This window comes from Hyperolius riggenbachi, chromosome 6, assembly GCF_040937935.1.
Source record: "Hyperolius riggenbachi isolate aHypRig1 chromosome 6, aHypRig1.pri, whole genome shotgun sequence".
Taxonomy (NCBI): Eukaryota; Metazoa; Chordata; class Amphibia; order Anura; family Hyperoliidae; genus Hyperolius; species Hyperolius riggenbachi.
In genome coordinates, this window is record NC_090651.1 from 308,280,536 (window position 1) to 308,857,251 (window position 576,716).

At 44.1% G+C, this 576,716-nt stretch overlaps 5 protein-coding genes across 12 annotated transcripts; 3 read left to right on the top strand and 2 right to left on the bottom strand.

The window, feature by feature from the left end:
* Positions 1-21,579: 21,579 nt before the first annotated feature.
* LMTK3 (lemur tyrosine kinase 3) lies at positions 21,580-174,781 on the bottom strand. 5 transcript variants are annotated; one of them, XM_068241288.1, is made up of 17 exons: positions 174,651-174,781; positions 173,530-174,548; positions 173,134-173,261; positions 103,664-103,794; positions 97,782-97,932; positions 96,456-96,526; positions 95,702-95,820; positions 56,176-56,263; positions 52,454-52,602; positions 50,949-51,033; positions 46,738-46,859; positions 43,659-43,808; positions 38,012-41,073; positions 32,176-32,528; positions 30,522-30,633; positions 25,036-25,281; positions 21,580-23,348 (listed from the first exon to the last, which is right to left on the bottom strand). In XM_068241288.1, exons 3-17 carry the CDS (start codon positions 173,219-173,221, stop codon positions 23,332-23,334), a joined length of 4,944 nt encoding a protein of 1,647 aa, XP_068097389.1. In that variant the 5' UTR covers positions 173,222-173,261; positions 173,530-174,548; positions 174,651-174,781; the 3' UTR covers positions 21,580-23,331. The 5 variants fall into 5 exon arrangements, 4 of the variants coding, with proteins under 4 accessions (XP_068097389.1, XP_068097391.1, XP_068097388.1 ...); XM_068241290.1 differs by having other exon boundaries at positions 56,176-56,260; positions 173,134-173,264; XM_068241287.1 differs by having other exon boundaries at positions 173,134-173,264.
* On the top strand, positions 122,916-137,447 carry LOC137521309 (uncharacterized; the record flags this gene model as incomplete). The annotated part of the gene is made up of 3 exons (XM_068240410.1): positions 122,916-124,424; positions 136,283-136,376; positions 137,293-137,447. Coding segments are annotated over 3 exons (1,758 nt in total), but the record flags the coding sequence as incomplete, so codon positions are not given.
* On the top strand, positions 158,309-310,841 carry LOC137521684 (G-protein coupled receptor family C group 5 member C-like). Of its 4 annotated transcripts, none has more exons than XM_068241298.1 (5): positions 158,309-158,433; positions 177,472-177,597; positions 286,492-287,554; positions 304,104-304,168; positions 310,550-310,841. In XM_068241298.1, the coding sequence occupies exons 2-5, from the start codon at positions 177,517-177,519 to the stop codon at positions 310,622-310,624; spliced, it is 1,284 nt and encodes a 427-aa protein (XP_068097399.1). In that variant the 5' UTR covers positions 158,309-158,433; positions 177,472-177,516; the 3' UTR covers positions 310,625-310,841. The 4 variants fall into 4 exon arrangements, with proteins under 4 accessions (XP_068097399.1, XP_068097402.1, XP_068097400.1 ...); XM_068241299.1 differs by lacking the exon at positions 158,309-158,433 and adding an exon at positions 214,484-214,588 and having other exon boundaries at positions 177,534-177,597; XM_068241301.1 differs by lacking the exon at positions 177,472-177,597.
* Positions 310,842-337,895: 27,054 nt separating this feature from the next.
* Positions 337,896-361,873, top strand: TSEN34 (tRNA splicing endonuclease subunit 34). Its single transcript, XM_068241303.1, has 5 exons — positions 337,896-338,022; positions 349,491-349,756; positions 353,822-354,029; positions 356,088-356,369; positions 359,469-361,873. The coding sequence occupies exons 1-5, from the start codon at positions 337,914-337,916 to the stop codon at positions 359,654-359,656; spliced, it is 1,053 nt and encodes a 350-aa protein (XP_068097404.1). The 5' UTR covers positions 337,896-337,913; the 3' UTR covers positions 359,657-361,873.
* Positions 361,763-392,913, bottom strand: GRWD1 (glutamate rich WD repeat containing 1). Its single transcript, XM_068241302.1, has 7 exons — positions 392,665-392,913; positions 389,418-389,535; positions 387,056-387,230; positions 382,023-382,236; positions 377,131-377,273; positions 374,159-374,356; positions 361,763-364,885 (listed from the first exon to the last, which is right to left on the bottom strand). The coding sequence occupies exons 1-7, from the start codon at positions 392,900-392,902 to the stop codon at positions 364,568-364,570; spliced, it is 1,404 nt and encodes a 467-aa protein (XP_068097403.1). The 5' UTR covers positions 392,903-392,913; the 3' UTR covers positions 361,763-364,567.
* Positions 392,914-576,716: the final 183,803 nt, after the last annotated feature.

Consider the following 576,716-nt stretch of genomic DNA (forward strand, 5'->3'; position numbering starts at 1 on the left):
TGATAGGAGAAAGCAGAACGTTGTATAAATCTGCTGGATTGGAGCCATGGGGATTACAGCTTGCAGCTCTGTGGCTATTGCAGAACTACATGTTCCAGAATGCCCTGGAATCATATATTACAGTTAAGCAATAGCTAGAGAGCACCAAGTTATATGTATATGAAAAAGAGTGGAGTTTCTGAACAGCCAAAAGTAGAGGTGAACTGAAAATTAGGTGTGAACAGTGGTGTAAAGTCTTTTGTAAGAACACCATGTATTTTCTTACTGTAGGTGTGTCAGAAAAGGGAAGGTGTGTTTTGAAGAGACGCTGAAATGTGGACTTATGAGAATGTAAATGTTCATTCTTTGTTTATTGTTACAGTACAGTATGGCCAATAAAAAAAGATGCCTGCTTGTTTGTATTGTTTTGCATTTTACCAAATTTTAGTGAATTTACCCCTTTGGCCTTTACTCAATTAACTTTTCACCTGAGATGTTTTTACACCATATTAGGAAAATATCATTAACGTGTACCTGAGATGAAGCTAGGGTGCAAAACCGTATACTTGCCTAAGAAAAGAGAAGCCTCTGGATCCTAATGAGACTTCCTTTGCTGTCCTCCGGTACCCCATTGCCACTCGTTGACCTTCCAAAAATTACCGACAAGAGGCCGAGCTCCTCTTCATGCACAAGTGCTGCCGCACCTGCGCATTACGTCGGAACCGCTCATGTACGAGTGGCTACTGCGCAGGCGCAGCCATGCTTGCTACCAATGTGTGGTATGATTATATTATTTCTAGATGGTAAACTTGGCTACAGAATTCAGATATCTAAAGGTGGCCACTAATGGTCCAATTTTCCAATGATTGACTGGCCAATTAATGTGATTGGTTGGAAACAATCAATTGGGTCCACTAACGGGGAGGAAATTAATCCAGTCCAATCAATGCCAGAAGAGGATCAGCTAAAAATCACCAGATCAGCTAAAAAGGTCAGCGAGTGGCAATGGGGGAACAGAGAGCATCATGGGAAGCCTCATAAGGATCCAGAGGTTTCCCTCTGCTTAGGTAAGTATGTGTTTCTAGGGTTCTCTTTAAGCCCGCAACAAATTAGAAAATACTCAACATAAGTTAGAGATTAGGGCCCATATGCAATTCACTTTTTCACCCAAGTTTTCTCCTTGGTGATATTTTCACAACTTGTAAATTAAATGTATTTTGAATCACCAACAAACAAGAAAATAGTTTTTCGACTACTTTTTAGTACTTTTTCAATTGCAAAATGCTGAAAAGTTAGTTTAAATACCAGATGAAAAATTATTTTTCTAGGACAAAACTCAGGAGAAAACGTGACTTGCATATGGCTCTAGAGGTGCATACACATGAAATTGCCGCGGGGACACTTGGGCGCAGGATACAGCCGGTATGGCTTATCCTGCTGCTGCACAAGTCCCGGCGACGTTAATTATTATTCCCCATCTAGGTCCATGTGGATAATGGGGAATTACAGTGTTTTAAAAGTAACTTCAGTTCCGTCTTCTGACGGCGCCGAAGTTACTCACTGAGCGCTGCTATAGCAGTAATTCCTATTACGGTCTATGGTGACGCTGGCTGCACCCAAATCTCCTGCGCTGTTATTACAGCGCTCCCCCGAGGTTTTTTTTTACCTACTTTGTAGTACTTTTTTAGCTGTGGAATGTTGAAAAGTTATTTGCAGGTAAGACCTAAGATTATCTCCTGGGAGAAAATGCAGGAGAAAAGTTAATTGAATAATGGCCTTCATCTGTTTATCTAATGAATTAGCTGGCCTTACAGTTGATGTGAAAAATAATTAAGGTAAGATAATTCAAAAGAAAAACTTTGTGAATAAACTCCCAGATGCAGAAAGTGCTGGTTTTCTGTAGTAGACCTGATTGCTTTAGGAATGAATATTCCCATTTTGGTAATATCTCAATCGTGACTGTCTCTCTAAAGATTTCCTTTGCCTCATATCTGCAGAACTGTTCACTAGGGATGATCAATGAGATGCAAATCGTTTCACCTCACATTCAAATTTCATGCTAACGTTATGCAGCTTGAACTTGGACCATTAAAAATTGCAAACGCTGAGAAACAAAAATTGCAAACTGGTTCCGGGATTGTGCTACTAAAACGCACTAAAACATAACTTTTATTGAGTTATTTAAAATATAGGGCAACGAAAAAAGATTTGTGACAAGACTCAAAGAAGTGTGTTATGGGTATACGAATCGGTAAGTGTACCGTTCAATACACCGGTCGGTGTGTCTTATTGTATATTTTACACCTAGACCAGTGTTCAAAACCATATATATTATGTATACCGCATACACAGCGGGACTCAAGATGTAACTCAAGTGAAAGTGTCGAGTGACGAGTCGTGCATGGATGGCAGCATTCACGAGAGTGCAGGCACTCCTAGATTCACCCCAAACCCACAAACATTCCTGTGACTTCACTTCAAAGGCTTCCTCAGCTCCCTCACACTCTGTGAGACACAACGAGCAGGCGGTACTGAGGATGTGTATCCCCCCCCCCCCCCCCCAAAACACACACCAAAAAACTCCAACATGTTTCACCCGAAGAGGGCTTTGTCAGGGGTACACATATTTACAGTGCAGGGTGCGGAACACCCAATAACCCCCTACTAAATAAATACAAAAACTGTCATCAAGTAGCCCAAGTCAGGGTTGAGCGCTGCTCAGCTCACATTAAAAATTGACAGGACATTATTCTGGTTGGTCCAATTCTAAACTGCCTGCATAGAATTGACATTACGTTTGAATGGTAGGGGAAATAATTTGCATCTCATTGATCATCCCTACTGTTCACTTATCTCTACTTTGGAGTGCAGAATATTCATGTTTGAAGCTGTTATGATATGTTTGTGTTGTCTACTATAAAATGTTTTTTCTGTAAAATGTGAGAGAGGAAAAGATGTTTATAACACAGCTAATAGGCTGTGGTGCATTTCTATATATTAACCAGACTATCTGTAGCCTGTATCCTTCCTCTAATGCAGATCAAATGTATACAAAATGAACCATTTCCTCTTAGGCAGTGTCCCAGGCACAATGTAATGCTTGGTTCCCATCTACATACATTGTGGCCAGCACAAGATTGTTGTCAATGATGTGATGGTGTCATTGGAAGGGTCTTCGTGATCGCACACCAGTGATTCTATCTATGTATAAGTGTTTTCTAAAATATGTATATTTTAGGTGAAGCGTATGATGCCAACAATTAATGCTGCAGTGCCTGTTACCTTTTTGTAACATTATGTAAGATTGTAACATACATTGTAGTATGTTGATGGACTTTTTTACTAATTCAGCAAATAGAAATTGCTTTAATCCAACGTGTGGTGTGATTATATTATTTCTGGATCATGAACTTGGCTACAGAATTCAGATCTCTAAAGGTGGCCACTAATGGTCCAATTTTCCGAATGAATGACTGGCCAATTTGATTGTGACTGGTCTGAAACAATCCATCGGGTCCACTTACTGGAAGGAACCACGTATCTAATCCATTCAATGGAATAGATCCAAAAAAATGGATCAGTTCAATCCCTTTCCCATTCACTCGACCCTATTGATCTTTCCAACCAATCACATTTATTGCTTTTTTTTCAGTCAGTTGTTCTCATAATTGGACCATTAGTGGCCACCTTAAAGCCTGATAAACATCCAATTTTGATTGGCCAATCACTGGCTAATTTTACCACCACCATGTAGTGTGAGGGGTTATCTACACAAATCTGCTCATAGTATTCAATATCTGTTGACTCTCGTACTACATGGAGATGCTAAAATTGGTCAGTGATTGGCCAATCATAATTTAAAGGGTATATCAGGCTTTAGGGTACCTATACACATTCAGTTTTGATTGGCCAATGATTTACCAATTTTACTACTTCCATGTGGTATGAGGGCTTACAGGTTTTGAATACTATGAACATAATGTGAAGGTAAACCCTCATACTACACGTTAGCCAATCAAGATCCCAAGATGTACCAAGATCTGAATATATGCATAATGTAAACCGCTCTTTGCAAAAAACTTTGGGATTTTATAATCTACAGTTCAGAATATCTTTAAATGTATAATTGTTCCTCAGTGTAAATTTGCAAAAAGTTTTGGAATTAAATCATGTACATTACATAATGGCTTCAATTCAGTAAGCATTACTACATTTGGTAATGCAGAAAACAGCTGCCGAACACCTTGCCAAAAATCAATTTACTTAGGATGTTTCTGCAAATTTACCAACTAGTAAGGTAAATTACTGACTTGTGCAGTAAATACTGTATTTTTTGGACTATAAGACTCACTTTTTGTTCCCCAAAAGTGGAGGAAAAAAGTTACTGCGTCTTATAATTCAAATGCAGGGAGTGCCTGACTTGTGAACGCCTGCCAATACTAACCTCCAACCCGCTGCAATGTCAGGGACTCCCTGTACTGTGCCCATGCAGAGGAGGACACAGGGGGACAAACGTAGAACACAGGGGGGGGACAAAGGGGCATAGAGGAGGACACAGGCCGACACATGGGGGACACAAGGGAGACAGAGGGGGACACAAAAGGTACAAGTGGGCATGAGGTAAAAGGGGGCATAATCCACAAGATGCCCCTTCACCCTGGATGCACCAAGTTTAGCATATATATTTTTTCCCATGGTTTTTGTCCTCTAAGCCTAGGTGCATCTTATGGTCAGGAGCGTCTTATAATCTGAAAAATACGGTACCTCAATTAATATCAATTTGCAAAGATTAGAGCAATTGGTAAAACAAGTAAAAATGTTCAGTATTTAAGACCAGCCTGGACCTTCTGGTAACTAGCAATTGGCACGCGGTAAACTGGACAGACAAAGGAGAGAAAGCAAATAGGAACAGCCAGCTGGTCCTGCTACTCACCCCATTTGATCTGATGCACTGTCGGATGGAACACCAAAAAAAAAAAAAAAAACAAGAGCAGGAAAAGGAGACATTCAAAGAGGTTTTTCTGAATACTTGTAGATGTGCAGATCTATATACTGATACACAGAAGAGGGCGCTCTAGTGGTATGCATGCACCTCTAAAGGGATGCAGGAAGCCTTTTACTCTAGTAAGTTGTCGCAAGACTGAATCAAAAAAATAAAAATCATATTCTATTTAACCATCTTCACTGTGGCACTGATCTGACTAACTACTAAGAAGACTAAAATGACTGCTGGACCTAAGATCTGCTGTTTAATATTCCCACGTGAGGCCATGACCGCGGCATCTTATTGGACAACTGCCACCAGCAGCTGATTGGGTGTAGCTACCTCCAGGGCATTATGGGATAGCCTGCTGAAGCTGTCAGATTGTTCCCATGAACTCACTGCTGTTCAGTTTAGATGCAGCTAAATTACTAGTTTGTAGTGAGGAATATGCCTTTTACCCAAATCTGAAAAGCAGATCCGCAGATATGACTCAGGCTATATTGCATAACCATTTAATAGCAGATTTTTTTTTTTTTAAATCCAGGCAGTTTTGCACTCGCTTACGATCTTAGGGAAAAGTAAATAAGGGCTCATAGGTACAGCCACCTGTGTTATCACCTCAAAGTTTACAGCACTGGGTGCTGGGAACCTAATAGCCCATTTCCATTATGGTGAATTTGCATGCATTAGCCGCATGCAAATGAAATGTATTTCAATGCTCCCGTTTCCATTACAGGGGAAATTCGCTGCTTCTGTAACAACTTTTCGCACGGTTTAGGCGTTTTCGCGTTCACACATGCGTTTCCCCGTGCGGATATCAATAGTAATGATTGGTGACAGGAAAATGTAAAAAAAAAAAAAAAAACCGCTTACGCATGCAAATTCCCATAAAAAAAATGTTCGCATCTGCAAGCGTTTTTTATGCGGATTTGCTTAGGTATAATGAAAACGGGCCCTAAGGGCTTTTACTCACTAAGCAATAATCATTCCTGATCAAAGAATGATTTGCACAAAATGATAATTTCCTTCATTGACAGCCAAGAATTCGTCTACTGTCAAAAACAGTTGTTCTCCTTGTTGGTTGGTCCAGATTTTTTGTTTTAGCAAATAGTCCTGCATGGATCCCAGTGTGTGTTGTGCAGGACTGACCAATCCTTAGAAGTGTGGGTGGCGGCATGCGGCTGCTGGTGTAGTTGGGCTGCTGATGTGTGGGCATAGCTTCATGGCCAAAGGAGTCCCTGTATGTCTAGCTTTGACTCTCACTGTTGCCCAACCCCCCAAACAACTGTTGCCCCACCCCCCAAACACCCGTCTGTCTACCTTTTGGGAGGACAAAAGAATGGATGCCACATCCATAGTACATGTCTGTACATTTGTTTTGTCACGCTTAATATAAGCTAAATTTAAAATGAATTTGTAACACAAGAAACAGTCCCTAGGGGAAGCCTCTGGATCCAAAGTGGCCTGCGCTTGCATAGCAGAGCGGGCCCGATTGGGCTTGGCTATTTCTGCCTGAACCCATCGGAAGGCCGTTACTGCACCTGCGCAGGAGTGCGCAAGGTAAATATTTACATGGCCACTGTTCGGTAGCTGCCAGTGCTGGATCTCGGGCCGAGAAGAGGACGCGGGAAGCTTCATTAGAATTCAGAGGCTTCCCCCGCCTGAGGTAAGTACTATTTTGTTTTTTTACAGATTCTCTTTACCTGAAATGTGAATGCAAGGATACATTATTTGCATCTCATTGATCATCCCTAACAAACACATTTACTCTGATGTGCTCAGCTATGCAAATGCAAATATAAGCAGGCAATCAGTATAAGATCTTATTTTATTGTTGTTATTTTTTTTCCCTTTTTGGCAAACATTGTTTTGGCGAACAAACACCATTTTGAATGAAAAATTCTGTTTTCAATTTGCACTTAAGAACAGCAAATGTATCTATTTACAGACAAAATTGTCAAAATACATCACATTTTAACCATGTAAAAATAATGTGAGTTTTTGAGAGATAATACTGCAGTCTTTATGGTTTTTATATATATATTTATACTCTTTTTAACCCATTTTGTACAGAATGGAAGGGGGGCAGTGATGCCTTAAGACTCTCCTCCTCTTAAAGGGAACTCATCTAAAATTAAATCCATTTTGGTTAAAAAAAAAAAGTTTTTAATTTTAGACAGTTTCCTTTGATTTCACATAAACCTTTATGGTTGCATCACATAAAGTCAATAAGAGTAACCGTGAATAAAGTCATGCTGTGTTTATGGACCCAGATGTCATCATGGGAGCGCTGAAGAATGACCTCATGTAGTTAATAATAATATTATTACTATATTACTAATAATACATCCCATTTAAAGGTGTACATGGCAGTTTGCTGCATGAATTCGGGGTGGTGTTAAATACTATTCCCCCTCTGAGTCATCGCAACTCGGAGGGAGAAGTAATTTGGGGTCCGGCAATCCCTGAATTACCATTTCCATGGGGCGGGGACTATAGCATTACTGTTGTAGCTGCGCCAAGCTTCGCCGCTATGCGCTAAAAAGCCCTGCTTTGATTTAAAGACTGTAAGAACTCTGGCATTGGAGTGTCTACCTAAGGAACACCAAAAATCCCTTGGAAGAGTTCCTTCATTCAGCCTCATTTGATTTTTTTTTTGCTTTTGCCAAGTAAGCAGAGTTTTTAGGTAAACCACGTGAAATCTATAGAAAAAAATGTACACTCACAAGAGAAAGTTGATCTTGAAGTGTTGCTCCTCCCCCCCAGGAGTGGCAGCGCCATGGAAGTGATCATTCTAAAGTGACTAATTGAACTCACTCTCTCTCCACTCATGACATTTCTCCCAGACAGCCGCCTCCATCCCAGTGAGTGTGCTTACAGCCTTAAGGTACCCATACACTATACAATTATTTTAATGGATTAGATGCCAGATTCAATAAAATAAATCTAAATAAAATTTATAATAGGCCCTCTCAATCAACATTCGATCGTTTTATGAATCAAAGACCATTTTTGATGTAGTTGCGTAGGCAGGAGTGTTGGGTGTCAATTTTAGACTGCGATTAATCCTTCCAGTGTCAGCTTCATATACTCTGCACCGATCACCGTGTGACAATTTTATGCAAGCCAGTGCTCTGCCTCCAATCTGGTGGCATCATACCACCTCAGATGGTCAGAAGGACCTGAACACGCCTTCGGGGTGTAGATTCCCCCCGTCGCCTCTCGTCAAAAACAGTAGTCTTGGTGGCACCTTGGCTCAGGATGACAGGTATACCTCGAAAAGCAAAGCGCCTCCACATAACCTAAAATTCCTCAAGTTTTATTCAGCCAAACATTTATTTAAAAGTTCTTATAGAACAACCAGCTTAACTCTTACCGCAGTACAGATGGGTCACAAAGGATTCCGGGTTGCCGTCCTGTATTAACCCACCACTGCCTTCCTAGATGCACCCCAAAGCAGGGTTCAGGTACTTAAGACCTTAAGAGTATCCACCAAATTGAGGGGCAGAGCACTGGCTTGTATAAAATTGTCACATGGTGATTGGTGCAAAGTATATGAAGCTGGCACAGGAAGGATTGATCACAATTTAAAATTGACATTTGGACTTAGCTGGCAATAACCCAGCAAAACAATCTCCTGGTCCTATGTACTTTCATTGTGCTTTTAATGCAAAACGTTTCTTGGGGGGGGGGGGGGGGGGTATCATTGGTATTTGACTTATAATAGGAGTGGTGTCATCCACTCAAATCAGCCTAGGGCACTACATATGACAACTGCTGGTTTCACTGTTAAAACTTAGTAGTTCCAGAATCTGGATTTACAAATCTGAAGTGCTCTTGGGGTATCATTGTTTTAATGACACAGATGGACATTCACATTTAAAAAAAGCCACCATTTTTTATTGTTGATTTATAAAGTGCCAAGATACATTGCTAGCTTTGTACTGCTAGATGCAGTATAAAGCTATGTGACTGCCCCTGCCTTTCCCAATAAACTTTTAATCAATAATTTGTTGAAAATCAGGCTAATGACATCCTAATTTTTAAGCAATTTTTGTACACTTAAATGTTACCTTTCAACTGGTCATCTAAATGATTTAATAAATGGGATATAGCGTAAGGCTTTAAGCACTTTTAGATAAGGTTCTTGCCTTTGTAAGTACAGGGGGAAGTTAAGTCACTGTAGGAGGAGACTGTGCTAGAGGAAAGCACGCCCCTTTCCTCTCTCAGTTCAGACAAGGATTTGGCAAGTAGAGCAGCGCTCTTCAATGAGTATACAAGCGAAGGTGTATTTCCCCCTAGACCCACCATGAAGAACTCACACGCCTAACTTCTTTATTTTCATCATGAACTCAGCTGAGATACTATAATCTCTTTAAACAACCTTCACAGTTTCTTGTAAGGTGTCAGCTTCATGCTCTGATCAAGACACATCTGGGTCAGCTTGACTTTAATCACAAGAACAATTTAAAGAAGCAGTACTAGGTATTCATATTTATTTCTGGGTTTATCATATAATTACTACTTTGCATGTCTGTAAACTGTAAGTATACATATACATGCATATATTATATATACACATATATACAGTATATATACATAGTATACAAACTTGAAAACAAAAAAAGCCTCAATACTTGAAACAAAATGAAGAAGTCTAAAAGATCTCCTGAAGGTCCCACACCTAGCCCTGAGGCCACCACCCAAGGCCACAAGTAAAAGACCGGTACCTTGGTGAGCCCATGGGAAACCAAAATTCACAGACACTGGACAGTCCTTTACATGCCTGCTCAGTGCCACTACAAAACCGCTCCTTCCCCACTGCAAGAAGTTTGGCACATAGGATGGAATGGATCATTGCTTTTCCATCAAAGATTGGTCTCACAAGAGATTCTTCATCAATCCCTGAGAGTGAGGTCATTGCAGTTCCCATAATCAAATGATTATCACTAGCAATGCTCTGGTTGTATCACAAGCTTGTGAAGCTCACTGACTGAAATCTGACCTTGTGATCTGCTGCCTGCAAGGAACGACATTGCATTGGTAGGCTGGCCATATTCTATGGCAGGCTTACCACCTGCAGATTAGTGCAGCTCGTAATGGGTAATTTTGCTTTCATCAATTTATATATAATTTTCACAATTACAATTCTCATCGAAATTGGTATTTAGGCATCTTTTCCACTAGGAAATGCGATCGCATTTCCTTCAATTACTGCTTCTGTGATTTTGCCCTGGTTGTGCTGTAGAGTGTCGGGCTTAGTAGCACAAGGGCACGAAAAATTGTGCAGGCTGGCGACTGTGATTCAAAACAAACCATGGTAGTGGAAAAACAGTACCGCTATTTACATGTTATTCGCGGTGCTATTGGGATTGGCAAAACGGCGCGGTCTGCCTTTTTTTGTAGCAGATCGCAACTAGAGGAAGCCATAATGGGGAATCTTGATTTTGCATAGTATTCTTGTAATTTTTGCAAGTTATGCATAACTACATTCAAGGAATGTGTGCATTGGGTAAACACTTTGGGCATGAGAAAACATTACTTCAATACATTCATGTGAAAATGTGAGTATGGGAACAGATTTTCGCAAAAAATGCATTGAAGTCGATAGGCATGAGAAAACACTTTTTCGCCAAATGCATTGAAGGCTATGAATATGGGAAAACAGATTAACACGTTTTCACACAAACACGTCTATGGACAAGAGAAATTTATATATTTTTTTTTTTTTGCAAAATTACAAGTGATTGCAAAATTAAGCATCATAATTATGACCATGTGCCACAATTAATTACCCTATAGTCTGAAATATCACATTACAATTTTGGATCGTAATTGTGAATTTTTAAGCAAAATTACCACTATACGAAACTTGAGCTCATCAGTACTGCTGAATAGGCCCTGGAAGAAAACACTATTGAACCAGCTCTATCAAGATGGAAGCAAAGAAAAGAAGAGCAAATCAAAATCATGAAATATCATTGGTTGTTGTGGGCAACATCTGCAGTTCGCTTTGCAAATGAGCCTGTCTTCAGAAATTGCATAAAAATTGAAGTATGGCCTACTGACTTTTTTTGAGGCTAAAGGTGCAGAAAGCAACAATAAATGGCCCTTATAAAGCTTTACTTTACATAAATATGACCTTGGAGAAGAAAATCACAAAGAGGCACTACAGCTCCCAGCATATTAACTTATCAGAATTTCGCCTGATAAAGCTTGCTGTGTCTGGTTAAACAGGTCATGCATAAAGGTTATTTACCTTTATCTTTGTATCTTGAATGAGATGGCAAGGGCCCGTTTCCACTTGTGCGGCGCAATTTTGATGGGAAAATCGCGGCAACGAATCCGCATGCGGTTGTGGTTTCGTTGCCGTTTCTATGCGGATTTGCACGCGGAATCGCTCGCGGTTTGTGCAACGTGATTTTAACCATATCAATGCCGTCAAGCATTGACATGGGTTTTTAAGAGGAAACGCCGGGAAAACCGCAAGACTAAAATGCTTATGGTTTTCCTATTTAGTTAGATTACAGACAAATGGCGTGCGAATTCTGATGGGTCTGCCATTCAGATTTTTTCTGCACAACAAACCGCACAGAATCCCGCACAAGTGGAAACAGTCCCATCCACTTGTGTTGTCTATGCGAATCTGCATGCAGGAAACGCATGAAGAATCGTTCTAGTGGAAACGGGCCCTAAGAACACCAACCTGGTCACTACACTCTAGTGCAGTGGTCCTCAAACTACGGCCCCCTGAAGCTTTTTCACCATACCCCAACTCTCAAAATGTATTACTTCTAGATGTGGCCCCCTGCATCTTTAAATATTGGCAGGCTGCCTATAGAATAGCAGTGCTGGCACCACCCATCCACACAGCAATCAGCAAGTGCAGATAGTATGTCCTAGTGATGAGCAAAAATGCCAATATTCTTTTTGCATGAATTTTCATGAAAAATAATGTTAAATTTGATTTCTGAGTGAAAATTCCAGCGAAAATATGTATTGTAACTTATCGCAGCAAAAATATCGATTTTTTTTGCGGTGAAAATTGTTGCGGTGAAAATATTTGCTGCATTGAAGTAGAAATATCCATTTTTTTGGGTGGGGGTTGGGCATTTTTGCGGTAAAAATACCAATTCTTTTCAGAAACCACAAAAATACAAGCCTTTTTTTCATGAAAATTTCTTGAAATTGAAAATTGCATTTTCGATGTGAAAATGACTTAATGGAAATTTGCAAGCAGCACTATTAACAGGTAATAGTTTATACTACCTAGGCTCCATGTAATGCTTTCTACATCATTTCATGTATACTCCGGCCCCCCAGCAGTCTGAAGTATGTTGACCCGGCCCTCGACCGTAAAAGTTTGGGGACCCTTGCTCTAGTGCAGCTCTTATCCCAGTAGTGTCTCCATTTTTGTATCAAATATGGACTCCTGTCCTGCAAACAGTTTGACCTCATACTAATAGTAAACACTGTCTCCCAAAAGCTGTTTGTGTTTCAAATAACACAGATTTAAGCCTCATACACATACTCAATGTCTCTCACCCACAGTGATCAGTAATTGTTAGAGGGCAGTTATGGGAACGAGTGCTCTACTGCTCAGCTACAGTTCTATATTGAGGGGAGGAGGGATAAAAGACGTGGGGGAGCTATACCTGTGCTAGGTTTTTGGCTAAGACAACGCCCAAAATGATTGTCTTGGACACGATGTATCTAGTATTTGTATGAGGCTGTGCAGCTGAGAGAAACATAGGGCACTATAGTATTGTAACGGACTTTTTATCTAGGTACCAAAAAAATTAAATTCTAAGCAACTATAAACAAATGTACACAGCATGAGAACAAACACTATGCACTACTATGCACACCTGAATCTTTATGATAAATGAGACTTTTAAGCTAATAAGCAGGAGCTACCCTACAAAATGTCACAAGATATGGGGTATTTAAGATGAACATTGAATTAATGTTGAGGAACTGCAACCACTGATGTATGAATAGGATGGTGTATGATTTATTTCCTAATTTGACTAACATGAGTTGATGGCAGTGCCCAAGTTCACTAGATGGCAGAAAGTTTTCAGCACTCCTTTGTTTTTGTTTTTCTGCATGTCGATACAGTATGTGTGTGGGCTTGTGTTAATTGGTTAATTGAGGTCGGAAGGATATCTCAAAGCAATATCCTAAAGCGGCAGGTAAAGGGGGCGGAATTACGGACGCACAGACGGGATGAAGAGCTGCCATTCCCTCCCCGCTCATATTCGATGTTCTGCTCAGTCGAAGATTACGACCGAGCAGAACGGGGGCCACAGGGGGCGCTGGAGGGGGAGGATAGTGGTAAAACACTATTAAAAGTTTAGGGGGGGGGGGGACCGGGTCAGGTCAGGGGTACTTCAAAGTGAACCAGAGATGGAGCACTCATGTATTTCACCATGTATATCAATGGGGACATTAGAGAAAACACCTACCCAGCTCTCTGTTTCATCCGTCACTGTTCAGCCTGCTTGTTATCAGCCCTGATAAAATCCCCGACTGAGCATTCAGTTTGGCTTTGCTCAGGAATCATTATAGCTGAGTCAATATAGCAGAGCCAGGGGACAGGCTTAGGCTTGAAAAGACATCACAGGGGACAGACTTAGCTATAATGATTCCTGAGCAAAGCCAGACTGAATACTCAGTCGGGGATTTTATCAGGGCTGATAAGAAGCAGGCTGAGCAGTGAAGAATGAAACAGAAAGCATGGTAGGCATTTTCTCTAATGTTCCCACTGATATATGGTAAAATTCATGAGGCTGCTTCGTCTCTGGTTCACTTTAAGGAGTTGTTACGGTGAAACACATACAACACATTTCTTAAAAGCGCACATAAATTCACCTACGGGTAACATAATGCAGCATATATACATCATACCTCAATAGTGCATGCAGTTATCATAATTTAAGAAAATAATCAGATTTCTGGATAACTCCAGTTAAAACTGGTCTTCTTATTGATGGAGGCAGGGATAGTAAAAAATTTTAAAGCCGTAATAAAGTAAAATAAAAAAGACCTGGGCAGGAGCTGACTACTTAAGCACTAGCCCATAACTCTTATCTACATTGACACAGAACCCGTTGTGATGCGCATGCTGCACATCGCAATGGTATAAAAAAGAGTGTCTTATGGTAACTGGCTTGTCACAGAACACGGTAGTACGTCAACAATGTGGGCATATTGCACGCGGTGTCTGGTAACGGACTGCTTCCATTCTTATGAGGAAATATGATGCACCACAATGGCGACGCATGAATTTACTGTAAAACCGCACATTGTTGGATCACTACATAATGTTGCTGTGTGATTATAACTTGCATAACATTAGTCTGTGTGAAGCTTGGAACACCAGAACAAGAAGCAGCACTTTGGTCCTATCTTTGAGTCCTATGGGAGAAAAGCGCTATAGAAATGTTATTGTATTGTATCTTAGTCTGTATCAACTGCTGGAAGGTTGAATATAAGGCCGCAGCACCTCTATATAAAAACACTGCACTGAGGGAGAGGAGGGGGGAATAAGAATTATGGGGTAGTGCAGAACTAGTTAGCACTATCCCAATGTTTTGGTTTTTTTTGGTTTTTAGTAGGGCTATACCTGACATGGATTTCTAAAAAAAAATATTTTCAATACATTTTCAATAATTCCTCCCATGCATCACCTTTTTCAAATAGACATCTTTTTTTTTTATATTTGCGACTTTCAACACTCTGATAAAACTTTATTTCATTAATTTATTGTATGGGCTACGCTAGCATAACGTTTGCCCTACCTAGTACTGCTTTTTTAAAGAGGAGAGAGCATACTGCTTAGTCATTGATTATATTCCTTGGGATTATGCATATTATTAAAAAAATAAAAATAAGAAATAAACATGGATGCTTATAAAACAAAATAGAAACCAACATACAAACACACATTCATGAAGCCTGGATTCCCATGATGCATTGTTAGAAGCCTCCCAAACTTGTTAAGAGTCCATCCGATACGATGCAGATATCGGCCTGGCCAGTGGGCAAGACCCAGGTACTGTAAAGTTCTATTTGTAGCCAACAGGGAGCGAAGACCATGTGGCATTGTCTTAGGAAAGCAGATAGCTGAATTAGAGTAGAAGCAAAAGTTCCAATATTGTCACTAGCTTTTTTTTTCCCCAAGAGTAAATCCAGCATGAAGTTAAAAAAAATCTTATAGTCGTGGTCATGAATTTCTTCAAAATGAGGCAAGGCTGTCTTATGATTCAGCATAGATTTTTTTTAATATTTTTTTCCAACCAGTTAGCGTTCTAGCCATTACAAAACAATCAACATATTTCCTTTTGTTTTAGTTAAAAAGAAAAAAATTCTTTCTGCTGCGCAAGCCATGTGGTGCTGTGAAATTGTAGACTTAATGGACCTCATCCAAACGAGTCCCCAACAGCTTTCCTTCATGTCTTGATGCCAGCAAATATAATCACTTAGGAAACAATGAAGTGATCCTAGTCCAGCCGTCATTGGCAGTCCATTGTGAATGGTGTCCAATCCCTATGGGACACCTTGCAGTACAAATGAATTCACAGTAATATACCATTTATACACCAGCCACTGGGGGTGTTTGCTGGGTATAATCATACTCCAACTAATGAATATATACGAAAAAAAACATACACTGGGTAGTTGCATTTTGTTCTTCCTTTGAAACTCCTTATACGTTAAGTAACAAAAAGCCACTCAATGCTTTAACCACTAAGGCGCCCGGTTGGATGAATTTTGGCACTGGGAGTAAACCACATCATTGCCAGCAGCAGGTTTACATTCCGAAGTTGTTTTGCAGAGGAAGAAAAATTGTTGGCGTTAAAAGGCAGAGAAGAAGCAATAACATGAATACAGACAAATTCTGGGAGCAGGACTTTATGACAAATGAAAACCAAAGCAAAACAAAAATAAAAGCAATAAAATTAAATTAAAAAAGGAACCCGATCTTCAAACAAAATCAGAAACAGTTAACTTCAGATAATTCAATAAATTTGGCCCCAGATTCCGAGTTCAAAACTCAGTTGATGCATAAAATTAATCATCAATATACAATGATATGTCACAGTTTTGTATATAGAATTTCGGAGCTCATTCACCACGCATGAAGTATAGAGTTAAAGTTGTTTGTTCATATGTCACACAGCAGCCTATAAAGGTGCGTACACACATCGGACTGTAACAAGCTACAGGTAGTCAGACCCGCCCGCGGGGCGGACGTTCTGACCACAGTTTCCGACTGTGTACACTCTGTCGTCAGGCTCCTGAGGCTGTTTTTGACCGATCCGCCGAGTGGATCAGTCAAAACCAAAACTCCAGCATTCTACAATGAACGGTTAAGGCAAACATCTGTTTGGCTGCTTTTGCCATATACTTTCCCTTTTAATTTATTCTATTATTAATTTGTTAAAAGGCAGCCAGTCAGTATGCACATCACATGAATAAACAGGTCATGGATAAACTAGGGATAGTCATATCTGCCAATTACCCAGGTAATGATATCGTAATATTTGATCATCTTATGCTACTCATACAACACTTCTAATTAAAGACAATATACTCTATTTTAAGGATACACTAAGAGCTCCGTGGGATGTGCAGTAGATAATATGGGATTTATTTACTAAGGTTAGAGAAGAGTGAAGAACACTGGACAACCTAAATAATTTGGCAAAACTGGACTGATTTATTGGACGAATTACTATTATGAGGGGTTTCAGTATGCTTAGCCCCTGACCCATTAGAAACAGTCTAGGAAAATGAAACGCTTGGTTAAGATGCATCAACATTTTATCAGTATGTATGCAAGGTTTTGTGGATATTAATGTTTAGCTTTTTTTTTCTCTTGGCACTATACTTAAAGCGAACCAGAGACGAAGCACCCTCATGTATTTTACCATATATATCAATGGGAACACGACAGTAAACACCTACCCTGCTCTTTTTTTCATTCTTCTCTGCTAAATCTGCCTGTTATCGGCCCAGATAAGAATTCCCGACTGAGCATTCAGTCTAGCTTTGCCCGGAATGATTATGTCATTGAGTCAGTCTTCTGTGATGTCTTTTCAAGCCCAAGTCTGCCCCCTTGTGGCTCTGCTTTCCTGCTATTTATCCTCAAAGCAGCAAAACAGAGCCACAAGGGGGCAGGCTTGGGCAAAGAGCAGAGTAGGTGTTTACTGTCATATTCCCATTGTTATATATGGTAAAATACATGAGGGTGCTTCGTCTCTGGTTCACTTTAAAGTTTTGTGTCACTTCGTAGGAAAAAAATCGATAAAACTGAAATCTTTGTTGTTATAAAAACAACACGTCTTTAACTGAAATTAATAGTGACATATTACAAACCGTAGGGGAGTTGGCACCCTGATACGTCATGGAAAATTTGGTCACTTGAATTTAATTGCAGTCAACAGATTTATGGAGATGAGCATGGCTCTTGAAGAACACGAGTCAGGATCAGAAAAATACCTGTAGCTGTTTTGAATGATCATCAAGCATTTGTCAATATTTAGCAAATATATCAACTTTGTCAATGAAAAGCATAGATACAATTTTTCATGTAGATCTTGCCATGGAAAACCCTGCCAAGATGTTTAAGTCATAAATGCTAGGGAGATATGGATGGTGACCTATCTTCAACATGGTGATACAATCACTGCCACATATTTTATTGGTCCGATTACAAAATAGAGCGAAGCTTTAAAAACTGAATAGTGTTTAAGAAAGTGTTATGTATCACCAAGCAAAGTGCTTGACCTCAAGTTGCCAATGCTGCTATTCTTGAAGCATTATTCGCACAGGTTGACCATCCACTGTAGTCCAAACTTAGACCCCATGTCTTCTACCTATTCCACAAACTGAAACCAAATCTACAGGGAAGTAGATTTAAGTGTATTTCTATGGTGACAGATGGGAGAAAGGCACGTTTACAGGGTAAGTGATAAAATCAGTATGCATTATAGTTCAGAGAAATAAAAATTGCTCAATTGGAATCCTGTGGTGTCTTTCTGTCAGGGCAGGACTGAAGCACCTTCATGGTGGCAAATTCTTGCAGCCCTCGCCTGGGTCATAGCAACCATAGTGAGGACTTCTAACAGGTTAGTGAATTAGAGTTTGTTCTGTTGCAGCTGTGTGTACAAACCCACAGCAAGAACCTCTTCTGAATTACTCCAGCACCGCCTGGATGTATGTGAAGGTAACTCATGAGGGCAATTGCACAAATACTAACTCCTCAACATCTCAGTAACTGTCACTATGTTCCAATATAATCAAGCTGAAGTTTGAAAACTTGCCATATGGCAACAAATCGCGTTTCTAGCAGTCCAGGTTTATCAGATCCCTCCGGTTTCCCAGCATTCTCCACTGTTCTCAGTTGTTGTTCACTGTCCTTTCTGTTTGCTCCCACGGAATGCACTTTGAGGAATACAGGAAGTTCAGAGACAGGAACCAGGCAGAAAACTTTCTACTAGGGACAATGACGGCAACAAAATATCACAGAGATCCCAACACCTCCCATCCCTTTTATGACTAAAAAAAATTGCTTTCTGTGTCTCTTACAATCAGTATAAGATTCATTAATGGGAACTGCTATTGCCGTTTGCTTGCTCAGCTATAATATAAAAATTGCCTATAAATATATATCATACAAACATTGCTGGAAAAACACATCTTCCCCCATTGCATCAGTTCTTTCAAAAGTGCATGGCTCACCAGCACTGTGAGTTGCTAAACACCCACGTTATGTTTCTCCTAAATACAGGTCTCCTGGGGTGCCCCCTGCTGGAGGAGCAGATATGACAATTTAAATTACCCACAATGTTTTTTTTTTAAATGGAAACAATCATATATTTTTCAGTAACAAATGTAAGAGTGGGAGCATGGCGAGGATCTGACTTACAAAGACTGGCGCAGTGGAGATATAGTAACTTCCCAAACCGCAAAACTTTCTTATGTTATGTAAAATATGTTGCTATGAGCAACAGCTCCACCTTTTCAATGCCCAATATGTCTAAAGGGGCAACAGTCCGGAGGTGACATCTAAATTTTCCAGTTCCATCCAGCTCCTGCAATGATTACACAGCTGAAGGGTGATGAGACATTGGGCTCTATTCACAAAACTTCTCATAAATGTCTTGTTTATCATCTAATTGAAAAAAATAACCTTTCAGTAAGTTGTCTTCATGTCAACATTACTGTTCTTACCTTAATATTATATTTTTGCTCTTTGGGAGCTTGAAAATGTAACATAGATAAGGTGAAAACCGAAGAAAACAGGTAAAAAAGCTTTGTGAATCATGCCCATTGTCGCGTTGGATTACCGTCTCATCACATCTGGGAATGCAGATAGGGTGCAAGTGAATGGAACAATAACAGGCATTGCGGTCATTCTCCACTGCACTCATCTTCATACATGAGAACATTTTTTGGCACATTAAAAATCAGGAAAGCATTTTTCTCATCACAGTTTCCACATTTAAGGCTTTACAACTATTAATGTGGAACTTGAGCCAAATCTCTAGTGACTACTCGGGAACAAGTTCAAATGTGTTCCCTAGAGAGAAAATAGGACAGGTCCATTCAGGCAAAAAGTTCTCCACTTCCAGGACAGCACATTGCAATTGTGGAATATATATACTGTATATATACTGTATATATAATATATACATATAAATCAAGTTAAGTATAAAGTTACAAGCACATTAATAACTGTGATGGTGCCTATAACAGTTCCCACTAGTATCGAGTAAAGAATTTAGATAATATGCAAATCTCCAGTCAGACAGAAAATGGCCGCTGCAGTGAGCTAATTACCGGCAGTGGCTGGCAATTAGTCAACAGAAATATCAGCTCATCTGCTAATTGTCCCGCCACAGCTTCCTCTTCCATGTGAGCAGAAATGTGCATATTAGGTGTAGTCTATGCATAACACTATCAACAAGGCTGGCAAACCGTGTTGGGTTGGCATACCGTAGAATTACAGCCTAGGCAAAGCAAGTTGGGTTTTTGGGATTACACGTTATCAGCATTGTATAAATGGGATGGTTTCTTTTTTTACCCTTGATGAAAAAAGCCATATTTTACAAACCCCACCTTGCTTTACTTAGGCCATAGTTCTACCTCAACAATATCCATATGGGATGGCACTTCTTGAGGACTTTATATAGTAAAACTCCATTGGGTGCATACAGTGCTCCCATGTGAGCAGTAATATGGTAGGTGTTTTTAAAGATGTTTTAAAAGATGTGAGCCATGGGACTGTTAGCCTCATCCTGGCTTCTCAACCTTGGTACTAAATATTTCTCATGAGTTGTAACTTCTTATCTTTTTCTTGCCCAGCATATATAATAGCTTTTCATGACAAGCAAAAAGCTAAGTTAATCAGGTGCAACTTAACAGTATTTATGAAAACCTTTTTTTTCTTGCTGGGTGCAGTAAAATTATTTTATATATAAGGTGAGAGAAATGTAGGGGTTCTGATCGAACAACAGATAGATCCCTCTTTGATCTAATCTGATCACAGAGGGATCTATTGGCTGCCCCCACACTGCAAACAGATTTGAATCGATTACAGCATGAAATCGATTCAAAACCTGTGAAGCCGCCAATGCCGCCTGCCTCACCGCCCCCGGTCACTCCTGCTCCCCCAGCCAGCAACAATGATATTACCTGTCTGCAGGCGTGAGTCCCCAGGATCCGTTCAGTAACACTTCTTTCGGCGTCCACCATGTCCCCTTCACTTCCAGTCTCGTCCTGTGGCAAGCGAAAGTTTAAACAGTAGAGGGCGCTCTACTGTTTGAACTTCGGCTTGTCACAGGACACGACAGGAAGTGAAGAGGACATGGAGAAGAAGCCCAGCCGGAAGAAGTGAGACTGAACGGATCTCGGGGACTCCCGTCGGCCAGACAGGTGATATTGCTGCCGCTATGCTGTGTCGGTCGTTGCAGCATTGAACACCGCTAGGGATGCGCTCCCAACCAGCGGGCGATCAAGTCAAATTTTGACAGTATGGTCTGTGCCTGCGCAGTACGCTCCTGGTGACATCAGCGGGAGCGAGGACACGGCAACGCAGGCGCAGTGGTTTTTGCAGACTTTAAAGTCTGAAATTCCAAAAGTGAACTGGAGGCAGGGCCGGAGCATCGGTGAGTGGCTGCGCGGGCACAGGATGTCTGCGGGGAACCCCCTGCAGTATTCCTTTAAGCTATCAGCGATGTAGAAAACACTCAGCATAATTTTGGCAGCACCTTTTCTCCTACATATGGTACTTTTTCACTTGCAGAGTGCTGAAAAGTTAGAAGATGATGAAAGTCAGAAGAAAAAGTGTCTCCTATGAGAAAAAGTGAATTGGATTGGGCCCTTTGCCACATAGTTGAAATTTAAATTAGATAGCACTGCCCACAACAGCGGGGTGGGTTAACCTACCTATGCCGCCACCTATAGCCGATGCCTTCCACTCATGGTCCACCTAATGCTACTACTTCCTCCTTCCGGGTTTGAAGGAGGAAGATGTGGAGTTATGTGGACCACAAGTGGAACGCTTCGGCTATAGGCGGCAGCATAGGTAGGTTAACCCACCACCACCACCAGCAGGCAATGCTATCTAATTTAAATTTAGATTACAAGTAGCTCGTAGCTAGCAATGCATCACTAGTCATATATTCCATATTTGTATCCCTCCAAGTTCATCTTAATACACCTAAACATGAACACATGAGATGTCCTAAAGAAAACCAATGCAAATAATGCTGAAGACCAGTAGAGTTCTTTTGTATGGATGAATGAGCATGTTACAAGTGCTCAATGCCTTATGCTCTGACCCAGGTCATCACAGGGGGGCAGCTATGATAAACACCTGTTCATTTTCAGGAACAGGACACATCCGAACTACAATGTACTGCAGTGCTCTTGTGCTGTTACTTGCACCACAGATAATGTAATGCAGTTTTCTTGACGCAAGGGCACCCTCTTATGGATTAGCGCAATATGTTGCAGCACTGATCTAAGATGAATGAGCAAGAACACTTGTGTTTACCATAGAATTGAATAGAGTCACCCAACAGTGTGATAATGCATCATGTTAGGTTGTGTCTCGTGTTTGATATGTTTATTTACCTGTGCATACAGGGCCTTGTAACCAATCACAGATCAGCTTTCATTAGTATAATTGCACTTGACCGCTAGATTCTGAAATTTGATTGGTTGTAAGTGATAACACCACCGCTCATTGCACTAACATCATTCAATTGTACAGCAGCAACCCAAAATAACTTTAACGTAGGATGCAGATTATTGTGCACCCACACTCTGTAACTCTGGTTTAAAGCCCAAGTCCAGGCAGAAAAAAAAACTAAAATATGAAATGTCCATCAATATTAAGGTTTTCTTTTGTTTTGTTTTTTTGTTTTGTTTTTTTACTTTTAAAGTCCAAAATAATAACTTCAACTAGGTTTCATCCCATCCACACCCCAAATCTGGTCCAGACCTCCAGACTTTTGAGTTCAGTAATTACCAGTTGCTAAATTAACTGCATCAGTGTCAGACTTATTTTTTTTACATTGTAAAGCGTGATGGGAGCAAGGTATTCGGAGACCAGTGGGTCAGTCCTTATAAACCAGAGCTCAGCAACTCCACTCAGAGATCATGGCCAATGCTGCAACTGACGGTATGCTCTGAAAACTCAGCCCCGTTCCCGGCCTGAAGCAGATGCAGGGGCTGCCTGTTGGCTGCACACATAGTGGTGAATGAAGAACAGGAGAGCTATGACCACGCGAGCCAATCAGTGATTGGTCTATACAAGTATGTGACTGCTTTATCACAAACCAAATGTGTGGAAATAGGTAACGGGACCTGCAAGGGTACATATAGATATTTTTCTCAATTGCCTGGACTTACGCTTTAGACAAAGGTGAAATACAAAACAATTGTGAATCCATAGAGTTAATAAACGATGCAGTCCGCATTACTGCATAGCACGACATACGGACATACAGACTATAAACCACTGCTGGAGCCAGGCATCAAATAAAATGGAGTCAGTTTGGCACGTTTCAGTATGGAGAAAAATCCTGTACAAAGGGGCTGATCATCCAGGTTATCTGATGCAAGTTCCTTTTGCTGGCATAAACACATAATCAACTACATAACAGCTAAAAAAGTTCTACAAGCACCACAGAGCAGAGCCCATAGTGCCTGGATAAGCCTGAATCGTCATGAACTAAAAGTATTTGGAGAAAATATCAACAGAGAAGGAAATTTAAGGGAGAAAGAAGTGTCCAGTGTCACCGACTACAGCAGAGCAACAGGATCTCGCTCCTGGCACAAAATGTCCATCTTCAATTCTCTATAGTGCCTGCAATGACAGTACAGAACATACATTAGCGTTTATCAACTGGACTGACACAAAAAATGTGGGGAAAGCATGTAAATAAAAAAATAATAATGTGTCTAAACCTATGTGGAAACCCCGAGCTCCATGGAAACTGTGACATGCATGGGCTGTCTCTGTGGAACTGGTAGCAGTATATTTCCTGACAAGAAAAGGTAGCGCAAAGCCAGTATAAAAACTACTGACTCTCTTAAGGGGACCATACACTGGTCGATTTCAGCCATCGATCGACAGCCAATTCAACCACTCTATTCGAATTGGCTAGAAAACGATGCAGCAGGAAGCATGATTGATCGGCCAATCGATCGATTTCCGGCTGATTTAAATCGATTTGTTTGTTCGGTCCAGGTGAAAAATTTAGGTTGATCGGCTGCTGGCAGCAGATTGATGGCCTGTAGAGTTGCATTGGATCGAATGGTGCAATAATGCATTTCGATCGATTTTCAATTTCATTCTGAAATCTATTGGAAACTGTTCCTAGTGTGTGGCACCCATCAGATAGATTCCTGTCATATTCTATCTGATGGTCGAATCTGCTGCAAATCTATAAGTGTATGGCCACTTTAAGAAGTCATTAAATGATGATTTATACAGACCCGAAAATAATCCTACTGGCAATCAAACCAGACAACATGCCTCGCACTAGGCACAAAGGGATTCAATTGTTACTGTAACCAAGACATACATAGCCTCCCAATGGAATAAATCTAGATTGTCATGTAAAGCCATAGTCCACTGAACAAATACTTTTTTATGCATTATATTATCAGACCTGAAAAGAGCAAAATCCAGAGCAGGCAGTGGGTTCATTGGAGGGCATGATACCTTCTCTCATTCTGAAAAACCAGGGATGATAAGGAACACGGCTAATCATAAACAGCAGGAGATGCAACTGAGATCTGTGACTTCATAAGGACAGTTTTAACTGGGGTCTGCCGAACACTTTTTAGGGCTGCAACAAACAACCGGCTAATTTAAGTGGGATTTTTGGTCCTCCTGTTACCAATGCCAGGCTGTAGCGTATTTCTCAAGACCCTGATTACTAAGCTATGGCTCTGGGGACTGTAAACTTCTTTTCTTTCTAACATACTGTATTTTTTGGACTACAAGACTCACTTTTTATCCCCCAAAGTGTGTGTGTGTGGGGGGGGGGGGAGTCACTGCGTCTTATAGTCCAAATGCAGGGAGTTCCTGAATTGTGAACACCTGCCAATACAAACCTCCAACTCACCACAATGTCAGGGACTCCCTGTACTGTGCCCATGCAGAGGATGACACGGGGACAAACGGAGGACACGGGGACACAGGATAACACATGGGGGACAGAGGAGGACACAGGGAGATACAAGGAGGCATAAGGTACAAAGGGGGCATAATCCACAACATGCCCCTTCACCATGGATGCACCAGGGTTAGTATGTATATTTTTCACCCTGTTTTTGTCCTCTAAACCTAGGTGCGTCTTCTGGTCCAAAAAATACGGTAGTTTTATGAGAATGTGTACAGGATTGCTACAGTGTTATATAAAACATTATTGAATTCTCAAAATGTATAATAAATAATGTTTACGGTAAGAGGAGATATCAAATTTAAAAAATAAAATTAATATCCAGACTTTCCAAAATGTACATGAATCACCTAGTGAACTAACCTGCAGGTGGTGCTACATCAGCTTCACACAGGGGAACGTGAGGGTCTACAGCTGGAGAGACGGTAAAGCGAGTGAATCGCAGTGAGTCCATTAAGCTTGCTTCCACACGTTTCCCTGGAAGTGCAGGAGGTGACGGCATGGTGGGACTTATCGGTGACTTCAAAGCTGCTCCTTCTGCCGCCAAGGGAAGAAATGTGGAGCTCTGGGTCATCAGTGGGAAGTCGTCATCCCATTCAAAACTTCCACCTGCAAAACAACATGATCTAGCATAAGAACCAAATATTTACATGGTGAATGTTTTTTTACAGTTCTGTTTATTATTCTTATAATTAATGTAGCACTGATGCTTTTTGCAGTTCCTTACAGAGTCCATCAGACTGGGTGATTTAGTAAAGCACAGTAATGGTGCGACCACCAAAAACAGGCAATTGCATATTTACATAGTAGAAGACAGGCAGGTTTAGCCTCCAATGGTGTGCAGGCATTCCGGTAATCTAGCCATCCAATGGGCTTAATTCAATAGTTTTTTCCCCAATTCACACTGTAAGTGCTGTAGGTCTGGTCTAATACATACCCCTTGTTTGTTTCTAGGAATAAGCACAGTGTGATGATGTCACTACCTTACCCCTCCTTCCAAATTCATTGCCTTTTGAGAAATTCATATCAGGGGCGTAGCAATAGCTGTAGCAGTCATATCAATGCTATGGGGCCCTAGAGATGAGGAGACCCAATCGATGCTTGATGTGTTCACTATTAACTTTCCTTTGTTTCTCTACTCTCTGACTTTATCTCAGTGCCCATGGACTATGCACAGTGTACATTGTATGGAAAAGGAAAATGCCCATTCCACTCATATCCATAGTGTAGGAGCAGGTGGTATTGCTCAAGAGGCGTACATGCAAAAAGGGCGTCGGGGAAAAAAGGGGCGCCCGGTGTAAACGTTAATCTGAAATATCGTTTATAAAAAATATATATTTTAATATTTTGTTTACAATAATGTTTTACAAATTCAAATCATTAAATAATGTATATGAAATGTTGTATTGGTAAAACGCTATTCTCTGTAATTATAGACGGAAACTTACAATAATGTTTGTATATTCACAATGATGATTGTAATTATTATGATTTAAAGCTGATTTTACATAAACGATGTTTAACCACTTCAGCCTACAGCTTCGAAAATCTTATGCATCCAAGCAATGTTCACCTCCCATTCATTCGCTAATAACTTTATCGCTACTTATCAAAATTAATTGATCTATATCTCGTTTTTTCCGCCACTAATTAGGCTTTCTTTAGGTAGTACATTTTGCTAAGAGCCACTTTACTGTAAATACATTTTAACAGGAAGATTAAGATAGAAATGGAAAAAAAACATTATTTCTCAGTTTTTAGCCATTATAGTTTAAAATTAATACATGCTACAGTAATTAAAACCCATGCATTTTATGTGCCCATTTGTCCCGCTTATTACACCATTTAAATTACGTCCCTATCACAATTTATGGCGCCGATATTTTATTTAGAAATAAAGGTGCATTTTTTCAATTTGCGTCGATCACTATTTACAAGCTTATAATTTTAAAAAATGTAATAAGATACTCTCTTGACATGTATATTTAAAAAGTTCAGACCCTTAGGTAACTATTTATGTAGTTTTTTTTTTTTTAATTGTAATTTTTTTTATTATTTTTTTTAATACAAAAATGTATTTGGGTAATTTTAGTTTGGGAGGTAAATAGCCAATTTTAGATGTAAAATCATGTATTTTTTATTCAATACAGGTATGTGGGTGCAGTTTACTATTTGGCCACAAGATGGCCACATTCAAAAAGTTCCTAGATGCGAACGATGTCGCATCTAGGAACTAAAATGAAGAGAAGTTGTTTCCTGGGGGCAGAAATACCACGCTCTCTGATGAGAAAGCGTCGGTATTTCTGCCGGGGACTTGGATCGGTGAATGGGAATTATATTCCCATTCACTGATCGGGGGGGCAGCGGGAGGTAGCGGGGGCGCGCGCGGGCGCGCGCCCGATCGCGCGCAACACACGGCTGCAGCACCACTGCCTATCTGGACGGATATATGCGTCCAGATATGGCGAAGTGGTTAAGTACTGTTTGTTAATATTTTTTTTAATGATTTAACCAGATCAGGATCCAAAAAACATATCTTTAAGTTTTATACTATATAAAGTTTCTAAAAGATATTTTGTAACAATTTTTATTATAAAATTGATAAACCTTTAAAAAGTAATTTAGTAAAGATTAAAACTTCATTCACATTTCAAAAAATCAAATCATTAAAAATGAAAGTACGTTCGTAATAACTAGTAAAATATTAGTAAATATTACTAACATTTTACTACAACTAAACCTAACCCTATTCTCACACAGAACCCTCCCTCTACCTATCCCTAACTCTTATATCCCCTAGTGGTGCCTAACCCTAAGGCCCCCCCTGGTGGTGCCTAACCCTAAAACTCCCCTGGTGGTGCCTAACCCTTGGTGGTGCCTAACCCTAAGACCCCCTGGTGGTGCCAAACCCTAAATCTCCCCTGGTGGTGCCTAACCCTAAGACCCAACTGGTGTTGCGACCCAACTGGTGGTGCCTAACCCTAAATCCCCCCTGGTGGTACTTAACCCTAAATCCCCCCTGGTGGTGCCTAACCCTAAATTCCCCCTTAGTGATCGCTGTGACTAAAAAATATATTACAATGTACTTACTGATCGCTCACATTTCAAAAAATCAAATCATTAAAAATAAAAGTAAGTTCGTAATAACTAGTAAAAGATTAGTAAATATTACTACCATTTTACTACAACTAAACCTAACCCTATTCTCACACAGAACCCTCCCTCTACCTATCCCTAACCCTTATACCCCCTAGTGGTGCCTAACCCTAAGGCCCAACTGGTGGTGCGACCCAACTGGTGGTGCCTAACCCTAAATCCCCCCTGGTGGTACCTAGCCCTAAATCCCCCCTTAATGATCGCTGTGACTGTAAAAAATATATTACAATGTACTTACTGATCGCTTTATTATGTGGATAATAATGTTTTACAAAGAGTAAGTGATAACATTTTAAATAACGTTTTAGTTAAATACGATAGATAGGTTTAGTATGTTTGTAAACATTATTCGTCAGATTTAGCTATTGCTCGGTTTATCAGATGGATAATAGTGTTTTATAGGTATTAAGTGTGAAAAACGATAATATATATATATATATATATATATATACATATATATATATGTACAGTACAGACCAAAAGTTTGGACACACCCTCTCATTCAAAGAGTTTTCTTTATTTTCATGACTATGAACATTGTAGATTCACACTGAAGGCATCCAAACTATGAATTAACACATGTGGAAGTATAGTACATAACCAAAAAGTGTGAATCAACTTAAAGGGACTCCGAGCAGTGCAGAAACTATGGAAAGATGCATATCATTTTAAAGCTCTCTTTCTACTCTTTCCAATGATATATAAACCACCACCCTACGTCTTTTAGTTTTCGCTATTTTCGCGATTGAAATTGCTGCGGATAGAGAAAACTAAAAGGCGTAGGGCAACGATTTAGGTGTCACCAGAAAGAGAAGAAAGAGAGCTTTAAAATGATATCCATCAAGCCATAGTTATATTGTATTACACAGGACGACACTTTCCCCAGTGTCAGCAGCTCCATTCTGCTAAATGCAGCTGCTGACTTTGACAAAAAGTCGCCCTGTGTAATACAATATAACTATGGAAAGATGGATATCATTTTAAAGCTCTCTTTCTCCTCTTTCTGACGACACCTAAATCGATGCCCTACGCCTTTTAGTTTTCTCTATTTTCGCGATCGAAATCGCGGCCGCGGCAATTTCAATCGCGAAAATAGCGAAAACTAAAAGGCGTAGGGTGGCGGTTTATATATCATTGGAAAGAGGAGAAAAAGAGCTTTAAAATGATGTGCATCTTTCCATAGTTTCTGCACTGCTCGGAGTCCCTTTAAAATATTTCATATTCTAGGTTCTTCAAAGTAGCCACCTTTTGCTCTGATTACTGCTTTGGACACTCTTGGCATTGTGAATCTTCAATGTTCATAGTCCTGAAAATAAAGAAAACTCTTTGAATGAGAATGTGTGACCAAACTTTTGGCCTGTAGTGTGTGTGTGTGTGTGTGTGTGTGTGTGTGTGTGTGTGTGTGTGTGTGTGTGTGTGTGTGTGTGTGTGTGTGTGTGTGTGTGTGTATGGTGTGTGTGTGTATGTGTGTGTGTGTGTGTGTGTGTGTGTGTATGGTGTGTGTGTGTGTGTGTGTGTGTGTGTATGGTGTGTGTGTGTGTATGGTGTGTGTGTGTGTGTGTGTGTGTGTGTGTGTGTATGGTGTGTGTATGTGTGTGTGTGTGTGTGTGTGTGTGTGTGTGTGTGTGTGTGTGTGTGTGTGTGTGTGTGTGTGTGTGTGTGTGTGTGTGTGTGTGTGTGTGTGTATTATGATTTTGTTGTTACGCAGTTTATTTGGTGGATAGTAATGCTTTACAAAGTGTTCATTTAAAAAAGTATATTATGATTTATTTGTTGTCGGCTTTATATGTTGAAAATAATGATTTATGAAAAGTTATTATATAAAAATTACATTACGATTTAGCTAAACACTATAAATGAGTATTATTTTATGTGTAAGCGTTACTGGTCGGCGGCGACGTTGGGAAACATAAATTATCACGGATGAAGGTTGAAAACGTAAATGATCACGGGCGCCCTTTTTTCCTATTCGGCGGCCGTCAATCGATATTTAATATGGGAGTCAATGGCGGTGCCCTTTTTGTCCACCTGCCTCATGCGCCCGAATTTCCTGTCACCGCTCAAGAGTGCCTAGATCTCAAGACTCCATGGGAGTTTTGCTATGGGGTCCCATGATCTCTAGCTACGCCACTGATTCATATTTATGTTTTCAAGGTAGTGGAAGCATGCTTTTTTTCTAAATTCTAACTACAGGTTGTGTCCAAGGGTTTATGTATATGAGTGTCAGGCGAATTTCAGTTGTGGTTGAACAGTGCTTGCATTGTTCTCTTCTGCTGTGCCTGGAAAATGCAGTTCAATTGCACCACGAAAGTAATGTATTCACATATTGGCCCCGTATGCAATTCCATTTTTCACCTGAGTTTTCTTCTTGGTGATATTTTGAAATTTGTCAACAAAATGACTTTTAAACCATCAGCAAACAAAAAAATGCTCAAAATAATTTTGATAGTGCTTTTAAACTACTTTTTGATACTTTTTCCATTTGCAAAGGGCTTAAATGTTATTTTAAATCAAAAAGAAATGTTTTTCGTAGGAGAAAACTGAAAAAGTGAATTGCATATGGCCCATTATGTTGTGGAACATTCACCTCACAGTTCATGTACACTAGCTCTATGCCTCATTTATTTGAATGTGTAATGCTAGATTTCAGCTTCAATAGATAGCTTTAGGTAGAATGGAACAAAATGTCTTACTGAAGCCATCGGATGTTGAAAATGCATCCAAACTTGACTCTAGGGAAGGGTTCTGGGAAACCTGATCATCTTCTGATGCATTTTGATTACTTAATTCATTTGTAGGAGTTTCCTGTAATAAATAATTAAAGACAGGCAGGATCAGAACAATATTTCCAACAAAAGTTATAAGTAAAATGTAGATGTCCAGTATAAAAATGAAAAGTACCAATTGCAATCGATCAAAGCTCCTCACTGATGACTGACTATTGCCTTCTCTCTCTTTCTACCCTCCCTGGCGGTTGGAACACAGCCCTCCACAAGTTAAACCTTGTGACGACCTTAAAGTGAATGGGAACCAGGGGTTAAAATAAAAAAACAGATACTTACCTAAGGAGAGGGAAGGCTCAGGGTCCTAATGAGTCTTCCCTCTACTCTCCCGGTGCCCTCGGTTCAGCGCTGTCCCCGGGAGCAGTATTTGACTAAATTGGTCAAATACTGCTCCTTCTGCCAGACGAAGGTGATGTCGGAAAGTCTTCGGGAGCTCGAGTGCTCCCGAAGACAGGCCACTCCATACTGCGCACGCACGAGCGCCCTCTCTCACGTGTGCGCAGTATGGAGCTGCCTGTCTTCGGGAGGACTTGGCTCCTGAAGACTTCCGAAGTCCCCCATGGTGGAGGATTTAAACGGAGGAGCTGCCGCCACAACGAGGGCATCGGGAGAGGAGAGGGAAGGCTCTATAGGACCCAGAGCCTTCCATCTCCTTAGGTAAGTATCTGTTTTTTTTTTTTTTTAGTTTCGATCCCATTAGCTTTAATCCTAAAAGCCTGTATGCAGGGGCGTAACTACAAATCATGGGGCCCCTCAGCAAAACTTTGATGGGGCCTCCCAATGTTCACACCCTTGGTGACCCTGACAGCATGGGAACTCAACTTACGAGGGTCATAAAACAAGTGTGGACATCATAATCTTCACACCCATAACAAATGTAGCCACAAGAACATCTGATCTGAAGGATGGACCCCTTTATCGCAGGTAATGAAGTAGTGGTTGGGGCCCCCTTTCAACTCGGGGTCCCCTGCTACTCCCTTGTAGTTACCCCCTGCATCTATGCCCTCACTAGTGATTTCAAGAGGCACCGTAGTGACAAATGTAGAATGTAGTACATTTTTCAGGATACCCACTTCGTTCTCATTGGACAAGCATGTATAATCCGGACTATTCCCAAAAATACTCCTATTTTTAAATGGTGTGAATGAAAACCACAATGTGTTATGCAATGTACTGTACTACCACTTAACACACAAAGGGGTTAACTCAGTAAATGTTTGCAAAGTTGCTGTGCACAAGCAACGCATGGCAATTTTACCACTACTGACACCACACATCGCGCAAAAAGTGCAACCACAAGTTGCACCTAGATAATGCAAGTATTGCTAGCATAACTGCTCAGTAGGGAAATACCGTAAAATATCACCTACCCTAATATTAGTGTATGTTTTGGGTAGAATGCTATGAGAATGCTCCTGCCTGCATTTCATTAAGAAATGAAATCCATGTGACTGGTCTGTCTGTCTTATTAGGTACCACCATGCAACAGAGTCTGCTGATATAGTACAGCTGTATTGTCTAGTTTCAATTCATCAGCCTAGCTTGGGTCATTTGAAATGAATACCTGGTCAAACAGATAAACAGTGACATCATCAAAGAAGGACACCATCTTCCTCTTCCGGTCAAAGTCATCATCCACATCATCAGCAGATTTTGGTGACTTCAGCAAACTACGCAGATTAAGACTATCATCACTTTCAGATACCACAATTGGGATTCCTGCCACCTCTGCTTCAGACTCTGAGCCTGTTCTTAGTGACTCAGGAATTCCAAACCCTTCATCTTCCTCTTCCTCCTCTTCCCTGAAGTGCGTGTCTCTCTTGTCCTCATTGTCCCAGAAAGACTTGCGCCCAGTAGAACTTTGGAATGCTTGAAGGTTTAAGGGTGGAAGAGACAAAGAAAGCCTGGCCACTTTTGCTATAAAATCAGGGGAAAAAAGGAAATTAGTTTGAAGTAATTGAGTAAATGCTTTTAATAAAATACAGTATTACATGATGTATAAAGTTATTACATACATCTCAAACTCTGGCCCATGGGCCAAATCTTGCACTCAGAGCCATTAAGTTTGGCCCCCAAGTGGTTTCTCGCTTTGCATTATGTTTGGCCCCACTGTAGACCACCAAAGATGCCATATTGGCGGTAAAGCCCTTGATCACCAGGGAAGCCATATGTGAGAGGGAGTGGGAAAGCACTAGACACCAGGGAATTGTATAGGGGGGAGGGGGGCACTAGACACCAGGGAACTGTAAGGCAGGGAGGGTGCCACTAGTCAACAGGGAACTGTATAGGGGAAGGATGACCACTAAACACCAGGGTACCGTATAGGGGAGGGAGGAGGGCCACTTGACACCAGGGAACTTTATAAGGGAGAGAGTTGACCACTAGTCATTGAGGTTGGCCCATGACTTGGTCTCAGTGTTAAATTTCGGCCCACTTTTGAATTTGACTTTGATAGCTCTGAGTTATTATGAAGAATATTCCCGTGACCACGCCCCATATATACTGCCAGGGTTATCAGCAAAGTAATTTATCCCTTCAGGCCACACAGAGTTAAGTAAGGAAAGCAATCACACTCCAAACCAGCTTTCCAGGAGTCTTAATTAAATTCAGAATACAGGTGCAAACCCAGTCAGTGCTGATCCTAGTCACAGGAAATTGTCTTTCCTGAGACGCAAAAAATCAAAAGTTTCCAGTTGAGAAACAGCACAACGGCAGATAACTTAAGTAGGACAAAGCCAGTACATTCTCAGAACTGGTGGCAACACACACACAGATGTTAACAATCAGAATACCACCAAACTATAGACACTAAAGTTGGCATAAGCCATGAGGTGATCTGATTGGTCTGTTTCAGGCCAGAATAAGCAATAATATATCTATGTTTTTGCCAGTACGGGATAAGCAGAGTGAGATGTGATTGATATCTGCAAACGCCAACTGAACCCCTCCACTCTGCCAACTGAACCCCTCTACTCTGCTGACTGTGCCCTCCACGCTGCCAGCTGAACCCCTCCACTCTGCCATCTGAACCCCTCCACTCTGCCAGCTGTAGATCTCCAATCTCCCAACTTCACCCCTCAACTCTGCCAACTGCACTTCTCCACTCTGCCAACAGTACCCTATACTCTGCCAAGGACATCCTGCACTCTGCCGACTGCACCTCTCCACTCCTTTTGCTCTCCTTCCATGTGAGGCAGCCGTCCTGCTATTTCTTGTGAAGCCCCCTCCATGTATAACATTCATGTACAGCAGCCCCCTCCCATTCCATGCACAGCCCCCTCTTCCATGTGTAATATCATGTACAGCCGCCTCCTTCAGTACTATACCCTGGGATTGCAGCTCCCCATTTCCGTGTTTTTCCTTATTTGCAACTTATTTACTATTCCATTTGCAGCCTCTTCTTCTATATGCAGCAATCTCTCTTCCCTGTCCTGCTGTCCCTACACCTGAGGCCGCCCAGGGACTGGGCCAATTTACTGTACTAATACTCCTTGATTTTTACTCTGCCGTTGGCACTGTTGATCACTCTCTGCTTCTCCAGACACTCTCGTCACTGGGTGTCAAGGGCCTAGCACATTCTTGGATTAGCTCTTACCTGGATGCTCTTTCACTGTCTTACATTCCAACACTAACTCCTCTCCACGCCCACTATCTGTTGGTGTACCACAAAGCTCCGTTCTAGGGCCTCTTCTCCATCTATGCTCATGGCCTGGAACAATTAATACGCTCTTTTGGTTTCCAATATAACCTCTACGCTGATGACACTCAAACCTATCTCTCAGCTCCTGACCTCTATACACTATTATATCAAGTCCCTGACTGTCTGTCTGCTGTTCCACATTCATGTCATCCCGTTTCCTCAAACTTAACATGAACAAAACAGAGATTGTGATATTTCCTCCATCTCTCTCTACTCTCCCACCTATAGTTACAACTAATGTAGAAAATACCCCAATAACCTCAACTCTTATTTAAAACTCGGTGTCTGGGGGTAACTCTGTACGCTGAGCTCTCATTTCAATCACATATTAACACATTAACGACCACCCGCTACCTCCATCTCAAAAATATCTCCTGAATTTGTTCCGTCATTACACAACTAAAACGCTTGTACATGCTTCAATCTTGTGTTGATTACTGTAAAACCCTATTCTGTGGCCTACCAAAAATACAGACTGGCACCTCTCCAGTCCCTACTGAACTCTGCTGCTCGTCTCATTCACATCTCCTCCTGCTCCTCTGAACCTGCCCCACTCCGCCAATCCCTCCAATCAATCTAAATGATCTTGTCAAAAATTATTATCTGCTAAAAATCTCACCGTTAATGGCCACCTTTAGATCAAACCTAAGTCAAGTGACCCCAAACTAAACTTGTACATGAGAGGCCAAAGTACATAATCAGAGATTTCCTACAGCAGTGAAAACTGTGTGACAGTGATGTTTCAGACATACAGTATTTCTGTTTCAAGAAATTGCCTATTGCTGCCAAGTGTCAGGAGTGAGTCCCCCAGTGTCAAGAAGAAGTCCCTCCCCTCACATTTTAGTTTCCCATATTGGTCCTTTAATGTAATATTAAGCTTCAGTGACCAACAGGGAGACTTGTGAGTTCATCTCTCTTTACTCTTGGCTCTACTTACATCAGCTCCATCTCCTGTAACTCGAAATACAGACATAAAATTCTCACTGTGAGGTATCCTCAGATAATGGAGCTTATTGCTGAGAGATACTTTAAACCAATCTTGTCCTAGCCTCCTAGTTCATTACTTTTGTTAATCTGACAATTCTGTAAGTGAGCAGCTAACACAAGGTGCCTTAAGGTACCACTGTCATGCTCCAGACAGATTCAAGGATTTCCATCACACGTTCTCCTAGATTCCAGTTGCAAAATGGACTCTGAATTCAAGTCTTAACCAGCCTCATTTTGTCATCCATACACCAGTGAGAACATTACCTGATCATAGCAAGAAGAGATGGAAGAAACCCTGACACTACATGTAACATGATGAAATTCTCAATCCTACCAGGGGCATAACTAAACGCCACTGGTTCCCTCTGTGAAATTTTGGGTGCGGCACTCCCCTTCCCAGACCAGTTTACCAGTATTAGGTAATTCGGTTTGATGTTGACTAGAGATGGCCCGAACGGTTCCAGGCGAACTTTGGGTGGTTCGCATTCGCAGTGAACCAGGAACTTTTTTCAAAAGTTTGGTTCGCCCATAGACTTCAATGCCCGCCGACTTTAGCGGTTAATAGCAAAGTCCCCTTATGTAGTAAAAACACCAAATTTGCAGGGTATGTAGAGGAAGGCAGTGACTACAAGAGGAAACATTTTTTTTCAAAAAGACCTTATAGTTTTTGAGAAAATCGATTTTAAAGTTTCAATGTAAAATCTCCTTTTGGCCATGGGAAAATATACCCCCGCCGACTTTAACGGTTAATAGCAAGGCCCCTTTAAAAGCAAGAAACACCAAAATTGCTGGGAATGTTAAGAAGAGCAGTGGGAACAAGAGGGAAAAATGTTTTTCAAAAAGACCTTATACTTTTGGAGAAAATCGATTTTAAAAAAAAGAGTCGATTTATTAAAAAAAGAACGATTCATTAAAAAGATCCGGCTCATTCATGAGCCGTTAGTATAGCAGAGAATGCGTCCTGAGCAGGACGTGAAGCTGCCGGCTCCCGCGGTATCTCCCCACCTGCCTGCACCTATCAACCCCCACCTAGGCTGGCACCCAGTGCACCAATGGGTGCACTGGGTGCCAGCCTAGGTGGGGGTTGATAGGTGCAGGCAGTCGGGTGGGGAGAGACAGCGGGAGTCAGCAGCTATGTGTCCCAAAGGACGCATTCTCTGCTATGTGGGGGGTGTCGGAGATCTTCAATCAACTTAATTGAAGATCGCAAGATAAGAGGATACATTATTCGTTGGATCGTTTACCGAGGATATTGGTGTGGGAATTTTTTTTAAAGGTACAGGTAAGTATTTCTGGTTAATTAAGAAAATTAAAGGACTTTTTTTTGGTTGTGTTTCTATTTCATTTAACCCTTTGTGGAAATGGGTAAGGGGTACCCCTATACTCATTTCTCCTGGGAGGGGGAAAAACATTTTTCCCTCTTGTTCCCACTGTTCTTCTTAACATTCCCAGCAATTCTGGTGTTTCTAGCTTTTAACGGGGCTTTGCTATTAACCGTTAAAGTAGGTGAGCGTTTAATTTTCCCACTGTCAGAAGGAGAATTTTAAAATCGATTTTCTCAAAAAACTATAATTTTTTTTTTAGATTTTTTTCCCCCTCTTGTAGTCACTGAAAAAACTTAGGTGTTAGACCCCTTGAAACATCTTTTCCATCACTTTTCTGGCCAGCATAAATGTTTCTAGTTTTCAAAGTTCGCCTCCCCATTGAAGTCTATTGCAGTTCGCAAAAGTTCCTGCGAACCGAACTTTCACTGTAGGGTCACGAACTGAAAATCAGAGGTTCGGGCCATCTCTAATGTTGACTCAAAATTATGGGCCTTGCTGGATGAAAGAGAAATTACATAGATTTCTCAAAAGTGGCTCTTGCAATACCTAAACAAAACCAGTATGGTAAGATCACAGAACTTGCATACCTTCTCAGATTCAGTCTTACCTAATTGTGATCTGTTGTTCTGTGGGACATATAGCATCAAATGCACCTAAGCAGTCATTAACAGGCTAAACCAGCATAACTGAGGCAGGACTTAAGCAAGGTAAAGAAAGCAGTGCAGCATATAGCAAATTCATTGTGACAGCAATTCTTCAAACCGTACTGTTTAATATGATGCGGTTTTCTAAAAACTGTTCACAAAAGTGCTGAGCAGCTCCTGGATTTTCATTTCACAGACTAGAGGGAGGAACACCATGTAAATATAATTACAATAAAAAACAATGGGGGGGGGGGGGTGCAATGACCACAACGCAGCACATCAAAGAGAGTTAATTCAACATTACACTAATATTGCAATAGCCATGATTCCAAACACTCCTATGGACAATACATTCAAAGGTGACTTTGCTATATGCTAGTCTGTTTCCCTTAATTAGCTTTATTACTTCTTTATATAAAAAATGCATTGCTTGACTGAGGATACAGAATAATGGAACTTAGTAATAGTCTGTGTTTTACTTACATGGAAAAAATGAAATGCAATTTTGGCAGTCTTTCAAGATCAAGAGTACTGGACAGTATGATATGAACTTCTAAATGATGACTGGTGGATAAAAAAGTTCCATTAGATACATGAATAAATGCATTATGATCTATTTTAGGATTACGTTCTGCAAATGTAACCAATGAATGCCTAGGCACAATATTCAAACCATGCCATGTATATATCTAACATCAGCATTAGACAAAAGAAAGCCTATACTGTACAGCATGTGCATCTTACCTTTTATGGCTTCACTGCCAGAATTTGGGGCTGAACCAAAGTCTAAAAAGAGTTTGGATGGTTGCGGCACTTGTCCATCTGTTTGTCCTACAGGATCCTCCTCTGTTTTTTTCTCACAGTCTTCCGTGGCTGGTTTTAATTGCAGTGGATCAGTTTCTTCTCTGGATTCATGTTTAGAGTCTTCTTTCTCATCGATGAATTCATCCTCCCCCTTTTGTGTCTCTTCCCTATTGTCTTCATGCTCATGTTTACTCTCATTAACATCCACCACATGAGATTCTTCTGTAGAAGTTATGTCTTTGCAGAGGTCACTTGCAGGAGAAGACTTGCTTTCAATAGTCTCTGGGTTTTCCAAAGATTCTTTATACAAAGGTTCAATGTTTATTTTTTCCTCAGTAACTGGGCTTACCGTAGGTTCCATCGACCACAATTTCAAAACAGCTTGGTCTTTTAAAACACAGGAATTTACAGTCCCTGATTCAAAAGTAGACAGTACATTCCTGGTGACATTTTCTCTCAAGGACACAAGAAGCTGCTCTTTGCAAACCTGAACTACGAACCCACCTTCGGACTCTTTTTTGAGCATATTTTCACTTGAGTTCTTCTGATCTATAATGGGAAAACACTCTTCCTGTTTTTCTTGTGGCTCCAAAGATGTAACTTCAGAGACAGTGAGACTTAAGTCTTCTTCTGAGGATGGGTTTATTCCACCGTTGCAATTCAAAATGTCTTCTCTAGCTTCTTTGGTGATATCCTCAAGGGATTCAGTTTTATGATGATTTTGTTGTTTATCCTTTAATTTTGAACATTCTTGAGACAACTCCTCTACTCCAACACAGTCCTTTTGTGGATTGATTTCTATTGATATTGATTCTTCAACTTCACAATTCTGATATGTTTCTTCTATTGATATTGCAACAGATATTTCATCAGAACATATTCCATTTGTATCACCACCATTAAGCACCTGACAAGATGCTCTACCATGCTTATCTGTTTCATTGTCATAGTCAGAAAAGTATGCCGAATCTCGATGTGGTGTTGCAAGGTTCAACATTCTAAGGGAGGAGTCATCCTCCATAGGAGTAGCTTGTGGTTCAGATAAATCTTCTGTTAGAGTCAAGTCACTAGTTGACTCTGATATAGGGGTTAAAGGTAATTTTAAATCATTAAGACCTGTACTTTCTCCCCTTTCCTCTTTGACATCTTTTAGGATGAACTCGGGAGAGAATGTATTTTCTGTATCATAGCCACTGTCTCCAAACTTTTGCCCAGGAGACGAAAAATGAGATGCTGGACTGCATACATCTGATGAGCTAGTATTGGAGGGAATGTCCAATGAATCAACAGAGTCTAATGTTGCCCTAGAATCTTGTTGTGTCTTTTCTGTGTTAAGTGCATTATGGTTCACCGGGAACCTTTTCAACACATCTGGAGCTATTTCTATTGTCTCCTCCTCTTCTATGCTTTCAGCAAGTGTAGACAGAGGTGGGATTTCAATAGGGACAATTACACTGCAATTGGCCATTGAGTTGGAAATTCCTATGAAAGGGGAAGGAGGGTGGTTGGAAATACTCTTTTGTAAGGATTCATAAGTCTTTAATTGACTTCGATTACGATAGTCTTGTATGTCATAGCTTTTCACTGCAGCTCCCATTAGAGGGTCATAAAACTCTTGATGTTCAGCAGCACAAAGACTGTCTCCAAAAGGCCCAGCATAGAGATCTCCGTCACCAAAAGTTCGAGCTGGTATGGAGCACTCAGACAAAGAACCTTGCTCAACTTTTAACGAAGAATCATCATCCAATCCATAATGATCTTGATGCATGGCAACATGTGTGGTCCAATCAATTACCACATCTCCCCGTAACATAGCACAAGAGCATCTCTGAAGGCTACCCATGACACCTCTACTACACAACGGACAAGAGGGCATGTTACGGTGGTTGCTGTTGTCCGTACTGCTACTGCTGCTATCTGTGCTCTGATCTTCCATAAGTGAGGGCTCACAATCCCAGGGTGAAGCACGATCATCCAAAAATTCTGCCAAGGACTCTGGATCCCCTGCAAGAGTTTCCCCAGCACCCCTTTCTTCAAGAGTATCTGAATCCCAGCTCCTTCTGTGATCTTCTATGTCTCTGTAAACATTCAGAATTGAGTCAGATGAAAATACATCAGGTAAAGAAGGCTCCATCAAAGAGGTTTCCTGTACCTGCCTTGATAATTCCCTATCCAATGGACCACGGAAAGGGTTTACATAACGAGGCAAATCTCTCCCTATAGTAATAAAAGGGTTACTGTTACTAGGTGTCCATCTGTCTATAAGTGTAGGAACCTCATGTAATATCAGGTGAGCTGGAGGGTCATCTGGACTGGTTCTACCACTCTCAAGAGGGTCCCAGTCTGAAGAGAAGAGAGGCTCAATAGGGGAAGATGGGCTTCCTAGGGACAAACGTTGATGAAGTGTCCTTTGCTCCTGCAAGTCATATTTTCTTTCATAGATTGGACTAGGAGCACAGACAGTACAGTCTACACCACTTCCTCTGTCTGTATGTTCCTCTAGGCGGATATAATATTCACTGCTTACTGATGGACTACGGGCACTGATAACTGGTACCACACTTGGGGTTTCCAAGCTCTGACGTGAATGTTGATGACTTGAATCGTAGAATGGATTAGCAGGCACAGTCAACCCTCCATTATTTGATGGGTAATCTTGGCATTGTGAGTTTGCTTTCCATCGTCCCAGTCTAGCTTTCTCCCACATGTACTCAAAGTTGAGCCCACGACTACTCTCTGTTACAGTCAAAATGTCGTCCATGTCCGCATGAAATCCATCTCCACCACTAAAGTTATCTAGCAGCGGAAAAGCAGAAATCTCATCTGAATGGCGCAGAGGACCCACTGAGGATTTGCTTGGCTTAAGTGCATTCCATCGCCATTCAAAGCTCTCCTCTGTCTGATTAGAGCATTCATTTAGCAAATACGTAAGTTGTAGGTGCAGTTCTTCCACTGTAGGTCTTTGTTCAACAGATAGCCAACAGGACTGCATCACCTCGTACCTAAAAGACGACAGAAACATATATTAAGGTATCATCAAATGTATTCCAGTTTGACAAAAATATAACAGCTAATATGAGAAATGTATATATCTTACTCAGAGTAGGATCATTCACAAGGTAACTTAGGCAAGTGCCTAGAGCCGAGTGGGTGTCAAGGGGCCCAAATGCTATCTTCTCTGACCTTTTTTCCACCTCAGATTACCAGAAGGACCACACAAGGTGAGAAAAGGATACTACCTGGCCAATTTAATTTTAATCCATTTTAGATCCCACTTGCCAATAACCACGATTTCATTCTTTTGTGAATATCAGAAAGGGGTAAGGCAGAACTCCATATCAGAATTATAGCCAGGGTGTGGATTAGAGATATTGGGGCTTTTTATTAAACTGGAAGGAAGGGATTTGGAGTATAACAAGGACACCGAAAGACATCCTTTAGTATCTACACTTATATTGCCCGATCCAATTTACGTTTTCTCCTAAGTTTTCTCCTAGGTGATATCTTCTTATTAGTAAAATTCCTTTTAAGCTTTTTAGCCCCCAGCCAGCAATAAAAAGCTCAGAATAATTTTGATAATACTTTTTCGCCTGCTTTTTGGTACTTTTCCTAAACCTAACATTTGCATAGCACTTTTCTCCTGTTGTACTCAAAGTGCTCAAGAGCTGCAGCCACTGAGGGCTCGCTTAAGAGGCCACCCTGCTGTGTTAGGAAGTCTTGCCCAAGGACTTACTACTGAATAGGTGCTGACCATAGCCAGGATTCAAACCCTGGTCTCTCATGTCAAAGGTAGCGCCCTTAACCAGTACACTATCCAGCCACTTGCAGAGTGCTGAAAAGTTATTTTAAACAGAAGGTGAAAAATTATCTCCTAGGAGTTAAATTTAGGAGAAAATGTGAATTGGATCGGGCCCATAGTGGCTCCAATCACCACAAATTATTAGATCAAAAGGCAATAAAGCTACATATGAGAAGCTGTATTGTCCCCAAACTGCCACCTTCTGCCACTCTTATTTGTGAAGAGACCTGAGCATGCCCCACCCTGTTCATGGAGTGTCCCCCCACGGGCAGTGAGAGAACACTAATGAATAATTGAGATTGCCAGGGAACACTGGGACAGGGGACAGAGCTAGGCAGGCAGACAGAGCCTAGAAGAAATGGCAAGTAAATATGCACTCATTAACCACTTCACTCCAAAGGCGTTTTTACCCTAACGGACAAGAGCGATTTTCACCTTTCAGGGCTCATCCATTTCATTTGCCAATAGCTTAATCACTACTAATCACAATGAAATGATCTATATCTTGTTTTTTTTTACCACGAATTCTGCTTTTTGGGGTTGATATTTGTTTTCAGTAATTATTTTCTATGCATTTTAAAGGGAAAAACAAGGAAAAAATAAAAAAATACACTATTTCTCCAATTTCATCCCCTATAGTTTTAAAGAGAGTCTGAAGCCAAATTAAAAATGGCTTTTAAGCTTATATTCAGCAGGGGCATGTTTGCCCCTGCTAAAACGCCGCTATCCCGGGGCATAACGAGGGGTCTTTACCCCCCAAATCCCCCCTGCTACCTCCGGGGAGCGCTTCCGTGTGAGGCAGGGCTATGAGCTGCAGCCCTGCCTCACACGCGTCTATCAGCGGCGGATCTCCGCCTCTCCCCCGCCCCTCTCAGTCTGCCTTCGCTGAGAGGGGCGGGGGAGAAGCGGAGATCCGCCGCTGACAGACGCGTGTGAGGCAGGGCTGCAGCTCATAGCCCTGCCTCACACGGAAGCGCACAGGGGCAGCAAAATCCATGACCAAGTTGGTCGTGGATTTTGTAGGGGGGATTTGGGGGGTAAAGACCCCTCGTTATGCCACGGGATAGCAGTGTTTTAGCAGGGGCAAAAATGCCCCTGCTGAATATAATATAAAAAGCCATTTTTAATTTGGCTTCAGACTCTCTTTAATATAAACACTGCTACTGTTCATAAAACCCACACATTTTATATGCCTATTTGTCCTGGTTATCACAACATCTTAATTATGTCCCTAATACAAAGTATGGCGACAATATAGTATTTGGAAATAAAGGTGTATTTTTTCTTTGGTGTTTTTTTTTCACTATTTTTACGCGCACAGCGGCAGCAGCACTGTTAGACTTAGATAAAAATGTCCTGGAGCCATTAAGAGGCTGTAGCAGGACATTTTTATAAGTCAGCTTGTCATAAGTGGTTAATAATAATACTAATATTTGTATAGTGCGTTTCTCCTGCCAGACTCAAAGCGCTCCAGAACTGCAACCACTAAGGGAATGCTTAATAGGCCACCGTTAGGGAGTCTTGCCCAAGGACTTCTTACTGGATAGGTACTGACTACAACCAGGATTCAAACCCTTGTCACCTATGTCAGAGGCGATGCCCTTAACCAGTACACCGTCCAGCCACTGATAATGTAAACAATGAAACCCCTCCTCCTTCCCCCGTAGGTACATACATTACTACTGTATGTAGTGTGATCGATCAGGTAAACAATCAATACCCAATGGATACTGACTGTTCACCTGGTTTTCTGGAACTACTTCTGGTGGATTGAGAAATGACCCTCACCAGTAATCAGAATGGGGCAGCTTGAGTCGAGGCTTGGCCAATTTCATTTGCTGTTCTTTGATGACAAAGGTCAGCACCTCCTCATCTGAAAGGTGTCGATATGGCTGACTTCCAAATTCAAAGAGCTCCCACATTGTTACTCCGAGGGACCTGGAAAAAAGCAATGCAAGATATATTGAAGCAATATACTGAGAAAATACATTCTGGTTTGTATAGTTAAATTTGGCAGTTTGTGTCACACTAAAAATTAGCAGTTATAGATTAGTAGATGCACTGATAAGTTATTATTTAGTTTAAAGTTCACCACAGTTAAGATGCCCATTAACGGTATGATTCTTCACTAAATACGATCGTTCGATGCGATTTGAATGATCGTAAGTAATCTGAAGGCAGTTATCGAATGTTCACATTTACTGAACAATTGTTTCTTCAAATTCGATCATATTTTCACTATCGATTGCCTTTATAAACGGCAACTTTTCTATACAATATGATCGTACAAATCGCATCGAAAGATCGCATTTGGTGAAAAAATTGTACCGTTAATGGGCAACCTTACCCACATTGCAGATTGTGCAGAGCGGTCACATTATTGACTCTACTTCTACTACAACTAGTACTGTAATTATTAGAATAAGAACATTTCATCTGGATAATGTGTGCGTACATATGTATATAAATAAAGACTTAAAAAAAAAATTATAATGCTGACACAAGTATGCTAAAAAAAAGCATTATGGACCTTATTCAATTCACTTTTTTTCCACACCCTATCAATAAAATACCATTTAAGCCACCAGCAAGCAAGAAAATACTGAAAACAATTTTGACAGTACCCTTTCAAATATTTTCTGGTACTTTTTTAATTGCAGAGTGCTGAAAAAAGTTAATTTAACTTCTTAGGGACCGACGCAGTACAAATCTACGTCGGGCGGGTGGCACTGCGGTTCTGACTGGACGTAAACTCTACGTCCCATTCACCGCGCGCCCCCACCCATCCCCGCCGCTCTGTCCCCACCACAATGTGCTGTCCTGCCGCCTCCATGACAGCAGAGCACTGGGAGCCGGGCAGGAGCCGTTTTCATTGGCTCCTGGCCCTGTCATTACTGTAAGCCAATCCCATTGGCTTACATTGAGTGACAGGGTCAGGAGCCAATGAAAGCGGCTCCTGACCGGTGCACAGTGCTCTGCCGTCATAGAGACGGAAGAGAGAGCAGCCTGCGGCGGGGACAGAACGACGTGACCAGCGGGAGCGGCGGATTATTGCGGCGATTCAGCCGTATGCAGCGTTTTAGCGTACCAGCAGCCTCTGGTCCTTAAGGGGGCAGAGGTTGCTGGTACCGAAGTGGTTAAACAGAAGATGAAAAATTATCTCCTAGGAGAAAACTTAGGAGAGAAAGGGGTTGATTCACTAACCTAATTAGCATGAGTAACCTCCTGTTATTCGCGCTATTACACTAGGGCCTTGCACGCTACGGCCGCTAGTGGCAGCATAGTGTGCGTAATTAAGCTTGGTCAGAGGAGAGCACGCTATGCTGTGGTAGCGCAGCACAGTGTGCGCTGGTAACTTACCCCCTTAACTGCCAATAATGAGCACTCCACTCGTCCCGCCCTGAGCCCCTTCGGGTCCAGTGGCTTTAAAGAATGTAATCCCTGCATTTTGATAGGCCCAACAGGCTGCCTGTCAAGTGACAGGGCGTCACTTAGCAGCTGTAAGTTACCAGCGCTCGCTATGCAGCATAGCGTGCGCTCCTCTGACCAAGCTTAATTATGCACACAATGCTGGCATGCAAGGACTTACAATTAAGGCACCCTAGTGTTATAGAGCAAGTAACAGTAGGTTTCTAGAGCTAATTAGGTTAGTGAATAAACCCCAAAGTGAATTGAATAAGGGCCTAGGGGCCTGATGCACTAAACCTCTCTAAAGTTGCCAAGCGTAAGGAGTGCACAGCAATTTTACCATTACTAACACAGGTGGAGTGGAGCACCAGCCGTTAACCCAATAGCAACACAAGCATTACCGGGTTAGCGTGTGCATTGCTATGGTAACGGGCGGGGTAAGGCATGTTACCATAGCACACTGTTACCGCGGTAATTCACACAGTGCTAAAGGGTTAAAGAAAACCTGTAATGAGAAAAACCTCTCCTGAGGGGTACTCACATTGGGTGGGGGAAGCCTCCGGATCCTATTGAGGCTTCCCCCATCCTCCGCGGTCCCACGGCGGCAGTGATAAAGCTCCCTGAACAGCAGGGATGTAAATAATTACCTTCCCGGCTCCAGCGCAGGCGCAGTATCGGCTCTCTACCTCGGAGTTAGGCGGAAATAGCCGATCGCTGTCGGCCCGCTCTACTGCACAGGCGCAAGTCTCCTGCGCAGTAGAGCGGACTCGACTGAGATCGGGTATTTTCGCCTATCTCCATGTGGAGAGCCGCAACAGCGCCCCCGCTAGAGCCAGGAAAGGTAAATAAATCAGCGCTTGTCTAGCTTGTCGAGGGAGGATTCCAGGACACTTCGGGGGAGCCAGCGCTGGATTGCCTGCAGTTACAGGGCAGGAGGAAGCCTTATTGGGACTCTGAAGCTTCCCCCTCCCAAGGTGAGTACCCCGCAGGGGAACTTTTTTTTTGTTACAGGTTCTCTTTAATGACTGGTGCTCCCCCTGTGTGAGTAGCGGTAAAATTCCCTTGCGCTCCCTGAGCATGGCAATCTTATCAGAATTTAGTACATCAGGCCCTGTATCTTTAAAAAGCCACCTTTATGCCATTAGTGTGATAAAAATAATATACCCAATCGCCTGTGAAGAAGTTAAAAACCGGAAAGCGCCCAGTTCTGCAGATTAAAGTCAGGCTTATTTTTCTTCTACTGCAGCAAGCTTGCTACTTCAGAAATCAGGACAGTTCTGGGCCAGCAAACACTGGGAAAAATAATAAATATGCACAGCGTGACGTGCCGTGTCTTAAATAATGCATTACATCCGTGCAGACGGCTCGTATATAAATAAACTGATCAGCTGTCTCTGGAGAAACACAACAAACAAATCTAATACAGGATGAAGGTGATGAAGAAGACATGGAAACTCACCAGACATTACTCTCCTTGCTCTGGTCTACCACCACTAAATTTCCATGAACTTCATCCAAAAGTTCTGGAGCAACCCAACGCAGCGGGATCCAGAGACGATCCGGAGTGATATAGTAATCCTCCTGAGTATTAAAATGCAATTGTTTATTATTCAGCCACTGAAATCAATATACATTCATTATAGTTTTGGGAAGGCCGTAGTAGTGGAAGAATTTAAAGCATTGCTAAGGGTTCCCCGATCCATCTTCCAATGAGTACAAACCTTAAAGAGAAACCGTGACCAAGAAGTGAACTTCATCCCAATCAGTAGCTGATACCCCCTTTCCCGTGAGAAACATTTTCCTTTTCACAAATGGATCATCCGGGGGCTCTGTATGGCTGATATTGTGGTGAAACCCCTCCCACAGTGTGATGTCAGGACCATCCAGTCTGTGAACCTCATTGCATTGTGGGAAATAACAGCTGCTTACAGCTGGGTCCAACTACCAAAAAAGCAAGCAGCATCTCCTTCCACTGACATCACCTGGCAGCAGTAAAAATGTCACCATGTGATAAATGTCAGAATGTAAATCAGGGAGAGGAAAGCTTTTACAATGGGCAAACACTGACTAAATCATTTATACATAATTATTGTAAAAATAAAGCACTTTTTTTTATTACATTATTATTTTCACTGGAGTTCCTCTTTAAGACTGCCCTAAAGAACTCCCATGTTCCAGATTCTTTAAGCAGAAATCCTTAGCACATTCCATTACTACCACAGAGATGGGTAAAGGCACTGCACTGAGCTGGTGGTGTCAAAGGGAAATCTAATCTGGGATGGGAAATTTGACCTCATTACAACCAGACATCTGGTCAATCTGTTGTCTCACGTCTGTAGGTATTTTAAAGTTCCGTACACAATTACTACCTTGGTCATTTGAAAACAGATGGGCTGCTTTGAACAAACGACGTTAGCGCAATTGAATTCAGCGACGGCAATCAGTGGTTATTGGACACATGTAAATGAGGACCCGGAAGTGTAAAATTTGCATCACATGAGTATTTTGAATGGATTAATTTTTTGCCAACATGCAATACAAACAAATAACAGTGATTATCATCCAATCCCATAGGATGGATCAGTCTACAGAGTGGGCCATTTATATGGGTATACCTTAATAAAATAGGAATGGTTGGTGATATTAACTTACTGTTTGTGGCACATTAGTATATGTGAGGGGGGAAATTTTCAAGATGTGTGGTGACCATGGTGGCCATTTTGAAGTCGGCCGTTTTGAATCCAACTTTTGTTTTTTCAATAGGAAGAGGGTGATGTGACACATCAGACTTATTGGGAATTTCACAAGAAAAACAATGATGTGCTTGGGTTTAATGTAACTTTATTCTTTCATGAGTTATTTATAAGTTTCTCTTTGTTTACAGCCATTGACATGACCCTCTTCCTATTGAAAAAACAAAAGTTGGATTCAAAATGGCAGACTACAAAATGGCCGCCATGGTCCCCACCCATCTTGAAAAGTTCCCCCCCTCACATATACTAATGTGCCACAAACAGGAAGTTAACCACTTCCCAACTGAGGGGTTTTACCCCCTGACCACCAGAGCAATTTTCACCTTTCAGCGCTCCTTCCATTCATTCGTCTATAATTTTATCATTACTTATCGCAATGAAATGAACTATATCTTGTTTTTTTCGCCACCAATTAGGCTTTCTTTAGGTGGGACATTATGCCAAGAATAATTTTATTCTAAATGTGTTTTAATGGGAAAATAGGAAAAAATGTGGGAAAAAAATTATTATTTTTCCGTTTTCGGCCTTTATAGTTTTTAAATAATGCATGCTACTGTAATTAAAACCCATTAAATGTATATGCCTATTTATCCCGGTTATAAAACCGTTTAAATTATGTCCCTATCACAATGTTTACCGCCAATATTTTAGTTGGAAATAAAGGTGCATTTTTTTCAGTTTTGCGTCCATCCCTAATTACAAGCCCATTGTTTATAAAGTAACAGTGTTATACTCTCTTGACATAAATATTTAAAAAGTTCAGTCCCTAAGGTAACTATTTATGTATTTTTTTTAAATTGTAAATTTTTTATTTTTTTTTTAATTACAAAAAAAAAAAATTGGGGAGTGTGGGAGGTAAGGAGTTAATTTTTTGTGTAAAACAAGTTTATTTGTGTGTAAAAAATGGTTAGGGTGTAGTTTACTATTTGGCCACAAGATGGCAACATTACCAATTTGTTTCATACGACCTGCAAGCGTCCTTCTGGACTCTTGCAGGAAGTAGAAAGAGGCTGGGACTTTGTTATTTTTTCACAATGATCGGGCTGCTCAGCCGAGCGGCAGCAGATCATTGCGGGGCTGAGATCAACGAACGGGAATGGATTTTCCCGTTCATTGATCTCCGGGCGAGCGGGCGGCGGCGTGTTTACTAGCGGCGGGCGGCGTGTTTACGAGCGGGAGCGCGGACAGCGGCGGGAGTGCGCAGAGTACGGATTTCTCCGTCCCTGGGGGTGAAAGGATGGAAAAAGGGGCGGAGAAATCCGTACGCGCGGGGGTAAAGTGGTTAATATCACCAACCATTCCCAATTTATTAAGGTGTACCCATATAAATGGCCCACCCTGGATATTGGGAATGCTGTAGATGTGATATACTTGGACTTTGCAAAGGCCTTCGACACTGTTCCCCACAAAAGTCTGGTGCAAAAGTTGAGGATGCAAGGACTGGGAAAGAGTCTGTGTGCATGGATAGGGAACTGGCTAATGGACAGAAAACAGAGAGTTGTGGTCAGTGGATAGTACTCAAAATGGGAGACTGTTAGCAGTGGGGTCCCACAGGGGTCTGTACTGGGTCCAGTGCTCTTCAATTTATTTATTAATGACCTAGTAGATGCAGTAGTGAGAAATGTTGCTATTGTTGCAGATGATACAAAATTGTGCAGAATCATCAACTCTCAGGAAGATAGTGTCATATTGCAACAGGATCTGGATAGGATGGCTATATGGGCACATAAATGGTAGATGAAATTCAATGTTGAAAAATGTAAAGTCATGCATTTTGGTCGTACCAATGGTCTAGCACCATACAAAATAAATGGGATACATTTGGGGACATCAAACTTGGAGAAGGACTTAGGAGTACTCATCGACAACAAGTTAAATAATCGTACTCAATGCCAAGCCGCTGCAGCTAAAGCTAACAAAATTTTGGGATGCATTAAAAGGGAAATAAAAACACGGCATGCTAGCAAAATATTGCCCCTGTTTAACTCTCTAGTAAGGCCACATCTGGAATATGGAATTCAGTTCTGGGCACCACATTACAAAAAAGATATTGCAGTTTTAGAGCAGGTGCAGAGACGAGCAACAAAATTGATACGTGGGATGGAAGGTCTCGCTTACCAAAAAAGGTTAGATAAACTGGGTTTATTTAGTCTAGAGAAAAGACGCCTTAGAGGAGATCTAATTAACATGTATAAATACATCAGAGGGCAATATAATAGCTTGGCGGATGAGCTTTTTGTCCCTAGGCCTTCTCAAAGGACTAGAGGACATGATCTGCGCATGGAGGAAAAACGTTTTAGCCATTTATTTAGGAAAGTGTTCTTTACAGTAAGAGTGATTAAGATGTGGAATGCATTGCCACAGGAAGTCATTATGGCAAACTCTATACCTGCATTTAATGGGGGCTTAGATGCTTTACTTGCGTTGAAAGACATCCATGGCTACAATTACTAGGTAATGCCTAATGATGTTGATCCAGGGATTTTATCTGATTGCCATCTGGAGTCGGGAAGGAATTTTTCCTTTTTGGGGCTAATTGGACCATGCCTTGTAAGGGTTTTTTCGCCTTCCTCTGGATCAACAGGGATATGTGAGGGAGCAGGCTGGAGTTGTACTTTGTACTGGTTGAACTCGATGGACGTATGTCTTTTTTCAACCAAAATAACTATGTAACTATGTAACCCTGTACATGTATGATAACTATTACATTTTACTGTTGGGACATTTTTACAATGATTATCGGCCGCCCCATTGTTTGTCGTTCGTTTCCAGCAACCACGGTCACATGTGTTTATGGAGCTTTAACCCTTGCATTGCATAAGTCATAACTTCAATTAAATACATATATTTTCAACTTTGAGCCTGTCTGGGCTCTAAATCAATGTTAATTGTTTAATGTTCAGCAGATTGCCCTTACCTTATAATTGTTGTGAGAAATGCCATAATCTCCTATTCGGACAGTCAGATCTGAGGTGAGAAGGCAGTTTCTGAGGGCAAGATCACTGGGCAAGAATAAAGAAGAGTGAATTCAGTACAGACCACACTAAACTGTACAGTTTACACTTTACAACAAAGATTTTTGGGGTTAAATCAAGTTTATGCGCTGCAGAAGTAACAGCACAAACAATACATTGCATGCAATCTGCGGATAAAGACTCAGTCCAGTTCACACTCATGGTTTTGATGTTAGCGTCAGGGAATGAAACACTGCCAGCTCCTCCATTATGGAAAACATCGGTAGAATAAATTGGTTATCTCTCATGTAGTATTTGGAGGTTCCAAGTGTATTAGTAGTACTGTGTAATACAACAATACGGTACAAAATCAAGAGTAGGGAGATTAGGAACTACTTTCTGGCAGAACAAGAACTGCAACAATTCTCCTGAGATAACTACTGACAGGGGGTGCCCAAAAACTATAAAATAATTATTAAAAACTATTTAAAAAGAAGGAAGGTGTTGGTGCACCTTCATGGATGACAACGGTTCAAATGTTTTCACAGTTTATTTAATAAGAATGGACAGACAATGCGTTTTGTAAAGAGCAGCGGCATGCTTGGAATGCCTTTTAGCCTTAAATGAACTCCAAGCATGCAGCAGCTGTTTATAGCCGTTCACGTAGAATGCAAATAATCCTTGCAAGGACATTAATGGCTCCCGGATCCTTATAGTAAATCCATCTCCAAAATTGCACTGGCAGTATGACCAACCGCTAAACCAACATAGGGATACACGACAAGCTTGTGGTTGGAAGTTAGGTAAATTTCAATGGACAAGCCAACATCATCAGGGAACACCATAGTCCAAAGGTATGACAAGCAGCCTTCATAAGAGCACGCCACTCCCAACGGTCCCGCTTCCCACCACCCGCAGGCCCACCAACCAGAAAACAGACACAATGATGGGCAGGAAGTGGGAGGCTATGGGTGATCATGGCCCTGCCCACAGCCAAAGCAACTGCCCACACTAATGGCAGCCTAGACGGAGGGTGGGGCAGGGGCATTAGATACATTAGCATAAGATTTGTTAGTGGAAGACACAATAGTAAGTACGAAAGATCTCAATGGCTACTGGAAAAGCAATGAAACAGAGGTTCTGACCTTTCCCTTTGGTGCAAAAAACCTGTTTTAATTGCTGTCTGCATCCCTGTTTTGGAGATCTCCGTGTACTCTTTGTTCATGACACCACATTGAAGGAAAATGTCTTACAAGGACATTGACAATAATAAAAACCTGACAAGTATTTTGAGAATAAAGCAACAATTACAAGACTGATGCATCAGGTTTCTTTTCCCCTCCTATTCCATGTTTCTGTGATGATTTCACTCTATCAATCAGCATCCTTAACCAATAGATTGTGCAGTTCTGACAAGTTGGTGTTTCATCAATAAAAAATGATAACATGAATAAAAATGGCAGCAAACCTGTGTATATAATTGTTTTTGTGCAGGTGCATTAGTCCAAGTGTTATCTCGTATGCCATTCTCTGCAGTGTTGTAAGATCACAGGTCAGTAGGTCTGGAGTCATGCCATCCGCCTTTCGCTGGGCTCTTAGATACCGCTTCAAGTCCCCCTAAAAAAGAAGAGAAAGTCATTGATATGTGGCAGTAGGAGACAGAAGAAAGGAATGAGGTTGGCCAAGTTTACTACCTCCATGTAGTATGAAGCCAACTGATTTTCAATACTATGCACAGATTGGCCAATCATAATTTGAAAGTGTGTACTAGGCTTTAGGCCTGGTATTCAAGGGTAGATTTGTGAACAACTTTGCAGGCAGTCAATCATTCTAATCAATGTTCACTAGTCAGGAATATAAAATCAAATGTATATACATTGTTCTTTCCTCCGATCTTTTGCTCCAGACCAGGTTCTTATTACATTGCTCTGACTTTGCACACATGTACACAGCTTGACATGTATAATAATTTCCTTTCAATGCTCATACAATCTGCTTATTTGCTTGGATCATTGATTGGACTAGAAGGAATTAATCCATGAGTATAAGGCCTTAATCCTGGAACACACTTACAATTATGATTGGCCAACTGATGACCAACTTTACCACCTCCATGTAGTATGAGGGTTTACCTACACAATCTGCTCGTAGTATTTAACATCTGTAGACCCTCATACTACATGGAGGTGGTAAAATTGGCCAGTGATTGGCTAATCATAATTGAAAGTGTGTACCAGGCTTTAGGTTGGTCTACGTGATCTCGTTACCTGCCTTACCTTGACCCAAATTAGGCAACTCATTTCAGCCAACAGCAGAGTGATAATAGTAACAAAGTCCATAGAAGCTTGGTGTGCTAGTTTAGCTGCAGTCATCATACAGACATGCTGAAATGTTCTCAGATCAGAAGGTCATCATTAGCAGAACTTAAAGAAAACCTGAACTGAAAATTAAAAGTCAAAATAAGCATACACAAGTCATACTTACCTTCCATGTAGTCTACTCCTCGGTGTCTTTCTCCTGTCCCGCGTCCTGTTTGTTCACTGTGAACAAGGGAATTCTCCGTCCTCCATTTTGAAAATGGCCATTACCCCATAACAGCTTTCTGGTCAGCACACTGTTAAACTGTAACATCGCCCACTTGAGCCATAGGGAAACATGGACATTATTTGGCACATCAGTTGCCCTCTCAGCTATAACTGACAGCAACTGATATTTTACTGACAGCAACTGATATATTTCAGATCTGACAAAATGTTGTCAGAACTGGAAGGGATTATTATCAGAAGAAAATGGTGAGCTTCTGAGAGGAACTGATGGCAAGGTAACTATGTAATGTTCATTTGAAGTTACCTCATGTGTTTATTTTAAATATTTTTACTCAGTACAGGTTCTCTTTAAATAGGGACATGAGCTGCATCACAGCAAGATTTAAATACACAAGTTACATATATCAATACATTTACAAAAAGGTGCTATTTATATAAGCCTGTCTCCTCGGCAAGATACATAAAAACAGTTCTGATCTGTTTCCCCCTTCATTATAATATTGGTCCTCTGTCCTGCTCTTGGGTCCATGTTTTGAATGGTTCTGTCCTAATGGTATGGCAGTTTCCAGTATCTTTCGATTCCAGAAAGTAAAGTCTGGTACATTCGATTATGATTGGCCAAACACTGACCAATGTTACCACATCCATGTAGTGTGAAGGTAAGCAGATATTGAATACTATGAGTCGATTGTGTAGAAAAACCCACATACTACATAGAAGTAGTAAAATTGGTCAGTGATTGGCCAGTCATAATTGAGTGTCTACCAGGCTTAAGATTCCACCACAGCTGCATCTTCTGGTATTAGACACAAGAGCTGGTCTATGGTTTGATAATAATTCCAGGTTTCATGTAAATTTATCGCACACTGTATACAGCTGCCAATCAAATTCAGCAGGAAGTTCTAATTCCAAACTGCACACAATTTTCATTCAATTTAAATGAAAACTGGAATTATTAGCATATCATTGACTATCTCTATTATACACCGAAGCCCAAAAAAGGGATGTTCAACAATGGATGTGGAAGATCTGGTTTTTGGACAATGAGGTGACTGGAAACTAAAGAGATATTCTGAGGGAGCAGACCAACACATGCATGGCATATAAACATGCCATGCAAACCAACATATACATTGCAATAAAATTGGATCCAGATCTATAAATGGAAACTGAAGAGAGAGGAATAAGGAGGATGCCATCTTCACTCTCTAATAAACAATACCAGTTGCCTGACTTCTATGCGGATGTTCTGCCTCGAACACAATAAATCACTGGCCCAGAATGAGCATTCAGACCAGACCTCCTTAGCGGTAATCCAGAGTCAGGCTCAGGACGGAAGTCCGCAGCTCAGAGAGGTAACCCCGAGCTGGATCCATGAGAGGTGTGTATTGTGCAGGGCTGCCACAGATCTATCTATCAGTATGATTTTTAGGGTCTAAATTGTGTGAAAAAATTGCACCGCTTTCCAACATTAAATCCAGAAATAATCATAAGGCCAGGAAGAGAGTCTGAAGCCTAATTGAAAATTAAAAAACAGATTCTTACCTAAGGAGAGTGAAGGTTCTGGGTCCTAATGCGCCTTCCCGTTCTCCTCCCAGTGTTTGCATTCCCCGCAGGCTCCCCAGTTAGCAGTCCACGACCAATTTGGCCATGGCTGCTATCTTCCGGGTTGGTACTCGGGCTTCCAAGGACGGGCCACCCCATACTGCGTGCGCACGAGCTCCCTCTCTCGCACACTCGCAGTACAAAGCCACCGGTCTTCAGAAGCCCGAATGCTCCTGAAGATTGCCAAAGTCTCCCCCGGCGGGAGATACAAACAGAGGAGCCTGTGGGGAAACGGGGACCAGGAGAGGAACAAGAAGGATCATTAGGACCAAGAGCCTTCCCTCTCCTTAGATAAGTATCTGTTTTTTATTTTCAATTAGGCTTCAGATTCACTTTAAGTGAACTGTTTATGAACCCTTGGCCTCTTTTCTGTGAGCAGCTGAATTCACCACTTGTCAGCTGCTACTGTTCACCAGCTGGGCGTTGCAGGCGGTGGACAGGCAGCCCCCCATGAAGTTGCATCTGAGCACCCAGCATGAGACTTTTTTTTTCCTTTTGCTGCTGCGTAACACCACCCTAAACATGACCCCCACAGTGTTACTGCCATTCAGATACATGCAATTACAGCCAAACAGTGATTATGGCCAGCAGACAACCAAGGAGCAGTTCAGCCATCCATGGAAAAGTGGCCATAAATAAGTTCTACCAATAAACAGCATATGGTCATTTTTGGGAGAGGAGTTTACATAAAAAATACATATTTACATTTGCATCCTTCAGCAAAATAGGCCAGAAAATCAAATCAGAACTGTATAGGGGTTTTACAAGCTGTTTAGTAATACAGAAGCTGACATTGTTAAGAAAAGAGCACTTTGCCTAGCTGCCAATCTGGTTGTAGAGAGCAGGTAGCTGATAGATGGTCTATGAACTGGTGCAGCAATCATTTCCTTTTTTTCAGCTTGTAATTTTGAAAAATTATCAGTATCCGTTTTTTGTTGTTTTTGCTACAAGACTTTTTATGTATAGTTCATTTTAAATAAGGTATATTAAATAAGTGAAAGATAGTCTGAGCTTGGACTGTAAACTCTTATGGCCTTACCAGCTGGCAGAACTCCATGATGAGAAGGAAGGGGATGGTCTCGGTGCACAGGCCAAGGCATTGTAGGATGTTTGGATGCTGGAGGCTTCTGAAAAACATGACCGTGCAACTGTTCATGGGGTAAACACAGCATGAAAACAATATAACATTTCTACGGCTTGCCTCTCAGGAGGACAGGACACCCTGAGGTCACCATAAACCTTCTATATAAGTTACAGATTGTAGCTGAAATGTGCAATGATCCCACACCTGCCAGATACATCTAGCTTTGAATGCCTAAATTATTATTATTAAAGCAGCAGGGATGTCCACACTATCCCAGGAAAAAAATACATATATATGTAGATAAATACTTGTTCTACTTACATAATATATGTATTGTACAGTGAATTGTATATAGTGAATAAAGAGAAAACAATTATAGGCATTTTCCATCATTACTGCCTCTAACTGTCAATCCTGATGTCATTTCCTTTCTTACTCTTTTTTTCTCTCTCCTAGGCACTGTCATATCTAGCTTGCTTTGTAAACACATGTGAGTGCAGCATAGATCGTAATTTAGCAGCTTCTACAGAAATAGGTTCCTCAGTCTGTCACACGGAACTGCCCTTAGCCAATCAGTGAGTAGCAGGAATGTGGGAGGGGAGATAACAAGCTTCCCTTTCCTCAGCAATGTACAAAATAGAGACAGGCTGACTGAGATAAGATTTATTACAGCAGAAACATTTAGGAATATATTGGAATGCTTGCAATGCAGGGTCAGGTTGTAGACTGCATAATAAACACAGAGCAGTAAATTGAATTTGATTTTATGATCAACAATCCCGCTTTAAATTACAATTTAATAATAATTACAATTATAATTATACAATGTAATAATAATTATTAATTTATGTAAGAATTAATTAAATTACAATGTAATTATAATTGTTAAAGCTGCAATTATAACATAACACTTACTACATAAAGGTGCAAAACTAAAACAAAACAAAACCCTGAAATCCTTATATGTAATATGTTCCAGTGTATGACTATTCCACAAAATGTGGGTTCTTTAGTACGAAACATGATAAATCCATCAATCAATCACACAAACATATAGGTTAACGTGAACCAGAGACGAAGCACCCTCATGTATTTTACCATATATATCAGTGGAAACATTAGAGAAAACACCTACCCTGCTCTCTGTTTCATTCTTCACTGCTCAGTCTGCTTGAAATCCCCGACTGAGCATTCAGTCTAGCTTTGCTCAGGAATCATTATAGCTGAGTCATTACAGCAGAGCCACAAGGGGGCAGGCTTGGGCTTGAAAAGACATCAGAGAAGACAGACTCAGCTATAATGATTCCTGAGCAAAGCCAGACTGAATGCTCAGTCGGGATTTTATCAGGGCTGCTAACAAGCAGGCTGAGCAGTGAAGAATGAAACAGAGAGCAGGGTAGATGTTTTCTTTAATTTTCCCACTGATATATATGGTAAAATACATGAGGGTGCTTCGTCTCTGGTTCACTTTAATCAGTATACATTTCCTTTAACAGGGGTGTTTTTTTTTTGATAATACAAATATTAGAGAGTATACATAATTGTAAAAGCCGAGCAGAACAGATAAAGCACAGAGTTATGTGAAGATGATATTTTAGCTTTGTGACAGGGTGAATAACATATGCATTTCGAATAGAGTAGACAGATGTACTAATTCAAATTCCTAATCCCAGCCAACAAGATGATGATGGTGTCCCCCTCTCATTGGATTCTACATAATAGAGATTAAAGTAATGCAGTTATTTAAACTGTAATTTAATAACAATTTAGCTATCTAGATTAAAGGAACAGTGCATTCATTATCAGAAGAGATGCAAACCAAAATTACCAAAATTATATATATATTTTTATTAGAATAACACATTTTTCACCTTTCCATTGTTTACTGGTCTTGAATCGGTTACAGGGAGGAAGGTTTAGGAAAGGGGACAGAAGGACAGTCTGGTGTTGCTAGAATAAATAGAGTTTTCCTAGTCTTAACTTGGTAGCAGTAAAACCACATTTTTCTTTTCTGTGGATATCTATTTGGTGGGGTTTTGTTCCCTGGCTTCCTCTTGTTTCTTTGCAGTATTACCTTTCTATGGGGCCATCACCTAAGCACTGTATTAAAGTGGACCTAATCCCAGAACTCTAAGGCTAGTTACACACCACGCCGTTGCGTTTGGGGGACGTTATAGGGCACATAACGTGCCCCTAACGCAACGCCTGGTGCTCTCTGGTGTGGACGTCGGAGTGAGCCGCATTGTGCAGCGCACTCTGGCGTCCGTGATGCCGTGATGCGTACTCTTGGACGCATGCGGCATCACGTGGTCCCGCCCGGCCAATCGCCGCACAGAGCAGCCACTCCAGGAAATAAACACTGCACGTCACTGAGTGCAGTGAATATTAATTAGCCATGTGCCTGGCCGCTCTCCGCTCCTCCCCAACATTACTGAGCATGTGCAAGCAGTCTAACGCGGCTTAGCCGCCTAGAACCCACAGCATGCAGCACTTTGCTGCGTTACAATGTAACGCAACGTGGGCAGTGTGAACAGCCCACTTGTGTTACATTGCTGTGCGTTGGGGGAGCGTTACAGGCTGCACTAACGTGCGCCTGTAACGTCCCTGTGTGCAAGAAGCCTAAAAGATACACAACAGCAAAATAACCTTTAACAAAATAAATTTCTTTGTTACAGCTTACAGAACTCCTACAATAAATCTACTGTGTGATTACTTCTTGGTTTTATGGGAGCACAGAAAGCGTTAACCTCCTGTGTTCACATATTAGCACAGAGACAGCACGCATTTAGGCCCAAATCAAACAGAGGTGACAGCTCAAATTGCACTTTGATTATATGTAGATAAGGGACTGATCTCTGTAAACACACACAGGGTGAATTTCTCGTGTACATCAAAAAAAGGCATCGGGAAAAAAGGGCGCGAAGTGTAAGCGATAAGCAGTAATACCGTGAAAACGTTAATCTTCCCTGTTTCAAAAGTGAAACTTATAGTTACGTTTGTTAAAAAAAACTATAATATATGTTTAATCGTTATAATGTATATTATTGTGAATAACCTTCATTTATCATTTCTTCTTATAATAAAATCTGAAAATATTGTTTATAACGATGATATAAATATAACTACATTCGAAATAAGTGTTGTAAAACATTAGTAAGTATTACTAAAATTTTACTAAAACTATACCTAACCCTACTCTCACACATAACCCTCCCTGTACCTATCCCTAACCCCTAGATCCCCCTGGTGGTGCCTAATCCTAAGACCCCCCTGGTGGTGCCTAACCTTAACCACCCCCCTGGTGGTGCCTAACCCTAACCACCCCCCTGGTGGCGCCTAACCCTAGCCACCCCCCTGGTGATGTATATTGTACTGTAACTATACCTAACCCTACTCTTACACAGAACCCTCCCTGGACCTATCCCTAACCCCTAGACTCCCCTGGTGGTGCCTAACCCTAAGACCCTCCTGGTGGTGTCTAACCCTAAGACCTGAATCCCTAGTGGTGCCTAACCCTAACCACCCCCCTGGTGGTGCCTAACCCTAACCACCCCCCTGGTGGTGCCTAACCCTAACCACCCCCCTGGTGGTGTATATTGTACTGTAACTATACCTAACCCTACTCTCACACAGAACTCTCCCTGTACCTATTCCTAACCCCTAGACCACCCCTGGTGGTGCCTAACCCTAAGACCCCCCTGGTGGTGCCTAACCCTACAATCCCCCTGGTGGTGCCTAACCCTAACCACCCCCCTGGTGGTGCCTAACCCTAACCACCCCCTTACTGATCGCTTTATTATGTGGATAATAATGTTTACAAATAGTGACTGTAAAAAATATATTGCAATATACGTTGTGTACTAATCACTTTATTTTGTGAATAATATTTTACAAACATTAACCACTTTAGCTCTCCGTCATTTTCACTTCATGCATCCAAGCAATGTTCACCTCCCATTCATTAGTCTATACCTTTATCACTACTTATTACAATGAATTGATCTATATCTTGTTTTTTCCACCACCAATTAGGCTTTCTTTGGGTGGTACATTTTGCTAAGAGCTACCTTACTGTAAGTGCATTTTAACAGTAAGAATAAGAAAAAAACTGAAAAAATGCATTATTTTTTCAGTTTTCGGCCATTATAGTTTTAAAATAATACATGCCTCCATAATTAAAACCCACATATTGTATTTGCCCATTTGTCCCGGGTATAACACCGTTTAAATTATGTCGCTATCACAATGTATGGCAACAATATTTTATTTGGAAATGAAAGAGCATTTTTTCTGTTTTGCCTCCATCACTATTTACAAGCTTATATAAAAAAAAAAATAGAAATATTTAATCTTTACATAGATATTTAAAAAGTTTAGACCCTTAGGTAAATATTTATGTGTTTTTTTTTTTTATTGTAATTTTTTTTTTAATTATTAAACATTTTATGTGGGTATTTTTGGGAGGGTGGGATGTAAATAGTATTTGTTTGGGGTAAATATATGTATTTTTTATAATTGTATTTTTTTTTACATTTAGATGTAGTTTTACTTTTTGGCCACAAGATGACAACCTTGAGTTTGTTTACATGACGTAACATGTACGCTTAGAGGGACATAGGAGTCAGAAAAAGCGAAGCTTCCGAGAGAAGCTGTCGCTTTTTCTGCGGGGGAGAGGAATCAGTGGTCAGGCACCATGGCCCAATTCATTGATTCCTGGGCTAACGATCCGTGGCCGGGAGCACGTGTGCACGCGCGCATTCGGCTGCGGGAGCGCACATGTCCTCCTTGACATAGAACTACGTCAAGGAGGACAAAGTGGTTAAGGAATAAAAATGTTAAGTAATTTTATTGTGTGGATAATAATGTTTTACAAATAGTGACTGTAAAAAATATATTGCAATTTACATTACATACTAATCACTTTATTTTGTGAATACAAACAGTAAGGAATAAAATTTTAAATAATGTTTTAGTTAAATATGATAACTATGTTTAGTATTTTTATAAACGTTATTCGTCACGGGCGCATTTTCTAAACTTAAATCATCACAAGCACAATTATAAAACATTAAAAATCTCCGGGCGTCGTTTGTAAAACGTTAATAATCTCCGGCGCCCTTTTTGTCCCGATATTTATTATGGGAGTGAATGGCAGCGCCCTTTTTGTCCACTAGCTGCCGGCGCCCTTTTTTCCTGTTACCGAATTTCTCTGTGTTTTAAGTGTCTCTTGCGCAAAAGTTTAGGTCCACTTTAATTGCCTTATATTTTCCAATATTTTATTTTCTGGGGTCAGTTTTGCACAACTAATGTAGTCGAATGAAACAAAATAAAAGCAAACCATGAACTAGGCTATACCATGGTAATCTTATGATAAGGGAAAAGACCCAAAACAGATGCAGTAGCTATAGTTCAATATCAGTGTTCAACAGAGATCTAAAACACACTGTAGGTTTAAATTCTCTCCTCGACAAATAGCTAGGGAATAACCAAGCAGGCTTTAAAGCTTGGTAAAGCTGGAGGAACAATGCCACAGTGGTAGGGATGATTGGAAATGCTATTTCCGCCTCCGTGGAAAATACGCTTTCCGCCATTGCTGATTACAGCTACCGATTCAGCTTTTCGCTACAGATTTCCGCATTCCCATGCAGATTTTTGTGGAAATTTCCGCCGACTTTAACATCGATATTATCAAAAACTACAAGGTTTTTCCTCTTGTTCCCACTCTTCTGCTTAACATACCCTGAAAATTTGGTGTTTCTAGCACCTAATGGGAGCTTAGCTGTTAACCTCTAAAGTCGGCGGCCATTAACTGTAAAGTAAAATGCAGAAAATCTGTATTACCGATATGCAATCATTTTATGACAATCAGTAGACTCAGAATGAATAAACCAGTCAGAGAATGGGGATTTAGGCAGAAATTTCCGAATTGAATTCTCTGATTGGCTTATTCATTCTGAATCTTCTGATTGGCTTAACCTTCCTATGCAGCGCAGGAGGATTTCTCAGGCCCTGCTGGGCCGATTAACTCCCTTTTTTGTTTGCAACATGCAGCTAGCACTTTGCTAGCTGCGTGTGCATTCCGATCGCCGCCGCCCCGCGCTCGATCGCCGCTGATCACTGCGCCGTAAGGGCCCCCCCCCAGACCCCGTGCGCTGCCTGGCCAATCAGTGCCAGGCAGCGCTGAAGGGGTGGATCGGGACTCCCTTAGACGTCACGACGTCCATGACGCCGGTGATGTCATCCTGCCCCGTCGCTGTGGCGACGGGGCAAGCCCTTCAGGAAATCCCGTTCTTTGAACGGGATTTTCTGATCAAAGATCAAGAGGCGATCGAAGCGGGCGGGGGGATGCCGCTGTACAGCGGCTATCATGTAGCGAGCCCTAGGCTCGCTACATGATTTAAAAAAAAAAATGAAATAGTGCTGCGCTGCCCCCTGGCGGTTTCTAATAGACCGCCAGGAGGGTTAAAATTACCGCATATCGGTAATGCGGATTTTCTGAATTTTACAATACAGTTAATGACCACCGACTTAACGCTTAATAGCAAAGCCCCTTGTAGGTGCTAGAATCACCAAATGTTCAGGGTATATTAAGCAGAAGAGTGGGAACAAGAGGAAAAAAAATCTTTCAAAACGACCTTGTAGTTTTTGAGAAAATCAATGTTAAAGTCGGTGGAAATTTCTGCGAAAATCCGCCTACCGCACTTGTATTATCGATTTCTGAAGCGGAAAAGCGGAAATTGCATTTCCGCGGAATCCAAACGAGCATCCCTACACAGCATCCCTACACAGCAGTCACTCATTTTAACGTATTCATACAGAAACAAAAAGTCATATACATGATATAAAGGCATATATATGATGGTGTGATAGAACGCGGAAAAGCCGCCGCGTGTACTGCCAGCAAGGCGGCTGATTCCACGTCCAGCGCGGCGGTTTGCACGCAACAGCATGCGTCTGGTGTGGCTGGGTCTGTTAGTTCACACAGGTTGAGGAATACGCGCGCGCGCTGAGAAGCAGAACCTTTATGACAAACGAGGAGGGATCAGCTGACCAGGTTAGTCAGCTGACCTCAAAGCAAGTGGCTATTGGTTGATCGCTGAGGGGTGGCACCGGAGGGCGCCGCTCTATATATAGTCACTGCTTTTCTGACGGGTTCTGTCCCTCACGGTCACCTCTTACGCACATACCAGGTAGTAAAAATTCTAAAGCAGACGCTCTATATATTTGGGTTTGAGCCTAAGACCATTCTACCTCAGATAAAACGGGCAGATGAGAGACGGTCTGTGAAGTGGAAGTTTTCACCAGGGGATTTGGTCTGGGTGTCCACACGACATTGGGCTCTAAAGCAACTGTCACCCAAACTAGGCCCTAGATTTGTGGGTCCTTTTCCAGTGACCAGAGAAATCAATTATGTCACTTATGCTGTTGAACTCCCTACCAGCATGCGAGGTGTGAGATCATTCCATGTGTCCTTACTCAAGCCGTGGATTCCCCCCCCCGCCCCCCCCCTGTGTTGATTGATGACCAACCTGAGTATGAGATTGAAAAGATTCTGGACTCACGGCTTGTACAGAACTCCGTGCAGTATCTGGTTCACTGGAAGGGATATGGCATAGAGGAGAGAACTTGGGTGCCAGACTGTCGTATGCACGCAGAGGAATTGAGGAAAGAATTCCATGACTTGCACCCTGGAAAGCCTGGTGGGAAATGTCCGGAGTCCACTCCTTGGGGGGGGGGTACTGTGATAGAACGCGGAAAAGCCGCCGCGTGTACTGCCAGCAAGGCGGCTGATTCCGCGTCCAGCGCGGCGGTTTGCACGCAGCAGCGTGCGTCTGGTGTGGCTGGGTCTGTTAGTTCACACAGGTTGAGGAATACGCGCGCGCGCGCTGAGAAGCAGAGCCTTTATGACAAACGAGGAGGGATCAGCTGACCAGGTTGGTCAGCTGACCTCAAAGCAAGTGGCTATTGGTTGATCGCTGAGGGGTGGGGCCGGAGAGTGCCGCTCTATATATAGTCACTGCTGGTCAGTCTCAAGTGGTCTGCCGTTGCGAACACTTACGTGGAAGCACTCAGACCTTAGTCAGATCCTACAGTGTGTTAGAACCAGGAGGACCTGGGAATTCACACTGAGCCAGATTACTTCTGTGTATTATTGTGTTATACTTCAGACTAGTTCCAGGGTGTTGAGACCACGGACCTCACACCCAAGATTAGGGACTCTGTGTTATCATTGTGTTATACTCCAGACTAGTTCCAGGGTGTCGAGACCACGGACCTCACACCCAAGTATAGGGATACTCTGTACCATCATATTATACTCCAGACTAGTTCCAGGGTGTCGAGACCACGGACCTCACACCCAAGACTAGGCATTGTTTTGATATCTGTTATGACCTATTGCATTCCTGACTATCCCTCTGCTTTCTGATTCGGTACCTACGCATATCTGATTATCTGTTGCCAAACCCTGCCTGCCTTTGGATACCGAATCAGCCTTCTGTCTCTGTACTTAGTCTGTCTGTGTGTTGCCGACCTGGCTTGCCCGACCTTGAGAGCCATCTCTCGCCTTAAGAGATAGTCTCCAGACCTGCTAGTGACATCCACCTTTCAGGTGTCACTCACTCACAGGTCCTTCCTACTTTCAGCCTGGGACTCCACCCCTTTGGAGGTCTCAGGCTGCTGGAAGGTTTTGCACTTCCCAAAAGGCGGTATCCTCCATACTGCCAAAGACCACCTGCGCCTCGGGTGGTCTTACTCAAAGTCATTACTGTTGCACCAAACACTCACACTATAAAGGTGTCCAGAGGTTAGCAATATACTGTATTTGTATTATCGGTGATTCTGCAGATCATCAATAATCGGGTATAATCTGTATTCTTGGTGGTACTGCAGATCACCAATAATCAGATTCTCTCTGTGTGCTGACACCGATCGTTACAGATGGTTTCCTGGTTCATGCTGTTAATAATAAGTGGAAAGATTCACATTGGGCACAAGTTTTATTGAAAAGGCTTTGCCAGCATATGTCAACCCTTCAACTATGATAAGCGTGAAATGTAAACATGTTAAGACTAGGATACTTATAAAAAGAAAAATACAAGAAATGGGATTACACATGGTTGCCCAATTTGTAGTTTACTGCCAAAACAGAAAAAAATGAAAACATACAGGGCATCCAAATTAGGCAAAAACAAATAAAAATAGCATATGTCATTAACATCAAGAAGTTTTGAATCAGGATGATACCATTTATTGGCTAACTTAAAAGATATATAAGACTAAGCTTTTGGCTTTTGAGCCTTCCTCAGTCTGATTCCTGTATGCTTACACGACAGCTTTATAGATGTAACATCAAAGGGGATACATGGATATTTAGGAAACATAAATACATGTCATTATGATGCCTTCATTGAAGCTGTGTCCATGGGAATAAAACTTTGCACACATGATTACATATACCAGTGGTTAGTGATAAGGGACCCATACACTGGTTAATTTCAGCCATCTATAGAATCGATCGATCGATCAGAAATAGATTCTTTCAAATCTATTGATCGATTTGTGGTAAATTTCGATCGATTTCAATGGATTTGATCTATCTGACAGGATGGAAAATCTAGGTCGGTCTGCTGCTGGCAGCAGATAGATGGCCCATAGAGTTTCATTGGTTATAATGGTCCAATAATGCATTTAGATAGATTTCCAATAGATTTCATTCTGAAAACTATTGGAAATCTGTACCTAGTGTGTGGCACACATCAGATAGATTCCTGTCAGATTCGACTTGACAGGCATATTACAGAAATATATCTGATGGTCGAATCTGCTGCAAATCTATAAGTGTATGGCCACCTATAATACCAAACCACTAATCTGGTATATCTGATCATGTGTGCAAAATGCCCCAAAGGAACGTACGTGGGAGAAACTGGACAGACTCTGAGAAAACATATGAAGGGACACAGGTGCACTATTAACGGTACAAAATCCAATCTCCCAGTCCCCACACACTTTTGTTCCCATGGTTACAGCTTAAATGATCTTCGGGTTACTGCCCTGCAGGGTGGCTTTACATTACAAAATGAGAGACTGATAGCAGAGACAAAATATATACATTGGTTCAAATCTGTTGATGAAGTATTGAACAGGGATGCCAATTTCTTAAATTGGTATGAGGTTGATGATGATATTTAATGTCATAATTCTTTTAAGCCCGGACTAACTGCATTTATTCTTCTTCCTGCTAATTGAACTAGGAATGTACGATGCCTGTGTGCCTGGCAGTGTCTCAGTTGTGTGAGCATTGATTAAACAAAGGGTCTTATCTGTTCATAACATATCACCTAACAACCTCTAACCCTCTTTGGATGTTTTGTTTCAATGAAGGCATCACAATCATATGTATTTATGTTTTCTAAAAAATCCATGTATCCTCTTTGTTGATGCATGTATAAAGCTGTCGTGTAAGCATACAGGATTCAGTCTGAGGAAGGCTCAAAAGCTGAAAGCTTAGTCTTATATATCTTTTACGTTAGCCAATAAATGGTATCATAATGATTCAAAACGTATTGCTTTTACTGATGGCTAACACAGTACAATATTCTACTGTCATTAACATCATATCACAAAAATTGATGCTTGTCACCCTAAACACATTTAGCTTGACTGGTAATTTTCAAATTCATATATTGGCAAAATGGATGTTTGCTGTATTTACCTAGATCCCTCAAACAAACCTACCAAATCAAACATATTTGATCTGCATTGACAAGATAATCATATTAAATATCTGTGAGTTGCTATAGTGAGGGGCGGAGGGACGACAGCACAGCGTTTGATGGAGTGGCTTCAGGAGGGGAGAATTAGGGAGGGGAACAATGCATTCAGGCTCAGCGATCGTTGTCATTTACAGATCCGGCGTATTGGATCTATAAGTGACCTCGAGGGAGACCTGTACACAGGCTGGATTCTCTGGCTAGATGGACAAGAAAGTCCTCCTCAGGCAAATTAATCTACCATGTGTATGCAGCTTAACCACTTTCCTACCACAGTGTATTTCCCCTTAAAAACCACAGCAATTTTCACATGTCATGCTACTCCCATTCAACCACAAATAACTTTATCGCTACTTATCACACCAAAATGCTCTTTTTTTTTTTTTTTACAAAACAAACTAGGCTTTCCTTGGGCGATATGTTTTACTAAGAATTATTTTATTTCCTATGCATTTTAAAGGAAATAAAAAGAAAATGGAAAAAATACACTACTTCTCAGTTTTCAGCCACTATAGTTTAAAAATTAAAAGTGGTGCTGTAGATAAAACTCTAACATTTTATTTGCCCATTTGTCCTGTTTATTACAACATTTAAATGATTCCCCTAGTACAATGTATGGTGACAATACTTTATTTAAAATAAGGTGTATTTTTTCCATTTTGTGTTTCTTATACTATGGACATAATTACAAGCCCTTATTTGCAAAAACAACAGTAATTATACCCTCATAACATACAAATTAAAAAAGCTGAGTCCCTAAGGTAACTATTTATGTATTCTTTTTAACTGCTGTCACTTGGTTTTTTCTTTACAAGTGCTTTATTTTGGTAACTATCGGGGAGAATTTGATTTATTTTATACATTATTTTACTTTTTGGCCACTAGATGTTCCCACACTGTATTTTGTGTACATAATAGTACATGTGTATATTTATTTCATTTTGTGAATGACCACAGACATTCACTACAGGACCTTTGATTGGCTTTGGGAACATATGTTCCCATTCACAAATCACAGGCTGGCAAGGACAAAGACGAGGGAACACGCGGGATCACTCTCAATCATGCGCAGCAAGCACAACAGACAGAGGCATATCCATGCCCTTAAACCACAAGCCAAGTTTTCAGGAATATGAAACTCCCTACCTCCAACCATTAGGGCAGCCCCCTCCTTCAACATCTTCAAGAAGGCCCTCAAAACTCACCTTTTCACTCTGGTCTACTACTCCTCACAAGTGCTCTAAACCCGCAGCTGAACTCTGGTCCCCTACCTTTCGTTTCCCTACCTCTCCCTCTAGATTGTAAGCCGTCAGGCAGGATCCTCCACCTTTTGTGTCCTGCCTGATCACGCACCTCCATTACTGTGCACCCATGCTATGCATCTGAGAGAACCTAACTTGCCTAATCTCCATGCTCCATCCAGTGACTGACTAAGCATTACCTTGTACTCATACTGTGCTGTGTGATCTGGTTTGCATGTATTCCTGTATTATCATATTGCTGTATGTCACCTCTAAATATTGTCTGTAACCTAAACTAATGTTCAGCGCTGCGTAATATGTTGGCGCTTTATAAATACAATAAATAAATACATAAATATGTATGGCAAGGAACCAGAACTGGTTAAGAATAACTTGAGTAAGAAATATATACTGTATATAGTATCTCACAAACGTGAGTACACCTCTCACATTTTTGTAAATACTTTATTAGATGTTTTCATGAAAAAACACTGATCATATGGCAATTTAATACAATGTAGTCAGCGTACAGCTTGTACAAAAAAGTGAGAGGTATATATTGACTTTTGTGAGATACTGTAGATAGGCATGCAAGTTGCATAAGGAAGGCAAATCAAATACAGTTTGTGATTTTTCAGTTACTTGTTTTATATCTTCCCTAATGGTGCCCATACAGGATACGCTTTTTTAATTTTTTTTGATCAGAAACATTCGATTGAGTATTCCGTTTGGTCGAATAGTTTTTAAAATGATTTTCTAGGTACTATACACAATACACAAACTATACACAAACTTTTCAAAAATCTGAGAAAAACGATCAAATATGAAGAAAAAGTTGGTTTCTCTAATAGTATTTTTAAAAGTGTAATTAATTTGCCAGCGGTTGTGTAGCGATTAGCGTTTTTAATTCTGATTGGTCCTTTCAATTAATTTTCATTTTGTTACAGTGTGCAGTAATGTAAAAACGCTAGCAGAATCGCTCTGTGCAGGTTTTGACGAGCGATTATACCAGCGTTTATATACTTTACATTGCAGAAACGCTTACACTCAAAAATGCTGCATGTCCTGAGTTTTGCGATTTAGTAATCGCAATCGCTCCAATGGAATTTGGCCCATCCATTAACATTTGCTGAGCGTTTAGGGAAATCGCTAGCGGTTTGAATCGATCCTTAAACACTCAGAAAATCGCTCTAGTAGGTTCCAGCCCTAACACTGGGATTATTAGATAACGTCCAGATCATTAAATCCACTAAAAGAAATATCCAGGAGATCTTATAAAAGTGAGTATTTTGAGTAATTTGCTGCACTGTACTACTTGTCATTACAGTGTCTCTTTAAAGGACAACGATCAAAGTTAACTGAAATTCTAAATGCTGCATATATTTCCAGTAATTACTAGCAAATAGCAATACAAAGGCTTTTTTTTTCATCTTTTCATGTTTTATGAGAACTACAGTAAATATGACATTTACAGAGACCAGTTTTCACTGTGGGCATTACTATGGAGGACTGTGTCCAGCACATCCAGCATACAGAAACAATCTTCACTGGCTGTAATACTGTAAGTAAAATGTGTTCAGAATGATAGAAAGCAGAAATATAGCTTCAAATGTGTGTAAATAATCATTAGCTGCAGCTCTGTGTGCCTCATCCTGTGTCCCTCTCTCTGCTTTGCAGTGTAAACAGTTTACAGCCAGGGAAATCGCATTGTGAATGGGAAGGGGGGGGGGGGGGGGACATCCAAGTAAGGAAAAAGTACAGGTCCTCCTCAGATCCTTCTCTGTATCTAAAAATCCCTTAGCTGTTCTCACATGATCTGTGAGAAAGCAGGCAGGGCAGACACAAACAGTAAATCATTCCTCTGTAAATAGTGACAGTGAAGTGTAACCTATGTACATGGTACAACTCTAGCCTCTGGCATCGACACCGACACAAACTGTTACAAACAGCTGGTAAACAAGGTATTTTTTTCATACAGGCTCTGATGAGAGACCTCTGAAAAGCTTTCTAATGTTGCTGGCTAAGAGCTCTACAGGTATGTGGGGTGTACAGAAGAACAGTTTATTTTATAGTTGTTTTTTAAGATACATGCAGAAAGTACAAACATGCCCTTGGCACAATGCTCAATGCTGCAGGAGGGAAGGAGGATTTGCTACACTTGTAGCTAGAGCTGAATGGAACCTGCATAACAACTTCCCTGCTGCCCGTCACCACCCCTATGCTTGGAGGAAGTAAGTAGGATTCTGGCAGGGGACATCTGGCTCCCCCCCTTAAATATGCCTTCCTCCATAATGACCATTATTAGCTTCTTTAAAAAAAAAAAAGCTTTTGCTTTATACTAAGGGCCGGTTTCCACTGCTGCAGAAATCGGTCCAGCTGCTGCAGAAATGCATTGCGCGACTTCCGGGATTCGGCTGTGTGCTCGCACAGGAAGGAAGTGCCGCTGCGCGTCTCGCAGGATGCACATCGGCTACTGCAAACGGGCCCTTAATGAGTTGGTAGAGGCTGAGTGGCATCAGATAGCGACCAGTGCAGAACAGAGATGGATTAAAGGTCAACTGTAGAAAGAGGGCTATGGAGGCTGCTACATTTGTTTCCTTTTAAATAATACCAGTTGCCTGGCTGTCCTGCTGATCCTCTTCCTCTAATACTTTTAGACATAGAACCTGAACAAGCATGCAGCAGATCAGGTGTTTGACAGTATTGTCAGATCGGACAAGATTAGCTGCATGCTTGTTCCTGGTGTTATTCAGACACTACTGCAGCCAAACAGATCAGCAGGATGCTAGGAAACTGGTATTGTTTAAAAGGAAATAAGTAAAGCAGCCTCCACTTCAGTTGTCTTTTAAGGTGAAAAGGCAAGTAGCAACTTTGGGCCCACCCTTGATGGTCAACTGCTGTTTTTTTGTAAGATTTGGTGAAGGCTAGTATCAATCAGGCCCCTAGACCCTCTCCAGGCCCTAGGCAATTGACTAAAATGCCTTGTGGATGATCCGGGCTATGGTGCCTAATATTATTGCACTGGCTTGCACATGAATCAAGCTTCTTGTAAAGTGTGGTATCCAGTAGTAATGTATCCTCCAGTAGTAATGTATGGTTAGGGTTCCACATGATTACTAAACCCCAGTGTACCGCACAATCATAATAGCCGGCACCATCTATTTAATAGCTCTTTTTATTGCTTAAAAAGACACATGATAAGGAAACAACAGCGACGTTTCAGAGTAAACCTCCTTTCTCAAGCTCTATCAGTGTCTAAATCATATACACATTTCACTTCCTTTTATATACAGCAAGATGGAGTAGTAGCCTATCACGCATCAGGGCCACAATGTGGCGACCAATCCCTGTCCGCCTTGTCTTGCGGACCTGATGGGGAACTTATTTTCTTTGCCTTCCTGACATGCGTACAAGTGGATATATCATCCTACGCAAGCGGGGCGTATTCTGTGCTACAGTAGCACAGATTTTTGTGCAATTTGTTACAATTACTTCTGTCATGCAACTATTTTTTGGTAGAAGATCAGTTTTATCTGCAGCTTAAAGGGACAGCGATGGGCTCGAACGTGGCCCCTACCTACGCTAATATTTTTATGAACGCATATGAAGAAACTTTTATATATACCAACACCATTTTTTGCAATATGCAATGTGTTGGATGCGTTATATTGACGACATTTTTTGTGTGTGGGCGGGGCCACGTTCGAGCCTTATTGAGTTTGTTACGCAAGTAGAAAAGCAGTGCCCCAGTATCAGACTAACTGTCCATGATGATGAGGCTGAGGTTAGCTATTTGGATGTACTGGTGGAACTAAGTAATGGTAGACTTGATACTGACTTATACATCAAGCCCACTGACGTCAATTCAACTTTAATATTTGACAGTTTCCATCCACCAAGTACTAAATCATCTATCCCCGGGAGCCAGTTTTGACGAGTTAAACGTATAGTCAGAGATGATGACACTTGTCAGGATAGACTTAATGAAATGCAGATAAAATTTCAAAAGAGACAATACCCAAGACCACTGTTGGAGAGGGCTAGACTACACACAGAGAGAGGTGACAGAGCTGACAGAACTAACCGTAGGAGGGGACAGAATAAAAGGATTCCATTTGTAAGCCAATTTAATGTGGCTAGTGATGATATAGCAAAAGCCATCCGGAGTAATTGGCATCTTTTGATGGACAATTTTCCTCAAGTTGATGAATTCCAGACCTTTCCTCTTATGTCATATAGGAGAGCACCAACATTAAAAGATAAATTAGTCCATGTAGACTTAGGTTCCAAAAAACGTATCCTCAGATCCACTAGACCCAATGGTACATATCCCTGTTTGGGATGTGTACACTGTAATAATGTCACCAAAGGTAGCTTTGTCACCCACCCATACAGTGGTAAAAAATTCCCTATCAAGGGGTGCTATGACTGTAATACTAGATACGCAGTATATGCTTTAAAGTGCCCTTGTGGCCTACTATACATTGGGCAGACTACACAGAGAGTGAAGGACAGGATATCAGCACATAAAAGTACTATTAGGAAACCAGCATTGGAATTATCAGTTCTTTCCCATTTTGAACAAGCAAGACACTCTGTTATTCAACTACGGTTCCAGATTTTAGAACAGGTTAAAGTGCCCAGACGGGGGGGAGACAGACTAAAAAAACTATTGTATTGTGAATCTATGTGGATATGACGACTAGATACTTTATGCCCTAGGGGACTAAATAGGGAGTATGACATGACACCACTCATCTAGGTAAGATGGACCTTTACTCTTAATATCATGTTTTAATAATCAGATTCTGCCTTGATTTTATAGCATATATTCACAAAATGTATGTTATTTGTATCCTTCCTACCATTTACATTGATGCTCTGCACTGTGATCAATATTGGATATGTGGGCTGCAACATTTGGCTTGCCCTGTTGCTACGCAGCGGGGCGGAAGGCGTGCCTAGTCTCCGATGTTTACATCAGCAACGCACGTGGTGGCTGACGTCCGCCCCCACGTGTGTTCTACGTCAGTCCAGTGGGCGGCCTTGGCATCGGCCACACGAGAGATAGTTCCCCATCCGGTCCGCCACTTAGTGGGCGTGACTGGTGGGTGATGTCAACTGCTGCCTCATCGCGACTGGTCGGTGTTCTGATGGTCTCGGCGGTGGGTTGCGCCTTCTCGCCCCGCTTGCGTAGGATGATATATTCACTTGTACGCATGTCAGGAAGGCAAAGAAAATAAGTTCCCCATCAGGTCCGCAAGACAAGGCGGACGGGGATTGGTCGCCACATTGTGGCCCTGATGCGTGATAGGCTACTACTCCATCTTGCTGTATATAAAAGGAAGTGAAATGTGTATATGATTTAGACACTGATAGAGCTTGAGAAAGGAAGTTTACTCCGAAACGTCGCTGTTGTTTCCTTATCATGTGTCTTTTTAAGCAATAAAAAGAGCTATTAAATAGATGGTGCCGGCTATTACGATTGTGCTGTACATTGGAACTGGAGTGCTCGTTTCCATTTAGCCAGGCACATCACAAGCGAGACTGCTGGAGTGCTGTCCATCTACAATTGATCGTAAACCCCAGTGTACCAACCCCATATTGCCGAAGGCTCACACAGCAAGAAATAAGAGATTCTCCTCAGGTCTACGCTTTGCCTAATTCTGTGCATGACTCCTACATTCCCTGCTGACATCATTTACCAGGTATCTGTGCACACAATGTGCTGCCGTAGAAGCCCAGCATGTTCAGTCACACTGAGTGGCACTTGTGCTTTTGAAGTACTTCTAATTGAACTGTATTTACCTGCTTAGTATCTATAAATCTAAGAGATCAAAAAAAAATTAAGCCTAATGTACAATCTCAATACTGCACCTGTTTTTTTTCCGTATGAGAGCTTTTGTAACAGAGTGTGTGTGTGTCAAGATAATAGCATTTATGGGGTTAAGCATACAAATTGTTCTTTTTAATATTGAAATTCTGAAAATAATTAATGGGAGATGGATTTTGTGAGTATAGCAAACCCAACCCAATACCCCGATACTACAGGCCAATAGGAATAACCGCTAAGCAGCACGGTGGCGTAGTGGTTAGCACTCTTGCCTTGCAGCGCTGGATCCCCAGTTCGAATCCCAGCCAGGTCAACATCTGCAAGGAGTTTGTATGTTCTCCCTGTGTCTGCGTGGGGTTTCCACCGGGCTCTCTGGTTTCCCCCCACATCCCAAAAACATACAGATAAGTTAATTGGCTTCCCCTTAAAATTGGCCCTAGACTATGATCCATTACACGATACACACATAGACATATGACTATGGTAGGGATTGGTAGGGATTAGATTGTGAGCCCCTCTGTCGGACAGTTAGTGACCAGACAATATACAATGCCAAGACAATATACAGTGCTGCGTAATATGTCGGCGCTATATAAATACTTAAATAAATAAAAATAAATAAATAAGCCAAGATAAGGGCCATTGAACAGAACAGTAGTACTATTAGCATGGCCGGACTTAAGGTAAGGCCACAAAGGCCATGGCCTAGGGCACCAGGAAGCCAGTGGCAGGCAGCAAACATAAACCGCAGTGGTCTATGGCTGCCCTGCTTTCACAGCCCCTCCCTTTCCTTTCCGGTGTCCTGGCATGCACTTCCAAACCTGTGCTCCCCCAGATCATTATGCGGAGGATCAGGAGCAGCAGTAACCATGCTTCTCTCATCTCGTAACGCTCACTTCTCGCTCTAGTGCCCAGAATCTCCATCTGCTCTTGTTGTGTGTAATCACCATACCAATGAGGATAGGCTGGGCACTAGTGCGAGAAGTGGGCGGTGAGAAGATTGACAGCGAACACCTGGAGGTGTACTGCTGCTCATAAACTCTGCTGTATTTACTGGGCTGGGAGGAGCACGGGGAAGGGGGGGGGGGGTTAGTAGAGCACAGGACAGGAGAGAGCACGGGATGGGAGGAGATGGGTCTAGCACACAGGATGGGAGGAGCGCTGGGAGAGGGGGCTTTGGTGACAGAGGGCCTTGGGGCTGCAATATGTTTAAATCCGACCCTGACTATTAGTATGCCATATGTAAGGGTACACATGTAGACGCATAATGATTGTGGTGATCCCATATCTGTGGCTGCATATGAGTAAAAGTTACATCATTCTTAGGAGGCAAAATATATCATATGGCAGTGGCGTAGCAATAGGGGACCGCACCGGGGCTCCTGGACTAGAGGGGCGCACTAGGGGCCCTCCTTTTTCCATCTTATTAGCTTTTTATTGGTGCTATGCTGATAATGAACACCTCTATATATGCATTGAATAGTGGTAATCCTTAAATGGATTCCTTACTCTGATTACACCTCTCTGACACTGCAGCTGTCCTTGGTTGGTTTTGGGATGCCATATCAATAAAGTGTTTGGGGCCCCATGAAAACCCGCACTGGATCTAAGCTCCTTTGTTACACCACTGTCATACAATTTAGATCATACATGTCAAACTCTGGCCCGCAGGCCAAATCTGGCCCTTAGAGACCTCAAATTTGGCCCTCAAGGGGTTTCCCCACTTAACATTATGTTTGGCCCACTCTAGACCACCAGGGAAGCTATATTGGAGGTGAAGCCCTAGAACACTAGGGAAGCCATATGGGGGAGATAGGCAAAATAACTAAACACTATGGAACTGTATAGGGGAGGGTAGGGGCCTCTACACACCAGAGAACTGTATAGGGGAGGTAGGACCACTAGACACCAGGGAACTGTATAGGGGAGGGAGGGAACCACAAAACACCAGGGAACTGTATAGGAGGAGCTGAAGGGGGGCCATTAGACCCCTGGGAACAATATTAGGGAGGAAGGTGGCCAGTAGACATTGAGGTTGGCCCCACGACTAGGCCCCACTACAATTTCGGCCCACGTTGTATTTGAGTTTGACACCCATGATTTAGATACGGTTTTCTGATTTGCCCATTTCCTTTGCCCTCTCCTCAAGCAAATGCCTGACTAAGTTCAATATTTATGCTTCCAGATTAAAAACTGCAGGTCAATAAGATCATGCCTGCATCATCAAATGTTCTCTAATGACTGCGGGCATCATAAATGATAATACACAAGAGCCCTATGCCAATGCGAACCCCCCTCCACAAAAGGAAGTTACCTATCTGTCTATTTGAAAAATAATACTGTTGCTAAGCTGTAAGGAGTACAGATAGGCTGCAAGAACATTTGTTGTTCTCAAAGCCCTCCCTGTGGGCCAATGAACTCTCTCAATCTCAGACCCACAACAAGCAAAGGTCTTCGAGTCACATAACTGGAGCTACAAGGCTAAGCTGCCTGCACACCAATGGGAATGCTGTTATTGACAGTTGAGTTGCACTCTGGCATTTATAAACAAGTGGTGCCTCTATTCACTAAAGCCCAAGATTGTGGGGGAACCTACAGAGGTTTACAGTATAGAAAGATATCTTGCAATATTTGAAACAAGAAAACAGGGACATACTATATACTAAAAGATGGAGAAGGCAATATAACACATCACAGCAATAACTGACCCTGGCTAAAAGCTTAAAGTGTTATGGATTGCATGTTACATTAGGAAGGATCCATGTACTCAAGCTCGTTGTCAGTATGTTATTTGTGAGCCTCCAGACACTTTGCCCACTGTGGTTATAGATAAGCCTTCAGATACTTTGCACCCCTGACTATACATCTTAGGAGCAGTGGCGGTGCTACACTGGGGCACTGCCCCTCCCCCCCCCCCCACCAGGAATCGCTGTACCCCTCTGAGTGCCCCCCCCCCCCCCCCCGCTCAGTAGCATGCAGTTAGCTGTTTTCAGGCTCCAGCAGCATACACTGAAGCGGATAGGGTCTGTAAAAAACTCCCCATGTCAGCCTATGTAGGCGTTAGGTAAACCAAAAGACTTCTCTATTTGCCATAAACACCTCACAATCCTACCAAGATCTCTTGTAATTAATGTACCTGGATGACACAAATATCTCTCTACCTCCTTCTGATTGTATGTTCTAACATTGTCGGTCAACAGGAGTAGAGTCTGAAGAATGCTTACTAGCTGAAAGCTTACTTTTTTTTGTTTGCTTGTTTGTTTTTTATATTAGCCATTAAATGGTATTATCCTGATTCAAAGCTTCCTGTCTGTAAAACACAAGCTGTAATCTGCAGCAATGCTTAGATTACTACTAAGATAAGGAATTACACACACAGTGTTTCTCTCCCTCCTGCCTCTTCTCCCTTGTTTCTCTCCCTCCTGCCTCTTCTCCCTTCCCTTGTTTGTAGAGTATTCAGACACAGGCTGGGAACAGCTTGCTAGCAATTAAGGATTAACCACTTGAGGACCGCGGTGTTAAACCTCCCTAAAGACCAGGCCATTTTTCATAAATTGGGCCACTGCATCTTTAAGTGCTAGCTGCAGGGCCGCACAACTCAGATTACAAGTGATTCCCCCTCCTTTTCTCCCCACCAACAGAGCTCTCTGGTCTGATCACTCCCCCAATGTTTTTTGTTTTTTTTTACAAATATTTTTCTTATTTATTTTTTAATAAAAACGCCTTATTTCTTTAATAATTTTCCCTCCCCCAGTCAGCCTATCACTGCGATCGGATGTGATAGGCATCAGCCTATCACCGCCGATCGCTTCTGTGTCCCGCAGGGGGACAGCCGTGTCACACGGCTGTCCCCAGTACAGCACTGCCTTAGATTGCAGCGCTGTACAGGTATATTAGACGGCAGAGCGTAGCTCCATCTTCCAAGTGGAGATGCGTGCGCATCAGTGCGCGAGCCCTCCTGCTAGCCCCATAGAAGGCCGTTCACATCAATCAGCGTGGAGCGGTCCTGGGGCTGCCGCCACGTTCACGCCAATTGGCGTGGAGCGGTGGGCAAGAAGTTAAAGCATGCCAGCCAACTAGCCAAATACATCTGGTATAATAGCACCATCATTTGGACAATCTGATCTGCTCAAAAGCCTCTTCTGACATTTGGATCTTATTATTGCTAAACTAGTTAGCCTTAATTTTATCACCTGAATTAGGCCAAAAATAGCTAAAGGTCGCCATGCAAACATCGATTTTGATCAGCCAAATGGGCGCGCCAGCCATTGTGCCCCCCTTTGTGCCCTGCCAAAAATGTGAAGCTGGAGCCGCCACTGCTATGGAGCCTTTCGGCACAGAAGTTCTGGCACCCTAAACTCCATCCTTTGCAGCTCCCAGCCCACCCATCCAGCTCTCTATATTCCAGAAGCTTTGACATCAGTACGGCTCCAGGATGGTGAGAAGGGGTTCACACACCCCTGACACAGCGACCTCTCAGCACACTGACGCTTCTAGGCTCATGCCTAAACTGCCTAATGCTAAATCTTGCCCTAATTTTACAGCAATTTTATAGCCTAGGAAACTACGATAAGTCTGCTACAACAAGGATCACAAACTGCAAAAGAAATGTGAAGAAACAACAGATAGGGCAGAAGGGAAAAATTAAGGGAAAAACTACTCCATTTCATTTCTTTATAGATGTTCCATAGTTAAACTGAATTCTGATCAGCTGCTGTAGATTGCTCTGCTTTGCAATTATCACTGCACTGTCTGAGCGAATAACCTGCTACAGTTACACGCTTTGGCACATAAAAGGTTATGCAGCTCTGCTGTAAGCCAGTAAATTAAATGATTTCCATTATTACATAAAGCTAATGTTATTTTTCCTGTTCCTTTCAACCTCTCATCTCCTCCTGAGCAAAACAAGTCTGCCAGGCAAAGATCTAGGTCACATTTCTATTATGGGTATGAACACCGCTGATTAGTGTTTGAGTTTGTGGACGGATTACCTTAAAAATTGGGTAAGATTTTATAAGAGCTTAGAGGAACTTTAAACTGGCACTAATACAGTTATTACTGCTTTAATGTACTCTGCTACGTAACAACACCCAAACCTGAACATTCCTGTTATCTCTACAGCCAATAAAGTTTAATGAAAAAAAAAAACAACAATCCATGCTACATATGAAGGCAAAAAAGGCACAATTGAGCAAGAGACCAATATGGTGTATTATGTTAAAGTGGTATAAAACCCAGCATTTCTTCTTTGCTCTAAAAGATTATTTACAACATATAATGTACTACCACAATTATTATTATTTTGTTAGCAGAACAGTAATCAAAGGGTTAAAGCACAGGGCTTACTTTTCCAAAAGCAAGCTCCTTGCAGGGATATCCGCATCCATCCGAACTGGAGATAACATTATCTTGTGTTTACTTAATTGTAGCAGAGAGGAATGCAAACATTCCCTGGCTGTGTGCAGAAACTTCTTCTAATGTGTCCAGAACTGATACACTGCTCAGAAATCATTACTGGGTACATTACAATATAAATGCCCCAGTTATGAATACGATGCAATGGCAGCTTTCAGAGCAAATAAAACTGTACTTTGTGAATGTGTAATTTCTAAATGAATTACAATACCCATGCACAAAAGCAAATATGATAACTGTATGAGATATAAAAAGTAGGAAAACACATTTTTATTGCATATCATGTCAGAATTTAATAACGCTTTAATGTACCAGGAACAGGAAGTAGAAGGTATGTCAAATGGAGTAATACTCACAAACAGGGGCAGCTCTAGGCTTGTGGTCGCCCTGGGCAAAGAAAGACTCAGTGGCCCCTTCTCCAGCCAATGTCAATACATTGCTCCCAACTGTCCCTTTTTTGGAGGGACAGTCCAAGAGGGATAGTCCCTCTTCGGGAGCCCTGTCCCTCTGTCCCTCTTTCCTCCTCATTTGTCCCTCTTTCAGGGCTTTGTCCCTCTTTCTATGTAAATATATATATTTCTCTACTAAAAAATGTGTTTAATTGACTCTAAACTTTATTCCCATCCTTTGAATTGATATATTACTCATTTTAATATGTTAATATGAAGGAAAATGAAAAAGGATAGATAGACCAGTGTGGTTTGAATGGTAAAACAACATATTTTTCTTATGAAATCTTTATGGTATGTGTGACTAGGGGTGTGTTGGGGGCGTGATCAGTGGTGGAGCAGGGGTGTAACAGGGGTGTGGCTTAAGTGTCCCTATTTCTCATCTCAAAAAGTTGGGAGATATGTCAATATGGTATCTCATGCATGGTTAATGGCCTTGTACGTTGCAGATTCTGCATAGCCGCCTTGTGCTTATGACACAAATGTTTAACTTTTGCTGAAATTTGCCACTGCATCTTGCCTCTGCCTCCACTGTCTTCAGCATGTGGTGTCCTTCTTTCAGGGCTGATGGGGAGAACCTTCTGGCGACTAGGCTGCAGACAGTGCCTTTACTAGTGACACACGCAGGTGCTAGCACAGCTCAAGGACACTGTGTCACTGTGACCTGCTGCGCTGCAATGAAGTGAGGCACTGGCAGTGATATGTGCAGCAATAGTGACCAGAGTCCTCCCTCTAGGTGAGAGAATGTGGTGCCGCTTCCCCCAGGAATAGTGGCCCTGTGCATGTGCATAGATGGCACATGCCTAAGGCCACCCCTGTCACAAGCCAGGGATACCACAAAGGCAGCCACTGTGAAGGCTGGTTGGGTGAACAAACCTGATCACACTCAAAAGAATTGAACTTACCGGGGGCTTCTAATGGTCCGCCACAAACGTCCTGTGCCTGAGCAGCCACTCACTGATGCTTCTGTCCCCGCCTCCGGTTCACTTCTGGAATTTCCGAAAAGTCGGAAAACCACTGCGCCTGCGCAGCCGTGCCCTCGCTTCCGCTGATGTCACCAGGAGTGTGTTGCACAGGCCCAGTATGGTCTGCACCTGCGCAGTACGCTACTGGTGACATCAGTGGGAACGAGGACATGGCAGCGCAGGTGCAGTGGTTTTCTGACTTTAAAGTCGGAAATTCCAGAAGTGAACTGGAGGCGGGGCCGGAGCATCGGTGAGTGGCTGCGCGGGCATAGGACGTCTGTGGGGGACCATCCTTCCATCAAGGGTGGATGAGAAGCAGATAAAAATCAATGTAACAGAGGTACCCGCAAGGGTAAAATACATTAAAAGCTGGTTAAAAGGGAGGTACTGTAGTAGTGGACTTACATCCAAAAAACAAACGTTCAATTTCACAAAAGGAACTTTTATTGAAAATCTGCATCACAGGGGGAGCAGTTACCATTAAATTAGGAACAGAAAGTAAATATGCGTTACATGTGGATGCAAGCAGGTGAGTGAGTGTATTGCTCCTGCTGCATGCATCCCCCCCTGCCGCTGTGCCCCGGGCAATGCCCCACCTTGCCCGCTCCTAGAAGCAGGCCTGGGCATAAACACTAAAACAGCATTAAGCAGAATAACTAGCATTAAGTCTAATCACATGTTGAGTAGAGCAGAATGCAGTATATTACATGCAATGCAATACACTCTACTTGACTTTACACACGTAATTCTGTTTAACGCAGTTTATTGCATACACACCATGGAGAGAACGTTTCTAGCAAGAGTCAAGAGCCAAACTGCGACAAAGTTCCAGAGCAAGAAGACTGCAGAATAAAATAGAACCCCCTGTATGGTTCATTGGAACGGATTCACTATTCACTAACTAGCCGTAATATTGCCGTGCAGAGACAGTGAACAGCAATGCTACTGCTACTACTACTGTAGCGGTGTAGCAAGAGTTACTCTATTAATGCAACCTGTGGTGCTCGAGTACCCCAATAGCAACCCATAATGTTTATGTATTCATATGTATCCTTCAATGAAATGAGTTATGGGAGGTGCCATCTTTATTGGCTTTTAAAGTAATGCCAACTTGCTGCCTTGCTGTCATGCTGATTCTTTTTTAGCATTATTAGGTTCGGAGCCTTTGATCTGGATTCTCAGCAATTCTCAGCAATGAATCAGCTCAACAACAAGGCAGATAGCGATTCTTTTTTTCTTTTCTTACAGGAAGCCATCAATATCATTATCCATGTTCCTTTCACAGATAACATTCATTCACTTTTAGTTCAAGGTCACACTTTGCAAACTTCAGACTTCTCCATACCACTCATGTGTTTGCATTATATTAACCGCTTGCCAACCACATAACGCCAATGGGCGTAACCGTGGTGGCAGCCCCAGGACCGCCTAACGCCAATTGACGTCAAGTCCAGGGGCGGGGTTTTGCAGGAGATCGCACGTGTTGATGCACGCGAATCTCCTCTTGAATGACGGAGCTCCACTCTGCCATCGGTCTTTTAGCGGTGACCGCTAGGAGGCTGTTAGACAGCGAAACCGACATCTGATGCCTATGACAGCCGATCGCATTGATTGGCTGGTGGGCAGAGGGAGGGCTAAGGTGAAAAATAATTTAAAAAAATTGACTATATTTATTTTAAAAAAACACAAATATTTATAAAAAAAATAAACATCCTGGGAGCAATCACAGCCCACCAACAGAAAGCGCTGTTGGTGGGCAGAAAAGGGCAGGGGATGACTTGTGTGCTGAGTTGTACGGCCCTGCAGCGAGCCCTTAAAGCTGCAGTGGCCTAAATTGTAAAAAATGGCCTGGTCACTAGGGGGGCTGTGGTCCTCAAGAGGTTAATAACTAGGCTGTGTTTCTTTTTTTCTGCCTCAAAGAGTTAGGCCCCTTTCACACTGGGATGTTTTCAATCCGTTGTGTTACCCCACATTACTGCACCGTAACGCTAAAGCAATAAAAGTGTATGGCACATTTCATACCTGCCGCGGTGTGATGCGATACGCCAGAAACATCGCATCTGACGTGAAAGCAACAGCGTGTTACCAGGCAACAGTCACTGTGAGGTGCGGTGACTGGAAGTCATGTAAGTCAATGGGGACACTGACTTTTTAGAATTTTTAGAATTTTTCGCGTTGCGGTACTCTTCCATGCAATTTTTTATTTTGGCCACAGGAAGTGAGCGCTAGAGAGCCACACTTATGGTTTGGCTTGCAGCCAACAGTGAGATTACCGAGAATTGCCGTGTTCATCTCCAAACCCTATTTTTAAAGTTGCATGTGATACGATCATCCGATCGCACCGCAACTATAACACTGGTTGCTGATGTGAAACCGACCTGAACCTTTATGCATGAAAGTGACTATAGCATAACCCTCACTGATAAGGAATGACAGCCATAAAATTCTTTCCAAACAGAGAAGAGCTTCTGACTGCAGCGTATAGATTAAAAAAAAAAAAAGATCAATAGTTCATGTATTTTAGCTCTGGGACACTAAAGAGACATTGAGAAGAGACAACAAAACATTAACTCTACTTTGTAAATGCTTAAAATTATCACTAAAAAAAGGTAATTTTTAGGAGTAGGAAGATAGATACAATTGTTTATCTCATCAGTTTCCCCATGGGTGAAATGTGTTTAGTACCCTTTTAGTTTTTCAGTGCGTTCCTACCCTGTGACTTTACATCTCAGTGTCCATGTTCTGTATGCACTGTATGTGAGTGTACACTGCCATGTCCACTCATGTCTTGGGTAGGTGAAGGTGCTTGAGTCTGGAGTTCCTATTAAAGTTTCCTATGGAGCCCTATGATTTCTAGCTACATTAGTGCATAGATATATTAGATTCTGACCTGTTGCTTTGTGTCCTTGTATAAAGCACATGCTGTAGTTATCTCATACAGCTGTTAACTAAAGACTACAGCTATCACAAGGTCACATGTGACTTCTTGGTATTTGAAGCCACTTGATAAGGCATTCTTATGAACCTCTACACATGAAAATTAGATGGAACACCAGAACAAGGCAAGGTAATATAAAAACTGCGTTTATGGTGCTCAAATGGACATACTGCCTACAAAGTCTGGGTTTATATGTCTGGTAGGTCACCCAAAGGTCTATACGACCTTTGAAAATGCTCCAGTGACAGCCCAGTTCTGGTGCCCATTATGGTTGCTGGACACATCAGCCCCTATATAACAGGTTTTACAATACATCCCATTTAAATGTATGCCAGAAGAGCACCTGTCACTAGCAATGTCACAATCATTGGAGGGAATAGCACTAGTTAAATAAAAATACATGGTTCTTGAGGCATACTGTAGTGAAAATAACAACATCATAAATAAAATGTGTACAATATTCATTCATAAATTATTGAATTATTATTATTTAAATTAATTATAAATTATTTAGTCAGATTAGATTACACTGTTCTGGCATAAAAATGTGAATCCTTCCCAAGATTCTCTGTTTTTTAGGATGCTCCCTACAGCGTTCAATAGGCAGGACATCCTCAAACTCTGCTCATACATTTTGAAATTCATTTGGCAAGGGAACACCACAGCATTATTTCCAAGTAACCCCTCCTCTGGAATTCCCTTCCACAGCACATACGCCACTCTCCAACCTTTGAAATGTTTAATTGCGCCATTAAAACTCCCTGTTTTCCAACAAGCATACGTTCTAACTTAGGCCATTCCCCCTTCAACCTCTGGCCAAGTTGCACTCCTGACTAGATAAACTAAAAACACACAGGGCCATATGCAATTCATCTTTTCTCCTGAGTTTTCTCCTACCTTGACAATAAAATGGCTTTTAAGCCACCTGCAAGCAAGAAAATACTCAGAATGTTTTTGAAGTACTTTTTTCACCTACTTTTGATACTTTTACAGTTGTACTGAAAATGCATTTTAAAGAGAAGATGAAAAATGATCACCTAGGAGAAAACTCAGGAGAAAAAGGGAATTGCATATGGGCCACGGTCTCTAGGTATTAATATTGTATTCTACCTCACCCCTTGTTTACCTCCTATTACTCTAGATCATAAGCTCGCAAGGGCAGGGCTCTCATCCTTTCGTGTCTTGGAATTTGTTATACATTTTATTAATGATGTTATTTTTATCACTGTCATTACAAATTCTGTATTTTCTACCAATTCTGTATTTTGTATATTGGTGTACACACCATTGTCTGTATTATTACAGGTATGTACCCCATGCTTGCTTACTTACTTTGTACAGAGCCACGGAATATGTTGGTGCTTTATAAATCAATAATAATGATTAGATCCAAATTGCAAGGGGACCTGGGTCTCCCCAATTTGATGGCTTACTATAAAAGCAGCCAGTGTGGTTCAGAACCTACAATGGCGGTCTGCTTTTCCCAGACCCAGATGGGTGGACTTTGAGGGACATCTTATATCCCCTCATGGAGTAAAAGTTGTCCTTGGAAGAGAATTCCACATAACTAAACAACCTAGACTAAGTATCCCAAGGAGGGCGGGGCTACATGCCAAAATATAGATATAGGAAGTGTTTATGATGCTGAAACCAGATAATTTCTGTAAAAGTGGGTATCCTGACTAGGGATGGCCCTGCTTAGAAGGACTCATGGAGAAGCATGTGATCAGTTTGATCCGCTGATAGATTTGTAAGGTTCTGATTTGCTGGTCCTGATCTTGTGTTAAACAAGGAAGTTGTCACAGCAAATCAGGACCTTACAAATCTATCAGCTGATCAAACTGATCACATGCTTCTCCATGAGTTCTCCTAATCAGGGCCATCCCTAATCCTGAATAATTAACTGCATTCTACTGAGGTACGGTCCACAGTAAACAGGCTGTAGAAAAGGTCTATTCATCATCAGTTAACCTGCTGAGCGGTCTGGACGAGCTCAGCTCGTCCAACACCGCCAGAGGCTGCCGCTCAGGCCCTGCTGGGCCGATTTTCGTCAAATAAAAAGCAGCACACGCAGCCGGCACTTTGCCAGCCGCGTGTGCTGCCTGATCGCCGCCGCTCTGTGGCGATCCGCCGCGAGCAGCGGCGAAAGAGGGTCCCCCCAGCCGCCTGAGCAGCTAAGGGCTGGATCGGAGGCGGCTGACGTCAGGACGTCGGCTGACGTCGATGACGTCACTCCGCTCGTCGCTATGGCGACGATGTAAGCAAAACAAGGAAGGCCGCACATTGCGGCCTTCCTTGTTTATTCTGGGCGCCGGAGGCGATCGGAAGAACGCCTCCGGAGCGCCCTCTAGTGGGCTTTCATGCAGCCAACTTTCAGTTGGCTGCATGAAATAGTTTTTTTTTAATTTAAAAAAAACCCTCCCGCAGCCACCCTGGCGATTTAATCAGAACGCCAGGGTGGTTAAGTAGTAGTGTGCCCAAAGGCAACACCCAATAAGAGAATATGAACATATAAGTATAGAAGTAGTACAAAAGGTGCTCTGTAACCATGGTATACAGTGGACCAACAATGCGTGTGAAACCTACAGAAACAGGCACATACGTCATGAAGTCATATCTGCTTGTTAATACATAACTGCTCCTACATGATGTATTTATTCTGGAATCATAAAGCAGTTCCTGACCTGTACATGATGTATGCATATTAGGTTTGCTATCTTCCAAGCAATGACACCATCAACATTCTTAAAGGAAATAAAAAAACGAGGTTCCACACAATGTCCTGTGGAAAATGCACCCAATAAATAAAATATACCCAAATTGAAAATTTGCATGAATAGTGAAAAGGGGAAACCGGGTCTATGACCCAAAAATAGTATACAGCAAAAACCACCAACAATAGTTCCCCCCTATGTACGTTTGTATATAAGTCATTATACTAAAACACTGCGCAACTGGACTGAAATCACTTTATTGACCTATCACAAATATATAAAATCAATTAAAAGCAAGGCATGATCACCCGGTTAGCCAATCTCCTGAATGAAAATAAACCTGCTCCCAAGGGTAATTCAAAGAGTAAGTCGATGCATTTATATAAACCAAAATATAAGAAATAATGTAGTGGTGGGAAACCCAAGAGATGCAATGTGGAATATCTGGTAAGTCCCTGAAGTAGCCTTGGCGAAACTAGTTGGAATGGTGTGGTGCACGCCAGCAAGAGCATTCTGGTGACTCCTTTCTCCCTTATATATAGATGTACATAGGGGGAACTCTTTTAGTTTTTGCTGTAGCCTACATACCCCTGTCACTACAGGGTTCCTAAAAAGCCCTAGTTCAAACTCCCCTTTTTTAATGTGTGTGATAGTGAATTTGCATTAGTTAGCAAGCAATGAATACGGGTTTGTACTTTTTTGCAATAAACATATTTCAAAATACTAGTTTCTGTAGAAACGACAATGTATTTTATTGGAGGGATGGCTATACAAAATCCCCCCTTTTCCCACCATGACCCTCATGAGTAGTCTGGGAGAGGGCAGTGGCCAGTTTCTGCCTGCGTGTACAGATCACTGGACCCTATCCACTTGCACCCTCTTTTTACAGTTTAACTCTTTGTGAACAGTACTGCAGCTCTACAGCTTATTGGAGTCTTATCTACTTAGGATACGATAGAAATGTTTGGTAAAAATGGCCGCAATTTGCAGCTAGTGGAAGTAGGCTCTTACAATTCTGCCCACTGTCAGTTTATGTCTTTCGGCACAGAGATGAACTGGGTGTAGTGAGGTGGTCTGCTTTATGCTGGGGAAGGAACTCTCACTCAGCTTCGAACAAAGAGCTAGAAGACAAAGATAAGAGCCAATAGTCGGGCATTTAAATTTATTACAAAAACTACATTATGAGGCTGAACTGGGGCTTGAAGGGAAAAAATGGCTACTTGAAAAGTCTATTATGAATTATATACTCAAACACTCAATACTTTCTACAAAATGATGTCACTATTTAGCCATACAGTTATATTTAGCCATTGAGTTCATGTATCTGGAGAGGCAGAAATGCTGTCTGTGTACCTGCACAAGTCTGCTAAAATAAAAGGGTTCATCCAGGTTACAATGAAGAAATGGCATGAACTGCATGAGCTGTCAATGACAAACATTGTCCATTGTCTCCATGGAAACCACAGAATCTGATGCTCAACTGCTCAAAAAGCCTACTGGAGGTTCCATCAATATCTAGACCCAAGGGAAGTGAAGCAGCCCTCACATCACAGAATAAATGACAGACACAGGTCAAGAGCAAGCGACACTATGAGATTTTCCACTGAGCTCATGGCTGACCTGAACACTGGCCAGGATACATATAGGAAGGCAGAAGCACACTTGAGGCACCCAACCCATTCCTCTGCACAGAAGCTGCTCCTGTCACTGTGTCAGTGTTCAGACATGGCAAATAACAATAACGTTTATCCTAAAGGTGGCGACCCTATATAAAACGGATTTGTTAGTTCCATGAAAATATTCAATACTGTGGACAAAAACAATCAATCATTAAGGGCCTGAGCTCACTAACGCAGTTGGAAATGCCTCTGTCCGCTTTCCAGCATCTGTAAGGGCTTGTTGCACACCAAGAGCGTTTCTGAGCGGTTTTTAAATGCTTGCGGGGGTAAAACTGCTGCGTACAAGAAAAAAACAGCGCCGGTAGACTTGGGCGCAGGACACAGCCGGTATATGGCTGATCCTGCTGCCGCACAAGTCCTGGCCGTGTTAATTACTATGCCCCCTCCAGGCCGCCATGGATGGTGGGGAATGAAATAATTTCTGGAAGCCGAATTATTGTTTTAAAAGCAACTTCAGCTCCGCCTTCTGATGGCGCTGAAGTTACTCCCTGTGCCTGTTATAGCCGTAGTTCCTATTACGACCTATGGTGGCGCCGGCTGCGCCCAAGTCTCCTGCGCTGCTGCACCCAAGTGTCCAGCGCTGGATTCAGCGTGTTCGAAAACTGCTTGGCTAATGTATTGGAATGAAATGGAGCACACCAGAGCAGTTTGTTTTTTCCCCAAACGCAAACTCGGGTCCTGCAGCATTTTTGCTGATTTCTGAGGCGATTCTGCCTCAATGTTAAGTACAGGAAAGTGGAAAACTGCTCTGAAAAACGCTAGATCAGAGCGTTTTTCCAAGCGTTTTTGTTACAGCAGCTGTTCAGTTCCAGCTCTACTGTAACAAAACATAAAAACGCTACACAAAAACGCTCCAAAAAACACTAGGCAGGTTTAGAAAATTGCTCTAACCATGCCTAGAATCGCTCTGAAAAACCGCTTCAAATACCGCTAGTGGTTTTTGTTGTGCACTGGCCCTCACATTGATGTGTAAGGTACCTGAAAAGTGGACACAACTGCATCAGTGGGCTCAGACTCTAATTAAATGGGTTTCCATTCTGAAAAGCGAAATGATTTTATTCCAGCTCTATATCTTGCAAGGGTAAGGCTGACCATCATTTCAAGGAAACCTAAATAACACCTGTGGCCAGTTTAACTTACCTAGGCTAGTTTAACTTCTATCTCCCTGCAGTCCTTCTGAGCTTTCACAGACATTCCATGCAGATCCATTCAGCAGCTTTGCTTCTCTAAAAGCAGGCCAAATGAGCCAGTCGCTGGCAACTGCGCATGCAAGGCCCCATCCATACACCTCCTTGGTCTCACTTCCATAGCCGGGAGCATTCTGTGCTTGTGCAGTTCATAAAAATTGCAACTATGCATGCAGCAAATGCTCCTGGTTACAGGTGCACATTCGAGGAGGCACACGGCCAGGGCTATGCGCAGGGACGGATCTAGACCAAGTTGCGCCTGGGGCAAGGTCAGGTTTTGGCACCTAAAGGTCAGGTTTTGGCTCCCAAACTGCCATTCCCCATCCAGTTTAGGCGCCTAAAGGTCAGGTTTTGGCGCCTAAACTGCCATTCCCCATCCAGCTTAGGCGCCTAAAGGTCAGGTTTTGGCGCCTAATCTGCCATTCCCCATCCAAATTTTGCCGCCTTTTTAAGAATTCAACAAACTGCACCTGGGGCAAGAGACCTGCCTGCCCCCCCCCCCCCCCCCAGATCCGTCCCTGGCTATGCGTGTGCAGTAGCCCGCGACTGGCTTAATCAGCCAGCTTTTGGAGGGGTGGAGCCTCATGAATGGATTGCCACAGAATGTTTGCAAAGGCTGGAAAAAGCCCTAGACAAGTTAACCTGGCAAGATTAGGTTTACTTTAGGTACCTTTTAAGCTTGCTTTTTTTTGTTTTTATGCTTTTATAGAGCGCTGTTATTTCACAGCAGGGGAGTTTTTAGGCATAGGCATTTGCAGCAGCAGAGGTGCTGTGGCCAAATCAGAAAAGGCCAAGGCACTAAGTGGATATAGGTCCTTACAGTCTGATGCAAAATCTGCTCTGTTGAGCTGTAAAACAAACGTAAGTAATGACCCTTTAAACTTGTAAGCACTAAAACCTTATCACCAGTCTTTTCTAAAGGTGCATACACACGCACTACCAGCGGCAACGACGGGTCCGACGGACCCTCCCACTGGGCGGATGTTCAGCCGACAGTAGTGCGTGTGTACGCGCTGTCGGCGAATTGATAAGGTCAGAAACAGCCTTATCAGTCCGCCGACAGCGCGTACACACGTGCTACTGTCGGCTAAAAGTCCGCCCAGCGGGAGGGTCTGACGGACCTGTCGTTGCCGCTGGTAGTGCGTGTGTACTCACTTTTAGGCAGACAAGGGGTTTGCCTTTTATTTACTTTTTGGAACAACAGAGTGAATTCCACAAGCTGTTAGACAAGTTCATTTGCATAGAGATAACAACTCTTAGTAGGACTAGTATTATTATCAATTGTATTTATAAAGACCCATACACACGTCCGTTTTTTGCGAACGGGTCGTTTGAACGACCCGTCGTTCAGTCGTTAGCCCGTCCGCCGGGCGGATCGCTCAAACTCACTCTTATCACGCGAAGGACAATCTGTACACACGCCCGATTTAGCGGTCGTTCGCAAAAAATGGACGTGTGTATGGGCCTTAGAGCTCCAACATATTAAGCAGTAGTTATGTTGATCTCATCATGTCACTTCAGCTACATTTTAACTAACATCATTATCTATTCACGCTTATGGTAAAAAAAACTAAATAGGAGTGAACAGCTGTGAAGTTATCTAAGTCCAACATTCAATAAAGTGCAGGGGAATTTTAAAAACAACAACAAGAACTTCTGTGCACAATTGGATGATTTGAAAGGAACACTTTGTTAATTTGTCATTATTGTGCGATGCCCTTTTCACTCTCACAAATAGACAAAACCTGAGTTACATTGTAAAATATCATGCACAGCAATCTATAGGGTATCAAACTGCTATATTAACTTATATTCTGGTTACACTGTAAGCTAATCAGCTACCTTGGACTTTAACTTTTCTCTTGAGTTTTCTTCCCAGGAGATAATTATTCATCTCACTTACAAGATTTTCAGCGCCAATCAATCACAACAGTACTAAAAGGTAGGTAAATAAAAAGTAATATCAAACTTAATTTGAGTAATTCTTTGCTTGATGAGGGCTTAAGGTATTTTATTTTTAAGGGTTGAAAAGATCTCTTGTCGGAAACCTCAAAAGAAAAGATAATTGAATAGGGCCCTCTCTGATTTTTCACCTATTCTATATAAAATATTTTAAGCACCCAACAAGCAAGAATTAGTAAATATAAAATGATAAAAGTAAAATCGAAGGTAAAATAATCAGGACTAAAGTTTTTGGATATGGTGTGATGACACGGAGATATGTTTTGTGAATCAACGCTAATATCTCCACTGACCGCTGCAATCAAATTCCAGCTAAAGTAAGGATAAGAAAGAAGACACCACTTGAAAGTAGCAACTCTGTAATGCTGGGAATACACGGCTCGATTCTGAGCCATTTAAATGGCTCGATAGATCAATCCCCAATCTCCCACCCGATCATTTCGCCGCTCGTTTTTGCATTGGAGACAATGCAAAAATATAAGAAAAACGAGCGGAAGATAAGAGAATCGCCTGCAGAATCGATGGAGCGGGAGACTCGAGCGGTGAAATCGAGCCGTGTATGCCCAGCATTAGTCACAACATGAAAAAAATAGACACCTGTTCTATGCCACTGTTAGGGGAATTGGGGGTCTATGAACACTTTAAAACAGAATTAGTCTGGCATAAGAAACCAGTAAAACCCACTCTATCCTACATGCTCCTACTGTTTGTCCCCTCCCCCTGCCACAGTCACCTATTACTGGAAGCAGCCGTTCTGCATAATAAAGTAATATTCAGCTCAATCTATAAGCAGAACACTGCAAACTGCACAGCTTTCTAACAGTGTAGCATGAACACAGAAGCTCTCTGCACTTGGTGATCAACACTTTCCTGGCAGCCACTTTCCAGGAGAGCTCAGTCCAGCAATTAATCTTTTCAGGCACTCTTTGTAACACAATAGTTCTTAGAATTTATAACTGTTTGGCTAATCTATTGGAGCAGAGGGAAAATGTTCACCTTAATTCCACTTTAAATTCAATAGTGAGAGAGTGCTGATCCAGCACTTCAATTGCAAGTTCCCCAGCTGTCATGCTGACCAGGGCAACACATTTATAACACCAATGAGGATCTGATACAGAGATTGCTGGCCTTTGTGTATGCCCATTGGAGCAGAGTCCTGGTTGCAGTCCCAATTTCTACAGCTCCTGTTTCTATGCCAGTGATGTTGATCCTCTAGTTTAAAGGACAACTGAAGTGAGAGGGATATGGAGGCAGTCATATTTATTTCCTTTTAAGCAATACCAGTTGCCTGGCTATCCTGCTGATCTTCTGCTTAGAATACTTTTAGCTATAGACCCTGAACAAGCATGCAGCACATCGGGTGTTTCTGACATTTTTATCAGATCTGATTGGAATAGCTGCATGCTTGTTTCTGGTGATATTCAGATACTACTGCAACTAAATAGATCAGCATGACTGCCTTGCAACTGGTATTGTTTAAAAGGAAATAAATACGGCAGCCTCCATATCCCTCTCACTTCAGTTGTCCTTTAAGAGAAATGCACCCTGTATGTCTAATTCCCACTCATCTGTGACTAATCACAACTGTAATTTGATCTCTCAGATGTGTCCGCTCAGGAATCTCGGCAGTCCTGGCAAAGGCGTAGCAATAGCTAGAGCAGCCATAGCAGCTGCTATGGGGCCCTGGAGCAGAGGGGGCACAGTGGGTAATTTATGTATTCACCATTAACTGGTTTGTGTTTCTCCGCCCCCTGACTTTGTCTCAGTCCCCATGAACTACATGCAATTTTGATTGCATAATAATGTAGAGTAAATTGCCCATTTAACTACTATCCATAAGGTAGGGGCAGTCGGGCAGGTGGCATTGCTTAGAGTGCCTCCATCTGAGGGCCCCATGAAAGTTTTGCTATGGGGCCCCATGATCTCTAGCTACGCCACTGCTGGCAGAGCAGCTAATTTGTAAAAAAAAAACAGGATGTTAACCCTATGTCTGCCTCTATGAAAGCAGGAAGTAGACACTGCAGAATTATTGCAGGATTTGTATCAGCTGTAGCAAAGAAATGTTTTTTCTTTAAAGGTTATTATGCTGTTGCGTATCTTTTAGAGCAGAGAGGAAGTTCTGAGATCAGGTCTGCTTTAAACAGAGTACTTTTCGAGTAACTAACCTAGAACAAATATGCAAATCATAAACTCTGATTTCCCTAGCTGTATTCTTGCTGACTGTTTATAATTCAGTGTTTTTAAGCAAAGGATCAACAGGAGAGCCAGGAAACTAGCATTGTTAAATTGGGGTGAGCAATGGCACAGTCAGGGTTCCTTCAACACGAAACCTGAGCGCAAACCTTGATGGTAATCTAACTTGTCTCATCCTCCGTAACAGTCATTTTCACAGCTAGAGCATGAGCCTAATTAAATACACAATACTGCCAATTATGTTATAGTCTTAAGCTACAGCCTCCTTTTATGCATTTGGAGAGGAGGTACCAATGTATTCAGTGTCTCAGAGGGACCGCTCTGCAGAAAGGCCCATGCAGTCAGCTGTGGCTCAGTAAAGCACAGCAAGCTTTCCCAATCACTGAAGTGGCCTTATAAGAGTTTCCTGCAGCAGGAGTTCATCATTGCCTATTTGACCTGAATTTGATTCAATCAAACTGGAACCACGATCCATAGAAGTCTCTGCAGAAATAATGTACTCTCTGTCAGAGGTTATTTTAAGTTTCACTCGTGTCAATGTGCATTCCATTGTCCTAGAGTGATTCTTAAAGGGAACCCGAGATTAGAGGGATATGGAGGCTGCCATATTTATTTCCTTTTAAACAAAAACAGTTGCCTGGCAGTCCTCCTGATACTGTGTCTCTAATACTTTCAGCCATAGACCCTGATCAAGCATGCAGCAGATCAGGTACTCTGACTCAACTAAGGACTCAAACCTACTAGAGCGATTTTCTGAGCGTTTAGGGAGCGATTCAAACCGCTACCGATTTCCCTAAACGCTCAGCTGATGTTAATGGATGGGCCAAATTCCACTGGAGCGATTGCGATTACCACATCACAGGACATGCAGCATTTTTTCGCGTTTAGCGTTAGCGATTAGTGTTAGCGTTTCTGCAATTTAAAGTATTTAAACACTGGTGTAATCGCTCATCAAAACCTGCACAGAGCGATTTTGCTAGCGTTTTGAAGTTACTGCACACTGTAACAAAATTAAAATTAATTGAAAGGTCCAATCAGAATTAAAACGCTAATCGCTAACTGCTACAAAACCGCTGGCAAATTGAATACACTTTTTAAAATCGCTCCTGAAAACGCTCATAAAATCGCTTGCAAACCGCTCATACAAAAAGCTAGCGATTGCGATTAGCGATAGCATTTTGTAGTGGATTCCAGGCCTCACTCAGGTTTTACTGGATTCGCCATATGTTTGTTCCAGGGTTTTGACTCAGACACTACTTACGGCAGAAGATCACCAGGGGCGTACGTTCATTCTCCCTGCCCGGTCACTGGCGCAGGGTGAGCCAAATTAAGTCTCGCCCTGCTGCCGCACAAACTTGGAGGGAGAAGTAATTTGTGGCCCGGCGATGGTCAGAAACCCCTTATTACCCTTGCGCAGCCATAGACATAATAACGTTATGTCTATGGCAACGCCCAGGTCAGGCACAGTGCAGGGAAGAGCATGTGCCGAAATGACCTGCTTCGCAGCAGGAAACTGGCATTGTTTACTAGGAAATAAATATGGCAGCGTCTATATCCTTCTCACCTCTCCCTCTCACCTCAGGTTCCCTTTCAAGAAGAACTCAAGCTACACTGTTTTTCTTAGTTTTTAAATAGAGTCAGAGGAGGTTAAAAACTCTTTCAGGTTTTTACTGGTGTCTGCCCATTTAATGAGGCATTTTCCACTCACATTCTGTCTCAAAGCCATAATCTCTGAAAAACTGGAGGCTGTGCTAAGGCTTTAAAGGATAACTGATCTGGTTAGTTAAGTCTGAGGGGAACTAGAGAAGCAAAAAAATGACATCCCAGCATGCCCTGCAACTTCCTTTTTGTGTACCAAATAAGAGTCAGGTAAACTGGGGAATGATAATTTATCAACAAGAAAAATAATAGTGATTTTAACTTTTGGATTGCCTGGTTAGCATCCTCATTACTTGTTTACCAGGTAAAAATAAAGAATTGATTTTTGATTTTATGACCGACAGTTACACTTTAACATGGAACCTGCTAGATAGAATCTGTCTGTGCAGATAAGACATTTTAATATGTTTCAATTCAGGTATGTGTACATGCAGTTAAGCTTCCATTACAATACAATAATGTATCTGCTACCTGTAAGGCTGGGCTTCTGACAGGAACTTTCGCTGCTCCAAAGGGCTGGCATTCACTCGGAGCTCTTTTACTACCACTTGTGCTGGAGTGTAGTCTGAAAATATTTCCCCCAGTATTACCTGTAAATGAGGATTGGAAAATAAGCAGTTTCCCACTTTACACAAATATCTGCAGCAAAAACTAATTTATATGGATTCAGACTTAAAGTGAACCTAAAGTTATGAGATAAACACTAATATAGTATCTTCTAAAAAAAAAATTTTTTAAGAAAACCCACAGTTTTATGTTTAAAAACATAAAAAAGTATGTAATTTTTTGTTTTGTCTCTGCTCAATGACAGTCTTTTTGTGTCCGAGAGACCTAAATATATGAACTATTGACCTTTTTTTTATCTTTACCCTGCCCTCAGGAGCTGTTCTCTGCAAAGAAAGAGTTCTTTTTCGCTGTAATACCTTTTTTGTTAGGGTTACAATATTCGGATTGGGACCTGACTGAAGAGAAACTGTAATTTGCATTGCTGAATGTTAACAGGCAGAAAAAGAAAAAAGGAACACAGACTAGTTAATTGTATGTTTGGCACTTTATATACCGTACACATGTCTATCTCATCTTGCCACTTTAGGTAATAGGTACACATTAAGATTATAGTTTCTTTTATAAAGACTGCTTTAAAAAGGCAGAAACATTTAATGTCATTAGGAGTAAGATTACAGAGGCAAGAAAGGAATTACTATTCATGTTATTGTAGACTTACCTTTCCAAACCAACCATTTCCAATCTCCTGAAGATAGCTCAAGTCCTGTCGGCTAAACCCAGTTTGTTTTACTGCGCAAAAGTAAAATTCAGTTAATAAGAACCATTACCATGAGCAAGATATTATCATATAACTGTTCTCTAATAAATCTACTAAATAAAGATGTGTATTAAAGTGTTAAGTTTAGTTATGTTTTGTCTATTCTATGGGGAGATATTCACACTGGTGTCTTCAACCTTACAAGCAATTGTACTGTATTGATTACTGCATATTCAGGGGCATTGCAGTTAAATTTGAAAGACAAGAAAGATGTCAACCAACAGTAGTGATATTTTAAAAAAGAGAACATTGTTGAAGCAAAATCTGACTCTGCCCAATTCAAATTGAATTAATACAATTTGAATAAAATGTTTCAAAGTCGAACTTCATTCAATTTTGAAGCTCATCTCTACTAACTCCCCCACAGCACTTCTCCCCACCAGACCTAACAACTCACAGACTTTGGGTTTTGGATTTGGGGTGCCAGGGCAGGAGCCTAACTACAGGGAAGCAGCTCCTGTGACCGCAGAGGGATTCAGAGCTGTGGGGGTCCCCTCCGCTAACCGTCCCTTTCTCTGGGACTGAGGTCCATCCTCCTAACTGGTTATGGATGTGAAGATCATGATGACCACCCAGGCTGTGAGGGTCACCAAGGGGAGGCAAGGGAAGAGGTGCGAACATTGAGGAAGGTGTACCAAAGTTTTTCAGGAAGGAGGGGGGGGGGTGAATTGTAGTTACACCACTGGGCATGGGGGGTAAGCTGTCCTGTGTCAGGTAATCAAAAAATATTTAGCTGCACATTCTATTTATCATTAAATGTGATAGGCTCTGTCTATTCCAGGTAGATGGAGGACTAAAGATCCCAAGAGTGGACTCCTATTATCCGGCTCTATCAATCTCATGATACTGTCTGTGGAGCTGCAGCTGCTAGGAAACTTCCAATCAAACATATGAAGTGTCCTTGCTAATTCCTGGGTGACCTGAGTACAGGACTGTCTGATTATAAATATACTTGCAGCTGATAACGTATGAAGGACATAGAATAAAAAAAGCAACAATCACAAATGTTATTCTTTTTCAAAGCCCAATCCAAATAGATTTTATGGTGTTCTTACGTAAGCAGCAGCATTACTTTTCAAAGTGATCTCAATAGTTATGCTTTGAAGAGGACATTTTCAACATAACTTCCCTTGATTTGTTTATACAGAGTTATTGTATGAACATCAGTAGATACTGTATATGCACTCCCTTTAATGAGGTTTTCATAAACTTAGCTTTGAAGGTTACCTGCTTTTGGTGCTTGTGTGTTGGGGACAGGAAGGGAGACCTCAGACAGAGGAAGGATATAGACATCAGGAATGGACTGAGAAGAAGAGGTCTCCTCAGCTGGCGGAGTGTACTCCCCCGAAAACTCTTCTCCATCAGGATTTTCAAACTCCTAGAAGACATGAATAATTGTTTAATCACGTCAGCACCACAGGGTTTTTTGCTTAAAAACCAGAGCAATTTTCACATTTCAGCGCTCCTCCCATTCATTCACCAATAACTTTATTGCTACTCATCAGATGTAAATGATCCATATCTTGTTTTTTTTGCCACAAATTATGCTTTGTGAGGGTGATATTTGCTTTTAGTAATTATGTTATTATCTGTGCATTTTAAAGGGAAAAATTAGAAAAAAAAGAAAAAATACACTATTTCTCCATTTCCATCCACTATAGTTTTCAAATAAACAATGTTACCATAGGTAAAACCCACACATTGTATTTGCTAATTTGTCCTGGTTATCTCAACATTTAAATAATGTTCCTAGTACAATGTATGGCGATAATATATTAGTTTTGGTTTGTGTTTTTGTTTTCTCATTGTACTCTATCAGTAATTAAAAGCCCTTATCTTCATGATTAACAGTAATACACTCTCATGGCATACATATTTTAAAAGCTAAGTCCCTAGGGTAACTATGTATTCTCTTTTCAATGCTGTCACTTTTGGTTTTTTTTTACAAGTATTTATTTAGGAGTATAGAGTACATGAAAATAACAGTTTTATTGCTTTTCATTCAGTTTTCCGGTAAAAAAAAATCACATGACTTATCCCTCAGTTGTCAAACACCACAAAATCTATTCTCTCACTTGTCACGGTTAAAATGATACCCTACATACATAATCAGATAGCTTATTGGGCATACAGCACACTGTTTACCACAAGTACGTATATCTACTCCCCTGAGCTTCAGATGAAGTTTTGTGGGGAGTAGATAAGCGTAGCAAGGGATTCAAAGTGGTTAAAAAAATGCCTTAAATATTTTTGGAAGGAGGGCAATTAAGACTACCAGCAGACAGCAAGCAGGGCTGGATCTAGACTTTTTGCCACCTGAAGCAATACATTGTGAGAACGCCCCCCCCCCCCATGTGTGCACAAAGCTGTACCAGGGAGGAGAGACACATTGGGCTGTGCATTGCAGGCACTGGCACTACGTTTACCTCCCAATGCTTCCTCCAAGACTGCATCTCTGATCCCCAGGATGCCGGGTATGTGCTGCACCAGCTCTCAGCAGATTAGCCATGGGATCACCAGCCACACATGAAATCCTGCTTCCTGACTACAGCAGCACCTCATGTGACCCAGCAGCACAGAACAGGTCACATGAGGCACCGCTGTAGCCATGGATACAGGACGCTGGATGGGCGGATGGAGGTCTGAGAGCAGGTGAGTGCAGCGGCACCACGCATCTAGAAAGGGGGAGACGAGGAGTGTGAGGATGGAGACATTTAGGGAGGGGGCTGCTTCTTTCCAGCCTCTTATTGTTGCTGCCCTGAAGCAAGTGATTCACGTTGCTTCATGAAAGAACTGCCCCTGACAACTAGGGATGCTCATTCGGATTCCGCGGAAATGCAATTTCCAAAATTCCGATCTGAAATTGCATTTCCGCATCGGAATGCGGAAATCGGTAATGCAAGTGCCGTAGGCGGATTTCCGCCGGAAATCGCGGAAATTTCCGCCGGAAATCACGGAAATTCCACCCGACTTTAACATCGATTTTCTCAAAAACTATAAGGTCTTTTTTTAAACTTTTTTTTTGCATCTGGTTCACAAGATTCGGTTTAATAAACCCTGGTGTTTCTAGGACTTAAGGGGGCTTTGCTATTAACCGCTAAAGTCGGCAGATTTTTACTGTAATGTAAAATGCAGAAAATCTGCATCTGCCTATTTCCTGCATTTTACATTACAGTAAAAATCCGTCGACTTTAGCGGTTAATAGCAAAGCCCCCGTAAGTCCTAGAAACACCAAATTTTTAGGGTTTATTAAACAGAAGCTTTTGAACAAGATGCAAAAAAAAGTTTTCAAAAAGACCTTATAGTTTTTGAGAAAATCGATGTTAAAGTCGGGCGGAATTTCCGCGATTTCCGGCGGAAATTCCGCATTGGAATGCGGAAATTGGTAGCGGAAAGCGGAATCGGTAATCAGTACATGACGGAATGCGGATTTACCGCGGAATCGGATATTGGCATTCCAACCATCCCTACTGACAACAAGAGAAATACCTAAATGGAAGTAATTTTATTAGATATCACCAAAAGGCGACAAAAGCCAATAGCCTTCCAATGACTTGGAACGATGGCATTGGCATTCATGAATATTGTTGGCAGATATGCCCAACCAATGATCTGTACATGCCGGCCAAATAAGGCATTTGCTTATATCCCCCAAATCAACAGAAATCAACCAACATTTTACTGTCAATAAGTTGTCTTCTACTGGAATAATTCACTCTCCATATAGAGTTTAAATGTCAACAACAGCATAGGAGTCTTCATATGGCAATTTGAATTTCCATGAATATACTGGTTCCTTCAGCTAATGAGAACTCCAGAGGCACCTGGTTCCTTTTTAGTTTCTACCGGAGTTAGATATATCATTGCTTTTCATGATCAGAACACATGAAATACACCGGCCTTGACAGAAAGCAAGAAACTTTCTTCCCTGTTAACAGGCTGCCAAGACAGTTTAACGCATTATTTATAAACTAGACATATCCTTCACTTTGCCAGAAGGCTCTGATAATTCTCATCATACTCACTGTCAGATAAGACAATCGCTATGCTTCACATGGCAAAGGGAGCACTGAGAATGCCAGTGCTGCAAAAAGCAGGTTACATTTTCTGAAATCCTTCTCCTGGTTTATGGATATTTACTCTGACAGGAACACGGAACGTATGCCCCTTAACTTTGGGAAAGTTGCCCATGCTGCCACAAAAATCTTAGAGTTAAAGCAGTTGTTTAGCAATCATAGGAGAACATCCAGTTTAGGTGCTCAAACTACTCTGATTCTTCTAGAGTAACAGCTTAGTCTTGATTGTCCCAGTCAGCTTGCTTAGACGGCACTAGGCCAATTTCTGGGCTTAGGCTGTCCAGGCAAAAGCCTGGGGTGCACTCTAGTCTATAACACTGCACCCTCCGTATTACAGAAATTCTGTTTTCAGGCAGTCCACAGTGGACTGCATGGTAAAATCCAACTTTTACGTCTTGTAGCCTTCTAGCGTCCCCTGTAGTCAGGTTCAGGTAAAGCAGCATGGGGGAACCTTCCACCTTGGCAAAGTCAGCCCCCAAGGCCCCGAGCTGACTGATGCCCCTTCCCTTTCCCTTCAGTGGCCTCCCTGACTGCTCCCTGCGGCTTCTAAACAATGGCCTCAATTCTGGTAGGGTTATCAAACAAATTACCTCTTGTGAGGTAATTTATCTCATGAGGTAATGACATTTAGCAATTCTGGTAGGTTTTAGTCATGTTTTGCCTCATGAGGTAAATTATGAAGTAATTTATGAGCTAATTTAATGAAAATAGCTATTCTCATGGAAATTAGGGGGCATGTTAGCACATCATTTACTGATCAGTTTAAGACCTGCCTGTACCTGAAGGTAGCCTGTACCTGAAGGTAAAGTCAATTTGTACGCATTTTGCAGTTTTTAGTGGAGTTCCTATTGCTGTTTTAGTGGAGTTCCTATTCAGGCTGTGTAATAGAAAAGAATACAGTTAGTCCCCGGTTAACGAACAAGATAGGGACTGTAGGTTCGTTTTTAACCTGAATCTGTTCTTAAGTCGGAACACTGTGCTATCTCTGTCCCCTGTACCTCCTGTGTGCCCCGCTGTGCCTCCAGTGTCCCCCTCTGTGTCACCTCTGTGACACAGAGGTGTGAGTTGTTCCCATGGAAACACAGAATCCATGCCGTTTGTATCGGCGGGTCATTCCTAAGTCGGGCGCTCGTAAGTCGGGGACTACCTGTAGTAAAAATAAAACTTCAAATATTTACTGGCTTTTTTTTATTTTTATTTTTTTATAAGGGATGCCTATAAATATACTTTTTATAGGTTGCTACATAATCAAATACACCTCGCCCCCTAAAAAAAAAATCTTCCAAAGACTATCCTAAACTTATGGAAGACAATTAAAGACTTCTATGATTTATTTACTGCATGCTTACCGCTGAAATACCTCATGTTTTACCTCACTTTGGCCTCGATTCATCAAGACTTATCGAATCAATTACCGACAGCTCGGTAAAATACTGAACTCGATAAGTTGATTTTAGGATTCATCAAAGTTATCTACAGCTGTTAGCGAGCATTCGGTAATCATTCGGTAATCATTTGTTAGTGATGCGGTAAAACCGGAAGAAAGTGCAATTCATGAAAATTAAAGTGGCCGTGGTTTAGCGTTAAATTTAGGATTATTTATCTCCTTCACTGCTCTGTCGTTATTCCTGTCATATCATTGCTGACAGAGAAGATAGAGCCATTTGAAGTGGTTATGTATCAGCTGAGAGTGATTCAAAGGCACTGAAGGGCAAGAATAAGGTCTAGAACTACATCAATTTATTTGCTATACCAGGACATCTGCCTTTTATTTGCTATACCAGGACATCTGCCTTTCTCTTGAATCATCTTGTAAGAGAACACAGGCAGTGCCAGGGTTAAATAAATTGCTAGCTGCACTACATTTTTTTCAGAAAAGGCTCCTATCAAGCCATAGCTGGCAAAATTGTGTGATTGTCCCAAACCACTTCCAGAATCCTGGTCCAGGTGTTAAGCCCTATTCGGAATGTTGCTATATGGTGTTCAAAGGACTGCCTTTTTACCCACAATTCCACAGGAATTTCATGGCCTTGTGTTAAATTACCGTTTCTGCGCTTCTGCACCTTTGAATCACTCTCAGCTGATACATAACCACTTCAAATGGCTCCATCTTCTCTGTCAGCAATGATCTGACAGGAATAACAACAGAGCAGTGAAGGAGATAACTAATCCTAAATTAATCGCTAAACCACACCCACTTTCATTTTCATGAATTGCATTTTCTTCTGTTTTATCGCATTACTGAATGATTACCGAATGCTCGCTAACAGCTGTAGATAACTTTGATGAATCCTGAAATCAACTTATCGAGTTCGGTATTTTACTGAGCTGTCTGTAATTGATTCGATAAGTCATGATGAATCAAGGCCTTTGTCTTCAGCCTCCCTGCCTGCCTCTTCTCCATGCGGCGTATGTTAAAGGGAAATAACCTGTGCTTGGTCATGGAGAAGAGGCAGGCAGCAGGGATGAAAACTGAGCACGGACAGAGCGCCTGCCGGGGCAGGTGAGTTATTACTATAACGCTACACAAGGGCTCCGAGGACTCAGGAGCAGTCGGGAGGAAACCACTTGGGGGTCCAGTGGTGTAGGGCAGGGGCCAGCAGAGGTAGGGGCTCCTTTGCCAATTGCCCCTTTGCCTATTGGCAGCTCCAACCCTGCCTGTAGTGTAGTCCTTGAATGATGATACCCCACTCATCCTCTCCCTTACCATAGAGAGTCATTTATTCCTCCCCCCCCCCCTTTATCCCTCCCCCCTCCACCCCCTAGATTCATGCTTTATAGAAAGCCATTCTTTTAGTACTCCTGCTAGTTTAGCTATACTAATAAATAATAAAAAGACGTTCTCTTTAAACAGTCAATTCAGGGAAGGAAATACACGTGAGATGTACACCTGCAGGGAGAAGAGCGCCACTAAACTGACAGCTCTTCTACACTAAGCTCAGAATGATGCAGCTGCTCGCTAATCCAAGCCTTGTCAACCCAACACAAATGTTTGTTTAGAGGATAAAACATGTTATTACTCAGCAGTCTCACCTTAAACCCAACATCTCCTCTCTTGCAGCAGAGGCAGGTGAGGAGCAGGAAGATGAAGGCTAGAAGTCCAGAACAGGAGATCAGAACCACCGCATACGGTGGAGCAAGAGGTGCTCTTTGAGAGGAGCCATCTGCAAGGAGATTTGGAGAGGAAGAAAAAACAAGGGAAGGTTTCATAATGGAAATAATGTTGACAACTGAATTAATTCACATCATGGATTTCCAACACTCCCCAGAGACAAGTCAAGCATTGGTATTGTTCAGCAGCCTGAAATCAGCATTTCAGCCTTTACAAGGCAGAATCAATTGTGGAATGTCATAAAGCACAAAGGAGCAATATTAACAATTTCCTAGCTGTATGGGAAAGACACACTTGCCATCTGTAGCATGGTACAGCAAAGCCATTCCAATTTAGAACTCTTTATTACTGAAATAATGCAAGAGATAGAGAAAGAAAGAAAGGTGTCATTGAGGAGCTAAAACTGTTAAAGGGAATCTTAAGTCAAAAAAAAAAAAAAAAAAAGCAGTTTAACCACTTCACACCCAGACCTTGTTTCCCACTTATGGACTAGAGCAGTTTTGACAGTTTAAGTATGTCCTTATTTAATCAGCAATAACTTTATCCCTACTTATGACACAGAAAATAAATATATATTGCTTTTTTTCAAGACAAACTAGGCTTCCATTGTATGCCATTTTTTCCCTCAAACAATTTTGGTTTCTATGAATTTTAATGGGAAAACAAGAAAAAAAAATAGAAAAAAACATTATTTCTCAGTATTACCAATTCCATTTTAAAAATAAAAAGTTTGATAAAAAAACACAAATTTTGTTTGGCTATTCCTACCGCTTATCACAAAACTTAGATTATGTTCCTGTCACAATTTATGGTGAAGATATTTGATTCTGAAATAATGCTACAGAGTGTATTTTTCACTATGAACTGAGAAACTATGAACTGCGCACGTGCAGTAGGGATTTTTCAGTGCTGCACATGCACAGAATGCTGCCGTACACGGGAGTGCAATAAGGTGGCGCATGGCCCGGGGCCACGCATACAGCTAATCGAGTACCGATACAGCTGATGAGAGGATTGCAGGCACAGAATGACTGCAGGGGGCCGCAAGAAGACCCAGGTAATCTAAAAAAAAAAATTTTTTAGGCTTAAGATTCCCTTATAGGGCCCAAATTAAATAGAAGGTCATCTTCTTTCATCTTCTCTTTAAGATAATTTTTGCACTTTGCAATTGAAAAAGTACCAAAAAGTAGGTGAAAAATGGGTCAAGGAGAGGTAGTTCATGAGAAAAAACACATTAAAATGCCATGAGATAAAACAGATAGGAACAGCTAAATAATAAATAATAAGTTTTTCTCTTGAGTTTTTTCTCTTTGGATATATTTTATTATCGTACCTACAAAATAACAAAGAACTAAAAAACAAAAACAAAAAACTAAAGAGTAGGAAGAAAAGTAATAATCAAAATTATTTGTAATATTTACTTGATTGCTCAGTACTAAAAATATTTTTATAGTGCTGTTTCCATGGGATTTTATATTAATGGGACCCCACTTGCTGTATCAACTTCATTAATGGAATACACTGTTTTTCATCCTGTTTAGTTTATTGGACAACACTCCATAACTAATGTGTTCATTGTATTGGTTCTTCAATAACCTACATTATTTTATGTGCTGACTTCTGAGTGGACCTTGATTTATGTGACAAACTACGTGATGTGTCAAATTATGTGAGGCCTGCATGGCTTCTTACTATCAGGGCCGGAGCTACCATAGGAAAAAATGGGCAATTGCCCCAGGGCCCCAGAGCCTGTAGGGGCCCCCAAGGTGTCCCTCCCCATCTTAACTGTTGCTCCCGAGGGACTCTGCAGAGTCTGTTAAGTTGGGAGGTGATTAGGGGAGGGTCAGCAGGCAGCTCAGGGGCCCAGGAGGGAGATTTGGCTGCAACAAATGGCCTCTAATGACGCTTTTTGGTTGGGGGTGTCTGTTGGGGGGCCCCCAGGCTAATCTTGTCCCAGGGCCCAAATGTTACTTGAACCGGCCCTGCTTACTATGTTAATTTCATTGACATTACCTGTTTATTCCTTACTAATAATTGTTGTGTTGTGTAAACAATTTTACTTTTACGAATAAACCTGTTAAAAAACAAAAAGATGTTTTATTGATAGGAAGTGAAAACATCTTCTGTGAAAAAAATTCAAGAGAAAAGATAATTGAATATGGGGCCCAAGGATAAAAAAAATCATGAGCTAAGACAGATAAAGGACCCTGGCCCTGGAGTTTTTTTCTAGGAGATAATTTTTCATCTTCTCTTTAAAAATATTTTTTTCTGCACTTTGCAATTGAAAAAGTACCAAAAAGGTTGGAGAAAAAAAACTATTAAAATTATTTTTTTGTGTGTTTTCTTATTTGCTGATTGTTTAAAGGCTATTTTATTGAAAAGGTGTGAAAATATCACCTAGAAGAAAAATGGAATTGCATTTGGGCATCTTAGTAAATCCACTTTTTCTCCTAAGTTTTCTCCAAAGAAATATTTTTTTCATCTTCTGTTCAAAAGAACATTTCAGTATTTTGCAACTGAAAAAGTACCAAAAAATAGGTGAAAGTATTTTGCCACCATTGCTGGTGACTTAAAAGGCATTTTATTGGTAAGGGACCTTATTCAATTAACGTTTTCCCCTGAGTTTTATCCTAGGAGATCATTTTCCATCTTCGCTTAAAAATACATTTTCAGCACTTTGCAATTGAAAATGTACCAAAAACTTGGAGAAAAGAGAATATTGTTGGGCTTGCATGGCAACCTGATAACAAAATACATTCAACAGTGTGACGCCACAGGACAAAGCTGTATGATGCAGATATAGTAATAAAGCACTTTAACTGACAGGGCCGGCGCTACCATTAAGGCAAGGGTGGTAAATGCCCCAAGGCCCCAGAGCCAGGGGGGCCCAAGCCTGTCCCATCTTCAACTTTTAAAAATGTAATTTGGCCGGCCGGCCGGGATGCCGGGTACCGCGACCGTTAGTTGGACAGGCAGCTGCATGCAGAAGGAGGAGGAAGAGTCTCCCCGAGTGTCCGTCCTTGCCTGCCCATATGCAGAGTGATGCGAGCGGAAGCACAACATTACAACACACCTGCCAGCGCTGCCGGGAACTTCTCCAAGTCTTCTTCCCATCACAGAGTTCTGTGTCTCCTCTCTGCTGCCCCCTAGTGGCGCCTTTACCTTTCATTACCGTGCTACTAGAGGAGCCAGAGAGGAGACACTGAACTGTACGACAAGGAGAAGACTTGCAAAAGTTCCTGACGGTGGCGCTGACAGGTGAGTGTTATTGTTGTTTCTGTTGGCATCACTCTGCAAATGGCGGGGGAAGGCAGGCCACCTAAAACGGGGGGCATCTGGCTTTCTATACTGGGGGAGACCACCTAATACTGGGGGGTACAGCTGTCGAATTATACTGGGGGGGGGGGGGGGGTGCTACAGAATCCTGGGGGCACACCTGGCTATCTTTACTGTGGGGAGGCTACCTAATGCATAGGGGCACATCTGAGTATATTTACTGGAGAGGGGGCTACATAATCCTTGGGGGCACATCCGGCTATACATCTTGGGGGGCTAAATAATCCTTGGGGCAAATCTGCCTATACTGGGGGGAGGCTCTCTAATCCTGGAATACACATCTGGATATCTATACGGGGGGGGGATTTACCTAAGGCAGCGCAGTGGTGGAAATGTTCAGGATGTCAAGGGGGCCCCCAAGTTACTTTTGCCCGGGAGTCCCACTGGAGCTAGCCCTGGTGACTGCGTGCATTAAGAAAGGATTGCACAAGATTATTTTATCAGCAATATTGCATACATATCAACTGGGCGAGCCAGTGCGTCATCTTATTCACAGGATACCTATTGACTAAAGGTGCCCATTAATGGTACAATTTTTATGAATTATTTTATATTTTGAACTAATAAATCAGATTGAATTGTATAAAAAAAATAGAATGAGCAGCTATAGATTAAAAATGATTATATTATCAATCACGTATAACTGGCTTGGCAATCTGCCAACTGGATTTTTATAATTGGATCTGTTCTGACCAAGTTGAACATTTTTTTCAAAATACATTTTTTTTAACAAAACTTTATTAGCTTCAATTCACTAAGCATTAACACATTTGGTAATGCAAAAAAACATCTTGTAAAATCTCAGGTTGTAACAGACTAGTGAGGTAAATACCTCAATAAATGCCAACTAAATGAGATTAGAGCATTTAGTAAAACAAGTGAGATGTTCTGTGTTTTATGACCGGTCTAGAACTGTTGGTAACTAACAATCAGCCATTTGGTAAAATGTACAGGCAAAGGAGACAGCCAATGGGAGGAGTCACACCGTCTATTACTCATCCCATATGTACCAATGTAGGAGGTACATCAGAAAGGAAAAAACAAAACAAAACATGAGATCCAGGAGCAGGGCACATTCATAGGGATTTCTCCGTAAACCTTTAGACATGCACATGTATAGACTAATACAGAGAATCACAGGGACTAGTAGAGTCATGCAGTCTTAAGGGATGCTAGGGATGCCTTTTACTATTGTAAGCTATAGGAAGCAGCAACTTGCAAATGAACGGCTCTGGGCAGACCACTTGTACCAAAAGAATCATCACAACTCTGGCCAGTACTGAGAGAACATCACTATCACTAGCTTTCTTTCATTTTCTATCATGCATTCTATAAATAGGAATTTGTTGACTATCTCAATGTCCTTGATGTTTTCATCAGGTTATATATATGAGTACCACAACAGTTTACAGATTAAAAGTAATTCTTGACAACACAGAATCCAGAAATAAAGTAACATAAGTATTTGAACACCCTGCGATTTCGCAAGTTCTCCCACTTAGAACTCATAGAGGGGTCTGAAACTCCCATTGTAGGTGCATTCCCACTGTGAGAGAGGAAATCACATTGTATGATTTTTAAAGAATGTATGATATTTGTATTGTACTGCTGCACATAAGTATTTGAACCCCTGAGAAAATCAGTGTTAATATTTGGTACAGAATCCCTTGTTTGCAATTACAGAGGTCAAACGTTTCCTGTATTTGCACACACTGCAACTGGGGTTTTGGCACACTTCTCCACACAGATCTCTTCTACATCTGCCAGGTTTCTGGGCTGTCCTGGAGCACCTTGTAGTTTCAGCCCCCTTTAAATATTTACTATAGGATTTAGGTCTGGAGACTGGTTAGGCCACTCCAGAACCTTGATATGCTTCTTACGGAGCTTCCTTGCAATGCATGATTTGAAACCATGACGGCGTAGTGTTCTACCAACAGTGACCTTTGAAACTGAGGTCCCAGCTCTCTTCATTTCATTGACCAGCTCTCCCTTGTAGTTCTGGGTTGATTCCTTACCATAAGTTATACCCCACAAGGTGAGATCTTGCATGGAGCCCCAGTCAGAGGGAGACTGCCAGTTGTCTTTAGCCTCTTCCATTTTCCAACAATTGCTCTAACAGTTGATCTATTTTCACCAAGCTGCTTGGCAATTGCCCAGTCGCCCTTTCCAGGCTTGTAGAGGTCCGAAATTTTGTCTCTGGTGTCTTTTGACAGCTCTTCGGTCTTGCCCATGGTAGTAGTTGGAGTCTGACTGACTGTGGGGTGGACAGGTGTCTTTAAAGAGCTCAGATGGGTGCTACTAATTTAGATTAATGAGTGAAGTAGAGGTGGACTTTTTAAAGGCAGAGTAACAGGTCCTTGAAAGCCAGAATTCTTGCTGATTGCCAGGTGTTCAAATACTTATGTGCAGCAGGGCAATACAAATACATTCTTTACAAATCATACAATGCGATTTCCTGATTATTTTTTGAAATGTTGTCTCTCACAGTGGGAAACACTTCCTATATCTATACAGGATATTGCTGTATATTGGTATGTAACCCCGCCCTCCAAGTGATGCTTAGCCTAGACTGCTTAGATATGTGGAATTCTCCTCCCAGAGCACTCTGGAAAATTAGGTATATTTTGTATTGGCTTTGGAACTCTCAGTAAACAAACATTCTGCTGGGCTCACCTGACAGGACTAAAGATGTTGCCACCTATGATTCCTTTCCTTTTAGAATGTAAAGCAGAGTGAGGAAAGATTTTTTTAATGGGAATACGCTGACTAAATAATTTATAATTTAATATTATAAAAAAATAAGCAATTTTACGCTATTTTTCCTTCAATTCCTCTTTAAGGCTTCCACGTAACGGACCTGAACTCAGAACTTCTTCTCCGCTCTAAAAAATAAGCAACAGCATAATAACCTTCACAGGAAAACATTGATTTGTTGCAGCTCACAGAACTCCTGTGTCTACTTCCCGCTTTTCATGAAGCAGACAAAGGGTTAACATCTTGTGTTTACAAATTAGCTAAGGCTGCTGAGATTCCTGTGCTGACACAGCTGCCGAGATTCCTGTGCTGACACAGCTAAGACCTCAAATTACAACTGTGATTACTTGCGGCTGATGGGGAATTAGACAGGCTCTTCCCTCTAAACACAAACAGGGTGGATTAATCTATGTTTTCCTTGTGTTCCGTGCATGAGTTCAGGTCTACTTGAAAGACTCTGAGTAAGCTGTTGCTGAGGCAACCACTGCTACACCTGTGAGGCAGGACCCGGCTTATCTGCCTTCCGGACTGTATACATGATACATCATCCAAGAATTCTGCCCATTATTCATGAACAGGCATCGATGTAATTCTCTGAGTCACACAAACACAAGAAGAATACATATGGAGGCTTCCCTTGTCCAAAATAAAACATCATCTGAGGAGTCAGTACAGCGAGTGGAGCCATACCAATCACTTCATTATGCTTCTATGAGACAGGACACACATCCACAGCTTCTGCTTTGTAGCACACTTATAGGGCTTCATCAGACAAACCACAAATTCTATGTAAATACATCTGTTTCAGGGTATTTGTCCACCACTAGTGTTAGGCTGCTTTCACAGTAAGATGTTACAGATGCACATTAGTGCAGCCTGTAACGCTCCCCAACGCACAGCAATGTAACTGCAATGGGCTGTTCACAGTGCCCACGTTGCGTTACATTGTAACGCTACACGTCAATCTTAGAGTGCAGCATGCTATAGCGTTAGAGTGGCTTTGCCGCGTTAGCCTGCTTGTACAGGCGCAGTGATTAGCCACATGGCTAATTAATATTCACTGCACTGTGCTGACGTCACTGGCGGGACCACGTGATGCGGAGTGTTCCGCTCACGTGGTCTCCACCAGCGCATGCGTACTATAGTACGCATCACAGACACATCAAAGAGACGCTTAACGCGGCTCTTTGTTAACGTCCTCTGCCACCACCACCATGCATTGCGTTAGGTGCACGTTATGCGACCTTAACGTAGCACCTAACGCAACGTCTTACTGTGTAAGTAGCCTAAGGCTTGGAATTGAATGATTCTATATGTGATGAGGCTTAAAAATGCAGTGATATAAAAACAGAAAAAGAAAATTTGGGTGCCCGCTAGTGGCGGAGGTTCGGGTGGCACCTTAGGCGCCCATATAAAGAGTGCCAATAGGGGGGAAATTTGGGCACAGGGGCTACACGCTATTTGTAACCGTATTTTGTATTGTGGACGGTGCTGGCTATATATCTGCAGATTTACAGGGGGGAGGGCGGTTAGGGTTAAGCATGTGAGAGGCGGTTAAAGAGAATCTGTATTGCTAAAATCGCACAAAAGTAAACATACCAGTGCGTTAGGGGACATCTCCTATTACCCTCTGTCACAATTTCGCCGCTCCTCGCCGCATTAAAAGTGGTTAAAAACAGTTTTTAACCACTTCGTCCACAGGTCAGTAGATATACGTCCTCTGGGACTTCATCTAAGCCACAGGTCAGTAGATATACGTCTTGTAGCAGAAGTAGTGCTTTGCAGGATTGGGCTTCCTCCTGTGCATATTTCTGGCACTATCTGATGCAGGACTAATTGGTGAATGGGAATATACGTTTCCTGAGCTAATGAGATTGATTTTTACTATTAAAAGTACTTTATTTTCTCATTTCATAGTGAAAAACACACTTTGTAGCACTATTTCAGAATCAAATATCTTCACCATAAATTGTGACAGGAACATAATCGAAGTTTTGTGATAAGCAGTAAGAATAGCCAAACAAAATGTGTGGTTTTTTTTCGACAGTAGCACTTTTTATTTTTAAACTGGAATTGGTAAAACTGAGAAATACATGTTTTTTCTATTTTTTTCTTTGTTTTCCCATTAAAATTCATAGAAAACAAAATTGTTTGAGGGAAAAAATGGCATACAATGAAAGCCTAGTTTGTCTTGAAAAAAACAATATATATTTCATTTCTGTGTCATAAGTAGGGATAAAGTTATTTCTGATTAAATAGGGACATAGCTAAACAGTCAAAACTGCTCTGGTCAATAAGTTGAAAACAAGGTCTGGATGCGAAGTGGTTAAAAGTTTGTTTATAAACAAACAAAATGGCCACCAAAACAGGAAGTAGATTGATGTACAGTATGTCCACACATAGAAAATACATCCATACACAAGCAGGCTGTTTACAGCCTTCCTTTTGAATCTCAAGAGACCATTTGTGTGTTTCTTTCCCCCTGCAGCTATCTTCCACTGAAGTGTCAGGCTATTTCTTCCTGCAGAGTGCAGACAGCTGTGCCTGTATGTAATTCCTCAGTATGTGAAAGCCCAGCCAGCTCAGAGGAGGATTTATCCAGCTTGTAAAAGATAATAGAACAGAGAGAAGCTGCACTAATCTAAATATCACACAGGCAGTGTGCAGAGAGGGGCCTGGATGGGGGAGTTCATAGCAGAACCACAACACTGAAGAACTTGGCAGCCTTCCAGACACAGGCCTGACAAGTCTGACAAGAGAGAGATAAGTTGATTTATTACAGAGATGGTGATAGTAGAACGTGCTGCAGTAAGCCAGAACACATTAGAATAGCTTTTGGAACTTGTAGGATGATAAAAAACAGGATGCAATTTTTGTTACGGAGTCTCTTTAAGGTTCAGCATCAGGGGGGGGGGGGGCAGTTAAGGTTAGGTGAGGGGGTTAAAGAGGAACTCCAGTGAAAATAATGTAGTAAAAAAAGTGCTTCATTTTTACCATAATTATGTATAAATGATTTAGTCAGTGTTTGCTCATTGTAAAATCTTTCCTCTCCCCGATTTACATTCTGACATTTATTACATGGTGACATTTTTACTGTGGGCAGGTTATGTAGCTGCTCCTAGCTGTTTTGGCTGTTACAGACAGCTGTAAACAGCTATTTCCTGTCTGTGAACCTTGTTACATTGTAACAAACTGCCAAAAGTACTGCGGTCCCAGAGCTTCTTGTGGGAGGGGTTTCAGCACAAAATCAGTCATACAGCGCCCCCTGATGGTCTGTTCGTGAAAAGCATTATATTTCTCATGTAAAAGGGGGTATCAGCTACTGATTGGGATAAAGTTCAATTCTAGGTTGGAGTTTCTCTTTAAGGTTAGGGACTGTTAGAGGGAGGGTTCAGTGTGAGAATAGGGTTAGCTTTAGCTGTAGTGAAATATTAGTATCTATTACCAATATTTTACTATCGTCATTAGCACTGCAACAGTACAATATTGGTAAATTTACTGATATTTATTTACCAATGCTGCATATAAATTGAAACACATTTGCATAAATCTAGGTAAAATAAGATAACAATACCTTAGTATTTTGTTAGAAACGTGTATCCAGAAGTAGTGAGACAACATAGAAAGGAATTATTTTACAATCAAGGTCTTGAAAGACCAATGTTCATAAAGCAGCTACAGTATATAGACATCTAACAAATCCCACAATGAAGACATGAAATAGAAGGAAAAACAAGCAACCCTTGTTATATCCCCTGGGAACTGAGAATGTGTGCTCATTTAAGTCTACAGAAACTGTGAGTATATATTAACTCATGTCTTTGAGAGGGTTTGGCCTCCATATGTGGGTCTTAGGCCTCCTCCCTCCACTTAAAGGGAACCCGAGGTGGAGTTGTAAATTAAACAACACAACAATGCTACCTGATCCGGGGGGCAGGGCAGATCAGTTAGCCGCAATCCCTGCCGCTCTGCATCACTCCTGTGGCCAGCAACACCTTACTTTCACTTTGCATGACCCCTGGGGTCACGACGCTGGAAGAAGCTGTTCTGTGTCTCACATACAGAGCAGCATGCAGGGAGGTGAGGCAGTGGCCGGGGAGAGAGCTGCAGCTGGGGAAGGCCTGCAAAACAGTCCCCTAGTGGACGTTTAAGCAGGGAATAACTCTCTCCTCCCTTATCCCCCAGTATAGCGACAATTGCTTGTTGCTAATTTCAGGGGTGATAGCATGGCGGTGGGAGGGCAGAGAGTGGGGGGGGGAGGGACTCAGAGGCATGTCCTGCAGGAGGGAAAATGCCTCTGTGTCCCATCTGCTCCTCCACCCCACCGCCCTGGGTACACTTTAAACCAGCTCTCCTTTAATGTTCACATTGACCCTTATTATTTCCCCAGCAATCCCAGCATAGATAGAACGAGAGATCAATAGACAATTCAGTGGGTTGAGTTATAGAAGGTTTCTAGATTAACATTAATATCTAATGCCGGAGCCCTTTTTTCATGTCTGCATATAAGGTACCCAGAGAAAGTATGAAGAACCAAAACAAAAAGGATTTTGAAGTGCTCACAACTCGCCACCATCAACAGGTGTCACACACAATAATGAGTACAGTGTTACTAAAACTCACGCTTCAAACAATATGTTGAATACAGTGATGCCGATACCCAATGTCCAAACATCGTGATAACTAGTGTTACTGAAACCCACTCTCCAACCACTATAATGAATACAGTGCTACTGAAACTCACTCTGCAACTAGTGTTGAGCGAACAGTGTTCGCCACTGTTCGGGTTCTGCAGAACATCACCCTGTTCGGGTGATGTTCGGGTTCGGCCGAACACCTGATGGTGTTCGGCCAAACTGTTCGGCCATATGGCCGAACTAAGAGCGCATGGCCGAACGTTACCCGAACGTTCGGCTAGCGCTGTGATTGGCCGAACGGGTCACGTGTAGTGTTGGGCGAACATCTAGATGTTCGGGTTAGGGCCGAACATGGCCGCGATGTTCGGGTGTTCGAGCCGAACTCCGAACATAATGGAAGTCAATGGGGACCCGAACTTTCGTGCTTTGTAAAGCCTCCTTATATGCTACATACCCCAAATTTACAGGGTATATGCACCTTGGGAGTGGGTACAAGAGGAAAAAAAAATTAGCAAAAAGAGCTTATAGTTTTTGAGAAAATCGATTTTAAAGTTTCAAAGGGAAAACTGTCTTTTAAATGCGGGAAAATGTCTGTTTTCTTTGCACAGGTAACATGCTTTTTGTCGGCATGCAGTCATAAATGTAATACATATAAGAGGTTCCAGGAAAAGGGACCGGTAACGCTAACCCAGCAGCAGCACACGTGATGGAACAGGAGGAGGGTGGTGCAGGAGGAGAAGGCCACGCTTTGAGACACAACAACCCAGGCCTTGCATGAGGACAAGAAGCGTGCGGATAGCAATTTGCGTTTTGTCGCCATGCAGTCATAAATTTAATACAGATGAGAGGTTCAATAAACAGGGACCGGAAACGCTAACCCATCACAGATGTTCATTGTTCATGTTACTTGGTTGGGGTCCGGGAGTGTTGCGTAGTCGTTTCCAATCCAGGATTGATTCATTTTAATTTGAGTCAGACGGTCTGCATTTTCTGTGGAGAGGCGGATACGCCGATCTGTGACAATGCCTCCGGCAGCACTGAAACAGCGTTCCGACATAACGCTGGCTGCCGGGCAAGCCAGCACCTCTATTGCATACATTGCCAGTTTGTGCCAGGTGTCTAGCTTCGATACCCAATAGTTGAAGGGTGCAGATGGATTGTTCAACACAGCTATGCCATCTGACATGTAGTCCTTGACCATCTTCTCCAGGCGATCGGTGTTGGAGGTGGATCTGCACGCTTGCTGTTCTGTGTGCTGCTGCATGGGTGTCAGAAAATGTTCCCACTCCAAGGACACTGCCGATACCATTCCCTTTTGGGCACTAGCTGCGGCTTGTGTTGTTTGCTGCCCTCCTGGTCGTCCTGGGTTTGCGGAAGTCAGTCTGTCGGCAAACAACTGGCTAGAGGAGGGGGAGGATGTCAATCTCCTCTTTAAAGTCTCCACAAGGGCCTGCTGGTATTCTTCCATTTTGACCTGTCGGACTCTTTCTTCAAGCAGTTTTGGAACATTGTGTTTGTACCGTGGATCCAGAAGGGTATAAACCCAGTAATTGGTGTTGTCCAGAATGCGCACAATGCGTGGGTCGCGTTCAATGCAGTCCTAGGCCGAAGAGGTCATAGCCTAGGGTCACAAAAACCTGTTTATTTGGGCTATTTCAATGGTAGTGATGGTGACGTACATAAATCTCAGCCATGGCCGTTAGCAACGTCTGAATTTCACGAAATGTCTCATGCAGGTAGAAGACATATTGTTAGACTTGGATTCCAAAGATGGGGTCCCTACATCTCTGCAAACCAGAGTTACAGGGGTCCAAAATTGGTAAAATCCCCCATAGGCTTTCATTGGGCCTCCTATTTACAGTTCCAAAATCTCACATCTTTTCAAAGGGCAATTGATCAGCAGTGGCAAATTTTCTAGCATTGTAGGGACCCTTAAGGGGGAACATGACTGGTGAGTTTCGGGCCCCTAGGCCAAAGAGGTCATAGCCTAGGGTCTCAAAAACCTGTTTATTTGGGTTATTTCAATCGTAGTAATGGTGACGTACATAAATCTCAGCCATGGCCGTTACCAACGTCTGAATTTCACGAAATGTCTCATGCAGGTAGAAGACATATTGTTAGACTTGGATTCCAAAGATGGGGTCCCTACATCTCTGCAAACCAGAGTTACAGGGGTCCAAAATTGGTAAAATCCCCCATAGACTTTCATTGCCTCCCTATTTCACTTTCCAAAATCTCACATCTTTTCAAAGGGCAATGGCTCAGCAGTACCAAATTTTCTAGCATTGTAGGGACCCTTAGGGGGAACATGACTGGTGAGTTTCGGGCCCCTAGGCCAAAGAGGTCATAGCCTAGGGTCACAAAAACCTGTTTATTTGGGTTATTTCAATGGTAGTGATGGTGACGTACATAAATCTCAGCTATGGCCGTTAGCAACGTCTGAATTTCACGAAATGTCTCATGCAGGTAGAAGACATATTGTTAGACTTGGATTCCAAAGATGGGGTCCCTACATCTCTGCAAACCAGAGTTACAGGGGTCCAAAATTGGTAAAATCCCCCATAGACTTTCATTGCCTCCCTATTTCACTTTCCAAAATCTCACATCTTTTCAAAGGGCAATGGCTCAGCAGTACCAAATTTTCTAGCATTGTAGGGACCCTTAGGGGGAACATGACTGGTGAGTTTCGGGCCCCTAGGCCAAAGAGGTCATAGCCTAGGGTCACAAAAACCTGTTTATTTGGGTTATTTCAATGGTAGTGATGGTGACGTACATAAATCTCAGCTATGGCCGTTAGCAACGTCTGAATTTCACGAACTGTCTCATGCAGGTAGAAGACATATTGTTAGACTTGGATTCCAAAGATGGGGTCCCTACATCTCTGCAAACCAGAGTTACAGGGGTCCAAAATTGGTAAAATCCCCCATAGACTTTCATTGCCTCCCTATTTCACTTTCCAAAATCTCACATCTTTTCAAAGGGCAATGGCTCAGCAGTACCAAATTTTCTAGCATTGTAGGGACCCTTAGGGGGATCATGACTGGTGAGTTTTGCCACTGCTGAGCCATTGCCCTTTGAAATGGTGTGAGATTTTGGAACGGTAAATAGTAGGCCCAATGAAAGCCTATGGGGGATTTTACCAATTTTGGACCCCTGTAACTCTGGTTTGCAGAGATGTAGGGACCCCATCTTTGGAATCCAAGTCTAACAATATGTCTTCTACCTGCATGAGACATTTCGTGAAATTCAGACGTTGCTAACGGCCATAGCTAAGATTTATGTACGTCACCATCACTACCATTGAAATAGCCCAAATAAACAGGTTTTTGTGACCCTAGGCTATGACCTCTTTGGCCTAGGGGCCCGAAACTCACCAGTCATGTCCCCCCTAAGGGTCCCTACAATGCTAGAAAATTTGGTACTGCTGAGCCATTGCCCTTTGAAAAGATGTGAGATTTTGGAAAGTGAAATAGGGAGGCAATGAAAGTCTATGGGGGATTTTACCAATTTTGGACCCCTGTAACTCTAGTTTGCAGAGATGTAGGGACCCCATCTTTGGAATCCAAGTCTAACAATATGTCTTCTACCTGCATGAGACATTTCGTGAAATTCAGACGTTGCTAACGGCCATAGCTGAGATTTATGTACGTCACCATCACTACCATTGAAATAGCCCAAATAAACAGGTTTTTGTGACCCTAGGCTATGACCTCTTTGGCCTAGGGGCCCGAAACTCACCAGTCATGTTCCCCCTAAGGGTCCCTACAATGCTAGAAAATTTGGTACTGCTGAGCCATTGCCCTTTGAAAAGATTTGAGATTTTGGAAAGTGAAATAGGGAGGCAATGAAAGTCTATGGGGGATTTTACCAATTTTGGACCCCTGTAACTCTAGTTTGCAGAGATGTAGGGACCCCATCTTTGGAATCCAAGTCTAACAATATGTCTTCTACCTGCATGAGACATTTCGTGAAATTCAGACGTTGCTAACGGCCATAGCTGAGATTTATGTACGTCACCATCACTACCATTGAAATAGCCCAAATAAACAGGTTTTTGTGACCCTAGGATATGACCTCTTTGGCCTAGGGGCCCGAAACTCACCAGTCATGTTCCCCCTAAGGGTCCCTACAATGCTAGAAAATTTGGTACTGCTGAGCCATTGCCCTTTGAAAAGATGTGAGATTTTGGAAAGTGAAATAGGGAGGCAATGAAAGTCTATGGGGGATTTTACCAATTTTGGACCCCTGTAACTCTGGTTTGCAGAGATGTAGGGACCCCATCTTTGGAATCCAAGTCTAACAATATGTCTTCTACCTGCATGAGACATTTCGTGAAATTCAGACGTTGCTAACGGCCATAGCTGAGATTTATGTACGTCACCATCACTACCATTGAAATAGCCCAAATAAACAGGTTTTTGTGACCCTAGGCTATGACCTCTTTGGCCTAGGGGCCCGAAACTCACCAGTCATGTTCCCCCTAAGGGTCCCTACAATGATAGAAAATTTGGTACTGCTGAGCCATTGCCCTTTGAAAAGATGTGAGATTTTGGAAAGTGAAATAGGGAGGCAATGAAAGCCTATGGGGGATTTTACCAATTTTGGACCCCTGTAACTCTGGTTTGCAGAGATGTAGGGACCCCATCTTTGGAATCCAAGTCTAACAATGTGTCTTCTACCTGCATGAGACATTTCGTGAAATTCAGACGTTGGTAACGGCCATGGCTGAGATTTATGTACGTCACCATCACTACCATTGAAATAACCCAAATAAACAGGTTTTTGAGACCCTAGGCTATGACCTCTTTGGCCTAGGGGCCCGTAACTCACCAGTCATGTTCCCCCTTAAGGGTCCCTACAATGCTAGAAAATTTGCCACTGCTGATCAATTGCCCTTTGAAAAGATGTGAGATTTTGGAACTGTAAATAGGAGGCCCAATGAAAGCCTATGGGGGATTTTACCAATTTTGGACCCCTGTAACTCTGGTTTGCAGAGATGTAGGGACCCCATCTTTGGAATCCAAGTCTAACAATATGTCTTCTACCTGCATGAGACATTTCGTGAAATTCAGACGTTGCTAACGGCCATGGCTGAGATTTATGTACGTCACCATCACTACCATTGAAATAGCCCAAATAAACAGGTTTTTGTGACCCTAGGCTATGACCTCTTCGGCCTAGGACTGCATTGAACGCGACCCACGCATTGTGCGCATTCTGGACAACACCAATTACTGGGTTTATACCCTTCTGGATCCACGGTACAAACACAATGTTCCAAAACTGCTTGAAGAAAGAGTCCGACAGGTCAAAATGGAAGAATACCAGCAGGCCCTTGTGGAGACTTTAAAGAGGAGATTGACATCCTCCCCCTCCTCTAGCCAGTTGTTTGCCGACAGACTGACTTCCGCAAACCCAGGACGACCAGGAGGGCAGCAAACAACACAAGCCGCAGCTAGTGCCCAAAAGGGAATGGTATCGGCAGTGTCCTTGGAGTGGGAACATTTTCTGACACCCATGCAGCAGCACACAGAACAGCAAGCGTGCAGATCCACCTCCAACACCGATCGCCTGGAGAAGATGGTCAAGGACTACATGTCAGATGGCATAGCTGTGTTGAACAATCCATCTGCACCCTTCAACTATTGGGTATCGAAGCTAGACACCTGGCACAAACTGGCAATGTACGCAATAGAGGTGCTGGCTTGCCCGGCAGCCAGCGTTATGTCGGAACGCTGTTTCAGTGCTGCCGGAGGCATTGTCACAGATCGGCGTATCCGCCTCTCCACAGAAAATGCAGACCGTCTGACTCAAATTAAAATGAATCAATCCTGGATTGGAAACGACTACGCAACACTCCCGGACCCCAACCAAGTAACATGAACAATGAACATCTGTGATGGGTTAGCGTTTCCGGTCCCTGTTTATTGAACCTCTCATCTGTATTAAATTTATGACTGCATGGCGACAAAACGCAAATTGCTATCCGCACGCTTCTTGTCCTCATGCAAGGCCTGGGTTGTTGTGTCTCAAAGCGTGGCCTTCTCCTCCTGTGCCACCCTCCTCCTGTTCCATCACGTGTGCTGCTGCTGGGTTAGCGTTACCGGTCCCTTTTCCTGGAACCTCTTATATGTACTACATTTATGACTGCATGCCGACAAAAAGCATGTTACCTGTGCAAAGAAAACAGACATTTCCCGCATTTAAAAGACAGTTTTCCCTTTGAAACTTTAAAATCGATTTTCTCAAAAACTATAAGCTCTTTTTGCTAATTTTTTTTTCCTCTTGTACCCACTCCCAAGGTGCACATACCCTGCAAATTTGGGGTATGTAGCATGTAAGGAAGCTTTACAAAGCACGAAAGTTCGGGTCCCCATTGACTTCCATTATGTTCGGAGTTCGGGTCGAACACCCGAACATCGCGGCGATGTTCGGCGAACGTTCGCGAACCCGAACATCTAGGTTTTCGCCCAACACTATCTGCAACCACCATAACAAATACAGTGTTGCTGAAACCCACTCTCCAACCACCATAATGAATACAGTGTTACTGAAACCCACTCTCCAACCACCATAATGGATACAGTGCTACTGAAACCCACTCTCCAACCACCATAACGAATACAGTGTTACTGAAACCCACTCTCCAACCACCATAATGAATACAGTGTTACTGAAACCCACTCTCCAACCACCATAACGAATATGGTGTTACTGAAACCCACTCTCCAACCACCATAATGAATACAGTGTTACTGAAACCCACTCTCCAACCACCATAATGAATACAGTGTTACTGAAACCCACTCTCCAACCACCATAATGAATACAGTGTTACTGAGTGTGAAGATATATTGGGGTGCTGATGCTGTTAAGGATAATACAGTAATATATTTTCATTTTCCCATTTTTATATCTGCTGTGGTATGTCAAAGGTGTAGAGATGCAGGCTAGATTCATGGACTGTTCATGTATTTGTGTGGGTGGGTCACTAGACCTACATTTGCATCTAAAGAGGTCTTCAGTGAATACGACCAGTCACCTTCAATAGGCAAGGAAGCAGCTCATTAAGCCCCTAGCAGTCACTTTTGATCTACTGTCCCAGGGGTGATTGTCTGCCTCTGTCTACAGGCAATCTTTTCATGTATGTGCTAATATACACTTTACCCAAGGAAATAATGTGGAGGAAGCTTTTTGGTGTCTGCAGAGTTCAATGGGTGAGATTGTGTCCTGCCAAACTTCAAGAAGCTAAAACAGGAACCCCCTTTGAAGTGCATATCACAAGAAGGATTATGACAAGCGTGATGTCACAAACGGGGAAACTGCATTAGTTCCTGGGGGCTGGACATTAAATGCCCCAGGGGACACTTCAGACTATTTAAGGTGGCCCAGGACTGCCACCGGTATCTTCTCTCGGAGGTAGCGAATAGCTAGGGAGGATCGCGACTCCTGGTCGAAACGGCGTCCTCCCGTCAAACAACGTTCTAACCTAAGCTGGTAACGTTCTTTTTTCCCCCGTTTATTTTTACGCAAATATCCGTGTGTGTTATCTTTGTAACCTCTTATTTTTGTAACTTTTATCTTGTAACATTTTGACTTTGTTTTTTGTAATCTTTTTGTATATATTAAGTTCTGCATTGTTCTATGTTTTTCTAGAATATTAAATTATTATTTAATAAGTTTGACTTCTGCCGTACTAAACTAACACTCATAGCCTAGAAGAGACTGAAGTGTAACCGTGTATAAGTTCATGCCTAATTGTACGCTTGAGCAACACTACCGTATGAAATTGTAATTGCATTGTGTGTGGGGGCGTTTGTCATACGTTGGCCTAAGCGCGCAGCTGACCCAACGTACGAACAACGCCAGTGCGAGTAGGGACAGCAGAGTGGCTAACAGTATCGTTCGGAACGACTGTTAGTGGGTCTTTGCTTCACGACAGTGTAAGATTGCAACTGTGTGCGTGTGTGGGTGCGTGGCGTTCCCGTATTTGGCCTAAGCGCGAAGCTGACCCAAATACGAAAACGCAGATTGCGTATTGAGCACTCAATAGCTGAGTGAACGTGTCTAGCAACGCTAGTGGTGGCAGTGGGAAGTGTTTGAGGGGTTCCAGCCTTGTTTGTAGCTTAAATAAGGCTGTTCCCCGCTTAATCTGGTCAAACCCGCAGTCGGGAACCGTATACGCAGGCGTGCCGCGGGCTGGTTCCTGACATAATTGGCTGGCAGTGGTGGCATCGTTTAGTACATTAGTACGCAGTTTAGCTCGCTATTCTGAGTACTAAAGGCTGGAAGCTTGCTAGAAGCAACTAGCCTACAGAAGTCTACTCAGTGCAGAACCTATATACGTTTTTTTTTTTTTGTTCAAAGATACACACTTGGTATTTGCTTTCCCTCCCCCCTTTTTTTTCTTTTTATTTTTTGCAACACGATGGCTCAGAAAGCATCCAGCTATGCAAGGCAAAACAAAGAGATACTACTCAACCTGTGTGAGCACAAAGGCATCGAGACGGTGAGCGGCCAGACTAAGGAGCAGCTAGTTCGTGCGCTCGAGGAGCATGATGAGGCAGAACGAGCCCGTGCTTCAACATCAGCGGATGCAGCTCACGACACGCCAGAGGAGGAATCGCTCCCGCCACAGGATGCAAGTGGAGACGATGTCCTGGATGATCCACCGAACACGGAGATGACATCTCTGGAAGCCGACCTACAGCTACTAGGTTCGGCTGAGCCCGAACTGCGCCTAAAGCTGATTCTGGAACATCGGCAAGCAGAGAGGGAAATACGACAGGCAGAGGAGGGAAGAGCTGAACGGCGACACCAGGCCGAGAGGGAAAGTGCTGAACGGAGACACCAGCTGGAGCTGGCTAAACTTCAGCAGCAGAACCGGTCTGCTGGACCCGCAGAACGCGAAGGTGAGCGAGTCCACAGAATCCCCCTGGATAAGTTCCCCGCTATGGACAAGGACTCTGACATAGACACTTTCCTACAGGGGTTTGAAAGGACTTGTCGGCAGTATGGGGTGCCCCGTGAGCAGTGGGCAAGATACCTCACACCAGGGCTGAGAGGCAAGGCCCTGGAGGCGTTTGTGAGTCTCCCCCAGGAGGAAGAAACAGACTTTGAGGCAATTAAGAAAGCCATCATTGCACGATACCACCTCACGCCAGAGGTGTATCGAAAACGTTTCAGGACAGTGCAGCGAGGTCCTAATGACAGCTACCTGGATCATGCTTGCAACCTGCGCACTGCCTTCCAGCAGTGGTTAAAAGGACTGTCGGTTGAAACCTTTGATGCCCTGCAGGAACTGATAATAAAAGACCAGTTCCTCCACACTTGTCCTGTTGAGGTCCGGCAGTTTGTACGGGACCGAGAGCCGAAGACCGTGGATGAGGCCGCAAAAGTTGCTGATGCCTACACGTCCAATCGAGCATCTGACTTTCGAAGGACTACGGCGCCCAGCTGGAAGGGAGAAAAGCCTGCGAGACCTTCTCCTCTGAGCACCCAGCGAAGCCAAGTCCCGCAGCCGCCTGGAGGTAGAACAGCCACCGTTGACACTCGGAGATGTTTTGCCTGTAACAAACCGGGTCACATCAGTGCTACGTGCCCAGAAAAGAAGAAGGAAGCCCCAAACTCTGGCGGGGCCCGGAATGCGTTGTGTGCCACCAGGAATGCAGGTAGCTATGCAGAGAATCTGCAACCTGTCACGGTTGGGGATACGGTTACCACCGGTCTAAGAGACACTGGAGCAGAGGTGACTCTAGTGCACCCCCAGCTTGTGAACCCTGAGGAGTACATTCCTGGCAAGACTATGGCTGTCAAAGGAGTTGGGGGTGTCACCCCCGCCATACCCACCGCCTTGGTCCACCTGGACTGGGGGGCCGGCAGCGGAATGAAAGAAGTGGGGGTAACGGATGCCATCCCCACGAACGTTTTGTTGGGTACTGACCTGGGACGGTTAGTGGCCCGGTATGAGCCTACTCCACACCCAATGGAGCCTGCATCCCCCGCAGAAGTTCAGGACTCTTGCAAGGTACTGTGTGATAATGCTGTGCAAGCGGGGAGTGCTGGTGAGGCCCCAGGGGCTACGGACTGTGTACTAGGAGCCAGCCCTAGTGAGTCTCCAGTGCTCAGGCCTGGAGGGGGACACGTTGTTACCATGAATGCAGATAATGTTGATGTCATATGTGTTGTGCTACAAAATGCGGGGTGTCATGTGGACACTCCGTCAGCTGCAGGAGTAACCAGCGGCGCTCGCTGGGCTGCAGCAGGTGGACTGTCCACTGAAGGGGCAGATGGCACTAGGCCAGATCCTTCCCCTTCAGATGGTTTCCAGACCAAAGGTGATGTGGTTTATGATACGTGTAATGTGGACGCTCCCTCCGCTGCAGTGGTAACCCGCAGCGCTAGCGAGTCTACAGCAGAGGGACTGTCCACTAAAGTGGCAAATGTTGCTGGGTCAGCAACATCCACTTCGGAACCTGGCTCTGAGGGCCCAGGAGCCTCTCCGTCTGCAGCCTTCCTAGAATGTGTGACAGGCAGCCCTGAGCTCTCTAGGGCTGTTCGATTTGACAGCCGCCTGGAACAGCTCAGGGGTCTGGCCAGCAGGTCACTAGCTGGGAGGGGCGGGCTGAGAGGGTTCTGGGAAGTTATTCCCTCGAAGCTGTCCGAAGGGGAAGAGGCAGACCGGCAGATAATCGTTCCCCAAAGGGACCGAGAGATAGCTCCTGCCACTATAGAGAAAGTGCGTGTAGCGACGGTTGGAACCCTCCCCCAGCGGCAGCACTGTCTCTATGGTCGCGAATTCACGGTCGTCACTGACCCACATTCCCCTGGTTGGTTACGTCAGGTTGCCAAGGGCAACGACACATTGCAGCAACCTGACCTAGCTTTCCAGTCGTGTAGCTTGGAGCTAACTGACAGGTGGGGAACCCTCCTGAGGATGCAAAAGGGTTACCCCACCCGGCCAGGCCGTCAATGTAGGCTTTGGCAGGATGATTCGTTAGAATCACCTGCCAGCGCTATCCGGAAGGGGAGCAATCATGGGAATGCTGATGGACTGTCCCGTCAAGCAGAACCAACAATGTAGGTGCTGGCAGGATAATCTGGGAAGATCATCTGCCTTGCACCAAGTTAACGGCGGAGGTGTGAAGATATATTGGGGTGCTGATGCTGTTAAGGATAATACAGTAATTTATTTTCATTTTCCCATTTTTATATCTGCTGTGGTATGTCAAAGGTGTAGAGATGCAGGCTAGATTCATGGACTGTTCATGTATTTGTGTGGGTGGGTCACTAGACCTACATTTGCATCTAAAGAGGTCTTCAGTGAATACGACCAGTCACCTTCAATAGGCAAGGAAGCAGCTCATTAAGCCCCTAGCAGTCACTTTTGATCTACTGTCCCAGGGGTGATTGTCTGCCTCTGTCTACAGGCAATCTTTTCATGTATGTGCTAATATACACTTTACCCAAGGAAATAATGTGGAGGAAGCTTTTTGGTGTCTGCAGAGTTCAATGGGTGAGATTGTGTCCTGCCAAACTTCAAGAAGCTAAAACAGGAACCCCCTTTGAAGTGCATATCACAAGAAGGATTATGACAAGCGTGATGTCACAAACGGGGAAACTGCATTAGTTCCTGGGGGCTGGACATTAAATGCCCCAGGGGACACTTCAGACTATTTAAGGTGGCCCAGGACAGCCACCGGTATCTTCTCTCGGAGGTAGCGAATAGCTAGGGAGGATCGCGACTCCTGGTCGAAACGGCGTCCTCCCGTCAAACAACGTTCTAACCTAAGCTGGTAACGTTCTTTTTTCCCCCGTTTATTTTTACGCAAATATCCGTGTGTGTTATCTTTGTAACCTCTTATTTTTGTAACTTTTATCTTGTAACATTTTTACTTTGTTTTTTGTAATCTTTTTGTATATATTAAGTTCTGCATTGTTCTATGTTTTTCTAGAATATTAAATTATTATTTAATAAGTTTGACTTCTGCCGTACTAAACTAACACTCATAGCCTAGAAGAGACTGAAGTGTAACCGTGTATAAGTTCATGCCTAATTGTACGCTTGAGCAACACTACCGTATGAAATTGTAATTGCATTGTGTGTGGGGGCGTTTGTCATACGTTGGCCTAAGCGCGCAGCTGACCCAACGTACGAACAACGCCAGTGCGAGTAGCGACAGCAGAGTGGCTAACAGTATCGTTCGGAACGACTGTTAGTGGGTCTTTGCTTCACGACAGTGTAAGATTGCAACTGTGTGTGTGTGTGGGTGCGTGGCGTTCCCGTATTTGGCCTAAGCGCGAAGCTGACCCAAATACGAAAACGCAGATTGCGTATTGAGCACTCAATAGCTGAGTGAACGTGTCTAGCAACGCTAGTGGTGGCAGTGGGAAGTGTTTGAGGGGTTCCAGCCTTGTTTGTAGCTTAAATAAGGCTGTTCCCCGCTTAATCTGGTCAAACCCGCAGTCGGGAACCGTATACGCAGGCGTGCCGCGGGCCGGTTCCTGACACTGAGGGCCCTTTTCCACTAGCAATCGCTAGCGTTCACGCTGAACGCTAGCGATTGCTGAATCGCAACCGCCGATTCCCCGACGTTCGCGGCCGCGATTTTGCTATGCTATGCACTGCATAGCAAAATCGCGGCAAAAGTCGCTCCGCGGCGCGACGATCGCGATCAAGTAAAAAACGAATCGCGGTAGTGGAAATTACCTACCGCGATTCCTATGTTAAAAAGCAAACCGTAGCGATTGTAAAATCGCTAGCGGTTTGCGTTTTTGCGATTCAGCCAGCGCAAACGCGCTGGTGGAAAAGGGCCCTGAAACCCACTCTCCAACCACCATAATGAATACAGTGTTACTGAAACCCACTCTCCAACCACCATAACGAATATGGTGTTACTGAAACCCACTCTCCAACCACCATAATGAATACAGTGTTACTGAAACCCACTCTCCAACCACCATAACGAATACAGTGTTACTGAAACCCACTCTGCAACCACCAGAATGAATACAGTGTTACTGAAACCCACTCTCCAAACACCATAATGAATACAGTGTTACTGAAACCCACTCTCCAACCACCATAACGAATATGGTGTTACTGAAACCCACTCTCCAACCACCATAATGAGTACAGTGTTGCTGAAACCCACTCTGCAACCACCATAATGAGTACAGTGTTGCTGAAACCCACTCTGCAACCACCATAATGAGTACAGTGTTGCTGAAATCCACTCTGCAACCACCATAATGAATACAGTGTTGCTAATACCCACTATGCAACCACCATAATGAATACAGTGTTGCTAATACCCACTATGCAACCACCACAATGGAAACAGTGTTATTGAAACCCACTCTGCAACCACCATAATGAGTACAGTGTTGCTGAAACCCACTCTGCAACCACCATAATGAGTACAGTGTTGCTGAAACCCACTCTGCAACCACCATAATGAGTACAGTGTTGCTGAAACCCACTCTGCAACCACCATAATGAGTACAGTGTTGCTGAAATCCACTCTGCAACCACCATAATGAATACAGTGTTGCTAATACCCACTATGCAACCACCATAATGAATACAGTGTTGCTAATTCCCACTATGCAACCACCACAATGGATACAGTGTTATTGAAACCCACTCTGCAACCACCATAATGAGTACAGTCAGGGCCGGGCCAAGGCAGAGGCGAGAGAGGCTCCAGCCTCAGGGCGCAGTGTAGGAAGGGCGCACAACTCACTCAGCAATCATTCCCCTATTGTGCTTTAAACAGACAGAAATAAGAAAAGGGGATACATGGCAGTGACTGCAGCCAGATAAGTAGAGATTAAGGTTTTGGGGGCCCTAGAGCACCTCTTAGTCTAATAGCAATCAGTGTGTGACGCTGGGGTGGGAGGGATGGAGGGGCGCACTTTGGTGTCACAGCCTTGGGAGCTGGAGGACCCTGTCCCAGCTCCGAGTACAGTGTTACTGAAACCCACTCTCTAACCACCATAACGAATACAGTGTTACTGAAACCCACTCTCCAACCACCATAACAAATACAGTGTTACTGAAACCCACTCTCCAACCACCATAACAAATACAGTGTTACTGAAACCCACTCTCCAACCACCATAACGAATACAGTGTTACTGAAACCCACTCTCCAACCACCATAACGAATACAGTGTTACTAAAACCCACTCTCCAACCACCATAACGAATACAGTGTTACTGAAACCCACTCTCCAACCACCATAATGAATACAGTGTTGCTGAAATCCACTCTCCAATCCAACCACCATCATAAATACAGTGTTACTGAAACTCTCTTTCTCCAAACATCATGATAAATACAGTGTTACTGAAACCCACTTTCCAAACATCATGATAAATACAGTGTTACTGAAACCCACTCTCCAACCACCATAATGAAGTGTTAAGTGAAGTAACCATACAGTGTTACTAAAACTCTGATGTGTACAAAGTGGAGTTCCACACAGTGGTCCAAAAATCGCAAGCCTTTATTAAATCAGTTAAAAATGCCAGAGCATGTTTGCTGGCATGTTTCGGACACACACTGGTCCATAGTCATAGCACAGGCTACGACAAAGGACCAGTGTGCGGAACCCCACTTTGTAGACATCTGCTGCTTAGGGATTGAGTTACCTGGTTCCTGCACTGATCCTATCAAGTGTAAGGTAAAGCAGACTTCACGTTGCACATTACCTTGGTTACTAAAACTCACTATACAAACCACATGATAGGGAGGATGCACAATGCACATTTGCCCTTTTCCTATACCAGTTTTGGTTTTACCCACAGCTCACCACTGGTGGATCACATTTTTCAGGTCTAACTAACTGTCACAGTTAACCCTGTATAGAGAGACAAGCTCGCTTTACAATGTGACTTTGTAAGTGCAACATATTCCTTTGTGTTCCACCCCTGTTTTGGTAAAGCTTTAAAGGTGGCCACACACCATACAATTGTTTCAATATCTATTCAATTCAAGAATAAAAATTAATTTTTCTGACTGATTGTAACAATTCAAAAATCTGACCAATGTACCACATACCTATGTTCAATTTTCTCCCAATCATGAATAAAATAATTAAAAGCTCAGAAAAAAAATTATAGGAACTGTACATCAAGTAATTGAAAATCCATCACACACCATACAATTCTTGATAAAGTTGGTCTAAAATTTTCAACATGTCCAATCTCCAAAAATCAAGAGCATTTCTTGAATGGCAGTTGCTAAGTCTAACTGTCAAAATAGTAAGATACCAGCCATCCTCCCTACTCGCTTGCACACTATTTTGGTAATTCTTTTGAAAACAAAGAAAACCCTGAGAATCCCTCTTGAGGAGAAAGACTAGTCCAAAACCTGTCAGTTCTGTCAGATTTTAAGTGCTTACTTTTTTTGCAGTAGCAGTCCTTTAAAACGTTTTATGCAAAAAGACACTTTTCAATCCCAGTTGCAAATAACAGATGTACATTTAATAGTTTTAGGTTTTTTTTGCTTGCTGGACCTGGACTTTAAAGCATCTGCAGGATCATTCTATTTATTTTTTATATAATCTGATATTAGCACCCTCATTAGGTTGATGGACAATAATGTATTATAGATCTTGCTTCTCAGATATAGGGCTGTATAACTGAATTTATTTTATTCTCTACCTGGTTTTCACGAATGTGTGGGTGGGAGAGCCAAGAGAAATCAACATTAATCACCTGTGTGTGCTTTCATTTGCATAACTCACTCTCCAAACGCCTACTCTCTCCTGCCTGTATTCCTGGGCAATCTTTATACACACATGAATCCAAGGAAAAGGTGCTAAATATACATTCCGACGTGCGTTTGCCTTTTCAGGGACATAAATTGCATATTCACTTGCTGAGCAGAGGCAATGCATCATGGGAATTCCCGTTTGCTCTTTTGCTACCATAAAGCTGAATCATTTTAAATATTTTCTATTTTAAGAATGTACATTTATATTTAGCATAGCCTTTTAGTAAAAAGACACTGAAGCGGAAAAAAAAAAATATGATATAATGAATTAGGAATTTCTTATCAGTGAGGGTCACACTGTAGTCACTTCCTGTCTGAGTCAGGACTGAGTCAGCCACTTACATACCTGATATTTAACTCTTTCAGACAGATAAATGAAAAAAGGAAGACAGCATAGTTATTTGTGTGCTAGGCACTGTACATACACATGTCTATCTCATCATGTCACATGTCACCTCGGGTATCCTTTAAAGCAGAGGTGCCCACACTTTTTCGGCTTGAGAGCTACTTTTAAAAATTAGCCAAAGTCAAAGTGATCTACCTATGTACAATTTTAGGAGCACACTTGTATATACAGAATGGAAAATATAGTGGGGTCGGGATCTACCATGAAGGCCTTTGCGATCTACCGGTAGATCGCGATCTACCTAATGGGCACCCCTGCTTTAAAGGGATCTTATAGATTTCACCAAATGTCACTTCCCCATTCAGAGTCTACACCACGAAGTGGAGACATACACCTTGTTCTTGCCATGGAGTGCATAGCAGTTTTTTTTTTTTATTAAAAATGTGAAAAAAAGTTCATCATCTTTGCTTCCATTAAAATGCACTCAAAACATGATTCACTGCATTACAGTTGACTTTCATTATGTCCAATTCTGACCCACTGGTCTGGAAAAATGCATGCAGCAGGACTTTTTATCACAATGAACCGCAACAATCAAACGGGCAAGGTCTAAATGGAAAAAACGTCAACTGCTCCATAGAAAATCACTGCAATTTTTGACCTGTTGAGTTCCCTGTCCAAATCTCTCAAAAGTCATGATAACAAACCAAGCCTGAATCTGGAAAGGAGTAAAGCCGAACTGAAGAATTTGCCATTTTGCAATCACAAGTAGAATTTCCCTTTAAATGGAACCTGAACCGAGTAAAATTATTTAAAATAAATACATGATGTACCTGCAAATGAATATAACATACATATATCACCGTTAGTTCCTCTCAGAAGCTCACCATTTTCTTCTTACAACAATTACTTCCAGTTCTGACAAGATTTTCTCAGAAGATTTTGTCAGAACTGAGATATATCAGTTGCTGTCAGTTATAACTGAAAGGACAACTGATGAGCAAGGTAATATCCATGTTTCCCTATGGCTCAAGTGGGAGATATTACAGTTTAACAGTGTGCTGACCAGGAAGCTGTTATGGGATGATGGCCATTTTCAAAATGGAGGACGAAGAATTCCATTGATCAAAGTGGGCAAACAGGATGTGGGAGAGGAGAAAGAGATTGATGATTAGACTAGACTTGAGGTAAGTATGACGTGTGTATGTCTACTTTGACTTTTAATTTTCAGTTCATGTTTACTCTAACCCCCTTGGAGTTCTGATTCTTTCCGGATTTCAGGATCTAAAAGCGGTTAAAGCAGTGCAATTTTTTTGGACCCTTTCAGTCCCTAAAACCTGGAAAAAATCATGCTGCCAGGGAGATCTGCAGAAGTTTTTCTATCACTCACCTCCCTGGCTCCAGCGCTGCTGTTAAGCCTCCACCCACCAGGCGGCGCTGCAACTCCAAAGTGAAATTGCTGGCTGTCATCATGAAAACAGCCGGCGATCTCACCAGCAGGAAGCCGCGATTTTTAAATTGAAATCGAATGAAATGTATTTGGTGTATAACAGATGTAAGTACTTTGCAGTACTGGTCGGAGTCTTAAAGGGACACTTAAGTCAAACAAAAAAAATGAGTTTTACTCACCTAGGGCTTCCAATAGCCCCCTGCAGCTGTCCGGTGCCCTCGCCGTCTCCCTCCGATCCTCCTGGCCCCGCCGGCAGCCACTTCCTGTTTCGGTGACAGGAGCTGACAGGCTGGGGACGCGAGTAATTCTTCGCGTTCCCAGACACATTAGCACCCTCTATGCTGCTATATGGTATATGATATATGCTATAGCAGCATAGATGGCGCTATTGTGGCCAGGAACGCGAAGAATCACTCGCGTCCCCAGCCTGTCAGCTCCTGTCACCGAAACAGGAAGTGGCTGCCGGCGGGGCCAGGAGGATCGGAGGGAGACGGCGAGGGCACCGGACAGATGCAGGGGGCTATTGGAAGCCCCAGGTGAGTAAAACTCATTTTTTTTGTTGGACTTAAGTGTCCCTTTAAAGGCATGCCCATGAGAGGTGCTCAGAGTCCCTTTAAAACTGAGCATATCTTTCCCATGACTAGTTCACAGCTGCAATTGCTCTTTTGTGTACTACCTGTTTTCAGTATGTTTGAAATGAAAAATAAATCAACTATTCAACTGCTATGAATGAACTAGATGGAAACAATCAGTAATGAAATAAACACATCTGACGTGCACCTATACAGGAGCGAAACGACTGAAAGAGGTGCTAAGGGCTAAATGAAAAGGAGGAATAAGGAACACACAAGCATCATTATGGCAAACAATCAGAGAGAGTCAGGAAGACTGAAACAGAGCTTGAATATGTTTCCTGTTTAATATTTAATACCTCTATTTGGCCTAAACTGCAGCAAGGGAATACTGAAACGATTGATGTAATAAAATGGACCTGCCATTCTCACATAACCACAGAATATACAGAATCAAGAAAATGATTAATCCCGTTTTAAACTAGGAGGTGTTAGTTGCGGAGAAAATCCCCCTCCCAAATATATATATATATATATATATATATATATATATATATATATATATATATGTATATATATATATATATATATATATATATATATATATATATATATATATATATATATATATAGTTTCCTCCCACATTCCAAAAACATACGGATAAGTTAATTGGCTTCCCCTAAAAATTGGCCCTAGACTACAGTACTTACACTACATAATATAGACATATGGCAATGGTAGGGATTAGATTGTGAGCTCCTTTGAGGGACAGTTAGTGACAAGATATATATATATATACACACACTGTACAGCGCTGCGTAATATGTCGGCGCTATATAAATACTAAATAATATATATATATATATATATATATATATATATATATATATATATATATATTCACACACACACATACACTTTTGTCATAAACATTGAGCTCCTTTGAGGGACATTAAAGAGGAACTTTAGCGAAAAGGGGAAAATAAATAAATTAATACTTTGCAAAGTGAGAAGTTAATAAATAGAAGAGAGATCAAGAAAAGATTGATATTCGCCATATGATTTACTCATGCTGTTTGATCCACAATCAGAAAGTAGTCGCCGGCACCATCTATTTATCAGCTCTTTTATTGGTTAAAAAGACACATGACAGTTAACAGCGACGTTTCGGAGAACCTCCTTTCTCAAGCTCTATCAGTGTCTGCAATAAACAACCTGTAATCACTTCCTTTTATATCTAGCTGGATGGAGAGCCAGCCAATCACATGTCACTGCCACCTTGTGGCGACCAATCCCCGTCCGTCTAACCATGCGGACTTGATGGGGAACTTGTTTTCAGAAAAGCGGACATGCGTACAAGCGGACGCGTCATCCCATGCAGCGGGGCGGGAGCAGGCCCGACGCCAAATTTAACGCCGACCAATGGGCGCGAGGCAGACGATGTCGCCACCCATCCGTCACGCCTACCATATGGCGGACCAGATGGGGAACTGCCTCACGGAAAGCCGCGAACGCGGCCGCCCACTGAGCAACCACGCGAGCATAGCTGTAACCACTCACGTGGGCTGTCAGCGCACACATCGGCATCCAGGAACGCCCCCCGCCCTGCCGCATGGCAACAGAGCACGCCATAGCCATGGCAACCCGCGGAAACCAACAGTTTAAATCACAAGCAGGGCCAACAGTATCCACACAAATATAAGTCATTCCAACCAAGTGTACTTGATACTATAAGAGTTGAGCAAAAATAGCCTACATAAGTGGTGTCATATCATATTCTCTATTCAGTCCCCTAGGGGACAAAGTGTCCAATAGTCGTATCCATTTGGACTCACAATATAGCAGTTTTTTTAGTCTGTCACCTCCCCGTCTAAGTGGTTTAATCTGTTCTAGAATTTGAAACCTCAGTTGATTAACAGAGTGTTTAGCCTGTGTAAAGTGTGACGGGACAGCTAGTTCTAATGCTGGCTTTCTAATTGTACTTTTGTGTGCTGAAATTCTGTCTTTCACTCTTTGTGTGGTCTGTCCAATATAGAGCAGACCACAAGGACATTAAGGCATATACTGCATATCTAGTGTTACAATCATAACAGCCATTGATAAAGAATTTTTTACCACTGTGGGGGTGGGTGACATAACTGCCTCTAAATTACACTATTGCAATGTACACATCCCAAACAGGGATACGTCCCACTAGGTCTGGTGGATCTATAAGTACATTTTTTAGAAGGGCCCAAATCTGCATGTACTAATTTATCTTTTAATGTAGGTGCTCTCCTATAGGACATAAGTGGGAAGGTCTGAAACTCATCAATATGAGGGAAATTGTCCCTCAATAGATGCCAATTATTACGTATTGCTTTTGCTATGTCTTCACTCGCTACATTAAATTGGCTAACAAATGGAATCCTTTTGTTTTGTCCTCTCCTCCGATTTGTCCTGTCTGTTCTGTCGTCCCTATCAATCTGCTGTCTTGCCCTCTCCAGTAATGGTCTCGGGTATCGTCTCTTAGTAAATTTAAGTTGCATCTCATCTAGCCTCTCATGGCATGTATTGACATCGTTAACTATACGTTTAACCCTCTGAAATTGGCTTCCCGGGATAGATAGCTTAGTACTCGGGGGATGGAAACTGTCATAGATCAAAGTTGAGTTCATGTCAGTTGGTTTTACATAAATGTCGGTATCAAGTTTACCCTCTCTGAGTCTCACCAACACATCCAAATAGCTAACTTCAAATACATCATCATGAACTGTCAATCTAATACTAGGACACTGTGTCTCCATCTGTGCCACAAATTCTAATAGACTCGAACGTGGCCCCACCCACACACAAAAAATGTCGTCAATATAACGCATCCAGCATTTTGCATGTTTCAAAAAAATTAAATTAGTATACACAAATGTTTCTTCATATGCGTTCATAAAAATATTTGCATAGGTTGGGGCCACGTTCGAGCCCATTGCTGTTCCTCTGAGCTGTAAATAAAACTGATCTTCTACCAAAAAGTAGTTACATGTCAACAGTAGCTGTAATAATCTGCATAAAAAATTTCTCTGTATCACAGAATAATCAGAAGCAATCATCAGGATGTGTTCAACCGCCTCTACACCTCCATCATGTGGGATGGAGGTGTAGAGGGATTCAACATCCATAGTCACCAACAGGGCCCCTTCCGGAATCTCAGACAACTTCCTAATTTCCTCCAAAAACATGTTTGTATCTCTAAGATACGATTTTCCTGCCAAGACGAATGGTCTTAAAACCTGATCTAAATATTTCGCCAAAGGAGAAAAGATCGAATTAATTCCAGCAACTATAGGGCGGCCAGGGGGATGAGTTCTATTTTTATGGATTTTTGGACAGAGATAAAAAACCGGAATAATCGGATGATCCTGTATAAGGTATTGACTTAATTTATCGTCTATAATCAAATCCTGATGGGCCTGGTATACTGCTTCCTTAATTTTCCCAAAGAATTCCATGGTTGGATGCATGGAAAACATCCCATACGTGGTAGAGTCTGATAATAAACGATCAATTTCACTTCTATAGTATGTACTGTCCATTATCACCACCGCTCCTCCTTTATCCGCCTGTTTTATTACGATGGTTTTGTCTTCACAGAGTTCCTTGAGTGCTTGGCATTGTTCCTGATCCAGGTTATGTCTAATGTGACAATTCGGACCCAGATTTTTGAAGATAATGTCCACTTCCTCAGTGACCTTCCTCATGAATTTATCTATAATCTGGCATGTTGGGGGGTTAAAGCTGCTCTTCACATACAACTTAGTATCTTTAAGCTTTAACTGATCTTCCTTACGATCCTGTTGTTGAAAAAACGGTCTCTCCTGAGGTTGACTGAAAAAATATTTTAATCGGACAGCTCTAAAAAATCTGTGTAGATCTATGTCGAGATTGACCCGGTTGGGCCAATTTGTTGGTGCAAATGAAAGTCCTTTTTCCAAAAGAGACTGCTGGGAAGGGGTCAGATGTTTCATAGATATATTCAACACTATGGTTTCCGCTGGGTCGCCCTCTGGCTGGTCGCTCTGGGCTGTCTGGGTCGTTGCCTCAGGCGTTCTTTTATGTTTCCACCTCCTGCCCCCTCGACGACGTCTTCGCTTGACACATTGTCTGATGACGTGGTCTGTGCCAAAAAATCAGTGGATTCACCTCTCTGTTCACCTTGACGATGTTCATATGGTTTAGATCTAGTTATTCTCCTCCTTTGTGATACAGGTCTTTGCCATTGATAGACATAGCCTGTGGTGTAGTCTAGGGCATCCCTCTGAAATTTCTCACGTTTGATATTCTGAATCTGTATTTTATGTGTTTTCATGGCATTGCCTAGATCTACCACATACTTAGCATACTCGTCAGTTGGTGTGTTGTCAGAGTCTCTGTTTGAGTTCACTGATTTGTTTATCCAATTTTGGTATTTCCAACATGATTCTGTCAATTGTTAGCGTCATCGAGTCAAATGAGGCTTTGTTCCAAATTAAGGACCATGTATGACAAAATCCTGTGTCGGTGGGAAACAAAAGTGGACTGACATGAGAACGTAAGCCCCTAGGGATTCTCTTGTTCCTGTGATACTCTGCCAATGTTGCAGCATGTAGTTCCAAGGAAACCTTCATCTTGGATAATTTTTCCAATTGTTTTTTCACAGATTTGTCATCCACCGTTGATAGATATGTCACCTCTGTTGTCACCTGGGCTATGATCCTAGCAGTGTCCTCAGGTGTATATGAGGAGATGAGCTCGTCCATCTGTAAGTTCTCCATCTTAAATGCTGGGTGCATGTCCTGTGCTGATGTAACTTGAACGACTGTATGTAGACAGCACCCCAGTAATCTTCACATTCGATGTGCCAAGGCTGCAATAAACAACCTGTAATCACTTCCTTTTATATCTAGCTGGATGGAGAGCCAGCCAATCACATGTCACTTGTGGCGACCAATCCCCGTCCGTCTAACCATGCGGACTTGATGGGGAACTTGTTTTCAGAAAAGCGGACATGCGTACAAGCGGACGCGTCATCCCATGCAGCGGGGCGGGAGCAGGCCCGACGCCAAATGTAACGCCGAGACCATTACTGGAGAGGGCAAGACAGCAGATTGATAGGGACGACAGAACAGACAGGACAAATCGGAGGAGAGGACAAAACAAAAGGATTCCATTTGTTAGCCAATTTAATGTAGCGAGTGAAGACATAGCAAAAGCAATACGTAATAATTGGCATCTATTGAGGGACAATTTCCCTCATATTGATGAGTTTCAGACCTTCCCACTTATGTCCTATAGGAGAGCACCTACATTAAAAGATAAATTAGTACATGCAGATTTGGGCCCTTCTAAAAAATGTACTTATAGATCCACCAGACCTAGTGGGACGTATCCCTGTTTGGGATGTGTACATTGCAATAGTGTAATTAGAGGCAGTTATGTCACCCACCCCCACAGTGGTAAAAAATTCTTTATCAATGGCTGTTATGATTGTAACACTAGATATGCAGTATATGCCTTAATGTCCTTGTGGTCTGCTCTATATTGGACAGACCACACAAAGAGTGAAAGACAGAATTTCAGCACACAAAAGTACAATTAAGGTGCCCATACACTCGTCAGATTGGCAGCAGATAGATAAGAAATGCATCTGATGATCTATCTGATGCGTTTTTAGAACATTTTTTACCAGGAAAGAATTCCAATAGATTTCATTTTGAAATCTATTGAAATTCGATCTGATGGCATTTTTTTGCCATCAGATTTCCATTAAGGCCAATGCAAACTGATAAGCAATCTCATCAGATCGACCTAAATTTTCCACCCTGCAAGTTCGATGGAAATCCATCGAAATCGATCGAAATCGGCCGTCGATCGGTCGATTGGCCAACCGATTTGCAATCGATTGATCGATCGATCGATCGGGATCGATCGGTCGGCCAGAAAATCGGCTGAGTGTATGGGCTGCTTTAGAAAGCCAGCATTAGAACTAGCTGTCCCGTCACACTTTACACAGGCTAAACACTCTGTTAATCAACTGAGGTTTCAAATTCTAGAACAGATTAAACCACTTAGACGGGGAGGTGACAGACTAAAAAAACTGCTATATTGTGAGTCCAAATGGATACGACTATTGGACACTTTGTCCCCTAGGGGACTGAATAGAGAATATGATATGACACCACTTATGTAGGCTATTTTTGCTCAACTCTTATAGTATCAAGTACACTTGGTTGGAATGACTTATATTTGTGTGGATACTGTTGGCCCTGCTTGTGATTTAAACTGTTGGTTTCCGCGGGTTGCCATGGCTATGGCGTGCTCTGTTGCCATGCGGCGGGGCGGGGGGCGTTCCTGGATGCCGATGTGTGCGCTGACAGCCCACGTGGTTGCTCAGTGGGCGGCCGCGTTCGCGGCTTTCCGTGAGGCAGTTCCCCATCTGGTCCGCCATATGGTAGGCGTGACGGATGGGTGGCGACATCGTCTGCCTCGCGCCCATTGGTCGGCGTTACATTTGGCGTCGGGCCTGCTCCCGCCCCGCTGCATGGGATGACGCGTCCGCTTGTACGCATGTCCGCTTTTCTGAAAACAAGTTCCCCATCAAGTCCGCATGGTTAGACGGACGGGGATTGGTCGCCACAAGGTGGCAGTGACATGTGATTGGCTGGCTCTCCATCCAGCTAGATATAAAAGGAAGTGATTACAGGTTGTTTATTGCAGACACTGATAGAGCTTGAGAAAGGAGGTTCTCCGAAACGTCGCTGTTAACTGTCATGTGTCTTTTTAACCAATAAAAGAGCTGATAAATAGATGGTGCCGGCGACTACTTTCTGATATGACTTTGGAGATGGAAGTGCTGGATCTCCACTAGCCTTGGCACATCGAATGTGAAGATTACTGGGGTGCTGTCTACATACAGTCGTTTGATCCACAATCAACATGGACGTCACCATCTTTCCTACTGACAGACATGGGAAAAAACTAGACAGCACCAACTGTCATTATCTATAACCACACCCCCTAACAATGCGATAGGTTGAAAGGTTGTTTTTTTTTTATATAGATATACATATGCACAGAGGGAAATTGGTTGCTTGGCAGTTGGGAAAAGCTGTTATTTCCCACAATGCAACAAGGTTCACAGACAGCAAGCTGTCAGGACCTAGGTTATGACATCACACTGTGGGATGGGTTTCACAATATTACCCATAAAGACCCCCCTGATGAACTATTCAAGAAAAGGTAAAGATTTCTCATGGGAAAGGGAGTATCAGCTACTGATTAGGATGAAGTTCAATCCAGGGCTACAGTCAGAGGCGGGACAAGGTCCTTCAGCACCCAAGGCTGAGACACCAAAGTACGCCCCTCCATCCCTCTCACCCCAGCCGTCACACACTGATTACTATTAGACTAAAAGGCGCCCCCCCCCCCTCACACACACACACACACACACACACACATACACACGCCTTAATCTCTAGTTTTCTGGCTCGCAGCCACTGCAATTTATCCCCTTTACCTATTTCTCTCTGTTTCAAACACAATACAGGAAATGATAGCTGAGTGAGTTGTGCGCCCCTCTCACTCTGAGGCTGGAGCCTCTCTTGCCTCTACCTCAGCCCGGCCTTGGTGGCATGACTATAGACTCTAAAGTGCTGAGGAGTATGTTAGCATTGTATAAATACACAGTAATAATAATAATATACTGTAATTATGGAGTGTGCCTACCACATTTTCCAAATGTAGTAGTTGTTTCCTGTTTGTATTGGTTTGTAAAAAAAAACTGTAAAGATCAGTAGAAAATAAAAAGAATAAAGATGAGCTTCAATTCTGACTTTTAATGCAAATTTACGCTGGCTTGAAAGAGAACCAATCCAGCCAAGTAGGTGTTGAATTATTATCTGGCAACTGCTTAATTAAAAGCAGCTACCAGGCTTGGTTAGACAGCCCATAGCTCAGTGCCCAGTAATGGGACACAACATTTCTACTGCTATCTAATTACTCCAATGATTGAGAAATCAGATAAGCACCCCTGGTCTGGTGTTGTGCACAGGGGGTACATGTGCTGTGTCCACTTATGGCAAATATGTAAGTGGTCTCTGCTTCATTATTTGGGTGATTAGATCCATAAACAATTGTCCCTTACTATTGGGCACCTCACTGTGCCAAGAGATGTCAGAAGAGCTCTGTGCACATTAGTAGTGGACACAGTGCTTTGTTAGGCAAGAGACTTTGCTGGCCCCCTTTGAAGCCAGAACTACTGCGCCTGCACAGTACAGTCCAGATGATGTCTGCTCGCGCATGTGGAGTGGGGATCTTGTACCGTAGGGGACCCCGGGCCACCATCGGTGAGCGGAGCTGAGCTGAGGGAACAGAACAGCTAGCAGGGGCTGGAGGAAGCCCCAGGTAAGTGGATTTTTTTTATTTTTTATAGTGCTCGCATGTGTCCTTAAAAATAAAATTTGTAAAATTAAGCAACAAATCAGATGTCTGTTAAAAGGGAACCTAAAGCGATGCCTTCATAGTTATTTACTTTTAAGCAATACCAGTTGCCTGGCTATCCAGCTGATCTCTTTGGCTGCAATAGTGGCTGAATCACACACCTGAAACAAGCATGTGGCTAGTCCAGTCAGACATCAGTCAGAGCACCAGATCTGCATGCTTGTTCAGTGTCTATGGCTAAAAGTATTAAAGGCAGAGGATCAGCAGGACAGCCAGGATGATACATTGTTTAAAAGGAAATAAATATGGCAGCCTCTATATCCCTCTTGCTTTAGGTTCCCTTTAACTGAGGTAATATCAATGCAATGTAATTTGTGACTGGCTGCCATGGATTACTGACCTGTGTTGCTACAAACAAGACAATAGGCTTGATTCACAAAGCAGTGCTAACAGTTAGCACCCTGGTGAAAAGCCCCTTATCACGCCTAAACTCAGTTTAGGCGTGATAAGTTTAGGCATGATAAGTTTAGGCGTGATAAGTTTAAGCACCCACTGGGTTAGCACCGCAGTGCACAGCTGATCAAAAGTTTTGCGCTAGCAAAGTCTGGTGCACTTTGCATAGAGTTTAATGGCGCTGCTTTGCGTGCGGGACTTTGTGCACGATCTAAACTTATCTAAACTTATCATGCCTAAACTTATCACGCCTAAACTGGCTTTTCACCAGCGTGGTGCAATGTTTATCACGCCTAAAGTCTCTAACTGGGTTAGCACCGCTTTGTGAATCGAGCCCTATGGCCTCAATTCACTAACCTTAAAGAGGAACTCCAGTGAAAATAATGTAGTAAAAAAAGTGCTTCATTTTTTACCATAATTATGTATAAATGATTTAGTCAGTGTTTGCTCATTGTAAAATCTTTCCTCTCCCAGATTAACATTCTGACATTTATTACATGGTGACATTGTTACTGTGGGCAGGTTATTTAGCTGTTTCTAGCTGCTCTGTCTGTTAGACAGCTAATAACAGCTATTTCCTGTCTCTGAACATTGTTACATTGTAGCAGTTTGCCAGCAGTACCGCGGTCTTCAGAGCCTCTTGTGGGAGGGGTTTCAGCACAAAATCAGTCACACAGCGCCCCCTGATGGTCTGTTTGTGAAAATCATTGTCTTTCTCATGTAAAATGGGGTATCAGCTACTGATTGGGAAAAAGTTCAATTCTTGGTTGGAGTTTCTCTTTAACTCCTGTCTTTAATAACTCTTCTGAGCTGTTTTACAGTTATCACCATGGTGATATAATTGTGATAACTGTAAAACAGCTCAGAAGAGTTATTAACCACTTGATGACCCACCCTTTACCCCCCCTTAAGGACCAGCGCTGTTTTTAGTGATCTGTGCTGGGTGGGCTCTGCAGCCCCCAGCACAGATCAGGTAGCAGGCAGAGAGATCAGATTGCCCCCCCTTTCCCCCCCCTATGGGGATGATGTGCAGGGGGGGTCTGATCTCTTCTGCCTGCCTGAGTGTTACGGGGGGGCACCTCAAAGCCCCCCTCCGCGGAGAAATTCCCCCCTCCCTCTCCTACCTGCTCCCCCCCCGGTGATCGGGGCTGCACAGGACGCTATCCGTCCTGTGCAGCCAGTGACAGGCTGTCCCCTGTCACATGGCGGCGATCGCCGATCTGCCTTACGGCGCTGCTGCGCAGCAGCGCCGTACAATGTAAACAAAGGAGACATGTGTCTCCTACGTTTACATTTAGTCTGCGAGCCGCAATCAGCGGCTCGCAGGCTATTCACGGAGACCCGCTCCGTGATCTGACAGGAAACAGCCGCTCGCGCGAGCGGCCTCTCCTGATTAATTAGGTAGGCACCTGGCGACGCAGAACTGCGTCGCTGGTCCTCCAGCTACCACTTTGCCGCTGCACGGTATGAGTGTGCGGTCGGCAAGTGGTTAAAGACAGCAGTTAAGCTTAGTGAACTGAGGCCATATGTCTTTGTCTTTGCTTACAAGAACACCCACTTCATGGACAACAAGTGAGCAAATGAAAGGACCATCCTTAGTGACCTGTTGACCATACACCATTTCTCTGCACTGCACAGGGATGTAGGTTCACCTGGGATACATTGAGTAACGTGACTGATAATATAACGGTAATGGTCAGAAGGTCATCAGTGTCCTCGCTCTACTACTTATGTTATTATCCAGCTTAGCAAACTCAGCAGAACATCGGAACACCGAGCCCAGCAATTGGCAATTGCACCGCAATGCAAAGCTTCTATCTACTGACTGCTTTATGATGCAGAGCCAGCCATTTGTACTGGAATGTCACCAGGAGACAGGCTATAGTTATGATAAACTTAGTTGTGTGAGTAACACATAGAACAATGTAAATAATTTCCACTAACAGAGATTTGGTTAACAAACAGACAATTTTTCATCTTTTGCAGAACATAAACCATAGTGTGCAGCTGCAATTTGACGGCACATACTGCCAGTTATTGTCTGTGATTTATCTGCTGGACAGGACCAGTCTTCCCATGCCTGCACTCTAACATAAATCATTCTCACATTTACATAACCAAGGAATACTCCAGTGATAAAAATGAATAATTCCCATGTTTTGCCAAACATATACACACCAAAGTTCAGTGTCAGTGGGGAGACAGGAAAGCAGTTACCTATTCTGTAAACCTGTGTACAGATTCTGTAAAATAACTTTATACAAGTAGCTGTCTTATAACCGCATCATGTCTGGCTTCACAGGTACTTTGCTCTGCTCTGGATTGTATAAGGAGGGAAGCTTTCGACAGGGCCAGCACTACCATAAGGGCAAATGGGGAAATTGCCACATCCATAAAACCCCCAAGTGTCCACCACCACCCCACTAAATGATGTGCCTCCTCCCCACGGCATTATGGGGGCAGTGGGGACAGGCACACACTCACCTCCTCCAAGTTCCATGCTGCAGGTCAATCTGTCCCCCTGAAGTGTGAAAAAGTGAAAAAACAAGTCCATTTTGGGTACTGATGTGCACCAAACCTAATACATCTCGTCCTTAGAAAGAAACATATAATTGCAGCCCAGGGCCTTATGTGTAGTAAGTATTTCTGCTTGTAGCAACCGGTCTTCTTACATTTGTAGAGCAACACTGTAAGGTCCTGGCTATATGATCTATTTGGTACTCCAAATGTAACAGAAAAGAAGAAGGTGATTTAGAAACAAACTATGAAATGCAATTGTGGTTCATCTGTGATTTAGTGGCTTTGTGCATGAACCCTGGTCATGAAAAAAATAAACTATACACCCCAAACGTTCATAGAAAAGTCAAACTGAAGGGAAATTGTCCCAGCCTGGAACTTGATGAAATCAAAAGTCCACCTCAGTGCTGTTCCATATCTGGAGGGGCAGATGGGTAGACAAAAGAGAAAGGAGGCAGAGCACTCCAATAGTGCAAAGCCAATATAAAGTGTACATGAGGTGACATGTGACATGATAAGATAAACATGTGTATGTATAAAACATATTCATAACCAGGTGGTTTCTCTTTTTAATTTTACTGCCTGAAAGAGTTAATTTTTAGGCATGAAAGTGACAGCTTCTCTCTTGTTGGTAGCTTATTGGGAATATAATACCCTCACTGATAAGCAAATTACAGCCATAAAAGTTTTCCCAGCAGAATAAAACCTCTGAGAGCAGGGGAGATAGAAAAAGGACAATAGATCATGTATTTTAACTCTGGAACACTTAATAAGCTGCCACTGAGCAGAGACAAAAAAAAAAACATTCAATCTACTTTGTAAATATTTAAATATAAAATGAACCCATGGTAGATCTATAAAAAAGTCATTTTTTGGAGTAGGAGGACAGATCTAATTCAATGCAGTTTATTTTCACCTCGGGTTCACTTTAATAGCTTCTCTTAAAAAGCGTCACTTTTCGGCGGTGCTTACGCCTTCGCCAGGTCACCTGACGAAGGTGGAAATGCTGCTGAAACATGTGAAGCTTGCTGGCAAATCTAAGTATAAAGTATCCTCTGTTCAGGCAAGCCTTGATATTACAGCAGTCTAGCGCTATGGCTAAGTGCAATCTGATTGCGTCGCTCTGCTGAGGACGCATCATCATTCCACTGTACAGATTACAAGCTAATTGTCTATGTGAATCTTCTAAGTGTAATTTTATCTTTTGTTAAGGCTATTAAATAGGTTTTACACTATTGGAGTGCTCTGCCTCCTTTCTCCTTGAACTTATAGTCATTCTTGCATACACTGAGAAAGCTAAACACATGGGAGATACATTTCTATGACCATGTGCACCAATTATAAGCCTCATCTACACGGGTAGATGAGGCTGCGATCCGGCGGCTCGATTAGCCGCCGGATCACCTCTTACGCGACCCCGCGCCCGCCGCGTCCCCGCTCGCCGCGCCGCATTCGATTCCCTGCCGGTGCCGCTTATCTTCTACTCGATTCCCTGCCATTGTCCCCTCGCGGGGAACGAGCAGGGAATCGGCGGTGAGGAGATCCGTCCTGTCGGATCTTATCAATCGAGCCGCATCAGCGGCTCGATTGATAAGGAGCATTGCGGCCGCGTGTAGATGCGGCTATAGATTAAAATGTGAATTGGAATATCTACAGGCCACACGAAAGAAAACAGACAGCAGCCAAGTCCTTATCACTCGTTATGCCTGTACATGCATCTGACTTCTAAATAAAATCAAGCTAGATAAGGCACCTGGCTCAGATGGAATCCACCCTCAGGTAATAAATGAATTGAGCTTAGTTATTGATAAGCCACTTTATCTAATTTTCTGTGACTCACTGTGAAGTGGGTCAGTTCCCTATTGCTGGTATACCGCTGATGGAGTCCCCTTTTTTAAAGTGGGAAAAAGTCAGATATTGGAAAAAATAGACTTGTATACTTAAACGATACCTTAGTCCTTGTAAAATCTAAAATTATGCCCTGTGTGTGTGGGGAGGTGTGCACAGACTTACCGCACCTCCCGTGGCCTGGAGTCTGTCTCCGTTCGCCCGCTATACCTCCCTTTGTCCTCGGAGTGGTCAGCGACCTTTGCCCTGGACATACTGTGCTGCGTATGCACAGTATCTCCTCGTAGGTCGGCTTGTAACTGTGCTCTCCGGGGACCCAGTGTGCTGTACGTGCGCACACCCGCGCAATGATGTACCCAGCGCGCAGAAGCCACCCAAGAGGACCTACTGCACATGCACAGCACAGTATATCCAGGACAAAGGTCGCTGACCACTCCCAGGACAACGAGAGGCATGGCGCGTGAAGGGAGACAGACGCTGGGCCACGGGAGGTGCGGTAAGCCTATGCACACCTCTACACACACAGCGTCATTTTTAGATTTGAATAAGCACTAAGGTATCCTTTAACTTCAGGTGTATGTAAACTAAGGTATCCTAAGGGCAGTTATACAAAATTATATACCACGGAATCATTTCTTATCACAGTATCAACATCAGTTTACTAAAGATAGCGTCTGACCTACATGCTCAACTTTTCTGAAGTGGTAAATGCAAATGTGTGTGTGCATATATTAACAGAAGCTTTTGAGACGAGGAAAACATGTATATGGATAGAGAACTAGCGAAAGACAGAAAGGGGAAGTAAATGGATCATAGTCAGAATGATAAACTGTTAGCAGCCAGTGGTGGTTCCACAAGGGTCACTGCTGGGTCCTGTTCTCTACAGTTTTCCCTAGTAAATGGCATAAAAAATCAAGTTACCATCTCTCCCTTAAAAACAGCTTAATTTAAAATATTTTTCATACAGCTCTGATGTCAGTAGGATGACAAGGTGATAACTCCTGCTACACCACATCTTCCATAGGCCACAACAACACAGGTTAAATGGCAGCTGAACCAGTAGCATAACTAAAATTCATGTCCCCCCCCCCCCCCCCGCAAAACATTGATGCAAATTCCCCTTCATCTCCTCCAATGTTCCCTTGCCTACCTTTGGTGGGCTTTAAGTCCTTGGGACCCGACTCACAAGGGTCATAAAACAAGTGTGGCCATCATGATCTTCACAATAATATAAGAGTGAACAGAGGCGCCAGCAGGATAAAAGGTACTAAAAAGTTCAAAATTCCTCAGGAGGTGGTGGTGGACTCGCCTCCTTGAAGTAGACAAGATACTGTCAGCTTTTTAACAACAGGTTTATTTATACAATCCAGACAACCATGCAACGCGTTTCGCAGGTATATTTCCGCTTCCTCAGGCAATAACAACTAGGAGTACACGCTGAAAAGACAGAGACAAATAAAGTGTCCTCAGAGTAATGTACATATTGTTGAGTGGTATTTTTACATTAACCTTTTCGGGACCATGTGAATGAGATCCTACGCCACACTTGTGGCTGTTCTAGCCTGATGCGGCGTAGGATCTACGCCGGCCCGCCGTTTCTGCTCCCGACGCGATCGTGCGCACCCGGAGGGGGAGATTAAGCTGTCATATGACAACTGACATCTCCCCCGAGTGATCAGCAAAATGCCTGGTCCTTAAAGGGAGTTAGGCGGCCGGTCCCGAAAAGGTTAATTGATATCGTCTATTGAAATGTATGGGCGAGAGGTGGTGAGGTGTGGATGGGGAGGAAGTATGAGGAGAGAAATAAGTATCCTAGTGGGATACTTATTGCCTGTACAGTGGTTACCTAGGAGGTAACCCACTTTTGTGAGTATATACACTATATACTTTTCAATTCCAACCTATTGTTTTGCTTACTACACTATATTGGGCTCTCGGTGTCCCCACTCGTGTTTATCATGATCTTCACACACATAACAAGTGTAGTCACAAAAACTCCTGAACTGTAGTCCTCTGAATAGGAAGAATGTAAGGTTGGTAGTTGGGGTCCCCACAGCTCTGGGCTCCCCTGCAGGTGCTCCTCCACTCAGGGCCGGCCCTAGACTTTTTGCCGCCTGAGGCAAGTTTTGAAAAAAACTGCGCTTCCCTCCAGCTTTAAATGTAGCGTAAGCAGCCGACAGACAGTAAGAGGCACGGGCGGGGGATCACTCACCTTCCTTGTTCCAACGTGCGCTCCACTGTCGTCACTTCCTGCAACGCCGGCCACGTACAATACAGTGGGCGGCGTTGCAGGAAGTGACGTCAGTGGATCGCACGCTGGAACGAGGAAGAGGTGAGTGATCCCCCGCCCGTGCCTCTTACTGTCTGTCGGCTGCTTACGCTACATTTAAAGCTGGAGGGGAGCGCAGATCGGGGGACCCAGGCGAGGGAGGGGGTCCAACCCCCCCTCCCCACCGCTAGGCCCAATACCCCCGTCCTGCCAGCTACCGCTCCAGCTCGGCGGCCGGCACCCCCGCACCCACAGACGGGCGGATGCCGCCCCTAGAACTTTGCCGCCTGAGGCAAAAGTTTCACCCTGCCTCATGAGCGGGCCGGCCCTGCCTCCACTCTAGTTACACCCCTGAACTCAACCAAGTTGCCTCTGAAGTAAGACAGCAAAAGAGCACAGCTTGTAGGTCTGTATCTACTTAATCTTGCTGAAAAAAAAATACATATTTTATTTTTATCTTTTATTATTATTATTAAAAATGTGTGTATATTCTTTGTTTGGGTGAGGGAAGCAAGCAGGGTGTAACTAGAGGGGAGCAGTCCCTGTGACCGTAGGGGGGGCCAGAGCTGTAAGGGAGCCCCAAATTCTACTTCACTTCCTCGGATTAAGGGGTTCATTCTTCAGATACGGTGTATTTGTGGCTACACTTGTCATGTGTGTGTAAGACTATGATGGCCACACTTGTTTTATGACTCTTGTGAGATGAGCCTCCAGGCTGTGAGGCTCACCAGGGTAGGCAAGGGAAGGGGTGTGACCATTGGGGAGCCCTATGATTTGTAGTTACACCCTGGAAGCAAGCAGACATATACAACCAATCCTGGAGAGTGGCTGTAAGGAATGAGGCAGTTCGTGACAGTTAATAATGGCGCACAGCGCCAGGGGAATAAAAAGGGCGCCCTATAGACTTACATTATATAACGCTATTTAGCGTTATAAGTGTTAAAAAATGGCGCAGGCAGTGTGCCTTACACTTATAACGCTAAATAGCGTTATAATTGTTCAAGAATGCAGCGGGGGTCGGGGGAGGAGAGAGTCAGCGGACACTGGAGGGCATAGGCAGCGGGGAGGATGTGTGCAGAAGCATACGTTACCTTGTCCCGGCCGCCGATCGCTCCTTCCCTCCGCTCCTGCACTTCTTCCATTCGTTTACTGTAGTCCTGCAGCCGGCCAATCACCATGTGGCTTCAGTCTCCGCATGCTGATTGGCCGGCTGCGGGACTACAGCAAACGAATGGAAGGAGCGGAGGGAAGGAGCGATCACTGGCCCAGGATAAGGTAACGTATGCTTCTGCATACATCCGCTGCCTATGCCCTCTAGTCTCCCGCTGCCTCTCTCCCCCAGCCCTGCATGTTTATCATGGCGCACCGCTCTGCAATCAATGTAGCATAAAACGAAATTTACCGTTTTATTGTATTTACATTAAAACGGTAAATAGCGTTTTATGATACATTTATCGGAAGAACGGTGCGCCATTTTTCTCCCTGCGCCATTTTCGGATGGACCCAGTGCTGGCAGCTTCATGCTTGTGTGAGCAACACGTTGTACCTGGACGCAAGTACTTGCATGTCTACTCAGCTTGCACTAAATCAAATGCACGTTGGCTGATGCTGATTAATGTAAAGAAATTTGCCTGCATGTAACATATTGTTAGCCTTGTGGATGAACAGTGAGTGATGCAATTCCCTCTGAAATGCACTGCAGAGAAAGTGCCAGCGCTATATGAAAACGAAACAAATGAAAATAAATAACATAATATAACCATTTCCGGACTAGAAGCTTCTGGCCCTTTAAAGTGAACCTGAAGCGAAATAAAAAACAAAAAAACAGATATTTACCCAAGCAGAGAGACTCTGGGCTATCCAGGGGATACCCGTGTCCACTTTGACCTCACCGTTGCCGCGCATGTCCCCTCTGAACATATCCGACAAGGGCTTGTCAGATATAATCTGGTGGCCGCGATCCCTGTCGTATACCTGCACAGACGTACTGCACATGTGCACTTGTGCAAAAAAGCCAAAGCTGCTCGTTTACAAGTGAATTTATGCTACTGTGCACATGAGGTCATTCCCACACAGGCACAGTACAGCCGCATTCATGCAAGAAGGGACAGAGGGCCGCAAAATGATGGCCCTGGTCAGCAGCAGTGGGGGGGGGGAGGTGGCGAGGAGGACACAAGAAGCCCCTAGACCACCCAGAGGCTTCATCCCAATCAGTAGCTGATACTCCCTTTCCCACAAGAAATGTATTATTTTTCTCAAATGGATCAACAGGGGGCTCTGAGGTCCTGACATCACACTGTGGGAGCATTGTTGCATTGTGGGAAATAACAGCTGTTTCCAACTGCCAAAAAAAAGGAAGCAGCATCTCCTTCCAGTGACATCACCTGCCAGCAGTAAAAATGTCACCATGTGATAAATGTCAGAATGTAAATCAGGGAGAGGAAAGATTTTACAATGAGCAAACACTGACTAAATCATTTATACATAATTATTGTAAAAATTAAGCACTTTTTTTTATTACATTATTTTCACTGGAGTTCCTCTTTAAAAGTAACTTAACCACTTCAACCCAAAGGCGTTTTTACCCTAACGGACAGGAGCGATTTTCACCTTTCAGTGCTCATCCCTTTCATCTGCCAATAGCTTATTCACTACTAATCACAATGAAATGATCTATATCTTGTTTTTTTTTACACCAATTGGGCTTTTTAGGGTTGATATTTGTTTTTAGTAATTACTTTATTTTCTATGCATTTTAAAGGGAAAAACAAGGAAAAAAATGAAAAAATACACTATTTTTCCAATTTCATCCCCTATAGGTTTAATATAAACACTGCTAATGTGCATAAAACCCACACATTTTATCTACCTATTTGTCCTGGCTATCACAACATTTTAATTATGTCCCTAGTACAAAGTATGGTGACAATATAGTATTTGGAAATAAAGGTGTATTTTTCCTCTATTGTTTTTTTTTTCACTTTTTTCACGAGCAGAGACTAGCCAGCACAACACATTACAGCACAATACAAAAGCTTGATATCCACTGCAGACTGTCAAGGCTGTGCCAGTTCCGGAGACAAATATACAACAAAGTCTGGTCTTGGAAAGAAACATACAAGCCACAGATAACTCAAGAATAAATTCTGATCATTGTCATGCACACATATCGTTCAGAGGTCCCCAAAAGGTATTAACTCCCGCCCCTGCAGGTGGCCATACAACGGTCAATATTTCCAACAGATGTGATCACTGAGGTTGAATGTGCTAGTGATTTAATCACCCCACAAACCCATTCTGTAAGCTAATCAATCAATGAATCGTTAACTTATTGAAACCATGATAAGGCACAGCGCTATGTTTTTGTTTTTATTTAGAGAAAGAAAGGCAAATCCAAACAAGCATGGAGCAATTCAAACAGAGAGAAGCCCTTGCAAGGCCTCATCCAAAACATATCCATACTGGAGAAAACAAAAATACTGTTAGAACTTTCATAATTAGTCCTTCAAAAGGGTGAGACATTCTGTCATACCTTCCCTGCAAGTCCGGTGCTACCATACAGGCAAGGGGGGCAATTGCCCCAGAGCCCATAGGGACCCCCATCACCTCCTCTCCATATGAGTCACAGCCGCCACCCGTTACCATGGCTTCCCAGATGGCAGCAACAGTGCAGCTCTCCGCATGATACAGGGTTAGTGTAGGGCCACATGGTGCCTGCTATTAATGTGAGGACCACTAGATCCACCAGGCAATATTGAATGGGGATGGGAGGGATGGAGGCACTACTAGGCCAGCAGTAAATACTGGGGGGGGGCGGCAGGGGCGGGTTGGGTTTCCCAGTTTAATTTTGGCCCCATCACAGCCAGAACTGGCCCTGCTTCCCAGTAAATATCTTCCATCTCACCCACAGGCCAGAATACTAAGTTTTAATTGACATGGCAGGGGAATTTACAGCTACATGGCTTTATAGATCCCAAAGTGGGGAATTGGGATGGTTGTGGAAAGGGGCGGGGGGGGGGGGAGTTATTATCAGTTCTTGGTTATCAGTTTCTGTTGAAATCTGATTGCAATGAAGTAATACCAGGTGGTGAATCAATCGCTTAATTGTGATTGCTTTCTGGATCGAGCTGCTACTGATCCATGTATGGCTAGTTTAACAATCAAACAGTGTGTCGAGGGGAAGCTGTGCTACGCTCATGCTTTAATGATGGATGAGATCTAAATTACAACCTTAGTTATTGCCAGTCTCTATTAAAATCAGTATGTCACATTTATTTTTCTCCACAGTTGTGGGCATCAGTGGAAGTGCTTGCCATACACAGTAAACATGTGTTGTAATATAACAGCCTTTTGCACTGATGATACCAAGTGCACAGGGAAGCATGCAATTATTTCCCCTGTGCACTTGCTCTACGTTTTGTTGTCAAGTTGTGGTACGATTAGAAAGTCCCATTCGATTGAACTTAACGGCAATGGCACCAAAAAGGCTGCAGACAGTACATTTACAAATCAACAAGAATAGCATTGAACTGCAATACAAGCAGTGGAAAGGAAGCATGTGCTCTGAAAACTCGACTGAAGTGCAAGAAATAGAAAAAGACCAGACCCCAATATACATTTGCAATCTATTTATATGCTCTTTTTCCCCATTTCTGTGTTGACCTGAAAAGTAAAGCTAGGCTGAAAAATGAAAGCCACTAAAACTTCCAGCTTCTTGACTATTAAGCTGCATAAGGGCTTGGGGAGACCCTTGGTGGGCTCTCTGAACTGCAGAGTGGAGCATGAAGGAGAGTGATGTGATGGGATATGCTACTGGAGTCATAGAGATGGGGATTCTGGAAGAGGAAGGTGGATCGCATTGCAAGAGTGTCAACAGATGAGTTGCCTCTCCGCAGACTCCACTCTGCACGTGTGACGCACATCTGGTTACATAATACAGAGGGGTACCTCTGGTTACATAATACTAGGGGGCACCTTTGGCTACCTTATACTATTTGGGGGTCACCTTGGGCTAACTAATACTAATCAGGGTGCATCTCTAGTTACCCCATACTAATGGGGGGCACCTTTGGTTACCTAACACCATTTGGGGGGCAAAACGTGCTACCTAATACTCAAGGCACATCTGTCCTTCTAATACTATTTGGTGGGCATCTCTGGCTACCTAATACTACTGGGGTGTACATCTGGCTACCTAATACTATTTGGGTGGCACATCTGACCAACTTATAGTTTTGGAGGTCTCACAGGACTATCTACAGTAATACTCTTAATTGGGAGCACATACTTTTCCTAATACTTTTTGGAGGAACTTACAGGGCTGGGCTACCTATTACTGCTAACTGGGGGACACATCTGGACACCCAGTACTAATTTCTATAGGCAAATCTGGCTTCTTAATAGCTCTATTTAGCAGGCGGGGGAGCATACATAGCTTCCCAATACTTCTTCCTGGGGAGGCTCACAAGGCTATCTAATACTGATAGCTGAGAGCACATGGCTACAAGGCAAATCATTTCTTCTTGCATTCAAATTTTATGTACATTATATGCAGCTTGTCATTGGACCAATGAGAATAACTTCCTGGCATTTTTTTATTGGTCCAAGTTCAAGCTCCATAGCATTTACATGAAATTTGAAAGCAAAAACAAATGTATTTGCATCTCATTGATAATTCCTAATGGCTACTTAATTCTTGTATCTGGTAGCATGTGGCTACTTAATTCCTTTATCTGGAGGCACATAGCTACTTAATTTTAACCTGAAGGCACATAGCTACTTCATTCCTTTATCTGCAGGGACATAGCTACTTAATTCCTTTATCTGTCACCAGGGCAGTTTCTAGGCTAAATTTCACCCAGGGCGAGGGTGCAAAAATCCCCCCCCCCCCACTGTGGAGCCAGGTATAGGTGCCCAATTTAGGTTAGCTATGTAGGCGCCACCAGTATGAATTAGATAGGTGTCCGCAGTATAGGTTAGATAGGTAGGTGCCTGCAGTATAGGTTTGGTAGATAGGTGCCTGCAGTATAGGTTTGGTAGGTAGGTGCCTGCAGTAAAGGTTAGTTAGGTAGGTGCCTGGAGTATAGGTTAGTTAGGTAGGTGCCTGCAGTATAGCTTAGATAGGTAGGTGACAGTATAGGTTAGATAGGTAGGTAGGTGACTGCAGTATAGGTTAGATAGGTAGGTGCCTGCTGTATAGGTTAGATAGGTAGGTAGGTGACTGCAGTATAGGTTAGATAGGTAGGTGACTGCAGTATAGCTTAGGTAGGTGACTGCAGTATAGGTTAGATAGGTAGGTGCCTGCTGTATAGGTTAGATAGGTAAGTGCTTGCAGTATAGGTTAGGTAGGTAGGTGCCTGCAGTATAGCGTAGGTAGGTGACTGCAGTATAGCTTAGATAAGTAGGTGCCAGTATAGGATAGATAGGTAGGTGACTGCAGTATAGCTTAGGTAGGTGACTGCAGTATAGGATAGATAGGTAGGTGACTGCAGAATAGGATAGATAGGTAGATGACTGCAGTATAGGTTAGGTAGGTGCTGCAGTATACATTAGGTAGGTAGGTAGGTGCTGCAGTATACATTAGGTAGGTAGGTAGGTAGGTGCTGCAGTATAGATTAGGTAGGTAGGTAGGTAGGTGCTGCAGTATAGATTAGGTAGGTAGGTGCTGCAGTATAGATTAGGTAGGTAGGTAGGTGCTGAAGTATAGATTAGGTAGGTAGGTAGGTGCTGCAGTATAGATTAGGTAGGTGCCTGCAGTATAGATTAGGTAGGTAGGTAGGTGCTGCAGTATAGATTAGGTAGGTAGGTGCTGCAGTATAGATTAGGTAGGTAGGTGCTGCAGTATAGATTAGGTAGGTGCCTGCAGTATAGATTAGGTAGGTAGGTAGGTAGGTAGGTGCTGCAGTATAGATTAGGTAGGTAAGTGCTGCAGTATAGATTAGGTAGGTAGGTGCTGCAGTATAGATTAGGTAGATAGGTAGGTGCTGCAGTATAGATTAGGTAGATAGGTAGGTGCTGCAGTATAGATTAGGTAGGTAGGTGCTGCAGTATAGACTAGGTAGGTAGGTAGGTGCTGCAGTATAGATTAGGTAGGTAGGTAGGTGCTGCAGTATAGATTAGGTAGGTAGGTGACTGCAGTATATGTTAGGTAGGTGACTATAGTATAGCTTAGATAGGTAGGTGCTGCAGCGGTGTTGTGAGCAGGCATAATAGTAATAACTCACCTTTCTTCATCTTCAGCCGAATAGCCGATCTCCTGCAGCTTCAATGTCTTTCCTGTCCCGGCATCTGTCTCAGTAACAGCGCCCCCTGTGATGACATGCGGTACGACACAGCGCCCCCTCCGGCCGCAACAATCCAGCGCCCCGGGCGATTGCATGCATCGCACGCCCATAGAAACGGGGCTGTCTGCCACCCACTTCACCAACAAAAAGGTCTCCATTTGTCAGGAAATATTCAGCCTTCAATCCTCACCTCCCACCCCCTTCCATCCAGCTCCTCCTCCATCCTATCCTCCCCTCACCTCCTTCAGTCCAAATACCACTGAGGAAGTCAACTACCTATTGCAGACTTCACATACCACTACCTCCCCCCTTGACCCCATCCCTTCTGACTTACTCTGTCCTCACTTCCACCATTTGGCCCCAGTCCTCACTGCCCTGTTTAACCTCTCCCTATCAACAGGCACCTTCCCCTCAGACTCCAAGCAGGCGAGTGTGCTAACCCTGCTCAAGAAACCCTCCCTCGACCCTCACTACCCTCCAACTACCGTCCTATCACCCTCCTCCCCTTTGCCTTGAGTGTCTGGTTTACAAACGCCTGACCCAGTAACTCAATGCCAACTCCCTGCTAGACTCACTGCAATCTGGGTTTTGGCCTGCCCACTCAACCGAAACAGCTCTCACCAAAGTGGTCAATGACCTCACCTTAGCTAAAGCTAAAGGCAAATACTTCATTCTCCTCCTCCTTGACCTTTCAGCAGCTTTTGACACAGTGGATCATCCCCTACTCCTCCAGTCCCTCCAGTCCATGGGCATTCATGACTTTGCCCTGGTCTGGTTCTCATCCTACCGCTCAAACCACACCTTCACAACCTCCTTCAATAAGTCCTCATGTACCCCCAACCACCTCTCGGTAGGAGTCCCCCAAGGCTCGGTCCTTGGCCCTCTACTGTTCTTCCTCTACACATCCTCGATTGGCAAGGTTATCTCCTTCATGGGTTTTAACTATCATCTGTATGCAGATGACACCCAGATCTAACTCCACACCCCTGACCTATCCACCACTACCATGGACAAGGTCTCCTCCTGCCTATCAGCCATCTCCTCCTGGATGTCCGCTAGGTTCCTGAAACTAAACCTGGCTAAATGGAATTTATGATCTCCCTAACCCGGCCCTCCCTGACCCTCCCAGATGTGAATGTCCCTGTTAACCACACTACCATTCACCCTACCTCTCAAGCCCGCTGTCTGGGTGTCACCCTAGAATCTGAACTCTCCTTCACCCCCCACATCCAAAACCTCACAAAGTCCTGCAACTTCCACCTCCATAACATCTGCAAGATCCGCCCTTTCCTGACCTCTGTCACCACCAAACTCCTCATCAATGCCCTTTCCCGCCTTGACTACTGTAACGCCCTACTGTCTGGTCTCCCTATGACCTGAATTGCCCCAGTGTAGTACGTGATGAATGTGGCAGCCAGAATTATCCACTCCTCCCATCGCTCCACCACGGTGGCTCCCCTCTGTAAATCCCTTCACTGGCTTTCTATCCAGTCCAGAATCAGATTCAAGATACTATGTCTGGCCTACAAATCTGTCCACAAAACCTGCCCGACCTACATTTCCAATCATACCCAGAGGTACACACCTAGCCGCTCACTCCGCTCCTCCAATGAACTTCGCCTTGACCGCCCCCCCCGCATCACCCAGTCCCATGCATGCCTCCAGGACTTCGCAAGCGCTGCTCCAACACTATGGAACTCCCTACCTCCACCCATTAGGGCAGCCCCCTCCTTCAACATCTTCAAAAAGGCCCTCAAAACTTTTCACTCTGGCCTACCACCCTTCACAAGTGCTCTAAACCCGCAGCTGAACTCTGGTCCCCTACCTTTCGAGTCCCTACCTCTCCCTCTAGATTGTAAGCCTTTGACAGGGTCCTCCTCCTTATGTCTCCTAGCTGTTCACGCACCTCCATTACTGTACACACATCCTATGGAGCTGAGTGAACTCGACTTGCCCAATCTCCATGCTCCATCCAGTGACTGACTAAGCATTACCTTGTACTCATACTGTGCTGCGTGATCTGTTTTGCATGTATTCCTGTATTGTCTTATTGCTGCATGTCGCCCCTAAATATTGTCTGTAACCGTAACTAATGTCCAGTGCTGCGTAATATGTTGGCGCTTTATAAATACAATAAATAAATAAAAATATCTGGAGGGACATAGCTACTTAGTTATTTTATATGGAGGCACACAGATACTTAATTCCTAGGCACGTGTTATGCATCTTATGGTCAGGTGCATCTAATGGTGTGAAAAATATTGTAATTCGTTTATTGTGAGCCACACAGCAACGTAATTATTTTATCTGGATAAGTGTGACTACATAATTATTTTATCTGGCCTGAGGCCGTGAGGGGGAGGGCAAATTATTTTCTAAACATATTAGAAATGAGATTTTTCTTCTTTTGCATCTTCTTTGCATCCATGGTTGTACAGTATATGAATCAGGATCAAAATGTGTTACATATTGTTCTCCAAGACCAATTTGGTAAGTAACCTCAACCAGCAAACCTTGGCAGGAGTTTTAAGTCATTAGCTAGTCCCTTTATAGAATACAAAGTGGAAAAGAGAATATGCTAGGCCTTTAACAGCAGATAATTTAAAGAGAAACTCCGACCAAGAACTGAACTTTATCCCAATCAGTAGCTGATACCCTCTTTTACATGAGAAATCTATTCCTTTTTACAAACAGACCATGAGGGGGCGCTGTATGGTTGATATTGTGGTGAAACCCCTCCCACAAAGAAATTCTGAGTGGGTACTCTTGGCAGTTTTCTGTTTGTGAACCCTGTTGCATTGTGGGAAATAGCTGTTTACAGCGGTCTCCAACTGCCAAAACAGCAGCAGCTATATCACTTGCCAGCAGTAAAAATGCAAGTGGTACGCAGCGTGACCAAGTGTCTGTATAGACGCGAAACGGCCGTCGCCAGTCCCACCTAGTGCCCTGGCTCCTCCACCGCACCATCACCTTTGAACATCACCAGGATGAGGTAGTCATTGTTTGTGGTATCCAGACGGATGTTTGTCACTTCTTGCAATAAACAGCACTGGACGGAAGGTGCTCACCGCAGATCAATGCAGAGGCTGTGGAGAGTTTCCAGCCTTAAATTTTTGGGAGTCTGTCCTGGGCTGACAATGCTTTAGCTATTACTGGCAAAGCACAACAATGCCTCTACTTTTTGAGGAAACTAAGGAGCACTAACCTTCCACAGAAGCTGCTGGTTAATTTCTACAGATGCACTATATCACCCTCCCATTTACTCCTGTTAAAGAGACTCTGAAGCGAGAATAAATCTCGCTTCAGAGCTCATAGTTAGCAGGGGCATGTGTGCCCCTGCTAAAACGCCGCTATCCCGCGGCTAAACGGGGGTCCCTTCACCCCCAAACCCACCCCCGCAAAACTTGGTCGTAGATTTTCTCTTCCTGGAGGCATGGCTAATGGCTGCAGCCCTGCCTCTCAGCAAGTCTATCAGACGCTCATCGCCGCCTCTCCCCCGCCCCTCTCAGTGAAGGACGACTGAGAGGGGCGGGGGAGAGGCGGAGATACGCGCTGACAGACGCGTGTGGGGCAGGGCTACGGCGGTTAGCCCTGCCCCAATGCGGAAGCGCTCCCCGGCTGTACGGAGGGGATTTGGGGGTGAAGGGACCCCCGTTAAGCCGCGGGATAGCGGCGTTTTAGCCCCTGCTATCTATGAGGTCTGAAGCGAGATTTATTCTCGCTTCAGACTCTCTTTAAGGGAGTGACTAGGGTGGAGAAGAGGAGGGAATTGGAGGGAGTTAGGAGGGAACATCGCAGCAAGCCTGCCTCTTCCTGTCTGAAAATTTGCCTTTGGACAAAAGTCACATTTTTCAAGGAGTGACTATGAGAATTGGGGGAAGGAGGATAGCAAAAGATAATGCACAGGTGGATGCAGCATGAACATACCCTCTGCGCTTACCTTAGGTAGCGTTGCTTCAGGTCAGGTGTGCTTTAAGCCACATATAAGCTTTTATTTGACTTTATACGTAAAGTGTACCTTGAAGTGTCATTAAAGGACACCTGAAGTGCTGGTGTACATCTTAATGTCCCAAGAGCTAAACACAGCTTTCTTCCCATATAGGCCATTTAAAGAGACACTGAAGCGAAAAAAAAATGACGATATTATGATTTGTATGTGTAGCACAGCTAAGAAATAAAACATTAAGATCAGATACATCAGTGTAATTGTTTCCAGTACAGGAAGAGTTGAGAAACTCCAGTTGTTATCTCTATGCAAACAAGCCATTAAGCTCTCCGACTAAGTTAAGTCATGGAGAGGGCTGTTATCTGACTTTTATTATCTCAACTGTTCCTGGACTATTTACTTTTCCTCTGCTAGAGGAGAGGTCATTACTTCACAGACTGCTCTGAAAGACTCATTTTGAATGCTGAGTGTTGTGTAATCTGCACATATTATAGAATGATGCAATGTTAGAAAAAACACTATATACCTGAAAATAAAAGTATGAGAATATTTTCTTTGCTGCTAATCTTCTAGTAATTATTCATAGTACACAACCAATTCACTATATCATATTTTTTTTTTTCGCTTCAGTGTCTCTTTAATAATATGTCTTATGAAGTTCTGTTCAAAGACAGCAAATAAAGGTATCTAACAGTTACATTTTGGAGTTTGTTATTACAACAAATAATTTTTCAGTTTACATGTAACTCTACATTCATGGAAACTTCATCTGTCTCCAGGACAACTGTAGAGAGTACGGTAAGGATTTTAGCAAATTGTATTGCAGCTTCTGCCTGTTGCAGAGAATTCTAAATAGGTAGCTACAGGGAATCTCCTGATATGAAATAGTAAATGTCAGTATCTGCACAAGATCACATGATCAGCCAAGGCTTGTTAGATTTCTTTACCTGAGCACATCCCCAGAGGAAAAAAAAACTTGCTACAGAAAAGTTATGAACTGTGCCAGGGATTGCTTGAAAGGTATTTCCTGCTTTGACCATAGAGTCGGGAATTTACAGAAACTCTCCATACCCTGGCTGCAGAGAAGTGCATAGCCCCCAACTGTCCCACTTTTTGGAGGGACAGTACCTCTTTGGGGACCAAATCCTTCTGTCCTACTTTCTTTCTTATTTGTCCCTCTTTTAAGACTGATGTACAGATCTGTGTATATATATATATATATATATATATATATATATATATATATATATATATATATATATATATATATATATGTATTTTTCTACTGAAAGTGTGTTTCATGTACTCTAAGTGTGATTTCTAACATTTAAATTAATCTATTTCTTGTTTTTAAATGTTAAAATGAAGGCGAACGAATGATGACCGAGAGGACGAGTGTGGTCTGAATTTTTGAAACTTTTTTTTTTGCTTCTCAATAACTTATTGTATCAGTGTCTAGGGGTGTTGCAGGGGAGTGATTAGGGGGTGTCTTAAAGTGTCCCTATTTTTTATCTCAAAAAGTTGAGAGGTATGGAAGTGTTTCTGATGATTCCATAAAATCATAGTTGAAAGTGAATTGAAATTCAAAGCACATTATTGTAGTGTCCTCCACACTATGACAAAACTGATGTTTTGTTTATGAATTTAATAAAACTAGAGTTACATCACAGTCATGGGCCTGGTGCAAAAAAGGCTGCTAATAGAGAAACAGGCGGTGTTCCCCTAGGGTTACAACTAGAAACATGACCGGCAGTGTCGGAATGGGAGCTGGAAAAGCTGAGGAAATACACTTGCTGGCCAAGCAGCAGTAATCAGGTGTTGCTGCTCACGGTGAAGACTTGATGCAGGTTTCTATTGGGAGTGATAACACGGTTTCTGCTGCTTGGCCAGCAGGTGGATTTCCTCAGTTTTTCCACTTCCCAGTCTGACACTGATGACCGGCCTTTTGTGGGTCAGGTCCATGATTTCTAACACTTCAGTCAATCTGAGGCTTTTTACTAAAAATATGTATCATGACATGTGTATGAAGAACGGTAGGATAAGTACAGTGCATATGTATGGTTCCGGCGGGGCCAAGACATGATTGATATTTGCCATGTAATTCATTCATGTTATTTGATCCACAATCAGCCTGTATGTCATCATCTTTACTACTAGTAGACAAGAAAAAAACTGGACAGCACCAAATGCCATTATCTATAGCCACACCCACTAAGAATGCCAGTTGCTTGGCAGTTGGAAACAGCCAATATTTACAACAAGGTTCACAGAGAGGAAACTGTCAGGACCGTGGTCATGACATCACACTGTGGGAGGGGTTTCACCAAAATATCAGCCATACAGACCCCTCTAATAATCTATTACAGATTAAAGATTTTGCATGGGAAAGTGGTATCAGCTACTGATTGGGATGAAGTTCAATCCTTGATTGGATGCAGGAGAAGCCAAGAGACGTCTCTCCCTGCATGTGGCTACATAGTGGGATATAACACATATATTACCCTACTGATGATCTAATTTGTCTCTCTGGTAGAGTAATTCGGGGTCTGACTACTGCCGGCACCTGAAATACAGCATTTTCCGTTAAATTCTCCCCAGTGCCGCTATAGCCAAAGCAGGTGCCAGGTGGCTCGGAGCAGGCACCAAGAAGACCTGTCTCAAAGTTCAATAGGTGCCCAGATCAACCAATCAGGTTTTAGCTGTTGAATGAAATGAGTCAATAAACTCACTATATCACTGAAAAAAAAAGAGATGGCCCCACCAAGGACAGGTCAACCTGGCATTCACCAGGGAATTTCATTTGGCACTATGTTTATCTTGCAAAAAAAGTTAACCACTTAAGGACCAGAGGATTTTTGTATGAGCTGTGCTGCGTGGGCTCTCCAGCCCGCAGCACAGATCGTGATTGCTGCAGGGCGATCAGACTTCCCCCCTTTTTTCCCCCACTAGGGGGATGTCCTGCTGGGGGGTCTGATCGCCGCCGCTCTGTGTGGCCGAGCGGGGGGGCTCCTCAAAGCCCCCCTCCGCAGCGATATTCCTCCCTCCCTCTCGCTCTGGCTATGGGCGGCACAGGACGGCGATCCATCTTGTACCGCCTCTAATAGGCTTTAGCCTATCAGACGGCGGCGATCCCCGGCTAATCAGAGACCGGGGATCGCCGATCTCCTTTACGGCGCTGCTGCGATAGCAGCGCCGTATGATGTAAACACAGGGAATTTCTTCCCCGCGTGTTTACAATTAGCCTGCGAGCCACGATCGGAGGCTCGTATGCTGTTCACGGAGTCACCCTCTGTGAACTGACATGGAAGTTTCCATGGAAACACCACTTCGCTCTGCCGACGCCTATCGGCGTTAGGCGGTCGTTAAGTGGTTAAACAAACAGTAATTCAGAAGTGGCAAACACCTTCTAAAGGTACATATCATTTGCCTGGAGTTTGTTTGGCAGTTTTATATCATTTGCTTTCTCTTCCTGTAGCTGCCATGTGTTTTCAACTGCCTAGTAAACATCTCAAAAACTCTGCAAATGTGAGCAGTGGTTTCAATGAAGTATGTGGTGTGTGTGAAGAGTTGATCTGAACGCCTGTGATTGAATTCATGTGTATGAGCCCTTAAGTGATTGGGAAAGCAATGTGGCTGCACAAACACAAAAGTGAACAGCAGAAAAACACTAAACTGAGTGCTAAAATAGTTTATGAGGCATTCACTGATCCTGAAGTGATAGTTAAGGTAATTTTACCACATGGTAAATCCTGTGCTGAACAAATGCCTATCAGTCACACCGAGGGCTATACAGGCAGTACATTACCATGCCACACTCCATCATACCACAACACACCAACCGCACTGTGAACGTCGTATAGCAGTACACTAAGCCACATTACAGAGCGGTCGTTAAACCACAACGCACCACTGTGAATGAGGCCTATGAAGAATGAGTGCTAAGGTTTCCTTCCACCCCCCCCCCCCCCAAATACAGACAAGTTAATTGGCTTCCTCCTAAAATTGGCCCTAGACTAGGATACATGCACCACACAATATGGATATATGACTGGGGTAGGCATTAGATTGTAAGCCCCTTTGAGGCAGAGCAGTGCTTTTCAGCGCTGCTAGATTTGGGCGCAGCCGGCGCCTCCATAGACTATAATGGGAATCACATCTACAGCAGCGCTCAGTGAGTAACATCGGCGCTGTCAGAAGACGGAGCCGAAGTGGCTTAAAAAACACAATAGTTTGGTCTCCAGCAATTGCTGGAAGCCGAATTATACCATTCACCCAATGTCTATGGCGGCCTGGAGGGGGATAGTAATTAACACGGCACGGACTTGTGCAGCAGCAGGATCAGCCATATACCGGCTGTATCCTGCGCCCAAGTCTACCGGCGCCGATTTCAAATGTATGCCCTCTGAGGGACAGTTAAGTGACAAGACAATATACTCTGTACAGCGCTGTGGAAGATGTTGGCGCTATATAAATGCTAAATAATAATAAGGTCCTTAAAGGGAACCTTAACTGTGCAGTGCAAATTGAAATAAAAGGTTTCCCAGTCTACTCACAATTCAGTGTATTTAATGCAATCATTTTCGCCGCTCTGCTCAACCCTGTTCACCGTTGGTGGCATAGTTTCGTTTTCGTGACGTCACTAATATAGCGGCGAACAGGAGCGATTACTTCCAGGGCAGCGTGCAGCCTAGGATGTCATCTTATGACTAATCACTCCCGCACTGTCAGATTCTGCTGCAGTGTTCCAACACGCAGACAGAGCTACTCGAGCGTAATGTGTATAGTGCCAGAGCATGTGCACAAAGTTTGCAGAGGCCGGCTGTGTTTCCGTCATCAGTGATCGTGCAAGAAGCTGAGGGGAGTGTTCTCGCGTGCCCATATGGGCAGGGCCGGTTTAAGCAACAATGGGGCCCCAGGGCAAAATAAACCTGGGGGGCCCCCCCAACATATACCCCGGAACAAAAATCGGCATTAGGGGACCTTTTTTGCAGCTGGTATAACAGGGTGTGAAGTCCCAATCGGTCGGAGCTCCACATTCTGGCTATCCCAGCCTGCATGGGGACAAGGGGTTAAAAAGTTTCAGGAGGGGGGACCCCACATAATTTAAAAAAAAAAAAAAATCCCACACTCTAAACATAAAGAAAAAAATTGGGAAAATAGGAAAAAATGCCAGGGATCTTCATACAGCCATATTGCGGCTGTATAGCGATCCCTGGCCAAAGTGCTGCGGCTGCATATAGACCCCCTGGAAACCCCGTCAGGAAATTTATTGCGCTTTCGTTTGATGCATGTACAACTACACTACTAAAAGTGACATTTACCGCATTTAAAAGTATACTTTTTTCCTTCGAAACTTTAAAATCGATTTTCTCAAAAACTATAAGGTCTTTTGGAAAAATAGTTTTTTTCTCTTATTCCTAATGATCTCCTTAACATATCCTGCAAATTTAGGGTTTCTAGCATTTAAGGTGGATTTGCTATTAACCATTAAAGTCGGCAGGTTCTTAAATGTGTATTTTTTTTCCCTTTGAAACGTTAAAATCGATTTTCTCAAAAACTATAAGGCCGATTTGAAAATTTTTTTTTCCTCTTGTAGCCACTGGGGGCCCCTTACAAGCTCTGGGGCCCTGGGGCAGCTGCCTCCTTTGCCTTAATGGTAGCGCCGGCCCTGCATATGGGATGCTAACAAGCATGAATCAAGCAAATTCATGCGCACGCTAAGGAAAACAATGCGCCAGCGCACAAGTTGTTATACTGCGCAGGCGCTAAATAGAGAAAGGCACTAGGACCATGCGAGCGAGATGGTGGATGGAACAAACAAGTTCTGGGCCGGGCTGATTGCGACTGGTCAGTCGGCAGAAACTAACGGGGCGCACTACAGGGCTCAGAGGGACAATTGAAAACAGCAGACAATGTGGTAAGTGTCTGCTGTACTTGCTACATGGAATACAAAAGTAGTTTTTTATAGATGTGTCAGTTAAGGTTCCCTTTAAGTTTTTCCTGTCATGAAAGTGTTCCTATCCTGCTAGGGAAACCAATTCCATAGAACTCAAAGGTATCTTTGTGGGCGGTGACATTTGGTAGTGGGGTTTGTTTACCATCACAAGCAGCGTTTTCTGGTGGTCACTATTGTGTTGGTTTCTGCACCTGCTTCCACCACCATGAAAATTGTATGTGAACTCTGGAACAAAACACAAGCAGCAATAGTTATGCAGTATGTGGTGGTGGACCATGGATGAAGTCTTCTGCTTGCCATGAAGTGAATAAGGCAACTGGCTAGACTGGTATTCGAAGGAGCACTTTTTGAAAACTAAGCAGCCAGGCAAGGACTCAGTTGTGAAATTCAATTTCCCATACTGTACGGGATCTTCTCAAAAAATTAACATATTGTGATAAAGTTCATTATTTTCCGTAATGTACTGATAAACATTAGACTTTCATAGATTTTAGATTCAAATACACACAACTGAAGTAGTTCAAGCCTTTTATTGTCTTAATAGTGATGATTTTGGCATACAGCTCATGAAAACCCAAATTTCCTATCTCAAAAAATTAGCATATTTCATCCGACCAATAAAAGAAAAGTTTTTTTAACACAAAAAAAGTCAACCTTCAAATAATTATGTTCAGTTATGCACTCAATACTTGGTCGGGAATCCTTTTGCAGAAATGACTGCTTCAATGCGGCGTGGCATGGAGGCAATCAGCCTGTGGCACTGCTCAGGTGTTATGGAGGCCCAGGATGCTTCGATAGCGGCCTTAAGCTCATCCAGAGTGTTGGGTCTTGCGTCTCTCAACTTTCTCTTCACAATATCCCACAGATTGGCGTTCAGGTCAGGAGAGTTGGCAGGCCAATTGAGCACAGTAATATCATGGTCAGTAAACCATTTACCAGTGGTTTTGGCACTGTGAGCAGGTGCCTGGTCGTGCAATCTTCATCTCCATAAAGCTTTTCAGCAGATGGAAGCATGAACCCACTTTTGAACCAGAAACAGCGGCAGAAGCGCCTGACCTGGGCTACAGAGAAGCAGCACTGGACTGTTACTCAGTGGTCCAAAGTACTTTTTTTGGATGAAAGCAACTTTTACATGTCATTCGGAAATCAAGGTGCCAGAGTCTGGAGGAAGACTGGGGAGAGGTAAATGCCAAAATGCCTGAAGTCCAGTGTCAAGTACCCACAGTCAGTGATGGTCTGGGGTGCCATGTCAGCTGCTGGTGTTGGTCTACTCTGTTTTATCAAGGGCAGGGTCAATGCAGCTAGCTATCAGGAGATTTTGGAGCACTTCATGCTTCCATCTGCTGAAAAGCTTTATGGAGATGAAGATTTCATTTTTCAGCATGACCTGGCACCTGCTCACAGTGCCAAAACCACTAGTAAATGGTTTACTGGCCATGGTATTACTGTGCTCAATTGGCCTGCCAACTCTCCTGACCTGAACGCCATAGAGAATCTGTGGGATATTGTGAAGAGAGAGTTGAGAGACGCAAGACCCAACACTCTGGATGAGCTTAAGGCCGCTATCGAAGCATCCTGGGCCTCCATAACACCTGAGCAGTGCCACAGGCTGATTGCCTCCATGCCACGCCGAATTGAAGCAGTCATTTCTGCAAAAGGATTCCTGACCAAGTATTGAGTGCATAACTGAACATAATCATTTGAAGGTTGACTTTTTTTGTTTTAAAAAAAACTTTTCTTTTATTGGTCGGATGAAATATGCTAATTTTTTGAGATAGGAAATTTGGGTTTTCATGAGCTGTATGCCAAAATCATCAATATTAAAACAATAAAAGGCTTGAACTACTTCAGTTGTGTGTATTTGAATCTAAAATATATGAAAGTCTAATGTTTATCAGTACATTACAGAAAATAATGAAGTTTATCACAATATGCTAATATTTTGAGAAGATCCTGTATATTTTAATTGCATGTGTGCTGCAGGGAGGGGGTGTCTGGACACCCAAGAGAAAAGGGTGTCCAGACACCCTTTTCGGCTGTCCCCTCCTGAGGCTGGGTACTGATAGACTGTCATAGGCTGAAGCCTATGACAGCTGATCACGCTGATTGGCTGGCGGGGGGAGGGAGGGAGCAGGGGAGAAATTAAAAAAAAAAGTCATTTAAAAAAAACAACAACACGCACATAAATATTGATTAAAAAACGCCAAAAAAAGGCTGGGGGTGCCGAAGATTGGGGCATATGCCAAAAAATGGGCGTGGCCATGACATGTGTGGGCAGAGCTAACGTAATGATGTAACAGCGAGGCTTAAGACAGCAGTGTTTCCGCCATGATGTGGTGAAACGAGGATTCGCATCATGGGTGTGCAGAAACTGTGTGATGCTATTTATTAGTGTACCGTAACCCAAAAGCAGCAAATATAGCCAACTATGACCGTTAAATAATAAATGCAGCAACAGTTTCCCCAGACACCAGAAAATAAACGCAATGTGGGCACTGGGCAACATTTTAGCAGTAAATAAATGCAATGTGGGCAACATTTCACCGGAAAATAAACGCAATGTGTGCAACATTTTAGCAGTAAATAAACACAATCTGGGCAACATTTTAGCAGTAAATAAACGCAATGTGGGCAGCATTTCACCAGAAAATAAACGCAATGTGGGCAACATTTTAGCAGCAAATAAAAGCAATGTGGGCAGCATTTCACCAGAAAATAAACGCAATGTGGGCAACATTTTAGCAGTAAATAAACGCAATGTGGGCAACATTTTAGCAGTAAATAAAAGCAATGTGGGCAACATTTCACCAGAAAAGAAAACCCAATGTGGGCAACATTTCACCAGAAAAGAAAACCCAATGTGGGCAACATTTCACCAGAAAAGAAAACGCAATGTGGGCAACATTTTAGCAGTAAATAAACGCAATGTGTGCGCAACATTTCACCAGAAAGTAAACACAATGTGGGCAACATTTTAGCAGTAAATAATTGCAATGTGGGCAACATTTCACCAGAAAATAAACGCAATGTGTGCAACATTTTAGTAGTAAATAAACGCAATGTGGGCAACATTTTAGCAGTAAATAAACACAATGTGTGCAACATTTCACCCGAAGATAAGAGCAATGTGGGCAACATTTTAGTAGTAAATAAACGCAATGTGGGCAGCATTTCACCAGAAAATAAACGCAGTGGGCCACATTTCACCAGAAAAGAATACGCAATGTGGGCAACATTTTAGCAGTAAATAAACGCAACGTGGGCAACATTTTAGCAGTAAATAAATGCAATGTGGGCAACATTTTAGCAGTAAATAAACGCAATGTGGGCAACATTTTAGCAGTAAATAAATGCAATGTGGGCAACATTTTAGCAGTAAATAAACGCAACGTGGGCAACATTTTAGCAGTAAATAAACGCAATGTGGGCAACATTTTAGCAGTAAATAAACGCAATGTGGGCAGCACAACACCTGCAAAAAAAAAAAAAAAAAGAATTTACTCACCTGACAGAAGTCTCCTCTCCTATGGAGCGCAGCTCCTCCGAGATCTTCCTCTTGCAGTCTCCCGCGCTGATGGAATAGCAGGGCTATGGGAAGATGGAACCCAAAGCCCTGTACTGGAGACACAAATAGTCTCCAGTACAGGGCTTCGGACGCCATCTTCCCGTAGCCCTGCTCTGCCTGCCAAACACTATGCAGGCTGCTGGAGCGGGGCCGCGGGCTGCGAACTGGCGCGGCGTCTAACAGTTGCAATTACGGTGGCCAGAGTCCCGAGGCCGGGACGCCCCGCTGCTTAAAGCGGGACGTTTCCCGGGACACAAGGCATCCTGGGACAGCGGACCCCGAAGGCGGGACGCGTCTGGGGTAAAGCGGGACGTCTGGTCACCGTACTTATACTCACTGGCCAGCAGATCAGGGATGACCTGAAGAGAGGAGAGCAGCGCACAGTAATCATACAGCACACTTCAAATGAAATAAACGAGCAATGACCTCACTTCCGCGTCTGATGTGTTGCCTCTGACCTGTCGTCTGTGTGTGAGTGACGGGGAGGCAGCGGTGGCCATACAAGTCACAGACAGGGTGGCCTTGGCAGCATGGGAGGCCCCTGCTGTGGGTGAGGCCCCAATTGTCTGCTTGGTTTACCTGGGCAAAGCTGCACCCCTGTGAAGAATAAAGGTAATACTAAGAATTTCCCATGAGGAGATGGACTAGTTTAAAATCTCTCAGATTTGTCAGCTTTTCACTACCTACTGTAAGTGACAGCAACATAGGAGAAAAAAGTAATTTATATGCAATTTAAATTATACAATTTTTTTACACAATAGAGCACCTTTAAAAGGAAAAACAATTGGTGGCTACTTTTTCTGGGTTTCAGGCATTTTTCAGGGTTTGTTTTTAGGCATTTATAGAGATAAACAGAATACCCCTCTATCCAAGGTGTTCTCTGGTATTTGACAAGCTGCAATGATAGGAAAATGCCCTAAAAATGCTATTTTAATGCAAGAAAAACAATACTTTTTGCCATTTGGCATTAAAGTCAGTGTGAACAAAGCCATAGAAAAGTGTAAATTAGTCTGTAGGGGCATAATCACAAATGATGGGGGCCCCCCAGCAAAAAAAACTCTGATTGGGCCCCCAATGTTCACACCCTTTCCCTTGCCTATCCTTAGTGGTCCTCACAGCCTGGGGGCCTCTCTTTCATGGGTCATAAAACAAGTGTGGACATCCTAAGCTTCACACTAATAGCAAATGTAGCCACCAAAACCCCTGATCTGAAGGATAGACCCCTATATCAGAGGGAGGGAAGTAGTAGTGGGGGCCCCCTTTACAGCTCTGGACCCCCCCCCCTGCACATGCAGGGTCTGCTTCACTGCAGTTACGCCCCTGTTGGTCTGTGATTGGTTGTTAACGGACTATGATATGGTTTACAGAGCATTAACTTTCCTGGCGGTAAGCCGCGCAGGAGGATTTCTCAGGCCCTGCTGGGCCGATTTGCATAATTTTTTTTTGCAACACGCAGCTAGCACTTTGCCACTCCCAATGACATCACGACATTGGTGATGTCATCCCGCCCGTCGCCGGGGAAAACCCTCCAGGAAATCCCGTTCTTTGAACGGGATTTCCTGATCGAAGCAGGTGGGGGGATGTCTCTGCACAGCGGCTATCATCTAGCAAGCCCTGGGCTCGCTACATGATTTAAAAAAAAAAAAAATTTTTTAAAACTGCTGCGCTGCCCCTGGCGCTTTTTAACCTATTTTGGTTCCTGGACGTAGAAACTACGTCCAGGAACCATGCGCGCTGCCGCGGCCGATCGCACGCGTGCACTCGCGCTCCCGGCCCACGGTTCGTTAGCCAGGCAATCAGTGAATCGGGCTATGGTGCCCGATCACTGATTCCTCTCCCCCGCTGAAAAAGCGACAGCTTCTCTCGGAAGCTGCGCCTTTTCTGGGTGTGACCTCCCCCATGCGTCGCTCTAAGCGTATGTTACGCTTAGAGCGACGTCATGTAAACAAACTCATGGCCGCCATCTTGTGGCCAAAAAGTAATACTACAACTAAAAGTAAAAAAAAAAAAAAATGAACACACATTTACATTATAAAACTATTGTTTACATCCCACCCTCCCAAAACTACCCATATAAAATGTTTAATATAAAAAAAAAAACCATTACAATAAAAAAAACATGTAAATATTTACCTAAGTGTCTAAACTTTTTAAATATCAATGTAAAGATGATATATTTCTATATTTTTTTTTATTTTAAACTTGTAAATAGTGATAGATGCAAAACGGAAAAAATGCACCTTTATTTCCAAATAAAATATTGTCGCCATACATTGTGATAGGGACATAATTTTAACGGTGTAATAACCGGGACATATGGGCAAATACAATACATGAGTTTTAATTATGGAGGCATGTATTATTTTAAAACTATAATGGCTGAAAACTGAGAAATAATGATTTTTTCCGTTTTTTTTCTTATTCTTCCTGTTAAAATGCATTTACAGTAAAGTGGCTCTTAGCAAAAATGTACCCCCCCAAAGAAAGCCTAATTGGTGGCGGAAAAAACAATATATAGATCAGTTCATTGTGATAAGTAGTGATAAAGTTATAGGCTAATGAATGGGAGGTGAACATTTCTCAAGTGAAAATGACGGAACGCGAATGGGTTAATAGACCGCCAGGAGGGTTAATAAATAAGACACCAACATGTTTATTCCATGAAGCAGTGTAAAGTTTGGTCCTGTGTAGGAGTTTGGTACATCCTGAGTGTCCATACTAAGGACCAGGCCACTACAGTGTCAATTAAATGGCCCATGGGTTGGGTTGGAGAATCGTCCCACTGCAGGCTGGTTTTGAATCATGCAAATTGAAAATGGTATGGGCATGGCTCATACAATTCATGTGCCCCCCCCTTCCCCCCAGGTAAACGTTGATATCCTCCCCAATGTTACCCCCCTCATTCCCTTGCCTCTCCTTCACGGCCTTGGGGCCCATCTCACAAGGGTCATAAAACAAGTGTGGCCATCGTGATCTTTACACCCATAACAAGTGTAGCCACAAAAACACCTGATGTGAAGTACAGTCTCCTGTATCGGAGGAAGGGAAGGTTAGTAGCTGTGGCCACAAAACAGCTCTGCCCCCCCCTGCAATTTCAGGATCTGCTCCCCTCTAGTTATACATATAAACTTGTAGCTCTCAAATGCAAAAAGCAGTGATCGTAAACAATTTCATGCGCAATCCAGATTGCGCTTTAACGTGGAACACTTCCAGGAGTATTGTTAAGGAACTACAAGTCCCAGTCATGACAGACTAACCATCCAGGGATTAATAGAGTTTCAGTAACCAGAGGCCTGCAAGCTGTCCTGTCCTGATCATGCCCTACAGCGCGACGAGCGATATCATTTTTTGTTGTCACAAGGCATAATCACACCCATGTTTACCCTAGGGAGCCTTTGAGGTAAACACTTGACACATCCACAGGGATTTAACAGAGAGAGAGACACGCATGAGTGCTAAAGCACATTTCACTGTAACAAATTTAGCAGCGAAAACAGGCTTCCATTCATTAACTGCACATCTATATCACTGCATCAATTAACCCATTCAGAGGAAGAAAACCGGCCCATTCAGAGGTTCAAATAAATAACACTAAAGAGTAATGATCACTAGCCCACAGCAGCCAATCACTGATCTGACTCCAGCAACGTGATGGGTTGCTATCGGTTACACCACCTTACACCTTATCACTGACCTTTGCCATGCTTGTCTTATGCATCTGTGTATGCATTTTACAAACGCGCGACAACACGGAGAAAAAAAGCAATAATGAAAGCAGACTGTCATATAAATAGCCTCTCTCCATTTCACATAAGGAAATCAATACAATCATTTCAGCCTGTGCATACTGAAGGGTTAAAATACTGTTGTGACAGCCATTAAATCTTGTTAGAGTGATTTGGAATTGGTAACGCTGTTGGGTTAAAAAAAAAACAAGAGGAAGGCGACGAATAGTAAACCGAGGGTATCAGGGGTTAAAAATGGTTGAGGCGAGGATAAACGTACGACGAGGGATGAGATAACCAGGAGGCTGCGTTTGGAATGGGTGATAAAGCTGTACGGAATATCAGAATGGATTAAAAACCCCGTAAAACAAAGGTCTGCGGAGGCTTTGGGATCAGCAGCTGAAAGTCCAGGTGAAATAGCAGCACAGGCGGCCGGTATGGTATAAGAGGCATTGCAATAAGACACAGGACAAAAGGGAAGGGGGGGTTGGATAGCTCACCGCTTTCTGCTGGGGCTGCCAAGGCCTTTTCTGGGTTGAAATACGACATGGAAGCCACCAGGATTAACAGGGGGTCCAGTCTCAGCATCTTAGGGGGACAAATTCCAAGGTCCTGGAGAGATCAGACTCTGCTACAGCACAAAAACGGGGGAAGAGAGAAAAAAAAAAGCACATATAGGATTCAGTGCACATCATGAATGCAGATCGCATGCAATCTCTTAACGTAAGCGCACATTAAAGTCTGCGTGTCGAAAATCCCCCAGCAAACTAAAGGACACAGCCGAGGCATGCACTGTACGTGTGGATGTGTGTGAATTATGTCAGTGAGACCACGGTGCATGCTTAGAATCATGCTCACAAACACAGATGGAGATTCAAAAGGGGCCATTCACTTACCTGTTTCCCCATTGGTATGATGGCATTGCAGACTGCAGGTCTCTAGGTCTCATGTCAAGGGAAAAAAAGAAAAAGAAAGAAACCTCGCTTAAGAATACATGAAAGACATAAATAGACACGAGGATCTAGGAGGAAAAAAACAATAATCCTTTCTGGGGAAGCGGACAAGAGAAAATGTGGCTAAAGATGATTTTATGTGGTAGTGTTATTCCTGTCTGCTATCAGGTATATAAAAAATGCACATAGCAACAGATACATGGAGACAGCAATCTATCCATGTGTGTCTGTAGGGTTATCAAAAAGAGGGTCATCAATGTAAATGATGTATTAAATAAATACAAATAATGCTGAGATTGATATTTTTCTGCTCTGTATGTTGCAAGGGCCCCCTTCTATGTGATGGATAGGAGACCCTCCTTTTGTCCCGCCTACCTGCCTTTGGTTCTGCAGATCCAGATTGGCTGCAGGGGAAGTCATTCACGTACCCTAGTAAAAAGGGATGCTGTAAAGGGGAGGGAGAGGAGTGTCGTCATGGAGACCTTCGTTGGTAGCAGCCTCAGCATCAGCCTCAGCAGCAGCAGCACGGAGGAAACTGCAGGAGAAGGGCTGGAGCTAATTTGGTGGAAAGGCAGAGCTGACTTAACCTCCGCTGTGGTGATGGCTAAGGCAATTTAGAGGGTCTTAGTAGATCCTCTTCCTGTAGCTCCAGCATTTTGAGGGCAGTTCTTTAAAATGAAAATGTGGCACGAGGGGAGCCAAGTGGCTGCCTGACAAAGTATTAAGCACCTCTGCGTATGAGCAGGGCAGATGAGAATGCACTGTCACAATGACAGCACATCAAATGGGAAAAGCAATAAGATCTGTAACAATAACACCCTTACTCTGCTGCAAGGTCCGTGTTTACTACCAGGAATAACAAGACACACGCCTTCAACCATCTAATCATCTAAAGATGATGGCTGGTAGAAGAACATGGGATCCTTCTATGGTTGCTTAACCAACAATTTTATAAAGAGAACCTGTTGAGACACAAAGAAAAAAGTTAAATTTGCTAACTTGTTTTCTAAAGCAAACCTGAACTGAAAAATAAAAGTCAAAATAAACAGACACATCATACTTACCTCCCCTGTAGTCTACTCATCAATCTCTTTCTCCTCTCTTGCGTTCTGTTTGTCCACTGTGATCAATGGAATTCTCCGTCCTCCATTTTGAAAATGGCCATTACCCCATATCAGCTTCCTGGCCAGCACATTGGAACCTAAACTGAGAAGGAAGTGGATTTTTACTTTTAAAATAATGCCAGTTGCCTGACTCTCCTGCTGATCATGTGTTTCTAATACTTTTAGTCACAGCCCCTCAACAAGCATGAAGATCAGGTGCTCAAACTGAAGTCAGACTGGATTAGCTGCATATTGAAATACGATAACAGAGGCACCAAGTAGAATAAAATTAGTTAAAATTGCTAAAAAGGGGGAAGTGGGTGGACTCACCTCCCTTCTGAAAAAAAGGCCGGACAATGGACAGGTTACTTACAGTCTAAAGTAACATTTATTAGTAAAGGTGCCCATACACTCGTCAGATTGGCAGCAGATAGATAAGAAATGCATCTGATGAATCGATGATCTATCTGATGCGTTTTTAGAACATTTTTTTACCAGGATAGAATTCCAATAGATTTCAGTTTGAAATCTATTGAAATTCGATCTGATGGCATTTTTTTGCCATCAGATTTCCATTAAGGCCAATGCAAAATGATAAGCAACCTCATCAGATCGACCTAAATTTTCCACCCTGCCAGTTCGATGGAAATCCATCGAAGTCGATCGAAATTGGCCATCGATCGGTCGATTGGCCAACCGATTTGCAATCGATCGATCGGGATCGATCGGTCGGCCACAAAATCGGCTGAGTGTATGGGCCCCTTAACTCCAAAAGTGCAACGCATTTCACGGGTAACAGTCCCGCTTCTTCAGGCAAACGATTTTTGAAAGGTGCAAAATCAGGTCATGAACCAGGTAGAGCGCCTCCGACAGAGGCGCTCTACCTGGTTCATGACCTGACTTTGCACCCTCCAAAAATCGTTTTCCCGAAGAAGCGGGACTGTTACCCGTGAACGTGTTGCACTTTGGTTCCCTTTAAACTGTAATATCGCCCACTTGAGCCATAGGAAAACATGGAGATTGCCTTGCTCATCAGTTGTCCTTTCAGTTATAACTGACAGCAACTGATGTATAACTGACAGCAACTGGTATATTTCAGTTCTGACAAAATCTTGTCAGAAATGGAAGGAATCTTTGTAAGAAGAAAATCGTGAGCTTCTGAGAGCATTTTACAATGAGGTAAGTATGCAATATTCATTTTAAGGGACATCATGTGTTTATTTTAAATAATAGTATTCGGTTCAGGTTCACTTTAAGTTGTCCATTAACGGTGTGAATTTTATTGAACATTCATATTTTAGATAAGATCAATCAGATTGAAAGAAAGGATTGTATTTAATCGATCCACATCATTAAGGTGCCCAATTAAGGTGGTTCATTACTTTTCTCAGATGCAGTTATTCATTCAGATTTACAAGAGCATAAGTAATAGGAAGTTAATTATCGATTTCACTGGGAGGGAGAAGGCACCCCAAAAAATAACCATGGATGAAATAAACATAAAATGACTTAATCTAAGGCCTCTTTCACAGTGCGACGTTAAAGTCGCAAGTTAAAACAACATTTAACGCAGAATAACTCACTGCAATGAAAAATCAATGCCCTGTTCACAGTGCACACGTTGCGTTGGTGACTAATGCTGCATGTTAAGTGAAAGTACTGCATGCTGTGCGTTATTTGCTGTGTTGGACTGTTTGCACATGCTCAGTAATGACTTAGAAACATACTTTTCATTGCCTGTATGCTCTACTGTATGCAACAGTAACGGGGCATTAAGTTGCGTTGCAACTTTTTTGGGGGTGTTGCGTTGTAATTTGCGTTGCAACTTTAACGTCGCATCAAAACGCACCGTCCTACTGTGACAGAGGCCTAAGAAGAAGGGGCAACACCCAAGAAAGAAACTTTAATAATCAGACACAAAAACGATAACGCGTTTCGCAGAGCACAGTCTGATTCATCAAATAAAGTGTTGTCTGGGTAGCCGAGGTGCAGAGCTTGAAAGGCCTAAAAGGCTTTTTTTTTAGGTGTGCATAGTACGTTTATTGAGTTGGTTGTTTAGCCGTCTAGGCGTGTGTACGTACAGGTCATGTGGTTCGTCAGGTTGTGTGGTTTGTCATGTTGGTCATGTAGTTGTGTGCATGTTGGACGTGTGTATGAGCCTTAAAGAGGAACTTCAGCCTAAACAAACATACTGTCATTAAGTTACATTAGTTATGTTAATTAAAATAGATAGGTAATATAATCTCTTAACCTCCCTGTTTTAAAAGAACAGGCAAATGTTTGATTTTATGAGGGCAGCCATCTTTTTGGTTGAAAGGATGTGACAGGGAGCATGAGACATAGTTCCAACTGTCCTGTGTGCTGATCACCACTCCCAGTTGCTAGGCAATGTGAACAACAACATAGGAAATCCCATCATGCTCTGCACAGCATCAGGGAAAAAAAGCCTGGGCAGTTTTCTTTGATGTGTGGAGCTTAGCTAAAAATACAGCTAAAAATTATGCTTTGGTAAGAAAAACAAAGTTCTGATGCTGTGAAACTGTTAATGAAATACCAAGTCTTTTCAGTTCTGCTGTGTAGATTTTTAGTCCGGAGGTTCACTTTAAGTCACGGGCCAAATTCTTTATTACGTTTTAAAATTAACTGAACAGTCTAAAACTAAGTGACATAACTATAGCGGCTGGGGGGGTGCTCCTCTCCCTACTGCAGAGTAGTGCAGATGAGGAGTTTAATATTTACCTGCTCCAGTGCTGCTTAAGGTCTCTTCTGATTTTCCTGACAGCCACACGCTCTATGCTGCATACCTGTGGCTCCTGCGGTATGTCACATGATTGGGAGAAGGAGGTATGGAAACAGAGAGCATGCGACTGCTAGGAAGAACAGAAGAGACATGGCATCGTTGGAGCAGGTAAATGTACATTTCTGCTGCGCTACTTTGCTAAGTGGGGAGATGGTTGGGGTGAGGGGGGGTGTTTGGATCCAAGGCAGGGGGCCCATGCTAATCTTGTTTGGGGGATATGGACCCTGTGATGTATTGCTGCACCCCGTCTCAAACTAACAATATTTCATCCAGAAACACTGTCACTGGTGGGCTCCTCTTTTGGTGCTTACAATGATGGACATTGGAAGCTCTCAAGGGTCACATAAGATGGCCAGGAGGGCCTCATTTGCCCCACTGCTCCTGGGTTTGACACCTGTGCTTTACTGTGTGGTTGTTCTTTAGGCATCTACGCAAGGCGTTATTATGCATGAAAACTGCTATGGACATCAATAGATACACATGTGCAGAATCAATAGGGGGTGTTTGGCTGTATTTGCATACATTCCTCATTGTACAAACACAGTGTGCCATAGTTACTGTGATGCATTTTAATCTAACGTTCTAATCACCATCTGTGTATTTGTGTAAAAGAACATGATCTGCAAGCAGCTGCCCAATTTACATACAGTATAATAATTTCTAATGTGCTGCAGTATTTGACCACTCACAACAATGAACACAGATGAATGACTTTAGAGGTGCAAACAGACATTTCATAGCTGAAGAGATTGTTAAAGTTTGATATACAACCATTCCCTATCTTGTATGTCAACTAATGCGGACCAGAACTCAGAAATTCCTATCTGCTCTTAAAGATAAGCAACAGCATAATACCTGTTAAAGACAAACATTTCTATCTAATGCTGGGAATACACCATACAATTTTCTGTTAAAGTATTTTCTGTAGAGACTGGTCATTGGCCTCAATTCACTAAGCTTATCTCCTGTCTTTAATAACGTTTCTAGAGTTATCACCATGGTGATAAGGCATGTAGTATTCAGGAAACATTTTACCTCAGGCAAAACGAAAGTTATCTCTTCTGTCTTTAAAGGAGTTATCAGGCGAAATGTAATAAAATAAGTGCTACTTACCTGGGGCTTCCTCCAGCCCCAAGCTCCCAGCATGTCCCTTGCAGCAGCTCTGCCCGCAGCCGCTCGCCACAGCTCCCTCCCGGTCCCCGGCGATGATGTCAGGCCGCTGTACTGCGCCTGCGCGAGCGGCGCTGTCAATCACCTCCACGCGGACCGGAGCGGACTGCGCAGGTCGGTCTGACATCATCGCCGGGGACCAAGAAGCAGCGACTGCGAACATCTCACCGCAGAGCTGCGGCGAGGGACATGCTGGGAGCTTGGGGCTGGAGGAAGCCCCGGGTACGTAGCACTTATTTTCATTAAATATGCCTTGATAACTCCTTTAAGGCTTGAAGTGGTAGACCAAGAAAAATCTCGGATAAACAGAAGTGACGAATGGTGAGAACAGTCAGAGTCAACCCACAGACCAGCACCAAAGACCTACAACATCATCTTGCTGCAGATGGAGTCACTGTGCATCGTTCAAACATTCGGCGCACTTTACACAAGGAGATGCTGTATGTGAGAGTGATGCAGAGGAACCCTTTTCTCTGCCCACACCACAAAATAGAGCCACTTGAGGTATGCTAAAACACATTTGGACAAGCCAGCTTCATTTTGGAATAAGGTGCTGTGGAGAGTTATTTGGGCATAACAATGGGGCGTTATGCATGGAGGAAAAACAACACAGCATTCCAAGAAAAACACCTGCTATCTACAGTAAAATATAGTGGTGATTCATTCATGCTGTGGGGCTGTGTGGCCAGTGCAGGGACTGGGAATCTTGTCAAAGTTGAGGAACGCATGGATTCTACTCAGTATCAGCAGATTCTGGAGACCAATGTCCAGGAATCAGTGACAAAGCTGAAGCTGCGCCGGGGCTGGATCTTTCAACAAGACAACGACCCTAAACACGTCTCAAAATGCACTAAGGCATTCATGCAGAGGAACAAGTACAACGTTCTGGAGTGGCCATCCAAGTCCCTAGACCTGAATATAATTGAAAATCTGTGGTGTGAGTTAAAGAGAGCTGTCCATGCTCGGAAGCCATTAAACAGGAATGAACTAGAGATGTTTTGTAAAGCGGAATGGTCCAAAATACCTTCATCCAGAATCCAGACTCTTATTGGAACCTACAGGAAGCGTTTAGAGGCTGTAATTTCTGCAAAAGGAGGATCTACTAAATATTGATTTATTGATTTCATTTTTTGTCATAACAACCAACGATTTATACAGGAAAATCATGACAATTTGCAAGGTTGCCCAAACTTTCGCACCCCACTGTATAGCGCGTGGTATGACAGTTTGTCTTTTGGACAGTGAGGCTCAATGCACTTCATAAAATGAAGTATTCTTATCCAGGAGCAGCGACTGAGGAGGGGAGGGTCTGCTTAAACTACTTCCATACAAAAGCAGTGATCCAAAAGATGGTATGTGAATGAATAATCCACCTCCTTGTGCTGGAGGTTGGGGTGTATTATATGTCTGTCAATGGGTTTTAGGCATGCGGTATAATATGACACAATTTGTCAGTCTTCTAGAATAAGCCCCACATCAGAAAGCAGTGATGTTGTTGATGAACAATTAAAAATAGTTGAGGGCTATAGTATGCAAATAAGCAGCAGCATTTCTCATTGGCTGGTGTAATATACCTCAATAACTGTAAAATAAGCCCAACAGCACAAAGCGATGATGATAATTAACATTTCAAAAAAGCTGAGGGCTATGCTATGCAGACAATTAGCAGTGCTGTTAAGTGTCTGGTGTGATATGCTGCAGTTACACATCAACAAACCACACAAACAGCACAAAGAAATGGGGATGAAAGGCTATATAACACAGCTATATACTGACAACAGAAATGCATGGCAAAAAAACCCTGCCTATACTAAAGCTGCGGACACACATATACAGTTGCCGTTGCCTGCAAGAATCACTCGATCCCTCAAGCAACAGTACAGGGCAGAATTCCATACAGATGCGTTGCCAGCCTCTATTGCAATGGAGGTGGGTAGAGGGACAACATGCATGACTGGGCAGCATGGAGTGGGAAGAGTAAGGAACAATTGACTCTGCTAGCATGGCATTCAGATGGGCTGATCCGATAGTTGAGATCTCTTGCTGACAAATTTTGTTCTATGAGTTCTTACTGCAGTATGAATCAGTTACTTTTGCCCATAAACTACCATCTAACTAGTTAGAAAAGCAACAGTAGAACTGTTCCTGGATCTAGTATGTAAAATATTTACACTCACCTAAAGGATTATTAGGATCACCATACTTAGGCCCGGTTCACATTAGCGGTGGCTATCCGGAATAGCCGTGCCGGAGCCGCACCGCATGCTGGCCGGACGCACGGCATAGCAATGTAAGTCTATGCCAGGGTTCACATGTGTCCGTTTCGTCCGGACCGGAGCCGGACCGGATCCGGACTCCGGTGTCCGTTCCAACATGCGCTATTTTTTGGTCCGGCTCCTCCGGCAGCCGTATCCGGGGCGGAGCCGGACTGCACCATCCGGCCAATGGAAACCAATGAGAACCGGAGAGCGCACAACACACTGGCAAAAAATCCGGATGTTCTACCCCACTTCCTATGAGGATTGTTGCGGCGATATTGTATCGGGGACACATGGGCAACCATTTTGGAGTGGAGCAGCACGAGCTGGAGATGTTGGCAGCATGTTGGAGGTGGAGGTGAGTGCTAAACAGCGGAGGGCCTGATTCCACAGGTCCCCCTTCTGCTGACCTCCCAGACCCCAACATTTTTTTTTGTTTTTATACAGGTTGTTATCTCTTTAAGAATCCGGATCCGGACCGCAACCGTGTTCATACCGCACGGAAACCGTATGCAACCGGACCGGATCCGGACAGGAACCGTACGGTTCAGGTCCGATCCGGCTCCGGTGCGGTCCGGACATCCGGTGCGGTTTTTGCAAAACCGCAAGTGTGAACCGGGCCTAATACGGTGTTTGATCCCCTTTCGCCTTCAAAACTGCCTTAATTCTACGTGGCATTGTTTCAACAAGGTGCCGAAAGCATTCTTTAGAAATGTTGGCCCATATTGATAGGATAGCATCTTGCAGTTGATGGAGATTTGTGGGATGCACATCCAGGGCACGAAACTCCTGTTCCATCACATCCCAAAGATGCTCTATTGGGTTGAGATCTGATGACTGTGGGGGCCATTTTAGTACAGTGAACTCATTGTCATGTTCAAGAAACCAATTTGAAATGATTCGAGCTTTGTGACATGGTGCATTATCCTGCTGGAAGTAGCCATCACGGGATGGGTACATGGTGGTCATGAAGGGATGGACATGGTCAGAAACAATGCTCAGGTAGCCCATGGCATTTAAATGATGCCCAATTGGCACTAAGGGGCCTAAAGTGTGCCAAGAAAACATCCCCCACACCATTACACCACCACCACCAGTCTGCATAGGCATGATGGATCCATGTTCTTGTTAGAAACTGTTCTGAATCACCTTGCTTCGACACCATCAACTTCTTATAGTTGCGTCTCACAGACTGTGAGATAACTTCACTCTCAACACAGCAAGCAGGAGATAGACTTTTCTCAGGCTTCTTCAATGTTTACGGAGTTTATTCAGAAAACAGAAATACAGATAGATACAGTTCATCATATCCTAGCCACGCCAATCTTCATGTTGCGTTACAAGCTTCTTGATTAGACTTCCTGCTGAAGTCAATCAGGTACCTTCTTTCTAACCTAAGTTACACTAGACTACCTATGTACAGCATACATTATATCAGATTACAGAAATGAATGAACATACTTAGAGGTCCCAGTCAGCATTGCGAGCTAGTGTGAAAGTAAGAAGCAGAGTGAGCTCCCATAGCTCACTCCGGTTTTAATACTGACTTGGAAAGAGTTAAATATGACATCATCTTCGCCATCCCCTAGATCAGACTATTGGTGGACCCACTCGTGGTGTCAATATACACACCTACTCGATTAATATTCAAGGCGGCTTCTGACATACATACAAGAATGTGGATATTTATAAAACATGGCTGATGTTTATTGTTCTAGTGGCGTACATGCCCAGGTCAGGGAGACCTGTGGCCTTGTCCATAGAACAGCTTCTTGGTATGTTCTAGTTCTGACAGAACTGAAGATTTTCTCTCTAAGAGAAAATCCCCTTAAAGGGCAGGTCTGCTCCTCAAGCCTCTTTGACTAACTCAGTCCAAATAACTGAGGCCTACTTAAATTATAACAATCCCCCCTAAAAAGGCTTGATCCGCAGATCCCAAATTCTGAACCTAACCGTACCTGGTTTCTTTCCTTTATGTTTCATTTTTCGATGTTCGTGCTCACACAACTTCTCTGCTCTCGGCGGTTATCCCTGGAAGAGAGAGCAAGACCTCTTGGTCTTCCTGTAACCAGGCTCTCTGGGGAGGCCCTACTTCTAAATCCCTCTATACCACATGCTCAGCATTTGCGTCACTTGCGTATCACTCACAAACTTGCATGACCACAGAAAAGTGAAACTCGTTTGTTTGTTACTCAATGGAGCAGTGCCAGGTGCCTTCTAAAAGAGCGCCTTTATACAATCAGCTCCATCACCGGTACTACTAAACCTATACCCGTAACCCTGTATATCCCTTAATTTAAAAATATTGGTTCATGAGATTGTTTATGAGGCACCAATCTCTTGACCAGATTAATTTGTTTTACGTAATTTTAGCACGCAACCTCACCTGGATAATGATGCCTAAAGTTGTCATCCCCATCCAGACGACCAGTGGGTGTAGGAAGAACTTTTGAACTGCAGAGGCCCAGTCCGAGTGTCCCTGGAACATCACCTGCTTATTTTTGTGTTCTACCTCGTTAAGATCACCGGGATCATGGTGAAATCTTACCTATAACTTAGTGTAGTGTTGGTTTAACCGTTGTAACAAAGTGTGGTCGTCTTGGATCAAACCCTGTTCCCCTTTGTCCCATGTCGTGTTCTCTTTTAGGACGGGAACTACCCGTGAAACTTTGACCTTAAGAGTTCTCTTAACCATTTGAGAAATAACGTCATCAAACCTGGATGACTGGATCCATATGGGATCTCCGCTCACCCAATATGTTCCCCTTGACAGATCCCCCTTATCGGAACAATTATAAAAATGTACCTTGAATGTGTCCTTAGACATGATGCTAAAAAAACAAACCTTTCCTTCAGCTACCGGGACTATCGGTTTGGCTTCAGGGTGGATCTTTTGAATGGTAGCCTCACATTCTGTGTTATTGAGCCTGCAGGCTTCCTCACTAAATTTGACTTGCCCCGGCAAACACAGGTACCTCTGGGAGAATTGCCCGCATGAGGACAACTCTACTCGTTTCACCTCCCCGTCTAGCACCAAAAAAGGTTGACCTCTCAGGTCATGGTGTAAGACATGCGTTGAGGTGGGAACTAAGGAAGTGGCGGTGCCTAAAGGAATGTTGCACCGTTTCCCTTTGTTCACCCAAACATCTTGAAGCTTCCATGCAAAAGATCATTCTCCAGAAAAATCGATATACCTCCCCTTGTCCAATCTCAGTTGGACAGGATCTTTAAGCATCTCCCTGACAAAATATGTCCCCAACTGTCCTGATTGGACCTCTTCCCCCCTTATGTCCTGAGGCACCATATGTACCAGAGGTTGGGAAGACTGTACTCTCTGCAATCTTTCAATTAAGAGCACCTCTTCACTTACCCAACTAGCATGAGGATAATCGGCTGCATATGGACTGTGTAATATCGTCCCTTGTTGTAACCCGTGTAGTGTGAATGGGGTTCCCTGTGTTGGCTTTCCCTCCCCCGGGATCGCTCTCCCCACCCTCTTTGTCACCTGGAAATGTGGCTTGTTCTCGATTTTTACTTCTTGTTTCGAGAACCACCACCCCTCGGCTTTCCAGCCTTTACGTGTGTATAGTTGTTTCAGAGGCACTCTCCGTTGGTAGTTCCAGAGTGTGATGTTGTCCCCTGCGTCTCTCTGGTAGGAGAATTGACGCCTCCTGCTCGTTCCTCTCCAATCTGGAACCATCTCACTCTGGATAACCAAGACAAGGTACCCCTGAATCACACACTCCACCTTTTGCATGTACCCATTGTACTGCAATGTACCTTTTAACAAAACTTTGGATCGGTGCATCGATTCTGGGAGTGTGGCATTATATAGCAGATTTACACTGCCATTCAATTTCCACTGCCCGCACACCTGACCCTTCAGACCTTTCACCCACATTGTGCCATGAAATTTGTCTTCTCCTGGCACAAGTGCTCTTTTCCTCCATCCCTGCTTGGTCCATCTGTGCCAAGCGGAGGGAGGTGTGAAAGGATTAGTACCTTTGTCACCAAACATTAACATGCTTGGGCCTTGCATTCTCATTAACCCCTGATTATACATGAAAATGTCCTCTCTTCGTTCTCCTAGGACGAAATGGCAACCTAGGATCACCATCAGCACTGTACTCTTCATTATAAAAGCACCACCTTAGGAAAGAAAAACATTAGCAATTTGCACTATGCTTTGCTCAGTCAGTTTTTTTAGTCGTTTTCCGATCTCAGGAATCTCGTGTTTTAGTCTCTTTCCAATTTCAGGAATCTCGTGTTTTAGTCTCTTTCCCAAGGTGGTGCTTTTATTCTGTTCTCATTCTGTTTACGCCAAATTCTGACTCTATCAAGACTCATCAGACCAGGCAACATTTTTCCAGTCTTCAACTGTCTAATTTTGTTGAGCTCGTGCAAATTGTAGCCTCTTTTTCCTATTTGTAGAGGAGATGAGTGGTACCCAGTGGGGTCTTCTGCCTTTGTAGCCGATCCTCAAGGTTGTGCGTGTTGTGTCTTCACAAATGCTTTGCTGTATACCTCCGTTGTAACAAGTGGTTATTTCAGTCAACGTTGCTCTTCTATCAGCTTGAATCAGTCGGCCCATTCTCCTCTGACCTATAGCATCAACAAGGTATTTTCGCCCACAGGACTGCCGCATACTGGATGTTTTTCCCTTTTCACACCGTTCTTTGTAAACCCTAGAAATGGTTGTGCGTGAAAATCCTAGTAACTGAGCAGATTGTGAAATACTCAGACCGGCCCGTCTGGCACCAACAACCATGCCACGCTCAAAATTGCTTAAATCACCTTTCTTTCCCATTCTGACATTCAGTTTGGAGTTCAGGAGATTGTCTTGATCAGGACCACGCCCCTAATTGCATTGAAGCAACTGCCATGTGATTGGTTGATAAAATAATTGCATTAATGAGAAATTGAACAAGTGTTCCTAATAATCTTTTAGGTGAGTGTAAATCCCTGTGTCATCAGCCAGCCATTTATCAGGCGATAAGTCATTTGGTAGGATGCCCACTGTAATTACAGAAAAAAAAACATACATAAAGATAAGGGCACAATTCTTTCAAGTGTGAAAAACACAGTTGTGCTAATCTAGCATAAGTATGATCAGAACAAAACGAGAGCAGTGTTTTGGAACCAATACCCTGTGTATGTGCCATTATGTTTGCTGTGCAGGTTGGAGCTCGGTCTCAAATTTTATGTTTGCTCTGCAAAATCCACCTAGCAGAAGCAATAGTGACTTATCCTACAGACACATGCGTGCACCCTTGGTGCTTTGGCTTGACAAGCATCAAAAGTCGTTCCTCACTTCAGTTACTCATTACTTCAGGCTCCAAGGGTGGCTGCTGCCTTCTGTAATGCCTTCATCTTACCTGCTGCTTATCACAGACTGACCCTTTCAACCTCTGAGTTGCTACAGATTATTGCCTTATGTACTGTGCCATCTAATAAGCTTGATTGACACTGTGATCTGTTTCTGAGATTTTCATCACAATCCTGTACAGGATGAAGGGCACTAGAATGATGTGGACATTGAGAACACACATCTGTCCACTGTAATAAATGATAAATGAATTGCAATATTTGCACCTGGAGTATACTGTAGTAATGCGTGAACAACAAGGCAAACTGATAAACCCCAAATTACAACTCCCAGAAATAAGACTATCAATCTTAAATTAAAAACAATATATATGTTACGGCCAAAGCCAGAAGTCGGCCAAAGTGGGATCTGGTTAAGCATTTCTCAAAATGGCCAATTTAGTTGTAACATCACTGGCCAATGTCCAACATTGGCCAGTCAATGTGCAAAAGGGCTTTCCTGCCATTTTCCTATTTGCCTGGTGTGGTGTCCATTTCTCAGACATAAAAGAATCTGGAGAGGTAGGAAGGTTCAGGTTAGGCAGAGGAGAGTGGAGGTTAGCGTTAGGCACTAGTGAGGCGAAGGTTAGTGTTAGGCATATGCCTGCAGGTCGCTCATTCAGAAGAAATTTTTTTTTGTTACCTCACCAGCCAAGGAACAATGTGTTCCCTTACATCTGACCTTGGCCACATCTCTTGGCCACTTCCCACATTTGAAGGCTAATTTAGGAACTGGCCACACTTCTAGCTTTGGCCATAACATTTATATAATTTTACACTGAAGAAATAATCATCACAAACTGAGAGGACTGCCAGCACTAGGGGGAAAGTTGCTTTGCCATGCTTATTATCTCTCCAAAAGTCTGCTAAGGGTGGAAATTCTAAGGAGCGGAGGTCCTCCTAGAAGCAATCACGTGACCACTATATCATTACTGGAGGGGATTCATTTTTAGTTTTATCCTATCAGTTTTTATAAGGAAAAATATATTTTTACATTTTTTTCCTTAAAGGAATACCATCAATGCTAAGTGTTCTAAAATGACAATGTACAAATAATGTCTAAGTAGATGTGTAAACATTTGTCTACTTTTCATGGTAAATATCAGAGGCAAAAGCTGTAATTTATTGAGAGTAGCATTTAGCTATATTGGGTCAAATCAATTGCAGAAGGGGTGTCTGCTTCAATGCACAGACAGAGTTGCATATCAGACTACAGAGTATTTTTCTCAGAAAGCAAAAACAGTATGAAAAGCTGTGACAAAAGCTGTGAGCTTTCTCTCTCTCTCTCTCTCTCTCTCTCTCTCTCACACACAGAGTTACACACAGGGTTAACTGATCAAGTGTGAGGGGAATTTCCCCTCTCCTCTTGGCTCATTCTGGTCAGTTTTGGCGTCAGTAAAGTTTGAAAGTATTTTGATAACAGTAAACAAAGAGGTTGCCAGTGAAATGTATACAGCAGTACTTAGCAGCACTTCCCAAACAATTCCTATCTCAATTGACAAAAATATGTAGATCGATAGTGTTCCTTAAAAGTGTATGAATAGCTTTACAAAGTTTTCCACTCCTGCTTCCTTAAAGAGGAGCTGTTAGGTATAAGGTCTCAGAGAAAATAAACACATATATCAGTAGCTAAAGATTGGCTGTACTTACATTACATATGCATTTCACTGTCCACGTTTGGATTTCACAGAATTTGTATATAGTATATGCAGAGATAGATGCTCCTGACAGCTCATGGCAGGCTCCATGTTTTTCTGTCAAATGTGTCGTCATGTCCTGCCTGCTTCCTGATCACAGATAAGCTTGTACTTGAACAACACAGTGTGCAGTGAATATTAATGAGCCATGTGGCTAGGAACAATAGCTGACTCCTGCAGTGTACTCTGCCCGGAGATTTATCAGTGCTACGCGCTGGACTGATTACAAGCTGCTGTAACGTCTCATTAGCAGCCGAGGGGAGGGCCCCAGAATGCTTTGCAGTATAGTATGCGGCTTGCGTCCTCTTGGGTTTTAACAGCCTTACTGATAAGCACACATCAAAGGTAACTGAGATTTTTATCTTCACTAATGGCTTTTGGGCTTCCTTCTAAACTGTTTAACACAGGAGAATAGAGGTTTAAATTAGCTTCTGCAGCCTGACAGTTACTCTTTAACCATTTCAGCCGCTCTGCTGCGCTCTCCCACTCCTGCGCGCGATCGCGGGCGCGCCTCCGTGGTGTCCCCCGGTAGCCCTGGGATCACCGATCCCTGTTCCCCGCAGAAAAACCAAAGCGCTCACCCGTGAGGCTTCGGCTCTTCTGCCCGGAAAAATGTCCGCATCCCCCTTGTACTTCCTCTTAGCGAGAAGTACATGGAGGGAAAACAAAATTTAAGGTGGCCATCTTGTGGCCAAATAGTAAAACTACATCTACACATTTTTTACTTTACAATTTACACATATAGCAACATTAAAAATGTACTGTTTATGTCCCACACCAAAATATTCCCCAAATAAAATTTTTAATAGAAAAAAAAAATTACAATAAAAAAAAAAGACATAAATAGTTACCTAAGGGTCTGAACTTTTTAAATATGCATTTGAAGGAGGTATACTACAAACATTTTTTAAATTATAAGCTTGTAAATAGTGATGGGCGCAAAACGGAAACAATGCACCTTTATTTCCAAATAAAATATTGGCGCCATACATTGTGATAGGGACAAAATTTAATTGGTATAATAACCGAGACCTACTGGCAAATAAAATATATAGGATTTAATTATGGTGGCATGGATTATTTTAAAGTTATAATGGCCGAAAACTGAGAAATAATGAATTTTTTCAATTTTTTTCTTATTAATCCTGTTAAAATGCATTTACAGTAAAGTGGTTCTTAGCAAAATGTACCACCCACAGAAAGCCCAATTAGTGGCGGAAAAAACAAGATATAGTTCAATAAATTGTGATAAGTAGTGATAAAGTTATTAGCGAATGAATGGGAGGTGAAAATTGCTCAGATGCATAAGGTGAAAATTCCCGCGGGCTGAAATGGTTAAAGTGCCCATACACTGGCAGATGGACTACAGATTCGACCATCAGATAGATGCCTCTTTGATCGAATCTGATCAGAGAGGGATCTATTGCAGCCACTAGTGCACATAGATTTCCAATACATCTCAGCATGAAATCTATTAGAAATCTGTGCAGCTGCCTATGCCTGCAGGGCCCCCAGGTCTCCCCCATGTATTGTGTACTACCCGGGCCCGAAGTGAGTGTTGCAAGCTCACCTGTCCACTGGCACACCTCCTCCTCTGCATCTTTTTGCAGGCCTGTGAGGTCACGTCATGCGGTGAAAAGGACCCTGGACACAGGAGGAGGCGTGGCATTGGATAGGTTGTCCAGCAGCATTCACCACGGGCCCAAGGGGTACATATCTTATATGGGAGGAGATTGGTCCTCCAATGTACATCAGTCATTAGGAAATCGAACGCCACTACCGACACTACTTTCCAGTGGGTCAGTTGCTCCGATCGATTAGCCGCATGATCAGACGGCCATGTAGCGGCAAAAATCTCTACCAGAGTCGATCAGTATGATCGAATCAGCCGGATATCGATGCCGCAAATCAAAGAATGTATTGAGAATGTAGATATAGCAACAGCAGCTTATAAGAAAAAACACATTCCAACTTCCTCTGTCTGCTACCCAAAATCACTGTTGTGTGATCTTAGGAGGGCTCCGAGAAGCTTCTGTCTGGGAAGGTCATCAATCCTCTTGAATGCTCCAGATTTCTCTGGCTATTTCCCTAACGATAGTGAGGATTTTCAGTCACTCAGATTACAATCACCAGGTAATTTCAGTACAACAATCACATCCTCTCCGAAAGTAATTATGTAAATGAACTCAAAAAAAGATAGGTAGACTCATAGGAGATAAGGCAATTAGAGGTAAATCTAGAAGGCTGAGTTCTAATGATTGGACAGCACAGGGATCAGGCAGGCAGCACTAGATTGCGCATGTACAGAGATGTTACAGCTTTAACTGGAGGAACTCATGCAAATCATTTATTTTGATAATATAGTATTGCATTTTAGCCTGACTGCATTGAATCTGGTAGATCTATTTCCGGAGGAGAGGAACTTTAATCAGGATTGAACTTCAAGCATCAGTAGCCAATACCCATTACACATGAGAAATCGTAATCTTTTCTCAAATACATCATCAGGGACCTCTGTGTGGCTAATATTGAGGTGAAACCCCTCCCACAGTGTGATGCCAGGGCCATGGCCATGGCAGATTCCTGTCTGTGAAACTCGTTGCATTGGAGATAACAGTTGTTTCCAACTGCCAAGCAAGCAGCCTATCAGACTGGGAGTGGTTGTGTTTACAGATAAGGGCAATTTGAACTGTCCAGTTTTTTCATGTCTGCCAGAAGTAAAAATGATGATCACGGTGGAGCAAGCAAACATGAACAAATTACATGGCAGGTATCAATCATTTATCTATTTTTTAACTTCTCACTTTACAATACATCGATTTATCCCCCCACAGTCCACTATGTTTCAGTAAAGTTACTCTTTAACTACTTTCGGACTGGATTTCTGGCCCCTTAAATCGAACCTGAACTGAGTAAAATTCTTTAAAATAAACACATGATGTAGCTGCATGTGAATATTACATACTAACCTCACTGTCAGTTCCTCTCAGAAAATCACCATTTTCTTCTTACAGTGATCCCTTACAGTGCTGACAATATTTTGTCAAAACTGAAATATATCAGCTGCTGTCAGTTACAATTGAATGTGCAAGGTAATGTCCATGTTTCCCTATGGCTTAAGTGGGCAATATACGGTAAGTTTATGGGGTAATGGCCGTTTTCAAAATGGAGGACAGAGAATTTCATTGATCACAGTGGATAAACAGGATGCAGTAGAGGAGAAAGAGATTGATGAGCAAAGTACACGGGCGGTAAGTATGACATGTTTATGTTTATTTTGACTTTTAATTTTCAGTTCAGGTTCTCTTTAAAGAGGAACTGTCGCAAAAATCTTAAAATTTAAGAAAAAGAAGTACATTTCTTCCAGAGTAAAATGAACCATACATTACTTTTCTACTATGTTGCTGTCACTTACAGTAGGTAGTAGAAATATGACAGAACCAACAGGTTTTGGTCTAGTCCATCTCTTCATGAGGGATTCTCAGCATGGTTTTTATTCTTTATTAAAGACATTCCCTAAAAAAGATTTATACAAAGATGCTGGCCAGCCTCCCTGCTCGCTGCACACTTTTATGGCAGTTGGACGGAGCAACTGCCATTCACTAAGTGCTTTTAAAAATAAAGAAAACCCTGAGAACCCCCCATGAGAAGATGGGCTAGTCCACAATCTGTTGGTAATGTTAGATTTCTACTACTTACTGTAAGTGACAGCAACATAGGAGAAAAGTAATTTATGGCTCATTTTACTCTGGAAGAAACATACTTCTTATTTGTATATGTTTACATGTATTTTAAATTTCAAGATTTTCGCTACAGAGGTCCTTTAACCCCCTTGCCGTTCCAATTCTGACGGCAAGGGGACGGCGCAGCACTTTTAATTTTTTTTTTTTTTAAATCATGTAGTGAGCTCGGGATAACCGGCAAGCAGGTTAAAGGACCACTCTCGCCAAAAAAGTAGGCAGCTAAAATCTGACGAAACCGACAAGTTTTGGGCCAGTTCTTCTCCTCATAGGGGATTCTCAGGGTTTTCTTTGCTTTCAACAGCATCTCCTGAACAGCAGTTTAACTGCCAAAATAGTAAGATACCAGCCAGCCTCCCTACTCATTTACACACTATTTTGTCAGTTAGACTTTGCAACTGCTGTTCAGGAAATGCTGTTGAAAACAAAGAAAACCCTGAGAACCCCCCACAAGTAGATGGACTGGCCCAAAACCTGTCGGTTCTGTCAGATTTTAACGGCCTACTTTTTTCGTGATAGTGGTCTTTTAAAGAAAACCTGAACTGAAAATTAAAAGACAAAATAACCATACACAGGTCATACTTACCCCCTGCATAGTCTACTCCTCAATTTCTTTCTCCTCTCTTGTGTCCTGTTTGTTCACTGTGATCAATGGAATTCTCCATCCTCCATTTTGAAAATGGCCATTACCCCATAACAGCTTCCTGGTCAGCACACAGTTAAACTGTAATATCACCCACTTGAGCCATAGGGAAACATGGACACATCAGTTCTCCTCTCAGCTCTAACTGACAGCAACTGATATATAACTGACAGCAACTGACATATTTCAGTTCTGACAAAATGTTGTCAGAACTGGAAGGGATCATTGTAAGAAGAAAATGGTGAGCTTCTGAGAGGAACTGTTGGCAAGGTAACTATGTAATGTTCATTTAAAGTTACCTCATGTGTTTATTTTAAATAATTTTACTCAGTACAGGTTCTCTTTAAGGACCAGAGCTGTCCTCTTCCTATTATGCTCAGTGATTGCTGTGATTGGCTTATGGAATTGGGTGAAGAGCCAATGATCCGGAAGCTCTGTTGTCAGGGTGACAGCACCGCGGAAGATGTCAGTGCTATATAAAAATTAAATAGTAATTTATGTGAATATCAATCCAATAAACTGCAAACCAATAGAACAAGCATTGGGACTTTTACTAATGTTTATGTATCTGAAGGTACAACAATAAAAGTACTGTAAGGCCCCATTCACACTTGCGGATCAAGTCCGCAAGTGTCCGGGGGTCCGGGTCCCGCAAAGAGACCGTACGGGTCTCTGCGGTGGCCACAAGTTGCCACCAGTTGCGGATCCGGAATGTATCAGTTCCGCCTACAATAAAGTAGCCGGAACTAGATACATTGCAGTGCCAGAAAGGCACCGCAAGCATGGGGGATACCAGCGTGTAGTCCGGGCCCCCCAAGTGGCATAGGACCGGTGCTGGAAGCATCCGGTCCTATTGCCAGTGTGATGAGAAACATCCGTTTCTCATTGCACAGCATGGCCGCATGTTCGGATCAGGATCCGACCCGGGTGCGTGGACCGGATGACCGAAACCGAAAAATAGCGCATGTTGGAAAACTGTCCGGAGTCCGGATCCGATCCGGCTCCGTTCTGTATGGAACGGACGCATGTGAACGTCCGCATAGACTTTGCATTGCTATGCGGAACGTACGTTCCGTTTGTACAGTATACGGTCCAGATCTGATCAGGCGAATCCGGACAGCGAACGCTAATGTGAACCGGGCCTTAGAGAATCAAAAACTCTGCCATGGCGCTCCCACCACATACATTTGGTCTGGCTGCTATCATAGATCTAGAAAAGAACAGCAGCATCTTCTAGTGTCCAGTCTGCCCTCAGCGTATCTTCCTTTCAGGGCCGGGCCGAGGCATAGGCTGGAGAGGCTCCAGCCTCAGGGCGCAGTGTAGGAGGGATCGCACAATTCATTCAGCTGTCATTCCTAATTGTGTTTGAAGCAGAAATAAATAAGAAAAGGCGATACATGGAAGTGACTACAAGCCTGATAACTAGAGATTAAGGTATTGGGGGCCCTGGGGTGCCTCTTAGTTTAATAGCAATCAGTGTGATGGCTGGGCTGGGAGGGATGGAGGGGCGCACTTTAGTGTCTCAGCCTTGGGTGCTGGAGGACCTTGTCCCTGCTCTGCTTCCTTTTACTATATATGGGAATCCTTAGTAATGAAGATTCCAGTAAAAGGAACTCCTGGAAAAAGGAAAGTCAATGCAAGGCCTGATCTGTGTGGCCTCAGATAATGTGGAAAAATCAAGGCTGTTTACCAAGAGGAAAATGCAGTGTGCTTGTGTCAGAGAGAAAATGGAAAACACCTGCCATGCTGAATACTTCATACTGTAAAACTAACAGTAATAAATATGCACTCCCCAGCTCCAGCAAGCGCAGTAGCGGCTATCCGATGGGCTAAGGTGGAAATAGTCAAGCCTTATCGGGTCCGCCCTACTGCGCAGGCAACTTGCCATTACGATTGGGATTGGCTATTTCCACCTTACCCCGAGGCAAGAGCCCATACTGCGCCTGCACTGGAGCCGGGAAGGTGAATATTTACATGGCCGCTGTTTGGGGACCTCTAGCACTGCCATGGTGGGACGGAGGAGGACGGGTGAAGCCTCAATAGGATCCAGAGGCTTCCATCTCCCGAGGTATGTACCCCCTGGGGCACTTTTTGAAGTTACAGGTTCTCTTTAATGATTTTAATGTGGGAAGGTGCTATGCACTTAAAGGATACCCGAGGCAACACAATAAATCTATCTTCACTTACCTGGGGCTCCTTTCAGCCCCTAGAGGTCATGTGTGTCCCTTGCATAAGCTCTGGTATTCATATAAAAGCTGCGATTTGCGGCAAAGAAGTTAAATTTTGGCAGGCGCAGCAATGCGCACAAATTTTCTTCCTTTGCCACAAATTGCCACTTTTACAATAGGCACCTATGGACGACGTCATTTTTTTCCTTAAGGGCTCCTGCACCCTTTTAACCTAATTTGAGCCAAAGGTACCTACAAATAGTAGTATTTCTAGAGAGTTCAAAGGCTGATCGACAAACATTCACTGTGAACTTTATTTTAAGTATATACCGGAAATATGATTAACTTTTCACTGATTTACGTGCTGCAGATTAGGTGTTTTTGTAGGAAAATCTATAGCTTACTAAAATGTTGAAGTGTATCCGAGATAAACTTTTACTCATTGCATAATTGTGTTCCTTTCATATAATTTATAGGACGTTCCTCAAGCCAAATATGTTTTAATAATATAATTCCCTATAAACTAAACAAGCCTCGCCCACAGCTTCAGAGTGCCTTGGCATTCTCAGACAAGGGCTTACGGGAGCTCAGTCTGGGCAGGAGGAGGAGGTGTTACTAGCCAGCGATTTCAGAGGCAGGGGGGAGGAGGGAGGAGGAGAGGGGATTGAGCTGAGGGCTGCAGATGCTATCAGCTTGCCTGTGTGTAATGTGACAAACAGAACATGGTTGCCCTCATTGTATCATAGGAATAAATAATCATAAACTGTTGACGCAGTTTGCAGCTAGATTTGCTGTGTAAACTATCTAAACTTTAGATAAGATATATAGATAAGTTACTTGTCATAGTTAGTTTTTCATCTTGAATCCGCTTTAAGATGTACTTATTAATTTTGGCAACTATGAACAATATTCTGTGTGCTGAGTAGAGAACTGACAATGTGCAAATTATTTTGGAAGATGTCCTCACACATTAAATGTTATGTTTTATTTTAATAATTCGAATCCTGACAAACAAATTTACCAAAAACTACAATTAGCTAAAGTTCAGCCTAGTGTATGCAGCATGTTGTACTGCTAGAATACAAGATGTTTAATTACATTTTTTAAATGTCACAGTAATACAGGGCGCAGACATGATGTGATTTACTTCAGTTTTACAACAATTTCATGAAAATCCAATTGTTTCACAGGTTCCAATTAGCCATTATAAACTGGATGTATCCCGGTAGTTTACTGTGTACTGCATAACCATATGTTTAGGCACTTGCTAGTCACAATTGTTTGCAGAGCACAATCACAGCAAAATATGTTACATATGCAAATTCTCATATTATGCATAAGTGGATTCAGAAAGACAAAACCATGAGCCTGTTAACCACCCATAGGTACGGTCTAGGTCCAAGAATGCAGCACGGTTGAGAAGATGGATCTCTACACTTGCCCTAGAAAACTGCAGTAGCAAACAAAGGCCACTAGGCTGTCAAACAATTTATTGACAACTGTTGAACCCGAGGTGAAAGGGATATGGTGGCTGATGTTGGGGGCAGTTTCTAATATGCAAACACTCGTTAAAGAGAAACCATGACCAAGGTTTGAATGTCATCCCAATCAGTAGCTGATACCCCCTTTCCCATGAGAAATGTTTTCCTTTTCTCAAACGGATCATCAGCGGGCTCTGTATGACTGATATTATGGTGAAACCCCTCCCACAGTAGGATCTCAGGACCAGGGCGCTGACATCACACTGTGGGAGCCTTGTTGCATTGTGGGAAATAACAGCTTTTTCCAACTGCCAAAAAAAAACAAGCAGCAGCTACTTCCACTGACATCACCTGCCAGCAGTAAAAATGTCGCCATGTGATAAATGTCAGAATGTAAATCAGGGAGAGGAAAGATGTTATAATGGGCAAACACTGACTAAATCATTCATAAATAATTATTGTAAAAATTAAGCACTTATGTTCATTATGTTATTTTCACTGGAGTTCCTCTTAAAGGGCTCCGCCTCTGATACAGGACACCAGGGTTTGAATCCTGTTCAGTAAGCCAGCACCTATTCAGTAAGGAGACCTTGGGCAAGACTTCCTAACACTGCTACTGCCTATAGAGCGTGTCTTGGTGGCTGCAGTCCTGGCACTTTTCCGACAGGAGAAAAGCATGACACAAATGGTATTACCTTAAGCCATAGACCCCGAACAAGCATGCAGATCAGATGTCTATGACAAGTCTGACAAGATTAGCTGCATGCTTGTTTCAGGTGTCGGATTTAGTTCTAACTCACCAGAAAGATCAGCAGGACTGCCAGGAACCTGGTATTGTTTAAAAGGAAATAAATATGGCAGCTTCCATAGGTCTCACACCTCAGGTTCCTGTTGAAATATTAGGTGCTGGCTGATTAAAGTGAACCTCCAGACTAAAAATCTACTTAGCAGAACTGAAAAGGCTTGGTGTTTCTTTAACAGTTTCACAGCATCAGAACTTTGTTTTTCTTATAGAAGTCTAATTTTTAGCTGCATTTTTAGCTAAGCTCCGCCCCATCAAAGAAAACTGCCCAGGACAGGAAGTACATCACTGGGATTACCAGGTTTCCCCGTCGTATGCCCATCGTTCTACGCATGCACGCCACACCACCATGTTTAAATTTCCTGCATCGCCCATTGACTTACATTACTTGTGCTGCCGTGTAAGTCCGACAGTCACACACTGTTGTCTTTACAGTGGCTCGGCGGCATACCGGGCACTTTCGGCACAACGCAAGGCCACAAGTGTGCTAGGCCCCATTGCCTTACATTGCGCTACCCTGCTGTAAAACTGGGTAACACAAGGCAGATTTTCAGGGCAATTGTAAGAGGGGCCTTAATGACGCAAAATACATACATATTAATCATATTGCAGAAATGGTAGAAATCTAATATTTAGGTCATGGCTGGAAGCGGATGATCCCTGAACATGCGGTGGTTTATGTCATACACACTGAACAAGGCAAACTGAAGGATTTGCAGATCAGGCACAGTGTCTGCTCAGCTCCTGCAGTCTATCCCAGTTCTCTCCTGACCTTGCTTATAACCTCAGTCCAGAGCCTTGAAAGTCATACAAAAGTTGCTGGGAGGAAACTAATATTTAGAATGATGCTCACTGCTCAGCACCACTGGTTGCGATATACTGTATTATGTTCCATGTGTAAGTGAACAAGATATAGTGGCAAAATGCTGCTGGGCTTGCACCACACTGCTATCACTGTAAATAGTATCACACAAGGGAAGGAGAACCCTGGACAGCAGCGATTAGGTGGCTATACAGGGCAGTGTATAGTTTTTCGCGACTTCAGGATGAAGGGTGCTGCCCCCGTCTTCTAGAAAGTATCTCAATTGTAATTTATGTTCTGCCCCAGGATTAGAGATGATGATGAAAAAATTCCCCCAAAATGCACATTTCCACTAATCCAGAAAGGAAAAGCAAACCAGCAGCTAGAGGCTTTCATTATTACAATATAATTCCACCCATATGCAAGTTAGTAAGCATTTATTATTCACATTCCTGGGACTGAACCGGGCGCTCGGCATCTCACGCAAATGCTTTTCTGAAAGCGGAAAGCCAGAAAAACATTTGGCGTCTTCCAGCAGATTTCGGCGTTGCGTTTTTCCCCCACCCGCAGGGGGGACGATCCTGGACGAACATGTTGCTTCCAGGATCACCTAAGCACCGGGCAGACAACGTAAAAAACATGGATAAAAATGTGGAGTTTGCGTGGATGGTTGGACTGGCGTTACCCATTCATTTGAATGGGCAGTGCTTAACAACAAGTGCCGCAACTAAACAAATGGTGACTACAGCCCCACAAACTGAATTAAGATGGAATTGTAGTGAAAATAACGTAATGAATAAAATGTCTTAAATTCTTTCACTTACAGTTAGTTTTGGCTCATTGTAAAATCTCTCCTCACTCTGATGTAAATTCTGAAATATATCAGAGGTGGTGGCATCTTTAAATCTGTCAGATGCAGCTCTGCAACATGCTTACTTCTGAGAATTCTGAACCAAGTACATAGGTGTCAGGAAGGGTGTTTGTGCAGGGGGCGGTTAGGGTTAGGCGCCAGGAACGGTGTTTGTGTTGGTGAGGGGCAGTTCCAGTAAGGCACAAGAGTAGAAGGTTCTGTGTGAGAGTAGAGTTAGGTATATGGGTAACATTTACCGATACTTTACTACTACCAATACTTTCGGCAAATGTAATCAATGCCAGCAAAGAATCTCTTCACTCTGCCCCCTCCTTTTCCATTGAAGTGAGTCAGCTGTTGACTGTGTTTGTATTCAGCAGAGAGAGGGAGGAGAGAGCAGAATCAAGACACAGGTAGAGTGTCTCCTGTCCATCAAATGATTACATTTGCTGATTAGCCAGAGAAAAACAAACCTGTACTGCTCTCTGCTGTGAAAATAAACATTTTGAGACTCAGTTCCCACTTCAGCAGATGCAAAATGGATGCAAAATGGACGCAAAATGGACAAAATCCATAATGGACAAAATCCAAAATCCATGCTCACAAGTCTCCCTGAGAATTAGTGACGCTTGGTCCCTCTGTACTCAGCCCAGAGGCTGGTAGGAGCATAAGGCTCTCCATAGGAAGCAATAGACCAGTTCTCCCTAGCAACAGGTAGGGAGGTACATTTCAGATCTTACTCAGAGGTACACACCTAGCCGCTCACTCCGCTCTTCCAATGAACTTCACCTAACCGCCCCCCGCATCACCCAGTCCCATGCACGTCTCCAGGACTTCTCAAGAGCTGCTCCAACACTATGGAACTCCCTACCTCCACCCATTAGGGCAGTCCCCTCCTTCAACATCTTCAAGAAAGCCCTCAAAACTCACCTTTTCACTCTGGCCTACTACCCCTCACAAGTGCTCTAAACCCACAGCTGAACTCTGGTCTCCTACCTCTCATGTCCCTACCTCTCCCTTTAGATTGTAAGCCTTTGGGCAGGGTCCTCCTCCTTTTGTGTCCAACCTGATCATGCACCTCCATTACTGTGAACCCATGCTAGGCCTCTTGAGTGAACCTAACTTCCTTAGTCTCCATGCTGCCCTCCAGTGACTGACTAAGCATTACCTGGTACTCATACTGTGCTGCATGATCTGATCTTTCTTGTATTCAGGTATTGTCATTTTGCTGTATGTCACCCCTAAATATTGTATGTATCCCTATTTATTGTCCAGCGCTGCGTAATATGTTGGCGCTTTATAAATACAATAAATAAATAATGAGGGTATAGTCCCACTTTAAATCTGTGTATAAACTTACCATTTCATTGACTTGCCTGTGTTTTTGTTGTTCTCACTCTCCAAAACATTGCCTATATTACAGTGACTTGTGGTTAATCCATGCATATGAATTAACTGTTGTACACTAAAATGGAAGGGCTTAATAACTGATCTGATTGTGCATTAAATGCACAGCTGACTACATGTAATCACTTTACCAACTCCATTCCCCCTTTCCTTCAGTTGACTGAGGGCTGGAACCCACTAGAGCGATTTTTTGAGCGTTTAGGGAGCACTTTAAATCGCTAGCGCTTTCCCTAAACGCTCTGCCAATGTAAATAAATGTAACAAATTCCACAGTCGTGATTGCGATTAGCAAAATCACAATCGCAGGACATGCAGCATTTTGGGAGCATTTGCTCTTCAATGTAAAGAATTGAAGCGCTGGCGAATCGCTCATGAATCGCTACACATAGCGATTTGAGTGTGATTGCAAACTGCAAATAAAATTATGATACATTGAAAGGACCAATCAGAATAAAAATCGCTTATCGTAAATCCCTACACAATCGCTGGCAAAAAACGTACCCTTTTTAAAATCGCGCCCAAAAGCACAGGAAAACGCTCATGAAATCGCTTACAAAACGTTAATTAAAAATGCTAGCGATTGCGCTAGCGATTTGTAGTGGGTTCCAGGCGTCATGCTGTTTAGGTGGAGAGTAGACAGCACGATCCATCAGAGCGGAACAGGAAACAAGTGATCAAATGGAAGTCAGTAACAGCCTTGAGTGACTTGCAGAGAAGGCTGGAGAAAAGGTGTGCAGGGTAAAGGCCCATACCCACTACGCGACTTTTACTGCAACTTTTCTGTCAACGACTATCACTTTGAGAGACGAGCGATGGTTTCAGCGATCTTGCGATGTGGGTACAGCCGCTTGATTATCTCGATTACACTATCAACATTTGGCTATAACAACCATCATGATGTATCGGATCTTTAAGATCCCCGAGGACTCCCGCACAAAGTATCATCTGACCTCCCGTTTGTACCCGTCGTGTGCGGTCACGTGTTCCCGTGGGTAGGAAGATGGATCGGCGTCAGTTGGCGCTGCTGTGAGGTTCCCTGATCCATCTTTAGGTGAGTAGTCAGTTTAAGAAACAGCATCTGTGCTTTTATTAAACATTTCTGTTTCAGTACAGCCTTATAAATTCATATACATGGATCTACTACAGGGTCACTTTAAATATTTACATTTCACAAGTGCTTCAGATTCACAGTAGCCACTCTGCCTGTGGAGGCGGGATGCTGTGTTGCGGACTAATGACATAGCACCCCACTAACCTTTACAGCTCCAGCAAGGAGGGGCTGCGCTGCAGACATTCAAAGAAATGCTCAATTACATGGATAACTACACAGAGGCAGCAGCCAGGAGTAGTCACATGACTGAGTTCTGCTGCCAATTAAAGCTTCCTGGCAAGTGTGGTACCTAAGTAGCAAAATAGCTGTAATAAGAAACACTGTTATTATCCTCACATAGCGTGTTCAGGGCCGGATTTGTACTCTTTACTGCCCAAGGCCACTATCACCAGCCACCCCCCCTAATAAAGGTAGCCAGATGACCCCTCCCCTTCCCTCTAGTATAGGGAGCCAGATGACCCCTCCTCCTTCCGTTTAGTATAGGTAGCCTGATGACTCCCTTATTCGCTCCCCCCCCCACCCCCCCCCCTCTTCAGTATAGGTAGCCAGCGCGCCTCCACACCACAGTTGCCATGAGTGTCACTCACCTCTCCGCTCGTCTCTAGCGCAGAACCTTCCTCTTCCCCTCCATCACCATCAGCCGCTGCTGTACATCACAAGTCACAAGTGAGAGATGCCGGTTGCAGGGACAGATGCACAACGGTGGCTGATGGATACAGGAGAAGAGGAAGGTTCTAGGCTGGAGACAAGCAGAGACGTGAGTGACTGGCAGCTGCTATTCCACTTTCTTCGCTTACAGCTCTGCAATGATGCCCAAGTCCATAGTCGCCCTTCACAACGCCAATGTGCACAGAGAGCAGTCGCTTGCAAATGCTGCACCAGTTTAGCCTGCTGTCCACCCTCCCTTGCTCTTGTGGTTCCCTAGGCGATGGCCTCGGGGGCCTTGGCCTAAATCCGGCCCTGAGCGTGTTACTATTATTGCCCTTTCTCCCGTGCATGGCACTGCAGGGACCAGGGGCGTAACTACAGGGGAGCAGACCCTGCAACTGCAGGGGGGCCCCCGACCTGTAAGGGGGCCCCAACTACTACTTCACTGCCTATAATCTTTCAGAGAGCTGCTATGGCTCCATCCACACTGAGCCAGCCTACCAATGGGAGCAGACAGTAGAGTGTCCTTCCAATGGTGTTTTGGTCTGGTTGGAGTCCAGAGCAGATGTTTCCACCATAGTCTTACGAGAAAAACACCAAAAAAACGTGCAGGCCAGATTTTTGTATTGCAGTTACCACTAACAAGTGTGAACGGATCCTACTAAGAACATCAGATCGGCCGCTTTTACAATCCGGCAAAATGACCAAAAATGTGCCAAATCCAATTAACTTTTTCTCTTAAAGGGACTCCGAGCTCAGAAAAAAAAGGAAAGTTGTACTCACCAGGGGCTTTTTCCAACCCAGTGCTGGTCGGGAGGTCCCACGCCGGCGTCCTGGCTCCTCTCCTTCTCCCCGCTCCGGAATGGCTGGCAGGCCGCAGCCCGGGCGACACTCTCCCGAGTGTCGGGCTGCTTCTTCCGCATATGACGCGGATTACGTCACACGCCGGCCGCCTCGCGTCATCACGGCGGCCGGCGTGAAAGTACTGCGCATGCGCGCTTTGTTTGCGCATGCGCAGTACTTTCACGCCGGCCGCCATGATGACGTGAGGCGGCCGGCGTGTGACGTAATCCGCGTCATATGCGGAAGAAGCAGCCCGACACTCGGGAGAGTGTCGCCCGGGCTGCGGCCTGCCAGCCATTCCGGAGCGGGGAGAAGGAGAGGAGCCAGGACGCCGGCGTGGGACCTCCCGACCAGCACTGGGCTGGAAAAAGCCCCTGGTGAGTACAACTTTCCTTTTTTTTCTGAGCTCGGAGTCCCTTTAAGTTTTCTCCTGGGAGATAAATATCCATATTCTACTCAAAATAACTTTTCAGCACTCTTCAAATGAAAAAGCACTAAAAAGGACGTTAAAGGGTAGTTCTTTTATTTTCTTGCTTTCTGGTGGCTTAAAATGCATTTTATTGATAATATGTGAAAATATCACCTAGCAGAAAACGTAGGAGAAAAACTGAATTGAATCGGGCCCATTGAGAGATAAAATAGGCCTTGCATCCTAATTTCAGTCTAATGCTGGGTACACACGATACATTTTTCCACCCGATCATTTTTCTGCTCGATTCTGCGCTCAATTCCGTTTTTTTTTTTTTATCTTTTTCCATTCACTTCTATGAGAAATCGAGCGCAGAATCGATCGGAAGGAATATCGGACATGTCGGAAATGATCTATCGAAACAATTTTCGAGAGGAAAAACGTATGGTGTGTACCCAGCATTACACGATAACAATTCTGGCCTAACATGAAATGCAGTCACATGCTGCCATGTAACACTAAACCACAATCCTACAATATAAAGCACTATTCAATAACATATTCATATCTCTGGAAGACTGAACTATCATTTTAAGAATAACTATTTAATTGTGATAGTTCTTCAAATGACTCTGGTTAAATTATCTGTTCCTATTTTGTAGATATGCTGTATGATAAGCAAATACAATTTTTTATATAAAATCAAATACTGAGTGCTCTGATTCATTTCAAGGTATACCGTAATACTATAATTACTGTTATAGAGGGTTCAGACCCCGCTATGCCAGATCCGTCGACTCAACGTCAGCTGCCATGGATCTGCTCCCCTCATTCCACAGCCCAGTTGCATCACCCTCTCCAGACCACAGCTCCTTCAGTGGGAAGCATACGGTTCTTCATCCCCCATGGGCATGCGACTATAGGATTCCATCTGGAACCATGCTCAACTTATCTCAGCATCTGCTCCAAGGCTCCATATGGGACAGCGGCGTAGGGGCTGTCGCTCAGGGGCACTTGTGAGGCTAAGGAGGAAAGGTCTAAGGTCAGCCATTCCCTCAATGCTCCTAGCAAATGTTCGCTCCCTCACCAACAAGCTGGATGAACTGTTCTTCCTCTGCGATAGGAGGGAGCTCAGTGCAAACACTCCAGTACTTTGCTTCACAGAAATATGGCTTCACAAAGATACCCCCGATGAGGCCCTTCAACTCCCAGGCTTCAGCCTCATCCGAGCTGACCGTAACACTGCTTTGTCTGGAAAAAAGAGAGGCGGCAGCATCTGTTTCTTCATCAGCTCTACATGGTGCCCCAACACCACAGTTCTAGTGAGGGAAATGCTCCCCAGACCTAGAGCTCCTTCTTGTTAACTGCAGGCCAATATACTCACCAAGGGAGTTTTCCTCCTACGTCCTTGTTGGAGTGTACATCCCTCCAGATGCCAATGTAAAATCTGCCTACCTTGACCTGAGTGACTCCATTTACCAGTGGGAGGCATCTCTCCCGCAGGCATGGTCGGAAGAGCCAATTTCCGATTCCGCGGTAATTCCGCATACCGCCACTACCGAAATGCCGCTTCCGCTACATTCCGGTGGAATTCCGCTACATTCTGCGGTATTCCGCCACGTGCACTTTCCGTATTTTTAAACGGATTTCCGTAAATTTAGGAGGAAATACTCAATCGCTCATTTGAAATATCTATTGTTAATAAAGTTGATTTGTATTTTGTAAATTTGGATAAAAAAAATGTTGAAACCGTTATTTTAGCGCGGTAACTTTCCGCTGATTATGATTGGTCAACTCATTCCGCATCTCCTGATTGGTCAATTCATTCCGATTCCGATTTTGCCGGAATTCCGAATTCTGGATTGCAAATTCCGAATTCCGTTGAACCATGCGGAAACCCCAATTCCGGCGGAATTTCGGAATTTTAGCTTCCGCGGAATTCGGAAGCCCATGCCTGCTCTCCCGGACTCTTTGTTCATAGTTATGAGCGACTTCAACAGAGCCAACCTCCGCCATGAGCTGCCACGCTATCACCAGCACGTTGCCTGCCTCACTAGAGACTCATCCACACTCGACCACTGCTACACGGTCATGAAGGATGCATACAAAGCCTTCTCCTGGACAGCGGTAGGCTTCTCGGACCACTGCCTCATCCATCTCATCCCCACCTACAAGAGGGGCCTGGAGTCAGCGAAACCGGTCCTCAGGTCCTCCAAAGTTTGGTCTAGTGAGGCCAAGCTCCAACTTCAAGCTTGCTGTGACTGCACCAATTGGAAGGCACTAGAAGCACTAAACCTAGATGAGTGGGTGGCGAACGTTACCTCGTACATCAGCTTTTGTGAGGACTCCTGTGTACCAACCAAATCTTATAAAGTCTTCCCGAACAACAAGCCATGGTTCTCCAATAAGCTACGGCAACTTCGAAAGCTCAAGGAAGCTGCGCACAAGTCGGGCAACCTTGTGGAATACAGGAGGGTGAGAAACGACCTTAACCGTGAACTAAGGGTTGCCAAACGTGAGTTCGCTGAGAGGATGAAACAAAACCTCTGCTCAAATGACTTACCAGCCGTCTGCAAAAAGCCTTAAAGCAGCCACCAACTACAAGAAGGCTTCCCCCCCCAACATGCTCCACCTAGCATCGAACTTGCTGAAGAACTCAGCAAATTCTACTGCAGGTTCGATCCACTTGTGGGGCATCTGTCACCGTCCGGTACCTCTGTGGCCCCAGCAGACCACGATGCGAGTCTGAGTTCACCCCCCACACCCTGGTTGTGAGTGAATGTGACGTCATGCGTCACATGTCAACACTGAACCCAAGGAAAGCCTCTGGCCCTGACAGTGTGTCCCCTGCCTGCCTGAAGTCCTGTTCACGGCAACTTGCCCCTATTCTCACCGCCATATACAACAATTCACTTCAGATGAGCAAAGTTCCTGCCTGGCTTAAGAGGTCAACCATTATTCCTGTCCCCAAAAAGCAAAGAGTCACCGACCTTAACAACTTCAGGCCTGTGGCACTAACATCTGTTATCATGAAGACCCTCGAAAGGGCTGTCTTGGCATTCCTGTCTTGGCAAAGTGCTCCACTATGCCCCTTCTTGGCCCATTCCAGTTTGCGTACAGAGCAAACGGGTCTACCGATGATGCCTTCAATACCTGCCTCGAGCTCATCAGTGATCACTTGGATATACCAGACTCGTATGCCAGAATCCTCCTCCTGGACTTTAGTTTGGCCTTTAACACCATCTGTCCACGCACGCTTCAGGAGGGTCTTGCAGCACTCGGGGTCCATTTCACCCTACGCCTTTGGATTACAGACTTCCTATTCAACAGGTCACAATCTGTCAAAGCTAAGAGACATCTCCTCTCAACCACGGTCCACTAACATGGGGGCCCCACAAGGCTGTGTCCTGTCTCCAATGCTGTTCTCCATTCAAAACAAACAACTGCAGATCCACAGCGGATCCTGTCAAGGTTATTAAATTTGCAGATGACACCACCATTGTTGGCCTTGTCACCAATAACGACGAAAGTGCCTATTGTCAGCAGGTGGATAGAATCTGTCACTGGTGCAGGGAGAACAGGCAGGTCCTTAACGCAGTAAAAACTGTAGAGATGATTATCGATTTCAGGAAGCATGCCCCCTCGCTACAACCAATCCACACTGATGGAACTGAAGTGGCGATAGTACCCTGTGTCTGCCTCCTGGGCACCACCATCTCGAACGACCTGAGATGGAAGGCTAACACCAACTCCACCCTGGCGAAGGCCCAGAAAATACTCTTCTTCCTCCGCCAGCTGAAAAAGTTCGGCATGCCCCATCAGGTTCTCACAAGATTCTACTCTGCCACAACAGAATCTATCCTCTTCTCTTCCATCCTGGCCTGGTACACTGGTGCCTCCGTCAGCGACAGACAAAAACTCCAGAGGGTCATTAGATCAGCAGAGAGAATCATTGGGAAACCTCTCCCTCCACTCGACCTACTCTACAACTCAAGACTGCGCACTAGAGCACTGAACATAGCCAAGGACCCCTTTCATCCTAGACATTGCTACTTCAGTCGCCTACGTTCTGGGCGTAGATTCCGGGTCATCCCCACAAGGACCATGAGCCACAGGAACTCTTTTTTCCCTTCTGCTGTCAACCTCCTGAACTCCACCCATGTTCCACCTCCATCCCCTCCTTCTTAGGTTAACAGACTTGGCCTTGTCTGCTTGGAACTTATGGCACGGGGTGCTCTTATGGTCCAGCCAGTGTCCTCATGAGGCTCAGTCCTCATAGACTGTCATCACTATCTGTAGTATCTCGTTAAATTCTTTCATGTATGTCTCTTGTATTTTGCACTATTGTCATGTCCCTGTAGATGCTGTGCTCTATATGTGCCAAACCCCATTCCTGGCATGATCCTGTCATGCTTGGCGAAATAAAGGATTCTGATGATAGCAACACTTTAAAGGCTTGATCCTTTACTGAGTTAGCGCTTGAGCAAAAGTCAAGAACCGCACATGTTTTTAATAAAACTGGAAAGGCCAAAACTTTGCTAATTTAAAGGACCACTCCAGCGGAAAAGTAAGCTGTTAGAACTGACAGGTTTTGAACTAGTCCATCTCCTCATGGGGAGATCTCAGGGTTTTTGTTTTTTTTTCAAATGACAAAATAGTGTGCAAGTGATTAGGGAGGCTGGCAGCTATCTTACTATTTGACAGTTAAACTGCCGTTCTGGAAATGCTTTTGAAAACAAAAAAAACCCAGATAAACCCCCATGAGAAAATGAAATGGTCCAAAACTTGTCGGTTCTGTTAGATTACTACTTACTTTTTTTTACTGGAGTGGTTAAACAGAATGTACAGGAAATGAATTGTCATCAAGCTATTGCCTTAAAATCTGTGTGTGGCCAGTATTATACACAGTTTGGCCAGTGATGCCAGTTTTGATATCTCTGCATTTAGTTAAAACAACGTATGCATTAACCAAAAGAAGAAAAAGTGAATTGGATCGGGCCCAATGTCTGTATTGCGTTGTAATGGGAACCGAGCCTCAGAGGTTTCCGAATGACTGCTAACGGCAACAGCCAGTCGTACCTATTCTGCAGTTTGTCTTTTCTCATATAAAAACATTCTGTATTCTGGTGTGGATGTAGCTGCCGAACAATATACCTGTTTAAGTTATAATAATAACTGTAATAAGTATATATCACAATCCCCTAATTAACTCATAAAATCTCCTAACTACACCATTATTTCCTTACTCCGCTAGCTGAACCATAATCAGTACCTTATTAGGGTATAATTAGGGGTCTTTTTAACCCCTTCCTCCTACTTGTCAATGCGAGTCGGGATTTCATCCATTTGATTCCACTTTCCTCCATGGAGCATCATTATTTACTGGAACCTCTAATTAAACCCTTACTCCCAAATTCTCCCCCTGCAAACCCCAGTATGTGGCAGAATACAATTCACCCTTAATGTTCACAGTAACTCAGGTTGTTGAAAAAAAAAAATTAAAAACCAGCACTGTATATATATATATATATATATATATATATATATATATATATTGGGTATGATGGCATGATGAGTAATTGCAAAGTCATTGCCAAATCAAGAGGTGCAGAGCATCAGCATGGAAATGTATATAGCGGAAAGTATATAGCCACCAGTGCAATGGCTAAAAGAATGTACAATATAATATGTTCATCAAAAAGCTTTGTGAAGTGGCTCCAATACAATCAGGCCGGTTTCACACTTGTACATTGCAATTCTCCAGCCCCTTTCACATTACACTGCGGCAGACAGGGTAATATGCATAGGCCCGCCCCCTTCTCAGTGACGTACTCTCTGCTAGACAGGAAGTATGTCACCGGGATGCAGGCCGGTGTAATGTCTGATTGCGCTGCCCAGAAGCTCCCTTCCACACTGAGTAGCACGCATGCTCAGTGTGAAGTTAATGATGCTGCTGGAGGTAAAATACTAAATATCTCCGCTCCCACACCTCTTACACTCCCCAAATTTTCAGGGTAGGGAGGGACTCCCCGAACGACCTCTATGCCAAATTGCAGCCCCCGAGACCCGCTGGTTCAGGAGATAGATTAGAGAAATCTATCACGGGAACCAGTGGGGCTCGGGGGCTGCAATTTGGCATAGAGGTCGTTCGGGGGGTCCCCTCCCTACCCTGAAAATGTGGGGAGTGTAAGAGGTGTGGGAGCGGAGATATTTAGTATTTTACCTCCAGCAGCTTCATTCTATAGGAAATGTGGCCGCACAGTCTCCTACTGCGCATGCGGGGCAGCACAAATCCACAGGCAGGGTAATCAGACACAACACCGGTCCGCACATGTGCACCAACGTCACAATGCACTTGTCATTTACACTTACTGCGTTGCCAGACTTACATTGCGGTGGGCACAGATCATGCGGTAACACGCAGTTGACTTTGCGTCAGGATCAGGGCCGGCCTGCTCATGAGGCGGGGTGAAACGTTTGCCTCAGGCGGCAAACTTCTAGGGGCGGCACCCGCCCGGCCGTGGGTGCGGGGGGGCCGGCCGCCGAGCCGGAGGGGTAGCTAGCAGGACGGGGATATTGGGCCTTGCGGTGGGGAGGGGGGGTCGGACCCCCCCCTCCCTCGCCTGGGTTCCCCGATCTGCGCTCCCCTCCAGCTGTAATAGGAAGCAGCCGATGCTCAATCGTAAGAGGCACGGGCGGGGAGGACTCACCTTATCCGCGTTCCAGCGTGCGCTCCACTGACGTCACTTCCTGCATCGCCGTCCACTTACATTACAGTGGGCGGCGATGCAGGAAGTGACGTCAGTGGAGCGCACGCTGGAACGCGGATAAGGTGAGTCCTCCCCGCCCGTGCCTCTTACTATTGGGCATCGGCAGCTTCCTATTACAGCTGGAGGGGAGCGCAGATCGGGGGACCCAGGCGAGGGAGGGTGGGTCCGACCCCCCTCCCCACTGCTAGGCCCAATACCCCCGTCCTGCCCACTACCCCTCTGGCTCGGGGGGGGGGGGGGCTTCGGCGGCAATTTTTTTTTATAAATTTGCCTCAGGCGGCAAAAAGTCTAGGGCCGGCCCTGGTCAGGATTGTGGTGATGTGAGCACTTTCGGAGCATCGCACAAAGTATGAAAGTCCATAGACTTTCATTTCATTAAAAGACACCTGAAGTGAGAGGGATATGGAGGCTGCCATATTTATTTCCTATTATGCAATACCAGTTTCCTGGCTATCCTGCTGATCCTCTGCCTCTAATGCTTTTAGCCATAGTCCCTGAACAAGCATGCAGCAGATCAGGTGTTTCTGACATTATTGTCAGATCTGACAAGATTAGATGCATGCTTGTTTCTGGTATTAATCAGACACTACTGCAGTCAGATAGACCAGCAGCTCCACAACAACTAATAGATCAGAATCAGAATCATTTTATTTCGCCAAGCATGACTGGGTCAAGCCCGGAATTGGGTTTGGCACAATGGAGCAGTACATAGAAAGATAGGCAGGAAAAACGTTAGAATGACAGTAATACTTCATGCTCAATAAATGCATACACAAATATACAATCAACATTAGATATATAAATAGCTCAGTATACATCTTTCAAAAACACACTGCTGAAGTCTACCGCTCCTATGCAGGTGGTAGGGCACTGATAGAGGGTGGTAGAATGTTAAGGGAGTTCAGGAGGCTGACGGCCATCGGAAAAAAAGAGTTCTTGTGTCTGGTGGTCTTGGTGTGGATGGCCCGAAGTCTACGACCCAGTGGAAGTGGGGTGAAAAAACAGTGGCCTGGGTGAGAGAAGTCACTTGCAATTCTCAGTGCCCTGGCTCGCAGTCTTGTGTTATACAGATGGTCAAGTGGGGGAAGAGGTCTCCCAATGATCCTCTCCGCCGACCTAATGATCTTCTGTAATTTGTGCCTGTCGCTGGCTCCCACATACCAGACCAAGATGGCGGAGCAGAGGATCGATTCAATGGTGGCAGTGTAAAAGCATGTTAGAAGAATCTCCTGCGCCATGTCGAACTTCCGCAGTTGGTGGAGGAAGTAGACTCTCTGCTGGGCTTTCCGTTGGGTTGACGTGATGTTGACCCTCCAACTGAAATCGCTGGAGATGGTGGTGCCCAGCAGGCGAGTGCAGGGCACTCTGGCCACCTCGGTGCCATCAATGTAGATGGGAGGTGGGGGGGTAGGTGCCGACTTCCTAAAGTCAATTATAAGTTCGACGGTTTTGGCCGTGTTGAGCACCAGGCTGTTCTCCTTGCACCAGTGGCATAGTCTTTCCACCTGCTGCTGGTAATCCTGGATGTTGTCCTTGGTGACGAGGCCGACGATGGTGGTGTCGTCCGCAAATTTTATGACTTTGACAGAGTCTACCGTGGACCTGCAATCATTTGTGCAAAGGGAGAAAAGCAGCGGGGACAGGACGCAGCAATGGGGTGCCCCTGTGTTGGTTATCACTTCTCATGAGTAGATGTCCCCCAGCCTGACAACTTGAGATCTGTTAGAGAGGAAGTCAATGATCCATAGACGTAGGGTAGAGTGGACCCCAAGTGTGGCCAAAACATTCTGGAGGGTGCGTGGGCATTTAGTGTTAAATGCCGAGCTGAAGTCTAGTAGCAGTACTGTGGCATACGCATCCCTCCTGTCTAGATGGTTGTAGATGTATTCAAGACAGATGTTTAGGGCATCATCAGTGGACCTATTTGCCCTGTAGGCGAACTGGAGTGGGTCTAGTAGGGGCAAGGTGGATAGCTTGAGGGTGGATAAGACCACTCTCTCTAGGGATTTCATGATAACAGACGTCAGGGCCACAGGCCTGTAGTTGTTGAAGTCGGAGATGCCTTGTTTCTTAGGAACAGGAGTGATGCACGCAGGGACTTGAAGCACGCAGGGACTCTGCCCTCTGTCAGTGACCTGCTGAAGATGGCAGAGAGGATGGGGGCAATAATAATATGGTTGGTTAGTTCTATCTCTTGTAGTTATGGAAATATTAATGTTTCTAGTTAACCCTAGCCCTAACCTGGGGTGATCATTTGACTTCTTTTGCAATGTTTAATATCTCCAAACCTAAAAGAAATCTAACAGTGATTTTGGTGGCACTAACCAGCCATTTTATATCTGTAAGCTATTTTAGGAGGGCAGGGTGATGTCAATGGCTGAAAAAAAAATGCTATTGAGGCTACGTTTCCACTAGCCGCAGCACACGGCTGCAAGCCGTGCGGCGGCACCTCCTAGTCTGCGGGTACGCAGACGAATCCCAATAGCTGTGCCATGCACAGCTATGGGATTCCCTGCCTCCCGCATGGAAACGGGTGGCAATGTCGTCGGAATTAGTATGGCAAGTGATTTCGCCGGCGGCGCCATTATTTCCTATGGCAAAGATTCCCTGTGCGATTTGCCTGCGGGGAAACTCTGCAAATTCTCCCCGGTTTACGCGCTAGTGGAAACAGGCCCTAAAGCAGTACAAATCTTATTTTTTACAGCATGAGGGCCTGTACAAACTGGCTGCGTGTTGGGCTGTGATTTTTCAATTGGAAAGACTTCAAGAAAATAATGCAAATCGTGGGGCCCTGTACACAGTGGTGCGATTTTAGAAAATCGCAATTGCAGTGCCTGCTGAGCTTTTTGATCGTTTACATTTGTGAAGTGCAGGAAAAATGCAATGAATGCGATTTTCCTTGCATTTTTTAGATAAACAAAACTGCAAAAGATGGACTTACCAAAACTGCAATCGCAAACGCACAAAATCGCAAGTAGAAGGACATCTGCTCTGCTGAGCAGAGAAAAAGTATGTCGCTTCTGAGTATGGCCAAGGCCATCAGGGCCATTTCTGTGCCCAAAGCAGGACTCATTTTGCCTTCCTAAATTTTCTGAATAGGAAGATCTGATCTTATATTAATGTGTTTTGCAGCCACTAATAGTAAATTCTTAGGGTATATACAGAAATTATATTGTTTCCCAAAATAAATCTATAAAGGATGCGCAGATTAACAACCTGATTAACAACCTGGCCAAACATACCTCACTGGTCCAAATACACTAAACCCACATACCTTCCTGTAACTGTTTTGAGAGGATGTAGCCAATTTATAAAACACTATACTTTTTATGGACTGCCTGGGTCTTTAAGTGAACCTCCAGACTAAAAATCTACTCAACACCACTGAAAAGGCTTGGCGGTTCTTTAACAGTTTCACAACATCAGAGCTTTGTTTTTCTTACCCAAGCCTCATTTTTAGCTGCACAGAAGAAAACTGTCCGGGCATTTTTATACTGATGCTGTACAAAGCATGATGGGATTCCTGATGTTGTTGTTCTGCTTCTGCTGTTTTGGTGCAAATTTGTTTTTTGGTTGTTGTTTTTTTTGAATTTGAGATTTGAAGCCTAGCGCGCGCAGCTGGGAGGGATCATCAGGACACAGGACAGTTGGAACTGTGTCTCATGCTCCCTGTCACCTCCTTTCAAGCAAAAAGATGGCTGCCCCCATGAAATCACAAACATTTGCCTGTTCTTTTAAAACAGGGTGGGTAAGAGATTAAAATTGATAGGTAATATAATTAACATAACTAATGACAGTATGTTTGTTTAGGCTGAAAATCCCTTTTAAGGTGGCCATACATCAGGCAATTTGGCGGCCGATCGACCATCCAATTTGATTATTATAATTGAATCGGGTCGAAATCAGTGCTGCGAAGTGCATGCCCAATTGACGATGCAACCAATTTTTGAGCTGAAATTCGTTGCATGTATTGGTTGGACATGCTGCAAGATGTAGGGCTGAGTTGCTAGATCAGGTGCACGGCGGAAACGGCGAGCAATATCGGGACGAACAACAAACAGGATGAAACCCCTGGCGCTGTTTTCCCAGTTTTCAGCCATTATAGTTCTTAAACAAAATGTGCTATTGTAGATAAAGCCCACACATTTTATTTGCCCATTTGTCCCGATTATCACAACATTTAAATTACGTACAATGTACAACGATAATATTTACCGGTAATTTGGAAATAAAGGTGTATTTTTTCCTGTATTTCATTTGGAAATAAAGGTGTATTTTTTCCGTAGTGTTTTTTTTTTTTTTAACCTCCCTGGCGGTATAAATCGTGCGGCTGCGCGGCCGCGAAAGGGTTTTTCTCACTTTTTTTTTTAAGCATGTAGCTAGCTTAGCGCTAGCTACATGCTTCCCCCCTCCCCGCGGGCGTCCGCCCGTCCCCTCCGATCGCCGCCGGTGCCGCTTGCCCATAAGAAAATCCCGTTCTGAACGGGATTTCCTTGAGGGCTTCCCCCGTCGCCATGGCGACGAACGGAGTGACGTTATCGACGTCGCCGACGTCGTGACGTCACAGGGAATCCCGATCCACATGACATACATAATAAAAATTCCCAAAGGTAACTATGTATTCTTTTTTTAATTATGTCATTTCTTTGTTACAAGTGTTTTATTGTGGTAACTATGGGGCAGGGTTGAAAAGGGGGTAAAAACTAATACAAATTTATTTTTATATGTAATTCTGCGAAAAGTACACAGGAAGTGTTTTGTATGCATTCTTTACTTTCACTTTGTGAATGAATACCAACTTCCGGCTGATGCCGGCTTTCATTCACTACAGGCACTGTGATAGGCTTTGGGAACAGCTGTTGCCATTCACCAATCATGGACAGGCAGGATGGCGATGGAAACGAATGGGGGCGCCCCGGAGATCGGGAACGGCAAGGTAAATAAACAATTACGCATATCTACGCCCCTGGTGCGCAAATAAAGTTTTAAGGGATGTAGACATGCGTAGCAGTGGTGGGGAAGGGGTGAAGCTTACCCTCCCTCTTTTACAGCTGAAAATAATTATTTCCCAAAACATGCAGCAGGCTCCAGCTAACATGCAATGACTCAGCATTAGGTAAGATTTCAGATAATTACACTACCACACTAGCCACATCGGAGAACTTTTTAAAGAGTTATAAGTAAAATGAAGGATATTGAATATATCTGCCTAAAGAGCCCTTTTAAAGCAGCAGTTTTTCCCTGGAAAGCCAAACACCCTGAGAAAACCTGCTGAATTCACTCCCTGCAGTACAGTGAGAGATTAGTCGCCACTGGTGTTTATTTTGGAATTAAAAGACTGATCAAGTCCATCATTTCCCTAGAGTTGCCAAGTATGAGTCATTTAGTTAATCACTAAAAGTATGTCACTGCTGGATCTAAAGAGCTTGCTGACTTGAAGACCTGAGCTACAGAGACATGAGAAGGCCTAAAATATGTCTTAAATAATTCTGGATCTGTCTTGTTCACATTATCAGGTGATGTCAGGCATGGTGGTAAGGGAGATAACCCAGCACTGCAGATGAGATCATTCATTATGCTGTACATTGCAGCATCACTGCTATATGTTTCACTGGATCCTTACCAGTCACTCTACACATTTTTGAGGATGTCTAAATCATTTTAAATAGAATTAGTCTGTTTACTAAATTCACCCTTAAGGCTGGTAGCCACTACATGATTTTTCCAACAACTTTAGATTTTTTGAGTGTCAGGCGATCGTTTCTGCAATCTCACATGGGTACAGGCACGCGATTACGCGGACGCTTTGCGATGCATGGGGATAACGACCATTACGGCGGATTGGGTCATTAAGGTCCTGGATGACTTCCGCACAAAGTACCAGGATCACTTAAACTCTCGTTCGCACCAGTCGTGTGCCGTTTGTGACGTTCCCTATACCTACCGCCAAGAGGATGGATCGGGGAGCACTCGTCGTTGTGTGATGTCGCTGGGATCCATCTTCTTGGGTTGCGAGGTGAGTATTCAGCTTTACACTTAAAGCTGTAACTTCGAACGCGAATTTCTGTAAAAATTTGCGAACTGGCGAACTGCCATATACTTCAATGGGAAGGTGAATTCTAAAACCTATAGGAACTGTTTCTGGCCACAAAAGTGATGGAAAAGTTGTTTCAAGGGGCCTAACACCTGGACTGTGGCATGCCAGAGGGGGATCCATGGCAAAAGTCCCACCAAAAATTACGGAGTTGACGTAGAGTCGTGTTTTAATCGCTTAGAAGCAGAAATCACATTACATTCCTACATTTGTGGAATAAAGTTCTGCTTTAAAATGTCTAGAGTGTGTATACGTGGATCAGGTATTGTAAGGGTTATGCCCGCTTCATACTGACAGACCAAATGCCGCGTTTACAGAGTGTCTGTAAGGCCCTTAGGTGTGTGGTGCTGCATGTGCGGACCAGTTACTGGACGCAGAGGTCACTGGCTCACATTGATCACAGGGTCCGGAGCCAATGAAATAGGCTCCTGACCAGCTCACAGAGCTCTACTGTCATAGTTATGGCAGAGCGAGTGGGCTTTAGTGACAGGTGAGTGGTGTGAACGGTGACAGCGGTGATTCCAAGAGGTCGGTAAGACCCGCTTTTTGTACCAGCAGTCACTGGTCCTTAAAGTGAACCTCCGGACTAAAAATCTACTCAGCAGAACTGAAAAGACTTGGTGTTTTTTAACAGTTTCACAGCATCAGAACTTTGTTTTTCTTACCAAAGCATAATTTTTAGCTGCATTTTAAGCTAAGCTCTACCCATCAAAGAAAACTGCCCGGGCTTTTTTTCCCTGATGCTTTGCAAAGCATGATGGGATTTCCTTTGTTGTTATTCACCTTGCCTAGCAACTGGGAGGGGTGATCAGCACACAGGACAGTTGGAACTGTGTCTCGTGCTCCCTGTCACCTCCTTTCAACCAAAAAGATGTCTGCCCTCATGAAATCAAACATTTGCCTGTTCTTTTAAACCAGGTTGGGTAAGAGATTATATTACCTATCTATTTTAATTAACATAACTAATGTAACTTAATGACAGTATGTTTGTTTAGGCTGAAGTTCCTCTTTAAGGGGCCAGAGACTGCTGGTACTGAAGCGGTTAAAAAAAAACATTTACCAATATTTTTGCCCAAGACCGTACAGTCTAACATGCAGAAAATGAATAATCTGAGATCTGGACTTACTTCTTATAACACAGTTTAGAATTACAAGCCAATCTTTGATTGCTTTATCACAAACACCTCTGGATTGCTACACTGACTGTTCTTATCAGGAAACAAAAGTGTGTAGCCCACGGCAACCAATCACACAACTGTGCCTAATCAGCACGAGACTGATGAAAGCTGTGGGCTAGCTGCTGTGAAATAAAACACTTGCACGCAATTACACAAAGTTATTAAGAGAAGTCGTTAATGAGTTCCAGCGAAGGGAGGCGAACTGAGATTGGTACGTGAATATCCGTGGGCTCCATACCCCACCCTACAGAGAGTCTTACAACATGCTTTCCTGTGTCCTCTTGTTCTATTATGTTTGTTTTCAGAAATAGCTGGAGGAAGAGGAGGACTGATGTAAAAAGAAAAACTACAACCAGCAAAATATAGTGGAATGAGGACACAAGTGAGATGAGAGAGCTGCTAGGATAATTGCTGTGCCACTAACAAATAAACTAATGCCCTCAATTATTAAAGCGGACCTGTGCGTTATACTCACCAGTCCTGGAGTCCAACAAAGGCCTCCCTGGATGCTGCCCCGGCAGGATTCCAGGAACAGTGTGGACACCATCCTCACTAGCAGCAGCAACTGCGTGCTCTTCCAGAAAACAGACATTGCCGTGCGAGGGGCGGGGCTACAGCACTGGCGCAATGGGCAGGGTATTTTTTACCCCGGACAATCAGTGCTCAGCGCTTCTGTCTTTTGAGCAGCCGAGGCATATTCCACACTGTTCGTGACTCCCGTCATGCGCGCCTGTGTCAGTCCTGTCATCAGTCAGTCCAGTCACCAGTGAGCCCTGTCAGTCGGACCCATCACCAGTTGTACCTGTACTTTTGTCCAACCAGTGCTCCCTTCATCAGGCTGTTCGGTAACATTTATGCAGTCGGCCCTCAGTCTGTCCCGTCACACCAGTCTGCTATTCTTCCCTCACTTCAGAGTTCACCCCTACTGTTCTCATCCCTGGTGGGGCAGCCCTAGGGGTCGTGACCTGGTGGGCACCAGGCAGCAAAGTAGTCCTTTGCCCACTAATGCTGGGCATACACGGCTCGTTTTGAACCATTTAGATGGCTCGCTAGATAATTTCCGACTTGTCCGATCTTCCGCTCGATCGTTTTGCCGCTCTATTCCTGATAGCAGTGAATGGAAAAAGATAAGAAAAAGAGCGGAAATAAGATAAGAGAATCGACTGCAGAATCGAGCGGTGAAACGATCGAACAGGAGAATCGAGCGCCAAAAATTAGCCGTGTATGCCCAGCACAAGACTGGCGACCCATCATCAGGGCCGGTTTTCTCCTGAAGCAAGGTGAAACATTTGCATCATTTGCAGAGGTTACAGGGGCAGCATTTTTTTACTGTGTGTACCGTCCTGAGGCGTAATGGAGTGGCTGAGGGTGACCAGTTTGTTTGTCACAGAATCACAGCCAGCCAGTGTGCTATTGTGTTGAGCTGCAACATGTCATGTGAGAAGATTAAGGGCCCGTTTCCACTATCGCGAATCCGCATGCGTTGCCCGCATGCGGATTCGCACAGTCAGTACAAGTGGATGGGACTGTTTCCACTTGTGCGTTTCCCCGCACGTTTTTCTGTGCAGAAAAAATCTGCAGGGTAGGGCCCTCAGAATTCGCCTGCGTGTGGAATGCAGGCGAATCGCACGCAATGTATTTAATAGGGAAATCGCATGCGTTTTCCCCATGCGTTTTTTGCAGCGATTTCGCATGCGATTTCGCATAGGTATTAATGTTAATTTACACAGGCAGTGACATGGTTAAATTCGCATACAGCCTTACCTATGCGAAATCGCATGCGAAATCGCGGCAAAAAACGCATGCGGAATCGCACCCGCATGCGATTTGCCTGCGGTGATTCGCCGGCGATTCCGCAACGCTATAGTGGAAACGGGCCCTAAATGAAGCAGAGTAAACTGTCGGGTGCTGTGGGATTGTTCCAAATTGGGGGGTTGGGGGCGTGTCCTCACAAGTTTGCCTCAGGCAGCAAAAAGTCTAGAACTGGCCCTGCCCATCATCCCATGCAAGGTGCGCTGGTGAACACCTGTGCCCACTTAGATTCCAAGCCCTAGGGGTACCCACACCAATCACTGGTGCTGAGATCAACAGGACCTTGTTGCACTTATACTCCATTAAAGAGAACCCGAGGTGTGTTTAAAGAATGTTATCTGCATACAGAGGCTGGATCTGCCTATACAGCCCAGCCTCTGTTGCTATCCCAAACCCCACTAAGGTCCCCCTGCACTCTGCAATCCCTCATAAATCACAGCCGTGCTGTGAGGCTGTGTTTACATCTGTAGTGTCAGTCTCAGCTGCTCGCCTGCCTCCTGCATAGCTCCGGTCCCTGCCCCTGTCCCTTCCCTCCAATCAGCAGGGAGGGAAGATATGCAGGCGGGGACTGGAGTTCTGCAGGAGGCGGGGAGAGAAGCAGACTGACACTATAGAGATAAACACAGCCAGCTCTGACAAGCTGTTTGTCAGCAGCGTGGCTGTGATTTATGAGGGATTGCAGAGTGCAGGGGGACCTTAGGGGGGTTTGGGATAGCAACAGAGGCTGGGCTGTATAGGCAGATCCAGCCTCTGTATGCAAATAATATTCTTCAAACCCACCTCGGGTTCTCTTTAAGGGTTCACTATTTGTAAAATTATAATACATATAACACATAAAGAAAAACCGTTTGAGAGAGAATATTCATAGAACATATAACACATACGTTTGTCCCAGAGTACGCTGCACTATAAATTACTTTTATCTTGCTGTCACTTACAGTAGTTAGTAAAAATCTGACTAATCTGGCGGGTTTTGGACTAGTCCATCTCTTCATGGGGGATGCTTAGGGTTTTCTTCCTTTTCCAAAGTACTTACGAAACGACAGCTGCTCAGTGACAGTCCAACTGCCAAAATAGTGTGCCAATGAGTAGAGAGGCTTTCTGGTATCTTTGTATTGTATAAAACCCTTTCAGACAGTGCTTTTGTACAGAATGAAGAAAATACTGAGAATCCACCATGTGTAAAAGTACCAGTCTAAAACTTGTGGAAACTTTACTACCTATTGTAAGTGATAGCAACATAGGGACAAAGTAATGGTGCGAGTACAGACAAGCCTGCATAGTGAGCTGAAGCAGCTCTGTGCTATTGCAGAGACACAGCCATGCTTGCGCAGGTTCAGCACGGCTGCACCAGAGGAGGAATGTGGCTCCAAGGTTCTGGAGGATCCCAAGCAGCAACAGAGGTCCAGAGAACAGTGTGGGAAGCCCCTGTAGGATCCAGAGACATCCTTCTCCTTAGGAAAGTATTTCATTTTTCACTGAGGTTCACTTTTTTTTTAATCTACATAAACACACTGGTCTATAGTCATTTAAAATGAATGACTGGTGGATCGTTGATTCAGGGCTGACCTCTACAAATAATGGATGTCCAAAAGACAGTAACCAATGGTTCCAGATGAGTTCATTCATAGAACTTAAAGTGTTCAGAAACTCTGACATAACATTCAGGGCCGGCCTTAAGTTTCACAGCGCCCTGAGCGAAACTTGATTTTTGTGCCCCCTTTCATCCTCTTCACGCATGCGCGCACACACACTCACTCACACACACACACAGGCCCATATGCAATTCACCTTTTCTCCTGAGATATCTATTAGGACAGTGGTTCCCAACCTTTTTGACGTTGTAACACATCACGCCAAATGCTCAGATCTCTGTGCAACGTCACATATGTATAATAGGAAAAATACTATTAATAACCACGAATGTATGGAAAGAGTGCATTATCCTGAATATACTTAAAATGAAGGCTAGAACCTTTCAGGAATATTATTAAAAACAATCAGTGGGACAGTTAGTCGCCCCCGCCTTCCCCCATTTAGAATGATAGCACAGCACCGACAATTTGCACCACGCGTTATAGCCGCAGTGCGCCCCCCACCAAAAAACGCCCCCGATCTCATGTGTAGGTGCCCTCAATATAGGTTGCTAAGCATAGGTGCCCCCAATATAGGAAATCAGTTTAAGGTCTTCATAGCCCCCATAGGTAGCCAGGCGTAGCTGCCTCCAGTATAGGTAGCCATGTGTTGGTGCCCTCAGTAAAGGTAGCCAGCTATAGGTGCCCCCAGTATAGGAAATCAGGTGTAGGTGCCCTCCGTATAGGTAACCAGCTATTAGGAGCCCCCTTAGAAGCCGGTACCCTGAGCGACCGCTCTGGTCGCACAGGTCAAAGGCCGGCTATGATAACATTCAATAAAAATGTATTTTCCTACTTTTTATTACCCATATAGTTATCATATTTGTTTTTGTGCACAAGTAATATTGTCGGTCTACAAATTACAAAAAGTGTAGTTTCTCTTTCCTTGAAAGCTGCCATTGCATTTTATTCCAACTGATTTTTATTATATATTAAATTCTTCTAGTGAGCTGTTCTGAATTGTGTGAAAGCCTGAAGCATAGACAGATTCTCAGAGTGTTTTTAACTTGTTATGCTGGGAATACATGGGTCGATCCGGCTAGCCGCCAGATTGACCCCCGCCGCATCCCCGCTCGTCCGCACGGATCGATTACTGCTCGTCCCCGCTGGCGCTCCTTATCAGCTGCTCAATTCCCTGCCATTGTCCGCCGGCGGAGATCCAGCGGGCGGTGGTCGAGCAGCGTGATCGGACCAGCTGAATATTATCAGCTGGCCGGATCAGCTGCTCGATACACGGTACAGAAATGTACCGTGTATCCCCAGCATTAGACATAATGTTACAACATTGGAATGTAAACAAAGATTGTTATCTCCAGTCTGGATGCGGATTTGAAGCTGAATAGCCTTTGCATAGCAGGACAAAGTGCTGTGTTTAAAGAGAACCCGAGGGGTGTTTAAAGAATGTTATCTGCATACAGAGGCTGGATCTGCCTATACAGCCCAGCCTCTGTTGCTATTCCAAACCCCACTAAGGTCCCCCTGCACTCTGCAATCCCTCATAAATCACAGCCGTGCTGTGAGGCTGTGTTTACATCTGTAGTGTCAGTCTCAGCTGCTCCCCCGCCTCCTGCATAGCTCCGGTCCCTGCCCCCGTCCCTTCCCTCCAATCAGCAGGGAGGGAAGGGATGCAGGCGGGGACTGGAGTTCTGCAGGAGGCGGGGAGAGCAGCAGACTGACACTATAAATATAAACACAGCCAGCTCTGACAAGCTGTTTGTCAGCAGCGTGGCTGTGATTTATGGAGGGATTGCAGAGTGCAGGGGGACCTTAGGGGGGTTTGGGATAGCAACAGAGGCTGGGCTGTATAGGCAGATCCTGCCTCTGTATGCAGATAATATTCTTCAAACCCACCTCGGGTTCTCTTTAAACATTTCAGTGATGTTCTGCTACATTTTTTTTCTGGGTTAGTAGCTAAAACTGTGAGGAATCTTTTAGAACAAAGTAGAAATGTTGACTTTCAGACTACTTTAATTTAAGACTTCGGCAGAAAAAATAGAATAAAATAAATATAAAAATAAAAAAACCTGAAAACAAAGACTTATCAAAAGCCTCAGAAAAGTTAGAAAAGGTGGACACATATATAATCCATAATAATCCAAACATTTGTATAGCGCTTTTCTCCTGTCGGACTCAAAGCGCTCAAGAGCTGCAGCCACTGGGACGCGCTCAAGAGGCCACCCTGCAGTGTTAGGGAGTCTTGCCTTGAACTCCTTACTGAATAGGTACAGACCCTAGCCAGGATTTGAACCCTGGTCTCCCATGTCAAAGGCAGTGCCCTTAATCAGTACACTATCCAGCCATGAACTCAGCTTTGGTGCGGACATGAGGTGACCTTTATGTAACTGCTGCTAAAACCATTGTCCAGAATTCCAGACTCGTCCCTAATATGTAGGTAAATCGCAGCAGTTATAAACCAACAGAGCTGAATCGCAGTGCACAATCTCCAGCATCACCATTCTGTGAATCTGTATAAAACATGCAAACGGTCCCCTACTTACAAACAAGTTCCGTTCCGAGTTTTGAGACTGCGAAAAATATTGGAAATTAGAAAAGTTGGTGCTTACGTTTTTATAATAGCAGTTTGCATATACTCCAGAATGTTATGAAGAGTGTTCAGATGAATTGCATAGTCCTTCTTTGCCATGAAAATTAACTGAATCCCAAAAAAACATTTCCACTGCATTTCATTGCTGTCATTAAAGGAACTGCTGAGATCATTTCAGTAATCATCTTGTTAAGTCAGGTGAGAATGTTGGTGAGCACAAGGCTGGGGATCAATATGTCAGGCTGATTGGGTTAGAATGGCAGACTTGACATGTTAAAAGGAGGGTGATGCTTGAAATCATTGATCTTCCATTGTTAACCATGGTGACCAGCAAAGAAACGCATGCACCCATCATTGCGTAGCATAAAAATGGCTTCACAGGCAAGGATATTGTGGCTACTAAGATTGCACCTAAATCAACAATTTATAGGATCATCAAGAACTTCAAGGATAGAGGTTCAGTTCTTGTTAAGATGGCTTTGGGGCATCCAAGAAAGTCCAGCAAGCACCAGGATTGTCTCCTAAAGAGGATTCAGCTGCGGGAATGGAGTGCAACCAGTGCAGAGGTTGCTCAGGAATGGCAGCAGGCAGGTGTGAGCGCATCTGCACACACAGAGAGGCGAAGACTTTTGGACGATGGCCTGGTGTCAAGAAGGGCAGCAAAGAAGCCACTTCTCTCCCAAAAAAACATCCGGGTCAGATTGCTCTTCTGCAGAACGTATGGGGAATGGACTGCTGAGGACTGGGGCAAAGTCATATTCTCAGATGAAGCCCCTTTCCGATTGTTTGGGGCATCTGGGAAAAGGCTTGTCAGGAGAAGAAAAGGTGACCGCTACCATCAGTCCTGTGTCATGTCAACAGTAAAGCATCCTGAGACCATTCATGTGTGGAGTTGCTTCTTATACAAGGGAGTGGGCTCACTCACACTTTTGCCAAAAAATACAGCCAAGAATAAAGACTGGTACCAAAACACCCTTCAACAGCAACTTCTTCCAACAATCCAACAACAGTTTGGTGAAGAACAATGCATTTTCCAGCACAATGGAGCACCGTGTCATAAGGCAAAAGTGATAACTAAGTGGCTCGGGGACCAATGGCCTGCAAACTCCCCAGATCTTAATCCCATTGAGAACTTGTGGTCATTCCTCAAGAGGCAGGTGAACAAACAAAAACCAACTAATTCTGAGAAACTCAAAGAAGTGATTATGAAAGAATGGGTTGCTATCATTCAGGATTTGTCCTAGAAGTTGATTGAGAGCATCGGCTTCTTGTCGCGTCATTGTTTATCGTCCCTGCAAGGGGACATGAAGCAGTGCAACGCTTGCACAATCATCGGTAATCACTTGCACACTACTTTGTCAGTTAGGGCTGGTTCACACAGACGGCGGGCGGCATTGGGCCGGCTGGGAAGCAGCATCATCCTGTGACGTCTCGCATGGGGGCAGTGGTACGGCGACATCGGCTTCCTGTCGCATCGGCGTATCTCGTCCCTTGCAGGGATGAGATATGCCGATGCGATGGGAAGCCGATGACATGAAGCCGATGACATGAAGCCGATGACATGAAGCTGATGAATGCAACATTTGAGCAATCGCCGGTAATCGTGCGATGCTAAATGCTCCCATTCACTTGAATGGGACGAGTCTCGAACGCTTGGGGGTAAATGCTGCCAAGCGTCCGTGTGAACCAGCCCTTAGACTTAGCAACTGCTGTTCAGGAAATCCTGTTGACAACAAAGAAAACCCTAAAAAATCCCCCGTGAAGAGATGGACTGCCCCAAAACCTGTTTGTTCTGTCTGATTTTAACTGCCTACTTTTTCGCAATAGTGGTCCTTTAAGCACAGGGGGGAGGGTTTGTGTTTTTTCTGCCGGTTGCTCAAGCAACCCCAAAGCACATGTATCTGGCACCAGGCGATCCCCGCCAGTGCGGGACACCAGGGACTTTGCTGTATTATGCAGACTTATCAAAACCAATGCAAGAAAACTTAGTAGTAGTTCAGCGCAACCAATCAGTATCTTTTCTTGGGAATCTGGTTCACTTTCACAAACGGCTTGCAGCAGTTTCTCTGGTACTGCTTTTGATAAGGGTACCCCAAGTGTGAAGAGAGTAAACTGACGATCCTTATAAACAGACCCTCTATTATGCTTTCTTACATTACGTATGAAAACGTCTTTTGCAATAGAGTTGTCTCCTGCCCTGGAGCGCAGTGTGGTCATACAGCCAGAGAAATTACATTGTGTGCCTGCCAAGTATCTCAGGAATACCTATCTGGTGTGGGCATTGCAGGGCTGGCTGCTAATGCAAAGATGAATAAGACAGATTTGTTCTGAGTCTGACTCCCACTTCCAGTCCCTTTTCTGCTCACCTCTTTCTCTTGTTGTTGGGGAGGGCGTGTCCTTTCCCCTTCCACTTGTTAGAGGGCTGGCCAAATAGAGGAGGGGGCTTTAATACTTTTGTCTGCTTTCCATCCAAACACTTGATAACAGAATTCCAGACTACAAGACAGCAACATAACAAGTGGCTGAGAGTGGTGAGTACACTAATGTGTAGTTACAGTGTACATGAAGGTGCTGTGTGTGAATGAGGATCTTTTTCTGTTTGGGAACAGCAGATTGTAAGCAAATGCTATAGACCGGTCACATTGTCTTTGTTTCATCCACTCCAACATTCTGTAGTTTGCCACTGAGCACTGTTGCTACCAGGCAATTAGCAGTGAGTCAACTCTCTCCCACCCTTCTGTGTCTTGGAATTTGCTACACATTTTGATCATGTTACTTTTTATCACTGTAATTACTAAGTCTACCAATTCTGTATTAAGCACCAATGCCAATATTTTGTGTTTACCATTGTCTGTATTTTGTACCGCATGTTTGTTTCTTGTTCTGTACAGCGCCACAGAATATGTTGGCGCTTTATAAAGCAATAATAACAACTTACTACGGTCAAGGGGATTTTCCTTTTTTGAATTTGTACACAGAGGAATACAACATAAGGGACCTTTTTCACTGAGAGCGATTTGATTCGCTAGGTTTGCTACTTTAAGATAGGAATCGTGAAGAGCATTTTCCACTATCGCGATTCGATTTTCTGTAAATCGCTTTTTGGTAGCGGTTTTACCCATGATTGTGCTATTTTGTTAAAAGATAAATGCAAACAAAAAATGTATAAAAACAAAATTCGCAATTACTTGCATTTTTTAATTTTTGCGATTGCTAGTGGAAAAGAGCCCTAAACAGCAGCGCTTTTCTAAGCCTTTTCTGAGCGCTTGCGATTTAAACAGCTCTTGCTAATGTAACGCTATGGGCTCGATTCACAAAGCGGTGATAACCCAGTTAAAGACTTTAGGCATGATAACGATTTTATCATGCCTAAACTCAGTTTAGGCATGATAAGTTTAGGCATGATAAGTTTAGATACATTTAGATCGCAAAGTCCCGCGCGCAAATCAGCGCCATTAAACTCTATGCGACGTTTCGCGCACCAGACTGTGCTGGCGCAAAACTTTTGATCAGCTGTGCACTGCAGTGCTAACCCAGTTGGTGCTATAGTTATCATGCCTAAACTTATCATGCCTAAAATTATCACGCCTAAACTTATCACGTCTAAACTTATCATGCCTAAACTGAGTTTAGGCATGATAAGGGGCATATCACCAGCGTGCTAACAGTTTGCACCGCTTTGTGAATCAGGCCCTATGAGTGTTATCCCACTTCAGGAATGTGATTTGTAAAATTACATTAGCAAGAGCTTTACAAATCACTAGCACTTAGAAAGCGCTGCTAGTGCGTTCCAGGCCTAGGCAGGGTTCACACTTATTATTGCGAAAGCTGAACTTTTTTTTGCATTAAGATTCACATTTGCATGCAGAGGTACAACTCTCCATTGAGTTTAATTAGATGGGCTGCAAACACATTTTCGCATGCCAAGTGTGAACCCTGCCTAAAACGACATACTCACACTAGGTATATTAGACCTATATGCCCAACAAGGGAACTTTTGCATACCTATTAAAACAGAATCATATTTGTTGTGCTTGATTTTTTTTTTCCACTGGAAAAAACTTTTTGTTTGTTTTCTGTACACAAAAGTGTGAGTCTTTATCTAGCAATAGCGCTATTTGGTGATAATGTTATTTCTTCAATAAAATTGCGACAGTGTATCAGTGATCTTAGGATTGAATCATGACTAAGACTAGGTACATACGATACAATTTTCTGTCATATCGATTTTCTGAACGATTTCCATAGAAGTGAACAGAAATTGATCGGAAAAAAATTCAGATCGGACATGTTGGAAAAAATCGATCTGGCAGGTAAATCTGCCAAAAAATTGTATAGTGTGTACCTAGCATAAGAAAAAAAAAAGATCTAAAGAGCAGCACCAGTCGCCATCAATCTTTGCAGTTTCAATCTAAATGTTTTGGTATTGCCAATTGGTAAAAATATCAAAGGAGATTTGAAATTTTCTGTTTTCCTAATTTCATTTCTGCCGGTAAGAGCTATTAAATTATTCAGATCAATCATCATTTTGATTAATCTGTGTTCTGACACCAATAGTCTGGTACAAGCTGCCTAAAGATGCCCACAATCAAGATAATTTTCATCTAAGAAACGCCCAAGCGATCACATAAATGCTATCAGATTGACAGAAAATAAACTTCATTGATGTCCCAAGTTGACTGTGAACAATTCTTATGGTGACAATTTAGTTGATCAGAAAAACTTTTTTTATAATCAGTTGTGATGGATAGGAAGTACAGACTGGTTTGTTAACGGTTAAACAATCGATGTATGTATTATGACATTTTATATCTGGACCGTTAGTGGGCACCTTTAGAGATGGTCCTCCACAGAAGACAATATTTAATTATGATCTTTGAAATGAGATCGATCTGAACTGATTGATAAACAACAGCTGTTTTGTGATTGGGTGTTCTGGTAAACATCAAACTGTTTTGTGCATGTTGCACTGTGTACATATCGATCAGAAGTTCTGGTAAACATCGGTCAGTTCTGCACTGACTATTGATTGGTTGGTACTGAGCACTGAATTCATTGATCATGAGACTGCTTCCTGGTAGGCAGAGAGGCAGGCCCACTGTTTTATAGCACCTAGGTTCTCAACATGCGGTACGCGTACCCCAGGGGGTACTTCTGATGGGTCCAGGGGGTACTCGGGCTTGATATACTTAACCAAGAATAACAAATTTAGAGATTTAGAAAATTATAATTCTTATTTAAACAACATCAAATTAGTATTTTAGCTAATTAAAAGCAATAATAAATGCTTGCACATTGTTTAGAACCAATTATCATGTACTACGATTAAATATATATTTGTCAAGGGGTACTTGTGATCATGTTTACTATGCTAGGGGGTACTTGGTGAGTACAGGGTTTTAAAAGGGGTACACACTTATAAAATGTTGAGAAACACTGTTATAGCACACCATGCAAGAGTTTGTGGACTTGGTTTAATTTGTTTCAGTATGATTTCTGCAGAGACTTCTATGGTGCCTCTAATGCAGGGATGGGCACATTTTTTGACTTGAGGGCCACATGGGGTTCTCAAGTTTGACCAGGGGGTCAGACCAGGAGTGCGCATGTGGAGTGTGGTCATGACAGGATGTGGGTGAAGCTAACTATAATGTAATAGTGTAACACAAAGACAGTGGACCCATGTATTCTCCCAAAACACAGGCAAAGTGACCCTAAACGTAGTTAAACAACATTCCCCCCACCCACAAACAGCAAATGGCAGCAGCCAGACTTCTTTGGCATCAAACAACAAAGGCCCAGGGACAGCAGGCAGACCCCCTCAAACAGGAAGACACATAGGGGGTTAATTCATGAACAGTTAAAATCTCTGCACGCGCTGTAGTGCTGTCGGGTCCAGTGGCTTTCTGGGATGTGATCCCTGCACTTTCATTGGCCCAATAGGCTGCCTGTCACTTGAATCTAGCTCATAACAAACCCAGATAAGCCACCAAAATCAGCAGTGCTGGTGGAAAATGACTTCCAACTTGTTTAGGAAAATTAATTTTGATAAGGTATTTTTTCAAGCCAGGTTACTGATTAACAGTCACAATTGCTTCAATGTGAATGAAATCGTGCGCAAATAAACTCCCTGCCTTCTCTCCAGCTGACCATACAGGAAATGGTATGTTGATAAGCACCTACCACCACCAGCAAGGTCACCATAGGCAGGTATCTAGTGCAAGATAAGCCCAAAATTGCATAGTGGGCACAACAGGAGCCCTGAAATGTAACCTGTATGAGGCCCACAATAGTTCTATGGGATGGTGGTCCTATCTACAGATTATTTGCAGAGCTAACAAAAGAGAGTCTGCTGGCTAGGTCCCAAGCCTTGTACATGCTAGATGAAACTTGGCCGAGGTGGATGATGATGACCGCCTCTGATGAGAATCTAGCATGTGTACAGCGGCCCCAGATGCCCCGGCCAGCAATCAGCCCATTGGTTCAACTTGGCCCAACACTAGCCAAGGACATTGTTCTCCCCACCCACTCATCCCTCATGGTGCTCAGTTGGCCCTCTGTTCCCCTGCATAGCAACAGAACCTAGGTACACATCTGGAAAACAAGAAAAACAAAATCGAGAGCCCCCCAATAGTGTATTATTGATGATGGAGGATAAATTGTAGCAGCAAATTGAAATATACTCACAAATGTGGGTTGCCAAGGTATACAGGCAACCAGTATATGCACATGAGGGGATATTAGACCTGTCCCCACTCAGGTTAAGAAGTCGCTCTCCGTAGAAGGAAACAAGGGTGTGCACACCCATCCACCAGGTGGATCACAATATCCTACAGAAGTAACAGAAGCGCCAACAGGCTAAAATATCATTTAAAACAAAATAAGATGGGGGTAAAGGTGGACTTACCTCCCCTGGACAAACACAACGATTCTATATGATCAAAAGTTGTAATTCTTACGCCAAAAATATGCAACGCGTTTCACGGGTCTCAAGCCCGCTTCCTCAGGCAAAAATACAACATCCTGGGCTGAATTTGACGTGTGTAGCACTCCTTAAAAATACTTCAAATACATTTTACACCATCTAGATGATCTAAATTCATATAATCACAGTGGTTTTTATGGTCACTTTTCTCGTCATAGCTCATTTTTGCCAGTAGACTTAACACAGATGTGAAGATCACTAAAGGATCGGTAACCAGCTGTTAGCGATATTCTACTATCTGTTTTGCAATACTCTTTCTTTCACAATTTGCAATGTCAGCTCCATCATCTGGCTATGGCCAAATTATGCTCTTCTACTTAACATTAACTTTCCCTCCAACTTTAAAGTGAACCAGAGACGAAGCACCATCATGTATTCTGGCTTTGCTCAGGAATCATTATAGCCAAGTCTGTCTTCTCTGATGTCTTTTCAAGCCCAAGCCTTTCTGGCTCTGCTATAATGACTCAGCTATTCCTGAGCAAAGCCAGACTGAATGCTCAGTCAGGGTTTTTATCAGGGCTGATAAGAAGCAGGCTGAGCAGTGAAGAATGTAACATAGAGCAGGGTAGGTGTTTTCTCTAATGTTCCCACTGATATATATGGTAAAATACATGAGGGTGCTTCGTCTCTGGTTCACTTTAAGCCTTTCCTAAAGTCTAACCCTAACCCTTCTCCATTAAAGCAGACCTGAACTCAGAACTTCATCTCAGCTTTAAAAAATAAGCAACAGCACAATAACCTACATTTCATTGTTATAGCTGATACAAATCCTGCAAAAAAATCTGCAGTTTGTCAACTTCCTGCTTTCATGGAAGAAGACATATTGTTAACATCCTGTGTTTACAAATGAGCTATCTGCCATAGCAGTCAGTTAAGGGATAAAATTACAACTTGTGTTTAGTCACAGATGAGGGTGACTTAGACTGGCTAAACTCTAAGTACATACAGGGTAAATCATTGCATTCCAGCAGTTGTTTAGGTGTTGCTAGCTTACAGGGACAACAAAGGATCATTTCCATATTCAGCAGTAATGCATCGTGGGAGACATCTCATGTTCACGCCCCTTACACACTCCAATGAGTTCTGCTCCACCATAAGCTTGCTGGGTAGTCTGTACATACAGGGTACATTTCTATATGTTTCCTTCTGTATAGTGCAAAAGTTTAGGTCCACTTTTACATGTAATTCTGCCTGGTATGTAAAACTCCAAACTCCTCCCCTCCATTTTCCCATAAATCCCTTGACTACCTTTCCCTTGATCATTCTTTATCTAGGCTTCTGTATTTTCAGCCTTTCGTCTTATATTTCTGGAGCCAGGTGTAGCACATATTATGAATCAGAGGGAACAAACTTCAAGGGTGATCAGATGGGAAGCACAATCTGCTCATCTATAGCTAAACAAACTGCTGAAGAGACCAACATACACATTCATACCACCAACACTAGATGATGATGATCTGTGAAGGCTACATAGAAGTTGTTCTCCTGACATGCAGTTGGAGCAGAGCGCTATTCGAAATCCACATGTGGTTGTAGACTACCCCTACTCAATCCAACTGTCGCATTGGATGTTTTCAGTCAATCACTACTCCATTCTTGGCAGTGGGAGGTCCACTTCCCCCCCCCCCCCCCCACTGAAATTCCGGAAGGCGTTAAATACTTTTCCCTCTCCAAGTCATAGCAACTTGGATGGACATGTAATTTGGGGTCCAACACTCGTAATACACTAAAAAACCTAAAAAATAACATTATGCCTATGGTGCTGACCAAGTCAGGCACTGCGTGGGTTATACTGGGAATACACGGCTCGATTTTGAGCCATTAAGATGGCTCGATAGATAATTTTCGACATGTTCAATCTCCCGCCCGATCGTTTCGCCGCTCGATTCCGGACTGAAGTGAATGGAAAAAGATTAGAAAAACGAGTGGAAGATTCTTGACTGTGGAATCGAGCGGAGAAACGATCGAGCGGGAGAATCGACTGGCAAAATTGACCCGTGTATGCCCAGCATTAGGGATAGAATGCGTACCGAGACAACCTGCCTCACTGCCCCCACTGTAGAGATGTGCAGACATGCACTACTAGGTCAAGCAGCCTGTCCATAATCAGGTCTGGCATGATGGTTGTCAGATTGTGCTTTGCTGACAACCATGTGAGGCCTGTTTTACAGGCCAAGATTTGTCAGTGTACACGTGTTCACAATGCCTTGTCTGATCAGTACTACTTCCTCTGATAAGATTCCACAAATTAATTAAAACTGAAACAAAGGCAACCAGGCTTGACACTTTCAGTCAGTGCTGCATAAACGTACCCTGAGCATTAACCTCCTTCCATGATTATTTAAAGCCCATCTCTAGGCACTGATCTAATTGACTTTTTTTGAGAAGCCTCATGCAGCTAAAAATCCTCTTTTAAGCCGCATCTACACGCGTAGATGCGGCTCCGATCCTCCTTATCAATCGAGCCGCTGATGCGGCTCGATTGATAAGATCCGACAGGACGGATCTTGCTTCTGCCGATTCCCTGCTCGCTCCCCGCGAGGGGACAATGACAGGGAATCGAGCGGAAGATAAGCGGCGCTGGCGGGGACGAGCGGGGAATCGAATGCGGCGCACGAGCGGAGACGCGGCGGGCACGTGCGGGGACGCGGAAGAGGCGATCTGGCGGCTAATCGAGCCGCCAGATCGCAGCCTCATCAACGCGTGTAGATGAGGCTTAAAACACAGACAAGTAACCTGAAGCACCACATCTGAAAGTGTTAAAAACAAACTGGGGATTCTAATGTTGCTTGACTCAGCATTATGCCTTTGCAACTGGAAGGGGCAGGTGCACAGACTGAATTCGCAGGGGACACACCTGACTGTTTTTGTGCTCGTTTTCTGCACAGAAAAACTGATTTAACCACTTAAGCCCGAAGGGTTGTTTATTTTTTGCATCTAAGCAACTTTCACCTCCCATTCATTTGCCAATAACTTTATCACTACTCATCACAATGAATTGATCTATATCTTGTTTTTTCCGCCACCAATTAGGCTTTCTTTGAGTGATACATTTTGCTAAGAATTATTTTATTCTAAATCCAATTTAACAGGAATATTAAGAAAGAAGTGGAAAAAAAATCATTATTTCTCAGTTTTTGGCCATTATAGTTTGAAATTAATACATGCTACCGTAATTAAAACCCATGTATTTTATTTGCCCATTTGTCCTGCTTATTACACCATTCAAATTATTTCCCTATCACAATGTATAGCGCCGATATTTTATTTTGAAATAAAGGTGCATTTTTTCAATTTGCGTCCATCACTATTTACAAGCCCATATTTAAAAAAATATATTAATATACTCCTTTGCCATGTTTATTTAAAAAGTTCAGACCCCTAGGTAACTATTTATGGTTTTTTTTTTTTGTTTGTTTTTTCAATTGTAATTGTTTTATTTTGTTGTATTAAAAATTGTACGTGGGTACTTTTTGGTGTAGGAGGTAAACAGCTAATTTTAAATGTAAAAAATGTATTTATTTATTTATTTATTTATTAAAACATGGATGTGTGCGTAGTTTTACTATTTGGCCACAAGATGGCCACAGTGAAAAAGTCCTGGAAGCGTGATCGTACGCTTCCAGGAAGAAGAATGAAGACGGGGAACTTTTTGTAACTCAGAAAAACTGCAGCCTCTGATTAGAGGCTGACTGTTTTTCTGCGGGGGGCTTCGATCAATGAATAGGATCTATAATCCCATTCATTGGTCGCTGGGCTAATGGCTTGCGGGAGTGTGCGAAGCCCAACTGGACGAGAATGTTTGCCCAGTTGGGCTTAAGTGGTTAAACTGAAAGCTAATGTTAATCAATCAGCTAGGTTCACACTGACATCCTGCAGGATAATTTTGCACATTTTGTCAGTTTTCTCTCTATTACATTAGCTGCTGATGAAAAAAACGCAAGTTTTTCTGCATACAAACACACATGGTGTGCAGAAAACACATGCAGAAAAACATGCACAGAAAATAGACAAGTGTGTCTCATGCCTTAACTACCTAAAGACCACGACACGGGGGCAGCCCCAGGACCACCTAACGCCAATTGGCGTCAAGTCCTGGGTCTCTGATTTGCATGAGATCGCGCGCAGGCTGCGCGCGCATCTCCTGCTCGGGGGGCGGAACTCCGTCCCATCTTCAGCGGCACGGCTGTCCCCTTCTGAGGCTGGGGAGTGATCGGCTGTTATAGGCTGTAGCCTATGACAGCCGATCACCCTGATTGGCTGGCGGGGGGAGGGAGGGAGGGAGGCAGCAGGGAAGGATAAATAAAAAAAATAACAAAATGTATTAAAAATAAATAAAATAAATATTTATAAAAAAAATAAACAACTGTGAAGCAATCAGACCCCACCAACAAAGAGCTCTGTTGGTGGGGGGAAAAGAGGGGGGGGGTGTCACTCGTGTGCTATGTTGTGCGGCCCTGCAGCTTGGCCTTAAAGCTGCAGTGGCCAATTTAGCAATAATGAGCCTGGTCTTTAGGGGGGTTTAACACTGCAGTCCTCAAGTGGTTAAAAAAAGCGCTTGTGATTCCCTATGAGAGTGTTCACATATGAGCAGTTCGATTCCCCTCCACTCACCAAAGTGCTGCCTGTACCATTTTTGGGGAGATTTGCCTCAATGGAATGTACAGGGAAATTGCAAAATGCTTCAAAAAGCGCTTTGTATAGCATTTCCTCAGCGCTTTTAAGAATAAATACATTGTATTTATTATTTTCCGGGTTAAACAGTTCACTTCCTGACTTGCATCTGGAAGTGAAAAAAACAAATTGCTCTGCAAAAACCTTAGAAAAGCGCTTTACAAAAAATTGCAACGTGCAGGTAAGCGTCGGGAGGCACTAAAAATAACGCACAAAATCTCAAAAAGCTGGCGTCAGGTATTGCGATTTTAGATGTGAACAAAGCCTTAAAGAGAGTCTGAAGCGAGAATAGATCTCGCTTCAGACCTCATAGCTAGCAGGGGCATGCGTGCCCCTGCTAAAACGCCGCTATAGCGCGGCTTAACGGGGTCCCTGTCCCCCCAAACCCCCTCCGTGCAGCGGGGGAGCGCTTCCTGGTTGGGGCAGGGCTAACCGCCGCAGCCCTGCCCCATGCGCGTCTGTCAGACGCGTATCTCCGCCTCTCCCCCGCCCCTCTCAGTCTTCCTTCACTGAGAGGGGCGGGGGAGAGGCGGCGCTGGGAGGCAGGGCTGCAGCCGTTAGCCCTGCCTCCAGGAAGGATATCTCCAGCGACCATTTTCCGACCAACATTTGCGGGGGGTGGGTTGGGGGTGAAGGGACCCCCGTTAAGCCGCGGGATAGCGGCGTTTTAGCAGGGGCACACGTGCCCCTGCTATATATAAGACCTGAAGCGAGATTTAGTCTCGCTTCAGTGTCTCTTTAAGGGGCCCATACACCTAACGATTTTCCTGCCGATATACAGCCGTTTTGATCAGTGATCGAAATGGCTGTGAAATCGACACGCACACCGCTGATAGAACGATCGATTTCTTTCCGAAATCGATCATTCCCATCGACCCATCCGTGCGGAAGATTTTTCTCGGTCGCTGGCGGGTCGGGAGTGCGTCGTTAGCGGCGTTCGACTGCCCGACGACCGACGCAATGTAGCGGGCATACATTACCCGCTCCGGCCGGCGTGAATCCCCGCTCACTGCTGTCTTCTCCGCTGTGGTCTGGTCTTCAGCATGCTTCACTTCTTCCTGCCCGGCAGGAAGTTTAAACAGTAGAGGGCGCTCTACTGTTTAAACTTCCTGCCGGGCAGGAAGAAGTGAAGCATGCCGGAGACCAGACCAGAGCGGAGAAGACAGCAGTGAGCGGGGATTCGCGCCGGCCGGAGCAGGTAATGTATACCCGCTACATTGTGTCGGTCGTCGGGCATTCGAACGCCGCTAACGCCGCACTCCCGACCCGCCGGCGACCGAGAAAAATCTTCCGCACGGATGGGTCGACGGGAATCCGGGGGGGGAGCGGCGGCAGCACCACCACCACAGATTGTGAACGGTTTCAGGCTGAAATCGGTTCACAATCTGTTTGCAGTAAAGGTGGCCATACGATTCCTCTCTGATCAGATTCGATCAGAGAGGGATCTATCTGTTGGTCGAATCTAATGGCAAATCGACCAGTGTATGTATGGCCACTTTTAAAAGACTGCAGTTATAGATCACAAAGGCCCCGATCCAATTCACTTTCTTTCCTAGGAGATCATTTCTTATCTTCTGTTTAAAATAAGTTTTAAGGACTTTGCAACTGAAAAGGAACCAAAAAGTAGGTGAAAAAGTACTATCAGAATAATCTTTTTTTTCTTACTTGCTGGTGGCTTAAAGGGTATTTTATTGAAAAGATGTGTAAATATTACCTTGGAGAAAATATGAACTGAATTGGGCCCAAATGCTCTTATTCAATTCAGTTTTTCCCTAGGAGATAATTTTTCTGAATTTGTTTTCAAATTCTTCTAAAGCACTTTGAAAAAGTACCGAAAAGTAAGTGAAAAGTACTATCAAAATTATTTTGAGTATTTTCTTACTTGCTGGGGGTTTAAAGGGACCCTGAGCAGTAATAGAAAACCCTGAAATATGGACTTACCTGGGGCATTCTCCAGCACTGTAGCCCCCTGGCATTCTCTTTTGCTCGCTCCTGGTCCTGCAGGCGGCTCCGGTAAATCGCAGACTTCGGTTGAAGTCGAATGTGCACGCCCCAGTAGCACACCCCTTGCGTTATCACACCGGTCGCCGTAAGCATCCTGCGCATGCGTGCTTCTCTAAAGACTGAGCCACGTATGCACAGGACGTTTACGGCGACCAGCATGATGACTTGACGGGTTCAGAAGTCGCAGAGCCGCCTGCGGGACTAAGAGCGAACAGAAGAGGATGCCAGGGGACCTCGCGGGCTACAGGGAGTCGGAGGAAGCCACAGGTAAGTCCAAATTTCATTTTGTTAGGTTTTTTTACTGCTCAGGGTCCATTTAACCACCCTGGCGTTCTGATTAAATCGCCAGGGTGGCTGCGGGAGGGTTTTTTTTAAATAAAAAAAAAACTATTTCATGCAGCCAACTGAAAGTTGGCTGCATGAAAGCCCACTAGAGGGCGCTCCGGAGGCGATCTTCCGATCGCCTCCGGCGCCCAGAATAAACAAGGAAGGCCGCAATGAGCGGCCTTCCTTGTTTTGCTTATATCGTCGCCATAGCGACGAGCGGAGTGACGTCATCGACGTCAGCCGACGTCGTGACGTCAGCCGCCTCCGATCCAGCCCTTAGCGCTGGCCGGAACTTTTTGTTCCGGCTACGCTGGGCTCAGGCGGCTGGGGGGACCCTCTTTCGCCGCTGCTCGCGGCGAATCGCCGCAGAGCGGCGGCGATCAGGCAGCACACGCGGCTGGCAAAGTGCCGGCTGCGTGTGCTGCTTTTTATTTCATTAAAATCGGCCCAGCAGGGCCTGAGCGGCAGCCGCTGGCGGTGTTGGACGAGCTGAGCTCGTCCAGACCGCTCAGCTGGTTAAAAGGCATTTATTGGCAGGGTGTGAAATATTACCTTGGAGAAAAGTTGGTAGAAAAAGTTCATTGCTTATGGGCTAAAGGGGTGTATGCAAACAACTGCGTTAAGCAGAATAACATATGTAAAGTCTTACTGCACAATGAGTAGAGCAGCATACAATACATCACATGTGTAGCATTGTGCTTTACTCAAGTCTTATGCACGTACTTCTGCTTACTGCAGTTTAGTGAATAAACCCCAAAGTTGCTCATGAAAGAGCTCCTGGTGCTAGTCTACTTTAGGGGAACCAGCAGGAAACATCATAGTGAAATTCAGCTAACATGATTGAGTGGACAGCACCCTCTTCAACTGCTAGGATTCAGTAAACTACGCCCACACTATTTGGCCAATTACAACGCTTTGTTGTAATGGATTGCGGAGACACCGCCGCGCGGTCTGGCAGCGGGGCGGCTGTCTCTGCGTTCAGGCCGGCGGTTTCTGCACAGCAGCGTGAGTCTGGTGTGTCTGAGCCTAGTAGTGCACACAGATGGAGAGCTACGCGCGCACGCGCTAGGAGGCAGGACCTTTATGCCAATAGGAGAGGGATCAGCTGATCAGGACGATCAGCTGATCCCAGCGTAGAAGGTGACTGGCTGGGCGGCGCTGAAGAGCGCTGCTCTATATATACTTCTTGCCTGTCAGTTGCTGGTTGTCTGCCGTTGCGAATACTTACGTGTGAGCACTCAGACCAGTCAGATCCCACAGTGTGTTAGAACCAGGAGGACCTGGGAATTCACACTTAACCAGAATACATTTGTGTTATATGTTAGACCAGTTCCAGGGTGTTGAGACCACGGACCTCACACCCAAGCTTAGGGATACTGTGTCATTGCTGTGTTATACTTTAGACCAGTTCCAGGGTGTTGAGACCACGGACCTCACACCCAAACTTAGGGATACTGTGTCATTACTGTGTTACTCATACCTCCCAACTTTTTGAGATGAGAAAAAGGGACACTTAAGCCACGCCCCTGCCACACCCCTGGCCACACCCCCACCACGCCTCTAGTCACGCATACCCTAAAAATTTCATAAGAAAATATGTTGTTTTATAATTCAAACCACAGTGGTCCTTTCTATCCTGGTTCATTTTCCTTCATAATAACATTTTAAAATTAGTAATATATCAATTTAAAGGATGGGAATAAAGTTTAGAGTCAATCAAACACATTTTTAGTATAGAAATGTATATATTTATATAGAAAGAGGGACAAAGTCTTGAAAGAGGGAAAAATGAGGGTGATACAGGGACAGGGCTCCCAAAAAGGGACTGTCCCTCCGAAAAATGGACAGTTGGGAGCTATGGAAGGGTGAAGGGGCCAGGTGCAGGGGCCAGGAGCAGGGTGCCTGGGGAAGGGTGCAGGGGCCAGGGTAAGGGTGCCTGAGGTAGGGTGCCTAGGGCCATGGGCAGGGTACACTCTTGGTGGGGAGGAGGGTGCTAGTGGATATGGGGGTTGTCAGTGCGGGGGGGGGGGGGGGAGAATGCCCGTGGGTGGGGAGGAGGGTGCCACTTTTAGGTGGGGGGGGGGAGGATTGCCCGGAGGCGGAAAAAAATTATCGAGGCTCCAGCCGCGGTAATGTGGGATGCGGGAGCCCAGCTTCATTACTTCCTCCCTCCCTCCCTCCCTCTCTCTGAATACCCCCCTGATGTGTCTGTCTGTCCTCCCCTCCCTGTAGGCAGAGTAAGCGCAGCGGAGCAGCCAGTCAAGTCCTCTTACCGCTGATCTACTCGTACTGGCATAGGACTTCCTTCTGCTTCCTGTGACGTCATAGTAAACAGGAAGCACATGGAGGTCCGATGCCAGACAGTACGAGTGGATCTGCGGTAAGAGGACTCGACTGGCTGCTCCGCTGCGCTCACTCTGCTAACAAGAGGGGGGCAGACACATCAGGGGGGTATTCAGAGAGAGGGAAGGAGGGAGGAAGTAATGAAGCCGGGCTCCCGCATCCCTCATTACCGCGGCTGGAGCCTCGATCAGTTTTTCTGCCTCCATTCTCTGCCCAGCCATCGGGATTCAAGAGGGGGGGCCCGGGATAGCGGGAGGGCCCCCCCAAATCGGGAGAATCCCGATGAAAACGGGACGGTTGGGAGGTATGGTGTTACTCTAGACTAGTTCCCGGGTGTGGAGATCAAGGAGCTCACACCACAGTCTAGGACTCTGTTATATTTATATGTTATGACTATTTGCTCTGCTGACCTTTCTCTTGCTTTCTGATTCGGCACCTCTGCATATCTGTCTACCTGTTGCCAGACCCTGCCTGTACCAGTTACCGAATCAGTCTTCTGTCTCTGTACCTCATCTGCTCGTGTGTTGCCGACCTGGCTTGCCCGACTATCCTAGCTGTCACTCTCCCTAAGTGCTCAGTCTATCAGTATTAGCAGTGACACTATTCCATCAGGTGTCAGCTGCAACCAGGACTCCCGCTCCTCAGGGAGTCCGGCCTGTTAGCAGCCAGTGGTCCTTCCCTCTGGCTGCAGTACAGTTTACCATCTAATACTGTTATCCCTGGTTTACCAGGTCCTCACTATCAAGAGATAGTTTCTGCACTGCCCGGGGTCACCTGCCCCTCAGGTGGCTCTTGGCCAAGTCTCTTATATCTCCCGCTCCTCGGGAGATAGCCTCCAGTTCATCCAATACATTTAACTTATTAGGTGTCCAGAGGTTAGTCATACTTGTATTATTGGTGATTCTGCAGATCATCCATAATCGAGTATACATCTGTATTGTTGATGATTCTGCAGATCATCAACAATCAGATTCTATCTGTCTGCTGACACCGATCGTTACATTTGTGATGTAAAAGGGTACTGTGATTGGAGAACTGTCCTCGTTGAGTTTTCCTGCTGAGTCCCCTAAAGTAGACTAGCACTGAGCAACTGATATTAGGCACTTACAAAGTAAATTATATAACATCGGCAAATCAATGAGCTTCTACACAGATAAAAACAAGCTCTGCCACACGATAAGGAAAGCATGTATACCTGGCATGGACCTTGAAAACAGGGGTGGGGGGGCAGGAGGATGTCATAATTTGCATAAAAAACGGTAGTGACCAATCACAGTTCACTAGGGATGAGCAATGAGATGCAAATAATTTCTCCTTGCATTCAAATTTCATATAACGTTACCGCATACAATGTAAGTCAGCGGGACGCATGAAAAAATGCATATGTTTGTGGTCTGCAATGTGCGTTTTAAAAAACGCTGAACTTGCTGCAAATTTTTCTAAAAGCATCTAAAACGCACCTAATGTACGTCAATGGTGACCCAGAGGTATAGCGTTGTATTGCGTTTTGTATGCCTTTTTTAGGCTTTAAAAAAAAAAAAAAAACAAGTTTGATGATGTATTTCCGCTTCCTGTTGACTTCCTAGTGATTTGCATAAAAAGCATATTAAAAAAATGCACACAAAACCCACAAGAACACATTTGTGATTTATATGTGCGAAACGCAAATGCATTAAAACACAAGAAAAATACATATGCAAAATGCAAATGCACTCAAAACACACATAAAATGCACAAACGCATATGCAGGAAAATGCAACCTTTCCTGCAACGCCTATTGTGTTCCCTGCCTAATAAAATAGCATCTGTCACTGGCTATTTTCCTGGGGATCACTACTGTCTCCATCCCCACTACCTTCCATGTGAGGACATAGGTGTCCATAGATCTTTTATTAGGTTAGTGGCAGTTGGATTTAGCTCTGCAAGTCTGAGAACCATTAAACTACTTTTAATGCTACATAGATAGTGCTTACTATGCCGTCCTGTAACTCCACAGGTGTCCACCGACTACATCCTGTTCTTAGGAGAAGCACAAACTAGTGTTTAGTTGTGTCTGTCCATACAAAGCCTCCTTCAGTGAATAGACTGTTTCCTGCAAGACAATGAAAATCCAATTATGAAAACTTAAAGCTAAACAGTGATGGTAAAACCCAAAGCTTGTCATTTAGCACACCTGAACTGAAAATAAACTTCTGAGATATTTCATTGTATGTGGAGTTGTAATGGAAGTGATCTCACCAAAAAAGGTTGGACAAACTGGGCTTATTTATCTTGGAAAAAAAGTCCAATGAGAAGTGATCAGATTAGCATGTATACAATAACTACATCAAGGGGCAATACAAAGGCTTGGCAGATGAGATTTTGGCCCCTATGCATGTACAAAAGGACAAGAGGACCTGATCTTTATATGGAGGAAAAAAAGGTTTTCCATCTATTTAGAAAGGGTTACTTTACAGTATAAAGGTCCGTACACACGCCGGACTTTAGGCAACGACGGGTCCGTCGTTGCCTCCCGCTGGGTGGGCGTGCCGCCGGACTGTCGCTGGCACGCCCACCCAGCGGGAGGCAACGACGGACCCGTCGTTGCCTAAAGTCCGGCGTGTGTACGGACCTTAAGTGTGATGTGGAATATTTTACCACAGGAAATAGTTAACAGATTCTATATTTGCAATTAAAGGGGGCTTGGGTGATCTCCTTGCATTGGAGGACATGCACAGCTATAGTTACAGGTAATTCCCAGTGATGTTTTCCCTTGAAGCTACGTGGTGCAGCTACAAATGGTGCAGAGTAATTGACATGCGGCAGGAACACCCAGCACAGGACGATCGCACCGCACCATATCCCCTTGCATATTACCCTGTGGCAGAGTCCCCTGACAGGGTAATATGCCTAGCTCCGCCCTTGCAACCTGCCCCCCAGTGATGTGTTCCCTGCTGGACAGGAGGTGTGTCACTGAAGTCTCATCACCGTGTGCCTGGGCGCTGCAACTGAGAAGACTGCACTTCCTTAAAGCGGAATATAACCCAGCATTTCATCTTTGCTCTAAAACATTATTTACAGCATATTATATGCAACCAGCATTTTTTTTTTTACTAGACCAGCATTCAAAGGGTTACACACAGGGCTTGAAGGTTCAGTGCAGTGAAATGTGGACGCATCCGAAGTTGTAGATTATTTTATCTTGTGTTTACTTAAATGTATCAAGTGATGAATGTGACACATTCTCTGACTGTGGAGAAGCTGCTGGAGACAAAGAGACACTGAAAGCATGTCTGCCTTCAATACATAATGAATAAAAATAGTTATTAACTACTTGCCGACTGCTTCATGCCAATTGGCGTTTGCAGTGCGGCAGCCCCAGGACCGCTCCACTCCGATTGGCGTGAACGGCCGTTTATGGGGCTAGCAGGGATCGCGCGCAGGCTGCGCGCGCATCTCCTGCTTGGGGGCGGTGCTCCGCCCCGCCTTCAGTCTCCGAAACCGCCATCGAATTGCTTTGTATAGTGCTGCGATCTGCAGCAGCGCTGTACTGGGGACAGCCATGTGACACGGCTGTCCACCTGGGACACAGGGAAGCGATCCGCTGTGATAGGCTCAAGCCGATCGCAGTGATTGGCTGGCCAGGGGAGGGAGGGAGGGATACAAAAATGTAATGAAATAAATATTTACAAAAAAAAAAAAACAACACTTGGGGGGTGATCAGACCCCACCAACAGAGAGCTCTGTTGGTGGCGAGAAAAGGGGAGGGGAGGAATCACTTGTGTGCTGAGTTGTTCGGTCCTGCAGCTTGGCCTTAAAGCTGCAGTGGCCATTTTAGTAATAAATGTCCTGGTCACTGGGGGGGGTTAACACCGCAGTCCTCAAGTGGTTAATAAAATGCAAAGTCAGCTCACAAAGCAAAAAACTGTACTTTTGGGAACCTATCATTTCTAAATGAATAATAATACTTATGCACAAATGCAAATATGATAACCGTATGGCATATAAAAAGTAGGAAAACATGTTTTTATGGAATATTATACAAGGGTTTTAAAACACTTTAAAGAACAAGTGACACCCATGCTAACCTAAAAATAAAAAACACATACTGTATATAAGTAGATAAATACTAGTTCTACTTACATAACAGATATATTGCAATGTCCACGCTATGAGTCCTGTGAATTTTATAAAGAAAAAACAGAGAATTCTATTCTAGACAGTTTCCATATTGGTTAGCTTTCAATGATGCTAATCCTGACATAATTTCTTCCCTCACTCTTTTTTCTCCTTTTGCTAATTGTGTATTCATTACCCACCCTCGTCCCAGAGTCTTCAGACACTCCCACTGAGGTCTATACTAGGAAGTGCACTGTCTTAGGTCATTAGTAGGAGGGAGAAATAAAGGGAAGAGGAGGAATGTATTGTATATAAAAAGACCCCCCAGCATGCAACTATTTTGCCAGCCGATGGCAATGGCAATTAAATGGCCAGTGCTCCTAAGGTATGTGATAACGCCAAACCATAACAGCAGAAAAAGTTTTGAAAGTTTTGAATGCAGGATTAGCATCTTTATCACTTAATACACTCAGACCAGTGTTGAACTTTGATTTTTATGGTGACAATCCCGCTTTAAAAACAACAGTCAGTCATGTCACTAACATGGTTTCTGTAGGATGATTTTCTGGCAAGTAATGCCTCTGTCTGATGTTAGTGCTGCAAAGTCATCTTCCTGGTCATAGGACGCTTTCAGTGGCTGAACCAAGAATTTGGACAATTTTTTTTTTCAGCAAACAGGAAGTCAAAGTATCAGATTCATTTCTACCCATTATCTATTTGCTAAATAAGAAAAACAAAAGTTTGCTTTCTTAAAACAGAAAGAATTTGCGATAATTCAGGTTGGAGTGAGCTCTGAGATGTCTCCCAGTGCAACACTGCTGAATATATGCAAATTATCCATTGTTGCCCTTAGAAGCTAAACACACTTCCAGATCCGCTGGAATGCAATGATGTGTCAGCTTGTTCATTTGTACAGAGCCATAATAATCCAACATGCATACAGACTGTTTCGGATTGGTTGATCATCAGTGCATGGCATGGATTAATATGGCTCTATTGAGTAGGGCTTGAAGAGCATAATACACCTACTTGTAACATGGACCATGTATGGGGACAATGTATTTCTTCATTGTTGCACACAGGATAACTGAAGCGAAGGCATTGGAAGGAGTTCCTCCGTTTAATTTGCACAGTTCATATGTTCAAATATCTTAGATTTAACCATACATATTTATGGGCAAATCTTTGAAATATCAGGCCACTTATTCCCAAGCCACATAAGCAGACACGTTCCTGCCTTCCTGGTCAGCCAAGAGGAAAAGATGAGATTGATTAGATAAAATTATCCACTACAAAGTCTCTTATCAAAATGAAGAAAAAAAATCCCTTGCTTCTAATTTGCTTTGAAAGATCAGTCAAAACAACCTGTGCTGCCCTTTGTGTTGTGATGAGAAGTACCAGCTGGGAAATAAAAATGTCACACACTGTAGCCTTTGATTTAATACAGATTTCAGCAGAAATCCAAAAATAAGTGATAGGACTTTCTGCTAAGCCACGTTCTATAGTCTGAGGTAACACAAATCTACTGCGTTGACACTTATTACTATAGTAAGCAAAGTATAGCAAGTGTTGTTCACCTCATCCCTTTTTGCAGGGTGCTTCCCCTGGCTAATTTTCCTCAGCACCCATCACAATGCAGCCTCGAAGATGACGGTCGTTTCTGACTGTTCATTCCTGAGCCAGAAGCAATTTTTCAATGACTTTGCAGTTCCTTCATCTGTCAATTTTTACTGGATTAAAAGGACCTCAGGAGAGGTTAAGCTTTGTGGACAAGAGTGGGAGAATTTGTTCGGAAGGCATTACTGAGCGCAGTTTCCACCTGTTTATAGAGGTGGGCTCTATCCGGTGAGTAGATTGTTGTGTAGGGAGTGGGAGCATCACTACACGGAGTGAAAGCACTTTTTGCACAGAGGGATATTGCTGATTAGTGTGAATTTATATGAACAGTATTACCCTATGTCGAGATGTTTTTATTACAGGATTGAGGCCTCGTTCCGACTATACACGCTGCCGTGCGCATTTTGGCAGCGCGTATAGTGTGCGACGCGCAAGAACGGTAGAAGGACATAGACAGCCCTTCTACCGTTCCCATCATATGCGCTGCATGGCAGCGCGATTGCGCTATCGCGTGCTGCACGCATTTTTGGAGCACAGCGTGACCAAGCGTCTAGCAAGACGCGAAACGGCCGTCGCAAGCCCCAACTGATGCCCGGCACCCCCACCTCCTACTCACCACCACCTAACTGACCACCAGTTGAACGCACCAGTGGTATGTTACCCGAATTGATGTGATCACTTGGCAATAAAATAGAAGACGGATGGTGCCCGGATATCCTCTTTTTTCTTCCTGATCACAATAGTAGTTGTTGTTTCTTCTTCAAGTTGCTGATCCGATGTGCACACGTCTGAGCCTATATAAGCATCAGAGGGTTATCGGAGGAAGGGTGAGAGAAACATTTTATTTGCCTGTCAATCTTTACATTTTTGCACCTGCAGTCTGTATGACAGGGAGCGCCACTCTACAAACGCTGTATCTACATGTGTAAACGGTAGAAGGGCTGTCTATGCCCTTCTATCGTTCTTGCGCGTCGTACACTATACGCGCTGCCAAAATGCGCACGGCAGCGTGTATAGTCTGCACGAGGCCTCATGAATGGGATCTGCAGCGCAGCGCATAGTAGTGCAGATGGCGTGCGATCAGGCGCGTTGCATTCCGATCGCACATCCATCTGTGCTAAATGATGTGAACGAGGCCTGACACTACTACGATGTGCATTTGAGTACTGCCTAAGATCCACCTGAGACTTGGGGTGGATTAGATCCGGTGCGCATATAAGGAGAAGGGGTGTGGGACTGCAACTATTTGGCACTAGCCCTCACAAGTCACAAAGGCACTTTTGGTGGTGTGCTGTATAACATTGACAGTCTGAACGATATCACCCTATGTGGAGATCTGTGTATGTTTTTCAGGAGCGGTGTCACGATTGTGGAACTTTCCCCGTGATCAGCGCACAACGCGTGCGCTGACACGGCGGAGATCCTCCACAAGCGTATAATTTGCAGGAACCCAGCAAAAGGTGCTACGCACCTGTAGAGGGAAATTCCTGTCGGCAGATGGCGCTGGGGAGTGCAGAGGAACCAATCCTCTGTACCTCCACAAGTGCCAGACAGGAATTGTACGAAGCGCAGAATGCAATCGCAAGAGAGGCGATAGTGAATGAGATTGAGCAAAAGGGATAGGTTGTATGTGTGTGCGCCAATCCAGTCGCCACTCCGCGACCACGCACACACAACAGCAGATACGAAATAGGAACGCGATCGCGAGAGGTGCGATCGCGAGACGTGACACAAGGCAGAACAGAATAGAATACAAGGGTAGCAAAGGCACAGCAAATACAATAAGGAGATACGGAAAACAACAACCGCTAGCTAACCGCGAACACCGCACTCATTCGCAACAGTGCAAGCGGTTATGCGCGATCTCCACGTGATAAGCACAATAGAGACAAGCACGCCTAACTAACCATAAACAGACAAACATGAAACAGGGGACGCGAGCGCTTGCTTAACGGTTACCTCACCGAGCCTGTAGCAAGCGCAGCGGACAAGACAGACACACGAAAAACAAGAACTAGGCAGGAAGGATCCACCGCTCTTCCGCCAGAGCAAGTGTGATCCAAGCAGGAACATAGATCAGAAAGATCCACAGCCGCTAACGCTAGCGGCTAGTGCGATCTCAGCAAGACAGAACGATTCGCTATCAACCGCCGTTGGTGACAGCGCAATCGCGACCGACAAGACAGAACAGAAGGATCCCCAGCGCTCGCACAAAGTAGCTAGCGCGATCCCGGGAAACAGAACAGAAGGATCCCCAGCGCTTGCACAAAGTAGCTAGCGCGATCCCAGGAAACAGAACAGAAGAGATAGCTGGTAGCAACCGCTGCACCAGCTATACTTCAAGAACATAGATCAGAACCATTTCCTGTCAACCACCATAGGGACAGGACAATGGCAAACAGGCAAGACAAGACAGAACAGGCAATACAGATAATACAACCTGACTGGGCTAGAAGGGGAGCCTAAAGCAACCCCCAGGAATTAACTATACTAGATAGCAATGGCTGACACTCCAGCAGTGTCCATCAGGAACTGAGCAAGGAAGGGAAATGACCAGCAAAGCCTTCTGGGAAACATAAAGCTCTTATAGTGCCAGTCATCAAAGAAGGCAGGTAGAGGATTTGCATAACGAATGTATGCAAATTCCCCAGCAAGAGAACAGAACAGAAACTTGCAATGAAAAGACAGGTCTCTGTTCCAGAGACCTGCAGTCCACAGACTAGAGGAATGGACAAACAGCTGTCTGCCTGTGCAGCCAGCTGAGCGGATCATCACAAGCGGTGAGCACAGCAGTGTTGTTTGAATGCTACTGATTATTGAACTCTCTGCAGCGATTCCAAGCATGGATAAACTATCCTAATTGAAACTTTGAGGACTTTTGTAAGCCATTTGTAGTTTTATAATATAGACTTTGACGCAATTTTGTAACTGGTTCTGGAGAGCGCAGCAGTAATATTGAACTATTGTACTAATTGTTGGATTCCCTGCAGCGATCCCAGAAATGGGTGATAAGTTGATGTATATAAAACTTTGTGGACTGTGGCGCAGTATTTAGGTATTATACGCCTCTAGTGTTTGGCTATCCTGGCTAGTTCCTGACTACTTCAAAAACACTTATTCACAAAATTCAATTCAGGTATAATCCTGCTTACAGTTAGTTCCTGACTACATTTGCTGTGATGACCAGTGTAGACTGAAATGTATTCAAAATTCTGTCAATAATAAATATTATGTTACATTTTTACACCAAGCAAGTCAATCAATAGTCTTTTCGGAAAAGCACTGAAAACATCAATGTTATGACATGCTTATGTATGAAGGAAAATTCAATCCAAATGATTGACTTTTTCTCACGAAGGAACAGTGGTCTGTGCAACAACTGACGTAATCGGGAAGCTCAGCCAGTCCAGCTTATGTAAATAGGTACTGCAAAGACAACAGGGCATCTATTTGGAGGGAATGATGAAAACACAAAAAAAAAAAAACCACACAAAAACGTTCATTCTGACTGAAGTGACGTAAACAACTATTAGGACAACTATTAGGAACACATAATGCATCTCAAAAGGAATAGCTATAGAGAATATGTAGATGAGAGATGATGTGGTGACATCATCATACTCTGCTCAGCTCCAAAAGGATACCGGGGGCTGAATGACTCAACTTGAGGTACGTACAAGGGTCACCCAGAAAGAAACAGCTGTTTGTTTTTATCTGCCATGCAAGGTATTGAGTGTAATTTAACATGCATTTATCAGGTTAACCTATTCTCTCCCTGTGCCGCTTGTCACGTGACTGCAGAATGCTGGTAACTGTTGGTTTAGCAACATTAACATGAAGCCCCCCGCCCCATCTTCAAATTATCTTACCCACAGGTGAGCAGAGTGATGCTACTACAACAAAGGGATTCAAAGCCTTGTGATAAGCTATAATAAATGCCTAATTAAAGGAGGCAATTATGAGGAGAATAATCAGAGAATAGTGTGTCTAAAATAAAATAAGTAAAATGTTTTCTTAATTAATTACTTAAAAACAGCTGTTACTTTTCGGATGACCCCTCCCTTCCAGGCTTCTGTTACTTTAGGCGGCTCCCATCAGGTCGGAGACTCCAGGCCATCTCCACCAAGACCGGTAGGCATAGGAATACTTTTGACCCCGTCGCTGTCAAACTCTCTCCACGCCCCCAACATCTTCAGCGGTCACTCCCCCCCCCACTCTTCCCCCCCAGGGGCCATTTCTGCTGCTGCTACTAGGAGGCTGTTAGTGTTAACCTGCTTGTATTGCTATGTTTCATTGCTGCTTTTGTAAATCTGTTTCGGTCCTCCTTCCTACTTTGCGGTAGTTGCCACTGCTTCCCAGCGGCTGTTATTGTTAACCTGTTTTTACGGCTATGTTGTACCACAGCTGCCATTACTGTAAAATAGTTACGTTGTACCAAAGCTGCCATTATGTCAATCTGTTTGGTGTCTTCTTACTACTCTGTACCCTTTATGTGGCAAGTACAATTCCGGGCACAACCCAGTTGTACTTGGCTAATAAAACTGATTTTGCTGACCCTCGTAGATAATATTCCAGCAAAAACAAGCAGTCTCTAGACAAAAGTCTTGTTCACATGCAAGATTGATCTCTGCCAGCTGTCTAGGCCGAGAATTTAGCGTGTGTACAGGTGCCTCCTGAAGCCACTTAAAAACCCGGCACACCAGAAGCAGCCCCTTACCTTACCTACCAGGAGCAGTTCCATCGTCCTTCCTCCCCTCCATATTAACAGATGCAACACTTGGCTGTAGCTGTGGGACACATCTGTATGAAACTTGTACACCGCTCCGCTGTATCAAGCACAGGATCAAGCTTGACACTAGTCTAGCTTGTGTATGAAGCCACAATTAACGCGAAACTGGACACTGTAGCGTTTTGGGAGCGATTGCAATTAGCGGTTCTATACATGCTAATCGCGATCACTCAGGAATCACCGGGAAAGTGCTGCATGTAACACGTTTGCAGTTAACGCTAACTGCAAAACGCCGAGAACACTGCCATAGGATTAAATGGCTAGCAGTTTTAAAAAAAAAAAACGCTAGCGGTTTGCGGTGAGCGGGAATCGCGCGATTCCCGCTCAAGTGTGACCTCTACCTCACCACAACACTATACATAGAGGAACTCAGCAATATAGACCTCAATTCACTAAGCTTATCTCCTGTCTTTAACCACTTCAGCCTACAGCTTCGAAAATCTTATGCATCCAAGCAATGTTCACCTCCCATTCATTCGCTAATAACTTTATCGCTACTTATCAAAATTAATTGATCTATATCTCGTTTTTTCCGCCACTAATTAGGCTTTCTTTAGGTAGTACATTTTGCTAAGAGCCACTTTACTGTAAATACATTTTAACAGGAAGATTAAGATAGAAATGGAAAAAAAACATTATTTCTCAGTTTTTGGCCATTATAGTTTAAAATTAATACATGCTACAGTAATTAAAACCCATGCATTTTATGTGCCCATTTGTCCCGCTTATTACACCATTTAAATTACGTCCCTATCACAATTTATGGCGCCGATATTTTATTTAGAAATAAAGGTGCATTTTTTCAATTTGCGTCGATCACTATTTACAAGCTTATAATTTTTAAAAATGTAATAAGATACTCTCTTGACATGTATATTTAAAAAGTTCAGACCCTTAGGTAACTATTTATGTAGTTTTTTTTTTTTTAATTGTAATTTTTTTTATTATTTTTTTTAATACAAAAATGTATTTGGGTAATTTTAGTTTGGGAGGTAAATAGCCAATTTTAGATGGAAAATAATGTGTTTTTTATTCAATACAGGTATGTGGGTGCAGTTTACTATTTGGCCACAAGATGGCCACATTCAAAAAGTTTCTAGATGCGAACGATGTCGCATCTAGGAACTAAAATGAAGAGAAGTTGTTTCCTGGGGGCAGAAATACCACGCTCTCTGATGAGAAAGCGTCGGTATTTCTGCCGGGGACTTGGATCGGTGAATGGGAATTATATTCCCATTCACTGATCGGGGGGGCAGCGGGAGGCAGCGGGGGCGCGCGCGGGCGCGCGCCCGATCGCGCGCACCACACGGCTGCAGCACCACTGCCTATCTGGACGGATATATGCGTCCAGATATGGCGAAGTGGTTAATAACGTTTCTAGAGTTATCGCCATGGTGACGAGGCATGTAGTATTCAGGAAACATTTTACCTCAGGCAAACCTGAGGCCAGTACCTATTCAGTCCTTAGCCAGCACCTATTCAGTAAGGAGACCTCGGGCAAGACTCTCTAACACTGCTACTGCCTACTGAGTGCACTCTAGTGGCTGCCTCGCAAGCGCTTTGAGTCCGACAGTAGAAAAGCGATATAGAATTATAGGAATAATTATTACTAGCCGACCCGCATCGTAGCATACGCCGCATCTTCAATCTATCTAATAGAGTACGTGCCTCAACCTTGAAGCAAGAAGAATAAAGGTGGGTACACACATCAGATAAAAGTCTTTGGAAAATCAAAGATCACAGACCAATTTTACCCCCTTTCATGTAGTATGAGAGCCATACCTACACAGTCTATTCTATGGAGCTGAACTCCCCATCAGACAGAAATCTTTGCAAAATGCTGCACACAAAGATGCTGTACACATGCAACAGATCAGTATCTGCAAAAGATCTGTTCCTGCAAAAGATCAGTACCTACAAAATACATTCATAGTCTATATCTGCAGATCTCATACACACCTTGTTTAACGGACTTCATCTGCAGATCAGATCCACCAGGATGGATCTTTGGATCTGCAGATGATTGTCTGATCTGCAGATGAATATCCATCAAACAAGGTGTGCATTATGCTGGGCATACATGGGGCCTGATTCACAAAGCGGTGCTAACAGTTAGCACCGTGGTGAAAAGCCCTTTATCACGCCTAAACTCTGTTTAGGCATGATAAGTTTAGGTGTGATAAGTTTAGGTTTGATAAGTTTAGGCATGATAAGTTTAGGTGTGATAAGGTTTTAGGCGTGATAAGTTTAAGCACCAACTGGGTTAGCACCGCAGTGCACAGCTGATCAAAAGTTTTGCGCTAGCAAAGTCTGGTGCACTTTGCATAGAGTTTAATGGCGCTGCTTTGCGTGCGGGACTTTGCACGCGTAATAAACTTATCTAAACTTAGCATGCCTAAACTTATCACACCTAAACTTATCATGCCTAAACTTATCATGCCTAAACTTATCATGCCTAAACTGGGTTTAGGCATGATAAAAATGGTTATCATGCCTAAAGTCTTTAACTGGGTTATCACCGCTTTGTGAATCGAGCCCATGGTATGTTTTCTACTGTGTAATCGAGCCACTGGCTCGATTCCCGCTCGTCCCTGCGGGCGCCCGGATTGTTTCTCGCTCGTCCCCGCGAGCGCTTTCTTATTTTCCACTCGTTTCTTCTTTTGTCCTGCCCGCCGGTATCAAGCGCAGAATCGATCCGGCAGGGTATCGGACACAGCTCGATTACATGGTAGAAAACATACCGTGTATGCCCAGCATGAGATCTGCAGATATCATAGACTATAAATGCATTTTGCAGAAACTGATTTTTTTGCAGGAACAGATCTTTTGCAGATACTGATCTGTTGCATGTGTACAGCATCTGTGTGTGCAGCATCTTGCAAAAAAATTTATCTGATGGGGAGTTCAGCTCAATAGAATAAACTGTGTAGGTATGGCTCTCATACTACATGGAAGGGGATAACATTGGTCTGTGATCTTTCATTTTCCAAAGACTTTTATCTGATGTGTGTACCCACCTTTAGGCTTTCCATTAGAAAATGTATGCGTGCTCAAACACCAAGTTTAACCCTAGCAAGTCTGGCTTTCCAAATTTGGCCTAATTGGCTATTCATGAGGCAATGCTCATGCAAATATGCATTTGCTTTCGCATGCCAAACTATGCAGGGTCAAAAAACTAATACCACAAAGCGGTCCCCCTACGGGAATTAGTTCATGCTACATTAGCACTATCCAGGAGCGCCACTGGGAGGCTTTCCAATACCCCCTTTTTATACAACCCGGAGAAACCACGGGGTCCCAGGCTCTTTCACTGCCTGACAACCACAGCGGCATCGGGACAGGCGCAGACAACTCACTGCAGGGCTCACACCACCGGAGCAAGCCATTCACAACCTGCCTCCAAAGGATATAACTGCAAAAAATGCTTTCCATGCTCAAACACCAATTTTAACTCTAGCAAGTCTGGCTTTCCAAATCTGGCCTAATTTGTTATTCATGAGGCAATGCTCATGCAAATATGCATTTGCTTTTGCATGCCAAACTATGCAGGGTCAAAAAAACAATACTGCAAAGCTGTCGCCCTGTGGGAATAAGTTCATGCTACATTAGCACTATCCAGGAGCGCCACGGGGAGGATTCCCAATGCCACCCTTTTTATACAACCAGGGGGGACCGCGGGGTTCCAGGCTCTCTCACTGCCTGGGAACCACAGCGGCACCCCAGAGGGGGAGGCTGGGTGGCGCAGCCGACCCCCCTAAGCATGGCCAGCGCCAGGGAGAGCCGTCCGCACCCACCTCCCAATATTAAAAACAGGCACTTACCTTAACGTCCATTGCGTTCTGCTACATGCGCATTAATTTTCTCATGGAAAGCATTTTTTGCAGTTTGTATCCTTTGGAGGCAGGTGGTGGATGGCTTGCTCCGGTGGTGTGAGCCCTGGAGTTAGTTGTCTGCGCTTGTCCTCCACCCCCCACCCCCCCCCCCCCCGGAGTGTTGTATGTGAGCCAGCCCTGAGCACTAAAGCTTGGGGTGACCCATGCTTCACCCCTTTCTCATGTGGTGCCCCCAAGTTAATGCGCATGTAGCAGAACGCAATGGGCGTTAAGGTAAGTGCCTGTTTTTAATATTGGGAGGTGGGTGCGGACGGCTCTCCCCGGCGCTGACCACGCTTGGGGGGGTCGCCTGCGCCACCCAGCCTCCCCCTCCGGGGTGCTGCTGTGGTTCCCAGGCAGTGAGAGTGCCTGGGACCCCGCGGTCCCCCGGTTGTATAAAAAGGGGGCATTGGGAATCCTCCCTGTGGCGCTCCTGGATAGTGCTAATGTAGCATGTAGCAGTGTTGCTTGCGAATTTTCACCTAAGTCATTTTCGCATCGAAAATCCTGTTTTCGGCGAATTTTCACGCAAATCTTCAGAAATATTTGCGTTTTCGAAAATTCATTGTATGCAGATGCTTATGCAGAAAAATGTTCACAATAACATTTTTTTTTTTTAAATAACATTTATATTGCGCTTTTCTCCTTGCGGACTCAAAGCGCCAGAGCTGCAGCCACTAGGGCGCGCTCTATTGGCAGTAGCAGTGTAAGGGAGACTTGCCAAAGGTCTCCTACTGAATTAGTGCTGGCTTACTGAACAGGCAGAGCCGAGATTCGAACCCAGGTCTCCTGTGTCAGAGGCAGAACCCTTAACCATTACACTATCAGCCAACTGCTACACTATCAGCCAACTATCAGCCACAATAATCCGCATGGAAATTCAGTCTATGCGGACGTTTATACGGAAAAATGTCCGCAATAATGCGCAAGAAACTTTTCTGAATGCAGACGCTAATGCCCTTATGCGGAAAATGTCCGCAATAATACGCAAGTAGCGCGAAAATGACTGGCATTAGGCGAAAATTAACGCAAAAAAATTAGATGGAAAATTTGCCTGTCAAAACGAAATTAGGCGAAAATTCTGTAAAAATTTTCGCTCATCACTGGCATGCAGCAGGGCGACCGCTTTATTGGTTTTTTGACCCTGCATAGTTTGGAATGCAAAAGCAAATTTGCGTGAGCATTGCCTCATGAATAGCCAATTAGGCCAGATTTGCAAAGCCAGACTTGCTAGGGTAGGCCTCTTTTCCACGGACAGTTGATAGGCAGTAAAATGCCTCTCAAACTCTCACAACTGCTCACTACTGCCTGGTAACAGCTTGCTGCTGCCTGGTAACAGCTTGCTGCTGCCTGGTAACAGCTTGCTGCTGCCTGGTAACAGCTTGCTGCTGCCTGGTAACAGCTTACTGCTGCCTGGTAACTGCTTACTGCTGCCTGGTAACTGCTTACGGCTGCCTGGTAACTGCTTACTGCTACCTGGTAACTGCTTACTGCTGCCTAGTAACTGCTTGTTGCTGCCTGGTAACTGCTTGCTGAGCACACAGCTCAACAGTCCGTGGAAAAGAGGCCTTAAACTTGGCGTTTGAGCACGCATAAATTTTCTCATGCAAAGTACTTCTTCTTCTTGCTCAAAGGTTGAGGCACTTACTCTATAAGGCCCGGTTCACATTAGCGGTTGCTATCCGGATTCGCCGTGCCGGAGCCGTGCCGGAGCCGGACCGCATGCGGACCGGACGAAACGGACGCACGGCATAGCAATGAAAGTCTATGCGACCGTTCACATGCGTCCGTTTCGTCCGGACCGGAGCCGGACCGGATCCGGACTCCGGCGTCCGTTCCAACATGCGCTATTTTTTGGTCCGGCTGGTCCGGCTGACGTATCCGGACCGGAGCCGGAATGTTGCATCCGGCCAATGGAAACCAATGAGAACCGGAGAGTGCACAACACACTGGCTATAAAAACCGGATGTTGTACCACACTTCCTATGCAGACTCTATGGTATGGTGGCCATTTTGGATGGGGACCACATGGCACCAGCGTTCACAGAGTGGAGCAGCAGTGACTTCATGCTGGAGCTCTTTGGCAGCAATATGGAGCAGGATCAGTCTGATAGCGAGGGGGTGAGGCCCTACACATCAGAAGACCTCATCCTACAGGTGCAGCAGGTACCAGCCCTGTGGGACAAGGGGGATGCGGACCACAGCAACATCAAAAAATGCAGAGGCCTGTGGAAAAAAATTGCCAAGCTGTATGTGGAGGACTTTGAGAACTTGAGCAAGAGACAGCAAGGCACAGAGGGTATGTTGACTAGAAGTTTTTTTGGGGGGGGGCTTGTGGTTTAAGCTTGTGATGTATTCAACTTTTGCTATGGATTTGTGTCACCCACGTGTTGCCCACCCACCCGTGGCCCACCCACCTGTTCCCCACCCACCTGTACCCCACCTGTGATGTATCCCACCCACCTGTACCCCACCTGTGATGTATCCCACCCACCTGTACCCCACCTGTGATGTATCCCACCCACCTGTGATGTATCCCACCCACCTGTACCCCACCTGTGTTGTATCCCACCCACCTGTGATGTATCCCACCCACCTGTACCCCACCTGTGATGTATCCCACCCACCTGTGATGTATCCCACCCACCTGTACCCCACCTGTGTTGTATCCCACCCACCTGTGATGTATCCCACCCACCTGTACCCCACCTGTGATGTATCCCACCCACCTGTACCCCACCTGTGATGTATCCCACCCACCTGTGATGTATCCCACCCACCTGTACCCCACCTGTGTTGTATCCCACCCACCTGTGATGTATCCCACCCACCTGTGATGTACCCCACCTACCTGTGATGTACCCCACCTGTGATGTATCCCACCCACCTGTACCCCACCTGTGATGTATCCCACCCACCTGTGATGTATTCCACCCACCTGTACCCCACCTGTGTTGTATCCCACCCACCTGTGATGTATCCCACCCACCTGTACCCCACCTGTGATGTATCCCACCCACCTGTACCCCACCTGTGATGTATCCCACCCACCTGTGATGTATCCCACCCACCTGTACCCCACCTGTGTTGTATCCCACCCACCTGTGATGTATCCCACCCACCTGTGATGTATCCCACCCACCTGTACCCCACCTGTGATGTATCCCACCCACCTGTACCCCACCTGTGTTGTATCCCACCCACCTCTACCCCACCTGTGATGTATCCCACCCACCTGTGATGTATCCCACCCACCTGCGATGTACCCCAGCTGTGCACATAAAACATACACAATGACCAATTATTATACATCAATTTATTGTAAAAAATTAATACATTTAAAATCACTCAAACTTGAAACTCCAAAATAAACACATTTCAACAAAACATATTAAAAACCAAACATTCACCCTCGTCCAGGTGGTGTGGTAAAATAAAGTCTCAGTTGGTCCCTGTTCCGCAGTGACACTACCCTTGGCCTGGTTGCATACCTCCGCAGGGGCATTAGTGGAAGCACATTCGGGGGTTCCGGAGTCTCTCTTTCCTCCTGCCGCACAAAGTTGTGGAGGATGCATGCTGCCTTCACCACGACAACTGCGTTGCCCGGTTTCAGCAGCATGGGCGTGTGGAACACCCTCCACTTTGACACCAGGATCCCAAATGTGCACTCCACCATTCTCCTTGCACGGCTCAACCGAGCATTGAAGTGTAGCTGGCTGGCATCAAGTCCCCTGTCTGGGTACGGACGCATTACATGGTCGGACAGGGCGAAGGCCTCGTCCCCCACAAACACATAGGGGTAGGCCGGTGCCCTTGTCCCAGGCCAGGGTCTGTCACGGGGGAGACGCAGTCTGCCTTCCTCCATCAGCCGGCAAAGGGTCGTACGCTGGAAAATTCCAGAGTCATTGGAACTACCGTACGACCCCACATCCACGTACACAAACTTGTAGTCCGCATCTGCCACTGCCATTAGAACAATGCTGAAGTATTTTTTATAGTTGAAATAATGGCTGCCACTCCCCACGGGTTTCTGAATCCGGATGTGTTTCCCATCCAGTGCGCCAACACAATTAGGAAACTTGCACTCGGTCCAGAAGCCCTGGGCGATCTCCTCCCATTTCGTGGTGTCCGGCACAGGCATGTATCTGGCCCTCAGTCGCGTCCAAAGGATCCTCGAAGTCCTCACGACGATGCCTGCCACCGTGCTCTTCCCAATACGAAATGTGACATGTAGCGATGTATATGTTTGTCCAGTTGCAATGTACCTACAAGAGAAATAATCGAAATCAATTTTTCATGTCGTTACAGGAGAAAGGTACAAGACAAGGTGGCGCAATATACGGGATGCATATGTGAAATGGCTACGGAAGAAAAAACTTGCCGAACGAAGTGGCAGTGGCGGGGGAAGGCGACAAAAAGACTATCAATTTGCCAAGCAATTGTCTTTCATCAATGCAAGCCTGGAACCTAGACTGTAAGTACCACTACTGTGGGCAGGAACTGAGAGCTCATTTACCATGACTTCGGCCATGTATTGCTATGGCCTCAATTCCCATGGCTAGCGAACTTTTCTCACAAGCTTTATCAAATGTTGGGTAGAAACGGGTGATAAAGTGATTGCTAGTGTTTGCTAGCTCTGTGAATTGACGCCACATGCTGTTTGGCACACCAATAAATATTTTTTTTATCTACAGGACTGAAGACAATTTGGAGCAAGAGGAACCGACCCAGGAGGCACGGTTCAGCAGTGAGGAGAGCTTGGTGGATGATGACGTCGCCGATGTAACCTATTTCCCCGAGGCGAGGAGTAGGAGGAGGGAGTCCTTCATCACAACTCCGTCCTTTGATGATGACTTGGCAGAAGAGAGCTTGGATGTTGAGGTTGCAGGACCGAGTGTGGAAGAAGCTGAACCTCCACAATCGACCGCTATGGAAGCTCCAGGGGAACAAGAACAAAGTGAGGAGCACCGAGAGACTGCAGCACAACCAGCGCGCAGGGCAACCCCGACACAGGCCAGAGGACGGGAAGATGCTGCCACACCACCAGTGAGGACCACCACACCAGTGAGGCGTCGAGGTACCCTCCCCCCAACAAGGAGAGAGACAGAGTCCGAGATGTCCGGGGCTGTCTCCGGACTTCTCGGGATTCTTCAGAGCCACCAAACTCTCATAACCCGGCAGTTGCAAGATGAGGACAGGGGCCATATCATGGAGCAGTACAAGTCCCACATCACTTCACTGCAATGTGAGCTCGACGCTGTACATGGGCACTACAGGGACGAGCTTAAAATGATGCATGAGATGCACAGAGGAGAAATCGACCAACTGCGTGCGCAGCATCATCAGTCGGTGGGACAGCTGCAGAACATGATGCAGCAAATGCATCAACAAAGCAAGGAACTACTGAAATTGCAGGCACACCCGTGTTTTCACACTGTGATGTCTCTAATACCATATCTTGAAAAGGTGCCTTCACAAAACCTGATGGCGTGCCATTCCAATTTGCTGGAGGTGATTAAACAGCACATGGACACGCCATTATTGCAACCACCAATTTTTAGACCCCCACAACCAACAGCGGTGCCCACCTGGCAATCATCACAGATGTACACCGGCTACAGAGGCAGTCAATATGGGCCACCGCTGTCAGGGTCCAGCTCATCCACGACCAGCACCCAAGAGAGTCCAGATTTCCAGGCAGCAACTCCCACCTTTTCTAGTAGTGGTGCCGATACAATTTGAAAAAAAAAGTCAAATTGTTCCTGGACATGCTCCTCTGAATACCTCCGATCCTCGGAGGAAGGATACCATCACAGGGCTTTTTAACTTTTGGTTTTGCTGGACTTGAACTTTAGGGCCTGGTGTCCCCAAAAGACACTACCTGGGTCACAACCTTGTGCCTGTTGCACTGCACCTGTAGTCCTGCACCTGTGCCTTTGATTCCTCTTGTTCCTTACTTTGTTGATCCTAATCACTTGCACAAGACCCTTGGAGCCATGGATGAAGGACACCTTGACTGGTCGGTGAGAGGCCTAGCCTTTTCACTGCCCTGTGTCCTTCATCCATGGCTCAGAGGGTCCTGTGCCAGTCGTTAGGTTTTTAAAGCACTTCAATTTATTAGGGCCTGGTGTCCCCGAAAGACACTACCTGGGTCACAACCTTGTGCCTGTTGCACTGCACCTGTAGTCATGCACCTCTGCCATCGGTTCCTCTTGCTCCTCACTTTGTTCTTGTTCCTAATCACTTGCACAAGACCCTTGGAGCCATGGATGAAGGACACCTACACTGGTCGGTGAGAGGCCTAGCCTTTTCACTGCCCTGTGTCCTTCATCCACGGCTCAGAGGGTCATGTGCCAGTGGTTAGGTTTTTAAAGCACTTCAATTTATTAGGGCCTGGTGTCCACGAAAGACACTACCTGGGTCACAACCTTGTGCCTGTTGCACTGCACCTGTAGTCATGCACCTCTGCCATCGGTTCCTCTTGCTCCTCACTTTGTTCTTGTTCCTAATCACTTGCACAAGACCCTTGGAGCCATGGATGAAGGACACCTACACTGGTCGGTGAGAGGCCTAGCCTTTTCACTGACCTGTGTCCTTCATCCATGGCTCAGAGGGTCCTGTGCCAGTGGTTAGGTTTTTTAAGCACTTTAATATTAGGGACTGGTGTCCCCGAAAGACACTACCTGGGTCACAACCTTGTGCCTGTTGCACTGCACCTGTAGTCATGCACCTCTGCCATCGGTTCCTCTTGCTCCTCACTTTGTTCTTGTTCCTAACCACTTGCACAAGACCGTTGGAGCCATGGATGAAGGACACCTTGACTGGTCGGTGAGAGGCCTAGCCTTTTCACTGCCCTGTGTCCTTCATCCACGGCTCAGAGGGTCATGTGCCAGTGGTTAGGTTTTTAAAGCACTTCAATTTATTAGGGCCTGGTGTCCACGAAAGACACTACCTGGGTCACAACCTTGTGCCTGTTGCACTGCACCTGTAGTCATGCACCTCTGCCATCGGTTCCTCTTGCTCCTCACTTTGTTCTTGTTCCTAATCACTTGCACAAGACCATTGGAGCCATGGATGAAGGACACCTACACTGGTCGGTGAGAGGCCTAGCCTTTTCACTGACCTGTGTCCTTCATCCATGGCTCAGAGGGTCCTGTGCCAGTGGTTAGGTTTTTTAAGCACTTTAATATTAGGGACTGGTGTCCCCGAAAGACACTTGGGCAGCTATGCCCTGCAACTCTTCCAGCACAAAGTTGGTGGTTGGTGTTCCTTAAAACTGACCGGGCTATACCATAGATATGTTATTTTTTGTCTTCCATGTTGGAAGAATGTTTCCATGTTGGAAAGTGGTTGTTTTTGCAATAAAAAAATTTGTTTTTACATACCTCAGTGTGATGAGTAGTTGTTCTTGTGGTGTGACTGCTCTCCTGAACGTGGTATCCTTCTTCCTAAGGTCACCCTTCACCATCTCCAAAAGGGTATCAAACCTGTCAGGAGATGGAAAGGAAGAAGCTGTAAAGTATGTTGTGGGACAAGGTGTTGGGTGGAGGATGGGGGAGGTGTGTTTACAGAGGTTTGGGAGTGTTGTGGAGGGTGGGGGTGTAGTGTATAGCTAGGTATACAGGGGTGTGGGGGTCAGGGTGGTGTGTTTAGCTAGGTATACAGGGATGAGGTGTTGTGGGGGTGAGGGTGGGGTGTTTAGGAATGGTGGGGGTTGGTGTATAAAGGCCTATATACTTACAGGGGAATAGACATCCGAGTGTAGCTGTAGAACTTCTGTGGGTGTCGTCTGAGGTCCCGGTAGAGGGCCTGGAACTCTCCCTTCCTCTGCCTCCTGGCTAGTAGAGGGTGCACCCACCATCTCCTGCGAGGAGCACGCCTTCTCCCCACATAGTAGTAGGTAAACAACAGGAAGGAGAGAATTCCCAGGTAATAAGCGTAAAAAATGACTGGATCCATGGTCCCAACTGCTGTCTCTGTATCCAAGGATGGTCTCCACACGTCCAGCTGTCTCCAACAATGACCCCAGAGCTTCTGCTGACCTCCCAGAACCCCAGGTATTTATACAGGTTGTTATCTCTTTAAGAATCCGGATCCGGACCGCAACCGTGTTCATACCGCACGGAAACCGTATGCAACCGGACCGGATCCGGACAGGAACCGTACGGTTCAGGTCCGATCCGGCTCCGGTGCGGTCCGGACATCCGGTGCGGTTTTCGCAAAACCGCAAGTGTGAACGGGGCCTTATATATATAGATTATTATTATTAAAAGGTTTCTTTACGGATTTCTGATTTAAATCATATTTCTACTGAGCGGCTATCACGTCTTTCCTTCATTCTATCTCTAAAACCAATACATTGATTCAAAACCTAATTTATAATCCCAGAAACCCAGTTCTGCATTTCCTTGAATTCTCTGCTGTACACAAGGCTTTATTTGTAGCCTATGTAGGAGGACTGAGTGAACAATACATTATGGGAACTGGCAGACAGTTCCATATGGGGAAGATTTATGCTCAGGCTGTAACGCTGAAACAACTGCAGAGTTTTCTCCCCACTAGAAGCTACTAGTTCAAGGATTGCTGCTCTGATTTCCTTGTAAACAGCTGAAATCACTGGACATTCCTCCGGCAATGTTAATACACCTTGTAAATCAGAACCGTGGTTCCTGGAATGTTGGAGGAGATAATGGCAATAACAAGCAAGTCTAGAAGAAAAACATTCATGCAGAATGTCAATGATACAAGAAGGGTAAAGAGAAAATAACCCAAGTGATAAGAAAGAGCGAATGTAAGGAGGTGTGACGCAGCCTGAGCCACTGAGAAGATTAGTAGCGAGTCAGTCTGAAAAGCAGACTTTATGCTTTTACACCTGGTACAAACAAGAGCAGACTGATGGCAAGCAGACCGTCCTGTCATCACAGAGATAAACTGAGTACAGGCAGAGTCCTAACTCTCAGCAAAAGTATGTAATTTGTGCAAACGGTTGAGGATTTCCTGACTCAGGCATAACGCATACATTAAAGGACAACCGAGAATAAACCAATGAAATAAATTATTGTATCTATCTTCCTTCTCCTAAAAATGACTTTTTAAGATATTCCACAGTTTTATTTTATGTTGAAATCTACTTTTTAAGTTTTAACTGTTTTGTTGTTTTTGCTCAATGACGCATTCATTGAAGTATGCCAGAGCTAAAATCTATGAACTATTGACCCTTTTTATCTCTTTACTGCTCTCAGAAGCCATTTTCTGCTAGGAAAGTGTTTTACAGTTGGAATTTCTAATCAGTGACGGCCACACTGTAGTCACTTCCTGTCTGAGTCTGGACTGAGTCAGCCACTCACATACCTGATATTTAACTTTTTCAGGCAGAGAAAGAAAAAAAGGAGCACAGCCTAGTTGTTTGTGTGCTAGGCACTGTACATACCCATTTCTATCTCATCATGTCACATGTCACCTCGGCTATCCTTTAAAAGTTCAATGGGCAAGATTCTGATTGTTTGAGCCACCAGACTATAAACGCATTGATCTTTCAAATTAATTTGATCACTTACATTCAGGTCTATAAATATTGAGACATCGACACAACTCTAACATTTTTGGCTCTATGCACAACCACAATGGTTTTGAAATTTAACGAACATGACGTGCTTTAACTGCAGACTGTCCGCTTTAATTTGAGGGTATTTACACCCAAATCAGGTGAACGGTGTAGGAATTACAACAGTTTACAACAGGGATTAAAAGTAAATAAATCAAACTTTCACTTTTTAATAGTTGATAGCAAATCCTTTGCAGTCAATTACAGTGTGAAGTCTGGAACGCATAGACATCACCAGACGCTGAGTTTCATTCCTGGTGATACTCTGGCAGGTCTCTACTGTAACTGTCTTCAGTTCCTGCTTGTTCTTGGGGTATTTTTCCTTCGGATTCAGGTCAGGAGTTGGACTTGGATTCGGGTCAGGTGTTGGACTTGGCCATTGCATAATATTCCACTGCTTTCCCTTCAAAAACTCTTTCGCTGCTTTTGCAGTATGCTTTGGGTCATTGTTCATCTGCACTGTGAAGCGCTGTCCAATGAGTTCTGAAGCATTTGGCTGAATATGAGTAGATAGTAGCGCTCGAAATACTTCAGCAGTCACATCATCAATAAATACAAGAGAACCAGTTCCTTTGGCAGCCATACATGCCCACACCATGACACTACCACCACGCTTCAGTAATGCGGTGGTATGCTTAGGATCATGAGCAGTTCCTTTCCTTCTCCATACTCTTCACTTCATCACTCTGGTACAAGTTGATCTTGGTCTCATCTGTCCATAGGATGTGGTTTCAGAACTGTGAAGGCTTTTTCAGATGTTGTTTGGCAAACTCTAATCTGACCTTATTGTTTTTGAGGCTCACCAATGGTTTACATCTTGTGGTGAACCCTCTGTATTTACTCTGGTGAAGTCTTCTCTTCTCTTGATTGTTGACTTTGACAAAAGCAGGAGGATGAATTAAGTTTAAGCTAAACATCACTGGGAGGGCGAGGTTGCATACCAACATTGCACTATATATAGATAAGGAAGTGTTGCTGATGCTAAAACTAGGATAACTAATGTACAATTGGATATCCTGAATTATTTACATAATTTTACTATATTTCACTACGGTGCCTCTTTAAGGTTTCCCTCAGAGATACCATCTTGATACGGAGTGGATATACTTTGAACAGATACTTTACGTCATCCCTTATGTTACATAGAAGTGGTAAGATTGTGTTATTCATGGGTTACTTTAGAGCGAGACCAGTTTTGTCCATCATCAGAGACTGACAGGCCTCAATTCACTAAGATCAAGCTGGAGATAATAAGGCAAGAGAAAACTTACCTCTACACAGTGAGAGAGTTATCTTATCTATGCATTCCTTAAGTTACCTCCTCTGTAGTTAAGTTACCTACTCTGTAGTAAAGTTACCTACTCTGTAGTTATTTTCACACGCAGTTAATTAACAGCCTGTCTTTGAAGAGAAACTCCAACCTAGAATTGAACTTTATGCCAATCAGTAGCTGATACCCCCTTTTACATGAGAAATATAATGCTTTTCACAAACAGACCATCAGGGGGCGCTGTATGACTGATTTTGTGCTGAAACCCCTCCCACAAGAAGCTCTGAGTACCGCGGTACTCTGGGCAAACTGCCACAATGTAACAATGTTCCCAGACAGGAAATAGCTGTTTACAGCTGTCTCTAACAGCCAAAACAGCTAGGAGCAGATACATAACCTGCCCACAGTAAAAATGTTACCATGTAATAAATGTCAGAATGTAAATTGGGGAGAGGAAAGATTTTACAATGGGCAAACACTGACTAAATCATTTATACATAATTATGGTAAAAAATGAAGCACTATTTTTACTACATTATTTTCACTGGAGTTCCTCTTTAACTTCTGGATTTATTTTAAGAATTGAAGAGTTAACTTAAAGGCAAAAGAATTCACTTTAGGTTTGCCTGAGGTAAAATGTTTCCTGAATACTACATGCCTGGTCACCATGGGGATAACTCTAGAAACGTTATTAAAGACAGGAGATAAGCTTAGTGAATTGAGGTCTATATTGTTGAGTTCCTCTATGTATAGTGTTGTGGTGAGGTAGAGGTCACCTTCCTCATGCACTGCCTGCCCCCGTATTACTCATTGGAAGTTCACAGAGTGTTTCTTTGCATAGATTATAAAGGGTACTTAAATGTAACAGTGATAAGATTATTTACATTAAACTGATCATATGATTTTTCATTTACGTATATCTACAAAACGCCTACAGTTCTGCATTGTGACTCAGCATATGTTTGCGTAACTCCAATTATAGACAGGATCAACTTATGGGTCTCCACGTTTCATGGAGTAGATGCCATAAAAAAAGCAAGGCCTGTCTCTTCATTCACATGCACGCTGCCTGTACTTCATACTAGAGCGCGTTCAGAAAGGCCTACACTGCTAAACAGAGTAATTAGTGTTGGGCCTCCTAAGCACAGAAGGTATTAATAGCTTCTTCATTAGCTTTATAGAGCTTGGAGGTGCTGCATGACTTAGCCTAGTTGAAGATGACGCTTTTTTTGCTTTGTACATTTCCCAGATGAGTTTGTAGCAAAATTTCATATTTGAAGAGCTCAAGTGATAATCTTCAATGGTTGAAGGACTCTAATATAATATTTCTTACGGCGACTTTATATTTTACTCGAGTAAATGCGGTGCTGCCTTATCAGGCAGGTTAGTAATAAATGATGCATCTTTTCACACCCTGCACATGCAGAGGATGATAAATCTTAGGTCAGGTAAATAGGTGTTTCTTACACAACAGCCATGTAGAATACAATGATTTGTGGGATGAGAAGATGACAGCTGTGTAGAAAACGGAGCAAATGTTGTCAGTATATTCCATTGTTGTTCAGACCTTCAACATTAGCCCATATAATGGAACACAAGTACCATGTTCTTTATGTACAAAGTAGATCCAAAGAAGACAATCCCACACTCCTCAGTTTGTCCAATACTCTTATGCTGGGAATACACGGCTCGATTTAGAGCCATTTAGAGGGCTTGACTGATAATTTCCCGACACGTCCGATCTCCCGACCGATCGTTTCCGCGCTCGATTCTGAACGGGAGACAATGGAAAAAGATAATAAAAATGAGCAAAAGATAAGAGAATCGCCCCCAAAATCGAGCGCCAAAACGATCGGGCGCGGAAATCGAGTCGTGTATTCCCAGCATTAAAGAGTATCTAATGTGACAGCAAGGTGCCCAGATTATTTTCCCTGTGGCTTCTTACATCCCCTGTACTTGTCCTGGTCCCTTCTCATTGTTCCACTTTAAATATTCAGCAGCTGAGCCCCTCAAAAGCTGGCCGACTGAGCCAGTCGTGGGGAGTGTTTGGGGTATGGGCAGTTGCAATTTTTATGAACTGCACAAACACAGAAAGCTCTTAGCTCCAAGAGTACGATCGAAGAGGCGCACAGCCGCAAGCAGCTTTCGGAGGGGACAGCTACTGAATAGAACAGAGCAGAATGATGACGGGAGACCAGAAGGCCTACAGGGGGCTGGAAGAAGTCCCAGTTAAGTTAAACTGGGCACCTTACGGTCACTTTAGGTTTCTTTTAAAGAGGAACTCCAGTGAAAATAATGTAATTAAAAAAAGATGCTGCTTGCATTTTTGGCAATTGGAAGCAGCTGTTATGTCCCACAATGCAACAAGGCTCCCACAGTGTGATGTCAGGACCTCAGAGCAGTGAGGCGCTGACATCACACTATGGGAGGGGTTTCACCACAAAATCAGCCATACAGAGCCCCCTGATGATCCGTTAGAGAAAAGGAATAGATTTCTCATGGGAAAGTGGGTATAAGCTACTGATTGGGATGAAGTTCATTTCTTGGTTACGGTTTCTCTTTAAGCAATGTACACATGCTTGAAAACAGCCATTGGAAAACTAACAATCCCTGACGAACGTTTGACGTCTAACAATGATATGATGCATTTGAAGTCAATAAGTGAGTGTGTGTATGAGGCTTTAGGCTCAAACAGAGTGGGTGGCGTCACTGGTATCTGATGTCTGATGGTGTCTTTAGAATATGCCGCACGTCCCAGTTTAATTGTGATGATTGTATTATGTTGAAAACAATGCCAACTATGCCGTTTTCGAGAAAACGTGATGTCTCTTTATCTAGGCTTGAAGCTACTAAGAATTCCAACATTGTAAGGAGCAAGAACAGGGTAAATCAAACCTCCCCATCTAGGGATGGTCAATAAGATGCAAATAATAACAAGATACAGGATTACGCAAATTTTCTATGCAAATTTATGCTGCTTGAAAATGGGCCAATCAAATCCTAGGATTTGATTGGTCCATTTTCAAGCTGCCTACATTTCCAGAGCATCAATGTACACATGAGACTGTGCTGTTTATGTTTGATGTCTTTGCTTAGCGCATGCTGAGCTATGATGCTGAAATTCTATCAACAACGCAGCAGTGTGCTAAGCCCCGTCACCCTCATACACACAGACAAGGACTGTCACTTGCAGGGATTATTGTAATTGATTCAGAGCTGTCCTTGGTCAAAAAATACCTGCAGATATTACACAGACCCTTCTCCTCTGCCACCTTATTTGTAGCCTTTTAAAATGTACAAATGGCTTCAAAAGGCTTCACTTCCTCGCTCTGACGGTCCAGGACCGCAATAGCAGCATAGGGGGCGATATACAGGCTGGGAACGCGAAGAATTACTCGCGTTCCCATGCCTGTCGGCCGGTGACGGCCAAACCGGAAGTGTTCCCCGGCAGGTCCTGGAGCGTCAGAGCGGGGCTGCGAGGGCACCGATCGGCTGCTGGGGGCTGAGGGAAGCCCCAAGTGAGTAAATCTCATTTTTTACAGTTCACTTAAGGTTCACTTTAATGGATTTTGAGCAGTGTTTAGGGTCATTTTCTTGTTGAATCCAGCCCTTGCACAGCTTCAGCTTTGTCACTGATTCCTGGACATTGGACTCCATAATCTGCTGATACTGAGTAGAATCCATGTGTCTCTCAACTTTGACAAGATTCCCAGTCCCTGCACTAGCAAAACAACCCCACAGCATGATGGGACCACCACCATATTTTACTGTAGGTAACAGATGTTTTTCTTGGAAAGCTGTGTTTTTCCTCCATGCATAACGCCCCTTGTTATGCCTAAATAACTCAATTTTAGTTTCATCAGTCCACAGCACCTTATTCCAAAATGAAGCTGGCTTGTGCAAATGTGCTTAAGCATACTTCAAGTGGCTCTGTTTGTGTTGTGGGCGGAGAAAAGGTTTCCTCTGCATCACTCTCGCATACAGCATCTCCTTGTGTAAAGTGCGCCAAATGGTTGGACAATGCACAGTGACTCCATCTGCAGCAAGATGATGTTGTAGGTCTTTAGTGCTGGTCTGTGGGTTGACTCTGACTGTTCTCACCATTCCTCACTTCTGATTATCCGAGATTTTTCTTGTTCTGCCACTTCGAGCCTTAACTTGAACTGAGCCTGTGGTCTTCCATTTCCTCAATATGTTCCTAACTGTGGAAACAGACAGCTGAGATCTCTGAGACAGCTTTCTGTATCCTTCCCCTAAACCATGATGGTGAACAATCTTTGTCTTCAGGTCATTTGAGAGTTGTTTTGAGACCCCCATGTTGCTACTCTTCAGAGAAAATTAAAACAGGAGGGAAACCTACAATTGACCACCTTAATTACTCTTTCTCATAATTGGATTCATCTGTGTATGTGGGTCAGGGGTCACTGAGCTTACCAAGCCAATTTGAGTTCCAAAAATTAGTTCTAAAGGTTTTGGAATCAATAAAATGACAACAGTGCCCACATTTATGTACCTGCCTAATTTTGTTAAAACAATTATTGCGCCTTTTCTGTAAATCCAATAAACTTCATTTCACTTTTCAAATATCACTGTGTGTGTCTCCTATATGATATATTTAACTGACATTTTTTATCGAAAAACAACCAACAATTTATACAGGAAAATCATGACAGTTAACAAGGTTGCCCAGACTTTTGCATCCCACTGTAATTCTTAACACAGGTTGAGAGTGGTAATAAGTAAGAACAGGCTTAGAATGTAATATTTATTTGAAAGCATGGAGTCAATGCACAAGTGCTGTGTTATATAGCACTTGTGAATTGACTCAATGCTCTACAATAAATCAAGATTTATTCAATGAAATGGGTCAGTAAGCTATGAATTTCGTCTGTATTTTAAAGCGGACCTGAACTCAGAACTTCCGCGCTGCTCTAAAAGATTAACAACAGCATAATGACCTTTAAAGAAAAAAAAAAGGTTCCTTGTTACAACTTATAGAGCTCCTGCAATAAATCTGCAGTGAGTCTACTTCCAGCTTTAATGGAAGCAGACAAAGGGTTTACACCCTGTGTTTACATATTAGCTGGATCTGTCAAGGACTGCCGAATGTCTCTGCTGAAATAGCTGAAAGCTCAAATTAGACTTGTGATTACTTGAAGAAAGGCTCTTCTCTCTAAAACCACACAGGGTGCCTTTTTCTATGTTTTCCTTGTGTCCTGTGCAAGAGTTCAAGTCCACTTTAAGAATGGTTTTATTTTAACACCGCAGTCGGTAGAGTACGAACAAACAGCTTAGATAATACTCCTCAGAGAAGAAGCCATATGCAAATACAGGAAATATCACCACTGAAAAGGCTCAGTGAATCCACCCCTTGGTTAAATGCATGCAATAATATTATCATGCATAATGCATATGTAAATCATGAATAACTGCATAACCTAATTGAGAAATATGCATTCAGCCACTGTTCATGAGTTATCTTTATGCGTAATGTATTACCGTATGCTAGTTAGAAATGTTGATTCGTTTTACACCTCCGAATACCATGCGTAACATGTTTACCACTTATTGGTTACACTTTTCCGCAGTTTAGAAAATATACCCCTATGTCACTTCAGGTATTCTTTAAAGAGGAGCTGTCAGCCATACTATCTCAGAAAAAAAGAAACACATATATAAGTAGATAAATACTTGCTCTACTTCCATAACATATGTATTGAACTGTCCGCGGTTTTATTTTAGTAATTTGTCTATAGTAAAAAAAAAAAGAGAGAATCCTTCTTAGCATTCCCATTTTAAGTGTGGCTATTTTTGAAGCCAATCCTAATGTAATTTCCTCCTCTGTAAAGTCTCCTCTGCCTGATTTGCCCACTCTCACTATAGAAATTGCATTGTCTCAGCATGAAAAATATTGGCCAATCAAAGAGGAACATAGGTGTTGGAGGGGAAAACAGGAGGGAAATTAATTAAGTCTGAGGGGAAGTAGAGAAGCAAAAAAGGATAACCCATCATGCCCTGCAACTTCCTTTTTGTGTACCAAATTGTGTGTACCAAATAAGTGTCTGGTAAACTGGGGTATATTCATTTATCAACAAGAAAAGTGATAGTGATTTTAACTTTTGGATTACCTGGTTAGCATCCCTATTACTTGTTTATCAGATTAAAAATAAAGAATTGAGTTTTGATTTTATGCCTGACAGTTACTCTTTAAATAACTTCCTCTCTTTCACCCAGTACCAATGTCATTTTCCCCATCAGTTCACTGTACAGATCTAATCTCTCTCAATGGCCACTATTCAATGCAAGTTTTCTCCGGAGACATCATTTTTTATCTTTAGTTTAAAATAACTTTTCAAAACTCTGCAAAGGTACCAAAAAGTATGTAAAAAAAGTAATGCCTAGATAGATGGAGAGAATTGTATTGCCCGATGTCTCTTTCTTTTGTCCAGTACATCTTTTGCGCTTCCTCAATACATCCATCTCTCTCTACAATATAAAATGCAGCACTTCATTATAAACTATTTATTTGTCTTACTGGCTCTTATAACAAATTACACCTAGAATAGCGTTTGGCATGAGCATTGCTGTTTAACAGATTACAGTGTGACAGTGTTGTTTGCCGACAGCCTCACAAGTGAAACCGAAATAATGAAGGTGTGAAATCTAACATGATAGAGGCTGATCTGGCTCAGCAGAGACTGAAGATTGGTAGGTGGGAATGCACTTAAGATACCCAACATGGAAACCAGGTTACGCTTGTTAATCTGGCTACTAACACAGCTATGCTAGGTACACACTATGAGGTTGTCCGATTTGATTTCCGATGAATTGCCGATCATTTTCCAATCAATTTCCGATAGGAGTGAATGGAAGAAAGTCGGAAATCGATTGGAAAATGATCGAAAATCAGATCGTACATGTTGGAAATAATTGATCTGACAGTAAATCTGTCACAAAATCTCATAGTGTGTACCTAGCATAAGGGTTGTGCCTGGGTGTTTCCTCTCAGCTACTCTTTTGTGAGACTAAAGGTGCGTACACATGCACGACAGCAGCCAACGACGGGTCCGTCGGCACCTCCCGCTGGGCGGGTTTTCAGCAGACTGTAGTGCGTGTGTACGCACTGTCGGCGGACTGATAAGGCTGTTCCTGAACAGCCTTATCAGTCCGCCGACAGTGCGTACACATGCACTACAGTGCACTACAGTCTGCTGAAAACCCGCCCAGCGGGAGGTGCCGATGGACCCGTTGTTGGCTGCTGTCGTGCGTGTGTACGCACCTTAAGGGCCAGTGCACACAAAAAACCTCTAGCAGATCCCCAAAATGCTAGAGGTTTTTGAAGCAGATTTTAAGAGAGATTCTAGGCATGTTTACAGAGGTTTTCTACACATGCCTAGCGTTTTTTGGAGCGTAGCAGATTTCATAAATTGTTACAGTAAAGCTGTTACAGAACAGCTTCTGTAACAAAAAAACGCCTGGAAAATTGCTCTGATCTAGCGTTTTTCAGAGCGGTTTTCCACTTTACTATACTTTAAGATTGAGGCAGAAACCCCTCAGAAATCTAAAAAAATGCTGCAGCCCCTGAGTTTGCATTTGTGGAAAAAACAAACAGCTCTGGTGTGCACCAGCCCATTGAAATACATTACTCAAACCGCTAGCTTTTTTTAAAAACGCTCACAAACTGCTCTGATGTGCACCAGCCCTAAGTTCACAGTGGGACATTGCGGTGCGACTCTATGGGAGCATCTTAACGCAGAAAGTCGCACTGCAATAGTACATATATGGGCCGTTCACAGTGCATGCGTTGTACTCGGATCCAACCCACTACAGTATCCCAATGCACTGCATGCAGTGCATTACTGCATAACGCGTGCAACAGATGCAGTGAAACATACTTTTCTTACATTCCTGTTATACACACAATGCAAAGCAACGTACCTGCTGTAAACCTAGCCTAAAAGATTGCAGATGCTTGAAATAGGGGGTGTGGCACCACGTCTCCTAGACTGGGATATTTTCTCTTCATCTCCCACCAGCAACAGTTTAATTAGGTGATATAAAGAAAACCTATTAAGGGACATTAAGGTCCGATGCAGTAACATAAGTGAGATGCCAATAAGCTTGTTACAAAATCTCACAACTGGTATAAATATGGCTAAACAGCAACTAGAGTCAAGGAGATAAACAAGCAGCGGAGACAGAAACTGTTCCACCTGCAGTAATATAACTAACAGTAGACGTATGTGGCGGCCACAACTCTCATATAATGCAGTACCGCACACTGAACTTTCATCCCACATCATTATAACCATTATCTTTTCATTTCAAAAGCGCTAATGTTTTGCAGATTGTATTACATTTAAGCAGGGCCAGATTTCTGGCAAGGCCAAATAGGCCATGGCCTAGGGCACCAGAAATTTAGGGGCGGCTCAGTGAGGGGCAGTAAAGCTGTTCTATGCAGCCATCCCTATCTACAAGGACAGCTTTAACCTTTGAACTCTCTTTCCTGTACTTGTGTCGTCCCTGCAAGACCTGTAAGCTCTATCCTGCAGGTTCACCTTTGCCATTAACAAGATGGCAAACATAACATAAAAGTTCAAAACATAATTTATAATCTATACGCATATTACTAAAATAGCTATTGTCTGTGACAGCAATGATGGAAAGTAAGGAGAATTCTCATTGGGGCACACAGAGATAACAACCATACAGATGGTATAGTTGGCCTTGGGCGGTAAAAAGTACAAATCTGGCCCTGCATTTAAGCCTTGTATACATGCTAGATTAAACTCAGCTGCAGAGAATCTACTGTGTGTACAGTGGAACCCGATGCCTCGGCCAGCAATCAAGCCTGGCCTATTAATTCAGCAAATTGCCATCCGAGGGCCATTATCCTCCCCACTCGCCCCGCCTGTGTGACATTACACCCGCTTCATCAGCCCTTCACGCTCCCGTATAGCAAATGAACACCTCTGTACAGCCTCAACCAAGGGCGTTGCTAGGATCCAAAGAGATCCGGGGCACTTTTGGGCACTACAGCTGGAAAATGGGTGTAGCCACGCACCAGAATGTGGGTGTGGTCATGGGTGGAGCTAAATTTACATGAACTTAACAGCGGTCTAAGTAAGCCTGCCCAGCAAAATGTTGGATGAAGTCCCCCTCTCCATTAATACAAAAAAAAATCAGCATATCACAAATAGGCAGTGTCACTTAAACATAACTGGGCAGAGTTACCTGGCTTCTGTGCTGGCTGGTCTGGCTTTCTGCTCGGCAGGCTGGCTTGCCCCTACTGCATTCCCTGACTGTCTAATGGACTCCCTCCCATGCTCCCACAACTCCCAGCATGCCTCCATAGAAGAACCACTGCTCCCTGCATGCCTACATAGAGGCACCACCGCACCCAGCATACCTCTGATTAATGCTCCTAGCATTCCCGCCATTGAGTCAACCCAGCTGACTCTGCCTGGGAGACATCCGGGGCACTCCAGAATAGATCCGGGGCATGTGCCACTGATCTTTGGGGCTACCAAACGCCCTCAACCCTAAAATGTCCTTTATTTCTTCTACTCAATGGCTGTGAGTAATGTGCACTTCCTTACAACTGAGTGTAGTATGAAGCATAAAGAAAATGAGGTGTGGGACTGTATTTTAAACGGACGTTACATTAGGACTGTTTCACCCCCCCTCCCATAAAAAGACACAAATTGCAATTGTTAAGCGTTTTCACAGCAATTTTTTTTATATTTATAACAGAATCCTATACAATAAAACCCTTGTGTCGCTGCGTCCAGCTGCCCCTCGGTCCGTGTTTTTGCTACTGCGCATGTGCGCACTACGGACAACCGCTGGGACAGGAGGACGGGACCAGGGAGCCAGGCAGGCGCGGGCATGCGCACTGACTGGCGGCGGTAAGAGAAAGATCTAGAGCCCGTTTTTAAACGAGCTAAGGTCTACTAGTTGCTATTAAAATGCTACATGCAGCACTTTTGCGGTTCTGTTAAACAATTCTCTTTGGTGATTTCTTTTTCTAAGCACTTTTCAAAACACTGGTGATCAGAAATCACTTTTAGTATGAGACAGCCCCAATAGATTGTCACCTGATGTGGCAAAATCATTGGTTCATCACTGATCGGAATCGAATTAATCCCTACCATGCACAGCACATTTATTTTCTATAGGCTCCAGTTGGGAGGGCAGAGAGCGGATGTCGGAAAAGGTGTTGGGTAATTTAGATGCAGGGTGGTGCCGCTAGTAGAATATTGGCAATACTGCTGATATTCTACTAAGGCTTTTACCTGCACCTAAACTAATTCTACACCAAGCTAATTCCTAATCTAGCCCCTACTGTAAATATTATGCTTAAAGGCTCATACACACATCCCAACAATCTGCCCAACTATCTTCTAAACTTGGTCTGCTAGGCGATAGTTGGGCATATGTATGGCTGGCAAACAACCAGATGACCAACTGATAACAGGCTGTTTGCCAGATCCAACCGATGGATCACTGCCCAACTATCAAGCAGATTGAATACAGAAAGAGACACCAAGAGCCCAATATAGTGTAGTATGTACTAGTAATATGGGTGTGACAAAATATATGATATTAATACTCACAAACCAGGGTTACCATTCAGGCAACCACTGTAAAGGCAGTTGGTGAGATTAGACCTGTCCCCACTCAGGATTAAGAAGTCGTTGTCTGTAGATGGTAAAAAAGGGGTAACACCCCTTCACCAAGGGTGGACTCAGGTAATGTACAAGCAGACAGAGGCGCCAGAAGGATAAAAGTCGCTAAAATTTTATAAATAGAGGGGAGGCCCAGGCGGATTTCCCTCCTCCAGATAGACACAACAAACTGTTAGGCCCGGTTCACACTTGCGGTTGTCTGCCAAACGGACCGGATGACCTGACCGGATCCGGACCGGATCCGGATCGGAACCGTACGGTTCTGATCCGGATCCGATCCGGATCCGGTCAGGTTGCATCAGGTGTTCATCAGGATGCGATCCGGATCCGTTTGGCTAAAGTTAAGTACAAACCAAATAAAATGTTGGGGTCTGGGAGGTCAGCAGAAGGGGGACCTGTGGAATCAGGCCCTCTGCTGTTTAGCACTCACCTCCACCTCCGACATGCTGCCAACATCTCCAGCTCGTGTAAAGTCACTGCTGCTCCACTCCAAAATGCTTGCCCATGTGTCCCCATCCAAAATCGCCGCAACAATCCGCATAGGAAGTGGGGTAGAACATCCGGATTTTTAGCCAGTGTGTTGTGCGCTCTCCGGTTCTCATTGCTTTGTATTGGCCGGATGGTGCATTTCGGCTCCGCCCCGGATACGGCTGCCGGAGGAGCCGGACCCAAAAATAGCGCATGTTGGAACGGACGCCGGAGTCCGGATCCGGCCCAGATCTGGTCCGGCTCCGGTCCGGCAGAACGGACGCATGTGAACGGACGCATAGGCTTTCATTGCCATGCCGTGCGTCCGTTCCGTTCGTTCTGCAAGCGGTCCGGCTCCGGCACGGCGATTCCGGACGGCCACCGCTAATGTGAACCGGGCCTTAGAGTTCAACCAAATATTTATTTATATACTCCAGAAAGTGCAACGCGTTTCACAGCATATACCGCTTCTTCAGGCTATGAACGGAGCATAAAACTAATGCAGGTCTAGTACAAAGCAAAACACAAAGATTTGTAATCTTTTTATTGACTTTTTTATCCTTCTGGCGCCTCTGTCTGCTTGTAAATTATCAAGCAGGTTGGTACATGTGTAAAAGTATTCTGAAAGACTTTATTGATTTTGAATGCAGACATGTGCAGTTTGTCATTTAGCTTGCACGCATAGTATTTAAAGAGACTCTGTAACATTAAAAAGATCCCCTGGGGGGTACTCACCTCGGGTGGGGGAAGCCTCCGGATCCTAATGAGGCTTCCCACGCCGTCCTCTGTCCCACGGGGGTCTCGCCGCAGCCCTCCGAACAGCCGGCGACTGTGCCGACTGTCAGTTCAATATTTACCTTTGCTGGCTCCAGCGGGGGCGCTGTGGCGACTTTCTGCACGGAAATAGACGGAAATACCCGATCTCCGTCGGGTCCGCTCTACTGCGCAGGCGCCGGAAACTTGCGCCTGCGCAGTAGAGCAGACCCGACGGTGATCGGGTATTTCCGCCTACTTCGGCGCCGAGAGGCATCAGAGCGCCTGCGCAGGAGCCAGGAAGGTAAATATTGCGTCACGGCTGTACGGAGGGCTACAGCGAGACCCCCGAGGGACGCAGGACGGCGTGGGAAGCCTCATTAGGATCCTGAGGCTTCCCCCACCCGAGGTGAGTACCCCCCAGGGGCCGTTTTGTCGTTACAGTTCCTCTTTAAGTGAGTTAGTTGTTTAGTTGGTTGGCGTGTTTGTACCTACTTGTCGTGTAAACAACTTGTTGAGTGTTTTGTCATGTTGTGCAGTTGGTTGTGCATTATGTTGGACGGGTGTATTAATCTTTACACTTACCGTCCAATCTTAACATAATTCCGGCTTAGGCTATTGCCCGGCACCCAAATTACATAGTGGGCACCGCTATAGTCACAATTAAAATTGCTGTCTATGACGGAACCCAAATAACCAGGCGCTCCCCTGTCTAGTTCTAAGTTCTGATCTTGATGCAATCTCAGATTAAAACTACAGCATTGGCTGGGACCCAGAAACTGCTAAATGATCAAATCTTTTTTTTTTTTTTTTATAACGCCAAAAAGTTAAGTGTATAGGGAAAAAAACATTGCATTTTTCAGAAATGCTACAACGTGACAAGGTTACACATGATGAGCTCCTCTTTAATCCTCAGGTCTTTTGAAATTGTGGTTATGTTATCCTTTCTTCTGCAGACATATAAATTACCTACAGTTTCACTTGAAACTTTGTGCTGTTGTTTGACAGTAATGACCCCCTTGTTTTCTCCTGTTCTCCACAGAGACCACTAGACCACCACACACATGCACCTGACTCCAGCAGTAAATAGCTAATCCCAGAGCCCCCAGCTTTGCTTAATTATTTACTCAGTGTTTCCTAAAGGCCTCCGCCCCGAAAGTCCCTCGTTTCAGCTAGAAGGGCTTCCAATTGTAAAGACACAATAAAAAGGCAGCAGCAATTACAAGCACTTAAATTAGCATTATAATACATCTCAGTTTGCAGTTGCACAACAGCTTCACAAATGCTCAGGTGATTAGCAGTGAAAGCAAATGTCTCATTGATGACACAGGCCGAAATGGTGTCATGAGGAGGCAGGAGATGTGTGACTGACTTAGTAACCTGTCAATGTTCTGTGGCTTTTTTAAAGAAATGCAGCCAATGCACGTAATCGCATCGTCATTTCATTATCTCAACGGTACTCTTGTGGTAAATGTGCCATTTTAACTAAAAGCTGTTAAATATTTAACCTAATCTATAGCTATCTGCTTTACAATGTACAGTGAGGCTGGGTTTTTCCTGCTCAGCTCTGTAGTGGTCAAAAGAGATGATCAAATCAAGCAATTATCCCCGCTTTAACTTAATGAAATACATTGTGAAATAAAGCCTAATTTAACAATCGGAGGCTGATTTAATACATTCTTGCTTTCTCTGCAAAATGGTGTTTGCTTTATATAATCAGTTATGTTAAAATTAAATTTAAAATAAAATTGAGTAATTTGGTTTACTGCATAGTTCCCAATTGTCCCTTTTTTTTTTTAAAGAGAGCAGTCTTGGGAAACAAATCCCTCCGTGCTTCTTTCAGGAATGATGTACAGATCTATGTAAATATATGTATTTTTTTTTTACTGAAAAATGTATTTATTGACTTTAAAGCGGGATTGTTACCATAAAAATCAAATTTCAACAGCAACTGGTCTGAGTGTATTAAGTAATAAAGATGCTAATCCTGCATTTAAAACTTTCTACTGTTATCATTAGGAGTTATCCCATACCTTAGGAGTACAGACTAACCAGCAAGCTCATGGTGACCCAGAACTCATTGGAGTGTGTGAGGGACTACAATGAACCTAAAAGCCCCCTTACTAAGATCTTAAGAAAAACAAAAGTTTGCTTTCTTAGAACAGAAAGAATTTGCGATAATTCAGGTTGGAGTGAGCTTGAGATGTCTCCCAGGGGATCACTGCTCCAATGAGTTCTGGGTCACCATGAGCTTGCTGGTTAGTCTGCACCTCTCGGTGTTACAAGCCCTACTGCATAGAGCCAAATTAATCCATGCCATGCACTGATGAGGATCAAACAACCCGAAACAGTCTGTATGCATGTTGGATTATTATTGCTCTGTACAAATTAACAAGCTGACACATCATTGCATTCCAGTGGTTCTGGAGGTGTGTTTAGCTTCTAAGGGTACAATGGTTAATTTGCATATGCTCAGCAGTGTTGCTCTGGGAGACATCTCAAGCTCACTCCAACCTGAATTATCGCAAATTCTTTCTGTTTTAAGAAAGCAAACTTTTGTTTTTGTATACCTTAGGAGCACTGGCCCTTTCATTGCCATTGCCACAGGCTGGCAAAACAGTTGCAAGCGGTTTTGTTTTTTTTAAATCTATAATATACTCCTCCTCTTCCCTTTAACCACCCTGGCGTTCTGATTAAATCGCCAGGGTGGCTGCGGGAGGGTTTTTTTTAAATAAAAAAAAAACTATTTCATGCAGCCAACTGAAAGTTGGCTGCATGAAAGCCCACTAGAGGGCGCTCCGGAGGCGTTCTTCCGATCGCCTCCGGCGCCCAGAATAAACAAGGAAGGCCGCAATGAGCGGCCTTCCTTGTTTTGCTTACATCGTCGCCATAGCGACGAGCGGAGTGACGTCATCGACGTCAGCCGACGTCCTGACGTCAGCCGCCTCCGATCCAGCCCTTAGCGCTGGCCGGAACTTTTTGTTCCGGCTACGCTGGGCTCAGGCGGCTGGGGGGACCCTCTTTCGCCGCTGCTCGCGGCGAATCGCCGCAGAGCGGCGGCGATCAGGCAGCACACGCGGCTGGCAAAGTGCCGGCTGCGTGTGCTGCTTTTTATTTCACGAAAATCGGCCCAGCAGGGCCTGAGCGGCAGCCTCTGGCGGTGTTGGACGAGCTGAGCTCGTCCAGACCGCTCAACAGGTTAATTCCCCCTCCTTCTAATGACATAAGACAGTTCACTTCCTAGTATAGACCTCAGTGGAACTGTCTGAAGACTCTGGGAGGGAGGAAATGATGTCAGGATTAACTTCATTCAAAGGTAACCAAGATGGAAACTGTGTAAAATAGGATTCTCTTCTTTTCCTTTATAAAATTCACATGAATCATAACGTGGACAGTGCAATACATCTGTTATGTAAGTAGAACTAGTATTTTTCCACTTATATTAGTGTTTTTTATTTCTAGATTAGCAAGGGTGTCTTATTTGTAAGTTTTATTTTAAGAAGACCAATGATGACAGAAAGAACAGTGAGGTTTGAATTATGAAACTGATGGTGTCCATACACGGTACAATAAAAACATTTGATTTTCCTGTTTATTCGACTAAAATGATCAAATCGAATGAAAGTTTAAAATACTTTTTTTTTTATAAAAAAAACAAAAAAAAAAACGATTATCCAGGTTTTTCGATAAAAATCCAATTGAATATGTTGGAAAAAGCTTTATATTCGATTTAACAGAATAAATCGAACAAAACATGGTTCCCGATCACCGATCCCTGTCCCCCGCAGAAAAACCGAAGCGCTCTTGCGAGCGGCTTCAGTATTTCTGCCCGGTATCATTTCCGCATCCCCCTTGTACTTCCGCTTAGCGAGAAGCACAAGGAGGGAAACAAAAGTTCAAGGTGGCCATCTTGTGGCCAAATAGTAAAACTACATCTACATATTTGTTTACGTTACAATTTACATATAATAACATTAAAAATGAACTGTTTATTTCCCAAATACATTTTTTAATGGGAAATTTTTTAAAAAAAATAAATAAAAAAAAGACATTAATAGTTACCTGAGGGTCTGAACTTTTTAAATATGCATTTGAAGGGGGTATACTACAAATATTTTTTAAATTATAAGCTTGTAAATAATGATGGACGCAAAATGGAAAAAATGCACCTTTATTTCCAAATAAAATATTGGCGCCATACATTGTGATAGGGACAAAATTTAAATGGTGTCATACCCGAGACAAAGGGCAAATACAATACATACGTTTTAATTATGGTAGTGTGGATTATTTTAAAGCTATAATGGCCGAAACTGAGAAATAATGAATTTTTTCCATTCTTAGCAAAATGTACCACCCAAAGAAAGTCAAAAACAAGATATAGATCAATAAATTGTGTTGAGTAGTGATAAAGTTATTAGCGAATGAATGGAAGGTGAACATTGCTCTGATGCATAAGGTGAAAAATCCCTGCGGGCTGAAATGGTTAAGAAGTGCTTGAAAGCAGTTCTACAGTAGAATTGCAGGCTAGACATGATTGCAGAGTGCAGGCTATACATGATTTGTGATCTGCTCCTCCCACCTGCTGAATTCCTCCTCAGAGCCTGCTGCTATCAATACAGCAGGTGTGTCGATTACCTCAGCAACAGCAATTCCCCTCACACACTGCACTGTCTGAGAGACCTTCCTAGCTCCTCCTATTATACAACAGTTTTAGAAGGAATCTGCACGATCTAATTATTTCTTAAGATGCCTGAGACAGTTCTGCACAGATTTCTAAAAACCTACTAATATTTTGTCTCAGACACTCTTGATAAATCTGGCCCACAGAGTGCTTGAGAGATAAAAAAAGGAACAGACAACGCACAAAGGAATGAGGATCCAACATGAACATACAGTATGTCCGCTTACCTCAGGTAGAGTTGCCTCAGTTCAGGTGTCCTTTAAGGGAAAAAAACAATTAGTTCAGAATTTAATATCAGTTGATTTTTGCAAATGATTCAAGCTTCTTAACTTGGTTGATTTACAAAGATGACATTCAACTGAATGTGTGGGTCAGAGTTCACTGCATATTCCAGGTGTGTAGGATATGTAGCAGTACATTCAGCTTTGTGCAGGAATACTTTTAGCCACAGCCCCTCAACAAGCATGCAGATCAGGTGCTCTGACTGAAGTCAGACTGGATTAGCTGGATGCTTGTTTCAGGTGTGTGATTCATCCACTACTGCAGCCAAAGAGATCAGCAGGATTGACAAGCAACTGGTATAGTTTAAAAGGAAACATCCATATTCCTCTCAGTTAAGGTTCCCTTTAAGTTCCTCTGATTGAATATTGTTTTTATCATAAACACATTTTGTATTGCTTAGGTGTGCTTCAGACCAATTATAAATCGTAACTGGCAAACAGTATTATTAAATCCCCAGAACTTTATCACAAAATGAAATGCATCAGATAAATGCACCTATGTAAAGTTAATCAGTCACATTCCATCAATACTTTCTTTATATGAAGTTTCTGCATCCTAGAAGGAATGTCTAATTAATTCCCCGGCTGTACTTATAGACGTCTGAGATGAAGGAATTCCTGGTGGGAAAAGTGCATTTGTACTCTTGACCTTTCAGGTCACAGACTGTTGAGGCTTTGGGGGGATGGGGAGAGCAAAAGCAAGGCAGGTTGCTTGATTTCATTATTTAACTTTCCAGTTGTAACAAACCTGAGCTCTGATTTTTTTCTTTTGGAAACAATCTGATCTTTGTTAGCCATAAGGGGACAAAAAACAACCACTAAACCTCACTGATTTGTATTGAGAGCCTCAACTGTTGTGGACATTTTTAAACTATATCATGCATGTCTAACTCCGGCCCGTGGGCCGAATCTGGCCTGCAGAGCTATTAAATTTGGTCCCCAAGTGGTTTCCCCACTGTGAATTATGTTTGGCCCACTAGACCACTAGGGAAGCTATACTGTAGGTAAAGCACTAGAACTCTAGAGAAGCCATATAGGGGAAAGCACTAAACACTAGGGAATTGTATTGGGGAGGATGGGAGCCCCTAGACACCTGGGAACTTTATCAAACTGCAGTTTGATAAAGGGCTTTTCAGCCCAAAACAGCGTCTGTTACTGCTGTTATAAATAAAGAGCTATATTTACTTTTTGGTGGTGCCAACCCATTTATACTTTTTTATTAGACACCAGGGAACTTTATAAGGGAGGAAGGTGGCCAGTAGACATTAAGGTTGGCCCGTGACTTGGTTCCAGTGTTCAATTTCGGCCCACTTTGTATTTGAGTTTGACACCCCTGGTCTATATGAAATATACAGCCTTAGAGTATGTCGATAGGCATCACAATCTACTGTACATCAGAACATCGTGTGGCCCCACAAATAGAGACATTTCTGATCTTTGTTGGCCACTAATAGAATTTGCTCAATGATAATTTACAAACGATTTTTTTTGTGTGAATGACTGAGAATGATTGTTTGTGACCACTAATGGAAAAAAAATCAGCTAACCAATCCTATCAGATTAATGAAATCAACCTGATTTTGGACCAATCCTGTCAATCTGTTCAGATTGGTTAGGAGATTTTTGTCCATTAGTGGTTTCAAACGATCATTTCCGATCGTTCATACGAAGAATCATTCCTAAACAATCATTCGACAAACTGTATCGTTAGCGGCCACATTTACATCTGGCTTTACAGACTCCCCAGCATGCTCATGGTGAACCAGAACTCCTAAGAGTGTGTAAGGGACTAAAAGAACCAAAAAGCCCTCTTTACCTAAAATGCTATGCAAAACAGAAGTTTGCCTTCTTCAAACAGAAGGTATTTGCGATTATACCGGTTGATGTAAGCATATGATGTCTCCCACAATGCATCACTGCTGAATACACAAATTGCTCCTTTGTTGTCCCTGTAAGCTAAACACAAATACACAACTGCTGCAACGTAATAATGTGTCAGCTAGTTAATTGTGCAGATCCACAGTAATCCAACATGCATGTAGACTGTTTCGGATTGGTTGATCTTCGTCAGTGCATGGCATGGATTAATGTGGCTCTCTGGGGTAGGACTTGAAACACCCAGACTTACAGATTGCCCAGCAAGCTCATGGTGAACCAGCTGACACATCATTGCATTCCAGTGGTGTGTTTAGCTTACAAGGACAACAAAAGGGACAATTTTCATATTCAGCAGTGAAGCATTGTGGGAGCCATCATAGGCTCACTGCAACTTGAATAATTGCAAATACTTTCTGTCTTAAGAAGGCAAACTTCTTTTTCGTTACATCTCATTAGGGATTTTTCTTAAAGTGAACCCAAATTAAAAACATTTGATGCCAATTACATAAAACATGATATATTAATACTCTATTAAAGGACTAAATGTATTATTTTACCTTTCAGATGTCATTATTTTTAGGTATGCTGTCTGGTGGAGTCTTCCTCCATATGTTGGTTGGCAAGCATCAGTTGCCAGTCAGCTTCTTCCACCAGCCCCTCCCTAATGAATATGCTAATTAGCTGTGGGATTGTACACCTACACGAGTGTTTGTTTCTCTGACAGTGTTTGCGACCCTGAGCATTCTTTATCTATTATAAAAAGAAAAAGATCCATGAGGGGGTCTCTAATGTGTATGTGAATACCACTGTGAGCTGTCCAGGGCTCTGCTATATGAGTCCTATGTGTCTCTCCTTAAAACGCCTCTCCTTTCAAAAGTGTCCTGGAGGGAGAGAGACTTATCAGCTCCCAGCATGACTGCCACTGCACCTGGTAACTTGCCTTGGCAGCACGTCACAGGGGGAGAGATATAAACTACATAAATAAAGGAAAAATTCCTTATTTTTTTCTATTTAATAAAAAAGAACTTAAAAACACACCCATAATTATAAATACAAATAGAGGAGTAAAGTTTAGAAGTAATTCCACTTTAACTAGATTTCCAGAGGCTAGTTGTCGACTGGAAAGATCTTATGGAAATGTAGTGTGATCATAAGTATAGTGATCTATCATGTTGGATCACCAATCACTTACCTAAGTTCTTCTATTTTACTCCTTGCACACTTGGCAGCCATCACGCATGATCCACCCTTCTCCATAGTTTCTGTACAACATTAATTCCCAGGCTGTTCCTTGATCATTCTTTTCCAAGTACTAAACGTGCATACAGTGCTGCCCATAATTATTCATACCCCTGGCAAATTTTGACATAAAGATACTTTTATTCGACCAGCAAGTATTTTTTTGACGGGAAATGACATAGATGTCTCCTAAAAGATAATAATACGATGTACAAGAGGCATTATTGTAAAAAACAACATTTCTCAGCTTTTATTTATGTTTGAGCAAAAAGTGTCCAGCCCAAAATTATTCAATCCCTTCTCAATAGTCAATAGAAAAGCTTGTTTTGGCTATAACAGCAATCAAACGCTTCCTATAATTGCAGACCAGCTTTTTGCATGTCTCCACAGGTATACTTGCCCATTCATCTTTAGCAATGAGCTCCAAATCTTTCAGGTTGGAGGGTCTTCTTGCCATCACCCTGATCTTTAGCTCCCTTCACAGATTCTCAATTGGATTCAAGTCAGGACTCTGGCTGGGCCACTCCAAAACCTTAATGTTGTTGACTGCTAACCATGTCTTCACCACTTTTGCTGTGTGTTTTGGGTCATTGTCATGCTGAAATTCCTGACTTGTGAGCAGCCACAATGCGCAGCAGCAGATCCTCGCTGAGCTCCTTTGTCTTAGCCATGACTGTCCACAAACCAACTGCTGAGAGCTGCTGTTTTAAACCTGTTGCGTTGATTAAAACAGCTGTTCCCAATTAATCGGCATAATTAGGATGTTTTAGAACAGCTTGGACTATTTGGAATGGTATAGAACTTTGTATTCTCCCACAGACTGTGACAGTTTGTGAAGGGTATGAATAATTTTGGACCAAACACTTTTGGCTCAAATGTAAATAAAAGCTGAGAAATGTTTTATTTCCACAATAATGTCGTCTTATCTTTTGGGAGGCACCTACAGTATGTCATTTCCCAGCAAAAAAAAAATGACTTGCTGGTTGAATAAAAGTAACTTTAAGTCAAAATTTGCCAGGGGTATGAATAATTATGGGCAGCACTGTATGTAGCTTTATATCTGGGGAAAGGTTTAATTTAAAAAAAAAAAAAAAAAAAACGAAATTAAAAAGGTGTCCAGCTGTTTTCATCCAACTGAAAGATTCACTTAAGTGTGTGGATTTTCTGGCCGTAATTACTGGAGGTTGGCGTTTCAGTTTTTCCATCTTAATTGCCTTGTTCACAATTTCCATTAAAGAACAAGATTTGGTCCAGCAAGTGTTGTGCAATAAATGAGAAAGGAGTGTAGATTACAAGTTTGAGAAAGTCACAGAACAAGACAATGTAGGAAGACAACTTATCAGGCTTACAATCTAATATCAATCAGTACAGGATACAGTAAGTAAGAAAGGTACCACTGTCTGGAGGTTGCTAGGCAGTAATTAGTAGTTCAGGCAGTCAGGAGGATAGGCAGACAGTTTAAACATACTGAAGGGAATGTCCCGGCGGATCGTTCAGAAACAGCCTTATCAGTCTGCCTGACAGACTGTACACGTGGATCGTTCAGAAACAGCCTTATCAGTCTGCCTGATAGACTGTACACACGCTGTACTGTCGCTGGAACGCCCGGAGGGTCTGACGGACCCGTTGTTCCAGCCTATAAAGTGTGTGTACGAGCCTTAACATATAAATCACCTGACCAATCTGACCACATGCTTCTCCATTAATTCTCCTAGACATGAGTATCACTATCCATGAACACCACAATAGCAATGTCCACTCAAAACTCTCTCCCTCCTGTTAACCCCACTCCACCTACCTACGGTATGTTATAGATATCTGATGTTTGATTATTGGACTTTTCATGTACTTCAAACTTTTTGAATTGAAACATTTATTCAGTTTTAAAAACATGCAAAGTACTTTAAAATGATACTTGATATCTCTGCCTATAGTTGCTTATATTACATATTTTCAGTAGGACTAAGCATTATTCCATAATAATTTGTATTTTTTTTTTTGGCAGATCCAGCTGGAGATGGCTCATACCTATTATCTGATAATTCTGTGCCTGGTGGTTTACACAAGAGAAGCAGTCACTCAGAATTCAACAGAGTCTACAGACTCCACCGATAATTCAGCTTGGCCTGAAGGCTGTGGCCAGGATGTGAAGTGGATGTACTTTTCTTTATGCGATTTGAAATCAGCCTGGGGTATTGTCCTAGAGGCGGTGTCAGTTTTGGGTATTTTTTGTACATTAATGTTAATATTAATATGTATAGCCCTTGCGCCTTCTGTTTCCCGAGATGAGCGTAAAGGAGTCTTACCCCTTAATTTTCTCTTTCTCTTTGGAGTCTTGGGGTTATTTGCATTAGTTTTTGCCTTCATCATTGCACCTACACCTGCTGTCTGTGTAATACGCAGATTTTTGTTTGGTGTTCTATTTGCCAAATGTTTCGCATGCCTAGTGGCATATTCAGTCAGGCTCAACTACCTTGTCTTTCAAAATCGAGGACCAGGCGGCTGCTTGGTGTTTCTTCTGGCTATTGGACTATTCTTGGTAGAAGCAGTGATAAATGTGGAATGGCTTCTCATTACCAATGTGCGTCAAACTCAGCAAGATACTGACCGTCCATGTAATATTACCAACCAGGACTTTGTGACCGCCTTAGTCTATGTGATGTTCCTCATAGTGGCAGCATTGGTCATCCCATGCCCGGTACTTTGGGGGCACTATCTACAATGGAAACGTCATGGAAGACATATTGTATCTACAGCATTTATGTCTGTTCTCATCTGGGTTGCGTGGATAATCATGTACCTTTATGGCAATGAGAAGTTGGGCCATGAAACTTGGGATGATCCAGTTCTGGCCATAGCCTTGGCATCAAACGCCTGGGTGTTTCTCTTGTTCTATGCTATCCCACAGCTGACAGAAATGACAAGATCTGGATACAAATATGAAGGTGACGGCCTGAGCATCCTCAATCGGCATTCTGATGACCCACCTTCTATGGTGATGGAGAACAGGGCCTTCTCTATGGATAACCTTGATGCAGCAGAACCAGTCAGCTCTAGGAATGATCACAGTAAGCAATATATAAGTACTAGTTGACCAAACTGTTAAAACATAACAATTTTTGTCCCTCGCTATAGCTTAGCTTGTGTCTGCACCTCAGTTTCTTTTTTGGCATACGCTTGATTTATCATTTCTTGCCATCATTAATTTTGATCATTTCTAGTCCAACCTTCAGGGCTTCCACTCTGAATATGTTTTATCTAATAAGCCACTGTTTTGGAACAAGCATGCAACAAGGGCTGTGGAGTCGGAGTTGGAGCAATTTTGGGTACCCGAAGTCGGAGTTGGAGGAGTCAGAGTCGGGTGATCTTTCTACCAAATCCATTGCCCTGGTAAGTATTCGACTAAGGAGTTAAGGTCGAGGAGTCGATGCCATTTTGGGTACCCGAAGTTGGAGTTGGTGGTTTCATAAAATAAGGAGTCGGAGTCGGATGATTTTTATACTGACTCCACAGCCCTATATGCAACGCATGCTTCTCAGACTTCACTGATTGCATGCTTATTCCAGGTAGTGCCTCACAAGTAGGTTTATACTAGGTTTATACAAATTGTACGCAAATATACGTAACTTCAAATTGGGCCAATAAATTTAAACCTGGGGTTAAATTGATTGATCCATTTCAAACTGCATATATTTGCATACAAATTTGCATAAACTTAGAAGTATTTGCATATCCTTGATCATCCCTACTCATTAGGTAGTTAACAAACAAACGTCAGCTAACTCATTTCTACCCTTATGGATCCACTTTAAAGAGGAACTCCAGTGAAAATAATGTAACAAAAAAGTGCTTAATTTTTACAACAATTATGTATAAATGATTTAGCCAGTGTTTGCCCATTGTAAAATAATTCCTCTCCCTGATTTACATTCTGACATTTATCACATGGTGACATTTTTACTGCTGGCAGGTGATGTCGTTGGATGGAGATGCTGCTTGCTTTTTGGTCAGTTGTAAACAGCTGTTATTTCCCACAATGCAACAAGACTCCCACAGTGTGATGTCAGATGTCATTTGTGGGAGGGGTTTCACCACAAAATCAGCCATACAGAGCCCCCTGATGATCAGTTTGAGAAAAAGAATAGATTTCTCAGAATTAGATTCATTTATTTCGCCAAGCGTGACTGGGTCGCGCCCGGAATTGTTTTTGGCACAATACATATAGCTCAGTAAGAAGACATAAATAGGAGACATAAGATAGATAGCAGCGACAGCAGAGGCATCACGTTAACATTACATTGCATTACAATACAGTATACATCACATTCCCCAGTGTGTCCCTGGGACGACTGGCAGTAAGTCTTATGGGCTGGTTGGTTTGGTTAACTGGTCAGCTGTAGCGCAGCTAGCCCCGCAGCTCGTTGGGGCTTGAGTTGTCGGTAGTATGTGTAGGGAATTTAGAAGGTTGACCGCGGAGGGGAAGAAGGAGTTTCTGTGTCTCGCAGTCTTTGTAGAAATGGCCCGGAGTCTCCTGCCTAATGGCAGCAGGCTGAAGTAGCAGTGGCCTGGGTGTGAGGGATCATTGGCAATCCTCAGCGCCCTGGATTTCAGTCTTTTTGTTGTGTAGTAGGGCAAGTGAGGGGAGGGGGCACCCAATGATCCTCTCTGCTGACCTGATGACCCTCTGTAGTTTGTCCCTGTCATTGGCGGTGGCGCCGGCATACCAGACCAAAATGGAAGAGCAGAGGAGCGACTCAATGGTGGCGTAGTAGAAGCTGGTAAGAATTTCTTGAGTCATGCCGAACTTTCTCAGCTGGCGGAGGAAGAAGAGTCTTTGTTGGGCTTGCCGTTGGGTGGCGGTGATGTTGGGCTTCCAGCTGAGATCACTGGAGATGGTAGTACCCAGGAGCCGGGCACAGGGCACTCTGGCTACCTCAGTGCCATCAATATGGATTGGAGGTGGGGTGGGGGCTGACTTCCTAAAGTCAATAATTAGTTCAACGGTCTTTGCAGTGTTAAGCACCAGCTTGTTCTCCTTGCTCCAGTTGCAAATCCTCTCCACCTGCTGGCGGTACTCCTGGACATTATCCTTGGTGACAAGGCCGATGATGGTGGTGTCGTCGGCGGCGAACTTGATGACTTTGACAGAGTCTGCCTCGGATCTGCAATTGTTCGTGTAGAGGGAGAACAGCAGCAGTGATAGAACGCAGCCCTGAGGAGCCCCTGTGTTCGTGATCGCAGCTTGAGAGTGGATATCGCCCAGTCTGACGACTTGGGACCTGTTGGTAAGAAAGTCCGTGATCCAAACTTGTAGGCTTGGGTGGACTTCCAGGGCAGCTAGGTCCCGTTGGAGAATGCGTGGGCAGATGGTATTAAAGGCCGAGCTGAAGTCCAGGAGAAGGATCCTAGCATACGTGTCTGGCCTGTCAAGGTGGTCGTTGATGAGCTCCAGGCATATATTGATCGTGTCATCAGTGGACCTGTTTGCCCTGTAGACAAACTGGTGGGGGTCTAGGTGAGGTGAAGTAGAGAGCTTAAGGTAGGCTAGGACCACACGCGCCATGGTTTTCATGATGACAGATGTCAGGGCCACGGGCCTAAAGTTGTTAAGTTCAGAGACCCCTTGTCTCTTAGGGACAGGTATGATGCTACCATCATACCTGTCCCTAAGAGACAAGAGGTCTCTGAACTTAACAACTTTAGGCCCGTGGTCCTGACATCTGTCATCATGAAAACCTCTTGAAGCATGCAGGGACCTTGCCTTCCTCTAGGGACTTGGTGAATATGGCAGAGAGGATGGGAGCAAGTTGCCGGCAGCAGGTTTTCAGGCAGGCTGGAGATACACTGTCGGGGCCGGAGGCTTTCCTGGCATTTAGTGTTGATAAAAGGCGCAGGACCTCTGCCCTCACCACCGAGGGAGAGGGCAGGCTCGGGATGTTATTTGCAGGACACAGAGGTGGGAAAGCCGGTGCCAGGTTCCCCTCCAGTGCTTCCTGGTTCTCAAACCTACAGTAGAATCTGCTGAGTTCTTCTGCTAGTTTTGGGTTTGGTGTTGCCTGTTGGGGTTGGGGCTTGTAGTTGGTGGCGGCCTTCAGCTCCTTCCATACTGCACGTGAGTTGTTTGAGGATAGGTTGTGTCTCATTCTCTCAGCGTACCCTCTTTTGGCAGCTCTCAGCTCCCGATTCAGATATTTCTCATGGGAAAGTGGGTATCAGCTACTGATTGGGATGAAGTTCAATTCTTGGTTACAGTTTCTCTTTAAGAAAAAACAAACAATGCAAGGGCTGTGATCACATTGCCTAGCATAAGTAAAGCTATGCCATGGTAGTGGACCAAACCAAGAGGTGTTTGCACCAATAACTGTGTGATAATACAACAACAACAACATTATACTATATGTAGTATAGAACTGGCACCCAAAAATAAAATGTATCACTCTTTATTACTCATAAAGTTACACTGCTTGAAGATATTCAAATTTCCATGATAATTCCACATTTTAGTTAAAATAACATGGCATACATACCCTTGGGGAGGTTTTGTAATCTCCTCATTTATAAGTTCCTCTATGACACATCGCCTTGCTGGGAAAGATATAAAAGGGAACTTAAACTGAGAAGCATTTGGATTTTTCCTTTTAAAATAATACCAGTTGCCTGACTCTCTTGCTGATCCTGTGTCTCTAATACTTGTAGTCACAGCCCCTGAACATGCATGCAGATCAGGTGCTCTGACTGAAATCAGATAGATTAGCTGCATGCTTGTTTCAGGTGTGTGCTTCAGCCACTACTGCAGCCAAAGAGATCAGCAGGGCTGCCAGGCAACTGGTATTGTTTAAAAGGAAACCTCCATATCACTCTCAGTTAAAGTCCCCTTTAACTAGAATTTTGAATGCCGATAGAACTTTGGAGTTTTCGATGGAAACAATGCAGTTTTTTAAAATAATGAACTTAAAAAAAATGTACTTTTTGACGCTGTTCTTGTAGAACTACATTGACCTCTGGTGCCAGGGCTTGAGATGTAAGCACATGTACAGTTAAACATATGTTGGTACAATTATTTTTATTCACCTTCTAACTAGAATACAAGATAGTTCTAAGACGTAAAAGGCAGACATTGTCACATCTGTATTTCATTATGGGAATCACATATTCTAAGGTTGGAATACATTAACATAGCATGGAACTTGATGTTTTAGAATCAGGAAGTAAAGATTCTTATTTAATAACTAGGCCCCATTCATCTAGCCAGCAGGCTCCAGGCACTTTCAGTTCCCTATCCCTTTCAATATTAGCTTAGCATATCACATCAATGATGCACTGTAATTTTGTCAGTGTAAAGCGTTTATTTTCACATTAGATATATTTTAATGGATGGATGTGCATCATTTTATTAACCTAGAACAAGTATAGGAACAAAAAAAAATGCTTTTATGTTTGGTAAATGGAAAAGTGCTGAGCGCCACTTCTGTGACGATAGTCACACACGCACTCGTGCCCAAGCCGCAGTACTCTCTCATGATGTCACAGGGACAAGGAGTGAAGGAAATTCTCTCCAACAGGGACAAAGCAGAAGCCTGGCAATCCTTTTGAACAGTTCCACATGCTACTCAAAACTGAAAAATATTTTGTATCTATTCCTTTTTTCAAGGTGTTCACAGATGGAACAGTGTACTACACCTGAACACCACCCTTCAGCACTGAATCTGCGGTCAGGGTGCGTTCACTTACTTGTGCTTCACGGCACGTTTCATGTGACTGATATTTCCTGTTTTCAGATGAGGGAGGAGGAAGTATCTAGGTCACGTGAAACGTGTCGTGAAGCGCAAGTATGTTAACTTCCTCGACCCAGTCCGCAGGTTTAGTGCTGAAGGTTGCTGAAGTGTGGTGTTCAGGTGAATTCAGAACAATGTTCCCGAATTCAAACACCCCAAAAGCCCAAAAAGAGGAATACATACAGAATATTTTTTTCGGTTTTGAGTAGCATTGGGACCTTTCAAGAAGGATTGGCAGGCTTCTGCTTTGTCCCTGCTGGAGAGAATTTTCTCCACTCCTTGTCCCTGTGACACCATGAGCAAGTATTATTTTATTTATTTATTTATTGTATTTATAAAGCGCCAACATATTACACAGCGCTGGACAATAAATAGGGATACATACAATATTTAGGGGTGACATACAATGACAATACCTGAATACAAGAAAGACCAGATCATGCAGCACAGTATGAGTACAAGGTAATGCTTAGTCAGTCACTGGAGGGGAGCATGGTGATTAGGCAAGTTAGGTTCACTCAGATGCCTAGCCTAGATGGTCCTTTGGGTTCACAGTAATGGAGGTGCATGATCAGGTTGGACACAAAAGGAGGAGGACCCTGCCCAAAGGCTTACAATCTAAAGGGAGAGGTAGGGACACAAGAGGTAGGAGACCAGAGTTCAGCTGTGGGTTTAGAGCACTTGGGAGGGGTAGTAGGCCAGAGTGAAAAGGTGAGTTTTGAGGGCTTTCTTGAAGATGTTGAAGGAGGGGGCTGCCCTAATGGGTGGAGGTAGGGAGTTCCATAGTGTTGGAGCAGCTCTTGAGAAGTCCTGGAGGCGTGCATGGGACTGGGTGATGTGGGGGGGGGGGGCGGTTAGGCGAAGTTCATTGGAAGGGCGGAGTGAGCGGCTAGTTGGGTACCTCTGAGTAAGATTGGAAATGTAGGTCGGGCAGGTTTTGTGGACAGATTTGTAGGTCAGACACAGTATCTTGAATCTGATTCTGGACTGGATAGAAAGCCAGTGGAGGGATTCAAGGAGGGGATCCGCCATGGTGGAGCGATGGGAGCAGTGGATAATTCTGGCTGCCGCATTCATGATGGACTGCAGTGGGGCTGTTCGGGTCATAGGGAGACCAGACAGCAGGGCATTGCAGTAGTCAAGGCGGGAAATTATGAGGGCATGGATGAGGAGTTTGGTGGTGGCAGAGGTCAGGAAAGGGCGAATCTTACAGATGTTACGAAGGTGAAAGTTGCAGGACTTTGTGAGGTTTTGGATGTGGGGAGTGAAGGAGAGTGCGGAGTCCAGGGTGACACCCAGACAGCGCCCTGTAGTAAAAAATGGCACCTGCATAGGCACATTTGTTAATATCTGTTATTAAAGGGAAATAGTGAGGGCTGGGGCACCCACTATGCAAACTGCATTTACCAATATTCCACTAGAAGCTATCTCTGGCGCACTTTTCACCGTGGGCCCTTTTTACACGTACTCATTTGGGTGAATTCGGAACGATGTTCTGAATTTGAACACCAACACTAGTCACTAAGTATGTACACAGTAACACTACACAAAAATTAAAGGGAACCCAAGGTCAGAGGTATATGGAGGCTGCCATATTTATTTCCTTTTAAACAATACCAGTTACCTGGCAGTCCTATTGATCCCGTCTCTAATCCTTTTAGTCAAAGACCCTGAACAAGCATGCAGCAGATCAGGTACTCTGACTCAGCTGACTAAGGTTTTACTGGATTAGCCATGTGCTTGTTCCAGGGTTTTGACTCAGACACTACTTATGCCAGAAGATCAACAGGGCTGCCAGGCAACTGGCATTGTTTAAAAGGAAATAAATATGGCAGCCTCCACATATCCCTCTCACCTCAGGTTCCCTTTAACAGGCGAGCCATAGTCAATATTTTTGCTGATTGCATGAGGCAACCCCTTTTGCAGGTGTATTATTATTGTATATTTATATAACACTGACATCTTCCACAGTGCTTTTACATACTGTATATAGTCACTCACTGCCCCTCAAAGGAGCTCACAATCTAATCCTATAGGTGCCCATTAATGGCCAATGCCAGTAGCCACTTTATATTTCTTAGCAGGGCCAGATTTACCATAAGGCATGTGCCTACAGGCGCCTGATGATGGAAAGGTGGCTCACTACCCTCCCTGAGTGCCTCCTTCAGAGGCCGAGGCAGAGTGAAAAAGAGAGGTTACTCACCCAGCTCTCTGCATTCCCCTGACGCGATCTCCCTTCAGTCAGGGGCACCTCTAGCTACTTAATACTGAGGTACCTCTAGCTACCTAATACTGAGGTTCCTCTAGCTACCTAATACTGAGGTACCTCTAGCTACCTAATACTGAGGTCCCTCTAGCTACCTAATACTGAGGTTCCTCTAGCTACCTAATACTGAGGTTCCTCTAGCTACCTAATACTGAGGTACCTCTAGCTACCTAATACTGAGGTTCCTCTAGCTACCTAATACTGGGGTTCCTCTAGCTACCTAATACTGAGGTTCCTCTAGCTACCTAATACTGAGGTACCTCTAGCTACCTAATACTGGGGTTCCTCTAGCTACCTAATACTGAGGTTCCTCTAGCTACCTAATACTGAGGTTCCTCTAGCTACTTAATACTGAGGTTCCTCTAGCTACCTAATACTGAGGTTTCTCTAGCTACTTAATACTGGGGTTCCTCTAGCTACCTAATACTGAGGTTCCTCTAGCTACCTAATACTGGGGTTCCTCTAGCTACCTAATACTGGGGATTCCTCTAGCTACCTAATACTGAGGTACCTCTAGCTACCTAATACTGAGGTTCCTCTAGCTACCTAATACTGAGGTTCCTCTAGCTACCTAAAACTGAGGTTCCTCTAGCTACCTAATACTGAGGTTCCTCTAGCTACCTAATACTGAGGTACCTCTAGCTACCTAATACTGAGGTTCCTCTAGCTACCTAATACTGAGGTACCTCTAGCTACCTAATACTGAGGTTCCTCTAGCTACCTAATACTGGGGTTCCTCTAGCTACCTAATACTGAGGTACCTCTAGCTACCTAATACTGAGGTTCCTCTAGCTACCTAATACTGAGGTACCTCTAGCTACCTAATACTGGGGTTCCTCTAGCTACCTAATACTGAGGTTCCTCTAGCTACCTAATACTGAGGTACCTCTAGCTACCTAATACTGAGGTTCCTCTAGCTACTTAATACTGAGGTTCCTCTAGCTACCTAATACTGAGGTTTCTCTAGCTACTTAATACTGGGGTTCCTCTAGCTACCTAATACTGAGGTTCCTCTAGCTACCTAATACTGGGGTTCCTCTAGCTACCTAATACTGGGGATTCCTCTAGCTACCTAATACTGAGGTACCTCTAGCTACCTAATACTGAGGTTCCTCTAGCTACCTAATACTGAGGTTCCTCTAGCTACCTAAAACTGAGGTTCCTCTAGCTACCTAATACTGAGGTTCCTCTAGCTACCTAATACTGAGGTACCTCTAGCTACCTAATACTGAGGTTCCTCTAGCTACCTAATACTGAGGTACCTCTAGCTACCTAATACTGAGGTTCCTCTAGCTACCTAATACTGAGGTTCCTCTAGCTACCTAATACTGAGGTACCTCTAGCTACCTAATACTGAGGTTCCTCTAGCTACCTAATACTGGGGTTCCTCTAGCTACCTAATACTGGGGTTCCTCTAGCTACCTAATACTGAGGTACCTGTAGCTACCTAATACTGAGGTACCTCTAGCTACCTAATACTGAGGTTCCTCTAGCTACCTAATACTGAGGTACCTCTAGCTACCTAATACTGAGGTTCCTCTAGCTACCGAATACTGAGGTTCCTCTAGCTACCTAATACTGAGGTTCCTCTAGCTACCTAATACTGAGGTTCCTCTAGCTACCTAATACTGAGGTACCTCTAGCTACCTAATACTGAGGTACCTCTAGCTACCTAATACTGAGGTTCCTCTAGCTACCTAATACTGAGGTACCTCTAGCTACCTAATACTGAGGTTCCTCTAGCTACTTAATACTGAGGTTTCTCTAGCTACCTAATACTGAGGTACCTGTAGCTACCTAATACCGAGGTTCCTCTAGCTACCTAATACTGAGGTTCCTCTAGCTACCTAATACTGAGGTTTCTCTAGCTACCTAATACTGAGGTACCTGTAGCTACCTAATAATGAGGTACCTCTAGCTACCTAATACTGAGGTTCCTCTAGCTACCTAATACTGAGGTTCCTCTAGCTACCTAATACTGAGGTTCCTCTAGCTACCTAATACTGAGGTACCTCTAGCTACCTAATACTGAGGTTCCTCTAGCTACCTAATACTGAGATACCTCTAGCTACCTAATACTGAGGTTCCTCTAGCTACCTAATACTGAGATACCTCTAGCTACCTAATACTGAGGTTCCTCTAGCTACCTAATACTGAGGTTCCTCTAGCTACCTAATACTTGAAGGCACCTCTAGCTACTTAATACTGAGGGTACTTTTGGCTACCTAATACTAAGGGTACTTTTGGCTACCTAATACTAAGGGACACCTGTAGCTAACTATGACGGGTAAGGGAAGCAAGGGAGAAGTGACAGCTGGGACAGCCAGCACACTGGTATTGCGGTTCGGCTGGGGTTTTAGGGTCATGGAGGGCAAAGTCTAAGGTGCAAACGCATACAGTGGGATGCGAAAGTTTGGGCAACCTTGTTGATCGTCATGATTTTCCTGTATAAATAGTTAGTTGTTACGATAAAAAGTGTCAGTTAAATATATCTTATAGGAGACACACACAGTGATATTTGAGAAGTGAAATGAAGGAAATGAAGTTTATTGGATTTACAGAAAGTGCGCAATAATTGTTTAAATAAAATTACACAGGTGCATAAATTTGGGCACTGGTGTCATTTTATTGATTCCAAAACCTTCAGAACTAATTATTGGAACTCAAATTGGCTGGGTAAGCTCAGTGACCCCTGACCTACATACACAGGTGAATCAAATTATGAGAAAGAGTATTTAAGGGGGTCAATTGTAAGTTTCCCTCCTCTTTTAATTTTCACTGAAGAGTAGCAACATGGGGGTCTCAAAACAACTCTCAAATGACCTGAAGACAAAGATTGTTCACTGTGCATGGTTCAACCATTTGGCACACTTTACACAAGGAAATGCTGTATGCGAGAGTGATGCAGAAGAAGCCTTTTCTCCGCCCACAGCACAAACAGAGCCACTTGAGGTATGCTAAAGCACATTTGGACATGCCAGCTTCATTTTGGAATAAGGTGCTGTGGACTGATTAGACTAAAATTGAGTTATTTGGGCATAAAAAGGGGTGTTATGCCTGGAGGAAAAAGAACACAGCATTCAAAGAAAAACACCTGCTACCTACAGTAAAATATAGTGGTGGTTCCATCATGCTGTGGGGCTGGGTGGCCAGTGCAGGGACTGGGAATCTTGTCAAAGTTGAGGGACGCATGGATTCCACTCAGTATCAACAGATTCTGGAGACCAATGTCCAGGAATCAGTGAAAAAGCTGAAGTTGCACCAGGGCTGGATCTTTCAACAAGACAACGACCCTAAACACTGCTCAAAATCCACTAAGGCAATTCATGCAGAGGAACAAGTACAACGTTCTGGAATGGCCATCTCAGTCCCCAGACCTGAATATAATTGAACATCTGTGGTGTGAGTTAAAGAGAACTGTCCATGCTCAGAAGCCATTAGACCTGAATGACCTAGAGTAGTGTTTTGTAAAGAGGAATGGTCAAAAATACCTTCAGCCAGAATCCAGACTCTCATTGGAATCTACAGGAAGTGTTTAGAGGCTGTAATTTCTGAAAAAGTAGGATCTACTAAATATTGATTTCATTTCTTTTTTGTGGTGCCAAAATGTATGCACCTGCCTAATTTTGTTTAAACAGTTATTGCGCACTTTCTGTAAATGCAATAAGCTTTATTTCACTTCTCAAATATCACTGTGTGTCTCCTATATGATATATTTAACTGACATTTTTTATCGTAACAACCAACGATTTACACATGAAAATCATGACGATTAACAAGGTTGCCCAAACTTTTGCATCCCGCTGTATGTGCCTATTGGCTCCTGTGAGTTAAATCTGGGCGCGTTTCTTAGATCAGATCCATTTGGCTAAAAGTAGTAGTGAACAGTCTCTATGACAACAGAATGCAGGGAGGGGGGTTGTATTGCCCAATTCACCAGCATCTCATAACCCGCATATTATAAGAGCAACAAAGATTACAGGTGAATTATTTTAAATGGTATACAGAGCTAAAAGACAATCTAATTTAATTCTGTTCAACATATAACAAATTTCAGCCTCAAAAGAGATCAATGCAAAATATATTTACGGTATTAAAAAGAGCAGCACAGGATATCTGTTGTATTACAGCCAGAGCTATGGCCATACATTGTTTTCTGAATTATTTTTATACACAATGGTTACAGAAAAGATGTTTGGGGCAATTTTCATATTTATTTGAAAAGTTAGGCCCGTTCACACTGCACGCGTTTCCAGCCGCGTTTTGGAAACGCATGCAGGTGGCCGACACGCAGGACATCAGACATTGCATAGAGTGCACTGTCTGATGTTCACACTGCATGCGTTCCGGGAACGCACGCTGCACGCAGATTTTACAAAAACGCGCGGCTGTCCCATTCACTTTTCAGTGATGGGATCAGCCACGCAACGCATACGAACGCGGATGGCGTGCGTTCGTACGCGTTGCGGTCCGCATGCGTGGCCGTCCGCATTTTGTAGTCTGAACGGGCCCTACACATTTAAAAACATACTAATTATTTTTAAAGCTTATTGTGGAATTATAGTCTGACAAAACATACAATATTTTTGCCCATATAGTTATCCTAATAACTGCTTGGGCTTGATTCAAAAAGCGGTGCAAACTGTTTAGCACGGGCGTGCTAAACAGTTAGCACTTGAAGTGCTTTTTGCGGACTTTTGCGCGCGAAACGCGGCACTTTGCGCGCGCAAATGTCCGCGAAAAGCACTTCACGTGCAAACTGTTTAGCACACCCGTGCTAAACAGTTTGCACCGCTTTGTGAATCAAGCCCCTTGCGTCCAAAAGTAATATAATCTGTTTAAAAAACCTACAATTCTCTCCACGCTCCCAGACCACAGAGCAGCTGCGATTACCACTGACATTGCTAGAAATTGTGAGGAGATGGAAATATTTCCAACTTGCAAAGTAAATTTAAAGCATACCTTAAGTGAACGAAAAAAAAAAGAAACATAGATACTTAAAGAGGAACAGTAAACAAGGATTGAACTTCATCCCATTCAGTAGCTGATACCCCCTTTCCAATAAGAAATCGTTACCTTTTCTAGAATACTTCATCAGGGATGTCTATACGGCATATATTGTGGTGAAACCCCTCCTACAGTGTGATATGACACACCATGGTCCTGACATTTTCCTGTCTGTGATCCTTGTTGCACTGTAGGATATAATGGCGGTTTCCAACTGACAAGAAAGCAGTATCTCCCTCTTTGCATAGAACTCTCAGTAAATGGACATTCTGCAGAAATCACCTGGCAATACTAAAAAGGTTGCCGCCTGTGATAAATTTCAGAAAGCAAACCAGAGAGAGGAGAAAGTTTACAATGGAAATAAATATGGCAGCCTTCATATACTTCTCACTTCAGTTGTCCTTTAACCCTTCTGGCGGTCTATTAAAAACCGCCAGGGGGCAGCGCAGCAGTTTTTTTTTAAATATATTTTATTTTAAATCATGATAGCCGCTGTGCAGTGGCATCCCCTCACCCGCTCCGATCGCCTCCGGCGACCTGCAATCAGGAAATCCCGTTCAAAGAATGAGATTTCCTGGAGGGCTTTTCCCGTCGCCATGGCGACGGTCGTGATGACGTCATCGATGTCGTGCCGTCATCGGGAGTCCCGATCCACCTCTCAGTGCTGCCTGGCGCTGATAGGCCAGGCTGCACAAGGGGTCTGGGGGGGCAGCTTGGCACGGCGGGTAGCAGCGAATCAGTGCGGAGCGGCAGCGATTGGTGTGCACACGCAGCTAGCAAAGTGCTAGCTGCGTGTAGCAAAAAAAAAATTATGCAAATCGGCCCAGCAGGTCCTGAGAAATCCTCCTGCGTGGCTTACTTCGAACTACGTTCGGGGTTACCGCCAGGAAGGTTAAGTAGAAAGAAGCCTCTGGATAGTAGAGACATTTCCCTAATCTTCCTACACCACTCTGTTCCTGTGCTGGTAACCTTTTTCAAAATATTTGACATTAAAGAGGAACTTCAGTCTAAACAAACATACTGTCATTAAGTTACATTAGTTATGTTAATTAAAAGAGATAGGTAATATAATCTCTTACCCACCCTGTTTTAAAAGAACAGGCATATGTTTGATTTCATGAGGGCAGCCATCTTTTTGGCTGAAAGGAGGTGACAGGGTGCATGAGACACAGTTCCAACTGTCCTGTGTGCTGATCACCCCTCCCAGTTGCTAGGTAACGTGAATAACAACATAGGAAATCCCATCATGCTTTGCACAGCATCAGGGAAAAAAAGCCTGGTCAGTTTTCTTTGATGGGTGGAGCTTAGCTAAAAATGCAGCTAAAAATGATGCTTTGGTAAGAAAAAAAAAGTTCTGATGCTGTGAAACTGTTAAAGAAACACCAAGCCTTTTCAGTTCTGCTGAGTAGATTTTTAGTCCGGAGGTTCACGTTAATGTTGAATATTGCTTGTGGTGCACTCCCCTCCATGTTACCATCACAGCTACACTGCGCAGGTGCAAAGTACGGCCTGCAGAATAACACAGAGCCACTTGTGTGTTCCTCTATGTAAGAGCAGCTCAGTGCTGCTGCTTAGGCACAAACTCTACTGACACGGTACAATGTTACCGGGCTCATATACAGAGGGGAGTGCGGCCGCAAAGAACAGGGTCCTGGGCAGCAGCGGAGGGGTTGTGGATGATCAAGGAAGCCTCTGAAGCATTCACATGCTTTCCCCAACTGTGATAGCTAACTTTTTTTATTGTGGCTTCAGGTTTGCTTTATTGCAAAGTATGGGGTTGATTTACTATAACAAATAGCGTGCCTTATCAGAGTTAACATACCTTATCAGAGTAGCATAGCGAGTGCTACGAACTTATGCCTGCTAATTGGCAATGACGAGAGCTCCACTCGTCCTGCCCTGAGCCCCTGTGGGTCCAATCACTTTAAAGGACATTATCCCCGCACTTTGATTGGCCCAGTAGGCTGCCTGTCAATTGACAGGAAACTTGACAGGCAGCCTATTGGCCAATCAAAGTGCGGGGATAATGTCCTTTAAAGTGATTGGACCCACAGGGGCTCAGGGCAGGATGAGTGGAGCTCTCGTCATTGCCAATTAGCAGGCATAAGTTCATAGCGCTCGCTATGCTACTCTGATAAGGCACATCAACTCTGATAAGGCATGTTAATTCTGACAAGGAACATTAACTCTGATAAGGGACGGGATTTGTTATAATGAATCAACCCCTATATGCAGCCTGGAACTGGTCCAATCAAAGTTGTCAGGAAGTGCCTTTCATTCGCCCTATTCAAAGCTGCATACAATTTGCATTAAATTTAAATGCAACATTGAATAATTTTCATGTTACTGACCTCCGTCCGTTACATGGGCATGCTCTATCAAATTCATTCAAATGGCCCTTCAGTGAGAGTAGTTAGAACTCTTCCACCAACAATAACCGAAGCTTGCACTCAGAAACTTTATGCGTTTGCTTTAAAGGGACTCCGAGCAGTGCCTGTGGGTATGCCTTTAAGCATACCCACAACTAATTAATTATATCCTCACACCTACCAGCATGATGTTTGTTATCATATCCCCCTGGGTTCCTTGTATTTCATTGCATTGCACTGAATGGAGCTGCTGACACTGGGGAAAGTGTTGTCCTGCATAATACAATGCTGAATAAGGAATCCAAGATGGCGGCCGCGATTTCGATCGTGAAAATAACGAAAACTAAAAGGCGTAGGGTGGCACTTTATATATCATTGGAAAGAGGAGAAAGAGAGCTTCAAAATGGTATGCATCTTTCCATAGTAACTGCACTACTCGGAGTCCCTTTAATGTAATCCTGCAATTAAATATCAAAGAACAATCTGGGGGCTCAACGTGGCATAGTCATTTTCTGAAGGTCTAAAATTCTCGGATGGGACTTCCCATTGTTTCAGACAAATTCAAATTAGTCCTGCATGGAATTCTGAACTCATAGTTCTCTGTGTACCGTCTCCACATCACAGGCCAAGCAGAATGCAGTATGTCATCCTTAAGGTGGCCACACACTATACAAGGTTTTAAAGTGTACCTGAAGCTTCTAAGGTACTATACTTACCTGGGGCTTCCTTAAGCCTCTTCAAGGCGCTCGTCCTTCTACTTCTCCTCGGGTGGCTCTGGTCCTCCGTAATCCAGCCCAAAAGCCTGGCCAAGTCGCGGTTTGTCGCCCAGGCACTGCCCGCTGCGCTTCTTCCCACCCCTCCAGTACTACAGAAACGCAGAGCGCTCCCAGGGACGGGAGCACGATGGGGAAGCTCTGGCTTTCAGGCTGAATTACAGGGGATCAGAGCCACCCAGGGAGACAGCGAGGGATGAGTGGCCTTAAAGGGGCTTAAGGAAGCACCAGGTAAGTATGGCTTTTTGTCTCAGGTTTCCTTTAAATATGTTTTCAATTCAAGAATTGCAATCATTTTTTCTGACAGATTGTAAAAAAATCTAACCGATGTACCACACATATGTTATATTTTTACACAATTATGAAAAAGATGATTGGAAACTCTGAAAACAAATCACTTGGGTCTGCAAATCAAGAAATTGACAATTTACACTACACCATTGAATTTTCATAAAAATTAATTCGAAAAATGAAATACTCCCAATATTTTATCGAAGAAAAAATTCAATCAGATTTCTTGAACAAAATGAAAAAAAAGCTTTCAATTCTTCTGTACAACCGATCGATTTTTTTATCAAAATGCTGTAAAATTGGATCATTTTATTGCATCGTGTGTGGCTACCATTAGGCTTAGTAAATTGGGCCTACCTTTATTGCAGGCACTGTCTAGCACTCACATCAGTATATAAAGTCTCATCTCAGGTAAACGTCATTTTTAATAAGGCCGGGGAACATTATACGGATTTTTTGGGAATGGGAAAGGAAACCGTTTAAAACAACAGGAACTAGGTTTATAGGGTGACAAACATGAGTTGCAATTATTGTGCTGCAAGAAAACCCACTGAGGCCTAGTGCACACCGGAACGTTTCCGCTGCGGTTTGCGATCTGCTTGCGGGTGCGGATCTGCTTGGGTAATGTATTTCAATGGGCTGGAGCACACCAGAGCGGGAGGCGTTTTGCAGAAACGCATACTCCCGGGCTGCTGCAGATTTTGGATTGCGGATGCGTTTCTGCCTCAATGTTAAGTATAGGAAAACCGCAAACCGCTCTGAAAAACGGCACTTCAGAGCGGTTTGCCAGGCGTTTTTTGTTACAGTAGCTGTTCAGTAACAGCTTTACTTTAACAATACATGAAATCTACTACACCAAAACCGCTAGACAAAACCGCAAAACGCTAGCTGAAACGCTGCAGAAAAAGAAGAAAAAGCGTTTCAAAATCTGCTAGCATTTTGCGGATCTGCTAGCGGGTTTTGGTGTGCACCAGGCCTGACTGCTTGTGCCAAATATAAAAAGTGCTGAACTTTATATTGATGTGTATAATGGAGTTAAAATTCCCACAAATATTGAAAACTAATCATAAGCTGACCCACTAGAAAATACCTGTTCTGTTTATTAGCTATTCATTCTCTGCATTTCTCTTTAACAGGTAAACCCATTTCTCCATATAGCAACTACACTGGACTTTATCCTACTTTGCCAATACATCCCGCAGTAAGTATTGCCTGAAAAGGACATTGCGTTCTACTTATTAAATCATCAAGCTGTACTATTAAAGTTTTCTTAAATAATTGTGAATGAAGCTACCGTGATGCATAAATACATTAGACAACATTACTGCTTTCCACACTGCAAGTTGCAGGGTGTTAAAAAATAATGCATGCAGCACATAACCAAGTGTGAGGTTGGCAGAAAGTAACAGAGCACTGCCCCCTGAAGGAAACATCATGTAAAGCAAGGCTCATCAACAAAACGTGTGATCTCTCCCCACACATATTATATAGTGGCCATCTAATAAACAGTTATCAGCATTTGTACATTTTTGCTGTGCCTACAGTAAAGTGGCACCCATGCATATGGCAATTATTCAGGTAATTTTTTACAATTTTTCAATTATGCCAACTGAAAGCGATCCAATTGACACGAAATGTAACCGCATGCAAATGTGTCAATCCAATTAAAACATTTTCATCCTTTCTGATTCTTTTTATTTTAACTAAAGATGGAATTAACCAGTAGACTAAACAAACCTAATAAAATGAGTACATTTTTTGTCACTTGCTAAAATGATAGAGCTAACTAGACAATGATCCACCATTATGCCCTTGAGCTGAATCGTGGTCCTGGTCAGCCAAGCTTTTTAATAAAGAGGAACTGTAGTGCAAATAACATATTGAATACATTTCTTTACACTATTGATTTTAAATTATTTAGTCAGTGTTTGCCCATTGTAAAATCTTTCCTCTCTCGGAGGGCTCAAACCCACTTGCAGCCTTTTCTAATTGCTTGTGATTTAAAAATCTCTTGCTAATGTAATGATATGGGTGATTTTTTTTTTATACAGTCACATCCCTCTAGTGGGATGACACCCATAGCATTACATTACCAAGAGCTTTTCAAATCACAAGTGCTTAGAAATGGCTTAGAAACATACTGCTAGTGGGTTCCAGGCCTAAGTGATCTACAATGTTTAAATCTAACCACAGCTTCCCTGACATACAGTGGGTTGCAAAAGTATTCGGCCCCCTTGAAGTTTTCCACATTTTGTCACATTACTGCCACAAACATGAATCAATTTTATTGGAATTCCATGTGAAAGACCAATACAAAGTGGTGTACATGTGAGAAGTGAAGCGAAAATCATACATGATTCCAAACATTTTTTTTACAAATAAATAACTGCAAAGTGGGGGGTGCGTAATTATTCAGCCCCCTGAGTCAACACTTTGTAGAACCACCTTTTGCTGCAATTACAGCTGCCAGTCTTTTAGGGTATGTCTCTACCAGCTTTGCACATCTAGAGACTGAAATCCTTGCCCATTCTTCTTTGCAAAACAGCTCCAGCTCAGTCAGATTAGATGGACAGCGTTTGTGAACAGCAGTTTTCAGATCTTGCCACAGATTCTCGATTGGATTTAGATCTGGACTTTGACTGGGCCATTCTAACACATAGATATGTTTTGTTTTAAACCATTCCATTGTTGCCCTGGCTTTATGTTTAGGGTCAGTGTCCTGCTGGAAGATGAACCTCCGCCGCAGTTTCAAGTCTTTTGCAGTCTCCAAGAGGTTTTCTTCCAAGGTTGCCCTGTATTTGGCTCCATCCATCTTCCCATCAACTCTGACCAGCTTTCCTGTCCCTGCTGAAGAGATGTACCCCCCGAGCATGATGCTGCCACCACCATATTTGACAGTGGGGAAGGTGTGTTCAGAGTGATGTGCAATGTTAGTTTTCCGCCACACATAGCGTTTTGCATTTTGGCCAAAAAGTTCCATTTTGGTCTCATCTGACCAGAGCACCTTCTTCCACATGTTTGCTGTGTCCCCCACATGGCTTGTGGCAAACTGCAAACGGGACTTCTTATGCTTTCTGTTAACAATGCCTTTCTTCTTGCCACTCTTCCATAAAGGCCAACTTTGTACAGTGCATGACTAATAGTTGTCCTATGGACAGAGTCTCCCACCTGAGCTGTAGATCTCTGCAGCTTGTCCCGAGTCACCATGGGCCTCTTGACTGCATTTCTGATGAGCGCTCTCCTTGTCCGGCCTGTGAGTTTAGGTAGACGGCCTTGTCTTGGTAGGGTTACAGTTGTGCCATACTACTTCCATTTCTGAATGATTGCTTGAACAGTGCTCCGTGGGATGTTCAAGGCTTTGGAAATCTTTATGTAGCCTAAGCCTGCTTTAAATTTCTCAATAACTTGATCCCTGACCTGTCTTGTGTGTTCTTTGGACTTCGCGGTGTTGTTGCTCCCAATATTCTCTTAGACAACCTCTGAGGCCCTCACAGAGAAGCTGTATTTGTACTGACATTAGATTACACACAGATGCAGTCTATTTAGTCATTAGCACTCATCAGGCAATGTCTGTAGGCAACTGACTGCACTCAGATCAAAGGGGGCCGAATAATTATGCACACCCCACTTTGCAGTTATTTATTTGTAAAAAATGTTTGGAATCATGTATGATTTTCGTTCCACTTCTCATGTGTACACCACTTTGTGTTGGTCTTTCATGTGGAATTACAATAAAATTGATTCATGTTTGTGGCAGTAATATGACAAAATGTGGAAAACTTCAAGGGGGTCGAATACTTTTGCAACCCACTGTATCTGGCTGGTCACAGCTCCCCCCAGATTGATACTAGTTGGTGTCTGAACCACAATCTGCATGAGCCCTGCAATGACAAATAGAAGTTGGATGGGGAGGAGCCCACATACTCACTGCCAAAAATGCTAGCAATGCAATGCTGAACTAGCCATGCTGTGCGTCTTTAACCACTTGCCGACCGCACGCTTATACCGTGCGTCGGCAAAGTGGCAGCTGCAGGACCAGCGACGCAGTACTGCGTCGCCAGCTGCAGGCTAATTAATCAGGAAGCAGCCGCTCGCGCGAGCGGCTGCTTCCTGTCAATTCACGGCGGGGGGCTCCGTGAATAGCCTGCGGGCCGCCGATGGCGGCTCGCAGGCTAAATGTAAACACAAGCGGAAATAATCCGCTTTGTTTACATTTGTACGGCGCTGCTGCGCAGCAGCGCCGTAAGGCAGATCGGCGATCCCCGGCCAATCAGCGGCCGGGATCGCCTCCATGTGACAGGGGACGTCCTGTCACTGGCTGCACAGGACGGATAGCGTCCTGTGCAGCCTCGATCGCCGGGGGGGCAGCAGGTAGGAGAGGGAGGGGGGAATTTCGCCGCGGAGGGGGGCTTTGAGGTGCCCCCCCCCCCCCCCCCGCATCACCCAGCAGGCAGAAGAAATCAGACCCCCCCAGCACATCATCCCCATAGGGGGGAAAAAAGGGGGGCAATCTGATCTCTCTGCCTGCTACCTGATCTGTGCTGGGGGCTGCAGAGCCCACCCAGCACAGATCAGTAAAAACAGCGCTGGTCCTTAAGGGGGGGTAAAGGGTGGGTCATCAAGTGGTTAAAGAGAACCCGAGGTGGCTTGTACGAATCCTATTAGCACACAGAGGCTGGGTCTGCATATAATGCCCAGCCTCTGTTGCTATACTGTTTCTCCCCAAGCCCCCCTGCGGTCTGCTGTGCCCCATAAATCACACAGAAGGCTGTTTACAGCTGCACTGTCAGTCTTGCTGCTCCCCACCCGCGTCCCTTCCCTCCAATCAGCGGGGAGGGAAGGGACGCGGAGCGGCGACATAGAGGAGGCTGGAGCACGGCAGAGCGCAGGGGAGGCCTGGGGGGAACAGTATAGCAACAGAGGCTGGGCATTATATGCAGACCCAGCCTCTGTGAGCTAATAGGATTCGTACAAGCCACCTCGGGTTCTCTTTAAAGACGCACAGCATGGCTAGTTCAGCATTGCCTTGCTAGCATTTTTGGCAGTGAGTGTGAGACAACTGAAAGGAATAATCAGGCATTTTAAAAAAAAAGCTTTACTTACCTGGGGCTTTCTCCAGCCCCTTGCAGCCGACTGTCCCACGCAGACTGCTCCGCGCCGCGTACAACGTGGGCTTGATTGACAGCGGCGGTTCGCGCAGGCTTAGTAAGAATGTCGGCCTCTGCGGGGAGCCCAAGACGGCAGCGGAGAGTGGAGCTATCAGCGTGGGACAGTCGGCTGCAAGGGGCTGGAGAAAGCCCCAGGTGAATAAAGCTTTTTTTTTTAAAAAAATGCCTGATACCTCCTTTAACCTCCCCAGCGGTACTGACAGATCTATCCATCCATAAAAACATGCTGTGAACAGTATAAACGTGCATACACATCAATACTCTCCTGCACTGTATACTAGACCCTTGCTTGACACATTTTGGCAAGTTACAGGAAAAAAAAAGTTTTAAAAACTCATTTTATCACTTTTTGCACAGAAATCCTGGGGAAATTGAACGCTAGGGAGGTTAAGTGAGAAGAATATGGAGGCTACCATGTTTATTTCCTTTTAAACAATACCAGTTGCCTGGCAGCCCCGCTGATCTATTTGGCTGCAGAAACAAGCATGCAGTTAATCTCGTCAGATCTGATAATGTCAGAAATACCTGATCTGCATATGCTTGTTCAGGGTTTAAAGCTAAGAGGATTGGCAGGCTAGCCAGGCAAAAGGTATTGCTTAAAAGGAAATAAATATGGAGGCCTCCATATCCCTCTCACTTCATTGTCCTTTAAGTTTAGCTTTTAGTTGGGGCTCAATGTCTGGGATGCTGGGAATACGCGGTTCGTTTCTGCCGTGCGTTTCTGCTCTCTCTGCTTTTTGCCGCTCGATTCTGCAGTCGATTCTTTTATCTTCCGCTCGTTTTTCTTATCTTTTTTCATTCATGTCTATCAGCAATCGAGCAGCAAAAGAATCGAAAGGGAGATCGGACATGTCGGAAATTATCTATCGAACCATCTAATCAGCTAAATAACGAACCGTGTACACCAGTGTTGATTGAGGCTATGCGGTGTGATCTTCCTGCGGCAGGACGATGGCACCGCAACATGTCCATATTACCCTGCGACAGAGTAATATGCATAGCTCCACCCCCTGCTTGGCGACGTACTCCCTGCTGGACAGGAAGAACGTCAATGGATTACCCGTCGCTCTGTTCACGCGCCCCGCTATTGCGATCAGTCATGGCGGGGGGGGGGGGGGGGGGGGGGGTTTACAGGGGCAGAGTTTAACAATAATTCCCATTTACCAGTGACCGTTCAAGTCACATTCAGAAACTATAAGGATGCCATTACTTATAAGTAAAAATACACTGGAGGTCGTCACCTTGCTGTTCAGACTGTAAATGGACAGGGCACAGACAACACAACTCAAATATTGCAGCCTGTCTGTATGGAGATCTGTTGTGTTCCAAGTGGCTGGTATGGAGGCTCCTGCCCTGGTAAAGTGATTCATGTCTGATATCATCTGATTAACATCCTTATACCTAGAAAAGTCCATGCCTCCCAACTTTTTGAGATGAGAAAGAGGGACACTTTGAGACATGCCCATGCCACACCTCTAACCACACCCCTAGCCACGCATACCACTAAATATTCATAAGCAAAAGATGTCATTTTAGAATTCAAACCACACTAGTCCTTTCTATAACCACTAGTTTTTCTTCATATCAACATTTGAAATCAAGAAATATATCCATTTCAAGGATGGGAATAAAGTTTGGAGTCAAACACGTTTCAGTAGAGAAATACACATATTTATATAGATCTGTCCCTCTGTCCTAAAAGAGGGACAAATGAAAAAAAAAAGAGGGACTGTACCTCTGAAAAAGGGACAGTTGGGATCTATGCAAGTCCTGCCCCTGAATGCCTGCATGAAAATAAGGCTTTAAAGCAGCAAGGACAGCCATCCTATCCCAGCAAAAAACAAAAACACATATATAAGTAGATAACTACTTGTTCTAGTTACATAACATATGTATTTGTACTGTCCACGTTTTGATTTCAGTGAATTTCTATAGTAAATAAAGAGAATTCTGTTTCTGGCATTTGACTTTCTCTGACTGAAGCCAATCTTGATGTCATTTCTTCCCTTACTTTTTTTCTACTGGAAACTGCACTGTCATAGCCAGCTTGCTTTATAAACACATGTGAGCACAGCTTAGATCAGATATCAGGAGCTCACTGCCAATCAGTTAGGAGCAGGAATGTGGGCGTTGTGATGACAAGCTACCTTCTAGTTAGCAATAGCAAAAACAGAGCCAGGCTGACTGTGATAAGATTTATTATAGCAGAAACATTTCTGATTATATTGGAATGCTTGCAATGTAAGGTAAGGTTGCAGGCTGCATATTAAACACAGAGCAGTTGGAAAATGGAATTTGATTTTGTAGCCGACAATCCCTTTAAGAAAATATTTGCATTTTCCATTAAAATTTTTTGTATATTCATCACCTGTTTTCTCCTAATGGTGCAACATTCTTCTTCTTTCTGATTTTAGGACATGGAAACAGTGAACCACATCCCTGTGCATCTGCCGCGCATTTCTATGGAACCTTGGAGGTACCACCTGTGACCCCTGGACCCGCTGACAGTACGCACACCTCCGGACTGACGAGGGAGACCTGCCATGTAATTTAGCGGTGGAGACTTCAGGAGAGAGACTCGCGGGTGTCGAGGGGATTGATTAAATCCTCAGGGAAGCAGACAACCAAAATTTTTCTCAAGTTCTGCAACCAATTCTTATTCAGCGCAATGAATATTTGATAAGACCACATTACATTTTAATCATTCTTGGTCTGATTTACTGTGTTTTGCCAGACAGCTCCCCAGAGCCTTCATTAACCAACCTGTTAACAATTCAGCAGGACTAATGTTTACTCAGCGCACTAAGCAGCCGACATCCACTCTGTTTCGATCACTAAATTCTGACAGCTAAGGGAAGTGTCGGGGCATTTGTGTTAAAGTGCAAAGAAATTAAAAAGGCAAACTGGCACTCTGCCCAAACAACAGATTTTATTGTGTAAAATATTGAATATTGAATGCTCACCTAGCACAGATCTGTCTTATTTAGGGTTCATTCACAGTTCAGAGTATTCCCGAATGCAGAAAGAATGTTCAAAACCATAGCTTGCATCTGGGAATGGTGCTGTTTAAACTTCAACTGAACCTGTCAGGGTTTGCAACACTTGTAAACAGAAATTGCTGATTAAAGGACACCTTAAAGGGAATCTGAAGTGAAAATAAACGTATGATGTAATGAATTGTATGTGTAGTCCAGCTAAGAAAAAAGAAGATTAGTAGCACAGATATGCGTCTTACATTGTTTTCAGTACAGGAAGAGTTAATAAACTTCACTTGTTTTCTATGCAAAAGAGCTTCTCTGAGCTAATTTAGTCAGAGAGCAATGCTATTTTCTGAAGCACTTTATACATCAAAGAATCAATGAAAGACAACTTCAGATAAGAGTTCACTGCAGGGAAGTTCAAAGGTTCATTAGCGCTGCTAGCTTAAAATGCAGAGTGAAGTTTGTAAACTGCAAATATTAGAGAATGTAGAGAATGATGCAATGTTATATATATATATATATATATACTATATAACTGAAAGTAAAAATACAAGACTTTTCTTTGCTACTAATGTTCTAAGAATTTTCCGTACTACACATACAACACGATTGCATGCAAAATTGTACTGTGATCGTGCTTCCATTTATTTTCACTACTTGTGATTGCACTGCTATCCCAGGGGTGCGAGTGCAAACACACCACTAGTCGTACAGGCAGGCGATTGCAATTTGGAAAAAAAAAAACAAATCCCAGTAGTGGAAAAACAGCACTACAATTTACATGTTGATCACAGTACAGGCGCGATGCCATTTTCAGATTGGATCGTGCCTAGTGGAAGAGGGCCCTAGGGGAGAGAGATGTGAAAACCAGCTGTTGTCCTGATCCTTTGACTCTAAGGGTGCACATGCACAATGGTTTTCAACCAAAGGGATCAAGACTCCCTTGGGTGACAAGTTGGGTGCTGAGTGCTGTACAGATACCTCGCTCTGTAGCAGAGAGAAGCTTCTGTTGCTATGGGGAAGGGAGGAGGGACAACAGAGCAGCTTTCAGCGGGAGGGGTAAGGAGGAGAACAATGCACTCTGGGGTCATTCTTGTTTAAAGATCTGTAATTCCAGATCTTCATTTGGGCACCTGATAGTTCTGTTATGCTGATAGGCAAGCGTCCACAGGTCTGGGGTTTTATGAAGATCAGGGTTGAAGGGGGTACTAGGATCTGGTTAGGGATCACAAAAGATCAAGAGTAGAGACAGCCAATTAGATGCGAATGATTTCAAACTGAAGACATTTTTATGATAAAATTATGCAAATTAAGCAGCTTGGAATTGGACCAATGAAATGCACAAGCAGACGATTGTGATTAGGCCAATTCTAAAATGCATGCATTTGTAACAATTGAATATAAATTTTGCATCGATTCAAAATTATGAACATCTTATTGGCCATCTATAGTCAGATAAGAGGTCAGGGATCATTTAAAGGCTGGAGGTAATGGTTTAACAGAGGTAAGAGGTCAGGGTCATGGAGATGGAAGGGTGTGCTAAGTAATGCTGGATACACACGGTGCGTTCCAGCACTCAATGCGCCACCTGATTATTTCCGAGCATTTCCGAGCGCATTTTGATGATTGTTAGGTCGATTCACATGCAAAGTATGCCAAATCAACCTAACAATCCATCGAAACGTGAATCAGACATGTCAGAAATAATCGAGTCGACGCAAATCGACGGGAATCGTGCGGCGCATCGAGTGCGGGAACACACCGTGTGTATCCAGCCTAAGGAAGGATGAAGTGCGCACTGGTCGGATGGGTAGGATTATGCTCTACTGTGCACTCTGCAATACCCTCATCCCTCACAGGCAATTCCATGCATACCTTTTGTTTCCACAGCTTGAAAGAAAGAAAGGGGGAGAACCGAGAGCCCGATATGGTGTAGTATGTTAATAAGGTGATGTCTGATGCAAACATACACAATGATTATACTCTCAAGGACGGGTCGCCTCCAAGGCAACCACTGGATAAGCAGGCGGGGAGAATTGTAACCTGACCCCGCTCAGGGTTAAGAAGTCGCTTTCTGTAGATAGAAGGAAATGGGGATACACCCCTCCACCAAGGGTGGACTAAACAATTATGTGGTATAACAGAGGCGCCAAGTAGAGTAAAATTAGTTAAAATTGTTAAAAAGGGGGAAGTGGGTGGACTCACCTCCCTTCTGAAAAAATGGCCAGACAACAGGCAGGTTACATCAAGTTTAAAGTAACATTTATTATGAGCTCCAAAAGTGCAACGCGTTTCACGGGTAACAGTCCCGCTTCTTCAGGCAAACAATTTTTGGAGGGAGAAAAGTCGGGTCAAGAGCCAAAGGCGCTATATCTGGCTCTTGACCCGACTTTGCTCCCTCCAAAAATTGTTTGCCTGAAGAAGCGGGACTGTTACCCGTGAAACGCGTTGCACTTTTGGAGCTCATAATAAATGTTACTTTAAACTTGAAGTAACCTGCCTGTTGTGTGGCCATTTTTTCAGAAGGGAGGTGAGTCCACCCACTTCCCCCTTTTTAACAATTTTAACTAATTTTACTCTACTTGGCGCCTCTGTTATACCACTTTTGTTTCCACAACTCATCCTGTGATAAAGAGCTGTGAAAGTTGACATCCAGTGCAAATTGTAAATCGGAATTGCAATTTGCAGTGTAAAAGAAGCCTCAGGTATGTAGAACATAGCAGGGATGTAACCAAGAGGAGGAAAGTTTATTCACATTTGCTTGAAGAATCAATATCAGTTTTACAAAGACTTGAGTAGTTTAACTTTAGCACTCGCTAGTTCAGGAGGTGATCCCAATGAAGAAGGTGGTTTCTGCCCCCTGCACCAGACACATAGCTCCTGAGTTGGCCGCCGCTACAGCAGAAATGCTATAGTGCACAGTCCTCACACAGCTAATTCGGGGTTCTAGCAATCGCCGGACCGCGAATTACTCCTTTCTCCGAGTTGCTACGACTCTGACAGGGAATAGTATTTAAAGAAACCAGTATTGCTAAAAAAGGGCCCCTGGGGGGTACTTACCACTAGATCTTATTGAGGCTTCCATTGTCGACCTTCATCCCACAATTGTCTCGATGGGCCCCTCCGAATGGCGGCCATGTAAATATTTATCTTCCCCGGCTCCAGCGCAGGCGCAGTAGCGGCTCTTGACTTGGGATCAAGCAGAAATAGCTGATCCCAGTCGGATCCGTTCTACTGCACAGGCGCAAGTCCCCTGCCCAGTAGAGCAGACCCGTCTGGGATCGGCTAATTCCACCTGATCCGAGCCAAGAGCTGCTACTGCGCCTGCACTAGAGCCGGCGTAAATATTAGGTAAATAGTGGCTTCAGAGGGGCCCAGTGAGACCACCGTGGGATGGTGGAGGACTGGGAAGCCTCAATCGGATCCAGAGGCTTCCTCCTCCTAAGTTAAGTACCCCCAGGGGCCCTTTTTTCAGATACAGAGTCTCTTTAACGCACCCTGGAATTTGAGCAGCAGCAAGGCTAGCCTTCATTTGGCTCACCCTGTGCTCAGCTCAACGGCATCGTACATATACGTATGTGATCCCAAACATTGCATGACGCAACTTGGGAGCACTCTGTAAGTTGTACAGCAATGAGCAGTCTGAAAGATGTTCTAATCACCACACCAAACTGCACTTGGAAACCGATAGATAACAGTGTGAAGTGCTGCTTCCTATATACAATAGTGGGAAGCAGGAAACCTCATAATGCTCTACTAATAATCAGTTCTCAGGTTATTACTAGTAAACAGATGAACTTGAACCACTGATTCTCCAATGCTCATAGGTTGGGTTTCATAGTTCTACCCCTTTCCTGTGACTTGGATATCCATTCCTATACATTTTTTTTAAATAGAATTTGAAACATACTTTTCTTCTCTCAGTTTTCGATACAGTGGGGTTAAGGTTATAAAACCAAAATTTAAATTCATGTATTTCCATTGTAAATATTTTTTTTTTGTCATGCCAAAAATGTCGGAGAACCTCTCCCATAGTTATGCATTTATAAATACAGCAATAAAAACCTGACAAAGGGTTAAAAGTGATCTTGAAGTGGAATATAGCATGATGAGATAATCTGTTCCAATAGTACTCTTACTTATTAAAGATACAATCTCCCGAACAGTCGACTGTACGACCAATCGGATCAGGCAACATTAATGGTTCCAATCGACAACAAACCTTTAAATTCAAATTTTGATCTGAATTTCAGAACAAACTATTTCAGTCTAATCGGAACGCTTTTTATTTTGCCCTCTGTTGGTGGCCCGAACGGGCGGTCGATTGTTCTGGAAGTTGGATCGTTAATGGCCACTCTAACACTAAATTAGGATTTTCCTGGAATCCCAAAGTCTTGTTTCCTTTTTATGGTTTAAAAAGTTGGCAGATTAGTCTCTTTCACTGCCTCCTGGTCTTTGTATTTGATGAGTTCTAATCAGGAGTAATCACCTATTGAACGTTTCTCATAGCTCCCACTCTGCTATCAGAAGTGCTTCCCATAATCACATAGAGGTTTTATGACTTATTATAAAGTATGGAGAATAGTAAGAGTAGCTGCTGAAGTGGATTCAGTCTTACTGGAGACATACTGGGATTTAAAGTACCAGGTATAGTACTAGGTAACACTTACAACCGAAGGGGGGAAAAAATATGGAAAGTTATAGGTCTAAGTGGGATGCAGTGGTGTAACAATAGCCCCCCCTATAGGCTATAGGGGCTCGCTCCTCATCCTACTTGTACATTCCTCCGACCTCTAGTTCAGAGTAGCACATGAAGCACTGTTATATTTACTGAATCCATACTGTCTCTGGATTTCTCTTCTTGCTGGGAGCCCTGCACTCTATGCTGACAATCCCCTGCTCCTAATGCATGACATGATCAGGAGCAGCAAGATGTCATCGTAGAGTGCAGGGCTCCCAGTAGGAAGAGGAACCCAGAGACAGCATGGACTTTGTAAAAATAACAGCCCTCCCTGTGCCACTCTGCATGGGTGGGGGGCAGGCGGAAATGGACTGTGGGGGTTTGTGTGCAGTGACAATCATCCTTAATCATCTTGATTAGGGGCCCGGGGCACTGATGTTAAGCCCCTGATGGGCTGCTTAGTATATATATTTTATTGTGCAACACATCACTTAGAGTCACTTTAACATTTGCCCCGCTCAACTAATAAAAAATATTTTACTGCTGCCTCTGTTTGCGAGATGACCACTTCCTGTTGCTGGTGACATGGCAGGAAGTGAGCTGGAAACTCAACAGAATTCAAGATAAATATGAAAGAAGTAAATAAACGTCAGAATTTCAAAACCTTCCCTGTGCTATCCAAGATCCAAAATGTATTGTCTGGACTTCCACTTAAGCCTCAGTGTATGCCAGCATTTAAAGCAACTATATGGACGTTTATATTGTTCATTTTAGACATTAAAATGTATTTTGTGAACTCTGTTTATGAGCCTATTTTTTCCATAGACTCCATTGATGCTGGTCTAGAATTTAACTTGGCTGTATTTGCAGCAAGCATTACAAAGTGTATGTGATGGGCAGGCCACAGAGGTACTGTTTTATTTTCCTATTTTACAGCCACAAAGGGTAGTGTAGCTGTGATATTAACCTACACGTTGCCCTGGCCAGTATGATATCTATCTATCTATCTATCTATCTATCTATCTATCTATCTATCTATATATGTGTGTGTGTGTGTATGTGTGTATGTGTGTGTAGCTCATCTGTTTTACCCTGAGGAAATATTGCTTTAAAAATGTACTTGTACTCTGGATATCTTTTTTTTTTCTCTCTTAAATATAAGATATGTTTATGTTCTGCTCTTATTGATGATAAAAAAAATGTACATGCTGGGTACATGGAAAAAAGGTGCCGTGGTACTTTGGGTGCTGTGGATAGCTGCTAATAGAATAATTGGAAAATATACCCATATTCTACTTATTGTATTTGTTGGACTATAAGACTCATTTTTCTCCCCCAAAAGTGGGGGGGAAAAGTCACTGCGTCTTATAGTCCAAATGCAGGGAGTTCCTGACTTGTGAACGCCTGACAATACGAGCCTTCAACTCGCTGCAATGTCAGGGAATCCCTGTACTGTGCCCATTGCAGAGGAGGACACAGGGAGACACAATGGAGCATAGAGGAGGACACAGAGACAAACAGAGTACACAAAGGGGAATAGAGGAGGACACAAGCAATACAGAGGCTGACACATGGGGGACACAAGGGGGACAGAGGAGGACACAGGGAGACACAAGAGGTACAAGGGGGGCATAATCCACAAGATGCCCCTTCACCATGGCTGCGCCAGGTTTAGTATATATATTTTTTCCATTGGTTTTTTGTCCTCTAAACCTAGGTGCGTCTTATGGTCAGGAGCGTCTTATAGTCTAAAAATTCAGTATTTCCGTAAACTAACAGTAATTTTTAGTGATATTTTACTATCATCTAAATTAATCCTCCCGCTACCAATGCTAACACTAAACTACCCCTTACGCCACAAGCACCACCATTATCAGCGTCGCCTTAGCTGCTTAAATTACCCTCAGCCGATATCTGTGCCGCATAATTAACCACTTCCGGATACCGGGTGGTTTTGCTGATCGGTGCTGCGTGGGCTCTCCAGCCCGCAGCACCGATCAGCTAGCAGCCAGACCCATCAGACTTCCCCCCTTTTTCCCCACTAGGGGGATGTCCTGCTGGGGGGGTCTGATCGCCGCCGGCTGCTTGCGCTTGCGGGGGGGGGGGGGCTCTCTTCAAAGCCCCCCTCCGCAGCGCTTCCTGTCCGCCTTCCCCTTCCCTCCCTCTACCTCCCCCTGTGAGCGGCGCAGGACGGAATTCCGTCCTGCGCCGGATAGGATAGGCTTCAGCCTATCAGGTGCCGGCGGTCCCCGGCCAATCAGAGGCCGGGGATCGCCGATCTCCGCCACGGCGCTGCTGCGCAGCAGCGCCGTATACATGTAAACACCGGGGAAGATCTTCCCCGTGTGTTTACATTTACCCTGCGAGCCACGATCGGAGGCTCGCAGGGTGTTCACGGAGACACCCTCCGTGAACTGACATGGAACGGCCGCTCATACGAGCGGCCGTTTCCATGCAATCCACTTCAGGATTCAGGGGCGTAGTTAAGCGTACGCCGAATCCTGAAGTGGTTAAGATATTTATTGGTCACCGCTAGAGCCACAATAAACATTGCAGTTTATGTGACGGGCGCCCAGATTATCTGTCTTAGTATATGCCTGCTGATGATTCAATAGATTTGTACCTGAAAAATAGGCTAAAATCTGCGTGGTTGGCTTAATCACAGGTCAAATCTGAAGTTCCGATTCTGTGCAGGGTTCCCCAGTCCCTATGCAGAGCTTACACAGGAAGTATGTGTGGATTCATGGGATGTGTTGTAGCAGGTCTGTTAATTATAGCTTCCTCTCTGACCACCAGCAGCTGTCCTTGTCGTTTCTGTCTCCCCACTCTAGCACTGGGACCTCAACTGTGGTCACATGACAGGGAGCCCCAGAGATCCCATAGGGAAGCAGAGGTTGAAAGGAAAATGTCAGGGCTGCTGCCGGACACACTTCCAATGTGCCCTACACATACTTCCAAGCCATGTCCTGCACAGAGGGCTGGACCCTAGGACATTGGGTAGTTGACTTATTGGTGAATCATAAGGCTTTGCTATTTTTATTGGTTACAGTAAATCTGGAGGGTTGGCTTGTCCAGGGTTTGGAATATCTGTTAGTACATACCTTTATTTTGTCTTTGAAGTCCCATTCTTCTGATATCAACACTGCCTGCAGTTCTGTATGTTTACAAGAAGGAAGTGGGAATATCTGAAAAATGGACATCACAGAGACCTGTCTCATGCATGTCTCCAAGGGAGTGGCCATCTTGTCTGGACGGCCGACATATTTTCCATCAGACTGGTGGAACTTATACCTAAAAGCAGAAGAGTACATATAATTCTTATTCATATGTGACGTACAACTGTCTACTACATTATTGTGATTTATAAGGTTACTTTTTAAACCTGCCTCCAATTAAAATTCATCCCTGACTGCAACCCACTATAACAGGGACATATACCATTGTATAACAGTTAATTTCAACATCAGAATAAACCTCCTTTTGACACACCACAAGACAACTCAAAGTTTGGCTACTTCGAGATCTGAAAAGTGGCCGACTGATGGGGTCAATACACAAAGAACTACTCAGCCAGCTGATGGTAAGAGAGGCATGGTAAGTGGAGAGGCATGGCAGTTGATGTTGAGAAGAGTAAGCCCCAAAATAGCAGTTGCAACCAGACGGAAACTCAGGACACAGAGCAGATGGGATAGGTGAGCGTATACTGGAGAGAAACTCAGGACACGGAGAGAAACTCAGGACACAGAACAGATGGGATAGGTGAGCGGATACCGGAGAAAAACTCAGGACACAGAGCAGATGGGATAGGTGAGCGGATACCGGAAAGAAACTCAGGACACAGAGCAGATGGGATAGGTGAGCGGATACCAGAGAGAAACTCGGGACACAGAGCAGATGGGATAGGTGAGCGGATACCGGAAAGAAACTCAGGACACAGAGCAGATGGGACAGGTGAGCGGATACCAGAGAGAAACTCAGGACACAGAGCAGATGGGATAGGTGAGCAGATACCGGAGAGAAACTCAGAACACAGAGCAGATGGGATAGGTGAGCGGTCACTGGAGAGAAACTCAGGACACAGAGCAGATGGGATAGGTGAGCGGATACTGGAGAGAAACTCAGGACACAGAGCAGATAGGATTGGTGAGCGGATACTGGAGAGAAACTCAGGACACAGAGCAGATGGGATAGGTGAGCGGATACCTAAGAGAAACTCAGCACACAGAGCAGATGGGATAGGTGAGCGGTCACTGGAGAGAAACTCAGGACACAGAGCAGATGGGATAGGTGAGCGGATACCAGAGAGAAACTCAGGACACAGAGCAGATGGGATGGGTGAGCGGATACCTAAGAGAAACTCAGGACACAGAGCAGATGGGATAGGTGAGCGGTCACTGGAGAGAAACTCAGGACACAGAGCAGATGGGATAGGTGAGCGAATACTGGAGAGAAACTCAGGACACAGAGCAGATGGGATGGGTGAGCGGATACTGGAGAGAAACTCAGGACACAGAGCAGATGGGATAGGTGAGTGGATTCTGAAGGGAAACTCAGGATACAGAGCAGATGGGATAGGTGAGCGGATACCATCAAGAGTTCATATACTGGGAACCAATGCAGTGTAAAAGTAGATGGGAAGAGAAGTGCGTTCTTCAAGCAGGGTCGAGGAGTCAGGCAGGGCTGCAGTCTGAGCCCAACACTCTTTAACATATACATTAACCAACTGGCTGTAGCACTGGAATCCTCCCCAGCTCCAGGCCTCCTCCTGCATGACCGTGAGGTGAAGTTCCTGCTGTATGCAGATGACCTTGTGCTGCTCTTCCCAACAGAGAAAGGACTACAGGACAGCCTGTCAGTATTGGAGAGTTTCTGTACCACATGGGCACTGCCCATCAACCCAAAGAAGACAAAAGTGATGGTGTCCCAGAGGAAGAATGGAAATAAAACCCCCACCTCCTCATTTATATTAAATGGCTCCCCACTGGTGTCCACTAACAGCTACACCTACCTGGGGCTGGAGATCAACCAATCAGGAAGCTTTAAACCAGCAGTACAGGCCCTGAAAGACAAAGCCTGCAGAACATTTTATGCCATCAGAAGACAGCTTTACCACCTAAAACCACCAGTGAGAGTGTGGGCAAAGATATTCGACAGCATCATCACCCCAATCCTGCTCTATAGCAGTGAGGTATGGGGCCCGGTCACCTACCCTGACCAATCAAAATGGGACTCCAGCCCAACAGAAATCTTCCATCTAGAGTTCTGCAAGTATCTCCTCCAAGTCCATCGAAGCACTTCAAACTCAGCTTGCCGGGCAGAGCTAGGCAGGTTCCCACTATGGCTTACTATCCAGCAGAGGGCACTCTCATACTGGGCGCATATACAGAGCAGCAACCCCAGCACTTACCACCATAATGCCTCACTGAGCCAGGGGGGCGAGGCCATACCACGCGCTCTCAAGCAAAGCATCAGCAGCCAGCCCAGCCAAGGCCACCAACACAGGCTGACAAAAGCCCAAATAAAACAGACTATAGAAAGCTGCAAGGAACGATACATAGAGGAATGGAGAAGTGACAAAAAGAATTCCAATAAACTCGCTGTCTATCAATCACTACAGAGGGAGTACACAATGGCTCCATATCTGGGGACGCTACATCACCACAAAGACAGACAGGTCTTGAGTTTGTACCGTCTGAGTGCCCACAGCCTGGAGATAGAGACAGGGCGGCACAGACAGACATGGAAGCCCCGGGAGGAGAGACTGTGCAGACAATGCGACCAGGAGGTCTTGGAGGATGAGGCCCACTTCCTGCTACACTGCAGCAAATATGCACCTGTGAGGACCGCCCACTTCCAGACTCTCCGCCCACATCCAGGATTTTACCTCCACAGATGAGGAGAGGAAACTCTACATCCTACTGGGGGAGGAGGAAACAACCGTGCAAATAGCTGCCCGATATGTCACAGCCTTCCACCAACTGAGAGGAACATGATACCACATGGACTGTATTCCCCCCAATACCCCCCTATGGACTGTATATCCCAGTCCCCCATGCTGTCCCTTACATTCTCCACACACCTATGGACTATATACCCCAACCCCCTTTATCCTTCCCTTATTCCCACAATCCCCTCCCCCCCCCCATGTTAATGTTTTGTTTTGTTTTGCTTTGGCAATGCTAAATGTATTTGGTCCTGCCAATAAAGCTTTTTTGGATTTAGATTGGATTTGGAGAAACTCAGGACACAGAGCAGATGGGACAGGTGAGCAGATACCGGAGGGGAAACTCAGGACACAGAGCAGATGGGACAGGTGAGCAGATACCGGAGGGGAAACTCAGGACACAGAGCAGATGGGACAGGTGAGCAGATACCGGAGGGGAAACTCAGGACACAGAGCAGATGGGACAGGTGAGCAGATACCGGAGGGGAAACTCAGGACACAGAGCAGATGTAATAGGTTAGCGGATATTGAAGGGAAACTCAGGACATGAAGCATAGGGGACAGGTGAACGGATACCGGAGGGAAACAAAGATAGGTCCCACTCTGATCAAGGTTTTGTATGCAAACAGGGTAGAAGATGATCATTTGAATTTACAAAAACCTAGAAATTCAAGTTGAATTAGTCCATGGGAAAGGTGTCATAGCTGGGGTTGCAAGATCAAGAAGGACACACTAAGGGTGTGTGTGTGTGGGGAGGGGGGGAGGGGTACGCTGCCAAAGGCTTACAATCTAAAGGGTGGGATAGGGACAGACAAGGTAGGTACACTTTAAAATGCATCTTGAAAAAAAAACTGAAAAAACAAACAAACAACACATAGTGTTTTCTTCATGGAGAAAGATTTCTATTTCAGGGATATAAACCTCTACCTGGGTTATATCTTTCAGCATAGTTCTCTTCCACTGATACAATCAACACTGCTTTGTATGGGAACATTTGTCACAACAATCTTTTTGCAAAGATGTGCCACATACCATTCATTTATTCTTTAAAAGACGCCTGTCAGAGAAGCACAAAATAGATGCCGATCGAGCAGTGATGCTTGCTGTTAAATCCATTACAATTCAAATTCATTTTGCCGTTTCTATGGATATAAATGCACTTTGTCTGATAATAGATATCGCAAACTATCTCAGACTCTGTGCCAAAGCTACAGTCACTGTATTTCCTAGACAGCTGGCAACAGAAATGTTTATGCTATCTTGCACAAAGATGAGAAAATAGTTAAGAATCTAATTAAAGCTTTATCAAACATCAAAAACAAATTCCTCAGAATAAAATAATGAAAACGGGTTTTGCAAGTGCAATGATTCCGCAGTAATACCACCGTCATTTGTACTGTAATTGTAAACAGCGACAAGTAAAAAAGGCAGCCCTGATGGTGTCATCACAAGCCATATGTAGAGGTTTCTAGTTACAGCTCAGTTCCAGGAAATAACCAAGATGCTACCATGTAACCCCTCCCCCCTCCAATATTATCAAACTGTCAATGTGCTATACACAGATCTGTTTATTTTGACTGACACTTCATATACACGTCAGATGAAACTTGGCAGTGGCAGTTGTAGGCCAATAACAAAAGCCTCTGCTAAGACTCTAGCGAGTGTACGGCAGCCCCTGACCCCTATAGACTGATTGGCCAGCGTTCTGACCTGGCGGCTCACTTTGGTTGAGAGCATAGTTCTACCCAATTACCCCGCTGCCTCTGCCCCCCCCCCCCCCCCCACACACACACACACACACACACAACAGTACATGCTATTTGAGTGAGGCCTCTCATAGGCCTCATTTTCTTTCATGAAGAACTGAGCCATCACTGCTGAACCTTCACCTCCCCCGCCCCGCCTTCGATGTCTCCTAAAGGTGGCCACTAAATCTGATCGGATTGGTTAGGGGATTTGTGTCCATTAGTGGTCCCAAACGATCATTTATCATCGTTCATAAGAAGAATTGTTCGTAATCAATCGTTAGACAAATTGAATCATTAGCGGCCACCTTTAGAGATAACAGATGATTGGTGGCACCGTAGTATGGCAGCCTCCGCTCTTGGCTTTCGGACATTTTCCCCCTTATGGTGGCCATACACGATACAATTTTTTCATCCAATCTTACCAATTCTATGCAGTATAAGGGAACTGTGAGGAAACGCGGAAAGCCGCCGCGTGTGCCAAGAGCTAGGCGGCTGACTCCGCGTCCTACGCGGCGGTTTGCACGCGTCTGGTTGTGTGGTGGAACGCGGAAAGCCGCCGCATGTCCTGACAGCAAAGCGGCTGTTTGCATGCTGCAGCGTGTGCTTGGTGTGGCTGGGTCTGTTAGTGCACTTAGGCAGATGGAGAGCTATGCACGCGCGGGCCTGAATCCAGGACCTTTTTACTAGCAGGGGAAGTGTCAGCTGATCAGGAAGGTCAGCTGATTCCTGCAGGACTCATGATTGGCTGAATGGTTCGGGCGGGGCGGCAGTGTCCAGCAACTATATATTCTGCTGCTTGGTCAGTTGCTGGTTGCCTGTCGTTGCGATCACAATGTGGGAGCACGCAGACCCTTAGTCAGATCCTTAAGTGTGCCGGGACCAGCTGGAGCTGTAATCCTACACTTAGCTAGATTCTGTTGATAGCTTAAAGTACTAGTTTGATTGTGATTATCTGTTATGACTTTCTGCCTGTCTGACTACTCTCCTGATATCTGATCCTGTGCTTTGTTTGTCTGTGAGTTCTCGACCCTGAGAACTATCTCTATCGATAGGAGATAGTTCATGCCTTGTATGTGCTGGGCACCTGCTCCACAGGGCCAGCTCTGTATGTGCTGGGCACCTGCTCCACAGGGCCAGCTCTGTATTTGCTGGGCACCTGCTCTCCAGGGCCAGCACTGTATTTGCTGGGCACCTGCTCTCCAGGGCCAGCACTGTATTTGCTGGGCACCTGCTCCCCAGGGCCAGCGCTGTATTTGCTGGGCACCTGCTCCCCAGGGCCAGCGCTGTATTTGCTGGGCACCTGCTTCCCAGGGCCAGCGCTGTATTTGCTGGGCACCTGCTCCACAGGGCCAGCTCTGTATTTGCTGGGCACCTGCTCTCCAGGGCCAGCGTTGTATTTGCTGGGCACCTGCTTCCCAGGGCCAGCGCTGTATTTGCTGGGCACCTGCTCCCCAGGGCCAGCACTGTATTTGCTGGGTACCTGCTCCACAGGGCCAGCTCTGTATTTGCTGGGCACCTGCTCCCCAGGTTCTCCAAGCTTGTTACTATTCTTCTGTATTCTGATCTTGTACCCTGTCATTCTGATACCCTGTTGCCGAACCTCGGCTCGCTCTTAGACTCTGCATCTGACTCCTGATTCTGTACCCTGATATTTCTGATACCGTTGCCGTACCCTGCCTGTTTATTAGACTCCGCCTCTGCTTTCTGAATCTGTACTGTATCTGTCCGTGTGTTACGACCTGGCTTGCCCGACTTCGAGAACTGACCTTGCTGTTAGAGGCAGTTCCCAGATCTGTTAGTGACGCCCTCTCCTAGGTGTCACTCACGTTCTGTCCTTCCTACGCTCCGCCTGACTCCTCCCCCAGGAGAGTCCAGGCCTTCGGAAGGAATCTGTATTGCTGCAGTACTTCATACAGTACGGCACTTGTTTCTGAGGCTTAGTCCTCACGGTATTACTGTTGCACCAAGCACTCACACTACTCAGGTGTTCAGAGGTTAGCGTTATATCGGATTATCGGTGATACTGCAGATCATCAATAATCGGATATATACAGTATCTGTATTCCCAGTGATACTGCAGATCACTGAGAATCAGACCCTCTCTGCTACACCGATCGTGACAGGAACTGCCTAAATTATCCTTTCAGTATATTCACTTAATTTACCTTTATACTACATAGAAATGGTAAGATTGTATGAAAAAATTGTACCATGTATGGCCACCATTACTCTCATCTTCCAAACCGCGCGAGCTCACACATGTGCAGCAGCAAGGAGCCCTCGGCTCCGTGCTGCTGCGCGGGCTCAGTCGGCCATTGCACGCACTGAAACCAGCAAGAGGAGCTGCACGGCCACTAAGTGATTAGTGACGGAGCTGCACGGCCATGCTCAGCGATGTAGGACCACAGTGTAGCGAGGGTCCCCCTATTCCCCAATGTTTAGCTATTATATTTTGGATTCCTCTGTACTGTGTGCTATACCCAGTTATAAAGGCCAAGTCATACTCACCTCTATTCACCTCTGGTTCCCTGTTCACCAGGAGTTGCCCTCTTTCCCTATCTCTTACACTTTGCATCTCTTCCTCCAAGAACTTAGGGTCATATCCTTTTTCAATAAACGATTCCTGCAATAAACAATATCCCTAAGGATTCCTGCTTGTTGGTCGTAATCCCTAACATCACTGCAATTCCTCCTAATTCTCAAAAATTGGCCCTTGGGGATTCCTTTTATCCATATAGGGTAATGACAGCTAAGCACTGATATGTACCCATTTCTGTCAGTGTCTTTAAAAAAAGGTAGTTGTGTGAACCCTCTCATCATTTTTCATAATTTCCAAATCCAGGAAATGTATGTTTTTTACACTACTTTCCACAGTAAGTGAAATTCCAAGGCTGTTGCTGTTCAATTCCTTCACAAAGTCCCCTATGTCCCCCCCCCCCCCCCAAATAAAGAACAGGTCAATAAATCGACTCCATAGTCTACTATTACTATTAGTACCCACAATAGACTCCTCCCATTTACCCATAAATAGGTTCGCTAGACTTGGAGCATAGCTAGCTCCCATAGCGCAACCCTTATGCTGCTTGTAAAAGTTCCCATCATGCCAGAAGTAATTTCTTTCCAATGCGAACCTCAACAGCCTTAGAATGTATTGCTTTTGATCCTCTTTCAATGTGTCATCCTTGTACATGTAGTACCCCACTGCTACCCAGATCATGACTTATATTAGTGTATAGCGAGGCTACGTCCGCCGTAACCATAAGTTCACCCCTGCCAATCGCCTGACCTTCTAACTTTTGTAGCATATGTTTAGTATCTTTTAAAAATTTGGATGTTTTTCCACTAGTGGCTGCAAGAACTCATCCAAATACTGGCCCAGCCTGTGTGACCCTATTCCACTGATTATAGGCCTCCCTGGGGGATTGTCCTTATCCTTATGGATTTTAGGGACCTGATATATGATGGTAATTTGTGGGGTATCAGGTACTATATATTTGAATTCCTCATCAGTAATAAGGCCCCTATCCAAACCTTCTTTCAGGATCTCTCTCAGCTGTTTCATATACTCACCTGTTGGATCACCTCTCAGAGGCGTATAGGCCTCCCTGTCAGCTACCAATCTATCCAATTCCGTTTTATACTGTTCTTTACTGAGGACCACCACCCCTCCCCCATGTGTTTTTAAAACTTTTATTAAAGAGACGGTATCACACTATTTGAAGGTTTTTTTATTGAGGTACTGACACCTAGGGAGACCCAAGAACAGTCAAGCATCTTGGATGCTCTTACAATACAGTCAAGCCTGTTGGATATAGCCAGAGAGGTGGGGGACGACCCAGGAACTGTCCCAAGGCTTCATTAGACCTACCAGCAGGTCTTAATATCTGGTGAGTGTATCTCACTGGGATGTGGTGAAGGCTGTGTCTATCCAAAGACTATACCATTGTGAAAGAGATTAAGATCAGCCTTCAGGGGCATAACTAAAAGTCCCCGGGCCCCCCTGCAAGAATTTGAGCGGGCCCCCCCACCCTGGGGCCCGCTCATGGGCATTTTGGGGGGGCAGGAGGGGTCGCAGTATGAGCGGAGAGCTTTGCACATCAGCAAGGAGGGGGGACAGTCCCCCCCCCCCCGCCTCACCTCGGGCTCTCCCCTCTGCGCTCCTCCTCCTGCATCTAAGTGTCAGCAGCAGCTATAACTACCTCCATTCAGTGTTGCCAACTCGTCAGTAAGGAAAGTAGCTATTGGCTGTCGTAGAAGTCGCTAGATGACGTCATCACGTAATTTGCATAATGCACGCTGCTCATGCAAGTCATTTGCAAATTCTGAACCCGAAAGTAAGAGACAATTCTGTCATATGGCTTTCAGAAAGTTACGTGACACTTATTTGAAGCTTGAAATATGGTAAGAATGTGTATTTGTATCTGACAAACCCATTTGTAAGATTTCGACTTTTATTTAATAACATTGAGTTTATTCTTGTAGATTTACATATTTTTTATTTTTAACGTGGCACTAAAGCTCCGTCGTAGTTTTTATACATAGATATATAAATATATATTACTATATATATCATATTTAGCAGATGTTTTTATCCAAAGGGACTTATAAATGAGGACATTTAGGCTACTTTCCCACCAAGATGTTGCGTTTTAAGGGACGTTATGGTCGCATAACGTGCCCCTAACGCAACGCATGGTGGTGTTGCAGGTGGACATCAGATTGAGCTGCATTATGCAGCTCTCAAAGCAGCCGCTCCAGGATAGTGATAGGAAGTCCGGATCTTTTTAAGGATTCGGATCATTGAAAAGATCCGGATCTTTGAACCGAATCATTAGAATCATTTTACTAGGGAAGCAGACTGGGGGTGAAATGACTAGCAGGACAGGACTTTCCCTGCAGTAGTGTGTGTTGCTCCTGACTTCCAGGAGGGGTCTCTTCAAGCTGCTTTTCAAGCTGATTTTGGAGCCTTCTTTCTGGGCACTGTTGGACCTGAAGTCCCTGCTCCGGGCCTTGCCGGGCAGGGGCTTTCCTGCTCTAACTGGCCGCTCCAGGCATGGAGCGGCCAGCTTATACCCCCCCTATTTCCACACCTTACCAGGAGGATAACAGCCCTCCATCCGAGGGGTCCTTAGCAGACAATGTAATCCTGTGGCTGCGTGAAGTCAAAGACTGCACCGAGACCCTGCAAGAGCTGAAAAGAAATGTCAAACTTATCAAGCATAGGTTTGGCATAAGCTGGAGGCCGGAGTTTGTGCGGACAAATGAAGAGCTGGTTGCCCTAAGGGGTGAAATCTGGGTCCAGAAGACCAGACTTGCTGGCCTGGAAAGAATAGGGGGCCCTCTCGCAGAGCAGCCGGGCCACAAAAGGCGTTTTGCACGCATGTTGCGACCTGGCATAGACTCTGACTCGGAGGATGAGGAGTGTACCATCGTGGAGGAGCAGAGCACCCCCAGGGGAATCCCTACCTGGGTCAAGGATGAGGACGACGATACCTCCCCAGCACCATCGCAGCCGATAACACCAGGGCAAGGTGAGGTGTTTGGGAGTGATGGAGGAAGAGGGAGTGAGGGTCTGATGGCCCTGAAGGATGATGGAGTGGCTGTGAGGGGAGTACCTGACTCTGCGGTGGGTGCCCGGGAAAGTGCAGGTGGTGCCTGTGCTGCTGTCCTTGCTGCTGGGGGTCTGGGTAGCATTCCTGCTGCCGGGGCCTCTGGTGAGGAAGTGGATGGCGGTGTGGGTACTGCTGGTGCTGAGGCCTTGCTGGCCGTGCCCCCCTCTATAGCACCTAAAGGTGGGGTTGATGGGGCTGTGATGGCTTCCCCGGGTGCCCGCACTGACCTCCCCCCGGATGGAGCTTTGTATCCTGCTATGGTGCCCTTGTCTGGGTCCCTGGTGGGGTCTGGGGCAAAGTCGGGGGGTAAAAAGTGCACCCAGAGGTCTGGGGAAAGCCTACCTGATGCTGTGGATGTCTCCCAAGATGGCGCCGGGTCTGCTGAGAACGCCAGGACCACGCTGAAGCCACTTCCGGTTTGCCGACAGGAAGTGATGTCATTGCCGCCGCCGCGACCGGAAGTGACGTTATTAGCGGCCCCGAAACTGGAAGTTGCCGCTAATGCGGCCAGGGAGGCGAAAGGAATGCAAATGGAGGAGGTGGTGGCTACAGAAGGTGGGCAGGAAGCCCTAGGACCTGCTGCTGAGGCTGGAGAGCCAAAGAAAGCTGGAGAGGAAGGTCAAGAGGCCTAGGAACTGTGCCCAGACAGCGAGCAGGATCTGTTTGCTAAGGGTGGCCAGCCGTCTGAAAGGGAAGACGAACATGGACCTAACCAAAGGGTGAAGATGGGTGAGACCAAACCTAATTTACCTAAACTTAAAGGGGAACTTCAGCCTAAACAAACATACTATCATTAAGTTACATTAGTTATGTTAATTAGAATAGATAGGTAATATAATTTTTTACCCACCCTGTTTTAAAAGAACAGGCAAATGTTTGTGATTCATGGGGGCTGCCATCTTTGTCATGGGGGCAGCCATCTTTTTGGTTGAAAGGAGGTGACAGGGAGCATAAGACACAGTTCCAACTGTCCTGTGTCCTGATAACCCCTCCCAGCTGCACACACTAGGCTTCAAATGTCAAATTCAAAATGTAAAAAAGAAAAAAATTGCACCAAAACAGCAGAACGAGAGCAACACCATCAGAAATCCCATCATGCTTTGCACAGCATCAGGGGAAAAAAGCCCGGGCAGTTTTCTTCTGTGCAGCTAAAAATGAGGCTTGGATAAGAGAAACAAAGTTCTGACGCTGTGAAACTGTTAAAGAAACACCAAGCCTTTTCAGTACTGCTGAGTCGATTTTTAGTCCGGAAGTTCACTTTAAGAAACTTAAGAAAAAGGAAAAGAATAAATCTAGCAAAGTTACTAAGGTTGTGGTGGGAGGGTTTGTGAGAAAGGGTAAGACAAGCAAGGGGAAGAAAAACCTTCCTATCTCTCAAGTGGAAGAGACTGAACTTTCCTCAATGGAGGAGGATGGGAGGGAGGAAAATTTAAATATGGGCGGTGGCCAAGATGTGACATGTTTGTCTGGTACAAAGATTGTGGAAACATTGCCTGCAGAGAAGTGTGGTAATGAAGCTGGTGAGAAGGAGGATCTGTCTGGGGGCGGAGCAGAGAATGCAGATCTAATTCCCTCCAGTCTTCCTAGTAGAAAGGTCGCACAAGATGGTGTGGGAGGGAAGGAAAGTGTGTCTTCTCCACAGGGTGGTGTGGGAGGGAAGGAAAGTGTGTCTTCTTTGAATGAGGAGGGGAGGGTTAAAGAATCTTTCTCCCTCCATCAGGCGGAGGATGGTGCGATAGTGATGGTTGAGAAACAGAAAGAGGAAGAGATTTCAAAGAGGTCTAGGAAGAGTGCTCTAGACCTTATGTTTGAAAGGAACCTTTACTCAGACTTTGAGTCTGATGATGAAAGTAAAAAGAAAAAAAAGAAAAAGAAACATCTGGAGCCTCCTCCAGTAGTGAAGGAGGATATAATTACTGAATTCAAGACAGCAAATCTCACCTATAGGTTGGAAAAAACTAGATTGCTTATTATCGATGATCATACTAACGAAACTCTTATTCGTATGGTGGAGCCGGGGGGTAATTTTGATGGCCTTCATCTGGTGGGCATGGGTGACCCAAATTGTGGCCCAAGATGGAATTCCGGGCTGATGGTAGAAAAATCGTGGTGGAAAACGAATTAATTAAAACGTTTTCCTTCGAAGGGAAGCAAACCTTTATGGAGACCATCTTTGGGCTGGGCCCAAACGCCCCCAGGTACAAGGCTCCCAGGTCCCCTGCTCCACCAGCGGATATTGTTGTTGAAGCCAGTGAGATTCCTGCGGTGGAGGTTGCCAGTGGGGGTGCTACCGAGCCGGAAGTGCCAGAGCTGGTGAGCGTAGTGAGGGTGGGCTTTCCCGCCCTGGGTCCAGCTTCCAACCCAGGGGCCCTTGCTCAACTGGCAGGTTCAGCTCGGGGTGCACCTCAGGCGCAGCCCATGTCTTATTCTAGGGCAGCTCGGGCCTCTAACCCTGGGAGGAGAGTCCTAGCTCCTCTGGAGACAGAATCGGAGGCTTACACCCCAGGTCGGCGGAACGTGGTTCGTCTCAAGTGGGAACATAGCTCCACAATACCCACTAAAAGGGAGTTTGTAAAATATCTGCTCGACCTGGGGTTCACGCCTTGTGATCTTTTTGCGATCCTGGCTCCAGGGGACCCTCCGCAGTACTACGATGTGAGCTTTCTCTCACAGCATGGGATGGAGAGTTTCCTGGAGGAGAGGCTGAAAGACTCAGTGAATAATTTGTGGCGCGGGTTCACAGTCCTCCCTCTTTCCAGACAGTCTGTCGAGAAGAGAGCTCACATCGTAGTGCAAAATGAGAGCATCCCGGTTCGTGATTTGATGGCCTGGGTCCAGCACTACGCAGATGTGATGTCCCCGCCGCACCGGGTTCTGGACGACCTGGGTATCTGGTGGGGGGAGTATGAGGTGGCGATCAAGCTCCACACTAAGGAGGGGGTCGTCACCCATATTCCCCGGTCCGCCCTGATAGGACGTGATAAGATCATCGTCTACTACCCAGGTCAGCCCAGAACATGCAACCGGTGCGGCAAGAGGGGACATCTGGCTAGTAATTGCCCCAATCCCAGATGTGGTAGGTGCCAGGAGTTCGGGCATTCCTCAGGGAGTTGCAGAAAGATCAAATGTAATTTTTGTTTTGAATTTGGCCACCCCTACACGGAGTGCCCGACCTCCTGGAACGCCATGCCTGTGGACCTCAGGAAGGCCATGCTAATTCGTATGGACGAGGAGAACCAGTCTGTCCCATTGTCAGCCCCCAGTGTTCCCGTCCAGTCTGTTCCAGCTCCTAATGTATCCAAGTCTGTTGTTAACCTGTCCTCTGTAGCCCCTTCCTCTGGTTCTCCTCAAGCCAGCATGGCCCCTGTGGGGCAGCCTGGGCCCAGGTCATCGGCTTTTCTCCGGGATGCTGCGCATGGTGGTGGTGACTCTCCCCTCGGGGAGCAGCAACCTAGGCCTGAAAGGAATAGGAGGGGTGGGGGTCTGAGACCTCTCCCCCCTGTTCTTGTAACAAACCCCCCTGCCCCTCAACCTGCGCCCAGGAGGAGCAAACCTCCTGTGTCCGTCTCCCCTGCCACTATCCCTCCCCCTCCTGCTCCTGTTTTGCCACCTCCCGCCCCTGGCCCTCCTGATTTAGTTTTACCCGCTCCCACTTCTGCTCCTGCCTTGTCCCCCCCCACCCCTGGCCCTCCTGCTCCTGTTTTGCCCCCTCCCGCCCCTCCTGACCCTCCTTCCCCCCCCCCTCCCTCTGGCAGTGGGACTGCCACTCCTGCTGTTAGCCCGGTTCCTGTGGCCTTTGCCTTTTTAGCCCCCAGCTCAACGGGGGCTGCTCTTTTCCCGTGGAAGCGGGAGCATCTGTCAGCAGAGGAATTGGAATACCTCGAGCAGCGCTCTAAAATAAAGAAGAAAAGGGGTAGTAGCGCTAAGTCCCTGTCCAGGGCCTCCCCTGAGGAAAAGAGGGAGGCCAAAAGATTGACCATCACACAGAGGAGGCAAAAGGACAAAGTGGACCTTAGCCTGTCCAACAGGTTCGAAGTCCTGACTACCTCTCCCCTCGCTTCAGAGGAGGAGGAGATGGCGGTTGGGAGTTCTGATGCAGGTGGGGGGGGCATTGTAGCTTCGTGTTTATGTTTTTTTCCTTTATTGCATATGTAGAATATGGTTTGTACTTATAGCACTGTTTGCTGCATTGTAATTTGGAACAGATTTGTTCCTTGGTTATTTTTGTCCCTTGTTGTGTTGCATACTTCTTAATTTTATTTATCACATCGTATGCTGTATGGTATTATCTCTGATTTATGAGCATACTTTTTACCTTATTTATTTCCTGTATGCCTTAAGTTTTTGATTAAAAAAAAAAAATTCCCTGCACTGTACATTCTGTATGTTCCTGTTTCTTCCAGACAGACATCCACTGCGAACCGAACATTGTGATGATCCGGATGATTCGACTCAGAAAAAAGATCCGGATCAAATGAACGATTCGTTCATGATCTGGACAACACTACAGTCTCACCAGGAGTCACCACAGTGCAGTGAATATTAATTAGCCAAGTGGCTGCCTGGGGGGGGGGGGGGGGGAGGGGAGACCTCCTCCTCCAACATTACTGAGCATGTGCAAGCAGTCTAACGCTGCTTAGCCCAGTATGACGTACAGCATGCAGCACTTTGTTTAAACGTGCTGCGTTACAATGTAACCTAACGTGTGCACTGTGAACAGCACAATTGATTTTACAGTGCAGTGAGTTAGGCTGCGTTACTGGCTGCTGTAACGTGGGACTTTAACGTCCCACTGTGAAACCAGCCTTAAAGGAATTAAAATCAACAAAAGAGCAAAGACATGCAAATGCTATGCCATGTCTCAGTTAGCTTATACACAGTGCATTTAGCAAATGCTGATGATGAAAGAATAATACATGCTTATGGTAGGCCTCTGTTTTTATTTTTTTAATATATAATAGCCTAAATAAAATAAAAAAGCTAGGGCGGGATCACTTAACGGCATGTTTTAACAGGAAGTAATGTGAAGCCCTTGCAGATCGGAGACCTCTGTGGTGAATGGAGGTAATTATAGCTGCTGCCATTGCCATTTAGGTAGATGCAGGAGGGGAGCGCAGAGGGGAGAGCCAGAGGTGAAAGGGCGTACCCCCTCCCCGCTGATGTGCAAAGCTCTCCGCTCATGCTGCGACCCCTCCTGCCCTCCCAAAATGGCCATGAACGGGCCCCAGGGTGGGAGTGCCCGCTCAAATTCTTGCAGGGGGGCCCGGGGACTTTTAGTTACGCCCCTGAAGGCTGATCTTAATCTCTTTCACAATGGTATAGTCTTTGGATAGACACAGCCTTCCCCTATTGTTACGCCAGTGTCAGCTTTGCATTCAGAGGATCTGTTTGGGACTTTTATTTGCCAAATTAGGCCGAAATTGGGACTGGGACTGCATCTCCCAACAGTGAATTGTGTTTTATACTGGGACTGGTTGCTAATAGTGGACTGTGTGTTCAGATTGCTTAGGAATAGATTGAGTGATTAAGTGTATCCATGGGGGGGGGAACCCCACACTGCCAGATTGTATTTGTGATCACGTTTGACATTGGTATATATCTGAACAGTGGATGTGATTGCCCATATTGGGTGTGTGTAGGGGTTTAAAAACCCACTGTGAGCGCCATCCTCTGTCCTGAGAGTACTGAATGCAATTGCCCCAAAAATGCACACTTTGTACAGAATGGTGGAGTGCGATTATTCCTCAATCGCGCTGCATCATTTATATAAAGTTGCCCCAGCAGCGCATTTTGAGAGCGATCCCAACAGTGGCTACTGCAGCCAAATCGCAATCACTCCAGCAATTGCAGCACTTCGCGATTTACCAAATTGTGGGTGCTTTGTAGTTGCTGAAAAGCACCCATAGTGGGTCCCAGCCCACTTGCATCAACCCCCTGGGCGGTAAAGAGCTCGCTTGGTTGATATGATCGCCCAGCAAGTTCTTAACACGCTATCCAATAGTTCTGTTCATGCCTTCGGGAAGCCATGCTTCCTGGCAGACATGAGCATTAGCTTACATCAGCAAAGAGCAGGTCTAAACACACTAACGCACCGCTGCATCTGGGGGTCTGCTTTAATACGGAGACGCCCCAAGCTTCCTGTCAGGCCATCGCCCCCCCATAGCTGCACCAGGCACCCCTAGCAATTCACATACCGCTGCAAGTTTTCAGTCATGTAATTACAGTGTATGAGTCACTGCAATTACTGTGCATCAGAGCCCAGGGAAAGCATCTTTGAAGCTCCCACCAGGGCTCCCCATTTGTCCACTGTCTAAGCCAATGAAATGCATCTGCAAGCTACTTATCAGAATATAGCCCTGTGACCATCACACTAGTAAAGGGTCGTTCGCGACGAGCCGGCTCTTTGCTGCGAACGACAAGAGCCGGTTCTCAGTTTTGAAAGAGCCGATGCCTCAGCCGCCCCACACAGCTCTGATTTGAGAAGCAGTCTGGAGTTGTCATGGAGACGGGGGCAGGACTTTTACTCCGATTCCGAGTGGTGTCTAGTGATATTTAATGAAGAGCCGATTCAGAGCCGTAAGAGCCGGCTCTTTAATGGGAGCCGATTCAGAAGAGCCGATTCTCCGAGAAGAGCCGGAATTCCCATCACTACATCACACACAGCATAGTGCTTTCTGGAGAGTATCTCATACCACCCAACTTTTTGAGATGAAAATGAGACGCTTAAGCCACACCCCTGATCACGCCCATGTCACACCCCTAGTCGCGCATACAATAAAGATTTCATAAGAAAAATATTTTGTTTTATAATTCAAACCACACCGGTCCTTTTTCCTTCATCTTAACATTTTAAAATTAGTAATATATAAAAAAAAGGATGGGAATAAAGTTTTGATTCAACACATTTTCATTTTTTAGTAGAGAAATATATATATTTACATAGAAAGAGGGAAAAATGAGGAGGAAAGAGGGACAGGGCTCCCAAAGAGGGACTGTCCATCCGAAAGAGGGACAGTTGGGAGTTATGGTATATTTCCACTACAAGCATGCAAATTTGCTAGCCATTTACCAGATGTGTAATCGCAAGCAAATTTGCATGCAAATTCACAAAAGTAAGGCTGCATTTCCACTTGTGCGGTGGGAATCGTCGCGGGAAAATTTTTCATGCGAATTTGCATGGATGACGATGTATGCGAATTTAACTGTGGCAGTGCTGGTGTGATTTTCCATTGTTTCTATGTGAATTCGCATGAAAATTTGCATACCCAAACCGCATGCAAATTTCCTATTAAATACATTGTATGCGATTTGCATAGCAGTATGCGAATTCTGATGGCTCTGCCGTGCGAATTTTTTCTGCACAGAGAAACGCAAAGGAATCCTGACAAGTGGAAACAGTCCCATTCACTTGTATTGCTATGCGAATTTGCATGCGAATTTGCGATAGTGGAAATGGGCCCTAATCGCTATTTTTGCAGTCCAGATTTTTTTCTGCTTACGAATTCTGGATACAGTGGAAACAGACCCTGGAACCTAATACCTATTCTCTGTTCCACAAAGAGCCCCTCACTTTTGCGAATGCTTTGTTGAACGTAGATTATTCCATTTGCTGCAGACGATAATTGTTGCAACTGGCATTGCTACTGAACAACATTAGTCTGCCTGTGTAACGTGTATTCCAACATTTCATCACTTTGTGCTGCTGTATGCATATTGTAAGTCGAGCAATACAATGACGTGCAAAGGATTCCAGAGACAGCGCTGTACCACTCTGTGTAGTCCACGGAGACTAATCCCACGCAGTAATAGTGTTGTCCGGATCATGAACGATTCGGATCTTTGATCCGAATCTATTTTATGAGTCGATCATCCGAATCATCAAAATGAACGATTCGGATCGCAAAAGGGGCGGGGCCAGGAGCGACACGCCCCCTCTCAGCGGGCAGCGGGGTCCTGGAAGCAGAGCTGAGATGGATCGCTCTGTTGGATGGGAGCCAGCCTTGCAGGGAGACAGGTAGATGAGAGAGAGGGGACATGGGTGCCACTGCCAGATATGTGTAGAGCACACATACTGGCTGCAATGTGCTGCCCATTATAGGCTGGCTGTTCCGTAGTGCTGCACAGTCAACACATTGGAAGCTTTTGGCTCAGCACAGCTCAGTAACTTTGCAGACAGTGTGATTGAAAGGCAATATAATCCTCCTGCACTCGGCACTAAACAGCTGCACTTATCTTCTGGGAATGCTTTCTTTCACTGTGCGACCTTTTCTTTCAAAGTGTACAGATAAGCATATAGGTGAAATATATGTAAAGCATATGACTTCAGCATGTGGGTATTACGTGAAAACATTTCTGCTCTCTGCTCGTCCCTCCTCCCTTCTCTGTCCACTCCCTGCCCTCTGTCCATCTTCTCCCCTTCTCTGTGTGTCCACTCCCTCCCCTTCTCCTGTCCACAGACCTGTCCTGCTGTTCATTTCACCCCCGAATGCTTCCTGTAGTAAAATGATCCGAGATTCGGATCAAAGATCCGGATCTCTTCAATGATCCGATTCGAATCATCCGGATCATTGAAAAGATCCGAACTTCCCATCTCTACGCAGTAACTATATATTACCTAGACAGTGACACAGCACACACGCGTATATACGTCAGGACAGCCTAGTCACGTGACCCGCCCCCTTCCCTCCTCCTTCCCTCCTCCTTCTCCCCCGTCCATTGCGTCCCCGTACAGGGAGGGAGGAGGGGTTGCACCATGCGTGACGCCTCTTAGCATGTGCAGATTAGAAGCGCCAGCCACGCCCCCTCTTCGGCCATGCAGCATTGCACTTCCTCCTCCAGTCTGCGGGCGAATAGTGGCGGGGTGACCGGTATAGCCCCGCCCATTCAACACATGGCTTCTGGTAGAGCTATGGAAGACCTAGGTAATGAGACTGTAATCCGTACCTGATGATGCACGTGTACTGTGTGTATGGTGACTGCGTGCAGTATGCATTACTGGCTGCTGGAGGGGTTGGGTGATAGTAATATAAAGCTATCTCTAAGCGTGAGGACTAGTAAAGCTGCTAACTTCCTTTTATTTTTAATAAAGCTGCTTTTGAGCAGAACACGCGGAGAAACGGGATTTGTTTGATCAGCTGATAGGTTTATAAACCTTTGATTTGCTGTGATCTCTCCCTGCTTTCGCACTGGAGCTTGGCTTGCAAATTAGAGCCCAAGGCCCCTTTCCCTCTTGGGCACATTGGGAAAAGTGGCACAGGTTTTTTGGCATTGCGATTCCATTCATCACAATGAATGGAAATCGCAATGCGTTTGCGGTAATTTACAGATAATGCTTGCCAGGGCGCCTGCAAACCGCATATGCCATTTACCTGTTCCAGGCAGCTGGATTAGCATATCTTCTTGATCCACTGGCTATGCTGCACTCCCAGCATCCTCTTCAGAGTTTAGATCACATGATGTGATTGTAATCCAGGGGATGGTGTCAGCAGGGGCGTAGCAATAGGGGTTGCAGAGGTAGCGACCGCATCGGGGCCCTTGGGCCAGAGGGGCCTCGAGGGGCCCTCCCTTAACTACAGTATTAGCTTTCTATTGGTCCTGTGCTCATAATAATCACTTCTATAGATACTTTGAACAGTGGTAATTATTAACACACTGTTCCCCATCCCTTTCTTGCAGCTCTGACACTGTAGTTGTTATTGGCAGGTTTTGGTGCACCGTATCAATTGCTATGTATAGAGTGCTTAGGGGGCCCCATTGTAAAACTTGCATTGGGGCCCACAACTCCTTATCTACGCCACTGGGTGTCAGCATTGCAGCACCGCACCATCCCCTGGATTCTGATCACATAACATAATGGGCTCTATTCTCAAAGACTTCCCGCATGCGGTTACCGATCAAAACACCGCCACATTGAAATTCTCAAAATGTTCCGCATGTTTTTTCCGCATGCGGAAAAAAGTGTGGTAAAAGTGCGGGATTCATGCGGAAAAATTTCCACAAAAGTCGGTATTTTCCGCAATAAAAGATCAATTCTCAAAAATGTTCAGGCGCATCATTTCGTCGTTAATTACCGATTTTTTTTTTTATCACCTACAAGTAGTAGGTGATATATTCCGCATCCCATTGACTTTAATAAGGTCTGGAGGCTTAAGGGCTGTGCTTGCTGGACTTAAATTTTAACACTTTTTCATGCGACCTTTTTACCGCATGATTCCCGCATGAATAATGATTGTTTCCGCATCTTTTTTTCCGCATGCGGCAAACATGCAGAAAATGTTAGAGAATGCTGAAAAAATCCGGAGTTTACCGCTGGCGGAAATATAGCGGTAAAATTTTGCGGAAAAAAGTTTGGTCTTTGAGAATAGAGCCCATTGTGATAGGCAGGGCTGTGGAGTCGGTCCTAAAATCATCCAACTCCTGAGTTTATGAAACCTCCGACTCCGGTTACCTAAAATTCCACAGCCCTGGTGATAGGAAAGCCAAAGAGGATGTCGGCATTGCAGCACCACGGACGCAGGAGAGGAGATGCCGATCCAGCCATCGGGACAGTTAAATATGAACGCTAGGCTGGGGAAGGCTCATTTCCCCATTAGCCCTGCAGCCACATATAGCTTTGTACTATTGGGTTAAAGGTACCTAAAATGAGAAGCAAGACACCACAGATTACCCTATTATAAAAGAAATACTGATCCTCTACTTTAAAGAGAATCTGTATTGTTAAAATCACACAAAAGTAAACATACCAGTGCGTTAGGGGACATCTCCTATTACCCTCTGTCACAATTTCGCCGCTCCCCGCCGCATTAAGAGTGGTTAAAAACAGTTTTAAAAAGTTTGTTTATAAACAAACAAAATGGCCACCAAAACAGGAAGTAGGTTGATGTACAGTATGTCCACACATAGAAAATACATCCATACACAAGCAGGCTGTATACAGCCTTCCTTTTGAATCTCAAGAGATCATTTGTGTGTTTCTTTCCCCCTTCTGCTCTCATACACTGAAGTTTCAGGCTGCTCTTTTCTTCCTGCAAACAGCTTTGCCCTTGTCTGTAATTCTTCAGTATGTGAAAGCCCAGCCAGCTCAGAGGACGATTTATCCAGCTTGTAAAAGATAAGAGAGAAGCTGCTCTAATCTAAATAACACACAGGCAGTGTGCATAAACGGGCCTGGAAGGGGGAGTTCATAGCAGAACCACAACACTGAAGAACTTGGCAGCCTTCCAGACACAGGCCTGACAAGTCTGACAAGAGAGAGATAAGTTGATTTATTACAGAGACTGTGATAGTACAAAGTGCTGCAGTAAGCCAGAACACAGAATAGCTTTTGGAACTTGTAGGATGATAAAAAACAGGATGCAATTTTTGTTACGGAGTCTCTTTAACCACTTCAGGACCACAGTCTTTTCGCCCCTTAAGGACCAGAGCCCTTTTCTCCATTCAGACCACTGCAGCTTTCACGGTTTATTGCTCGGTCATACAACCTACCACCTAAATGAATTTTACCTCCTTTTCTTGTCACTAATACAGCTTTCTTTTGCTGCTATTTGATTGCTGCTGCGAGTTTTAGTTTTTATTATATTCATCAAAAAAGACATGAATTTTGGCAAAAAAATGACTTTTTTAACTTGCTGTGCTGACATTTTTCAAATAAAGTAAAATTTCCTATACATTTGAGCGCGAAAGTTATTCTGCTACATGTCTTTGATAAAAAAAAAAACCATTCAGTGTATATTTATTGGATTGGGTAAAAGTTATAGCGTTTACAAACTATGGTGCCAAAAGTGAATTTTCCCATTTTCAAGCATCTCTGACTTTTCTGCGCACCTGTCAGGTTTCATGAGGGGCTAAAATTCCAGGATAGTACAAATACCCCCCAAATGACCCCATTTTGGAAAGAAGACATCCCAAAGTATTCAGTGAGAGGCATGGTGAGTTCATAGAAGATTTTATTTTTTGTCACAAGTTAGCGGAAAATGACACTTTCTGACAAAAAAAAGAAAAAAAAAAAGTTTCCATTTCTTCTAACTTGCGACAAAAAAAAATGAAATCTGCCACGGACTCACTATGCTCCTCTCTGAATACCTTGAAGTGTCTACTTTCCAAAATGGGGTCATTTGTGGGGTGTGTTCACTGTCCTGGCATTTTGGAGGGTGCCTAATTGTAAGCACCCCTGTAAAGCCTAAAGATGCTCATTGGACTTTTGGCCCCTTAGCGCAGTTAGGCTGCAAAAAAGTGCCACACATGTGGTATTGCCGTACTCAGGAGAAGTAGTATAATGTGTTTTGGGGTGTATTTTTACACATACCCATGCTGGGTGGGAGAAATATCTCCGTAAATGACAATTGTTTTATTTTTTTTACACACAATTGTCTATTTATAGAGATATTTCTCCCACTCAGCATGGGTATGTGGAAAAATACACCCCAAAACACATTATACTACTTCTCCTGAGTACGGCGATACCACATGTGTGGCACTTTTTTGCACCCTAACTGCGCTAAGGGGCCCAAAGTTCAATGAGTACCTTTAGGATTTCACAGGTCATTTTGAGAAATTTCGTTTCAAGACTACTCCTCACGCTTTAGGGCCCCTAAAATGCCAGGACAGTATAGGAACCCCACAAATTACCCCATTTTAGAAAGAAGACACCCCAAGGTATTCCGTTAGGAGGATGGTGAGTTCATAGAAGATTTTTTTTTTTTTTTGTCACAAGTTAGCGGAAAATGATTTTAATTGTTTTTTTTTCACAAAGTGTCATTTTCCGCTAACTTGTGACAAAAAATAAAATCTTCTGCCAGGACAGTATAGGAACCCCACAAATTACCCCATTTTAGAAAGAAGACACCCCAAGGTATTCCGTTAGGAGGATGGTGAGTTCATAGAAGATTTTTTTTTTGTCACAAGTTAGCGGAAAATGACACTTTGTGAAAAAAAAACCCAATACATATCAATTTCCGCTAACTTGTGACAAAAAATAAAATCTTCTATGAACTCATCATACACCTAACAGAATACCTTGGGGTGTCTTCTTTCTAAAATGGGGTCACTTGTGGGGTTCCTATACTGCCCTGGCATTTTACGGGCCCAAAACTGTGAGTAGTCTGGAAACCAAATTTCTCAAAATGACTGATCAGGGGTATAAGCATCTGCAAATTTTGATGACAGGTGGTCTATGAGGGGGCAAATTTTGTGGAACCGGTCATAAGCAGGGTGGCCTCTTAGATGACAGGATGTTTTGGGCCTGATCTGATGGATAGGAGTGCTAGGGGGGTGACAGGAGGTGATTGATGGGTGTCTCAGGGGGCGGTTAGAGGGGAAAATAGATGCAATCAATGCACTGGGGAGGTGATCGGAAGGGGGTCTGAGGGTTTGGCCGAGTGATCAGGAGCCCACACGGGGCAAATTAGGGCCTGATCTGATGGGTAGGTGTGCTAGGGGGTGACAGGAGGTGATTGATGGGTGTCTCAAGGTGTGATTAGAGGGGGAAAATAGATGCAAGCAATGCACTAGCGAGGTGATCAGGGCTGGGGTCTGAGGACGTTCTGAGGTGTGGGCGGGTGATTGGGTGCCCGCAAGGGGCAGATTAGGGTCTAATCTGATGGGTAACCGTGACAGGTGGTGATAGGGGGTGATTGATGGGTAATTAGTGGGTGTTTAGAGGAGAGAAGAGATGTAAACACTGCACTTGGGAGGTGATCTGATGTCGGATCTGCGGGCGATCTATTGGTGTGGGTGGGTGATCAGATTGCCCGCAAGGGGCAAGTTAGGGGCTGATTGATGGGTGGCAGTGACAGGGGGTGATTGATGGGTGGCAGTGACAGGGGGTGATTGACAGGTGATCAGTGGGTTATTACAGGGAATAACAGATGTAAATATTGCACTGGCGAATTGATAAAGGGGGGTCTGAGGGCAATCTGAGCGTGTGGGCGGGTGATTGGGTGCCCGCAAGGGGCAGATTAGGGTCTAATCTGATGGGTAACAGTGACAGGTGGTGATAGGGGGTGATTGATGGGTAATTAGTGGGTGTTTAGAGGAGAGAAGAGATGTAAACACTGCACTTGGGAGGTGATCTGATGTCGGATCTGCGGGCGATCTATTGGTGTGGGTGGGTGATCAGATTGCCCGCAAGGGGCAGGTTAGGGGCTGATTGATGGGTGGCAGTGACAGGGGGTGATTGATGGGTGGCAGTGACAGGGGGTGATTGTTAGGTGATCGACAGGTGATCAGTGGGTTATTACAGGGAATAACAGATGTAAATATTGCACTGGCGAATTGATAAAGGGGGGTCTGAGGGCAATCTGAGCGTGTGGGCGGGTGATTGGGTGCCCGCAAGGGGTAGATTAGGGTCTAATCTGATGGGTAACAGTGACAGGTGGTGATAGGGGGTGATTGATGGGTGATTGATGGGTAATTAGTGGGTGTTTAGAGGAGAGAAGAGATGTAAACACTGCACTTGGGAGGTGATCTGATGTCGGATCTGCGGGCGATCTATTGGTGTGGGTGGGTGATCAGATTGCCCGCAAGGGGCAGGTTAGGGGCTGATTGATGGGTAGCAGTGACGGGGTGATTGACGGGTGATTGACAGGTGATCAGGGGGATAGATGCATACAGTACACGGGGGGGGGGGGTCTGGGGAGAATCTGAGGGGTGGGGGGGTGATCAGGAGGGGGCAGTGGGCAGGGGGGGGGATAAAAAAAAAAATAGCGTTGACAGATAGTGACAGGGAGTGATTGATGGGTGATTAGGGGGGTGACTGGGTGCAAACGGTGGGCAGGGGGAGGTCTGAGGGGTGCTGTGGGCGATCAGGGGGCAGGGGGGGGGAAATCAGTGTGCTTTGGTGCAGACTAGGGTGGCTGCAGCCTGCCCTGGTGGTCCCTCGGACACTGGGACCACCAGGGCAGGAGGCAGCCAGTATAATAGGCTTTGTATACATTACAAAGCCTATTATACTATGTACATGCGGCGATCCGGGTGCTAGTAACCCGCCGGCGCTTCCGAACGGCCGGCGGGTTACTACGAGCGGTGGGCGGAGCCAGTCCCCGGCGGCTGATCGCGTCACGAATGACGCGATCGCCGCATAGCCACTCCCGCAGCCGCCCCCGCCGATGGGCGTATTGCGGTCCTTTGGGCCCAGTCTTTGCCGCCGCCCATCGGCTGGGGGCGGTCCTCAAGTGGTTAAAGTACAAATGAATGTTTGTTTGTTTTTGAAATGTATTTAAAATAGTGCATACTTACTATCATTATTCTAGATTTTATGTTCTTTGTTCTTCCCCTGTCTACCTTATCTAAAAACATTCTCCTGGACCACCTGACCAACCCCTTCTTCCTTCCCGGGGCTGTGGAGTCTGTACAAAAATCATCCGACTTCAACTCCTCAGTTTATGAAACCTCCGAATCCAGGTACCCAAAATTGCTCCCACTCCTTAGTCTTAGTCCTTTAGTCTAATTTTTTACAAAGGCTATGGATTTGGTACTAAAATCATCCGACTCCAACTCCTCAGTTTATTGAAACCACTGACTGACTTCAGGTACTCAAAATTGCTCTGACTCCACAGCCCTGCTTCTACCATGTGACCATGTCTCCAGTCAATGCATTGGTGCAGAGACTTAACAGACAGTTGTAAGCTATCATCTTGTGTGCCGCATGTGCCAAAAAGATATATTCACGAAAGTCCGGTAAATTTGCACGGTAGGCACTATTTATGCCACTAACGTAGTGTGCAAGTAGTGCTACTCGTGTTACCCAGGTAACGTGGGTGAGTGTTGGTAGTACAACTACTACTTGTGTAATCCTTGTTATCTAGGTAACATAAGTTGCACTACATGAGCACTGGTATAAATACAAACCGTTTTCCTGAGTGGTGAAAAGTGGATAAACGTCTTTATTATTTGTAGTATCCTTTTAAGCATGTCCGTTTTGAAGGTATCCATTATCTCAGCTGTGGAAACAATGCAGAGTCCAGGGCTGAGGCAGAGGCGAGAGAGGCTCCAGCCTCAGGGTGCAGTGTAGGATGGGGCGCACAAATCACTCAGCTATCATTCCCTTATTGTGTTTGAAGCAGAGAGAAATAAGAATAGGGGATACATGGCAATGTTTGCAAGCCAGATTACTAGAGATTAAGGTGTTGGGGGCCCTGGGGCGCCTCTTAGTTTAATAGCAATCAGTATGTGACAGCTGGGGTGGGAGGGATGGAGGGGCACACTTAGGTGTCTTAGCCTTGGGTACTGGAGGACTTTTTCCTGACTCTGGCAAAGTCCCATCTTGCATGACTTTTCCAGGCTTGTATACGTTATACTGTATATGCCAACAGACACAGTAAATGTCTGCAGAACTGGACATCACAAAAATATAAATAAATCCACCCCCGATCCCACCTTCCCTCAATCAGGTCTTCCTTGCTGTCCGTTGTCAAAACACATGGTATAACAGGCACCAATGGATACAAAATAGTACAGTATATCGATGGACACAGTGGACCTGTTAAAAACGTATATTGTATTCACCACGATTGCCCTGGTTGCCGATCTGGAGCATCCAGAGGCCTCCCTCTGCTTTAGTTTTTTCCCATGGACATTACGGGTTTTCTGAATTGAGAGTGATATGGAGGCTGCCATATTTATTTTTTTAAACAATACCAGTTGCCTGGCAGCCCTGCTGATCTTTCATGCATCGGTAGTGTCTGAATCACAGACCTGATACAAGCATGCAGCTAACATCTGTCCTGCGTGCTTGGTCAGGGTGTATGGCTAAAAGTTTTGGACAGTCAGACCATTTGCATTGTTAAAAAGGAAATAAATGTGGCAGCTTCCGTATTCCTCTCACCTCAGGTGTCCTTTAAGCCTTGAAGGCATTACCCTCTGCTCCAAAGCTACACTAACCCTATACCAGACATAATTCTGTACTGCAAGCAGACATCTTTTGCAATATGTAAAACAGAATTGCCGGGAACTAGTCTAAAATTGTTTTTCTTTCGGTAATTTGACAGTTGGATGCAAGATGATGAACTAGCGAACAATTGAGGCATTCCTCACCAGTGGGTGCTAAAAGGTATTACAGTCCTTTTGGCCATTTCACATTACTGCTTCCTCCGAAGGCTATATGCAGAAGAAGCAGTAATTTGAAACCCAGAACATTTATATCGCGCTTTTCTCTTGACGGACTCAAAGCACCAGAGCTGCAGCCACTAGGGTGCGCTTTATAGGCAGTAGCAGTGTTAGGGAGACTTGCCCAAGGTCTCCTACTAAATAGGTGAAGGCTTACTGAACAGGCAGAGCTGAGATTTGAACCTTGGTCTCATGTGTCAGAGGCAGAGCCCTTAACCCAGTACACTATCCAGCTTTAGAGCATAATTTATAGGTGCAGCACACTGATCATGGAGCTGTTTAATAGAGTAATTTGAAACCGCTGTAAGGCCTGTCAAATCTTCAGCACCAACTGGTGAGCTATATTACAAATGACTGCTTCCTGTTTATCAAACACCTGCCAAATTAATAAAAGAAAAACAACTTTAGAGCAGTGCCCAGTAATTCTGTCTCACCTGCTTATATTCAGTAGGTAAGCTGCTTTTTGTACCTGTCACAAGCTTTTCGAGTTTTAGTATGCAAAATGTTTCTTTAAACATACTTGCAAAAGGTTTATATCAGGGGTGCCCACACTTTTTCAGCTCACAAGCTACTTTAAAATTTGCCGAGGCCAGGAGATCTACCAACGTCTAAGCACGCCCCCCCCCCCCCCCCGCGTAGATTAGCCAGGTATATGTGCCTGCAGCATAGGTTACGTGCCCTCAGTATAGGTTAGCCAGGTATATGGGCCCCCAGTGTAGGTTAGCCAGGTATATGGGCCCTCAGTGTAGGTTAGCCAGGTATATGGGCTCTCAGTGTAGGTTAGCCAGGCATATGGGCCCTCAATGTAGGTTAGCCAGGTATATGGGCCCTCAGTGTAGGTTAGCCAGGTATATAGGCCCCCAGTGTAGGTTAGCCAGGCATATGGGCTCTCAGTGTAGGTTAGCCAGGTATATGGGCTCTCAGTGTAGGTTAGCCAGGCATATGGGCCCCCAGTGTAGGTTAGCCAGGCATATGGGCCCCCAGTGTAGGTTAGCCAGGCATATGGGCCCTCAGTGTAGGTTAGCCAGGCATATGGGCCCTCAGTGTAGGTTAGCCAGGTATATGGGCCCCCAGTGTAGGTTAGCCAGGCATATGGGCCCTCAGTGTAGGTTAGCCAGGCATATGGGCCCTCAGTGTAGGTTAGCCAGGCATATGGGCCCTCAGTGTAGGTTAGCCAGGCATATGGGCCCCCAGTGTAGGTTAGCCAGGTATATGGGCCCCCAGTGTAGGTTAGCCAGGTATATGGGCCCCCAGTGTAGGTTAGCCAGGTATATGGGCCCCCAGTGTAGGTTAGCCAGGTATATGGGCCCCCAGTGTAGGTTAGCCAGGTATATGGGCCCCCAGTGTAGGTTAGCCAGGTATATGGGCCCTCAGGGTAGGTTAGCCAGGTATATGGGCCCCCAGTGTAGGTTAGCCGGGTATATGGGCCCCCAGTGTAGGTTAGCCGGGTGTATGGGCCCCCAGTGTAGGTTAGCCGGGTGTATGGGCCCCCAGTGTAGGTTAGCCGGGTGTATGGGCCCTCAGTGTAGTTAGCCGGGTGTATGGGCCCTCAGTGTAGTTAGCCGGGTGTATGGGCCCTCAGTGTAGTTAGCCGGGTGTATGGGCCCTCAGTGTAGTTAGCCGGGTGTATGGGCCCTCAGTGTAGTTAGCCGGGTGTATGGGCCCTCAGTGTAGTTAGCCGGGTGTATGGGCCCTCAGTGTAGTTAGCCGGGTGTATGGGCCTTCAGTGTAGTTAGCCGGGTGTATGGGCCCTCAGTGTAGTTAGCCGGGTGTATGGGCCCCCAGTGTAGGCTAGCCAGGTATATGTACCTGCAGGCAGTCAGAGGAAAAGAGGCGGCGAGGAGAGACTCTGGCAGGCCAATGGGATGCAGGGGAGAAGCAGCGGCGAAGAGAGAGGCGGCGCGGCCGCTACGTCATGGCTGGGGGCGGCGCCGGGTACGTTACAAGCACACACGTTGCATGCTGCCCGTCGCCGCCCCCAGCCATGACGTAGCGGCCGCGCCGCCTCTCTCCTCCCTCTCTCCTTGCATGCATCCTTATTGGCCAGCAGCTAAACACGAGCTGCTGGCCGCAACAAATTTTACGAGACTCGGCCGCGATCTACCAAGAAGGTGGTCGCGATCTACCGGTAGATCGCGATCGACCTATTGGGCAGCCCTGGTTTATATGAATGTGGATGCGATCCGATTTGCCGTAACTGTGTAATTTTAGCCCAATCACAGATCTCAGAAGCATTGTACCAATCAGAGAATGCTAATTTTTTTTTTTTTTCTCAAAAATCGGATCACTGCGATAAATTTAGACCACTCACAAGATTTTCTGTTTTTCTGATTTCCGTTTTTATGATATTTTTTTTTTCTTTTCATTTTTTGCATTCTCTGTTGCAAAAATATGACTAATAAAATACTCCCTGAAAATAAAAAATGGAAATTGGCCATGGCAGAAATCGGAATTTCTGCAAAATCGGAAATGGGCATTTCTGACCATTCCTATTGGATATATTCCAGAGGTCCATGCACAGCAACAGTGGGGCGAGAACGCCTCTGGTATGATTCCAGTCACATCTAATGCTGGGAATACACGGGACGTTTTCGCAGCTCGATTCTGCCGCCCGATTGATTCCTCACTCGATACTCTTATCTTCTGCTCATTTTCCTTATCTTTTTCCATTGTCCCCCATGCGGTATCGAGCGGGGAATCGATCGGGCGGGAGATCGGACATGTCGGAAATGATCAATCGAGCCATCTTAATGGCTCAGAAACGTACCGTGTATTTCTAGCATTAAAGAGAATCTGTACTCTAAAATTCTTACAATAAAAAGCATACCATTCTATTCATTATGTTCTCCTGGGCCCCTCTGTGCTGTTTCTGCCACTCCCTGCTGCAATCCTGACTTTTAATTGCCATTTTTAGGCAGTGTTTACAAACAAAAGACATGGCTTCTAACTAGAGTGTGACAGGCTTGAGTAGCTCAGTCTCTGACTCATACAGAGCTTGGAGAGGGTGTGTATAGCTTCTGCCAGTGACAAGCAGTGCAGCACATTCCACACATTCCAGCCTCAGCCGACAGAAGAGAGAAGATTAGATCATATAACAGAGATAATACAGCCACTGTGCAACTGGAAAAGGCTGCAGTAACACAGACCACATTAGAACAGGTATAGGAACTTATAGGATAGAAGAAATAAGGCTGAACATTTTGTTACAGAGTCTCTTTAAAGAGAAGATCTACAATATGGCTCTCTCCTCTCCTTTTCTTCTTAATCATTGTGTTTATATTGAAAGAGGGTCCCAAGATCACGATTCACCTTGTGGAAGGGAAAGGCTTTGTGTGGGATGTGGAAGCTGTCCGCAGGATCCGTGAGAAGCATGGCATAGTGGGAAATCTCGTGGGAGCTTTGGTGAGGAAACCCAGACAAAACATGAGGCTCGGCCTACCACTACAACTTATGCCTGAGGAGACCCGGCTTCTGGTAGACACAGAGGCAGCAAGTCTGGTACACAGCTGTGTGGAGGAGGACAAGTGTGGAGATACCAGTGAAGGGCCTACGGTATGTATTCCCATTGGTGATTAATTACCAGACACACTACAGGACCGCATGAAGCAAATACACAGAGCTGTACAGATGTCCAAAACAAGCTCATCATAAGCTTCATTAAAAGGGAACCTGAAGTGAGAGGAATAGGAAAACTGAGGAAGGTTGGAAAGCTCAAAACATCATGCCTGTATACCTCCATCTTCTGCTAAAAATACATGAAGTAGTGCATGATATCAATTTTGCTGGTTGAATCCTGGTTTACTGTCTACCATTGGATTGTTTGGGGAGTGGTGGTCTACTTCTTCAGTGGCTCCCTATATATATCATTGAAGGCCAGCAGGACCCACTGCATCATTGGGAATATGGAAGCTGCCATCTTCACTCATTTATAAACAATGCCAGTTGCTTGAGTTAAAACATCTGATCTGCTTCCTCAATCTGGTCAAATGGCAGCCTCTATATTCCTTACACTTCAGGTTCCCTTAAAGGGAACCTTAACTGAACGGGGGGTATAGAGTTTTACTTACCTGGGGCTATTGCCAGCCCCCTGCAGCAGTCCTGTGCCCTCGGCGCCGCTCTGGAATCCTCTGGTCCCCCGCTGTCACTTAGTTTCGTTTTTGACGACTCACCAGTCGCCGGCCGCCATGCGTATTATTGGACGCATTCACCAATGCAATTAGCGCTATTGCGGACCGCAACGCGTACAAAAATACGCGTTGCCGCATTCCGCACGCGTAGATATGCGGCAACGTATTTTTGTACGCGTTGCGGTCCGCAATAGCGCTAATTGCATTGGTGAATGCGTCCAATAATACTCATGGCGGCCGGCGACTGGTGAGTCGTCAAAAACGAAACTAAGTGACAGTGGGGGACCAGAGGATTCCAGAGCGGCGCCGAGGGCACAGGACTGCTGCAGGGGGCTGGTAATAGCCCCAGGTAAGTAAAACTCTATACCCCCGTTCAGTTAAGGTTCCCTTTAAAGGACACCCAAGGCAAAAATAAACTAATGAAATAAATGATTGTATCTATCTTCCTTCTCCTAAAAATGACTTTTTAAGATATTCTACAGCTTTATTTTTATGTTTAAATCTACTTTTTTAAATTTTGTGTTTTATTGTTTTTGCTCAATGACACATTCATTGAAGTATGCCAGAGCTAAAATCTATGAAATATTGACTCTTTTTATCTCTTTCCTGCTCTCAGAAGCCATTTTTTGCTAGGAGAGTGTTTTATAGTTGGAATTCCTTATCAGTGAGGGTCACACTGTAATCACTTCCTGTCTGAGTCAGGACTGAGTCAGCCACTTACATACCTGATATTTAACTCTTCCAGGCAGAGAAAGAAAAAAAAGGAGCACAGCATAGTTATGTGTGCTTGGCACTGTACATACCCATGTCTATCTCATGTCACATATCACCTCGGGTATCCTTTAAAGACTTCTTTGTAAACGACAGCCATGCCATTCTGATGTAAAATCTGTTTAATTCAGCTGTAGAGCAAATAAACGGAAGTAATAAACTTTGCAAAAATTTTATTAGTAGACATGGCTCAAACACGAACACGGGCTGGTCACCTTTTGCATATAATGCAAATTTTTTTTGTAAAAATTTAGCATTTGCATTTTTTTACATTAAAGTCACTGGCCGGCAACTTTAGCGGTTAATAGCAAAGCCCCCGTACATGCTACCGTAGAAACACCAAATGTGCTGGTATGTGGAGGAGGACAGTGGGTACAAGAGTACATTTTTTTTTTTTTTTTCAAAATACCTTATAGTTTTTGAGAAAATCCATTTTAAAGTTCTTGTTCTGAGTGTGGGAAATGTTTCAACAGCTGACACTTAAGCTGTTAATAGAAAAGCCCCTGTATGTGCTAGAAACACTGGATTTGCAGGGGATGTGAATAGGGACAGTAGGCACAAGAGGAAAAAAAATTCAAAAAGACCTTCTAGTTTTTGAGAAAATTGGTTTTAAATTTCTCATTCTAAGTGTGGGAAATGTTTCAATGGCTGCCAACATTACCGGTTAATAGCAAAGCCACCTTACGTGATAGAAACGCCCAATAGTTTTTTAGAAACTCGGTGTTAAAGTTAGACGAAAAAAGTAGCAAAGTTACTGCGGTAAAATTACAGATAATGTATTACCATGTATGTAAATGTATTTATTTGTAGATATCTTGAGTGTGTGGGATCCCCCTCCCAAGCCTCTTTAACCCCTTGTTCCCCATGCAGGCCTGGATAGCCAGAAAGCGGAGCCCTGGCCACGTGGGGTTTCGCACTCTGTGCTACACCAGCCTGCATGTTCCATGGTATGGGGGGCTCCGGGGGGAGGGAGGGGCGGCCAAGCTTTCCGCCACCTCCCCCCCCCGGAGTCCAATCCATGGAGGAGGTGGGGCCGCCAACGTCCTTGGGGAGATTCATGGTGGCATCTGGGAGTCCCCTTTAAGAAAGGGATCCCAAGATGCTAACTCCCTACCCAGGAGAATTGTGTATAGCAGTACATAGAACCCCTTACCTAATTCCACAAACAGTTAAATATAATAAAAACACAATCATGTAAAAAGTCCTTTATTGTACCCAGAAATACTTACCTATACCTTTAAAAAAAAAAAACGTTACCACACCAATATCCTCTAACTTGCCAGCTTGATTGAAGATTTCCGAAGCTTACCCGTCACATGCCGCTGCTACTGCCGAGGCTCTAGCTATAAGTATAGCTAGAGCCCAAAGCATCTTTGAATTTGGCTCCAAGGTTCCCCATTGGCTATAGTTAGTATAGCTAGAGCCGCTCTGTCATCCCTCCTGCACGGGTTTCGCTTTTCTCCCGTCCACCTATACCACCAGCGCCGTCACACTGGAGCACCCATAGCATTCGCGTTCGCAAGTAAAAAAATGAGAACACAAATTTTTAACAAAAATGTTTTTACATTAAATGCGAATGGCGAATAGCCCATGTTCGCCAGGAACGTTCCAGGCCATCTCTACTGATAACCTTTTGGAAAAGTTCATTACTTTTCTTTATTTGCTCTACAACTGAATTAAGCATATTTTACATCAGAATGTCATTTATGGCTGTTGTTTAGAATTAAGTCCTTAAGGAAACCTGAAATGAGAAGCATATGGAGGCTGACCAGAATGAGCAAGCAGATCAGATGTTTTAACTTTGGCAACTGGCATTGTTTATAAAGGAGTGAAGATGGCAGCTTCCATATTGGGTTAATAGGAGGAAATGGGAAGATGATAGGCGGGGACATCACACCAAGCCTACCTCTTCCTTGTTTGACTTAAGCCAAAAATCATATTTTTCAAAGAGTGATTATGGGGACCGGGCGGGGGGAGGAACATACACTGTATTTAGCATGAACCTACCTCTGCTTAGCTTAGGTAGCTTTTCCTTGGGTAAGGTCTCCTTTAAAGTGGTCCTGAACTCAGAACTTCCTCTTTGCTCTAAAATATAAGCAACAGCATAATAACCTTTAAAGAAAAAAAATTTGTTACAGCCTACAGAAGTCCTGAAAAAAAATCGCAGTGGGTCTATTTCCTGCTTTCATGGAAGCAGACAAAGGGTTACCATCCTGTGTTTACAAATTAGTCGAGGATGCCAAGGCTGCTGAGATTCCTGTGCTGACGCAAATGAGTTTACATAACAATTGTGATTACTTGCAAATGAGGGGGAATTAAACAGGCACTTCACTCTAAAACACGTGTCGAACTCCAGGCCTGGAGGGCCAGATCCATGCCAGTGTTTAGATGGACTGAGAAAGAAAGGAATGTGTTCTACCTGATGGACCACACTTTTCCTGATTCAAACCCATCAATTCATTTGAGCTGTGTCAAAAATGTGTGAGGATCTCGGCCCTCGTAGGACCGGTTTGACGTACCTGCTCTAAACACAGAGTGGATTAATCTGTGTTTTCCTTGTGTTCTGTGCAGGAGTTCAGGTCCACTTTAGGATTCTTTTTCCCTGTACAGAAGTAAAATTTAGAAGTGTCGTTAACATTATTTAATATTTTTAGATTTAAGCTGGATGTTTTAGATTTGGCATTACTAAGCTTTTATGTTGCTAATTATTTATTAACAGACCAGCACAAATCTTTCCTCTGCTGTAGATGAAGAGGAATCTTCAAAGGCAGCAGCTGGAGCCTACCAGCAGTTTCTACAGAAGAGCTATGAAGAGCAGCGGCAGATGGCCCTGGAGGAGAGACGGCGCACCCTAGAAAACTTATCCGAGCGTATTGTGGAAGGTAGAGCAAAGAGGAAGAGGAAGAAGCCACGTAGGGAAGAACAAGGTGTGTGCTAAGGGTCGTTGCACAGAGCCAGTAACAAAGAGCAATAATTGCCTTAAAGCGGATCCAAGATAAAAAACTGACTATAACAAGTAACTTGTCTATATATCTTATCTAAAGTTTAGTTTACACAGCAAATCTAGCTGCAAACAGCTTAAATAGAATGATTATTTCTTCCTGTGATACAATGACAGCAGCCATGTTGTTTGTAAACATTACACAGAGGCAGGCTTATCTGCATCTTGAGCAAAAAAAACCCTAATCCCCTCCCCTCCTCCTCTGAAATCTCTGGCTAGTAATACCTCCCCCTCCTCCTGCCCAGACTGAGCTCCCATGAGCCCTTGCTACTGTCTGAAAGTGCCTTGGCTCTCTGAAAACCTGTGGGCGTGGCTTGCTTAGTTTATAGGGAATTAAGGTGGCCATACACTGGTCGATGTGCCATTAGATCGACCAGCTGACAGATCCCTATCTGATCGAATCTGATCAGAAAGGGATCGTGTGGCTGCCTTTACTGCAAACAGATTGTGAATCGATTTCAGCCTGAAACCGATTCACCATCTGCTGAGCTGCTCCTGCCGCCAAAAAAATCTGGTAGTAGAAATCCGCTATGGGGATGAATATCAGTGGAAACATTATGGTAAGCTTGTCTATTACTTTAAGATGCTGATTATCTAATTTTTTGAAGTATATATAAGGTTTATGGTCATCTTTGCTTTAAAGGGGGACTATGGCATAAAACTATAAAATGTAAAATGACTTCTCGTAACATAAGACGTATGTTTGTCCCAGAGTAAATGCACTATAATTTTTTTTTTTTACTTCCTGTGCAGCTGTCATTTACAGTAGGTATTCTAATCTACCAACTCTGAACCTCTTACCGTTGGTTTTGGACTAGACCATCTGCTCATGGGGATTATAAGGAATGCTTTTGTTTTCAAAAGCACTACTTGAATGACACTGGCATAGTCCATGTGCCAGAATAGTGTACAATGAATAGGCAGGCTGGCTAGCATATTTGTATATGTTACGGCCAGAACCCGAAGTTTGGCCACTTCTAGTTCTGGCCGGCCACTTCGGGTTCTGGCCGGCCAATGCGCGAAGTGGCCGCTGCGCTGCGGCCAATGTTAGAAATGGATTGATTCCTCTCAGGTTAATGTATCTTCTGACCGCAGCGCAGCGGCCAAACGTATCACAACTTAGTGAATTTATTGCAATTCAGCCGGCGGCAATGTAACAATTCAAGCCGCCGGCTTTTTCTCTGCGCCTCTCTCTCCTTCCCCCCCCCCCCCCCCCTCGCTCCTCTTCTATGGGCAGCCGGCGGGGACATTCGTGTCCCCGAGAGTCGTTCGTGGCGCCAGGGCAGCAGAGCGGGGAGGCTGCAGACATTGCTTCTGCCAGCACCCGCTCTGCAAGAACGGCAGGATTCCCCTGCCGCGACGAACGACTCCGGCTGCCACTCGTGTCCCCGCCGGCTGCCCATAGAAGAGGAGCGAGAGGGGGGGGGGGGGGGGGAAGGAGAGAGAGGCGCAGAGAAAAAGCCGGCGGCTTGAATTGTTACATTGCCGCCGGCTGAATTGCAATAAATTCACTAAGTTGTGATACGTTTGGCCGCTGCGCTGCGGTCAGAAGATACATTAACCTGAGAGGAATCAATCCATTTCTAACATTGGCCGCAGCGCAGCGGCCACTTCGCGCATTGGCCGGCCAGAACCCGAAGTGGCCGGCCAGAACTAGAAGTGGCCAAACTTCGGGTTCTGGCCGTAACATATATATTCTTTCCAGGGAGTGCTTGTAAAATAATTTAAAAAAGAAAATTCCACATGAGGAGATGGACTAGTCCAAAGAGGTTTAGAGTTACTACATAATACCTACTGTAAGTCAGAGCAACATAATAACTAAAATGACAGTGCCATTACTATGGGACAGATGTGTATGTTCTATGTATGTGCATATTTGTTTTTGTAATAGTTTTTTTACCTTAGTGCCCCTTTTAACTTTGTCACAGTTGCAATAGTTTGTATGGAAGACAATAGGTTTTTTTTCTTTCTTGAATTTACACAGAAGAACCCATGGAATCCTCCCCTCAAGGACCCGTTAAAGAGCTTCAGAACCTGGAAGAGACTTTCCACTTCCCTAGAGAAGCCATGTTGGTGCAGATTCCGACAGCCCGAGTCACAGCAGGCAATGTGGAAGAGGTGGACTTGTCCCAGGCCTCTGTGCACTGGCCATACGCTGGGCAGAAGAGGCATGAACTGCGCTACAAGGTCTTCAGGGATCTCTGGGAGAAGGGATATTACCTCACCAGTGGCAGCAAGTTTGGAGGAGATTTTCTCGTTTACCCAGGTACAGGTTCATTATGATTCAGCTACTTTAGGCCCCATTCACACTTACAAAACGCTAGTGCTTTTGCTAGCATTTTGGTCTAGCGTTTTTGGCGATTAACGCCATTCACGCTTGGGGCGATTTCCCAGCGATCGCGATTAGCGCTTCTATAGCACTAAACACGATCGCCGGGAAATCGCCTGAAAATGGTGCAGGATACATTTTTTTTTTTTTTAGCGATTTGTGTTAATCGTCAGCGATTAATGCAAATCGCCTAAGTGAAAACAGGCCCATAGGTTATTGCACTAGCGCTTTAAAAAGCGATAGCACGTGAGCGTTTTACCGAAATCGCCGGCAAAACGCTCTAGTGTGAATGCCCTATTCACACTAGAGCGTTTTGCCGGCGATTTCGGGAAGAAAAGGGAATCTAAACTAAGGATATGGATTTTTCATTTTAAAATAATACCAGTTGCCTGACTCTCCTGCTGATCCTGTGTCTCTAATACTTTTAGCCACAGCCCCACAAGAAGCATGCAGATCAGGTTCTCTGACTTAAAGTGGACCCAAATTAAAAATACAAGATTTCAGAAATAAAATCTATTTTCTAAATTATAATAAATGGCAGCCTTGTTTCAGCTGCATGATGACAAATATAAAATATGTTTTATATTTATTGGAGGAATCCCTCCCTTCCTTTCAAATTGCCGGGACAAAATCCGGCAAACTGGTGAAGTAGGAGGTGTCCGGCAATGGAGGAATTGCTAATGGCTGCCCCCAGTATATTCCTAGTTATAAAAAGAGGAGGGTAAAAAGCATGCACTGAAATGCTCATAGGCTTGAAGGAGTGTTTATTTATCTTTGTATGTGTCAGAGTTGTGCAACTAAATATTTTTAATTAAAAAAAAAATGTTTGGTTTGGGTCCGCTTAAAGTCAGACTGGATTAGCTGCATGCTTGTTTCAGGTGTGATTCGGCTGCTACTGCAGCCAAAGAGACCAACAGGACTGTTAAAGAGAACCCGAGGTGTGTTTAAAGAATGTTATCTGCAAACAGAGGCTGGATCTGCCTATACAGCCCAGCCTCTGTTACTATCCCAAACCCCACTAAGATCCCCCTGCATTCTGCAATCCCTCATAAATCACAGCCGTGCTGTGAGGCTGTGTTTACATCTGTAGTGTCAGTCTCAGCTGCTCCTCCGCCTCCTGCATAGCTCCGGTCCCTGCCCCCGTCCCTTCCCTCCAATTAAGCAGGGAGGTAAGGGATGCAGGCGGGGACTGGAGTTCTGCAGGAGGCGGGGAGAGCAGCAGACTGACACTATATAGAGATAAACACAGCCAGCTCTGACAAGCTGTTTGTCAGCAGCGTGGCTGTGATTTATGAGGGATTGCAGAGTGCAGGGGGACCTTAGGGGGGTTTGGGATAGCAACAGAGGCTGGGCTGTATAGGCAGATCCAGCCTCTGTATGCAGATAATATTCTTCAAACCCAACTCGGGTTCTCTTTAAGCAACTGGCATTGTTTAAAGGGAAACATTCATATCTCTCTCAGTAAAGGTTCCCTTTAATTTAAAACTGCATTTTATCGGCACAATGTGCTGTGGGTGTAGCAAATTTCATTATCTAGTATCATTTGACATAATGATCTGTAGATAAATACATAGGATAGTTCATCATGAAAATGAGCTTTTCTAATCCTGTCACCCAGAGTTGCATTTTCTAGCACAAAACATTGCATGTAGTTTACAAACATGAATCACTTTGTAATGGAGAGAGTAGATGCACTATTGGTACAGCTTCAAGGAAAGGATTTTTTGTCATTATGTAAAACTATGCTTCTCTAGTGTGTGATGCTGCTTTCCCACTTCAGGCATTGTAACATGATGAAGTGGGTTTGTCCACAAAATTAGATTTGAACCAATTGAATGTTTGACCAATACTATCTGTTCTCAATCAGGATGCAATTGCTGTATTTGTCATTACCTAGATACTTATTTGGCCAAAATTCTAATTGATTGAAAACAGGGTCTTCTCTCTTTTCACCTCTTCAATATCCCCCCCCCATATATGGAGCTGTGTATTAACTTCAAGTCCAACTGTAATAAGAGGGATATGGAGGCTTCCATATGTATTTAACTTTAAACAATACCAGTTGCCTGGCTATGCTGCCGATCCTCTGCCTCTAATACTTTCAGCCATAGACCCTGAACAAGCATGCAGCAGTTCAGGTGTTTGACATTGTCAGATCTGAAAAGATTAGCTTCATGCCTGCTTCCAGTGTAATTCAGACACTACTGTAGCCAATTAGATCAGCAGGGCTGGCAGGCAACTGGTAGTGCTTAAAAAAAAAAACCAGCAGCCTCCATATTCTTCTTACTTCAGTTGTCCTTTAAAGGAGTTATCAGGGCATATACAGTAAACTGAATGGTACTTACCGGGGGCTTCCTCCAGCCCCAAGCTCCCAGGACTTCCCTCGCAGCAGCTCTGCCTTCAGCCGTTTGCTGGAGCTCCGACCCAGTCCCTGGCGATGACGTCAGAGCAACCTGGAAGTCGCTCTGTACTGCGTCTGCGCGATCGGCGCTGTCAATCACTGCCACGTGGGCCGGAGCGGACCTCCAGGTCGCTCTGACGTCATCACCAGGGACCGAAGCTCCGGCGAACGACTGAAGGCAGAGCTGCTGCGAGGGAGGTCCTGGGAGCTTGGGGCTGGAGGAAGCCCCCGGTAAGTACCACTCAGTTTACTTTATATGCCCTAATAACTCCTTTAAAGTGTAACCGAGTTTTATACATACCTGTATAAAACCTCTGCACTGATCACTCCCATGCTGTCATCCTCCGCCTCCTTGTTTGCCCGATAGAAGCCTTGTTAGCTTGGCCAGTCAGGGCATGTGTAGCCGGACTCAGAAGTTCCCAGCCACGGGCGAATTGCAACAGCGCAAACTGGCATCGCTAACGGGGCGGAGGAAGACTGCGTGGGAGCAATCTGTGCAGCGGGGGTTGGAGGAAGCCCTAGGTATGTATAAAACTTTTATATCTTTACATCTCAGTTACACTTTGACAATGGCACTTTAGCCTTGGAACACTTAATCTTCACTGGTATGATTTTTACTTTCCCCTTTAACACAGGAGATCCAATGCGCTTCCATGCACATTATATTGTCATCTGCTTTCCAGAAGAGGAAGAAATCCCATTGAGTGACATCATCACCGCAGGCAGACTGGGCACCAATGTGAAGAAGACAGTGCTGCTATGTTCATCCAATAAAGAGGGACTGGTGTCTTACACATCTTTACAGTGGTCTGGGATGTCTTAACATAAAACTTCAATATAAACTCTACAGATCACCTGATATACACAGGGGAGGGATTTTCAAACTGTATTGTGGATTCTTACCAATATAGGAAAAGTCCAAATAAAGTGAACAGGTAACTGAAAATGTTACTGCAGGAAGGATCCTTCCAACACCTTGTTCTCACCTGCATTCACCATAAATACTTGATGCAGCTTGAAGTCAAACCAATCAAATCCTTCTGGAGGTAAAATTATTTTTTCTTTCTATTTTCAAGTTGCATAAATTTGCACAATTCTGCATCAACTCAAAATGTGCATCTCATTGACCATCCCTAAACAGAATGATGTATTTTAGGATCAATTACAGTGTAGGAAGCAAAGGGTATCCATTCTCATCAACAGCTCCTCAGTATACCGGAGATAGAAAGGACAAGAGTTTTTTTTTTTTGTAACTTACTTGAGGCTTTTCTTGCAGTCCCCCTGTGGTGTCCTCCCAGTCTGATCCATTGTGCCGCTGTCAGGCCTGGTGAACTGCACAACACTACACAGCCATGTGCCGCCTCGATCGTGCTAAGTTTATACAGACTTGTTACTACACATGCACAGAAAGCATCTGATCACGGGGATGCGATCGAGACCAGAACCGCACAGTAGCCCCTGGATTGCGAACTTAAAGTGAACTTTAAGTAAGTGACATGGAGGTAGCCATATTTATTCCTTTTAAAGTGGACACAAATTAAAAAATACAAGGTTTGATAAATAAAATCTATTTTCTAACATTATAATAAATAGCAGCCTTTTTTCAGCGGCATGATGACAAATATAAAATTTTACATTTATTGGAGGAACTCAGAATCAGTTTTATTTCGCCAAGTACAGCAAGAGCCATAATCGGAATTATTTGTGGTACACATGGCATAGACAGAGTAAAGACATACAACACATACAGTTTGAAATGCAGTAATCAGATATACAGTGATGCCAGTAAACGGTAGTAGAAGGCCCCCGTTTCTGGATAAGAACCAAAGTGGCAGCGTCGGGGACCAGCTGACCGACCCGTCAATTACGAGTGCAGGCCAGACCGGGGAAGGGCAGAGTTCAGTGACCGAACGGCTTGGGGGAAGAAGGTGTTCTTCCGCCTGGTGGTTTTGGATGCTATTAGTCCTAAAACGGCGGCCCAATGGGAGGAGCTTGAAGTAGTGGCTGCCAGGGTGAGAGGAGTCACGGGAGATCATGGTGGCACTCTTCCTCAATCTAGCGGAGTGGAGGAGATCAAGAGGTGGAAGAGGGGACCCGATGATTCTCTCTGCATCAGCTATGACCCTCTGCAGTTTATCATTGGCCGTTGCGCCCGCGTACTAAACAATAACTGAGGAGCAGAGGATGGATTCTATGGTGGCAGTATAGAAGCTGAACAGCAGCTCCCGTGGCATGCCAAATCTCTTCAGTTGGCGCAGGAAAAACAACCTCTGCTGGGATTCCTTTCATATTGCCGGGACAGAATCTGGCAAACTGGTGGGGTCTGGAGAAGGAGGAATTGCTAATGGCTGCCACCTGTTTAACTCTAGTTATAAAAAGAGAAGGGTGAAAAGCATGCACTGAAATGCTCATAGGCTTGAAGGAGTGTTTATTTATCTTTGTATGTGTCAGAGTGGTGCAACTAAATATTTTGAATTAAAAACATTTTTGGTTTGGGTCCGCTTTAAGCAATACCAGTTGCCTGGCTGTCCTGTTGATACTCTACCTCTAATACTTTTAGCCATAGCCCCTGAACAAGCATACAGCAGGTTAGGGGTTCCTGACATTGTCAGATTTGACAAGATTAGCTGCATGCTTTTTTTTTTCTGATGTTGTTATTTAGACACTACGGCAGCCAAATAGACCAGCAGGGATACCAGGCAATTGGTATTGTTTAAAAAAATAAAATATGGCAGCCTCCATATCACTCTCACCTTAGTTTCACTTTAAAATTCGCTGCAGCATCCCAACAGATCAGCGCAAGAGAACACAAAGAGGTGGAAGATGCCCCGGGTAAGTAAAAATTCTCATCACGGTTTACTTTAAACCTCCATTTAAAATTTCATATAAATTTCCTGTAACGCAACAACACAACAAAAAACAAAAGCAATAAGACTTGGAGTTTTTATTTTCTGAAATGTAAATGAGGATTTGCTGATACTTGTAAGAAAATATAATTTATAAAAATGTCCGGTTGTACATAGTTTATGTATAGTTAACATGGCTTATAAATAAATATCTTAAAACTTCTTGCATTGCTTCTGGGTATTTGAGTCGTGCAAACCAGCTCCCATATCTTTGTTACAAAGCCTAACTACCGCTAGATTATTTCACACTTAGAAAATAGAGATTACTCTAAACCTTTTAAGAACACCGACATGAATATGGATCTGTCTCCACACCATGTAGATGAAGCTTTCCACCACAGAATAGGATACACAGTTATGAGTACTCTGACTCATAGTAGCACACAACAGGTTTGCTGTGTCATTTGCAACCTTACAAGCCTGGGAATTTTTTTTTTTTTTGCATCTCATTGACCAGCCTTTTCAATAAAGGGAACCAAATAAACAGCAAGTTCCCTTTTACCAGCCTTTTCAAATACTAAAGCTTGCTATACATAACTCGATGTAAGGCCAGACCAACCATTAAATCCCTTTCTAATCAAATCGGATGAGGGATCTATTGCCTGCTCACACACTGCTTAGCAATTTCTAACAGGTTAAAGCATGTGCTCTGTATTTTAAAGTTTTACCTCTCCACCGGCGTAACTAGTGTCTGCCACCAGCACCTGTACCACGTGGCACATGTTGTATAATGACATCACACTGGCGACAGACACTGGAGAAGGCTGGAGTTGTGCTGGTGGAGAAAAAAAATGCCTTCAGAAGATATTTGCAATAAACTTACTGCAAATACCTTCGGTTGTAAGAAGGCAAATTACACTGTGTTGCATTTTAGTACGAGGACTTTTTGGTCTTTTAGCACTTTACACATTCCTAGTGACAAGGCTGTGGAGTTAGAGCAATTTTGGGTACCTGGAGTAGGAGTCAATAGTTTCATAAAATGAGTGATGATTTTTTTTTATACCCACTCCACAGCCCTGCCTAGTGCTTCTGGATCACCATGAGCTATCTGGATACTCTAGTTCTGGTGGAGAAGTCAGTCTTATAATATCAACCAGTTACTGCCACACACCAGATTGAGCCTTTGCAACCTAGATATTTCTCCTCATCAACCATTTGACCAAATCAGACACAAATCGATGAAACTGTCAATAAGGCAGCCATGTTGCAGCAGATTCTCATCCTATTAAATAAAAGGTCGATTGGGCTGCAATATAGAGTGATGTATAGTGACCTTAAAAGTGTTGGTGTCAACTAATGGAGGGCACAACTTTCTGGGAGCTGCTGGGTGTTACTGAAGCAATAGGCAGCTGTAGAGCACATTTCTGCAGTAATACCGGAAACACCCAGCTTATTTAAGCGAACTAAATTTCTCAATTCGTGTCTTACAGGTTTTCAATATAGTGTTCACTGAAAATTCAAATTTACAACCACTACATAGACAAAGTTTCTTAAACCTGCTTTAAAAAAATGTTTCAACCTAACATTAGTAGCTGCTTGTTTCTTAACCTCTTGACGACCAGCTAACGCCGATTGGCGTAAACTGGTCGTCTGCGGGTTTCCATGGAATTTTCCATGTCGGTTCATGGAGGGTGTCTCCGTAAACAGCCGGAGAGCCGCCGATCCCCTGGTCGGCAAGTGGTTAAAGAAAACCTGAACTGAAAGTAAACAGTTAAAATAACCATACACAGGTCATACTTACCTCCCATGTAGTATACTCAATCTTTCTCCTTTCCTGCATCCCACTTGTCCACTGATCAATGAAATTCTCCATCCTCCATTTTAAAAATGGCCATTGCCCCCATAACAGCTTCCTGGTCAGCACACTGTTAAACTGTACCATCACCCACTTGAGCCATAGGGAAACATGGACATTACCTTGAACATTCAGTTGTAACTGATAGCTGCTGATATTTAACTGACAGAAACTGGTATATTTCAGTTCTGACAAAATATTGTCAGAACTGGAAGGGATCACTGTAAGAAGAAAATAGCGAGCTTCAGAGAGGAACAGACGGTGAGGTTAGTATGTAATATTCATTTGCAGCTACGTCATGTGTTTATTTTAAATTATTTTACTTACTTCAGGTTCCCTTTAAGTAAAAAGAACATTAATTTTGCTCTGCACTTAAGTTGCATAATGTTGGACGATTCTCATGGGTGACTAAAGCTCCATAGTTAGCCCTATTAGCATGGACAGCTCATTTCAGAAATGTTTTTGTCATCTTCCAGGATGAGCTCTTAAAGGAAATGTTCGAGCTATTTAAAAACATTTACTTACCCAGGGCTTCCTCCAGCCCCTTGCAGCCAATATGTCCCTTGACGCAGTTCTGCTCTCAGCCTCCAGCCCGGGGTTCCCGCCGGTGCAGAGGACGACTCCCTGCACCACTGTCAATCAAGTCCACTGTGCAAAACACTCCGGACAACCTGGACGTTGACAGCGCCGCAGGCGCAGTGAATGATGACCTCTGCACTGGCGTGGGCCGGCCGTATGAGAGTGGAGCTGCGGCGTGGGACGTCGGCTGCAATGGGATAGAGGAACCCCAGGTAAGCAGATTTTTTTTTAAATAGCTTGAAAATTTCCTTTAAGAAGAGTTAAATAACTTTTGTGGAGTAAAAAAAAACGACATGATACTAGTGGCTTGATGTCACTGACTGAAGTCAGAGCTGTGCTGATGAGCACTCCCAGTTCATCCATAGGTTTCGATGTTGTCACACACAGATGGTACGATTGAAGCCAGACACAGCTGTGCTGATGAGCACTCCCAGTTCATCCATAGGTCTCGATGTCACACACTGATGGTACGGAAGACATTGAAGCCAGACAGAGCTGTGCTGATGATTAGTCCCGGGCACTGCGGGTGCCAGTGCAACTCCTTTATGTCCTTTTCTCCCTGGTGAACAAACAGCAGTTGTGGAGGAATAGAGACCAGGGAAGGATCCTCGGTCTCTGCTTCTTGATCCTGATCTCTTTCCACTGCAAGATCCCACTGAGTTATCTGATCATCAGCGCCAGCAGCAGCAAACACACCACTGTCAGCAGGATGCCACTCCACGGAGGTGATGGGGGCCGTGTGCTGCTTAAACTTTGCCACGCTAACTCCTTTCTGCAGAGAGGGGGAAACAGGAGCACTCATCAGCTGTGTGTGTAATCACATTCAAGACAAACATTTACATCTTCTAACAACAAGGTATAACAATGAGCAACTATTGAACCCCTAAGGGTGCATACACACATCAGACCATAGTCTTTGGAAAAGGAAAAATCACAGACCAATTTTACCCCCTTCCATGTAGTATGAGAGCCATATACCTACACAGTCTATTCTATTGAGCTGAACTCCCCATCAGACAGAAATCTTTGCAAGATGCTGCGCACACAGATGCTGTACACATTCAAAAGATCAGTATCTGCAAAAGATCCGTTCCTGCAAAATGCATTCATAGTCTATGATCTCTGCAGATCCTCATACAGACATTCATCTGCAGATCAGATCCACAAGGATGGATCTTCAGATGATTGTCTGATCTGCAGATGAATGTCTGTTAAACAAGGTGTGTATGATGATCTGCAGATATCAGACTATGAATGTATTTTGGAGGAAAGGATCTTTTGTAGATACTGATCTTTTGAATGTGTGCAGCATCTTGCAAAGATCTCTATCTGATGGGGAGTTCTGCTCACTAGAATAGACTGTGAAGGAGACTCATACTACATGGAAGGAGGTAAAACCAGTGTTAGTTACCTGGTAACATCCTTTTTAGTAACCTCCAGGACAGGTCCACCATGAGACGACCTAGGCTCCTCCCAGGAACAGGAAACGTACCAATTGAGCACTCTATAAATTTTCAACTGACCCCTCTAACCTCAGTCAACCACAAGAACTGTTTTCCATCAAAGAGGGTCATAATATCATCATACTACATATCTATACACATCTAAATCAATCTGTAAACATATATATGTATATATTTTTTTCCCGTTATCCGGGTGGGTTACGGACCTGTCCTGGAGGTTACTAAAAAGGATGTTACCAGGTAACTAACACTGGTTTTTCCAGTAACCTCCAGGACAGGTCCACCATGAGAAGATGAGCAAGAAGATCTTACCAATTCTAGGGTGGGCCGACTGCCTGCAGAACTTTTTCTCCAAAGGATTGCTGTCTTGCAGTCATCAAATTCACCCTGTAATGTCTCGAGAAGGTGCCCATACTTGACCACGTAGCGGCTCTACAAATTTCTTCTGGCGTAGCACCCGCTCTGTAGGCCCATGATGTGGCAGCTGCCCTAGTTGAATGAGCCTTTACTGTACCTAGCAGTGTGGACCCTGCTAATCTATATGCCTCTTCTATACATAGTTTTATCCATTTAGCTATAGTTCTTTTAGACATCTTTCTTCCTTTTGTAGCGCCTGTGCTATTGATGAATAGGGCTCTTGATTCTCTGAAGTCTGCTACTCTAAGTAAGCTATAAGAGACCTTTTGACATCTAAAGATGGTTCTTCTTTGAATGATGGTAGTACAATTTCCTGCGATCTATGGAATCTAGTAGCTACCTTAGGAAGAAATTCTTCACATGTTTTTAATATCACCTTGTCGTTAAACACTAGACAAAAGGGTTCATCACAGCATAATGCTTCCAGCTCGCTCACTCTTCTGGCTGAAGTAATAGCTACTAAAAAGATAACCTTCATTGTTAATTGTCTTAACGGAATCTCCGTAATAGGTTCAAACTGATCTCCCTTTAGAACTCTTAATACCAGGGATAAATCCCAGGGAGGAACTCTTCTATTTATAATGGGTTTCTTTCTTTCTATAGATCTAAAGAACTGAATGATAAGGGGATCGTTTGCTAATTTTCTGTCCATATAAGTGGATATTGCTGTCACCTGTACCTTTAATGTACTGAGAGCTATGTTCTTTTCTACTCCGTCCTGCAGAAACTCTAACACTGTGGGTATCAGTTCGCCAGAGAATCCTGTCTGCTCCTTCCACATGTTAAAAGTCTTCCAATATTTCAAATATATTTTTCTAGTTATCTTCTTTCTACAATCCAGAAGTGTACTGATCACTCTTTCGGAAACACCTCTCTTCCTTAGAGGAGACCTCTCAGAAGCCAGGCAGACAGGTTTAGATTTGGTATGCAATTTACACTTCCCTTCTGCACTTGTGCTAGCACTGTTCCGTGAGGGAGTCTCACGGGTCCTTCCAGCCTCATCTTTAGAAGGATCGGATACCAGCTTCTCCCTGGCCAGTCTGGAGCTATCAGGATTAATGTTGCTCTGGACTGTCTTAACTTCTGCAAAACTCGAGGTATCAATTGTATTGGTGGAAACGCGTATGCCTTCTCGAAGGTCCAAGTCTGGCTGAGCGCATCGACTGCCTCCGCCCCTTCTCCTGGATTTAAGGAATAAAACCTCTTGCACTTCGTGTTCCCTCTGTTCGCGAAGATATCTAATTGGGGCCGACCCCATCTCTTGACCAATGTTCTGAAGACCCTCCTGGATATCTCCATCTCTGAATTCGAGAGTCTGTGTCGACTTAGAAAATCTGCCATATTGTTCAATGAACCCTTCAGGTGGACTGCAGACAGGGATAGGAAGTTTTCCTCTGCCATTGTTAGGATCTCTATTGCTAGGTCTAGAAGTTTCTTTGACCTTGTACCCCCCTGGCGGTTTATGTATGCTACTGTTGTCGTGTTGTCCGTTCTGATCTGTACGTGCTGTCCTCTCAAAAGCTGTACTGTTCGTATCAATGTCTCTTTTACTGCTCTTAGTTCTCTGTAATTTGATGATTGGTGTCTTATTACTCTTGTCCAGAGACCCTGGAACATCCTTCCGTTTAGATGAGCCCCCCATCCTAGAAGACTTGCATCTGTGGTAACGTAACTTTGTGCTGGAATTGTCCATAATCTTCCTTCGGTTAGGATTTTCTCTGACATCCACCATTCTAATGATCTTAGTACTGTCTCTGGACATGTTACCTCTCTTTCCAGATCGTCCTGTCTCTTGCTCCAGATTTCCATCAACCAACTTTGAAGTTGTCTTGTGTGTAATAACGCCCACTGGATTGCCGGAGATGTGGACGTCAGAAAACCCAGTATTCGCATGACCTCCCTTATCGTCAGTCTTGGATTTGTCATACAATCCTGTATTATCCTCCTTAACTTTATTATCTTCTCTTCTGTTAAGTACAGTCTTTCTTTTCCTGAGTCTATGACTGTCCCTAAAAACTGTATCCTTGATGTTGGTTTCAGTACTGATTTCTCCCAATTGATCAACCATCCGAGAGCTTGAAGTTGATCCAGTACCTTTTCCGTGTCCTCTCTTGCTTGTTGATGAGAGTCTGCCACTATTAGTAAGTCGTCTAGATAGGGAATTATTAGTATTCCCTTTTCGTGAAGATTCTTTACCACTTCCCCTATTACTTTGGTGAATATGCGGGGTGCCGATGAAATGCCGAAAGGCAGGACCTTGAATTGGAGATGCTGGATTGATTTGTTTTGTCTTACCGCAAATCTGAGAAATCTCTGTGATGATTCTCCTATCGGAATATGCCAATAGGCGTCTCTTAGATCTATATTTGTCATGAAACAGTTGGGGGTTAGCAAGTTTCTCACAGAGAAGATCGATTCCATCCTGAATCTTTGATAAGTCACAAACGGGTTTAAAGGTTTTAGGTTTAGAATTAACCTGAATTTCCCCGACGGTTTCTTTACAAGAAATATCGTAGAGTAAAATCCCTTGCGATGTTGATCGCAAGGAACTGGAACCACCACCTCCTCCTCTACCATATCCTTTATGATGCCTTGTAAGGCCTGACGTCTTTGTTTGTCCCTTGGCAGAGGAGTGGAAACAAACCTGTTTCTTGGAGGTGACTGAAACTGAATCTTGTACCCTTGATTTACCAGACTGAGGATGAAATCGTTTCTGCTTATTTTCGTCCATTGTGAATAAAATTTTGTTAGACGACCCCCAACCTTTTCTTTGGCGTCACTTCTTTTCTTGAGCATCTGGGTTCCGAAAGGAAGAATTCCTTTTCGTTACCTCTCTATTGAAGGCCCAGGGCTTTCTCCTCTGCTGAGGTTTATCCCTGATCTCCTGCCTATTCCTTCTAAAGAACCTCTTATTCTGTATAAATTTCTTTTTCTTTGGGAATCCCTTCTTTCTATCTCCTGTTCTCTCCAGTATTTCGTCCAGTTGGGCCCCAAATAACAGGTCTCCATCAAAGGGTATGTTACACACCCTTGTCTTTGAGGCCTGACTGCCTTCCCAATTCTTGATCCATAAATTACGTCTTGCGGAATTAATTAAGGCAGAAGTTCTAGCATTCACCCTTATGTTCTCGGCTGCCGCGTCCGTTATATAATCTGTAGCTTTTGATACTCCCTCCAAAGATTCTAGTATTTCTTCTTTAGATGCTCCTCTCTCTACCTTGTCTTCAACGTCTTTCACCCATAAGGCTAATACCCTGGACACACATGTCGTAGCGGCTGCAGGTCTAAAATTTGCTCCCGCTGAAGTCCATGCCTTCTTAAGGGCAAACTCCACCTTTTTATCCTGTGGGTCCTTAAGATATCCTAGATCCTCAAAGGCTAATTCGTTATCTTTATTGACTTGAGAGAAAGCTGCATCAAGTCTAGGACATCGGTCCCAAACCTTGGCGTCCGTCTCAGTAAATGGAAATCTCTTCATAAATCCCTTGGACATAAATAATTTCCTATCTGGGAATTTCCACTGACTCAGAATAGTGTTCTTTGTTGATCTATGTACTGGAAATGTGAGTGGCTCATCTGGTTCCATTCCCTGGTACAGTCTATCATGTAACGATATCTCTTCCGATTTCTTTGGTTCAATTTTTAAAGTTTTATTGATTGCTAATATCAGCTGATCAGTCTCATCTGCCGGGAATCTGAATCTAGATATTTTCTTTATGTCTGATATACTTTCCATACTTTTGGTTGAAGATATATCAGAACCATTATCATCCTCATCTTCCCTCTCCTCTACCTCTTCATCCTCAGAGGAGGAAATGATAGGTCTCTTAGATGAGGTTCTACTTTTAGTTCTACACTTTGCTGGTTGTTCAGCCACTGCGTCCCCAGTATCAGGTACGGAAGCTGCTAGAACAGCCGTACTAGTGCTAGCATTAGATCTGTCTGTAGGTGGGACCATAGCCGAAGAAAACACCTCCTTCAAAGACTTAATAGTATCTGACATTTCCTGCTTAACAGCTGTCATAATCTCATCTTTTAGGCCCCCCGATTGCTCCTGAATTATTTTAACAAGACAGGGTTGGCAAAACTGTTTACTGTATGTATTGGCAAGTTTTGTGTCACAGAGCGGGCAACGCCTCCTAGGCCTTGATGGGTCAGCAGATTCTGTGCCCTATAATGAAACACACAAAAAAACCTAATGTCAATCCCTTGCCTCTAATTGCCGCTTATAAGGACACCCAGGTGTATGATTTCAGAGCGTGATTTTTATAATGTCTCCAACACCAGAACAGAAAAAGGTACAAGTATAACAATAGCAGTACATAAAACCTTTACTGAGGCTCCCTGAGAAATTTCAGAAAGAACAGGGTTTATCAAATACATAAACTGAGGTATGTGATAGCAACTAAGTAACACTAAATGTCACACAACATGCCCATATACACAACCTCTATGTATTCAAACCTCAGACAGACGTAATATATATATACATATGGATATACTCTGTTACAAATAGAGACCTCAGATCAGACGCTAAGCAGTATAATATGGCTTGCCTTAATTTCTATTATCAGATAAGACCTCAGCATAGACGCGGCATAGGGCTCCTCGGCTCATACCATAAAGGTCACCAAGCCTTCCGCCCATCTTACCTTTCCTGGCTCCTGCTTAGCGTCCATCCTGCTCTGCTCGCACAACGAAATGCCGAGCTCTGCAGGCATCCGGCGTCTCTTCACTCGCGCCTTCCGGAAATGACGTCATGTATGGGCGGAAGTACGCACTCCGATCGCCGCCATTGAGGGCAACTCCACTGCCAGTCCCTCCGGACGCCCAGGTTTGCCCCACGTCACTTCCGGCGCGCCACAGCCTCCGCCACGAGTGAATCATGGACGCCGCTCGCGTCCTCGGAACCACCACCACCCGGGCAGCCATAACGCGTAGAAGAAGGTAAACCAGCACGCCTCAGACAGCTCTCCTCTCCGGGCCGGTCCACCATGCATCGCCAACCAAAGGTCCCCAGCACACCTGGCTAGACGGACCGGCGAGCGACCTAGAGTACTCTTTCCTGGAACAGGAAACGTCAACTGAGGTTAGAGGGGTCAGTTGAAAATTTATAGAGTGCTCAATTGGTACGTTTCCTGTTCCTGGGAGGAGCCTAGGTCGTCTCATGGTGGACCTGTCCTGGAGGTTACTGGAAAAATTGGTCTGTGATCTTTCATTTTCCAAAGCCTATGGTCTGATGTGTGTATGCACCTCAAGTGCTCAGGCCATAGTAGATATACTTACTAAATGAAGGGGCTAAAGTGACATTCCATTTAAAATATACTTTAACAATTTATGCCGTGTGGATGTGAACCTCACAGCCGCTACAGCCGCAGAGATGCGCTAATCACATCTGTGCAGTTTGCTGTGCGGGCAAATGCCCGCGTTCGCACTGTTTTCGGGAGCGGGGGGAGGGGGGGGGAATTGGCTGCAGGGGACAAAAGTCCCCTGTGCCAATCATGTCCACCGTGAATAAACACTGTTTTTGTTCAAAAACAGTGTTTATTCTTAAATAAAGCTGCCGCACTTCCTCCAGCCCACAATTTCCACTGCTGAGCGTTATGAATGGGAATTTAGTTCCCATTCATTAATCTCCCCGAAACTCACCCATGATGCAGGCTTTAATGGAAGCTTGTCACTTCCCTAGTAACAGTGTAGCAACACATTGTTTTCTATGTAGCGTACTTGTACACTACATAGGGACATCTTGTGGCCAAATAGTAAAATTACATCTACTGACTATAGGGAATGATTAAAAAAAAATATGTATGTCAAGAGGGCAATATTATAAATTTAAGGGCTAAAATTAGCGATGGATGTAAAACTGTAAAAGTACCTTTATTTCCAAATAAAATATTGTCACCATACATTATACTAGGGATACAATTTTAACGTTGCAATAACCGGGACAAATTGGCAAATAAAATGTGTGGATTTTAATTATGGTAGCATGTGGTATTTAAAAACTATAATAGCCGAAAACTGAGAAATGATTTTTTTCAAATTGTTTAAGTTTTTTCGTTAAAATGCATTTAGAATAAAATAATTCTTAATATAATGTACCACCCAAAGAAAGCCTAATGGGTGGCTGAAAAAACAAGATATAGATCATTCTTTGTGATAAGTAGTGGTAGACTTATTGGGGAAGAAGGTGAAAATTACCCGCAGGCTGAAATAGATAAACATGCATCAGGGCTGCAAAAGTGTTTTAACAATTTAATAAAAACAAAATCACCAATTTGAAGGAAATCTAAAGTGAAATGAAAAATTGAGTTCAACTTACCTGGGGCTTCTTCACACCCCATCCGGAGTCATCCTGTGTCCACATCATCCGTCCAAGTCCCTCCAGCCAGCAGTAACAACCCCCCCAAAGCTGGCCAGCCCTGTGCCTTCTCATCGTGCGCATGCAGCCGGGACCATTCTGCACATACGCAGGGGGCTCCCAGCAGCGGAAGCACAATCAGGGTACGCGCAACTCAGAGTCGAACATGCACAGTAGCCACTAAATGGCCAGCTTTGCGAGGACCGCCGCTTAGAGGCATTTGATTAGACAAATTCCAAACTACATGCAATTTGAATTGTATCTGCATGCAAGCCAGAATTACTAGAATCTCATTGATGTAGTGGGTTTAGCGACTGGCTGCTCAAACACTTAAAGAAAGTCTGCAGCCCTATAAAAATCCTATTTTTATTTGACATTTATCTTCTGCAATATCACCAGTGCTAAAACGCACCTTCCCCGTGGCAGAACGCTGTTATTAAACCCCCCTGGGGCAAAATGTGGGGGATTGATGCAAGTAGAGGCAGAGCTATAGTGCTAAGTTCTGCCTCCCCGGGCAGCAAAATCCACAACTTAGAAAGTCGAGGAATTTTGCCCCGGTATTTGGGGGGGGGGGTTAAATACAGTGTTCTGCCGCAGGGATGCAGCGTTTTAGCACTGGTGATATTGAAGAAGAAATGTCAAATAAAGATAGGATTTTATAAGGCTTCAGACTCTCTTTAAGCCTGGTACACAATTTCTATTATGACTGGCCAATAAGTGACCACCTCCACGTAGTATGAGGGTCCATAGATATTGAATATTCTGAGCAGATTGTGCATGCAAACTCTCATAGTACATGGAGGTGGTAAAAATGATCAGTAATTGGCCAATCACAATTTAAAGTATGTACCAGGCTTTAGGCCCTCTTTAACCACTTGCCGACCAGTGGCTTTCTGGCTGATCTGTGCTGCGTAGGCTCTCCAGCCCGCAGCACAGATCAGGTTTTAGCCAGGGCGATCAGACTTACCCCCTTTTTTCCCCACTAGGGGGATGTCCTGCTGGGGGGGTCTGATCGCCGCCGGCTCTCTGCGCTTTGCGGGGGGGGGCTCTTCAAAGCCCCCCTCCGCAGCGTTTTCGGCGCTCGCTGGCTTCCCGTCCCTCCCTCTCCCTCCATGGCCTGCGCAGGACGGTTATCCGTCCTGCGCATTGAAGGATAGGCTTCAGCCTATCATATGCCGGCGATCCCCGGCCAATCAGAGGCCGGGGATCGCCGATCTGGCTTACGGCGCTGCTGCGCAGCAGCGCCGTATGATGTAAACAGCGGGGATTTCTTCCCCGCGTGTTTACATTTTGCCGGAGAGCCGCGATCGGCTGCTCTCCGGCTGTTCACGGAGACAGCCTCCGTGAATGGACATGGAAAGGCCGCTCGAACGAGCGGCCGTTTCCATGGAAACTTGCAGACGACCAGTTTACGCCAATCGGCGTTAGCTGGTCGTCAAGAGGTTAATAAAGCCATGTACGCACATTGAGTTTTGCTGCCTGAAACAATGGTTTGCGAATATTTCTGGTGAATATTTATACAGGTATTTTCTGACTCCAACAGCTTCTCCTTTATTGATTCACCAAAGTCAGATACTACTCAGCTGACCATTACTGTATTTCCTGCTGTAAACGTCCTCATGCTTGTTGCACCCTCTCCCAAGAACAGAGTGGGCTGCCTGGCACAGGCAAAGAAATCCTCCTGCACACCAACTGAGGGATAAACTATCACACAAATCAATCACAGGACATCGGCCATTGTTCCTTTCAAGTGTGCACATAACTGAATGCAATTTACACAAACTGTAATAATAATACCTACATTAAACTGCCGCAGGTCCCAGATTTTGAGGACCCCATCATCTCCTCCGCTGACAATGAATGGCTCGTGGCGGTTCCAGCTGATCACATTGATGTCACTATCATGGGCCTGGATTGCGGTTAGCATACATGCCTTGTTAGGGGCCGCTCGGGTGTCCCAAATGCGAATAGATGCATCTACAGAGCAGGAGGCGAATACCTGTAAAAAAAATAATCATTGCAGTGTTATCCCATCAGTCTTTTTTCCCCAAGTACCTAGTTACCCAATCATACTGCTTTAGCTTCATTGCTTTTAAAAGAACAAGCGACACCCATGCTAACTTAGAAATAATAAAAAAAAAACACCACATGTACAAGTAGATAAATACTAGTTTTACTTACATAACAGATGTATTGCACTGTCCACATAATGATTCCTGTGAATTTTATAAAGGAAAAGCAGAGAATCCTATTCTAGACCGTTTCCATCTTGGTTAACTTTGACCTGACATCATTTCCTCCCTCAGTCTTTTTTTCTCCTATTGCTAATTGTGTATTCGTTACCCGCCCTCCTCCCAGAGTCTTCAGACACTCCCACTGAGGTCTATACTAGGAAGTGCACCATCTTATGTGATTAGAAGGAGGGGGAAATAAAGGGAAGAGGAGGAATATATTATAGATAAAAAAAAACCCAGCATGCAACTGTTTGGCAATTAAAGTGCTGCTAAGGTATGTGATAACTCCAAACCATAACAGCCGAAAAAGTTTTGAAAGTTTTGAATGCAGGATTATCATCTTTATCACTTAATACACTCAGACCAGTTGCTGTTGAAATTAGATTTTTATGGTGACAATCCTGCTTTAAAGAGTAACTGTCAGGCTGCAGAAGCTAATTTAAACCTCTATTCTCCTGTGTTAAACAGTTTAGACAGAAGCCAAAAAGACATTACAAAAGATAAAAATCTCTCTTACATTTGATGTGTTCTTATCAGCAAAGCTAAGCTCCTAAGGAAGACGCAAGCCGCATTCCATACTGCAAAGCATTCTGGGGCCCTCCCCTCGGCTGCTAAGGAGAAGACGGGATCAAGTTTCAGCAGCTTCTAACTCAGTCCAGCCACAGCACAGATAAATCTCCGGGCAGAGTACACTGCAGGAGTCCGCTATTGTTCCTAGCCACATGGCTCATTAATATTCACTGCACACTGTGTTATTCTGTAGGAGCTGTTCTGTGATCAGAAGCAGGCAGGACATGACGACACATTTGGCTTCACAAACATGGAACCTGCCATGGGCTGTCAGGAGCATCATTCTCTGCATATACTATATAAAAATTCTGTGAAATCCAAACGTGGACAGTGAAATGCATATGTAATGTAAGTACAGCCAATCTTTAGCTACTGATATATGTGTTTATTTTCTCTGAGACCTTATACCTAACAGCTCCTCTTTAAGCTAGGCATCGAGCTGGGAAAGCAAGCAGGCGGTGAAGTTCATACTCCCAACAAAGACTCTTGCTCTGGGTCACTCACCAGTACTGATGAGTCAAAACTGCATCAAATTTTGCATTTTTACTTGACTTGGATATTTATACACAAATGTGAATTTTTTTTTTTTTTTTAAATGTGTTTCCTTGTGTCCATTTTCTATAAAATATTTGTCCATTAACTATGCAAATATTCGCGTAAGTGAAGTGAGAGGTATATAAAGGTTGCCATATTTATCTCCTTTTCAACAGTACCAGTTGCCTGGCATCCTGCTGATCATTTTGGCAACAGTAGTGTCTGAATCACACCAGAAACAAGCATGTGGCATATTTTATCACAAACATCTGATCTGCATGCATCTTTAGGGTCAACGGCAAAATGTATTAAGGTGCGTACACACCTGTGATTGAGGTCTCCCGTCGGGAATCAGGACCCAATCCCCTTGGGCGACATCGCTAGGCTGAAGCGCACAGGCGCTTGTAAGCTGTGTAGCTTATGGCGCGCTGTGTTGCTATGTGGGGGAATGGCAGAGGAACAATGGAGCAGCACGTGCGTCACGCCACGCGGTGGACAGGGGAGTGGTGTCACACAGCTGTCCCCAGTACAGGGCTGCCTTAGATCGCATCGCTGTACAATGTTATTAGATGGCGGTTTTGCCGTCTAACAGTCTCTAGCGGCGATCGCCGCTGGGAGACTGATGACGGAGTTCCGATCCGTCATTAAAGCGGGGATGCGCATGCGATCCCCTGCGAAGTCCATTCCCAGCCATTCATGCCAATTGCCGTGCAGTGGTCCTGTGGCTGCCGCGCTGCTCATGCCAATCAGCGTGGAGCAGTCGTTAGGCAGTTAAATCAAGCTACTTTTTAAAGAGACTATGAAGCCTCTTGAAAAATCAGTTTTTATTTATGTTAGGGATCACTGGCAGACCTAAACCGCCGCTATCCCGTGGCCAAACGAGGGTTTTATCACCCTCAAATCCTAGGGCAAAAATCCACGACTTTCTTAGTGATGGGATTTTGCTGCCCAGGGAGGCAGAGCTTAGCGATGTAGCTGTCTCCATTCGCGTCAATCCACTGCGGATCTCCGCCTCTCTCCCGCCAGTGAAAGATGACAGAGGGGCGGGGAGAGGCGGCGATCAGCGGGGATTGATGTGAGGAGAGGCAGAGCTACTGCAGAAAGCTCTGCCTCTACCAGGAAATGCTCCCCCGTTTTTGCCCTGGAGATTTGAGGGCGATAGAACCCTCGTTCGGCAGCGGGATAGCAGCATTTTAGGTCTGCCAGTGATCATTAACATAAATAAGAGGTAAAAACTGTTTTTTTAAAAGAGACTTCAGACTCTTTAACTAATCGCTTATGGCAGTTGCATAACATTCCATTGAGTTTTCTTTGCACCTGTCTTTGTATATCTGGTATAGGGATGTCCCACCTGTGTCTGCTAACAGACAATATTTTGAAATAAATGGAAGCGTCCAGTGACTGCAGTAAACTAAAAGGGTTGTTTTCCATTTACCGTGGCTTCATTAGGAGACCACTGAAGATCCTCCACGGATTTAGTGTGGCCTGTAAAGGGTCTTTGGTCTACATGCCATGTTCCTCCTTCTTTAGGGTTCCACAAATGAATGTTCTTGTTGCAGTCTCCTGTGATCAAACGCCCTGGGGATGGAGAGATACAGGTTACAGTATTTAGTGGGTGGGTGAAATGGACGGTCTGGCCTACAATTCAGCAAGACTTCCCAATATGTCCTTCCATTGTGACGTACGTCACTGGGATTCCCGTCAGTCCGCGCATGCACGTCGTGCTCCCGTAGGATTAATTCCTGTTTCACCCATTGACGCCAATGACTTCCGCCGGAGCGGCGTCACAGAAGTCATACGGTAACATTCTGCAGACTTTGCGTCGGCTTCGCGGTGATTGGGAAGCTTTCAGCGCGATATAGTTCAGTGTGCAAGGCTGCACACACTTGCATTGCCATTGTGTTACTGTGCAATAAAACATGGTAAAGCAAGGTACACTTGCAATGCAAGTATAAAGGGGCCTCAAAGGGAATGGTTATAAAATTCCCATAAATTGATGCTGCACAAGTCTCTTACAATTTAATGTTATTAAAAATGATCTTTCCATTACAGTTTTCAGCCATCTAAAAATGTTAAACACACACTGAAAGCTCCAATTGTGCTTCTTTGCAATAATTGCAACAGTGAAGTATAGACTGCCTAGAAACTCCTTCCTAATGGAGTATTTAAAGGGGAACTGAAGTAAGAGGTATACGTAGGCTCCCCATTTATTTCCTTTTAATCAATACCAGTTGCCTGGCAGCCCTGCTGGTCTATTTCTGTGCAGTAGTATCTGAATAACACCAGAAAAAAGCATGGGGCTAGTCTTGTCAGATCTGACTTTAAAGTCTGAACCACCTGATCTGCTGCATGCTTGTTCAGGGGCTGTGGCTAATAGTATTAGAGGCAGAGGATCAGCAGGGCTGCCAGGCAACTGGTACTGCTTAAAAGGAAATAAACATGGCAGCCTCCATATACCTCTCTCTTCAGTTCCCCTTTAACTGCAGAGCAGCAGGCACAGTTACCCATTCTCACCATCTGAACTAATCCAGTGACTGGCAGCAAACACACTGATACTCACCAGTTTTTGCTAGAAATGGTTAGGTTTTAAATTCATATTAAACAATGTAAACAAACTTAAACTAAAGTGAACAAATTGTGTCGATTTTAAAATGACCAAGAGCTTCTTCTAGCCCCCTGTAGTCATTCTGGTCCCTCACAGTCATTCTGCATTGCTCTGTTCAGTAGCTGTGCCCCTCAGAAACCTGGCTGGTCGCATGCGCAGAATGCACCCGGCCACAAGAGCACAATTGAGCGGTGTGCATGCATCTTTTGGAGGAACACAACTGGAATCGGACTGGAATGAGGGAGAGGGACAGGGACCAGAACGACTGCAAGGAGCAAGAAGATGCAACATACAGGCCATGTCCCATTTATTTGAAGTATACCTTAACCACTTAAAGAGACTCCGTAACAAAAATTGCATCCTGTTTTTTTATCATCCTACAAGTTCCAAAAGCTATTCTAATGTGTTCTGGCTTACTGCAGCACTTTGTACTATCACAGTCTCTGGAATAAATCAATGTATCTTTCCCTTGTCAGACTTGTCAGCCTGTGTCTGGAAGGCTGCCAAGTTCTTCAGTGTTGTGGTTCTGCTATGCACTCCCCCCTCAGGGGGGAAAGAAACACACAAATGATCTCTTGAGATTCAAAAGGAAGGGTGTATACAGCCTGCTTGTGTATGGATGTATTTTCTATGTGTGGACATACTGTACATCAACCTACTTCCTGTTTTGGTGGCCATTTTGTTTGTTTATAAACAAACTTTTTAAAACGGTTTTTAACCACTTTTAATGTGGCGGGGAGCGGCGAAATTGTGACAGAGGGGAATAGATGTCCCCTAACGCACTGGTATGTTTACTTTTGTGCGATTTTAACAATACAGATTCTCTTTAAAGAGAATCTGAAGTGACTTTTTTTTCTTATTTTATCTAAAAAAAATGATGTTAAGGCTATAAATACCTGGTCGCCTACAGTATTCCAGCTTTAAAAACGAGTGCCCCCTGTCCAGATAATAATCTTAATCTCTCCACAACTTTTATGGTCGCAGAATATGCTACCAGGAAGAGAACAGGAAGAAGCAGAGCTGTTCTCAGCAGCTCTGCCTCTCTGGACTTCAGTCTCCGCCCCCTTCTAATTTATGCTGCCCCCCCCCAAGGCTGGCTCCAGAGACTGAGACGTCTCACAGCAGCAGATTCTGTCAGGAACCTGTGTATTCCAAATGTGCATGGAAAGGGGGTCCCCTCGCAGCTTCGGCGGAACTAGTAGGACGGCGTGGGCAGCGCCACTGCAGCTAGCCCTGAGACCTTTCATTGACTGTATTAGGTGAGCCCTGCGCTGCTGCTCTCTCTTTCTTGCTGCTATTGTCTTTTACTTTACACTTATTCACCTACTGTGTGTATATCTTATGCAGCGTTCTTTTACCTTATGCGGCTATTCACTTCTATGGATCTACCTCATTCTCATTTATTCATTCATGTACTACCTCTATATTATATCACTACCTTATGTCTCTATATTATAATGAATTTCACTGGTTGTATATTTGCTGATTTGCACTAGAACCTTATTGTTACAGTAGCTGCAATATTTTGAGAGTGTATATTATTTATATGTGCATGCATGTGACTCTCTAGGGGAATTTTCTCTGCGGCACAGTTCCACTTTATCATTTTATTTTCAGTATTCCATTGTGGCACTGTTTGATACTTTTGTTCGCAGAGACCGCTGGGTGAGCCATATATATGATCATTATCCTTTGCACAGGGTTTTGCATTTAATATTGTACTATTAGGGGCCTATGGCCCAGGTCTGGCTGCCTTGTTTTTAATTGTTCTTAAATTGAAGTTGGCTTTCAATATAGATCTTTTGTATTTTTCTTGACATCCTGAATTTTTGTAGTTTGCTCATCCTAAGTTTTTACTATAACGGGGGGGGGGGGGGGGGGGGGGGATTTCTAGTTTTCTTGCATTGGTTGTAGCATTTTGTTTCAGGTCGGTGACCTTCCCCCCCCTAGCCTACTATGGCAGTTAGAGTAACATTAGTTACCTAGTTATGCTTGCTCGCATGTTTTGGTGTTGAAAATATCCAACTCAGTTTGTCAAACCATGGACTCCAGTTCCTCAAACATTGCTCCAACTCAGACTTAAAGGGAACCTAAACTGAGAAGGAGATGGATTTTTCCTTTTAGAATAATATCAGTTGCCTGACTCTCCTGCTGATCCTGTGTCTCTAATACTTTCAGCCACAGCACCTGAACAAGCATGCAGATCAGCTGCTCTGACTGAAGTCAGACTGCATTAGCTGCATACTTGTTACAGGTGTGTGATTCAGCCACTACTTCAGCCAAAGAGATCAGGACTGCCAGGCAACTGGTATTGTGCAAAAGGAAACATCCATACCTCTCTCTGTTTAGGTTCCCTTTAACAGCCCTGCAAATAACTAGGCTGTATTCCTTTTTTCTTTCTCTGCCTGAAGAGTTAAATATATCAAACACAAGTGACAGTTTCTGTCCAGTTGGCACCTGATGAACTAGAGCATAAACCTCACTGATAAGGAATTACAGCCATAGAACTCTTTCCTGGCAGAAAATGGCTTCTAAAAGCAGGAATGAGATACAAAGGGTCAATAGTTCATAGATATTAGTTCCGGCCTACTTCAATGTGTCCTTGAGTAGAGATATTAAAACAGTAAAAAAAAAAAGTAAGTAGATTTTAACCACTTCATCACTGAGGGGTTTACCCCTTGAGCACCAGAGCAATTTTCACCTTTCAGTGCTCCTTCCATTCATTCGTCTATAACTTTATCATTACTTATCACAATGAAATGAACTAAATCTTGTTCTTTTTTCGCCACCAATTAGGCTTTCTTTAGGTGGGACATTATGCCAAGAATTATTTTATTCTAAAATGTGTTTTAATGGAAAAAAAGGGAAAAATTTGGGAAATTTTTTTATTATTTTTCAGTTTTCGGCCTTTATAGTTTTTAAATAATGCATGCTACTGTTATTAAAACCCATGAAATGTATTTGCCCATTTGTCCCAGTTATAAAACAGTTTAAATTATGTCCCTATCACAATGTTTGGCGCCAATAATTTATTTGGAAATAAAGGTGCATTTTTTTCAGTTTTGTGTCCATCCCTAATTACAAGCCCGTAGTTTATAAAGTAACAGTGTTATACCCTCTTGACATAAATATTTAAAAAGTTCAGTCCCTAAGGTAACTATTTATGTATTTTTTTATTTATTTTTTTTTTAATTAAAAAAAAAAAAATGGGGCGTATGGGAGGTAATTAACAGTGAGTTTTTGTTTATGCGACCTGCAAGCGTCCAGGAAGTATGCTTGCAGGAAGTTCAGGGAGACTGGGCAACTTTTTTTTTCACAATGATCGTGCTGCTTCTCGTAGAAGCAGCTGATCATTGCGAGGGGCTTAGATCAACGAACGGGAAAGGTTTTTCCCGTTTATTGATCTCCAGGCGAGGGCGCGGACGAGCGAGCGGTGAGCGCACGCGAGCGCGGACAGTGGCGTCAGGTACGGATTTCTCCGTCCCTTGGTGGTAACAGGGTAGAAAAAGGGACGGAGAAATCCGTACCGCTGGGGGTAAAGTGGTTAATATAAAATACAACTGTGGGATAGCTAAAAGTCTTTTAGGATAGATTGCTCATCTCATCAGTTTATTTTCACCTTGGTATTCTTTTAAAGGAAAAGGTTTGCTTTGGAGTAGCTGAATGTGTTTGACAGTCTACCTGACATTAAATGCACTCTGATAAGGTTTCCTTTCTCCTACCTGCAGATTTTGTGGACCAATCCATGGCAAAGCCTTCAGTCATGTGACCAGAGAAGGAAAAGACTGGCTTGATTTTGTCTTGATCATCTTTCAGGAAAGCAGCCAGAGTCTGAGAGTCTGATACGGCTTCCAGCTGCTTCCGCAGGTCATAGATTTCCACCTGCCCCTTCTCTGACCACACTGCAGCCACCGGGGTGTCCAGCAGAGTAGAGACCTGTCGACAGAACAGACTGGTTCAAAGCTAGGAAGCAGTGCATAAATGGCAGCATTACAAAGTGGACTAACATGTCTGCAATGCTTCGTTTAATTTACATTTGTTAAGATAATCATAAAAGCAAAGCAAGGTTCCAACATGTATGTGCAGCAACCTGAACTGAGAACTTCCTCTCTGTTCTAAGGGCTTCACACTACAAGAGCTTTTTAAGCGCTACAGATTTTAAAAAGCTCTTGCTAATGCAATGCTATGGTTTTTCTTTTACAAAATCACATCACTCCAGTGTGAACACTCACATAGGATAACATTAGCCAGAGCTTTTAAAATCATAAAGCGCTTAGAAAAGCTCTTGTAGTGTGAAACAAGCCCTAAAAGATAAGCATCAGCATAATGACCTTTAAAGAAAAATGTTTGTTACAGCTGATACAAATCCTGCAATAAAGGGTTACTAAAGTGAGAAGAATATGGAGACTGCCATATTTATTTCCTTTTAAACAATACCAGTTGCCTAGCAGCCCTGTTGATCTATTTGGCTGCAGTAGTGCCTGAATCACACCAGAAACAAGTATGCGGCTAATCTGCCCAGATCTGACAATAACGTCAGAAACACCTGATCTGCTGCATGCTTGTTCAGGGGCTATGGCTAATAGTATTAGAGGCAGAGAATCGACATTACTACCAGGCAACTCATATTGCTAAAAAGGAAATAAATATGGCAGCCTGCATATCCCTCTCACTTCAGTTGTCCTTTAAATCTGCAGTATTTCTACTTCCTGCTTTCATGGAAGCAGACAGAACATCTTGTGTTTACAAATTAGCTGCGTTGCTAAGGCGCCAGCTGACACTGCCAAGAGATCAAATTAAAGTTGTTATTAGTTAAAGATAAGAGGATCAGACAGGCTAAACTCTCTAAATACATACAAGGTGCATTTCTCTCTGTTTTCCTTCTGTCCTGAGCAAGAGTTCAGGTCCACTTTAGGGTGGCCATACATTACTTGATCTGTTACTAGATCGACCATTAGACAGATCTGTCTCTGAATCTGATCAGAGAGCAGGGGTGCAGCTTGGCCCAGGCAAACCAAGCAGGCACTTGGGGGGCCTCCCATACTGCAAGGGCCACTCTGTCTGTCTGACCACCGCTGCCTCCCCGTCACTCACACACAAACCTCAGATCAGCAGCAAGGTGAAAAGAGGGGAGAGCGGCGCAGTGAACACAAAGTACACCTCAGATGCCAATGTGATGTCATGGTTCATTTTCTGCATTCGAAGCGTACCTCTCCTCTCTGGGTCTGCTGACCTGCAGTTCTGTGAGTGATGGGGATGAGGAAGCAACAGGAAGCTACATATTCCCACAGACATCAATGCCTCATAGTGGGCGGGACACACCTATGGCTACCTAAAGTGGGGGTGGCTACCTATACTAGGGACACACTAGGTGCACCATTGTATACTAATACTGGAGGGCCACCTATTTTTTTTTCTGGGTGGACAGACACCTTTGGCCATCTACTGTATTATGGGAAAAAAAGGCCTCTGACTGAGGGGAGGAGGGGTGGGGGTGACAGGCCGCAAATTATGTGCAGTTTGGGGACACAAAAACCTTAGCAGCACTCCTGGGGGAGAGATCTACTGCTTGCCCACCTAGCGCCACCGCTGCTGCCCCCCCAGGTGTGTATCTGTGTTGGCATATTTACAATTACAGACATTCTAGTTAAGGTCAAAACTGATCCTCCTTGGTAAACTTTAGATTTAAAAATTAGAGTGTTTCAGTGTTGGGGCTTAGAGGAGGACTCTGATGTGTCTGCATTACGTACAGCCTGTCATTTTGCTAAGTTCCAAGGCACTAAATTACATTTCTGAAACCCTTTCTAGAGATTTACAAGAAAGTGAATCCCGAGTGTCAGGAGAAATCTGACTGTCACAAAATAAGCCTGGATGTGTCAGAACTCAGGAGTCGCAGGGGATAAAGTATTTAGGTTTTGTTGTGTAATCTTCATGGAATTTATTCATGAGCTGCATCTGAATGGTAAACAGCATTACGCAATTCTACTTGCTTAGCAAACTCACAGAAAACTCTGCTTTTATCACTGTATTTTAGCATTTAAATAACAAGAAAAGTACAGACTAGTAATTGTGTCAGTAAATGCAGCATAACAGCATTAGTGCCAAGAGACAATGGTCTTACTGGAGGTGGCAATTTAATAAAAGTGGCCATACACATCCATTTTTCCTGTTGATATCCAACATATGCGATCACTGCTCAGATCTGCTAGAAATCAATGCCCCAACTGCTGCCCTGATTTACTTTCAGCCGAAATCCATCAAATTGGTCGATCACACTGGATAGACGATATCACGCGATGGGCCGTAGTGTTGCACTGCATCGAACAGTGCTAAGCTGCGAATCGGTAGATTTCTATTAAATTTCACGCCGATTCTCCCTAAATACAGTTACAGTAGTTATCACTATCCTAGTGAATCTATTGAAAATCGACCAAACCGCTGCGTTGCACGGTTTCATAGACCCTAAAACAAGCAAGCATGCATGCAGATGTTTCTGACTGAAGTTTTACTGAATTAGCTGTATGCTTGTTTCAGGCGTGTGATTCAGACACTACTGCAGCCAAAAAGATTAGCAGGATGCAATTGGTATTACTTAAAAGGAAATAAATATGGCAGCCACCACATACCTCTCCCATCGGGTTCACTTTAATGTTACAATAGAATGTTACTAAGACACAATCTTCTATTGCACTAAGCTGCAATGCCTTGAGCCCCCCCCCCCCCCAAAAAAAAATCCTCCCTTGCAACTATGACTATGGTACCCCATATGTCAAAGGGAATTAAACACCCTTTTCTCCTTGGAATTTCTCCTGGTTTCTAATAGCCATGTTTCCCGCTCCCCTTCTAGCTGTTCTTATTAACAGAAGTCACGGATGCTATCTTCACACCTTCCCTCTGGATAAACTCTTTGAAGCTGCCCCCTCTGATGAAAGGTATTGGGTATTGTTTACTTCTTGATAATGCGTGGCATAAAACAATTAGCTGCTTGAAACCTCTACTGGTCCTGCAGGCCCACTGAATTAGGCTAATAAAACCTCTGCTAATGTTTAATGTAAAAAGAAAAAAACGGTAAAAAAAATTTTTTCTCTTAATAATGAGACACTATGGCCTCTATTCATAAAGCATTCCCGCATGCGGTAATGCTCAAATCAGCGCTGCGTAATATGTTGGTGCTTTATAAATACAATAAATAGAAACAGCTGACTTTACCGACCATTTAGCAAAGTGTCAATTCATAAAAGCTGTTTCCGCATGAAAAGCTGACATTACTGAGCAGTGCGGGGAAATTACCGCCTTGTGCGGTGATTATCTCAACACATGTCACTAATGTCAATTCATAAAGATTAGAGCAAGCGGAATTGGGACAGAGAATACCGGCTGTTTAGAAAAGGAGATAAGCCAGCGGATAACAGCCAAGCGGCGCGACGGATCGGCGGCGATCGGAGGTTACACGCAGCTAGCAAAGTGCTAGCTGCGTGTAACAAAAAAAAAATTATGCAAATCGGCCCAGCGGGGCCTGAGCGGTGCCTCCCGGCGGCATAGCCCGACCTCAGCTCGGGCTTACCGCCAGGGAGGTTGAAAAAAAAATGCACATCTAAAGGGAAGTTGGGGCTGCCTTCGTTTATTGTAACTGTCTCTGCACAGAGAAAATGTATCAACTCAGGCAGCACTGCCAGTTTAGTGCGGGAATTCCCCGACCTTTTATCGCAAGTGTAAACATTTTTATGAATTAGCACACAAAAGTCTAAAATACCGTTGCTGTATTTTCCCTCCAATATTTTTTTTACTGCAAAAATGTTATGAAAACAGCCCGTTGTTGGCATGCATTTTAAAGAGACAATGCTATCTGCACACAGAGGCTGGGTCTGCCTATACAGCCCAGCCTCTGTTGCTATACAGTTCCTCCCTAAGTTCCTTCTGTGCTCTGCTGTCCCCCATAAATCACAGCCGCGCTGTCGACACGCAGCGTGTCGCAGCTGGCTGTGTTTACCTGTGTAGTGTCAGTCTGCTGCTCCCCCTGCCTCCTGCATAGCTCTGGTCCCCGCCCGCATCCCTTCCCTCCCCGTTGATTGGAGGGAAGGGACGCGGGCAGGGACCGGAGCTATGCAGGGGTTGGGGGGGGGTTCTGGAAGAGAGCGGCGAGAGTGAAAGCTGCAGATCTAAACACAGCCCGCTGCGTGTCAACAGCGCAGCTGTGATTTATGGGGGCCAGCAGAGCACAGGGGGAACCTAGGGGGAACTGTATAGCAACAGAGGCTGGGCTGTATAGGCAGATCCAGCCTCTGTGTGCAGATAGCATTGTCAGAAGCCCACCTCGGGTTCTCTTTCATGTGCTATTGAGATGCCCTGGGTGCTAAAAATGTTGTTCTTTTCATTTTAAAGGACTTCACAATTTGCCCTCGGCTTGTGCAAGTTGTTTACTGCTTTTAACAGCAGCTCCTGCTAACAGCGGTGACCTAGTGCTGGACCAGGATGCCTGTTCTCTGTATCAAACACAAGCAGATGACTATATAAAGAGGGCTGCTGAGTTATAGAAGAGGGACCTGGAAAAGCACATGACTCAGTTTTAAGACATATATATTTAAAAAAAAAAAGGAAGGAAGATGCCTTGAACCCCTATACAGACCCTTATCTGATCTAATAAAAATGCAGTGGTCTCTTTGCTTGGTAAATGGTATAAAGCACCCAGTGTCAGTAGTCAGTTTTTCATCACTGCAGGTGAACAAAGGAAGCAGAAAAGCTAACTGCAATTTACCCGAACACGGTTAATGCCTCCATAGTGTGGAACCATTGCCAACTCCAACTGAGGTTTCTTCTCCTCTTCATCTTCCTCATCTTCGCTCTCACTGCTCTCCGAATCAGACCCTTCCTTCTTTTCTTTCTTCTCTTTGCTTGTACGATGCAGGTTGTGCATCTTCATTACCAGCAACCTGAAGAACACATTTACCTTCATCAGAATTAAAGCGTACATGAAGTGACACGAGGCAAACATAGGTACATATAGAGCTAGCCCTACTAAGAAAAAGTCTTAAAAAGTGACCCCAAGACGAGCGTTCTTGAAGATTTTTTACTTACCTGGGGCTTCCTCCAGCCCCATAAGCATGGATGCATCCCTCGCCGTCCTCCTGCAGTCCTTCATCAAGCTGCTATCAGCCCCCGGTATTCGGCTCAGTCGGGTCCAGTCTGACTCAGTGTTGTCAGCCGGAAGTCTTCTGTGCTTGCGCAGAAGTCCCCCTGCTGACGTCACTTAGCTGAATACCGGAATTAATTGCCGGTTAACAGAGGACTGCAGGAAGACGGCGAGGGACGCATCTGTGCTTATGGGGCTGGAGGAAGACTCGGGTAAGTAAAAATCTTTAACAACGCTTGTCTCTGGTACAAGTTAAAAAAAAAAAAAAAAAAGTGTTACGTATGCAAAATAGCTTGCTAAACAGCTTATCCAATTAAGGCTCTTTCCAGAAAAGGAAATAGAAGCCGAAATCGTATTGCATTTGTTGGGGAGAAGGCAGGTAAAGTTATTATATTTCTGACACCAAAAGATCTGGCTTATGATGCCCATACATGGTACAATAATTAAAAAAAAAAAAGTGGTTTTCCTGTTTATTCAACCAAAGAATGTTTTTTTTCTATCAAGAAAAAGGAATGATTATACCGTTTTTTTTTTTCAGTAAAAATCCAATCAGACATGTTGGAAAAATCTCCATATTCGAGCTAACGGAATAATTGAATAAAAATATCTAATCGAAAATTGTACCATGTATGGGCACCATTAGATTTGATTGGCCAGTTTTTCACCTTTCATGTAGAATGAAGGCCAACAGATTTTGAATATTATGATAAAACAGATTGTGTAGGTAGTTTTTTTACTACATAAAAGAGATAAAATTGGTCACTCACTGGCCAATAAAAATTGGACGTGTGTACCAGTTTTTAAAACTCGTACACACACTAGATGGAACTCAACCGTTCAAGGTCGTGTCAGCCAAGAATCTAGCATGTGTACAGCAGCCCAGTACACATACTAGATCAGGCATTGGCAAACTTGGCCCTCCAGCTGTTAAGGAACTACAAGTCCCACAATGCATTGCAGGAGTCTTACGGCCACAGTCATGACTCATAAAGGCAAATGCATTGTGGAACTTGTAGTTCCTTAACAGCTGGAGGGCCAAGTTTGCCCATGCCTGTGCTAGATACATCGCCAGAGTGGTGGATCGTCTCAGGGGAACACATTATTCCCCTCCTTACCTCACCCACTCCATCATGCATTGCACTCTCCCTCCTCCCATCTACAGAGACAGTATGAGATGCTCTGGTATACCAGACCAATGCATCTGTACAATGTTCATTCCCCAGTGTTGCCATGCGCTGATCCTGACAGGCAACACTAACTGAAGGCGTTTTACATTCTTTAGTAACTACTACTTACTGGTAATAACTATAGCACAATAAAACTCATTATACAGGTGTTTAATGTTTAAAGTGAAAGTAAAGCAATCATTTCTGTTCAGCTTTACAAATTTCTCAGATGAATACAGCTCCACACTAAAAGAAACATAGTCTGTCAGGACTGGGAGTGTCAGAGCTTCCTGTCAGCCACAAACATTTGTGCAGCATCGATATGTTTATAGCACCCTTTTAACAAATGCATGAGTCTCATGGTACTAATGCAAACCTCTTCTAATTTCAATATAAGGCCACTTTTCTATGGGAGGCTAAACTGCGTGCTTGTCAGGCAGTTTAGACTTCCGGCCACAAGCACCTTTGAGGCTACATTTACATGCAGCTGAATGGCAGTTTGGTAAGACTGCATGTATCATGTCAGACAGGCGGCTGAGTTACCCGGCAGCCGAACACAGTCTCGCATCGCGTCTGAAGAGGGCAACCCCCATGCTCAGATGCAACTTTATTGGGGGGGGGGGGCTGCTTCCTGTTCAGGCGGTGGATGGACTATGGTAGGCATTAGATTGTGAGCTCTTCTGATGGACAGTTAGTGACTTGACTATACACACTGTAAGAGGGCTACAGAAGATGTAAACGCTACATAAATACACATTCTTTATAATACATAATGACATGCCAATGTTATTAAACCAAGAACTATCACAGCACCATATTACCTGTTGGCTTGCGCAGTGTCAGCCTGAGTACCAGCACAAAGGAACATAGTCAGAGGGTAATCTGAACGATTGTCTCCTAAGCTGTCCTGAATGACATCAAAACTTAAACATGGTGCTCCTGAAAACAAAAAAAAAAGTTTGAGGTTACCAGAAAAGAATGACAAAGTACATGTACAAGTACATGACTACACCTGCGCAGGATGCAAGCCAAAATCTACGCGACCAGGGCTGTCAACTTAAGTTGGCGGTGAAGAAACTGAGCCGTGGCGAGGGACCGGAGGATTTTTGAGGACCGGCAGGGGACAAGATGACTTCAGGGGGCTGGATAAGTCCCAGGTAAGTGAATCTATTGTAAAACTTATTTCAGGTTTACTTTAAAGTAAACCAGAGACCTGCAAATGTGAAGATTTTGTTTACTTACCCGGGGCTTCCCTCAGCCCCATAAGCACGGATATGTCCCTCGCCGTCCTCCGTTTAGGAGCAATCATCCCCGGCAACTGGCTCAGTCGCGCCAGTCCGGGTCTACTGCCACGCATGCGCAGAAAACCCAGACTGGACCTGACTGAGCCAGTTTTCAAGGATAATTGCAGATGAACGGAGGATGGTGAGGAACGCATCTGTGCTTATGGGGCTGGAGGAAGCCCCGGGTAAGTAAAACATTTTTACATTTGCAGGTCTCTAGTCTACTTTAGGATACCCAGCAGAGAACTACATAGAGATAATTCAGCTAACATGATTGGGTGGATGACACCATCTCACACTGTTAGGTATCCAATTGGTTGTAGTAAACTACGCCCACACTATTTAGCCAATCACAACGCCTTGTGCGGTAAGATGGTACACGATTGGAGAACTGTTCCCTATGAGGTTTTCTGCTGGATCCCCTAAACTAGACTAGCGCCAACTTAAAAGTTCACCTAAAACAAAGAAAGCAAGAGGATTTTTAATTACCAAAGCTTCTTCCATCCCCCTGTATTCTGTCAGCTCCCTCAGTGTCCTCAATCTTCTCTGCTGTACTGCTTTCTCCCTTGTTAAAGTCCACGACTAACTGAGTCGCAGGCTACCGTGCGTGTGCTGGCCCTGTTGTGTGACTCCTCGTTTGTTTCTATGGCCATGTAGAACACTCCTAGCCAATTGAGAGCGACCGAGGAAGCATGTGGACCAGCACATGCAGAGTAGCCCGCAGACCTGGCCGGATCACAGACTTTAAATTAAAGCAACACAGCAGATCAAAGCAGGAGGACATCATGGGAGCTAACAGACTACAGAGAGCAGGAAGAAACACAGGTAAGTAAAAATCCTCCTGTTCCCTTAAAGTGAACCTTAAAGGAATACTATCGATTCACATATTTTTTTCAATTGACACAGGAATTGTTTGGGAAGTGCTGCTAAGTACTGGTGTATACATTTTAGTAGCAACTTTGTTTACTGTTATCAAAATACATTCAAACTTTACTGACACCAAAACTGACCGCTGACTGAGCCATGAGGAGAGGGGTAATTCCCCTCACACTTGATCAATTAACTCTATGTGTAGCTCTGTGTGTGACAGAGAAGAGAGCTCCCAACAGCTGCAGCTCCTGTGTCCTGTGTTTCTGACTGACCTGTCTGAAGAGAGTAGAGGAAATGTAACTAATTGTCACAGCTTTTTCATACTGTTTTTGCTTTCAGAGTTTGATATTTGCTTTCTGTAGTCTGATATGCAACTCTGGCTGCGCATTGAAGCAGACACCCCTTCTGCAATTGATTTGTCCCAATATAGCTAAATCCTTCCCTCCAATAAATTACAGCTTTTGCCTTTGATATTTAACATGAAAAGTAGGAAAATGTTTACACAGCTACTTAGACATTATTTGCACACTGTCATTTTAGAACACTTGCGTATCGATAGTATTCCTTTAAGTCAAAAAAAAAAAAAAAAAAAAAGTTTTACTCACGTGGGGCTTCCCTCAGCCCCCTGCAGCTGTCCGATGCCCTCGCAGCCTCGCTCCAATCCTTCTGTCCCCACCGGCGGCTACTTCCGGTTTCGGCAACAGGCACCAACAGGCTGGGAACACGAGTGATTCATCGCGTTCCGGCCACAATAGCACCCTCTATACTGCTATTGTGGCCTTCCTTGCCGCAATAGCAGTATAGTGGGCGCTATTGTGACCGGGAACGCGAAGAATCACTCGCGTTCCCAGCCTGTCGCCGAAACCGGAAGTAGCCGCCGGCGGGGACAGGAGGATCGGAGCAAGGCTGTGAGGGCACAGGACAGCTGCAGGGGGCTGAGGGAAGCCCCAGGTGAGTAAAACTTTTTTTTTTTACTTAAGGTTCACTTTAAGCCTTATCTACACGGTACAATTTTCCATCAGATCGAATCTATTACACAGATCTATTAGATAATTTCTAACCGCTCCAATCAGATTGCAATAGATTTTGGGTACTTATCAAAGAAAAATCTATTGCAAAATTGATCTGAAACAATTTGGACATCTACACACGATGCAATTTCTTATTAGATCTATCTAATAGATCTATCTATCTGATGGAAAATTGTATCGTGCAGATAAGGCTTAAAGGGAACCAGAGAGGATGCAATATACATACCTGGGGCTTCCTCCAGCCCCATACGCACGGATCGCTCCCACACCGCCGTCCTCCGCTGCCTAAATCCACCGCCACCGGGTCCCGTCATTGCCGCGAGTCGGCAAGTCGGCCAGCGGACGCGGCCATTCTCCGCATCACAGTGTGCTCTCCCCATACAGATACGCATGTGGCTGCTTACTGCGCAGCCGCATGCGTACATGTATGGAGGGAGCCCCTGTGATGCGGACAATTGGCCGCGTCCGCCGGAAGTGACGGGCCCGGTACCGGCGGATCCAGGAAGCTGAGGACGGCGGCGTGGGAGCGATTCAGGCTTATGGGGCTGGAAGAAGCCCCAGGTATGTATAAAATCTTTTTCTTTTTTCACCCCCCCTTTCTCTCTGGTTCCCTTTAAGTCTCAGGTACACTTTAAGTAAACCAAAAGTACCCACATCAGGTGGTACAAAAGCACAATAAGACAGAAATCATACACCTGGATGATGATCTTTGTACAGTATTAAGAAATAAAGTTAAAACAAAAGAGAACTTTACTGCAATCAATGTTCCCACTCGAGAACAAATCTTCAACAAACTTCCTCTAGAAGTCAGGATCCGCTGATCAATGCTGCATCTTAATGGTTAAGTTATACGTCTGTTTTGGTATTTTGTCATCAGTGGGTACCTGTCTGTGCCTGGTGATAGATTATATAGGCTTCATGATCCATGACCAGCTCCTCTCCTTCCTTCAGCGGCTCCACCCCCGGCATGTAGACTCTCTGCGGACCTTCGTCCTTCTCTTCCTCCTCGTCTTCCTCCATAATGTCATCTCCATCCTCCTCCTCTTCACTCTCCGTCCCCTCCATGTCCTCATCTGCCTCCTGTTCAGAGCCTCTCCATGTGGATTCCTCGTTGTCTGCCATGTTGGAAAAAGGAAGACGTCATTTCCGCTAGCTTCAATTACTGGCATGCACATCTGCGCCGGGTTTTTTTTTTCTCTACAATCTTTATTAGCTAGCAATAGCATCAGTGGCTTGCGGGTAATGATGTGAGACTGGGATCTGTCCTAAAGCAGCCCAAATACAGCGCTATTCCGTTGTCTGCTTTAGTATTTTATTAATCAGATCGAGATTAAATGGCAGGATGTTTGCAGATTATGTTTGCTGGTGGGAAGCATAAAAGCAGCATTTTTTTTAGCATTAAAAGAAAGTTTTTCTCTTTTTAGCCTAAAAATATTAAAGGATAGGTCAGAGGGAAAAAAATAAGATCTACTAATACCTGGGGCTTCCTACAGCCCCTGGCAGCCGATCTGTCCCTCGCCACAGCTCCGTTGTCCGTTGCCGCTGCGCGCTTGCGCAGGCGCAGAAGATGACAACCTGGCGAGGTGGACAGCGGACGTGCGGCGAGGGACACATTAGCTGCCAGGTGCTGGAGGAAGTTCCAGGTAAGTGGACCTTGCTTTTTTCCCCCCTTGATTCACAAAATAGTGATAACTGAGTAATCACGCCTAAAAGCTTTGCACATGCAAACGTGCGTGCAAGCCACTTTGCACGCATGTTGCACGTGCAAAGTTTTAGCGCTCACGCTTTTGAGCGTGTACGGCGTTACGCCATACGCATGATAAGGCCCCGTTCCCACTGCACGCCTTTCCAGCCGCGCTTTGGAAACGCGTGCAGGTGGCTGACACGCACGACATCAGACAGTGCATAGAGTGCACTGTCTGATGTTCACACTGCATGCGTTCATGACCTGTGTGGTCCGAGAACGCATGCCGCACGCATTTTTTGCCAAAACGCGTGGCTGTCCCATTCACTTTTCAGTGATGGGATCAGCCACGCAACGCATACAAACATGGATGGCGTGCGCTCGTACGCGTCGCGTTCCGCATGCGTGCCCGTCCGCGTTTGTAATGTGAACGGGGCCTAAGTCCGCTTTGCACGCGAAAACGAAGGGGCTTCACGTGCTAACCTATTAGAGCGTATGCGTAGCACGCCCGTGCTAAGCTGGTTTGCATGCGATATGAGTAATCACGGTTTAGTGAATCAAGCCCCATATGTGCTGCTGTGTGCATTGTCGGCAGTGCATATGGTGTGTGATCAGCAAAAACAACAGAAGTGCATAGAGAGCACTTCTGATTTTCATACTATGGGCTTGATTCACAAAAGCGTGATAACCGGTATCACAGCAGTTATCACGCGAGCTGCCGGGTGCAAAGCTTTTTGCGCGAACAACGTTACTTTACGTGATCGTGCGAAGGTTATTGCGTGATCACGTGCGCTTTTCACGTGAAGCGTGCACATGATCGCGCGATAGCCTTCGCTTATCACATGAAGTAACACTGTTCGGGTGCAAAGCTTTGCGCGTGGCAGCTCGCGTGATAACTGCTGTGATACCAGTTATCACGCTTTTGTGAATCAAGTCCTATGGGCTTGATTCACAGAAGCGTGCTAACACATAGCACGCCTGTGAAAAGTAGCTCTGCACGTGTTATCATGCACGTAAAACTTTACGTGCGTAAACTAATGACTTCGCGTGAAGTCAATAGTTTGTGCGTGTAAAGTTTTGCGTGCATTACATTGCATGCAAACCAGCTTAGCACAGGCATGCTGCGCATACACTCTAATAGGTTAGCACGCGAAGCGCCATAGTTTTCATGTGCAAAGCGGACTTATCACGCGTATGGCGTAACGCCGTACGCTCGTAAAAGTTAATGCGCGAGTGCTAAAACTTTGCACGTGCTACACTCGCACAAAATGGCTTGCACACATGTTTGCATGTGCAAAGCTTTTAGGCGTGATAACTCAGTTATCACTGTTTTGTGAATCAATCCCTATGGCCTAGTGCACACCAAAAACCGCTAGCAGATCCGCAAAATGCTAGCAGATTTTGAATTGCTTTTTCTTATTTTTCTGCAGCGTTTCAGGTAGCGTTTTGCGGTTTTGTGTAGCGGTTTTGGTATAGTAGATTTCATGTATTGTTACAGTAAAGCTGTTACTGAACAGCTACTGTAACAAAAAACGCCTGGCAAACCGCTCTGAAGTGCCGTTTTTCAGAGCGGTTTGCGGTTTTCCTATACTTAACATTGAGGCAGAAACGCATCCGCAATCCAAAATCTGCAGCAGCCCGGGAGTATGCGTTTCTGCAAAACGCCTCCCGCTCTGGTGTGCACCAGCCCATTGAAATACATTACCCTAGCGGATCCGCACCCACAAGCGGATCGCAAACCGCAGCGGAAACGCTCCGGTGTGCACTAGGCCTATGTGTGCTGTGCAGCAGTGTATTATTACACTACTGTATGCATTTTTGGCAAAGTTCATTGCTGATCTCGTTCACTTAAATGATTGAGATCAGCAGAGCAATCCATGGCAATGCAGATAGTGTGTGCTTGTGTTCTGAATGCATTGCCACTTGTTTTGGGTAATATGAATGAGGCCTTACTAAACAGGAAAAGGTAAGAGTCGAACTCAGATTGCTTGTGTCAGAGACAGAGTCCTTAACCATTCCACTATTCAGCAATCTGAAAGTGAGAGTGAAAAAGTATGTTCATTGACATTTGGCATCTAAGTAAGGTGCTGTAGGCCTCATTTTTACTATATGTATTATTGTAGTTGTTTTATCAGGCAGAAATGTTAGGCTCAATTGATTGACAATCATTAGAAGTAGCCCTTGTTGTCATTTTTTTTTATTATTTTACATGTTTTTGTTTGAATCATGTTTAATGCAAGTCAAGGGAAATGTGGTAAAATTGGGCTTGATTCACTAACCAGTGTGTTACGGTGGTGCTCTGTTGACCACTCCACTGAGGTGAAAGAAACCCTTAGGGCCCGTTCAGATCACAAATGCGGATGGCCATGCGTGCGGAACGCATGCGGACCGCAACGCGTACGAACGCATGGCCATCCGCGTTTGTGTGCGTTGCGTGGCTGATCCCATCATTGAAAAGTGAATGGGACAGCCACGCGTTTTAGCAAAATCTGCGTGCAGCATGCGTTCCCGGACCGCACAGGTCCGGAACGCATGCAGTGTGAACATCAGACATTGCACTCTATGCAATGTCTGATGTCGTGCGTATCGGCCACCTGCACGTGTTTCCAAAACGCGGCTGGAAACGCGTGCAGTGTGAACGGGCCCTTAGGCTATCATTCATGAACAGGCTGTCGGTAAAGAGAATCAGTGCGGGAAAACACCGCTGGCGGATTTTTAGACTTCTGGGTGGGCATTCATAAAGATGTATCCGTGTGCGGAAGCAGTGCGGAGATTCCCCGAGCTAAGCTGGCGGTAGACAGGCGGTAGGCTTGCGGAGACACGGAAGCTGCCGAGTTGATACATTTCTCCGTGTTACGCTCTGCTGCAGCTGCCTGGGAGGTCTGTGTGTCTCCATTCATTTACATTGATATCGCCACATCAGAGGGAGCGGAACTTCCCGACCTCACACCGCTTGCGGTGATCTTTATGAATGAACATTTTGCTACATTTGTACCGATAATCACCGCACAAGGCGGTGATTTATCACTCAGCTCGGTAGTGTCATTTTTCCATGCGGAAAGAGGCTTTATGAATGCTGACTTTGCCGAGTGGTCGGTAAAGTCAGCTGTTTTAAGCATTTCCGCATGCGGAAATGCTTTATGAATGATAGCCATTGATTGCAGAATCTAAGTGCCCACGGGTGTTCACCAGAGCACCCCACAAGGGACGATGGACTTTCAGCTGCCTATAACAGTATAAGATAAAATTTAAGTGTGCCCCATCTGGGTTGGAACCAGTGTTTTGGTTGGGTCGTCAGGATGGAGGTTGCCTGCGTGTGCCATGCCCCGTTCCGTATGGGTTGGACCCAGTGTTTTGGTTGGGTCGTAAGGATGGAGGTTGCCAGACCCAGATACATTGGTCAGATTTTTCCAACGATACAACTAATGAAAAACAAAAATTCTATTTTTAATATAAAAAATTGGCAAGGCTGTGGAGTTGGTAAAAAAAATCATCTGACTCAGATTATGAAACCTCCAACTCCAGGTACCTAAAATTGCTTTGACTCCTCCACTCCACAGCCCTGTGACCATTGCCAGCAATTTTTGGAGAGTGCAAGCTTTTTTGCACTTACCAGAAGTAACATGATTTTAAATGTGAGATCCGGAGTGATCACAGTTTGGATCTGCAGCCATTACCCCCAAAATGCTGGATACAGCTCCACTGCAAGTGGAATCACGATGGCTACGCTGCAAGTGGAACCACCTCCATAGGGTTCCACTGTCACAGCACTTTCCTGATCTTCCAGCAATCAGGCAAGCCCTGCCCTTTGTGATGCATACTGTTTGATGTGATGTTCAGGCGCAGAACATTTATATTGCACTTTTCATCTTGCGGACTCAAAGCACCAGAGCTGCAGCCACTAGGACACGCTCTATAGGCAGTAGCAGTGTTAGGGAGTCTTGCCCAAGGTCTCCTACTGAATACATGCTGGCTTACTGAACAGGCAGAGCTGACTGAGATTCAAACCCAGGTCACCTGTGTCACAGGCAGAGGACTCAACCATTACACTATCCATTACACTGCTACTGTGTACAATGCTGCAGAAAAAGCCAGTGCTATATAAAAGCATAGTAATAACTTTCATCTCAGAAAATCTTTGGTTATTTCTATCTTCTATCTTCCTTTAAAATATGAGCAGTGTAATAGGATGTCACGTATACTGCAGATCACCTCTGTGATGGTGAGAATTACAACCTAGCAACACTTAATTCTGCCGTTGAAGCTAATAATCTCATCCCTGCAATGGATTGCACCTCTCAGCAGCTGATTATGTTGGTGAGTCACCTTAGCATCCACAGCTCATTCTGTTTGCTGCTGTGTAAGGTGTGATAGAGTGCAATGCGCGGTGCCTCTCTACCTTCCTAAGAGCAAACAATTATTACCTCATTTAGTTTAAATGTCACATGAAAAGAACAAGTAATAAACCTACAGGAAATGTGTTTAACAGGCTATTTGTGATGTGCAGCAAGTCACGTTTTCATTCATCTGTAACACAAAAAAAGTTCTAATTTAAATGGCCTACTGATAGTACAAGACTCAGCACAGCAGGATGCCTGGTCCACTTTGCTCTGCATAAGGGGAGCAGAGATTCTTTGAAACCAAAATTCTCTGTTATTTAGGCGTCCAGTGAAAAATGGCGCCGGCAAAATAATGGCGCCCCCTTCTGCCCGATATATGTTTAAAACGATATTTATCGTTTTAAAGGTTAAAATAGTGCAGACCTTTTGAACGAAATTTATCGTTTTAAAACTTTTTTTTGTCCTGCCTGAACGATATTTATCGTTTTAACCCCTGCTTTGCTGCTGTTTGGAAAATATCTCCCAGCCAGCTTTAATGTTTAATAGCAAAGCCCTTTAAAAGCTAAAAACACCAAATTTGCAGGGAATGTTAAGAAGAAAATTGTGAACAAGAGGAAAAAATTTTTTTCAAAAAGACCTTATAGTTTTTGAGAAAATTGATTTTGAATATTCTTCTTCTGACCGTGGGAAAATTAAACGCCCGCCGACTTTAGCGGTTAATAGCAAAGCCCCTTTAAATGCCAGAAACACCAAATGCGTAGGGAATGTTAAAGGGAAGGTCCAAGCAAAAAAAAAAAATGAGTTTCACTTACCTGGGGCTTCTACCAGCCCCATGCAGCCATCCTGTGCCCTCGTAGTCACTCACTGCTGCTCCAGTCCCCCGCTGGCAGCTTTCTGACCTCGGAGGTCAGGGCCGAATTGCGTACATTTTTACACATTACCACTAGTGCAGAAACATTAACACGTACATTTTTACGCGTTAGTGGTGCGTTAGTGGTGCAACACGTAAATTTTTGTTCCTGCACTAGCTGGAATGCGTAAAAATGTATGCAATGTGGCCCTGACCTCTGAGGTCAGAAAGCTGCCAGCGGGGGACTGGAGCAGCAGTGAGTGACTACGAGGGCACAGGATGGCTACATGGGGCTGGTAGAAGCCCCAGGTAAGTGAAACTTTTTTTGCTTGGACCTTCCCTTTAAGAAGAATAGTGGGAACACGAAGAAAAAAAAATTGTTCAAAAAGACCTTATAGTTTTTGAGAAAATCGATTTTAAATCTTCAAAGAGGAAAATGTATCTATTTAAATCGCGCAATGACATTTCCGTGGAAACAATTCCCGCCGACTTTAGCAGTTAATAGCAAAGTCCCCTTAAATCCTAGCAACACCAAATTTGCAGGATATGTTAAAAAGATACTGGGAAACATTATTTAAAAAAAAAAATTGAAAAATTTTATTTTTATTTTTATTTTATTTTTGGGATATGTTAAGAGTGTGGGAATTTTTTTTTGAAAAAAACGACGTGGGGTCCCCCCTCCCGAGCCTCTATAACCCCTTGTCCCCCATGCAGGCTGGGATAGCCAGAATGCGGAGCCCCGGCCGACTGGGGCTTCGCACCCTGAGCTATACCAGCCCGCATGGTCCATGGTATGGGGGGGTTTCGGGGGGGAGGGGCGGCCAAGCATTCCCCTCCCCCCGGAGCCCTTGTCCAGTCCATGGACAAGGGGCTCTTTCCCACCTCCGGTGCCCCAGGAGGAGGTGGGAGCGACGACTCCCTGGGGGGGGGGGTGTTCATGGTGGCATCTGGGAGTCACCTTTAAGAAGGGGAACCCAGATGCCTGCCCCCCTCCCAGGAGAAATGAGTATAGGGGTGCAGAGTACCCCTTACCCATTTCCATAAAGGGTTAAATGAAATAAAAACGCAACAACGAGAAAAGTCCTTTAATGTTCTAAATTAACCAGAAATACTTACCTGTACCTTTAAGAAAAAATTGCCACGCCAATTAGGTCCCACAACAGTATCCTCCATCTTGCGATCTTCAGAAATACTTACCTGTACCTTTAAGAAAAAATTCCCACTCCATTATCCTCGGAAAAAGTCCCGCGCTATAATCTGTTATGTCCCACGACGACAGTATCCTCTGTCTTGCGATCTTCAGAGATACTTACCTGTACCTTTTAAGAAAAAAATCCCACGTCAATTAGGTCCCACGACAGTATCCTCTATCTTGCGACCTTTTGGTAAATGTTGATTGAAGATCTCCGTCGCCACACACGCCGCCTCCGCCGCACTGCTCTCAGCTATACTAAGTATAGCTAAGAGCAAAAATCATCTTTAAATTTTAGCTCCAATGGTCCCCATTGGTTCCTTAACAGACTATGTATCCAATCCAAGTATTGTGTGGGCATTTCAGGAGTTCAAAAAAGCACAGAGGCATTCAATACTTGGATTGGATACAGCTTTTTTGAACTCCTGTATAGCCTGAGGAAGCGGTGCTGTGGCCCGCGAAACGCGTTTCATCTTTAGGAGTTACACTGTTTAATAAATGCATTCTACTCTACCTCAGAGTCTTGTTGTCCACTGCTAGAGGGAGGTAAGTCCACCTTACCTTCCCTCTTTTTACTGTTTTTAAGTAATAGTGTTTTTACTCTTTTTGGCGCCTCTGTTCTATCTGCGTTTGATACATATTACTTATCCACCCTTGGTGGAGGGGTACACCCCCTTTTTTTCCCTATCTACAGAGAGCGACTTTTATACCCGAGTGGGGTCGGGTACCAATTCTCCCCACCTGCCTTTCAAGTGGTTGCCTGCTGGTGACCCTTTTTTGTGAGTATAATTCTGCACGAACTATCTAGACAGATTTTCTCTGTTAAAACTATATTGCACTATTGGGCTCTCGGTGCCCTGTTTTTTCTTTTGTTTTATAAGTCACGACAGTGTTCAGTACCTCACCTTTATCAAAATGAATGAGGCATGGATCCCAGAGGGCTACTGCCTGCCCGAAGACTAAGTCAGTCCCCACACACAGCATCTCTGCCTGCAGGCCGCTTGCCTTCTCCGCCACCACCAACAGGGTCCAGGACTCCAGGTGGATTCCTGAATTTTTGCCGCTGTACTAATTTTTCTGGTGCGTGTACATGCCTGCCTAATTTTTCTGGCTGCAGTGCAGTTGCAACAACAAAACAAAAGGCATGTACATGTGCCCATTCCCCTTCGTTATCATTACCTTGCCGTGGTGAAGGGGCTTGCATATCACAATGAAGAAATGACCGCCGGCTATATGAGTGTCTCAGGGGGTGGCACACAAAAGATAATAAGGTCATTGCTTCATTGTGGACAGACCAAATTTGATCAGCTGGACAGTCACTGTTGTTCTAGCATTGAGCTACCACAGCCCGGCGACCATATGGGCTTGAAAACTGCCACGGCCTGCACTCTCGCCATGGTGCGCACCAGTCCAGCATGGCCGTCAGTACGCAAACAGCTGTTTGTGGAGCGTTACACAGTGAGTTTGGTGTGTCAGTGTGAAGCAGAACTCTAATTATACTCCCTGATTGATGTATACACATGCAAGATGTTTTAAAGCACTTTAAGCCTGCAATTTAGCATGCAATCTGATTTCTGCCCTTAAAACGCTGCTTTGCGTCAAATCCAGATTTTTCCCCGGGACTTTTGGTGTGTATCCCACTCCGCCATGCCCCCCTCCAGGTGTTAGACCCCTTGAAACATCTTTTCCATCACTTTTGTGGCCAGCATAAGTGTTTCTAGTTTTCAAAGTTCACCTCCCCATTGTAGTCTATTGCGGTTCGCGAAAGTTCGCGCGAACCAAACTTTTGTGGAAGTTCGCGAACCGAAAATCAGAGGTTTGGGCCATCTCTACTCGTGAATAAAATGCATTTTAAATCACCAGCAAATACAAAAATACTCAAAATACCGTAATTCTGATAGTAGTTTTCAACTATTTTTTTGGGTACTTTTTCAGTTGCAAAATGCTGAAAAGTTAGTTTAAATACAAGATGAAAAATTATCTCTTAGGAGAAAACTCAGGGAAAAAAGTGAATTGCATATGCACCCAGGTGTTGCTGTATTTCTGCTCACTTATGCTAGGTACACACAATGCTTTTTTCGGTCGATTTTCCGTCTGATCGAGTCTCCGCTCGATTTTCTGCTCGATTTTCCGCTCAATTCTCTTATCTTTTCTTATCAATTTCCATTCACTTCTATGAGAAATTAAAAAAAAAAACGATTGGAAATAATATCGGACATGACGGAATTTATCTATCGAACCATCTATCTGCCGAAAAAACGTATGGTGTGTACCTAGCATTAGAAACCCACAACAAACAAACATTCTGATGCGTTGCTCCTTGCCATCTTGCTTGTATACTTGCTGTCTTCTATCTTGATTGAACAGACGCTGCTAGCAGCATCCATCCTCTTGGCGCTCTGGCAGTCAACTGATGACTTGGTACGGACAGAGCATTGAAATCCAGGAGTCCCAGATAAAGTTTCGACTATTGATTGAGCATAAGGTCCACACATGAGGTTGGAAGGGATTTGCCCAGCAGTGTGACAGAGAACTGTAAAGGTGGCCATACACTGGTCGATTTGCCATCAGATTCGACCAACAGATAGATCCCTCTCTGATCGAATCTGATCAGAGAGGGATCGTATGGCTACCTTTACTGCAAACAGATTGTGAACCGATTTCAGCCTGAAACCGTTCACAATCTGTTGTGGTGGTGCTGCTGCCGCCGCTCCCCCCGCCGCCGCATACATTACCTGCTCCGCCGGCTCGACTGCCCCCGGTCACCGCTGCACTGTCTCCGCTCTGGTCTCCAGGTCCGGCATGCTTTACTTCTTCCTGCCCGGCAGGAAGTTTAAACAGTAGAGCGCCCTCTACTGTTTAAACTTCCTGCCGGGCTAGAAGAAGTGAAGCATGCCGAAGACCAGACCAGCGCGGAGACGGAGCAGCGGTGACCGGGGGCAATCGTGCCGGCGGAGCAGGTAATGTATGCGGACTATTGCGTCGGTCGTCGGGTACTCGAACGCCACTAGCGACACACTCCCTACCCGCGCGCGATCGACAGTACTTTTCCGCACGGAGTGATCGACGGGAGCGGACGAAATGTATCAAAATTCGGCGTGTTGCGGGAACGATGTGACAGCAGATTCGATCCCAGTGATCGAATCTGCTGTCGATCTGGCGGGAATCGGCCTAGTGTATGGCCAGCTTAAAGACTTGGTGGTTCAAACCTTGCCTTACTCCATTCAACATTTTGTTTGGTTGGAGTTAAGCTGGCCATACACTAGGCCGATTCCCGCCAGATCGACAGCAGATTCGATCACTGGGATCGAATCTGCTGTCACATCGTTCCCGCAACACGCCGAATTTCGATACATTTCGTCTGATCCCGTCGATCGCTCCGTGCGGAAAATTACAGTCGATCGCGTGTGGGTAGGGAGCGTCGCTAGCGGCGTTCGAGTACCCCACGACCGACGCAATAGACGCAATAGTCCGCATAAATTACCTGCTCCGCCGGCACAATTGCCCCCGGTCACCGCTGCTCCGTCTCCGCGCTGGTCTGGTCTCCGAGTCCGGCATGCTTCACTTCTTCTAGCCCAGGAGGAAGTTTAAACAGTAGAGGGCGCTCTACTGTTTAAACTTCCTGCCGGGCAGGAAGAAGTAAAGCATGCCGGACCTGGAGACCAGAGCGGAGACAGAGCAGCGGTGACCGGGGACAGTCGCGCCGGCGGAGCAGGTAATGTATGCGGCGGGGGGAGTGGCGGCAGCAGCACCACCACCACCACAACAGATTGTGAACGGTTTCAGGCTGAAATCGGTTCACAAGCTGTTTGCAGTAAATGGTAGCCATACGATCCCTCTCTGATCAGATTCGATCAGAGAGGGATCTATCTGTTGGTCGAATCTGATGGCAAATCGACCAGTGTATGGCTACCTTTAATGTTTTAGCATTTTCCCTATTAGATTTCGGAGAAGCTTTCTCCACCATGGATGTTCCTTTTGTTCAGAACTGTAAGCCTGAGAAAACAGACGCCTTTATTTAGCACATTTTAAATGAAGTCTGTGTCTTTTTGTGTGTGCATTCATTGGGTTTTTTTGCAATATGCTTTAGCATTACCTTTCATTTCCATACAGTGGAATAATGCTCACGCCGGTACTTGATGAGGGTATTTCAAAGCTAACGATCCAGCTATAAAGTTGTGTCGCTTCACAATGAACAATGGATTATCATTAGAAAGGCATTCGAATAAACCTAGCGGGCAACACATCTCTCCCGCCTCCCATTTCCTTTGTTAGCCACACTGCTTAGTGGAAGTCCGCTGCCAAGCCTCCTGCACGGAGGAAGAGGGCACGGGCAAAACACAAAGGCTTAGCACACTGACATTTTCCCACTCACTGATCATAATGAAGTTGGCAAGTCGAAGTGGGTTTGAAAGTGTGGTCACAGCTGGCAGAGCATAAGCCTCTTGCAAATCATTAAAAATGGACTCCAGCAACTCATATACATCTTAATGTGAGTCGAGCGAAACGTGAAGCTTTATGCGATGCCACCGCGACCGCGTCTCGCATATCCATATCAAAGCTTTATTCTTGGCACATCACGCTGGCCGCTTATGCAGAAGACGCCCAAATAGAATCACCACCGCTGCAGATGGAGGCTTGCGGTCCAATTATGTCATGATGTGATACAACCATATGGATGACTGAAGTACGACTTATGAAAAGGATTGCAATGACAGTAAAGCTACAGTGAATTTCCACCTATATTGCACATTGCAGAGTTTAAACTGATCTATAAACAGCTTCCACACTTGTAGAAACACCTTACCTAATCAGACACCTTCATGATAAACTTTGTGTGTGGCCCAATCTGTGGTCAGGTCCAGATGTTTCACACTTGGACCCATATGTAATTAAAGTTTTCTCCTTAGTTTTCTCTCAGAAGATAATTTTTCATCTTCTTTTTAAAATAACTTTTCAGCAATTGCAAAAGTACCAAAAAGTAGGTGAAAAAGTACTATTAAAAATATTTTGAATATTTACCCGCTTGCTGGTAGATTAAAGGGCATTTTATTGACAAGGGACCATATGCAATTCACTTTCTCTTCTGAGTTTTCTCCTAGGTGATAATTTTTAATCTTCTTTTTAAATTAACTTTTCAGCACTTTGCAATTTAAAAAGTACCTAAAAGTAGTTGAAAAAGTACCATCAAACTTATTTAGCATTTTTTCTGGCTTGCTGGTAGTTTGAGGCTCCTTTTACACTTGCATTGCAGGGTAACGCAACAGCAATGCAAGTCAGTGGGGCCTGTTACACTTACCACTTTGCGTCATGTTGAGCCGAAAGTGTTCATCTTGCCGCAATATAGCCACACAGCCTGCAGCGCGTTACCACCACAAGCACCGCGCTTAAAGGGATACTGTAGGGGGGTCGGGGGGAAATGAGTTGAACTTACCCAGGGCTTCTAATGGCCCCCCGCAGATATCCTGTACCCACGGAGCCACTCACCGATGCTCCGGCCCCGCCTCCGGTTCACTTCTGGAATTTCAGACTTTAAAGTCTGAAAACCACTGCGCCTGCATTGCCGTGTCCTCACTCCCGCTGATGTCACCAGGAGAGTATTGCACAAGCCCAGTATGGTCTTTGGTCTGCGCAGTACGCTCCTGGTGCCATCAGCGGGAGCGAGGACACGGCAATGCAGGCGCAGTGGTTTTCTGACTTTAAAGTCAGAAATTCCAGAAGTGAACCGGAGGCGGGGTCAGAGGATCGGTGAGTGGCTGCGCGGGCACAGGATGTCTGTGGGGGGCCATTAGAAGCCCCAGGTAACTTCAACTCATTTTCCCCCGACCCCCCTACAGTATCCCTTTAACGCAAGGTGCTTGGGGCAATGGAAGTCTATGGGTGAAGCAGTAAGTGTTAATGACGGAGCACGTTGCGATGCACTGCGCATGCGTGAACCGACGGGAATACAAGGGAATCCCAGTGATGTACTTCCTGCCCAGTAAGGAGTACACCACTAAGTGTGTGTGGGGGGGTATGCATTTGACCCTGTTGGAGCAACCGGCCTGAAAGGCATTCTATTGACAAGTTGTGAAAATGTCACCTAGGAGAAAACTCAGGAGAGAAAGTTAACTGCATATGGGCAGTTTTCTCCTAGGTGATATTTTTACATCTTGTCAATAAAACACCTCTTAAACTACCATCAAGTAGTGCAGTAGGCACGGTGCGAGGGTTTCCTTCGGTTTTCTCTTAACAAAGCCAACACCTAACATCTCCCAAGACCTTAACCCCATTGTGATACCTAACCATGATCACCCCTTTAGTGTTAACCCCTTGATGACTCCTCTCCCTAACCTTTCACTCATAAAGTTAATCCCTTCTCGATCTTTAACACTAACTATCCTAAGATCCTCCTGGGGCCAAACCCTACCCTCCTAACCATAACCGATTAAACTTACCCCCCCCCCCCATTCTAACCTTCCCTAAACCTAACCTATACTCACCTTTCATCGTTTTCACTCCCAGCTCCGAATCCAAGCATTGGGGGCTAAGATTCTGACAGCTTCAGCTATATAATAGCTGAACTAGCTTCCAAACTGACCCTTTGTTTACAAAATATCTGTCATGGCCAATAACCCCTCCTGGGCGTTAGCATTAGTTATGATATAGGCGAGAAACAAAATGAACTGCTTCACCTCCATGGTGAATAAGGAAGGTATTTTGACAAGCCATAGACATATTCCGGCAAACTGGGGACTGCAGTGCTTTGCTATTGCTCAATTTGTGCAGACTTTTGCAGTGTCAGCTTCACTTTAAATCTTCTTAGTTTTCTTATCTGAAGACATGTTAATTCCTCAATGGGCCAAACTTTGGGTAAAGCTGTTTTAATGAATCTGCTTAGCATATTATGTAACGGTGGTTGTCGCTTCATATTTACCACTGAAGGGTAAACATGTTGAATCTAGGTAAAATCTGCTTAGATTTTCCCGTTTGTCACATAGGATAGGCGGATGATCAAAGAGCAGAGTGATGCAAGGTACAATATAAAGAAAGAGGAAAGACATCTGGGAAGATATTTATAGACGCGCAGCTCTACAATTTTCACTGACATTCATTATTGTGTTTCCAAAGCAAAGCTTTCTGTTTGCAGACAACAACTCTAAACACAGTTATGAAATGCTGATTCAATAAACAATATCAACCTACCTGACATATAGAAGGATGTAGGTTGCTATGTAACAGTATAAGCAGAAATACATTGAAAGGGTACTGAATTCAGAGAAATATGGGGAGAGGGGAAGCCTTTTAATTTTTTTATCTTATTCCCTTTATAAAAGGGTTGGAAGATCTTTTGGCTTCAGCAATGTGTGACATGCATTGGGGGGACATAACTATGCTGGACTGGCAGAGATCTGTCTGCTGGACTGGCAGAGGGCAAGGGGGCCCGGTCCAGTACAGAACATTATAGAGCATGCTCAGCAGAAGCATATACATTACCTGCTGCCAGCGCATGCATCTCTTGCACTCACTTCCTGGTAAGTGTTTAAGCCGGGCTAGTAAAAAAGGGCGCACAGGGATAGTGGACAAAAAGGGCGCCGCCATAAACTGCAATGCAAAATATCGGCTATTCAGCGCCCGACAGGAAAAAAGGGCGCCCGAGAAATAGCGGTTACAGGGATCGTGTTAACAAAAGTTGTCGTTTACAGGATAAGGTTTATAACTAATATCGTTTACAAGTTCGTTTTGACTTTGTGTTATACTTATTTTTTAGTTTTTACATTTCGCTTATAGGAATTTTACGTATTTTTTTCGTTTTTAAATTTCGCTTACAAAACTATAACAACTAAATTTTCCTTTACACTTCTTTTATCAATTAAAATTCGTTTTCATATGTATAATGCTTAAATACCGTCTGTCAACCTGATTGTATTAGAAATACATCGCTTTTGGTATTAACCTTGTCTTTACACTTATAATGCTTAGAGTATAGTTACTACAATATCGCTTTTAAAATTACTGTTATTTTAAGATTTTTAATGCGTACATGATTGTAAGGCTATCTATTGTGTATACATATATATATATGTATATATATATATATATATATATATATATATATATATATATATATATATATATATATATATATATATATATACCTTTTTCTACTTATAATATTATTAATGTATACGTGATTTTAAGGCTAGTTATTCTATTACAAATATATAAATTATTTTATTCATGTTACTTGTAGTGAAGTATTTTAAGGATTAAATATATTATTGTTTATATGTGTTTAGGGTGTTTGTGCGGTGGGGATGGTTAGGTTTAGGCATTACCAGGGGGGGTCTAGGGGTTAGGGATAGGTACAGGGAGGGTTAGGTATATTTACAGTGCAATATACACCACCAGGGGGGTGGTTAGGTTTAGGCACCACCAGGGGGGGCTTAGGTTTAGGCACCACCAGGGGGGTCTTAGGTTTAGGCACCACCAGGGGGGTCTTAGGTTTAGGCACCACCAGGGGGGTCTTAGGTTTAGGCACCACTAGGGGGCTCTTAGGTTTAGGCACCACTAGGGGGCTCTTAGGTTTAGGCACCACCAGGGGGGTCTTAGGTTTAGGCACCACCAGGGGGTCTTAGGTTTAGTCACCACCAGGGGGGTCTTAGGTTTAGGCACCACCAGGGGAGTCTTAGGTTTAGGCACCACCAGGGGGGTCTAGGGGTTAGGGATAGGTACAGGGAGGGCTCTGTATGAGAGTAAGGTTAGCTATAGTTACAGTACAATATATGTAATATATACAATTTATTACATTATGTGTATTTACACAAAGGGGGGGGGGGTCTAGGTGTTAGGGATAGAGATAAGGAGAGATATCTGTGACGCTACAGTTAGGTATAATTGCAGTAAAATACCTGTAAAATCTACCATTCTATTACTATGCTTAATACAAGTTTAAATATCGTTTTTGTTATAGACGCTATTTGACGTTTCATTTCAGAATTCGTTTGCTGTTATAGACGGTATTTTGCCATTTCATTTCTGTTTATTTAACCTATTTAGCACTACATTATCGTTTATAACCTCTTAAACGAAAAATATGGTTTTGCATTCAAACTTACAATTTCGGCTATACCCCGCGCCCTTTTTTCCAGGCGTCCTTTTTTGATACACGCGTGTTTAAGCGCCTTGCACTGTGTGCAGCCAGCCAATCACCATTCGGTTTCAGTCCCCACATGTTAATTGGCTTGCTGCATGCAGTGCACAGCACTTGAAAACTAACCAGGAAATGAGTGGAAACGATTCCTTATCCCCCCAACCTCACCTGCAAAGTATTTTTGTCTAAATATTAATGGGATACTGAAGTGAGGGGACTCCAGTTTTACTACATACCTAAGCAAAGGAAAGACTCTGGATACCATGGAGCTTTTCTAGTCCTTGCATAGTCCCAGCATTCCTGCGCCGTTCTCTGTTGAAGTTATTTTAATATTTGACCTGTCAGTTGGAATAGCTCTTTGGCAATCCTCAGACAGCCATTGGAACTACTTGCGCATGCTCAGTATGGTTGCGCTCATCTTTGGAACTTCTCATCATTGCGAAGGCTGGCTGAGGAGTGCTGAAGGCCTAGCAACACGAGTAACTTTAACTGGGAATGTTTCAGGAATGAGGGGCCGGACCGAGGACTGGGAAGGCTCTATGGTAACCAGAGCCTTCCCTCTACTTTTAGTGGCTGGATAGTGTACTCACTGGTTAAGGGTTCCGCCTTTGACATGGGAGACCAGGGTTCGAATCCTGGCTAGGTCAAGTACCTATTCAGTAAGGAGTTCAAGGCAAGACTCCCTAACACTGCAGGGTGGCCTCCTGAGCGCGTCCCAGTGGCTGCAGCTCTTGAGCGCTTTGAGTCCGACAGGAGAAAAGCGCTATATAAATGTTCGGATTATTATTATTATTATTATTATTACTTAGGTATGTATCACACCTGAGGAGAATTTTCTCAATTGCCTCACTTCCTCACTTCAGATTTGCTTTAAGGACAAGAAGTGCCCAGGAGAAGTTGGGTTAAAGAAGGGCAACTTTTTATACTGTCTGGATTTTTTTTTTCTTTTTGAGGCTTTGTGTAAATAGAAAATTGAGGGAGTAAGGGAGGCCATTTGGTCACCCTCTTTCTAAAAGTACCAGTTAATACCCTAAGCCATCCTTATGGTATTAATCCACCTTTTCCTGCATACCAAAGAGGTAGTGAAGCCCCTTGCCGTTGAAATGTGACATGGGTTCTTAGCAAGAGGGGGAAGATTTCTTCCTCCACCCTACTTGCATGGTCCCCCCCCCCCCCTTCAGTGTGACAAGCCATGTGGGTTGGTATTACCAAGGTAGGGATAGCTAGCTACATACTTACTGGCTATTTTCTCCTCAGCACCCAGCAACCTGACACCTTTTTTATTTTCTCTGTAAGACACTTTTTACACATTGTCTATGTGCGTGTGTAGATTGAAAATGTTTGCTAGACAGGCTCCACACTGCATGCCTACTGGTCAGTACACTGTTCATTGGTTTGCATACATGCTACTAGCAATTTTACCTTCTAACCATGAAATCAGTGGAGCTAGAGCAAAGAAGACTAGGAAAAAAGATGGTGCCACATGCAATCATTCAAGCATCTGCTATTTAATGAAGCAAGGATTCTGATTGGTTCTTCTGGACAGCTGCCGCACTTTTTCTCCTGTTTCCCTTGCACCGGCCATCTTCTCTGGCCAGAGGCATAGCTATAAACCATTGGGGTCCCCCAGCAAAACTTTGATGGGGTCCCCCAATGTTCACACCCTTTCTCTTATCATCTCCTCGTGACCCTCGCAGCCTGGGGGGCCATCTTGCAGCTGTCATAAAACAAGTGAAGGCATCATAATCTTAATCTTATAACACCTATGACAAGTGTAGCAACATTAACACCCAATCTGAAGGATGGACCCCTTTATTAGAGGGAATGAAGCAGTGTCGTAATTAGAAATCACTGGGCCCCCCTGCAAAACTTTAGATGGGGCCCCTCCCCCTGAAAACTGAATAGGGACTGTCTACAAATGTTTGTATACAAAACTTTATATGATTCGATATCAAGGGCTGAGCAAATGCAGTCATTAGAACAATTGTGCAGAGAGAAGAATGTTTTTTCTCTACTTGCCCTTTGTTGTCAGTCTCAGGACGGGGCTCCCTGTAGCTTCTTGCCCCCCCCCCCCCCTGCGGCTGCATCCCTTGCAGGGTCTATTGTTACACCCCTGGAATGAAGTAGTAGTTGGGGCCCCCTTACTGCTCTGGGCCCCACTGTATTTACAGGGGCTGCTCCCCTCTAGTTACGCTCTTGCCTCTAGAATACTTTCTAAAGTAATACTGCACAGTAACTCCCAAGTATCCCTCTCTTCCTGCACAAGTAACTGGTTGCACCGAGCAGACTACCTCTGGGGTAATCAAACTTTTAATAAAAGGAAATCCTGCTACTATATATAATAAGCAGTTCATTTACCAAAGTCTTCTATTGCCTCCATCTCAACATACTAGTACTAGTGAGACAAAAAGAAGACAAACGGACACTGGGAGCCCGTTTTGGTGTAATATCGCCTGGTGGAGAAGGTATATAGTGAAATACAAGAATACACTCACAATGATGGGTTCCTCCCCGAGGCAACCAATCGTATGTGCTTGTAGGGAAAAACCAAATCCACTCGGCCTTTTCCAAGGTGTTACGGTCGCTGCTCCAAAAAATATTCGACCCGCAATACCTGCGGGGCGAAGACCCTACAGATGTAGGGTATATCAGAATATACTAGATAGGAATAGGTGAGCCTTGTACGAGTCGTATGAGGTGCACCGGACCAAACCTATACCTGTTCGGCACGTATTTGACCTGAAGAAGCGACTTATGCTTAGAAACGCGTTGTCACTGTGCTTTATGTATTTCAATAAATTGGAACTCCCTTTTTTATCTTAAACTCATTGTGAGTCACTTTTTTTATTCAAAATCTAAAACCCTGCCGCTAATTTTTCTATTTGGGTGCCTCCTATCAGTGCTGCTCTGATACCCCCAATCACGGATTCGGCCGTGATTAATAAAAAAAATCCGGAAACGGTGTGATTGATTTTTCGGATTTGAGACGGCCTCGCGAATTCGACTTGGATTTTTTCTGTGAAAGAGGAAATTATTATTACGCAGCGCTGTACAGTGATTATAGTCTTGTCACTAACTGTCCCTCAGAGGGGCTCACAATCTAATCCCTACCACAGTCGTATGTCTATGTATGAATCATGTAGTGTATTTATTTCAGTCTAGGGCCAATTTAGAGGGAAGCCAATTAACTTATCTGTATGTTTTTGGGATGTGTGAGGAAACCGGAGTACCCGGAGGAAACCCCCGCAGACACAGGGAGAACATACAAACTTTGTGCAGATAGTTCCCTGGCTCGGATTTGAACCAGGGACTCAGTGCTGCAAGGCAAGAGCGCTAACCACTATGCCACCGTGTTGCCCACTATGTCGCCGTGCTGCCTAATCACGGCTGTGATCGCGGAATAGTGTTTAAGCTATTCTTAAAGCCCCCATACATGCTGCAATCCCCCACATTTAACTTAATAATCACTCACTGGCTAGCTAAATACAAGTATACAGTCAGAGCAGTGGTAAATAGAATCAGTGAGCCTGCCAGTGCATGCACTGCACTAAGCACAGCAGCACCAGCAATCAATCACTACACTCTCTCACTGAACTACACTGACTACAACTAACTTTAGTAATCACTCACTGGCTGGCTAGCTAGCTGAATACAAGTATATAGTGGAGTATGAGAGCACTGTTAGGAGTAAAAACGCTATGTCATTGACAAAAAACATGCTTGCTTTAGCAACAAATGGCCTGGAGATGATCCTCTCAGTGCCACAGTCTAGCAAGGACGGAGCTTTTCATCATGGCCGTCACTTTATATAAAGGAAGGGAGCATAGCCTCCCCTCCTATGATTGGTTGCTAGGGCCTGGCTGGGGGGCCTCTGATTGGCCCTGAGACGGGGGCATAACCAGTGGCGTAGCTTAGGAGCTTTGGACCCCGATGCAAGTTTTACATGGGGGCCCCCCAAGCACTCTACACATAACAATTGATACGGCGCACCAAAACCTGCCAATGGCAACTACAGTGTCAGAGGTGCAAGAAGAGGATGGGGAACCGCTTGTGAATGATTACCACTATTCAAAGTATCTATAGAAGTGATTATTATGAACACAGGGCTAATAGAGAGCTAATACTGAAGTTCAGGGAGGGCCCTATGGGGCCCCTCTGGCCCAAGGGCCCCGATGCGGTCGCAACCTCTGCACCCCCTATTGCTACACCCCTGGGCATAACTAGAAATCACTGGGCCCCCCTGTGAAACTTTTTGGATGAGGCCCCCTATTGCCAAACCTCAAACCTGCAGAGAATAAAAAGCTTTTTCTCTCCATGCCCAAACTCCTCAAGCATCACTACAGGACACAGCACTTGGAGAGGTGTAGGAAGTCTGGGGGTAGAAAAGAGCTGTACACAAGACCCTGCTGTACACTGAATAGGGGCTGTCTACAAATTTTTGTATGATTTGTTATCAGTGGCTGAGCAGATGCAGTCTTTAGAACAATTGTACAGAGAGCAGAAAACTTTTTCTCTCCTTGCCCTTCGTTGTCAGTCTCTCAGGATAAGGCCCCCTGTGGGTTCTGGGCCCCCCTGCATCTGCATGGTCTATTGTTACACCCCTGCCCTGAGACGTCATTTCCGCCCAATCACGACCAATCTAATCACGGCTTTTTTTTATGTGATCACGAGTGTGATAACGGCCAAATAATTGAAATCAAGGAATGCCCCATGACCGAATTCCGTGATCGAGAATCAATCATGGAGTCAAATACCGAAGCTGAATAGTGGAAAAAAGCCAGTGAATCACGGCTATTCCGTGATCGCGGAAATTATCCGAGCACCACTGCCTCCTATTCCTGTCTAGTATATCAGCGTAAAAACACACAATTTTATTTAACCACTTACCGACCGCCCACTGCACAGGGGCGGCCGGAAAGTGGATCTCGCAAGGATCGCCGCATGTACAATTGGCGGCGGTCCTTGTACGGGCATGGGCGGAGCGATCGCGTCATCCATGACGCGATCCTCCGCCGGGGATCGATGGCCAGGGATTTAGCCTCCAGCTCGCCGGCCACTTAGCAGCGCCGGCGGGCGGAGGAATACAAATCTCCGCCGATCCATGCGTATAATAGGCTTTGTAATGTATACAAAGCCTATTATACAGGCTGCCTCCTGCCCTGGTGGTCCCAGTGTTCGAGGGACCACCAGGGCAGGCTGCAGCCACCCTAGTCTGCACAAAACCACACTGATTCCCCCCCCCCCTCTGCCCCCGGATCGCCCACAGCGCCCATCAATCACCTCCTGTCACCCCCCTAGCACTCCTATCCATCAGATCTGGCTCAATACAACCTGTCATCTAAAAGGCCACCCTGCTTATGACCGGTTCCACAAAATTCGCCCCCTCATAGACCACCTGTCATCAAAATTTGCAGATGCTTATACCCCTGAACAGTCATTTTGAGACATTTGGTTTCCAGACTACTCACGGTTTTGGGCCGTAAAATGCCAGGGCGGTATAGGAACCCCACAAGTGACCCCATTTTAGAAAAGACACCCCAAGGTATTCTGTTAGGTGTATGACGAGTTCATAGAAGATTTTATTTTTTGTCAAAAGTTAGCGGAAATTGATTTTTATTGGGTTTTTTTTTTCACAAAGTGCCATTTTTCACTAACTTGTGACAAAGAATAAAATCTTCTATGAACTCGCCATACACCTAACGGAATACCTTGGGGTGTCCTCTTTCTAAAATGGGGTCACTTGTGGGGTTCCTATACTGGCCTGGCATTTTAGGGGCCCTAAACCGTGAGGAGTAGTCTAGAAAACAAATGCCTCAAAATGACCTGTGAATAGGACGTTGGGCCCCTTAGGGCACCTAGGCTGCAAAAAAGTGTCACACATGTGGTACTCAGGAGAAGTAGTATAATGTGTTTTGGGGTGTATTTTTACACATACCCATGCTGGGTGGGAGAAATCTCTCTGTAAATGGACAATTGTGTGTAAAAAAAATCAAACAATTGTCATTTACAGAGATATTTCTCCCTCCCAGCATGGGTATATGTAAAAATACACCACAAAACACATTATACTACTTCTCCTGAGTACGGCGGTACCACATGTGTGGCACTTTTTTACACCCTAAGTACGCTAAGGGGCCCAAAATCCAATGAGTACCTTTAGGATATCACAGGTCATTTTGCGACATTTGGTTTCAAGACTACTCCTCATGGTTTAGGGCCCCTAAAATGCCAGGGCAGTATAGGAACCCCACAAATGACCCCATTATAGAAAGAAGACACCCAAAGGTATTCCGTTAGGAGTATGGTGAGTTCATAGAAGATTTTATTTTTTGTCACAAATTAGCGGAAAATGACACTTTGTGAAAAAAAACAATTAAAATCAATTTCCGCTAACTTGTGACAAAAAATAAAATCTTCTATGAACTCACCATACTCCTAACGGAATACTTTGGGGTGTCTTCTTTCTAAAATGGGGTCATTAGTGGGGTTCCTATACTGCCCTGGCATTTTAGGGGCCCTAAACCGTTAGGAGTAGTCTTGAAACAAAAATGACCTGTGAAATCCTAAAGGTACTCATTGGACTTTGGGCCCCTTAGTGCAGTTAGGGTGCAAAAAAGTGCCACACATGTGGTATCGCTGTACTCAGGAGAAGTAGTATAATGTGTTTTGGGGTGTATTTTTACACATACCCATGCTGAGTGGGAGAAATATCTCTGTAAATGGACAATTGTGTATAAAAAAAAACTGATTAGGTATTTCTACGGTAAGGCTAGTTTTGGGCCAAATGTTTGGGAGATATGGCCACCCATGCCTCCCAAGAAACTTCTGTGGTGTGTTACACAATCATTTAAATTGTATTTTCTGTTTCTTTCTGTCTACTTTTTCTTTCTTTCCTGTCTTTTCTCTCTAAGGGGTCGTTGGTTGCGGTGGGGTCTGGAGTGGTTCGGGGGGTCCCCCGGGTCAGATCCACATGTTCAAACAGACTCTTAAGGTGCTCTCCCTGAACGCTAGGGGATTAAACATACCAGAAAAGCGGTCTGCTGTTTTGAGTTTGTGCCGTAAAGAGCGAGCTAATTTCTTATGTTTGCAAGAGACTCATTTCAAGGGTCCTTCGGCACCTAAGATATTTAATAAATATTACAAAACTGCCTTCTACAGTGTCCCACAGGATAAAAAAACCAAAGGAACGGCTATCCTTATTGCTAAAGATACCCCATTCACTCTCATAGAGGAATTTCGTGACAAACTGGGTCGGTTCAATCTGATCAAAGGAGTACTTTACAACCAAAAAGTAATGATTGGCTCATTTTACGCCCCTAACTCTCAGCAGACCCCTTTCCTCCAAAACTTCCTATCCAAATTAGGTACTTTTGCTGAAGGAAGTATTATTCTAGGAGGGGACTTAAACTTGACCTTGGAGCCCTCCCTAGACTCGTCCTCCCAGAGGTTCCCTATTTCGAAAAAACTTCTCCGCAGGTGCAAAGCTTTGTTGCATGATATGCAACTGGTGGATGTCTGGAGACTCCACAATCCTACGCAGAGAGACTACACTTTTTTCTCTTTCCCTCACAACTCCTACACTAGGATAGATTATATATTCATATCACATAATCTTTTGTCAACATTTACTTCCCCAGGCATTGGTAATATCACTCTGTCAGACCATGCGCCGATATGGGTTGAATTAGCCCTGGAAGACAATAGATCTAGACCTCCCACGTGGAGAATTAATAATTCTCTATTACAAGACGAGAAAATAGTCCAAAAACTTAAAACTGAGATAGAAGAGTTTTTTCAGATGAACGTGACTGAGGACATGTCTCCCATGACCATTTGGGAAACTCACAAATGCTTTGTCCAGGGTTTACTAATACGGGAGGGGGCACGTCGCAAAAGAGAACGGGAAAAAGACGTCCAAGACTCTCTTAAGCTAATAAAAGAACTTGAGAGCAAACATAAGGGAGACCTGTCCTCAGACACGATATCTGCTCTCACAAGGGAGAGAGAACGAATTAAGTCTTTACTGTTCCACAAGGCAAAATTTGCGGCAGAGAGGTGCAGACGCACATTTTATGAGTGGGGAAACAAGTGCGGGTCCATGCTAGCAAGGGCTTTGAGATCTCAGCAGTCCTCCAACTACATCTCCTGCATTAAGGATAGGTCATCCACCCTACACTACAAATACAAAGATATATCGAACATCTTTCAAGACTACTACTCTGGCCTATACAACCTCCCTTCATCTTTGCCCAATCATTCATCGGCTAATAGACGTGAAATGATCAAATCCTATCTGAAAGACTCACAGATGCCCCAACTGCCGCAGACTGATTCTAAAAATTTAGAGGAGCCATTCACGGAGGATGAGTTGGGGACGGCTCTGTCCCAAATGCCCTCAGGTAAAGCCCCAGGTCCAGATGGCTACTCCACAGAATATTATAAAAGGTTCAGACAGTTACTTTCACCACACCTGTTAAAGACCTTTAATACAATCACAGATATGCCACTTAACCAACACTGGTTCCCTTCCCAGATGCTTAAATCCCATATTACAGTCATACACAAGGAGGGAAAGGACCCGGCCCAATGCCAGAGTTATCGCCCAATCTCTCTCTTGAACGTAGACCTTAAGATATACTCTAAAATGTTGGCTAATAGGCTAGCCCCTCTACTTCATAAATTAATTCACTTAGACCAGGTGGGATTCATTCCAGGTCGCGAGGCAAGAGACAACACAATCCGCACCCTGAATGTCCTGCACTGGGTGAGGTCTCGGTCCACCCCCACTTTGATTCTCTCCACCGATGCAGAGAAGGCTTTTGATAGGGTGGACTGGGACTTCATTGAAGGCACTTTGCGCCATATTGGGCTAGAGGGGATGATGCGTAAGAGAATCCTGGTGCTATATAATGGCCCCAACGCAAAAGTTAAAGCAAACGGTGTCCTGTCAGAATCTTTTAATATTCAGAACGGTACCCGTCAGGGGTGCCCGCTGTCCCCGCTTATCTTCGCTCTGTCCCTTGAACCCTTTCTCTGCACAATCCGCAACAATGTGGACATCAGGGGGGTGGATTTCCCAAAATCCCATCATAAAGTTGCCGCCTATGCGGACGACATGCTATTTTACCTGACTAACCCGCATATCTCCCTGCCTATCCTCCTCTCAGAATTCCAAAAATATGGACGTCTCTCCAATTTATCGATCAATTACGATAAAAGTGAGGCGATGGGAGTTCTCCTTCCAAACCCTCTCAAAAACACAATCCAAAGCAATTTCCCATTCCGCTGGCCCCCAAAATCGCTGAAATACCTGGGCATACAAATCACTCCTGACCCAAAGGATCTAGTGACTAGCAACTTCACACCAGCATTGAATAGAATTAAACAAGACCTACAGAACTGGAACAAACCCCAGTTCTCCTGGTTTGGCAGAGCCAATATTATAAAAATGACAATTATGCCACGTTTACTGTATCTTTTCCAGACCATGCCTATCCATATCCCCGCTACGTTTTTTAAAGCAGTGTCCCAGACCTTCTCCAGATTTATCAAAAAAATGTGAGATGAAAGGAGAAGTAGGTATGACCCGACTATGCACAAATCACAAATAATTTCATCAAAAAAATACTTTATTAATCATAGAAAATGTATATACTAAAACACACAATTAAAAATGTGCCCGCCCCGCACCCCCAATCTCCAGATTTATTTGGAATGGCCGTAAGCCTAGATTAAAATATCAGATCCAGACAGCTCCCAAGGAGTTGGGGGGAATGGCGGTTCCTAACTCCAGATTATATCAGGCAGCAGCGGTTCTTATCCGCATCATAGATTGGCATAGGCATGCAGATCTTAAAAGGTGGGTGGGAATGGAAGAGGAACTTTCACAGGGCCGCATTAAATCCATCTCCTGGGCCACCCAATCTTTTAAAATTGTAGATCCAGCAGCATCCCTAATTGCTCACACTGCTCGTATTTTTGCCAAATACAGAAATCTGCCTCAGGTGTCCCCCTGGCCAACACCACTCCTCCCCATTTTGGATAATCCTGCCTTTCCTCCAGGCCTCTCCCCCAGAAGTTATTTGCATTGGCGTGGGGGCACGACATTAAGAGCACAGCACCTCCTCGAGGGTGGGAATTGGACCCATCTCAATACGTTGAGTAGACTAGTAGGCACTCAGAATCTGGACCACTGGAGCTGGGCCCAGTTCAAGCACTTCCTTTTATCCCAGGGTTCCAAGACTAGCTTTGATAGGCCCCTTACCGTTTTCGAGAAAACGTGCCAGGGAGAAGGCCAGATACGGGGAACAATATCCCTGATGTATTCTTTACTGAATGACTCTGATTCCCCGACAGCCCCACTTAAATGCAAATGGGAACAGGAGCTAGGCACTACCTTTAGCAACAAGCAATGGGATAAAATTTTGGTGTTCGCCCACAAATCTTCTATAACCTCCAAGATCCAGGAATCGGGATACAAGCTGCTCACCAGATGGTACTTGACTCCCTCCCGCCTACATGCCATGTTTCCTAATACCTCTAATCTATGCTGGAGATGTGAGCAGGACATAGGCACTTTGCTGCACATTTTTTGGTCCTGTGATAAACTTACCCAGTTCTGGTTAGATGTAAGAAACATTATGCACGAATTGCCCGATTTTCTCCCTCCTGATTCGCCGGCATTCTTTCTGCTCCACCATAATTCATGGTCCATCAGAAGGTACAAGTAAACGCTTACCAGACACTTAGTCAATGCGGCCAGGTCACTAGTCGCTAGACACTGTAAATGTGAATCCTCCTACAATTGGGGAATAGCTCAGGCTGATAGACCAAACACAAAAGATGGAAGATCTTACAGCCACCTTGCAGAATAGGCACGAACAATATTGGAAAACCTGGTTTGGATGGTTTGAATTTCAAGAGACGCAACGCTACCGAGCGCTCTTGATTAGCTAATTGGCAGATACAATTTACATTTTAAGTCGGGCAGAGAAACGCCTTGATGATATCTCTCCCCTGGTGGATAGGGAGCACTATTGACTTTATTGCCTTGGGCTCCCTTACCGGGCTGCTCTGGATCCCCTCCGTGACCATCCTTACCCCTTTTTTTCTATTCTCTTCTTTTCTCTCGCTTCCTTTCCTTACTCTTTACCTCTCCTATATGACTTGACTATGCAGTCAGGAGGGTTTAAGTATATAAGGGCCCCCCCGGACATTAATTTCATCTAAATATGTTATGCGTCCTTAGCTGGTGGGTGTAGTGCACTTGAGGAGTCCGTCTATTATTATTTTTATAGGCTCCCTGGTGTATGCTCCCTTTGGGCCCAGGGTAGCCTTGATACCTCTATAACGGATTGGTCCGGTGTGCGGCACCCGCTTTTCGTCACACCCCGTTCCTGACTGCAGTTTAGCTATATATTGTTTTAGATAGAAACGTTATATTTTTTGACATACTTGCTATGGGAGTCGGTGCGTACAGCGACTCACTATTTATGCATCCCTCATTTAGTCTACTGAATGTATAAATCTGCACTAATATGACATTTGCGATTTCTATCACAATTTGTTTGTTGATTCTGACAAATAGTTATGTAATTCTGTGTTATATCTTCTTTTAAAATAAAAGAATCTTTAAAAAAAAAAAAATCAAACAATTGTCATTTACAGAGATATTTCTCCCACCCAGCATTGGTATGTGTAAAAATACACCCCAAAACACATTATACTATTTCTTCTGAGTACGGCAATACCACATGTGTGGCAATTTTTTGCAGCCTAACTGCGCTAAGGGGCCCAAAGTCCAATGAGCACCTTTAGGCTTTACAGGGGTGCTTACAAATTAGCACCCCCCAAAATGCGAGGACAGTAAACACACCTCACAAATGACCCCATTTTGGAAAGTAGACACTTCAAGGTATTCAGAGAGGGGCATGGTGAGTCCGTGGCAGATTTCATTTTTTTTTTGTCTCAAGTTAGCAGAAATGGAAACTTTTTTTTTTTCTTGTCACAAACTGTCATTTTCTGCTAACTTGTTACAAAAAAAATAATATCTTCTATGAACTCACTATGCCTCTGAGTGAAAAATTTGGGATGTCTTTTTTCCAAAATGGGGTCATTTGGGGGGTATTTATACTATCCTGGAATTCTAGCCCGTCATGAAACATGTCAAGTGGTCAGAAAAATCAGAGATGCTTCAAAATGGGAAAATTCACTTTTTGTACCATAGTTTGTAAACGCTATAAATTTTACCCAAACCAATAAATATAGGCTGAATGGGTTTTTTTTTTAAATCAAAAACATGTTTGTCCACATTTTTCGTGTCGCATGTATACAGAAATTTTACTTTATTTGAAAAATGTCAGCACAGAAAGTTAATCAAATCATTTTTTTTGACAAAATTCATGTCTTTTATGATGAATATAATAAAAACTAAAAATTACAGCAGCAATCAAATAGCACCAAAAGAAAGCTTTATTAGTGACAAGAAAAGGAGCCAAAATTCATTTAGGTGGTAGGTTGTATGAGCGAGCAATAAACCGTGAAAGCTGCAGTGGTCTGAATGGAAAAAAAGGGTCTGGTCCTTAAGGGGGGTAAAGCCTACGGTCCTCAAGTGGTTAAGATTTAACGTATTCTAGCCATACAGGCATGCAGTTAGTAACTAGTCATATGGATAATGCCCAATACAATAAAACTAAGCGCTGGTATAACTGCTGAAATTATGTGCTTATCTCAACCATTTATGCTGATAAAAGAAAAACATATAAAAGTATTGGCAGTCAATGATCACAGGCAAGGCCATACACTAAAGAGCAATGTAACAGCAGTGATGTGTTTTTAAATGTCGTTAATATCTATGTAGATATCAGTTGAGACAAACCTACGAAGATTACGTACATAAAGATTACTACTTGGGAAATCTTGAGTTTTCTTTGAAAGAGGAAAAAAATGGAAGAAGACAAGGGAGCAATATTTCAGAGAAGCAATAAAAGCGGGGACAAGAGCAGCAAAATTGGTACTACTCATATGTGTCAGGTTTCCATTACAAGCAGCCAAGACTGGATTTATACCTTTGTGTAGTTCAAGGCAACAGCCTTGTGTCATGTGCTGGCCTCCATTAGAAAATCCCCTATCCAATTTACAGCCTAGTATTATTCCTCCCTCCCCAGTGGCGTAGCAATAGGGGATGCAGAGGTTGCGACCGCACCAGGTCACACTATGGCCCCTCCTTTATCCATCTTATTAGCTTTTTGTTGGTGCTATGCTAGTAATGAACACCTCTATATGTGCATTGAATTGTAGCAATCCTTAGCTAACTGTTTCCTTACTCTCATTACACCTTTCTGACACTGAAATTGCAAGTTTACCTTATGGCTAGCTGTTCCCATTTGTCATATTTGCATTCTGTTTTTATTCAGAGTTTAGGGATCTAGTGCATAGTTAGCAGCATCTGTTTTGAATACAAGGTGCGTATTTGCCTCTAGGGCAGGGGTCTCAAACTCGCGGCCCGCGGGCCATTTGCGGCCCTCGATACAATATTTTGTGGCCCTCGCCTGCAAAAGCTTCCTTATAGTTCGCTTCAGTGTTCCCAAGTAATCCGCTGCATCCCCGCCGCTAAACGAGGGCTGCAGAGCCCCCAAATCGCCCGGGGGGGCAATCCGCCGGCATTTCCTTTTAAGGGGCAGAGCTTTCAGCTCTGCCCCTCCTGACGTCAATTACCAAATGGATCGCCGCCTCTCCCCGCCCCTCTCTGTGAAGGAAGAGTGAGAGGGGCGGGCAGAAGCAGCGATGCGCCACGATTGACGTCAGGAGGGGCAGAGCTGAAGCTGAAAGCTCTGCCCCTTCCAGGAAATGCCGGCGGATTACCCCCTGGGCGATTTGGGGGCTCTGCAGCCCTTGTTTTGCGGCGGGGACACAGCGGATTACTTGTAATGGTAGCACTGAAGCGAACTATAAAGTAAAATAGGCAAAATAGTTAGCTTCAGTGTGAATTTGATTTTGAAATAAAAATCAGTGCGGGGGCCAGGGGGCGGGGGGTGGGGGGTATGTGGTTTGCTGCTGATTGTGAAATCCCTTATGCGGCCCAGCCTCATCCTGACTTTGCCTCCTGCGGCCCCCAGGTAAATTGAGTTTGAGACCCCTGCTCTAGGGGGTTCTTCACACCTCTGTTGGTAGTTGCTTAGATGTGGCCTGGTTTTAGGATCCAATGCCCTCTCTCTTCTGTTGTCTAAAAAAATGTGTAAACCATTTTATGGCCAGCTGCTCCCAGCTTCACACTATGCTTGTTTGGTAATTAGAGTTTAGGGTCCCTTCCAGAAGGATAACCTCGTTGACGGTGGAAGGGTCTAGTATGGAACACTCTGCATGCAAACTGTTTTTGGAAGTTAACATCCTCCATTAATGTTAATTTGGTGCATCTGTTTTGAATGGAAGATGTGTATCTTGCCTATATTAAGAATCTGCACACTTATGCTGTCTGTCTAGGTAAGTATATAGCTTACTACTCATACAACCAAGGGAGGAAAGGGTCCTGGCTTTGAAGGGACACTGGCCTCCTTCTCTTGTACAAATAAATAAATAAATAAATAAATGCAGCTCATTCTAGCTGTGTGGTCTTATAAGCCAGTGAGAGGAAGTAGGGTGGGGTTTACCTCTCTCAAGGGGGAAACCTGGCACTGCATTTAGGTTGCATGTGTTAAGGCACTCAGATCAGTGGAGGGAATTCTGATGCAATACTAACAAGCATGGGGACAGGGGCGTAACTAGGAATCACCGGGCCCCCCTGCAGAAATTCTGAGCGCCCCCCGGGCCCGCTCAGGGCCGTTTTGGGGGGCTGGAGGGGTCGCAGCATGAGGGGAGAACTTGGTAGCACATGGGCATGGAGGGGGGACGGCCCCCCCTCCCTAACCTCGGGCTCTCCCCTCTGCGCTCCCCTCCAGCATTGAATAGTGTGTGTGCCTAGGCGGTGGGCAGCGGCAGATAAATACCTTCCTTGCGTTCCACCGATGTTCCTTTCTCTAGCTTCTGATGCGACTTCCTGTATAAACAGGAAGTTGCATCAGACACTAGAGGGAGAAACGTCCACGCTGGAATGTGGATCTGCCGCTGCCCGCCGCCTAGACACACACACTATTCAATGCTGAAAGGGGAACGCAGAGCGGAGAGCCCAAGGTGAGAGAGGGGGGAACCATCCCCCCTCCCCACCGACGTGCTACCAAGCTCTCCCCTCATGCTGCGACCCCTCCAGCCCCCAAAAACGGCCCTGAGCGGGGCTGTATCCCCTATTGTTACGCCCATGCATGGGGATAGGATCTCATAGATTCTAAGTAGAGCCGTATTAGTTGTCTATGGCCTGGAGAGAGTCTAGGGGCCTAGTGGATGCTAGCCCCCGCCAAATCTTACTAAAAAAAGACACGCGACCATCAGGGGGCGTTGCTAGGATCCTAAGTGATCTGGGGCACTTTTGGGCACTCCATGTGAAAAATGGGTGTGGCCATGCACAGGAATGTGGGTGTTGTCATGGGTTGAGGCAAATTTGCATGAAGTTAATAGCGGTCTAAGTAGGCCTGCCCAGCAAAATGTTGGATGAAGCCCCCCTTTACATTAATTTGAAAAAAAATGCAGTATATCACATAAATAGGCAGCGTAACTTAAACATAACTATGCAGAGGTACCTGGCTTCTGTGCTGGCATGTCTATCTTGCTGCTGGGTGGGCTGGCCTGCTGCCAGGTTTTCTGGCAGTCCCCCCATAGCATTCCCTGACCTTCTAGTGGACCCCCTCCCATGCTCCCACCACACCACAACTCCCTTCATGCCCCCACCACAGCACCCAATGTGTCTACATAGAGGTACCATAGCACTCCGCATACCCCCCATTGTTGTGTGCTGTGGAGTCATGATGGGTGCTATGGTGCCTGTATGGGGCACGCTGGGTGCTGTAATGCCATGCTGAGTGCTTCTGTGGGGCATGCTGGGTACTGTGTGGTGCCATGCTGGGTGCTGTGGTGGCTCTACTTTGCCTGGGGGACATCTGGGGGCTAGCAACGCCCCTGGCGATCATCAGTGGTGGGAAAAAACTGCTATCTTGCCTAAGGCCTCATTTCATCTTGATCCATTTCTGATTCTAGGTATTTTCCCCCTACTACCATCGGGACACATGTAGTTTACCACTAGGTTACTGGGGTTACTACGATGCCCCTTTAAAATAACACCTGTAGCCAAAACTGCATATTTTTGCTGTCTTGTTTTATTCTTAAAAGTGTGGTTTAAAACAAGAAAAGAGACATTAGTAAATAGCTTTTTCACTGTAGTTACGCATTACCCAATGTTTGTGCTTGGAAATCACTTTTACCAAACCAATTTTGAAGTAAATTTAATTTTAGAAGTGGCGGGCGGCGGCATAAGCATCTCGCCCAGACGCAAGTTTTCTTATTTCTGTAATGGAGAAAAGAGTGAAAAGAGGGGAAGATTAACAGCCTTCAGGAGTGCATCTGAGCCAAGCACACTCAATATAAACACTGTATTTTTCCTGCAGTCAAATTAATCTCCAGCCCAGAATCCCATTTGTCAGGGAGCAGACACGGCCCCTCACTTCATTTATTTATTTATAAATAAATAATAAAATGACTTTTACAAGAGGTTAGGATTGCTAAATGGGGACTTCGGAGATGGGGAAATTTAACGGGAGTCCACTCCATCCATCACTGTCCATGCAGTCATTTTATAGCATAGATAATGTGCATGGACTGGGCCAGAATAAAGAGGCATCCCGGCAAGTGGGGAAGGCAAATGAAAAGGCCAGGAGGACACTCCAGATATCAGACGGGTGGAGATATCCTAACAGAACTCATTAAATATTGGTATGATGATTTAGTTCACGGCATCATTTTGCACTTAAAGGGAACAGGACAAATGATGAAAATGTCATCCCAGAATAGTTTGAGTTTCTCAGCTTCCTTTTTGATTAATAAAGCTACCTATTACCTTGAGGGCCCTTTCACATTGGGGCAGTGCAGCACTGCTTCCACACTCCAATGTAGCCCTATGAGGGAATTCACATTACCTACGTTGTGGTGCGGCCCGCCAGAAGTCCTTGATCTGACACGGCTCCAAAACTACGTTACCGCGCATCTTCTGCGGCGACTTGTGGAAATCTGTGTCGGCCCGGAAGTCATGTTGTTCTATAGCGACTTGTGGATTTTGAAAAAATTACCGATGTGACATAGCGGCGCACATGCGTGTAAGCGTATTTTTACAATACGCTTCCTTGCACTTCCGCATCCCCCAAAGCAGGAAGTGACCGCAAGCGCCCAATGCCAGATGGGGAATACCGTGTAGTGACGCAATATTCCCCAAAGGCCTGTTATTGGCAGGTGCCGCACCGCCAGTTTGCAGTGTGAAACCAGCCTTAAAGGGGAACTATGGCGGAAAATTGTAAAATGTAAAATATGTACAAACATAGAGAAATAAGAAGTAATTGTTTTCCAGAGTAAAATGAGCCATAAATGACTTTTCTCCTATGTTGCTGTCACTTACAGTAGGAAGTAGCAATCTGACAGAAGCGACAGGTTTTGGACTAGTCCATCTCTTCATAGGGGATTCTCAGCAAGGCTTTTATTCTTTATAAAGATATTCCCAAAAAAGGATTTAAATAATGATGCTGGCCAGCTTCCCTGCTTGCTACACAGTTTTTTAGTAGTTGGACAGAGCAACTGCCATTCACTAAGGGCCCGTTTTCACTTCTTAGTGATGCGAATGCGGCTACCTAGCCGCATCGCATCACTTCTGCCGCCGGCCGTATCACTTCGCCCGATGCGGAAGTCAATTGAGGAGATGGGACGCGGCTGCGGCTGTGCGAGAATCTGTAGCATGCTGCAGATTCTCGGATCGCAGAACATGCACGCAGTGGAAACTCTTCCATTGCTGTGCATGTGTTTCAATAAATAAATCAAACCTTGAGAATCCCCCATGAAGAGATGGACTAGTCCAAAACCTGTCACTTCTGTCAGATTTCTACTACCTACTGTAAGTGACAGCAACATAGGAGAAAAGTAATTTATGGCTCATTTTACTCTGGAAAAAAACTTATTTCTTATTTGTTTATGTTTGCACATATTTTAAAATTGTACAATTTTTTGCCATAGTGCCCCTTTAAGCAAACCTGAAGTGAAAAGAAAAGTATGATATAATGAATTGTATGTGAAGTACGGATAAGGAATAGAACATTAGTAGCAAAGAAAAGAGTCTCATATGCCTATTTTCAGTTATGTAGGGTTTTTTTGTTTTTTTTTAATACCATTACATCATTCTGCCACAGGTGCAGTTTTAAATGCATAATAATCTGTTTTTTAAACTATGAACAGAGCAGAGCTAATGACCTTTTATACTTTCCTGCAGAAAAACCTTATCTCAAGTTGTCTCTTTTTTTTGGCTGTTCAGAAAACAGGACTATGGGCTGGTGCACACCGAGCGGCTTTTTGGGCGTTTTCAGATCCGCTTGCGGCTGCGGATCTGCTTGGTCAATGTATCTCAATGGGGTGGTGCACACCAGAGCGGCAGGCGTTTTGAAGAAACGAAAAATGCCTGGGTGAGGCATTTTTTGGATTGCGGGTGCGTTTCTGCCTCAATGTTAAGTATAGGAAAAACGCAAACCGCTCTGAAAAACGGCACTTCAGAGCGGTTTGCCAGGCGTTTTTTGTTACAGTAGCTGTTCAGTAACAGCTTTACTGTAACAATACAGGAAATCTACTATACCAAAACCGCTAGACAAAACCGCAAAACGCTAGCTGAAACGCTACAGAAAAAGAAGAAAAAGCGTTTCAAAATCTGCTAGCATTTTGCGGATCTGCTAGCAGGTTTTGGTGTGCACCAGCCCTGTATGGTCTCAGGGAAGCTCTTTTGCAGAGATAACAAATGAATGTTTTTTTTTAACTCTTCCTGTACTGGAAAACATTATGCAACTCTTTTCTTTGCTACTAATATTCTATTTCTTAGCTGTACTACACATACAATTGATTATATGATAGTTTCTTTTTGCTTCAGGTTTGCTTTAAAGCATGTTTTTATTAATAAAAAAAAGTTTTATATACAGTGGGATGCGAAAGTTTGGGCAACCTTGTTAATCGTCATGATTTTCCACTATAAATCGTTGGCTGTTATGATAAAAAATATCAGTTAAATATATCATATAGGAGACACACACAGTGATATTTGAGAAGTGAACTGAAGTTTATTGGATTTACAGAAAGTGTGCAATAATTGTTTAAACAAACTTAGGCAGGTGCATCAATTTGGGCGTTTGTCGTTTTATTGGTTCCAAAACCTTTAGAACTAATTATTGGAACTCAAATTGGCTTGGTAAGCTCAAAGAAGACAAAGGCTTGGAAGACAAACATTGTTCACCATCATGGTTTAGGGGAAGGATACAGAAAGCTGATTCCACAGTTAGGCCCAGCAGGGGCATAGCAATAGGGGTTGCAGAGGTAGCAACCGCATCGGGGCCCTTGGGCCAGAGAGGCCCCGAAGGGCCCTCCCTCAACTACAGTCTTTGCTCTCTATTGGTCCTGTGCTCATAATAATCACTTCTATACATACTTTGAATAGTGGTAATCATTAACAGACTGTCCCCCATCCCCTTCTTGCACCTCTGACACTGTGGTTGCTATTGGCAGGTTTTGGTGCGACGTATCAATTGTTATGTATAGAGTGCTTGGGGAGCCCCATGTATAACTTGCATCGGGGGCCCACAGCTCCTTAGCTACGCCACTGAGGCCCAGTGCACACCAAAACCTCTAGCAGATCCTCAAAACGCTGGAGGTTTTTGAAGCAGATTTCAGAGCGATTCTAGGCATATTTAGAGACGTTTTCTAAACATGCCTAGTGTTTTTTGGAGCGTTTTTGTGTAGCAGATTACAAATACTGTTACTGTAAAAGCTGTTACTGAACAGCTCCTGTAACAAAAACGCCTGGAAAACCGCTCTGATCTAGCGTTTTCCAGAGCGGTTTGAGCTTTTGCTATACTTTACATTGAGGCAGAAACGCTTCTGCAAACCGCAAAAGTGCTGCAGGACCCACGTTTGCTAAAAACCTCAAACCGCTGGTGTGCACCATCCCATTAAAATACCAAGCGGTACTTTGCACGTGCACACTAGGGTGCTAAGTAGTTTGCACGGCAAAGTTTGCGTGCGTAAAGTTTTGCGCACACTACTTCGCGTGCAAAATCAACTGCTTCGCATGCAAAGTATGCTTATCACGCTACTTCGCACGCAAAGCAGCTGATTTTGCTGCAAACTATTGCGTGCATATTAGCGCGTGCAAAGCCAGTTAGCACATGCTAAGTGGCTTTTCACTGGCGTGCTAACACTTAGCAGGCTTTAGTGAATCAAGCCCCTTATCTGCTGCATGCTTGTTCAGGGGCTATGGCTAAACATATTAGAGGCAGATGATTAGCAGGATAGCCAGGTAACTGGAATTGCTTAAAAGGAAATAAAAATGGCAGCCTCCATATCCTTCTTGCTTCAGGTTCTTTTTAACACCTTCCTGATGCCTGATCACCCCCCCCCCCCCCCCACACACACACATTAACCCCTTCCTACTCACCTAATGCCAGACTACCACCCTAACATAAACACAAATCAATGTCTGAAAAGGGAAGCATTACTATTCAAGTCATCAGAATTCTTTATTCATCCTCAAAATAACAAAGATCTTTAACAAACGTAAGCGGAAAATTAATAATGACAGAACATGTACATAAGAACAAGAAAAAGCTATGAAAACATCTAAAATTGAAGCATTTCATTCCAGCCTCCCCCCTCCAATCCCATCTCTTCATGAATTATTAAGGGAGCGTAAAACAAGGAGTGTAATATTATGTCAGAATAAATAATGTGACACCCCCCTAGTAAATTAATATATTGCGTGTTAGAGTGCTGCTGCCACTGTAAACTAAAAAAAATGCTTAGGAATAAATGAAATCCAAGCAAAAGCAATTGCCTTGTGTGATATTATTAATCAAAGGACCATGATAACACCGGTATGCATCACAAGGGGATTAGAGATGTGGCAGAGGTGTGACTAGAGGTATGTGTCACATGCCACCTTCTCGCAAGACCGGTTAGTGCCTCCCAGGAGCATAACTATAAATCACTGGGCCCCCCTGCAAAACTTTGGATGGGGCCCCCTCCCCCTGCACACTGAATAGGGACTGCCTACAAATCTTTGTCTATAAAACTTTGTATCATTCGTTATCAGTGGCTGAGCAGATGCAGTCATTAGAACAATTGTGCAGAGTGCAGAAAGTGTTTTCTTTCCTTGCCCTTAATTGTCAGTCTCTCAGGTCGGGGCCCCCTGTGGCTTCTGGGTCCCCCTGTTGCTGCATCCCTTGCAGGGTCAATTGTTATGCCGCTGCTTCAGCCCACAAACAATCCAATCTCATGAATACCATTGACATACCGAAGAAGACAGGCCAGGAGGGAGCAGGTTAAAAACACTTTACTATGCACAATTTTACGGTAAAAAGGCTGCCACTACCCCTGTTATTTGGGAGAAGAGGAACCCACTATGTAATCTGAGCTAAGAAGAAAGGGTTAACACAATCTATTCTTACTGAAACAATACACTACTGTGGGTAGCATCTTGTCAGAAAAGCAAGGTTTGTTCTGTGGTACTCAAATCAGGTAAATAGCCGAAAAAATTACTTTTTGTCATTTTACAATAGTATCATTATGCACATTAGCCACAGTATTAAACTAAAAAGGGAAAAATTAAGAAATGAATTCTTAAGATTTTGGAGAAGTACTTTGTGCAACTATAAAGTCCTAATTGAAAATCCAAGGTAAACGTCTCAGTTTAGCAGCTATCCCCACTGGACTCTTAGAAGTTATCTGTACAATGGTAATTGGGATATCGAATTGCCCATCATTCGCGATCCCTTAGGAGAAATCTGGTTTGGGAGGCGGGATTTCGAGTCCTGCCTCCCGCTCAGGATGATCCTCCCACTCAGGGACGGTTCTCTCATGAAGCAATGTGAAACATTATACTCTTTCCAAAAAAGTGCGCTCAATAGTGCAATAATCCCGCCCTTAATCCAAAAAAGGGCTCTTATCGTGTCTTTAAACAGCAACCCCCCTCGAAGTGTCTGTGCACCTCTAATATATGATCCACCTATAATTGAATATTCAAAAAGTCCACCTGTGAAAAAACCACATTAAATGTACTATATTGGATCGCAGTCCTCTTGCACCAAACATACAAGTGTACCAGTCTTTTGTCTTCCCACGGACACTGCGCTCTCAATTAGTTCCCAAATGCTCCAATCCTCTTGTGCTTTTATGCTCCAATTCGTAAACATAGAAAAAATAAACAAATAAACATAGCGTGACTCTGTAATTAACATATGAATCCACCACGTGTTTTAAATTTCTCATGTGGTGCCGCCACAAACAGGTATCACAGCTCCTCACCCTTTATAGTGGCTGTCAACCCACAAACAGCTTAAACACTTATTCTCCAGTGATCTTTAGAACCTTTCACCTTCCACCACGTTGTGCTGCATGCACCTCACCAAAACCTCCAGCCTCTCACCTTATATAGTTGCTGCCAAACTATAGGTCAGCCATAGCGCTTAGTGAGTCCCACTCCAGTTGTTTCCACACCAATCTCTATCTCCTTTTCCAACACTGATCCATCAAGTTTGCACCCTATTGAATGCTCCCATAAAGTAATGCGCATATAAAATCCAAGACGAGCTGCAGTCCAGTCCACGTCCTTAAGCTCCGCCCAACGTGTTTCGTATCAAATACTCATCAGGGGCTGAAGACGTTGGGCCAATGAATGCTTTTTATACTCTAACTCCTCCTATTACCCATCTCCCCCTTCGAACAGGCACCAATCATCGGCAGCTTGCGTCTGCCTCATAGAGAGCGTAGTGGAACTTCCGATCGAGGACTTCCGCCCTCTGCGTTCCAGACGCGTCATTTCCCATAATGGCTTGCGTTCCATGTGTCCACAAAAGACGTCACATTTCATGCGACACTGCGGCCACTCAAACGCGTCATCTCTCCTAGCATAGCCGCTTGCGTTCCATACATCCCTACGTTACAATAACACTTCCTATGCGCCAGTGCGGCCAATGCTTCGACAGATTGTGTCCCATATTACCCCTTTTGATGTTTCTTACATGCTCCCCAATACGTTCTTTTAGACGTCTGGTAGTTCTGCCAATATATTGGTACCCACATGGGCACCATGCCATATACACCACATAACTACTATTGCAAGTAATACAATCCTTAATTTTATACTCTTTTCCATTCACATACCCCACAATCTGATCACCTCGAATTGGTTTAGCCTCCCGGCACCCCACACAATCTCTGCATGGAAAAAAACCTTTGTTTCCCAACAAATCCCCCCTTCTATTTTTAAGGCCATCAATAAAACTAGGAACCAAAATTTGTTGCAGATTTTTTGCTCTTTTATATATAAACTTGGGTCTTACCGGCAATTTTTTACCCAGAATTCCATCCGCTCTCAGTACATTCCAATGTTTTTCTATTATTCTTTCCATTTCTTTATACTTACTGTTGTAATCCAACACCACTGCATATTGATACTCATCACCTCTATTCTTATTCTGCCCACTGAATTGCAGTAACTCCCCCCTATCCATTCTCCCAATGGCATCACGCATCTCTCTAAGGGGCCCCCTCTGATATCCCTTCTCCTCAAACCTATCCATAATCATATCAGTCTGAATTTTGAAATCCTTGACCTCAGAACAGTTCCTCCTAATGCGGTACATCTGCCCCTTTGGAATATTTTTCAACCATTTCGCATGGTGGCAGCTTGAGTGGGGGATATACCCATTTCTATCCGTTTTTTTGAAGTGTGTTTTAGTAAACAGCCTATCTTCTTTTTTGTATATATCCAAATCAAGGAAGCAGACCCTGTTCATATCACACTCTACCGTAAGCCTTATACCCCTCTCATTATCATTTATCCATTCCATATAGGTTTCCAGATCTTCCTTTCCCCCGTCCATATTATGAACAGATCATCAATATAACGTAGCCATTTTTTTATTCCAATGCTCATTTCTTTTTCTAATACCTCACATTCCCAATTATCCATGAATATATTTGCCAGACTCGGGGCAAATTTCGCCCCCATCGCGCATCCTGTCCTCTGACGGTAAAAATCTCCTGCATACCAAAAGAAATTATGGCTCAATGCATATTCCAATAATTCCACTATGAACAGAATCTGCCTCTCTTTTAAGTGGCCCTCCTTTCTCAAGGCCCTCTCCACTGCCCCCACCCCCATCCCATGCGGAATAATGGTATACAGGGAGGAAACATCTGCTGTTGCCAGCAAGTCTCCCTCTTCCACCCTTATCGTTTCCAAAGTCTTCAACATCTCTTTTGTATCCTTGATTAGATATGGTAAGTTTTTTACAATGGGCTGCAGAAATGTATCTATGTACTCACCAATTCTTTGGTTTAGTCCATCTATTCCACTGATTATAGGCCTACCAGGCGGTTTCTCCATATTTTTGTGTACTTTGGGATTCTGATAGATTACTGGAACTCTTGGTGCATCAATAAGCAAGTATCTAAACTCCCCATCCTTCAAAATCCCCTCATAACAGAGGAAAGGGTATCTTTAACATAAGTGGTGTTAAACTAAAACCGGAAGAAGAGGCAATCTTGGACAAAGGCCTAAAATATGCGGTGGGGTGCCGGGAAGCTAAACCAATTCGAGGTGATCAGATTGTGGGGTATGTGAATGGAAAAGAGTATAAAATTAAGGATTGTATTACTTGCAATAGTAGTTATGTGGTGTATATGGCATGGTGCCCATGTGGGTACCAATATATTGGCAGAACTACCAGACGTTTAAAAGAACGTATTGGGGAGCATGTAAGAAACATCAAAAGGGGTAATATGGGACACAATCTGTCGAAGCATTTTTTCAACTGTCATGCAGGTGACCCTATGAATATGAAATTCTGTGGGATTGAGAGATTGAATATAAAATGGAGAGGATGTAACCGTGTAAGGGAAATATCGAAATTAGAGACTAGATGGATTTTCGAACTAAAGACTATGCAGCCTGCAGGTTTGAATGTGGAAATAGATCTGAACTGTTATATTGCCAATGATTAAGAATGGGATTAATTGGGATGGTTGTGGGCGGGGTGTTGTGGGTGGGGTGCGTGTGGATTGGGGGTGGGTGGGTGGGAAAAGGGGGGGGGGGAGGGGGAGATGGGAGTAGATAGAAGTATATGTATAGATAGGATGGTGCTACCCATGTAAGCGTTTGGTATCGAATTGGTCAGTCTGGAGATGTGGACCTGTAAGGGTTGGCTGGTATAGTAATGGGGGGATGTGCTGTGTTCAACCTGTAGGAACGGATAGGAGAGAAGATGGGGGTGGGATATTGCTGGACAAGGAGGTGGATACATACGCTCGATTGGCCGCACTGGCGCATAGGAAGTGTTATTGTAACGTAGGGATGTATGGAACGCAAGCAGCTATGCTAGGAGAGATGACGCGTTTGAGTGGCCGCAGTGTCGCATAAAATGTGACGTCTTTTGTGGACACATGGAACGCAAGCCATTATGGGAAATGACGCGTCTGGAACGCAGAGGGCGGAAGTCCTCGATCGGAAGTTCCACTACGCTCTCTTTGAGGCAGACGCAAGCTGCCGATGATTGGTGCCTGTTCGAAGGGGGAGATGGTTAATAGGAGGAGTTAGAGTATAAAAAGCATTCATTGGTCCAACGTCTTCAGCCCCTGATGAGTATTTGATACGAAACGCGTTGGGCGGAGCTTAAGGACGTGGACTGGACTGCAGCTCGTCTTGGATTTTATATGCGCATTACTTTATGGGAGCATTCAATAGGGTGCAAACTTGATGGATCAGTGTTGGAAAAGGAGATAGAGATTGGTGTGGAAACAACTGGAGTGGGACTCACTAAGCGCTATGGCTGACCTATAGTTTGGCAGCAACTATATAAGGTGAGAGGCTGGAGGTTTTGGTGAGGTGCATGCAGCACAACGTGGTGGAAGGTGAAAGGTTCTAAAGATCACTGGAGAATAAGTGTTTAAGCTGTTTGTGGGTTGACAGCCACTATAAAGGGTGAGGAGCTGTGATACCTGTTTGTGGCGGCACCACATGAGAAATTTAAAACACGTGGTGGATTCATATGTTAATTACAGAGTCACGCTATGTTTATTTGTTTATTTTTTCTATGTTTACGAATTGGAGCATAAAAGCACAAGAGGATTGGAGCATTTGGGAACTAATTGAGAGCGCAGTGTCCGTGGGAAGACAAAACAATGTGAAACATTAGCATCAGGCGCAGAGATTACAGGGGCAGCATGTTGGTACTGCGTGTTTACAATGACAGCATGCAGTAGGAGGAGAAGCGAGAGGAGAGTGAGATGAAGAGGTTATGATTGGGGAAAAGCAGCTTGTTGTGCCGTGTGAGGAGTCTGACAGTGAGTGACGAGAGTGGAGTAGGAGTGCAACAATGTTTCGTTTGACTTGCACAGTGTGCTATTCAGTTGAGCTGTAGCATGTTATGTGAGAACATTAAATGAAGCAGAATAAACTGTCTGGTGAGGTGTGATCATTCCAAATTGGGGGGAGGTCAGGGGGGCGCATCCTCACAAGTTTGCCTCAGGCAGCAAAAAGTCTAGAAATGGCCCTGCTCCCACTGTATACTGGCAGTTCTTTTGGGGGGAAAATTGGTCTTCCATGTATGATCATCCATATTCCCAGCAACACTCCTCACCCACATACAATAATAGCATATTCATGACCCATGAAAAATATGCAGGGTGTGGAGTGAGTAGGAAAACATTGCGCTTGGGGATTGGCCAGACTTTGTAGTTTTCTAAGGATTCGATCTGGTATATAGATAAAGGATTTCAAGAAAGATCCCTATTACCTACTTACATGTGTAGGGGTAGGTACTTAGGGCTCGATTCACTATAGCGTGATAACTGCTATCACAGCAGTTATCACGCGATCTGCTGCGCGCAAAAGTTTTCACGCAAAGTGTTACTTCGCATGATAAGCGAAGGTTTGCAGTTATCATGCTATAGTGAATCAAGCCCATAGTCACCAACCTATGAAGGATTTGACATGCCAGAGCCATAAGCCCCCCTCCCCCCCCCCCCCCCCCAATTATATCACCCTAGCTTTTCATAGGCACTGTAAGAAGGAGAAAGTCCATTGGAATCCAAGGTTCTCCGCACATCTGCCACAGTGGTGTTCTGAGACAAACGGCCACAATTTATGGTCCTCAGGTTTAGTAAATCATCCGCCCTCACTTCCATGCCGCTTTCTAAAGAACCATTCTAGGATATCAAGAACCATCCAAGGAGATCCAGAAACCTTCCAGAAGACAAAGGGGACTTTACACCCTATTATTAGTTGGGCTGAAAAGGCAACAAAGCCCTGGACCTGATGGGCTGGCTGGACATGGAAGAGGGGTTGCTGCATGTGGATGAGGAACATTAAAATGGAAAAAGGAGGCTGCAAATGGGAAGCAACACTTGAAATATGGGTGCCCCATGTAAATGCAAAATGGGTGGCGTAGAATTGTGGGCGCCGAAAATATCTGCTAGTAGAACAGTAGTTATTCCAATAGTAAAATACTGTTAAATTCTACTATTGTAAACCTAACCCTATTCTCACACAAGGCCTCCCTCTACCGATGTCCAAACCTACCCACCCCTCCCACCAATGCCTAACTGACCACCCCACTGATGCCTAAACCTAACCGAACCCCCCCTTGATACCTAACCAACCCCCCTACTGATGCATAACCCTAAATAACCGCTCTTCACTGATGCCTAGTCCAAACTGACCCCCTCCCCACCCATGACTAACTCTCCCCTCCCCCACTGCCTTTTCTGCTATATAAAATCCATATTGGGCGCCGGGGAAATTTGGGTGCCCCATAAGTGCCCATGTCAATAGTGGCTATAAACAGAGTTTTGGGCGCGGCTGTGGCTTCAGATAGTGGGCGCATGGCACCCAAATGTCAGTTTATAAGCGATATTAAAGGACCACTATTGCTAAATTTATAAAAAATAAAACAAAAATCATTTATACTGAAAAGAAAGCCGGTAAAGGTCTAAGAATTAGTTAAAAAATAAATCACCCTGCTATTTACGAATTCATGACAGCCTGCAAGAGAGGGACTCTTACGGACGGAGGCTGTACTACGGGCTGCGTCAGAGCAGGATCAACCACCAGGCAACCTAAGCAGGTGCTTGGGGCCTGGTGGGTTGTCAAGGGGCCCACCAGACACGTTCTCTGACCTCTCTCGACTTCAGCTTACCAAAAAGACCGCAAGGTGGCCCCAAATCTACTACCTTGCCTAGAGCCCCATGACATCATAATCCATCTCTGGGCTGCATGTATCTGCCTAGCTAACATGAGACAGTTTTACAACTAGCTGAAATGTGGTTGCGCAGCTATCAGCCCGTAGTACAGCCTCCAATGGTAAGAGTCCCTCTCATGCAGGCTGCCCTGAATTTGTAAACAGCAGGGTGATTTATTTTTTTAACTAATTCTTAACCCTTTAATATCCATTTTACTAGCTTTCTTTTCAGTATAAATGATTTTTATTTTTATTTTTTATAAATCTTGCGATAGTAGTCCTTTAAAGAGAACCCGAGGTGGGGTTCTAGGAATGAAATCCCAATACAGAGGCTGAGTCTGCCTAAAGAGCCCAGCCTCTGTTGCTATTTAGATTACCCCTAACTTCCCCCTGCGCTCAGCGAGACCCCATAAGTCACAGCCGCGCTGTGTTTACCTTTGTAACGTCAGTCTCCGCTGTCCCCCGCCTCCTGCAGAGCTCCAATCAGCGTGGAGGGAAGGGACGTGGGCGGGGACCGGAGCGATGCAGGAGGCGGGGGACAGCGGAGACTGGCATTACAAAGGTAAACTCAGCCGCTTCTGACACACTCAGTGTCGGCAGCGCGGCTGTGAATTATGGGGTCTCACAGCACGCAGAGGGGGCTTTGGGGGAATCTAAATAGCAACAGAGGCTGGGTTCTTTAGGCAGATCCAGCCTCTGTATTGGGACTTCATTCCTAGAACCCGGCCTCAGGTTCTCTTTAACATGGGCATCTATGGGGTATCAAAACTTCCTCAGTGCCTCCGGCACCCAAATTACATGTTCTAGGGTGTTCCTGCCCAAGAGATCTGTTCATAAAAGAGAGAGGCAGCTGTACAGGCATGGTACCCTCATGGAAAGGGGAGGCGGCACATGGAAAGCATGGTGCTGCTGCATATAAAGTGGAGCAACAAGGAAGGTGGCCTGGGGCAAACAGAGCATACATCCAGCCTTGATTATGAGTTTACACTGCCTAAAGGGGCCCATACACTGGTCGATTTTAGCCATCGATCGGAAATCGATTCTATCAAATCTATCGATCGATTGCCAATTCCGATCAATTTGATCTATCTGACAAGATGGCAAATCTAGGTTGATCGGCTGCTGGCAGCAGATCGATAGCCCATAGAGTTGCATTGGTTCTAATGGTCCAATAATGCATTTAGATCGATTTCCAATAGATTTAATTCTGACATCTATTGGAAATCTGTTCCTAGTGTGTGGCACACATCAGATAGATTCCTGTCAGATTGGACTTGACAGGCATCAGACAGAAATCTATCTGATGGTCGAATTTGCTGCAAATCTATAAGTGTATGGCCACTTACGTCAGGGTCCCTTTAAGCACAGGTGGGAGTGCCGGCTTGCCATTACTGAGAGATGCAAGGAACCAGAGAGTGATTCATCCCACCAGTCACCACCCTACAACTAAAAGATCAGTATGGGACGGTGTGGTCTTTTAAATGTGTTTTCTTTATTGTGAGCCTCCCCACAACCTAAGGTTCTGGCACAACTTTCCTAATCAATGGAATACATCTGACCTACTTGTACGGCAGAAAAGGATTAGACCAACGTGTCCTCCTTGGAACACAACGTGTTGGCCACGGGCCCTTTTTATAATTGGCTCTTTCCATTGATGAGAATGTCTTTCATTAATGGGTCAGCATGACCTTGATAGATAAAAAGAGATACATAAGCGGGACAACTTTCTCCAAAGAAAACATGTCTTATTCTAAATGAGCCATAAAACATCTTTTCCATTTCGTTGGATGTGAAATTGCACAGAAGTAAGCCTTATTTTTCATAGAAACTGACTAATGCTGTACTGTAAACTGAAGCAGTTATACATTAAGATACGCACAAGTAGTATATTTATAAACGTCTGATAAAATAACTCTTTCTCAATTTACTGCACAGTGCACAGATCTTAAAAGAAACTTGTCATCTTATACACAAAACGGAAGGTTTCCTTCAGATTCCTTTGCCTTACTGAGTATTAAGGTGTAAAATCTTGTTACTGCTTTCAGATGACAGATCAGAGGACTCTGGACTGGTTACTCTCCTCATGTGATGTTTAGGGAAAGACAAAATGTGGACGCATGATAATTATCGTCATCAAAATTGCAACATTATAGTTTTTGAATTTTATTATCGTTTTGATCATTAGAAATGTTATAGTTTTTCTAAATGTTTAATGTTTTGTATTACAAATTATTCATTTTTGAAAATGATTGTTCTGAAATGTATCATCTTGAACATATGAGGTTAGGAGGATGGGTTTTAGGTTTAGGCATCAGGAAGGGGGATGAGGATCTTACATTGCAAGAACCTCACAGATTCTTACACGACAAACCTTCTCCTTATAGTCTCCTAATGTAGATCCAGCAAATGAAAGCCCTCATCATCTCCCGCCTGGACTACTGCAACTCCCTCCTGTCAGGCCTTCCTCAAAACTGTATTGCCCCCCCTACAATCCATCATGAACGCAGCAGCCAGACTAACCTACTCCTTCCACCGCTCTTTCTCCACGACTCCCCTATGCAAATCCCTTCACTGGCTTCCAATTCACTTTAGAATCAGCTTTAAGAGCCTATGTTTTATATACAAATCTATACACAAGTCCTGCCCAACCTACATCTCTGTATATGTAGAAAGGACCATAAAGTAGGCAACTTGCAAAGTCTTACGGTACAAAAAATCTTCATCACAGAAACTGACACTGAGCGATATCCGTGAATAGAGTTGTGATTTGTGTGCTTGCGTCTCAGTGTGGTTGTATTTACACGTTGGACGCGTATCCCTTATTGGATTGTGGGATTTAGCTGTGAGGAGGATGCTAGTTGCGTCATCTCTATTGCCAATCTATGGCTTGCGCTCTCTAACTACTTGCTCAATATACTTACCTTTATTTCACTTTACACTTTCTAGTGGTGTGAAGACCCCTTGTTTGGGGCCTTTGTGCTATACACACCACGCATCTATTTCCATTTCCATCTTTGGTGGCATCTACTGTAAGGTGCTGGTAACCTTTGATTACATTATACTAATGTTTTTAATGTGCATCTTTGTTGTGCTCTTCTTCTAGATTGTGCTTTATACAGTGGCCTGACGAAGGGCGTCTGTGTGCCCGAAACGAGCGTGTCGTTGCCGAAAAATGAAATGTATTAAGCATATATTGCTAAATTAAGCACTCTATCCCTGTATTTGGATGTCTTTATTAAAACAAGGAGTCCCTTACAGAGATTTTTATGGAAACATTTTTCGTATTTATGGCAAATAAAGATTCTTTGTGATTTTTTGTACCGTAAGACTTTGCAAGTTGCCTACTTTATGGTCCTTTCTACATATACAAAGTGTCTATTGCGGGTGAAGTGGATCACCTTGTCACGGACGATTGCGGGGACGCAGGCGCGTCCTGGAACCGCCCGTGAAGAAAAGAACGACCGCACTCGATTCCTGCATCGATTGCGCCTCAGATCAATAAAACCAAGATCTGATGTGCAGTATCCCTCTGCTTAGGAACAGCTGGGAAATCTGTCTTAGCTGAAATGACAGCCTGGGGGGAAGGTGTTAATTAGCTTGGACATATTCCCTGTGGAAGGCACAATTTCCCTTTTGGCTCTGGGAACCAGGTGACACTTAGCTGATCTCATGGAGATGTTAATTAACCAAAGGATGCCTAGGTGCAGCCAAGCAGGCTACGAATCCACGGGAGGTCTGGACACTCTGCTCTCTGCTAAAGATCAAAGGAAAGTCAGCTGTTAGCAGCTAGAACACAACCTCAGTCTCATGGCATAATCCATAACTTCCCAGATCTGTCATATTTCTGGGGTTCCTGAGATGGCAGCTTCGCCAAACGTGGGGGAAGTGTAGCATGAGCCCCGGTGCTGGGTCTGAGGAAGTTTCAGAACATTCTGAGGTAAGGACTGCCAGCTAGGCAGTTTGAAAATGCCCTGATGATACCACAGGGGTCCCACCCCTCATGTCTGGTATCAGGGCGCTGGGTAAATCGAGACAGACCTGAAAATGTTAATAAATCTGCCCTGACCTGTACGGATCTGTGAGATAGAGCCCATATATGGGTAGATATGATTTCTAGCCCCAGTACAAGGGGAGGGCTCATCTCATCTTTGAAGGGGGTGTATGGCTCCCCGCCCTCACTCCCTCCTACTGAAGCAGGGGCATAAGAATGGCTGAGGACCCAAACTCAGTGTCCTCCACACTGAACCATCTTGCACTCATCAGATGCCAGCTTGAGGATATGCTGGCATCCACCTGGTCTGAACTCTGAACTCTGGACTTTGAAACCAAGAACTTTATGATTCTTCCCACAATAAGGACATCTTTCCAGGAACTAAGTATTTTTCTCCCTTCTTTTATTTTTCATACTGGCTATTACTGTTTTAATAATTGTTGATTTTCATAATTGTCTGTATATATTAATTATTTATATTGCGTGAATAAATGACTTTCCCCAAGTCATTCACTGTTTCGCTACCCTGCTTATCAGCACACACAGAAATGATCCCGGGTCTCTGAAGATACGCTACTGTTTGTTTGTTGTTGGCTAGACAGAATATCGTGTGTTTAACCGTTTTATTCGCAGGATTAGTCAGTCAGTTAGTGGGCCCCACGGTCCCATAGTAACCGCGGTGGTGGCAGTTTACTCTGAACCAGTAGGTGACGTTGTAATTACCCGTGTCTCACAGGCTCCCTTCTGAGTTGTCTGCAGCTAATTCTTAACGGTTCCTGCGCATTGACTGCGACCAGAGTTCGCACGATCTGTGCGCTGGCACCGTTTAGAAGGCTAAGTGCGGTCAGCCACGAGGGTCCTTGTGACAGTGTTAGGCAGCGGTTGGGACCTGTGTTGTGCTGAAAGTATCTGCGATAGCGCTAGCGCTATCGAGAAACGAACTAATTCGTTGGTGTAGCTGGAAGGCAATATATTTTTTATATATACAGAGAGACTGTGTAGCCAGTACCCCTCCCCAAAAGTTTTATTTTATTTGGCGTGGAAATGTCCGGGAACTACAAGAAAATGTGCCTGGCGGACCTGCAAAATCTTTGCCAAGAGAGAGGCATTGATGTCGGCCGCAAGAAACAACCTGGTAACGGAATTGTTTTCAATGGGATACCCAGCAACTGCAGGAGCTGGATGTGTCTGCTGAGGTAGACGCTGACCCATCTGACTCAAGGCAAGGGGAACCAGAGACTGAGACTCCTGACCGTACAGAGGTTGTGCATCCTGAGGGCCCTGCATCAACAGTTACGCAGGAGAATGTCAGTGTGGACCCCAATCCCAGAGTTTCTGAAAGTACTCGCCTGGAACCGGCCAGTACTGGACTGTCCGTTTGTACTGATCCGCTAATGCAGCAGGCATTACAAAAGCTGATGGACACTGACCTGGACAAGTACCTGCAGTACATGCGTGAGGAGCGCCAAATGCGGGAGGAACGGGAGCGGCAAGCCGCTGCTGTTGCAGCCGCTGAGCGAGAACGGGAGCGCCAACGACAGCATGAGCTAAACATGGCAAAAGTGCAACAGGCCAGCCGGAGTTCACCGCCCAGCCTCCCTGCTGAAGGAGCTGCACCACCCGTAAGTGCAAAATTTAAATTTGCTAATATTGAAAAAGACACAGACATTGACTTGTTTTTGCGGTCTTTTGAAAAAGCATGCCGTCAGTATCGTCTGTCCCAAGACCAGTGGGCCAGACATCTGACACCTTTGCTGCGCTACAAAGCGCTTGATGCCTTCGCAGAATTGCCTGCGGAGAAGGATAATGATTATGCTGCTATAAAAGACGCTATCATTACTAAGTACCAGCTGACGCCAGAAGCCTATCGGAAAAAGTTCAGGGCCTGGCAGAAAAAGCCTTCTGATTCGTACCGAGATGTGGCCAGCAGCTTGCTCACCACACTCCGCCAGTGGACGCTAGGCCTCACCAAAGGGTCTTATGGCGTCCTGGAGGACTTGATAGTCCTCGAACAATTTCTGAACATTTGCCCTGCTGATGTACGACAGTTTGTGTTAGAACGCAGGCCGGCTTCAGCCACTGTCGCTGCAGACCTTGCTGAGACTTTTGCAACTACCCGGGTGGCTGATACCCGCAGAACTGTCCCATCCAGCTGGAGAGGAGGTCAGCCCAATACCTCGGCAGACCCTCCTGCCCCTGTGAGCCGTCCGCCACAGAGGCCACCCAGCGCAGCTGCTGCACCCAGGCCTGCAGCGCCTGGAGAGGTCACCTGTCACTACTGCCGCCAGCCCGGACACATGAAATTCGACTGTCCGGAGCGGAGACAGACACCACCAGCACCTGGATCCTCTGCATCACCTGCACCTCACCCACAGCAGAGGCAACCCGCCAGCGAACCACAGCCTGGATCATCAGATTTTGTCCTGTTTGCCCGCGGAAAGGAAATCCGCGACCGAACCGACCAGCAGCAACTTGTTATAGTGAACGGCAAAGTTGTCACCGGATTTCGAGACACCGGAGCTGACATCACGTTAGTTCACTCACACCTTGTGCCAAAGGAGAGCATCAGCTCCAGCCGATCCCTTGCCCTTACTGGAGTAGAGGGCACCCTTTTTCACATAGCCCACGCGACAGTGAAGCTGGATTGGGGATTAGGGATCCGCGAAAGGGTTGTTGGGGTTATGAAGGATCTCCCAGTCCCTGTGTTGCTGGGGACTGATTTGGGCAAGCTTGTGTCCTACTATGAACCTGCCACGACCGCCTTGTCGCTCACGGAAGGAGACGGACTCTCCACCCACCACCAGGTACTTTATACACTTGGGGGAGCACCAGGGGGAGGCGGGTTGAATGTGCCCAGTTCAAGGGTACCAGGTTCAATAGTGCCTGCTTCAAAGGCACCTGAGTTTACTGTACAACCTGTCTGTAATGAAAAAATGTCTATACCTGTCAATGTCATTACTGCATGCAATGATGATTTGAGTAATGTCCGTCTGTGCCATTCTGACAGTGTACCTGTGCTAGCAGTACCGCGCAGCTGCACTGCTCAGAACCCGAGCTCAAAACAGGTGGAGGGGGTTCCGGCCTCCTCCCCCTCCTCTGACCGCAGGGATGAGACCTTTCAGCCGCTGGCCTCGTGTGACATGAGCCAGTTGGCTGAAACTGACAGCGCCGTATTCTCAGCCGCACTACAAAGTGACCCAAGCCTGGAGGTGCTCAGGCAGCAAGCCGCTGAGCCCCTCGCGGACGGGGCCGCTTTCAAGGTGTACTGGGAAGGTGGGAGACTGTACAGTGAGTCTGTACAGCCCCCTACAGGTAGATCCCACGCGAATACCAAGTGGCTTGTGGTCCCGAGTGCGTTCAGGGGACATGTGCTGAAATCCGCACATGGTAATCCTCTGACAGGGCACTCGGGTGTCCGCAAGACACTCGCCGGTATTCGGAACCAGTTTTATTGGCCCCGGATGAACAGGGATGTAGCAAACTACTGCAGGGCATGTGCCGTCTGTCAGGAGCTGGGAAGGTCCAGGGATTCCCGCGGGGTTCCCTTAGGTCCACAGCCACTCAGCAGGGGAACCCTGCGTGGGCTGGCTGTTGACCTAACCAACCCACTGCCCGTTGTCAGCAGTCCCGGCAGACACCACGTCCGACTGCAGTGGCGCAAACGCCCTGTCCAGAACGGTCCATGTTGGGTCAACCCTGAGGGTAGCAGACCGCGACCGGTCCAGGGGAACCGAGCCACAGGCTCCAATAGGTTTTCCCGCCGTACCGGCAACTCGAGGCCCGTCAGCCAGGTTAGCGGCGCCGCCACACATCTTGCGGATGAATGGCTAAGCCACGGACAAGGGGGAGGGCTGTCACGGACGATTGCGGGGACGCAGGCGCGTCCTGGAACCGCCCGTGAAGAAAAGAACGATCGCACTCTATTCCTGCATCGATTGCGCCTCAGATCAATAAAACCAAGATCTGATGTGCAGTATCCCTCTGCTTAGGAACAGCTGGGAAATCTGTCTTAGCTGAAATGACAGCCTGGGGGGAAGGTGTTAATTAGCTTGGACATATTCCCTGTGGAAGGCACAATTTCCCTTTTGGCTCTGGGAACCAGGTGACACTTAGCTGATCTCATGGAGATGTTAATTAACCAAAGGATGCCTAGGTGCAGCCAAGCAGGCTACGAATCCACGGGAGGTCTGGACACTCTGCTCTCTGCTAAAGATCAAAGGAAAGTCAGCTGTTAGCAGCTAGAACACAACCTCAGTCTCATGGCATAATCCATAACTTCCCAGATCTGTCATATTTCTGGGGTTCCTGAGATGGCAGCTTCGCCAAACGTGGGGGAAGTGTAGCATGAGCCCCGGTGCTGGTTCTGAGGAAGTTTCAGAACATTCTGAGGTAAGAACTTCCAGCTAGGCAGTTTGAAAATGCCCTGATGATACCACAGGGGTCCCACCCCTCATGTCTGGTATCAGGGCGCTGGGTAAATCGAGACAGACCTGAAAATGTTAATAAATCTGCCCTGACCTGTACGGATCTGTGAGATAGAGCCCATATATGGGTAGATATGATTTCTAGCCCCAGTACAAGGGGAGGGCTCATCTCATCTTTGAAGGGGGTGTATGGCTCCCCGCCCTCACTCCCTCCTACTGAAGCAGGGGCATAAGAATGGCTGAGGACCCAAACTCAGTGTCCTCCACACTGAACCATCTTGCACTCATCAGATGCCAGCTTGAGGATATGCTGGCATCCACCTGGTCTGAACTCTGAACTCTGGACTTTGAAACCAAGAACTTTATGATTCTTCCCACAATAAGGACATCTTTCCAGGAACTAAGTATTTTTCTCCCTTCTTTTATTTTTCATACTGGCTATTACTGTTTTAATAATTGTTGATTTTCATAATTGTCTGTATATATTAATTATTTATATTGCGTGAATAAACGACTTTCCCCAAGTCATTCACTGTTTCGCTACCCTGCTTATCAGCACACACAGAAATGATCCCGGGTCTCTGAAGATACGCTACTGTTTGTGGCGGCGCCAGGTTAGCGGCGCCGCCACACATCTTGCGGATGAATGGCTAAGCCACGGACAAGGGGGAGGGCTGTCACGGACGATTGCGGGGACGCAGGCGCGTCCTGGAACCGCCCGTGAAGAAAAGAACGATCGCACTCTATTCCTGCATCGATTGCGCCTCAGATCAATAAAACCAAGATCTGATGTGCAGTATCCCTCTGCTTAGGAACAGCTGGGAAATCTGTCTTAGCTGAAATGACAGCCTGGGGGGAAGGTGTTAATTAGCTTGGACATATTCCCTGTGGAAGGCACAATTTCCCTTTTGGCTCTGGGAACCAGGTGACACTTAGCTGATCTCATGGAGATGTTAATTAACCAAAGGATGCCTAGGTGCAGCCAAGCAGGCTACGAATCCACGGGAGGTCTGGACACTCTGCTCTCTGCTAAAGATCAAAGGAAAGTCAGCTGTTAGCAGCTAGAACACAACCTCAGTCTCATGGCATAATCCATAACTTCCCAGATCTGTCATATTTCTGGGGTTCCTGAGATGGCAGCTTCGCCAAACGTGGGGGAAGTGTAGCATGAGCCCCGGTGCTGGTTCTGAGGAAGTTTCAGAACATTCTGAGGTAAGAACTTCCAGCTAGGCAGTTTGAAAATGCCCTGATGATACCACAGGGGTCCCGCCCCTCATGTCTGGTATCAGGGCGCTGGGTAAATCGAGACAGACCTGAAAATGTTAATAAATCTGCCCTGACCTGTACGGATCTGTGAGATAGAGCCCATATATGGGTAGATATGATTTCTAGCCCCAGTACAAGGGGAGGGCTCATCTCATCTTTGAAGGGGGTGTATGGCTCCCCGCCCTCACTCCCTCCTACTGAAGCAGGGGCATAAGAATGGCTGAGGACCCAAACTCAGTGTCCTCCACACTGAACCATCTTGCACTCATCAGATGCCAGCTTGAGGATATGCTGGCATCCACCTGGTCTGAACTCTGAACTCTGGACTTTGAAACCAAGAACTTTATGATTCTTCCCACAATAAGGACATCTTTCCAGGAACTAAGTATTTTTCTCCCTTCTTTTATTTTTCATACTGGCTATTACTGTTTTAATAATTGTTGATTTTCATAATTGTCTGTATATATTAATTATTTATATTGCGTGAATAAACGACTTTCCCCAAGTCATTCACTGTTTCGCTACCCTGCTTATCAGCACACACAGAAATGATCCCGGGTCTCTGAAGATACGCTACTGTTTGTTTGTTGTTGGCTAGACAGAATATCGTGTGTTTAACCGTTTTATTCGCAGGATTAGTCAGTCAGTTAGTGGGCCCCACGGTCCCATAGTAACCGCGGTGGTGGCAGTTTACTCTGAACCAGTAGGTGACGTTGTAATTACCCGTGTCTCACAGGCTCCCTTCTGAGTTGTCTGCGGCTAATTCTTAACGGTTCCTGCGCATTGACTGCGACCAGAGTTCGCACGATCTGTGCGCTGGCACCGTTTAGAAGGCTAAGTGCGGTCAGCCACGAGGGTCCTTGTGACACACCTCATAAAGGACTGAAGGGTTTTCTTCTTTTTCCCTGTAAAAAAAGTAAACTCTCAAATATATAAATACTATTCAACCTACATCTCTGACCTGGTCAGCAGATATACACCTGGCCGCACACTTCGCTCCTCCAACAACCTCCTCCTATCCACCCCATGCATCTCGCACTCCCATGCATGACTACAGGACTTCACTAGAGCTGTCCCCCATCCTGTGGAGCTCTCTCCCACTGCCCATCAGGCTTGCCCCCACCTTCAACACCTTCAAAAAGCACTCACAACTCACTTCTTCAAGGAGGCCTACCTCAACTCAACACTGCCCTAACTCTCTCTGCCAAGAACTTCTTGATGCACCCCCTCCTTTCATGTCACCAAATCCTCCCTCTAGATTGTAAGTGTAACGATTGTGGAATTCTCTCTGTGGTCAGCGCACAGGATGCGCGTTGACACTGCGGAAATCCTCCACAAGCGTATAATTTGAGAGAACCCAGCAAAAGGTGCAACGCACCTGTAGAGGGAAATTCCCGTCGGCAGATGGAGCTGTGGAGTGCAGAGGAACAGATCATCTGCCCTGCCACAGACGCCAGACAGGAATTGCACAAAGGGAAGAATGCAGGGCAAGATAGCCCCTAAAAAGAGAGAGTAAAGCGACAGAGTGTATGTGTGTCCACCAATCTAGTCGCCACCCAGCGACGATGAACACACAACTATGAAGATCAGGTGAGAAGGCAATCGCAAGAGATGGCGATTGCTAACAGCGACACAAGACAGAATAAGCACAGAGGAAGAATGTATGTGTGCGCACCAATCTAGTCGCCAACCTGGGACGGTGGACACACAACAGAGGAAACCAAGTGAGGACGCAATCGCAAGAGAAGCGATTGCGAATGAGAATGAGCACAGGGACAGAATGTATGTGTGTGCACCAATCTAGTCGCCAACCCGCGACGGTGCACACACAACAGCAGATACGAAGTAGGATTGCCAGAGGTGACACAAGGCTAAAGCAAGACAGGGCACGAGAGTAGCAAAGGCACAGCAAATCATACAATGAGAAGATACGGAAAATAACAAACGCTAACTAAACACGAACACTGCACTCATTCGCAACAACGAACGCGTTTACAGCGCGATCTCTGCACGTTAAGCGCAACAGAGACAAGCACGCCTAACTAACCCCCGCCACCCAAACACGAAACAGAGGACGCGAGCGCTTGCTTAACGGTTACCTCACCGAACCTACAGCAAGCGTTCGTATAAGACAAGACAGACAGACGACGGGGAAACAGGATAGGAAAGATCCACTGCTCTTTCTGCCAGAGCAAGTGCGATCCAAGTAAAGCAACAGAGCTTAGCAGAATCCACTGCTCTTTCGGCCAGAGCGAGTGCGATCCAAGTTCAGGGACAGGATAGGAAAGATCCACTGCTTTTACCGCCAGAGCGAGTGCGATCCGGGTCAGAGAGATGAAAAAGAAGGAGCTACCAGTAGCAGCCGCTGCACTGGTTAGCACCCACAGACAGGACGATTCCCTATCGACCACCGTTGGCGACAGGACAATCACAGCAGAAAGGCAACATAGACAAAACAGATAAGCAGGCTAACTGCACTAGAGGAGCTGCCTAGTGCAGTCCCCAGAATACTCTAAGATACCTATAACAATCCAACAGGGAAGGCTGACACTCCAGGAGTGTATCTAACAAACCGTTATGACCAGCCAAGCCTTCTGGTCAGCAGAAGGCTTTTATACTGCTAGCCCTCAAAAGGAGACAGCTGGGCAATTTGCATGTATGCAAATCCCTTAGCAAAGCAACTCTGAAAGTTGCAAGATGAAGCCAGGTCTCTTTTCCAGACATAAGGAATGGTCAAACAGCTGTCTGCCTGTGCAGCCAGCTGAGTGGATCATTACAGTAAGCCTTTGGCAGGGCCCTCCCGGCTTGTGTATCATACATGACTGTGTGCACTTTACCCTGAATCATGGGAACTTGTATTTTTACTACTACCACTCCAGTGTATGATCTGGCATTGTATTACTACCTGCATTGTGTTGTGTATCTTATTGCTTATTACCCAGGGATGCTCAAATTCAGATTCGGGAGATACCCGGATAGTTGCAATCCGGATATCTCCCAGTAATGCTGTGCAGGCTGGGCGGGGGGGATGGGGGGTTAAGCTTACCTCTCTGACGTCTTCTTCGCTCGTCCTTCGGCGCCTCCCACAGATGCGGTCCACGCGGCGGTCACGTGACTACAAACACTTCCTCCTTCCGGGATGAAGGAGGAAGTTTTTGTAGTCACGTAATGCGCGTGGACCGCATCATGGGAGGCGCCGAGGGACGAGCGACGAAGACGTCAGAGAGGTAAGCTTGACCCCCCCGCCCAGCCCGCACAGCATTACTGGGAGATATCTGGATTGCAACTATCCGGGTATCTCCCGAATCCGGATTTCAGCATCCCTGTTATTACCTATATCATACCTCCCAACATTTTGAGATGAGAAAGAGGGACACTTAAGCCATGCCCCTGTCACGCCCCTGATCACGCCCCCGTCACACCCCTAGTCACGCATACCATAAATATTTCCTAAGAAAACTATGTGGTTTTATAATTCAAACCACACTGGTCCTTTCTATCCTGGTTCATTTTCCTTCATATTAACATTTTAAAATTAGTAATATATCAATTTAAAGTATCTCCCCAGTATATGCAGCCAGGTGTATAGGTCTCCCCAGTATAGCCAGGTGTATAGGTGTCCCCAGTATATGCAGCCAGGTGTATAGGTCTCCCCAGTATATGCAGCCAGGTGTATAGGTGTCCACAATATATGTAGCCAGGTGTATAGGTGTCCCCAGTATAGCCAGGTGTATAGGTGTCCCCAGTATATGCAGCCAGGTGTATAGGTGCCCCCAGTATATGCAGCCAGGTGTATAGGTGCCCCCAGTATATGTAGCCAGGTGTATAGGTGCCCCCAGTATAGCCAGGTGTATAGGTGTCCCCAGTATATGCAGCCAGGTGTATAGGTGTCCCCAGTATATGTAGCCAGGTGTATAGGTGTCCCCAGTATATGCAGCTAGGTGTATAGGTCTCCCCAGTATATGCAGCCAGGTGTATAGGTGTCCCCAGTATATGTAGCCAGGTGTATAGGTGTCCCAAGTATATGCAGCCAGGTGTATAGGTCTCCCCAGTATATGCAGCCAGGTGTATAGGTCTCCCCAGTATATGCAGCCAGGTGTATAGGTCTCCCCAGTATATGCAGCCAGGTGTAGAGGTCTCCCCAGTATATGCAGCCAGGTGTATATGTGCCCCCAGTATATGCAGCCAGGTGTATAGGTGTCCCCAGTATATGCAGCCAGGTGTATAGGTCTCCCCAGTATATGCAGCCAGGTGTATAGGTGTCCCCAATATATGTAGCCAGGTGTATAGGTGCCCCCAGTATAGCCAGGTGTATAGGTGTCCCCAGTATATGCAGCCAGGTGTATAGGTGCCCCCAGTATATGCAGCCAGGTGTATAGGTGCCCCTAGTATATGTAGCCAGGTGTATAGGTGCCCCACAGTATAGCCAGGTGTATAGGTGTCCCCAGTATATGCAGCCAGGTGTATAGGTGTCCCCAGTATATGTAGCCAGGTGTATAGGTCTCCCCAGTATATGCAGCCAGGTGTATAGGTCTCCCCAGTATAAGCAGCCAGGTGTAAAGGTGTCCCCAGTATATGTAGCCAGGTGTATAGGTGTCCCCAGTATATGCAGCCAGGTTTATAGGTGCCCCCAGGAAGGGAGGCAGCCAGTGAAAGGGAGCTGGTGGCAAAGTGGCGGAGAAGGGGGGAAGCCTCCCCCCCCTTCCCTCACCTTGGGGCTCCCTTTCCTGGCTCTCCCTTTCCGGATTAATGTGTCTCCGATGGCGCAGCCGTAGCGTCTGACAGCGGGCGGAGAGGACTTACCGCTGTCCTAACAGCCGGCAGAGGGAGCTGTGATCTGTGCGCCGCTAGTCTGGTCTTGAGTAGACCAGACTTGCGGCGCACAGATCACAGCTCCCTCCGGCGGCTGCGTAACAGAGGTAAGTCCTCCCCGCCCGCTGTCAGCCGCTGCGCCATCAGAGGAGACACATTAATCCCGAAGGGAGAGCCAGGAAAGGGAGCCCCAAGGTGAGGGAAGGGGGGGGGGAGACTTTCCCCCTTCTCTGCCACTTTGCCACCAGCTCCCTTTCACTGGCTGCCTCCCTTCCTGCACAAATAATCAGTCCGCCCCTGCATCTGACCCCCCAGCCAGCCGGGACACTGGGGGGTCATAGCGGGATAGTGGGAAAGCCCTCCCAAATCGGGTCAGTCCCGACGAAAACGGGACAGTTGGGGACTATGCCTATATTGTTGTATCTATTGTCTATTACCTGTATTGTGCTGTCACCCCTGTTATCATTGTCTATAATCCTATATATTGTACAGCGCTGCGTAATATGTTAGCGCTATATAATTCCAATAAATAATAAAAATAATATGAACCAGTTGCCCACCGGGAAATAACCATAATTGGTTAACTCCACCCAGCTGATTTATATTCCTGTCCATTTGCCGTACCTACATTAGGGCGCTATAGGGGAAAACTAATTGCTTTTTATGTGGATCACAAATTACACTGGAGGCACTCTTTAATATTTGTATTTGCCAGTAGTAAATATGATTACATGCAGGCTGATTGTGGCTCAAACAATATGAACAAATAACATGGCGAATATCAATCATTTCTTAATCTCTATTCTATTTTTTAACTTTTCACTTTGCAATGTATTGATATCTTTTTTCCCTTTTTCACTACAGTTCCTCTTTAAAACGTCATTAATTCTTAACCAAACACCTTATGCATAACTAATTTTCATTTAGGTTCTGTTAAATGCATATGTAAATGAACAGGGGGTTAAAAGGACAACCAACAGTTCCTTCCTTACTGCGTCACTCACCTTGATCTAAAATTAAGCCCTTTGTGACTTATTGCACCTTTACAGGGAAATATGTCTTTCCACTTACATTCCCCTACGTAGGGAGCTTTATTAATAAGCAGATGGATTATCGCTGTGCCATGTAAATTTGATTTTAATTTATGATATTCCTGAATGATTTACACCGGTGTAGATGTATTCAAATGTATTCAATCTGTTTCCAGTGATGCATAATCTTTTCATCTACCCTCCAAGAAAATGTATAGATCCAAGAAGGTGTTTTCTCATAAGGCACTAGGTGGCGCACTGGTGATATGGTTGCAAGTTGAAACCAACTAAATATCTTGATACAATTGCAATTCAAAAATTATAGCAGATACTTCCAGTAAAAATAACCCAGGTTTGCAGTGTAATGAAATCCTCAGCTGGATCTGTAGGTCCGCAGCTTTTAAAATCTGTAGGTTTTCCGAGGAGGCTCAGAACTGGAAGTTATATAGTCTTACATGAACCCTCCAGGCAGTACCGGGGCTTCCACATGTCAAAAGTGGTCACGGTGCTAAATAAAGTGCTTGAGAAATGTTATATGTATTCTATTTCCTGCTGCCAGGGAACAAAACCTATAGAACGCAAAGCAACGGAAAGAATGGAGGCTAATAAGGAAAATATTCATTGACTTCGGAACAGTGGAAGAAATAATGTGCTCATAAGCCAAATTACTTAAAAATGATGCATGATAACTATACAGGCTTATGAATGACATATTATTTTGGAGCATAGACAGGTTGTGTTTTTAATGAAACCTCTAAATCAGCTTTTTATTTTCAGATGAAATATGCATGAACATAACATTTCTAACTGTGGAATAAATATATTTAAAGAAGAATTGTTCTGAAAATATTGTAACAAATAAAATAGCTTTTTTTAAACTATGACTTTATAAATGATTTTGTGTTTGCCCATTGTAAAATCTTTCCTCTCCCTGATTTATATACTGAAATGAAATTAAAGGTGGCGACATCTTTAGTTCTGACAGGCGCAGCTCTGCGGAATGTTAGTTTAATGAGCGTTCCAAAGCCAGTAAAAATAATACCTGGTCTCCCAGAATGCTCTGGGGGTGGGGGGGGGGGTAGAATTCCACATAGCTAAATAGCCTAGGGAGGGTGGGGCTACATACCAATATACAGCAATATATAGATATTGTAAGTGTTTCTGATGCTGAAACCAGAAATACTAACATAAAAATGGGTGTCCTGAATAATCTTCTGCATTCGTCTATATGTTATTACAGTGCCTCTTTAAAAAACCTGGCTGTCTGCTTCTCTTAAAGATAAAGACCAGTTGGTATTTAGGCACCAGTATTGAAATGTAGAGGTTTAGAAATCAACTGCCCCTCCTCCCTATTTATTTCAGATTCAATTATAGCTCTATGGTAGCTTCATGGGGACATCATATTATACAATAGAGAGAAAGTCACATGACACTTTTATTGTTAAAGCCTTATATTTTAAGACATTAACAGGTACACATATAAGCATAGTATCCAAATTTTTTTTTTTGGCTCCAACAACTGCACTCTGTGGATGTAAGTATAAGGTTACTTTGGTATACTAGTAGCCAATCTGGTTAGATATAGAATGATAGGAACACAACTTCCCCCACAATCACCAGATCAAGCGTATACAAAATAATAGATGCAAGGAGGGTTTCAAGACCGAGCGCTTAGCATGACACGTTTTGTGACGACACCACTTCACTTCATCAGGAGGTCTTCGGCACTTGATTATTAAATATTGTTTACAGTCGAGGGTTCCCAGATCATGTAATTCTCCTTGTATGTAAAGCGTAATCAATGTGAGCTCGCAGTCACTTTAGCAACACTATGATAGTAAATTGACCATATACTAGTCATAGATCCTACACAGTTACCCTATTTGGACTAGGGTGGTACGATTAGGCTGATTTCCACCAACTTTTCCCTTTTAATGGGGAGTGTAGCTTTCCTCATTGGAGATTTTTGGCCATATATAAATCAAAAATCAGATTGTAGATCAGGACAGTTAGCAAGCCACTTTGAGTTTGGCACAACGTTGTCTAAAATCAGTCAAATGGGTTGATCGGGAATGGCGGAAAAATCTTGGTCGCAAGGGCTCGATCGGGTGTGCGACAGTAACAGCGTTTCATTTCGTGACAACTGACAGACCATCAGCTGGTGCCCCCCAAAATGTATAAGTGTGCTCCCCATGCCTGTGTGACTTATTAAAGGCATACAGTACCTATCTGCTGGTGCGACTCCTGGTCTTCTCCAGTGCCCGCCATCACCTCAAGCGCCCATTCCATGTGACACTAACACCAGAGAATAACACTCGTGCAATGTTCATCTGACTGTTTTGGCAGAAAAAAACATATACGTTTTTGTATATGTTTTTTTCTGCCTATGCCTTTACAAAGGGGACCCCTAAAGGCCCTGAAACGATCGTCGGCCAAAACCGTCCAATAAACATTGCATGTGTGTAAATGAGCATTAAAAACTTGCACTTTTTGCTTCCTTCACTAAGACTGTGTGCGGACCCCTCCTTTGGATGCTTGTTTATGCTGCCTAGGAGTCCTGCACCAGCACTCGCACAATAAGGTGGGCGGTTCTTTTTCTACAAAACACCAGAGAATGTCAGGATTTGCGCTGGCAGTCAGGTGAGACTTTGGCGCTGAGCACGGGCGCAGGGGTCGACGTCACTTATACACTTGGGGCAGCTCAGCAGGTGACAGGACCATTTCCAATAGATCCAATAGATTTCATGTTGAAATCGCTGAGCAGCATGTGGGCAGCCAATAGATCCCTCTATGATCAGATTCAATCAGAGAGGAATCCATCTAATGGTTGATCTTGCCATACATCAAGTGATATATGGCCACCTTAAAAGAAAGCAGAGATGCGCTTTAAAGGGAACCTGAGATGAGAGCTTGGAGGCTGCCATATTTATTTCCTTTTAAACAATACCAGTTGCCTGGCTATCCTGCTGATCCTCTGTCTCTAATTCTTTCAGCCATAGACCCCTAACAAGCATGCAGATCAGATGTTTTTGACAATATTGTCAGAACTTACAAGATTAGCTGCATGCTTGTTTCTGATGTAATTCTGATGCAATACTGCAGCCTAATAGATCAGCAGGGCTGCCAGGTAACTAGTATTGTTTAAAAGGAAACAAATATGGCAGCCTCCGTATCACTCTCACCTCGGGTTCACTTTAAATCATTTATAAACAGACTGCTTGCCTTTAACTTTTGAAAAACCCCAAGTTCCATCCCTCAGCCCTGCTGGCTGTGACTTATTTCAGTGATGACATTTTCACTATATACTGTACATTGCACTAGGCCACGATGATTAAGCATGTTGCAGACATTTCATAGAAGTGTCACCTTGTTAAACAGGGCGCTATGACAAACATTCTAATTAATACACATGACTTTATCTTGACTTACTGCATGTAAGACTCATTTCAACTAGGTCACCATTAATTTTAGTCCCCTTTCATCAATGGGCTTGTGATTAGGCTGCCAGGACCAAATCGCTAAAAAAATCACTGTAATGAAAGGGTAATGCGTTTTTGATGTTTGTGCCTTTATGAAGCAGCACCGAGAGGGCTGTTCCTATTTGATCTGTGTCATGCAAGAAGATCAGTCAAAGAAAGTCTTACATACTCATTCAATTTATTCAAAGAGAGCTATTCTTCTGCTTTGTCTTCGAAAGGGGGGGGGGGGGGGGGGGGCGTAGAAGAACAGGGTTACGGGATTCATAGAACTACCATTTTCTCGCATCTGTCTCAAACCCACTTAAAGGGGAACTGAAGAGAGAGGTATATGGAGGCTGTCATGTTTATTTCCTTTTAATCAATACCAGTTGCCTGGCAGCCCTGCTGGTCTATTTCTCTGCAGTAGTATCTGAATAACACCAGAAACAAGCATGCAGCTAGTCTTGTCAGATCTGACTTTAAAGTCTGAAACACCTGATCTGCTGCATGCTTGTTCAGGGGATATGGCTAATAGTATTAGAGGCAGAGGATCAGCAGGGCTGCCAGGCAACTGGTTTTGCTTAAAAGGAAATAAACATGACAGCCTCCATACACCTCTCTCTTCAGTTCCCCTTTAAAGCAAAGCTGAAGCAAAAATAAACTTATGAGATAATGAATTGTATGTGTAGTACAGCTAAGAAATATAACATTAGTAGCAAAGAAAATAGACTCACATTGTTTTCCAGGACTAGAAGAGCTAAAAAAAACTTCAGTTGTTATCTATGCAGAAGTGCTTCACTGAACTATTCGACCCATTTGGGTCGCATACAGTACTGTTTGAAGCCCTTAAAGGGTACCAAGACAATATATAAAACGTAGCAAAATGTAGCACCGGGTGTGACTAAAGCGACGTTACGAGCGCACCCAGTGCGACATTTTAGGGGCACCTGGTGCGACTAGTTTAGTTTTGCGTGCACTGCGCAGCACTAATCTTTGCGCACGCTAACTTAGCGCACAAAACTTTGCGTGTCCTAAAGAGCTTTAGGCGTGCTAAAGGGATTTAGGTGTGCTAAGTAAGTTAGCACACCTTTGTGAATCAAGCCCTTACAGTATGATGCAGTGTTATATATAAAAAAAACAAAAAACAACTATATAACCGAAAATAAAAACATGAGACATTTTTCTTTATTACAGTACACATACAATTCATTATAGCATAAGTTTTTTTTCCTTTCAGGTTTGCTTTTAAGAGGAATCTGAATGACTTACAGGCTGATTTTCCACTGTGCTGGCATGCGTCTGTGAGATGCAATGCTTGCACGTGTTATAATGCCAGAATGCATCCAAATCCCTCTAGATCTGCCATAGAGATGCAATGTGTGATGCGATTTTACGTTGTCGACTGTATTTTCTTGCCGGCATGCAAATTTGGAGGCAGCCTATTGATTTCAATAGACCGTGTTTCCCGGTGGAGGGAAACAGACAGGAATTGCAGTAGTGGAAACTTAGCCTATAACATAACAAATTATTCAGGATACCCAGTTTTACCTTAAAGTGAACCTGAAGTGAAAAACAGAATGAAAAATAGAAACTTACCTCAGTAGAAGGAAACCTCAGGATAGTCCAGAGGCTTTCCCTGATCATTGTCAAGCCCACTGTTCCAGTGCTGGGTCCTTCTAAGCATATCCAACCAGGCCTTGTTGCATATGCTCCCGTGGCCATGCTCCCATCTGTGTATGACCAAGACCATACTGTGTTTGCGTGAGTGTGGTTTGTGCATGCGTAGTAGCATAAAGGTGCAGGTACACGGCATTTTCCATGAGAAGTATGGATGTGCTCATATACAGACAGGAGTGCAGCCACAAAGAAGAGGGTCCTGGGCAGCAACAATAGGCTCAAGGAGGCTTTGTCTTCCTACTATTTAGATAAGTATCTATTTTTTTTACCTTTGTTTCCTCACAATTTTGCTTTAAAGAGAATCTGTACTCTAAAATTCTTACAATAAAAAGCATACCATTCTATTCTGCTGCGATCCTGGCTTGTAATTGCCAGTTTTAGGCAGTGTTTACAAACAAAAGACATGGCTGCTAATAGCATGTGATAGGCTGAGAGGAGCTCAGTCTGTGACTCACACAGCGCCTGCAGGGGGCGTGGAGAGGGTGTGTATAGCTTCTATCCTATCACAAGCAGACCAGCACATTCCTGCCTGAGTGCCTGAGCCCGACAAAGCCGTCAGAGGAAAGAAGATTAGATGATATAAAAGAGATAATACAGCCACTGTGCAACTAGTAAAGGCTGCAGTAAGACAGACCACATTAGAACAGGTATAGGAACTTATGGGATAGACAAAATAAGGCTGAAAATTTTGTTACAGAGTCTCTTTAATGTCCTGGTTTCAGCGTCAAAAAACGATTCACATATCTCAGTATTGCTGTATATTAGCATGTACTGGGGCCCCAATGTATTGCTTTGCCCAGGGCCCTGTATTGTCTTAAAAAAATTAAGAGGAAAGGCTCTGGATCCCTAGGAGCCTTCTCTGCCCTCTCTCTGTATTCTTAGTCCACCACTGTCCCCTGTTGAAGTTATTCAACCAACTGGTTGAATACGCCTTTCAGGAGTCCTAGGAAGGCTTCAAAAACACACAGGTCAGAAACAAATGAGTGCTCCTGAAGATGGATGGTTCCATACTGTGCTCACACATGCGCAGTATGGAGCCTTCTGAGGACATCATTGGTCTGAGGGCATGTAGAGAGGACACCCCCTGTTGAAGTTAATCGACTAGCTGGTTGAATAGGCTTTTCGGGAATCCTAGGAAGGCTTCAGAAACACATGGGTCAGAAAAACACGAGTACTCCTGAAGATGGACGGCTCCATACTGAGCTTGTGTATGCGCAGTATGGAGCCTTCTGAGGACATCGATGGTCTGAGGGCATGTAGAGAGGACACCCCCTGTTGAAGTTATTCGACTGGCAGGTTGAATAGGCTTTTCGGGAATCCTAGGAAGGCTTCAGAAACACATGGGTCAGAAAAACACGAGTACTCCTGAAGATGGACGGCTCCATACTGAGCTTGTGTATGCACAGTATGGAGCCTTCTGAGGACATCGATGGTCTGAGGGCATGTAGAGAGGACAGGGAAAGCTCTATGGGGTCCAGAGTCTTCCTTCTACATAAGTAAGCATCTACCTTTTTTTACCTCACTTATAATGCACCTGAGACAGGGGGGATATAAAAAAATTATACATACCTGGGGCTTTCTCCAGCCCCCTCCAGGCCGATCATTCCCTCGCCGTTCTCCCAGGCTGCCTGGATCCCCCGCAATTCAGCCCAGAAAGTCCTTCAGCCGGAGCCAGTTGGTGCAGTCCAGCCATGCGTGCTCCCCCACCTGTGCAAAAGTACGTCCCACACTGAAGGACTTTTCGGACTGAATTGTGTAGGATCCAGGAAGTGCAGGAGGGAGCGATCAGCGGGGGGTGGGGTGGGGTGGGGGTGGGGTGGGGTGGGGGGGGGGGGGTTTGGGGGTGGCTGGAGGGAGACCCAGGTATGTATAATATTTTTATATCCCCTCGTCTTAAGCTTCCCTTAAATCCGGCTGTGAGTAGTGTATCAGTCTTAGAAACTATGGGCATATCCTGGGACAAATACTTGTATAGGCAGGTGCAGCTGTAAAATAGAGATTGCTGTAACCAAAAATAGATGAATCTGGTTCCATAAACAAAGACGTATCTTCTGTCAAGTAGCAAGTCCGCTCTTATAAATAATAATGAAATAGCAGCACTCAAAAGATATCAAGATAAGTCGGCCATTCTCCATCACTATGTCACACCTTGCTGCTTTGAATGTACATATATATATATATATATGTGTGTGTGTGTGTATATGTATATATATATATATATATATATATATATATATATATATATATATATCATTGAATTTGCAGGGATGGGACGTTGATTATGTGTCCTTTCATGTCTTATTGGAGTGCAGGTGGAGGAGTGTGCTTCCATCTAGACCTATATATGATACAAATTGAAGGCCAGAGGACAAAACAGATGAAAATGAGCAGTAGTGCCCCGGTAAGCCCTAAACCTATTAGTATTGCAAACACAAAAAAACGCATTACAAAGAATCTCAACTGGGAGGGTGAAATAATTTGATTTTATTTTCACAGGATAAAAAACGGCAGGATCTGCTATCATAGTTCATCATGTCATACAATGCAATGATTGACTGTATTCTTACAAGAATTTTGTTCGCAGTGCCTAGAATGCATTTTCAGTCATTTGATTTAAAATACATTGTAAAAAAAAAAAAAAAAGGTTCCATACAGAGGCCGCACTGAGGATGAGATTATTATTGTACATAATACAGATACATAATGTGCCCGAGGATTTCAATTGCATTAGGTTAGTGAGGACACCTATGTGAAATGAGTAAAAGTATGGTGTTTTCAGTAACTTTGCTGTGGTTCAGAAAAGTAGATGGAGAAGCTGCAGGAGGAGTCTGGGGGAAACTTTTGACCGCTATTCATAGGAAGTTGTTAGAAGGAGAGACCTGGAAGTACTTATTATCACTGGCGCTATTTTAACCACTTGCCGCCCACAGTGCTACCCCCCTTAAAGACCAGGCCATTTAATGCTGTACTGGGCTGTGCAGGCTTTTCAGCCTCCTGCACAGCCCAGCTTGGGAGCCCAGCGATCGGACTTACCTCCTTTTTTTTGTCCCTAAGGGGACATGCCGCCGGAGGGGTCTGATTGCTGCAGGCTTTGTTTATTTTTTTTTAACATCAGCCTCAGCGAGGATCTCTCACTTCCTGTCCCCCTCCCTCCCCTTCCCTCCTCCCCTCAGTGCACTAGAATTGGAACAGGACAGCGATCTGTCCTGTTCCGCCTCTCATAGGCATCAGCCTATGAGAGGAAGGCGCTCCCCGGCCAATCAGATGCCGGGGATTGCCGATCTCATACAGCGCTGTGGCCCCCGGCAGTGCTGTACGCTTGTAAACAAAGGGGATTTCTTTCCCCTTATGTTTACAATCAGCCTGCTAGCCGCGATTGGTGGCTAGCAGACTATTCACGGAACTCTGTTCCGTGAAGCGCCAGGGAACGATCGCGCATGCGTGCGGCCGCTCCCTGGGAAACTGCAGCCCCAGGACTTGACACCAATTGGCGTTAGGCGGTCCTGGGGCTGCCGCTGCGGTCACGCCCGTTGGCGTGAGGCGGTCTTTAAGTAGTTAAACTTGCATTGAAAACCTGCGTTGCATCACCCTGTTTTACCGCAGGGTAACGCAACGGCAATGCAAGGCAACGGGCCTAGCACACTTACCGTGTCGCGTTGCACCTGACGTGCCCAATCTGCCGCCAAGCCACTGCAAACTCAACTGCCTGTTACCGCCAGACTTCTGAAGCGGCGGAAGTAATGTAAGTCAATGGACACAGCAGAAGACCTTTTAAAAAGGTTGGAGGTGATGTTGAATGACAAGAATACGATGGGGATCTCTGGGATTATCTCGGACTGCACAGAAGTGCGGTCCACTTACTGCCACGGATCTATTGCAGCGTGACAAGTGTGAATGGCTTCTATTTATAAAATAGGAGCCGCTCACTTGATGAACGGAGAAGGGGCTAAAAATGTCCGTTATCCACTCTAGTGGGAACATAACACAAGTTTGCCTTCTTAAAGTGAACCAGAGACGAAGCACGCTCATGTATTTTACCATATAGATCAGTGGAAACATTAGAGAAAACACCTACCATGCATTCGGTTTCATTCTCCACTGCACAGCTTGTTTCTTATCAGACCTGATAAAATCCCTGACTGAGCATTCAGTCTGGCTTTGCTATAATGACTCAGCTATAATGATTCCTGAGCAGAGCCAGCAGGGGGCAGGCATGGACTTGAAAAGACATGAGAGGACACAGACTGAGCTATACATATTCCTGAGCAAAGCCAGACTGAATGCTCAGTCGGGGATTTTATCAGGGCTGATTAGAAGCAAGCTGTGCAGTGCAGAATGAAACAGAAAGCAAGGTAGGCATTTTCTCTAATGTTCCCACTGATATGTATGGTAAAATATATGAGGGTGCTTCGTCTCTGGTTCCCTTTAAAACAGAAAGTATTTGTAACAATTCAGGTTGGAGTGAGTATATGAGGTGTCCCACAATGCATCACTGCTGAATCGTAAATACCTTCTGTTTCAAGGCAAATTTATATTTTTCGTAGCATTTCAGTAAGAGGGCTTTTTGGTCCTTTTTAGCCCCTTGCACACTCCTAGGAGTTCTGGTTCACCATGAGCTTGCTGGGCAATCTGTAACACTGACACATATAACAGGTGATGCCTGGGTGATTTATGCCCTCTCTCCTACACTTTTCCCAAAGGCTGGAGCCACTCTTGCCTCTTCCTCAGGCAGGCACTGAACGCCAGCATACCTACACAAGATGGTGGTGATGATGAAATGCGGCAACAAGAAGATGAGGATAGCAATACTAATCTTCGTTTTGACACCGAAACACATAAAATGAAAAACAAAACAGTCAAGCAGTGTCATTACTACAATTCTTGCCCCCCCCATTGAAACTTTGATACCCCTTCCCCCCCATATCTACAAGCCTTCCCTTCCCTTTGTGCCTTTCAAGGCTTTGGAGCCCATCTCACAAGGGTCTTAAAATAAGTGTGGCCATTGTGATCTTCATATCCATAAATGTAGCCAAAAAAACCAAAACGGATATGAAGTATAGTTCCCTGTCTCAGAGGAAGGGACGGTTAGTAGCTGGGGCCCTACACAGCTCTGGGCCCCCCTGTGATTGCAGGTACTGCTCCTCTCTGGTTACGCACCTAAGTACAACATTTTATGTGCTCAAAATGTACTACAGTACAAAGATACAATAACCCTCTAACATCAGAACTGGACTAATAACTAAATATAATGGAAATATTTACAACTATTCCTGTCTTCTACAGACTCTCAGGTTTTACCTATTACAAGGAAATGCAAATCAGACTTGAGCCCTACGTTCGCTCTCTCCCCAGAGCACCCTCGTGAATCTGACGGTTATTTTTATCCCAGTTAGCGGTTGTACAGTAAGCTAACATCAAATGTTCCAGAAGAATTGCGAACGGAGAATTGATTGACACATGGTAGATCTTCTCTGAACTGACACCATCTGCAGAGATGAGGCAAGGCGGGTGGCATGTCTAAAGACTGAATGCATCCAGCTTCTCAGTAAGCATAATACAGACACACAACAACTGAAGCATGTAAGTATCTGACTGATGTGAATATCACAACAATTCTCCTATCTCTTCTCTGCTATGTACGTCTCCTCAGATCATCTTCATTCCGTGTCTAAATGGATCCCATTTCCTTTCATTATTTCCCTTTCCCGCTCGCAAAACAAAACCGAAAAACGACATTTGGAATTCTTCGGCGTGTATCCGTCATGTAATATTCAAATGCTTCAGACTGAGGAAACGGCAAGCGGGTTCTGCTAGAGGAACATGTTTGTTTCTATCTCTGGACGTAAAAGCCTGAGGCCAGGAGTGTCCCGCGATGACATGTGCTGTGAGGCGGCAATCCTCCTGTACGCCAGCGCTATAAGCCTGGACTGCGTATCAATCCCTCAGCCTGTCGTCTGTGGCCACACATACCAGAGTAGGCACAGGGGAAATAGTGTAGTGCTGTAGATTCTGCATTTGCACACTTTTTTTTAGGACACATGAAGTGAGAGTCATGTGAAGGATGACATTTATTTCTTTTAAAACCATACCAGTTGTCTGGCTGTCCTGCTGATCTCATTGGCTACTGTTGTATCTGAATCACACACCTCAATACAGGCATGCAGCTAATCCAGTCAAACGTTAGTCTGTCAGGACATCTGATCTGCATGCTTGTTTAGGGTTTATGACTAACAGTATTAGAGGCAGGTAATCAGCAGGTCAGCCAGGCAATGTGCATCTTTTTAAAGGAAATAAATATGTCAGCTTCCTTGTTCCACTCACTTCAGGTGTGCTTTAAAATGAACCTGAGGTGAGACTCGTGATATGGAGGCTGCCATATTTATTACCTTTTAATACTTCCCTACCACAAGGTATTTCCCCTTAAAAACAAGAACAATTTTCACATTTCACGCTCCTCCCATTCATTCGCCAATAACTTTTTACATCTAAATGATCTATATATGGGTTTTTTTGCAGTACTAACTAAGCTTTCTTGGAGTGGTACTTTTTGCAAATAATTATTTTATTTCCTATGTGTTTTAAAGGGAAAAAGAAAGAAAAAAAATATTTCTCTGTTTTTAGCCATCATAGTTCGAAAATCAAAAGTGCTACTGTAGATAAAATCCACACATTTTTTATTTGCTCTTTTGCCCTGGTTATTACAAAATTTAAATTATGTTCCTAGTATAATGTCTGGTGACACTATTTTACTTGGAAATAAAGGAGTACTTTTTCTATTTTGTGCTTGTTTATGCTATATCAATAATTACAATATTTACAAGCCCTCCTTATTTGCAAAAATAACTGTTGGAGATATTAATAACTATTGAAGATGTAGTTTGTAAAGTATTTTTATTTTAAATTGTGTCCTCTTGATGTCCCCACATTTTATCCTGTGTTTTTGGAACAGCGCACAGGAAGTGAATGTGTATGTTTTTACTTTCATTTTAATAAATGATCATTGGCTTCTGGGTGAAGCTGTAATCATTCATTGATCATTCATTCACAGGGACAATGATTGGCTTTGGGAACACATTTTCCCACTCACTTACCAGTGCTCAGTGGGTCTGCGCATGCCAAGTACAATGAAACTGTTCATGCTTTTTTCCTCCACGCACGAGCACTTCGTTCTTCTGGGCATACGCGGGCCCTAGTCAAACATGCTCAGCTTGGATGCACCTCTCCATGGTGAGCACACAGGCAGTAGAAACCTATTCAACAAGCCTTTATCAAATAAGTATAGAACCGTGATGGCTAACCTTGACACTCCAGCTGTGACACAACTACAAATCCTATCATGCCTCTGCCTCCCCGAGTTATGCTTAGAGCTGTCAGAGTATTGCAATGCCTCATGGGAATTGTAGTTCCACCACAGCTGGAGTGTCAAGGTTAGCCATCACTGGTATAGAGGGACCATTCACTGGAATGTTAAAATGTAAGAGGACTTGGGAAGACTCTGGACTATCCAGAAGCTTCCCCCTACTGAGGTAAGTATCTAAATTTACTATTTGTCACTTCAGGTACGAGTAATTCTAGAGAATTAGTGTTAATAAATGTTATGTACTAATTACCCTGCCTTATCTCTGAACATTGCTACAACTAAACAATTAAGGTACCTATTCCTTATTTAAAGTCCTGTTTGGTCATCTTTTTGCTTTATCTTTATTTAGTAGAAACACTTTCCCACTTCCACGCAGTTGGTCTCATTCACTACTTCTGTACCAGCAGTCTCTGCTCCCTTAAGGACCAGAGACTGCTGGGATGGTAAAACAACGCTTACCAACGAATCGCCTCGATCATTCGCCGCTCCCGATGGTCACACTGTTCTGTCCCTGCCGCCAGAGCTGGGGCAAGGTCCTCCAGCACCCAAGGCTGAGACCCCAAAGTGCGCCCCTCCATCCCTCCCAACCCAGCCGTCACACACTGATTGCTATTAGACTAAAAGGCGCCACAGGGCCCACAACCTCCCCAACACCTAATCTCTAGTTATCTGGCTTGCAGTCAATGCCATGTATCCCCTTTTCTTATTTATTTCTGCTTCAAACACAATTAGGAATGACAGCTGAATGAATTCTGCGCCCCCTCCTACACTGCGCCCTGAGGCTGGAGCCTCTCCAGCCTATGCCTCGGCCCGGCCCTGCCTGCCGCAGGTGTCTCTCTCTGCAGAGCTATGATGGCAGAGCTGTGCGAGCAGGTCTGGAGCCGCTTTTATGGGATTCAATGGGATTGGCTTACAGTGATGACAGGGTCAGAAGCCAATGAAATCAGCTCCTGACCGACTCACACAGCTCTTCCGTCATAAAGAGGGCAGGGCGAGTGATCTGCGTCAGGGAGACAGCAGCGCGATCGACTGGAGCGGTGGAACCACGTGGTGATAACTGTTGAAATCTATTTCCTGTCAGATCCGCGGAGCCACATGCAGGACGTAGATTTCAACTGCGTCGGTCTGGATCTGGTTAATGAAAACTTTTCAAAAGAACATTTTTGTTGCTGTTGCACAAGTGAACCAATTGACTCTGAGATGTTAGTGGGTTGTGTTTGTGATAAGTGCAGTTACCTTTTAAACCAGTTAAGGACCGTGCTAATTAAAATCTATGCCCTGTTTTGATGGCTATCTGGCTGCCAGTGCGCAGATTTCAATACACCGATACGTGTTCTCGGTGCTTTTGTCGCTCCTGACGATCTTGCCGCTGTCTCCTCGCCGCAGCTCACTCACTCTGCCGTCTCTATAATGGCAGAGCCAATGAAATCGGCTGCTGACCCTATCAATGTAATCAACTCCCATTGGCTTACTTTGGTAGCAGGGCCGGCGCTACCATAGAGGCAAAGGAGGCAATCGCCCCAGGGCCCCTGAGTACTGCAGGGCCCCCTGGTCTCCCCATGACTTTTGCCTCCTGGGGACCCTGCACTCATTTCTCAGAATAGTAACTCACCTATCCCGGGGACATGATGTTCCATCCATGCTCCATGTCCTCATCCCAGCTGGCTGCCTTTTCTCCTCCTGAATACAGGGATCATGGATGAAATAGCACACAAGGATAGGTGAGTTACTAGTCTTACAAAAACAGTGCAAGGGTCCTGGGGAGCACAGTAAGGTTGAAGAAGGAGATCTGGGGGCCACGGCAGCTGGCTTGGGTGCCCTGGGGGGTGAATATGCTGGGGAAGGGGCAGGAGGGTCCCCAGGTTAACTTCGCTTTAGGGCCCCATTTTAGCTAGAACCAGCCCTATTTGGTAGGCAGGGTCAATGAAAGCGGCTCCTGACCGGCTCACAGGAACTCTGCCATCATAGAGACGGCAGAGTGGGTGGCTGAGGGGCCCGGCGTGTGGCGTGGACAGCAATTGCGACGGGTATGTGCATCGATTCGTCGGTTTCTGCCATTTCTTGTACCAGCAGTCTCTGGTCCTTAAAGGGGCAGAGACCGCTGGTACTTAAGTGGTTAAGAAAAATAATAGACTATTTCCTTACAGTATGACAATTGCTCTGTCTGCACTAATTCCCTGTTATGACACGGAGCTGGAATTGTGGGCTGCTAAACACAAGGAAGAGAATACCCCATTGAATTCAGGAACATTTTGAAAAGTTTTAGAAATTCACATTTACAATAAGGTAACACTAGGTAACACTCCTCACTCAGCTGTTCCATATTAATGTTCTTTCTACCTGGGATAATGATTGGCATATGCAGTGTGAGAGAAGTATATGGGGGCAGCTGCTGGATGAGAACTAAAGGCCTCCTATGTCCTTTGCTGTGACAGCCATATGTGTCACTTCAGAAATATCACACAGTACACGGACATGGTGCCATCATAAACTACGTACAAATTGTACCGTAATTGCTTCCCAAGGGGTTGATTTTTATTTTGTTTGCATTTTTAAGGAAAATATGTGTTTTTTGAACAGTTGTTCCTCTTGTCCTCCCCAAAAAAAACAACACCTCACTGGCAGTAACTACAAATAATTCTCCAGTAGGTGCAGCAGAATGTTTTCCTTGGAATAAAATGATAGAAAATGCTTAAAGGACCACTACCGCGAAAATCATAAAAATGTAAAATAACATACAACTAAGAAGTAAGTTTCTTCCAGAGTGAAGTGAGACTTAAATGACCTATGTTGCTGTCACTTACAGTAGGTAGTAGAAATCTGACAGAACCGACAGGTTTTGGATTAGCTTATTTTCAAAAGCACTTAAAAGCACTTGTTGCTCCGCCCAACTGCCAAAAAAGTGTGCAGACAGGTAGGTGTGCGGTCTGCATATTTATATAAATCCTTTTCAGGGATTGTCACTTAAAGGGACACTGTAGGGGGGTCGGGGGAAAATGAGTTGAACTTACCCGGGGCTTCTAATGGTCCCCCACAGACAACCTGTGCCCGCGCAGTCACTCACCGATGCTCCGGCCCCGCCTCCGGTTCACTTCTGGAATTTCAGACTTTAAAGTCTGAAAACTACTGCGCCTGCGTTGCCGTGTCCTCGATCCCGCTGATGTCACCAGGAGCATACTGCACATGCCCAGTACCCAGTGTCTGCGCAGTACGCTCCTGGTGACGTCAGTGGGAGCGAGGACACAGCAATGCAGGCACAGTGGGTTTTCAGACTTTAAAGTCTGAAATTCCAGAAGTGAACTGGAGGCGGGGCCGGAGCATCGGTGAGTGGCTGCGCGGGCACAGGATGTGTGTGGGGGACCGTTAGAAGCCCCGGGTAAGTTCAACTCATTTTCCCCCGACCCCCTACAGTATCCCTTTTAAGAAATAATAAAGGCCATGCAGAGAATCCCCCATGAATAGATGGACTAGTTTAAAACCTGTCGGTTCTGTCAGAATTCTACCACCTACTGTAAGTGACAGCAACATAGGAGAAAAGTAATTTATGACTTGTTTTACTTACGTCTTTTTTGTATGTGTTTACATGTATTTTAAATTTTACAATTTTCACGATAGTGGTCCTTTAATATCTCTAAGGGCTGATTCACATCAAGAGCGCTTCTATGCGCTTTCAGAAGTGCTAGCATGTTGAAAATCATTTGGCTGAACTAGTTTACACCAGAGCAATGTGATTTTTATGCAAATAAAGGTCCTGCAGCATTTTGGAGGCAATTACGTCTCAATGTAAATTATAGGAAAAGTGTAGAATCGCTCTAAAAAAATCGCTGAACATAGCGATTTGCCTAGCGAAAAGTATGAAGACTATAGTGCATCAACCAAAGAAGAGTTTTGTAAGTATACAGTTGAAACTTCCACAGGAACTTCCCCTATAAGAAACAAAAGCCACCTGAATCCCAGAAAACGAGACACTCTCACAGGGGCGTAACTAGAAATCACTGAGCCCCCCTTAGGTGCCAAATAATCGTAATGGGGCAGCGTTTCACTGTAAATTAATTGTAAAGTGGGCAGCATTTTACCAGACAATCGTAATGTGGGCCAGAAAATCGTAATGTGGGCAGAGTTCACCAGAAAATCGTAATGTGGGCCTTTAGAAAATCATAATGTGGGCAGAGTTCACCAGAAAATCGTAATGTGGGCACCAGTCACCAGAAAATTGTAACGTGGACAGCATTCACCAGACAATCGTAATGTGGGCAGCGTTCACCAGAAAATCATAATGTGGGCAGAGTTCACCAGAAAATCATAATGTGGGCAGAGTTCACCAGAAAATCGTAACGTGAGCAGCAGTCACCAGAAAATTGTAACGTGGACAGCATTCACCAGACAATCGTAATGTGGGCAGCGTTCACCAGAATATCGTAATGTGGGACAGAAAATCGTAATGTGGGGAGAGTTCACCAGAAAATCGCAATGTGGGCAGCAGTCACCAGAAAATCGCCATGTGGGCAGCAGTCACCAGAAAATCGCAATGTGGGCATCAGTCACCAGAAAATCCTAATGTGGGCAGCAGTCACCAGAATATCGTAATGTGGGCAGCAGTCACCAGAAAATCCTAATGTGGGCAGCAGTCAGTCACCAGAATATCATAATGTGGGCAGCACACACCAGAAAATCCTAATGTGGGCAGCAGTCACCAGAAAATCCTTATGTTGGCAGCAGTCACCAGAAAATCGCAATGTGGGCAGCAGTCACCAGAAAATCGCAATGTGGGCAACAGTCACCAGAAAATCGCAATGTGGGCAGCAGTCACCAGAAAATCCTAATGTGGGCAGCATACACCAGAAAATCGTAATGTGGGCAGCAGACACTAGAAAATCGCAATGTGGGCAGCAGACACCTGAAAATCGTAATGTGGGCAGCAGACACCAGAAAATCGTAATGTGGGCAGCAGACACCTGAAAATCGTAATGTGGGCAGCAGACACCTGAAAATCGTAATGTGGGCAGCAGACACCTGAAAATCGCAATGTGGGCAGCAGACACCTGAAAATCGTAATGTGGGCAGCAGACACCTGAAAATCGTAATGTGGGCAGCAGACACCTGAAAATCGCAATGTGGGCAGCAGTGACCAGAAAATCGCAATGTGGGCAGCAGTAACCAGAAAATCGTAATGTGGGCAGCAGACACCTGAAAATCGTAATGTGGGCAGCAGGCACCTGAAAATCGTAATGTGGGCAGCAGTCACCAGAAAATCGTAATGTGGGCAGCAGACACCTAAAAATCGTAATGTGGGCAGCAGGCACCTGAAAATCGCAATGTGGGCAGCAGACACCTGAAAATCGTAATGTGGGCAGCAGTGACCAGAAAATCGCAATGTGGGCAGCAGTGACCAGAAAATCGTAATGTGGGCAGCAGACACCTGAAAATCGTAATGTGGGCAGCAGACACCTGAAAATCGCAATGTGGGCAGCAGTGACCAGAAAATCGCAATGTGGGCAGCAGTGACCAGAAAATCGTAATGTGGGCAGCAGACACCTGAAAATCGTAATGTGGGCAGCAGGCACCTGAAAATCGTAATGTGGGCAGCAGACACCTAAAAATCCCCCTGCAGAATTTCAATGTGTGTGGGCAGCGGGCAGCGGGCAGCAGCGGGATACATACCTTCTTCCTTGCGTTCCATCGCGGCGATGGAACGCAAGGAAGAAGGTATGTATCCCGCCGCCGTTGCCCGCTGCCCACACACATTCACTAGCTGGAGGGGAGCGCAGAGGGGAGAGCCCCGAGGTGAGGGAGAGGGGGGAACTTCCCCTCTCCCCGCCGACTGTGGGCAAGGCTTTCCCCTCATGCTGCCACCCCTCCAGCCCCCAAAAAACAGCCCGGGCCCCCCAGCGGGCGCAGGCGCTGCAGGGCCTATTGCTACGCCCCTGCACTCTCAAATGCATAACACTGAACGTTGTTAAAAGACTTCAAAAGACATTGAAAGCTTGAGCAGTTGGTGTTCATTAACTGTTCATTAACTTTTTGCAGACCATGTTGGTTGAAATCTACGTCCTGCAGCTGCAGGTGGCTGCATGGCTCTGACAGGACTAGATTACAACTTCCCCGCCACGTGCATCCACCACTACCGCTAATCTCATTGTTCTCTCTCACTCACTTTGCCGTTTATATGATGGCAGTTCTCTGTGAGTTGGTGATTGGCTCACATTGATGGACAGGGTAAGGAGCCATTGAAAACGGCTCCTGACTGGTGCACAAAGCTCTGCCGTTATATTGACCGCAGGGCGAGTGAACTGCAGCAGGAGAGAGCAGCGTGACCGACGAGAGCAGTGGGTATGTGCAGCGATTCATCGGTTTGCACCGTTTTGTGGTACCAGCAGTCTCTGGTCCTTAAAGAACAACTATCAAATAAACTGTTTTTTTCTGTAAACCCCCCATGTACCTGTAGAGCTTTTAGCCAGCAACACTAGAAAGCTTTTCAGAGGTCTCTCAACATAGCCTGTGTGAAAAAAATGCCTTGTTTACCAGCTGTTTGTAACAATTTTGTGTCAGCATTGGGTGAGGGGCAGGCAGAGCTGAACTGTAACTTGGCTATAAACTGTTTACTTTAGTGGCTGTTTGGCAGAGAGAGAGACACACAGGAGCACACAGACAGAGCTGCAGCTTATGATTATTTACACACATTTGAAGCTATATTTCTGCTTTCTATCATTCTGAATTCATTTTACTCACAGTATTACAGGCAGTGAAGATTGTTTCTGCATGCTGGATGTGCTGGACACAGTCCTCCATAGTAATACCCACAGTGAAAACTGTTCTCTTTAAATGTCATTTTCGTCACATAAAACATGAAAAGATGAAAAAAAGCCTTTGTATTGCTATTTGCTAATAATTACGGGAAACATACTGTATGTGGGATTTAGTATTTTTGTTAACTTTCATAGCTGTCCTCTAAGGGGCCAGAGACTGCTGGCACACAAGGGGTTAAGAAAAACCGACAGCAGCAAGACGCTGAGCAGAAGATCGGCTAAAATTGTGAACTGTCCATTAAACTGTCTTGCTTGCCTTTATTTGCTAAACTGACCATGAAGCATTGTATATTCACTCCGATAGGCAACCTATCCAACACTTTTATTGACAGCATTTAAATGATATAACTTTAATATTTAAGATCATAAGCATTTTTATTGTCACAAGTTTTCTTTGTGTGTCGGGATACTTTCTTTATTTCATCTCGGTTCGGCTTTTTTGGGGTTTTTTTTACATCTGAGCCTTCCATCTTTCAGACCAAGAAGATCCAGATTTAACTGAATAAAAATGTATCCTCTGTGGAAATTAAATTTTTATCTGTAAACTATTAAAATAGAAAGCTTTTTCTCGAACTATACACTAAAATTCAAGCTATTGGCAGCCACTGCCGGAGAGGCTGAATGATCCAACTACATGAATGTTTGTTGTTACATCAATATCTCTAAAAGGAAATTACTAGTGCCGTATCACTGTTATGAGAATTCAAAAAATGACTGTAATAAAAGTAAAATATGTGTAAAATGCCCACTGTAAGGTATAATGAGGGTTGCGATTGCCACCTGCGTTACTCGCAGCGCGAATGTGGGGAAGGGGTCTAACCCATGAGAGGCATGGCTGCCTAACCCATGAGAGGCGTGGCTGCCTAACCCATGAGAGGCGTGGCTGCCTAACCCATGAGAGGTGTGGCTGCCTAACCCATGAGAGGCGTGGCTGCCTAACCCATGAGAGGCGTGGCTGCCTAACCCATGAGAGGCGTGGCTGCCTAACCCATGAGAGGCGTGGCTGCCTAACCCATGAGAGGTGTGGCTGCCTAACCCATGAGAGGCATGGCTGCCTAACCCATGAGATGCATGGCTGCCTAACCAAGGGAGGTGTGGCTGCCTAACCCATGAGAGTCATGGCTGCTTAACCAAGGGAGGTGTGGCTGCCTAACCCATGAGAGTCATGGCTGCTTAACCCAGGGAGATGCGGCTACCCAACCCATGAGATGCATGGCTGCCTATCCCAGGGAGGCATGGCTGCCTAACCCATGAGATGCATGGCTGCCTAACCCAGGGAGGCATGACTGCCTAACCCATGAGAGGCGTGGCTGCCTAACCCAGGGAGGCATGGCTGCCTAACCCAGGGAGGCATGGCTGCCTAACCCAGGGAGATGTGGCTACCTAACCCATGAGAGGCATGGCTGCCTAACCCAGGGAGGCATGGCTGCCTATCCCAAGGAGGCATGGCTGCCTAACCCAGGGAGGTGTGGCTACACAACCCATAAGAGGCATGGCTGCCTAACCCATGAGAGGCATGGCTGCCTAACTCATGAGATGCATAGCTGCCTAACCCATGAGAGTCGTGGCTGCCTAACCCATGAGAGTACAATCTGAAATAAGGATGACGGACTCCGGCACTCCAATGCAGAGGAAATTTATTCAAGCACGGAAAAAATATACAACAGGTTATAGAAAGCCTGTGTCTGGCTGCCTTACCCAGGGAGGCATGGCTGCCTAACCCAGGAAGGTGTGGCTACCCAACCCAGGGAGGCGTGGCTGCCTAACCCATGAGATTCATGGCTGCCCAACCCAGGGAGGCATGGCTGCCTAACCCAGGGAGGCATGGCTGCCTCAGCCAGAAAACCATGGCTGTGTATCTCAGGGAGGTGTGGATAATGGTCCGTACACACGCCGGACTGGAGGCAACGACGGGTCCGTCGTCACCTCCCGCTGGGTGGGCGTTCCAACGACAGTCCGGCGTGTGTACAGTCTGTCGGCGGACTGATACGGCTGTTTCTGAGCGATCCGCCGGGCGGATCGCTCAGAAACAGCCGTATCAGTCTGCAGACAGACTGTACACACGCCGGACTGTCATTGGAACGCCCACCCAGCGGGAGGTGACGACAGTCCCGTCGTTGCCTCCAGTCCGGCGTGTGTACGGACCTTACCACTCACAGAGCAATCTTTCATGTCTTTTATGCCCATGGAGGGTTAAAGAGGAACTCCAGCCTAAACAAAAATACTGTCATTAAGTTACATTAGTTATGTTAATTAAAATAGATAGGTAATATAATCTCTTACCCACACTGTTTTAAAAGAACAGGCAAATGTTTGATTTCATGATGGCAGCCATCTTTTTGATTGAAAGGAGGTGACAGGGAGCATGAGACACAGTTCCAACTGTCCTGTGTCCTGAGCACCTCTCCCAGTTGCTAGGCAACGTGAATAACAACATAGGAAATCCCATCATGCTCTGCACAGCATCAGGGGAAAAAAGCCTGGGCTTTTTTTCTTTGATGGGTGGAGCTTAGGTAAAAATGCAGCTAAAAATGATGTTTTGGTACGAAAAACAAAGTTCTGATGCTGTGAAACTGTTAAAGAAACACCAAGCCTTTTCAGTTCTGCTGAGTAGATTTTTAGTCCGGAGGTTCACTTTAAAGGGAACCTGAAGTGAGTAAAATTATTTAAAATAAACACATGATGTAGCTGCAAATGAATATTACTTAGTTACCTCGCCGTCAGTTCCTCCCAGAAGCTCACCGTTTTCTTCTTACAGTGATCCCTTCCAGTTCTGACAATATTTTGTCAGAACTGAAATATACCGGTTGCTGTCAGTTATATATCAGCAACTGTCAGTTACAACTGAATGTACAAGGTAATGTCCATGTTTCCCTATGGCTCAAGTGGGTGATATTACAGTTTAACAGTGTGCTGACCAGGAAGCTGTTATGGGGTAATGGCCATTTTCAAAATGGAGGATGGAGAATTCCATTGATCACAGTGGACAAACGGGATGCGGTGAGAGGAGGAGACTACACCGGAGGTTAGTATGACCTGTGTATGGTTATTTTGACTTTTAATTTTCAGTTCAGGTTCTCTTTAAGTCTGGATGTTTGTGAACAAGCAGCTCTCAGTGCATGATTACCGAACTAGTGGAGTGAATAGTTATCTTTTTCTTTATTTTGCTAGACAAGACACAGAACATTTACATTGCACTTTCCTCCTGGCAGACTCAAAGCGCCAGAGCTGCGGCCACTAGGGTGTGGTCAGTACTCAGTAGGTAGTAGCAGCATTAGGGAATCTTGGCAAAAGTCTCCTTACTGAATAGGTGCTGGCGGAAGCAGCAGATTTGGGCGCATTTGGGAGACAAGTGGACAAAAAGGGCGCCCCATTCACTCCCATTATAAATATCGTTTAATGGGCGCCGAACAGGGAAAAAAAAGCGCTGGAGATTATTAACGTTTTAACAAAGGCGCTGGAGATTATTAACGTTTTAACAAACGGCGCCCGGAGATTTTTAAGGATTTATAACTATGTTTGTGATGATTTAACTTAACAAAATGAGCCCGTGACGAATAACGTTTATAAAGATACTAAATCACTATTTCAAAAACATTTCTAAAACATTATTATCCACCCAAAAAAAGTATTTACATTTTTTTATTTACATTTTTTATTTATTAATGTCTGTAAAACATTATTATCCATAGGAGGTCTTAGGTTTAGGCACCACCAGGGGGGTCTTAGGTTTAGGCACCAACAGGGGGGTCTTAGGTTTAGGCACCAACTGGGGGGTCTTAGGTTTAGGCACCAACAGGGGGTCTTAGGTTTAGGCACCAACTGGGGGTCTTAGGTTTAGGCACCAACTGGGGGGTCTTAGGTTTAGGCACCAACAGGGGGGTCTTAGGTTTAGGCACCAACAGGGGGGTCTTGGGTTTAGGCACCAACAGGGGGGTCTTAGGTTTAGGCACCAACAGGGGGGTCTTAGGTTTAGGCACCAACAGGGGGGTCTTAGGTTTAGGCACCAATAGGGGGGTCTTAGGTTTAGGCACCAACAGGGGGGTCTTAGGTTTAGGCACCCACAGGGGGGTCTTAGGTTTAGGCACCAACTGGGGGGTCTTAGGTTTAGGCACCAACAGGGGGTCTAGGGGTTAGGGATAGGTTCAGGGAGGGTTTTTAACAAATGTTAATATAAGTTTCAGTTTACAAACAGGAAAGATTAACATTTTAAGAAGTGCCGATCTCATACACATTATTTAGTGATTTATAAATTCTTAAAACACTATTTCTAAACGAAATTCTACACAATATTTCTATAAACGATAATACTGTTTATCGTTTACACCACGCGCCCTTTTTTCCCGACGCCCTTTTTTGATGTACGCGGTGCTGGCATACTGAACAGGAAGAGCCAAGATTGGAACCCTGGGCCTTACATGGTGGGTTGAAGCTAATTTTGTTATCTAAGAGAAGTTAATCCCCGTATACACACTAGATGAAGTTCAGTGGAGGCAGCCAATGATGACTGCCTCTGCCGAGTATCCAACATGTGTACAGCAGCCCCCGACCCCCTCGGCCGCTTGGCTGGTGGATTGCTTCAGCATAGCGATGGCCAAAGGTCAGTGTTCTGTCCACGTTCCCCATCAACACATGACGGCACTCCCACGCAGCCACTTCGTCCGACCACATAGCAACAGAACACATCGCTAGCCGTCCCCTAAAGCGCCCGACTGGTCCTGCGACGTCCTCTTGATGATGATCGTCAAGCGACGCTTCTTCCTCCCGCCAGGTATGCACGACATCACAAGATGCTATATGTCGGGTTCAAACAATCAAGCAATTATAGTACTTTGCAAAGGTGTCATCGGAGATCTTACCAATCCGATCTGCTGCAATGGTCGTTATTGTGCCGCGATGCTAAGCAATGTTCGAGTGGTTGTGTGACAGTACCCACGTCGTGATATTGCAGAATCGATCGATCGGCACTCAAAAAATTGTCAGTCATCACTAAAATCTCCGGGAAAATTGCAACGTGGGTACATAGCTGAACCGGTTAAGGACTGCGCTAATTGATATCTACGCCCTGTTTTGATGGCTGTCTGGCTGCCAGGGCATAGATTTCAATAAACCGACGCCGCACATTCTCGCCGCTTTCTCCCAACTATCTCGCCACTGTCTCCCTGCCGCAGCTCACTCGCTCTGCCGTCTCTATAACGGCAGAGCCCTTTGAGCGGGTCAGGAGCCAATGTCATTGGCTCCTGACCCTGTCTATCAACGTAAGCAACCATTGGCTTACATCTATAGGCAGGGTCAGGAGCCAATGAAAGCGGCTTCTGACCGGCTTACAGCAACTCTGCTGTCATAGAGACGGCAGAGTAGGTGGCTCAATTTCCCGGCGCGTAGCGTGGACAGCGATTGCGGCGGGTATGTGTGGCGATTCGTCGTTATTCCGCCGTTTATTGTACCAGTGGTCTCTGTTGTAAGGGGGCAGAGACCGCTGGTACATAAGTGGTTAACTGACTTGATAAGTCAGTCAGAAAAAAATGTTTGTTTACATAGTAATAACACTAAAAAGGCCCACCCAGTACAAAATGTAACCCTGTAAGCTTGATTCACAAAGCGGTGCTAACAGTTAGAACCCTGGTGAAAAGCCCCTTATCACGCCTAAACTCAGTTTAGGCGTGATATGTTTAGGCATGATAAGTTTAGGCGTGATAAGTTTAGGCGTGATAAGTTTAGGCGTAATAAGTTTAAGCACCAACTGGGTTAGCACCGCAGTGCACAGCTGATCAAAAGTTTTGCACTAGCAAAGTCTGGTGCACTTCGCATAGAGTTTAATGGCGCTGCTTTGCTCATGGGACTTTGTGCGCGATCTAAAACTTATCTAAACTTATCACGCCTAAACTTATCACGCCTAAACTGGCTTTTCACCAGTGTGGTGCAATGGTTATAACGCCTAAAGTCTTTTACTGGGTTAGCACCGCTTTGTGAATTGAGCCCTGTGTGTCTGTGTCTGGATAAAAATAGCAGAGTGGCTTATTTTGAAAAAAGTAAGGAAATCCAAAAGAAAAGTTGTTTTTTAAAATAATTTTGCATTTGCTTCATTGAATGTGAAGAAGTTCAGAGAGGGCACATTTGCTTTATCTGCTGAGGAGATGTCAGCACTGAAAACATTTGGTCCTGGGCTGAGGCCCATCAAGATGCCTGGACCGGTTGGTAGGATACAATAAGTAATCAGCTTCTCATCCAGTACTCTTCCTATTCCAGTGGGGAGAAAACAAGAAAGAAATGTCAAAGTAAATGTTCCTTCCTTCCAGGTGCTGGCAGGCCAACAAATTGATCAGAATTTATGATGATGCCGTTCATGCCTCATGATTAATGGGCATGCTTGAGATACAGCCTGATTGAATGATATTCTTTTACACAGGAGGTGAGGAGATAATTGAGCTCACTCACTGAAAAACACACCTGCTGACAACGTAAACATGTGCACACCTGATATAATTCACCTGTGTAATCATTGCAACACTTCGGTATGTTGGCTTCATGGTTTGGCTCGGTAAAGCTCTATGATTCCAGTTTTAGTTACAAGTTAGACAAAAAATAAAATAAAAATCAGTTCTAAATCAGCAGGTTGTTTTATATAGTTGCAATATAGCAATATATCAATATATCTTCCCAGAGATGGTGCTATTTGGTTCCTCTCCCCAGGGCCGCCTTCAGGGCATTACAGGGGGGACTGCTGTATGGGGCCCGAGTGAATATGGAGCCCTGCGAACAGGGCCACACATGGGCTAACCCATTAATGGATTAACCCATTAATGCAAATTAATTAACCCATTAATGCAAATTTCCTTCTGTTTTAAGAAGGCAATTACACCAAGCTTTGCTTTTTTAGTAGGAGGGCTTTTTGGTTCCTTTCATCCCCCTATACATTCCTAGTAGTTTGGGTCACCCTGAGCTGCTTGGTTACTCTGTTGTACTCGACCAAGCCCTATTTCATACAGCCTTATCAATCCCTGCCATGTACTGATGAGGACCAAAAGTCCGAAACAGGCTGTCTACATGTGGGTTTGATATGGCTGTGTAAAACTTAAAGCTATAGGCTTGCTATAAACCAGCGGTTCTGGATGCTTGCTTGGCTTAACAAGGGCGGAAAGGGATAATTTGCATATTTAGTAGGTGTGCATTGTGGGTAACCACAAATGTTCATTTATAACTGAATTTTTGCAAATTTCCTTCTGTTTTAAGAAGGCAATTACACCATTAATGGGATGAGAGATGTCGGAAGGATCATCCAGGAGTTACCTTAGTCAGTTACTGATTAAAATAGACCTGAGAGTGTGTCTAGGTGGGTTTCCGGGCACTGTTCTGGGCCGCATGCCTGCCCCATCATGCTTCCATACCTGGGCGCGTTCTGTGCAATCATGAACTGAGCATACACAGAATGCTCCCATGTGGGGGCAGAGGGGAGGGAGGGGGGCCCTGTAGGCGTGACCAGTATGGGGCCCAAAAATTTGTGATGTCAGCTCTGGAAACACACACACACACACACACACACACACACACACACACACACACACACACACACACACACACACACACACACGACACACATAGTAACCAGTACTAGACTTTTCTCAGACATAGGAACAGCTTACCTCAAAAGCATGTGGAGGAGGTGTGGCCAGCTAGGACTGTAGTGAAAATGAATGATGAAAGACACACTCTAGCAGCTCTCTCATAGTGTCAGCAGCAGAGAGTCTGAGGAAGATGATCTGCTGTATCAGTGTACAGTGCTGTGTGCCCCCTAGAGGATGCTGCCTGTATTACATGATTTAAGTTTGCAGCATTGTTGGACCAGTTCTGATAGGAGGGGAGTTGAGGAGGAGTGCGAGGAAGAGAGCCGAGGACAGCCGGGTGGAATGCTCATAGAGCTTGGGGAGAACAGTGCTATATGTGTATTTAAAAAAGAAGTCACATTGCTCAAGTAAAAACACACACATCACATTACATTAGGAACAGCTTTTCAAACCACTTAGGCTGGTTTCACACTGTAAGGCTAGGTCCACAATGGTCCGTTGCAGATCGGATCCGTTTTAAACTTTTTTTTACTCTCCCCCCCACCCTTTTTTACTAAAAATGCCTGTTTTGTAGCATAGGTTTCCAGTCTGTGGAAACGTATGCCCTGCTGGGGGGGGGGGGGGGGGGGGCTGCCATGCTGGAGGGGTATAGCAGGCAGGACAGGGGTGGCTGCGGTCGGCGGAGAGGGGGGATGTCCCTCCTCACCTGGGTCCCCTATCCCCTCTAACCCTCCAGCTAGTTTCTAAAACTTGTTAAAATGTGTATTGGAAGCTAGTGGGAGCTTACCTACTCCAACTTCCCCCACTTCGGTTTATGATCCGGTTCCTTTTAATGAATTCATTCAAATGAATCGATTAATTGAAAAGAGCCGAGCTTCCCATCACTAGGTGTCACTGCCTGCAATGCCGACCTCTATAATTTGGAGGGCAGCAATGCAGGCAGTGACACTAGTGATGGGAAGTTCAGCTCTTTTCAATGAATCAATTCATTCGAATCAATTCATTGAAAAGAACCGGATCATGAACCGAAGGGGGGGGGGGGGGAAGTAGGAGTAGGTAAGCTCCCACTAGCTTCCATTACACATTTTAACAAGTTTTAGAAACTTGCTGGAGAGGTAGCGGGGACGGGGACTAGAGATGGCCCGAATGGTTCGCCGGCAAACTTGTTCGCATGAATTCCGCGAGTCCGACCCGACCCCTAAACCACATCATTGGGCTAAACTTTGACCCTCTACATCACAGTCAGCAGGCACATGGCAGCCAATCAGGCTGCACCCCCTTCTGGAGCCCCCCCCCCCCCCCCATAAAGGGCAGCAGCATTGGCCATGTTCTCACTCTGTGTGCTGCTGTTTTAGTGAGAGAAGAGAGAGAGGTTGCTGCAGAGATAGGGAAAGCTTAGTTAGGCTCTTGTTATCTTGCTCCTTGCTGATATTTGTTGCTGAAAAGCACTACCAAAACAGCTCTTTTGAGAGCTAATGTTCTTGTGATGTGTTTTTTTTTACTGTGTGTGGCCCACTGACACTGCATATACATCCCTGTCTGTCGCAGCTGGCCCTTGCTAATTGCTATACTGTGCCCTGCCCAGCACATTCAGCACACCTTTTCACTGCACCTGTGTGACTGCACATTGTATCATACCACCATCAGTCACTGCATACTTTTTCACTGCACCTGTGTGACTGCACATTGTATTATAGCAGCAGTCAGTGCATACCTGTCAATGCACCTGTGTGACTGCACATTGTATATTACCAGCAGTCAGTGCATACCTTTCACTGCACCTGTGTGACTGCACATTGTATTATAGCAGCAGTCAGTGCATACATTTCACTGCACCTGTGTGACTGCACATTATATTATACCAGAAGTCAGTGCATACCTTTCACTGCACCTGTGTGACTGCACATTGTATCATACCACCAGCAGTCACTGCATACCTTTTCACTGCACCTGCGTGACTGCACAATGTATCATACCACCAGCAGTCACTGCATACCTTTTCACTGCACCTATGTGACTGCACATTGTATCATACCACCAGCAGTCACTGCATACCTGTTCACTGCACCTGTGTGACTGCACATTGTATCATACCACCAGCAGCCACTGCATACTTTTTCACTGCACCTGTATGACTGCACATTGTATTATAGCAGCAGTCAGTGCATACCTTTCACTGCACCTGTGTGACTGCACATTGTATCATACCACTAGCAGTCACTGCATACATTTTCACTGCACCTGTATGACTGCACATTGTATTATAGTAGCAGTTAGTGCATACCTTTCACTGCACCTGTGTGACTGCACATTGTATTATACCAGCAGTCAGTGCATACCTTTCACTGCACCTGTGTGACTGCATATTGTATCATACCACCAGCAGTCACTGCATACCGTTTCGCTGCATCTGTGTGACTGCACAATGTATCATACCACCAGCAGTCACTGCATACCTGTTCACTGCCCATTGTATCATACCACCAGCAGTCATTGCATATCTTTTCACTGCACCTGTGTGACTGCACATTGTATCATACCACCAGCAGTCACTGCATACCTTTTCGCTGCATCTGTGTGACTGCACAATGTATCATACCACCAGCAGCCACTGCATACTTTTTCACTGCACCTGTGTGACTGCACATTGTATTATACCAGCAGTCAGTGCATACCTTTCACTGCACCTGTGTGACTGCACATTGTATCATACCATTAGCAGTCACTGCATACCTTTTCACTGCACCTGCATGACTGCACATTGTATTATAGCAGCAGTCAGTGCATACCTTTCACTGCACCTGTGTGACTGCACATTGTATCATACCACTAGCAGTCACTGCATACATTTTCACTGCACCTGTATGACTGCACATTGTATTATAGTAGCAGTTAGTGCATACCTTTCACTGCACCTGTGTGACTGCACATTGTATTATACCAGCAGTCAGTGCATGCCTTTCACTGCACCTGTGTGACTGCACATTGTATCATACCACCAGCAGTCACTGCATACCTTTTCGCTGCATCTGTGTGACTGCACAATGTATCATACCACCAGCAGTCACTGCATACCTGTTCACTGCCTATTGTATCATACCACCAGCAGCCACTGCATACTTTTTCACTGCACCTGTGTGACTGCACATTGTATTATACCAGCAGTCAGTGCATACCTTTCACTGCACCTGTGTGACTGCACATTGTATCATACCACCAGCAGTCACTGCATATCTTTTCACTGCACCTGTGTGACTGCACATTGTATTATACCACCAGCCGTCACTGCATACCTTTTCACTGCAGCTGTGTGACTGCACATTTTATTATAGCTGCAGTCAGTGCATACCTTTTCGCTGCATCTGTGTGACTGCACAATGTATCATACCACCAGCAGTCACTGCATACCTTTTCACTGCACCTATGTGACTGCACATTGTATCATACCACCAGCAGTCACTGCATACCTGTTAACTGCACTTGTGTGACTGCACATTGTATCATACCACCAGCAGCCACTGCATACGTTTTCACTGCGCCTGTATGACTGCACATTGTATTATAGCAGCAGTCAGTGCATACCTTTCACTGCACCTGTGTGACTGCACATTGTATCATACCACTAGCAGTCACTGCATACCTTTTCACTGCACCTGTATGACTGCACATTGTATTATAGCAGCAGTCAATGCATACCTTTCACTGCACCTGTGTGACTGCACATTGTATCATACCACTAGCAGTCACTGCATACATTTTCACTGCACCTGTATGACTGCACATTGTATTATAGTAGCAGTTAGTGCATACCTTTCACTGCACCTGTGTGACTGCACATTGTATTATACCAGCAGTCAGTGCATACCTTTCACTGCACCTGTGTGACTGCACATTGTATCATACCACCAGCAGTCACTGCATACCTTTTCGCTGCATCTGTGTGACTGCACAATGTATCATACCACCAGCAGTCACTGCATACCTGTTCACTGCCCATTGTATCATACCACCAGCAGCCACTGCATACTTTTTCACTGCACCTGTGTGACTGCACATTGTATTATACCAGCAGTCAGTGCATACCTTTCACTGCACCTGTGTGACTGCACATTGTATCATACCACCAGCAGTCACTGCATATCTTTTCACTGCACCTGTGTGACTGCACATTGTATCATACCACCAGCAGTCACTGCATACCTTTTCACTGCAGCTGTGTGACTGCACATTGTATTATACCTGCAGTCAGTGCATACCTTTTCGCTGCATCTGTGTGACTGCACAATGTATCATACCACCAGCAGTCACTGCATACCTTTTCACTGCACCTATGTGACTGCACATTGTATCATACCACCAGCAGTCACTGCATACCTGTTCACTGCACCTGTGTGACTGCACATTGTATCATACCACCAGCAGCCACTGCATACTTTTTCACTGCACCTGTATGACTGCACATTGTATTATAGCAGCAGTCAGTGCATACCTTTCACTGCACCTGTGTGACTGCACATTGTATCATACCATTAGCAGTCACTGCATACCTTTTCACTGCACCTGTATGACTGCACATTGTATTATAGCAGCAGTCAGTGCATACCTTTCACTGCACCTGTGTGACTGCACAATGTATCATACCACCAGCAGTCACTGCATACCTGTTCACTGCCCATTGTATCATACCACCAGCAGTCACTGCACACCTTTTCACTGCATCTGTGTGACTGCACATTGTATTATAGCTGCAGTCATTGCATACCTTTATCAAAATGAATGAGGCATGGATCCCGGACTAAGTCAGTCCCCACACACAGCATCTCTGCCTGCACATCGTGTGACTGCCTGCCCCAAGACTAAGTCAATCCCCACACAGCATCTCTGCCTGCAGGCCGCTTGACTGCCTTCTCCGCCACCACCAACAGGGTCCAGGACTCCAGGTGGATTCCTGAATTTTTAAGGCCGCTGCTATAATACTTTTTCTGGTGCGTGTACATGCCTGCCCAATTTTTTTGGCTGCACTGCGGCTGCAACAACAAAACAAAAGGCATATACAAGTGTCAATTCCCCTTCGTGATCGTTACCTTGCCACGGTGAAGGGGCTTTCGTATCACAATGAAGCAATGACCTATATGATTGTGTTGGGGGGGGGCACACCCAAGAAAATAAGGTTGTTGCTTCATTGTGGACAGACCAAATTCGATCAGCTGGACAGTCGCTGTTGTTCTGTCATTGAGCTACCTCAGCCGACCATATGGGCTGTAAAGCCGCCATCACCTGCACTCTCGCCAACGTGCGCACCAGCATGGCCATCTGTTTGCGGTGCATTACACAGTGAGTTTGGTCGGTCAGTGTGAAGCAGTACACTACTTACACTACCTGATCCATGTATACATACGCAAGATGTTTTCAAGCACTTTAGCCAATTTAGCAATGCAATGTGATTTCTGCCTTTTAGGGATTATAACCCTGCTGTGCGTCAATTTTCCCCAGGACTTTTGGCGTGTATCCCACTCCGCCATGCCCCCCTCCAGGTGTTAGACCCCTTGAAACATCTTTTCCATCACTTTTGTGGCCAGAAACAGTGTTTGTAGTTTTTCAAGTTCGCCTGCCCATTGAAGTCTTTTGCAGTTTGCGATGTTCACCATTTTTGCGGAAGTCATGTTCGCGGTTTGCGAACCAAAAATTGTAGGTTCGAGTCATCCCCCCTCCCCGCCGACCACTGCCACCCCCGTCCTGCCTGCTATACCCCTCCAGCATGGTGGCCCCCTCTCTCCCCACAGGCTGTGACACAGAAACGGATCAGTTTCTGTGGCCAAATCTGCCTGTGTAGAGGGGGATCCGTTTTCCTATTGCCTGCCACTACCCCTCCATGTATCAGGATCCAGATCCGTTGAATGAAAATGCAGAAGATCCGGTTCTTCCGTTCAGGTTTAAAAACCTGAGTGAAGACCGCTGCGTTTTTTAACATTGCTATCCGTGGCTCCAGTTTTGATCAGGTTTTAAAAACGGAGCCACGGATACGTTTCCGGACCTAGTGTGGGCCAGGCCTAAACCAGCGTTAGCAATAAGGTGTGTTGCTTTTGCCGCGCCGCATCCCTCTACCAGAAATAGGCCTTCAGGGAACACCGCATTAGTACGCGATGTTCCCTGTCTAACCATCAGTCAAGCAGGAAGTGATGCGTGCTTGCGGTCACTTCCTGCTTTGGGGTATGCGGAATTGCACGATTGCGTATTTTAAAAATATGCTTCCGCGCATGCGCGCCGCAACGTCATGTCAGTAATTGTTTTAAAATCTACGTATCGCCATAGACTAATATGACTCCCACGCAGAAGCCTCGCGGTGACGTAGTTTTGGACCTGCGTTGGGGATGCAGCGAAAACGTCATTTCCGTCACGTCACGCCGTAATGTATGTATGGCGGTGGTGTTCGGTAAAAATACCGCACTGCTCTGCCAGGGTGTGAAAGGGCCCTTACAATAATGCTTGTATTGTGGACCAGCCTTTATTACTGTCCTAATGATTTTTGTTTGCAGAGACACATCCGCTTTAAAAGAATGATGTAGCCCAGGTAGAAGCTGTGAATACATTTACATAATGCTGGGATTGATGCAGCTTATTTTTCTTCTTCCGACTATGATGTGCAGAAGCCCTTGTACCAAATGTTCCCATCAGGGCAGAGCAAGCGGATGGGGGAATCCTCAGCGCTGTATGAAAATGAATACTGAATAATGACCAGCATGCAGAAGCAGGAAATCGTTTGTCATACGCTTAGAGTGGACGACTAGGAAAAAAACGATTAAACCATTCACTTTATATAAATCAGCTTCCTTATTTTGTTATTATTCTTTCCCTTTTCTAGCTATACATTTATCAACCATCAACTCTTTTTCCACGGTGCTTTAAAGTGAACCTGAAGGGGAAAAAATGCCTCATTAGGTACCAGAGGACTTCTACCTCCCGAGGTAAGTATCTGTTTTTTTCATTTTCCCAAAGTTGCAGGCTAACTTTAAAGGACCACTGCAGCGAAAAAAAGTGAGCAGTTAAAATCTGACAGAACTGACAGTTTTTTTGGACTAGACCATCTCCTAATGGGGGATACTCAGGGTTTTCTTTCTTTTCAAAAGCATTTCCTGAACGGCAGTTGCTAAGTCTGAGGCTATGTTTCCACTAGCTGCTGCGTGTCCTACGAGACTCGAGGCGGCACTTCCTTATCTGCATGGCTATGGGGTTTGCTGCCACTCACATGAAAACTGATGGCAATGTCAACCGAGTCGCTGTGGCAACCATTATTCCCTATGGCAGAGTTTCCCCACGCGATTTGCCTGTGGGGAAACTCTGCGGATTCGGCAGATCCATGCGCTAGTGGAAATGGGCCGGCGGCTGGTTCCGTGTTCAGACCGGCGGTTTCTCTGCAGCAGCATGCATCTGGTTTGTCTGAGCCTAGTAGTGCACACAGATGGAGAGCTACGTGCGCGTGCGCTAACAGGCAGGCCCTTTATGCCAATAGGAGAGGGATCAGCTGATCAGGACGATCAGCTGATTCCAGCACAGTAGGTGATTGGCTGAATGGGACTGGGCGGCGCTGAGGAGCGCTCTGCTATATATACATCTTGCCTGTCAATTGCTGGTTGTCTTCCGTTGCGAATGCTTATGTGTTAGCACTCAGACCATAGTCAGATCTCAAAGTGTGTAGAACCTTGTGGACCTGGGAATTCACACTTAGCCAGATTACTGTGTTATTACTGTGTTATACTTTAGACCAGTTCCAGGGTGTTGAGACCACGGACCTCACACCCAAGATTAGGGATACTGTGTCATTGCTGTGTTATTCTTTAGACCAGTTCCAGGGTGTTGAGACCACGGACCTCACAGCCAAGATTAGGGATACTGTGTCATTGCTGTGTTATTCTTTAGACCAGTTCCAGGGTGTTGAGACCACGGACCTCACACCCAAGATTAGGGATACTGTGTCATTGCTGTGTTATTCTTTAGACCAGTTCCTGAGTGTTGAGACCACGGACCTCACACTCTAGACTAGGCCTCTGCTTGATATCTGTTATGACCTATTGCTCTCTTGACCCTTCTCCTGCTCTCTGATTCGGTACCTTCGCATATCTGATTACCTGTTGCCAACCCTGCCTGTCCCTGGTTACCGAACCAGCCTTCTGTCTCTGTACCTTATCTGCTTGTGTGTTGCCGACCCGGCCTGGCCGACCCTTCTACCTGTGACACCCCCCCCCGGTGGGGTGTCCAGTAGCTGCAGGGACTCCCTGTCCCTCAGAGGGACCTCTCTGCAATCCAGTTAGGGATTCTATCTCATAGGAGTCTTTTGACTGCAGTAGAGCCTGACTCCCAACAGTTCAGGGAATCACTGGCTCTCTGGTTATCTCCAACCCAAACTAGGAGATACTCGTTATACGGTCTAGGGTCACCTTCTCCTCAGGTGGTCCAGGCTCATATACTGTTGCACCAAACACTTACACTTCTTCAGGTGTCCAGAGGTTAGTTATACTTGTATTATTGGTGATTCTGCAGATCATCAATAATCAGGTATATATCTGTATTCTTGGTGATACTGCAGATCACCAATAATCAGATTCTCTCTGTGTGCTGACACCGATCGTTACAGCTGGCCAGTAAGAAAATCATTTACCTCAGACTGCCCATCAACTATGTGTATCACGTTGATGGTTAAAGTTAGAGGCTCTACCCTAGGGGTAATGCCTAAATACTGACCTTGAGTCTGACCTTGAGGGTTTTATGTGCACAACATTTCCTTAAAGTGGATCCAAGATAAACTTTTATACATTGCATAATTGTGTTCCTTACATATAGGTTATAGGGCATTGCTCAAGCCAAATACTTTTTTTGTTTTGTTTATATACTCTAATTCCCTATAAACTAAACAAGCCTCGCCCACAGCTTCTCCAAAACGCCAAGGCACTCAGACCCATGTAGCAAGGGCTTATGAGAGCTCAGTCTGGGCAGGAGGAGGAGGTTACTAGCCAGAGATTTCAGAAGCAGAGGGAGGGGGAGTGAATTTTTCACAATCTGAGAGGTGGAGATGCAGTTGCAGATTACCTGTGTAATGATTTTACACTTAATCAGTTGCTCTCTGTTATAACTGAAAGAAAATTGATTTTCAAAGTAATGCCCATGTTTTCCTATGGCACCTTTCACACTTAACGCTTTTAGCTGAAATCTTTTCACAATGCACTGCAATGGAAAAACGCGTACCAACGTGCACTAACTCGTACTAAGGCACACTAACGCGCACTAACGCATACCAACTGATTAAGTGTAAATGGGCCCTTAGTGTTATAATTTAAATGCATTTCTAGAAATGATGGGCCATAGTTACATAACTCCGGTAAAATTACGATGTGCAGACAGTGCACAGAAATTTTACCTGTACCTACACAAGCTACCTAGCATATATTACAAAAATAGCACAACTTGCGTTATGTAAACAACATTCCTGTAGCTAGCATATACAAGCTGCGTATTGCACATTGTGCTAGCAATGCACGCGTTGTGCACATAGGAGGGTTTGTGCTATTTGCGCAGCACACAGTACATAACTTACGTAAGTACTAGTATAATTACCATGGACAATCTTAGCACAGTTTCATGAATTTGGCCCAATGTCACCAACAATTAGTTGCATTGTATGTAGCAGGTCTTACTGTGAAATGCATGCCCCCATAATATTTAATTTACATTATTAAAATTTAACACGTATAATTAATGAAACAAAATAAAAATCCTTGATTTCTGACAAGGGCGTAAGTACCATTCATGGGGCCCCCCTGCAAAAAAACATTGCAGGTCCATAGCCCCCTCCCTCAAGGGACCAGGCAGGCAGCTCTGGCTCTGGTAGCGAGTGTAAATATTACCCGCTTCCAATGCTGCAGGTCTCCTCCTCTCTGTTGCCATTCACCGGCTCCCTATCACATGACTGATGCGAGTTATGTGATCGGGAGCTTGGTGAATACAAAAAGAGAAACACAGGGAGCCCAATATAGTGTAGTATGTATTGGATTTGATGGATAGTGTAAGTAAAAAAATTGATACTCACAAACCAGGGTTACCCGATAGGCAACCACTGTAAATGCAGGTGGGGAGATTAAGACCTGTCCCCACTCAGGATTAAGAAGTCGCTCTCTGTTTTATTTTGTTTCGTTTGTCATATTGGTAAATTAAATAACTGTATTATCTGACTTTACTGTCTGACTATGTATATGTGTATTTCTTTTACATATATTGTACTAATGCAACCTATTTCTGAGCCTTCTGTCTGTGGCCCACAGCTGTATGCTCCATCCCCTACTGACTGCGGGGCCACACCCACGAAACGCGTTGCAACTGTTTTCTGGAGTATATTAATAAATATAAACCTTTGAAAATTGACAGTTTCGTGTCTGCTTTGAGGAGGTAAGTCCACCACTGCCTCCTCAGCAATTTTAAAGTTTTCAGCATATTTTATCCTGTTGGTGCCTCTGTTTAATTCCTGCCGGAGCTTGGTGAAGGGCAGCAGGAAGTGCTGTTGCCATGATTCACAGAGACCCGTGGTGCTGGAAGCAGGAAATTATAATGCTCCCTACAGTACTTTGCATGTGGATAGGAGTAGGAGGGGACCCAAAAGCCTCCGGGCCCCACTGCAATTGTGGGATTGGCAGGAGCATGCTCTCTGAAATAGAAAACATTTACATTTTTTTAAGTAACAGAACTGATTGAATAAAAGGCACGTTTCTCTTTATCATATTAGGAGTACAACCATAACAAAAGAGACTGGGGTATAGCAAGCACATGGATATGACACAGTACAGATCTACATTGCATAACACAACATACATCTTATTCCTAATAAAATTATATTTTCGAGAATGATGCAGATCAACTGCAAAAAAACAAAAATAACAAAAAAACAAAACAAAAATGGAGTCCATCGTTTTACTTTCTGTGAGAGAGCCTTCCATCAGTTTCCCCATTCCATTTGCCTCTCAATTTAATGCTCCTGTTTCCATCAACTAAAGCCTGTTTTTCATTGTGACATGCTACTCGACTCGCCCAATCTCCAGCCTCATATTTCAACATCGTTCTCCTTCTCTTAATCATTCATTTCATGGGGGTCATTGGCTTGTCACACAAACAGATAAAGAGTGGGTGCTGGACAGAATAGATAGATGAGCCATAAGTGGATAAAGCAGTAAATGGATAAGCAGGGCTGACTCAAGGCAAAGATGTGGCAGGGCATTCAATTCCTTCAAATAATGGAATAATAGAAACACAGCATTTACACATAAATATATATATATATATATAAAAAAAATTAAAACAATAAAAAGAATCCTGCAAAATATCTAAATTAGTTTTTTTTGCTTCTAAGGACAGAAGAAAATATTAAAAGGAATATGTTTACGGGACTGTAGCTGCAATGAAGGCCGTTACATAACATGGCAAATGACCCATGAAATAGAAGACCCGGGCTCAATGCTGACCTTGAGTCTGACCTTGAGCATGCAACTTTATTCTTCTGGTGTCTGGGATGCCAAATTGTATAGCACAATAGAACTTAATTATATTTCTACAAATGGTGACCGACCATGTGCTACGATGTGCACTGCTGGAACTCTAGTGCTTTTTTATTGAATCATTTTGAGTGGCAGAGCATACCAAATGTTAATTGACAACAAAAACATGATGATGATGTTAAGTTGATGTACGTATTTAGGACTATTTTGCTTTTACCTCTTTCTTTGCTAAATTACATTAAACTACAGAATAGCAACAATCTTACGCTGACTGTGATCATGTGTGCATTTCTGTACCCATGCCCACGTTAACAAATCCATAATCCTTGTTCCCTGCTAACATTTAGGTGGGTTGAAGAGGTCCTGTAATGAGAGGGATAGAGAGGCTGCTCTATTTATTTCCTTTTAAAGAATGCCGATTGCCTGGCTACCGTGCGTTCCTTTTAGCTACAGTAGTGTCTAAATCACATACCTGAAACAAGGTAATATGGTCTGACTTTAATCACAGCAGCATGTGATGAACGTATTTGCTCTGAATCAGTGGCTGAAAGTATAACAGTTACAGGATCAGCAGGACAGCTAGGCCATTTCTATTTCTACATTGGAAAGACAACTCGTCCAATGAGAGAGAGACTTGTGGAACATGTAAGATTCATTCGTAAAGGAAGAGGGGGTGTACCCAGACTAGTACAGCATTTTGCTGAGAAACATGAAAGTGATCCTTCACACTTAAAAATGGTAGGATTACTGGCTGTTGTAACCCCAAGGAGAGGGGGAGACCGCGATCGACTTCTGTCTCAGAAGGAGTCCTATTGGATCTCCAAGACAGAGGCAATGGGGCCCCTTGGCTTTAATGACAAAAATGAATTGAATGTTTTTCTAGAAAGGTAAACACATTAATAACCTGTTTAGATAATTACCACCTGGCCCTTCGTTAATAAGTCCAATGTGAGTGGCTATTATTAAGATCTTCCTATTTGGGTCGAGCAGTTATTATATATATATATAGTCTATCGTTATTATATGCAATATATTATGCAAGTCACAATGTCTCTTTGGGGATTACTTTTTCTGGAACAGTAATGGGATTTTAGAATCTTTTTGTATTTTCTTGTCTTTTTTCGATATTTGGTGGCAATATTTGTACTTGTTATATGGAGGGAGGTATTTCCAAAAATAAGCTTTGATTCTGAGCAGTAGTTCCAGGCGCCTGATTGCCTGGCCAGTGAGAGTAAGTGCTCCAATTGTTCACGCTGGGTCTGGCTGGTGACTGTCGTTCCTCTAACTGGGGGGTGACGTCATCGGCCAGACCATCGGGTATGTTACCCGTATCCATGGAAACGCTGACGTTCACAGTGCGCGACGTCCTTTGCGGCCGGGATGTGCGTGACAAAAAGGGCGGAAGCGGAAGTGCGCACTCGTGTGACGCACCCGCGGCCAATCTTAGGAGCCGGCAGATCATTGGCCAGACACACGGAGGGGCGTGTGGTCTTACCGCTATTTGTTTCCGCCCCCCCCCCCGCTGTGGTGTTGTACGTGACTCCTTGCAACGCCATAGCGACAGGCTTCCCATGATCAAGCACCGGTCTGGTGCGAAACAATTGTTGGGGACCAGGTTCTGTGTGTGTGGTGACATCCGGAGGGTGACGTACAATGGTTTTCTACCTTGTGACATTGCTGCTTGTTTTTATACTTACGTGCAATAAATGCTGTTTGGAATATATTGGTGCCCACACTATCTTCTATTAAGGACTGTTACATGCTTCAACTTTGTTTGTGGAGGCACAATATTTGTAAGGCGTTTTGCACCGTATATGCACCAGTCTTTTCGTTGGAATGAAAGGAACTTTCTCTTCTCTTGCCCTTTTGAGTCAAAATAGGCCATTTCTATGGACAGCTACAAGGGCCACTAAATGGGCTCGATTCACAAAGTGGTGCTAACCCAGATAGAGACTTTAGGCGTGATAACCATTGCACCACGCTGGTGAAAAGCCAGTTTAGGCATGATAAGTTTAGGTGTGATAAGTTTAGTTGTGAAAAGTTTAGGCATGATAAGTTTAGATAAGTTTAGATCGCGCACAAAGTCCCGCACGCAAAGCAGCACCATTAAACTCTATGCGAAGTGCACCAGACTTTGCTAGCGCAAAACTTTTGATCAGCTGTGCACTGCGGTGCTAACCCAGTTGGTTCTTAAACTTATCACTCCTAAACTTATCACACCCAGGCCCGGCCCTAGACTTTTTGCCGCCTGAGGCAAGCTTTAAAGAAATCGCCGCCGCCCCCCCTCAAGCCGTGGGTGTGAGGGGCCGCCCGAGCTGGAGGGGATAGCGGGCAGGAAGGGGGTATTTTGCCTAGCGGCGGGGAGGGGGGTTGGACCCCCCCCTCCCTCGCCTGGGTCCCCCGTCCTCCGCTCCCCTCCAGCTTTAAAAAGTTACGTCCCTGGCTGCAGCTATTGTAAGAGGCAACGGGCGGGGATCACTCACCTCTTCCTCGTTCCAGCCTGCGCTTCACTGACGTCACTTCCTGCTATGCCGCAGGAAGTGACGTCAGTGGAGCGCAGGCTGGAACGAGGAAGAGGTGAGTGATCCCCGCCCGTTGCCTCTTATAGCTGCAGCCAGCGACGTAACTTTTTAAAGCTGGAGGGGAGCGAAGGACGGGGGATCCAGGAAAGGGAGGGGGGGTCCGACCCCCCTCCCCGCCGCTAAGCCCAATACCGTCTTCCTGCCCGCTATCCCCTCCAGTTTTGGCGGCCCCTCACACCCACGGACGGGTGGGTGCCGCCCCCCCAGAAGTACCGCCTGAGGCAAAAGTTTCACCCCGCCTCATGGGCGGGCCGGCCCTGATCACACTTAAACTTATCATGCCTAAACTTATCACACCTAAACTTATCATGCCTAAACTGAGTTTAGGCGTGATAAAGGGCTTTTCACCAGCGTGCTGTAAGCACCGCATTGGGAATCAGGCCCATTGAATATTTCCCAAAAGCCAGTGCCATAGAATGAAGATAGCTGAACAGTCTGACTTCATGTGATAGCAGTTAACCCGTGGTGCATTATTGCCTGGATGTGGGGACAGGCACAAGTTGAGACACTAGAATATCTGCAGGTTTCCTGCAGCTCACAGAACTTTCTTTCCCTGTTACAGTTGACTTTGGATGCAGTAGCAGCTTGTGTACAGAGCATGGAGCAGCAGCGTGTGTACAGAGCATGGAGCAGCAGCGTGTGTACAGAGCATGGAGCAGCAGCGTGTGTACAGAGCATGGAGCAGCAGCGTGTGTACAGAGCATGGAGCAGCAGCGTGTGTACAGAGCATGGAGCAGCAGCGTGTGTACAGAGCATGAAGCAGTAGAGTGTGTACAGAGCATGGAGCAGCAGCATGTGTACAGAGCATGGAGCAGCTCTGGGGAACTTAACAGAGCCAGGTATGAGCACAGCCCTGTACCCTGCTGTGTGAATGCTTCACTTTCCCCTTCATTACCAATGACAGCTGTCCTCATTATTATCTGTATCCAAACTGCTCCTGATCGATCCCATTGTTGGTTGGACGGGGAATTGCATGATGTCCTACCATATTATTATTATACATTGTGTGTGGCTGAGGGAGACCTTTCAGGAATCCCCCCTTGAAAATCCTTGGTTTGCCCCTGTAAGGTTAGGTCATCATTTTAATGATTGTAAAAAAGGTATGAAAAATATTTTGCATAATGAAGAAAAATTATTTTTGTGATGTTCATGGAGTGGAAGAAAGAATAAAAATTCTTGAAGCTCTTCTTTAATTCCTATCCATTCTTTAAGCTTAGAGAATAAAGCACTGAAATGCTTTGGCAAACAGACTATAAAAATATATGTGGTTTTTAATTGATTTGAGCCCTAAAGTCATGCAAGTAAGTTTCAAGCAAACATGAAATGAAATGATTAGTTACTAATTGCTTATGTTTGGTCTTTCCTTGGTCTACTACCGCTTTCTAAATTCAAATATTGAAACGAAAGTATTATACTCTCCGTTCTACAGACTCAATTAAAAACTGCAATTCACGGGCACAATTCTCTTCAGAGAAATTTGCAATTCGGTGATGGTCTCCTCGTGTACACTCATTATTGAATTTGAAAATATTCAGTGTTTGAGAATATGCCAAGTGGGATCTGCTTTATTTTCTACATGAAAACACACTGGAAAATGCTTTATTATATTGGTGAAAAACTCTGTGTGCTTTTCTCTAGTTCTTGGCAATATTTGCAAATCACAGTAGAAGGAAAACCTCTGCCGTGTCCTGAAATACCACATTAACCCTTTCCAATTCAATTTCGCAATCACCCATGTCCCCTCTAGCACTTACGTTTTTTTGGTGTGCTGCCCCTCCCTCCCCAGCTCGGGTGATCGCGTAATTGCGGTGGCGGCGGTGATCTGGACGGTCTGTACCTCTTTTGTCCTACACTTTGATCCACGTAGAGGGGCATCATGCTAGACTAGATCCAGCTACTATGTCCCTAGTGACAGTCCAAAATGTGCTCATGTAATATTTACAGTACATTCATGGGCATCGGCACATTGGGCAAAATGGGGCACTTGCCGTCCTGCCTAAGGCTGAACAGCCAGCCCAGCGTCAGACCTCCGATCAGCCGGCGACCAGTTAGTGCGGGCGCTAGAACCTCGCGGACACTGCACTGATATGCGGAAGTGACATCACTTCCGCATATGCAGCGCGGTGTTTATGCACTCACTGGTCGCTGGCTGATTCTGAGGTCTGAAGGTCATGCTGGGCTGCATGCTGTGACATGGTGAGTGGGGGGCACCTGTCACTACCTAAACTGGGGGTCCCTGTCACAACCTAAACTGGGGTTCTCTGTCACTACCTGAACTGGGGGTCCCTGTCACTACCTGAACTGGGGGTCCCTGTCACTACCTGAACTTGGGGTCCTTGTCACAACCTAAACTGGGGATCCCTGTCACTACCTGAACTGGGGGTCCCTTTCACTACCTGAACTGGGGGTCTCTGTCACTACCTAACCTGGGGGGGCTCCTATCACTACCTAAACTGGGGGTCCCTGTCACAAACTAAACTGGGGTTCCCTGTCACTACCTGAACTGGGGGTCCCGGTCACTACATGAACTGGGGGTCCCTGTCACTACCTGAACTGGGGGTCACTTTCACTACCCGAACTGGGAGTCCCAGTCACTACCTGAACTGGAGGTCCCTGTCACTACCTGAACTGGGGGTCCCAGTGTCGGAGGAGCTCGCAATCTAATTCTTACTATAATCCTAGTCTAATGTCCCACCATTGCTAAGTTCAGGTAAATTTGGCTCCACCTGTGACCACACCCACATCCTGGTCCATGTCCACACCCATTTTTTGGTCTCCCCCTTTTTTGCCCCCTTCCCCCTGGAAAAATTTCTGCAAACGCCCATGTTTACATTATGTAGCACAGCACTGGAGGTTGTGACCAACGGGCGTCAAAATGTCCTAGGGCTCCTTTTACATATCATGTGATCAGGAGCCGGCAGTATGCAATCATAGAGCGTGCGGCTGCTAGGAAGAACAGAGGTGATGCAACACAGTGCTGGAGCAGGTATATATTACACTGCTCCTCTGCGCTACTCTTAAAGGTGGGGAGGGGGTGCTGGGGGAAAACGTGTGTATGTGGCCACATGTGAGGAAGAACTCTGATCCCAGGGATGTGGCCATGCCAATTTTACTGGGGTGGGGGGAGCGCTCTGTGGTTTGTTGTTATGCCCACGGGTATTCTAATCTTCTAGATCTCCTGTTTTGCTCAGGGCATTCAGGCATTCAGTTTTGCAATGTTTTAAGTGCTGTTGAAAGCTAAAGATTTTCCAGGAAAAAAAATAAAAGGTAGATGATTGCTTGTTGCGCAAACAGCTTCTTCTTTTCACATCCTTGGGCCAGAGGTTGGGCAAAAGGGAGTGAAATGTACAAATTACCTGTGGAAAATAACATGGGATGTGTAGCTTCTTTTATACAGCCATTTGAGTCCAGTAAATTATGGGCTGGCTGCCTGGTATGAATGCTGCACAATTTGGAATCATTTTCAGATTTCACCACTTTGTAATGATGCTGAAAGAACTGTTGACTTATGCCGAGCTTTGTAAATGCTCGGAAGGTATATCTTGCTTTAGGAAATTAGACGGTACAGTAGCTGTAAATAGTCATTTTGTCGTTTGGCAATTCCTTAAGGGTTTCAGAAGGCAGTTTGAGCAAATGGAGAACAGGAAACCAATTAGTCTTAAAATGGTGCTGGATTTGTTTGCTGTTGCCAGTGTTGTTAGAAGTACCGTACTGATTATAATTTCTGTTTGTTTACAGGTTCTTTTTGTTAGCATTAGGCCCAGATTTACATTGCAGGAGCCTATAGGCACATATGTCTTGGCACCCTGGACTTTGGCCTCCATGAACCTACAAACCCCCAGGGAACCGCACTGCAAGTGTCCTGGCTGTCCCAGCTGTCACTTCTCTCTTACTTCCCTTGCCCGTCATAGGAAGCTACATGTGTCCCTTAGGGAGCCAGAGATAACGTGCAGTATTAAGTTGCATCGGACTGAAAGTAGATCTCATGAGTGCAATGCCAAGATCTGGGTGAGTAACCTCTCATTTACACTCTGCTTAGGACTACATAGGGAAGGAGGGTGGGAGGCACTTGAGGACCAGAGTGAGCCACCTTTCTAACATCATGTGCCTGTAGGTACGTGCCTACAGTGCCTTATGGTAAATCCAGCCCTGGTTAGCATATTTTGTGGTTTTAAAGGAAACCTAAAGTGAAACAAAGGCGGCCAGCTTAACTTACCTGAGGTTTCTTCCACCCCCTGCAGTCCTTCTGGTCCCGGTAACAGTGTGTTACAGTGTGACTTTCACAGCGTCCCGGTACAGAGTCATATGGATCGCTTTTTTGGCATTGCGATGCGATGTGAAGAGGGCAGCGCATTACACCGCAACGCTATCAAGTTCAAAACCGGCCTCATTGACACTTTTAACGGGCTTGTTTTGCAGTAACGCGCTGCATGCAGTACGTTGGAATGCCGCACGCCATTAGACTGCACCGGCCACTCACTAAGCGTCGCAAAGGTATTGCATTTTAGTGCGCCATTCGCAACACAATGCACCCCTGTGATCATAGCCGTATTATGTATTTTTTTTCATTGAGCCCAGTTTCTAGTGTGACAGGTTTGCTTTTAGCAGATGAAGGAAATGTATAAAGAACATGAACTGGCAAGACTTTATTGTGATTTCTACGTGCAGCGGGCAGCCAGAGATTTGGATTTGACATGTTCTTGTGCTTATCACAGAAGCCATACTACTGCGAGGTATTACTACACAAAGACCCTGGAGCTCCATGTTTCCAATTTACCTTACTACTAATAGAGTGAGGAGAGATGGCCTCAGAATAACAAAGGCTAAAGTATACAAGCAGTAGGTAAAGGTAGAAAAAGGATAATTATAAGTTGCAAAGAACACAACAATAACAGAAGCTACAGCGAGAACATTAGCTCACCAGCATAAGGTCAGGGTCAGAATAAATGCACTAGCCCTGTCATGTAAGGGCCAAGTTAAAATGTTGAAATGACTAGGCGTGATAAGCTATGAGTAAAGCCAGCTGCCATGTCTTATTTCTAATTGGGCTACAATAATCCAAACCTGGTGGACTTTTGCCATTTTTTTCTGAAATAAAGCAAGTTTGCCTTGTTGTAGTGCCATGAACTCTTGCACAGGACAGAAGGAAAACAGAGAGAAATGTGCCCTGTATTTATTTAGAGAGTTTAGCCTGTCTAATATCCCCTCATCTGTGACTCATCACAACTGTAATTTGACCTCTCACTAAACGTTGCAAAGGTATTGCATGGTTGAACTCGATGGACGTATATCTTTTTTCAACCCAAATAACTATGTAACTATGTAACTCTCAGCTGTGTCAGCTGGCTGCCTCCACAGAGCAGCTAATTTGTAAACACAGGATGTTAACCCTATATCTACTTCCATGAAAGCAGGAAGTAGGCACACTGCATATTTATTGCAGGATTTGTATCCGCTGCAACAGAGAAATGTTTTTCTTTAAAGGTTATTATGCTTTTGCTTATCTTTTAGAGCAGAAAGGAAGTTCTGAGTTCAGGTCCGCTTCAAAGAGGGACTTTACTGAAAATATCTTAATGAATGCAAGTGATTATTTTTACAATACTGTATTCATCCTATAAAATAACTTGTGTCCATGCGTCCGTTGTGCCAGACTTTGAATAGCAGCTGCCTGTGAATGGGCGTGCGCCTGAGTTGTGGCCATGTGCACCGCGTGTGCAGTCCGCGGCCATGCGAGCTTGGGCAAGTATGCGCCCATTGGCCTACCGCCCATTTAACCAGGCCTTTTTTTTACTAGTTTATAAATAATTTTGTCAACGTGGCCCTTTGTGAAAACCTACCTCACCCTGTTTTTTTTTACAATTATTAGAGGCATTGGCATCTTTATTACTGGCAAGGTAAATAATTTTGGAATGCCCCTCCCCCTTTTCTAAAGTGAGCAGGAACATTACCTCATCTATCAGAGTGCTCTGGGGAAGATGGCTGCATGACATCATACCCTGGGCTAAACATCAGTGGGATGGCAGGGTTACATACCTATATACAGAAGTATATAGGAGTAAGAAGTGTTTTTGATGCAAACTGGGTAATTAAAGCGGAACTGTCGGGCATAAAATAAAAAATCAATTCTTTATATTTATCTGGTAAACAGGTAATAAGGATGCTAAGCAGGCAAAAGTTAAAAATCACTCTTATTTTTCTTCTCTTATTTTTCTTCTCCAAAAAAGATAATTCCCCAGTTTCCCTGGCTTTTATTTGGTACATCTGCTGCACAAAGGAAGTTGCAGGGCATGCTGGGTTTTCTTTTTTCTTCTTTACTTTCCCCTCAGACTTAACGAATGCAGCCTGATTGGCTGAAGCCTCTTTCCCTCCTGTTTTCCTCTCCCACACCTCCCTCTCTGATTGGCCAATATTTCTCATGCTGAGACAGTGCACTTTCTACTGCAGAGCTGGGTGGGAGTGTCTGAAAACTGAGAGGAGGGTGGGCAATGATGCACAGCCAGAGTAAGGGAGGAAATTATGTCAGGATTGGCTTCAAGATAGACGCAGTCAAAATGGAAAATCCTAAGAAGGATTTTCTCTTTTTTTTTTACTATAGAAAAATCACTCAAATCAAAATGTGGACAGTGCAATACATATGTTATGTAAGTGGAGCGAGTATTTATCTACTTATATATGTGTTGTTTTTTTCAGAGATAGTATGACTGACAGCTCCTCTTTAAAGAAAACCTGAACTGAAAATTAAAAGTCAAAATAAGCATACACAGGTCATACTTACCTCCCGTGTAGTCTACTCCTCAATCTCTTTCTCCTCCCCCGCGTCCTGTTTGTTCACTGTGATCAAGGGAATTTTCCATCCTCCATTTTGAAAATGGCCATTACCCATAACAGCTTTCTGGTCAGCACACAGTTAAACTGTAACATCGCCCACTTGAGCCATAGGGAAACATAGACATTAACTGGTACATCAGTTGTCCTCTCAGCTATAAGTGACAGCAACTGATATTTTAATGACAGATACTGATATATTTCAGATCTGACAAAATGTTGTCAGAACTGGAAGGGATTATTGTCAGAAGAAAATGGTGAGCTTCTGAGAGGAACTCAAGGTAACTATGTAATGTTTATTTGAAGTTACGTCGTGTTTATTTTAAATATTTTTACTCAGTACAGGTTCCCTTTAAGGTAAAGATAGGCACCTCGAAAAAAATTAAACTACTAAATGTCATTCCGGTTCCTGTTCACTATCAGCCGGTAATTTACATACTATACAGATTGCATATACAGATTTCTATGACACAAACAAAGAGAGGAGCATTCTGGGTATTTTTTTTTTTTTCACAAAAAGTTTTATTAATTTTCCAAGTGAAATAACAGAAGAACTTGACATAAACAAGGTATGTTATTCAAATAGCTGCTTAGTGCAAATACATATCAGAGCACAGTAGAATCTGCAGAAGCAGACTATAATCATATGCAAGAAACCTTGAGATGTCGGCAGCACTATGGCGTCAATTACCGACATCTCAACAAGTCAACAATAACTAGTAATGTAGGTCCATAATAAAGGAAACCACCACGCAGAATCGGTGGTTCGTTGATCTTGACTGGATGTACCCTGATAGTTAACTGTGGGGCCCAGGTGTGGTATCTCCGTTAGGACTAATTGTAGTAGGTAAAACCGTGGGCTTCCCTATAAGTGATGGTATTTTTGCAGGTCACTATCCCAGCTGTAAAGAGACGCTGGGGTAGAAACCTTTAAGTAGGAGAAAACAGAAAAGAAAGGAAGAGAAGATAGAGAGATAGTACAGAGGGGAATAAGAGGAGAGTATTGCCGAGCTACAGCCAACCCCAATTTAGCAATGATCTTAACTGGAATGGGAGTTTGAAACCAGATGAAGTGTATTATACTGCGGTGAGGGAGTTGGGTAGCCAATGTGAGTAGTGCACAAAGTAAGGTTTCCAGACCTTTTCAAACTGTGGGAGGGTATCATTCAATGTGGCTTTCATCTTGTCAAAGCAAAGAGCATGGCTGAGGTTGCATTTAAATGTGTGTAGGGGGAGTGTAGGGGACTTCCAAGATTGGGCTATCACACACTTGGCTGCTAAACATATATGTAACAATAGTTTGTACTGTGAGTTATTTAATTCCGGGGGTTTAAGGCCCAATAGGGCTACCTCAGGCAGCTTGGGGACCTGTAATCTGACTGTAGAGTATATAACTTGGTACACTCTGCCCCAGAATCTGCGTGCTTTTGGGCACGACCACCAGATGTGACGGAACGTGCCTTTCTGGCCGCAGGCCCTGAAGCATAAGCCCCTATTGCTAGGGTTGAATTTCTCAATGCGGTCCGGCGTTAAGTACCACCTCAATAAAACTTTATATTGCGCCTCAACTAGGGCAGAGCTGACTGATTTTTGGGGTACTCTTCCACAAATGCTGCAGGTCTTCTTTTTCTAGGGTAGTGTTAATTTCTCGCTCCCATCTAGTAATATATTGTGGTTTGGGGAGATTGGTGGGAGAGATTGCATTTTTATAAAGTAGAGAAATAAGGCCCGGGGAGCTTGGATCTGTGACACAGATATGTTCAAAACAGGTCCTGGTGAGTAAAGATTCGTGGCACCTAATATATTTATGAATGAAATGTGAGATCTGCAAGTAACGAAATAATTCTATATCTGGGATCTGCTTGTGTTCTTTCAAGGAAGCAAAAGATTTAAGTGAGGTGTCGGTTACCAAGCTATATATTGTGGTCAGCCCTGTCTGGCGCCATCATTTATAGGCGGATGGGTTGTGAAGACCCGAAATAAAGTCGGGGTGGCCCAAGAATGACATAAGGGGAAGATGTGGGGATTGGAGTGTGTCCTTTAATCTAGTTTGATGCCATATTTTCAGTGAGTGGACCATAATTGGGTTCCTAATGGATTTACATTGTGGGGCAGGAAGCCACAATAAGTTACAGATGGAGAAGGGGGAGCAGATTGAGCATTCGATATCTCGCCAAATGGGGGGGGGGGGTGTACCTCCTCATGCCATAGCGCTAACTGCGCAATTTGTGCTGCTTTGTAATAAGCTGCCACATTAGGAACGCCCAGACCGCCATCAGTAGTAAGACGGTAGAGTGTGGCTCGTGAAACACGGGGTCCGGAGTTCTTCCAAATAAAGGAATAAAAAAGCGCTTGTATCTTTTTAAGATATGGGGAAGGGATAGATACAGGTAAGACTCTAAATATGTACAGAAACTTAGGCAAGATTGTCATTTTAATCGCCGCTATCCGACCCAGCCACGATATCACGTATTGTTTCCAGCATTCCAGTAGTTTTGAGACCTCGGTGAGTAAATTTTGGTAGTTAGCCCTGAATAGTGTGCTATATGAGTTTGTCAAGTAGATGCCTACATATTTCAGTTTTTGAGGTTCCCATTTAAAGTCGTAGGTTTTCTGTAGGTCTTGAACTGTTGTGGAAGGTAACATGATATTTAAAGCTTTGGACTTAAGGCTATTTATCTTAAAACCTGACATATCTTCAAACGTTATAAGTGTATCTGCGAGGTTGGATAAGGAGACTTGGGGGTTTGATAAGGTGAGAATTACGTCGTCTGCGTACATGCATAGTTTATGGTGTCTCTCTGCAATTTGGATCCCCTGAATGTCGTTGTGGTTATGATGCTGGATACACACGGTGCGTTCGCGCACTCGATTTTCCCGTCGATTCCCGTCGATTCGTTTATTTCCAACATGTCCGATTTGGATTTCGATGGATCGTTAGGTCGATTCGGCATACTTTGCATGCGAATCGACCTAACGATCCATCGAAATCCAAATCGGACATGTTGGAAATAAACGAATCGACGGGAATCGACGGGAAAATCGAGTGCGCGAACGCACCGTGTGTATTCAGCATTAATTAGGTGGGCTAGGGGTTCCATATTGAGGGCGAACAATAGGGGGGATAAGGGGCATCCTTGACGGGTGCCTCTGTTGATGGTGAACGTGGAGGATTTGTGCCCGCTATATTTAACGAAGGCGCCCGGGGAATAGTATAAGGCTCTAAGCCAAGTGATGAAATTATGACCGAAGCCCCAGAAAGTTAGTAATGTAAAAAGGTACTCCCATGATACTGTATCAAATGCTTTTTGTATGTCAAGTGAGAGAAGCATCATGGGGGTACCCGTATCCCCTGTACTATTGATTATATGCAGGAGCCTTCTGATGTTGTCGCCTGCTTGGCGGCGAGGTATAAAGCCTACCTGATCCCTCCCAATTAAGTCTTCTATACCTCTGCTGAGCCTTGTGGCCAGTATTTTTGCCAATATTTTGGTGTCAACGTTCAGCAGAGATATGGGCCACATCGTTTGGTTGGTGTCTGGTTTAGGGATCATGCTAATGCTTGCAAGCAGAGATTCGGCGCCCGGTTTCTCGCCCTGCAATATTTTATTGAAAGCATTTGTTAGTGGGGGAGCCAGGATGTTTGAAAATTTTCTGTAATATAAAGTTGGAAAGCCGTCGGGGCCCGGCGCTTTATTGATCTTAAAGGATTTAATAGTCTGAATAACTTCCTCCGTGGTTATTGGTTGTTCAAGTGCGAGTTTGAAAGACTCATCTATGGAGGGTAGGGATATTGTATTGAGTATATTGTGTAGGAGTACCTGATTAATTGTTGAGGGTGACTGGTATAATTTGGTTAATCCTTGGTGGAAGATGTCCACTATTTTTTTGGGGTTGCTAGTAAACGCACCTTTCCCAGTATTTAGTTTTATTGTTTTAAAGCTGGGGTCGGTTCGTTTGAGGCTGCGGGCAAGCATTGAGGTGGGCTTGTTGCAGTTAACTGATAGCCTATAATTACTCCATCTCAGGTTTTTTTCTTCCTTGTCAGTAAGAAAGAGGTTCAAGGCCTCCTCTGCTCTGAACCAAGCTTGCTTATTTGATAAGGATGGCTCTGTGTTGTATTTATCAAGGGCTTCAGTGTATGTCTGTTCTAGCAGTGCTTGCTTTTGTGTTCTTCTTTTTTTCCTATTGGATGCTATGGCAATGAGGTGTCCGCGTAAGACTAATTTGTGTGCTTCCCAGATTATGTAGTCTGGCACTTCATTATTATTAGGATTGAGTTTAAAGTAGTCATTAATATGAGATTCTAGAGTGGTGACTATAGCTGGGTCGGACAGCAGGGACTGATTGAGGGACCAGCGAGGGCTTGGTGGCCTCGATAGAATTGATGATAGTGTGATATATACAGCGTTATGGTCTGACCAGGGGATAAGTATTATTTTTGCATTAACTAAATTGGAAAGCAGGTCAAAATGTGTGAAGCAATGGTCAATTCGAGAGTGTGAATTGTGTGGATGGGAGAAGAAAGTAAAGTCGTTTTTAACGGGGTGGATTTCCCTCCAACAGTCTACTAGGTGGTGGGTTTGAAGAAGGGTGCTGAAATGCTTGGCTTTGCGGGAGTCCGAGGAGGGTGGGTGCGGATGGATGGGGTTATCTCTGTCGAGGTGAGGTCTTAGGGTGAGGTTAGAGTCTCCACAAACAATTAGGGTTCCTTTTGAGTGTGTGTCTATTAGTTCCATAAGGTGATTCAGAAATGGGAGCTGATCCGTGTTAGGTGCATAGTATTAGGCAATGGTCACTTCTATGTCTTGAATAGTCCCAGTCAGAATAAGGTATCTGCCCTCTGGGTCTCCAATTTGTTTTACGCAGGAAAAATTGACCGATTTCCGAAATGCTACGAGGATCCCTTTTTGTTTGGTTTTAGCATTAGCAGTGTAAAATTGTGGGAAGGTGTTGTGAAGATATTTTGGAGTATAGTTTAAAGGAAAGTGTTTTGGATCTTTTCACTGGGGAATTAAAGCCCTGAACATTGAGGGATAAGATATTAACAGACATGGTTCAGTATGTAAGGGGCTGTAGAGATGAACCTCCCATAAATAACATTAAGGAGTGTGTGGGGGGGGGGGGGGGTGTAACTCGGCATAGAAGGGAAAGGTTGGATAGGAGCAGGGAGGAAAGAGAGAGAGTGAGAATAGTGAGAGAGGGTTATCAGAAGGACAGATAACCTCAGTAGTGTAAAGAGATGCTGGAAAGCATCAATCTGGGGCCCCCACAAGGGAAAATACCGCAGTGGCGGACCCGGCCAGCATAGCCGGGACGGCGTGCGTAACATACATCCGTCGTGGCCCCCCCCCCCCCCCCGGCAGGCAGGCGCGACGCCCGCAACCCTACACCCCCAGTCCGTAGTCCCGTACAGGAGGAGGCACAACGTACCGACGACTCCCTAGGGACCCCCACAAGGGAAAATGCCGCAGTGGCGGACCCGGCCAACTAACCCCGGCCGGGATGGCATGCGTAACATGTAACCGTCATGGGCCCAACAGGAGGCAGGCAGGGCGCCCACAACCCCAGGCCCGAGTCCAGTTGGACTCAAGCCCCAGCGCCAAGTTTGGCCATGTGTCTCCTCCCCCCCCCATGATCACCCAAGGTATATACATACAGTAGGAGTTAAATGTGGGGCGAAGCTCTACGCCGCATAAAGGCTGCAAAACAGCGTATTTAGTTCAAAATCTCTCTCCACTGGGGGCAGTCCGCCCCGCCGCCCACCCAAAGGCCCCCACGACGGAAAATGCTGCAGTGGCGGACCCGGCCAGCGCCTGGTGACCGAGACGGCGTGCAAAACATATGACCATCATGGACCCCTCCAGGAGGCGGGCGCGGCGCCCACGCCCCTACAGATAAACTTAGCGAAGCAGAGGCTCTATAATCAACAAATCTGAGCATAATAGTAAGCAGTTTCAAACAGATCCTTGAAAATCAACTTTCAGTAATAACTAAAACCTTCTATGCAGTAAAATATAACTTGTAAACCAGAGCTAAAACTATGGACGTATAGTTCGCCAGCACCAAGTAGGCCGGGATCGTAGCAGTGGCAGCTAGTAAACCATATTAAGTTTAATTATGAGCGAATATTGCAGCCTTCATCTTCTCGAGTGGTTGGAGCTCAACATATAAGTGTTTAACAGTTGCTTAACATGCTGCATCTATAAAATAACACCAATATATAGCGGATGGACAGTTGTGAGCCGTATAAGAAAAAAGGGAGGGTGGACGGCTCATGCAAAATGGATAAGGTGAAGGCGTGATGAATGTATTGTTAGGCCTAGTTGGAAAGTAGTAGATATGCCTTCGAGTTTCCAGTGTGGTGAAAAGGTAGTCTCAATAGTGCATATCGGGAGGCCAAGGCCGCTGTGCGTGCAATCTAGGCGTAGTCTGCGTGCATACTTAGGCCGCTGAAAGACAGTTAACGGGAAACACGGAAAAAGAGCAAGGGGCTAGCGCGGCATGGAGGCCGGCACGTTCAGTCTGTGGCCGACTGATCGGCAAGATCAATTTGGGTCGTGAAATGAGATGAAAAGCTATTGTACTTATCTGCGTTGTCAGGGCACTCTCTGGAACACTTGCGAGGAAAGTTCCTTCAAAGTCTGGGAGCGGTTTTTAGGTGTTCGCTTCTCCTTAGGTGATGCGGGTGCTTGGCTAGGCCGTAGTTGCGAGTTGGAGGACTGGCGCGGGGAACTCTGTGATTGTGGAGGCTGTGGGTGTAGAGGAAAGTCCAGTAATCTGAAACACTCCCTGGCTTCATCGATGTTGTGTATAATGTGCTGATTTTCTTGCCATTGGAAGATGAGCTGGAAGGGGAAACCCCAGCGGTAGCGCACTCCTTTGTCTCGAAGTGTGATAAGATATGGGCGTAATTCCTTCCGTTTGGCTAAAGTGCCAGGGGCCAAGTCCGCATAGATTTGGTACCTGTGACCCTGGAAAGACAGATCGGGTTTGTTTCGTTCTGTTTGGAGAAGTTTATCTTTGGTGAGATAGTAATGCATTTTTAAAATGATGTCTCGCGGCTGGTTGTTGGTAGGCGGGCGAGTGAGGGCTCTGTGCACTCTGTCCATCTCGAGCTGTTCTGCCGGTATGTTAGGGAGTAGCTCCTGGAATAAGGCCGTAGTAAATCCTCTCACATCTTGTACAGATTCTGGGATTCCTCTAATCCTGAAGTTCTCTCTGCGTGATCTGTTTTCTGAGTCCTCCAGCTTATCGTGTAGCATGCAGACTTCTGCTCGTAGAGATGTGATCTCTTCCTCATGTCCCTCTAGCACAATTGTTACATTATCCAGTCTGCCTTCGTTAGCTGACGTTCTCTGCCCAACTTGTCTGATCTCCCGAAGCAACTCACAGCCCAGTTGCTTATTGGCGCCAACTATCTCCTGTCGGATGATGTCCCGCAGCTCGTCTAATGTGAGCTGGTCAGGCAAAGAGGGTGATTTAGCCGGTGCGTCTGGCACATCTTCATTTGAGAACATGTCCTGGCTGTTCTCAGGAGGTTGGTCTGCCTTGTGGCCCGCTCCGGGCGCCATCTTGGGTGAATCCGCTGGGGACCCCGTCGGCGTGTTTTTAGCTCCTGTTTTGGCTCTGGTGCTGGAAGCCATCCTCCGGCGGCTGCCCTGGATGTTCCTATTGTGCTTGCTGCACTTTGAAGGAATGGTCAGGCCGGGAGAGCGGCGGTATAAGCTTGTAATCTCCCCGGACTCACGCAGGGCTGAGATTAGGCGTCCATCTCAGTCAGCTGCGCGCATGCGCCCTCATTCTGGGTATTTTTTAACATCAAACCACATGCCATTTCCAAATTTCAGATTTATTAGAAAGCTACAGCAACAGCAGATAGGAACTGAAAGATAGCATTTACCAATATTATATTACAAACTGTCTACTGTGGTGATTACATGTAGTGTAGGTTTGCAGTATTGATTTTAGCTCTGTTTTAAAATAAAAATCAAGTCTCTTTAACTTTAATTTACATTACAAACAAATCACTCATAACAATAACTCCGGAGTGGTGATAGAGGTGGAGAAGGATGATTTCCAGATGAAGGCAGAGTACTTACAAAGCAGTGAGAATGAGAGGGATCAGTACATGCAGTAAGTAGTTTGCGAACAGTGCAGGGGCGAAGCTAGAAATCATGCATGAGTAAGCGAGAGAGCACGTGGTTAAGTTGTGTGGCCCATAGCTGCACTACTGAGCAGGCGGCGCAGAATGCTCCTAACCACGGGAGCACTGCAGGGGCACGTGCTCACCCGGGCTGTGTATGCGCCACAGAGCATGACTGAACTAATATACTGTGATTGCCAGCCGTGGATTGGAGTAGCCTGGGGAGTTAGCGAGGGAGCCCATGGCCTGAAGAGGGCTGGAGGAAGCCCCAGGTAAGTATAAATGCTCTATTTTGATTCGTCTCTGGTACACTTTAAGATACGTTTAGTTTCTGCATTGCATGGGCCCAAAATTAACATGAGATTCAAGGATGTGCGTTCCTGGGCAGTGCCTTCACAGTCTTCACCGACCCTCCTGACCAGGAAGTAGCTTTTGTGAAGTCTTTACACCATAATGGAGAGGTATGTTTTTAAATGTTCATGTGGACTAAGGTAACCTTTAAGAAAAGTAGAGTCACGTAGTGTCAGCCACACTATTGTAGCGTGTAAATTTTGCTGGAAAATTGCACTTAAGAATTTCGTTGTACAATTTCGGTTGTTACAATGACAATAAAGATTTTCTATTCTTTCTATTCTATTCTATTCTATTCTAATCCATTAACCTCCTTAGCGGTAACCCCGTGCTGGACACGGGGTAAGCCGCCGGAGGGTGCCGCTCAGGCCCTGCTGGGCCGATTTTCATAATTTTTTTTTTGCTGGACGCAGCTAGCACTTTGCTAGCTGCGCCAGCACTCTGATCGCCGCCGGCCCCCGCCCGATCGCCGCTATTTGCTGCGGCGCGCGGCCCCCCCCCCCCCAGACCCCAGCGCTGCCTGGCCAATCAGTGCCAGGCAGCGCCGAGGGGTGGCCCGGGACTCCCAATGGCGACCAGGGAAGCCCTCCAGGAAATCCCGTTCTATGAACGGGATTTCCTGATCGGAGATCGCCGAAGGCGATCGAAGCGGGCGGGGGGATGCCGCTCAGCAGCGGCTATCATGTAGCGAGCCCTCGGCTCGCTACATGATTAAAAAATTTTTTTTTTTTTTAAAAACTGCTGCGCTCCCTCCTGGCGGTATTTTTCATACCGCCAAGGAGGTTAACGGTAGCCAGAGGAACCCCCCAGTATTAGTGGACCCAGGTAGCCCCCAGTATAGGTAGGCAGAAGGACCCCTCAGTATCGTGACAAAAGAGGGCACTGTAGTCATGGAGATGGGGATGTGAGGAGGCTGTAGATCACCAAAGGGGCCTGCAGAGGCGAGTTTCTTCTCTTATGCTCTGCTGCCACTACTCTGCACCTCAGGGGTCCCACTGCAGACCCCCGTATTGCTGCCGGCTTCCCACACCGGGCCCCCATGTGACTACGCCCCTCATAGCAGTCGTTATGGTTTCTATGGTAGTCCCTACGCCACTATAAAAGTGTAAGCACAAAGTAACAGCTTTATAATTGTACAAAATGAATTTGACATAGCATTAATTAATAAAAAAAGTTAATTGCAAAATTAATCAGGGCTCAATTTTGTAGCACTCTTAACCATAAGCATACAAACACTTTAAGCCCTGACATTTTCAGAGTAAGCTTGAAAAATGTAACCGGGAAACTACAGCCATTAATTATGCCCTGTTTTTCTTAGTAAAATGTTGGTTATCATGTTCTCCTATTTATTCAAATTAATTCTGATACAAATCTATGAAGTGAGTAGAGCATTGGACACAGCCTCAAAGCTGCTTTGCTCTTTGCTAATTTGTCATGATGCACTGATCCTGTAACGCAGGAGGCTGATGCATGGCCACATAATCCCATCTGATAATTACAGTATTTTCCTTACATCGCCATCTTCTAGCCAACATGAGGACGGCACAGAAAAGAATCAATGGGAAAAGTTCACTTCAAACACTTAAAAGCTACAATGTTATTTCACAGTAGAATTAACACAATCAGGCTCTGCTTTCGAGTACAGCCGAAGTTATCACTCTAGACCCAAGTAGAGGGAGCCTTATTAAACAGGATGGTCTAATTGCGAACACAAGGGCTATTACACTAAAGCAAATGGCTCACATAAACCAACAACTGTTTTGCATTTATTGGTGAAAAACAAGCTAAAACGATAAAGCAATGCAGAAGTCTAGGTACAGTTCTAACCAGAATAGGGCAAAAATGACATGCCCCCCCCCCTCCCGACACCTATAGCCAGTATTAGTGGCTTACCTGTATTTTCTCCTCTGATTGATGGGACCAATCAGGGCCCTTGTGTAGGTTTCTTCCGGTTCCTTCCGCATCTCAGAAAACATAAGTTAATTGGTTTCCCCCTAAAATTGGCCTAGTCTACAATATATACACTACACTATGCACACAGTGGACTTGGTTCACAAAACGGTGCTTACTATTAGCATGCTGTGAAATGTGCTTCATGGGAAATTTCACGTGATAACGGTTTTCGCGCCAAAAATTTGCATTCGCTCATTAATGCTAAAACGCGTGGAAAGCCATGCTAACAGTTAGCACCGTTAGCACCGAATCAAGCCCATAGACATAAGACTGTGGTAGGGATTACATTGTGAGCCCCTCTGAGGGACAGTTAAGTGACATGACTATATACTCTGTATAGCGCTGCAGAAGATGTCAGCACTATATAAATACTAAATGATAATTATAGCCCCCCCCCCCACCTCCCAAGCATCTTTAACCCCTTGTCACCCATGCAGGCTGGTATAGCCAGAATGTGGAGTCCAGACCTCATGGGCTATGCAGCCAGAGCTATACTAGCCCCCATAGTCCATGATATGGGGGAGGAGGGACTCTGGAAGAGAGGGGCATCAAAGCCTCCCCCTCTCCTCCAGAACCCTTGCCCAATCTATGGACAATGGCTCATCCCCACCTCCGGTGCCCAGGAGGAGAGTGGGAGTAGCTACCCTATGCCTGTGAGTGAAGGTCCTGGGGGTATTGTTGGTGGCATCTGGGGTTCTTCTTTAACAAGAGGACATTGAAGAGGACAATAAAAACATAACCACAAAAAAGTTCTTTATTCATCTACATTAACCATACATGCTTACCTTTCATTATTAGTGCAGCACCAAAACCTCTTAGGGCGCGACAAATAACTGCTGCTGACCGGCCATAGGCAGCCTCTGCTTGTATTGGCTACAAAAGCACACATTTTCGGCAGAACACTACATCTGCCTTTGCCCATATTGACTTCAACAAGAAGGCTACCAGGGATTCTCCGGTCCCTGGAGGACACACTAGGGTTACAGAATGAGCAGTTTTTTATATGAATAGGGGGTCCAGGGGACAAGGACAGGGGATGCACTGGACCCTCTATTTATGTGAAAACCTGTTTCTTCCGCCACTCTAGTGTGGCCTTCAGGATACTACTGGGGGTAATGGGGAGATGCAACCTACTACTGAGGAGATATAACATATGCACAACATTTTTGGCACTTTCTGTCATATTTAACCCTTTCCACTCTAGGCCTCTCTGCCCCTCATTCTTTTTTAGAAGGGGTGGTTGGTTGTGTTGTGCCAAAAAGCCCCAGACCTCCCCTGGATATAAATATTATAAATTGCTGTTTAAATACAGTGCTTAGTCACATGACTACTGGCCAGACATCGTGTTCCTTTTCCACTCTGATAGGCTCTTGGCAGAAGCGCTGGATATCTGGCGCTAACCATGTGCAAAACACAGCTTGTTAGTTAACATTCTCCTGACACAAGGCAAGAAGAAATTTAATCTAAAGTAGGGCTGTCGCCAAGGAGTTAACGTGTTCTGAGAAGCCGATGTATAATAGGACATGATTCCGCACAGGCTTCAAATAAGCTTAGCTGTCATCATGGTATGGGAATGGTAGACTGGCTGTTTCCATCCCTCTAATATTCAGTATTACCATATGTGCTTTCGCAACCGCATCAAAAAATAGGACAGAGCTAAAACAGGAAGAATTGCGGTTCAGATGAAGATAAAACAATGACATTCAATAGGCTTTCACTTGAATTCTGATATCAGGACACGGAGGACAGAATTAATAAATTCTTTCTCTAATAACAGTCAAAAACTGTATAAAAATTTAAGAATTTAACAAGCCCCCCCCCCCACCCCAATATGCCTGCCCCCTCCCCAGGTTAAATTGGTACTGTTGTACTCCTTACCCATTTCCATAAACAGTTAAAAAATATAAAAACATAACCATGAAAAAGTCCTATTGATCTAAATTAACCATAAATACGTACCTTTCATTAATGGTCTAATGCCAGTATCCTCTGAGGGCCTGTATTGTATTGCAGTGACTGGGAACCCGAAAATTGGCTGCAGGAATGTACATTTTTGCCCATCGGAAAATCAACAAGCTGATATGTATCCCCCAAAATGTGTAAAAGCTACAAGCTGTACTACAGTGGCAAGCATGGTCCATATATGAGTATTTCCTTCAATGCATTGTCTATATTCACCTATTTGTAAAGCAGCAGGGACAGCCATACTATCCCAGGAAATAAAAACACATATATAAGTAGATAAATGCTTGTTCTACTTACATTTATATTGCACAGTCCATATTTTTATTTCAGTGAGTGTTATATAGTAAATAAAGAGAAAACTGTTCCAGGCATTTCTATCTTTACTACCTCTGACTTAAGCCAATCTTGATGTTATTACTTATTATTATTATTTATATAGCACCAACATCTTCCCCAGCGCTGTACAGATTATATTGTCTTATCACTAACTGTCCCTCAGAGGAGCTCACAATCTAGTCCCTACCATAGTCTTATGTCTATGTATGTATCGTGTAGTGTATGTATCATAGTCTAGGGCCAATTCTAGGCAGAAGCCAATTAACTTATTTGTATGTTTTTGGGATGTGGGAGGAAACCAGAGTGCCCGGTGGAAACCCACGCAGACATGGGGAGAAAATACAAACTCCTTGCAGATGTTGGCCTGGCTGGAATTTGAAACGGGGACCCAGCGCTGCAAGGCGAGAGCGCTAACCACTACGCCGCCATGCTGTCATTTACTTCCTTATTCTTTTTCTCTCCTAGAAACTGCACTGTCATATCCTAGCTTGCTTTGTAAACACATGTGAGCACAGCATAGATTAGTGTACAGTCCTGGCCAAAAGTTTTGAGACTGTCAAAAATATTAGTTTTCACAAAGTTTGCTGCTCAAATGCTTTTAGATCTTTGTTTCAGTTGTTTATGTGATGTACTGAAATATAATTATAAGCACTTCATACGTTTCAAAGGCTTTTATTGACAATTACATGAGATTTATGCAAAGAGTCAGTATTTGCAGTGTTGGCCCTTCTTTTTCAGGACCTCTGCAATTCGACTGGACATGCTCTCAATCAACTTCTGGGCCAAATCCTGACTGATAGCAACCCATTCTTTCCTAATCACTTCTTTGAGTTTCTCAGAATTAGTTGGTTTTTGTTTGTCCACCTGCCTCTTGAGGAATGACCACAAGTTCTCAATGGGATTAAAATCTGGGGAGTTTCCAGGCCATGGACCCAAAATGTCAAGGTTTTGGTTCCCCGAGCCACTTAGTTATCACTTTTGCCTTATGACACGGTGCTCCATCGTGCTGGAAAATGCAGTTCACCAAACTGTTGTTGGATTGTTGGAAGAAGTTGCTGTTGGATGGTGTTTTGGTACCATTCATTATTCATGGCTGTGTTTTTTGGCAAAATTATTAGTGAGCCCACTCCCTTGGATGAGAAGCAACCCCACACATGAATGGTCTCAGGATGCTTTACTGTTGGCATGACACAGGGCTGATGGTAGCGCTCACCTTTTCATCTCCTGACAAGCCTTTTTCCAGATGGCCCAAACAATTATAAAAGAGCTTCTCCGGAGAATAGGACTTTGCCCCAGCCCTCAGTCCATTCACCATACTTTCTGCAGAAGATCAATCTGTCCCGGATGTTTTTTTGGGAGAGAAGTGGCTTCTTTGCTGCCCTTCTTGACACCAGGCCATCTTCCAAAAGTCTTCGCCTCACTGTGCGTGCAGATGCGCTCACACCTGCCTGCTGCCATTCCTGAGCAACCTCTGCACTGGTTGCACTCCGATCCCGCAGCTGAATCCTCTTTAGGAGACGATCCTGGTGCTTGCTGGACTTTCTTGTACGCCCTGAAGCCTTCTTAACAAGAATTGAACATCTTTCCTTGAAGTTTTTGATGATCCTATAAATTGTTGATTTAGGTGCAATCTTAGTAGCCACAATATCCTTGCCTGTGAAGCCATTTTTATGCAACACAATGATGGCTGCATGTGTTTCTTTGCTGGTCACCATGGTTAACAATGGAAGATCAATGATTTCAAGCATCACCCTCCTTTTAACATGTCAAGTCTGCCATTCTAACCCAATCAGCCTGACATAATGATCTTCAGCCTTGTGCTCGTCAACATTCTTACCTGAGTTAACAAGACGATTACTGAAATGATCTCAGCAGGTCCTTTAATGACAGCAATGAAATGCAGTGGAAAGGTTTTTTTAGGATTCATTTAATTTTCATGGCAAAGAAGGACTATGCAATTCATCTGAACACTCTTCATAACATTCTGGAGTATATGCAAATTGCTTTTATAAAAACGTAGGCACCAACTTTTCTAATTTCCGATATTTTTGACAGTCTCAAAACTTTTGGCCAGGACTGTATTTCAGCAGCTTCTGCCGAGGGGCGAGGTGCATTTCCCTGTCACAGTGAACTACCCTCAGCCAATCAGTGAGGAGCAGGAATGTGGGAGGGGAGACAACAAGCTTCCCCCTCCCTGACAATGTACCAGAATAGAGCTGACTGAGATAAGATTTATTTCAGCAGAAACATTTATGATTATATTGGAATGCTTGCAATGCAGACTGCATGTGGACTACCTAATAAACACAGAGCAGTGGGTAAATTGAATTTGATTTTGTGGCTGACAATTCCACTTTAATCACAATTTGAATTTTGCTTGTTCCATTTTGGGCATAGCTGGGCCTTGAAGGGTATCTTCCAAGCCTCGCTATTGGTCCTTAATGTGATGCAGGCGCGTCGCTAGCGCTATTCGATCATGGCACGTGCCACGAACCTGGTCTTAGGGTGCCCCTGATCTATGAAATGGGGTGCTCAACACAAGTGCCACGAATGTATGGGCACAAGTCAGCAAACGCGGCCGCTGTTCGCTCAAATACGGCGGCCGCATACATTTCCAGCTCCCGCCATCACACCTAAAAACTGACAGCATCCGCTGCCTTAATCCGCCCCCCTGCCGTCTCCTGCTCCAATCAGAAGCGGAGGAGCACCTGGCAAGGGGTGTGAAGTTGCATTGAAAGGCACGGGGCTGGAGCCGTGGAGCGTGAGTAGCTCCGCCCCCTGCACAGCATGTGACCCGGGCCACCAGGCAAGCACATGGCGTCATATTGGCGGCTGGCGCCGCATGTATGCACCACCTGGTGCCCCCAGGTGCCACCGATCTTCAGCAAGCCTAGGAACGCCCCTGATGTGATGGATGGTTTCACTATCTGATAGGTTAGCTCCTAAGCATCACTTTACCTTCATTAACTTTGTACAGTTCTCTTTTTAGTGCATCTACCTACCAATCTCAGCATTTAGGTGTTTGTTCCAGCCTATATCGTATGTACTTTCCTTTCGTTCTGCACCTTTGTCTCTTTCTTCCGTCAATTCTCATCTGCTCCTTGTCAAACCCTATCCATCACTGATACGCCTTTCTGTTTGTATCTGCATTACATATTTGTTGTGTGCTACAGCTGTCCATCCAGCTGTGCAAGATCCCCATCCATCAATCATTCCAATTCCTGCCAAAAGTCTTGTCACTTTGTTCACCCTTTAATCATTCCTCCTATGGCTTTAATCCATCATCCATTCTTCTAATTACTTTCTGTCCATAATGCAAAGTCTTGGATTTCTTCTTCCCCTCATTGCTGGTCACTATTCATTAATGATATAGCAATATTCATTAAGAGCTAGGGTGGCATTTACAGTCAATGGCTCAAATGCTGTAGGACAAACTAGATACCAGGTTAAAAGAGTACATTTACATGATACTTAGCATGGCCTAGGGTTGACAGAAAATAGCTGTAACAGTATCAATGTGCCAAAAAGGAATTGTAAACTTTTAGTTTAATTCCGTACAAAACAAATTACGGTAGATACCATTCTGGTTGTTGCTGCTGCATAATAAATAATTTTGTTTTAAAAGAAGACCTCTGGACAGGCATCTAAATGGACACCATTAGCCTCTACCCCTTGCTCATGGTGGAAATCCCTTTTAGAAGTGAATTGCTGAGGTGAGTATAGAATCAAAGGGAATCTGAAGTAAAAATAAACTTATGATATAATGATTTGTAAGTGTAGTACAGCTAAGAAACAGAATATTAGTATCACAGATATGAGTCTCATTATAAGGAATTCACCTGTGTCTGTTGATAATTCCGCCAAGACCCGGGCGGAATCTGCCGCTTCCGGGTCTCGGCACTTGTTCCCTGCTGATGACGCTGTTACTGGCTCACAGGCCGCGCATTCTGATAGGCGGAGTGCTCATTCCCAGTCCACCCTCCGCAAAGGTAAACAATAGCTGACTCCGGTCAGCTGACAGAGCGGTGTCAGCTGACATTACAGCTGACACCTAGGCAGGGCCTTGCTGTGTGATTGGATGTGCAGAGTGTGGCCGGCACTGATTGGATGATGAATTATATTTAAATCCGCAGAGTGCTCCCAGTCATCGCCCGTGATAAGCATAGCTTTGACCACCGGTAGTTGCTGGGTGCGCACTCACTTGTTAATGATATGCTGGATATTGACCTTGGCTTGTATTTGACCTTCCTTGATTCCTGGAAATTCTTGTCTGCTGCCTGGACCGACCTCTGCTAGTTACTGGATACCCTTGCTTGCTGCCTGGACCGACGTCTGCTAGTTACTAGATACTCTTTCCTGCTGTCTGGACCGACCATTGCCTTTTACTGGATACTTCTTGCATGCTACCTGAACTGGACGATAAGTATACTACAACTATCCCTGTCAGTCAGTTGAACAAACTTGCATGCAGTCTCATATAAACTATCCCATAACCTGGATCATCCATTACCTGTTGAATAACTTTGCATGAAGACTTGCCTGAACTGTCTCATACCTGGTTTACCCATTGCCTGAACCTTGCCTGAGAATCTGTACTCGCTATCTCTACCATTACTGACAACTATGCTGATTGCCTCATCCCTCTGAACCAAGATAATAACCCTGTGTGATACTGCCGAACTGTTGAACTGTGTTACTAGCCTCATTAGGGCTCTAACAGGTTATTCCTCTCTCCTTCAGTCTGTATGCCTTGCACATTAAGACCCGGGGGTAACCGTAGTCAGGAGACAACTAACGTGTCCTGTTCATGTGGGGGCTTGTCTATAGGTGAAGACGTGGGCCGGGCTCAGAGCCATGGTAATAGAATGGGGCATAGAGACTGAGTGAGGACATAACCTGTCAAGCCTTACACTCATAGGGCTTGATTCCCTAAAGGGTGCTAAGTGTAAGCATGCCAGTGAAAAGCCCCTTAGCACATGTAAAGGGAAGTTGGAGATGCCTCCTTTATTATAATGCTGTCTCTGCAGGAGAAAATGTATCAACTCAGGCAGCTTCTCATGTTACCGCCAGCCTTAGTTCGGGAAAATACCAAACTTCTATCGCAACTGTAAACATTTTTATGAATTAGCAGAAGTCTAAAGTACTGAATGCGGTATTTCCCCAGATTTTTTTACCGAACATACTTTTATGAATGATAGCCTATGTAGGAGAACATCCTTATGGGAAGGTCAAAAGCACCCCCAGGGTGACTCTGTAGCGGGTGCGTTACTACTCTGGGACCCTCTCCCCTGCAGAGATCTGTCGGCCCCCTTCTCTAACCTCCAGGTCCTGTACATACTGAAGAGTGGCAGTAAAGAGGAGCGTTATACATTACCTGCTCCTGGTGGCAATATAGGTCCTCTTCACTTCCTCTCCAGCAAGTGCCATGCAGCCAGCCAATCACCTTGCAGTAACTAAAATTACAGAGTTGCGGTAATCAGATTTCTGCAGAATTCCGATTTCCGTTCTCCGAATTCCGATTGGAAATGCGGAAATTTCAATTCCGCAGAATCCAAATGAACATCCCTATTCGAAAAGCTGAGCACAGGACACGTTATTAAGTCATTAAAGGGAAATTCCAATTTTGTTAAAGGAACACTATCAATAAACATGTTTTTTTTAATTAAGCTCCTTTGGAGACAGAGCTTTCTGTCATGCTGCCCCTACTCTTTGGAACTCCCTACCACACCCAGTAAAGACAGCCCCATCCCTGGAGTTATTCAAATTAAGACTGAAAAGCCACTTGTTTAGCCTGGCTTTTCCAGACTTATAGAATTCTTCCTCTGTACCACGATTTACCAATCAACCAATAATTGGTGTGAGCCATGCTTATGCGCTTTGAGTCCTACGGGAGAAAAGCGCTTTACAAATGTTATTTGTTGTTGTTGTTGTTGTAGATAGGTATATTTTTGGAAAGTGCTGCTAAGAACTGGTGTATACATTTGAATCCTTATCTCTTTGTTTACTGTTATCTAATTCCTTTCACACTTTTTTGACAGGTAGTCTGCTGTAATCTGATGCCAGAGGGAGCCATGAGGGGAGGGAGGAATTCCCTCACAGTGTATCTGTTAACTCTGTGTGTGCAGAGCGCTCAGTCAGAGACAGGCAGAGCTTTCTCTCACAGAGAGAAGTCCAGAACTACTGCACCTGCAGAGTACACTGTGGACAATTTGGACTTGATTGACAGTGCAGGCACAGTAGAGGAGGTCGGCCTCTGCATCGGCGGGGACCCTGAACCGGTGGCTGCGAGCGGAGATGCTGCAAGTGGCTGGAGAAAGTATATCATGCGGCAGCACATTTTGCCTGATGATTCCTTTAGCCAGGACCAGCCACTACGGACTTTCTGCTCTAGGGAATTTACATGGACATTACTCGGCACATCAGCTGTTCTTCCAGTTATAGCTGACAGCAACTGATATATAACTGACAGCAACTGATATATTTCAGTTGTAACAAACCCTTGTCAGAACTAGAAGGAATCGTTGTTAGAAGAAAACGGTGAGCTTCTGAGAGGAACTGACGGTGAGGTAAGTATGTAATATACATTTGCAGGTACATCATGGGCTTGATTCACAAAAGGGTGCTAACGCCTAAAAGCCCCTTAGCACGCCTAAAGCCATTTAGGATGTGCAAAGTTTCACGCGCAAACTTAGTGTGCGCAAAGTTTAACGCTGCGCAGTACATGCGAAACTTCACACCAGGTGCGACTAAAAAGTCACACTGGGTGCCCTTAAAACGCCGCACCGGGTGCACCCGAAACGTTGCACCGTGCGACATTTTGGGCGCACCTGGTGCGACATTTTAGGGGCACCCGGTGCAACGTTTAAGTCGCACCCGGTGCAGCGTTTAACTACTAGCCAACTGCGTCACACCGATGGGCTTGGCCGCGGCAGCAGCCCCAGGACCGCCTAACGCCGACCGGCATAAAGTCCTGGGGCTCTTTTTTGCAGGAGATCACGTGCAGGGTGCGTGTGCATCTCCTGCTCGGTGGGCAGAGCGGAGCTTCGCCTTCAGTCTCCGAGCGGCCGCTCAGGAGACTGTTAGACGGCGAAACCACCATCTAATTACACGTACAGCGCTGCAATCTGCAGCAGCGCTGTACTGGGGACAGCCGTGTGACACGGTTGTCCCCTCCTGAGGCACAGAGGTGATCGGCTGTCATAGGCTGAAGCCTATGACAGCTGATCACGGGGATTGACTGGCGGGGGAGGGAGAGGAGTTTACAGTAGGTTAAAAAAAACACTTATTTTTATTTAAAAAAAACATACAAACATGCAAATAAACAAAGAAACAAACTGGAGGGGGGGGGGGGGGGCTATCAGAGAGTTCTGTTGGTGGGGAGAAAAGGGGGGGGGGATGACTTGTGTGCTGTGCGGCCCTGCAGCTTGGCCTTAAAGCTGCAGTGGCCAATTTAATGAAAAATGGCCGTGCAGCACTAAACTTTGCGTGCGATCAATAAAAGTTTTGGGCGTTCTAACTGCTTAGCACCCTAGTTAACACGCCCAAAGCTTTTAGGCGTGCTAACTGAGTTAGCACCCTTTTGTGAATCGAGCCCCATGTGTTTATTTTATATACTTTTTTTTACTCGGTTCAGGTTCACTTTCAGAGCTTGATTCCCAAAACGGTGCTAACTTAGCACGGCTGTTAGCATGGCTTTGCGCACGCGAAAATTTGCATTTGCAAAATTTTTGCGCGCAATAACTGCTATCACGCGAAATTTCGTGCAAAGCACTTTTCACAGCGTGCTAACAGTTAGCACCGGTTTGTGAATCAAGCCCTAGAGTGTGGTAAACCCTCAAAATGATATAGCTAAGGCAATGGGCTGCCAAGGGGAGTACAGCCATGCTACTGAGACCAGATTTATGCATCTTACATACCGCTGGCTCAGGAATAGGAAACCTTGCAGTAGAAATCTTTTGGCAAATTTCTGAGTGTGTTTTATTTTTATGCCCTTCTACGTCGCTAGTGACATAATCCATCAGGTTTTTTTTTCTACTAGAGTCAGTCCATAGAAAGATTTTAATGAATAGCTCAGTGAGTCAATTCTCCAGCCGTTAGTTAGTCCGGAGCGGTTGCTGTGTGATGACCTTTGGCTTCTAGCTATTACTAAACTCTGCTGCCTAGAGGTAATGATATAGTTCAATAGACAACAGTGTCAAAACACGCTTATCAAGACAAAGAAGAAAAAAAATGTGTTTTTTGTGTGTGTGAAGAGTTGAGGGTGAGGGGATTAAGTTTAGAGGATTAAGGATGGAGCTGATACTGATATAGCCCTCTCCAGCATGCAATTTGCTTGTAATAGTGCAGAACAGGAAGCCTAATAAGGCTTTGTCTGAAATTACAAGCAATCAATGTCATGAGGTACTGAAGGTCAAGGCCCCCATGCAGCGCACACATAGGCACTCATGGGAATCCGCCAATGTATGTCAGTTCTCCTAAAGTAATTGTTTCCACAATGAAGAACCACAGATGTGCTTCAGCACTAGAAGCCACTTCAGTAGATATAGTTCTTTTACCCAAGTTAGATTACTCTCTGCTTCAAATGTACATACAGAGAGCAAGCCTCTTATTATTACACCGTAAAAGTTCCACGAATCAAACTAGAAAAGCCCTGCTCAGCTTCTATCATCTTCTAATATAACTCAAAGGTTTGCTTTATATGCAGTAAAAGCAGAGGTGTAGCTAGGAAGCTAAGGGCTACAGACAATGCAAGCTTTATATTGGGCTTCCTCAAGCACTCTGTACATAAGAATTGATATGGAGCACCAAACTTGCCAAAGACATCTGCAGAGAGGATTAAAGTGTACCCAAGCCAAAGCTCAGGTTCAAAATAAGATAGTAACCTGAAGTGAGGGAAACCTCAGGATCCTATTGAGGCTCCCCTCAGTGCTCTGATGTCCCCTGTTGCTTTGCATGGCGTCTATCCTCATCGGGGCCATATTCCTCCTCTGTTACCAGTGCGGCTGTGCAGTAGCCATGCAAGCATGGACGCGCATGCACAGTAACATTACTGCGCCATTGTGGGTGGACTTGCGAGGCTAATGCACAGCCACGCTGCAGGAAGAGGAGCTGCGTGGCCCTGATATGATTAGCGGCAATGCCTTGTTGCTAATCTTCTGGGGGACCACTCTCAGCGACGGGGGACATCAGAGCACCGGGGGAAGCCTGAAATGGAATCCTGAGGCTTCCCTCTCTTTAGGTAAGTATGTAATTTTGTATCCGAGCTTCGAGTCGGGTACACTTTAAGCAGGGGAGGGGAATATCATGTTCAAGACTACCACCATTCAAAGCCATATAGAAGTGATAGTGATCACTTTCACTGCTGCGCCAAGGAAGAGCTAATATGGCGGTCGAAGAACAACCCTTGTGGACCCCTTTTAGTCCAGGGGTCCTAGTGCAGTTGTAACATCTGCAACCCCTATTGCAATGTGAAAAAAAAGAGATTTGAGGCATGCATGATCACTTTTAGCCATAGACCCTCAACAAACATGCAGCAGATCAGGTGCTCTGACTCAGCTGAATCAGGTTTTACTGCTTGCTTTAGGGTTTTGACACTACTTATGCCAGAAGATCAACAGGAAATAAATATGGCAGCCTCCCACTTCCCCCTTGCATGCAAGCCTGTGTGTCACCTGACCCGCATCAAGTCACGTGACACGCCAACTTGCATGCACGGACATTGGAAGCCGCAAAGAGCCCGCTAGCCGCTGCAGGAAGGCTGCTACATGTCACTGGAGGCCTGATAAGCATTTAAAAAGCCTCAAAACCTGTCGAAAACAAAGTCCCCGTTATCACTCAGGCATGCTGGTTAGTTGAGACTTCTGGTTGCCTGAGTTCCGGATAACATAACGGGGAGAAAGGGGGAATAACTGGCACATTATGCATTTCGCAGCAGTTGCTCGTACGCCACTCATCGCTCTTTCAGCCAGCATTTTGCAGTGATAAGTCACCCATTGTGGTTGCCATGCTGATTCCCTGCTTACGTAGAGACTTTCTCTGGATCAGATTTGAGCCATTGAGCTGTTTACCTTGATAAAGAGACCTTGCATGGTCTTTGAACATTGGCTTCATGGTTGTTCAATTATCTAATAATTGTTAAAATCAACAAGGTGATACTGGTTATTATATAGACTCTTCCATCTGGTAAGACTTCTGCCATTACTTCTCTGCACACAGCTGCTGACCTGCCAGTTACTTTTTCTGTACAATACACACAGTCCCCTACTTATAAATGGCTCGAGTTACAACGTTTCAGAGATACAAACAAACTTGTCTTCATGTACAAAATATACAATACTTTTTTTATTACATATTTTTGCTGTCAAAAGTCACAGTATTTTTTTTAATTTTTTTTTAAAGTAGTTTAAAACAATTTGAAACCACATTGTAAACAACCAAAAATATAATTTATACTATATGTCCAAGGCCAGAGTTGTCCAAAAGTAAATAAGTATCCACATTTCACCATGTTCACTTTAGGATTTAACACACAAACAAATTCAACTTACAAACGATCTCCCGAAATGGAACCTGTTTGTAAAGTAGGGAACCAAATGTACTATACTATCTGCATAGAGTGTATATGCTATCATGTTTTGTGTGGTTTTTCTCCTGGCACTCCAGTTCACTATTACAAAAATAGATTTTCAGCCCCTCTGAAGATGATTAGTGATATATAAAATGCTACAGAAGATCTCATATTTATATATATTTACTTGAATACAAGTCGACCTCGTGTATAAGTCGACTCCAATATTAAACCCTCTTAAGCTGGAATTTTTTTATTGACTCAAGAATAAGTCTACCTAGCAAGGTTAATGGCTGCACTTGGGAATCGGCTGGAATTTTTTATTGACTCAAGTATAAGTCTACCTAGCAAAGTTAATGGCTGCACTTGGGGATCGGAGGGGGAGGGACATTAATGACTGCACTGCATACACTATTGCAGCCATTAACCCCTCCTGTCCCTTAAATGCAGCCAATACCTACTCTTGGCCCCCAAGTGCTGCAATTATTCACTCCCTTTTATGCAGCCCAGTATTTCCCCCTGCCCCTTTCCCTGTTAATTGCTGTGGCCAGGACTTTCAGACCTGTGTTTTCTTGGCATTTCCTTTCCTCATAGTATCACTTACCACTGGGTAAATTGCTGCAAATGGGACTGTCACTATTAGTACACACATTACTCAGTGTGATCAGTGCTGCCAGTGACTCGTGTATAAGTCGACCCCTATACTTTTATGAAGTGAATCAGACCTAAATGTCTAGACTTTTACTCGAGTATATACAGTATAACTGTATACTATACCTATTATATACCAAAATTACACTATACTTTACCATAATATACTAGTAGCAGAATATAGGCATTTATGTGACAGTGGTCCATTAACCTTCCTTGACCTTCCTAACCCCAGTACTGGTGACACCCATCTCACAGGCCAGTGACAGTTGCTTCAGGCACTGCTCTGCATTCCAGTTAAATAGCAACAAACACGGCTGCTTCTGCTGATTACAAATTCATCTCAGTTAAGCTTTCCTTTAGTATGCTGACTGCTATGCTAATATTGATCTGCACCTGTTTTCTTGTTTGTGTCTGAAAACAAATGTTTTTATCATGGCAGATCTTTAGATGCATTAGTGTTGTAAAGTAGGCATCACCATCTCCAGAGTTGCTTACCCCTGATGTAAATAATGATACTGCCACCTTAGCTCACCTAAAGTACTCCGCTACTTTACAGACTACTAAACTTGTCTGCTTAAGGTCACCTTACACCACTGCCTAGGCAATCACAATACTGTTCCCTGCTCTGGTTGGTTTGCAGACAGCATAGTAAAATGTGTGAGAAAATGTAATCTGGGAGCCTGGCACGCGTTGCAACCAAAAAGAGAAAAGATTTTTGGCCTTGGGCACCAGTGGACATTTCAGCATGACAGTGACCCAAAACACACTGCAAAAGTGGTGAAGAAATGGTTAGCAGACAACAACATTAACGTTTTGGAGTGACCCAGCCAGAGTCCTGACTTGAATACAATTGAGAATCTGTGGAGGGAGCCACCTTGTGGCTGGATAGTGTAATGGATAAGGGCTCTGCCTCTGACATGGGAGACCAGGGTTCGAATCTCGGCTCTGCCTGTTCAGTAAGCCAGCACTTATTCAGCAGGAGACCGTAGGCAAGTCTCCCTAACACTGCTACTGCCTATAGAGCGCGTACTAGTGGCTGCAGCTCTGGTGCTTTGAGTCCGCCAGGAGAAAAGCGCTATATAAGTGTTTGTCTTTTGTCTTAAAGATCTGGGTGATGTCACAAAGACCCTCCAACCTTAAAAAACTTGGAGCTCATTGCTAAAGATGAATGGGCAAAAATACCTGTGAGGAAGTGCAAAAAGCTGGTCTGCAATTATAGGAATGCTGTTAAAGCCAATAAAGGTTTTCTATTGATTATTGAGAAGGGTATAAATAATTTTGGACTGGACACTTTTTGCTCAAATGTAAACAAAAGCTGAAAAATGTTTTCTTTTTTTTCCACAATAATACCTCTTGTACATCATCTTATTATCTTTTGGGAGACACCTATGTCATTTCCAGACAAAAATGACTTGCTGTTTGAATAAAAGTAACTTGGTGCCCATACATGGTACAATTTTTTCATTTTTGTTTTTGATTAGATAAATTTGTTTGATTATCCTGTTAGATCGAAAAAAATCGCATAGTTGTTTTCGAAGTACCATACACAAACGTTCAATTAGGCTAAAAATCCGGGGGAAATGACCGAATATACCGAAAAATCAAATCGAGAAAAAAGATCGAGATAAAAAATAAGTATTCAGTATAATAGTTTATTCGATCAGTAGTGTCGTTTTTTTCAACCGGAATCTCTTTTTTTCAGCTCGAGCTGTAGTTTACCTCAGATAGTTAACACAGAAGGCAGTTGTAGCTCAAAGCGCCTATTGAGCTGTATTTTTCCTCTGAGTGGTTCAATTTATTTATTGTGAAGTTAATATTACCTCAGAGCAACTATATAGGTAGGTTTTACCTCACAGCTTTTTTTTGTTTTTCGTGCTGAGGGAATTTTTACCACAGAGCGATTACAAATGGCTCTATTAACTGGAAGAAGGCCAAAATTGCATTTGCATTGTACCTGTGGACTCTCCTTGATGAGGACAAAATTACCTTACTTCAGTAAAAAAAAATAATTATAATAAAATAATAATAATCATACACATACTTCAATATTTAATCTTTAATCTTGTTATGAAGACAAGGCAAATAAAGATTACAGTCTTTGAAACAATTCTTACATTCAGGATCTAAAAGATCTTTTCATACAATTTAACATACATGATACAATTACAGCACACAATCATCAACATTTTTCCAGCATGTCCGATCAGATTTTTCTTGAAAAAACGTGAAAATCATTCAAATTTCTTGATTGTAAAAAAAAAAGTTTATTTTCAACTTTCATTCGATTTGATTGTTTAGATCAAATAAATGGGAAAATTGAACTTTTTATTGTACCTTGTATGGGCACTATAAGTCAAAATTTGCCAGGAGTATAAATAATTATGGGCAGCACTGTAAGTACTAAATAATAATACTAATCCTTGTGTGATGCTTGGGGGCAATACTTTCTGACCACCCAGCGCAACAGGGCTAAGCAGCTGGACAATGGAAGAGGCTACACAGGTTGTCCAGAGCAACTGCAGCTCTGGGCTTCCAATATCGCTACAAATAAGACACAATGGCAGCGCAGTGCAATATTGCGCTGCCTATGGTCCGAGTAACCAGACAAGGAACGAACAGACAGACAGAACGCTAGCAAGACTAAGCGCTGCCCTAGTGATAGCACGCATTCACACAGGCAAGACTACAGGAAAGAACGTAACTAATAGCAACAGCAGCCTATAGTTACGTTCCCAGAAACTAGAGTAGCAGGAATACTACCAGTCACCAACGTGGTGATGGCAGAATCCAAGCTATCAGGATATTCTCTGACCCACCGTGGATTCAGCGAATGTCCATCAGGCAAGAGAACAAGGCAATAAACAATAATACAGAAAAATAACAAACGGCTCAACTAACGGATAAATATGTATTAGCAAGTCTGCATATATATTTATCAAGAAACTAGCTAAAGCACAAATAATAAGGTCACATTGAACTACAATAACAGATCTATAACAGAGTGTCAAGGTGCCGAGCAGACCAGCGTACTGACCGCTATGTCAGGCGGAGTCCAAAATGGGAGGCAGACTTTTATGCCGGCATCAACCATTGGATGCAAGTATGCAAATTTCCACACAACTGAATGGTAATCATTCAATCCTGAGCTGTCCTGATTACCATTTGCTAGCTGGCTGTGAATGCAAAAGACTTTCATAAGAAATACATGCAGTATTATGTAACAACATGCATGCAGGAAATCCAGGGCTATCCGGCCGCAGCTCAGCTGCAACAAGCAATTGGTGGAATGATTACAGCATCTTGAGCTGCCCAGAACTGCAGAGCGATCGCAAATGACAATGAGACTCATTGCGAATGCACAACCGAATGCAAGCAGATAAGCCAAAACTGTCTGTTTGCAGCTCCACTGCAACGGACAGAACACGCTACAGGAGGGATCCTGACACCTTGCATGCTCAATGATATTGGCTATATCACTTATCAAGCACTCTGAATATCTTCCCGAAATGTGCACCTGTTCTTCACTAATTCGATAGTGCCCAGTTGTAGCTATTTGACCGAATAGATGTTTGGAACTCTTTGGTCAATATCTGGAACTACTGTACTTGCATCCCCAAGTAGTTTCAGTGACAAGTGCACATCCATACTGCACATGCATGAGTCCAAACGTGTGCAGGCTCATTGCCCAATGAGTTCCAAACAGCTCTTTGGTGGAATAGCTACTATACGAGCCAGACGGAAGAATGAGAAGGCTCTATAGTATCCAAAGCCCTCCCTCTGCTTACACTGGGAGGGAGCTGCCCAAAGGATGTGTAAAATGATTAAAAAAAAATTACCCCAAGACAAGGGACTTCATTCACAAAACGGTGGTAACTGTTAGCACGGCTGTTAGCATGGCGTTTTTGTGTGAAAAAACTTTTTTTTGTGCGTTACCGCTTGCATTCGCGCGAAAACGCAAATTTTTCATGCGAAGGCGACCGTTAACGCAAGAAAACTTCGCATTAATGCGCGAATTCAAATTCTTGAGCACACAACTGTTATCCTGCGCAATTTCGCGCAAAGCACTTTTCACAGCACCGTTTTGTGCATCAAGCCCCAGGACTGCTGTAAGATAAAAAAAATATTCAAAAACACTGGACAACGCATTTTGCGGACATCCACCCAAGGTAAGAGTGAATTGGCTCTGAGCACATCCTAACCACACCAAAGCAAGTCAATCTTCTCTTGGTGACACCACCTTTGTGGTTGTCATTCTGGGGTTAGCAGCACCACGTGTCAAATGATGACACACGTGTTGTTACAACTGCTGTTATTTTGCTGCATAATGTTGCAGTCAAAAAGCATTCAGGCAACAGTAGAGAAGTTGAAATTTCAGCCTCTCATGTAAAAGAGGCCTAACAGTCCATGGACTAGAATGGTTGTCATGCTCATAGAGATACTGACTTCAAAAATAGGCACTTGTAACTTGTAAGACAAAAGCAGAAAAACCGAGAGCTCCAATGGTGCAGTATGTACTGTTCAATGGAAAAGGTGATGAATATGACGTACAGTATACTCACAAGAGTAGGTCGCCTTCAAGGCAACCACTATGTAGGCAGGTGAGGATGATAAACCTTTCTTTACTCAGGTAAAATTGTTGTTCTCCATAGTAGGAAAAGAGGATGGGGATTTACCCCTCCACCAAGGGTGGATAACTATAGCAATTGAGGTTGGTGGTGCAGCGGCGTCAGATAGAATATAAATAAATTATTTAAAAGGAAATGTGGAGCATCTGCTGTTCCAAGCATGATGCTGCACATTATTTTTGCCTGAGGAAGCCGATGTGCCTGCGAAACACATTGCAGGTGGAGACACTGTTTTGCTGATTTTTGCTTTATAAATAAAGATCTACTTTTTGAATATTGACAGCCTGTGTTCGACTACCTAGGGGTTAGTCCACCACCACCTCCCTTATATTACCTTTTAAAGAAGTTGTTTTTCTTCCATGTGGTGCCTCTGTACCACTATACAAATAAATTGCAGTGTTTTTTTTTTTTTTTAGAGCTGTATAGACCTGAACTGAAAGCACTGAGTTCCTCTCAGCAAAAGTGGAATTTACCTTTAAGAACTTGTAAAATTATAGCAACTTTTGTTACTTTTTCTGCCTTTTTATCTTTTCTGTGTTGATTTTTTTCTCAGGCTTTTATCCCAACAATGTTTCTTCTTGCCTCCTAAACTTGTTTCTCTCCTTCCAGAACATGATTTTCTTGCATGAAAAAAGGTCAGTTCTCTTCGGATTCTATTACAGTAAAATGCACTCGGGCGATGTACTAGGCTTGTGTCTATGAAGCCTAATCATTTTTATTTTGCTTTAAAGTTGATTCCCTTGGCTTGCTGAGGTTAAACATATTACCGGGTGTACAGTGAGTTAAAGCAAGGCTCCTTGTGATTTTCAGACTAACCTAATCTCTCTGCAGTTAATAGTTTCTGGATTCCAAATGAATCAGACACCTGAACTCTCAAGCAAATGTACACGATTGTGCGTCCAGGCACACAGATACCTATGTACAAAGGAAGGAGGACATTAAACAGGAAGGAATATGAGACTGTTTTTTTTTTTTTTAAGAAACAGAAAATAATAAAATAATGATTTCAAAAATGAGCTGGAAAATGAAGCAATGCAGTAGAAAAAATAAATAAAATACAATTAAAGTTAACCTGACGTGATTATAAACTTATGAGATATGAATTGTAAGTGTAGTATGCATGACAAATATGAAGTAGTATAGATGTATACTATATACTATTTTTATTTTCAGTTTTATAGCTTTATTTTTAAGATAGCATCAGACTGTAACAGCTGCAGTTTAGAATTCAAACTCTTACTTTTAAGCAGAAAAGATACAGACGTAATGTCCCTTTCAACCTTCCTGCAGTAAAGCCTTATTAATTCCCCTTTCCCCGACAGATATCAGCCTTTTGGCTTCTAAAAACTTTTCTGGAGACCAGACAGAGGCATATTCAGCAAATGCCTGTAAATTTACAAGCAGCACATAACAATTTACTGGTAAATACTGTATGTAGTACGTGCTGCGCAATAAGCGCAAACTATGCTACCTAGGCAAGTTGCATAGTTGATTGGTGAGTTGTGCTAATTACCAAATTTGCATAAATACCAGTACAATTGTTGTGAACTGCCTGCCCATTATAATTTTACTAGCAATTGATGATGAATATTTCACATACATGGGCGTAACAATAGGGGCTGCAGCCCATGTGCCCGCGGCGGGGCCCGGGTCCCCCCTGGGGCCCGCTAAGGGCCGTTTTGGGGGCTGGAGGGGTCGCCACACTCGGTGGGGAGGGGGGACGTTCCCCCCCTCCCTCACCTCGGGCTCTCCCCTCTGCGCTCCCCTACAGCTTCAATAACCATATGAGTGCAGCGGCGGGCAGCGGCAGCTACATACCCTCCGTATGTTCCAGCGTGGACGCTTCTCTCTCTAGCCTCTGATGCGACTTCCTGTATAAACAGGAAGTCGCATCAGACACTAGAGAGAGAAGCGTCCGCGCTGGAGTGCACGGAAGGCATGTTTCTGCCGCTGCACACATATGGTCATTGAAGCTGGAGGGGAGCACAGAGGGGAGAGCCTGAGGTGAAGTGAGGGAGGGGGGACCGTCCCCCCTCCCGCCGAGTGTGGCCATAGCTTTCCCCTCATGCTGCGACCCCTCCAGCCCCCCAAAGCGGCTCTGAGCGGGACCGGGGGGGGGGGGGGGGTAGGCGGCCTGCTTAAAATTTCTGCAGGGGAGCCCGGTGGGTCTTAGTTATGCCCCTGTTCCCATATTATATTAAATTGGACCTATACTGGGGGCACCTATACCTGGCTATCTATACTGGAGGCACCTATACCACGCTACCTATACTGGGGGCTCCTATAGCTGGCTACCTATACTGGGGAAACCTATACCTGGCTATCGATACTGGGGGCAAACAAAAGATGCACAGGAGGAACTGAGGTGATACAGAGGTGGGACAGAAGAAGCACAGGGGGATCAGAGGGGGTGTGACACTTCTAGGAGTAAGTTGCCATTTTCTGTATATGTGAAACTCTTTTTGTCCTTAAAAAGACAATGGCATAGCACCATAACAACTGTACACCTTATTGAAAATGTTGATTTGACTAGCATAAAATCTTTGTTTTTAATTGATGTAAAAGTCAATGGTAAATACTTAGGATATATAGTTTGCCTGGCTGAGATCCTGGCATTCTGGATTTTTTGGGATTTTTTAGGGTACCCCCCTTTTTTTTGTATATTATCTTCTTATAGGAGATGATGTTACTGATTAACGGGTCTTCCTGCCCATAAATAGGGTCTCTATTATAAACATACCTACTTGTTTTGAAAAGATGCCATCCTCCATTAGCCCAAAGAGATGAAACTCGGGTGAACCTGGAAAAGGACGCTGTAACGATTGGGTGCTGCAACTCAGACGTCTGATTATTTGTGATCTGCAGAATCACCAATAATACAGACGCTATACCTGATTATGTGGTGATCTGCAGTATCACCAATAATACTAGTATAGCTAGCTGAGAATAAGGTGTGGTGTTTGGTGCAACAGTATAGACTTCTCCAGAGGAGCTGGAGGGTCTACCAACACAAATAACAATACCTTTACCAGGGGAGCTGGCAAAGTACTAATAATGAAAGAATTAACGAAGTTTGGCTAAACCTTACCAGAGGAGCTGATAAGGAACTAACAGCACAAATGAGTGAATAGTTTTGCTAGACCTTGCCAGAGGAGCTGATAAGGAACTAACAGCACAAATGACTGAATAGTTTAACTAGACCTTGCCAGAGGAGCTGATAAGGTACTAACAGCACAAATGAGTGAATAGTTTAGCTAGACCTTGCAGAGGAGCTGGTAAGGAACTAACAGCACAAATGACTGAATAGTTTAACTAGACCTTGCCAGAGGAGCTGATAAGGTACTAACAGCACAAATGAGTGAATAGTTTAGCTAGACCTTGCAGAGGAGCTGGTAAGGAACTAACAGCACGAATGACTGAATAGTTTAACTAGACCTTGCCAGAGGAGCTGGTAAGGTACTAGCAGCACAAATGACGGAATAGTTTAACTAGACCTTGCCAGAGGAGCTGGCAAGATACTAACAGCACAAATGACTGAGTAGTTTAACTAGACCTTGCCAGAGGAGCTGGCAAGGTACTATCAGTCACTGGAGCTATGCAAGTAAGTCTGAACCTCACCAGAGGGGCTGGTAGGTTCTAAAAGCTAGAGCACCTCACCAGTGTCAAGGGCCCACTGGTGAGTAGAGTAGTCAGACAGGCAAGGTTCGATAACAGGCAGGTAGAGATAGTACAAAATCGGCAGGCGAGAGAGTAGTTAATATCAGGCAAAGGTTCAGCAACTTAAGTCAGAAAGGCAGAGGTACAGAATCGTTTTAGCAATAGCAAGGTCAGAGAGTAGCCAGAACCATACACAGGTTATCAGAGTACAATGTAATAATAACTAACTATAGATAGATGTATATCACAAACACTGCATATACATCTATCATCAACAGGAACCTCACTAGGTCTGAGCGCTAACACGGGTGTATTCGCAACAGCAGACAAGTTGCCAATGATCTGTGAAGGCTTAAGAAGCCGAGGAGAGCCCAGCGCCATGCCCCCTAGCAATCAGCCAATCTGAGCATCACGAGTCACTCCTGACGTCAGCCGACCGGCAGGTCAGCTGATGCGCCTTCTTCCAGCATAAAGGTCCTGTCTCCGCGCACGCCCGCGTGATACAGAGACCTATGAGCAAGAGACAATGCTGTTCCCGGTGTGCAGGACGCTGCCAGGACGGATAAGGCCTGTGAACAGGGAACAAAGGCGGCTGCGGGTATAGCCTGCGTATCCGCAGCCGCCATAGTTTCAGATGTTACAGAAACTCATGGATATCAGATAGAAAAGAAATAACCTCTTTCCAGAATTGAGTGATCTGAGTGCATTCCTAACACGTGTGCCAAAGGTCTGGAGAAGGGGCATGATATATAGGTCAATTGCCTCTGACTATCTTGGATTTTCTGAAGTCTTAGTGGGGAGAGATATGCTTGTTGTATATAATATACCTGGATTAGTTTATTATTAATTGAGGGAGATACATGCAGATAGGAAGAAAGAATTTCTGATTGAAATACCTTGATCGGTGTTTGTTAGTTTCTTAGTCCAGAGTTGGTCATTTTAGTGCCCGTCATTGAGGTGTAGTGGAATGCTTGGCATGCACATGCTGGTTCTAGTTACCTGCTTGATTTCTCTAGTTTCTCTTCATCTACTGTACACCTGCCCACTGTTATGATCTCTCACATAGTCATTCATCAAGACAAAATGATGGTAATGTGCCCTTCTAGTCATATGAGCAGTGTGCCAGATGTGAACAAGTAGGACGGCTGAAATTCTGGAGTGAAGATGATGCCCAAGCCAAGAAGGCATTTTTAAAACTTTTTCACTCTGCCAGCTGATCCTATACTATAATACCTCTCATTGGGGAGTAGAATGCCAGGGACCCCTGCAAGGTTTATAAAGAACCATGGGATTCCACAGAACCCTGGTTGAGAAAACCTGGTATAGACAGTGAACAGTCCCCTGTGCGCCTGCCCAACAAAAGTTCCATGGTCTACCATGCAATAATGATATCCTTTTCCTGACCATTTAAAGGGAATCTGAAGTGAAAATTTAAACTAATGATACAATGATTTGTATGTGTAGTACTGCTAAGAAATAGAACATTATTAGCACAGATATGAGTCTCATATTGTTTCCAGTACAAGAAGAGTTAAGAAACTTCACTTGTTATCTATGCAAAAGAGCTTCTGTGAGCTTAGCGACTCTATAAAGTCATGGACCGCACTGTCTTTTGAAGAACTTATCTTAATTGTCCCTCATTGTTTCTTCTTTGTTTATGGTTTTTCTGCAGAGAAAAGTTCAAAGGGTCAATTAGGCTGCTCAGTGAAATCATTTAAAATGCTAAGTGTGCTGTAGAAACTGCAATTATTAGAGAATAATGCAATGTTATAAAAAAGCTCTATATACCTGAAAATAAAAATACGACACTATTTTCTTTGCTATTAATGTTCTAGTAATTATCCGTACTACACAACCAATTCATTACATCATACTTTTTTTTTTTTTTGCTTCAGTGTCACTTTAAAAGCAACCTGAATGCAAGGGCATATCTAGAATGTATGGACTCGTCTAAAAAAAGATGGCGTACGGCCTCCTGGGTCCATAGGTCTCTCAACCCTCTCCCCTCCTGCAAGAAAAAAAATATATAGAAAAAAATATTCCCCCTTCTCCCTCCCACAGACAAGCCATCCCCCATCACCCCCTTTTACCATGCAAAGTAGTATAGGGAGCAGTGTAGTATTTACCTGTTCCACTGCTGTGGGTCTCCTCCATGCTTCACAGCCACACACTTAGTGCGACCCCCGATCATGTGACTCGCATCAGTCTGCTGGCGAATGGCAGAGGAAAGTGTGCTGCTGTGTTGCATGAAGGAAACCCGCAGCACTGGAGCGGGTAAGTATTACACTGCTCTCTGCACTACTCTGCATGCAGACAGAAATGGATTAAGATGTAATGGGGCCCTAGGCAAGGTAGTATATTTGGGGGCCCTTGATAAGCTTTTGATAAGCTGAAATGGAGAGAGGGCAGAGAAGGTGGCTGTTGGGCCCCTTGACACCTGCATAGGTTGCCTGTTGAATGATCCTGCTCTGCATGCAGGTAGGGAGAAGGAGGAGGAGCGGGCCTCTATAGCCCCCGGGTCCCTTGTGATTGCATGGGTTGCAGGGGCTTTTGTTACGCCCCTGCCTGATTGCCCTCCATGGTTGAAAATAGTAGAGTACCCACTGTAGATCTTTACTTACGGCTGAGGATTTAATTAGGAGTGATTAATCAACAATTTCCATACACCCCTAGAAGTTAAGAGACTAACTGCCTTTGTTGAAGATATTAAATGCATCCCTCTCGCTGACAACTGAGATTTTCTTAACAGTTGTTGCTATTTATCATCTCAGCATCCTCAATTGTGCTGCTGATTAAATAAAAACAACACTTATAAACCTTAATGAAGATACACATAAATGCTTAAGAAAATTTGACAGAAACAGTAAATGGTGCTTGACGAACTCAGCGCTTCCGACTTGTATAATGATTTCCCCTTTTATTTATACCATTTCATTTGAGCTCATGATATTAACATTTGAAAGAATATAAGTTATGTTCCCGCATAATATCAGTGTCAAGCTGTCTCTTGACTGCCATAACACTCATCCAGGAGACAGCAGATTAGATATTACCGCATCATCAGTCAGACACACAACAGACGTAATAGAATATATTATGGTGATTCATAAGTCATAACTAGAAAGAGCCGTAGAAAGCTTTATTTGAAGTATTTGCAGCAACGAATGTTCCTGCTGCTTATAGCAACCAATGAGATTGTCTTTTAGGCTTTATTCAGATGGACACATGAAAATGGCGCTGAGTTGGATAAGGTGCAGTGCGGAAGCTCCCACACACTTAGCTTCCATGAAAGGTAGATGTGGAACCACTGCACTCTTATCCTTTCCAATGTAAATAGGTTAGCCTAGCACAGGTAGAAGTAGGGGTCCATCTGAAAATGGCGCAGGGAGAAAAATGGCGCATGTGGAGACTGAAGCCACATGATGATTGGCCGGCTGCAGGACTACAGTAAACGAATGGAAGAAGTGAAGAAGCGGAGGTAAGGAGTGATCGGCGGCCGAGACAAGGTAACGTATGCTTCTGCACATCCTCCCCCGATGCCTATGCCCTCCAGTGTCCCACTGCCACTCTCCTTCCCCAACTCCGCTGCAATTTTGAACATTTATAACGCTATTTAGCGTTATAAGTTTAAGGCACACTGCCTGCGCCATTTTTTAACACTTATAACGCTAAATAGCATTATATAATGTAAGTCTATGAGGCGCCCTTTGTACTCCCCTGGCGCTGTGCGCCATTATTAACTGTCACAAGAAGTAGAATCTGCACACTTTGGCAGGTCCTTAGACGTGTCCAAAATCTTTATTCGTGCAACAAAGGTAGAAGAAACGTTTTACTTGTTTGGGAGAACACGTCCTTAAAGGACCACTATTGTGATAAATTGTAAAATTTCAAATACATGTAAACACATACAAATAAGAAGTATGTTTCTTACAGAGTAAAATAAGCAAAAAATTACTTTTCTCCTATGTTGCTGTCACTTACAGTAATTAGTAGAAATCTGAGGGAACTGACATGTTTTTGACAAGTCCTTTTCTTTATGGGGGGATTCTCAATATTTAATGTATTCTTTACAAAAGCACTCCCTAGAAAGGATCTGTACAAGGATGTAGGCCACCCCCCCCCCCATCTGTTTGCACATTATTCTTGTAGTTGGAGTGAGCAACTGGCAATCACAAGTGACAAAGTGCTTTTGAAAATGAAGAAAACTGTGACGATTGCGGGAACGATCTCCACGGGCAGCGCACAGCGTGTACGCTGACTCTGAGGAGATCTCCCACAAGCGTTCAGACAAAGGAGCCCAGTAATGGTGGAACACACCTGCGGAGGAACCAAACCAGCCAGCAGGTGGAGCTGTGGAGCACAGAGAGACAAATCCTCTAAACAGTCCACAGACGACAGACAGAAATTGCACAAAGCAAATGCGGCGATGAGCAATACATTAACAGGACAGAAACAGGAACAGATCTGCAATAGATCAGATGAATGTCTGTCAAACTGATAGCAGACTTTGAGGAAACAGACATTCATTCACAGAGCATCCACAGATTGCCAGACAGAAATTGCTCAATGCGAATGCAGCAATGAGTAATACATTAACAGGACAGAAACAGGAACAGATCTGCAATAGATCAGATGAATGTCTGTCAAACTGATAGCAGACTTTGAGGAAACAGACATTCATTCACAGAGCATCCACAGATTGCCAGACAGAAATTGCTCAATGCGAATGTAGCAATGAGCAATACATTAACAGGACATAACAAGTCAGTATACTTTATTTCTTGTGAGAAATACACGTGTTTAGTGCACAGTAAAGTGACGAACGCCACCAAGGCGGTAGCCCCAGTGGGAGGAGCCCACTGGTGGCAGCGTATTCAAACAAACATGAGTTGAACACACTAATACAATAATGAAAATAACAAAGAGGCACCAATATGTGTAGTGATTGGTGCAAACAGTAACTTGCTGATAGAGGCTCAGCGGTAACCTCTCCAGTGGCGAGGGCCCACTGGTGAGTGAGGATAGTCAGACAGATCAGGTAGGCAACAACCGAACAGATTGAGGTACAGAATCGTAAGACAGGCTCAGAGTAAAGTTTCAGGCAAGAAGTCGGCAACAAGGTCAGATAAGCAGAGATACAGAATTACGAGGCAGAAGGAATAGTCAGAACAGGCAAAAAGTCATACACAGAAAAATACAATTGATATGTTATAAACTACTAATTACAGCTATCAAAGGTCAATTACAATACTGTATACACGATAATATACAAATAACTCTAGCTATGTGCAATAGGCCGGGGTCTAAAGTCTTAAAGTCTTACTAAAGTCTGACCCAGGACTTGCAGTCCAAAGACTAACAAGATGTCGGGCGGGGAGGCAGACTCAGGAAGTGACTTTTATGGATTAACACACCAATCAGAGAGAAGCATGCAAAAGGACAAAGCAGCCAACTGCATTCACTTAGCCTGCATCTCATAAGTTCATGCATCCCTATGCAAACAGCATAGCACTTGAATTCAGAATAGCAGACCACACCACAATGGAATGCGAATAAAATGCAAATGGGCAATTCATTCATTGTGAATGTCAGAAAATCTCTGCAAACAGCAGCCAGCATAGTCTGGCTGCAGTAGTGTCTGAAGACAAAACAGACCTCACAGAGGAGATCATTACAAAAACCCAGAGAATCCCCCATGAGAAGATAGGCTAGTTCAAAATCTATCAGTTCTGTCAAATATGTACTACCTACTGTAAGTGACAGCAACATAGGAGAAAAGTAATTTATAGCACATTTTACTCTGGGAGAGATGCTCTTTTTATTTGTGTTTTCATGTATTTTAAATTTTACACTTTTTCGTGATAGTGGTCCTTTAATTGTTGCCCAACAATTCAGACATCCACTCACATATTAAAATACAAAGACACCCCACCCCACCCAAAAGGTGTGTCAGTTAATTAGCTCATTAGGCTCTTAAAGGACTTTATAACAACGAGCATACCAAATCGAAAAAGAGTTAAAATTGTACATTTAAAACAGGCAGTATAACCAAAGTTAAAAGGATTATAGGCCCTGAGGAAGCCCTCTCTGTATGCCGAAACATGTCAGCCAGAATAGCCACTACTTAAGTGTTGGGATGAGTAGGAACCAGTTTGCTACCATCTGGAAGCCATGAGGCTTGCTGGTGATGGCACTAGAAGTACGGCGCCATGAAGTGCGGCTGTGAAGTGCGGCTGTGAAGTGCCAACTGCGAGCGGCAGCAAGAGGAGATCGCGAAGGGGGACACCTAGAGCTCTGGAGGGCAACAGGATCTCCAGGAACCAACTGCCAGGCAAAAGACCTACAGACCAGTAAGAGCAGTAGCCACTGCCAACGTACATTGTGAGTTTGCGCCACTGATATAGTGGTGTAATCCTCTGCAATATTTGGCCTTGTGAATTAATCCAGACTGAAAGATAATTTACATGGAATTTGTATTACAATATTGAAACCTACCTCTTTTCCCCCAGAATATTGCCAGATTGCCCATGTATGAATGACTGGGTGACTGCGGTTGTATTCACTGGAGTACGAACTTATGCACAACTGCATAGCAAACGGAATATATGAACTGAAGTAACTGTTGCTGCATTTTGCTCATATTTTACTGCAAATACACTTTATTGGACTGCAATTTCTTGTAAATTCAAACAGTATATTGCATAGCTACTTTTCTGTACTGTATTCAATAGATCTATTTCTTATAGCTACTCTACTACTTTATATTTATTTATTTTTAAAGTGAGTCTAAAGCGAATCCTAAAAAAACCCCAGATACTCACCTAAGGAGAGGAAAAGCTATGGGTCCTACAGAGTCATCCGGTTCCTCTCCTGGTTCCCTCATTCCACTGCAGCCTCCTCTGATCAAATCTCTTGCTGCAGGGGGCTTCGGACTGTGCCATATGAGTTGTCCTCGTGCAGTGCGGAGCGGCCGCTCTTCAGGAGCACTCGGGCTCCCAAAGACTTACAAAGCACCTGAGAGCAGTCTTCGACCCAATGCTAATGGGGGAGCCAACGGTGGAATGCATGGACTGTAGGAGGAATGGAAAGGCTCTATAGAATTCAGAGCCTTCCCTCTCCTAAGCTATTTTTTATTTTTTTTTTAGGAATTGCTCCAGACTGCCTTTAAGTGATTTTATTACACCATGAAAAATTTACTGAATTCTAATTTTTATACCCAGCGCTACTTCATTCTTAAACTGTTGTTTGGTATTCACAGAGCAGAGGAAGTGGACACCTCCACCTTGGAAGCAGTAGCAGGGGTGAAATAGAAAGAGCACTGATCACTGAAACTCCTCATTGCCACCTACCTCCAAAAAAAGTTACATCAGTAAATTCAATTCTAGTCCCACCTAGCATTTAGGTCATCCAAAATAAGGGTCTCTTATTGCCTAATCCAAAAAGCCTCTGGTAAAAGCAATTTACAATAGCCTACACCTTAAAGGATACCCAAAGTGACATGTGACATGTTGAGATAGACATGGGTATGTACAGTGCCTAGCACACAAATAACTATGCTGTGTTCCTTTATTTCTTTCTCTGCCTGAAAGAGTTAAATATCAGGTATGTAAGTGGCTGACTCAGTTCTGACTCAGACAGGAAGTGACTACATTGTGACCCTTACTGATAAGAAATTCCACTTTTTATCTCTTTCCTGCTCTCAGAAGCCATTTTATGCTAGGAAAGTGTTTTATAGTTGGAATTTCTTATCAATGAGGGTCACAATATAGTCACTTCCTGTCTGAGTCAAGACTAAGTCAGCCACTTGCATACCTGATATTTAACTCTTTCAGGCAGAGAAAGAAAAAAAGGAACACATCATAGTTATTTGTGTGCTAGGCACTGTACATACACATGTCTATATCATCATGTCACATGTCACTTTGGGTATCCTTTAACTAATTGCACAGGCACAGAACACTCCCAGCTACAGGAGTGCGACCAGGGCGCACACGTGCAGCAGTCCCTTAATTACTGAGGCTGATAGTGGGAGAACAGACAGGTCCGGACAGACACTGAGAGAGTCCACGGACTATAGGGGGCTGGAGGAAGCCCCAGGTAAGTATAAATCCTGGTGTTGCTTTCATCTCAGGTTTAATTTAATGTTATGATGACCAATACAAATCCCCATCTCTATAAAACACACTCCGAAACCAAATAATTTATTAAACATTATTTTCACATATTTTAATCAATAACTGGTGAAGCATACAAACAGTCTTTTCCGTTGGACCACAGCGGTGGTTTTAGACCATAAGGATGAAGCTGCATTGGATAAGGCTCAAAAGTCCTCTGACAAATAAGTGCTTGTCTGGTAGTTTGTTTAACTCTCGACCTATCTATAGCTTAATATGCTTTCTAGCCAGTTGTGCTTTTTTGACTGCTTGCTCTTAGTTTACTCCGCTCCTCCCGCTCACTCACATCCCCTCCCTAACCTTCCGTGCATAATTTTTCTGGCTCCCCGGAGAAACTGATTGTGATGGATTCTTCAGAACCATCTGCTCTGCTTGTTAGGCTCTTAATTAACAAGTAATTACCCGCTTAATATTCACAGAGCTGGCTGCAACAACACTGCCCGAAATACACGGATCGCGGAAGGAGAGAGTTAACTTAATAGAAGCCGCCTCACCTGTATCGATCGTGGTTGTCCTTTGATGGAGTGGCACTCCGAGGTCGAAGTAGTCTATGGAACACAATGCATTTTGAGGACTCCTAGGAATAGGTGAGCTGAGTCTCAGTGGGGCTTAATGAAGGAAGCTGTGCCAATTCTCAACTCCGTGCTAAATGGCAGGCGCACTCCAGTTGTTAATGGGGCCTGGCAGGGATTCTGAAGCTCGGAGAAATACAAGTGTCTAATTAGATTGCCTTGGAGAGACTTGTGTGTTCTAAAACTTCGGCAGGAGCTGAAACTATGTTTGTTTACACGATATTTCTTGTATGTGTTTCTGCAGGGCATATCTTACAGCTGATGGCAGATTAATGAAATAAGGGAGCCAAGGCAACATGGACCGATGGTGGAATTTGGCTGTGGATCAATCAGACTGCCCGAGCATCTGTCCCAAGCCAGGTGTAACCCATACCATGCCTACTAGGGTTCTCATTCCATGTTTACATTACCATGTATTTAAATTAAAGCACAGCTTGGGCCTTTTTAGGACATCTGTTTATGTGCCGCAATAAACGCTACTGTTAAAGTTAAAGCAAATGTGTAAATGTTGCCAAATAACAACATACACAAATGTTTAACCCTTTAGCAGCAAATGTATTTAGAGGCTAGCAAGTGCTCCAGGCCAATTTATTTGAGCAAATTCTTTTATTTCTTTTATTTCTTCTTTGTTACATTTCCTTGCTTCTAATCAGTACTGCTGTAATGTGTATTTATAGCCACTCATCACTTGGGGGCAGTGTGAGATAATAATAGAGGACTTCTGCTTTCAATTTTTATATTTTCTGCTAGTAGAGAGACATCAAAGCATTCCAAGAGTTCTGTTGACTGAGGTCAAAAGCAGTGATCTTATATCAAATGAGATAACTCTATTAAAGCTGCTAATGGGTTAAAGAAACGGACCAAAGGAGCAGAACTGCAGAGTTAGAGGAAAATGTTTGTGGAAATATAAAAAAATCAGCAGTTAATTAATAATGGAGTTGAATATGTTTTGGCTGCCTTGTTTGTTTGTTTTTTACTCTTGAAAGTCATCAATTTTTCTCATGTTGATGGTTAATTTAATACGCTCTCCAGTGGCTGGAGTTACAGTTTTAGCCCCCTTAGACCAACTTTCTTGTTGCTTCCCTACCATGGGCACCAACCCCCCCCCCCCCCATGGCCAACCCTCCCATTCCATGTGTACTTTCCATGCACAGCAGCCCTTCTCTTTCTTGTACAGCTCTCTTGAGCAGCAGCACCCCACTTCCATGAGTTGTTCCCCATTTGCAGCCTCCCTTTTCCAATTTGCATCCTTTTCTTCCATGCCCAGATGCAGGGCCAGGCCGAGGCAGAGGCGAGAGAAGCTCCAGCCTCAGGGCACAGTGTAGGAGGGTGCGCACAACTCACTTAGCTATCATTCCCCTATAATGAGGGTGCGCACAACTCACTTAGCTATCATTCCCCTATAATGAGAAATAATAAAAGGGGATACATGGCAGTGACTGCAGTCCAAATAACTAGATATTACGGTGTTGGGTGCTTGAATCACAAAACGGTGCTAGCTGTTAGCACGCAGTTAAAAGTGCTTTGTGCGAAACTTCGCGTGATAACGATTATTGCGTGAAAAATTCGCGTTAACGCGCGAAAAGCTGTGCTGACAGCCGTGCTAACAGTTTTGTGAATCAAGCCCAGTGTGTGATGGCTGGGGTGGGAGGGATGGAGGGGTGTACTTTGGTGTCTCAGCCTTGGGTGCTGAAGGATCTTGTTTCAGCTCTGCCCAGCTGCCCCTGTTTCATGCCCGGCCACCCTCTTGGGCTGCAACCACCCAAGGCTCAGGCTATATATATAGCCTTTTCACAAATCTGGCCCTGCTCTCTCCTACCTGCCTTGTGGCCCAGGAAAAGGTTTGGGGCTACCATAGCTATTAAGGTAGCAACCAGTGTCCCAGCTATGCAGACTAGCAGTAATGAGTGATAAATATGAGCTGTTTGAAGTGAAGAGAAGCTGATCAGTACCTATGGGGTTTCTAATGACTGGGAAACCAGCTTTTATTTGCACTGTGAAATGCAGTCATGAGCAGCCACAGTACCTTATGGTAGGGGACATACGGTAAGTACAGAGACAGGGGTGTAGCAATAGGGGGTGCAGAGGTTGCGACCGCATCGGGGCCCTTGGGCCAGAGGGGCCCCATAGGGCCCTCCCTGAACTTCAGTATTAGCTCTCTATTAGCCCTGTGTTCATAATAATCACTTCTATAGATACTTTGAATAGTGGTAATCATTCACAAGCGGTTCCCCATCCTCTTCTTGCACCTCTGACACTGTCGTTACCATTGGCAGGTTTTGGTGCGCCTTATCAATTGTTATGTGTAGAGTGCTTGGGGGGCCCCCATGTAAAACTTGCATCGGGGCCCACAGCTCCTAAGCTACGCCACTGTACAGAGATGTTAACAAGGATAGGGATAGGGCCAATACCATAATAATACAACGTTAATAAGGAGAATATGGAATAGAATAGAATTCTGCTCAGGAATGGGGACAGTGGTAGTGCTGCTACTGGAGTATAAAAGGACACCTGAAGGGAGAAGGATATGGAGGCTTCCATATTTATTTCCTTTCAAACAATGCACATTGCCTGGTTGTCCTGTTGATCATCTAACTCTAATACTTGTATCCATAGACCTTGACCAAGCATGCAGACCAGATGTTTTACTACTGTTGATGCATGAAAGATCAGCAGGACTGCCAGTCTCATATTTTTGGACTTTTCATTTATTTTTTTGCACTTTGGGCCATTTTCCTTTAAAAACAAAAAACATTTGTTTCATTTTTTAGAAAACACGACAGACCTCAGTTAGAGCTGAAGACATTCCTGATCAAAAGCAGCTGTGTTTTGCCTTCCAGAATCAGGCCAGGTGATGGGTTCAAGTGGGATTGTGAATGCACCTGAGATTACATGCTCCCTACCACAGCTTATGTGCCTTGCCTCAGCGCTTCATTGTATGTACAGGTAGTCCCCAACTTACAAATGCCCAACTTACGAATGACCTGCCGATACGAACGGCATGGATTCTGTGTTTCCATGGTAACAAGTCAAAATTTTTCAATTTGAACTTGCAGTTTTTGAGAAAATAGATTTTTAAAAATTCAAAGAAAAAATGGCTATTAAACTTGTGGAAGGGCACCGAGAAGGTACAGGGACAGAGATGGCACAATGTTCCGACTTAAGAACAGATTCAGGTTAAGAACGAACCTACAGTCCCTATCTCGTTTGTTAACCGGGGACTAAGTGTATTCTGCTTCTGTAGATGTCCTTATCGCTCTACCTGTTCTGTTTCTCTAAGCTGTAAGCTCAGTTTTCTCTGAACTAACAATTTGAGTAGGAAGTTCCTTTTACAGTTGATATCTCAACTCACCAGAGTCATTGGCCTCAATTCACTAAGATCATGCTGGAGATAATAAAGCAAGAGAAAACTTACCTCCACACAGTAAGAGAGTTATCTTATCTCTTCATTCCTTACGTTACCTCTTCTGTAGTTAATTTACCTCCTCTGTAGTTAATTTACCTCCTCTGTAGTTAAGTTACCTCCTCTGTAGTTATTTTCACATGCAGTTAATGAACAGCCTGTCTTTAACTCTGAAGTTATTTTAAGGATTAAAGAGTTAACTTAAAGACAGAAGAGTTAATTTTAGGTTTGCCTGAGGTAAAATGTTTCCTGAAAAACTACATGCCTTATCACCATGGTAACAACTCTAGAAGAGTTATTAAAGACAGGAGATAAGCTTAGTGAATTGAGGCCATTGTAAACAAAGTTCCTTCTCTACATCAGAGGTGTACTACAAAGGAGCAGCCCCTTCAACTGAAGGGGGCTCAGAGCTGTAAGGGGGGCTCAATTACTACTTCAATCCCTCTGATAAAGGGGTCCATCCTTCAGATCAGGTGTTTTTGTGGCTACACTTGTTATGGGTGTAAAGATTCTGATGCCCACACCTGTTTTATGACCCTTGCAAGAAGGTCTCCCAGGCAATACAAGCAATATTTTCCGTTTTCATCTATGACGGTCAGGGCCGGATTTACAACTCAAAGGTCCGTAGGCGCAGGCGTTCTGGTGCCCTAAACTCCACCCCTGAACACAGGCCACACCCCAAGTAAAAAAAATTCAGAATTCTAATCCCTTCCTTATGTCACTAACTGTCCTAAGGAACTTACACTTATAGTGTAAACTGCATTGTAAGCGCATGAGGTTAGTGATCTGAGGAGGGGGGCTCCTCTCCCACATAAGGTGCCTGTAGGCATGTGCCTACAGTGCCTTAGGGAAAATCCAGCCCTGATGATGGTATAATAGTTTGCATTTCTATTTCAAGAAGTGACTGATGGAAGTAAAATGTTAACCCAATTTATTTCAAATATTTGGCAACATCCATCAAAATAAGGAGGAAAGCTCTACACTTCTGCCAACCAGTAGGTATGAATAATGAGATGCAAAAATATCATATTAATGAGATGTAAATAATTCATGCAGGATTATGTAAATGTGTATGCAAATGTATGCTGCTTGAAATTTGTCCAATCAGTTTAAACCTTGGTGGGACTTGCTTGGTCCAATTTCAAGCTGCATGTATTTGCATACACATTTACATAATCCTGCATGAGCTCGAAAATATCTGCATCTCATTGATCATCCTTACCAACCAGGCCGAATTGGTGAAATTCCTCTTTAACTGTGTTCTCTCTCTTTCATTGCTTGCGTCGTATTGCATATTTAAAGACTGATAAATTATACAGAGCTGGATTCAGCAGTGACAAGGATGACAAGGAATACATACCTTCTTATTTGCGGATGCGGGACGAACGCATTTGTATCTGAAGGACCTTTGAAGGGAAACTTTTCATCCAAGCAGACCATTTATTCCTGTGCTGTAGATATCACATAATTCAGCTGAAAGAACAAAAGGCATTGCAGCCCAGTAACTTGCTTTTACCTGGAGACTAGACAACCCTTGGGGAGCTTACTAAACACAAAGCCTCTTTATGCTTTACATGGATTTATGACACACCACATATCCCACAAGGAAATGAATTATTCATGCCGTGAAATCCTGGATCCATTTTCACAACCGTAGACTCCTTAATTCAGCTGTGTCTGAATGACACCTGTGGTTTGCCGCTGCACCAAGTCCTGGCAATGGCAAAGCGCAGAGCCATGGCTCTAGGTACACAGGATGGTGGCTTGCTATGCCAGGGAGGAGAGCTGCAGATTCTTGTGCGCTAGGCACAGAGCTTTATATAAATTCCACTTTCTTAAGCATGGGGACACATACCGGAATTTGACCATTTCAAAGGCATTTTTATTATGTGTTATATTTTTAGGCAATGCTAGCAAAAACAATGACTATAAAGTGAAAGATTAAAAGCACAAATCTGGACACATGAGAGAGAATCTCCCCCTCCCTTCCCCCACCACTGTCCATGTCAGATTTGTTAGTAAAATAAAAATTACCTTTTAAAGAGAATCTATACTGTTCGATTTGTACAATAAAAAACATACAAATCGAGTCACTATGATCTCCAGGATCCCTCTTTTGCCGTTTCTGCCTTTTCCCGCCGCAATCCTGGCTTTTAATCATCACCAGTTTTAGGCAGTGTTTACAAAGAAAAAACATGGCAGCTAACCAGAAAATTATGTATGTGTATGGATATATATACAGGGCCGGATTTGTACCTTTTACCGCCCAAGGCCCACTATAACCAGCTGCCCCCCCCCCATCTCGACACCCCCAAACTTATACACACCTTTTTCCCAGAGGAAAAAGTCTTAAAGGAAACTCTGCACAAAATAAAAAAAAGAAAAAAGAAAAGTAAAGATCCTCCCGATGTCCACTGTTCCTTCACTGGGACCCTCTGACCATATTCAGACCCCTCACTGCAGCCTGGGATCCTCTTCTTCCTTGTGACTGCACTCCCGTCTGTGTGCAACTGTACCGGATCTGTGCGACTATGGTCCGCACATGCCCAGTAGCTCAAACCCTTTTGTGCATGACTGTTTCCTCTGTGCACAAGTAACTTTGGACTAATGTGAATGTGAGGACCATACTCGTGCATGTCCATTACAGTTGCACTTGTACATGGGAGTGCAGCCATGAGAAAAGCTAGTCCCTGGCAGCATTGGGGGGCTGAATATGTTCATGACCCCCCCAGTACAGGTAGCCATATGTCCACCGCATTAGTATAGGTAAGACAGGTGCTCCCACCTCCAGTATAGTTAGTCAGGTGCTGTCCTCCTTTACCCCCCCTTTAGTGTAGGTAGCCAAATGCTATGCCCCTCCCCCCTAGCCTAATGTGGTCCCTGGTCACCCAGCCCCTTTAGTTTAAATAGTCAGATGCTGTCCCCCCCATTGCCCCTCCTTTAGTATAGGTAGCTAGATGCCTTCCCCTGTCACCCTCCCCCCCCCCCCCTCCTTTAGTATAGGTAATCAGATGCTGTTCCCTTGCACCCCCCCTTTTTGTATAGATAGTCAAATATTGCCCTCCTCCCCCTTAGTATAGTAGTATAGGTAGCTGAATGCTGTGCACCCTCCCCCTTAGTATAGGTAGACAGACGTTGTGCTCCCCCTCCCCTCAGTATAGTCAGATGCTGCCCTCTCCCTCCCTTTTAGTATAGGTAGCTAAGTGCTGCCCCCCCCCCAAATTAGACAGCCAGATGCTGCCCCTCCCTCCCTTTAGTATAGATAGGTAAGTGCTGCCCCCCCCCCCCCAAAATTAGACAGCCAGATGCTGCCCCTCCCCACCTTTTGTAGAGGTAGTTAGATGTTGTCCCACCTGCCCCTCCCCTTTACTATACGTATCTTAACATTGTGTCCCCCCCCCCCTCCGCACTTGGTATAGGCAGCCAGATACTGTGTCGCCACTCCACACAAGCTTTAGTATCGGTGCTTAGACCCAAGCCCCAACCCCCCCTCCTGCCCCCGCAACCAGACACTGCCATCAACAACAAAAAAAGTTGATTCCAGCGCGGATATCCTTGTCCTCCTCATCCCCATTGCCTTCCCCTCCCCGGGTACAGAGTCACTCACCTCACTCCAGACTTCCAGCGCCGAAGCTTCCTCTGCCAGCCGCGCTGGTGCATCTCTATCTCCTCTCCTGCTGTCGATCCCCGTCATGTGACTCGCCGGTAATGTGCCAGCGAGTCACATGACGGGGATCGACAGCAGGAGAGGAGATAGAGATGCACCAGCGCGGCTGGCAGAGGAAGCTTCGGCGCTGGAAGTCTGGAGTGAGGTGAGTGACTCTGTACCCGCAGCCGCTCAGAGGGGAGGGGGCGCCGGGGCAGCCGCTAACAGCCTCTCTTCTAAAATGAGCGGCCCGTCTGCCGAGCCTGGTCTCTGGATTACTGCTGCTGTTGTAGACTCGCCTCAGGCCAGTGAAGGGGCGATTGCAACTGCAGACTTAGAGCAATTCCTGGTGACAGGTGCAATCAACCTGTCACCACCCGCCCCTCTAACTATGCTGAATTCCGGCGCCCTAGGAACGTGCCTTGGGGGCCTTTCCCCAAATCCGGCCCTGTATATATATATATATATATATATATATATATATATATATATATATATATATATATATATATATATATATATATATATATATATACACTGTATACACACACTAGTATGTGTGTATGTATATGTGTGTGTGTATATATACAGTATATATATATATATATATATCATGTTACAGTATACTACAAGTTTTTATTACAATTATCTGCACTGCAGTCTGGTATTCTCACAGTTTCTCAGCATGTGACAGATAGCTCCCTTCCCCCCTCAGCCTCACAAACTGCATCACAGACAAGCTGAAATTGAGAGCAGAGAGTGAGGAGTAAACAAAGCAAACAGAGCCTGCAGGGGGCGTGCATAACTTGTATTCATTACAACAGAGGCAGCCCCTTCTTCCCTGGGTTGACAAAGCTTGACAAAGAAAAGAAGATTAGATATATTACAGAGACAGTGCAACTAGGAAAGGCTGCAGTAATCCAGACCAGATTAGAGCAGATATAGGAATTTAAAGGATAGAAAAAATTAGGTTGAAAAGGTGGAGTCATGCACCAGAATGTGGGTGTGGTCATGGTTGGAGCCAAATTTACATGAACTTAATAGCAGTCCCAGCAAAAGGTTGTATGAAGTCTCCCTCTCCATTAATACAATAAATAAATGCAGCATATCACATAAATAAGCAGTGCCACTTAAAGGGAACCAGAGACGAAGCACCTTCATGTATTTTACCATATATATCAGTGGGAACATTAGAGAAAACGCCTACCTTGCTTTCTGTTTCATTCTTCACTGCTCAGCTTGCTTCTAATCAGCCCTGATAAAATCCCCTACTGAGCATTCAGTCTGGCTTTGCTCAGGAATATTTATAGCTCAGTCTGTGTTCTCTCGTGTCTTTTCAAGTCCAAGCCTGCCCCCTGCTGGCTCTGCTCAGGAATCTTTATAGCTGAGTCATTATAGCAAAGCCAGACTGAATGTTCAGTCAGGGATTTTATCAGGTCTGATAAGAAACAAGCTGTGCAGTGAAGAATGAAACAAAACGCGTGGTAGGTGTTTTCTCTAATGTTCCCACTGATCTATATGGTAAAATACATGAGGTAGCTTTGTCTCTGGTTCACTTTAAACATAGCTAGGCAGAGTTACTGGGCTTCTGTGCAGGCAAGTCTGGCTTTGTGCTGGGCAGGGTGGCTTGCTGCCAGGTTGTACGCCCATAGCATTCCCAGACCTTCTAGTGGACCCCCTCCCATGCTCCCTTGGGCCTCCCATTGAGGCACTACAACTCCCAGCATGCACCCATACAGTAACTACAGTTCCCTGCATACCCCCATAAAGGCACCACAGGACCTATCATGGAACCACAGCACCCAACATGCCTCCATAGATGCACCACAGCACCCAGCATACCCCCCATGGATGCATCACAGCTCCCAGCATGCCTGCCATTGCGTCACCACAGCTCCCAGCATGCCCCCATAGAGGCTCCACAGCTCCTCAGCTCTTAATCTGCCTGAGGGACATCCCGGGCACACCAGAATAGATCCGTGGCATGTGCCACTGATCTTTGGGGCTAACAGCGCCCCTGCCATCCTCTATTTTTAAAATGGTGATGACCTTGTAACAGCTTGAGCACCTTCTTCCATGTGTTGTTCCCCATCCACAGCCTCTTGTTTCAATTTGCATCCTTCTTTTGCATGTGCAGCCGCCCCTGTCTCTCTTGGGCTGCAGGCCTAGGCCTTTGTAGCCTTCCCAGAAATCCAGCCCCGCTGATAGCTGAATCTTTGGAAGCAGGAACTAGCATATTTTGTTTTTGCTGGACAGATAAATCACAGCAATTTTTAACATCCAGTATGAATTTAGGGAAACGAGGTAGTTTGGAAAGAAAAGGTTTTTTTCAGTGCGGGCTGCTGTAATGCCGAATATTAATTTACCAGCTCCAGGGATTGCTTGCTGCTCCTTCACCATCAGCCTAATGCTGCCTGGTGTTATGACAGCTTCACGAATAACACTAGCTGTGTTCACATTTGTTTAAATCAACGGATTTAAATATTTAAAACATATTTTATGAGTTTATCTTGCAGACATCTGCTTCTTCCAGCACAAGCAGAATTGCTTAATTTACACGGCAATATTTACATTATTCTTTGCTTGGCTTTCTTCTGCTCGTTCACGCACCTTCATATACATGCCATCTCTGTTTGTTTATTACCACTACAGCTAATCCATAACTAACATGCCAGGTGAGAATAAAAAATTGTACAGAATCCACGTTCGCAGTGAAAGGGGTCAGCTGAATAAATCCTGCGCTGTTTAAACGCTCGGGCCTGGATTGCTGGGCTGACAGATTGATCTGTAGAGTGACTGAATAATTCAACAATACATAAAGGTGTGTTAGTTACTGTGGATAACAGATAATCCACTGCATAATGTGTAACGTCAAACAATAGCAGATCTTTGTAGGGTGCATAGGTTAATCACAATACAGTACATAATTCCATAAGAATGCCCGTTGTTCAGAGTTCAGCAGATACACTCAATATTAGTTTTCAATTTAAGAAGTTTGTATAGCATTACTGCATTAACAAAATCTAGATAATCAACCCTGGAGACAAATATCACAGTAATGGGCTCCTCCCACTCAACAATATATACATATAGGCCCAGGGACGGATTTCTTTAAAGGCCACAAAGGCATGGGCCTTGGGTGATTGCAGCCGGGGAAGGGGGGGGGGGCACCTGAACATGAAAGAGGAGTTGCAAAATATGAAGGAGGAGGCTTGAAAATGGAGAGCAACATGAAAAGGGGAAACTGATGATGCCCAAAGGAGCTGTACATGAAAGAGAGGGGATTCAGTACATGGTTGATACACATAAAAAAGGGGGGCTGCACATGGAATGGGAGGGGTGCTGCTGCATAAGAAAATGGAACCACAACAGACTTGGCCTAGGGGCACAAAAAGTATAAATCTGGCCTCATATAGACCTAGGGAGAAAATGGGATGTACATGGTAATAAAATATAACATAGCTTTTAATAGTTAAGCCACAATGAGCAATGTTCACTAAAGGTCAGTTGAGTGAGAATTTTACCATTACTTACAACAAATTTGTGGTGCGTGTTGCTGAATTTACATTGTACAGCGCTTTATAAGTTAATAACAATAATAATGGCCAGACAATGTTTGTATTAGTTAAAAGTTTGCTTCAACCTGACGCTGTGTCAGAATATATGCAGCTGGCGTTTTATTGTGATTTCTGTTGAATTTTAATATATACAAACGTCGTGGAAAGGATTCATCAGTAAATTGCATTATTCTAGTGGTCTTTCTGTAACAGGCTATGTCTCGCTGGAAACAGCTCGGGAGAACAAAATAATGAATCAATCTTCTTGACTACTGTCTAACTTTTTAAGACAGGCAACTTTGTTCCAGCAGGTTCATTTCAGGGAATGTAATAATTATGCTTATGAACCACAAAGGATCAGCTAAATTTGCACCTCAGACGGATTTCTGAAGTACACGCTGACCTCAGATATTCACCGTACATTTAAATCAGTATGGGTGCTTACATCGAAAAAGCTAATTCAAGAGACGGAGTCAAAGATGGATCAAAAAATCTAAAAATATTTATTTTTATTTTTGACTGTCTTTTCCTTATACCATGTAACAGGGCAAAATGCACATCACTCTAAACAGGGGTGGCATATGGGTGGGCCTATGTGATTTTGTTAATTCATTATATGAGAAGTGCCCTGGTACCCTAACGTAACCCTCAAAATGTTCTTCTTCTTGATGACACATCATGCCACACCCTAATACATTTATGTTAACCACTTCTATCTTGACACCTAACTCTAACCTCCTCTCAAAAGTTTATCCCTATCCCAATTTTACCACCTTTCTGAAGCTTAAACTTTACCTTCTAGCCATAATAAATAAAACTACTCTTCTCCTCCCCTAAGCTTTATCCTTCTAATCTGTGCCTAACTAATATCCAATAACCCTACTGATAACAATAATTCCTATATATATATATATGTATAGTGCTTTTCTCCTGTCGGACTCAAAGCACTTGCAAGGCAGCCACTAGAGCGGACTCAGTAGACAGTAGCAGTGTTAGGGAGTCTTGTCCAAGAACTCCTTACTGAAATGGTGCTGGCTTACTGAACAGGAAGAGCCAAGATTTGAACCCAGTTCTCTTATGTCTGAGGCCTTAACTATTACACTATCCAGCCACTGATACAGTAGAATCCTTTTATAGTAAACTCCAGGGACCTGGCCAAATCATTTACTATATCAGAATTGGTCATATATTGTATATTTATACAGGCGAATGGTTGGGACCTGGAGATTGAGTCTGCTATAGGCAGAGGTTTACTATACCAGAGTTTACTATAACAAAATTCTACTGCTTTACTTTTCAGTCATATTCAGTGCTGGGTATTTAGGTTGTGTACTAGTCCAAAATCCACACTCACAGCCAAGTACAATATCACTGACACTGGCATAGTGTTTTGGCTATGCATTAGCCAAACACCAGAGCCAAAATCAAGCACCCTATCATTGTAAACATCGGTGTTGTGTTTGGGTTATGTAAAACCTTAACACGGACACCAAAGCCAAGCACTCCACTGCTGATAACATTGGCAACTGTGCCAAATCCCAAAGCTGAAATAAATTACTTTGCTCACCAAGGCGCAGACATTTACACTTGGGACCTGAAAAGGCAAGAAAGCATGATGAGAAATGGTGCTCTTTAATGATTAATCACACTAACAAACTTTGTAGACGTTGTGCATCAAAGTTGTTTTTAAGGTATCAAAAACTTTTCTCTTCTAACAAAACGCAAGACTCAGCTAGTTAGTTCTAAGCTGTGAGGATTAGGCCCCGAGAGAGATCTCTTAACTGGAGAGGTTCCAGAAAGTCATGTATGGGGAGATTTTAAAAAAGTTGATCTTGCTGAACTGTAAAGAAATCCTCTTTATTTCTCTTCTCACCACAATATCAACAAACGGTTAATGATTTTATTCCCAGTGATTTGCTCATTAGCAGAACATTTCAAGGCTTAGGCTGAAGATTAAATTCTCTAAACTTCATTGTGCATCATTTTTATTCTGCAAAGGACTCTGAGAAACTCTTTAGAACATTCATTTGCATCTCTTTGCAAATCTTAACATTTGCTTCATTACTAGATGAAAGATCATTATATGAGATAATATATGTACAGGAAAAATCAAGTCAGTAAAGTATAACTAATTGCTCTAATAAGTCGGGAAAGTTGATTATACAACTCAAAGGTAAAATCACTTCAGTCTACTCCCAAGCACCACATGATAGTTATAGTAATATGGTATTGATGCACTTATTAACCCCTGTTGAGCAAAGATGATGCCCCAGAAAAGAAGGATAACAAACTAAATACACTGCCTTTCCTTACTGTTGAAACAACAGTAAAAAAAAGAAAAAACATTTTTTGCATAGCGTAGAAGTTCTGCCATTTCCATTGTGTTGTTAAAGGGAACCGAGCACCATTTTTAACTCCCAGTCTAGCCCAATAGCACATTAAAAATGCATGTTAAAATGTGGCTCATTATTTAAAAAAAACTTTCACTTTACCTCATCTTTTTACATTTAAGGATTAATTACAGGCAGTATTCTTCTACTTCCTCTACTTCCTTAGTCCACACACCATCCCAACCAGCAGAAAATGGAAGGGAGATAAGGACTATTCTTAAACTTAATTGCCCAGAAGCCGAGATCAAACAAACTCATTCAGCATTAGGGAGTGGGTAGGAGGAACTGTGCTTCAAACAAATAAGATAAGTCACACTTGATGAACTTCACACCAACCCTGGATAATGACAGTGAAAAGGCAAGGGGGGGGGGGGGTTAACTTCTAAAAGATGGCAGTCCTTTCAGCTATTTGAAACCATGAGCAGCTGAGATCCCTTGGTAGAAGGCTGTGCTTCATTACTTGTAATCAGAATCTTCAGACTCATGAAGCTCAATGATTTTTTTTGTCCATTGCTGACAAATATAGCAGTAAACTCCCCTAAGACGTTGCTTAATAAATTCCAGACTATCCAAAACTAAAATGTTCTTACTTAGAGTTGACCTGGTGGCCTTTAAAGTCCACCTTCATATTTTTATTTCACTTTCCTTCCCTCCTGCACTGCACATAAGACTATGTAAGGCACTGCATCACCTAACTGTTCCCAAATACTCAAACAACCTTCTAAAGATCTCGAGGGCTTCTGGAGCTTCATTGGCTTCTACTGGAGGGCTGTTATTTCCTAGCTGCGGCTTGGGCTCCTGCAGTGACTTCTGGACAGGTGCATAGCATGGCACACCTGCCAAACACACCACCATGTGCCACCAGTTGGAATGAATGGTACTATTGTGAAAAGCAGTGGGAGGAATAGCTATGTCAGGAAGAAATTATGAGTGAATCATCACAGGGTGAGGTAGGGGTGGAGGTTCTTTCTGGAATGTGGTCCAGGGGTTGTTCAGAGTGGGAAATATCAAGTCTGTATACTGTACAGTGTCGGACAGGGAGGTGGAAAAGCTAAAGAAATCCACTTGCTGACCAAACAGCAGTAATCAGGTGTTGCTGCTCACAGTGAAGACTTGCTGCAGGTTCCTATTGGGAGTGATAACACATGGATTCTGCTGCTTTATCCAGCAGGTGGATTTCCTCAGCTTTTCTATCTCCCAGTCCGACACTGTCTGTATAATGCAAACCCTGTGGCCAGCAGGAAGAGGAAAGAGGATGAGTTCGTATGACCCACAAATTCCAGGACCCCGTACGTGTGTACAAATGGGAGGTGGAGGGAGTGGAGTGTGAGGTTGATCCTAAGGTTGGAGGGAATGGGAAGAGGGTTCAGGAGGAGTTGGTGAAAAGGGGATTTAATATGTGTTTTGACGTCCAAAATTTATTCATTTAATTAAGTTATGGAAGGACGTATACTCCCGTTATCAGATCAGCTAGCCAAAATCTTTGTTATCACATGACAAGCGTGCTTTATGAATGATTTTACCTTCTCTTGGTCAGACTACCGAGATGGATACAGCTTTATGATGGTCATTTAATGATATCAGCAAGCCTTTCAAAACGAATCTTGAATGATAAAATTAAGAGAGCGTAATCTTGTTCCTGTAGGCAGCGGTTGTCTGTCTATGAGGAATAGGTCAAGCCCGCATGGTACTGCATATACTGATACAAACTTTCAATACTTCTCAGGGGAAATCAGACTACTAGATTGCTTTGCCTTATCAGCCTAAGATAAAATGACCTTATATTTTTAAACGCTGAATTTTGGGCTCTTATCAATCATATTTCTAGGGCTCAGGTACCGTTTATTTCCCATGATGATTTTTGCTTGATATCCAATACCACATAAAATAGATATATCACCCTATTTTATTCATTTTAAAGGAGAATTTACTCACATTCACTGTAGTGAATCTTTACTATTTTTTTAATAGCCTGCTTGTTTGCAGAACGTTTGACTGATCCTAAAATGCCCATAGGCTAACACAAAAGACAGAAGTCAGACCCGAATTTACATCACAGGAGCTTATAGGCACAGATGTTCTGGCATCTTAGACCCTCCATGAACCTGCAAACCCCACCAGAACTGCATTGCAAGTGTCACTTCTCCCTTAGTTCTCTTGCTCATCATAGGTAACTACAGGTGCCCCTAATTATTAGGTAGCCAGAGGTACCCTCAGTATTAAGTAGCTACTAGCTAAAAGACAGAGATGTCTTTTACATGTGTGTATGTGCACATATGTATACATGCATGTACAGAGAGAGTTATTATCTATGGAAAGGTTTCCTCTCTGAGGATCACATATGGTCATGTATACATGTACATTCACATGCACGCATGTATAAGAGTACATATATTTGAAAATTTGTAATTTTAATTTTAAATTCAATTTTATTTTCATTGTTTATAAAACATCCCTTACTGCATTCTATATAAAAATTGCCTTCTTGTGGTATATACATTTTTATGGCCACGGAACTTATAGATTTCACAGTTGACGTAATTGTTACGGTCAGAACCCGAAGTTTGGCCACTTCTAGTTCTGGCCGGCCACTTCGGGTTCTGGCCGGCCAATTTGCGAAGTGGCCGCTGCGCTGCGGCCAATGTTAGAAATGGATTGTTTACTCTGATATTAATGTATCTTCTGGCCGCAGCGCAGCGGCCAAACGTATAACCACTTAGTTAATTTGTTGCAATTAAGCCGGCGGCAATGTAACAATTCAAGCCGCCGGCTTTTTATCTGCCTCTCTCTCTCTCCTCTTATGGCCAGCCGGCGGGGGACACGCGAGTCCCCCAGAGTCGTTCGTCGCAGCAGGGGCAGCAGAGCGGGGAGGCTGCAGACATTGCTTCTGCCAGCACCCGCTCTGCAAGAACGGCAGGCTTCCCTGCCGCGACGAACGACTCCGGGGGGACACTCGTGTCCCCGCCGGCTGCCCATAGGAGAGCGAGAGAGGCGGGGGGAGGAGAGAGAGGCGGGGGGAGAAGGAGAGAGAGGCAGATAAAAAGCCGGCGGCTTGAATTGTTACATTGCCGCCGGCTTAATTGCAACAAATTAATACGTTTGGCCGCTGTGCTGCGGCCAGAAGATACATTAATATCAGAGTAAACAATCCATTTCTAACATTGGCCACAGCGCAGCGGCCACTTCGCAAATTGGCCGGCCAGAACCCGAAGTGGCCGGCCAGAACTAGAAGTGGCCAAACTTCGGGTTCTGGCCGTAACATAATCAAACAATTATCATCCTACTAGGTCAAATTCCATTTTCGTTTCCCTAATACAGCTGTTATTTTACAATATCATCATTTTTTAGATATGTTTGAATAACTTTGCAACACGAATAACTTTGCAACATGTCTATGTATGCAGATATATGCCAATCAATATAGGATCTATGGCTATAGATACTGATGGACAGTTTACCCTTTATGACCCAGGAGAAACTTCAATCAATGTGGGAGGGAGCGTTCAGACTATAATAGCTCCCAGACGGCAGTTCACACTTTACTGGCTTTGATAAAGGCGGCCGTAGACCGCTGAAACGCGTCAGCTCTTCAGTAAATCCACCTGGGGATCCGAATTGCACTAAGAAACACGGTATACCACCCTAAAAACGCATGAGAAACGACTTCTATAAAGTCCATGAATTGATGCGGCATAGTGCTAACCACGCAACAGGAGACGCAGGCAATAGGTGACGTCACCGGAATTGAACTAGCCGCCACCCAGAACTGCTACTGTGTCTTACCGCCGCAGTGACAGAGGAGTGTACGGGAGACGCGAGCTATTACGAGTTGTAGAGCAGCCGGCCGGGGCTCCAACTCGCGGACTGGATACTTCTTTACCGTAACTTAGAAGAAACCTAGAGGGGAGCGTGAGTATACAACATTACACCCAAATATATACCGCTCCTGAAAGATACACTGGATAGTGCCAGTGCAGGGGGAAGGAACTTTATGTCACTGACTAATGAACCAGTTCTATACCAACCAGTAGGACTAAACTTAAGGGGAATATCCTTATGATAGGAAAACGACTACAGTTATAAACAAACTACCTTAACGGGGAAAATAAAGGAAAGACAATATACAGAGACAAGATCACTGAAGAGGAATTGTGTGCAACAACTATTGATATCTCTCAATACACTGAGCCTCTACCATAAGTCCATTATCCACATCCACTGTCAAAACCTACTTATACTAAACAAGCTACAAGTACCCAAACCCCTCTCTCCCTTACAGACCCCCTCCCCCCCATTTTTCATCATTTTTACACATATCCACTCTATACAATTTTTTGTACACATTGGATGGTCTGAGTGTGCCTGAGTTGATGAGTGTGATATTTTCAAAATATTTTTATCGATTATATTGGTTCCAATGTCGTATACAATATAACTTCACGAGTATATTTTATGAGCTACATGTTTTTATAAGAATAAAACTGTATATGTTTTAAAGTACTAACTTTATGTATAAGCATCTATTATTATTGATGGTTCTAGAAAATTGATTACTCATACCCAGCGCAATTGGTCTCTTGCTCAAAGTTTGAAAATATCATCTAGGAGAAAACTCAGGAGAAAAAGTGAATTGCATATGGACCATGGAGTCATCATTTGGAGATATGTGTTCATTCCTTCTGTAGATGAACATGTTAATCAGAGTTTGTTACGCTACATAAAATCCAACTGTAAATGCAGTTACAGGTACCTGAAGATTGGCAACTATCAGTAGTTTGATCACATTTTTCTTTAACAGAAAGAAAAACTGAAATGAAAGAAATAGCACAGACACCATTGTTGTCTTCCTTTTAAAAATGTCAGACTGTAGCACTGATCCTTTTTCCTATTATGCTTTCAAAATGAATGACCCTGAAAAAGTATGCAGGTCAGATGTTCGGAAACACACTGACTCAACTAGCTGAATGCTTATTGCTGGTACGTGACTCCAACAAACCTGTAACTTGGGGCAATCAATTTTTTCTAGGCTACGTTCTCCTGCTAGGGGAGTTCATGGAATAGTAAATGATCAGCTTATAATTTTTTAGCTCTCTGAATATCTGATCACATGATTATGTCTTGCTTTTTTTTCTTGTGCAGCCTGATTGGGAGCAGGCAGTGAGAAAGGGCAAAGTGATCACTGATTTTTCCATGAATTCTCCTCGCAGAAGAGTTTATCAACTCTAAAAGGCTGTCAAAAACAAACAAACAAAAAAAATGTAGACTTGCAGAGAAAATGGCATTATTAGACTATGAAAGCAAGTACCTTTACAAGTACAGCAATGCAGAGTATTGCAAGTGGAAGCCATGCTGCGTTATCTCACCTGGTGCTGCACAGGAGAGATAACACAGCACAGCTTCCGCTCACGCAATTCTCTACATTGCTCCAGCTGGGGACACGGGCGGCTGCACGGGAGGACTCCGGTGTCACCCCCTGCCATTGTGACACCTGGAGCCAGTGGTGTAGCTAAGGAGTTGTGGGCCCCAATGCAAGTTTTACAATGGGGCCCCCCAAGCACTCTATACATAGCAATTAATACGGCACACCAAAAGCTGCCAATGGCCACTGCAGTGTCTGAGGTGCAAGAAGGGGGATGGGGAACAGTTTGTTAATAATTGCCACTATTCAGTGGATCTATAGAAGTGATTATTATGAGCACAGGACCAATAGAGAGCTAATACTGTAGTTGAGGGAGGGCCCTTTAGGGCCCCGATGTGGTGGCTACCTCTGCAACCCCTATTGCTACGCCCCTGCCTGGAGCGTCCCTCTCCTGCCGTCACCCCCTTAGTATGCCACCGAGCTTCTTTGAGAGACAGTAAGTAACATGATGTCAGACTCTGTAAGGCACTGCGGAAGGTGTGAGTGCTATAAAAAAAATAATAACAATGACAATGGTGCCAATGCCAGGCTGGGAAATACGTGTAATAAAATGTGCTGGTCTTCCTCTTTCATATTACAGTTCTCTGACTGCGAATGGAATTACTGCAAAGTTTTGAAAAAAAAAAAAGAAAAATACCTAGCAAACTGATTCTTCTTCTATCATCATTTTTCAAGTGCGATCTTGTTATTTCTCCAGGTTTCAATGCTTGTACAATGTATATAGATGAACGTCAGGATGGGGAAATTCATCTCTCTCTATTCAGATACTGCCAGATATTTTCATTTTCTATGACGCCCATTGAGCCATTACTTCCTCACACATTTCATAATTCTGTTTACTAGAAATAGTCTCCGTCATTTGAAAACACAGCCAAATAGAAAGTCAATTACCGTGACATGCTCGCCTGGTGACATGATGAACCTGGATCCTTCAGCATGTTTACAATGAAACAAATGATCTCCCCTCTTGTTTTATTTATAGAATGCGCTGGGCTGATATGTCATGGTATTTTCCATACTTTCCCTATCTGCACTTATATATTCATCGGCATGGCAGATCTACAATCATTCAATTATATATTAGCTGTGTTTCACGGTTCTTGTTTCGTTATCTAATTTGACTTTGGAGTTGAGATGCTGCCTCTTTTATCACGGGCCAATATAATTACTGTGTTTTCGCAGCATAGATTACATATCAGGATGATGTTCTTCACTGCTCAGCTCTCGTGAGTCGGATGCAGAATGTCATTAAAATCGCATTTTCCGTAAATCCAAAGGGCATTAGTAAAAATATTTGCCATCAGTGAAAAAACAGCCTTGAACTCTGTTATTTGACCTTCATCCAGAGTCGAAAAGTGTGTCTGGCAAGAGGTTGAAATCCAGTGCTTAGAATATTTTTCTCTATGCCTTACAAAACGATATGTACCCCAGTCTTTCCCTCCGTAGTAACCTATGGGATCTTGAACTTTGACAGTAACTTAACCCCCAAACTCTGAACTGACCACATTGCTCCTTTACACCTCAGTCTGACTTCCTGTGTGGGGGTGTGGCCCATATCTTCAAGACATGCCTTCCTGCCAAAGATAACAAAAAAATAGGAACCAGAAGGCCGGCACAAGCTCCTCCTTCATCTACAAGCTCTTGCACTAAAGCCAAAACCCTTCCTTTGAAAGGGATGGAAAGGCAGATCAGTGGCTCACTTAGTTATGGCTCCGTCCTATAGAGAAAAAAAGGAAGTTTGGCCTTTGGCAATGGCAACATGCAGCTTGCCTCACTCAGAAAAGCCACTTTAGGATGTCAGGCTTCTGCAATGTAGTGGCCTTAGTGGCCTGACCTGAGACTAGAAGACGTTGGGGAACAGATTTGGAAAAACTGAACAACATCACAGAGGGACATTCACTGGCCATTTTGATAGCACCTTTGTTTCTTGGAGAAAGGGCGGGAGGTGTTCTCATCCACTTGGGAATAATACTTTACAGAGGTGATCAGGTAAAAAATCCTGGCCATCTGCTTTAACACCATGTGCTTACTCCTCTGCAAGAGGTTTGCACATTCTCCTTGTGTTGATATAGTATAGAAACATGCAGAGAACCCCAGGAGTTACACCCAAATGCTTAAACGACATCTATCGATTAAAGCAACTTTTTAAAAAAAAATGCTGTTTGTTAGAGCACATATTACCACAAGTGTTTGGAGCAATTTCCTCACACAGCTTTTCCTTTGTGCTGTAAAATCATCCCGACACAAGAGGCGCCTCCAGATACAAAAGGTGTGGGCTTTGCAGGACAGACTATGTTCCTGCACAAGGGGGTTGCTATCAACTTCTCACTAGTGTAGTAATCACCTAGTTGCAAGAATCTTATTCTGGTGGTGATTAAGGGTTAAGTTTCCAGCAATGTGTGTTTGTTGTCTTCACTTATCGTTGTTGTCTTATTGTTCATAAAGGCATTATCAGTATATATTTATCAAGGTCCCCCCCAGCATGGACAGCGCACTGAGCAACCAGAGCTTTGTTACATGCTGCAGAGAAGTGTAACATAACAGTCAGTCAGGACATATCTCCCTGACTGCTAGTTATATTACAGCAATATTACAGCACATCTAGCTTCCTGCTACCTCCTCTGATCAGCTTGTTTTCCTCCTCAGACTCTCCTGCATGCTTTGAGGAGAACACAGTGAAGTATTTGTGAGCTGTGTTAGGAGTGAAGGATGATTTTAAAGCAGACATAGAGAACTGGGGGGATTAATAAAGTACCCCTAGCACTAGTGGTAAGGTTAACTCTAATTAACTCTAATACAGAGTAGTTAAAAAAACAGTTTTACCGATAGTTGTCCTTTAAGGAACTGAGAAAAATAATATTTGCCTGGCTATAATGTTGACCATTTGACTTAATTAGTTTCAGTGTCTGATTACAATTCACTGAACACGGGCAAAATATAAAGAAACAGAAACAAAATCAGAAGCTCTTCATAGAAGCCTTTGATCCTCCTAACAGAGCAACTGAAAATAATGATCCCAGGAGGTCAGATGCACATGGGATTAATGGATTTATTGCTGGATCACATCACAGCTTCACATCAAACACAAAGTTTTGGTTCATGACTACTAAGCAAGAGGGAGAACTTTAATGAAAAGCCACCACCTGAAATGTTGATGGAGCTATGATGGTCACAACACACAATAAATAGAATAATACCATATGGAGTTGTACTCTGGGGATTATTGTTTTTCAGATTCTATCAGTTCTAAGTCTCACATCGTGAAAATATCAGTGGAACCAGGACACATAATCTGCCTTTGTACTCCTTGTAAGTCAGTGATTAATTCGACATAAAGCCCCATCTACACGGAGCTACATCGGAGCGATCCGGCGGCTCGATTAGCCGCCAGATCGCCTCTTCCGCATCCCCGTGCGTACCCGCCGCGTCGCCGCTTGCCCACGCGTGCGTCGCCATTGATCCGCCCTCGTCCCCGCCCGGCGCCGCTTATCTTCCGCTCGATTCCCTGCCATTGTCCCCTCATGGGGAACGAGCAGGGAATCGGCAGTGGCGAGATCCGACCTGTCGGATCTTATCAATCGAGCCGCTGATGCGGCTCGATTGATAAGGCACATCGGAACCTCATCTACGCGTGTAGATGAGGCTTTAGAGACACAAGATCAGATCAATGGCCAGGCAAGAAGCATTTTCATGTGAGAGTTAGCTATGTGTCCTTCCACATGCTTCTCATTTTAGGTAATTTTTAAGGTCCATGCCCATATGCAATTACGGTAACTTTCCTACTTAGTTTTCTCCTAGAAGATACATTTTCATCTTTTATTTAAAATAACTTTCCAGCACTATTCAACAAAACAAAAGTATACAAAAGTACCAACAAGTAGGTGAAGAAGTACTATCAAAATTATTTCGAGTATTCTAGCTTTCTGGAGGCCTAAAAGACATTTTACTTGACAAGTTTAAAAATATCAACTTGGAAAAAACTAAGGAGAAAAAGTAAATTGCATATGGGCCCTGGGGGTCCAAGTGATATTTCTCCAAGTGATATTTTCATAACTTGTCAATAAAATGCCTTGAAATTACTCAAAATAAATTTAATAGTACTTTTCCACATACGTTGGGTTCTTTATCAATTGTAAAATACTGAAAAGTTAGTTTAAAGAGAAGATGAAAATTATCTTGTAGGAGATAACTCCGGTGAAATAGTTAATTGCATATAGACCCTTGTCCATAAAATGCCCTTTAAAGAGGAGCTGTTAGGTATAGGGTCTCAGAGAAAACACACACATATATCAGTAGCTAAATATTGGCTGTACTTACATTACATATGCATTTCACTGTCCATGTTTGGATTTCACAGAATTTTTATATAGTATTTGCAGAGATTGATGCTCCTGACAGCTCATGACAGGTTCCATGTTTGTCTGTCTTGTATGAAGCCAATTGTGATGTAATATCCTCCCTTACCGTGCTTCCTGATGATTCGACTCACAAAAAAGATCTGGTTCAAAGATCCTAATGGTTCATGATCCGGACAACACTACTGTGCAGTGAATATTAATTAGCCATGTGGCTAGGAACAATACCGGACTCCTGCAGTATACGCTAACGGAACATGTGCCCTGTGAACAGCACATTTTTCAGTGCTGTGACTGTGAGTTGGGCTGCGTTACAAGCTGCTGTAACATGAGCCTGTAACTTCTCACTGTGAAAGCAGCCTTAGGGCGGGAAAGGGAAATGGAGGGGGACCAAGGGAGTGCAGTGTGGAGAAGAAGCAGCCCCAGAAGGCTCTGCAATATCTGTTATGCGGCCTGCCGGCCTCCTTAGGAGCTTGAGAATATAGAGGCTTGTTGTTCAGCAAACATCAAAGTAAGAAAGATTTTTAACTTCAGTTTTGCCTTTTTGGCTTCCTTCTAAACTGTTTAACACAGGAGAATAGAGGTTTAAATTGGCTTTTGCAGCATGACAGTTAAACCACCAGCAAGCAAAAATAAACACTCAGAATAATTTTAATAATTTCAATAGTATTTTTCACTTAGTTTTGGAACATTCACAGGGCTCTAAAGAGTTGGTTTAAAGAGAAAATAAAAAATCACCTGTGATAAATTTCAGGATGTAAATCAGGAAGAGAAAAGATTTTACAAATGCCAAACACTGACTAAATAATTTATTTATACATGATTTTCACTACAGCTCCTTTTAAACTAAGTATCAACATAGCAGCCAACCATTATAGTTATTATGAGCTGTCCAGTCCATGATAGGAGGGATGGGGCAATCAGAGGCTGTGTAGCACCATATTGTTCAGCCAAAATGAGGAAACCACGGCCCATATTCAATTAACTTTTTCTACTTATAGATAATTCAGCACTGTGTTAATGAAACACCTTTTAAACCCTGGCAAGCAAGAAAATACTCAAAATAAGTTTGACATTTTCTTTTTTTGAGTATTTTTCAATTGCTAAGTGTTGAAAAGTTATGTTTTAGAGAAGATGAAAATGTATCATCTGGGAAAGAACTCAGGAGAAAAGTTAACTGTGTGAAAAACTAAGAGCAGACAATTATTCAATAACTTATACCACCACCTTTAGCAACAGTAACTTGAAGTAATAGTGTTCTGTATGACTTCTTCAATATCTTACATAGTTGTGAAGACATTTGACCTATTCTTCTTTACAACATTGCTTCAGGTCATTGAGGTTTGTAGACATTCTTTTATGCACAACAGTCCCTCAACAGCATTTTGACCGGATTGAGGTCTGGACTTTGACTGGGCCATTGCAATGCCTTAAATTATTTTCACCCATTCTATTGCAGAATTACTGGTGCACCTGGGATCATTGGTGTATTGCATGACCCAATTTCATCCAAGCTTTAAATGTCAAACAGATGGCCTCACATTTGTCTCTAGAATGCTTTGATAGACAGAGGAGTTCATGGTCTATTCAGTGAATGGTTCCTAGGTGGGAAAAAAATTATCAACCCTCCAACCCTGCACTTGATGGCTGATGTGTGGTGTTTGTGCTGAGAGTTTGTGTTTGGTTCTCATCAAATGCATTGCTATGCATTATGGCCAAACTTCTCCAATGTGGTCTCTCTGTCCAAAGTATTTTAGTTTGTTCAGGTGCAACTATTGCAAACTTAAACTGTGCTGGCATATTCTGTTTAGTGAGAAGAAGCCTTCTTCTGACAACACTTCCAAAAAAGCTCAGTCTTTTTCTAATTGGAATTGTCATTTACATTAACGTGTGGCTTTTGGGTTTCTGCAGCTCTATGAGCATTGCACTGACTGACCTTGGGGTCAATTTGTTGAGACATCCACTCCATTAAAAAATATTTGGAAAACATTTTGGAAATGTTTGGAAAAAGTGTTATAATCCTTCTCAGACCAATGGCAGTGCATTTGATTACCAGCACCTGGCTGCTACGTACCCATTTAAATACTATGTAAGTGATAAGGGCCTACTTAATTTCTCCCACACTGCTTCTTCATTGTTACCTAATCTTTATTTAATAAATAATAATAGTAAAGTCAGAAACAGGCTGTCTGAATATGGAGTTGGTGTGGCTCTATAAAATGTATAAGCTATAGGCTTGCTATACACTAGCAGTTCTGGATGTAAGCCTGGCTTCAGGGGCATAAAGAGACAATTTGCATATTCAGCAGTGATGCATTGTGGGTAACCACAGTTGCTCACTTAAAGCTGAATGCTTTTTTTGTAGGAGGGCTTTTTCAATCTGTTTCAGTTCCTTGCAAAGTGAAGAAAACAGCACTGGCACCAAATGCAGCAGGGAGGATATAACCACAAATGGTCTTACCTGCAGTGTGCTCCACAAACGTTCAAATTGCAGTCCAAAGAAACAGAGGATGATGGGCATCAACTGCTTAAAAACCCTTTATTGTGGTGGGTAGACACAGTGGTTACAGCAGTGGGGGGGGAAACAGAGATGTCTGACAGCTGTTTCGCAGAGATAAACTCTGCTTCTTCAGAGACGTCTCTGAAGAAGCAGAGTTTGTCTCAGAGACGTCTCTGAAGAAGCAGAGTTTATCTCTGCGAAACAGCTGTCAGACATCTCTGTTTTCCCCCCACTGCTGTAACCACTGTGCCTACCCACCACAATAAAGGTTTTTTATGCAGTAGATGCCCATCATCCTCTGTTTCTTTGGACTGCTGTTTCAGTTCCCTATACTTTCCTAGTGTTTCTAGGTCACCCTGAGTTGCTTGGGTATTCTGTTTCAATAAATAATGACCTCATATAGTTTGTTACATGTTGTTTGTCTAAGCTGTATTCACCTAACTTTAAGAACAGCTAAGGACCAGATGGATTAATTTTTTATCATATCCTGATACACAAAACCTTAGAATTGAAAGACAGCTTACTTTCTTTCTCTCATTACTGTTCAGTCGGAGTGTTCTCTGTCTGTAACACACGTCATCTTATGTCAACAGACTGTACAGTAGACCTCTGCTCTTGCGTATGTTTTTCCATGGTGGACACCCTTGGTCTTGAAGGCTCATGAATATTTTATATTGTACCGTGGAGGGCATCTATAACTAGGCATTCCCAAACAAACAGGTCGCTAAAAAGTAAACTGAGGTAACAAAGATAGGTAAACATCTTTGCTTATACATAGTCAAGTATGACAACTGTTTAGCAGGTATTTCATGTCTCCGACTTGATTGTTTAAAGAGTTATGCACATAAATATTTTGTAGAGGAAAGCCCAAGTTGTTTCAAAGCAATAATTCATACTCTTCAGTTAACATACTTTCTCACTTATCAACCACCGCTGAAATAAACATTGCAATATTTTATTTATTTCATCTGACGAGTCTATTGTCACTACGGCAGCCTGTTTAATAAATCATTCTGTTTGCCTGCCCTGTCTAACTAGTAAAAGCACTTTCTAGAAAAATCAATTATCACATCATATTTACTGGTTTTCTAAGAGGATGACCTATGAGGGGGGAAAAAAACAAAAACTAATTTCTTCTGCTATATTCAAATGACAGCTGGCTCAACTGCATTTCTTGCAGTATATATTGTATGCGCTGTTGATTAAATATATGAATAACACAACATGATTACCTTAATCTTTGCGTTTACTATTTCCTTAAAATAACAAGTTCAGACGCTGTTTTTGAAATGCGTTTATTGAAACATTATTATCCTTATTGATTTATAAAGCGCCAGCATATTCTGTGGTGCTGTACAAAGTAAGGAAAAATCATGGCGTAAAAATAATACAGACAGTGGTATAAACCAATATTCAAAATACAGAATTGGTACAAAATACAGAATCAATACAAAATACAGAATGGGTAATTACAGTGACAAAAGTAACATGATGAATTGTTGCTGCATGCTCCATCCCCTATTGCCTGATGAAGCTGGGCCACACCTGTGAAAAGCGTTGCTTTGACCCTTTGGAGCATATATACAGTATAAATAAATTTGCTTGTTGATATAATATCAACCTGTGTTTGTGTCTGCTTGGAGGAGGTAAGTCCACTACTGCCTCCCCCATTTTTTACGTTTTAGCTACTTTTATCATTTTGGCGCCTCTGTTATTCATCCACATGATGAATAAAATGCATAACAAATTCCAAGATACAGAAGGGTGAGATAGCCCTGCCCTTGTGAGCTTATTATCTAAAGGAATAGGTGGGAAACAAGAGGTGGGATAGTATACAATAAACAAACCTAGAGACAGAGGGCTTGATTCAGAAAACGGTACTAACTGTTAGCATGGCTGTTAGCACGGCTTTTCGTGCATTTTAGTGCGTTTTCGCCTGAAAAAACGGTTTTAACACGAAAAAACCGGTTATCATGCGCAAAAATTTGCATTCGCGTGTTAATGCGAATTTTTCATGCATTAACGGTCACGTTCGCGCGATAACGAGAATTTAGCATGCGAATGTGACCGTTAACATGCGAAAAATTTGCGTTAACACATTTCGCACAAAGCACTTTTCACAGTGTGCTAACAGTTAGCACCGTTTTGTGAATCAAGCCCAGTGTATTTTTAGGATATCTAGTAGAAGTGCAACTTGACCTTAGGTCAAAGGGGGAATGGCCTAAGGTAGAGGATATGCTTGTTGGAAAAAGTAAGTTTTGAGGGAGCATTTAAAGATATCAAAGGTAGGAGAGTGATGGATGTGCTGTGGAAGGGTATTCCAGAGGAGGGTGAAGCACATGGAAGATCTTGTATTATCTTCAATTACTTTTGCATGAAAAAGTTTTGTGCTTTTAAAAGACTCAAGAGAAGCCCTGAGAAAAATTAATATAATTGTTGAATTTTAATATGCACTGGAAACATGTTTTATGGGCCTATGTCCACTTCATCAGGTCGAGTAAAGTGCCAAAGGGTGCTCTGGGCTGGGTCTAAGGCACCTCTGACTCAGCTCATAGCACCCTTTAGCACTTTATTTGGCTTAAAGAAGTGGACATAGACCCACAAAACATATTGCCAGCGCAAATGAAAATTCATTAGTTACATGAATTTGTCTTCATTGAGGTAAACGACCTCACTTTTTTTCTATTTTATAAGTGTAGCCATCCTGCCAGCATGGCTAGTCAGTACCTGTACAAAGTATATTCTCTGTAATCATATTGTTGGGATTTGTAGTTCTATGAAATGCAGCTCTGAAACAGTTGATAGTTTGCATAGGTTGCTGTGTTTGCAGATTGCCCTCCTACAGTATCCAGCTGGGCTGGATACTCGAGTGGATTTAGGTTTGTTCATCTCCACCTTCTTGCCGTGGTTGGTTGCCCGTCTGCAACCTCCCTTTGTGAGTACCACATTGTACATTTTTTACTTATTATATTGTCTGACGTACTGCACTATCGGGACTCCAGTTGTCTATGTGTTTTTTTCCCCTCACGGTGCTTTTAGATCACCCCCCCCCCATACCTGCATGCTAGTATTATGCAAATGTATGTAGCTTTAAAATGGACAAATCAAATGCTGCCACAGCATTTAATTGGTCTGTTTTTAAGGTGCATACATTTGGCATAAACTTTTGCTGTGCATCAACTCAGAGTTATACATATCTTCTTGAGCATCCCTAGTTATAAGCTTCAAAATCTTTTAAACAGTCGCTCTATTGGGTGAGATGTTGATCAGAGTTTCTCTAAAAGTTTATATAGGAAGGGAGAATGTGCCTCAAGTAGATAAAACTCATTAAGAACTGTTTAAAAACGGGCAAGAGGTGCCTTACCTCAGTAATGGTCTCTTATTTAGATCAATACAGTGTCTGAGGACATGCTGAGAATGTCTAGGTGCTCCTAACTATTCTCAGTGTGGCTTTAGGCAGGCACTGTATTAGCCTAAAGAAGTGGAAAATACATTGCAAATGTGTTTAATATTTTTCCATTATCCATAGTCCATCATTGAGGTAAGGCACCATTAGCATATTTTAAACTGTATTGATTAAGTTGTATGTACTTGGTACACCTCCTCTCTCCCTATATTGTCTATCTATATAGAGAAAATTAACTTACCAGCATGTCTTTAGCCAAGTTGGAGGGTGCCAAGGTACTTGGCATACACCTATACAAACACAGGGATAACATAGAAACTCCATGCAGATAGTGTCCTGAGGTAGTTTTAAACCTGGGACTCAAGTTCATGGCAGATGTACTATTCACTATGCCATCATGCCACCCTGAAAATATGCTCAACACCTAGGATACAGATCTCTGTTCAATTCGAGTGGCTGGATAGTGTACTGGTTAAGGGCACTGCTTTGACATGAGTGACCAGGGTTCAAACTCTGGCTAGGTTCAGTACCTCTTCAGTAAGGAGTTCAAGGCAGGACTCCCTAACACTGCAGGGTGGCCTCTTGAGCGCGTCCCAGTGGCTGCAGCTCTTTAGCGAATTTAGTCCACCAGGAGAAAAAAGCGCTATGCAAACGTATTATTATATTACTAGTAGTCGCAAGCCTGTTTAAAAACGGGCCCCTAGGTCTTTTACTGCTGCCGCCAGTCACTGCGCATGCACGTCACGTACCCATCACACGCACCCGCCGCACACACATACGCAGTAACAAAATAACAGGGACTCATGACAGCTGCTGGACGCAGCGACAGTAAGGATTATAGAAGATTATTAAACAGCGTGTGCGTTATGCAGCGCACAATGCAGACATGTGAACATACCCATGAAATGGTATGGTCAGTGTGTTAACATGCAGCAACGCAGCAAATATGTATAGGAGTTGATTCACTAAACTCCAATAAAACAATTTAAACGGTATTTCTGCATAAACATAGCTTAACTTACATTATGTACACAATATGTGTTGCTAGTATAATGTGCATTCTGCAGATGGTGTAACATGTGTTGCAGAAGCAATGCACACGTGGTGTACATAAGACAAGTTGCGCTATGTGCGCAACACCTGCTATGTAACTTGCGTAAATACCAGCAAAATTACACATGGCGGTTTTACAGAGGTTTCATGAATTAACCCCATAGTGTGAACTCACCCTTACTTGCTCTCGTAGTTAATAATATAAGTTGGTTCCCTGGAGGGAATATGGAAACATATAATGTTTCTCATACACTTATTTTTTTCTTCTTTGTTTTTACACACAAACTTATTTGTACAGTTAATGCAATTCTTCCTTTAGCACGATCATCTCTGAATAAAATATTTGCAGATATGACCCACCAACTTGATTAATTTATAACCTTCACAAATACCAGACCCTCAAAGGAAATAAATTAATTTTCTAATGCATTTGAAGTTAGGGTTGCTGTAAAGTCCACAAAATTGGAAAGTACATAAAGAATTCATGCTTTGAGGAAACAAACTACAGCGTGGTGAGAATTCTCTAATTCTCTCTTCCATGCCTAGAGAAATCCAGTTTTAATTTGTTTCCTCTACGATATTACAGTAGCAAACATGGGTTTATAGCAACGGATCATGAATTGATTAAAACGACTTTGGTTGAAGCTAGCAGGTCCACAAGGTACTTGTTAGCCTAACAAGTGTCACGGTTTGTATATTGTATTTTAAAGCAAACCTGGCAACAGTCTGTGCTGTGAGGTAAACCTGTTGGCAGCTCTAACGCTAATGCCCCTTTCAAGTAGGAGGCTGAAAGTGGTGAATCCACCATCTTCCATGCACTGAATCACATGATGTGGAACCCCAAGACCTTATTGCCAGTCACAGAAGAAGTGTGAGAGAGACCTAAACTGGGAGCGTACGAAAGGAATCGGCACAGGAGACTTGGGAGTAGGATACAGCCTGTATGGCTTATCCTGCACAAATTCCCATCGATGTTAAATACTATTCCCCCTCCAGGCCGCCATGGATGGTGGGGAATGAAATAATTCGGCTTTCAGCAATTGCTGGAGGCCGAATTATAGTGTTTTATAAGTAACTTCAGCTCCGTCTTCTGGCGGCACTGAAGTTACTTACTGCTGCGCCCTACGCTGGAATGAAAGTCTCCTACACTGGAATGAAAGTGTTCGAACTGGGAAGAGGGTGTGGGGGTGAACTGGTATGCCAATGTACCACCGTGAAGATGGCCCACTTAAAAACAGCACAAATTAAAATACTGTTATGTTTGGTTAGTGGTACATTTGTGCTGTTTTTGTTTTGAAGATAATAGCAATTATTTTTTCCAGACAATTACTTCACCCAGCCCCCCTACAGCACCTTACAGATATAAAACCAGTAGAGCTTTATTTTTGTCCATTTGTGCTGCAGAGATCTCTGTTCAATCGCTTTTAGTTTTGGAAGGTATGAAAGTCAAAGATCTCTATAAAGGTCTAATGTTAACCCAAGGTTAGGGCAAACAAAACATCTTTAATATCTCCAAAACTAGAAGTGATAGAGCAGTGATTTATATGGCACAAACGGGCACAAAGGTGGCTCTAACCAACAATTTCATGTTTTTAAGCTGCTTTTGGAAGGCTGGGTGATGTCATCATCTTGAAAAAAATAATTGCTATTACTGTATCTTCAAAACAAAAGCAGAACATATCTTAACATTTGCAGCATAAATAGGCACAAACATAGCACTAACCAAACGTACAGAAATTTTTATTTGTGCTGATTGTAGGGGTGCCTTTTCATGGAGCTTATTCATGTTTATTACTGTTCATAAAACACATAGGGCTTGATTCACTAAACTGTGATGTCATATCACAGCCGTTTTTGCGCGATTTTCACGTTTGTGCGATAATTTCTGATTGCTCGCAAACTAGAAAATCGTGCGAAAACGGCCGTGATATGACTTATCACAGTTTGGTGAATCAAGCCCATAGAGGTTATCAATGACAGCATAGCACCACCAATGAATGAATGACTAGTACAACGGTTGAAGGAGGCTTACTAGTGGGGCCCTCTGGAACAGGGGCCTGGCCTAAAGCAGTCGCAACTTCTACATCTCCTACTGCTACTTCACTGCCCGATTCTTTCCCTTACACTTTTTATGCAATAATAGAGCATGTTGTTAGACTAGGAGCCAAGCAGTGTGTCTGTACAGTGTTTAGTCCTAAACTGTCTCCCAAAATGATCAGGGATGATTTTTTTTCAGGCACAATGGCCCAAAGTGTGTTTGTAGTTTTTAGTCATTTTTAGGAATTGACAAAACTAAATATTCACTATGCAGTACCAGCACTGTTGATATTAACCACTTCAGCCTACAGTGTTGTTCACCTTATGCATCCGAGCAACTTTCACCTCCCATTCATTCGCCAATAACTTTATAACTACTTTAATCACAATTAATTGATCTATATCTTGTTTTTTTTCCGCCACTAATTAGGCTTTTTTTTGGGTGGTACATTTTGCTAAGAATTATTTTTTCTAAATCCATTTTAACAGGAAGATTAAGAAAGAAATGGAAAAAATTCATTATTTTTCAGATTTTGGCCATTATAGTTTGAAATTAATACATGCTACCGTGATTAAAACCTATGCATTTTATTTGCCCATTTGTCCCGGTTATTAAACCATTTAAATGATGTCCCTATCACAATGTATGGCGCCAATATTTTATTTAGAAATAAAGGTGCATTTTTTCAATTTGCATCCATCACTATTTACAAGCTTATAATAAAAAAAAAAAATATATAATAATATACTCTCTTGACATGCATATTTAAAAAGTTCAGACCCTAAGGTAATTTATTGTATTTATGTTGTTGTTGTTTTTTTTTTTGTTTTAATTGTAATTTTTTTTAATTTTTTTTTTAAATAAAAAATGTATTTGGGTAATTTTTGGTGTGGGAAGTAAACAGCAATTTTTAAATGTAATATAATGTAATTATTTAATAAAAAATGTATGTGGGTGTAGTTTACCATTTGGCCACAAGATGGCCACAGTCAAAAAGTCCTGGAAGCGAATGATCTAGCTTCCAGGAACTAGAAAGTGGATGGGAAACATTTTTTTTTTTTTTTGCAGAAAGACAGCGGCCTCTGATAAAAGACTGTCTTTTTTCTGCTAGGGACTTAGTTCGATGAATGGGAAGTATATTCCCATTCAGTGATCGGGGGCTAAATATATATTTTCTTTGCAGCAGCGCTGACGGATTTTTATTTTATGGCTAGAGATTCACTTTAAGGAGAGGGAAGCCTCTGCATCCTGTAGAGGCTCCTCCGACCCTCTGTTGCCGCTCACAAACAAATCCGAAAAGCACTTGTCAGACTGAAGATCGGGGGTCACATTTCTCTTGCCTGGGTCCAAGCTCCCCTTGCCAAAGCAACAAGGTCGGATTTGTACTCTTTACTGCCCTAGGCCACTGTTACCAGCTGCCCCCTTCAGTATAGGTAGCAATATGACCCCTACCCCCTTCCCTCTAGTATAGGTAGCCTTATGACTCCCCCAGTATAGGTAGCCAGATTACTCCTCCCCTTTCCCTCCAGTATAAGTAACCAGATGACCCCTCCCCTTCCCTCTAGTATATGTAGCTAGATGACTACTCCCCCCTTTCCCTCCAGTATAGGTAGCCCCCATTTCCCTCCAGTGTAGGACTCTGTTAATCCCTCCCCCCCGCCTTTCAGTATATGTAGCCAGCTCACCTTCACATTGCACCAGCCATCAGTGTCACTCATTTCTCTGATTGTCTCCAATGCAGAAGCTTCCTTTTCCTTTCCTTCTCCAATGCTTACCAAGTCCATAGCCGCTGGCCACAATGCAAACGTGCAAAGAGAGCAGGGCGGCTGCTGCACAGGCAACTAACAGCAGAGTACCTGCATTGCAGCATTTGCAAACTTGCAAATGCTGCACAAGTTTAGCCTGCTGCTTTTGTGCCTCTGCTCCTGTGGTGCCCTAGGCCATGGCCTAGGTGGCCTTGGCCTAAATCCGGCCCTGCAAAGCAATACTGCCATGCCTGTGCAGCACGTGCATGAGTGGCTCTGTACTACTGTCAGGGACAGATTTGTAATTTTTACCGCCCAAGCTTTCGCCAGCTGCCCCCGACCAGCAGCATCCTAACCCCCCCGCCCCCAACACAGCAGAGATTAGATGTAGGCTCATCTGAGGACAGTTAGTGAAGTGATAGCAAGGATAACAATATAAGCTCCTCTGTGGACAGTTAGTGACATGATGGCAGGGATTATATTGTAAGCTTCTTGGTGGGCAGCATATTTGGTGAGTGACAAGCGTCTCAGAGATCACTGTAAGTGTCTGTTCGCTGCCCCTTCCTCCCCTGAGTGCCAGATCCGATTGTTGGTAGCTGCCCACTACTAGTATGTGCAAACTCTGTGTAGCAGGATGAATGTTCAGCAGGCTAACTGCTATTACCACCCTGTTGCCCACAGACCGCCCCTAGCTTTCCTGGTGCCCTAGGCCATGGACTATGTGGCCTTGCCAGAAATCTGGCCATGGCTACTGTGCAGGTGTGGCCATGTTCGCACGGGTGCAGTACGGCCACACTCGTACCTGAAGAGGAGCTTGGCCCCGGATCCTCTGGAGGGCCCTGGTGGGTGGCAGTGAGGAGAATAGGGGAAGCCTCAACAGCATCCAGAGGTTTCCCTCTTCTTCAGTACGCAGGTGAGTTTTTACCCAAGGTTTGCCTCGGGTTCACTTTAAATTAAGAAGCACACCAGTAATACAAATACTCTGCTCTGCTGTGTAGACCTTTATTAATTTTGGTGAATGGAGTGGAAACCGATTTACTTTAAATCTTCTACTAAAAGAGACACAGTAAAGGATTACTGTACAATGTTTTAAGATTTTAACTTACCTCTATGGGCTTGATTCACAAAAGCGTGATAACTCAGTTATCACGCCTGAAAACTCAGTTATCACGCCTAAAAGCTTTGCACGTGCAAACTAGGGTGCTAAGTAGTTTGCACCCTAGTTTGCACTTGCAAAGCTTTTAGGCGTGATAACTAAGTTATCACCCTTTTGTGAATCAATCCCTATATATTTTATAGATTTTTACACAAACCGGTGTATTATTATTATTATTATTATTATTTATTAGATTTATATAGCGCCAACATATTACGCAGCGCTGTACAATAAATAGGGTTACAGACAATGATAACAGGGGTGACAGAACAATACAGGTAATAGACAATAGATACAACAATACAGGTAATAGCAAAAAGATACACAACACAATGCAG

Coding starts and splice junctions, on each gene's coding strand:
- TSEN34 (XM_068241303.1), top strand. CDS start 337,914: ATGCAGCATTGCACTTCCTCCTCCAGTCTGCGGGCGAATAGTGGCGGG. Junction 349,757..353,821: donor ATACCAGTGAAGGGCCTACG/GTATGTATTCCC, acceptor ATTTATTAACAG/ACCAGCACAAATCTTTCCTC. Junction 356,370..359,468: donor AGATTTTCTCGTTTACCCAG/GTACAGGTTCAT, acceptor CCTTTAACACAG/GAGATCCAATGCGCTTCCAT.
- LMTK3 (XM_068241288.1), bottom strand. CDS start 173,221: ATGCTGAGACTGGACCCCCTGTTAATCCTGGTGGCTTCCATGTCGTAT. Junction 56,264..95,701: donor TCAGAAGCCCAGCCTTACAG/GTAGCAGATACA, acceptor CATGTTTTTCAG/AAGCCTCCAGCATCCAAACA. Junction 43,809..46,737: donor AGCAAGGAGAGTAATGTCTG/GTGAGTTTCCAT, acceptor GCTTTTTTCCAG/GTCCCTCGGAGTAACAATGT.
- GRWD1 (XM_068241302.1), bottom strand. CDS start 392,902: ATGGCAGACAACGAGGAATCCACATGGAGAGGCTCTGAACAGGAGGCA. Junction 377,274..382,022: donor TTGGTCCACAAAATCTGCAG/GTAGGAGAAAGG, acceptor CTCCATCCCCAG/GGCGTTTGATCACAGGAGAC. Junction 374,357..377,130: donor GGTCTCCTAATGAAGCCACG/GTAAATGGAAAA, acceptor TTTTTTTTACAG/GTATTCGCCTCCTGCTCTGT.
- LOC137521684 (XM_068241298.1), top strand. CDS start 177,517: ATGATTGGGAGAAGGAGGTATGGAAACAGAGAGCATGCGACTGCTAGG. Junction 287,555..304,103: donor CAGCTCTAGGAATGATCACA/GTAAGCAATATA, acceptor TCTCTTTAACAG/GTAAACCCATTTCTCCATAT. Junction 304,169..310,549: donor CTTTGCCAATACATCCCGCA/GTAAGTATTGCC, acceptor TTCTGATTTTAG/GACATGGAAACAGTGAACCA.